The 563,642-nt window shown below is 38.7% G+C and overlaps 1 protein-coding gene and 1 long non-coding RNA gene across 3 annotated transcripts; one reads left to right on the top strand and one right to left on the bottom strand.

Annotated features, from left to right (window-relative positions):
- Positions 1–85,006: 85,006 nt before the first annotated feature.
- CPNE8 (copine 8) lies at positions 85,007–365,050 on the bottom strand. 2 transcript variants are annotated; one of them, XM_019960805.2, is made up of 21 exons: positions 364,921–365,050; positions 364,347–364,517; positions 311,167–311,207; positions 309,484–309,530; positions 283,499–283,602; positions 271,703–271,742; positions 257,621–257,697; positions 225,935–225,998; positions 216,383–216,486; positions 210,743–210,847; positions 209,353–209,394; positions 174,164–174,239; positions 154,616–154,669; positions 153,951–154,012; positions 132,983–133,029; positions 122,033–122,214; positions 117,101–117,228; positions 105,081–105,183; positions 102,974–103,031; positions 98,170–98,243; positions 85,007–86,895 (listed from the first exon to the last, which is right to left on the bottom strand). In XM_019960805.2, exons 2-21 carry the CDS (start codon positions 364,478–364,480, stop codon positions 86,707–86,709), a joined length of 1,731 nt encoding a protein of 576 aa, XP_019816364.1. In that variant the 5' UTR covers positions 364,481–364,517; positions 364,921–365,050; the 3' UTR covers positions 85,007–86,706. The 2 variants fall into 2 exon arrangements, with proteins under 2 accessions (XP_019816364.1, XP_070645379.1); XM_070789278.1 differs by lacking the exon at positions 364,921–365,050 and adding an exon at positions 101,104–101,198 and having other exon boundaries at positions 86,698–86,895; positions 364,347–364,617.
- On the top strand, positions 364,956–380,217 carry LOC139183119 (uncharacterized). Its single transcript, XR_011566604.1, has 2 exons — positions 364,956–365,085; positions 369,196–380,217. It is a non-coding gene; the product is annotated as an uncharacterized lncRNA (long non-coding RNA).
- Positions 380,218–563,642: the final 183,425 nt, after the last annotated feature.

Below are 563,642 nucleotides of genomic sequence, written 5' to 3'. Positions count from 1 at the left end.
GGTGGAATTTGATTTCTTGTTGTTTTGATTAGCATTCTTACTGCAATAATTAGGGATGCTGAGCATCTTGTCTTATGGTGGTTAGGGTATTTTTTCTTTCTTTTTCTTTTAGTTAGGCATATGTGGAAATTTTACGTTTCTATTGTCATCTTGCAAGTTGGGCGTGTTTGCAATTTATTTCTCTAATATTTACCTCAGGATCTTTCTTGAGGCAAGCTGTCACTGACAGCACCCCCGCCCCCTTGTGAATTGGAGGACCCTTTGGTTAAGTTGTAGTTACAGAAAAGTTCCACAAGGTGGCAGCACTTTTGATGCTTACTCTGGTTCCTGGGGCAAACAGCGCATTAGGGAAAGTCGGCTTCCAGGGTTGTGAAATAGAATGGAATGTACCTCAGCGAACATTTAAGGGCTTGTGTCGCACTACTTGTTTCCCCTAAAGCATCACACACACACACACACACCCCCACAGACGGCTTCCAGACTAATCCCAACCGGAGCCACAGCACCTTGCTGACTATGCTTCAGTGCCTAGGGAGTCTGCACTCTCAGAAAGGAGGCTTGAGCTGGGAACTTCAGCATCAGCAGACGTGGAGGTTAGGTGACTACTGCCCCCAAGGTCTCCAAGGACTTGATCCCACTCGGGTCTCTGGTCCCAGCCAGAGCACAGCGGACTATATAGGCTTAAAAAGGGTTCAACGAACACCCTGCCAGGCTGTCTCAAAAACATAGCAGTCTAGCCTGGAGACCCAAGCCTGCGCAGGCTCCAGGATGGATCACACCCCAAGTCAGGGAGATGGGAGGGAATAAAGCAGGCACTGCTTTTCTTTTTCTTTAACATCATGCCGATGCTATGTTGGAGGATAGTACATTCGCAGTGTTGTGCTTGTCCTCAGCGTGCAGCCGCCGGATTCAGGTATAATATATTCATGGTGTATCTCTATTGCATTTTTGAACTTTTTACCATAGGAGGTCGAGAAGAGTGCCAAGCACCAGGTCCTTGTGAATTATATATCTCAGATACACTTTTCTGTGTACATAAAGAAAGGAATTTAGGAGATAATTTTTGTGGATTATCTCTTAGAGATACAGATTTCTGTCTTTAGAGATACAGATTGCTGCCTATATATGGAAGATAGAAAGGATGGAAGGGGACAGTCACTGTTGATTATATATTACAATACAGATTTCTTGTGTATGTAGGCATGCTGCTGCTGCTAAGTCGCTTCAGTCGTGTCAGACTCTGTGCGACCCCAGAGATGACAGCCCACCAGGCTCTTCTGTCCCTGGGATTCTCCAGGCAAGAATTGGAGTGGGTTGCCATTTCCTTCTCCAGTGCAGGAAAGTGAAAAGTGAAAGTGAAGTCGCTCAGTCGTGTCTGACTCTTCGTGACCCCATGGACTGCAGCCTACCAGGCTCCTCAGTCCATGGGATTTTCCAGGCAAGAGTACTGGAGTGGGGTGCCATTGCCTTCTCCGGTATGTAGGCATGGACATCCTAATTCATTCCCGGGCCCTCACTTATGTTTCTCTGGAACCCTTCCTTGGACTTTGAGTTCTCAGAGTCTCATTTTGGGTTGTAAGTTTGTTGCCTTGTATGTCTTCTTCTATTTTGCCTGGAAGGTACCTCATACACCATGGTCTTCCTCTACCTGACAGACTTCCCTTAGTGTGTGATCCTTCAAGGACCATCCCTGTGGCTACTAATGTCATAATTACCTAATTTCAGTGATGGCTTTTTATGAGTGAAAAATAGTCTACTGTATATATGTACCAGACCTTGTTTCAGCTTTAATCCCTCAGTGGAGATTTTGCTGGTAGTGTGTCTCGGTTATAAGAAGCAGTGCTGAAGCTTTGTTGGGGTGTCCGAGCCTTTTGATCAATGGTTTTCTCATTGGATATAGGCCAAGGTGTGGGAATGTCAGACCCTAGTTTTAATCTGAGAGTCTTTTTTCAGGCATTTAGAAACTGTCCATTATACTGACTGTTGCCAATCTGACTGTCCCAGAGACAGCTTAGGGGGATTCTTTTTCCTCCGGCTCTCTCCCACATTTAGTGGCTGTAGATTGCTGATGATGACTTCTGTGACGGGTGGGATTTGATTTCCCATTGTCGTTTTGAATGGCATTCCTCCAGCAATTGGGGATCCTTAGTATCTTGTCCTGTTGTGGAGGTTTGATTTTGTTCTGGCTTTTTTTTTTTTTCTTTTTTCCCTAAAAGCTTGTCAGGAGAACTTGTCTTTGACAGTTGGGTTACTGAAAGCCAGCTGTGTTTGGAATTTTTCCGTTACCTGCCGCAGGACATTTCCTGAGGTGGGTAATGTTAATTTCTGTCATCAACAGAAATCCAGCCCTCGTGATTTGAGTTGCCAGTGAACGCTGGAGAAAATGCAGTTCCAGAAAATGTCTACAAGGCGGCAGTATTATTCAGGCCTACCTTTGGTTCCTGGGGTGACCAAAACCTTAGGGAAAGTTTGCTTCTTGGCAACGAAATAGGGATGAGTGCTCATGAGCTAACCTGAAAGGGCTTGAGTCTCAGTAATCTTTCCCCCTGAAGCATCACACAAACAGCCTGCCCTGGCGAATCTTTCCAGGACCACAGTATGCTGCTGATGGTGCTTAGGTGCTAGTGCTAGGAGGCTGCACTCAGGAACGAGGCTTGAGCGGGGATCCCCAGCATTAGGAGAGATTGAGGCTAGCTGAAATGTGCTTTCAAATCGCTTGAGGCCTTGATGCCATGCGGGACTCTGGTCCCAGCCAGAACGTAGGAGACAGTAGACCTTTAAAAGAGTCAACCAAGAGCACCCTGCCGGGTGGTGTCAATCACTCCAATTTAGCAGTGGGACCCAAGCCTGTCCAGGCTCCAGGGAAGTGATAGCATCCCAAGCCAGGGAGGTCAGAGATGAGAGAGTAGGCACTGCTTTTCTCTCCTTTCCTTACCATCTTTTTGATGCTGCAGTGCAGTACACTGAATGTGAAATCTTGTGGTTATTGTCAGCATACAGCCTCCTGATGCAGGCATAAGTATTTATGGTGTGGCCTCTCTCTCTCTCTCTTTTTTTTTTGCCATAGAAGGATAAGAAGAGTGCTGAACATCAGGTCCTTCTGAATTATCTATCTCAGTTATACTTTTCTGTGTATACATAGAAAAAACTTTTCAAATGAGTCAGTTTTTCTAATCAGGTGGCTAAAGTATTGGAGTTTCAGCTTCAACATCAGTCCTCCAGTGAATATTCAAGACTGATTTCCTTTAGGATGGACTGGTTGGATCTCCTTGCAGTCCAAGGGACTCTCAAGAGTCTTCTTCAACACCACAGTTCAAAAGCATCAATTCTTCAGTGCTCAGCTTTCTTTATAGTCCAGCTCTCACATCCATACATGACTGCTGGAAAAACCATAGCCTTGACTAAATGGACCTTTGTTGGCAAAATAATGTCTCTGTTTTTTAATATGCCGTCTAGGTTGGTCATAACTTTTCTTTCAAAGAGTAAGCATCTTTTAATTTCATGGCTGCAGTCACCATCTGCAGTGATTTTGGAGCTCCCCAAAATAAAGTCAGCCACTGTTTCCACTGTCCCCTTCTATTTGCCATGAAGTAATGGGACCGGATGCCATGATCTTAGTTTTCTGAATGTTGAGTTTTAAGCCAACTTTTTAACTCTCCTCTTTCACTTTCATCAAGAGGCTCTTTAGTTCTTGCTTTCTGCCATAAGGGTGGTGTCATCTGCATATCTGATATTATTGATATTTCTCCCAGCAATCTTGATTCCAGCTTGTGCTTCCTCCAGCCCAGCGTTTCTCATGATGTACTCTGAATATACGTTAAATAAGCAGGGTGACAATATACAGCCTTGATGTATATTCTCTTTTCCTATTTGGAACTAGTCTGTTGTTCCATGTCCAGTTCTAACTGTTGCTTCCTGACCTGCATATAGGTTTCTCAAGAAGCAGGTCAGGTAGTCTGGTATTCCCATCTCTTGAAGAATTTTCCACAGTTTATTGTGATCCACATAGTCAAAGGCTTTGGCATAGTCAATAAAGCAGAAAGAAATGTTTTTCTGGAACTCAATTGTTTTTTCCATGATGCCGCAGATGTTGGCAATTTGATCTCTGGTTCCTCTGCCTTTTCTAAATCCAGCTTGAACATCTGGAATTTCACAGTTCATGTACTGTTGAAGCCTGGCTTGGAGAATTTTGAGCATTACTTTACTAGTGTGTGAGATGAGTGCAATTGTGCAGTAGTTTGAGCACTCATTTGAAAAGACCCTGATGCTGGGAAAGATTGAAGGTGGGAGGAGAAGGGGATGACAGAGAACGAGATGGTTGGATGGCATCACCGACTCCATGGACATGAGTTTGAGTAAACTCCAGGAGTTGGTAATGGACAGGGAGGCCTAGCATGCTGCAGTCCATGGGGTCACAAAGAGTCAGACACAACTGAGAGACTGAACTGAACTGATAGAAAAAACTTAGGAGATAATTATTGTGGGTTATCTCTTAGAGTTACAGATTTCTGTGTATCTGTGCAAGGATGTGTCACATGAGTGTATGCTCCTCGGTTCCTTATCATGTCACAACAAAGATTTGGAGTGATGGACATTAAAGCCCCCTCGGCCTGTCACAGCTCTCAGGTCTTGGATAGATCATGTTATAGCTCTCGGGTCTCAAATGGACCATGTTATGGCTCTTAGACAAAACAGTGTTACAGCTCAGTGTTACAGCTCTATTTTATTTAGAAGATAGCAGGAAAATCCATCTTCGAGGCATGAGGGCACGTCGACCCAAAGATGAGAAGAGAAGAGCGCCCCAGCGCGTGGGGGAAAGAGAGAGAGACAGCTAGCTTTGGCTCCTCATTTTATATGTTTATCTCTCCCTGGGCTGCCTTATGTAACTGGGCCAGCCAGGAGTGCTGTTTGTTCTACTTGAGGTCCTCACTCTGGTCCTCAGACCTTCCTTTGTTCTATTTTCGTGGGCTTTTCCCTTCCTTATCTCTTAGCCATCACCATTTTGGACTCCTTTTCCCTATTCTACCTACCTAACAGATGGAAGGAGAGAAAAGAATATTCCTTGTGGATTATCCATTACATATTCACGTTTCTTGTCTATGAGGGTAAGGACTTCCTAATTCATTCAAGGTCATTCACATATTTTATTCCCCTGGAATCCTTTGTTTATCTTTGAATTCTCTGAGTCTCTTTTTGGGTTGTAAAATTTTGGCCTTGTATGTCTAATTTTATTCTGCTGGGAAGGTACACCCTATACCATAGTCTTCCTCTGCCTGACTTCCCTTTGCCTATGATCCTTCAAGGTCCGTCCCTATGGCTAACAGTGTCTTAATTCCGTAATTTCAGTAGCTGTTTTTAACAAGTGAGAAATAGTCTACTGTATATATGTACCACGTCTTGTTCCAGCTTTTAACCTCTCATTGGAGATTTTTCTGGTTGTGCGTGTTTGCTATTGGAATTGTAACCCGGAAGGGTTAATTTTAAATTGACACTGCATCTGCTTCTGTGACTCTAACCCTTTTTGTTACTGTAAGCAAACAAAATGGCCTGCAACCTGAGCCGCCCTCCTGTGAAGGACTGGAGGAGTGAAACTAACACATTCCCCTGCTTGAGGCTTGCCATTCTAGGGGACATTTGCAAAGACTGGATAGTCTTTTTTCTTTGTTACCTCACCTCCCTGCCATCTCTGTTCCTATAAAGGACCTGGCAACCAGGCCCTGACAAGATGGTTATTTGGGGGCACTAGCCTGCCTTCTTCTCAGTCAGCTGGCTCCCTAATTAAAGTCTCTTCCTGCCTCAACACCCCATCTCTCAACGAATCCATTGCCCTGTCATGCAGTGATCTGAGTGAGCTTGGACTCAGTAAAAATTTGGCTTAGCCTGCCAGAAGCATTGTTACTTGTGGCTATTTGGCCCCGAACAGGGAATGTTGGGGCAAGACCCAGAAGCTGGTGGGACCACTTGTTGTCCTGATGTTCTTTCCTTCAAGGTTCCCTGAAGAAGCACCAGCTGCCCCCAGCGCTTGGCAGTCGAGACAAGGAACAGACCGACTTCTAGAGTCAGACTTGGTTTGTAAGGTAAGTCTACCCAGTTCGATAGACAGTTCAGCCAGTTCATTTGTTTTGTGTGTCCTTCTGTGTTAAGAGCCTATGGGCTCAATTCTGGAGGGTAAGTCGCTCTGGTATGCACACCAAGAACATTTTTTTCCTCCTCAATCTGGGCTTTTCCTTTACAGGACAAGCCAATTTGGTTTGGGTACCCATTTGCAGAGGGGAGGTGTTGTTGGACTCCATCCTGAACTGATTCATTGGGAATGAGTTCTCATGGAGCAAGCCCACCCTCAGTTCAGTTCAGTTCAGTTCAGTTGCTCAGTCACTCAGTCGGGTCTGACTCTCTGTGACCCCATGGACTGCAGTACACCAGGCTTCCCTGTCCATCGCAAACTCCTGGAGCTTGGTCAAATTCTTGTCCATCTAGTCGGTGGTACCATCCAAACATCTCATCCTCTGTCATCCCCTTCTCCTCCTGCCTTCAATCTCTCCCAGCATCAGAGTCTTTTTTGAGTCCATTCTTTGCATCAGGTGGCCTAAGTATTGGAGATTCAGCTTCAGCATCAGTCTTTCCAATGAATATTCAGGATTACTTACCTTTAGGATTGACTGGTTTGATCTCCTTGCTCCAAGGAACTCTCAAGAATCTTCTCTAATACCACACACAGTTCAAAAGCATCAATTCTTTGGCACTCAGCTTTCTTTATAGTCCAACTCTCACATCCATACATGACTGGTGGAAAAACCGTAGCTTTGACTAGACAGACCTTTGTTGGCAAAGTAATGTCTCTGCTTTTTAATATGCTGTCTAGGTTGGTCATAACTTTTCTTCCAAGGAGCAAGCATCTTTTAATTTCATGGCTGCAGTCACCATCTGCACTGATTTGGGAGCCCAAGAAAACAAAGTCTCTCGCTGTTTCCATTGTTTCCCCATGTATTTGCCATGAGGTGATAGGACCGGATGCCATGATCTTAGTGTTCTGAATATTGAGTTTTAAGCCAACATTTTCACACTCCTCTTTCACTTTCATCAAGAAGTTATTTAGTTCCTCTTTGCTTTCTGCCATAGGGTGGTGTCATCTGCATATCTGAGGTTATAGATATTTCTCCCAGCAATCTGGATTCTGGCTTGTGCTTCATCCAGTCTGGTATTTCACATGATGTACTCTGCATATATGTTAAATAAGCAGGGTGACAATATACAGCTTTGATATACTCTTTTCCCACTTTGGAATCGGTCTGTTTTTCCATGTTCAGTTATAACTGTTACTTCTTGACCTGCATGCAGGTTTCTCAGGAGGCAGGTAATCTGGCATTTCAGACTCTTGTTGACTATGAGGGCAACTCCATTTCTTCTGAGGGATTCTTGTCTACAGTAGTAGACATAATCGTCTTCTGAATTAAATTCACCCATCCTGGTCCATTTTAGTTCACTGATTCCTAAAATGTCAATTTTCACTCTTGCCATCTCCTGTTTGACCACTTCTAGTTTTTGACTAAAAAAGATGTACAACTTGAGAGTTGTGAGTTAAGTTTTATTTGGGGCAAAATGAGGGCTGCAGACTGGGAGGCAGCATCTCAGATAGCTGTGACAGACTGCTCCAAAGCGGCAGCGGGGGAAGGTCAATATATAAGGCTTTGGTGAAGGGGAAATTCAGTATCGTGAAGCATTCATTTTACAAAAGAGTTTTTGTTAGTCATGAGGACATGATGTCACCATGAAGGGATTTAGTGCTTCTCTAGATATGAGAAGATGCAGGGATGGAGATCATAAAATCTGTTCCTAAAATCATCCAACTATCTAAAGACCTGCCCCACCAGATTCCCTGGAGCACAGAGTGCCTCACTCCACCCTGAACACCCTCTTGGGTTGTTGAAGGGCAGCAGCTATAGCAGCATGGGGTTCAATCTCCATAGAAGCAGGTGGCAAACGCCTTTGCTGTTCACTCATTGGCAATGCTCTTGGTAAGTGCCAGTTTGTAGTTGACACAGTTTACCTTGATTCATGGACCTAACATTCCAGGTCCCTATGCAATATTGTCCTTTGCAGCATCATGAGTTCAGTTCAGTTGCTCAGTTGTGTCCAACTCTTTGCGACCCCATGAATTGCAGCACGCCAGGCCTCCCTGTCCATCACCAACTCCCGCAGTTTACACAAACTCATGTCCATCGAGTCGGTGATGCCATCCAGCCATCCCATCCTCTTTCGTCCCCTTCTCCTCCTACCCCCTAATCCATACTTTACTTCTAGCACCAGACACATGCAACGACACCAAATGGCCAATTCCCAAATCAAACTGATTGCATTCTTTGTAGCTGAAGATGGAGAATCAGTACACAGTCAGGAAAAACAAGACCTGGAGTTGACTGTGGCTCAAATCATCAGCTTCTCATATCAAAATTCAGGCTTAAACTAAAGAAAGTGGAGAAACCCACTAGGGCATCCATGTCTGACTTAAATCAGATCCCCTATGAATATGCAGTGGAGGTACCAAATAGATTCAACGGACTAGCTCTAGTTAACAGTGTGCCTGAAGAACTATAGCTGGAGGTCCACAACATTGTACAGGAGGCAGAGAACAAAACCATCCCAAAGAAAAAGAAAAGCAAGAAGGCAAAGTAGTTATCCGAGGAGGACTTACAAATAGCTAAAGATGGAAGAGAAGTGAAAAGCAAGGGAAAAAGGGAAAGGCATATCCAACTAAATGCAGATTTCCAAAGCACAGCACCGAGAGACAAGAAGGCCTTCTTCAATGAACAGTGTATAAAACTAGAAGAAAACAGCAGAAGGAAAAAGACCAGAGATCTCTTCAGGAAAATTGGAGATATCAAGGAAACATTTTGCCCAAAGATGGGCACAATAAGGGACATAAATGGTAGACACCTAGTAAATGCAGAAGAGATTAAGAATAGCTAGAAAGAATACACAGAAGCACTGCATAAAAAAAGATCCAAATGAACCGCATGATGTGGCAGCCACACAGAGCCAGACGTTCTGGAGAGTGAAGTCCAGTGGGCCTGAGGAAGCGCATGCTGCTAATAAACCTAGTGGATGTGATGGAATTCCAGTAGAACTATTAAAAACCCCAAAGAAGGATGCCATCAACGTGTTGCATTCAATATGCGAGCAAATCTGGAAGACCCAGCAATGGCCACAGGACTGGAAAAGATCAATCCTCATCCCGATTCCCAAGAAGGGTAATACTAAAGAATGTGCTAACCATCGGACAGTTGCACTCATCTCTCATGCTAGTATGATCATGCTTAAAATCTTGCATGCTAGGCTCCAGAATTATGTGAACCAAGAACTTCCAGATGGCCAAGCTGGATTTAGAAAAGGAAGAGGAACCAGAGATCAAATTGCCAACATTTACTGGATTATAGAGAAAACTAGGGAATTCCAGAAAAACATTTACCTCTGTTTCATCAACTATATCAAAGCCTTTGACTGTGTGGACCATAATAAACTGGAAAGCTCTTAAAGTGATGGGAATACCAGACCATCTTAACTGTCTCCTGAGAAACCTGTATGTGGGTCCAGAAGCAACAGTTAGAAGCCTGTATGGAACAACTGATTGGTTCAAGATTGAGAAAGGCTGCTGTCACCCTGATGATTTAATCTATACTCTGAGCACATTATGAAAAATGCCAGGCTGGATGAGTTACAAGCTAGAATCAAGATAGATGGGAGAAACGTCAATAACCTCAGATATGCAGATGACACCACTCTAATGACAGAAAGTGAAGAGAAACTAAAGAGCCTTTTGATGAGGGTGAAGGAGGAAAGTGAAAGAGCTGGCTTAAAACTAATAAGAAAAACTAAGATCATGGCAGAAAAAACACACAGTTGTGGATGTGACTGGTGATGGAAGTAAAGTCCTATCTGTAAAGACCAATATTGCATAGGAACTTGGAATGTTAGGTCCATGAATCAAGATAAATTGGAAATGGTCAAACAGGAGAAGGCAAGAGTGAACATCGACATTACAGGAATCAGTGAACTAAAATGGACTGGAATGAGCAAATTTAATTCAGATGACCATTATATCTACCTCTGTGGGCAAGAACCCCTTAGAAGAAATGGAGTAGTTATCATAGTCAATAAGAGTTCCAAATGCAGTACTTGGGTGCAATCTCAAAAATGACAGAATGATCTCTGTTCATTTCCAAGGCAAACCATTCAATATCACAGTAATCCAAGTCTATGCCCCAATCACTAATGCCGAAGAAACTGAACTTGAACAGTTCTATGATGACCTACAAGACCTTCTAGAACTAACACCATAAAACAATGTCATTTTCATCTTAGGGGACTGGACTGCAAAAGTAGGAAGTGAAGATACTTGGAGTAACAGGCAAGTTTGGCCTTAGAGTAGAAAATGAATCAGGGCAAAGGCTGCCAGAGCTTTGCCAAGAGAATACACTGGTCATAGCAAACATCCTCTTCCAACAACACAGATGATTCTACACATGGACATCACCAGATGGTCAACACTGAAATCAGATTGATTATATTCTTTGCAGCCAAAGATGGAGAAGCTCTATACAGAGAGCAAAAACAAGACTGGGAGCTGACTGTGGCTCAGATCATGAACTCCTTATTGCCAAATTCAGACTTAAATTCCTTATTGCCAAATTCAGACATAAATTGAAGAAAATAGGGAAAGCCACTAGACCATTCAGGTATGACCTAAATCAAATCCCTAATGATTATATGGTGGAAGTGACAAACAGATCCAAAGGACTAGATCTGATAGAGTGTCTGAAGAAATATGGATGGAAGTTTGTGACATTGTACAGGAGGCAGTGATCAAGACCGTCCCCAAGAAAAAGAAATGCAAAAAGGCAAAATGATTGTCTGAGGGGGGGCTTACAAAAAGCTGAGAAAAGAAGAGATGCAAAAGGCAAAGGAGAAAAGGAAAGTAGAGACTTTCTTGCAATGCAAAGAAATAGAAGAAAACAATAGAATGGGAAAGACTAGAGATCTCATCAAGAAAATTAGAGATACCAAGGGAGCATTTCATGCAAAGATGGGCACAATAAAGGATAGAAATGTTATGGACCTAACAGAAGCAGAAGATATTAAGAAGAGGTGGCAAGAATACACAGAATACACAAGAATTATACAAAAAAATCCTAATGACCCAGATAACCACAATGATGTGATCACTCACCTAGAGTCAGACACCCTGGAGTCTGAAGTTAAGTGGGCCTTAGGAAGCATCATCATGAACAAAGCTAGTGGACGTGATGAAATTCCAGCTGAGCTATTTCAAGTCCTAAAGATGATGCTGTGGAAGTGCTGCACTCAATATGCCAGCAAATTTGGAAAATTCAGCAGTGGCCACAGGACTGGAAAAGGTCAGTTTTCATTTCAATCCCAAGGAAAGGCAATGCAAAAGAATGTTCGAACTATCGCACAATTGCACTTCTCTCACATGCTAGCAAAGTAATACTCAAAATTTTCGAAGCAACACTACGTGAATCGAGAATTTCCAGATGTTCAAGCTGGATTGAGAAAACGCAGAGGAACCCGAGATCAAATTGCCAACATCCACTGGATCATAAAAAAAGCAAGAGAGTTCCAGAAAAACATTTGCTTTATTGACTACACCAAAACCTTTGACTGAGGGAATTGCAACAAACTGTGGAACATTCTTAAAGAGATGGGACTACCATACCAACTTACCTGGCTTCAGAGAAACCTGTATGCAGATCAAGAAGCAACAGTTAAAACCAGACATGGAACAATAGACTGGTTCCAAATTGGGAAAGGAGTGCATCAAGACTGTGTTTGTCATCCTGCTTATTTAACTTCTATGCCGAGTACATAATGCAATATGCCAGGGTGGATGAAGCACAAGCTAGAATCAAGATTGCTGGGAGAAGTATATATAACCTCAGATATGTAGATGAGACCACTCTTATGGCAAAAAGCAAACAGGAACTAAAGAGTCTCTTAATGAAAGTGAAAGAGGACAGCATCAGGGGAGGAATATTCCCTTTTGTCCACACCTTCTCCATTCTTTAGTGTTTATCAAGTTTCTGACAATGGCCATTCTGAGGGCTGTGATATGATTCCTTCCTGTGGTTTCTTTCGATTTGCATTTCTCTTATTTAGCAAAACTGACCTCTTTTCACGTGCTTTCTTTTCAAGGGTGAGTTCATGTTACCTCTTAATGCAGCTTCCTGTAACTTAGCCCTGTTTTAAATTCTTTTCTGATAACCACCCCTGTGAGAATAGTTTCGACTGAGGCAGAAAAGGAGAGACGACCTTAATGGAGGTAGGATACCTTTATTCAGGTAAGGAGGGGCGACAACCAGGCTGAGCGCGAGAGGGATCAGGGAAACTTCATATTTAAAGGTGGGTTTGTGGAAGCGATAAGGGAAACGTTAGCCAGGTGGGAAGTTTGGGGTAATCTTTAGTTGAGATGGCATTTGTAGTTGAACAGCGGGTGGGAGGTTTTGGGCAGAGGGTGATAAGTCCCAGGTAGATGTAACAGGCCCCGAGCATCAGGGAGGGCCTGATTAAAGTTCGGTTTTGTTTTCTCCGAAGTTAGATGATTCAACAAAGGCTTTTGAGACCCTCTGTTTTCTTTTCTAGGCCCAAGGACTCCTTCACGTCGTTTGTTCAGATCAGCAGTTTTTGACTTGCAGACCTTTTGGCCTTGAGAATACTCAATGCTCATCCGCACAGGTTTTCAAGCTGTTGTTACAGAAAATGGCCACAAGACGGCAACATTACCCAGTCCCACAAGTTTCCCCGCCCCCGGCCGTCATTTCAGTGTGATTTTATATTGGAATAGAAGTGATTTCTGATCTTACGTGTGCTTCAGGTGTACAGGAAGTTGATACATTCATGGATGAACATTTATCTATTCTCTTTCAAGTTCTTGTTCCCTTCTAGGTATTCAATAAACTATTGAATAAACTTCCACCTATTCCACTATTCAATAAACTTCCACCTGCTACTCAATAGGTCGTTTTGGATCATCTATTGCATACCCATATGTGTGTCTACGTTAACTCAAATCTCTTCATATACTTTGCCTGTAGGTAGAGATTGAAGGCTCCCGCAGAGGGCAAGAGGCACCCCAGGGACATCGTGGGGTCACACTGCCTGCCACATCCTTCCCGGACCCAGAGCCCCAAAACAATCCAGCCTTGGGACCCAAGCCTGCTCAGTCTCCAGAGAAATGAGAGCCATGGGATGAGGGGAATAGAGTCAGCATATGTTTCTATATTTGCTGTGTTTACCTAGTTATTTGAACTTGAGTATATAGGTGAATTACAAGGCAGTGGATTTTTTTTTTTAATCCATAGTCACTTGATTCCCGCACACATTGATGTGTACATGCTGTATTTCAGGAACTGTTCCTGTACAGATTATGACAGAAAGTGGAGTATCATTTCTAGTGTTACCCAGTAGGTCTTTGGGGCTTATTTTCTAAGTAGTAGTGTGCACATGTCACACAAGTACCTTATTTGTATGTGCCCAACGCCTTTCTTCTCTGCTAACAGTAAGGGAGACAAGTTTCTTCTAAGACTGTGAACGGTTTATCTTGGCTCAAAGAACGCCTATGTAACCCTTATTAGATGCCACCTACAAGTGACATCATATTCTCTTTGTCGCTCCCTGTCTCCCTCACTTCACTTGCTATGATCATCTCTACCTTCTTGCCTGTGCCTGAACTTGGCACTGTTTGGTTCTTCCTACGGCTGATTCATTTACCACTGTGTATATAGAACCCATTTTCTTTATTCATTTCCATGTTCTTGTGCACTTAGGTTGCAGCAGTGTCCTTCCTTTGGAAACTGGTCCTGCAGGGATGGCATGGGTGCCCTTTTCTTAAAAAATGTGTCTTTCCCCTACTGTGTGCCCAGGCGTGACTGCTGCTTCCTCCGGCACTTCCATGCTTCTTTTTCTGAAGATCCTCCATGCTGTGCTTTCTAGTGGATGAACCAATGGAGATTTTAGGTAATCCCATCCAAATTAATTTCTTGATGGGAGTTTTTATTCCTAAACTTTTCCCATTTTTATTTTGCGAACCTTCATCCTTGATTATTTCTTGTGTTTGTAGCCATCCATCCACTCTTTCTTTTTCAGTTGAGCTACAGTTGATTCACATTACTCTGTTTGCTTTGGGATACAACAGAGTGATCAGTATTTTCATGAAATATATACCATTTAAGGATATTGAAAAATCATGGCTATATTTCTCTCTGCTGCATACAATATCCTATTATTTTTCTTACATTATACACAGTGATTTTCATTTCTTCGTTTCTGCTTCAACCTGGCAACACCCACAACCAAATCCCCACAGGCATCTGTTAGTTTCTGGATTTGTGAGTCTTTTCCTGTTTCATAGGTAAATCCATTTGTGTCTTATTTTAGATGGAACTTAAATGTGATTTCCTATGGCAGTTTTCTCTGTGTTTCTGACAACTTTGACTTAGATGCGAATATGTACATAAATTTCCCTCAAGAAGTACAGTTTTCAGGAATAGTATAATGTGAAATGACCCAATGTTCACCTTTCAGCCCACAGTTGCCAGCCTGAAATAGGAACTTTTCCCTCTTTCAGCCTGGGAACCTGGAGCACAAAGTTTCTATTTATCTACTGAGTGTTTTTTGTTTTGTTTTGTTTTTTACAGTTTATTTACTGACTGGAGACAATTAAGAGGTTGTTTATTTATATCCATAAAAACAGAGTGTAGCCATGACTCAGAAATGAATGGCTGTTGTTGAAGCATTACTTACACATAGCCTTTTCTCCTTAGTTGAACGGGAGACTTGCTTGTGATTCAAATTATTTTGTGAGGCAGATTGTTTTCCCTGACAGTAAGCTCATTATCACATGAGAAGAAAGACTACTTGTTAAAGCAAGCTGTTATTTTGTTAGATTAAAAAGAAATGGGGCAGTGCAAAGAAAATTCTCAACAGCAGAGTGATGGTTCCAGTCAGGCTGACTGGATCAGTAAACTCCGACATTCACAGAGTACAGTGCAAGGCTGGTTGGGGTGTCCTTAGATGGAATTACTAGAGACTGTGCGTCGGAGAAAGGAGGGCAGATAACCACAGGATTTGGCTCAGAGCAAGAGAAAACTTCACCAACATTAGATCTGGCCTGTTTTCATTATCTCAAAATAATATAACCCCATTGAAAGCACCATCTTGGCCATGGCTGACATTGTAATTTGAAACTCTTCTATGTACAGGTCTTAGTTTGGAAAGGTGGGTTTAGAATATTTTACGATTACTTATCTTTTTCGGTCAAGTTTTTTGTTTTTCAAGTGTGATTGTTATCCAGGGTGGTATATATTTCCTTTGGAATCCCTCAGGATATTGATAAAGTTTTGTGAGATGAGTATATCAGTGACACCCATCACCAAGTAACACACTCATGAGAGGCTGCTCAGCGTTAAACTGTACGTAGCAGTACTCCTGTGTGTACAATTCGTATGTGAGCAGCATTCTGTAAGTAAAGTAGGAAGTAGCCAATACTATTCAAGAAAAACGTGGTGCTCGTCTCATTACAAAACGTGGTGCTCATCATCTCATCTCCATGAGAGATGCCTCTTCTCATCTGTGTTAGTCCCAACATGAGTAAAGACGTCTGTGAGAAGAGCTTTAGCACAAAGCAAACCCTCACATTGACTCTCAATCTTCACAGCAACCAGGAACGCTACTGACATTTCAGATGAATAAATAGGCTCAAGAATGTTTTAATTCCTCCTGGATCACAAAACTAGGAAGTGGATGATGTAAACATCACATCTAGGGTTTTTTTTTTCAGACATTTTTCTTGTCTAGCGCTTGAGAAAGACAGAAAGAAGGCAGGCAGACACATCCGTCTCTTCTATCTAGAACAAACTTCTTTCTCATATATACGTCATGAAGACCTTTCTACATCATTATGCAAACTTTGTTCTCTAATGACATATACTGAATTAACTGTCTTCTATTTAATGTAACACATTGTATAAGATTGATATAAGAAGCAATTCATTTATGATAGATGTAAGATACCCAGGTTGTTTCTAATTTCAACTGTTGAAAATAGTCCTGCTATACATTTACCTGAATATGCAAAAAATAATGATCACACTTGTCTGATGAAACATTTCAGAGGTACAATTGTTGATAAAAGAATGTTGTCAAATTGTACATATCTACTCACACACTCACCAAAAATGAACACTCAGGTGCTTTTTCTAATCCACCCCAAATCATTTTTAAGAAACTTCAATATTCTCATAGCTTAAAATGATCTTTGTTGTCATAATACATATTTTTCAAGTTAAGATCTTTTCATAATTTATTAGCCCATTTTTAATTACTTATAATTAATTATATTCTTAGGGTAATGTAGTTTATTCTTTGAGTTTCCACTTTGCTTTTTCCCATTTTTCATAATATCTCTTTGTAAATTAAGGATATTAATTCTGTGTCTGGCATATTTAGTGCATTTATGCCAGCTGATATTTTCCAATTTGCTTTCCAGTGAAGGGGAATTTTTTCGGCCAGTTGTAAAATACACGAGTCTCTCTCATATTTTTGTTTCTGTTTCTTTTGTGTCACGTCCTTTCCATCACGCTCAGCTCAGTCATCTGCAGACCAACCTGATATTTGCTTTGCAAAATCATATAAGTACAGCATACAATGCCTTTCCAGCTTGAATTTCCCAAAGTAAACCCTCCCCTTTCAAGTCCAGATGATACTTGATACACATGAAAAGGAAGAAAACAATGATTAATCATAACCTCTTCCTTTATCATAATATAAATATAATTTCTCCTAGTTAGACACTAATGCCAACTTGCCTCAGTTGTGTCCGACTCTGCGACCGCGTGGACTGTAGCCTGCTGGGCTCCTCTGTCCATGGGGATTCTCTAGGCAAGAACACTGGAGTGAATCCATGTGTTCATGCATGCCCTCCTCCAGGGGATCTTCCTGATCCAGGATCGAACCCACGTATCTTATGTCTCCTGCAGTGGCAGGTGGGTTCTTTACCACTAGCACCACTTGGGAAGCCCCAGACATTAATGGTTAATTCTTTTAAAAATTTGTTGTTCTTTGGAGTTTTCCATTTACAGTTAAAATTGAAAAATACAGACTTGAACTTCAACTAACAAACTCTGTCTCATTTTGATCTGAAAAACAGTAGTAAATTTAACACTAAATTTATAGGTTGAGTATCCTTTGTAAAGGGGGGACACACGTATGAATTACTTCAGAGCCTACATTATGTAAAACTCACTGTGTCACAGCTACTGTCTCTTGAGTATCACGTGAGGCCCTTTATGCTCAAGTTTGATGATGAATTAGCACAGAAGCAAAGGGTTAACTTGCAAAGAGACTATGAAGGGACATCTAGAATCTCCCTTTCTCAGCGTATGCAGGGTGGTTACCATGGCCTTGCGAAGAGTCTGGCCCCACTCTAACAGTGCGGTGTGGTCTGCACCTAAGCTCTTGTGTGTCCAGAAGGAACAGACTGTCTTTCCTGGATAGTTTCTTCCTCGTCTCAGAGATGGCTTTCTTTCATCAGATGATGAAGGGGTGATGTGGCTGAGAGGCCAGGACGAGGGCCCTGAGTTTTCATGGTGCAGACAGGACCCAGGGTGCCTTAGAAGGAATCTCTCTGTTGGTACCCTCCTCATGTGCAGACATGATGATTAGATAACCCTCCAGGAAGTACTCACATAACCAGCCAGTCCCCAGCTGTTGTCCTCAAAGGTGCTGACGAAGATATCCACTGGGCCTTTAATCTGAAAAGCTTTCAGAAGTAAGTGGGCCTCCTCCTTCTCGTAAACACCTAGGAAAGGATCAGGGGTTATTCTTACATCATAGGAAAGGTCATGATCAGGAAAGTAGACACTTGGCCCATTTTGTGGAATATGATACAGAGAGGACAGTGTTTTCAATAACAGAGATTAATGTTTTTATTTCTAAAGTTTAGTTGCAGTCCTTTTTTCCTAAAATCACCTCTTACTGAAGTCCTCATCTGTCTCGAGTAAGTACCACCTACTTCACTCAATTCAACATTTTTATTCTACAGAAGGAACAAAAGTAATATATGTTCAGTTATATTAATTTTTTAAGTCCAATGTTTTTATTCAGTTTTTACTCACTTCTGAGGACAGGGGTATGTACTGTAGGAAAGAAAAAGAGACATAGCCTAGGAGATTAAACTACTGTGTATGAAATAAACAAGCTACAAGGATATGTTATATAGCACAGGGGAATATACAAAATATTTATAATAATATTAAATGGAGACTAATCTGTACAAATACTGAATAATTAAAAAAAGGTCTTCATAAAGACAGCTATGTCAAAAACGTGGAGAGTTTGTACAAAATTCTTATAAAATTTAAAACAAGTATTTCTCAATATAAAAAAAGAGAGAGACCATAAAAATAGCCCCAAATATAGCTACTTATACAGATGAGCTGCACTTATTTAAATGAAGTGAATGGCATGGTGGACTAAGGTCCTCAGAATGACTGCTGAATGGTTTTGTCCAGGGGGTCAGGCTGTGTATCAGTAGAGATAAGATACATGTATTCAGAAGATTTTTATGGTGATTAAATTACAGCACCCCACAGGACACCAGGTCCTGGCTGGTCCTCCATGAGCAGGACTTCCGCTTCCTCCTCTAAGATCCTTCCCAATCAGGCTGTACATGGCAGGGGGACTTCTGTCCACTGGGACTCAATCTGAACAACTCTTGATCCAACCTCTTTCCCAAATCCAAACCTAATTGCATCAAAGTCACACTGGAGAGCATTTCCTTTGGGGGAAATAAATCCTAACTCCATGAAGAGACATATTATCCAAAGGACCTAGGTAAGCTTAAGAAATCTGAATATTTTATAAAGTCTCAGCTTATTCCGACACAGGATTAGATCTGAGCACCTGGTCTGTCTCATTTACACATTCACAGGGTCAAGGTGCAGGGCAATTTTGGGGACCCGAGAGCATAAATTCATGAATAAGGACCTGTTAAAAAACTGTGAGTATGAATTATTTTTCTTTTCCTAAACCTAGAGTACGTGCACGACTTTTAGATGTTTCCCCGGACAGAGAAGCAGGAAAGTGAGAAATGAGGGATGGGAGGAGTCCTGGGCAGCTCTCATACTTGCTCGAGCTAAACCATGCATCTGCCTAGTCATAAAGGGCCCTGGGGACCTTTATGTTCAGAACTAGGGCAGGGGCTTGTGGATAACTCAGAGTCTGAACCCTTTAGGAGTTAGTCTATAAAAAAGCATACATTGTTACAAAAAGTGAGATAATTAAAAAACCAAAACAAAACAAAAAAACAAAAACAGAAGGCAGTAGATTCAGTCTCAAGGTGATTCTGTGTCCTGTGGGTTGAGAGTGTGGGTTCCAGATTCTAATTGCTGAGATTCTGAGCCCAGAACTCAAATCTTACTCCTGTCCTGTCACTTAGGAAAGCTGCTTAGTTTTCCAGGGTGTCTCTCTTTTTTAACCAGTAAAAAAAAATATGTTTAATAATAATACTTAAATCATAAGATTGATGTAAGAAGGAAAAGGACAATACATATAAAGCACTTAAAATAGCGTCTGTTGCTTAAAAATAAACCAGAGCTGGTGCTTTTTTTTTTTAATTGCTTTTCTAAATTGAGACACATCAATAAAAGCTCACCAGGAGCAAGCAGCTTTAATGAAAGACAGAGAGAGGATATCAAAACTGAATTTTGGAGATGTGAATATATGGACGAAAATCTTACATTATGTAACATGATTTGTGTTTAATCTGGAACAAATTAATTCACTTTTCTGTACTGGTTTCGTAACCTTCAAAGTGAGGAAACAGGACCGTCCTGCTCCGGTCACTGAGATGACCTAGTGAGAGGGAGCAGGTGTAAAGCCCGGGTGACGTCGGCCAGCACCTGGCCCGGCATTGGCGCCCTCTTGGTCAGAAGACTGAGGGAGGGTCTGGTGAGGGAGACCACTGGGTGCCTACCTGTCAACTTCAGCTCCCACTGGGAGGCTTCAGTGAAGGTCAGGTTCTCCTTGCTCCTTGCTGAGTTGAAACAGTTGAGAGTTAAGATCGCGGGTTGTCTTTTCCCTAAATATTCATAATATCCCTTCCACACTGAAAGGATGAAAAATACATCTGAAGGAACTATGAGGGGGAAAGAGATGAATATTAGCACACAAACAATTACACTTAGATATTTTAATACACAGAGGCATAGTATTGCTCAGTAAGACATCATGACAGTGACGGTGACGACAAAGATGACCTGTCTCCGTGTCACCTCACAGCAGTTTATAGGAGTCAGGTGAGCCAAGCCAGGAGCAGGTAGGTTGCAGGTTGCTGTGAGATGCAGACACACATCTGTCACTGGGGTGGACCCAGCGCACCTGTATTACCAGACCCAGCAGGGCCAGGGTGCATGGTGATCTGGGACTGCGGATACTAGGTAAGATCTCATCAGTCAGGCTGACCTGGAAAATCACAACCACTCCTTCACTCAATATCCAAGACCACTTACTGTGGGAAGACTTAGGAGGCTCAGAGGAGCTGACATCTGCCAGGGCTTCTGCCCTCAGAAAGCCTGCATTTCATAGCACCACTCTGTCTGCACAGACCCAGCTTATAGAAACAAAGGTGCTTTATTTTTTCTAGGTCTTTGTTTTGTAAGTAAAGCCAATCTCTCATCTAGCTCTTCTGCTCTACTCTAATCCCCCTTATAAGAAATAGTCCAGAATTGGTAAGAAAGCTAGACTAAATGTCAAAAACAAAAGGCAAAAAACGTTCTTAAAACATTACAATTCATCTGGGATGGGATTTCTTACAAAGATTATTGAGCTATTCTCTCTTTTTACTGGGTACAAAAAAAATTAAACTTTTTCACATTTCTGCTAACATATATAAAATCCTGCTTTTTTTTTTTTTTTTTTTACAATGTTGCTATAACAATTTACAGGGAAACTGATGTAAATCTACATCAGTGAATGCACTCAATTTCTCTCTGCTTTAAATCGTCTCATGATATGTGTAAAGTGTTTAACTGGATGAGATCCACTGTGAGTGGAACTGGTCAGATTGTATTTTTGGACTTCCTAGGTAGAAAGAATGGAGAAGGCGATGGCACCCCACTCCAGCACTCTTGCCTGGAAAATCCCATGGATGGAGGAGCCTGGTGGGCTGCAGTCCATGGGGTTGCTAAGAGTCAGACACGGCTGAGTGACTTCACTTTCACTTTTCACTTTCATGCATTGGAGAAGGAAATGGCAACCCACTCCAGTATTCTTGCCTGGAGAATCCCAGGGATGGGGGAGCCTGGTGGGCTGCCGTCTATGGGGTCGCAGAGTCGGACACTACTGAAGCGACTTAGCAGCAGCAGCAGGTAGAAAGAAAGATGCTTGTCTCCTTAAGTGTGTTTTTTAGCAAATGCACTTGTGACCACAAGGTGATGAGGACAAAGCCGTGTCCCTGGTCGTGCTTTTCTTTCCAGTCCTAGTGGACGCTTGCCTGTCAAGGTCCTCTCATTGGCAGGTCAGGTGGACCAGCCGGGCTGGGCAACAGGTGTAGCCCCAGGTCTGTGGGGTGGCTCAGCTGCGCTCAGCTGTGACCACTGGGGACATGGAGGATCTTTTTCGGTCCCTGTCCTCTGACCTGCTGCTGGTAGTTTGCAGTGTAAGGTGACCACCACAGTGAAGGTGCGAGACTGTACCCCTAAACAAAGAAGCCCATTTCATCAGCAGTTCCCATCAGAAAGGATAGGTACACCGAGGTAGAGTCTGCAGCTCTGTGGCTTATTCATATTGATGTTTGGTAGAAACCAACGCAGTATTGTAAAGCAATTATCTTTCAATTAAAAATAAATGTAAAAATTAGCCTGCAGACTTTTCACTACCTGCAGCAAACCCAGCAAACAAAACAAAACAAACACACCACTACCACCCATTGTATTTCCTTCCATCGAAGAAAACATTGCCTGTATAGAGCACTTATTTCTGTTTCATTTTTAAATAACATTTACATAGAAAAAAATTTTAAGGTAGGTCTTAATTTTAAAGTAGGTACTTCATGGTGTACAATGCATGAATTCCTTTAACCATGTTGGAAATTTTTGCTTCACTTAAAAATTAAATGTAAAACCCAGCAACTGTGACTGAACTATGGCATTTCATATACTCTCTCTGCATTTGATCCTGGAATAGAGTTTATGTCTAAGGAACCAGTGTGAACACCTGAATAAAGAAAACACCAGAAAACGCAACTTATCTAAGGGTTTCCTGTTCTATTTTTTTTTAAAGTTTGACTTAGCATTATAATTTGTGAACACATTGTATTATTTAAATATTCTCTATATTTATAACAGGTGCAACAGGCCAGGTGATTTGGAGTAATGAGACTCTTCATTAGGAAATAAACCTGCACCTTTCCCTTTTGCTGCAGCATGCATTAGCCAAGGTATCACACACAACAGAAAATGAGAATTAATGTATTGGAGGCAGAAGATGTCTGATGCTGGAGATACTTGGGGAAGGATACAGCCCCACATTTGAACTGCTGGAATGCACAGCTGATGCTGTTATGATGTGTTGTTTACTGTTGCTTCCTCGTGTGGAGGAAAGAAGCATAACCCTTTTTATAAGGCTCTCTGGTATGCCACATTCTGGGTCAACATCTGATGTCCACTTCTGCCTACAAATTGCCCAAGGCACCTTTTAATAAAACAGCATGGGACAACAACAGAGGTTTTCCTTTTAAGTAAAGTATTGTGATCCATTAATAAACCACGGTTATGAGTGAAACAGAAATATGTGTGGGCTTGGTGTTTTAAAGAACAGAAACATTAACTTGTTCATGGACTAGAGGAATCAAAAATCTGTTTATGTGGTTGGACACAGCATAGTAGAGACCAGATCACCTCAGTTGATATAAATCTGTAACTGTTCTGGTGTACAAAACCTAGTTTTAGTAACTGTTTCATAAACTTCTCTCACTCCTTTACCTACAAGTAAAAAGACACAAATTGTCACTTTCAAAAAACATTTTTAATAAGTTCGAAAAAATGTGAAGCTGAAGAAATGTTTGTTTCTCCAGATTTCTTGAATCCACAATATATGAATATGTTATATATCTCCATTTTAAACTCATATATTCACAGCAGAATTCTGCTTTGGTGGGAAATCTGAGTTTCTTAGTGGAAATCAATATGGATCTGACTTGTGCATTCAGTGTGTTACAACAGACAACCTTGTAAAGGAGAGTTTTTCTCCTTCCTTTGTGGAATCTCCTGCACACAGTTCAGTTGCTCAGTCGTGTCTGACTCTTTGCGACCCCATGAATTGCAGCACACCAGGCCTCCCTGTCCATTACCAACTCCCAGAGTTTACCCAAACTCATGTCCATTGAGTCAGTGATGCCATCCAGCCATCTCATCCTCTGTGGTCCTCTTCTCCTCCTGCCCCCAATCCCTCCCAGCATCAGAGTCTTTTCCAATGAGTCAACTCTTCGCATGAGGTGGCCAAAGTACTGGAGTTTCAACTTCAGCATCAGTCCTTCCAATGAACACCCAGGACTGATTTCCTTTAGGATGGACTGGTTGGATCTCCTTGCAGTCCAAGGGACTCTCAAGAGTCTTCTCCAACACCACAGTTCAAAAGCATCAATTCTTCGGCACTCAGTTTTCTTCACAGTCCAACTCTTACATCCATACATGACCACTGGAAAAACCATAGCCTTGACTAGACGGACCTTTGTTGGCAGAGTAATGTCTCTGCTTTTCAATATGCTATCTAGGTTGGTCATAACTCTCCTTCCAAGGAGTAAGCCTCTTTTAATTTCATGGTTGCAATCACCAACTGCAGTGATTTTAGAACCCCCCAAAATAAAGTCTGACACTTTTTCCACTGTTTCCCCATCTATTTCCCATGAAGTAATGGGACCAGATGCCATGATCTTCATTTTCTGAATGTTGAGCTTTAAGCCAGGTTTTTCACTCTCCTGTTTCACTTTCATCAAGGGGCTTTTAGTTCCTTTTCACTTTCTGCCATAAGGGTGGTGTCATCTGCATATCTGAGGTTATTGATATTTCTCCTGACAATCTTGATTCCAGCTTGTGCTTCCTCCACTCAGCATTTCTCGTGATGTACTCTGCATAGAAGTTAAGTAAGCAGGGTGACAATATACAGCCTTGACGTACTCCTTTTCCTTTTTGGAACCAGTCTGTTGTTCCATGTCCAGTTCTAACTGTTGCTTCCTGACCTGCATACAGATTTCGCAAGAGGCAGGTCAGGTGGTCGGGTATTCCCATCTGTTTCAGAATTTTCCACAGTTTATTGTAGTCCACACAGTCAAAGGCTTTGGCATAGTCAATAAAGCAGAAATAGATGTTTTTCTGGAACTCTCTTGCTTTTTTGATGATCCAGCAGATGTTGGCAATTTGATCTCTGGTTCCTCTGCCTTTTCTAAAACCAGCTTGAACATCTGGAAGTTCACGGTTCACATATTGCTGAAGCCTGGCTTGGAGAATTTTGAGCATTACTTTACTAGTGTGTGAGATGAGTGCAATTGTGCGGTAGTTTGAGCATTCTTTGGCATTGCCTTTCTTTGGGATTGGAATGAAAACAGACCTTTTCCAGTCCTGTGGCCACTGCTGAGTTTTCCAAATTTGCTGGCATATTGAGTGCAGCACTTTCACAGCATCATCTTTCAGGATTTGGAATAGCTCAACTGGAATTCCATCACCTCCACTAGCTTTGTTCATAGTGATTCTTCCAAAGGCCACTTGACTTCATATTCCAGGATGTTTGTCTCTAGGTGAGTGATCACACCATCATGATTATCTGGACTGTGAAGATCTTTTTTGTACAGTTCTTCTGTGTATTCTTGCCACCTCTTCTTAATATCTTCTGCTTTTGTTAGGTCCCTACCATTTCTGTCCTTTATTGAGCCCATCTTTGCATTCTAACTCACAGAAGGAGAATCCTTTCTTTCAGAATTGAGAAGTGAGAACTAAAAGAAGCTCTAAGAAGCTACCACTAAAGGCATGGGTTGTGTCACACTCTGTCATGTCTGTTTCTGCTGCTTAGCCATCAGGTATAAGCGTGGTTTGGTGGAGAAGCTGAAGGTGTGATGCTGTCAGCTCTGACTTGGTGTTACTTTTATTTGTAAATACACAACTTCGTTAGTCATTAGTGCATCATTCTGGTATTCATAGATTTGTAAGTTTAAAAAGCAGAACCAATGTCAAGGACACAAACTTATATTCTACCACTAAATAGCTATGGTCTCAAAAATAACAGGCCTATGTTATATATTCACCAACACTGGTGATATTTGCCCAATTTCATTAAAAAACACATTTTCCCAAAGACATACTGTATTTTATTTTCCTTTTAACTCATAGTGAGATTCTCTTTGATTTAAAATGTAATTTACAAATAATGAGATCTGCACCTCTCGTTAGCCTGTAGCTCCTCTGCATCCAACACAGATTGCACACATATTCACACACAGTTCACACACAGCAAGCACTGAGTTGAGCTTGTGGGGGGTTGCCGGACAAGAGCACCTTCAAGAGGTTACTACTTGGGGTCTTCCACCTGGACATGAGCCTGGTGGGCAACTGACACTCATCCTGCTCTGCAGGGATCCAATCTCACTTCTCAACAGTGACTTAGTTTTGTAGACAGGGGACTTCCCTGTCCATTTCATGTCTGCTTTACATGTCCTGTGCTCAAATCCACCTCAGAGGAAGAATCCCAGATGGCAGGTGTATACCACGGTGTAGCCAAAGGAGGGAGGGTCAATGGCTCACAAAGTCTGTGTTGGCTGGTGTTTCAGGCTCATGGCAGACATGTGGTGAAATGGGATTTAGTCCATTAGTAAGTCCATTGTAGCCTAAAAATGTGTGTCTAAGGAAATAGAGCAAAAGAGTTGGAAATAACTATAAAGTTAGTTTACTACTTCAAATTGAGAATACAGGAGCTTTATAGATCACTGACATTCTGCTCTCTGCAGCTTACAGCACAGTGAAGCCTTGGTGTTGTCATTTCTCTCTCCTCCTGACCCCCAACCTGTGCTGGCTCTCTCCTCCTACTCTGTCTCTGCCTATCATCTATTTATCATCTGTCTATCTATCATCTATTTATTATCTATCTACTCTCCTCTGCATGCATGTATGTAATTATGTATAGAAATTTAGAAATCATAGCTTTAAAATAAACATACTGACATACTATTAAGATAATATATTAAATTTCCTTAAAAGAGCAGTCCTTTAAACTAAAATACACAGATTAATGTGTATTTTAAAATATACTTTGATTTTTGTCCAATGGCAACTAGAAAATTTACTGCCCACTTAAATGAATAATTAATTTTGGTCAAAATCCAAGGTGTTTAGAAAATTAATTGAAATATAGATTCTTACTTACTCTAAAAATATCATTTAGCAGTAAATAAGGTTGTAATTGTTTCTGTTGTTTAGTTGCTAAGCTGTGTCTGACTCTTTGTGACCCCATGAACTCTGGCCTGCCAGGCTCCTCTGTGCATGGGATTTTCCACAGATTATGGAAACAAACTAGTGGTTCCCAATGTGCAAGGCAGGCAGGGGAGTGATAAATTAGGAGTTTGAGATTAACATACATATAAACTACTAGATATAAAATAGATAATTAACAAGGACCTACCGTGTAGCACAGGGAACTCTACTCAATACTCTGTAATTATCTATACAAGGAACAAATCTGAAAGAGATGGATATATGTGTATGTATACCTGAATGCTTTGCTGTACACCTGAACTAACATAACATTGATAATAAACTATACCCGAATATAAAAAATTAAATGAAAAAGAAAAACTGCCCCCAAATTCCCAAATCATTATATTCTTTTAACTTTGATATTGTGTGTTAAGACTCTTCAGTCATGTCCGACTCTTTGTGACCCTATGGACTGTAGCCCACCAGGGCTTCTGTCCATGGGATTCTCTAGCCAAGAATACTGAGTGGGTTGCCATTCCCTTTTCCAGGGGATCTTCCTGACCCAGGGATTGGACCCACATCTCTTGGGTCTCCTGCACCAGCAGGTGGGTTCCTTACCACTAGCGCCACTTGAGAAGCCCAAACATTGATGCTGTTTTATATTCTTTGGGCTTCCCTGGTGGCTCAGATGGTAAAGAATCTGCCTGCAATGCAAGAGACCTGGGTTAATAATGTTCTTTTACCATCAGCAGCAATAGTTTATTTACAGGTAAGCCAATCCTACTTAAAATATGCATCAATGCATGCACAATTGGAATCAACATTATTCAACACATTCTGCTGTTACAACTAGCAAGAGTTGTGGAATTTAGTCATTTTATGTACATTGAATTAATTACTGTCAGTAAATAGCTATATGCTCTTTAATGGCTAAAAAAATAGCTTTGAAAAGCAAAAAGACATAGAGTGGCTGACTGAACTGAAAAAACAAGACCCTTCAATGGGCTGCCCACGAGAGACTCATTTCATGGTGAAAGACACAGAGACAGAAAGCAATAGAAAAAGATTTCATCCAGTGGAACCAAGAAAGCAGGAGTAACAATACTCCTATCAGACAAAACAGACTTTAAATCAAAGGACAAAAAAGAAAAAAAGAGCATTATATAATGATTGAAGAATCAGTGCAAGAAGAGAATGTTTGTTACTATAGACACATCTAATATAAGATCATGTAACATATAAAAGGGCTTCCCTAGTGGCTAGGTCAGAGAAGGCAATGGCAACCCACTCCAGTACTCTTGCCTGGAAAATCCCATGGACGGAGGAGCCTGGTAGGTGGCAGTCCATGGGGTCGCTAAGGGTCGGACACGACTGAGCGACTTCACTTTCACTTTTCACTTTCATGCATTGGAGAAGGAAATGGCAATCCACTCCAGTGTTCTTGCCTGGAGAATCCCAGGGACAGAGGAGCCAGTTGGGCTGCCATCTGTGGGGTCGCACAGAGTCGGACACGACTGAAGCGACTTAGCAGCAGCAGCAGCAGCAGCAGCAGCAGCAGTGGCTAGGTGGTAAAGAACCTGCCTGCCAATGCAGGAGATGCTGCTTTGATCCCTGGGTTGGGAAGATCCCCTGGAGAAGGAAATGGCCACCCATTCCAGTATTCCTACCTGGGAAATCCCATGGACAGAGAAGACTGGCAGGGGGTTGCAAAGAGTCAGACACAACTTAGCAACTAAACATCAACAACATACATAAAGCAAATGTGAATAGACATGAAGACAGATATTGATAGTAGGTGGAGACTAACAGCCCAGTGACACAAAAACAAACAGATAAGAGAATAAAAAAATTAATAAGTCAATCATAGTCTTAAATGATACAATAGATCAGTTGGACTTACTTGATATCCACAGGTCATATCATCTAACAAAGCAGAATTTCAATTTTTTTTTGAAGTGCACATGGAATATTTCCCAGGATAAATCATCTACTAGGTCAAGAAATAAGCCTCAACAAATATAAGGGGATAGAACTTATATCAAGCATTTTTCTGACTGTTACATCAACTGAAGAAAAAAACTGAAAAAAGAACAAACACCTGGAGACTAAACATGCTGCTGAAAAGAATAAATGTGTCAACAGTGAGATCAAAAAAGAACTGAAATACCTCAGACACATGAAGGGGAAAGCACAACTCTATGTAATTTACTGGACTCTGCCAAATTAGTTCTAAGAGGGAAGTTCATAGCAATGCAGACTTTCATGGAAAAAAAAACAACAACAACAAACACTTAAACAAGTTAACTTACCAATTAAAAGAATTAGCAAAAGAAAAAACAACACAACATGAACAGAGGAATGAAATGAAGACCAGAGAGAAAATAAAAGATCAAAGAAAGCATGCAGTATTTTAAGAGTTAAAACTGATAAAAATTTTTAGCCAGACTCACAAAAAAAAGAAAGGATCCCCAAAAAAAGAGAAATGAAAGGGTACATAACAGGTACCATGAAAATCCAAAAAAAGGAAAAAATCATATTCTTTGAATAGACCAACAAATTGGACAACTTAGAAAATGTAAAAATGCAAAAACTGAGTCAAGCAGAATTGGACCATCTGACCTGATCACCCGAAGTGACTCAATCTGTAATTAAAAAAACAAAAAGCAAAAAAAAACCTCACAAAAATCTCCCAGCAAAGAAAATCTAACCTAGTCTAGTTCACAAGGGAATTCTACCAGGCACACAAAGGACTTCCATCTATCCTTCTGAAACTCTTCCAAGTAACTAAAGAAGGAATACTCCCAAATTCATTCCATGAAGCCATGGAATGACACAAAGCCATCATCCTGACACAAAGACACTACGAAATAAGAAAATTACAGACCAACACCTTTGACAAACATACATGCAAAAATCCTCAACAAAATATTAGCAAACCAAATCCAATAATACACAAAAAGGATCAAATACCACTCTCAAACTGGATTCATTTGAGGGTTTCAGGGATGGTTCAATATATGCAAAATGAAAACAAAAACAGTGTGATAACTATACTAACAAAAAGAAAGACTGAAACCTCATCTTCATTTCAATAGATGCAGAATAGCTTTTGATAAAATTCACCATCCATCCAGGCTAAAACCTCTCAACAAAGTGGATATAGAGGGAACATGTCTCAACATAAAAAAGGTTACTAAAGCAAACCCACAGTCAACATACTGCTCAATGGTGAAAAGCTAAAAACCTTTCTGCAAAATTCAGGAACAAGACAAGAATGCCTACTGTCACCAGCTCTATTCAACACAGTACTGGAAGCCCTAGCTAGAGCAAATCAGATGCAGTAAGAAGTAAATGGTATCCAGCTGGAAGCAAAGAGGTGCAAATGTTCAGATGACACTGTATCAAGAACCCTAAAGTCTCCACCTAAAAACTATGACAACTAATGAATTCAGAAGGCTTGTTAATATACAGAAATAAGTTGCATTCCTATAAACTAATAATGAAATATCCGAATGCGAAAGTTAAAAAAACCAACAATCACCACCAATCCCGTTTAAAATCGCATTGAGAAAAATACCCTATGAATAAACTTAAACAAGGCAGTGAAAAGACTATATGCTAAAAACAATATGCTGCTGCTGCTGCTAAGTCGCTTCAGTCGTGTCCGACTCTGTGTGACCCCATAGATGGCAGCCCCCCAGGCTCCCCCGTCCCTGGGATTCTCCAGGCAAGAACACTGGAATGGGTTGCCATTTCCTTCTCCAAGGCATGAAAGTGAAAAGTGAAAGTGAAGTCGCTCAGTCGTGTCTGACTCTTAGCAATCCCATGGACTGCAGCCTACCAGGCTCCTCCGTCCATGGGATTTTCCAGGCAAGAGTACTGGAGTGGGGTGCCATTGCCTTCTCCGAAAAACAATATAAAACATTGTTAAAAGATACGGAATCAAATCGAAAGAAATGGAAAGATACCCCATGCTCTTGGACTGGAAGAATATTAAAATGGCCATAATACCTAAATCAATCTATACATTTAAGTCAATCCTTATCAAACTGTAAGAATATTATCCACAGAACTAGAAAAAAATCCCAAAACTGACAGAGAACTAAAAAACACTCCAAATTCCCAAAGCAATGTTAAAGAGAGCAAAGCTGGAAGTATGATACTCCCAGACTTCTGCCTATACTATGAAGCTCGGTAATCAAACCAGTGTTGTATTGGTAGGAAAACACACATATAGCAATGTCACAGACTATAGAGCCCAGGAATAAACGGGCATACCTACAGTCAATTAATCTACAAAGGAGGCAAGACTACACAGTGGAGAAAAGACCATCTCTTCAAGTGGTGCTGGGAAAGCTGAAAGGCCACATGTTAAAGAGAGATTATTCTACTATGTGAGGTGACAGAACATTCTAAACTCAAAATTATTTGAAAATCTAAATGTACGATATAAAACCATAGAACTCACATAAGAGAATACAGGAATCTCCGACATAAATGGTGGCACTACTTCTTGATTCATTTGCTTAATGCAAAAGAAATTAAACAAAACAAACTAATAAAAAAATGAAACTAAATTACACATAAAAGCTTTTGCACAAAAGCCATCAACAAGGAAAAAATGCTGAATAGCAAGGACTATTTGCAAATGGCACGGCCAGCAAAAGGTTGATATCTAAAATGCACTAACAGTTTTGGTACAACTGCATACCAAAAAAATAAAAATCCAATCCAAAAAATGGGCAGAAGACTCCAATAGACACTTTTTCCAAAGAAGACACACAGATGTCAAAGAGGCACATGCAGAGAGGCTCAAGACTGGTAATTAACAGAGAAATGCAAATCAAAACTACAATGAGGTATTATCCCAAATCAGTTAGAACGGCCACCATTGAAAAATGTCCAAATAATAAATGTTAAGGAAGATGTAGAGAATAGGGAACTCTTGTACTCTTTTTATGAGAATGTAAAATGGTGTAGCCACTATGTAAAACAGCACAGAGGTTCCTTAAAAAGCCCAAAATGCAACTGCCACATGATTCAGCATTTCTATTCCTGGGCTCATTTCAAAAAAAAAAAAAAAAAAAAACACAAACACTAATCTGAAAAGATATGTGCACCACATTGTCCATAGCTGCACTTATTACAATAGCCTAGATATGGAAGGCACCTAAGTGTCCATTATCATAAGAATGGGTAAAGAGGATGTGTACATACACACAATGGAAAAAAAGACTGAAATGAAATAATGCCATGCAGCAACATGGATGGAGCTAGAGAATATTATGCTTAGAGAAACAAGTCAGAGAAAGACAAATACTATATGGTATCACTAACCCAAAGGACAGCAAGGAGATGAGAAAGCCTTCCTAAGTGATCAATGCAAAGAAACAGAGGAAAACAATAAAATGGGAAAGACTGGAGAAGGCAATGGCACCCCACTCCAGTACTCTTGCCTGGAAAATCCCATGGATGGAGGAGCCTGGTAGGTGGCAGTCCATGGGGTCGCACAGAGTTGGACACAACTGAACGACTTCACTTTCAGTTTTCACTTTCATGCATTGGAGAAGGAAATGGCAACCCACTCCAGTGTTCTTGCCTGGAGAATCCCAGGGACGGGGGAGCCTGGTGGGCTGCCGCCTATGGGGTCGCACAGAGTTGGACACGACTGAAGTGACTTAGCAGCAGCAGCAGCAGCAGAGATCTCTTCACGAAAATTAGAGATACCAAGGAAACATTTCATGAAAAGATGGGCATAACAAAGGACAGAAACTGTATAGACCTAACAGAAGCAGAAGATATTAAGAAGCGGTGACAAGAATACACAGAAGAACTATACAAAAAAGATCTTCATGACCCAGATAACCACAATGGTGTGATTACTCACCTACAGCCAGAAATCCTGGAGTGTGAAGTCAAGTGGGCCTTTTAGGAAACATCACTATGAACAAAGCTAGTGGAGGTGATAGAATTCCAGATGAGCTATTACTAATCCTAAAAGATGCTGCCAATAAAGTGCTGCACTCAGTATGCCAGCAAATTTGGAAAACTCAGCAATGGCCACTGGACTGGAAAACGTCAGTTTTCATTCCAGTTCCAAAGAAAGGCAATGAGAAAGAATGTTCAAACTATCACACAACTGCACTCATCTCAGATGCTAGCAAAGTAAGCTCAAAATTCTCCAAGCTAGGTTTCAACAGTACATGAACCAAGAATTTACAGATGTTCAAGCTGCATTTAGAGAAGGCAGAGGAAACAGAGATCAAATTACCAACATGCACTGCTACTGCTACTGCTAAGTCACGTCAGTCGTGTCCGACTCTGTGTGACCCCATAGACGGCAGCCCACCAGGCTCCCCTGTCCCTGGGATTCTCCAGGCAAGAACACTGGAGTGGGTTGCCATTTCCTTCTCCAATACCAACATGCACTGGATCATAGTAAAAGCAAGAAAATTCCAGAAAAGCATCTACTTCTGCTTCATTGACTATGCTAAAGCCTTTGACCGTGTGGATCACAACAAACTGTGGAAAATTCTGAAAGAGATGGGAATACCAGACCACCTTACCTGCCTCCTGAGAAATCTGTATGCAGGTCAAGAAGCAACAGTTAGAACAAAACACGGAACAAGGGACTGGTTCCAAATTGGGAAATGAGTACGTCAAGGCTGCATATTCTCACCTTGCTTATTTAACTTCTATGCAGAGTACATCATGCGAAATGATAGGCTGGATGAAGCATAAGCTGGAATCAAGATTGCCAGGAGAAATATCAATAACCTCAGATATGCAGATGATACCACCCTTATGGCATAAAACTAACAGGAACCTAAGACCCTTTGATGAAAGTGAAAGAGGAGAGTGGTGAAGCTGGCTTAAAATTCAACACTCAAAAAATGAAGATCATGACATCTGGTCCCATCACTTCATGACAAATAGATGGGGAAACAAGGAAACGATGAGACACTTTATTTTCTTGGGCTCCAAAATTACTGCAGATGGTGACTGCAGCCACAGTACTAACAGAAGCTTGCTTCTCGGAAGAAGAGCTATGACAAACCTAGATAGCGTATTAAAAAGCAGAGTCGTTATTTTACCAACAAAGGTCTGTCTAGTCAAACCTATGGTTTTTCCAGTAGTCATGTATGGATATGAGAGTTGGACCGAAAAGAAAGCTGAGCATTGAAGAATTGATGGTTTTGAACTGTGGTGTTGGAGAAGGCTCTTGAGAGTCCCTTGGACTGCAAGGAGATCAAACCAGTCAATCCTAAAGGAAATCATTCCTAATCATTGGAAGGACTGATGCTGAAGTTGAAATTCCAACTGCTGTGGCCACCTGATGGAAAGGGCTGATTCATTAGAAAAGATCCTGATGCTGGGAAAGATTGAAAGCAGGAGGAGAAGAGGGCAACAGAGAATGAGATGGTTGGATGGCATTACCCGTTCAATAGATATGAGTTTAAGCAAACTCTGGGAGACAGTGACTGGTGTGCTGCAGTCTATAGCGTTGCAAAGAGCCAGACAGGAGCTGCTGAGCTACTGCACTGAACCCAGAGTGGGTCACCCACACATGGGAGAAGAGTTACAGTTGCAGAGGTTCTCCCCAAGGAGCAGGAGGTCTGGGTCCCCATCAGGCTCCCCAAAATTCAGGTCTTGTAATAGGAATATAAGACCCTACACAATTTGGTTTTGAAGGCCAGTGGGGCTTACTTTCAGGAAACTGGTTGCCCTGGATTTACAGCCACTGGCAATAGCCATTTGGGATCTCACTCTATCACATGGATGCATGCTGGCCAGCACTGCTGTGGATCCTCCCTCTAGCTGGTCAGCCTCAGGACCCAGCCCTGCCCCTATCCAACAGCCTGTGGGCACCATGACTGGTATCCTCAGGCTCTGAAACCAACTGAGCAGGGACAAGCCTTACCCACTAGACAGGCTGCTTTAAGTTCCACCCCCTGAACCCCACCCACAGATGGCCCTGGCCCTCCCAACCACAGGCCCCAGGACTTGACCCCATACACATGCAGTGCACAGTCCCTAGACCATGGACACCCAGAGCCCAGTATCCAGAGACCCCAGACCAAGTCCTGCCCATCAGCAAGCCTGCTCTAGCCTTGAATCCATCCTCACCCACAGTGGACCAGACACCAGCCCCAGGACAACCACAGCCAGCTGTGACAGGAGCCAGCCCACTCACCAGCAGGCCAACACAAGCTTCAGGATGCCTGTTCTTAACCCATCAGCAGTCTGACATGAGCCACTGGATCCATGGGCCCTCATCCAGACCCTTTCTTCCAGTGGGTCAGCATTAGCCCCAGGACCTGGTGTCACCACCTGGACCCCGAATCATCTCATCGGTGTGAGCGAGCACTAGCCCTGGGGACCCCCTGTGATTCTGCAGCCACTTTCTCAGGACCTCCCCCTCCAACCAGAATCTAGCAACCTCTGTGCAAGGCAGGGCCTGGCAACCAAATGGATGGGACGGCCAGCCACGTCTACCAGACCACCCATAGTATTCAGCCTGTGAACACTATTCACAGGACCAATGCAGCCCTCAGGGGGAACCCTAGAGCAGATAGCTCTGGCCACAAGAAGAGAGTGTGCTTCTTGGACATGTAGGGTGTCTTCTACAGGGGCCACTTGTCCAAGTTTGGGAAACTGAACCAAACATCACAGACACAAAGGGGAGCAATTTAGGCAACATGAGGAGAGAGAAGAATGTGTTCCAAATGAAGAAATCAGTTCTTCTTTGTAGAAGTGACGTGAAGACAGGGAATCTACCTGAGGATGATGATCATAAAGCTGACTGAAGAACTAAGGAGAAGAATGGATTAACTGAGTAAGAAGACAGAAGTTTTAAACATAAATGTTAAAAACCCACCAGAAGTGAAGAATATAACTGAAATCAATACAGTAGAAGACATCAACAGATTGAAGCAGAGGAACAGATCAGTGAATGGTTGGTTTTAGAAAGCAGTTCTTATAAGACAGGAAATGTTATGCCAAAATATAATGGGTTTACTATATTTTAATGGTTACTAGTCGCACAGAGTTGGACACAACTAAAGCAACTTAGCATGCATGCATGCATTGGAGAAGGAAATGGCAACCCACTCCAGTATTCTTGCCTGGAGAATCCCAGGGACAGAGGAGCCTGGTGGGCTGCCGTCTACAGGTCACACAGAGTCGGACACGACTGAAGTAATGCAGCAGCACAAATGAAAACTGAGACAAGCATGGACAGAGCCCAGCAAATCTCAGCCCCACGCTCTGAAATGTCAGACCCCCCCGGTCTGACAGCAGACATGTGAGGATCCTGCCAGATTGGACGCATGGCAGCCGCCCCTCCATCCTTGGATCCTATCCTTGGATCCCATCCTTGTCCACCCTCCAGTGCTTGTCAGGACAGTAGAAAATCCAGGCAAGAGGGATTCATTCTCGCAGTGGACTTTGACGTAGGGGTGAGGTCAGGCTCACCTCCCACTCTGAGGGTGACAGCCAGGAGCAGGGTGGGGCCACCAACAGGAAGTCAATGAGAGGAAATAGCAGGTGTGGGAGTGTCTGTCCGGCTCTTGTAACAACAGAACCATGAGTTGAGTCCTCAGAGTCTGGAGGACAGATGTCCAGGATCAAGGCGCCACAGACTCTATGTCTGCTGAGACCCCTTCCCAGTTCACACATGGTGCCATCTCCCTCTGTCCACAAGTGGCCGAAGGGCTGGGGGCACTCTGATCCCATTCATGGGAGGTTCCACCCTCATGACCTCATTACCCCACCTAAGGCCAACACCATCACCCTGGACAATTGGATACAACCTGAGTTTTGGGGAGATACACCCTCAGACTGTAACAGAAAGACCCCACTAAACCGACGTACAGGATTCATGCTGAGGGCAGGCAGGGGATCAGACCTCATGAGTGGGGGAAGGTGGATGAGCAGTGTGGTCAATGTTGAGGCTGGGGAGCTCTGGCTAATTTGACTAAACAGGAATCTTGCTAAAATTGGACAATAAAGAGACAGACCCCGAAGCCTGAGGAGTCAGGACCTTGCTGGGAGCCACTCAGAGGAGCCCGACTAGAGTCTGGTCGGTGGGAGACTGTGACCTTCCCCTGCTCCAGCCCACTTGTCACCATCACACTGGCCCAGACTGTCCATTCTCCACAGTGGAGGGGGCTCCACAGTATGCCTGAACCCCCAGTCCTGCTCACAGAACTCCACAGGCTCCCGCTGAGGCGAATGACAAGCAAACATGGGAGAGAACTTGGGTTCAAGTCTATCACCAGGACTTAATCACAGAATGTGAGTCATGTGACCTGGTTGGTGTCCAGTGCATATACAGCTTGCTAATACTACATTTTGGTCTGTTATGTATATAGACTTAAATCTGAACAGTGCACACACCGTAATACCTCACTGCTAAAAAATGCTAACCAGCACCTGAGCTTTCCAAGTCAGAACAGTGAGATGACTGATCACAAATCAAATAATGAAAGTCTGAAATACCCCAAGATGTAACTAAAATATGACAAAGTGAGCAAATGCTGTTGGAAAACTGGCACCATATTTGCTCAATGCAGGCTTGCCATGAACCTTCAATTAGTAAGAAACAGCATCTGCAGAGCACAGAGCAGATGGTGTCTACATCCATGGCAAACCCCCAGTGTGGGCAGCAGCTGCTCGGGAGAGACATTTGCTCACTGACCCAGGTTCCCCTGAGGAGCATCCACTCTCATTGCAGGACAGCCCCTCACCGCTTGGCCCCTCAAACACTGTGGGCATTTCCCACAGTGGTCAGAGGACTCGGCCCTTGTCCTTCAAGTTCAGATCCCACCCTTTCTGTACAGCTGGGTCTGGAAAAGCACTACTGACACTTGTCCACACCCCCTGGATCCTGGACACAGAATTCCAGCTGCCCTGGGCTTCCCTGACCTTCCACCCCCACTCAGGAAGTGCTGTAGCCAGGAGGGAAGACAGACCTGCCTCCAAGTTCTGAACACCTGGAAGACTAGCCACTTCTGATAACGAGTTACATGGTCTTCAGGACTGATTGGCAAGGCCTGGTGTCTGAGGATGCTGAGCCCAGCTGCACCGGGTTGCCCATCAGAGGCTTTCTGGGGATGGAGCGTGCAGACTCCCTCCTAGACAACACATCACAATGAAGTACTGTCACTGCTAATAGAGCAGGTGTGTTCTTCCTTGTGCACAGCCAGCCAAGACGCTGGGATGTCAAGGTCACCAGCAAAGAGGGCTTATCATGAGGCAGCCAAGCGAGGAGACTGGAGAACAAATCTCAGGTCTGCCTCCCAGGAGGCACGGGGCTGGGGTACTGATGAGACAGTGGCCCATGGGCACTGTGATTAAAAAGGTGCCTAACCTTCCTTGTGCATGGGCGTGACTAGGCTCCAGGATTCTGCATGTTCACAAGGTCACCAGCACACATGCAGACCCAGGTGAGGGGTTGGTGGTCCTATCCCATGTCAACCAACTCAGCCCAAACTCCACAGAGCCGCCTCCAAGTTCCTACAGGACAACTCAAGTAAAAAGCTTACTGATTAGATTCCAAACTGCTTGGAGGACATACAAGCCTTCACAACCTTGATTAGGGATGGCAGGTAGAATAGGTTCAGTCTCCTCCCCTCATCTTATGATTGTGCCTCAGTCTGGGGGAGAGGGGTGAGGACAGCTCTGGCTACTTTCTGCTGTAAGGGGAGTAGACCCAACAAGGGCTTGAAGAGTCAAACTGCTCAGCACTCTTCTGAGTGTATTTTCTTACTTCTGGTTTCATGTTAAAACTGACCCCAAGAAACAAATACTTCCTGTGCACCAGCTGTCAAGGAAGGCACAGGCCCAAAGCTGGTAACTGAAACTGCATAGATGTACCCTCAAGTGGCACACAGAATGCCAGCCATGGCTAATATTCAGGATGTTTAGGGGTTTTATCCAGGGAAAGGAGGAAACAGGTGATCAGACCAATTGATAGGTTACATCTGAAGTCAGTGAAGTTAGCTGTGGTCAGAAAGTTGACCAGCACAACCAAGGGGTCACCACAATCTGGTCCAGAAACAGGTTTTAGAAGACAGAACCCTTGCCAGAGAGATTACCCTCTTCTACCAAAGCAACAGAAATCCTCATCAATCCCTATTTCTACCAAAGCAGGATGAAGTCTGGGAGGTTAGAAACAAAGGACTCCCAAAATAACACATCCTCCTCATAACCTAGCAAGTCATTACGTTGCCATCTGAACGGTCTGACGTGAACAAAGCACCACTGCAGCAAACCCACTCACTTCGGTTTCTTTCTCTCAGCTTTTTTTTTTCTCCTCTTGTAGCTTCTGAAAAGCAACCTGAGATCTGTTAGAGCTGCCCCGCCCTGGGAGCAGCCAATGCCAGGGGCGGGGCTGGAACCAGCAAGGTTTGGGCAACTTTGGTCGAGGTTCTTCTGCAGCATGGTTTCCATCTGCCATTCCAGTTCTCCTGAGGGCCCAGCAGGGATGGAGCCAGCCTTCTGGATGGTCATCTTCCAAGATTCCAGCCTAGAGGTTCCCTGTCTCCTCCTTTAAAAGCATCACTAGAAGGGTTTTCTGTGAATCTGAAGTTGGGGGTCCAGATGTGGTAGAGCCTGTTCACTCCCAGGACCCCAACAGTGTCTTCTGGTGGCAACTGCAATCCTGGTTAGAGCTCCACCTCCCGGGTCAGTGGGCAGCTCTCTGTCCTTGAGTTCAAAACCCCAAATATTTAATAAGGGCTGAGAGTCTGCCTTCTTCCTGGACACCTTACAGCCTCATTCAGCCATGAAATCTGAAGTCAAACCTATATCCTAGTCTCAGGTGTCCTCTATCTCACTGGTGATCAGAGCATCGTCCATGTCCTGGAGCAGGGCCTCCCTGTTTAGTTCAAGGTCTCCTGAGTCTGGCCAGGACTTCTTCAAGTATTGTGAGTGTGTAAGTCCCCAAGGAAGCACTGTCCAGTAGTAATGTAGTCTAACTCCTTTATCTCCATCTTCCCACTCGAAAGTAGACTTGGGATTCAAAACTCAAGAGTGTGCAGAAAAGGCCTCCTTCAAGTCCAAAACAGTCACCTGACAGGAATCCCTGGACAAAGTCATGAGCAGAGTACTGGTTAGGGACAGCAAAGTATTCCTATAACCTATTGAGTGTTCTTCAGTTAGGTACAAACACTCAGCTGTGGACCAGCCAATCACAAAGTGACCAGCAGGAGCATATGGGTCACAATGAAGGAAGGCTGTTAGGAGTCAACCCCCAGCTTTGCTTCCTCCTTTTCACGGATACCGCATAAAATCTAGATGCCTGCCCCCTGCAGAGCCTGACCTGTACAGCTGTGGTCGTTTCCGTCTTCCCAGTACCCCCATTTGCCCATCCCCCAGACTCATCCTCTGGAGTTTCTCTCCCAGAACCACTGCGGTAGAGCCTGCCACTCACAGAACTGCTCTGGTGGTGCTTTAACGTCCACCCAGCATCCAGGTGCAGAGGCTACCCTGACACTTAGTTCGGTCAGTCTCACCTCAGAGGAGAAGTGCGGCCATCAGGCATAGAGAGAAAGCCATCAAGGGCTCTTCCCCTACTGGAGAAAAGCTTTTCCCTGGGGTCCTCTGACAGCCCTTGCTACTAACAGTCTCAAAAGATAGTTTAGAAAGCTGGGTATTTAAAATCAGTTCCCCGACTCCCAAGTAGTGATTTCCCTCTGCCAAGTCACCCAGGACTCCATGTGGGAAGCAGTGATGACTAGGCAGCATCACCCTTGGTCACTGTCATTGTAGTTACCTGGGGCACCGGGTATGCTGCCTGCTTACTTTCTTTAAGAGTCTCAGTGTGGGACACTATTCCAGGGTCCCTCCTGCTTGCAGTATGCACGTTAGTGTGGTCCCACTATTGGGTGCCCCCTTCAAGTTGGGGTTTGAGGCTTCCTACCTTTTGCCAAGCCCCTCACTGGGGCCTCGATTTGGTCTACTCTTCCCTGGGTTCAGGCAGCCACCAGCACAATGGCCTGTTTTATCCTTCGTGGTTTCCTTTTCTCCTGAAACTGGTCCCTGCAATTACAAACTGAGGGCTATTCCAACAAGTTGGGACATTGACATCCTTAAAGCTCCTCCCATCTTTCGCAGCTTCTTCCGCTTGTCAGAGTTGTTCTGACCAATGAGAATCATAGGGACCATTTGAAATTCTCTGGGTCATCATCGTCTGTATCTGTACTGCCAGTAGGCTTTACAGACCCTGCCCAGAAATTCTGAAGGCTCCTCTTTCGGTTTCTGTTTTACCATCTGTAGTTCATTAAGGCTTCTTTGTTTTGCCCCCCTCTTCACAGCCCTGCAACAATGCAATCTCTATCATGTTCACATTTCAGGCTGTCCCCAGCATTCATATCCCAACTGGGATCTGCTGTTAACACAGCTACACTTGCTGCAGTCTAAGCTGGGTCACCAGGCATTTCTGTAAGAAGCCCATCTGCCTCCTTTTGAGCTTCATCCTGCACTATTCTATGTTCTTCTGAAGTGAGAAAGGTGTTTAATACACTTTGAACAACTGCCCAGGTCAGGTTGCAGGTTGCAAGAGGAAAAAAAAGATTCAAAAAATGTTTTCTATTCCCTTGGGGTCATCTCTGTAAGTTGGCATACTGTTCTTCCAAATAAATCCAAAGTTGCAGAAGTGTGGACTCAGATCCATCCCATCCACCTCACATTCACACCCCCAAGAGGAACCTGCCTTAATGGATGTTGCTCCACGTGAGTTTGGGTAGCTTTCTGGCCCAGTTGGGTGCCCAGGTGGGTTTGACTGAGAGAAAGTCATTCTCTTTTTCATTAGGACCAAGTGAAATAGGTTTCTTTCCTTCCCTGTGAGACTTTACATCTTCTTGGCACAGGTTTATTCTGATATAACATAGGAGACTTTAAAAAAGCATTTCACCTTCCCGTTTACAACATAAATCTGGTTGAAAAGTTGTATTGTAACTTAAGAATCCATTTCCAGGCTGTTGGAGTCTAAAAGATGGTGTGTGTGTGTGTGTGTGTGTGTGTGTGTGTGTGTGTTGGAGTCTAAAGGATGGGGTGTGTGTGTGTGTCTGTGTGTGTGTTGGAGTCTAAAGGATGGGGTGTGTGTGTGTCTGTGTGTGTGTAAGGGAATCACAAGGGGGAACCTTGCAAAGCTTTGTTTCCAGTGGTCACAGCAATGAAGTGTAAGGGTCCTTGCCGCGGTCACCAAGAAGCTCAGTCCCCAGTATCAAATTTTGTTTTTCTTACAGAAGCTTTATTTATTATAACACAAAACAGGAAACAATGCAGATGTCATTCATCAGGTAAATAAACTGTAATACATCCATACAATGATACACTACTTAGCAATGAAAATGAAAAGACTAATGAAGCCCTCAATCTGTATGAATCTCCAAAGAATTATTCTGAGTGAAAAAAGCCAAAGGTTACATACCATATGATTGCTTATAAACAGCATCTGTGAAATGGGGAAATTACAGAAATGGAGATAAGGATGAATGAGGTAGCAGGAGGGACAGGAGGAAAGCAAGTGTAGCTGTTAAAAGGCAGCCAAGAAAGAAGATCTTTGCGGGCACTGAAATATTCTGTATGTGACTGCATGGTAGAGCTAGTGGTAAAGAACCTGTCTGCCAATGCAGGAGACATAAATGACACAGATTTATTATACAGAGTGAAGTAAGCCAGAAGGAAAAACACCAATACAGTATACTAACGCATATATATGGAATTTAGAAAGATGATAACAATAACCCTGTGTACGAGACAGCAAAAGTGACGCTGATGTATGGAACAGTCTTATGGACTCTGGGAGAGGGAGAGGGTGGGAAGATTTGGGAGAATGGCATTGAAACATGTAAAATATCATGTATGAAACGAGATGCCAGTCCAGGTTCAATGCACGATACTGGATGCTTGGGGCTAGTGCACTGGGATGACCCAGAGGGATGGTATGGGGAGGGAGGAGGGAGGAGGGTTCAGGATGGGGAGCACATGTATACCTGTGATGGATTCATTTTGATATTTGGCAAAACTAATACAATTATGTAAAGTTTAAAAAAAATATATATATATATACTATGAACCTAAAAAAAAAAAAAAAAAGACACAGATTTGATCCCTGTATCAGGAAGATCCACAGAAGTGCATGGCAATCTACTCCAGTATTCTTGCCTGGAGAACCCATGGACAAAGGAGCCTGGCGGACTGCAGTCCATGGGGTTGCAAAGAGTCAGACATGACTGAAGCAACAGCATGTGACTGTATCAGGGTCAATATGCTAGTTACTATGTTTAACTACAGGTTTTCACGGGTGTTATGAGGGAAATTGGGTAAAGGGCATACAGGATCTCCGTATTATTTCAACTGTTCAACAGTTATCCACAAATACAAAGATTAATAAAAGAAGTTCTCCACATCAGCCCTTTCATCCACACACTTCTGTACTCTAGACAACCTCACTCAGATTAAAGTGTATTTTCTTAATTTGTATAGTTTTCTTAGAGTTGATGGCTTAAGGTGTTTGGTGCCACCGGATTCATGGTCTCCAAAGGAGAAGATTTAACTCTGGAACCAAAGTCAGGTCTCAGTCACTTAGAGCTTTGTGCAGATTTTTATTTAAAGTGAAAGCGACAGAAGAAGCTTATGACATAGACATCAGAAGTGGGTAGGAGGATATCCACCCTCACTAGTTAAGCAGGGCATTACATACTTCTCAACTGGCTACTGAGAATAGATGAAAAGAATACCTCAGGGTTGTAGGAGTTCCACCAGACCCTTTCGCAAGATATACATCCTGAGATAACTTTGGCACAACATTAGCCAGGGAGAACGGGTTCCGGGCAATGTCTCTGGGCAAGATATACTGTTGTGTAATCATGGGTACAAGTCTTGAGAAAGAGATTCCCAGGCAAGATTTGTTACAATTATAATTACTAATATAGAGCCTAAGATAAGCATTTCCATGAGTAAGACATTAAGCTGTGTGATCACCAGCTCCTAAAGAAAAGCCACTTCTAGGGCAAGATCCATTGGTGCACAAGGCTTAAGGAAAGTATGAGCCAGAATGTTCACCTCCGCCTTAAAGGGCCTTGGACCGCCTGACTAAACTTTATCTCTTTCAGAGTTGAGGGGCGTATTCAGTTTATTACCATTTTGGATAACTGTTTCTTGCACAGAAACAGTATCTGGGGCCATTTTTTATCACCAATAATCCAGAAGCCAATTCTCAACAGTTAGGACAGTCAGACGTAGACGTGAACACAGGAGACCAAACACCAGTGCCTGGGCCTCCAGCCCCAGTGCCTCAGCGGCGGTGTGCTCGCTCAGTCGTGTCCCGCTCTTCGCGACCCCACGGACTGTAGCCCGCCAGGCTCCTCTGTCCATGGGGATTCTCCAGGCAAGGATACTGGAGTGAGTTGCTATTTCCTTCTCCAGGGGATCTTCCCGACCCAGGGATCGAACCTGGGTCTCTTGCCTCTCCTGCATTGGCAGACAGGTTCTTTACCCCTGAGCCCCCAGGAAGCCCCTCAGCCGCCAGACCTTCCCCAGTTGTCTCCAAACCCCTCCAGGCGGCCTCCAGCCCTGCCCCTGTCAGGACCATCAGACGACTTGGCACAGGAGCGTCTCTTTAACTAGGCTACACACCCAGAAGACGTCTTCCTACCAGAACCCCAAAATTGCTTTTCTGCCACAAAACGAAAACGAGCACAGGAGGTCAGGGTACAGGGTAGGGATCTGGGGGGCGGCCCTGGAGCAGAGAGACCCAAGGCTCAGACTAGGCCTCTCGGTCCCCGTGAGGGGCCAAGTCCTTGGCCGAAGTCTCCTGTACCCCCTCCTTCTCAGCCCGCTTCCAAATTTATCACCAAATGAATCACCAAGTTAGTTTTGTTCGACATAAACAAACAGGTGAAGCACGGAAAGGGGCTATTCACAACTGGACGACGAGAAAGGATGACAAGCTTCCAAAACACCTCACTCAGTGAAACCCAGAGAAGTGACCGGAAACAGGTGACTGACAGCTGACAAGAGCTGTGTGGACGTGGGAACGCAGAGAGGGGGGATGTGGACCCGGGGATGGCAGGGCGTGGGGGAGCATGGATGTGTGAAGGCAGAGCATGGGGGTGGGGACTCAGGGCGTGGGGAACCTGGGGGGCATGGGGAACCTGGGAGGCACAGGTAGCCGGGGGAGGCCCGGAATCCCGACTATAAAAAGGTGCCTAGTGGTCCTTGTGCGCAGGAGCAACTAGGCTCCAGGCCTCCAAACGTCACAAGGTCTCCAGGTCTGTGCAGACCCAGCTAAAGGATCAGTGATTCTATCCAGGCTCAACCATCTCACCCCAAACCAGGCAGGTGAGCCCCCAAGGAGGTGTTAGACATGGCATTGATCAAGGGACTAGAGCCACCAAGAGACATTGGTTTGTGAGGTTGAGACCTGGCCTCACTACTAACAGACTCTGTGAGGAAACAGACTGTGTCTCCTGCCTGCCTTCTTCTATGGCAACCCGGAGCAAAGCCTCCGATGAGTTCAGTTCTGTCCCTCACTAGTGTCTGACTCTTTGCGACCTTATGGACTTCAGCAAGCCAGGATTCCCTGTCCATCATCAACTCCCAGAGCTTGCTCAAACTCATGTCCATCCAGTTGGTGAAGCAATCCAACCATCTATCTCATCCTCTGTTGTCCCCTTCTTCTCCTGCCCTCAATCTTTCCCAGCATCAGGGTCTTTTCAAATGAATCAGGTCTTTGCATCAGGTGGCCAAAGTATTAGAGTTTCAGCTTCAGCATCAGTCCTTCCAATGAATATTCAGGACTGATTTCCTTTAGGATGAACTGGTTTGATCTCCTTGGAGTCCAAAGGACTCTCAAGAGCCTCCTCCAACACTGCAGTTCAAAAGCATCAATTCTTTGGTGCTCAGCTTTCTTTATAATCCAACCTCGGAGGAGTACTGAATGAGTTGGAACTGAATATACCAACTGAATCCAGTACTGAATATACCTGGACTTAATCTTTTATTTTAAATTGACAGCCAGCATTTTTGAGGATCAGAATCTCAGGAACAAGAGTGGCTTTAAAACTCATACAAGCAAAGTTTAAAATGTTTTTTAGAGTGTCATGTAAGTAAGCAACCTGACTCAAAGGAGTTTAGAGGAAGAAGAAACCGCCAGGCTGTGGGGGCTACAAAGCAGATAAGACTTAAGTCTGGAGTTAGATGGGAGCCCTGAGGGCACAGGTCTGGCCTGTTCGGATGTGCAGATTGATGACTACACAGGGAACTTGTGGCAGCTGAAATCCAAGAGCTCCACTCACCAAGCCCTGTACTTCCACTTTGTGGACTGCAAGAAGGACAGTGATGAACCTTGTATAGGGAAGAGACTCCATAAGTGTGGATTTAGGGAGAAGGGCTGGACCATGCTCTAGAAACTGAGGCTTCATGGAGGGAGAAGGGAGCAGACTGGGGAAGTGGACTGGAGGCCAGTTTCAGCAGAAATGAAATAGGAATCCGCTTCACTTTGCTGCAGTGTCTGGCAAAATGGAATCTCTCAGCAAGTCCTCGGTGAAAATAATAGTGCTACAAGCAATAAATAGTGATACAAGTAATAAATAGTAGTACAAATAAAGGAAAGAAATGTTTCAGAGTTTAGAAAGTGGTATCATTTCCCCACCTCAAATTAGTGTCTTCATTTTATTCATCATCTTCAACACGGTGGTCTTGTCCTAAGTTTCACTTGGGAAGGAAACCGGAAAACAACAATATAGCGAGCACACACTGAATCATAGCTTTTCCACAAATGCTTTCAAATCTTGGCTGTAGTTGACCCACTAGGGGCCAGGAGCTAGAAATGGCGGGGCTCTTTGTTTTTGAGAATAGATTCTTTGTTGTCTGCTTATTGAAGAATTCAGTCAGATTAAATCTGGGGACAATTAAGTGAAATCCAAAAAGGTAAAAAATTATAAAAGCTAATTAAAGGTCTGATTTTGGATGTAGGAAGCAAACTGAATCTATTGCTACTGAGGGCTTGCCAGAGGACTGGCACCGTATCGGGGAGAATCTGATGGACTGAGTGTCCCTAACCTGAGAGTGGCTCCTGACACAGAACTTCACATCCTGAGCCTTAGATGAAGTTAATATCTGTGACAGTATTGCTCTGATTGTTGCCTTCTATCCAGGCAAGCTCACAAAACCTAACAAAGCTATAATACCATGCATTTAGAACTATAATATGAAACACACTGTTTCCATACACACAAGTAGACCAAAGTGAAAATAACTGAAAATAGTAGAACTAAACATGAAATTATTTAAAGTGAAAGTGAAAGAAAGTGAAGTCGCTCAGTCATGCCCGACTCTTTACGACCCTGTGGACTGTAGCCTACCAGGCTCCTCTGTCCATGGGATTCTCCAGGCAAGAATACTGGAGTGGGTTGCCATTTCCTTCTCCAGGGGATCTTCCCGACCCAGGGATCGAACCCAGATCTCCCACTTTGCAGGTAGACACTTTAACCTCTGAGCCACCAGGGAAGCTCTGTCAAATTATTAAATTTTATATTAAATGTTGCTGCTCCCCCCCCACCCCCCGCCCAAGTAAGTTCAATTAAAGAAGACAGAGGAGAACCTTGAGAGTCTGAAAGAACCCAAAGGAATGATGGACTTGGACATTCACAGTATTTTTCGATCATGTCAAAACTTACTTCAAATTCTGCTTCTTTACCTGGATATCCAACTCCCTTGGGTGGGGGGAAGACTCTTTTGAGGGACAATACGCATACTATCAAATGAATGGGCCCCTTTTAAATGCACAGTGAGATGAATTTAGAAAAACACAAACGCTCCCCAGCTGCCGAGCCAAAATCTCCAACAGCCAAGTGACCTCAGGGCTCCTCCCAGATTTTGTGTCTCATCCTAGGCTTCACTGAAGATTATTTTTGCCTGTTCAAGAACTTCACATACATGGGAATAGAAAGTCTAGGTATTTTATTTCTTTCAGATTTATCAACGTTGTTCTTTTTAAAATACCAGGTAGCAGAGGAAGCCATGGTAACCCACTCCAGTATTCTTGCCTGGGAAATCCTATGGACAGAGGAGCCTTGGCAGGCTCCAGTCCATGGGGTTGCAATAGTCAGACACGACTGAGCGACTAAACAGCAGCAACAGCATTGCACTGCATGGATGTAACAGGATTTGTTTATTTAGTTACCTGCTGTTGGGGTGTCTCTCCGTAGGTGCTGTTTTGAATAAAGCTGCCTAGAATACTCCTTGTACAAGTCTTGTAGATGCACGTTTTATGCAGTCGGGATAAATACCTAGTGGAATTGCTGGATCAGATTACACGCTTAATTTATGAGACTATAGATGATGTTCCTGATAAAATGTTCTATCTGCACCTGCAAAATCAACACGAGAATTCCAGTCACTGCCCCTGCCCTAGTCTTGCTAGCACTTGGTGTTGTCAGAATTCACCACCTTCTCATTCTCCAGAGCAAACATGTCCTTTTAAATAAAGACTAGGGTTATTTTTGGAGAAGGCAATGGCAGCCCACTCCAGTACTCTTGACTGGAAAATCCCATGGACAGAGGAGCCTGGTAGGTTGCAGTCCATGGGGTCGCTAAGAGTCGGACAAGACTGAGTGAATTCCCTTTCACTTTTCACTTTCATGCATTGGAGAAGGAAATGGCAACCCACTCCAGTGTTCTTGCCTGGAGAATGCCAGGGACAGGGGAGCCCAATGGGCTGCCGTCTATGGGGTCGCACAGAGTCCGACACGACTGAAGCGACTTAGCAGCAGCAGCAGGGTTATTTTTTGGAGGATTACAATTAGGATGAAGAGAGGGACACTGTGGTTACGAGCTGGGTCCCACAGATGTCCAACTCCGCACACTAGCCCAGACCTCTCTGCCACTTCTGACTGACCCGGAATCCTCCCTTCCCTGGGTTCAGTATTTTGCTCTGGGAACCATGGAACTCAGGGAACAGTACTTACGTTTACCGGTTTGTTACCTAATACAAGAAAAGATGAGGTTAAAGGATACAGACAGTCGGATGACTAGGCGCAGAGGGTGAGGTCTGGGAGTGTCTGGTGGGGAGGCGGGAGCGAACAGGAGCCTCCGCCGCCGGGAGGACCTGGGCTATGCCCACGCTCCTGGAAGCTCTTTGAACCCCGTAGTTTTTGGGCTTTGATGGAAGCTTCATCACGTAGGCACAGTCACGATCCATCACGAACTCAGCCTCCAGCCTCTTTCCTCTAATCCCGGCTCAGTAATTTTGGAGCGCCTCCCTCCGCCCCCTGCCCACCCCCCCCCCTCCCCCGCGCCGCCCCGTGTCCTGAAGCCACTTCATTAGAACAAAGGCGCTCCCAGCACCAAGGAAACCCCACAGGATTGAGGGGTTCTGGGGAAGGCCCTGGAGCAGATACACTTCTGTCCCCTGGGTCACAGCTGCGTGACCACAGCCAGCGGGGAGAGGTCTGGGAAGTGGAAGCGCGCGCATCTCAGCTGGAGTTCTGCAGACACAGACCAGAATTTGTGCAAAATTCGCGTGAAGGGTCCCAGGAGCAGAGGTGGCCGCCTGCAGACGCCCTGTCGAGGGTCTGGAAGTCGGGGAGGTGGGTCTGCGGGTTGTGGCAGCAGAGACTACAAAGTAGCTGAGGTGTCCCTGGGCAGGAGTGGGGACTCTTCCTGCCCAGAAAGGCGTTCACGTCCTTCTGGTGTGAATGGAAGTGGACACCGGGCGGTCACCCCGTTTCCGCAGTTCTAGATACAGTGGGAATCAGCGTCCTGCTGAGAGGGAAAGGCAGCGGTCAGGGGTGGGGGAACAGCCCAATGGATTGGTCAGGGTTGCCATCTTCCCTGAGTGGGTGGGAATGACCTTGGGCAAAGGAAACATCCTGGCGAGGGGTCGTGGGGTCACAGCTCCAGAAACCTCAGGGAGCTGAAGCAGGGAATGCGGTCGGTCGGGTTGGGCTGAGCCCCTCTGTCCACTGCAGGCTCCTCCCTCTCCTCCCCTCTCCTGCTCCGCGGCTCAGAAGGCTCAGCATAGAATTCTCAGAGCCCAGACCCGACCCTCCCTGCCACCCCGACCCGGATCTTCCTAGTGGGTCCCCGGATGACAAGGTGAAGGTGTTGACTGCCCAATTCTGAGGGACCCTTCCACCACCAGCCTTTCTGGTCCAGGCTCTGGGCTGAGGGCATGCACCTGCAGACACTCCAGTGGTCATTTAGGTAGAGAGTGACACACCGTTTGGGGCAGAGAGTTTGCTCCAGGTCTGTTTTTTGTTTTTTTGTTTTTTATGCAGTGCAATGGTTTTGAGGTTCATCTCAGCTACTGAGTGCAGTTTATTCCTTCTTGTTACTGTTACTTTTTGTTACACACACAGTGTTTTACTGTGCGACTGTATCACACTTTGTAGATACACTCACTGTTTGATGGAATTGGAATTGTTCCCAGTTTTGAACTATTTGCAGTGTTTTGAACAGTTTGAAGTGTTGTGAATCAAAAACTCTTGTAATAGTCTTCTTATGGGCTTATATTTTCACATGCCTTGAGGACATATCTAAGAGTAGGGTTGCTGAGCCTATCTTATGACAAACTGCAGAACAAATATTCCAAGTGATTGTACCATTTTACACTTCCATCAACAATGTGCAGTTGTGATGGTTCATCTTATGGGGCAACTGATGGCCATGCGTTACCCAGATTGAACATTATTTCGATGTGCTTCCAGAGGAGACTGGTGTTTGAGTTGGTGGACTTGGTAAACCTCCCTCACCCCTTGTGGGTGGGGATGGTCCAATCAATTGAGGGGTTGACTATAACAAGATGGAAGAAGGAGGATTCCCTCCTCTGATGAGCTGGCTCATCTCACGTCATCTTCTGTTCTCAGACTGGGATTTACATCATCGGCTCTATAGTTCCCTGGCTGTCCAGAATCAGATGGCACATCATGGTGCTTCTAAGCCTTCATACCTGTGTTGGTCAATTCCTCATAATCAGTCTATCCTGGCTTCTCTCTCCAAATATGCATATACTATCCCACTGGTCAAAGGCAGAATTGCAATGGAAACTCTCATCTTTCATCCTTTTCCACATAAGGCTTACAGAAAATGGTGATGTGTCTGAAGAATACTAATATAAACTAGATAGGACTGGAGGTCTCAGTCAGAGTTCTTTCTGCCCAAGCAACCCACCTCACCCCCTTTGGCATGCTCTTCCTGGTGGCCCTGAGTGTAGGGGGTCAATATGGCCATTATGGAAATGAGGCGCTCCACTCTGTGCTTCTAGTTATGGTGCTGCTACTGTATTGATCCCATTGGTCTGAAATAACATGATTTCTGAGTGAAAAATAAAAATGATGATAAAGGCAGCCTCTTGAACTTCTTTAAGTTTTTAAAAATGAACTTGTGAGCCATCTATTAGAAATAGTGGTTCAATATGTTTTCTTGCTCCTAAAGGAAAAAAAAAACCGAATTCAAATTATATTATGACTTAGTGGGCATCTGGGCTTCCAGGTGACATTAGTGGTAAAGAACTTGCCTGCCAATGCCAGAGACTTAAGAAACACAGGTTCAACCCCTGGGTCAGGAAGATTCCCTGGAGAAAGGAATGGCTACTCATTCCAGTGTTCTTGCCTGGACAATTCCATGGCCAGAGGAGCCTGGTGGCCTTCAGCCCGTAGGGTAGCAGGGAGTTGGGCATGACTGAAGCCACTTAGCACTAGCATTAGTGAGTATATACTCTTCCCAGACAGCACAGTGTGCTTTCTGTGTAGTTCTCCCTTTCAAATTTCTTATCTATGATGTAGACACTATTAATCACATTTTCTAGAGGGTGAGATGGAAGCTCAGAGGCTTGTGTAGTTAACACAGGATTTTACTAGTGTTGCAAACCAAACTGCTGTGCTGTGTGCTCCCCAGGAATCTTCACAACCCAGGGATCGAAACCGTATCTCTTTTCTCCTGTTTGGGCAGGTGGGTTCTTTACCACTTGCGCCACCTGGGAAACCCCAAAATAATACCTTACCTACTGTTATTCCCCTGATTGTTGTGTTCTTTATATGGTAGCTATGATTTACATGAGCTACAATTTGCAGAGATTTATGAGATCTCATGACTTACTAAAAGCTTAGATATGAACCAGGTATTACAATATTGATATAAACTTACTAGTTAACAAACAGTTGAAATACCTTCAAGTTGCTTGTTCAGATGGTTAAGACTTACTATCTGTAAGGTTTGGCTTAGGGAGCATTCTCAGCAGTTTTGATTTAAAGCTGCCATTTTTTTCTTGGTTTCCCAGGAATTGCCTGTTTAATTTGCTTTAGTCTCAGCTCTTAGAGGCTTGTATTCATATTCTGGTTTACATACTTGCAAGACAAAGACAGTTTAGCTTTTCAAAGAACAGTTCTGTCACCTAAAGTTATTAAAATCAGTGGTAAGATTTTTAATAAAACTGAAATTTAATTTATGAAATTCTGTTTCAGAACTTAAGAGTTTTAATTTATCATGTCTTCAAAGGTTTGTATAAGGCATTTAGCAAAGACTTTTCTGAGTTTATAAATTAAACCAAAGCAAAACCACTATTTTTTAAAATTAACCCTTGCATGTTAATTCCCAGTTTATAGGGAACTATTGGTATCCTCAGCACCTTTAGTTAATATTTCCTTAGTGGCATTCTATATGCCTTGTCTTTCCCAAAATATAATTTATTAAGAGCAGTAATCACCTTATATAAAGCCTATTTAAATATACCAATTTATATACTTCTATCTAAATTCCACCAAATTCTTTACCTTTAGCTTTAGTTTTCATAAGGATCCAGTCACCAACCTTTGATTGGAGATAGGAGATAGGAGAGAGTTTAAAAGGCTTTGTTGTTCTTGTCGTTGTTCCCTGTCTATTTTACCTACTTTTATGCAGGATATCCTATCCCCAGAGTCAGGTAAAGAACCGGAAGTCAGGCCCTTTGGCCTAACTGTCCCAAAATAATTGGTCAGATATCTCAGTGTAAAGTTTTCTAGTCCCTTAAATAGATGGAACTGGGGTAAATCAAAGTTGTTTAGCTTTTAATGTTAAAGGCCAGTAGGGTGTCCCTCACGGGTCATTAACTTTGTCGTTGCTGTGCAGTCAGTCAGTCAGGACTAACTCTTTGCAACTCCATGGACTACAGCACACCAGGCTTCCCTTTCCTTCACTATCTCCCAGAGTTTGCTCAGACTCGTATCTATTAAATGGGTGATGCCATCCAACCATCTCACCCTCTGTCGTCCCCTTCTCCTCCTGTCTTCAATCTTTCCCAGCATCAGAATCTTTTCTAATGAGTCAGCCCTTTGCATCAGGTAGCCACAGTATTGGATCTTCAAGTTCAGCATCAGTCCTTCCAGTGAACATTCAGATCTGATTTCCTTTAGGATCGGCTGGTTTGATCTCCTTGCAGTTCAAGGGACTCTCAAGAGTCTTCTCCAACACCACAGTTCAAAAGCATCAGTTCTTCATCACTCAGCTTTCTTTATGGTCCAACTCTCACATCCATACGTGTCTACTGGAAAAACCATAGCTTTGACTAGACAGACCTTTGCTGGCAAAGTAATGTCTCTGCTTTTTAATATGCTGTCTAGTTTTGTCATAGCTTTTCTTCCAAGGAGCAAGTGTCTGTTAGTATTGTGGCTGCAGTCACCATCTGCAGTGATTTTGGAGCCCAAGAAAAAAAAGTCTCTCACTGTTTCCATTGTTTCCCCATCTATTTGCCATGAAGTGATGGAACTAGATGTCATGATCTTTGTTTTTAGAATGTTGAGTTTTAAGCCAACTTTTTCACTCTCCTCTTTCACTTTCATCAAGAGGCTCTTTAGTTCTTCTTTGCTTTCTACCATAAGGGTGGTGTCATCTGCATATCTGAGGTTATTGATATTTCTCCCAGCAATTTTGATTCCAGCTTGTGCTTCATCCAGCCTGGCATTTTGCATGATGTACCCTGCTATAAGTTAAATAAGCAGGGTAACATTATACAGCCCTGACATACTCCTTTCCCAATTTTGAACAAGTTCATTGTTCCATTTCCAGTTTTGACTGTCCTTTCTTGACCTGCATACAAGTTTCGCAGGAGCCAAGTAAGGTGGTCTGGTATTTTCATCTCTTGAAGAATTTTCCACAGTTCGTTGTGATCCACACAGCCTCAGGACTGGAAAAGGTCAATTTTCACTCCAATCCCAAAGAAAGGCAATGCCAAAGAATGTTCATATCATGGCACAATTGCACTCATCTCACATGCTAGCAAAGTAATGCTCACAATTCTCCAAGCTAAGCTTCAACAGTATGTGAACTGAGAACTTCCAGAAGTTCAAGCTGGATTTAGAAAAGGCAGAGGAACCAGAGATCAAATTGCCAACATACGCTATATCATAGAAAAAGCAAGAGATTTCCAGAAAAGCATCTACTTCTGCTTCACCGACTACGTAAAGCCTTTGACTGTGTGGATCACAACAAACTGTGGAAAATACTTCAGTGAAAATTGTTCAGTCATGTGTGACTCTTTGCGATCCCATGGACTATACAATCCATGGAATTCTCCAGGTTAGAATACTAAGTGGGGAGCAGTTCCCTTCTTCAGGGGATCTTCCCAACCCAGGGGTTGAACCCAGGTCTCCTGCATTGCAGGCAGATTCTTTACCAGCTGAGCAATCAGGGAAGCTCAAAGTCTTTAAGGGAAATTCTGAAAGAGATGGGAACACCAGGCCACCTTACCAGCCTCCTGAGAAACCTGTATGCAGGTCATGAAGCAACAGTTAGAACTGGGCATGTAACAACATACTGATTCAAAATTGGGAAAGGAGTATGACAAGACTGTACATTGTCACCCTGCTTATTTAACTCATATGCAGAGTACATCATGTGAAATGCCAGCCTGGGTGAAGCACAAGCTGGAATCAAGATAGCCGAGAGATATATCAATAACCTCAGATTTGCAGATGACACCACCCTTACAGCAGAAAGTGAAGAGGAACTAAAGAGCCTCTTGATGAAGGTGATAGCTGCTAAGTCTCTTCAGTCGTGTCCAACCCTGTGCGACTCCATAGATGTCAGCCCACCAGGCTCCCCCTTTCCTGGGATTCTCCAGGCAAGAACACTGGAGTGGGCTGCCATTTCCTTCTCCAATGCATGAAAGTGAAAAGTGAAAGTGAAGTCTCTCAGTCGTGTCTGACTCTTAGTGATCCCAGGGACTGCAGCCTACCAGGCTCCTCTGTCCATGGGATTTTCCAGGCAAGAGTACTGGAGTGGGGTGCCATTGCCTTCTCTGAATGCATATACTAATAAATACTTAAAAAGAAAAAAAGATTCCAGTTTCATCCATCTCATTATAACTGATTCAAATGTATTCTTTTTAATGGCTGAGTAATACTCCATTGTGTATATGTACCACTGCTTTCTTATCCATTCATCTGCTGATGGGCATCTAGGTTGCTTCCATGTCCTGGCTATTATAAACAGTGCTGCGATGAACATTGGGGTACACGTGTCTCTTTCCCTTCTGGTTTCCTCAGTGTGTATGCCCAGCAGTGGGATTGCTGGATCATAAGGCAGTTCTATTTCCAGTTTTTTAAGGAATCTCCACACTGTTCTCCATAGTGGCTGTACTAGTTTGCATTCCCACCAACAGTGTAAGAGAGAAAGATGGTAACAGCAACCCTGTGTACGAGACAGCAAAAGAGACACTGATGTATAGATCAGTCTTATGGACTCTGTGGGAGAGGAAGAGGGTGGGGAGTTTTGGGAGAATGGCATTGAAACATGTATAATATCATGTATGAAACGAGTTGCCAGTCCAGGTTCAATGCATGATACTGGATGCTTGGGGCTGGTGCACTGGGACGACCCAGAGGGAGGGTATGGGGAGGGAGGAGGGAGGAGGGTTCAGGATGGGGAACACGGGTATACCTGTGGCAGATTCATTTCGATGTTTGGCAAAACTAATACAATATTGTGAAGTTTAAAAATAAAATAAAATTAAAAAAAAAAAGAAAAAAAGACTGGAACACACAAATGTTAACATATGTAACAGTTTTAACTAAAAGTAACTTAAAAAAAGAAACAAAACCTTACATTCAGAAAACAAACATCCCATTCCATCACTTCATGGAAAATAGATGGGGAAGCAATGGAAACAGTGACCGACTTTATTTTCTTAGGCTCCAAAATCACTGCAGATGGTGACTGCAGCCACGATACCAACAGATGCTTGCTCCTTGGAAGAAAAGCTATGACAAACCTAGACAGTATATTAAAAAGCAGAGACATACTTTGCTGACAAAGGTCTGTCTAGTCAAAGCTATGGTTTTTCCTGTAGTCATGTATGAGTGTGAGAGTTGGACCATAAAGAAAGCTGAGCACTGAAGACTTGATGCTTTTGAACTGTGGTGTTGGAGAAGACTCTTGACAGTCCCTTGGACTGCAAATAGATCAAGCCAGTTGATCCTAAAGGAAATCAGTCCTGAATATTCATTGGAAGGACTGATGCTAAAGCTGAAACTCTAACTTTGGCTACCTGATTCAAAGAATGTACTCATTTAAAAAGACCCCGATGCTAGGGAAGGTTGAAGGCAGGAGGAGAAGGGGATGACAGAGGATGAGATGGTTGGATGGCATCACTGACTCAATGGGCATGAGTTTAAGCAAACTCCAGGAGTTGCTGATGGACAGGGAAGCCTGGTATGGTGCAGTCCATGGGGTCAAAAAGAGTCGGATATGACTGAGCAACTGAACTGAACTGACTGATAAAGCAAAAGTCAAATTAACCTGAGAAGGAGAGACACTGGTTTAGGAAGTATCATTGTGATGTTCTCCTGAATGTCTCTTACAGGTGTGATTAAGAACAATTAAAAATATCAACAGGAAGAATTTGGAAGGAAAATCTAGCAATTATTGCAAACAGGTAAAGTAAAAAAAAAAAAAAAAAACAAAAACTCCACTAATAAATAAACAAAATTTTGTATGTTTATTTGGTATGGGATAAATAGAATGGGCATTATGTGATTAAAACAAGATTTGACATTACTACACTACCTAAAGTTAATGAGCCAAGAGAGGCTCCTTACTGGTCCCCAATAGTAAAAGCCAAATAAGTGTGTGTGTTCTATTTATCCTAGTTTTAAGTTATATATTTAACGGGCTAGAAAAATTTATACTGAGATATCTGTCCAGCAATAATTTTGGAACAGTTAGGCAAAAAGGACCCGACTTCCTTAGTTCTACCCGACTCGGGATCCCAGAGCCTCTTATATAAAAAATAGGAATTTTGCTTTGGCTCAGTTTATAAATTCAAAAAGACTTGTACTGAATGCCTTATACAAACTTTGAAGGCATGATAATTTAACTCTGAAGTTATAGAACATAGAACTTCCTTAAGTAAATTTCAGTTTGATTAAAAATCTTGTCCCTGATTTTAGTAACTCTAGGCAGCAGAACTGCTCTTTGAAAAAGTAAACAGTGTCTTTGTCTTGTAAATGTCTAAACCAGAATATAAATATAGGCCTCAAGGACATGCAACCCAGGATAAAAGTGACATTTTTAAATGTAAAAGACTAAAATGTTCCTCACCCAAACTTACAGATAGCTGGCCTCAGTCATCTGAACATGCAACCTTAATGTATACCAACTGCTTATAAACTAGTGAGTTTATATGGTAATTCCTAATTCATAACTAAGCTTTTAAATGAAGCCATGAGATCTCTCACAGGAAGAAAGAAAGGTGAAATACCAAACTACGGTTACCTGCCTTCTGGGAAACCTCTATGCAGATCAAGAAGCAACAGTTAGAACCAGACATGAAACGGGCTGGTTCAAAACTGGAAAAGGAGTACGCCAAGGTGTTGTAGGGAGGAAGCCAATTATGACTCCATGATGGAAACTGTTTCTTTGACTTGCTTTTATTATTGTAATCATACTCAATGGCTTGCCTGGAGGACCCTGCCCTCTGCTTGACTGTAACTAAAGTGCCTTTGTTCAGCTCTTGGAGAGATAGTTTGTCCCTGCTCATCTGTGAGTAGAAGAAATTAACACACTCCTTCTGAAGGCTGGACATTACCTTGGAGATGTTTTGCAAGACTGCTGCTGCTGCTGCTAAGTCGCCTCAGTCGTGTCCGACTCTGTGCGACCCCATCGACGGCAGCCCACCAGGCTCCCCCGTCCCTGGGATTCTCCAGGCAAGAACACTGGAGTGGGTTGCCATTTCCTTCTCCAATGCATGAAAGTGAAAAGTGAAAGTGAAGTCGCTCAGTCGTGTCTGACTCTTAGCGACCCCATGGACTGCAGCCCACCAGGCTCCTCTGCCCATGGGACTTTTCAGGCAAGAGTACCGGAGTGGGGTGCCATTGCCTTCTCCATTCCAAGACTGAAGACCCTTTTATTTTACTTCCCCACTGCATCTCCCTCTCTATTCAGCATTTTGACTTTAGCTCCTGTCGCTTCTCTCTGACCTATAAAAGAACTTAGCATCGAGGCCCCAATAAGATGGTTATTTTGCCATCTTCTCTGTCTGCTGGCTCCCTGATTAAAGTCTCTTCCTTGCTTCAACAGTTCATCTCTTGGATTCATTAGCCTATTTTATGGTGAGCAAAGTGTGCTTGGACTCAGTAACAATTTGGCTTAGCCAGCCAGGAGCCTTGCGGCTCTTGTCTAGCCAGCCCTGATGAGGGAATATTGGGGCAAGACTCTAGCAGCTTCCGGGACAATTTGTCGTCCTGAGGTTCTTTGCTTCGAGATTTCCTGAATTGGTACCGGCTGCCTCCAGTTCTTGGCAGTTGAGACAAGGAACTGACAAACTTCTAGAGTCAACGGACTCAGTTTTGCTTGTAGTCAGTTCAGTTCAGTCGCTCAGTTGTGTTCGACTCTTTATGACCCCATGGACTGCAGCACACCAGGCTTCCCTGTCCATCACCAACTCCCGGAGTTTCTAGGGTAAGTCTACCCAACTCCATAGCTGGTTCAAGCCAGTTTGCTTGTTTTGTGTGTCCTTTTGTGTTAAAAGCCAAGGGGCTTGATTTTGGAGGGTAAGTCACCCAGTATGCACACCGGGAACATTTTTTCCCCTTTTTTCTTTTACAGGATAAGTCAAATTGGTTGGGCTACCCATTCGCAGAGGGGAGGTGTTATTGGACTCAATCCTGAATCTGTTCATTGGGAACTAGTCCTTGTGAGGCAATCCTTCCCTAGTAGGAATTAGCTCATTTGTAGGGTAAATTTATTTCCCTGTTTTGGGAACTGGTCCAGTTGGAACCGGTTCATTTGGGAGCTAGTTCTTGTGGGGGTGGGTAGCCTAGTTGGAATTAGTTTATTTATTTTACGGGGTAGATTTATTTACCATCTCTGGGAATCGGTTCATCTGGATGCATCAGTGCTGGAATCTGTTTGCTGGTGTCTTTGTTGGAATTTGTCTGTGTCTTTTGTGTTACAAAGTTTATAAACATGGGAATATTTCATCTATCCAGAAGGAAAGATCTTTGGGGTGCATATTAGATATGTTAAGATCAGAAGTGCAATTGCTCACAATTAATCTGGCAGTCAGAAGTGCTACACAAAGATGAGGAACACTCTGATAATGAACAGGCCTGCAGGCTCCCTTGAACATGAGGCATCCAATTCTAATTTCCCCTACAGGAGCCCTGGATAACTTTGACAGTGGGGAACAAGTTGATTGACTCTGTGATAGATACTACTCTCCTTTGTGAATCAAACGCTCAAATAACATTTTCCCCAGAACAACTTGATATCACAGTCCCACTGGGGCCTTTTTTGACTTTGTCCAATCTGGGGAGCTTTGGCTTCCATGTGGGGGCTTTGACTCCAGTTAGGGGTGTTCTCCCTGTGAAGGGAAACTCGGTTTATAAGGCAGTTTGGAGAAAGGTTACTGGTTTAATGGGACTGGAAAGTCATGTTAATGTGACTTTATGGCTGGCTAGGTTTTGGTTTATTCTGGTTACTTTGGTAATGGACAGACATCTGGAACTAACTGCTTACTCTAAGGCTTCCTCTACAGTTTTCTCATTTCTTTCTCCTCAAACCCTCTGTGACGGTGAGTGACTGTGGAAACTGGTGACCCAGGGACAAAAGAGCAGATAAAACCAAGGAGGGTCTTGAAATACAGGAACAGAAAAACCAGACCCTTATCATCCTTCCCTCCCCCATGTTGTAACTATTAATGGGTTTCCGATCCTCCTGAGCAGTATAATCTGTTTCCCCTCCTACCCCATAGGGAGGAGGTATTTGCCTTATTCTTCCCTCCACCCAGTATACGTGCCTCATGCAATCAGCAAATGACCCGCAAAACCCCTATCCCACTCCTTGTACCCTGGGTATAAAAGTGGACTAAGGTCAACGTTGGTTCTCCCTTGAGCTGGCCTGCTGTTCTAACAGTGTCTCCCACTCTAATAAACTATTCTTCTTTCATTCTGTCTCATGTTTGGGAATTCTTTTCCAACCTGCACCCGGACCACGACATTTTTGGTGGCCTGTACAGGGAACTTGGGGGTCTCTTCCCCCACCTCCTTGCTTCTCTGCCGGGAGCCGGTGAGGCATTCCGCTCGTGACAAAGGTCATGAGGAAGGAGGCTCAGCATACGCAAAGGCGGGATCGAGCCTCAGGAGTCCGCCCGGATATTCTCGAGCATTTTCCCCCCCAAAAAACCAGAGTCTGCCTACTTTATTGCTTTGTGCTCTCACCTCTGACTTTACTGGGGGCTGTCCCCTACCACCATCTCGCTCTCTCTCTGTCAAAGAGTTAACTTACAGCTCCAATTAATAAAGTTCCTGGGCAATTAGGAGTGTTTAAATCCAAACCCCTCAGATGGCTCTCTAACTCGCCTGACAAGTTTACCCGGACTCCTGCAGCTATGCATACGATTGTTTACAGTCTCCTAGCCTCCAGAGGCACGGGAAGCTTAAGATATTCAAATAGCTTAGAGCCTCTCAGAGAGTTAGAAACTGTCAGAATAAACTAGTAAAGGATTTCATTGATGAGTCAATGCTTGTTGCCAAGTTTTCACATCCCCTAAATTGTATCCTTGAATATGTATTAATTAATAGTTGGTATATAGAAAAAAATAAGTAGTGGCCTTGGTGTTAGTAACTTTAGACCCTTAAGGTAATAAATTCTTTCCTTTGTTGTAAGCCCATTACACATCCGCCCTATAGGAATGCAATTTTATCTTTGGAAGATGGTGCCAAACCTTAAAATAATTACTCTTAGAGAAAATAAGTCTTTGTTGATAAGTCCTTGTCAAGAGTCATAAAATGTTAGTAGGCCTTCTGGCCAGAAGATGATGTAAATCACCTAAACCATTTGTATACGATAAATTTGCAGGAAAGAAACCTTGGTTTTTGATAAGAATCAAAGACTGCTGACTTTGCATCCCCTATTATCCTCTATGTGTAACTTAGGGTATAAAAGCCCCTGTTAAAAATAAAGCTACGGGCCTTGTTCACCAACGCTTGGTCTCCCCATGTCATTCTTCCCTTTAACTTCCAGCTGAGTTTCCATCTGGAGCGCGGAACCCACCACGCTTACTAATTATGCCTGGGCTTCTAAGACCCACTCGAGAAGGTGTCTAGGGTGGGGCACCTTCCGCTATTCCAGAGGGCGCCTGCGGCCTACGTAAGTGGTGCAAACTTCTTGTCTTGAAGTTTTATTGGTCTCCCGCGTAAACCAAGCTACTCAGCCTCTTTTCTCCACTGAATTTTCCTACGGAGCTATCCTCATTCTATTATTCTTTATATCTCTAATTAGCATATAAATAGTCGCCTAGGCCGTCTCTCCTTCGAATACCCTGGATCAGCTGGGGCTGGTCCCCGGCACTTCTCCTTTTTCATAGGGACCCTCTGCAAATAGGCAAGTGCTGTGGAAGCAACTGGTCAGAGTTACCCTCTGGTGTATTCCAAAGGCCCCACTGCTCACTGCGCCCCAGTAGCTGCTGCCTGAACAGGTGAGGGTGTCTCCTTTGTCTTCTTTCCAACTGAGAACTAAGCCAACAAATATTATGTGGGTATGGGTCAGGCATTTAAAAGCCATTAGGGAGCCTGTCACATGAAGACTCCCATGTGAGGAAAAGGGGATATGAACAGATCAGGCCACAAAGGCATCCACCCCCAGCAAGACAACTTCCATGCACCATGTCAGGCGCATAGTGGTTGAAGCAAAACAGAGACCATCAGCCCCTGGCCACCGCCTCCCCAATAGGATTGTAAGGCGGATTCCTCAGCCTTCTTCCCTGTCACTTTCATTTCTTTCCCTTTTGGTCTGGATTGATTTATAGGAGCCTAGATGTTGCCTCTGAGCCATCCCAAGAGTGCCTTCCATGTTTCAGGGAATCGCCAAATGGTGAGTCAGGTTCCCTGGTTGCTCCTGGGAATCTCTGTCTTTTTCTGCCCATGGTGCCTTAGCTGCACGGTTCTCAGGGGTCACCTGTCACTGTTGGATGTGACTGTTGGGATGGTTGGCCATTTTGTGCCGTTAGTTGCACAGAGATGTCACTGAGACAAAAAGGGATGCCTTTTTGCCAGTCAGTGACTCTCAGTACCCCCATTCTTTGGCATATAGGCTAAGGATGGGTTCTGGTACATCCCAAAGCCTCTATATTCCCAGAAACTGGAAAATTTCCTGGCCACAATACTAACTTGGGGATTCCTCCCCCCATCAAATGGCCTCTGAATGGCACACTAGCTTTTGCCAAAAGCAGGGCATTGCCTTACGTTCAGTCCTTTATGGTCCTCAGTCAGAATCCGGACTTGGGGGACTCATGCTGCATTGTGTCTTTCTGTTGCTTCCCTATTTCCTGTCCCCCTCTGTCTCTCTCCATCAGATTTCCTAGACGACCCCTCCTAGACCTTTCATAGCCACATGATCTCTAGGAAAGGATTCTGAGCTTCCCTTTGGTCCCGGTCTTTCTTCTATATTCAAAAGCCTGAAAGATAAAAAACTCTCCTCTGTGCTTCAAAACCAGTTCTTTTTGCATATGCAAGTAAAAACAACTAGCTTGTTAAAAAGCCTGCCTAAAGAAAAGCTTGAAGTTAATCCTTTCCCTGTCCCAGAAATACACAGCCCACTTTGCCGGAGACCTCAGCCTTGGGCAAATTAGAACTTAAAAAAAAGGGGGTTGGGGGCGGCATGGGGAGTCAAAGAAACATTTTAAATCTCAAGTGGAAAACTACGAGATCTCTATCTGTCTGGATTTATGTATGTCTCAGTGTGTGTCTTTGGCTTTTTTTTTTTTTTTCTTTTTAAAATATTGATGAAGTTGTAAATGAGTTCTAATTTAATTGGCCTGAAGAAAAGTTAGCACTTACAAATCAAACAATTCTAAATACAAGAGAAATTAACCTAAATGAATATCAGATTCACGTGAACTGGGAAATATTCGATATTAAATATCTAGTATTAATGTTTGTTTGCTAATCTAATATTGACATGTCTAAGAGTCATTAACATTAAGCATATTTTCATTGTGCCTAGGTTTATTATAAGTTAAATGTTGTTATATTGTTATATCTGTTACAAGTTTGTCAGCAAGGAAAGTACCTTGAGTGAAGAAACTTCAAAAAAAAATATAAATAAGATATAGCTTTTAGATAAACTCTATTAAGAATAATTATATTTTAGAAATGTCTGTCTAAAACAGTCTCTCTAGATTTTGGTAACCTGAATTTCTAGGGTTGTGCTAAACTAAGTGACAGAAGTTTATTGAATACCTAGGTCATTTCCAAATAAAATAAGATTTTGAAACATCAATTACTAAACACTCATGATGGTGTGATCACTCACCTAGAGCCAGACATCCTGGAATGTGAAGTCAAGTGGGCCTTAGAAAGCATCACTACGAACAAAGGTAGTGGAGGTGATGGAATTCCAGTTGAGCTATTTCAAATCCTGAAAGATGATGCTGTGCAAGTGCTGCACTCAATATGCCAGCAAATTTGGAAAACTCAGCAGTGGCCACAGGACTGGAAAAGGTCCGTTTTCATTCCAATCCCAAAGAAAGGCAATGCCAAAGAATGCTCAAACTACTGCACAATTGCACTCATCTCACATGCTAGTAAAGTAATGCTCACAATTCTCCAAGCCAGGCTTCAGCAATATGTGAACCGTGAACTTCCAGATGTTCAAGCTGGTTTTAGAAAAGGCAGAGGAACCAGAGATCAAATTGCCAACATCCGCTGGATCATTGAAAAAGCAAGAGAGTTCCAGAAAAACATCTACTTCTGTTTTATTGACTATGCCAAAGCCTTTGACTGTGTGGATCACAATAAACTGTGGAAAATTCTGAAAGAGATGGGAATACCAGACCACCTGACCTGCCTCTTGAGAAACCTATATGCAGGTCAGGAAGCAAGAGTTAGAACTGACCTGGAACAACAGACTGATTCCAAATAGGAAAAGGAGTATGTCAAGGCTGTATATTGTCACCCTGCTTATTTAACTTATATGCAGAGTACATCATGAGAAACACTGGGCTGGAAGAAGCACAAGCTGGAATCAAGATTGCCAGGAGAAATAGCAATAACCTCAGATATGCAGATGACACCACCCTTATGGCAGAAAGTGAAGAGGAACTAAAAAGCCTGTTGATGAAAGTGAAAGAGGAGAGTGAAAAAGTTGGCTTAAAGCTCAACATTCAGAAAACGAAAATCATGGCATCTGGTTCCATCACTTGATGGCAAATAGTTGGGAAAACAGTGGAAACAGTGGGTGACTTTATTTTTCTGGGCTCCAAAATCACTGCAGATGGTGATTGCGGCCATGAAATTAAAAGATGCTTACTCCTTGGAAGGAAAGTTATGACCAACCTAGATAGCATATTCAAAAGCAGAGACATTACTTTGCCAACAAAGGTCCATCTAGTCAAGGCTATGGTTTTTCTGGTGGTCATGTATGGATGTGAGAGTTGGACTGTGAAGAAAGCTGAGTGCCGAAGAATTGATGCTTTTGAACTGTGGTGTTGGAGAAGACTCTTGAGAGTCCCCTAGACTGCAAGGAGATCCAACCAGTCCATTCTAAAGGAGATCAGTCCTGGGTGTTCTTTGGAAGGAATGATGCTAAAGCTGAAACTCCAATGCTTTGGCCACCTCATGCGAAGAGCTGACTCATTGGAAAAGACTCTGATGCTGGGAAGGATTGGGGGCAGAAGGAGAAGGGGACAACAGAGGATGAGATGGCTGGATGACATCACCGACTTGATGGACGTGAGTTTGAGTGAACTCCAGGAGTTGGTGATGGACAGGGAGGCCTGGCGTGCTGCAATTCATGGGGTCGCAAAGAGTCGGATACAACTGAGTGACTAGACTGAACTGAATTGAACTTCCTCTTACAAAGAAACTGAAGATTTTGGACTATTAACGAATAACGTTTGATGCCATCCTGAGATGTTCTCTATAAGAAAGCAAATGTGTTTTTAGAAATTATCACGTATTTATGTTCACCAATCTATGGAATGCTAATATAAAGGTCAGTTCTTGGTTGCTTAAGGAAAATACGATGTGTTTTTTTTAGTAAAGAAGGTATGAGGAAGGAAATTACATTTTATAAAGGGAAAAAGAAGTAGGTCTGACTTACAGGTGGCTGTTTCGGGATGGGAGAACAAAGTAATGGGTACAGAAAGTGATGAGAAGGTTCTATGGAAAGTGCACCCCAAGGGAAGAGTTTTGTGCATCAATACAAGCTTTCTTGAGATATTGAACTGCCTTTAATAATGGATTTTAAGTTTCTTTACCTCTGAAGTGATCTGTTCTGTGTTTACCTTTGAAATCTTTGTTGCTTTGGCTGAGTGAATATATAGTCTCACACTGATCTATATGATTCTATCTGACTGAGTGTTATAAACCTTTTTGATATTTATCAATGAAACTTTCTAAATAACTTGACTTCTGGCTAACTTTGGGATGCTTCAGAGGGCCCCGGGGACATCCCAAAGAGCTGTTAAACTACCTGGGTTCATTGGACATGTTAAATTACATGGGAAGTACTACTGAAGGGGTGAAACATTTCAGGTTATACTGTATGGTTGATGTTACTAATATAGATATCCTAAAATTATGTGAAATTCATATAGATCTGATATGCCCTGATAAAATGTTGTCAGTTATAATTCTAGTTATCATGTTAAAGTGTTACAAGTCATAGCAATGACCAGATTACAAGTTTAGTTGGATTTTAATCACGCCTTCTATGGTTTCACTCTGATGCCTTTTCAAGAATTTTGCTACTTCAAGATTTATGGAAAAGACTTTTCTAAGGTTAAGCGATAAACAAATTTTCATTTGTTTCATTCGTTTCATTCATTTGTTGTCTGGTAAACTGGTAATAGACTGGAATTTAGTCTACTCACTGTTAAGAGAACAAAGCTTTCTTAGAATGACGTTTTCAACAACAGATTATGAATTTCCTTGGCTTTAAGTGACTTATATTTGTTTTTAAAATCTTTTGTTACTTTGGTAAAGTAAAGAAGCATTATTTAAGATTATGGTACATGTATGTACCATACATACATTATGGTACAAGTTCATTCTGCTTCTACAAAAATAAGCTCTCATGCTTAGACTTTTGCTATCCTGAAGTCCTTAAAACATGCCAACAGTCTTCTACTACTAAATCAGGGAATTAAAAATGGGTGAACAATAGCTGTAAATCAAAGAATCAAGTCTATGGGAAATCCAAGACTGCTTGGCTTTTCACAGCTCCCTGACAAACCTCATTTTTATTTGATGAGTTAAAGCCTTCCCTGGCTACAGAGTTAATGCCCTCATAATGAAAAATGTCATGTCTCACTAAATACTAAGTTTTGTTAATTGTTAAACTGAGTTTCTAGTATTATTAAGGTCTAGCGTTTACTAAGGCTCACTTCTGAGTTAGTTCCTTGTTGTTATGTTATACTGCTAAGAGACATAATTAAGTTATTAAAAAGGACACTCTAAGTTTGTTTCTAAAGCTTATCTCAGTAACCAATCTTTGAATAAAGGTCAGATGTTCCATGATGTACAACCGGGAGATTAACACCAGGCTATTTCACTTTCATGCATTGGAGAAGGAAATGGCAGCCCACTCCAGTGTTCTTGCCTGGAGAATCCCAGGGATGGGGGAGCCTGGTGGGCTGCCATCTATGGGGTCGCACAGAGTCGGACACGACTGAAGTGACTTAGCATAGCATAGCATAGCTATTTAACAAACAAAGTCAGATGACCTGGGGTATATTGGGCTCTACCCAATGAAAGGTCTTGACTTATAATTCTTGCTTGTGACCTTACTAATAGCTGCTCGCTGTATTATTTTCTATGTCACTTGTTTCAGAAGATTGTTTCTTACATTACCAAATGTGTGACTGAGCCTCTGATAAAATGCTGATATGCATTTTATGAGGTTAATGATTGTTCCATATGAGGTTAATGATTGTAATAATGTAACTCTAGATATGGGAAGAAGCAACAAGAGGGAGTATTTTCCTGGACCAAGAGGCTATTAAGACAGGTATGGTCCAGAGACTTTTGCTACTCACAAGGCCTGGTCCAATAACCGTACACTGAGTGGCCTGTCAATGGAATCTTCGTTAAACCTGGAAATGAGCCTTCCCAGCACCGCAGGACACAATGGCCATGAAATGCCCCCAAACATGGTCAAGTAAGTGGCTATGAAGGGACCCTGCTGACTGGAAGTTGGCATTTGCCGGCTGCCTCTACAAGGATTACATCCTGACCACTGCAAGCTGCTGACCTTCAACATCCCCTGAAAGGAGTTCAGGGTGGAGATCAGAAACAAGGCACTCTGTGCTCTGGGGGAAGCCCACGAGAACTGGCCTTCAGATAATCAGATGTTTTCAGGTAAAGATTTTTGAGCCCAAATTCTTGCATCTTCTCATACCTAGAGAAACACTAACGTCACAAACCCATGTCTAGTTCTGATTCTCCTGACTAGCTGCTCAGCAGCTTTTCTACTTCTATTAATCTTTGGCCCATCTACCTTTAACTTTCTTGTTAAGTTTGTTTCTTCTAGAATACAACAAATCTCCAAGTGGTAGTACGACAAGAATATTCCCTGGCCAACACCCAGACAATGCTGAAACAAGCCATCTTATCATTCCATGCACTCCCATCTCCCTCTGTAAATTCACCCTGACAGAGAGCAGGCAAAGGGAACCAACCCAGAGCCCCACAAGGCCTCTGTACAATCTGAAGAAGCCAGAGTGGTCATCGCCCCTTTTCCCCTGAGACTGGGTTCCCAAATGCCTGAGAAGGGAAATAGGTAGATAGTTAGACATGAGAAGGGTATCTAAAGGGGCCAAAGAATTGGCCCTAAAAATAAAGAGAGGGATGAAAGAGCCGATAAAACCAAGGAGGGTCTTGGAATGCAGGAACAGAAAAACCAGACCCTATCATCCTTCCCTCCCCCGTGTTGTAACAATTAATGGATTTCAGGTCCTCCTGAGTAGTATAACCTGTCTCCCCTCCTACCCCATAGGGAGGAGGTATTTGCCTTACTCTTCCCCCCACCAGTATACGTGGCTCATTCAATCAGCAAATGACCCACAAGACCCCTGTCCCACTCCTTGTACCCTGGGTATAAAAGTGGACTCAGGACCCCCCATTCACATCAGTTCTCCCTTGAGCTGGCCTGCTGTTCTAATAGCGTCTTCCACTCTAATAAACTGTATCCTTCTTTCATTCTGTCTCCTATTGGGAAATTCTTTTCCAACCCATGCCCGGCATGACAGAAACAACTGAGGAACTCTGCCCAGGGTTACTCTCTGGTGTGTTCTAAAGGCCCACAGCCCACTGTGCCCCAGTAACTGCCACCCAAGCAGGGGATGTCCTGGCATGCTGCAGTCCATGGGGTCCCAAAGAGTGACTGAGTGACTGAACTGAGCTGAAGTAAGCTGTGGTGGTTAAACTGTAGTTACAGGAAACGTCCACAAGTCAGCAGCAATTCTTCAGGACCAGCTTTGGTTACTGGGGCAACCAGAGCCTTAGGGAAAGTCAGCTTCCTGGCTGCGAAGTAGAGTGGAATGTGCCTAGGTTTGTGTCTTCATATTTCTTCCCCATACAGTTTCACACCTTATTTGCAGGCGCATTCCAACCGGGGCCACAGCACCCAACTTAGGGTGCTCAGGTGCCTAGGAGGATGCACTGGCAGGAAGGAGGCTTGAGCTCCTGAGGATGGGTGACTTTCCCCCAAGGTCCTTAAGGCCAGAGGGTCGGGGCACCATCCTTTGGGTGCATTAGGTACTCTGGTCCCAGAGAGGTAATCAGACAGTACAGGTTTAAGAGGGAGCTCAACTAAGTGCACCTAGCCTAACATGTTGACACCACCCAAGTGAAGCCATGGGACCCAAGACTGCCCAGACTGCAGGAATGGGAAGGCAGCCCAAGTCAGGGAGGTTGGAATAGAGTAGGGACCGCTTTTTTGTCCTTAACATTATGCCGATGTTATGTTGGAGTATAACTGATCTGCAATATTGTGTCAGTGTATAGCCACCAAATTCAGGTATCATTTATCCATGCGATAGCCTTTTTTTTGGACTTTTTGCCATAGAAGGTTAAACAGAGTGCTAAGCATCAGGTCCTTGTGAATTATTTATCTCAGATACACTTTTCTGTGTATACAGTGGAGAAAGGAACAAAATAATTGTTGTAGATTATCTCTTAGAGATACAGATTTCCGTGTATAGGTAGCGATACAGATTTTTGTATATATGTGGAAGGAAGAAAGGAAGAGGATAATTCTTATGGGTTATCTATTACAGATACAGGTTTCTATGTTTATGTTAGTCTGGAGATCCTAATTCATTCTGCTGCTGCTGCTTCTGCTGCTAAGTTGCTTCAGTCGTGTCCAACTCTGTGTGGCCCCATAGACAACAGCCCACCAGGCTCCCTGGTCCCTGGGATTCTCCAGGCAAGAACACTGGAGTGGGTTGGCCTTCCACTTTTCAGGGGGGGGGAACCCTTTGTTTGACTTTGAATTTTCAGAATCTCTTTTTGGATTGTAAATTTGTTGCCTTGTATGTCTATTTTTACTTTGCCTGGAAGGTACTTCACATACTATAGTCTTCATCTGCCTGACTGACTATGCTTAGTGTATGATCCTTCAAGGTTCATCCCTGTGGCTACCAGTGTCATAATTCCCTGATTTCAGTGGCAGCTTTTTATGAGTGAGAAATAGCTCACTGTATACTTGTACCACATCTAGTCTGAGCTTTAATCTCTCGGTGGAGATTTTGCTGGTTGTGTGTCTTAGCTATTGGATATAGTTCTGTAGTAGTGTTCCTTGGGGTTCATGTGCCTTTTCATTGATGGTTTTATATAGGCCTCAGTGTGGGAATGCAAATTCTAGGCTTTGTTCCCCTTGACCATTCCCCCCAACCCCAGGCATTCAGAGACTGTCCATTACACTGGCTGTTGCCACAGACAATTGTTGTGAGTGTGTCCATTGTGACTGGTGGGTTTTGATATCTCATTGCCATTTTGTTGACATTCCTACAGCAATTAGGAATGCTGAGCATCTTGTCCTGTGGTGAATGTTTGAGTTCTTTTTTCTCCTTAAAGGGTTTGAAAAAAACTTACTTTTGGCAATTAGCTTCCTGAAAGTCAGTTGTATTTGGAATATATTTCTGCAGTTCCCATTCCAGGACATTACCTGAGAATAGCTATCATTAACAGAATTCTAGAGGTGGCAGTGAGCCTTGGTGGTCATGTTGTAGTTACAGGGAATGTCCACAAGGAGGCAGCATTTTTATGTCCACCTCTTCTCGAGCAACCAGTTCGGTTCAGTTCAGTTTCAACATAACGTTGTAAGTTAACTATGCTATGCTATGCTATGCTAAGTCGCTTCAGTCGTGTCCGACTCTGTGCAACCCCATAGACGGCAGCCCACCAGGCTCCGTCGTCCCTGGGATTCTCCAGGCAAGAATACTGGGGTGGGCTGCCATTTCCTTCTCCAGTGCATGAAAAGAGAAAAGTGAAAACTTCAATGAAGTAAAAAGTAAGGTCAAGATACTAAGCAAAAAATACAACATGCCAGGTTTTAAAGTTATCAGATAACTTCAAAGTAACTGTGGTTAATATGCTCAAACAATAGAGAAGATGCTGGAAGCTTTCACGGAACAACTGGAATTTATAAAATCTAATTGAATGGAAAGACAAAGTACAATAATCAAAATTGTGAATGTAATGGATACATTTAACAGGAAATTAGACTCATGAGAAGATTAATAAAATTGAAAATAGATTAATAGAAAATATTCAGCAGAAGTACATAGAGAAAAATGGAGTATACTTAAAAATTGCATAATAATGTATGAAATAAAAGTCACTCAGTCATGTCCAACTCTTTGTGACCCCATGGACTATACAGTCCATGGAATTCTCCAGGCCAGAATACTGGAGTGGGTAACCTTTCCCTTCTTCAGGGAATCTTCCTAACCCAGGGATCGAACCCAGGTCTCCCACATTGCAAGCAGATTCTTTACCAGCTGAGGCACAATATAGGGCATGTAAATAAAAATCCCAGAATGGGAGAAAGGATGATGCAGAAGCAATATTTAAATGGATAATAAATAATAATTTCCCCCAATTTATCAAAAATATTGATCCACAATTTTAAGAAGCTCTATGGACCCATACAAAATAAATACAAAGAAAACCACACCTAAGAACATCACAGTAAAACTGCTGAATACCAAAGGAAAGAATATGTTTCTACGTGGTAAATGAGGCATATCACTTTTAAAAATAAACTATAAGTTCTAGATAATTATTTTCTTAATAATGGAAGTAAGAAGACAATAAAATGACCACTTTAAGGAGAATAGCAACAAAATGTTAACCTAAACATTTTTGCACAGAGAAAACTCCCACCACAAGTGATTATAAAAAGACCTTTCCAGAAAAACAAAAACTGAGAAAAAATGAACAAAAAAGCTTATCAGCAGACTCAATAAAGGAAAAAATAAAGAGAATTCTTAAGGCAAAAGGAAAATTGCCCCAGATGGAAACACAGAAATGCATAAAATTATAGAGAAAAATGGAAAAGATTTGTGGGTAAATACAATGTTAATTTTACAAAATAAACACAGTTTATTGTGGAGTTTAGCATATATGTAGACTTACAGTACATTTCAAGTAAATCACAAAAGTTCAAAGTTAAAAGAGTCTATGTTCTGACATTAGCGGGGATATCATATATATACTAATTTCTTTAGAGTCTAATAAATCAGGAAACATAGTCTCCAGGAACACTAAGAGAATAGTAAAAAATATATTACTAAGAGACTATTAGATTGGTAATTTTATTATGAAATAATAAAAATATTTGATTAATCTAAAGCAAATCCTGGTGACAGATGGTAAAGAATCTGCCTACAATTCAGGAGACCTGGGCTCAATCCTTAGGTCTGGAAAATTCCCTGGAGGAGGGCACGACAACTTACTCTAGTATTCTTGCCTGGAGAATTCTGTGGACAGAGAAGCCCAGTGGACTACAGTCCACGGGGTCACTAAGAGTCAGATACATCTGAGCTACTTTCACTTCAAAGCAAGTCAAGTAAGGATAAAAACAGAAAATTATAGACATGAGTGGAACAAATGTTAAAAAGTAGTAAGATGGCAGATATTAATCTAAATACATCAGTAATTACAATAATTAGTATGGGCAAAACACAGACATATGTTTGTCAGGCTAAATACCTAAGGTTGCCAGATTTATCAAGTGAAAGTACAGGGCACTCATGTAAATTTGGATTTCAGATAAATATTAAATAATGCTTTAGTATAAGTTTGCCTGGAAAATCCCATGTACGGAAGAGCCTGGTAGGCTGCAGTCCATGGGGTCGCTAAGAGTCGGACACGACTGAGCAACTTCGCTTTCACTTTTCACTTTCATGCATTGGAGAAGGGAATGGCAACCCACTCCAGTGTTCTTGCCTGGAGAATCCCAGGGACGGGGGAGCCTGGTGGGCTGCTGTCTATGGGGTCGCACAGAGTCGGACACGACTGAAGTGACTTAGCATAGCATGTCCCATGCAATATTTGGAACATCTTTATACTAAAACATCATTTATTTTATATCTGAAATTTAACTTCACTGAGCATAATGTATTTATCTGGAAACCCAAAGTGTACCCTTATAACTGATAACATTATCAGTCCCACCGGAGAAAGTGACTTCCGGCAGGAGGACTCCCTAATCTCAGAATTAGAAAGAATTACCTATCCACAGCACTAACCCAGGCAGGCCTCCCCACTGAAAATTCAAAGCCTGTACTGAGAATAGCACAAATTTAAACCCAAGTAGATACTGATATTAAAAGAGAAAATTTAAATATAAGGAAATGCCAGGAGCCAGTGTGAGGAACTCTGCCCGTGGCAAAGGTCATGAGGAAGGAGGCTCGGCATACGCAAAGGCAGGATCGAGCTTCAGGAGTCCCCCTGGAAATTCTCAAGCATCTATCCCCAAAACCAGAGTCTGCCTACTTTACTGCTTTGTGCTCTCACCTACACCTCTGACTTTATGGGGGGCTGTCCCCCACCACCTCTCTCTGAAAAAGAGTTAACTTACAGCTCCAGTTAATAAAGTTCCTGGGCGTGACAAGAGTGTTTCAACCTACAAACTCCTTTGGAAGTCCTCTAGCCTGCCTGAACAGGTTCTTCCGGCCACATGTGATTGTTCACAGCCTCCCAACCGTGAGAGGCGTGAGATGTTCTAAACTGTCTAAAATGCAGATTCCTTTGAGCAGTTAAAAGATTGATTAGAAATTGTATTGGTGAAGGGTTTTTCACTTGTTGGGCCAATGTTTGCTGCTAAATTTCCATATCCCTTACCTACTGTGTCCCTGGGAGTGTATTGATTAATATAATTGGTGTATAAGAATGTAAGTAGTAGCTTTAATGTTTGTAACCTTGGACCCTTGAGTTAATTCTTTTCTTGTTATAGCCCACCACACCTTTGCCCTATAGGAATGCAACTTTTTGATATGCTTTCGGAGGGTGGCGCCTGACTTTAGAATAAATAATAATAATTTAGAATAATTATTCTAAAGGAATAATCACCTTTAGAGAAAAATAAGTTTTCTGAAGAAAGGATCTTAAAATGTTAATGGGCCTCCTGCCCAGAAGATAATGTAAATCACCTAAACTTTTGCATATGATAAGTTTGAAAGCCTGGCTTCGATAGGGATCAAGGACTGCTGACCTTGCATGACTCTACCCCTTCCCCCATTATCCTCTATGCACAACTTAAGGTATAAAAACTACTTTGGAAAATAAAGTGTGGGCCTTGTTCACTGAAGCTTGGTCTCCCCATGTTGTTGTTTCTCTCACCTTCTGGCTGAATTCCCATCTGGAACGTGGAGGCTTGTCAAGCCTACTAATTATGCCTGGGCTTCTAAGATCTGACCAGGGAGGCCTTAGTGTCTCCTCTCCTTCGGGAGAACAGGAGGACGCTTGTGGCCTATGTAGGTGACGCAGATTCCTTGTCTTGGGATTTTACTGGCTTTCCACGTAAACCAAGTTATTCAGCCTCTTTTCTCCACTGAATTTTCCTACTGAGCTATCCTTACTTAACCATTCTTAATATTTCTAGTTAATATTTAATTAAGCTATTGTTTCCTGATTGATGCCTACGCCGTCCCCGCTTCGAATTCCCTGGATCCACCAGGGCTGGACCCTGGCAAGGAAAGATACAAAAGACTGAATAATAAAATGCAAAACAATGTAAACCATGAGAACATTTAGCAAAAGAAGTGTAGCTTAGCTATTTTATTATAATTTTAGGCCAAGTATAAAAATTGTTGCTGTCTAGTCACTAAGTCATGTCCAACTCTGTGACTCCATGGACTGTAGCTCACCATGGGATTTCTCAGGAAAGAATACTGGAATGGAATGCCATTTCCTCCTCTAGGGGATCTTCCCAACCCAGGGATTGAACTCGGGTCTCCTGCATTGGCTTGTGATTTTTTTTATCTTTTAGCCAGCAGGGAAGCCCCAAGTAAAGAAATAGATGCATATTTCTATCAAAAGTCATATACAGTATTAGTCTTAAAGTTTTCTTCATTATATTCTAAAGCTTAAAATAACTCCAATAATCATTGGTTTAAAAAATCCAGCAAATTGTGATATGTTATGAATGCACTTCCTGGGTGGCTCAGTGGTAAAGAATCTGCCTACAATTCAGGAGATCTGGGTTCAATCCCTGGGTCTGAAAGATCCCCTGGAGAAGGAAATGACAACCCACTCCAGTATCTTGCCTGGGAAATCCCAAGAACAGAGGAGCCTGATGGGCTTTAGTCCATGGGGTCACAAAAGCGTCAGACATGACTTAGCCTCTTTGGCTAGTCTTTCTCCGTAGCTCCACCTGTTCAGGCACTTAGAGGGCTCCCTTGCCTGGGGTCCTTCTCTGCTGTTCATCACGTCAGGCACATGGAGGGGCCCCTCTGGCTGACTTCCTACTCTGTAGATCAGTGCCTTGGGTACTTAAAGGGGCTGCCTGGGTGGGTCCTACTCTGTAGATCAGTGTGTCAGGTGTTTGGTGGGCCAGCCTCTCTATTGTTCAGCCACCAGGTGCTGGCATGTGGGAAGAGAGAGGTTATGGTGATGGCTTCACCCCATACACATGACTCAGCAGTATCACCTTGCTTCCATGGCTGCCTGGCTTTCCTCCACAGGTATTTTCCACCACATCTCTTCCCTCATGTCCCCTTGGTCTGGTTCTCTGCAGTCAACAGCATCCCTCACCCTGGGATTGCTCCACAATCCCTAAGCTCCAGCTCCCAGCCACTGCACCTTCTAGGGGACCTGCATCCCTGTCCAGGGTATGTATGATTGTGGCAAGGTCTGTCTAATTCTCATTCCATTTAGGCTGCCACAGATCAGCTGTTTTACTCTTAGCCTTAAATGTTTCTCCTCTGACTCAGACAATTGTCCCAATGTAGGGATCCGACCCCTCCTTCAGTTCCCCAGTCCTCTGAGGGCAGGTCCAGTTCTAGCAACGCTCCTGTTTTTCCCCCAGTCCCTTCATCCTACCGAGTTTTGCTTGGTTCTATATATTCTTTCCCGATGATCAGGTACTCCTGTTCGCTCTCAACTGGTGTTCTCCATGCATGCACTTCTGTGTCTGAATGCACATTCCTGATGTATCCGTGGAGAGAGATGTACTCCATGTCCACCTACCCCATGTCCACCTACTCCTCCGCCATCTTGTTCTCTTGTTGGAAGATTTTTGATTACAGTTTTGATTTCCTTGCTTGTGATTGGTCTGTTCAGATTATGTATTTATTCCTGGTTCATTTTTGGAATGTTATACTTTTCAAAGAATTTGTCCATTTCTTCCAAGTTGTCCATTTTACTGGCATATAGTTGCTCATAGTTGTCTCTTATGATCTTTTGTATTTCTGTGTTGTCTGTTGTGATTCTGCCATTTTCATTTCTAATTTTATTGATCTGATTCTTCTCCCTTTTTTCCTTGATGAGTCAGGCTAACGGTTTGTCTATTTTATTCCTATTCTCAAAGAAGCAGCTTTTAGTTTTGTTGATCTTTGCTATAGTCTCCTTTGTTTCTTTTTCACTTATTTCTGCATTGATTTTTATGATTTCTTTCCTTCTACTAACTTTGAGGTTTTTCTGTTCTTCCTTGTCTAGTTGCTTTAGGTGTAAAGTTAGGTTGGTCATTTAAAGATTCTCTTATTTCTTGAGGTAGGCTTGTGTTGCTATAAAGCTCTCTCTTAGCATCGCTTTTACTGAATCCCATAGGTTTTGGGTTATTGTGTTTTCATTTTCACTTGTTTCTATTCATATTTTGATTTCTTTTTTGATTTCTTCTGTGATCTGTTGGTTATTCAGAAGCATGTTGTTTAGTCTGCAAATGTATGTTTTCTTTACAGTTTTCCCCCTGTAGTTGATATCTAATCTTACTGCATTGTGATCAGAAAAGATGCTTGAAATGATTTCAGTTTTTATTTTTTATTTTTTATTTACTAGGGCTAGATTTGTGGCCCAGGATGGGATCTATCCTGGAGAATGTTCTGTGTGCATTTGAGAAAAAGGTGCAATCCATTGTTTTTGGCTGAAATGCCCTATAGATATTAATTAGGTCTAACTGGTCCACTGTACTAATTAAAGCTTGTGTTTCTTTGCTAATTTTCTGCTCTGTTGGTGTGAGTGTGGTATTGAAGTCCCCCACTATTATTGTTACTGTTAATTTCCCCTTTCATACTTGTTCACATTTGCATTACATATGGGGCTTCTCTTGTGGCTCAGCTGGTAAAGAACCTGCCTGCAACGAGCGAGACCTGGGTTCAATCCTTGGGTTGGGAAGACCCCCTGGAGAAGGGAAAGGCTGCCCACTCCACTACTCTGGCCTAGAGAATTACATTGACTGAATAGTCCATGGGGTCACAAAGAGTCAGGCACGACTGAGCCACTTTCATTTCACTACATATTGAGGCGCTCCTAAGTTGGGTGCATATATGTTGCATCCATAATTGTTACATCTTCTTTGATTGTTTCTTTGATTATTATGTGGTGTCCTACTTTGTCTCTTGTCATGGTCATTTCAAAGTCTATTTTATCTGATATGAATATTGCTATTCCTACTTTCTGTCTCTATTTGCATGAAATATCCTTTTTTTGCCCCTCTTTTTCAGTCTGTATGTGTCCCTAGGTTTAAGGTGGGTCACTTGTAGAGAGCATATATAGGGGTCTTTTTTTGTATCCATTTGGTCAGAATTTGTCTTTTGGTTGGAGCATTTAACACATTTATACTTAAGGTAATTATTGATAAGTTTGAGAGTCCCTTGGACTGCAAGGAGATCCAACCAGTCCATTCTAAAGGAAATCAGTCCTGGGTGTTCTTTGGAAGGAATGATGCTAAAGCTGAAACTCTAGTACTTTGGCCACCTCATGTGAAGAGTTGACTTATTGGAAAAGACGTTGATGCTGGGAGGGATTCAGGGCAGGAGGAGAAGGGGACGACAGAGGATGAGATGGCTGGATGGCATCACCGACTCGATGGACGTGAGTTTGAGTGAACTCTGGGAGTTGGTGATGGACAGGGAGGCCTGGCGTACTGAGATTCATGGGGTCGCAAAGAGTCGGACACGACTGAGTGACTGAACTGAACTGAACTGAATGAACCCATTACCATTTACTTTGTTGCTTTGGATTCATTTTTATAACCCCTTTCTGTGTTTCCTGTCTAGAGAAGATCCGTTAGCATTTGTTGAGAGTTGGTTTGGTAGCGCTGAATTCTCTCAGATTTTGCTTGTCTGTAAAGCTTTTGATTTCTCCTTCATATCTGAATGAGATCCTTGCTAGTTATAGTAATCTTGGTTTTAGGTTTTTTTCTTTTATCACTTCATGCGTGTCTCGCTATTCCCTCTGGCTTGAAGAATTTCTATTGAAAGATCAGCTGTTATCCTTATGGGGATCCCCTTGTGTATTGTTTGCTGCTCTTCCCTTGTGGCTTTTAATAATTGTTCTTTGTGTTTAATTTTTGTTAGATTGATTAATATATGTCTTGGGGTGTTTCACCTTGGGTTTATCCTGTTTGGGACTCTCTCGGTTTATTGGACTTGGGTGGCTATTTCCTTCCCCATTTTAGGGAAGTTTTTGATTATTATCTCCTCCAGTATTTTCTTATGGCTTTTCTTTTTGTCTTCTTTTTCTGGGACACCTATGTTTCAAACGTTGAGGTGTTTAAAATTGTCCCAGACGTCTGTGAGATTGTCTTCATTTCTTTTTACTCTTTTTTCTTCTCTGCTTCCTTTATTTCCACCATTCTATCTTCCACCTCATTATCCTCTCTTTTGCCTCAGTTATTCTACTGTTGGCTCCCTCCAGAGCGTTTTTAATCTCAGTTATTTCATTGTTCATTATTGACTGACTCATCTTTACTTCTTCTAGGTCCATTTATTGCATCTTCTCAATCCTGGTCTCTAGTCTATTTATCTGTAACTCCATTTTATTTTCAGGACTTTGGGTCATCTATACTATCATTATTCTGAATTATTTTTCAGGTGGACTCCTTATCTCCCCCTATTTTGTTTGGTTTGGTGGGTTTGAACCATGAACTTCCAGATGTTCAAGCTGGTTTTAGAAAAGGCAGAGGAACCAGAGATCAAATTATCAACATTTGCTGGATCATTGAAAAAGCAAGAGAGTTCTAGAAAAACATCTATTTCTGCTTTATTGACTATGCCAAAACCTTTGACTGTGTGGATCATAATAAACTGTGGAAAATTCTGAAAGAGATGGGAATACCAGGCCACCTGACCTGCCTCTTAAGAAACCTGTATGCAGGTCAGGAAGCAACAGTTAGAACTGGACATGGAACGACGGACTGGTTCCAAATAGGAAAAGGAGTACGTCAAGGCTGTATATTGTCACACTGCTTATTTAACTTATACGCAGAGTACATCATGGCAACCCACTCCAGTACTCTTGCCTGGAAAATCCCGTGGACAGAGGAGTCTGGTAGACTGCAGTCCATGGGGTCGCTAAGAGTCGGACACGACTGAGCGACTTCACTTTCACTTTTCACTTTCCTGCATTGGAGAAGGAAATGGCAACCCACTCCAGTGTTCTTGCCTGGAGAATCCCAGGGATGGTGGAGCCTGGTGGGCTGCCGTCTACGGGGTCGCACAGAGTTGGACACGACTGAAGCGACTTAGCAGCAGAGTACATCATGAGAAATGCTGGGCTGGATGAAGCACAAGCTGGAATCAAGATTGCTGAGAGAAATATCAATAACCTCAGATATGCAGATGACACCACCCTTATGGCACAAAGTGAAGAACTAAAGAGCCTATTGATGAAAGGGAAAGAGGAGAGTGAAAGAGTAGGCTTAAAGCTCAACGTTCAGAAAACTAAAATCATGGCATCTGGTCCCATCAGTTCATGGCAAATAGATGGGGAAACAGTGGCTGAGTTTATTTTTTGGGGTTCCAAAATCACTGCAGATGGTGATTGCAGCCATGAAATTAAAAGATGCTTACTCCTTGGAAGGAAAGTTATGACCAACCTAGACAGCATATTAAAAAGCAGAAACATTACTTTGTCAACAAAGGTCCATCTAGTCAAGGTTTTTCCAGTAGTCATGTATGGATGTGAGAGTTTGACTTTAAAGAAAGCTGAGTGTTGAAGAATTGATTCTTTCTGAACTGTGGTGTTGGAGAAGACTCTTGAGAGTCCCCTAGACTGCAAGGAGATCCAACCAGTCCATCCTAAAGGAGATCAGTCCTAGGTGTTCTTTGGAAGGAATGATGCTAAAGCTGAAACTTCAATGCTTTGGCCACCTCATGCGAAGAGTTGACTCATTGGAAAAGACTCTGATGCTGGGAAGGATTGGGAGCAGAAGGAGAAGGGGACGACAGAGGATGAGATGGCTGGATGGCATCACCTACTCAAAGGACTTGAGTTTGGGTAAACTCCAGGAGTTAGTGATGGACAGGGAGGCCTGGTGTGCTGTAGTTCATGGGGTTGCAAAGAGTTGGACGTGACTGAGTGACTGAACAGAACTGAACTGACGTATCATATTCCTTGAGCTACTGGATATTTCTCTGCCTTTTCATTTTGATTAGATTGCTGTGTTTGAGGTGTCCTTTCTACAGGCTAGAAGGTTGTGGTTCCTCTTCTTTGTGGAGTCTGCCTCTTATGGTTGGGGTTGGACCAGTGGCTTCTCAAGGTTTCCTAGTTGGGGGAACTTGTGCCTGTGTTCTTGTGGGTGGAGCTGGATCTCTTCTCCCTGGAGTGCAGTGAAGTGTCCAGTAGTGACTTTTGGTTGTATATGGTTTTGATATGGCTTTGGGAAGCCCATCTTTTAATGTTTAGGGTTGTGTTCCTGTTTTACTGGAGAATTAGTATGGTGTGTCTTTCATTGGAACTTGCTGTCTCTTGGGAGGAGCTTGGTTTCAGTGTAGGTATGGAGACTTTTGCTTGGGCTCTTGTCTATTAATGCTCCCTATAGACAGGAGTTGTCTGATGTTCTAAAATTCTGGAGTGAGCCTCTTGCCTCTGGGCTTTGGTCCTCCTTTTACAGTAGCCTTGAGACTTCTCCATCTATACAGCACTGAAGATAAAACCCCTAGGTTAATGGTGAAAGAACTCTTCACAGCCAGGAACACCCAGAGAGATTCATAGAGAAGAGAAGAGAAGAGAAGAGGGAGGGGGGAGACAGAGGTGACCAGGAAGAGAAAATGGAGTGTCAAAAGGGAAGAGAACAATCAAGTTAGTAATCAAATCCTTATGTGAAAATGGTTACTGAAGATTAGATTTTTAAAGGTACAAAACTGATAATAAATATCAAAAAGCAAAGATTAAAAACCTAGAATAGAGGTTAGACTCTCAAAAATACAATATAAAAATACAAAACAAAATTGGTCACAAAGATTAATAAAAATATTTGGATTTTTTTTTTTAAATAAGGTTATTTTTTAAGAAAGGTAATCAGTTCTATTCAGTTGCTCAGTCGTATCTGACTCTTTGTGACCTCATGGACTGCAGCATGCTAGGCTTTCTTGTCTGTCACCAACTCCTGGAGTTTACTCAAATTCAGGTCCATGAAGTCAGTGATGCCATCCAACCATTTCATCCTCTGTTGTCCTTTTCTGCTCCCGCCTTCAATATTTCCCAGCATCAGGGTCTTTTCAAATAAGTCAGTTCTTGGCATCAGGTGGCCAAAGAATTGGAGTTTCAGCTTCAGCGTCAGTCCTTCTAATGAATATTCAGGACTGATTTCCTATAGGATAGACTGGTTGGATCTCCTTGCAATAGTAGGTTATAAACATGAAAGTTAAAGGCGTAATAAAGCATTAAAATTTTTAAAAAATTAAAAAGTGATAATAGCAAAAATATATCTAGGAATTTCTCTTGGAGCTGTTGTGGGAAGCGTGGGGTCAATTCAGCGGCAGATAGTCCCTTGTTCTGGCTTGTACTTGTTCTAAAGTTCTATAGTTGCCCCTTAAATGCATAATCCCAGCATTAACTGCAGGGTTTTAATCTGTTGCACCTGTCACTTCCAGGGCTGCTACTGCTGCTGCTAAGTCGCTTCAGTCGTATCCGATTCTGTGCGACCCCATAGAGGGCAGGCCACCAGGCTCCGCCATCCCTGGGATTCTCCAGGCAAGAACACTGGGGTGGGTTGCCATTTCCTTCTCCAATGCATAAAAGTGAAAGGTGAAGTCACTCAGTCGTGTCCGACTCTTAGCGACCCCATGGACTGCAGCCTACCAGTCTCCTCCATCCATGGGATTTTCCAGGCAAGAGTACTGGAGTGGGGTGCCATTGCCTTCTCCGCACTTCCAGGGCAGTTCACCCTTATTTGTTTATTTTGGATTCCTCTGTTTGCAAGTATCTTCAGTGTCTAATTTCTGCCCTCACAAGAGGGGACAAATGTGGCCCCTTATTTAGGCTCACTTGTTCAGTTGTGCTGTGGAGATGGACTCTGCAAACAAATACCACGGGCATGTGTGGTACTATAGTGGGTTTGCTACAGTCCAAGGTGGTGTGTGCTTCCCAGGTCCACCCTGCTCAGGCTCCAGGGTGCCCTGCAAGGGTACTGTCCCAAGTGAGCCCTGAGTTTTGTGCATTTCCCAGGTCTAAGTCACTCAGGTTCTCAGGTGCTCCACAAGAGCACAGATCTAGATGGGCTGGGCAATTTTCGCCCTTCCCAGGTCCAAGTTGCTCAGGCAACTGGGTGCTTGATGAGCGCACTGTCCCAGGTGGGCTGTGAAGTCTTATGCATCTCCCTATTCTTGGCTGCTCAGTTTCCTGGGTGTGCCATGAGGGCACAGCCCCAGGTGTGGTGTGTGTCTCCTCTGAGGAGCTGATCTAAGGCTGTGATATTCCTGGCAGATGTGAGCCTTCCAGGATCCCAGGAAGATGTGCCTAGCAACTGGCAGCCTGCTCACAGTTTGGTGGAAAATGCAGTCTCTGGGGCTGAAATTGGAGCAGCCCCTTGCCTTCTGGCTCTGGCTGCTGCACTTCTGCCTCTCTGCCTCTAGGGAGAGAGGGCCCTAAATGGTAGCTGGCTTGCTCTCCTTTGGTATTTGGTAGGGCTCAAGTCTTTCTTCTGTGAGCATGCCAGGGGTCACCATGTGGTGTTAGAGCCTTTTGCCAGAAAGGTTCTTTTTCTTTGTGTCTCTGGTGATCCTATGGTTTGGGTTATTATGTCACATTAGCCCCATCAGATTGTCCTCAGGGCATTCAAGCCTGATCCTTACCCTAAAGACCAATGATGCAGCCCACGCCTCTCTGCCCAGCCCTCACTCACTGCTGGTGGTTGCGAGTGTCTGAGCTGCTTCTCCACTGGTAGTTGCAGTTAGGCACATACTCTGTGGTTTTTTATTTTTCCAGTTATGTAGCCCCTCTGAGATTCCAAATCTCTCCACTGACATGCCTGTGAGAGGGTTTCCTATTGCATGGAAACTTCTCCTTCATGACTCCCTCCCCAGGATAAGCCCTCTATCCCTAAATCCTTTGTCTCTATTTTCATCTTTTATATTTTGTCTTACCTCCTTTTGAGGCAACTGGGCTGCCTTTCTGGGTGCCTGGTGTCCTCCGACAGTGTTCAGAAGTTGTTTTATGGAAGTTGCTCTGCATTCAAATAATCTTTTTATGAATTTGTAGGGGAGAAAGTATCTCCCTGTCCTATTCCTTCACCATTATGGGATCGCCCTTCATCAGGGTCTTTTCTAATCAATCAGCTCTATGCATCAGGTGACCAAAGTACTGGAGCTTCAGCTTCAGTATCAGTCTTTCCAATGACATTCAGGCTTGATTACCTTTAGGATTGACTGGTTTGATTTCTTGCAGTCCAAGAGACTCTCTAGAGTTTTCTCCAACACCACAGATCAAAAGCATCTATTCTTTGGTACTCAGCCTTCTTTATTGTCCAACTCTCACATCCACACATGACTACTGGGAAAACTATAGATTTGATTATATGGACCTTTGTTGGCAAAGTAATGTCTCTGCTTTTTAATACACTGTCTAGGTTGGTCATAATTTTTCTTTCAAGGAGTAAGCGTCTTTTAATTTCATGACTGCAGTCACCATCTACAGTGATTTTGGAGCACAAGAAAATAGTCACTGTTTCCACTGTTTCCCCATCTATTTGCCGTGAAGTGATGGGACTGGATGCCATGATCTTCATTTTTTGACTGTTGAGTTTTAAGCCAGCTTTTTTACTCTCCTCTTTCACCTTCATCAAGAGGCTCTTTAGTTCCTCTTCGTTTTCTGCCATAAGGGTGGTGTCATGTGCATATCTGAGGTTATTGCCATTTCTCCCGGCAATCCTGATTCAAGTGGTTGAATCAGCCCAGCATTTCACATGATGTACTCCGCATATAAGTTGAATAAGCAGGTTGACAATATACAGCCTTGATGTACTCCTTTCCCAATTTGGAACTAGTTTGTTTTTCCATGTCTGGTTCTAAATATTGCTTCTTGATCTGCATACAGGTTTCTCAGGAGTCAGGTAAGGTGGTCTGGTATTCCCATCTCTTTAAGAATTTTCCACAATTTGCTGTGATCCACACAGTCAAAGGTTTTTGTGTAGTCAATGAAGCAGAAGTAGATGTCTTTCTACGGTCCAAATGGATATTGAAAATTTGATCTCTGGTTCCTCTGACTTTTCTATATCCAGCTTGAACATCTGGAACATGTTGAATATTGTTATTTCACATACTGTAGAAGTCTAGCTTGGAGAAATTTGAGCATTACTTTGCTAGCATGTGAAATGAATGCAATTGTGCAATAGTTTGAACATTCTTTGGCATTGCCTTTCTTTGGGATTGGAATGAAAACTGACCTTTCCCAGTCCTGTAGCCATTGCTGAGTTTTCCAAATTTGCTGGCATACTGACTGCAGCACTTTCACAGCATTGTCTTTAGGATTTGAAATAGCTCAGCTTGAATTCCATCACCTCCACTAGCTTTGTTTGTAGTGATGCTAAGGCCCAATTGACTTTGCACTCCAAGATGTCTGGCTCTAGGTGAGTGATCACACCATAGTGGTTATCCAGATCATTAAGATATTTCTGTGTAATTCTTCAGTTATTCTTGCCACATTTTCTTAATATCTTCTGCTTCTGTTAGGTCCATACTGTTTCTATTTTTTATTTTTTCCATCTTTGCATGAAATGTTTCCTTGGTATCTCTAATTTTCTTGAAGAGATGTCTAGTCTTTCCCATTCTATTTTTACAGTTTTAGATAAATCACCTAACCCTTTCAGTCCTGGTGTCTTCATTTATGCAACAAAGAGACAAGTCTAGGTATTTTCTAATCTTATGCTTGTTACTAATATTACACAGATTTCTAATTATTATTCTCAACCATGCAAAGGATAAAGCTTGTAACTGAGCCTGTTTCTTAACCTTGTGCCCCCTCAAGATTTGGGCACACTAATATTTAGACAAAGAAGCACACAACTTTCATTTTTTTCTGATCAATTCAAAAAGAAACAACTGATGTTTTACAAGAGGGAAAGAATATTGATTTTATTTATTTTTATTTTTGAACTGAAGAATGACGGCAAATAATAATAAAATTGCAGGGTAATAAACTATGCTGGCATAAACATTTAGGACCAGTAAAGGAAATCATCAGATTCTATGTCATTTATACATAAAATTTAGAGAGCAAACAGTTATCCTTTCAAAGATTTTAATTTATATTCCAAAATGAACAATTAAAGATTGCATAATTATATAACATTGCTATTGTTAGATATGTGAATATATGTATATTTTCCTTTTCTGTAAAATAATTTCATGCTTATAAAAGTCACCTTTAGTCAACTTGGGACAAATAGAACAACACATAGTAGAAATAAACCGAGTAATAAATAGGATATAAGTAAGGAAAATATTATAAAGCAGGTACACTGTTGACATAAAAGAAAGAAATAAACATACTTTTCTATTACTTAAAGGAAATTCACAATCATTTCCAGGAATTCTTTAAGAATTTAAGGCCATTTGTTCTAGAGAAATGCTTTAATTTAGACACAACTGTCATTCTTGCCACAAAACTGTAATCCTCGTAAAAACTGTACATGCAAAAGCTCTTTACAATTTTTAACTGTGTACTATCAGATCAGAACATAGGAGCAGATTTTTTTCACAAATGTGTCGAGTATTAAGTCACGTAGTTGTATATATTTAATTGGGAATTTCACAAAAAACTTCTTGCCTGTACATTCTGTGTGGCAACTTGGAAAGGAATACAAATCAAAAGAGCCAGTATCCCTTTGAATTAAAATAATATCTAAGCAAGGTATAATGAAAAAAAGTGTTTAAAACATCTGCTGCACAGTTAAATACTCTGAATTTTAGTCTTTCTACATAGTATTGCAATATAAAGACATTACTTGTTACACAAAGTATTTTCTGTGCATTTACAGTACACAATGTTTGACTTTTTATTATCTCTACTTATTATTACAAAACATAAACAAACTGCAGTTTAAATTTAGAACCCAAACTTGATGAAAAAGTGCATGTTCTTTCAGGATACACAGCTGCTAAATGTAAATTCCCATACTTGACAAATAGCATAGGGAAACTGTTTACTAAACAGATGCAGCTTCATAAGACAACTCACTGAGAAATGTGAACTTATTTTTACTTTCCCTTCTTTGCAATTGCATTTGATCAGACAGTCATTCAAAGATATTGCTCTTGTGATTATAGCTATTGCAATTTAGAAGACAAAGGATTCAATATTCAAAACTTGTATTCTTAAGAATAGTTATAAAAGTACTGTAATTTAAAAAGTAGTAACATGTAAACATTGATACAGAGAGACTGCTTTCCTATACACATAGCAGTCCAAGACAATATCTGAGTTAAAAACATAGGTTGTGCTTTTTCCCGACAATTCACTGGAAATTAGCTGTTTTTCCAAAAACTTTTAAAGATTCATACAAGACATCATATTTTGCGTCAAGCATATAAACAGTTTTTCTGTTGCTCATGCAACAACCATATTTACAGTTTTGGTTTAGGAAGATAATAAATTTTGGATAGAAAACAGCATACTAACCAATTCTGCTGAAACCAAACTGAGATGAATATTTTATTCCCTGGTTCATTATGGAGCACCAGGAGAAAAGAATGCACTCAGCAGTTCTAACCAAAGTGTAGTTACATTAGCATTTTGGAACAGAGTTATATTTGAGTCTGTAACACATGTGTAGATGGGGTGTATGGGGGAGGTGCAGGCGATGGCTTGATTCCTCTGGCCCTCATGTAGGACAGAAACTGCTCAGGGATCTCCGCTAGGACATCTTTAGCTAATCTAGCCATGCTCAGAATGTGGTTTCCACTTCTGTCAATATAATCTCTGAATGGCACGAACTAAAACAGAGTTGAAAGTAAGTTATTTAACAGAGCTTACCATGCTATTTAAATAAATAAAAAAATAGACACAAAACTAACATACATGAACTTTTGGTTGTAGGAGAATCAGAGAAGCTAGAGTAATGAATGGCAAGATGCATAATAATTACTATGATTTAAAGAGATTTGATTCATTATAAATAGCTCTAACAGTGACCACAACTTTCTTATAATTTTTCTAAAATGAGATGTGATTGTTATTTATGTTTTTTCCCCACAATAACTGTCTCCTGGTCCTGATACACCCATCATGTTGCTACATGCATTATGCAGTTCTGAGTTCTACACCTAACCTGACTCCCAATTGAATGGAGCACTATCTTCCTCAGGGTTCAGTTTCTTCTCAAATGAAGTTAATGCATGCTTAACTCAGCTTTCAGTGTAGAAATATTACTCAATTCAGGGTTAAAAAATAGTGTACATTGCTAAAGATTCCTGAACACATGTTAAGTAGTTTAAATTATATTACCAGACCATCAAATCACATGGACAATGAATAAAAAATTTATACATTTCATATTAGTATGAACCTGAAATATGCTTGATTTTTGTATGTTATTTGGAAAGGCAAACAATAAACAATTGGAAAACTTCAGCATAGATTTTGGTATACTTCTTATTGACGTATACCAAATATCAAAATTATTTTTACAATACATAAAAATGATTGCTCTATCTTTATATAAACAATCATGTGAGAATCTGTATCACTGAATACTCTGACAATAGATTGCTTGATTCTGTTCTCTGTTATAAAGGTTACTTAATAAAACATTGTGCTGTTTGAGAGGAGTGATTCAATTTCCCCTTAGAGACATGATGATTCTTGAAAGCAACTTGAGAACTGGTAATGTTGTGATAGTTTGGGCATGCAGTAATTTTAGGTTTTGGAGAAAAGGCACAGTGAAGACGTTTCAGGAGGTTGAACAACTTTAAAATATAATGTTTTGAAGTTTAAATTAAATCATTTTTTTCCCCCAGAGAATCAGGGAGTGAGCACACTCTCATCTCATACGTAACTACTTTAAGTTTATTTTGAGAAATTTACTTTTGATTTACACAGTTACTCAAGATGTGCTTTCAGAAAACAACTGTTATTAGGAAGCAGACTTTAAACCAGTCAGATACTTGTGATAGATAAAGCAAGTTAAAATGTTAAATAGCAAATGTAATACCACTTATACAGTGAAAGCAATATCTTTTAAGGAAGATCAGAAAAGTACTTCTTTCTTTTTAATATAAGGCATACTACAGACAGAAGAATACTTATATGATCATAATTTTACCCTGTTATGGTACCAAGAGGAAAACAACACAACTTTTAGAAATGTGATAGAAGGTGACAAATCTTTCTCTTATCTTAAAGGTAGCTAAGTAAGGATAAGAAAAACACTGACAGAGTAAATACAATCTTCAGTTGAGAAAAGAAATAGGCATATATGAATGTTTGTAAAGTTATTATCTAATTTGGACAATATGATATTTTTAACAAAAAAGCAAAGAGATGCAAACAAAGTTAGGGTTATTTTCTTTCTGACACGATAAGGTGAACACAGTGAAGGACTGATGAGAAAAAATATCTAAATTCTGCTATTGTTTATTTCATTCTTATTTTAAAAGGCATATTATTTTAAAAATAAACATTTAGTGATGGTTTGGTTGCCTGTGTGTGTGCTAAGTCCCTTCATTTGTGTCTGACTCTTTGCAACCCTATGGATTGTAGCCCACCAGGCTTCTCTGCCCATGGGATTCTCCAGGCAAGAATACTGGAGTGGATTTCTATGACCTCCTCTAGGGCATCTTCTTGACTTAGGGATCTAACCCGCGTCTCTTATGTCTCCTGCACTGGCAGGCAGGTTCTTTACCACTAGCAGCACCTGGGAAGTAGAGATCTATATCTATTTTATAGGAGATCAGTTTTTGAACAATTTATAGCTAACACCTATATTTCAGGGAAATGGCAACACTCTGGCAAATAGTTTATTCTTTTCTAGGGAAGAGGGAGACCTTACCTGCTTGTGTCTTTCCTTTACCTCAACTTTGCTCTTTTATTTACTTTTATTTTGGTTTTGACTTTTTTCCTAGACCATGGAAGCTAAATGCAGTTATCTTTTTATTCCCTCAACTCACAAACTCTGGAATTAGACTCCCCAGGTTCAGAGGCTGGTCCTGCTGCTTATTAGCTGCGTGATCTTGGACAAGTTATTTTCTACTGTCATTCAGTTTCCTTTTCTATAAAATGAAGATAATAATAAAACCTTCTTTATCTGTTTGTTATATTAAAAAAATCAACAAATAAGTGCTTAAAACAGTTTTAAGCTCATAATATGTATGATAGTCATTATTACTATTCATTAATGTATACATTTATATATGCAATATAAATATTGGACTATTTTCTTACTAGTCTTTTGTTTACACTCATATCAAACTTTACAAGAAATATTTTTTTATCAAGTTTTTATCTCTTTCAAATTTAGGAAAGTAGGAACAACAACACAGAAATATAGATCAATGGAACAAAATAGAAAGCCCAGAGATAAATCCATGCACATATGGACACCTTATCTTTGACAAAGGAGGCAAGAATATACAATGGATTAAAGACAATCTCTTTAACAAGTGGTGCTGGGAAATCTGGTCAACCACTTGTAAAAGAATGAAACTAGAACACTTTCTAACACCATACACAAAAATAAACTCAAAATGGATTAAAGATCTCAACGTAAGACCAGAAACTATAAAACTCCTAGAGGAGAACATAGGCAAAACACTCTCCAACATACATCACAGCAGGATCCTCTATGACCCACCTCCCAGAATATTGGAAATAAAAGCGAAAATAAACAAATGGGACCTAATTAACCTTAAAAGCTTCTGCACATCAAAGGAAACTATTAGCAAGGTGAAAAGACAGCCTTCAGAATGGGAGAAAATAATAGCAAATGAAGCAACTGACAAACAACTAATTTCAAAAATATACAAGCAACTCCTACAGCTCAACTCCAGAAAAATAAATGACCCAATCAAAAAATGGGCCAAAGAACTAAATAGACATTTCTCCAAAGAAAACATACAGATGACTAACAAACACATGAAAAGATGCTCAACATCACTCATTATCAGAGAAATGCAAATCAAAACCACTATGAGGTACCATTTCACACCAGTCAGAATGGCTGCGATCCAAAAGTCTACAAATAATAAATGCTGGAGAGGGTGTGGAGAAAAGGGAACCCTCTTACACTGTTGTTGGGAATGCAACCTAGTACAGCCACTATGGAGAACAGTGTGGAGATTCCTTAAAAAACTGGAAATAGAACTGCCTTATGATCCAGCAATCCCACTGCTGGGCATACACACTGAGGAAACCAGAAGGGAAAGAGACACGTGCACCCCAATGTTCATCGCAGCACTGTTTATAATAGCCAGGACATGGAAGCAACCTAGATGTCCATCAGCAGATGAATGGATAAGAAAGCTGTGGTGCATATACACAATGGAGTATTACTCAGCCATTAAAAAGAATACATTTGAATCAGTTCTAATGAGGTGGATGAAACTGGAGCCTATTATACAGAGTGAAGTAAGCCAGAAGGAAAAACATCAATACAGTATACTAACGCATATATATGGAATTTAGAAAGATGGTAACAATAACCCTGTGTACGAGACAGCAAAAGAGACACTGATGTATAGAACAGTCTTATGGACTCTGTGGGAGAGGGAGAGGGTGGGAAGATTTGGGAGAATGACATTGAAACACGTAAAATATCATGTAAGAAACGAGATGCTAGTCCAGGTTCGATGCACGATACTGGATGCTTGGGGCTAGTGCACTGGGACGACCCAGAGGGATGGTATGGGGAGGGAAGAGGGAGGAAGGTCTAGGATGGGGAACACATGTATACCTGAGGCAGATTCATTTTGATATTTAGCAAAACTAATACAATTATATAAAGTTTAAAAATAAAATAAAATTAAAAAAAAGAAAAAAAAAGAAAAAAAAGAAAAAAAAAAAAGGAACAACTAAATTGAACAGAACTGCAACTTAAAGCTCATTTGCCCAAACTGATTCACTTTTTTCACAAATAGGCAAAGTTAGTTGTTAGAGCAACTCTGTAGAACATTTTCCTTATACTGGATATAAGTATAAAATAAAGATGCAGAGTGTCAAGGATATGGTATATTTCCACTGAATAGAATGCATTTATTGGTATTCTTTGTATGAATATGACAAATTGTTCAAAGTAAAAATTGATTTGTTCCCCTAACCTGCACAGTTTAAGGGTCCAAGTTAATTTATGGTACCAGTGACCAACATACATTCATAAATGTGTGGGTGTTATTTTGAACAGAAGGTCCCTAGGTACAGTGATCAGAAATAAGTGATTAAAAGGGACAATAAACAGAAGGGTCTGATAAGTTGAGTGGAAAATAGTTACTGTAGAAGTATATGAACAATAGTCCAAGAAGAAAGAGAGTATAATTTTGTCATGAATAGTGTGAGGTTCAACATTGATAAGAGGTAAAGGAAACAGAGTCACTTATCATTTTCATGTCTCATGTAGGGAAGTGCTTCTTGACTTACTGAAGAGTTGAATGTTCCTTTGGAAAGGATGAGATAATTTAGGTTAGTGAGTAGAACATTGTCAGCCATCTTTTTCTCTGCTCCCAACACACATATGGGATCAGGCATACTCCTGTTGATAATACCACAGGTACTCTTAACTCAGGAGCAAAGTCCATACTCAAGGGACATATCAGAATCTGTGCCCACATTTAGTAAACATAAGTTAAGTGAGATATATACCTCCCTGCTTGGTTGAAAACTAAGATTTCTTTCTTACCCATTATTTATGAACGTGTTTTAAGGATAAGTAGAGCTGTATGTATTGTGAGAACAATGATTTTGAGTCTTAGTTTTGACATTCCAGAGTGTCATAACATTGTTAAAAATAAATTTATATTTACTTCAATAAAAATTTAACACATCTTACAGCATTTGCTGGAAAAGTGGAAAAAACAGATGTTTTAATAACAAATAGATCAGGAATTACATTTTTTAGATTATGGTACTAGTACCTAAATTTGTTGTTCCTACTTTGCAGAGCTCCGTTAGTGCTTTTCATGTCTAAGCCTTCAAGGTTATTATTCACCTTCTAATGGAAGATATGATTTAAATATATTTTTTAAGGGAATGATAGGCTGGATAGCAGCTGAATGAAGCCAGGATAAATGATACTGCATTATATTCAATGGCCAATCCATAGCATAAGCAAGTAAATGGAAAACCTTTACATATATTGATTTAGAAAATAACTCACTGAAGTTTTATAATAACAACAATAGAATCTCATCCTGCATGCTGTTTATATTATAGCCATATGAGAGTGAATCTTGAGACAATGAATATAATCACACATAAGACTGACTACAATGTCATATGCCAAGGTACGGCTGCTAGGAAACAATGATATAAAAATGCCTTCACACTGGACTATGCTAATATACTGTCAATAATAACTGATATTGATATTAATTTTTTGAGCAACTGGCAGTTGGAAGGCTTTCTGCTGAGTGATTTAGTACAATATCTATTTAGTTCTTATAAGGATATTATGAACTTACAAAGAAGAAAATAAAAACTTTAAGTTTCACTAACTTATCCCAAGATCAGATAGTTGTATGTATCAGAGATATTAATTAAATTCAAATTGATCTATTATACATTAACTACTACAGTGATATGAAAAGGGGAATAGATCTTCTTAATCTTAATTATAATTTGGCCTTTTAGGAGAGTGGATGCATTAAAACAGAAAAGATTTTGCAATCAGAACTCTGTTGGCTTTTTTGGATCTACAGACTTGTGACCTAAATAATTTCTCACAAGTTGGTTAATATTCCATCTTGGGCTTCAGTGTCCTTATTTATAAACGTTAAAAGTCAAAGTGGCCAGTATTTTGAGGAAGATATAAAGCAATACGTTAATAAAGTGAAAGAATGGGGGAATTTATTCAAGAGTTCAGGTGGAGAGCTTTGTAAAAGGCTGTGTACACTGGGAAATTTCAAAATGTAGGGTTTTAGTCAGCCCAATGAGGTGGAAGAGTATTCCAGGTAAAATGACAAGAGAAAATAAGAGCAGAACTAGAGAAATGGGTGATGCAAAGACAATTAATTGTCCTATGTGCCTGTGCAAAGTGGGCATGCGTGTTTGCTTGTATTTGTGTATAGCTAAAAAGGAAGATTAAGGCAGACCATGTATTCTCTTAAATGCTATGTTTAGGTTTTAGAATCAAAGATATACAAAATACTTGTTAAATATTTTAGAATAAGAAACTTCAAGATTACACTGTAACTCTACTTCTTACTGGGCTTTCTGGGTAGCTCAGATGGTACAAACTTGCCTACAATGCAGGAGAACTGTGTTTGATCTCTGGATTGGCAAGATCTGCTGATGAAGGGAATGGCTACCCATTTCAGTGTCCCTGCATGGAGAATTCCATGGACAGAGGAGCCTGGGGGGCTGGAGTCAATGGCATCGCACATAGTTGGACACAATTGAGTGACTATCACTTTCATTTCACTACTTCTTACTAGCTATGTGAGTATGGACAAGAAAGATAAAACTTCATTTTTTCTTTTATAAAATATGGTAATCAAGTACTTGTCTCATAAGGTCAAGGTGAAGTAATGTTATAGCTCTTAGCCTGCCTAGCATATGAAGGACTTAATAAATGATTAAGTATTATTATTATATGAATAAGATGGATGCCACTTAAGATTTGACATAAAGGAAAAGGTCAGTTTTCGTTCTGATCGCAAAGAAGGGCAATGCAAAAATATGTTCCAACTACCACACAATTGCATTCATTTCACATAGTAGGAAGGTAATGCTCAAAATCCTTCAAAGCAGGCTTCAAATAGTATGTGAACTGAAAATTTCCAGATATACAAGCTGGATTTAAAAAAGACAGAAAAACCAGAGATTGAATTGCCAACATCTGTTGGATCACAGAAAAAGTAAGGGAATTCCAGAAAAACATCTACTTCTGCTTCATTGACTATGCTAAAGCCTCTGACTGTGTGGATCACAAAAAACTGTGGAAAATTCTTAAATTTGGGAATACTAGACCACCTTATCTGCCTCCTGGGAAACCTGTATGCAGGTCAAGAAGCAACAGTTAGACCTGGATACAGAACAATGGACTGGTTCCAAATTGGGAAAGGAATATGTCAAGGTTGTATAATGTCACCCTGCTTATTTAACTTACATGCAGAGTACATCATACAGAATGCCCCGTTAGATAAATCACAAGCTGGAATCAAGGTTGCTGGGAAAAATATTAATAACCTCAGATATGCAGATGACACCACCCTTATGGCAGAAAGTGAAGAGGAATGAAATGAGCCTCTTAATGAAGATGAAAGAGAGTAAAAAAAGCTGGCTTAAAACTCAACATTCAGAAAACTAAGATCATGGCATCTGGTTCCATCACTTCATGGCAAATAGATGGGGAAAAAGTGGAGACAGTGACTGATTTTATTTTCTTGGGCTTCAAAATCACTGTAGATGGTGACTATAACCATGAAATTTAAAGACGCTTGGTCCTTGGAAGAAAAGTTATGACAAACCAAGACTGCATATTAAAAAAGCAGAGATATGCTTTGCCAACAAAGTTCCGTAGAGTCAAAGCTATTGTTTTTCCAGTAGTCATGTATGGATGTGAGAGTTGGACCATAAAGAAGGCTGAGCGCCGAAGAACTGATGCTTTCAAACTGTTGTGCTAGAGTAGACTCTTGAGAGTCCCTTGGATAGCAAAGAGATCAAACCAGTCAATCCTAAAGGAAATCCACCCTGAATATTCATTGGAAGGACTTATGCTGAAGCTCCAATGCATTGGCCACCTGAATCAAAGAGCCAATCATTGGAAAAGACCCTGATGCTGGGAAAGATAGGAGGCAGAAGGAGAAGGTGATGACAGAGGATGAGATGTTGGATGGCAGCATCCACTTAACGGACATGAGTTTGAGAAGTCTCTGGGAGATAGTGAAGAACAGGGAAGCCTGGTGTACTGCAGTCCATGGGGTCACAAAAAGTCTGATATGACTGAGTGACTGAACAGCAACAGCAATGGAGAAGTTGGATGCCACTTAATATTTGACATAATAATAAAAATCCCATCTACCACTCCCAACTTTCTGTGGAACTCAGCTACCTTCTACCATTTACAGTTAGGCTTTTGTTTGTCCACTTAAGAAATTTGGGATATCATTTGGAGTGTGTTAACTTGATTAGCAATGTGTAAGAAATTGAAAGTAGCAAAAAGTTAAGACAGCCTAAATAGATCTTATTTTCTGACATTATTTTAACCACCAGTGTTTACAGCATTGATTATGATGACTTAGGTATTTTCTGATGGTAGGAAGATTGACAATATTATTCTTGGTGGGTCTCTGCAACCTCAATATTATAAATATTCAAGAATATTTCTATTCTTAAAAATAACTCATTTAAAAATGTTTTAGTGAATGGTAGAACCAGGAAACCTGTAATTGTGCAATGTTCTGAGATTTTAATTAAGGTGAGAGAAAAAATGCTAATTCTTCTTGAATACAATGTGATATGTAAATGATTACCCTGCAAACTATTTTTAAAAGATAATCAGCATTTAGGAACTTTTCCATAAGATTAGAAAAGGATTCATCAAATATCTTTAAATAAATATAGACATGTAAGTCAAGATGCCATTGTCACTCAGGAGGCTACTAATTCTCTGGGAAGATCCTGTTCAGTATCTGTACCATCTCATGACTTTTTCAGTTCAGCTTTATATGGTAGAATAGCTTGAGTCAATTCCTTGAGTCTTTAGCTAAATATCATCAGGTGTCTTCAAAATCTTTGGTGACCTCAGTGTCACTTTATGATGATATATTAGTCTCAAGATTCTGACTTTTAATGAGAAAATTAAAGTCCTTAAAAATGTGTTGTGTTGCTGTTGTAATGCGTTTATGCATTATATATATATATATATATAGAGAGAGAGAGAGAGAGAGAAAGATGGAGTCTGGAGATAATGAAAGAAAAGCTCAAGGGAAATTTATTGACTTGTTCAAGATCAGAATGACAACATTTTAATTTCGTAGACCTGAATCCTATCTCAATATTCTGTCCAATGTAGCAAATCCAGTTAGAGACAAAAGACTTTCATGATCAAGGGAACTTTTGTTTCATAAATGAAATAACTAAAAAACTTGGTTGTCACTAACGTAATATATTAGTCATCTTAAAGGAAATCTTAAAGATATGAGCAATCTTAACCACCCTCTACTGTGTGTGTGTGCTCAGTTGTGTCTGACTCTTTGCACCCCATGGACTGTAGCCTGTGGGCTCTTCTGTCCATGGAATTTTCCAGGCAAGAATACTGGAGTGGGTTGCCATTTCCTCCCCCAGGGGATTGCCCCACCCAGGGATCGAACCTACATCTCTTGTGTCTCCTGTGTTGGCATGCAGATATTTTACCACTAGCGCCACCTGGGAGGCAGCTACCTTATAAGGGAGACAGTAATGCCAATTTCCTTTAAGCATCATTTAGATGATACTATGAAAATGAAGTTGCCTCTTTTAACTTTGTAAAAATGCATTAAAACAGAAACATAACACATTTTAAGGGACTTCAAATTTATACTTCCTTGCAGTAATTTGATTTTAAGGAAATTGTGAACGAAATATTATGGAGAGACTTTTAAAAAAAAGTGCAGTTACCTGGATCTATAATTATGCTAACCAGGTTAAGGTGAATAAAGTGTCTAATTATAAAAACAAAACATTGTGGGATTCTTAAATAGATTACCATATCACCATGTTCCCTTTGTCAAATGCTTTTAAACAAATTATTCACGTGTGTGTGCTTTTTAACCTAATGTGAACATTAGGTTAAAAGTTTAAATCATATTTAATTGTTTCCTTAAAAAATTGTTATACAGATGTTTCTATCGTAAAACAACTTTGCTGACTGATAAAGAACAATGCATTTGTCTTTGTCAAGATTAATCTTTTTTATTATATTCATGGATTATTTTATATTATTTTCCCTAATTTTAAAAATTATTTTTGTTGCATTTTATTGAGTGTTAAGTAATGTATTTTATATACATTAATGATTAAATCTTTACAACAATGCCAGAACACTGAAATTTAGAAAGCTCGTCCAGGTTATCACGGAGGAGAATCCAGGATTTGAACCAAATTCTATTAGATTCCAAATAGATTTTGTTAATGACTATATTATGGGTGAATATATGTTATTATTTAGGAGATAATATTGAATTCCATTATTTGCACTTTCAAAACTTAAATCATGTGCTCAAATTGTAACAGGGACTTCCATTTCCTATTTAAAAGGTGTACTTCACAGTCTTTTTTGTTTCTGACATCCTAAAAGATATAAACACTCTAAAGTATGCAGAAGTTTAATTGATTTAACTCCATTGCTTCAATCATAAACTTACTGTATTGGTTAAAATTTGGTTAAACTGATTCTTTTCTTTCTATTCCCTCCCAGAACAGACTTCAGTTAAGTATTTTTCTTGATTCTAACAGAATTATGAATCATGTGTATATATATATATATATATTTATAAAGAAACATATAATCTATTATTATGCTATATTTTATTATATTGTTATACAAATTATTGTTATTATATATTGCTATATTAATACATATTCTTTATATAATTTTTGTATTTATATATAATTCTAAGATCTATTTTTCTACTTTTCTAGCAATAATCTATGAGAAAAATAAAAAATTTTACATTTTTGGTTTGTTTCTACTAAGTTTAGCTAGGCTTCATATGTATCAGCTATCTTAAAATATTTTTAATCTTTATTGAGGACTAAATAATAAATAAGCATCATTAAAAGTTTGTTGTGTTTCTGAATTTTAATTTTACTAAAGACTTCAATGATCTTTTCTGATAATAATAAAGTAAGAAAAGATACTTATTAACAATTCTGTTTTATATGTGGTGAACATGAAGTACAGGGGAAAGTAATTGGGTGCTTATTTTAGGCCCTGTTACTTAACATGCATCTCATAATCATCTGCCTAAATTAAACAGAACCTGAGGTTTGATTTCAATTTAAGCTGTTCATTTATAAATCAGAACTGACATGGACTCTTTATAATGAACAAAATAAATAATTTTCATCAAATGTCTTACCTGCACAATGTCTCTTTCAGCATATTTTCCTCTGGAGGAAACTCTTACATCATCTCCATCCAATTCAACCATTGCTTGAAAATAAAATAGGATAATTTATCTAATGCATTTTAGCCATTATACTCTAACAATGTAGGCAATAAGGAAATCAAGATGTATGAAGTAATAATATGTCCTATGTAAAGGCAGAAAGCTTGCTGATCCTTTCATCTCCGCAGCGATTTCTTCCCCAAAACTTAATTGAATGACAATTTTACAAATGCAGAAAGCAAGCGAAGACCTCATGTGATGCTTTGAAAAGTGAGGACAGCCTATACAGTGTAGAAGTCTTTAGGTACATCTCCCATCCTAAAAATTCTCAACTCTGGGTTACATGCTTACACAATGGATTCATCAAATGAGGCTAATTCATTCAGTTTTAATGGTTTTTTCCTGACTTAAGAAACTTGGTACTAATCATTATAGAATTTCCAATAATAATTTGAACTTTATTCTCTTTGAAATTACAACAAACTATGCAATCATATTGTCTGTAATCTTTTTGTGAATAGATTTGAGGGTTCAGGATGGGGAACACATGTATATCTGTGGTGGATTCATTTTGATATTTGGCAAAACTAATACAATTATGTAAAGTTTAAAAATAAAATAAAATTTAAAAAAAATAAAAGGCATCTTTTAGTGACTGGATAAATCATAATTTTTCTGAGGTATGATTTTTTTCATTGGTTAAAAATAATATTGACATTACATAGGTCAACTGTTATTTGGGAATGCTGTGATATAACAGGATTGATGGTATACAGTAGTGTTATGCTGCAATTGAGAACATTTTCCAGAGTTTAATGTTTTTTGGTGAGAGTTCTGTAAATAACTAATTACATGAGGAATGCTAATTTGTACTTAAAGTATAATTCTCTTACTAATAACTCATTTTGTACACACATGACATTCACCAGACTCCAGAGAGCCATTTGCAACTGTTTGCTTTTTGCCCTCTAAAAACAGTCCTCACCTTTTCACTGTTTTCTTCAGTACTTGGATAATGCATTTCAGTTAAAGATATTTTACTGTTTTTCCTATTTTTTTTTTGATTGAGGTATAACTGAAAAATAACATTATATTATTTTTAGCAGTAAAATGTAATGATTCACTATTTGTGTATACTGTGAAATGATCACCATAATGAGTCTAACTGACCACACATGATTATAAATTCTTTTTCTTTTGATAAAAACTTTAAGGTCTATTCTCTTGGCCGCCTTCATATATGCAACATGGTATTAATTATACTCACCACACTGTATATTACTTCCCCATGACTTACTTATTTTATAACTAGAAGTTTGTGCCTTTTGACTTCCTTCACCTGTTTCACCCACCTCCAACCCTGGCAAGCCTCTGGCAACCATCAAACTGGTCTTTATATTGTTATGCTTTTTTTTTTTTAACAACATGTTTTTTAAGTTTTACTTTTCTACATATTTTCAGGAATAAATATCTGGGGTGAAACATTGCCAGTACACATAATTGATAGTGAACCATCATCTAGTAATCTGCTTAGATATATAATATATGTCAATATTTAGTAAATTATATAAATTTCCATTAACAAGGCAATTAAATTATTTAAAATACAAAAAAACTTTTTTTCCTTTCCTATTTATAGGGATCTAAATAGGAAAATTCAATATACTCAAATATTTTCAATAATTAATTTCTTTTTTCTTCTAGGTTTGTTTTCAAAATTTTCATATTGCTTTGAGACATAAATGAACATTGATGGTGACATGTCATCAATCAGAGAATTTTCTCCTATATTATCTAATTTGCTAATAACTCATAATGATTACCCTACACTCACTCAAAAATAGAAAACAAAAATTAGATGATGTTCTGGGCCTCACCTTCCACAGTCCTCTACAATCTCCATTGGTCTTTGTGAGTGTTTCATTTCAGTTAAAGAAAATGGCAGTTATTCAGGCAATAATGTATTAGAATGAGATGCTATAAAAATATCACCCACTTTTCAGTATGTCCTTTGGGTTAAAAGGCTGCAGGTAGCAGAATTGGGAACTACACATTTGAGAGCAAGAAGAAAAGAAATGACATGTAAGTGGTGGAAGGGAAATGTTCACCCTTCAATTTTTCAGATCATCTGGTCCTTAAGGAGCCTGAAATCGTTAAGTCCCAGTTCCCCACCTGATCCCCTCTTTGGAAAAAAGATGTGTAAGAAACAGACCTGTATTTCTTTCTAGCCTTGGGAGACAAAATGATGTTAGAACCCCTTATATTTTCCCCCCTCTCCTAAACTTGGATCAAGGCAATTATATGGATACTACATTGACTTGTTGCATTTTAAGGGCAAAGAAATTCTGCTTTGAAAAAGTATACAGAAAGTTTTAAATTATTCTCATTGAAATTTAGAAATAAGATATTTAAATTCAGAAATAAGACATTACTCATTAATCTAACAGTTAATTTATATTTCTTCTACTTTCAAAGAATAGATGGCAATATGTTGTATTTCTTGCCTATGTAAACCTCTTGGTTGAAATACATGTAGATGTTGGATTTATGTAGCTAACTGAGAAAATATTCAAGTTTTACTTCAGTCTTTTCCTACTAATTTATATGCATACTATATAAACTTACTTGTGGTAGATTTGGAAGTGCCTAGAAAAAGGCTCCTCTGATAAGATAATACCAACTTGAATGTAACTCAGAAATTTTCTTCCATCAGGGTGAAAACAAAAATCAGCTGTTTCAGGACCCTAATTCCCTGTTTGTAGGCTTGCCAGAGGAAAATTTCACTTTAATTCCCAGGACAGAATTCTATGGGCAGGCAACTTCCTTATGTCTATAATCTTCACTCACTCTTCCTCTTGAGAAGAGTGATTCATAGGATAACTAAGATTGGGAGATGAAACTGACCTTGAATCTCTTTTTGGAGTATTCTATCCTCAGGTTGAAGGCAATTTCTCCCTGTGGCATGAGAAATAGGCAAGGCTCTGCTGTCCAGAGGAGGCCTTGAGATAAAGGTGAGGTCATTTAATTTTGGAGCAGAAAAGAAACAAGAAATCTGAGTTTGTGCACAGGGTAACTCAGATTCTCTAATTCTGAACTACTATTAATAAAACTTACATTTTGATTTCTATTTGAGTGACTCTTGCATATTTTTTTTTAGTTAGTTCAAGAAGTCAGAGGGGGAAATAATGAATTTTCATACCTCAAAACTCTGATAAATAATTCATGGGGAACAAAAGATTTGAGGAAAATAAATAAGTGTGGCTATTGTATGAGGGTAGTACCCAAATAGCTGTGCCTGCTGCTTTGAATAGAAATCTATGACCAGAAATATTCACCAGGAAATGTCAGTTGCTCTGTATTCACACATTATGTGTGGGAGGTTGAGGAACAAGTGACTGAGGTCTTACACCTAACAATGGTCTTCCACAGGACTCTGGGAGACGTGGGATGTACCCAGTGAAAACTGCATAATTGAGAGGCAAAAGCAAATTAGTAACTGAAAAGGAAATTATGAATTACTTTAACCTAGCAATTGGTAAAGTTTGTGAATTGTAGCCTATCACTGCTCAATGCAGATGATCAAGTACACAAAGTATTAACAAGAAAGATGTGTCTTAGTTTTCCTGACTCCAGAGAGGTAGCTCAGATTCATGCCTGATGGACAATGAAAACAGATGTAAATATTCAGAGACAGAGAAAATATTAGCAGGAGCAACAGCAGGCAGGGCTAAACTGATTTTGCTTTAGAAACTGGAAGAGTATAACGATGCAAAGTGTGACCAGCCAAGTATGGGATCAAAGGAAAGAATCTCCAAGATCAGCAATATAACTGCTGTGTTGTTTTACCTGAGACTGACAGATCTATACTGTCTGTACTGGGGAGGCACTGGTGGTTAAGCAAGAATCATCTTAGTGATGATCATATTATGATTAGTCACCTATGTGCCTAAATTAACCTGTAACATACCAAGAGTTGTTTCAAATATTTTTAAATTATTCTAATTTCTAAAGTTCCAAGCTAAATACTCTCATTATCAATGTAAAAACACATGAATCAGGTGAATATTATGTGGTTATACAGTTGCTATCTAGCATAGAGTTCTCTTAAAGGAATCCATCAGGTGACAAGAAACAGACTAACTTTAGAGTTTACCCAGATTACTAGTTACATGAACACCCATCACTAATTGGCATTTGAAGATGGCTTGAGCCAACAGAAACAGAAAACTACCCAATACGTGAATTTAGCATAATTATATAGTCTTATTAAGTTTCAGATAGTCATATCCATTTTCATTTTACTTTAGTCTTTCATATGACAGAACATAAATATTTCTAAAGATAATGTCTATCAACTAGCCAAGGTCTGAAAATCCATTATTATGCTTCACAACATAGTGGTTTATTTATTTAGGGTTCACCCTTAAAAGTTTTTAGGGAACCCAGAGTGTGTTTTGCCTTAGGAACAAAAACTCAATTTATCACTCAATATTAAGGAATATTTTGAGGTACAATTCATCTATAATAAAACAGAAAACTACATGGTTGAATTAACCTATACTAGAGAACTAATCAGAAGACATTCTTTTAATTTGCTCACTTCAATAGACGCCATCATGTGATATCTATGTCTGTATGTACATGGACATAGTATACAAATCCACACGCACACTCATATCCCTATATGCAAAAAAAAGAGTGATAGATATGTAAGTACATGATGAGTTACAGTTAATAAATTCCCAATTAACGCTATTGAAATTTTATTACTCACCATCAAATTCTGCTGGTCCAACACCTACTATAATTATTGACATGGGAAGTTTTGAAGCCTTCAAAGAGAATACAGAATTTGTTCACAATTAAGAAACTGAATTAGGAAAACAACTAAGAATTAGGAAGAAAATAATATCCTAAGTATTGACACTTTTTCACAGAAGTTCATTAAAATACTTTTGGACATATTTAATATTAACACAGAATAATATACTTGATTCCACTCTTATCCTTTCTGAACTCCATACATATGCTAATTCACTTGGATTTTCTTCAGGAATGACCAGTCTTGGATAATATTATTTTTTTAAAAAACTGATTATTTGCTTACACTTGCTATTTTCAGGCAAAATCTTCCTAAGCTGACTCTGGGTATCTTTAGTCTCTTTTTTCATGTTCTCTCTCTATTTGAAGATCTTTTTGTTACTGAAAGGTGAAAAAAGATACCATATTTGTGAAAAAGTAGTGCATGCATGCATGCTAAGTTGCTTCAGTTGTGTTTGACTCTGTGTAACCCTATGGACGGTAGCCTGCCGGCCTTCTCTGTCCGTGGGATTCTCCAGGCAAGAATACTGGAGTGGGTTGCCAGTGCCCTCTTCTAAGGGATCTTCCCAACTTAGGGATTGAACCCATGCCATTCTTGCATCGGCATGCAGGTTCTTTACCAATAGGGTCACCTGGGAAGAAAAAGTAGTACTCTATCTCATTTATAGTTATGGTTAGGAAAAGCAATTTTTATAGTAAATGTGTGACTACAATGATAATTATAGAAAGTTATTATTAGTATGATTAAATAATTTTATGCTAAGACTATGAGATCCACCAGCAGAAAGATGGAACAATATAGCAACCACATCATTAGGTCGTTGAAATATGAATAATTGTTCTTCAGTACATGTCCTATTAGTTTATTTTTTATTTTAAGTTTTTAAAAAATTTTAATATTGGCCGCCATAACGTGTGAAGTGATATCTAACTGGGGTTTGGGTTTGCATTTTCCAAATATTAGTGATGTTGAGGCTCTTTAGCTTGTTGATCATTTGTGTATCTTCTTTGGAGAAACACCTTTCAAGTTTTTTTTTTTTTTAACTTTTTCTTTTGTATAGGAGTGAAAGTGAAAGTTAGTTGCTCAGTCATGTCTGACTCTTTGCGACCCCATGGACTGTAGACCGCCAGGCTCTTCTATCCATGGAATTCTCCAAGCAAGACTCCTGGAGTGGATTGCCATTCTCTTCTCCAGAGGATCTTCTTGACCCAGGGATCAAACCAAGATCTCTTGCATTGTGGGTAGATTCTTTACCATCTGAGCCACCAGGGAAGCCCAATATAGCCAACTAACAATGGTTTCAGGTGAACAGTGAAGGGACTCAGCCATACATATACATATATCCATTCTTTCCCAAACTTCCTTTCCATCCAGGCTCCCACATATTATGCAAGATAGTGTGCCACATAATGTGCAAGCTTTTACCTCTCTTTCATTTTGTGTTTGGTTTTGCTAAGTATATGTCTATAGAAATTTGATTTTTCCCACATGTAACTAGTTTTTTTCACACAAACAGCTAATTATATGCTAGTAATAATTATGTCATTAATAACTATGAAATATGATAAACAATCTTTCATACAACCATTTTTACTAATGTCTACTTCGTGTCAAATACTGCTCAACTTGAATATAGAAAGGTAAGTAAAACCAGATATAATTTTATAGATTGCAATCTAATAAATACAGATTTTATAGATTATAGTCTAATAAAGAAGACAATCAATTAATCATAAATGTAGCACATAATTAGCAACTAGTCCCCATCCAGTTCTATAAACATAGAAATTAGCACAGTTCTCCTGTAACTAAAATGCAAATATTAATAAATATTCTGTACAAATTGTAAGACTATATACATTAAACTAATAAACACACTCATGCACATGAAGTTGATGATATTATTTATTTTTATTTATAAAAGAGTTGTCTAGATAATGCACTGGCTGCAAAGGCATTTTGTTTCACAGTTAAGTCAACTAAGAAGACTTCAGTTAATTAACCTAAGTAGCACCATGCTTTCATTTAGCCAGCCCAAGACAGAATGACTCCTACTTACATTAACTATGGACTCCTTAGTTTGAGCCATATCTGAGATAACACCATCTGTCACAATTAGGAGCACAAAATACTGGGAGCCATCCTTTACGGAAGCAGCATATCTGAAAGGCAAATAAAAGGTAAACAATACCCAAAATAAAACAGTTTCTCTCACATGATAGCTGCTAAATATAATTAGGAATAGTCAACACATCTGTTAATCTCAAGAAAATATTTAAACATTTGTTAGGAGCCTATATTATGCAAATTCTCAAATATACAGTTTTTTTTTCTCTGAAATAGCACACTAGAATAACAGCATGCTGCTAGAATAACAGCATACAAGATATCACACTAGAATAACAGCATACTGGATGCTGGCACACAGAAATGCTGGGAAGCCTTAGAAATTCATTCACTAATAAAAGGTGAGCTGGAAGGTATGTTACCACAGAGAAATGGCTATGGCTTTTGGAAATAGACATCTTGTCTAAGCAACATATAATGTGTATGATCTTCTGCATAAATTGCATAAGCTACCTAAACTTTATTTTCTTATCTTTAAAATCAAGATAATGCAACTTTCTATTGTTAATAAGGAAATTTCATGTATGGTAGTAAATATTTATACCATTTACACTGGTAGATTTTTATGTATGTTAAATTATATAAATGATTATTCTTGTTTTGGAACTAGATAGCAGTGATGATTGCATAACACTGTGAAAATGCTAAATGTCATTGAACTGTAAACTTTTTTAAAATGGTTGGTTTTATGTCATGTGAGTTTCACCTTAATTAAAAAAATGCAATGGAAGAAAAGAAATACTTTTTGACAAAGCTATAGTTCTAGGTCTTTAATACATGTTAAATTGGTGATATAAAAAACAAAGACAAAAATTAGGCATGTAATGAGAACATATTCTAGTACTTATCTTCTGTACTCTACTGCAGAATTCTCACCAAATAATACTAGAAATAAACAGGAGAATTTTACTACTATATTTTCTCTTTTTTTCCATTTTGTTCTCCCATTCTGAGTATCTTGATGACATTCTCAATAGAATATGTTTTATGACTTTTAGTACATAACTAGTATAATGGTCATATCTAGTAATGAAGAAGCATTATGGTATGAGTAATGAAGAAGCTCATAGAGGACAGTTTATAAAAAATCATCAAGTAAATCACAGAAAAATTATTTCAATGAAATATCTGCTGATTATCTATGAAAATCAGTACCTGATGGACTCTATAATAATAAAGTTTGAATACATTGTGGACAAACCAATGGCCTAATAGATCAGGGCAAAATTTAATTTCTTGTAAAGCAGAATTAATAACTATATGAACAAGAAACACTACAACTTTGCCACAGACAAGAGAAACTAATAATTACACATCTGTTAATAAAATGTATGGTAATTTTATAGACTTATGAAGAGAATACAGTCTAAGTGACAGTTTCATACACTATGGAACCAGTTCTACAACATATAGTCAAAAATGCTCCCACAATGTTGAACAACTGATCTTGGCACTAAGACATTTGTATTAATGTGACCGTAACATAAGCAATGGAAAATCCAAAGTATGAACCTACTCTCCTACTTTATATTAAAATTTTTTTTCTTAAGAAATAGGATAATGTCCCTTAGGAGTTAATTAAAAAAAAAATTTAAGTACTCATTATTTTTAAAAAGCATTTTTTACTGACTATTCCTCAAAAACATAAGGTTTATATTTCATGTGATTAACAGGAGGAAGCTCTATACAGTAGCAAAAACAAGAATGGGAGCTGACTGTGGCTCAGATCATGAACTCCTTACTGCAAAATTCAGGCTTAGATTGAAGAAAGTAGGGAAAATCACTAGGCCATTCAGGAATGACCTAACTCAAATCCCTTATTATATGGTAGAGGTGACAAATAGATACAAAGGATTAGATCTGGTAGACAGAATCCCTGAAGAACTATGGACGGAGGTTCATAACTATACAGGAGGTGGTGACCAAAAGCACTGAAAAGAAAAAGAAATGCAAGAAGGCAAAGTGATTGTCTGAGGAGGTTTTACAATAGTTGAGAAAAGAAGAGAAACAAAAGGCAAGTGAGAAAGGGAAAGATATACCCAACTAAATGCAGAGTTCCAAAGAATAGCAAGGAGAGATGAGAAAGCCTTCTTACATGAACAATGCAAAGAAATAGAAGAAAACAACAGAATGAAAAAGACTAGAGATCTCTTCAAGAAAATTGGTGATATCAAGGGGATATTTCATGCAAGGATGGGCATGATAAAGGACAGAAACAGTAATCACCTAACAGAGCAAAAGAGATTAAGAAGAGGTGGCAAGAATACACAGAACTATATAAGAAAGGTCTTAATGACCTTTAAGGTCATCATGGTTATCTGGTGATAAACCATGATGGTGTGGTCACTCACATAGAGCCAGACATCCTGAAGTGTGAAGTCAAGTGGGCCTTAGGAAGCATTACTGCAAACAAAGCTAGTGGAGATGATGGAATTCCAGCAAGCTATTTCAAATCCTAAAAGGTGATGCTGTTAAAGTGCTGCACTCAGTATGTCAGTAAATTTGGAAAACTCAGCAGTGGCCAAAGAATTGGAAAAGGTCAGTTTTCATTCCAATTCCAAAGAAGGGAAATGAAAAAAAAAGTTCAAACTACCATACTATTGGGCTCATTTCATATACTAGCAAGGTGATGCTCAAAATCTTTCAAGCAGGCTTCAATAGTATATGAACCAAGAACTTCTAGGTGTACAAGTTTGACTTAGAAAAGGCAGAGGAAACAGAGATCAAATTGCCAACTTTCACTGGATCATAAAGAAACCAAGAGAATTTCAGAAAAACATCTGCTTCTGCTTCATTGACTATGCTAAAGCCTTCAACTGTGTGGAGCACAACAAACTGTGGAAAATTCTTAAAGAGATGAGAATACCAGACCACTTTACCTGTGTCCTGAGAAACCCGTGTGCAGGTCAAGAAGCAACAGTCAGAACCAAACACGAAACAATAGACTGATTTAAAATAGAAAAGAAGTGCAATAAAGCTGTATATTGTCACCCTGCTTATTTAACTTATATGCAGTGTACATCATGAGAAATGCAGGGCTAGATGAAGGACAAGCTGGAATCAAGATTGCAGGGAGAAATATCAACAACCTCAGATGTGCAGATGATACCACTCTAATGCAGAAAGTGAAAAAGAAAGAGACTGTTGAAGAGGGTGAAAGTTGATAGTGAAGAAGTTGGCTTAAAAATCAACATTCAAAAAAGAAAGATCACAACATCTGGTCCCATTACTTCATTGCAAATAGAAGGGGAAAAAGTGGGAACAATGACATATTTTCTTTTCTTGGGCTCCAAAATTACTGTGGGCAGTGACTGCAGTCATCAAATTAAAAGATACTTACTACTTGGAAGAAAAGCTATCACAAACCTAGATAACATATTGAAAAGCAGAGACATCATTGCCAACAAGGTCCATATAGTCAAAGGTGTGGTTTTTCCAGTAATCCTGTACAGATACGAGAGTTGGACCATAAAGAAGGCCAACTGCTGAAGAATTGATACTTTTGAATTGTGGTGCTGGATAAGACTCTTGAGAGTCCCCTGGACTGCAAGGAAATATATTTATTAGAAGGACTGATGCTGAAGCTGAAGTTCCAATTCTTTGGCCACCTGATGCTAAGAGCTGACTCATTGAAAAACACCCTGATACTGGCAGGAGGAGGAGGGTCAAAGGATGAGATGGTTGGATAGCATCACTGACTCAAAGGGCATGAGTCTGAGCAAACTCTGGGAAATAGTGAAGGATAGGGAAGCCTGGCACCCTGAAGTCTATGGGGTCTCAAAGAGTGGGACATGAGTTAGCGACTGAACAACAGTAACAATAAATGGTAGAGAGAGATGTTTCTATGAGTTCAACAACAGTATGGCTTTTATGATTTTCATACCAAATTATGCTTTAAAAATGGTGAGATGGATTATAAAAAATTGAGTATTATGTAATATAAATATTACTCTAGGTGGCTTAATTGATCTCTTTTTGGTGGGGGGGTATTGTTTACCTTTTGAAAATTAATTTTCACTGGAGTGTAGTTGATTTACAAGTTAGTTGTGTTAGTTTCTTTCTGCTGTACAGCAAGATGAATCAGTTATAATATATTCACTATTTTGTGGATTATTTCCGCATGTAGGACATTGAAGAGTATGGAGTAGAGTTCCCTGTGTTATACAGTAGGAAATGGCAACCCACTCCAGTGTTCTTGCCTGGAGAATCCCAGGGACGGCGGAGCCTGGTGGGCTGCTGTCTCTGGGGTTGCACAGAGTCGGACATGACTAAAGTGACTTAGCAACAGCAGCAGCATTACAAGTTATCTACATTATATATAGTAGTATGTAGGTATTAATCCAGATATCCCAATTTATCCTTCCCTCACCTTTCCCCCTTGGCAAACATAAATGTGTTTTCTACATTTGTGACTATTTCTATTTTTTTTTTTAAATAAGTCCACTTGTACTATTTTCTATTTCTAGATTCCACATATAAGCAATATCCTACAATATTTGTATTTCTCTGTCTGATTTACTTCACTCAGTTTGACAATCTCTAGGTCCATCCATGTTGCTGCAAATGGCATTATTTCATTCTTTTTCGTGATTAATATCCCATTATACATATGTACCAAATCTTCTTTATCCATTTCTCCATAAATGGATATTTTGGTTCCTACCACGTCCTGGCTACAGTGAACACTGGGATGCAGTTATTTTTTTGAACTACAGATTTCTTGGATTATATGCTCCTGAGTGTGATTGCTGGATCACATTGGTGATGGACAGGGAAGCCTGGCATGCTGCAGTCCATGGGGTCACAAAGAGTTGGATATGACTGAGTGACAGAACTGATTACTATTTTCAGGTTTTTAAAGGAACCTCTATACTGTTTTCCTTGGAAGGAAAGTTATGACCAACCTAGACAGCATATTAAAAAGCAGAGACATCCCTTTGTCAACAAAGGTACGTCTAGTCAAGGCTATGGTTTTTCCAGTGGTCATGTATGGATGTGAGAGCTAGACTATAAAGAAAGCTGAGTGCCAAAGAATTGATGCTTTTGAACTGTGGTATTGGAGAAGACTCTCGAGAGTCCCTTGGACTGCAAGGAGATCCAACCAGTCCATCCTAAAGGAGATTAGTCCTTGGTGTTCATTGGGAGGACTGATGTTAAAGCTGAAACTCCAATACTTTGGGCATATGATGTGAAGAGCTGACTCATTTGCAAAGATCCTGATGCTGGGAAAGATTGAGGGCAGGAGGAGAAGGGGACAACAGAGGATGAGAGGATTGGATGGCATCACTGACTCAATGGACATGGGTTTGGGTGGACTCCGAGAGTTAGTGATGGCCAGGGAGGCCTGGCGTGCTGCGGTTCATCGGGTTGCAGAGTCAGACACGACTGAGTGACTGAACTGAACTGATACTGTTCTGCATACTGGCTATACCAATTTACATTCCCACCAACAGGGTAGGAGGGTTCCCTTTTCTCCACACTCTATTTAGCATTTATTGTTTGTAGATTTTTTTTTTGATGATGACATTCTGACTTATGTGAGGTGATACCTCATGGTAGTTTGACTTGAATTTATCTAATAATTACAGATGTTAAATATCTTTTCATGTAATTTTTGGTCATCTGTAGGACTTCTTTGGAGAAATGTCTTTAGATCTTTTGCTCAATTAAAAAAATTTTTTTTTGTATTGAGCTGCATGAGTTGTTTATATATTTTTGAGATTAATCCTTGGTCAGTTGTTTCTTTTGAAAATATTTAATCCATTCTGTGGGGTTGTCTTTTCATTTTAAGGTTTGCTTCACTGTGCAAAAACTTTTAAGTTTAATTGGGTCCTATTCATTTATTTTGGTTTTTATTTTCATTCCTCTGGGAGGTGGATCAAAAAATCTGTCTGCAACATGTCAAAGAGTGCTCTGCCTATGTTTTCCCTAAGAGACTTATGATATCCAGTCTTATATTTAGGTCTTTAATCCTTTTTTAATTTCTTTTTTTATATAGTGTTAGAGAATGTTCTAATTTCATTGTTTTGCATGTAGCTGTCCAGTTTTCCATTGGACAGCACCACTTATTGAAGAGACTCTTCTCCAGTGGATTTTCTTGCCTCCTTTGTCATAGATTAGTTGACCATAGGTGCATGGGTGTATCTATGGACTTTCTATTCTGTTTCACTGATCTATATTTCTGTTTTTGTGCTAGTACCATATGTCTTGATTATTGTAGCTTTCTAGTTTAATCTGAAGTCAAGAAGCCGTATTACCTCAGCTCTATCTTTCTCAATATTGTTTTGATTTTTAGAGATATTTTGTGTTCCCAAACAGTTGTAAATGTTTTTGTTCTAATTCTGTGAAAAATGCTATTGCTAATTTGGCAGGAGTTGAATCTATAGATTACTCTGGGGTAATATAGTCATTTTGATGACACTGATCCTTCCAATCCAAGTACATGGTATAGTGCTCCATCTGTTTGTGTCATCTTTTAATTTCTTTCTTCAGTATCTTATAGTTTTCTGAGCATAGGTCCTTCAATAGGTTTATTCTGAGGTATTTTATTCTTTTTGATGTGATGGTAAATAGGATTGTTTCCTTAATCTCTCTTTCTGATCTTTCATTGCTAGTGTATAGAAATACAAGGCATTTCCATGCATAAATTCTGTATCCTGCAACTGCACCAAATTCATTGATGAGCTTTGGTAGCTTTTTGATAACATCTTTAGGATTTTCTATGTATAGTATCATGTCATCTGCAAACAGTGACAGTTTTAATTCTTATTTTCCAATTTGGATTTCTTTCATTTCTTTTTCTTATATGATTGTTTTGGCTAGGACTTCCAAAACTATGTTTAATAAAAGTGGCAAGATGGACATCCTTGTCTTGTTCCTGATCTTAGAGGAAATGCTTTCCATTTGTCACTGTTGAGAATGATGTTTACTGTGGGTTTGTCATACATGGCCTTTATTATGTTGAGATATGTTCCCTATGGTTTTCCCAGTGATCATGTACAGTTGTGACAGAAGGTCCAAAGAATTGATGCCTTTGAATTGTGGTGCCAGATAAGACTCCTGAGAGCCCCTTGGACAGCAAGGAGATCAAACCAGTCAGTCTTAAGGGAAACCCTGAATACTTGTTGGAAGGACTGATGCTGAAGCTGAAACGGACTGATGCTGAAGCTGAAATGCCAGTATTTTGGTCATCTGATGCAAACAGCTGGCTCATTGGAAAAGTTCCTGATGCAGGGAAAGATGAGAGCAGATGGAGAAGAGGGTGTCAAGAGGATGAGATGGCTGGATGGCACTGATGAAATGGACATGAACTTGGCAAACTTTGGGAGATGATGAGAAACAGAGAGGCCTAGTGTGGTGTAGCACATGGGGTTGCAAAGTGTCAGACATGACTGGGTGACTAAACAGAAGCAACAACTTGTTCCCTGTATGCCCACTTTCTGGAGAGTTTTTATAAAAAACTACTGTTGAATTTTGTTAGAAGTTTTTTCTGAGTATCTACTGAGATAATCATATTGATTTGATTTTTCATTTTGTTCATGTGGTGTTATCACATTGATTTGTGCATATTGAAGAATTCTTGCATCTCTGGATAAATTCCACTTGATCATGGTGAATGATCCTTTTAATGTGTTGTTGGATTTGGTTTGCTAGTATTTTGTTGAATATTTTTGCATCTATCTTCATCAGTGATACTGTCCTATAATTTTCTTTTTTGTAATATCTTTGTATGATTTTGGTATTAGGGAGATGGTGAGCACACAACTTAGGAGTGTTCCTTCCTCTGCAATTTTTTGGGAAAAGATTGAGAAGGATAGGTGTTAATGCTTCTCCAAATATGTAATATTAGTAGAATTTGACTGTGAAGCCATCTGGTCCTAGACTTGTGTTTGTTGCAAGTTTTCTAGGCACAGTTTCATTTTCAGTATTTGTGACTGGTATGTTTATATTTTCTGTTTCTTCTTGGTTTAGTGTGGAAGGTTGTAACTTTGTCCATTTCTTATATGTTGTCCATTTTATTGGCATATAGTTGCTTGCAGCGGTTTCTTATGATTTCTTTGTATTTCTGTGGTATTGGTTATGCTCCTTTTTCATTTCTAATTGTATTGATTTGAGTTCTCTTCCTCTTTTCTTGATTAGTCTGGCTGAAGTTTATCAAATTTTACCTTTTCAAAGAACCAGTTTTTAGTTTCACTGATCTTTGCTGTTGTTTCTTCTGTCTCTATTTCTGTTCTTTATTATTTCTTTGCTTCTACTAACTTTAGGTTTTGGTTTTTCTTCTTTTTTAGTTGTTTTATGTGTAAGGTTAGGTTCTTAATTTGACATTTTTTCTTGTTTCCTGAGGTAAGTTTGTACGGATTTAAACTCTAACTTTCTTTTACTCACCATTTGCATGGAAAATCTTTTTATCCCTTTGCTTTCAGTCTGTATGTGTCCCTAGGTCTGAAGTGGGTCTCTTGTAGACACCATAATATGGGTCTTGTTATTGTATCTATTCAACCAGTCTTTTGATTGGAGGCTTTAATCTGTTTAAGGTGTCTATCCATATGTATGTTCCTATTGCCATTTTCTTAATTATCTTGGATTTTTAAAAAACTTTTTTGTATTGGAGTATAGCCAGTTAACAAACAATGTTGTGATAGTTTTAGGTGAACAGCAAAGGGTCTCAGCCATACATGTATTTCTTCCCTTATTTTTTCATTTTCTTCTCTTGTGGTTTGATGACTATCTTTAGTGTTGTGGTTGGGATACATTTCTTGGGAGTGTGTGTATCTACTGTAGATTTTGGTTTGCTGTTTCTGTGAGGTTTTGATATAGTAGTCTATATATGTTCAAGGTTGCTTTAAGTTACTGGTGTTCTTCTTGCCTTGAGAAGTTCCTTTAGCATTTGTTGAAAGCTGGTTTGGTGGTTCTGAATTCTCTTAGTTTTGGCTTCTCTGTAAAGCTTTTGATTTCTCCACTGAATCAAAATGAGAGCCTTTCTGCATAAGAGTATTCTTGGTTGTAAGTTCTTCCTTTTCATCACCTGAATTATATCATGCCACTCCATTCTGACCTGTAGAGTTTCTGGTGATATATAAGTTGATAACCTCTTGTGAATTCCCTTTTATGTTATTTATTGCTTTTCTCTTTTTACTTTCAACATATTTTCCTTGTCTGTAACTTTTATCAATTTTATTAATATGTATCTTGGCATGTTCCTCCTTGGAATTGTCCTGTATGGGACTCCCTGTGATTTCTTCACTTTAGTGTTTCCTTTCTCGTGTTAGGGAATTTTTCACCTACAATATCTTCAAATGTTTTCTGACTCTTTCTCTTCTCCTTCTGGGACCTCTATAATACAAATGAGACCCCAAGGCCACTGTGACTGTCCTCATTTCTTTTCATTCCTTTTTCTTTTTTTTATTGAAGTATAATTGACTTACAGTGTTGTGCCAGTCTCTGCTGCACAGCAAAGTGACTCTGTTATACACATTTAAACATTATTTTCTATATTCTTTTTCAGTATGGTTTACACAGACTACTGAGTATAGTTCCTTGCACTATATATTAGGACCTTGTTTTTTATACATTCTTTTTTAAAAAATTCTGTTCTGAGGTAGTGATTTCCGCTACTCCATCTTCCAGCTCACTTACTTGTTATGCTCCCTCATCTTTTATTTTTTCTAAACATAGAAAATCACTGCAGATGGTGACTGCAGCCATGAAATTAAAAGACGCTTACTCCTCGGAAGAAAAGTTATGACCAACCTAGATAGCATATTCAAAAGCAGAGACATTACTTTGCCAACAAAGTAGTCAAGGCTATGGTTTTTCCAGTGGTCATGTATGGATGTGAGAGTTGGACTGTGAAGAAAGCTAAGCACCGAAGAATTGATGCTTTTGAACTGTGGTGTTGGACAAGACTCTTGAGAGTCCCTTGGACTGCAAGGAGATCCAACCAGTCCATTCTGAAGGAGATCAGCCTTGGGTGTTCTTTGGAAGGAATGATACTGAAGCTGAAACTCCAGTACTTTGGCCACCTCATGTGAAGAGCTGACTCATTGGAAAAGACTCTGATGCTGGGAGGGATTGGGGGCAGGAGGAGAAGGGGACGACAGAGGATGAGATGGCTGGATGGCATCACCGACTCGATGGACGTGAGTTTCAGTGAACTCCAGGAGCTGGTGATGGACAGGGAGGCCTGGCGTGCTGTGATTCATGGGGTCGCAAAGAGTCGGACACAACTGAGCGACTGAACTGAACTGAAACATAGATATATTTTATTGAAGCATAGTTGACTTACAATGTTTCAGGTGCACAGCAAGGTGATTCAGTTATACAAATTCACGTATATTATTTTTGAAATTATTTTCTATCATAGGTTATTATAAGATATTGACTATAGTTTCCTATACTATACGGTAAACCTTTCTGTTGCTTGTTGCATATCTATTTTTTAATTAGAAATCTAGCATTTTATTAATACTAAGTCAAATAAGTGGAATCAAAATATCATAATTTTTTTAGTTAGGCAAAAATTCATGTTTTCTAAAATTTATATACATTATACATATTTATATGCATGTGTACAAAAGTGATACAAGGTCAATACATAGAAATCACTTGCATTCCTATATACTATCAATGAAAAATCAGAAAGAAAAATTAAGGAATCAATACCATTCACCATTGCAACAAAAAGAATAAATTATCTAAGAATAAATCTACCTAAAGAGACAAAATAATTGTATACACAAAATAATAAGACACTGATGAAAGAAAAAAAAGATGACAAAAACAGATGGAGAGATATTCCATGTTCCTGGGTAGGAAGAATCAATATTGTGAAAATGACTATAATACCAAATGCAATCTACAGATTCAACACGATCCCTATCAAATTACCAATGGCATTTTTCACAGAACTAGAACAAAATTTTCACAATTCATGTTGAAACACAAAAGATCCTGACTAACCAAGCAGTCTTGAGAAAGAAGAATGGAGCTGGAGGAATAAATCTTCCTGACCTCAGACTATACTACAAAGCTACAGTCATCAAGACAGTATGGTACTGACACAAAAACAGAAATATAGACCAATGGAACAGGATAGAAAGCCCAGAGATAAACCCGCACACTTATGAGTACCTTATTTTTGACAAAGGAGGCAAGAATATACAATGGGACAAAGAGAGCCTGGACAAAGTAGTGTTGGCAAAACTGGACAGCTACATGTAAAAGAATGAAATTAGCACACTTCTTTCCACTATACACAAAGGTAAACTCAAAATGGATTAAAGACCTAAATGTAAGACTGGAAACTATAAAACTTTTAGAGGAAAACACTGGCAGAACAATTGACATAAATCAAAGCAAGATCCTTTATGACCCACCTCCTAGAGTAATGGAAATAAAAACAAAAATAAAAAAGTGGGCCCTAATTAAACTTAAAAGCTTTTGAACATCAAAGGAAACTACAAACAAGGTGAAAAGACAACATTCAGAATGGGAGAAAATAATAGCAAAAGAAACAATTGACAAAGAATTAATTTACAAAATATACAAGTCCTATATATCACTGAAAGGCATTAGTTGTCTTCATAAATTCAATCTCTTATTACTTCTATGTTGCTATGGAATATAATCTTAGATATGAGTGATTTCACAATTGAGATTGTGATCGATATCGCTTTCATGGATGCTTATTTAAATAATAAAATTTTTTTCTGGTTGAACAAATATAGGTCCTAACATAAGCCAGTGTATAGTTTTCATTTGATATTTTGATATAAAGTTCTTATTGAAGTATCATGATAGCTCAATGGAGATTCTTTTTACTGTATATCTTTTCCTTCACTTTCTCGGAGGTAAATTATTAGAAAACAACTTGCATTTGTGGAGCCATGCCAACAATAAAATTATGATTTCATTCTGGTCCAGCACACTAAAATAAACAAATTATTTACTCACCTTGCTACATGATTAATTACAGGAGCAAAATTGGTTGGCCCATACAGTTGCACAGATTTCAGACTCCTATAATAAGCTTCCATGACACCATCAATGCCATTACAGTAGGGATTTTGGGGGTTCCCATTCTGTAGAAAGTTACAGCAAAAACAGGAAAAGAATGAATAATGTCTATAAAAATAATCTAAAAAAGAGGACAACACATGTTGATATCCATAAAGCCTTTTTCAAAGAAAACTCAGTTATATATATATAATAGCAAATAATAATAATAAATTGAGTAATCAACAATAGATTATAATATATCAATATTAAATAGATTGTGATATGTGGTAATGTGCAGTCATTAAAAAACTTTAAAAAACTTCAGTTCAGTTCAGTTCAGTCGTTCAGTCATGTCCGACTCTTTGTGACCCCACAGACTGCAGCACGCCAGGCTTCCCTGTCCATCACCAACTCCAGGAGCTTACTCAAACTCATGTCCATTGAGTCGGTGATGCCATCCAACCATCTCATCCTCTGTCATCCCTTCTCCTCTAGCCTTCAGTCTTTCTCAGCATCAGGGTCTTTTCCAGTGAGTCAGTTCTTCGCATCAGGTGGCCAAAGGATTGGAGTCTCAGCTTCGGCATCAGAACTTCCAATGAATATTCAGGACTGATTTCCTTGAGAATTGACTGCTTGGATCTCCTTGCAGTCCAAGGGACTCTCAAGTCTTCTCTAGCACCACAGTCCAAAAGCATCAATTCTTCAGCGCTCAGCTTTCTTTATAGTCCAACTCATACACCCATACATGACTACTGGAAAAACCATAGCTTTGACTAGACAGACCTTTGTCAGCAAAGTATGTCTCTGCTTTTTAATATGCTGTCTAGGTTGGTCATAGCTTTTCTTTCAAGGAGCAAGCATCTTTTAATTTCACGGCTGCAGTCACCATCTGCAGTGATTTTGGAGCCCCAAAAAATAAAGTCTCAATGATCACTGTTTCCATTGTTTCCCCATCTATTTGCCATTAAGTGATGGGATCAGATGCCATGATCTTAGTTTTCTGAATGTTGAGCTTAAAGCCAACTTTTTCACTCTCCTCTTTCACTTTCATTAAGAGGCTCTTTAGTTCTTCGCTTTCTGCCTTAAGGGCAGTGTCATCTGCATATCTGAGCTTATTGATATTTCTCCTGGCAATCTTGATTCCAGCTTGTGCTTCATCCAGCTCAGCATTTCTCATGATGTACTCTGCATAGAAGTTAAACAAGCAGGGTGACAATATACAGCATTCACATACTCCTTTCCTGATTTGGAACCAGTCTGTTGTTCCATGTCCAGTTCTAACTGTTGCTTCTTGACCTGCATACAGGTTTCTCAGGAGGCAGGTCAGGTGGTCTGGTGTTCCCATCTCTTTAAGAATTTTCCACAGTTTGTTGTGACCCACACAGTCAAAGGCTTTGACATAGTCAATAAAGCAGAAGTAGATGTTTTTTATGGAACTCTCTTGCTTTTTTGATGATCCAACGGATATTGGCAATTTGATATCTGCTTCCTCTGTCTTTTCTAAATGCAGCTTGAACATCTGGAAGTTCCTGGTTTACATACTGTTGAAAACTTCAGTATCTTCAGGTACAGGGTAATGAGTAATTATATCTTCAGGTACAGTGTAATGAGTCATCAAATATCATTGTGAGCCATGGCATTCCACAATCAAAAGTGCTAAATTGGTAATACGGGGATATTTACCCTTTCTTTTTCCACAATACCTATTCCTACACATATTTCAAATAAAAAGATGGGGTTTACCTTAGATCCTTTTGATTGTTTAAAGCTCAACTTCAACATTTGTGCCAGCCTCAAACTCACCAATTAGGGATTCAAAATTTTTGTTCAAGAGCTCTTGTAGGGAAAAAGCAATTGGCCATGATGGCAATGGTCAGGTTCTCTTGCCCCAGGACCTCTTGCTTTTGCCTCATTTCATAAACAATGACTTTCCATGGTTATGTAACATCTGAGATCATTTATAGCACTGTGCCTGCATGTCATGATGTACTCATTTGGTCATGGACCACTTTTTTTTTTCTGTAAAACTGTATAAGCTCTACCTGAAAAGCCCTTGCAGCTGTGTTATGGCTGTGTCTGCTGAGTCAATCATCAGAGAATACAGCAGGGCTGCATTATGGCTGCCGCACCAGCCATTAGAGAATAAACGTGTCTGCAGTTCCTGTGGCTCCTTGAATCTTCTTCCAGTTTCCTTGCTTGCACCTTACCTACCCCAGGTTCAGTGAACAGTGTGAATAGTGAGACACTTCCCTTGCTATCTGAAAGATTATTTGAATTCGGTTTGATAAACATTAACGATTGTTAATATATATATCACAAATTCTTACCATGGAAATGTGAAGGTTTGGTAACATTAGGTAGTACACTAACTGCAAGATTGACATGGACTGAAGTTTTTCTATTTGCCATTTTCAGCATCTGCAGTTATATATTGTAGTTATTTAGGATGAGGTTAACACAAAAATTAAATGGAGTACTATCTCTCCAAAGACCTACTTAACCTTTGTCTGTCTTATTCAAGAAAAAAGTGCTTTGAAAAAAGTTAAAGTCATATAGTTATTAGGTAAAATTAAAGATGAAGCATTATCATCATCACTTTCTCAATTTTAGAAACTATTTTTCATAAATTTAGAGTGTGACCTTCTATAAATATTTGAGTTCGGTTCAAAGAATCATTTAAGATGCAAAGAATAAAAAGTCTCTCCTTTGCATAGGTTTGGTTGTAAGGAATGAATATGGAGGCAGGAAAAACAGAAAAGGAGAGAATTAGATAACAAATGGAAAAAAATCATACACAAAGGTGAGGAAAAACTTGTGGAAGGAAAATTAATATCATTTAGTTTAGCGTAACTATTATTTTTTATTATTCCTTTCTTAAGCTTTAAAATAGTCAGGACCTTTTTCCTGAGGCACACAAGACATAGGATCACATGAGTGATTTTTGTGGTCTTATAAATTTCTGGGAAATTTTAATTCTCTAGGACACAACAAAATTGCAACAGATATTCATTTTTTATATGACATTGGGTGTGGTAGTATATGGGCTATTTCACAGAAGAAAATTAAAACCTCCAGCAACCTTTCCCAAAATGGGGGTGATAGAACAGAAAAATCAAGAATACATATGGGAAAAAAATTAAAATACAGCTCTTAAAATATATTAAAGAAGATAAAGTCTCATCATATAGGAGGTTCTGGAAGTGTGTGTGTGTGTGTGTGTACATAATGGGGCTCATAAAGGACATATCTAAGAGGTGCTATTATTATAGATGCTTTTATAAAATGTGGTTTAGTAGTGGTTAAGAACAAAGATTCTATAATAAGACTGACCTGGGTTCAAGTCCTGTCTTCTGGAAACCTGATTAAATTCTGTGACTCTGGGCTAAATTATGCAACTCCTGGGGGTACTCTTTTCACTGTATTTAATATGAATGGCTCTTGATAGTAGTGTGATGTGTCAACTCATCTCATGACATACCTATCAGACAAGAATTTTATGAAGATTGTACAAGAAATGAGCATAAAGTATCTGGCTCGATACTCAGTAATTAGTAAATATTAAATTATTTGTCTATTCTTCTTGCAGAACTCAAAAAAAAAAAAAAATCCCATTATGTTTTTTTTGTAACAAGAATAAAAACAACAAAAAATACCTACAAAAATTGTTGGGCATAGAAGACTTTAATTTCACAATATATAGAGTAAAGCAAGGAGGCATTTCTATTAGGAAAATTTAAATTTTTTCCAAAATGATATCTAACCATTCCCACATTGTTTTTCCCATTATTTTTATAAAAAAATGCAAGCGAGAATAAGGCTGATTGGGCCTATAAGCACTATCTGTGTGAAGTTTATTTTAAAGGTAGAATACAGTACATTGCTTATTTGTAATCATACAATAGGAGTGGATTTATGTAAATTAAACATTAATTAGATAAATATTTGAGTCACATCTACTCCATTATATTGAAAACATAATTAATTATACCTATAATTATTGCTTTACATTTGAAAAATAATAATTCTACCAATAACTGATCCTTTATATTTGAAAAGAAATGACACTTTGGAAGATGGAAGAATAAAGATAGCTACTCATTCTTTGATACCCTTCCCCTTGAGAGGTGAAGGTTACTTCCACTACCTCGAAAGTGGGCTGAACTTAGTGACTTGCTTGACAAAAATGAATGTAGGAGAAATAACTTTCTGAGACTTCTAAGTCCTTGAAGTTTCTTCCCCAGCCTTTTAGAATATCCACTCTGAGAAAGCTGATTGCTGTGTAAGAAATATGACTACCTTGAGATAGTAGCCCACAAAACCACATTGATAAACTGTATGTAGAAAGAAGGAAAGATGCCTAGAGAATCCAGGTATTTTAGCCATCCTAGCTGTAGGCATTAGTCATGAGCAAATGAGACATCTTAGTGGATGTACTAGCTCCAGGAGATATGACATGAAGAAAACCAAGGAACCCAACCAACAGTCAGAACGGAACACATATATGGCTCCAGTAGAACAATTCCAGCCATATCTAGCCAAGCAAGGCATCCCAGGTGTGGCCCAGGTATCTTGAACAAACGTACCATTCTCTTGTATTATGCTCAAATTCTTGACCCACAAATCATGAATATAATGGAAGGTCTTACGTAGCAACCAAAAACCAGAATAGGTTTTAAATCATATGCACTTTAGGTAGACTTGTTGCTAATTTATTTGTGTTTTTTCCATTAATATCACACTTCTAAATCAATCATTTACCAAAACTGAGCTGATTGTGTAGTTATAAGAAGTTGCTACCTGAGTAATTAAGCATAAGCAATGAACCTATGAAAAGATCCAAAATACTATTTTTTTTCCAAAATATCAATTATTTCCATGTATTCTTACCAATGCAAACTCATGAGATATCCTTCCATCTGGAGGCAGTTTTGCACCAAAACCTAAAGCTGGGAACATTTTATCACTGTCATAATCTTGAACGATTTCTCCCACTGCTTTCAGTGCCATACCATAGGCATTCAGTTGATAAGGATTCATGTAGTGGAGAGAAGTGGGCTGGGCAGGGTTGCCTGATGACAGAAAAAAAATGAAAACATGAGAGATCATGCTAAAGGTATAATTTTTAGACATTTTTCTTGATATCTATTTCACATTGAAATATCAATAATATGTTTTTCTGCCTACATTCATAATGTGTTAAATATTGGGTTGGCCAAAAAGTTCATTCAGGTTTTTACATAACATTTTATGGAAAAATCCAAGCAGACCTTTGGTCAACCCAATAGTTTCTTTTGGATGCACATGACATAGAGATATTTATTAAATTAGATCAGACATGTATAAAATTTCCCAAAGATATTCAGACTTTTTTCAAAAATTATTTCTCATTGTCAATGCCATAGGCAATTCTTGAGTTTTAGCCCCAGAAGCATAAAAATAATTTTGTTGATCATATTTTATTGTAATATTTATTTAAAACAAACAAACTATGTGCCTTTGGCTTGACTCCTTATGCCTATAAATCAAAGGACCCAATTGATGTTAATAGGTTTCAACAATTATGAGCCTTCTTAAAGTTGTATCACAAACATAAATTGAATATGTGAGACCTATCCCAATTTAATTACTTGAAAAGAGGAGAACATGGTGATTTTCAAATTTATGCTGAAAATCTGAATCTGAAAAATTATTCAGTTTCTAACTAGACACTAAGTTAGGAGTAAAAAGGCCCAAAGTAAAGTCTTTCCATCTGTAGGACAACTAACTATAAAATTCCTGTTAGAAATCCTACTACAGTGTTTACTGAGAAGAAAAACTAAGATTATATATGTGAAAGTGATTAAAAATTATAAAACACCATAGAAATGTAAGAGAAGGAAATGGCAACCCATTCCAGGATTCTTGCCTGGAAAATTCCTTGGACAGAGGAGCCTGGTGTGCTATAGCACATGGGATCTCAAAGGGTCAGACAGGACTTTGTGACTAAACAAATGGAAATGTAAAGTTTACTACTGTTATTGTGTGAGTCATCCACAGATATAGGATGTCTCACATGAATAAAGATGAATTTGACAAAGAAAGCAATATATGTGCCACGACTCAAATTCACTGAGATTCAGATTCAGTTGCCCTAATTACCAGCACAAAGGCAGCCTGAAAGTCCCTTTAGTTTTTTAAGTGAAAATGGAAATTGAATGGGACTTGTAGCAGTTCATAAAGCTCACTTCTACATTAAAACATTGCCCAAAGAAGGAAACCCGCAAAGCATAGTTCTTTTTTGTTAAGGAAAAAGTAATAATAAGCACTTGGGTTCTGGAGAGAAACAAAGTAAAGATCTCCCTGTAGTTTATAATGCATATAACAATACCCAGAACATTTTTGGTTTAAAGATAATTCATCGTGTAAATGCTTATATATTTACAAGTGTTATCAGCATTCAACGGTCACATGACAAAAATTTTTTTTTTAAGTGTCTTATGATCAAGATGGGCCCTAATGTTTCCTTCAGCTTGACTAACTTTAGAAAGGCTTCTCCTGACTATAGGCCCTTGACCTCTTATTTCTTAGAGCAGTTACTTTAGAAACCTTGGAATTGTGAATTCATTCTCTGTTCCTTTGAAGTATAAATCTTTCAGGAATGTCTTTCTCAGAGACCTGGGAGTCATTTCTTTGAAATGTAATAATCAAGAAAAATATCACCTCTGTTGCTTAGTCTCTATGAGAGAGTAGGAGCCTAACTTCAATAGCTGCTAATTAGAAAACACAGAAGGCTTCCCCATGGCTTAGTGGTAAGGAATCTGCCTGCAACGCAAGAAACCAGGAGACTGGGGTTCGATCCCTGGATCCTTGGGTCAGAAAAATCCCTGGAGGAGGAAATGGCAACTAATTCCAGAATTCTTGCCTGAAAAATCCCATGGACAGAGAACCTGGCAGGCTACAGTCCAAATGGTCGCAAAGAGCATGCAGTAAACACAGATGGCCTAATCACACAGACTAATTTCGGCTCCAGTATCTCTCAATACCTTTCCACTAGTTAAGAACAGCACTTATGAACTCTTTCATCTTTTGTTTTGGAGGAGAAGAGTTCAATTTCTTTCTTCCATTGCTGTAGCTTTGGTCTCTATTGCAAAAATCCTGACAGTCTTCCTTGTCTGTTTAACTTACCTGGTGCAATTTTTGACAGCTCTTTCTAAAGTAGATATTTTTGTTTCTTGTTCAAAGACCTACTGGAATCACAGATAAATAATGCCTCTACTTGCCTAAGAGATTATTTAACCCAACTCTCAAATATAAGAGTTGTTACCCAATGGTTGCAATACACGACTAATTCTATTTCTCTAAGAGAACCTCAACTTAAAAGCACTACTAGTACCCCAGCATATCTAAACACTTGGCCTATCATGCCTGCTGCTGCTGCTGCTAAGTCGCTTCAGTCATGTCCGACTCTGTGCGACCCCATAGATGGTAACCCACCAGGCTCTGCCATCCCTGGGATTCTCCAGGCAAGAACACTGGAGTGGGTTGCCATTTCCTTCTCCAATGCATGAAAGTGAAAAGTGAAAGTGAAGTCGCTCAGTTGTGGCCGACTCTTAGTGACTTCATGGACTGCAGCCTACCAGGCTCCTCCATCCGTGGGATTTTCTAGGCAAGAGTACTGGAGTGGGGTGCCATTGCCTTCTCTGCTATCATGCCTAGCAGAGCCCAACTGTACCCATTCAAAGATGTTCCCTATCTCTTTCTAGCATCTTCACCCAGACCAATCTCTTCACTGTGTCACTAATGCTATCTTTCTTTCCATCTCTACCACTAAGTTTGCCACCCAATTCTGAAATTCACTTTTACAGTTTTTGTCTCACACGCATGAGATGACCTTCCTTATTTAGTCTGGCCTTTATTGTCTTTCCTCTTCTACTCTTATGCTTTTGTGTTCTGCACCACAGAATTTGGCAACTTCTTGAAACTGGGACCACAGTTGTACCATCTCCATATCAGCAGCAATGCACATGGAAAAGTAAACTTGTACTAAGTTAATAACATTGAGTTATCAGCTAATAACAATAATAATTATAATAGCATAGACCATAACATACATGCTATTATAACATGTATGAACTTACTTCATGTTTCACTTAGTCCCTTTTCAACAAGCTTATTACACTTGTTTTTCATATCAAATAACTTTCAGACTAAGTAACTTGCCCCAATTACACTGTAATAATTGGTCAAACTAGAATAAGAATCTGGGTATATTTCATAGCTCTTACTGTTAGTTATAACTCTTTGCTTGAAGATTTTGTAATATTTTAAACCTTGCATATTATAAAACATACATGATTTTGTTTTAGAGGTCACTATGCCTTCATAAAAAAATAACACTTGAATAAGCTCTTTTGACAGGAGAAGGAAATAGCAACCCACTCCAGTATTCTTGCCTGGAGAATCCCATGGACAGAGGAGCCTGGCAGGCTACAGTCCATAGTGTGACAAGAGTTGGACATGATTTAGCGACTAAACAATCACCAAGCTCTTTTAAAAAATTTATTGAGATATAATTTATATAACTTACAATTAACCCATTTAGAATGCACAATTCAATGATTTTAAGCATATTTACAGATATGCACAAGCATCAACAGTCAATTTTAGAACATGTTCATCACCTCAAAAAAATGTAGCTATTTACTATCATTCCCTTATTATTCTATCCAGCCCAGAATTAAACAATGACTAATCTACTTTCTGTCTCTTTAATTTACCTATTCTGGACATTTTCTATGAATAGAATCACATAACATGTGGTCTTTTGTAACTAGGTTTCACTCAGCACAGTGATTTCAAGGTTCATCTGTGTTTAGCATGTTTTAGTGTGCCATATTTCATTCCTGTTTATTGCTGAACAGTATTCCATTGTTTGAATGTACTACATTTTCAAACTTGTTTATCAGTTTATGGACATTTGGGTTGTTTCCACATTTTGGCTATTATGCTGCTATAAACGTTCATGTACAAATTTTTGTGTGGACACATGTTTTCCTCTCACTTGTATGTATTAGCCAAGAGTGGAACTGCTAGTTCATATGGTAACTATGTGCAACAACTTGTAGAACCGCCACAGAGTTTTCCAAAGTGGCTGCACTATTTTACATTCTCATCAGCAGTATGTGAGGGTGGGTTCCCATTGCTTCACATATTTGCCAACACTTGCTGTTTTCTGACTTTTGGATTATAGTCATCCTAGTGGGTATGAATGGAGAAGGCAATGGCACCCCACTGCAGTACTCTTGCCTGGAAAATCCCATGGATGTAGGAGCCTGGTAGGCTGCAGTCCATGAGGTCGCTAAGAGTCGGACACGACTGAGCGACTTCACTTTCACTTTTCACTTTCATGCATTGGAGAAGGAAATGGCAACCCACTCCAGTGTTCTTGCCTGGAGAATCCCAGGGATGGGGGAGCCTGGTAGGCTGCTGTCTATGGGGTCACACAGAGTCGGACACGACTGAGGTGACTTAGCAGCAGTGGGTATGAAATATTAGGTTGGCCAGAAAGTTTCTTCAGTTTTTCTAAGTAAAAATGAAATACAAAGAGTAACATGGAAACTTATATTACCATATGTAAAATGGATAGCCAATAGGAATTTGCTGTATGGCTCAGGAAACTCAAACAGGGGTTCTGTATCAACCTAGAGGGGTGGGAAGGGGAAGGAGATGGGAGAGAGGTTCAAAAGGGAGGGGATATATGTATACCTATGTCTGATTCATGTGAGGTTTGACAGAAAACAACAAAATTTTGTAAAGCAATTATCCTTCAATTAAAAAATAAATAAATTAAAAAAAAATACACATCTTTCATTTTCACCAGGAAGTTTATTGAACAACATATTCATTGTTCTGTTCCACTACCTTATGTCATTTTCCAGACAACTTCATAATTTCATCTTCTCCCAATTTTTTTTATCATTTAAGCAAAGAACTATTTCAGGTGCCTTTTACAGTCTTCCAGGAAATTAACATTTCTTCCACGCAGGTAGTTTTGTAAAGACTGAAATAAATGGATAATGGGAGGTGAAATGTCTGGTGAATATGGTGGATGAATCAGCACTTCACAGCCAAACTGTAACAGTTTTTGCCTGGTCATCAAAGAGACATGTGGTCTTGCAGTATCCTGATGGAAGAGTATGTGTTTTCTGTTGACTAATTCTGGATGCTTTTCATTAAGTGCTGCTATCAGTTGCTTTAATTGGGAGTGATACTTGTGGCAATTAACCCAACGAGTTAATTAATTTGGCTTTCCAGAAGATGTTCATAATAGCGGGCTCCCTTCCTATCCCACCATATACACATTACTTTCTTTGGATTAAGACCAGCCTTTGATGTGGTTGATGGTGCTTCACTTAACTTTTCCCATTTCTTCAATTTCACATCATCCTAGCATGTCCACTTTTCATCACCTGTCACAATTTGTTCTAAAAGTGAAATGCTTTCATGACATTTAAGTAGAGAATCACATGCAGAAATATGATCAAGAAGGTTTTATTTTTGCATAACTTATGTGGAACTCAAAGATCAAAGTGATGAACATAACCAAACTGGTGCAAATGATTTTCAAAGCTTGATTAGGAAATGTTGAGTATGTTTGCTATCTCTGGTGTGGTATAACATTGATTGTTCTCAGTTAAAGTTTTGATGTCATTGTCATCAATTTCAACTAGTCTACCAGACTGTGGATTATCATCCAGTAAGAAATCTCCAGCATGAAATTTTGCAAACCACTTTTGACATGTTTGTTCAATCACAGCACATTCTTTATAAACTGTACAAATCTCTCTCTGTCTTATTTTTGTGCTTCAGTTGCTTTTTTACCTTTCTTGAAACATTAATAATAAAACAAAATATGCTGAAAATATTGCTTTTTTCTTCCATCTTCAGTATTCAAATGGCACACAAAAATCCACCAATCTTGATTTTTTTTAAATGCACACTGATATGACAGCTGTTACAATTCAATCTAATAAAATTGTTTCAAATGAAGTTAAAGACAACTAAACTCTATTAGAGACATCTAACAGGAAAAACAAAAGAAAAAATGAGTGAACATTTTGGCCAACCCAATTGTATCTCATTATGATTTTGATTTGCATTCCTTGATACATAAGTTGCCAAGTACCATTTCATGGGCTTACCGGTCATTTATATAGCTCTTTTGAATAACGGGAATGTCATTTTAAATTGCACTATTTGTCTTTTTTTTTGAGTTATAAGAGTTCTTTATATTTTCTAGATACAAATCCTCTGTGAGATATCTGATTTGCTAACATTTTATTTCATTCTGGGGTTTGTCTTTTGACTTTGCTAATTATGCTTCATGGAATATAAAAAAGTTAATTTTGATGGAGTTCAATTTATTTATTTTTTGCTCTGTTGCTCATGTGTTTGGTGTCATACCTAAGAATCAATTGTCAAATCCAAGATCATGAAAATATATCTCTGTTTTCTTTTAATAGCTTTAAAATTTTAACCCTTACATTTAGATTCTTGGTCTATTTTCTATTAGTTTTGTATATGATGCTAGGGTCCAACCTCATTTTTTTTTTTTTTTTGCATATGGCATTCAGTTGTGCCAGTACCATTTGCTGAAGACAATATACTTCCTTCCATTGAATTGTCTTGGTACTCTTCTCAATATCAGTTAACTTAAGATGCATGGGTTTATTTTTGGAATCTCAATTCTATTTCATTGATCTATGTATCTATTAATATTTTTATGCCAGCTCCATACTGCCTTGAAATTACTATTGTAAGTTTTGAAAATGAGGAGTATGAATCTTCCTGCTTTATTCTTTTTTTTTTCTTCCAAATCTGCTTTGGTTCTTCTGAATCTCTTTAAATTCCATATGAATTTCTGGGTCAGTTACCTACTTCTTTAAAAAATTTGAAGAATCTTTCTGATTTTGATAGAAATTACAGTGAATATGATAATCTCTGTGGAAAATATTGCCATCTTAACAATGTTGAATTCCCTAATCAATGAACATGGCATGTTTTTCAGCTTATTTTCATACTTAATTTCTTTCAAAAATTTTCAGCATATAATTTCAAGGTATAAATTTTGCACTCACTATCCTGGTAACTCAGATGGTAAAGAATCTTTTGTTAAATTTATTTCTAAGTACTGTATTCCTTTTGATATTATTAAAAAATGGAATTGTTTTCTTAATTTCATTTTCAGATTGTTCATTAGAAGTGTATAGAAAAAGAACTGATTTTCATATATTGATCATTCATCCTTCAATATTACTAAACTCATTTATTAGTTCTAATTGTTTAGTGGATTCCCTAGGATTTTGTATGTGTTACATACAAGATTATGTCATCTGCAAACAAAAATAATTTTACTTCTTCTTTCCTGATCTGGATATCTTTTATTTTTTTCTTGCCTAATTGCCCTGGCCTCCAGTACAATGTAAAATAGAAGAGAGAGCTCACATCCTTGTTCTTTTCCTCGTCTTCAGGTGAAAGCATCCAGATTTTCACTCTTAAGAATGATGTTTGCTATAGTTTTTCATATTTTCCCTTCATAAGGTTAATAAGTCACTTTATATTCCAGTTTATATGTTTTTATTTGGCACAGCCCTTAAGAATCCACCTGCCAATGCAGGAGATGCAAGAGACATGGGTTCAGTCTCCAGGTCGGGAAGATCCCCTGCAGCAGGAAATGTCAACCAGTTTCAGTATTCTTGCCTGAAAAATTCCATGGACAGAGGAGCCTTGCGGGCTACAGTCCATGGGGTTGCAAAGAGTCAGACATGACTGAGCAACTGAGCACACACACACACATACAGACACATTATAAAAGTATGTCAAACTTTGAGGTGGCCATGTGTGCTTTACATTATCTTCGATTGGTATGGTGTGTTACATTATTTGACTTTTGAATATTAAGCCAACCTCGCAGTACTGAGATAAATTTTAATTGGTCATAATATATAATTCTTTTTATGTACTGCTGGATTCAGTTTCCTAGTATTCTGCTGAGAACTTTTGTATCCATAAAAGGTATTGTTTTCTGATTTTTCTTATGTTTTTATCTGGTTTTGGTATCAAGGTAATGCCTCTTGGATTGAGTTAGGAATATTCCTTCCTTTTCTATTTTTTAGAAGAATTTGTGAAGAATTAGTATTGATTTCTCTTTAAACAGAGTTCATCAGTGAAGCTATCTAAACCTGGGCCCACAAAACTTTGTGGATAGTTTTTAAATTACTAAGTCAATCTCTATTATAGGTTTTTCAGATTGTCTATTTTCTTAAGACAGTTTCAGTAGCTTGTATTGCTCCATTGAATATAGTCTTGTTCTTATAGCTCTTGTGCTAATGTTCATTGGTAAACAAAAGCTAGCATTTTAATCCAGTTTGACTTTAGGTATATATGTTTCATATTTTACTGAATAAAACACATATGTAAAAATCATCAACTTGAAACCACAATGTTGAAGAATAAATTTACCATGTAGTCAAAGGCTATATTACTTTGGTCTCCTCACCTCTGCTAACAAGGCAGAGATTTTATTAGTAAAAGATTTTCTAGATCTGAATATCCTTCTTAGTATATGAGGGTGATGGTGGTAGTAGTCATTAAGTCATGTCCAACTCTTGAGAACCTATGGACTGTAGCCTGCCAAGCTCCTCTGTCCATTGGGTTTCCCAGGCAAGAATACTGAAGTGGGTTGCCATTTCCTTCTCCGGGAGATCCCAGGGATAGAACCTGGGTCTCCTGCATTGCAGGTGGTCTCTTGCATTGGGGGCAGATTGTTTACTGAATGAATCACTAGGGAAGCCCTAAGAGAATGACGGCTTTAGTGAATGACCTCTAAGATGCTTTCTTACTTACAAATTCAATTATTTTGGGAAACGTGAGTGAATGTGAGAGAAATATGAGGAAAAGGGAATTTAATGTGAGAGTTACAGCACAATAACCAATTTGAAGAAAACTAGATAAATATATAAACTGATGGCAAATTTTGGTAAAAGTTAAATAATGATATTCTTTTTTATGATACATAATAACTGTTGAAATAAAGTCACTTTGAAATAAGATTGAAAGTCCACTCATTGTCTTTTCTTAAAATATTTGATATACAAATTATCCATGTTGTTGTTCAGTCATCCAGCCGTGTTCAAATCTTTGTGACCCCACGGACTGCAACATGCCAGGCATCCCTGTCCCTCACCATCTCCCAGAGTTTTCCCAAGTTCATGTTCATTTCACCAGTGATGCTGTCCAGCCATCTCATCCTCTGACACTCTCTTCTCTTTCTGCCATCAATCTTCCCAGCATCAGGGACTTTTCCAACAAGTTCTCTGTTCCCATCAGATGACCAAAATACTGGAGCTTCTGCTTCAGCATCAGTCCTTCCAGTGAATATTCAGGGTTGATCTCCCTTAAGATTGACTGGTTTGATCCCCTTGCTGTCCAAGGGACTTTCAGGAGTCTTCTCCAGCACCATATCTTGAAGGCATCAATTCTTTGGCATTCTTCCTTTTTTGTGGTCCAGCTCTCACAACTGTATGTGACCACTGGGAAGACCATAGCCTTGACTCTATGGACATTTGTTGGCAGAGTAATGTCTCTGCTTTTCAACACACTATCTAGGCTTGTCATCGCTTTCCTGCTGAGAAACAATCATCTGATTTCGTGGCTGCAGTCAACAATCTGCAGTGATTCTGGCACCCAAGAAAAGGAAATCTGTTACTACTTCCACCTTTTGCCCTTCTATTTGCCATGGAGTAATGGGGGCGGAAGCTATCATCTTAGTTTTTAAAATATTTAGTCTTAAGTCAGTTCTTTCACTCTCCTCCTTCACCCTCATTAAGCAGCTCTTTCGTTCCTCTTCACTTTCTACCATTACAGTGGTATCATCCACATGTCTGAGGTTGTTGATGTTTCTACTGCCTATCTTGATCCTAGCTTGTAACTCATCCAGCCCACATTTCTCATGATATGCTCAGCATATAGGTTAAATAAACAGGGTGACAGCAGACAGCCCTGTTGTACATCTTTCTTGATCTTGAACCCATCAATTTTTCCATATGGGGTTTTAACTGTTGCTTCTTGACCCACATATAGGTTTCTCAGGAGACAGGTAAGATGGTCTGGTATTCCCATCTCTCTAAGAACTTTCCAACATGTCATGATCTATACAGTCAAAGGCTTTAGCATAGTCAATGAAAGAGAGATAGATGTTTTTCTGAAACTCCCTTGTTTTCTCTATAATCCAGTGAATATTGGCAATTTGATCTCTAGTTCCTCTTTCTTTTCTAAACTCAGTATGGGATTTAGTTGATGGTCCCTCTGAATTAATTCAATATAAATGTGCTAGCATAAGTAATTATTAAAAACAGTTGAATAAAAGAAAAGCAAGCTGTGAAGGTTCATGTACTTGAATTACATTTATATAAATTAATGTACAAAAAAGTACTATAAAAATGAGGATTATAGTTAGACATGCTTCAGAATTACAGCTATGTATGGAGAAAAAGGGAAGGGTACACAACAAGCTTAACTAAATTTAAAGTTTTCCTTTTAAAAACATGTAAAACAAAAGAGACAGTATTTCAATAGTTAATACATTTGAATGGGACTATTATGAACTCTTGTTGTATTTCTTATAGTGTTATATACCTAAACTATTTCATAACATTAAAAAAAGAAAAATTATCTGAATTTTTATGAAGCACTTCAGAAGTATGTATATGTGGAAAGAAAACATCTAAACCTCATGAAAATATTTATTTTTAATGTAATAGATGATAATTCTTATTATAAGACAGTCATAATACTCACCATTTGATGCAGTAAAATCAATAGCCACTGTGAAATTGATTTGTGTTCTAAAATATAAATAAATAAGAATCATTAATAATTGAATAACCTCATAAAAAGAAGTTTGATTTTTATTTTTGCTACATTTTTAATATCATTAATTTTCTTAGATAGTATTACTACACCTATGTTACAGCACACACTGAATAGTATCAGATAGGCAGTTTTACAAGCTAAGAACTTGTCAAAATACTTTTACAATCATGCAACTATAAAATACAAAATTAAGCATCAGGAATAAATATAGATCCTGTTTGAGAGCACGATAATTAAGTGAGGAGCTCATAATGAAGTCAAACTGTAAATAATAATTTGCCAGTATCCAATGTCAACATTTATTTTTAACTTACTTTCAAGACTATTCTTTAGTCAATGTGAAATTATTATATCCTTAAAAGTATGGCGTTGCTAAAATCATGTCTAATAATATTTTTCCTTAAACTAATTCTTTCCAATAATCCTGAAAAACAGGATTTTCTTTTGCTTTCTTCGTAACTCAAGTGTTTCAAATACTGATCTATCCCTCAGTGCTCACAGTATTCTTGTGCTCATGTGTGTATTTATAGATTATACAAATACCTACATAGACGAGATTGGTTATATATGCTTTAAAATTTTCAGCACATGGTAATTACGCAAAATTACTTTGCTGGATTAGAGCCAAGGAACTGGCATTCACAGTAAAAATTCACTTTTTTGGATATACCTCTGATCATTTCATGGGAAATAGAAGGGGAAACAGTGGAAATAGTGTCAGACTTTATTTTTGGGGGGCCCCAAAATCACTGCAGATGGTGATTGCAGCCATGAAATTAAAAGACACTTATTCCTTGGAAGGAAAGTTATGACTAACCTAGATAGCATATTAAAAAGCAGAGACGTTACTTTGCCAACAAAGGTCCATCTAGTCAAGGCTATGGTTTCTTCAGTAGTCATGTATGGATGTAAGAGTTGGAGTGTGAAGAAAGCTGAGCACCAAAGAATTGATGCTTTTGAACTGTGGTGTTGGAGAAGACTCTTGAGAGTCCCTTGGACTGTAAGGAGATCCAACCAGTCCATTCTGAAGGAGATCAGTCCTGGGTGTTCATTGGAAGGACTGATGCTGAAGCTGAAACTCCAAAATTTTGGCCACCTCATGTGAAGAACTGACTCATTGGAAAAAACTCTGACGCTGGGAGGGATTGGGGGCAGGAGGAGAAGGGGACGACAGAGGATGAGATGGCTGGATGGCATCACTGACTCTATGGACATGAGTTTGGGTAGGCTCCAGGAGTTGGTGATGCACAGGGAGGCCTGGTGTGCTGCGATTCATGGGGTTGCAAAGAGTCAGACATGACTGAGTGACTGAACTGAACTGAACTGACTCTTCCTATATGTAATTCCACTTCTTTCTCACCAAAGAAGGCATAAAGCACAAATAAATGACAATGATATGGGAAAACTTGCTATCAAATATAATTTACAAAATAACTTTTAATTTATAAAGTAAGTAATTCGAAAATATGAGTATGTAGTCTATGTTTGTGTGTTTTAACAACAAGTTACTTTTGATACATTGTAGAATTTATCTAACACATCAAAGTTGGAGCTGTTGTTTAAATAGTGGTGGTGATGATAATGATGATGGTGATGATGACGGGTGTGACAGTATAGAGTTCCTTGTAGTTCTGTTAGTATAAAGTATAGTATACTATTTCTTTCTTTCTATAACCATTCAGCCTGAAAAATCCTTAGTATTATTCAGTTGTTGAAAAAAGTTCACTACTTCTTCCTAGGGAATAAACAAGTTTGTGCTTTACATTAATGAAAACTAATATGGATCCTCTTTATAGTTAGATGGTAATTTTTTTTCAGAGTAGAAATTAGGTTTATAGGCTAAGAATATAGGCTAATTTGCAGCATAACAGTTTAAAACACACACAACATTTAGAAAAAGAATCAGTGGAACATTTGGGAGAATATTTTTAGATAATAAATCCCTTTGAGGAATTGGTAAGAACAGTCATCAGCACATTGCTTTGTCATTCTGCTGCTACAGAGAAAGTAACTATAATACAGGGTATAGTATGGTGTATTAGAAAGGGTTTATTAGATTTTAAGTCTGAATGAACTGGGTTTGAATGTCAGCAACCCAGTTGCTGACATTCAGTTCAGTTCAGTTCAGTCGCTCAGTCGTTTCCAACTCTTTGAGACCCCATGAATCGCAGCATGCCAGGCCTCCCTGTCTGTCACCAACTCCTGGAATTCACTCAGACTCACGTCCATCGAGTCAGTGATGCCATCCAGCCATCTCATCCTCTGTCATCCCCTTCTCCTCCTGCCCCCAATCCCTCCCAGCATCAGAGTCTTTTCTAATGAGTCAACTCTTCGCATGAGGTAGCCAAAGTACTGGAGTTTCAGCTTCAGCATCATTCCCTCCAAAGAAATCCCAGGGCTGATCTCCTTTAGAATGGACTGGTTGGATCTCCTTGCAGTCCAACGGACTCTCAAGAGTCTTCTCCAACACCACAGTTCAAAAGCATCAATTCTTTGGCGCTCAGCCTTCTTCACAGTCCAACTCTCACATCCATACATGACCACAGGAAAAACCATAGCCTTGATTATTAGCCAAGTTTAAAAACTCTCAGAGGGCAGGTGCTTGGCAAGTAACAATAAAGCAAGGACTGACAGAAAAACTACATGAAATATTCTGTCTGTCTGTCTCTTCTATTTACAGATGAGGAAATTAATCCCTGTATGGGAGAGATTGGGGGCAGGAGGAGAAAGGGATGACAGAGGATGAGATGGCTGGATGGCATCACTGACTGGATGGACGTGAGTCTGAGTGAACTCCGGGAGTTGGTGATGGACAGGGAGACCTGGCGTGCTGCGATTCATGGGGTCGCAAAGAGTCCGACACGACTGAGTGACTGATCTGATCTGATCTGAACACTAAACTTTCCACCTAAGTTATAAATGCAAGTTCTGGAATTCAAATTCACATGTAACCTCCAAGACCATATTCATAAACTTCAAAGAAAAGACAGGCTACTAACTAAAGAACTATAGTGTACATAAGGATAAAAAACAAGAGGAAAGTACTTACTGAAAAGTTCAGCTAGATAAACAAACTAAATGATAAAACCAAGTAGATTAGGTACAACAAAAAATGTAAACAAAGGAGAGAAAATTCAAAAAGAAATGAAGAGAAAGGAAGGAAAGAAAGAAGGAGGGGAGAGGAGAAGGAAGGAAGGGTGGGAGAGAGGGAGGAAGGAAGAAAAAGAGAAAGGAAGAGGAAAAGCGGGGAGAAGGGGAGCCAGGCAGTACCAAGAGTACTTATGAAACTTTGAAGGGTGGGGCGTTCCAAGACTATATAAAAGATAAGTGCATTTAGCACTAAATGATAACTAAGACCATTTGATAATAATGGTGCCACAGAGAAAGTCAACAAGTAAAAACAATCATTTGGTGTTTAGTTGATTTCAAGATCAGATTACTTCCTTGCCTCATTCTGTGTATCAGGAAGAATCTCACTCCTTTATTGTTTTGAACCAGCAGTATTCTAATCAGAAAGGAAAATATGATGGCTCATAAATCATTTCATGGTTGTGATGATCCTTTAACTTATTATCACGCCATTTGGATTTTTCCATCCAAAACGCTACGATTATGTATTCAGCATCTTCTGATTGTCAAGGACTGTGCTAAGTGAAAAAGAGAAAATGGGAGCAAAGCAACTATCCTCGAACTCAATAGAGTTCCACTTCAACTTCATACAATTAAAAAAACAACAAAACAGCACAGCAGTTCATCATCTTGACAGAGGCAGATGCATACCAACTAGCTGTTGAAATCTAGAACCCATAAATGAAGGTGAGATGCCCACACGCCTCTAATATTTTCATTCTTGCCATGCCAGTACCAAGACTATGCTTCTGCCTTGATATAGTGATATGCACTGTAGTTCACTCTTGGGTTCTGGGACCTGCCCTGAACTCAGGTTCACTTCCTCAGGAACTATTATCCAGCCTAACCCTTCTTGTGCCTAGCTCACCAGGGCCTAAACTTTGAAATTTTCTGTCTTACCTTTTCCCTCTTTCTTAAAGACTACCTGAATGCCAACTACCTGAATAACAAATTTAGAGCTGTCTGGTTGGGAAGATTCCCTGGAGAAGGGAAAGGCTACCCACTCCAGTATTCTGACCTGCAAAATTCCATGGACAGTCCATGGGGTCACAAAGAGTCGGACACGACTGTGTGATTTTCACTTTCAATTCCTGCTTTCTGGGCCCATTAAAATACTGACAGGATTATTTGCCCTTGACAAGTTAGATCTGCTAGAATAAGATCATGCTTTGAGATACAAAATGCAACTTAAAATATAAATAATTTCACCTACTTGAAATACGATCTTAGAAAAGCTATATAACCTCCCTACAGATCAGATCAGATCAGTCGCTCAGTCATGTCTGACTCTTTGCGACCCCATGAATCGCAGCTCCCCAGGCCTCTCTGTCCATCACCAACTCCCGGAGTTCACTCAGACTCACATCCACCAAGTCAGTGATGCCATCCAGCCATCTCATCCTCTGTCATCCCCTTCTCCTCCTGCCCCCAATCCCTCCCAACATCAGAGTCTTTTCCAATGAGTCAACTCTTCGCATGAGGTGGCCAAAGTACTGGAGTTTCAGCTTTAGCATCATTCCTTCCAAAGAAATCCCAGGGCTGATCTCCTTCAGAATGGACTGGCTGGATCTCCTTGCAGTCTAGGGGACTCTCAAGAGTCTTCTCCAACACCACAGTTCAAAAGCATCAATTCTTTGGTGCTCAGCTTTCTTCACAGTCCAACTCTCACATCCATACATGACCACAGGAAAAATCATAGCCTTGACTAGACAAACCTTTGTTGGCAAAGTAATGTCTCTGCTTTTCAATATGCTATCTAGGTTGGTCATAACTTTCCTTCCAAGGAGTAAGCGTCTTTTAATCTCATGGCTGCAGTCACCATCTGCAGTGATTTTGGAGCGCCCAAAAATAAAGTCTGACACTGTTTCCACTGTTTCCCCATCTATTTCCCATGAAGTGATGGGACTGGATGCCATGATCTTCGTTTTCTGAATGTTGAGCTTTAAGCCAACTTTTTCACTTTCTACTTTCACTTTCATCAAGAGGCTTTTTAGTTCCTTTTCATTTTCTGCCATAAGGGTGGTGTCATCTGCATATCTCAGGTTATTGATATTTCTCCCGGCAATCTGGATTCCAGCTTATGTTTCTTCCAGTCCAACGTTTCTCATGATGTACTCTGCATATAAGTTAAATAAGCAGGGTGACAATATACAGCCTTGACGAACTCCTTTTCCTATTTGGAACCAGTCTGTTGTTCCATTTCCAGTTCTAACTGTTGCTTCCTGACCTGCATACAGATTTCTCAAGAGGCAGATCAGGTGGTCTGGTATTCCCATCTCTTTCAGAACCTCCCTAAACCTCCTTTGTAATAAGATTAACAAAATCTTTCTTGGATTGTTGCTGTAAGGACAAGAAAAGTACCTGTCCTTTATAGCAGGCACTTAAGAATTGTTATTATTATTATCACCTTATTGAAATTAGTTTTTTAGAATCCAAGTTTAGCATATTTCTTTGAAAACTGAAGTGTGTAGAGTTTATCAAATTTCTGGATCTACCAGAATTTCAGGTTTTTTCTAGAACCTGATCCTCCCACGTTAGATTTCCTTTTTTTCACACTGGCTTCTAAGGTCCCGATCTATTCAACCCAAAACAGAGCTATAAATGATCTAATTTTGTTAGAAGATGTCATCTGGGTACTTTAAACAAAATTGCCCTCCAGGAGGTAATTATAAGCTTTTATTATGACTTTATTTTCCTTCCTAAAATTTTGGATTTCTGTGGGATCAATGAAATGTCAAAAGTAAGAATAAAAAGAAACTGGAGACAAGTGATATGATTCCTGAACTGTTTATGCTAATATTTTTGTCCTTATTAAATTTACCTTTCATAAATTAACAAACTTGTGTACACTCTCCAGACTTTGAAGCTTGATTTCAGTGTTATTTTTTTTTAATTTAATTTTATTTTTAAACTTTACAATATTGTATTAGTTTTGCCAAATATCGAAATGAATCCGCCACAGGTATACCCGCGTTCCCCATCCTGAACCCAGTGTTCCAAAATACAACTTTGCAAGCAGATAAGCTCATAATCCTGTAGTTCAAGAACTACAAAGAAGGTATGCAAGATGGCCAACCTTTTCTCAAATCTAGTTTAGAAAATATCTCATAAGTGACATAATCAAAACAAACAAAATAAATCATATTACACCTAACCAAAAATAGAAGCACTATCCGATAGAATCCCATTTTTATTTTATTTGTGGTCAGCCTCTGGCTGGCAGACTTTTAGTTTCCTAAAAGGGATTGAATCCGAGCCCAAGCAGTGAAAGCACTGAATCCTAACCACTAGACCACCAAGGAATTTCCTAGTATCTCATTTGAAATGAGGTAGTTGCTGAAGAGATGAATGATGCCTAGCAGAAAACCTAAGAACTTTTATGTTATAGATTGGAGTTATAACTCATTTGCAAAATTACCACATCTCTGAATCTCAATTTGCTCATATGATAGATAGGTAACAGCTGCTCTGAAGAAGATATCTGGTTATTAGAAATAAAATCCTGAAGTACTGGAATATAATAAATGTTCTGCATGCTGGACGACAAATCTCTTGAGTAATCCATGTTGTCCTTTCCTTATTCATATTAATCTTTTCCTCTGTTGAGACAGAAGAGACAGTTCTTCCATTACATTAACATATAGGTATTTCTTTTTCAATTAATTCTTCCTATAGAGATGGTAAGCGGTGTATCACAACTGGTATAATGAACCCCGAGGGGTGTAGGCAGTAAGAGGTACACAATCTGCAGATAACTTAAAAACAATAATATAATCTACTAATATACAGACTACATCTTAATATTACCATACTCTTAACATGCATGTGCATGAAAAGTTGCTTCAGTTGTGTCGAACTCTTTACAACCCAATGGACTACAACCCACCAGGCTCCTCTGTCCCTGGGATTTTCCAGGCAGGAATAATGGAGTGGGTTGCCATGCCCTCCTCCAGGAGATCTTCCCAACCCAAGGATCGAACCCATGACTTCTATGACTTCTGATCTCCTAGCATTGACAAGCATTTTCTTTACCAATAGCACCACCTGGGAAGCCCATACTCTTAACAGTTCTAAGCAATGTCAGTGATAACGTCCCACCCTTTCACAGCCTGCCCCTGGTAAGCCACCTTTACTGATTTCCTTTCTGCTGGCTCCCAAGGTTTCAGTTGCTCACCAGAAAGAAACTATTTTAGACATAGTGTGGCTAGTAGTGCACACTCTGATAATGAAACATAACTAAGAAACTTCTTAGTACAAAATAGACTGTCAATATTTTGGCTAAATTAGCATTGGTTCTGATGATGAAACATACATGCAATTTTCTTTGACTTTGAAATCTATAGTTTTGAAAAGAATCACTTGAAAAAAATAGCATAAGTTGGCAATTAAATCGCAGTCTTACAGGCTATAACTGGACATCTTTCAAGCCTGCATTTGTCTATGCAAAAATTAGAATCGAGCATTAGCCAAAATACTGCCTTTGTATCTTAACACTTCCAAAAGTTTCTTTTCCAAATCACATTTTAGATGATTTTAGTTTGGATATGATAATGTTTTATGTGAATGCATTTTTAGAAGGCAGAATAGCTTTATTTTTTATTATATTTATGCCCATTCAGCACTGCAGGGTTTAGCTCTTAATTGATGAATGCAAAACACCTAGGTGCCACAAGAAGCAGTGTAAAGCACTATAAAAACTCTAGATATGTATATTCATTTTTCAAAACAACACTTAAAGTGCTGCATCTTCTGGCAAGATATGGTTCCTGAGATAACATATCCAATACAATGCCACCAATTTTATAAAACTAACATTTTATAGCATCACGCACTTGCTTCAAGTAGTTTTCAAAAAATCCTTATGGGGCTTATTAATAATGGCACTTACTGATATTCAATTCACCTTTAAAATGGCATATTAAGAAACCAGCTTTGAGCCTCTACAATGAGCTTATAATAGGTAGGAAGGTAGCTTTAGCTCTTCTTCTAAGACTTTTTAATTAGAGTGGAATGTAAATCTTTTCTGTATAATTTTGGACAAGTTTTAGATTCAGTGTCAAGAGTTTGGGCGATTGACTGCAATGGAAGGAATAACCTGGCATTATCCTTCAAAGAGAGTTGAACTTTAAAAAAGACTTTTACTAACTTTATGAAGTTGAATATGTCTTTTTCTCTTCCTGTCTCTGATAATTAGGACATTTGCCACCAACAATATTATGATGATCAAGTGAGTAAAGACATATTAGAACTTTAAACAAATTCAGATTATTCAGAAAAATGATAACTATTTGCCATTTAATCCACAAAATCAGCCTATGAGATAGGTATTATTATTTTTATTTATGTTCCTATTTCATAGAAACATAAACAGATTTTGCTAGCAAGGAAAGATCTAAGATTTGAACCAGGCAGTTAGTACCAGAACCCAAATTCTTGGTTATTATAATGCATTGTCATCAGTTAAATTCAGAATTCAACAAATTATAACCCCGGTTCAGCTGAAGGATATGACAGAACTGGATTTTAGGATAAACTATTATGGATTAGAAATTGGACTTTTTAAGAGCATTTGAAAAATGAGAGTATTTTAGAATTTGGTTCAGTTCAGTCAGTCATGTCTGACTCTTTGAGACCCCATGGAATACAGGACGCCAGGCTTCTCTGTCCATCACTATCTCCTGGAGCTTGCTCAAACTAATGTCCATCGAGTCCGTGATGCCCTCCAAACATCTCATCCTCTGTCCTCCTCTTCTCCTGCCTTCAATCTTTCCCACCATCAGGGTCTTTTCCAGTGAGAGAGTTCTTCCCATCAGGTGGCCAAAGTATTGGAACTTCAGCTTCAGAATCAGTCCTTCCAATCAATATTCAGGACTAATTTCCTTTAGGATTGACTGGTTTGGTCTTCTTGCAGTCCAAGGGACTCTCAAGAGTCTTCTCCAACATTACAGTTCAAAGCATCAATTCTTCAGTGCTCAGCTTTCTTTAGGGCTTCCCTGGTAGCTCAGCTGGTAAAGAATCCACCTGCAATGCAGGAGACCCCGATTTGATTCCTGGGTCTGGAAGATCCCCTGGAGAAGGGGACAGCTACTCACTTTAGTACTCTGGCCTGGAGAACTGGTGCAAAGAGTAGGACATGACTGAGCGACTTTTACTTTCAGCTTTCTTTAGGGTTCAACTTTTACATCAATACATGACTACTGAAAAAACCACAACTTTAACTAGATGGACCTTTGATGTCTCTGCTTTTTAATATGCTATCTACATTGGTCATAGCTTTGCTTCCAAGGGGCAAGCGTCTTCTAATTTCATGGCTGCAGTCAGTCACCATCTGCAGTGATTTTGGAGCCCAAGGAGACAGTCTGTCACTATTGCCTGTTTCCATTGTTTCCCCATCTATTTGCCATGAAGTGATGGGACCGGATGCCATGATCTTTGTTTTTTGAATGCTGAGTTTTAAGTCAGCTTTTTCACTCTCCTCTTTCACTTTCATCAAGAGGCTATTTAGTTCCTCTTTCTGCCATAAGGGTGGTGTCACCTGCACATCTAAGGTTGTTGATATTTCTCCCGGCAATCTTGATTCCAGCTTGTGCTTCATCCAGCCTGGCATTTCTCATGATGTACTCTGCATATAAGTTAAATAAACAGAGTGACATTATACAGCCTTGATGTACTCCTTTCCCAACTTGGAGCCAGTCCATTGTTCCTTGTCTGGTTCTAACTGTTGTTCTTGACCTGCATACAGATTTTTCAGGAGTCAGGTAAGCTTGGTCTGGCACTACCATCAGCAACCATTTATTTGACTTAATGTTTTTCCAAACATTTCTCTCTTATTTTGTCTTTCCTGGAACTTGCCCACTTAGTATCTCTCCTATTACCTTCTCTGATGCTCCCTTTCAGTTAGTATGTAAGGAAAATAAGCAGTTCATGCTCCTAATCTTGATCTTGCCTTCCTCCAAATCACTAAAACCAGATATAGAGTTGAGATAATTTCTGGCAGAGGCAACACAAAAGCATTTTTTTCTTTTCCGGAAAAGTCTTGTCTATCAGTTTTGTTTTTTGGTGCTTGTGATATGAGCTATAGAAAGAGGAAGATCACAGATGATAAAATCTGAGCTAGACAGACATGGAGGTTTGTAATCTAGTAAAATAAATTGTCACACTCTTCGCTTAAAGTTCATTCTTGTTTCTAATGTTTCATTATGCTAAGAGATTTGGGCAAAAGAGCTGGAAGTCAGGCTTACAGTGGCTTTCTAATTAATCTGTATTTATTCAGGGTCTACTGTATGTTCTGTTCTATAAAAATGTTTTTATATTGCCAGTCTTTTTACGGAAAAAGACTTCCCTGGTGGCTTAGATGGTAAAGAATCTGACTGCAATGCAGAAAACCTCAGTTGGATCCTGGGTCAGTAAGATCCCCTAGCGAAAGGAATGGCAACTCGCTCTAGTATTTTTGCCACGGACTGAGAAGCCTGGCTGACTACAGTCCATGGGTCGCAGAGAGTTGGACACAACTAAGTGACATTTGAGGAGAAAAGTGATACAAATGAACAACTAAAATGACACCCAGAGAAACTAGCAACCACTGTATATAAGCAATTGTGAGGTTCATTTGGGACCAGGTAGATGACATTTTGGGCTTTAGTCAGAGGAAGTAAATGACAGTCTGTAGGCCTACAAGATTCTAATACACTGAATTTTCTGCTAAAAATGTAGACTAGGGTTTCAGATTGACATGATGGTTGCTTAGGGGTACTCAGTGTGCATGAGAGCTTGAGATCTGTTTTCCCCATTCATCTGCCAGTCAAAGAAATGTGAAAAACTTTATAGGTAATTTTTTCCTTGGTTATGTTAGTGGTAGAGTGGAGTTTCATAAAGACCTGAGAGACACAGATGACAGGAAGGCAGACAAAACAAAGTTGAAATTTATGATGCTGTCTTCAGATACTTATATTGTGAGCTGTTGTCTATAGAGGTCAATAAACCCACTTCCCAAATAATAATTATACAAATTTACAAAATGGTGATGTTACCTTAAAGGAGTATTTGGATTTCAGAACTGTCTCTGATTTTAAACGAATCTAACATTGTCCTTACCAATATAACTGGGATATTCAGTGTTATACATTAAAAATTACTAATTTGGTTGCCAATTATACTGGACTTTTGGAATTAAAATTATTTTTAATAAGAAATAAAATAATCACAGGGAAAAACATACAGAATATGATTAAAAATAATAACCACAAGGTCAACTACCCAGAAGAGGCATTTTTTTTTCTTCCTTTTTTTTTTTTGACTCTACAGTAAGATCTCCTTTGTGGATGTTATTCTATTTAGAAAATAAAACTCTTTATTACCACAAGTCATGAATTCTAATTGTATCTTATGCTCCAGGGAAAGCATGGTGCTGCTTAGAAAAAAACAAAAACAAAAAAGGAAACAAACAAACAGCTAAAGGAAAAAAGGGCTAAAAATTAAGTTTTTATTTCACATAATGTTTCCATAAAAATTGGACTCTGACTAACTGAGAATGCATTTGTCTCATCTGCTCACTATGTACTTCCTTCCACAGATCTGTCTACTGCAGGTAAACAAAGGGTGTTAGGAACTGAGAAAATGAATGAAGAGTAACATGCTAGCAACATGATTTCACAAGCAATCAGGTACATATTTATATCAATAACTACTAAAGTAATGCGAACCTAGAATATCCAATATTAAGAATTAGACCTATAAAGGAGTTCCTTTGAAGGGGAAGATATTAAAGGATTATGAAAATAATTTTGTTTAATATTTAAATGTGTTCCTTCTTAATTATGCATAATTTCTACCTGGATTCATGCAAAAACAGTATTTTCACAATTTTCTGTTCAATTATTTTTTGTGGGATGAAAAACAGAGATTACATTTTAAAGTGCAATTCAAGAATTTCCTTCTGAGAGCTTAATCACAATCTGTTAGTCCTACATGTTCCACACCAGTCACCTGTTTTGCCCTCTTTGTCTATTCTTATGCTCCTATATGTTGTCCAGGGTAAGGAAAATAGTTTATACTAAATTCATGTAGAGAACAAAATGAAAACAGGAAAACCTAAACTAATGTTATTTGGAATAAGCCACAGCTGGTTAGAGTACCAATTTAATTTTAGTTACTCATATTTTATATGATGATTTTTCACCTTATTTGAAGAACTCTGGTTTTATTTGTCAAGATTTAGCACAAGCAAAACATAACAATAGTTTCTCCTGAACTAGAGTAGGGTGAGTAAATTTCTGAATTGATGCCAACCAAATTAGCATAATGATGCTTCCCTAAGTTAGCAACAAAAAAATCCACAAATACCAGTAGCAAATGCTGATATCTTGATATTTTAAGTTAAAAGTAAGTACTTACTATAATTTTTATACAAACAAAACAATTCAACACTTGATTCCAATCACTTCCGAAATGTCATACTTATTCAGAAATATGGTGGAACATCTCTTCAAAAGAACTAACCTTGATAACTCCACAAATCTGCAAATAGCTTTGATCTCTAAAATAATCCTTTGGATTGCTTCATCAATTGCAACCCAAAATGCAGTTAATTTTATTGCTCTTCTTCAATGAAATCACAGGGCAAAAGGCAAGGCCAGATTAAAAAGAGTCTCTTTAGATGTGTGTGGAAGAGAAGTGGTGCCAAAGACTAAGATGTGAGTTTTGGGGAAGTTTAGTTGAAGTGTTAGCTGCAGGGAAGTACGTAGCTCCCAGCTAAATTTGGTCTTAAGTCCTTAGCTGAAAACCCTCAATTTCTATCTGTGGGACTAGGGAAGATGGAGCAGAGGAAAAGCAAAAACAAAAGGTTCTGAAACCTGTGTTTCCAAAGATATGACTGGTTAAACATGGAATTTTACAAAGAACATCACAACGGCTAAAAAAGAGGTTCCACAGTTTAAAAACTGACAGTGACATAATATTTATCTATTAAATTAGCAAAGTTTAAAAGTAATAAAGCTATTCAGTAAGGGTAAGTTACAAGCTGGAATCAAGACTGTTGGGAGAAATAACAACAACCTCGGATATGCAAATAATTCCACTCTAATGGCAAAAAGTGAAGAGGAACCAAAGAGCCTCTTGATGACAGTGAAGGAAGAGAGTGAAAAAAGCAGCCTTAAAATTCAATATTAAAAATACTAAGATCATGGCATCTGATCCGATCACTTCATGGTAAACAGAAGGAGGAAAGGTGGAAGCAGGGACAGATTTCCTCTTCTTGGGCTCTAAAATCACTGCATATGGTGACTGCAGTCATGAAATTAAGAAGACGATTGATTGCTTCTTGGCAGGAAGGCTATGACAAACCTAGACAGTGTGTTAAAAAGCAAAGACATCACTTTGTGACAAAGGTCCGTATAGTCAGTGCTGTGATCTTTCCTGTAGTCATGGGTGGATGTGAGAGCTGGGCAATAAAGATGGAAGAATGTCAAAGAATTGGTGCTTTCAAACTGTGGTGCTGGAGAAGATGCTTGAGAGTCCCTTGGAAAGCAAAGAGATCAAACCAGTGAATCTTAAAGGAAATCAGCCCTGAATACTCTTTGGAAGGGCTGATGCTGAAGCTGAAGCTCCAATACTTTGCCCACCTGATGCAAACAGTTGACTCATTGGAAAAGACCCTGATGCTGGGAAAGATTAAAGGCAGAAGGAGAAGAGGGTGACAGAGAATGAGATGGTTGGATGGCATCACTGATTCAAAGTATATGAACTTGGGCAAACTTGGGGAGATGGTGAGTGACAGGGAAGACTGGTGTGTTGCAGTCCATGGAGTTGTGTAGAGTCAGACACGACTTGGTGACTGAACAACAGCAAAGTATATGGTAAACTTGCATATGCAGATATGAGAAGTATAAATTATTATCTTTATGCTTTTATCTGCACAATAATTTAGAAATATGACAGTACTGTTTCTAGGATGTGACTTTGTAGATATGCTAGATGAAGTATACAAAAAGCTGTGCACCAGAGTTTACATTGTAACCTTGTTTATAATAAGAAAATAAAATGGACACAATTCTTCCATGGAGTTGCAAACAGTCGGACACAACTGAGCAACTAACACTCACTTTCTTTTCTTTTCTTTTTTTTTATATGATTCCCGTTTTTTTTAATTCTTTTTTTAAAAAGTTTATTTTGTTTAACTTTACAATATTGTATTGGTTTTGCCATATAGCAAAATGAATCTGCCACACTCACTTTCAAAGTGTGTATCAACAGGTTTTTAAACTGAATTATGTACATCTATATGATGGAAAACTGTTAAAATATGGTAAATCTATAAGTACTGACAAAGAAACATATATACACAATATATTTAATGAAGAAAATATACATTAAAATATTGTACACAGTGTGATCCCACTCATTAAAATAATGATGTGTGCATGGGAATAAATAAATATCTAATAGTGATTATCAAGAGAGTATGATTACATGGGATTCTAGTGTCATAATAGATTATTTTCATTTTACATTACTTTCTTTTTACCATTTCACATTTACAATGTGAAACACAAATATAGATATTTATATTTAAAATTTGGTAGACATAATACTTCTTTACCTAAATTTGGAAATAAAATACTAATAAAATCAAAGTTTTTGTGGTTTCAGAAAAAATTATTATGAATAGTACTAAATACTACTGAGCTGTTTACCAGTTTACAGAATGTTTTTAGTTGCAAAAAACTGGAAATCCAGGCCAAGGTTATACACAAAATAGTCAATAGACATTATTGAAAACATAATAACTGTCAATTATTATACTTAATTTTAATTTGAAATGAATGCAGTTCATATTCTGTTTTGCTGTTATTCAGAAAGTTTATGTTATTATGTGTCTGCTCAGTACAATTTTCCAACATTGCAGTGCATTTATCTACTAAGCGGATGAGATTTCTTAATAGTAAAAGAAGAAAATAATACCTATCCAGGGATTTAACCCATGCTCGCTGCAGTGGAAGGACAAGTCTTAACCACTGACTGCCAGGGAAGTCTCTTACAATGTCTAAAGAAATCAATAGGAAATATATTAAGAAAAATAAATGTTATCTGTTGAAATATTTGGAATAGATGTTGCTACATTTCTGCATTGGTTTCCATGTTCTCCATTTCAAATGGCTACGATTTATGGTTTCATCCCAGTAGAGATTTTGAAAATGACAATATAAAACTCTGTTCCTCATTTCTTATAATTAGAGTCTATCAGGAAATCCATGAAGTAACCGCCCTAATAAATCCTTATAACTCACATTTAAATAAAGCTTAAATCTTCATAAATATCAATATCTGATTTTTAGATATTGAGATATTTTAGATATTATTTTAGATATTATTGAGATATTTTAGATATTACTGAAATATTTTAGAAATTTAGATATTAAAATTTTTAGATATTCTACATGCCAAAGCATCACTCTTCCTTAGGCTATGTTAATTAAGCTGTATTTTTCACTAGCAGCAATGGAGATAAAAAAACATTAGTTCCAAAAAGATTGAAAATTACCAGTACATCAACTAAATAAACTTCATTATTTTTGTTTCAAAAAAGAGGAAATTATCAACATGAATATTACTCATAAGAGAAAGAGGGAGAAGGAGAAAGGAGGTGAGCAGAAATGAAAAGGAGCCAATGGAGAGATGGGTAAAGTTAATTACTTTGAGGCACTTACTATCAGGTATTAGCAATTTTACTATATGCAAATTACACTGTGTAATAAGTTGATAGGTGAGAGTAAGTTTTCTGTAGGAATATAAACAAGAACTTCAGAATGAAAGGAAATAAATAAGGTATATTAAGCTCATGAAAGAAATGAAGGCAACTCATGTAAACTACAGGAAACTGAAGTGATAGGAGTGTCATGATAAAACCAGATCTCCTCACTGTATTATTAACACAAATTAGAATTTAAATTTCATACCCAGTTGCTTACAACAAGTCCTGAAGAGCAAAGACACATAAATATACATACTACAACAACTATCTTGCATTCCCTATTTGGATTCTATCACCAAAGGGAAAATATCTGTATAATACTAAGTATTAGAAACAGTGATGAACAATAGGTAAATGTGTAATTGTAGTATATGTAAAAGATACATGCCTTTATTATACAAATTTTTTATATAAAAATGAGTCATATGAAGATATTTTTCATGTCCTTTTTAGGTATAAATGTAAGTATAGTTACATTAATTATGTAGTAAATTTCAAATTCTATTTCTCCATGATCCATTTATAAGTAAAAAATGGGTTCCTGTAAAAGTTTTGGGAAGCCAGGATTAGAACAAAGTATACCTCATGGGTTGGGGCTCCATTTATACATGACTTCTATTAGAAACCCCCTCACTGATCACAGCCTTATCATGGTGAAGGGGATTGCATAACTCATTGAAGCCATGTGCGCAGGGCCACCCAAAATGGATGGGTCATTGTGAAGCATTCTGATAAAATGTGGTTCATAAGAGGATGAAATGGCAACCCACTCCAGTATTCTTGCTTGGAGAATCCCATGGACAATGTGAAAAGGCAAAAAGATATGGTGCCAGAAGATCATCAGCAGCTCAAGTCAAAAGCTGTCCAATATACTACTGAGGAAGAACACAGGGCAATTACTAATAGCTCCAATAAGAATGAAGCAGCTGCACAAAAGCTGAAATGATGCTCAGCTGTGGATGTATCAACTGGTGAAAGTAAAATCTGACAGTGCTATAAAGAAAAATACTGCATAGGAACTGGAATGTTAGGTCCATGAATCAAGGTAAATGGGAGAAGATCAAGCAGGAGATGGCAAGATTGAACATTGACATCTACAGAATCAGTGAACTAGAATGGACAGGAGTGGTGAATTTAATTCAGATGACCATTATATCTACTACTGTGGGCAAGAATCCCTTAGAAGAAAAGAAGCAGCCCTCATAATCAACAAAAGAGTCTGAGATGCAGTACTTCGGTGCAGTCACCAAAATGACATAGGAGATTGGAATGCAAAAGGAGGAAGTCAAGAGATACCCAGAAAAACAGGCAAGTTTGGCCTTTGAGTACAAAGTGAAGCAGCACAAAGGCTAACAGAATTTTGTCAAAAGAACATGTTGGTCATAGCAAACACCCTTTTCCAACAACCCAAGAGATGACTCTAAACACAGAGATCACAGATTGATCAATATCAAAATAAGATTGATTATGTTCTGTTCAGCCAAAGAAGGAGAAGCCCTATACGTCATTAAAAACAAGATCTGGAGCTGACTGTGGCTCAGATCATGAGATCCTTATTGCAAAATTCAGGTTGAAATAGACGAAAGTAGGGAAAACCAATAGGCCATTCAGGTATGACCTAAATCAAATCCCTTTTAATTAAACAGGGGAGGTGATGAATGGATTCAAGGGATTAAATCAGTGCCTGAAGAACTATGAACAGAGGTTCATAATATTGCACAGGAGGCAGTGACCAAAACCATCCTAAAGAAAAAGAAATGCAAGAAGGCAAAGTGGTTGTCTGAGGAGGTTTTACAGATATTTGAAGAAAGAAGAGAAGTGGAAGGCAAGGGAGAAAGCGAAAGATATACCCAACTGAATGCAGAGTTCCATTCAAGAATAGCAAGGAGAGATTAGAAGGCCTTTCTACATGATCAGTGGAAAGAAATAGAGGAAAACAATAGAATAGGAAAGACTAGAAATCTTTTCAAGAAAACTGGAGATATCAAGGGAACATTTCATGCAAGGATAGGCATGATAAAGGAGAGAAATGGTAAGGACATAACAGAAACAGAAGAGATTAAGAAGAGGTGGAAAGAATATGAAGAAGAACTAAATAAGAAAGGTCTTAATGACCTGGATAACCAGGATAGCGTGGTTACTCACCTAGAGTCAGACATCCTAGAGTGTGAAATCAAGTGGGCCTTAGGAAGCATTACTACAAACAAAGCTATTAGAGGTGACAGAATTTCAGCTGAGGTATTTAAAATCTTAAAAGATTATGCTATGAAAGTGCTGCAGTCAATATGCCAGAAAATTTAGAAAACTCAGCAATGGACACAGGACTGGAAAAGTTCAGTTTTCATTCCAATCCCAAAGAAGGGCAATGCCAAAGAATGTGCAAACCACTGCATAATTGTGCTTATTTCACATGCTAGCAAGGTTATGCTCAAAATCCTTCAAGTTAGATTTCAGCAGTACATGAAATGAGAACTTCCAGAAATTCCAAGCTGAGTTTCGAAGAGGCAGAGGAACCAGAGACCAAATTGCCAACATTCACTGTATCATAGAGAAAGCAAGAGAGTTCCAGAAAAATATCTACATCTGCTTCATTGATTATGCTAAAGCCTTTGACTATATGGAACACAAAAAACTGTGGAAAATACTCAAAGAGATGGGAGTACCAGACCACTTTATCTGTTGCCTGAGAAACCTATGGGTCAAGAAGCAACAAAGCCAGAAATGGAACAATTGACTGGTTCAAAATTGGATAAGGAGTACAAGGCTGTATATCGTCACTTTATTTATTTAACTTTTATGTAGAGTATATCATGCGAAATTCCAGGCTGGATGAATCGCAAGCTGGAATCAAGCCTGCCAGGAGAAATATCAGCAACATCAGATATGCAGATGATATCACTATAATGGCAGAAAGTGAAGAGGAATCAAAGAGCCTCCTGATGAGGAGGAAAGAGGAGAGTGAAAAAAACTCGCTTGAAACTCAACGTTAAAAAAAAAAAAATGAGAAGCTAAGATCATGGCATCTGGTCCCATCACCTCACGGCAAATAGAAGGGAAAAAGTAGAAATAGTGACAGATTTTCTTTTCTTGGGCTCCAAAATCACTGCAGACGATGACTACAGTAATGAAATTAAAAGATGCTTGTTCCTTGGAAAGAGCTATGACAAATCTAAACATTGTATTTAAAAGCAAGAGACATCACTTTGTCAACAAACGTCTGCATAGTCAAAGCTATGGTTTTTCCAGTAGTCGTATGCTAATGTGAGTGTTGGACCATAAAGAAGGCTAAGTGCCGAAGAACTGATGCTCTCAAATTGTGATGTCGAAAGACTCCTGAGAGTCTCTTGGACTGTGAGGAGACCAAACCAGTCAATTTTAAAGGAAATCAACTCTGAATGTTCGCTGGAAGGACTATTGTTGAAGTTGGATCTCCAATACTTTGGCCACCTATGCAAAGAGATGAAAAATACCTGATGTTGGGCAAGACTGAAGACAAAAGTAGCAGGTGGTGGCAGAAGATGAGACGGTTGGATGACAGCATCAACTCAATGAACGTGAATTTGTGCAAACTCCAGGTAATAATGGAAGACAAAAGAGCCCGCCATGCTAAAGTCCATAGGGTTGCAAGGAGCCAAAGACAATGTAGCTATTAAAAAACAACAATCTGGCAGGAAATGTCACATTTCTTCCAGCACAGATAGTGCTGTAAGTTGGACACATGTAAGCCAAAAATAAATAAAATAAAATCTTGGAGGTGGTAAGCAGTATAAAAATGACAGTGGTCAAGAAGTTTATTGCTTAGGTATTACTGAAACCCATTTGTTCTAATTAGCCCTGCTGCTGCTGCTGCTGCTAAGTTGCTTCAGTCATGTCCGACTCTGTGAGACCCCAGAGACTGCAGCCCACTAGGCTCCCCCGTCCCTGGGATTCTCCAGGCAAGAACACTGGAGTGAGTTGCCATTTCCTTCTCCAATGCATGAAAGTGAAAAGTGAAAGTGAAGTCGCTCAGTCGTGTCCGACTCTTTTCGACCCCATGGACTGCAGCCTACCAGGCTCCTCTGTCCATGGGATTTTCCAGGCAAGAGTACTGGAGTGGCGTGCCATTGCCTTCTCCCTAATTAGCCCTAGGAATCTTCAAAAGAAGAATATGAATACCCAATAAAATTGATTTATTCGTAACAGATTCTGAAAATATCTTTAATGATAGATTCACATGAAAATATTATTAGATTTGTACTGCTGACAATACATATTGGGTATTTCTTTCTCACACACACACGTACCACTAACTTAAAGACTCACAAAGCAAAGCCAAAAGAACAAACTTGAAAGGAATTTTGAATTTTAAAACTTGAAATTATCATTTCAACATGCAAATTATAGCCAGATCTATCAAGTGCTTTTTTTTTCTTAAAAAAAAAAAAAAGTTTATAAAGAGCATGCTAAGAGAGTTCATCTTTTTTATCTTTTTACCTACTGTACCAAGGAGTTTATTTACATAGGAATATATTTTTTATGACAAATTCAACTGTCTATTTTCCCATCTTCAAAAGACAACAATATTCAGAGATATTGGAATACTAAGGAGAGTTGGCAAACATTTTTCCTTCTTAGTATGTTTTTCTTTGACTTTATTGAAACAATCAGCCTGTAGTCTCAATCTATGTCCAAGTGGCAGGTTTCAAGATGCCCATATATAGCAAAGAATGCCCATTTGGGCTAGTATAGCTTTTGTTTTGTTTTCTTAACAAAGAGCAATAGGGGTTAAGCTCTCTGTTTTGGAGGAAACTGTGTTCGTTCCTTTGCCTCCACTTTGGCTTGACAACACTCTAGCAATAAATCAGTATTGGCAAAAACAAACAAAAAAGAACAACAACAAAACCCTCTTAATCATCATTTGGAAGAGGTTTACAGAAGTGATGTCTCTGACAGCTGTTGTCATGAAGTTTCTAAACACATTCAAACTTGCCTTTCAGCATTGCTTAAGCAATGAAACAATTTCAGATAATGACTTACCCTCCCTTAATATAGTCAAGGAATGAAACTTCTGTTTCTACCAAGAAAGACAGCAAGGTGACCTGAAGAAAGAAAACAAAAGAAAATAAAAACAAGAGAATTATATACTAGTACTAGTACTAATTGCAATCCCAACTGGACTTTTTTCTAAGTGTTAGTGAGAAAATTATATTTCCTAGCATTTTGTAAATCAATAAAGATAATCTATTTCAAACTCTTCTAGGACTGATTATTCTTATATTTAAAATTATCAGAAGAAAAGGGGCTAAAAATTAAGTAACTCCTTTCTATGACCAATTTACTTCCTTTGAAGAACAACATGCAAATTATCTACAAGGACACAGGGTTACTTCACTTTTTCAGGCCTGCTTGATTTTCTCGTGTGATTTCATTAAATGAAGAATTCATAATGAAACTTCCTCTTCCTTCAGACACAATTCAACCCCTAAACAACTTGCAGGAAGCTGTATTGCTATGTCCTATGAGGTGTTCTCTATTACAATCATTCCCATGGAAAGTTAATTTTGTATTATATACCTTCATATTAAAACCCTAATGAAAGAGTTCAGTTTTTACTTGCTTCTATTTGATACCAAATATTATATATATATATATTTTAATTCATCTATTTGAATCCTTAATGTATAACATAAAATTTGACTTACTGTTCCTGAATTAGTATATTTCTTCTTTTTTCCTTTCTTTCTGGGATTTATCACCTTCAAGAGCAGATAAAACAATTACAATGTTAGGATTTATACTGAAATATTTTAAAAATGTATAGTCCAACCTGGTGTCTTCACATATTATGGATTTATTTACTTACTAAAGTCTTTAGTTGGAGAAGGCAATGGCACCCCACTCCACTACTATTGCCTGGAAAATCCCACGGATGGAGGAGCCTGTTAGGCTGCAGTCCATGGGGTCACTAGAAGTCGGGCACGACTGAGCGACTTCACTTTCACTTTTCACTTTCATGCATTGGAGAAGGAAATGGCAGCCCACTCCAGTGTTCTTGCCTGGAGAATCCCAGGGACAGGGGAGCCTGGTGGGCTGCCGTTTATGGGGTCGCACAAAGTCAAACATGACTGAAGCGACTTCGTAGCAGCAGCAGCAGCAGCAGCAATGTCTTTAGTACAACTCCTTGAGTCTATTAGCCAAAATGTCTCTGCAAAATGACTAGTGATTATCTTCTTTAAAAAAATCTTTTTTTCAGTAATATTCTTCTCAATTACCTTATGCATTGATTACCCTACCCAAATACATCTTCTTGCTGTGAGGTCTCAAATATTAGTGATTGATTTGTAGAAAAACTATAGATTTCTCAAATAAAATATATTTAAGACATAACAGTTCTTATTTGATTATATACAGTAATGACAAATCATTCAAATATTTGACTCTTTAGGGTCTCTGTGCATGCGTGCTAAGTCGCTTCAATTGTGTTTGACTCTTTTTGACCCTATGGAGCATAGCACTCCAGACTCCTTTGTCCATGGAATTCTCCAGCAAGAATACTGGAGTGGGTTGCTATGTCTTCCTCCAGGGGATCTTCCCTACCCAGGGATCAAACTCATGTCTCTTAGGCCTCCTGCATGGGCAGGTGGTCTTTACCACTAACGTCACCTGGTGGTGGTGTTGGTGGTATAGTTGTTAAGTCGTGTCTGACCCTTGTGATCTCATGGACACAGGCTCCTGCCAGGCTCCTCTGTCCATGGGATTCTCCAGGCAAGAATACTGGAGTGGGTTACCATTTCCTCCTCCAGGGGATGTTCCTGACCCAGGGATGGAAACCAGGTCTCCTGCATTGCTGGCAGATTCTTTACCAACTGAGCTAGGAGGGAAGCCCCTCATAGCATCACCTGGGAAGGCATTTAAGGGCTGCACTTATTGCTTAATAATGATAGTAATTTCCATCAGACACATAATAATGTGTAAAAGTTTGGAGTCCTGGTGGGAGCCACATGGATTCACAAACCTAGAAATAGGCTGACCAACTGAGGTCTCAACTGTGCACTCTGAAAAGGAACCGTGGCCCAGGACCACCCTACTGAACAAAGGTACTGGAGCCAGTCTCATCCAGCCAGCAGCAAACCTAACCCACACTCACCTGAGCCCCTAGTAACAAGCATACCATCAGTATATCCTACTGTATACCTAGCAATTACTTCAATACCGGCTCTAAACCACCACAACTGCAGTTTTGAAGGTAGCCCCATAAGTCTGGAGAACCATGAGGAAAAGGTCTTTACCTGACAAAATAAGTCTATAAATCAGCAGGCAGCATTTATTTATTTACTTATGTATTTTCACTTTAGGAATTTTATTTAGTTCTCAATAGGGTTTTAAATGATATGACCTACGGGCTTTTCATTGTCCCATTTAATTCTGCATGGCTGAGAATCATACCCTACAAGGTAGGCAAGATAAGAAGACATCCATAGGGATTTACTCCTCTTTGTCTTATCTTCTTATTAGTAGTTATAGACTTTTAACAGGGATATAAAAGTAATCTGTGTGATTTATGCTTTTTTTTTTCTACACAGCCTTTAAAAGAATACATGTAGAAAAAGATTTTAACTATTATTGGAGTCAAAAACAACAACCCAAACACCTGATTAAATGCCAGCTTGTAGACTTACTAATTGTTTGAATTTGTTCCTTAATGTTCTTGCTGCTTGAGTTGTCTCTGATTCTTTTCTAACATTTTGTTTTGTTTTATATTTAAAATTTTTTCTTTTTATAATATATTTTTTATTGAAGTATAGTTGATTTACAATGTAGTGCCAATCTCTGCTGTACAGCAAAGTGACTCAGTTTTATACATATATAAATACAATCTTTTTAAATATTCTTCTCCATTATGGTTTATCCTAGGACATTGGATGTAGTTCCCTGTGCTAAACAGTAGGACTTGTGTATCTACTCTAAATGTATAGTTTGCATTTACCAACCCCAAATCCTAGTCACCCTTCCTCTTGGCAGCCACAAGTCTGATCTCTATGTTTCTGAGTCTGTTTCTATTTTGTAGATAGGTTCATTGGTGCCATATTTTAGGTTCCACATACAAGTGGTATCACACGGTATTTGTCTTTCTTTCTGACTTACTTCACTTAGTATAATAATCTCTAGTTGCATCCATGATGCTGCAAATGGCATTATTTTTTATGACTGAGTAGTATTCCATTGTTTATTTGTAGCACCTACTCTTTATCCATTCATCTGTCAATAGACATTTAGGTTGCTTCCATATTTTGACTACTGTGAACAGTGCTGTTATGAACATAGATGTCTGTATACCTTTTGAATTAGTTTTGTCTGGGTATATGCCCAGGAATAGGATTGCTGGATCACATGGTACTTTTATGTTTAATTTTCTAAGGAATCTCCATAGTGACTGCACCAACTTACATTGCCACCAATGCTGTAGGAGGATTCCCTTTTCTCCATACCCTATCTAGCATGTGTTATTTGTAGACTCTTTAATGATGACCACTCTGGTGTGAACTGCTACTTCATTACAGTTTTGACTTGCATTTGTCTACTAATTAGCGATGTTGAGCATCTTTTCATGTGCCTACTGGCCAGATGTCTTTAAAGAAATGTCTATTAAGGGCTTCTTCCTATTTTCCAAATGGGTTGTTTTTTTTTGTTGTTGTTGTTGAGTTGTATGACCTGTTTGTATATTTTGGAGATTAAGCCCTTGTCAGTGGCATCATTTGCAAACATTTTCTCCCCTTCTGCAGGTTGCCTTTTCATTGTTTTTTTTTTTTTTAATGGTTTCCTTTACTATGCAAAAGCTTGTAAGTTTGATTAGGTGCAACTTATTTTAGATTTTATTTCTATTGCTTTGGGAGACTGACCTAAGAAAACATTTGTTTGATTTATGTCAGAGAATGTTTTGCCTGTACTCTCTTCTAGGAGTTTTATGGTGCCCTGAAAGTGAAAGAGGAGAGTGAAAAAGTTGGCTTAAAGCTCAACATTCAGAAAACTAAGATCATGGCATCTGGTCCCAACACTTCATGGGAAATAGATGGGGAAACAGTGGAAACAGTGTCAGACTTTATTTTTTTGGGCTCCAAAATCACTGCAGATGGTGACTGCAGCCATGAAATTAAAAGACTCTTACTCCTTGGAAGGAAAGTTATGACCAACCTAGATAGCATATTCAAAAGCAGAGACATTACTTTGCCAACAAAGGTCCATCTAGTCAAAGCTATGGTTTTTCCAGTGGTCATGTATGAATGCGAGAGTTGGACTGTGAAGAAAGCTGAGTGCCGAAGAATTGATGCTTTTGAACTGTGGAGCTGAAGACTCTTGTGAGTCCCTTGGACTGCAAGGAGATCCAACCAGTCCATCCTAAAGGAGATCAGTCCTGGGTGTTCATTGGAAGGACTGATGCTGAAGTTGAAACTCCAATACTTTGGCCACCTCATGCGAAGAGTTGACTCATCGGAAAAGACCCTGATGCTGGGAGAGATTGGGGGCAGGAGGAGAAGGAGACAACAGAGGATGAGATGGCTGGATGGCATCACTGACTCGATGGACGTGAGTCTGAGTGAACCCCGGGAGCTGGTAATGGACAGGGAGGCCTGGTGTGCTGCGATTCATGGGGTCACAAAGAGTCGGACACGACTGAGGGACTGAACTGAACTGAACTGATGTTTCTTCTATTTTCACTTTGGTAAGAGTTTTTTTTTTTTTTATCATAAATGAATATTGAATTTTTTAAAATGCTTTTTTTTTTTGCATCTATTGAGTTGATTATGTGTTTTTTTTCTTTTTCAGTGTGGTGTACTGCATTAATTGATTTGTGCATGTTAAACTATCCTTGTGAACTTCTAATGAATCCCACTTGGTCATGGTGTAGGAACTTTTTCTATGTGTTGTTGGATTCAATTTGTTAATATTTTGTTGAAAATTTTTGAATCTATATTCATAAAAGACATTGACCAGTAATTTGCTTTATTGGTGGCATCTTATCTGGTTTTGGTGCAGGATGATTGTGGCTTCACAGAATGTCTTGGGAGTGTTCACTCTCTTTTGGAAGAGTTTGAAGAGAAACAGTTTTCTTTGTATGTGTGGTCATATGTACCTATGAAACCATCTGGTCCTGGACTTTTGTTTATAGGGTGCTTTTTAAAGGTAGTTTTCTTTTTTTTAAAAAATCACAGATTCTATTTAACTTCAAGTGATGGGTCTGTTCAATTATCTATTTCTGCTTGATTCAATTTTGGTGGGCTGTATGTTTTTAGAAAGTTGTTCATTTCTTCTAGGTTGTCAGATTTGTTGGCATATATCGTTCATAGTATTCTTTTATGTATTTTTTTGGTTTTCTGCAGTATCAGATTTTTGATACTCTCTTTTTTAATTTCTTATTTTATTTGGATTCTTTTACTTTTCTTTTTGGTGAGCCTGGCCAGAGGCATTCAATTTTCTTTATCCTTTCAAAGTACTTGACCTTGGTTTTATTGGAGTTTTGTTTTATTTTTTAGTCTTTTATTTCCTTCCTGATCTTTAATATTCCCTTCCTTCTCCTGACTTTAGGTTTTGCTAGTTCTTTTTTTTTCTAATTGTTTTAGGTGATAGGTTAGGTTGCTTGAGATTTTTCTTGATTTTTGATAAAGACCTGTATTGCTATGAGCTTCTCTCCAAGAACTGCATTTGTAGCACCTCATAGATTTTGTTGGCTGTGTTTTGTCATTTGTTGCAAGGTATTTTAAAATTTCCTTTTGATTTCCTCTTTGATCCATTCATTTTTTAGTAGCTTGTACTTTGGTTTCCATGTAATCATATTTTTTCATGTCTTTTCCTATGGTTGATTTCTAGTTTTATGTTGTTGTGGTCAGAGAATATTCTTGAAATAATTTCTCTACTCTTAAATTTGTTGAAGTTTGTTGTGCCCAGTATGTGGTCCATCCTAGAGAATGTTTGATGTGCACTTGACAAGAATGTGTGTTGTGATTTTTTTTATGTAATGTCTTGAAAATACCAATTAAGTCTAACTGCTCTATTGCATCATTCAGGATCTATGTTGCTTATTGATTTTCTGTCCAGAAGATCTTTCCATTGATGTCAGCGGGGTGTCAAAGTCTCCTACTGTTACTACTATCCTGTTGATTTCTCCATTTATGTTTGTTAGCATTTATTTTATGTATTTGGGTGCTTCTATATTAGATGCATATATGCTAATGACTGTAATTGATTCTTTTTTCATTAAGTATTTTTTTTTTTACCTTTTTCTATATACATTTTTACCTTCTTTATTTAGTCTTTGCTTTACAGTCTATTTTGTCTGATATGAGTATTGCAACTCCCAGTTTCTTTTCATTTCCATTTGCATAAAACATTTTTCCATCCCCTCACTTTTTATTTTTAATTGGAGGATGACTGTTTTACAATGTTGTATTGGTTTCTGCTGTATAGAAACACAAATCAGCCATGAGTATATACATTCTCTCCCTCTTGAGCCTCCCTCTCACTCCCTCCTCTGATCCCTGTAGGTTGTCACAGAGCACCAGACTGAGTTACAGAGCAGCTTCCCATTACTTGTTTTACACATGGTGGTGTGTACATGTTAATGGTACTATCTCAATTCATCTCACCCTCTCCTTCCTCCACTGTGTCCACAAGATTGTCTTCTACATCTTTGTCTCTAGAAATGCCCTGCAAATAGGTTCATCAGCACCATTTTTCTAGATTCCATATATTTGCATTAGCATATGATATCTGTTTTCTCTTTCTGACTTACTTCACTGTATATCAGACTTGAAGTTCATTAACCTCATTTTAACTGACTCAAATTCATTTATTTTTATGGCTGGGTAATATTCCATTGTATATATGTGCCACAACTTATTTATCAGTTCATCTGTCAATGGATATCTACATTGCTTCCATATCCTGGTGATTGTAACAGTGCAAAATGAACATTGGAGCACACAGGTCTTTTTGAATTAAGGTTTTCTCAAAATATATGCCCAGAATTGGGATTTCTGGGTCATATAGTAGTTTTATTCCTAGTTTTTGAAGGAATCTCCATGCTGTTTTCCATAGTGGTTGTATCAGAGTACATTCTCACCAACAGTGAAAGAGGACTCCATTTTCTCCACACTTTCTTCAGCATTTATAGTTTGTAGATTTTTAAATGATGGCTATTCTGACCAGTGTGAAGTGATAACTCATTGTAGTTTTGACTTGCATTTATCTAATAGTGAGCAATACTGAGCATCTTTTAATATGTTTGGTGGCCACCTGTATGTCTTCTTTGCAGAAATGTCTGTTTAGGTCTTCTGCCCATTTTCTGATTGTTTTTTTTTTTTCTTTATGAAATTGAGCTGCATAAGCTTCAACAAAAAAATAAAATAAAATAACTAGGGATAAACCTACTTAAAGAGAGAAAAGATCTGTTGCAGAAAACTGTAAGATGGTGATGAAAGAAATCAAAGACGACACAGACAGATGAAGAGATATAGCCTGTTCTAGGATCACAAGAATCAGTACTGTGAAAATAACTATACTACCCAAAGCAATCTACAGATTCAATGCAAGCCTCATCAAATTACCAACAGCATTCTTCACAGAACTAGAACAAAAATTATATAGTTTGTGCAGAAATACAAAAGACCCTGAACAGACAAAGAATTCTTGAGAAAGAAAAATGAAGCTGGATCAATCAAACTTTCTGATTTCATACTATACTATAAAGCTATAGTCAAGAGTGCATGGTACTGGCACAAAAACAGAAATATAGACAAAAGGAAGAACATAGAAAGCCCAGAGATAAACCTGTGCATCTATTGGCATCTTTGACAAAGGAGGCAAGAATATACAATAGAGAAAAGATAGTCTCTTCAATAAGTGGTGCTGGGTATACTGGACAGCTACATGTATAAGAATAAGATTAGAACACTTCCTAACAGCATACATAAAAAGAAACTCAAAATGGAATAAATATCTAAATGTAAGGCCAGAAACTATGAAACTTTTAGAGGAATATATAGATAGAACACTCTATGACATAAATCACAGCAACATCTTCTTTGACCTACCTCCTAGAGTAATGGAAATGAAAACAAAAGTAAACAAATAGGTCATAATTAAACATAAAAGCTTTTGCACAGCAAAGGAAATTATGAACAAGGTGGAAAGACAACCCTCAGAATGGGAGAAAATAACTGCAAAGGAAGCAACTGATAAATGATTAATCTCCAAAATATACAATCATTCCATCGCCTCACTTCCAATCTATGTGTGTCTTTTCCCCTTAAGTGGGTCTTTTATAGGCAGCATATTGTAATCTCGTTGTGCCCGACTCTTTTGTGACCTCATGCACTGTAGCTTACCAGGTTCCTCTGCCCATGGGATTGCCCAGGCAAGAATTCTCAAGTGGGTTGCCATTTTCTTCTCCAGAGGATCTTCCTGACCCAAGGATTGAAGCTGTCTCTCTTTCCTTGCAGGAAAGGAGCTGTCTCTTCCTTTCCTTCTTTACTGCTGAGCCACCAGGGAAGTCCACAATGGTATATTACTCAATCATAAAAGGGAATGAAAGAGTGTCTTTTGCAAAGATATGGATGCAGCTAGAGGTTGTTATACAGAGTGTGTAGTAAATCAGAAAGAGAAAAACAAATATCGCATAATATGGCTTATATGTGGAATCTCAAAAAATGGTAGAGATGAACTTATTTGCAAAGCAAAAATAGAGTTACAGATGTAGAGATCAAAGATATGGTTACCAAGGGAGGAAAATGGGATGGATGAACTGGGAAACTGGGGCTGAAATATTTACACTACTATGTATAAAACAGACAACTAATGAGAACTTCCTGTTTAGCACAGGGATCTCTACTCATTGCTCTATTGTGATTTAAATTAGAAGGAAATTTAAAAGAGTGGGTAAATGTATTTGTATGATTGATTTACTTTGCTTTATAGCAAGAAACTAACAACATTTAAAAGAAACTATGGTTGGGTGGTATCACCGACTTGATGGACATGAGTTTGAGTAAGCTCTGGGAGTTGGGGACGAACAAGGAAGCCTACTACAGTCCATGTGGTCACAAAGAGTCAGACATGACTGAGTGACTGAACTGATATGCCAATAAATATTAATAAAAACCAAACATTTTATCGAGACTGTGAATAAGAAGGGTGTCTACTCAGTGGTAAAGAATCTGTCTGCAATGCAGGAGATGTGGTTTCTATCCTTGGGTTGGGGAGCTCTCCTGGAGAAAGACATGGCAACCCATTCAAAAATTTTGTCTGGGAAACCACATGGACAGAGGAGTATGGCAGGCTACAGTCCATGCGGTGGCAAAGAGTTCATCATGACTTAGTAACTAAACAACAACAACAATATTCAATTCAGTTCAGTTCAGTTCAGTCGCTCAGTCGTGTCCGACTCTTTGCGACCCCATGAATCACAGCACGCCAGGCCTCCCTGTCCATCACCAACTCCCGGAGTTGACCCAAACCCGTGTCCATAGAGTCAGTGATGCCATACAGCCATCTCATCCTCTGTCGTCCCCTTCTCCTCCTGCCCCCAACCCCTCCCAGCATCAGAGTCTTTTCCAATAAGTCAACTCTTCGCATGAGGTGGCCAAAGTACTGGAGTTTCAGCTTTAGCATCATTCCTTCTAAAGAAATCCCAGGGCTGATCTCCTTCAGAATGGACTGGTTGGATATCCTTGCAGTCCAAGGGACTGTTAAGAGTCTTCTCCAACACCACAGTTCAAAAGCATCAATTCTTCGGTGCTCAACCTTCTTCACAATCCAACTCTCACATCCATACATGACCACAGGAAAAACCATAGCCTTGACTAGACGAACCTTTGTTGGCAAAGTAATGTCTCTGCTTTTCAATATGCTATCTAGGTTGGACATAATTTTCCTTCCAAGGAGTAAGCATCTTTTAATTTCATGGCTGCAATCACCATCTGCAGTGATTTTGGAGCCCAAAAAATAAAGTCTGACACTGTTGACACTGTTTCCCCATCTATTTCCCATGAAGTGATGGGACCAGATGCCATGATCTTAGTTTTCTGAATATTGATTACTTTGCCCAATTATTGATAAGCAAATATTTATTGACATATTAAACCTTGTTTTCTGATTGATTCTTTGTTTTTTCCTTGTTTCTTTCTTTTTGTGGTTTGAGGATTTATTTTATGCTTGTGTTCTCTTAATTTTTTGTGAATCTATTGTATGTTTTTGATTTGTGGTTTCCCTATTTTTCAAGTATGTTAACACCTTCCTATATCTGATAGCAATATAGGCTTAAACACACTGTAAAAAAAAAAAAAGAATCTGATTGTATGTTTTTGATTTGTGGTTTCCCTATTTTTCAAGTATGTTAACACCTTCCTATATCTGATAGCAATATAGGCTTAAACACACTGTAAAAAAAAAAAAAGAATCTGCATTTTATTACTCTTTCCTTATATTTTATGATTTTGATGTTATTTTTTACACCTTCATCTCTATCTTTTTGCTGTTCCTTGTGTTTATCATTGATTTCAAAAATACATTTTTTCCTTTATCTCTGTTTGATCTGTATACTGGCTAATTTAAGTGATTTACTTTCAAATTATGATTTTCTTCTTCCTGTATCTTCTTGCTTCTTTTCCACTCAGAGGAGATGTTTCAATATTTACTGTAGGGTAGATTTAGTGTTGCCATATTTTTTTAGCTTTTACTTGTCTGAGAAATTCTTTGCGTCTCCTCCTTTTCTAAATGATAAACTTTTGGATAGAGTATTCTAGGTTGTAGATTTTCCCTTTCAAGACTTTAAATATATTCTGCCACTCCCTTCTGGTCTGCAGTGTTTCTGTAGGTAATCAGCTGATAGCCTTCTGGGAATTTCCTTGTAATGAACTCCTTGTTTTTCTCTTGCTGCCCTTAGAATCCTTTCTTTAATGTTTGCCATTTTAACATGTCTTGGTGTAGGTCTGTTTGGGTTCATCTTGTTTAGAACCCTCTGTGCTTCCTGTATCTGAATACATGTTTCCTTGATTACATTTGGGAAGTTTTCAGCCACAATTTTTTCAAATACATTTTCAGTCCTCCTTTCTCTTTCTTCTCCTTCTAGAACCCTGATTATGTGTAGACTGGCACAGTTTATATTATCCCACAGGTCTCTTATATTGCTTTCAATATTTTTTTCCCCAGTTTGGCTTTCTGTCTGCTATTGATTGGTTACTGACCATTATTCTATCTTTCATATCACTTATTCTTTATTCTGCATTATTAATCTTGCTTTTAGCTCAGTTTTCATCTCAGTAAATTAATTTTCTGACTTTTCTTGGCTCCTCCTTATAGTTTCTAGTCCTTTTTACTGTAATCTGCATTTCTGTCCATATCCTTTCTTAATTTCTTCAATATTTTCATTACCTCCATTTGGATCTAAGTGTCTATTAGATTCAAATGGTGTGTTTCATTGTTCCTTCACGGGTGCCAGAGTCCAGCTCCCCCAGCCAGGGATTCAACCTGAAGAGATGAATGGTGTCGGCAATGAGACAGCCTCTCAATTTTCTTTTGGACTGCCTCTTTATTTCAAGTTTAAGATTCTCTTTTATACTTTTACAAAAACATTATGTCAGAGATTTGACATTTTCAGTTCCCCCTCACCCAGATTTATTATCTCCATAAATCATTGTTGCTCTTCAGAGTTCCTGCTTCAGTGCTTCTCTCAGAATCAGCCTTACCATCTATTGTCTACTTCCTCTAATGTGTCCTATAGTTAACTTGTGATTACATTGTAACTCATGCTACATTCCTCAGTTTACTACTTATCTTCCTAAATCTTGTTTGCCCCTAACATCTTGAGCTCACTCTCTCTTAAAAAGGCTTCTAGCTATAGTGTCTCTAAAAATTCCTAACTTCTATGAGCTATAATAAAATATGCTAACTTTACAACATTCCTTAAATCTTTAACTTCTAACTATATTAATTATTTTTAAGCCTAAATTCAGTAAACTCCTTTGCCATAAACTTTTTCCTCACAAACAGGCTTCAGAAAGCAATCTCTCCCATGGCCTCGAGCTGCAGCCTATGTGCTCATCCTGGAACACTCTTTTGTAAAGTCCTTAAACAAATGTCAATGATTAACTTTATGAATTATTCTCTGAGCACAGCTGCAGAAGGCTTTGTGCCTTCTCATGCTCCTCTCAAGAACAATAAGCACCTTAATATTCCTTTTCAGTCAACTCAGCAAGGAGAGGAAAAAACAAGTCAGAATTACAAGGCCTGACTCCTTCATCCTGGGTTTGTGCCTGTGGAATGAGGAGAGGGTGCCTGGGGCCATGCCTCCATTTTGTCAGTAATGCCTAACGCGGCTCCCGACACAGGGGAATTCTCTTGGTCTATTAACTGAGAGTGGCTCCTCTACTTTGTCATTTTGCTTATAGTTCTCTTGTCAGTTTAGCAGAAACAATCATCTACTGTAGTCTTAAAGGGCTATTTATATGCAGAAGCTTCTCTGTGTAGCTTAAATGGTTTAACATTTTTTTGGTATGAAGGCTATTTTTGGTTTGGAGGCTTGCTGTCTCTTTCTTTAGCCTGTGCTGGCCATTATCCCCTTGATAAGGGGTGTGCAGGTACACAGCTCAAGCAGGCTCCCAGAAAGAGAGAAGCAGTGGTTGGCTCCTGGTCACAGACCCTTACCAGCAGTCTGATCCTACCTCTGGAGTCTGAGATGACAGCAGGGGCTCGTACCTACCCCTGGAGCTTGTTTTGCTGGTGCCTTGCCACCTCAGAGTGAGTGCAGAGAAAGAAGCTCCTGTGGTGGGCCCAGCCCTCTCCTCTCACACCCTTCCAACATTATTGCCCTCCCTCCTTGGTGGGCCCAGGCTTCCTCTCACAACACACCCTAGCCTCCTCAGGCTATCTCCATGCAGCCAACCCCAGTCCTCTTCCTTAGGTCTTACCTCCAAAGCACAAGCCCCTCATTACCTCAGTGATGAGTACCTCAAGCTTGGGAGTGCTGGGCAGCACTGACTGTGCAAGTCTCTCTCTGCTTTGGCTTCAGTGAACCAGTTACTATGCTCTCCTCTGAGGCTCCAAAGCTCCCTCTCTGTCCCTGCTGATCTGCCTGCCAGTGAATGGACTTCCCTTCATGCAGAAAAATTTTCCCTTTCACAGCTCCCTCCCAAGGACACAGGTCCCAGGTCCCATCCTGATTCCTTTCTCCCCTTCTCCTTTTTTTTTTTAAACTTTTTCTTTTGCCCTGCCCAGCGATTTTCTTGCTTTTTTGGAAGTCGGAGGTCTTCTGCCCATGTTCAATAGATGTTCTATGAGAACTCTTCCATTTGCAGATGTATTTTTTATGTATTTATAGGAGAAAATGAGCTCCATAGCCTACTCTTTCACCGTCTTGATCCAGTGTCAAATAGGAGGGCTTTTAAAAGCTCAGGCATATTACTGGGGATCTAGAAGGCCACGTGCTTGTGTAGAACTGTGTGAATGGCCAAGGAAGACCTTGAAGAAACCATAATTCTTCATCTATGGCTGACTCTGAGTCTTTGTTTAAGCATCAAGTGAAAGCCAAGGCAGAATATTACACTTAGAACATATAAGAAGTGCACCAACATACACAAATCTTGGTCAAATTATGTGCTGACCACTAGTTAACAAGGCACAGACTGCAGTGAACCACAAAGAAAAGGAAAAGAGCTTTTACAGAATTACTCCAAGAAAGTCACTAAATCCATAAACAGCAACAACAGCAAATCCTGGAAAAAGCAGAGGATCTGATTTCCAGTGTAACTATATTATATATTTAAAAATTTCCAGCATTCAACAACAACCAAAATTATAAGATATGCAAAGAAACAAGAAAGTATGGTCCATACATAGAAAAAAGCAATCAATAGACTATATCCTTGGTAACTTATAGATATGAAATTTATTTAATATATTCTTCAAATCAGTCACTATTAATACATTTACAAAATAAAGAAGAAATAAACTGTGAAATAAACTATGAAATAACATTTCACCAAATAGAAAAATCAGTAAGATCAAAATTATTAAAAAGAACCAAATAGAAATTCTCAACTTTAAAAGTACAGTAACAAATGAAATATTTGCTAGAGAGGCTTAATAAAACATTTGAGTTGGCAGAAGAAATAATGAGTAAACTTGAAGATGGGTCAAATGAGATTTTCTAGTGTAAGAAACAAAAATAAAAAATAAGAACAAATCATATGAGACATGTGGGATATGATCAAATATAAAAACATATATATATAGATAGATACATAGATAGATAGATAGAAAGTATTTGGAGTACCAGAAGGAAAAGTGAGAAAGGGGCAAAGAATATTTGAAGGAATAATGATTGAAAATTTCCCTAGTTGCCTCAACAAAACTGAATTCCCTTACATGTGTGCAAAAAATGAAGTTTCCAATGTATATAGGACCAAGATCTATATATATGTTATATATAACATACAAAGTTCTTCCAGATATTCTTCAGACTAATCTCTTCTATTGATAACACAAAGAATAAGAACACATTGTTATCTGAAATTTTGGCACAAATATTCATGCAGGGTATTTAATAAGGAACAATTGTTACTAAGCTTTTTTGTTATTAGATGTGACACCAATCTCATTAAGCAAACTTTGTTGGATAAGAGAGATCCAAAGAGAAGAACATATTTTAAAGATACAGAAATTCAATGTAATTGATCTCTGGAGCATTATTACTGAACACAGGCAAAGTACCTGTGTTCTAAGTACAAAAGGACTAATATGCTTGCATTGTTCCTCTTCAACCTTAAGGGTATGGAGAAAGAACAGATATCTATATAAGTACAACCTGTCATATTAATTTCACTGTCTATTTCAAGCCTTAACATGGGTTTCTGAAAGACTCAGATAGAAAAATTGCTCCATTACTCCAACTTCGTCTTTGTCTGGGAAGGTTTCTTGGGCTAAATTTGCTGCACTCCCCTCTAGATATCTCATATCTGCTAGCTATATATAGCACCTATCGAGGTAATGTAAACATATTTTATGTGTTTGTTTCTCCCATTAGACAGTGAAGTTTTCATTTATCTCTCCATCCTTTGGGTCTAATATAGAGTGCAGAATATAGAAGTCATGTGATAAATATCTTATTCATAAACTAATAAACAAATGAATGTGTGAAATACAACTGCTTTAGCCTAGGAAAGCAACAGGAGGAGATTTCTCCACTTAACTTAAAGGAGGCCAATTTTAGTTTAGTGTCAGTTTGGAGGAAAATATTTGTCATTATTGACTAAGTACTGGGATATTCTCCTTTGCTATTGATGTATATTAAATTTAAATAATTAAAGAAAATGTAACAAATGACAAACCTCAAGGATTAATAGTGCTAGAACATACCTTATGCTCAACAAATATGTGGCGGTTAACTGGCAAGGTAGGTTTAAGTCAGAAATAACTAATCTGTTTGCTTTGATAACTTGGGTTTCTTTAATGACTGAATCATACTTTTTCATTTCCTTCAGTCTTCATCTAAATAGCAGTTAAGATGTTCAAACACACGAAGCAAAAAAACAACTAATTATGTAACACCTTGCTGACACAACTAAAATGCATATTTTTCTCTTTGTGTTAAAAAAGGGTTGAGGAGAGTGAGAACAAGATGGAGGAGGAGTAGGTGGACGTGGAGTACATCTCTCTCCACGGATACATCAGGAATACACCTTCAGACACAGAAGTGCATGCAGAACACAAGCTGAGAGTGGACAGGAGTACCTGACCAGTACCTGACCAGAAAAGAATATATAGAACCATACAAAACACGGTAGGATGAAGGAACTAGGGGGAAAACAAGGAGTGTTAGTAAAACTGGACCTGTCCACGGTGGGTGGGAGTACTGAAGCAGGGGTCCGATCCTCACATCAAGGCAATTTTCTGAATCAGAGGAGAAACATTCAAGGCTGAGAGTGAAACAGCTGATTTGTGGCAGCCTAAATGGGATGAGAATCAGACAGTCCTTAACACAGCCATTCATACTCTGGACAGGGACTCTGGTCCCCTGGAAGGCACAGCAGCTGGGAGCTGGAGTTTAGGGATTGTGGAGCAATCCCAGTGGAAGGGCTGCTGTTGACTGTGGAGAGACTGTGAGGGGATGTGAGAGAGGAGATTGTGGTGGGAAATGCCAGTGGAGGAATGCCAGACAGCCATGGAAGCAGGGTGATACTGCTGAGTCACCTGTAGGGGATGCAGCCATCACCATAGCCTCTCTCTCCCCACACGCCAGCATCAGCAGCCGAATGATAGAGAGTGTGGCCCAAACACCTGATGCACTGACCTAGAGCATAGGACCCCACCCAGGGTGCTCTGTTAAGTGATTGATATGCAAACTACAGAGTAGGACCCACCCAGGGTGCCCCTTTAAGTGCCTCATGTGCCGATCTACAGGGTAGGACCCCAGCCAGGGCAGTCTCTCTATACCTGATGCACCGAACAACAGAGAAGGACCCCAGCAAGGGAGCCCTTTAAGTGCCTGAATGGGCAGAGCTATGGATAAAGACTGGCCAAAGAGGCCTTCTAATCGCCAATTACAAGAGGCTCATAAAAAAAGACTCTGATAGGGCCATAACTTCTGTGGCAGACGCAGTCCATGTCCCTGCACAATTGGCACCACCAGGGTCCCCACAAGCCAAGCAGTGGTGCGATCTTCATGTTCAACTCTTACTGGGGCAGAGCTGCTACAGGCAAAAAAAAGTCTTGTGTCTGTGCATGCAGGGTTGCTTCGACCATGTCCGATGCTTTGCAACCCTGTAGACTGTGTCCTGCCAGCCTTCTCCATCAGGGAGGTGGTTCTCCAGGCAAGAATACTGGAATTGTATTGGCCAATACTGGTTGCCATACCCTTCTAGAGCACTATATTTCCTACTGCCCTAGCCACCAACTCCCCTGAGTAACTGGTGCTGCCAGAACCCCTGAAACCCAAGCAGCTGCACCACCTCCACACCTGGCTCTCACAGGGGCAAACCCAAGCCCTCCAGGGCAGCCTCAGGAGCAAATTCCAGTAAATCACCTACATGTAGAGGTGGAAATAAAACCACAAATGAAACCCAGGGGCAGTGCGGCTAAGGAAGAAGACTCAAAACCTTCCTACCAGCTGTACAAGCTACAGATTAAATCCACACGATCAACTAGGAATCAATAGTAGAATACCTGAAGCAGAAGAATAAATCAGTGAGCTGGAAGATAAAACGGTGGAAATAACTTCTGAAGAGCAGGATAAGGTAAAAAGAATGAAAAGAACTGAGTCTCAGAGACCTCTGGGACAATATCAAATGCACCAACATTCAAATTATAGGGGTCAGCAGCATCAGAAGAAGAGAAAAAGAAAGGGTATGATAAAATTTATATTTGAAAATTTCCCCAACATGGAAAAGGAAATAGTCAATCAAGTCCAAGAGGCACAATAAGTCCCATATAGGATAAACCTAAGGAGAAACATGCTAAGACACACAGTAATCAAAAAAACAAAGACTAAACACAAAGAAAGAATATTAAAAGCAGGAAGGGAGAAGCAACAAGTAACATACAAGGGAAACCCTATATGCTTAACAGCTGATCTTTTAGCAGAAACTCTGCAGCCCAGAAGGGAATGGCAGGATATATTTAAAGCACTGAAAGGGAAAAATCTACAGCCAAGATTACTATACCTGGAAAGGATCTTATTCAAAATTGATGGAGAAATCAAAAGCTTTTCAGACAAGCAAAAGTTAAGAGAATTCAGTACCACCAAACCAGCTTTACAACAAATGTTAAAGGGAATTATATAGTCAAGAAATACAAGAGAAAGAAAAAGATCTCTACAATCAACCCCAAGCAATTAAGAAAATGGCAATACGAACATACATACCAATAATTACTTTAAATGTAAATGGATTAAATGTTCTAACCAAAAGACACAGACTGGCTGAATGGATACAAAAACAAGACCCATATATATGCTGTCTACAAGAAACCTACTTCAGACCTAAGATGCTCAACATTGCTCATTATTAGAGAAAACCAAATCAAAACTACAATGAGATATCACCTCACACTGGTCAGAATGGCCATAATCAAAAAGTCTTCAAACAATAAATGCTGGAGAGGGTGTGGAGAAAAGGGAATGCTCTTATGGGCATGTAAATTTGATACAACCACTGTGGAATATAGTATGGAAATTCCTTAAAAAACTAGAAATAAAACCACCATCAGTTCAGTTCAGTCTCTCAGTCGTGTCTGACTCTTTGTGATCCCATGAATTGCAGCACGCCAGGCCCCCTGTCCATCACCAACTCCCGGAGTTCACTCAAACTCATGTCCATAGAGTCGGTGATGCCATCCAGCCATCTCATCCTCTGTCGTCCCCTTCTCCTGCCCTCAATCCCCGTCCAGCATCAGAGTCTTTTCCAGTGATTCAACTCTTTGCACGAGGTGGCCAAAGTATTGGAGTTTCAGCTTCAGCATCAGTCCCTCCAAAGAACACCCAGGACTGATCTCCTTTAGAATGGACTGGTTGGCTCTCCTTGCAGTCCAAGGGACTCTCAAGAGTCTTCTCCAACACCACAGTTCAAAAGCATCAATTCTTCAGCACTCAGTTTTCTTCACAGTCCAAATCTCACATCCATACAGGATCACTGGAAAAACCATAGCCTTGACTAGATGAACCTTTGTTGGCAAAGTAATGTCTCTGCTTTTGAATATGCTATCTAAGTTGGTCATAACTTTCCTTCCAAGGAGTAAGAGTCTTTTAATTTCATGGCTGCAGTCACCATCTGCAGTGATTTTGGAGCCTGGAAAAATAAAGTCAGCCACTGTTTCCACTGTTTCGCCATCTATTTCCCAGGAAGTGATGGGACCAGATGCCATGATCTTCGTTTTCTGAATGTTGAGCTTTAAGCCAACTTTTTCACTCTCCTCTTTCATTTTCATCAAGAGGCTTTTTAGTTCCTCTTCACTTTCTGCCATAACGGTGGTATCATCTGCATATCTGAGGTTATTGATATTTCTCCCAGCAATCTTGATTCCAGCTTGTGCTTCTTTCAGCCCAGAGTTTCTCATGATGTACTCTGCGTAGAAGTTAAATAAGCAGGGGGACAGTATACAGCCTTGATGTACTCCTTTTTCTATTTGGAACCAGTCTGTTGTTCCATGTCCAGTTCTAATTGTTGCTTCCTGACCTGCATATAGGTTTCTCAAGAGACAGGTCAGATGGTCTGGTATTCCCATCTCCCAGCAATCCCACTCCTAGGCATATACTCTGAGGAAACCAAAATTGAAGAAGACACATGTATCCCATTGTTCATTGCAGCACTATTTACAATAGCTAGAACATGGAAGCAATCTAGATATCCATTGACAGACGAATGGATAAAGAAGTTGTGGTACATATACACAATGGAATATTACCCAGCCATAAAAAGGAACCCATTTGAGTCAGTTCTAATGAGGTGGATGAACCTAGAACCTATTATACAGAGTGAAGTAAGTCAGAAATAGAAAGATAAATATTGTAGTCTAATGCATATATATGGAATCTAGAAAAATCATACTGAAGAATTTATTTACAGGGCAACAATGGAGAAAGAGACATAGAGAATAGACTTATGGACATGGGGAGAGGGGAGGAGAGGGTGAGATGTATGGAAAGAGTAACATGGAAACATATTACCATATGTAAAATAGATAGCCAATGGGAATTTGCTGTATAGCTCAGGAAACTCAAACAGGGGCTCTGTATCAACCTAGAGGGGTGGGATGGGGAGGGAGATGGGAGGGAGGTTCAAAAGGGAGGGGTTATATGTATACCTATCACTGATTCATGTTGAGGTTTGGCAGAAAACAATAAAGTTCTGTAAAGCAATTATCCTTCAATAAAAAATGAACTAATTAAAAAAAAGGGTTGAGGAGAATGTTAGTAGGAAGGCAAAACATAAAGGCTGAAGCTCAAGGAAAAATAAACATATCCATATTGGATGTTTTTTAAATAAGAAAATGTTTCATAGGCAAGAATTTTAAATCAACAAAGTAGATTCAAATGACCATGTGATTTGAAGAGAAATATTATTTAATCTCAAAAACCAATCTTCTCAATAAGTTTAAAGATTCTTATTTATATTGGTAACTTTTGGCAATTATCTTTTGTAAAAATCCATATTTTAAAAGCATAATTGTACTTATTCCAGAAAAATATAAAGTAAAATTCCTCTTACCTCATATACATTGAACTGTGATTGCCCTCTAGAAAGTTCCCTGTAGCTTGTTGTAAATTCCCCAATGAAATCATGACTATAATTAAGGAGGAAATACATATAGTATTAGCTTTCAGACATTTGTTAATTTTATATTAAAACTTTAAATATATATTCTTATCATGAAAAAATTCTTGATATTACTATGAAAATAATACTAATATGATAATTTAAAACACATTGATACTTTGTTATGTATATCCCAAATTAAATTTTGTTAGTATTCAAAAATATTTCATTTATCACACCAATGTTAATATTTCAAATAGGTTTATTAGTGTCAATAACTCATATTTCAAAAGCATTTTGTCTATGCTATCCTAATGATTAACCATTAACTAGGATGAAATTTTAAGACACACAAAATTTATTACCATACATATCAATAATCACGAATATACAAAATCTTCAAACCTTCCAATGACCAGTATGTAATAGATCACTATTTTAAAAAGGGAATCCCACGTTGACATGGAATGTCAGGTAGTTAGAATAAGAAAAATGAGTCCAGAATGGCGGTGGCTAAAAGACAAGGAAGGGTAAAGCCCGCGAAAATAGAACAAAGGAAGGTCTGAGGACCGGAGTGAGGAGCTCAGGTAAAACAAACAGGATTCCTGGCTAGCCCAATTTACATAGGGCAGGCCCAGATGGAGGAGAAAAGCCATATAAAAAGAGGAGCCAAAATTGGGCTGGGCGCCTCTTTTCTCTTCGTGTCTTTTGGGTTGGCATGTCCTCACACCTTGAGGATGTATTTTCCTTTACTTTCTAAGTAAAACTGAGCAGTAACACTGGTCCATCTGAGGGCTGTAACACTGGTCCATCACTTCAGGTTTTTGTTGTGACGAGACAGACCTGAGGAAATTACACACTCCCCTGACAGAAAATAGTCACTAAGCTTTATACTAATAATTTTAAAGTACATTGATAATACCAAACATGGTTAATCTGAACTTTACCATAAAGCAATCATCACTGCTTTCTCAGAAAGTAGAACTTTTACAAGTGCCTTCTCAATTTAGACATGGAAGGGTAAAGATTGAGAAAGCATATGTTTGTTTTCACTATAAAATACTTAACAATGTAATTACTGAGCTTGATTTATGCAACTGTAAAAGAAGTGTTATGCATTCGGCAGATTAGAGTGGATGTGTAAGGTTGCAAAGAGTCAAACACAACTGAGCAGCTAACACACACACACACTAATTTTATGGTCAAAACTAGGTTGAACACACACAGAACACACAGTGAGACATAAACACAAAATGCTGGTATTTGGTGCAATGCTGAAGTGTAATAGATTAGAGGAGGAAGATAAAAGATTGTAGGAGCTGAATTAGTATAACAAAAAGGGATATTGCTGTTATTTGTGTGATAGAATTTAAACTCGGCCCATTTGCTTGCAAATATGAGGTGTTACCACAAAAACAGATATTTCCCCCAAAATCCAGGCAGGTTTTTGCTTAACTCTGCGTCATTAAAATCCATAGATCTGATAACCAGTAACAAGCAATAAGCAAATTGTTGCTAGCCAACCACAACTGATTTTTAAAGTTGGGATTTCAAAGAAAAAAAAACTAGTGGTCATTAAGTAGTGTTTTTGCAATAAATTTTTAAAAATTAGGATGTAAGATACAACTCATCTAGATATCCGGTTTCCCAGTTCTCCCATATTTTAAACATCTTGTACATTTATGACAATAATCTATATAGGGCATTTCTCTTTATCCCAGTATCACCGTGACCTCTTCTACAGTTGTTTTAAAAGCAGATGTACACACATGAAATTAGTAAATGAAAAGAGGATTGAAGACCATACTTAAAATACATTTGTATTTGTGAATCCAAAACCCTCAGTATTTGCTCTTTCAATTTATATGGGGAAAATTACAAAACAGTAATTTCATGCTACATATTTCTTATAAATAAAATAAATCTCTTTGACTTTCAGAAGTGCAAGCTTATAACCATGGTATCTTTATAGAAATCTCTGAGACTCTGCTTAGAATCTATTCTCTTCATTGCTGTGTGTGTTTTGATATCTTAGGTAATGGTCACCAAGAAAAGGTTCTATTAAAGCACTTCAAACGCAATATTTTATATTGGTTAAGTGTGGACAAGCTTCGTATACCAGAGCTCACCACACTAGTCATAAACACAAGGCAGTGAGTGGCGACAGCAATATAACAGCCAAGCCTAGACATAAGGTGCTTTGTCTCAAAAATACATCTCAAGAATCTAGGTGCATAAGTGAATAATTCTCGGGTCAGTTTTGTTACAGATCTCTTGAAATGAATGAGAATATTTAGTTTCCTTTGTGAACTTCTGTAATCCAAATACTGTATATTAAATCATAAATAAGTACTTTAAAGAAAGTATTGAAAGTGCTCTTCACTGATTTATTCTTATCTTTTCCCCTATCATTAATTATTACTGGATTTTACTAAGATTAAAAGAAAGAAAAGTAATTTATTTTAATATTTTATCTGTTCATAGTTGTCAATACAAAAATATTGAAATAATTCTCACTACACAGAGGAATATGATGAAAAGTTCTCTGATAATATGTTACAATCAACAGTTTCCCTGAGATTCAATAATACTGCTTTGATATTTCTTGTTAGTTTAGTTCTAACTAAAATAATTATTCTGTGTTATAAGTCTCAAAGTTCTCTGCATTTACAAAATAAAGTTTACTCCACGGTGGTTGATCTGATTTGTGTCCATTTACATTTCTAATTTTTTTCAAAATTTTTTATAATTGAAATATATTATTTAAAATCTGAAGAAATAAACAGATATTGAGAACAAATTGATTAATATTATAGGTAGTACGTCAACTCTCAAAATGTCTAAACTGATTGATTTTTGAATAAAGTTTGAATATTATAAGTATTTCTATACTCTATTAATAGTGGAAAAGGAGTATTTTGCATATTTATATTTACATCTGAAATCTGTAAGACAGTCCCTACTTAACAAAGTGTCCATCTTTCCCATTTTTGACATCTTCTTTTACTTACCTTTTACACTACTGCTTAAGTATTATCTCCTCTAAGAAATCTCTCCTCCTTTATGTGCTTTCTGTTTTTTTTTTTTTTTTTAATTTTATTTTATTTTTAAACTTTACATAATTGTATTAGTTTTGCCAAATATCAAAATGAATCTGCCACACACTTCCTATATTGTATAATAGCTGTTGTTTAAAAATCTCCCCTTCTAGTTTTTATAACATACTCAAAGTTATGAAAGCTGAGTGACTTTCCCTGGTGGTCTTGAAGCTAAGACTTTCTGTTCCCAGTGTAGGAGGCCCTGGTTCGATCCCTGGTTGGGGAACTAGAACATACATGCCACAAAGAGTCCAGTGTCACAACTAAAGATCCAACAAGTTGCAACTAAAAAAAAGATCCTAAATGCCACAATGAAGATCAAAGATCACAAAACAGACAAATAAATAAAAAGAAAAGGAAAGATGTTAATTTCATCTCCATATTCTCAGCATCTACTTCAGTGCCTGGTAACCCATAGGCATTATTGAATGTTGCAAATATATTCAAGGCAATGTCACAATCATACTGTAATCTTACCTTACCAGTAATATTAACAGTTTTGCTTCACGTGAATTATCGTTAGTACAAAAGAATGGGACAAATGTTGAGCATATTAGCCACTCCTACTCTATTCCTTTGAAACAACTCTCTCTGAGGGTAACTGATAACTGTTATTTTCCCATAAAAATGCACCCACATTATCACACAAAAGATATAAAAAAAGAGACAGAATATTGCCTTTTCTAGGCATTTCCAATGGTTTTCCTGAAGGAAATCCTACTTTAGGCACAATGGATGATGCCTATTTTCCTTGCAATCATTAAATTAATATTCCATATATGTAGAAACAGCAAATACATACTGAATCTATCTTACCCTTTTCTATCATCATGTTGTCTTGAGTAAGTCACTTTGGGATCTTTATGTATTCATCTAAAAATTGGAGGCAATGACTATTTACTGTTTTGAAAATAAATCTAGATAATTCATTTGATTTTTTTTCTGTGAAAGGCACATAATTCCTTATACAAGTCATTATTAAAATTTTTTTTTTCTGATTTTTAAGTAATATGACTCTAGATACCTATATGGGTCTTAAAGAAGCTTTAATCAAAATAATATCTGAAGATGTAACAGGCTTATGAATTGATATTTGGAAGTCAGAATTATAAGATCTCTATTCATATCTTTTTATTGAAGTACACATTTTTAAGAGTGTTTTTTTTTTAAATTTCCTCAGGAAATATTTATTAAGCATCTACTACGTATCTACCATGTATTAGATGTTGAGATGTATTAGATGATAAGATGAAGCATAAGACAGATCCAGACTGACAACATGTTTGCTATCTAAATGGGGGATAAGTTTCCTTCTTTTTTCTTTTTTACTGTTCCTTGTTAATTAAGCAAAAGTGTACCACAATTTCTCAATAGCTATATTTAAGAATAATTTATATTATTTTTACTGTAGGAGAAGAGCAGCAGTGGTTTTTTTTTTTTCCCAGAGGTGACTGAAGTCAAGACATTAATTCCATAATTGTAGGTAAAATGTATCATGAGAATTTTGATTTCCCATGATCATCACAAAAGTCCAGCTAACAACGTACCAGTTGTCCTTGATTTTGCTTTTATTTCTTTACTTTTCTTTCCAGACAAAACTTTGACTTTAACATAACTTTTCAGCATTTAGGAACATTTTTATCCATGCCATAACACTACCCTTCCTTTATTCTTAAAATTTCAATAAAATCAAGTCTTTTTTATCCTTTTAATTTCCTTAAGTCCTGAAAAAAAGTTAGTTTCCTTTAAAAAGTTCAGAAATATGCTTTTAAATATTATTCAATTATGAGTTGGTCTAAATTTAAATTTAAAGAACTATCTTGGTTCTTCCTCAGTAAACAGAGATTGTAAGCACATTCTGAAAAACTAATTGTTTTTCCTGGTTTGCTTTTACTGGTAGAAATGATCACATATAACATATAAATGAAAGTGTTTAATGTAGAAGTTATTTATCTCTATTTTTACTGAAATTTTCAGTAATTTCAAAAAGTTTACATTTTCTTTACCCCTCTGTAGATTACAGCTACATTTCTGAGCCTCCAAGAAAGAAAGTTGTATAATTACTCTCAAATGTTAACAATTTATAGGAGAAATAGGCTAATTTTATCAGTCTGATTCACACCTGTTCCTTGATCCATTTCTAATACAGACAGAATTTTTAAAAGATATAAATACTATATATATAATAAGCTAAAAAAAGTGTTTAGTCAGTAGAAAACTATGAATTATTGATACAGTTTTTAATAAATATGTATATATAATACAGATAATTCAAATCTGAAAGTAGTCATCCAAATTGCCTAGAATATTTATCTCAAATAAAACCAAGCAATTTACAAAATTTACTTTTATTTTGTGCTGTTTAGGTCAGGCATTGTCAGCAAAAAAAATGTACATGTTATAAATTTAGAAAATTATCATCCCACTTTGATGAAATTTCACAAACTGACAGTTTACTGTAATCCTTAACACAGATCTCATATGGCAGCTCAGAACTTGCACATTTGAAAGAGTTTCAGCTTCAGAAAGTCTTGTGCTTATTGTTATATCTATATTACTTTCCTACACTACTTATGGAGAAACAAACTAGGTATTTTAGGAGACTTTAATAATTCTTTCTATGTTCAGAGCAGTGTCATTTTATGATAATGGTTTTAACAGCCTAAATATCTTCAAAATATTCAAATATGGAAATGACATATCTCACAAAAATTCTTTGGCTAGATGCTTGAATAAGTTAATATATTTTTAACAATATAAGACTCCAGAAGACTGTGAAGCAAAATATCAGAATATCTGAGTTTTCAAGAAACACAGATCTAAGATATTAAGCAACATAAAAAGTACCAAGTGTACTTATGCTTACATATATTATCCATTTATAGAAGTCCTTCTTCTTTAGCGATAAGCACAGTGGGAACCTTGTCCTTGGAACCTATCCTAAAAATCTGTGAATTTCTTAGTGGAAAGCAAAGAACTATCCATGGAACTAAAAAAGAATAGTGTTTGCCTATCGATTTTACCTTTGAGTTCTACTGACTCTAGGCAAATCATTAAGCTTCCTAGTAAAATTTTTTCACCACTCAAAATCATAAAATATATTTTCTCATCCACATTAACGGAGAAGGCAATGACAACCCACTCCAGTACTCTCGCCTGGGAAATCCCATGGACGGAGGAGCCTGGTGGGCTACAGTCCATGGGGTCACGAGGAGTCAGACACGACTGAGCAACTGCACTTTCACTTTTCACTTTCATGCACTGCAGAAGGAAATGGCAACCCACTCCTGTATTCTTGCCTGGAGAATCCCAGGGAGGGAGGAGCCTGGTGGGCTGTCACCTATGGGGTCACACAGAGTCCGATATGACTGATGCTACTTAGCAGCAGCAGCAGCAGCATCCACATTAAAAAAAGTTGAATTGATTAACGTGAGTGGTTTTGAACAGAACACCAGAAATATATTTTGGGTTCTTGGAAGAATGGTATTATCTTAAAAAATAGCCATATGTGTACAGTTTCAATATATTAATTTGAGGTTAAATATAAATTTATAATACCTATAATCCATTTGCTTGTTTAAACTGTGCTGAAATATATACAAATATACTAGCATGTAATCTAAAGTGGTAATACATATATGGCCAACTCTTTCTACATATTAAATATTTTATTCTATATAGTTAGTAAAACAATTGAGATGGCTATGTACAATTGCTTGGAATTTCAAAATTTAAAACTCTTATACTTGAATAATAATGAACTGGGATTATCAAACTATTCTGTCAGAGAAATTTATACAACAAAAAGACCACACCACAACATTCTTTCTTTCCCATTCTTAGTCCGTCTCTATTTTCTTTCTCTCTCTTTCTGACTAACCAGTTGCAATGGAATATTAAAATTATTACAAAATAAATGTACTTGGCAAATCTATAGAGTGAACTTCTCACTGGCTGAATTTTAATAAACTGTTTTTACAGGACTTACTTACTGCTGTTTAATTTCATGTGTATTTGGAACACTAATTGATGATTGACAAGCACAGAGCTACACAACACATGTTGTTAACACATAATCTCAAATTATTTTGGTGTTTAGAATCACAGAGAAAATAGTAGGTAACCATTACATACCAATAATCATCATATTGTATAAAGGACCAGCATCATTATTAACAAAAAGTCTTCATCACGTACAACTAGAAGTTTCATTTAACTGAAAGTTCTTTATAGCCAAAAAGGAACTGGCTTTAAATTTTCTCCCAAAGCATTCATGAAGCAATCACATATATTTACATTGCTTCAAACAAATTTTTAAAGTATAAGGTTCTCCAATTTATACCTTTAATTTATATTTAAACATCTCTCCAATTCCCTAGTCTCATATTTCTAATAGCCTGTTGCATGTCTCCACTGTGGACCACAATTTTGAAAAGAGGAAGTGGGGGTTGGAAAGAGAAAAGGAAATACATTGAATGCCAAAATCTGTGTGTTAAGCAATACATTTTTGAGAGAGATAAAGAGAAGCAGGGTAAAATGTAGTTACTGTAGTAGTAGTGAGGGTCACTCAGTTGTGTCTGACTCTTTGCAACCCTATGGACTATACAGTTCATGGAATTCTCCAGGCCAGAATACTAGAGTCCCTTCTGTGGATCTTCCCAACCCAGGGATCAAACCTAAGTCTCCCTCATTGCACATGGATTCTTTACCAGCTAAGCCACAAGGGAAGCCCAATAATACTGGAGTGGGTATCCTATCCCTTCTTCAGGGGATCTTCCTGACCCAGGAGTTGAACGAGGGTCTCCTGCATTGCAGGCAGATTCTTTACCAACTGAGCTATCAGGGAAGCCTAAGTATTTATTTTTGTAATATAGAATTCCATCTCTTGGATCTTCCCAAGCTCATCTGAAGCAACCAGATTTTTCTGGACTTAACTGAAAGAGAACAATAGATTGTAACTCAGTAAAAAGACACCACATTTTCTAATAACAGTTAATCATACTACTATTACTTAAATTTGCATCTATTGCCAAAGATCTTCTAGATAGAATTCTTTGTTACATACCCTCCACTGTGTATCTGTCCCAGAAGGAAAATCTCTGCTTACTGACTTAATCATCTGTCTCTTAACTCCACATATAAAGAAGTATGAACTGGTTTAGGAATTGAGCTATCCAGTCACTCTGTGGAAGTGGCGAGTTGGTATGCCAAATTGATTCATTTATAATGTTGATATTTTATTACATATGGCTGACATTTTTTCTTAAGACCAGGACCCAGTCCCCATCACCAGCAGTTAGCACCAATCCTGAGAACTTCCAGGCCAGACAACCACCAGTATTGGAACTCAACTATACCTGCCAGCAGGCCACTAACCAAGACACAAAGCAGGGCCTGCAGGCAGCCAGGACAGGAGTCAGCCCTGCCTACCAACATGCTCCAGCAGTCGGCACTGACACAACAGAAAGGCCTGCTCACTGCTCACAGGGGGGATCTGCAAGAATGATATGGTGACCAGAGGGAGGTAGGCTACTGGGCTCCATAGGATGTCTCCAACATAAAGTCACTTCTCCAAGACTGAGAAACATAACAAACCTACCTAAACATAAAAACAAGCACAGAGAATTAAACAAAATAAAGAGAAGAATCAGTTCCACATGAAGTAGTAAGACAAAACCTCAGGAAAAAAAAAATGAACTGGAATACAGAACAGTACCAAGGAGAATTCAAGACTACCAATGATCATAAAAATGCTCAACAAATTCAGGAGAGGATGTACGAATGCCATGAGAAGTTTATAAAGACAGAGAAATATAAAGAAGAACCAAACAAATCTTAAGAATATAAAAACTGAAATTTAAAACTCACTAGAAGGACTTACTGGTAGATTAGATGATAAAGAGGAACAAATCAACAAATTAGAAGACTGGTAGTGAAAAACATCCATGATGAATAGAACAAAAGGAAAAAACGTTTTTTAAATAGAGGACATTTTAAAGAGACTACTGGAACAACACTGAGTGTACCAACACTTATACAAGAAGAAAAAAGGAGAGATAAACAGGCAGAGAAATTCACTGAAGAAATAAGCTCCAAACTTTCCCAACCTGGAAAAGGAAACATATATCCAGGACTAAAAGCACAGCCTCTGAAACAAGATGAACCCAAAGAGGTCCACAAGAAGATACACTGTAATTGACATGGTAGCTCAAGATGGCAGTGTACAAGGTCATGTGCTTATCCCTTCTCACAAAATATCAAAATCACAACTAATTGCTGAACAACCACTGACAAAATATGCTGGAACATACCAAAAAAAAGAGATACGTACATCTAAGGACAAAGAGGAATTCACAATGAGATGGTAATAGGGGAGCAACTATGATAAAATCAACCATATCTGCCAAGTAGGCGATGGACAAACTGGAAAATAATTATACCACAGAAGTTATTCCATAAGAGTGAAAGTCTTAAGTCCCGTGTCAGGTTATCCAGCATGGGGGTATGGCATGGGTGGAGGAGCCCCAGGAGAATCTAGCTTTGAAAGGCAGTGGGGTTTAATCACAGAAATTCCACAGGAATTGGTGCTTTCAAACTGTGTTGCTGGAGAAAACTTTGAGAGTCCCTTGGACAGCCAAGGAGATCAAACCTGTCAATTCTAAAAGAAATCAACCTTGAATATTCATTGGAAGGACTGAGGCTGTAGCTGAAACTCCAATACTTTGGCTACCTGATGCGAAGAGCTGACTCACTGGAAAAGACCCTGATGCTGGGAAAGATTGAGGGCAGGAGTAGAAGGGGGCAACAGAGGATGAAATGGTTGGATGGCATCACTGACTCAATGGATATGAGCTTGAACAAACTCTGGGAGGTAGTGAAGGACAGCAAAGCCTGGCATGCTGCAGTTCACGTGGTTGCAAAGAGCAGGACATGACAGCAACTGAACAGCAACTTCCCAGTACTGGATGGTCTCCTGTTGGTGGAAGGTGACTGTGCCCTCACTCCAGGGACAAAGAACGAATAGACGTACTTTGGGGGAGTATCCATTGGTGGGAGTCCTCTTGAAGGTCACAATCTCTTCCTCAAGACCTAGACCAAGTCATCAGCCTGTAGGCTCCAGCACTGAGATATCTCAGGCCAAACAACCAATAGGGTGGGAATGCAGCCCAACCCATCAGCAGAAAGCCTGCTTATGATTTTTCCTGATCATGTCCCTGACCACCAGAGGCAGAAGAATCAGCTTCCATCAGTGGGAAGGAACCAGTCCCTCCCACTAGGAAGCATTCCCAAGCCTCTTGCTCACCCTCATCCACCAGAAGGCAGACAGCATAAGGAAGAAAATCTACAATCCTGTAGCCTGTGGAAATGAGATAGCAGATGAATATGCCCTAGATGAAGGAACAGAATAAAAATCTGAGGAAAAGCTAGATGAAAGGGAGATAGGCAATCTACTTGAAAAAGAATTCAGAGTAATGATAATAAAGATGATCCAAGATCTCAGAAAAAGAAGGAATGCACAGATTGAGAATATAGAAGAAATGATTAATAAAGATTTAGAAGAACTAAAAAGCAAGCAAATATAGATGAATAATACAATAACTGAAATGAAAAATACACTAGAAGGAGTCAATAGCAGAATGACTAAGTCAGAAGAATTGTTAAGTAAGCTGGAGGACAAAATGATGGAAATCACTGCTGCAGAAGAGAATAAAGAAAAAAAGAATGAAAAGAAATGAAGACAGTATATGAGATCTCTGGGACATTAAATGCACCCAACATTTGCATTATATGGGTCCCAGAAGGAGAAGAGGGAGAGAAAGGACCTGAGAAAATATTTGAAGAGATAATAGCTAAAACTTCTTTAATATGGAAAAAGAAACAGTCACCCAAGTCCAGGAAGAACAGAGAGACTCAGGCAGGTTAAACCCAAGGAGTAACATGCAGAGACAAAGAGTGATCAAATTGACAAAAATTAAAAGGAAAGAAAAAAATATTAAGAAACAAGGGAAAAGCAAGAAATAACATACAAAAGAATTCAGGTAAGGTTATCAACTGATTTCTCAGCACAAAATCTGCAGACCTGAAAAGAGTGGCACGATATATTTAATGTGATGAAAGGCAAGAACCTACAACCAAAAGTACTCTACTCAGCACAGCTCTTATTCAGGTTCAATGGAGAAATCAACAGCTTGGCGAACAAGCAAAAGTGAAGAGAATTCATCACCACCAGACCAGCGTCACAACAAATGCTGAAGGAACTTCTTTAAATGTAAAATAAAAAGCTACTACCTGAAAAAAGTGAATTATGAATGAAAAATGATGTAAAAGTAAACACACAGTAAAGGTAGAAAATCATCTGCACACAAAAAGGATATCAAAACCAGCAATTTTGAGGACAGCACAAATGGAAGATATTGGGAATACATTTGAAATTAAAAGAACAGAAATTTAAAACAATCTTGTTTGTATATTGACCTCTATAACAAAACCTCAGGGTAAGCACACATTGAAAACCTATAAGAGATACATACACAAAAAAGAAAAAGGAATCCAACCACAACACAGAAATTAGTCAGCAAATCATAAGACAAGTGAATAAAAGAAGAAGGGAAGAAGAAAGACTAAAAAAACAACAAAATGGCAATCAGAACATATATACAATAATAATCTTAAATGAAGACAGATTAAATGCTTCAACCAAAAGACATAGACTGACTCAATGGATTAAAAAAAAACCAAACACCTCACATATATATTGCCTACAGAAGAACCACTTCAGATACAGGGACACATACAGACTGAAAGTGGGAGGATGGAAAGGGAAATTTCATACAAATGGAAATCAAAAGAAGCCTAGAGTAGCAATACATATATTAGACAAAATAGACAAGGGACAAGGAAGGACATTGCATAATGATCAGTGAATCATCCAAGGAGATGTAACAATTTATAGGAGCACTCACATTAGGAGCACCTCAATATAATAAGGTAAACACTAAAAATCATAAAAGGAGAAATCTAAAGTAACTCAATAATAGTGTGGCAATTTAAACCTTCCTCACATGTATCAATAGACACATTGTCCAGACACAAAATCATAAAGGAAATGCAGGCCCTAAATGATACGTTAGATTAGATGGACTTAATTGATATTGATAGAGCATTTCATCTGAAAGCCGCAGAGTACTCATTCTTCTCAAGAAGAAGGGAACATTCTTCTGGAATGCACATGGAACATTCTCCAGGATTCAATACTGGGCCACAAAGCAAGCCTCAGTAAATTTAAGAAAACTGAAATCAAATTTTTTACCCTACCACAATGCTGAGATTAGAAATCAACTATAAGAAAAAAATCTGTAAGAAACTCAAACATACGGAAGCTAAAGCAATGTGCTTGTAAAGAACCAATGGATCACTGAAGAAATCAAAGAGGAAATAAAACTATACACAGAGACAGGTGAAAATGACAGCATGACAACCCAAAACCTATGGAACACAGCAAAAGCAGTTCCAAGAGGAAAGTTTATATCAATATAATCTTATAACAAGAAACAAGAAAAATCACATATAACCTAACCTTACACCTAAAGTAACTAAAGAAAGAAGAACAAACAAAATAGAAAGCTATTAGGAGGAAATAAATCATAAAGATCAGAGAAGAAATAAATAAAATCGACATGAACAAAACAATAGAAAAGATAAATGAAAGTAAAAGCTGGTTCATTCAAAGCATAAACAAAATTGACAAACCTTTGGCCAGGTTTATCAAGAAAAAAAGGGAGAATGTTCAAATCAATAAAATTAGAATCGAAAAAGGAGAAGTTACAGTGAGCACCACAGACAAGCAAAGGATCATAAAGAACTACTACAAGCAACTGTATGCCAATAAAATGGACAAACTTGAAGAAATGGACAAATTCTTAGAAGGGCATTATAAAAATCTCCCAAGACTAAACCAGGAAGACTTGGAAAATATAAAGAGGCCAACTACCAGTACTGAAATTGAAAGTGTGATTTAAAAAAGAGACAGGGACTTTGGGATGGACATATACACACTGCTGTATTTAAAATTGATAATCAAAAAGGACCTACTGTATAGCACATGGAACTCTGCTCTATGTTATGTAGTGGTCTGGGTGGGAAAGGAGACTGGGGGAGAATGGATACACGTGTACATGACTGCATGCATTCTGTGAGATCACTATCACTCTCATACAAAAAACAGATAGTGACACCACAAAAAGAAAATAACAGGCCAATATCCCCTTTGAGTATACATAAAAGTACTCAACAAAATACTAGCAATTTGAGTCTAATAATACTTTAAAAGGAGCATTCACCATAATTAAGTGGGATTTATCCCAGGGATGCAAGGATTTTTCATTTTCCACAAATCAATCAGTGTGATACACCACATTAAATAATTGAAGAATAAAAACCATATGATTATTTCAATACATGCAGAAAAAGGTTTTGACAAAATTCAACACACATTTATGATAAAAATGTGTACAGAATGTGAGCATAAGAGGGAATATAGCTCAACGTAATATAGGCCATATATGACAAATTTACAGCTAACATTATACTCTATGGTGAAAAGCTGAAAGCATTTCTTCTAAGATCAGGAACCATTTAGGATGACCACTTTTTTCGCTTTTATTCAACATAATTTTGAAGTGTTAGCTATAAGACAACAACAAAAAAATCCAAATTGGAAAAGAAGAAGCAAATCTGTCATTGTTTGCAGAAGACATGATACTATACATACATACATAGAGAACCCTAAAGAAAACCAGAAATCTAACAGAATTCACCAATGAATGTGGTAAAGACGCAGGATACAAAGTTAATACAAAGAAATTTCTTGTGTTTCTACACAGTAATAATGAACCATCAGAAAGAGAAGTTAAAAAAAAAATACCATTGTGAAGTAAGTCAGACAAAATGGCCATTTACCATCACATCAAAAAGAAGGATACCTAGTTATAAACCTACCTAAAGAGACAAAAGACTTGTACAATGAAAACTGTAAGATGCTGATGAAAGAAACTGAAGATGACAGATACATGTAAATAGAACATATTTGTTCTATTAAAATATATTATGTTAAACAAAAATATATTATGTTTTTGGATTGGAAGAATCACCATTTTAAAAATGCCTTTACTACTCAAAAGACAATCTAAAGATTTGGTGCAATCCCTATCAAATTATCAATGACATTTTTAACAGAACTGGAACAAAAAAATGTTAAAATTTGCATGGATACACAAAAGATTCTGGATAGCAAAAGCAATCTTGAAAAGCGGCATTGAAGGAATCAGGTTCCATGACTTCACTCTATATATTATAAAGCTACAGTCATGAAAACACTATGATAATGGCACAAAAGCAGAAATATAGATTAATGGAACAGGATATAAAGCCCAGAAATAAACTCAGTCACCTATGGTGAATTATTCTATGGGAAAGAAGGCAAAGCTATACAATGGAGGAAAGAGTCTCTTCAACCAGTGATGCTGGGAAAACTATATAGCTACATGTAAAAAAGAAGAAACTAGAACACACCCTAACATCACACACAAAAATACACTCGAAATGGATTAAAGATCTAAACGTATAAAATCGGATATTATGAAACTGATAAGAAAACATACATAGATCACTCTTTGATATAAATCATAGCAATACCTTTTTGGATCCATCCCCTACAGTAATGAGACTAGAAACAAAAATAAGCAAATAATTAAACTCAAAAGTTTTTCCACAGCTAAGGAAACCATAGAGAAAATGAAAAGACAACCCTTAGTATGGGAGAAAATATTTGCAAATGAAGCAAATGACAAAGGATCAGTCTCCAAAATTTACAAACATAGTTCATGCAAGTCGATATAAAACAAAACCAAAAAGAACATTAAAAAAATGGGCAGAATAATTAAATAGACATTTATCTAAAGAAGACTTATCAATAGCTAAGAGGCATATAAGATGATGTTCAATATCACTAATTACTGGAGAAATGAAAATCAAATCTACAATGAGATATTACCTCACACTGGTCAGAATCACCATCATCAAAAAATCTACAAACAATAAATGGCGGAGTGGGTATGAAGAAAAGGAACCATCTTACACTGTCACTGGGGATATGAATTGGTACGGCTACAATGGAGAACAATATACATGTTCCTCAAAAAAATAGCCATAGAGCTACCATATGATTTAGCAACTCCACTGCTGGGCATATATCCAGCAAAAAACATGGTTTTAAAGGTACACGCACGCCAATGTTCATTGAAGTGCTGTTTACAAAAGCCAAGACATGGAAACAATCTAAATGTTCATAGACAGATGAATGGATAGAGAAGATATGGTACAAAAATACAATAAAATATGACTCAGCCATTAAAAAGGATGAAATAATGTCATCTGCAGCAACATGTATGAACCTTGAGATTATCATACTAAGCAAACTAGGTCAGACAGAAAGACAAATATTATATGATACCTCTTATATGTGGAATCTGAAAAAAAAATACAAATAAACTTATTTACTATACTTTTTTTTTCAGCCAAATCATGTTACAGGTGGAATCCTAATTCCCCAGTCAGAGATCTAGTCTGTACTTGCTGCATTGGAAGGCAAATTCTTAATCACTGTACTGTCACAGATGGCCCTACAAATGAACTTATTTAAAAAACAGAAACACAGAGAAAGAACATATGGTTACCAGAAGAGAAGGGTGTCAGGGAGAGAAAGATTGGGAGTTTGGGATTGACGAGTACACACTGCTATATTTAAAATAGGTAATAGGGAACTCTGTGGGATATTCTGTAATAAAATGGGAAAAGAATTTGAAAAAGAATAGATTCATGTATACATATAATGAAATCACTTTGCTATACAACTGAAACTAATACAACATTGTTAATCAACACTACACCAATACAAAATAATTTTTTTTAATGAGAAAAAATTAAAGATAAGGAGAGAATCTTAGAAACAGCAAAAGGAAAGCTACTAGTTGCATACAAGGGAACTCTGTAAAAATATCAATTAACTTTTCAGCAGAAACGTGGCAGACCAGAAGGGAGTGGAATGATATATATAAAGTGATAAAAGGAAGAAAATTACAACCAAGTATATTCTGTCTGGCAAGGCTCAATTCAGATTTCAAGGAGAGAATTTTACAGGCAATTGAAGCTAAGAAAGTTTATCACATCAAAAATGATTTTACAAAAAAAAATGTTAAATGGAAAATAAAAGACCACAACTAGAAATATGAAAATTATGAAAGGAAAATTTTGTTGGTAACAGCATATATACACTAAAGGTAATTAGATCAAGCACTAATAAAATCATTAGGAAGATTAAAAGACAAAAGTGGTGAAATCAACTATACTCAAAACAAGTACTGATGAGACAGATATGAAACAAAATGATATAAAGTATGATGTCAAGATCTTAAACAAGGCAGGGTGAGGAGTAAAATGAATGTATGTGATTGTTAGAATGCATTTGAACTTAAAACTATCATTTAAAAATAATCATTTACATATGAATATATATAGTCACGGAGAAGGCAATGGCAACCCACTCCAGTACTCTTGCCTGGAAAATCCCATGGACGGAGGAGCCTGGTAGGCTGAAGTCCATGGGGTCGCTAAGAGTCAGACTCGACTGAGCGACTTCACTTTCACTTCTCACTTTCATGCACTGGAGAAGGAAATGGCAACCCACTCCAGTGTTCTTGCCTGGAGAATCCCAGGGACGGGGGAGCCTGGTGGGCTGCCGTCTACAGGGTCGCACAGAGTCGGACACGACTGAAGTGACTTAGCAGCATATATAGTCGCACACCAAAAAATTATCATTCAGTTCAGTCGCTCAGTCGTGTCCGACTCTTTGCGACCCCATGAATCGCAGCGCGCCAGGCCTCCCTGTCCAAAAACACACAAAAAAGAAACAGGAATTCAAATATAACACAATATAGCCATCAAATCACAAGATAGCAAAATAAAAGAAACAAAAAAGAACAACAAAACCAAATAGAGAACAATGAACAAAATGACAGTAAGTATATATCTACAAATGATTTTACTTTTTCTTTCTTTCATTTTTTCTTTCCTTTCTTTCTCTCTCTCTTCCTTCCCTCACTTCCTCTTTCTCTTGCTTGCTTGCTTTCTTTGATTTTGTTTAAATTGGTATTTAAATGTTTTATAATATTTTGTTAGTTCCTGCTGTACACTGAAGTGAATCAGCTATATGTATACGTATATCTCTTGCTCTTAGTCCTTCCTCCTCCCTTGCCCCATCCCACCCATCTAGGTCAACAACAGAACACCGGGCTGAGCTTCCTGTGCTTTATAGCAGGTTCCAACTAGCTACCTATTTTATCAATACAAATGGTACTGTATATATGAAAATCCTAATCTCCCAATTTGTTCTACCTTCCCATTCACTTCTGTATCCACATTTCCATTCTGCACATCTGTATCTCTATTCCTGCCCTGAAATAGTTTCATCTGTATCATTTTTCTAGATTCCACATATATGTGTTAATAAACAATATTTGTTCCTCTCTCTATGACTTACTCTGCCTGATAAACTTTAGGTTTATCCCACATCTCTACAAAGGACCCTATTTCATTCCCTTTAGTGGCTAATATTTCACTGTATACATGTACCACATCTTTAGGGCTTCTCAGGTGGCTCAGTGGTAAAGAATCTGTCTGACAATGCAGGGAATGCAGATGTGGCTTGATTCCCTGGTCAGGAAAATCCCCTGGTGGAGGAAATGGCAACCCACTCCAGTATTCTTGCCTGGAAAATCCCATGGACAGATGAGCCTGGTGGGTTACATTCTGTAAGTTTCACAAAGAACTGGACAGGACTGAGTGAGCACACACAAACATTTTATTCCATTCATCTGTCATTGTACATTTAGGTTGTTTCCATGTGCTGGGTAAATTGTGCTTCAGTGAACACTGGGGTGCATGTGACCTTTTGAATTATGGTTTTCTCAGGTGTGTGTCCAGAAGAGGGATTTCTGGGTCATATGGTAGTTTTTAGCTTTTTAAGGGAACTCCATATTGTTCTCCACAGTGGCTGTATCAATTTATAATCCCTCCAACAATACAAGAAGGTACTCTTTACTCCACATTCTCTCCAGCATTTATTGTTTGTAGATTTTATGATGATGGTCTTTCTCACCAGTGTAAGGGGATACTTCATTGTAGACTTTGTTTGCAATTCTCTAATAATTAGTAAGCCTGAGTATCTTTTCATATGCCTCTTTGGCATCTGTATGTCTTCTTTGGAGAGATATTTAGTTCTTCTTTCCAGTTTTAGATTGGGTTGCTTGGTTTTTTGATATTGAGTTCCATGAGCTATTTGTATATTTTGAAGTTTAATCTTTTGTCCATTGCTTCATTTGCAAATATCTTCTCCTATCCTGAGGGCTGTCTTTTCATCTTGTTTATGGTTTCCTTTGTTGTGCAAACCTTTTAATAACGTTACATTTGTTTATTTGTGTTTTTAATTCATTACTCTAAAAGGTAGGTGTAAAAATATCTTGATATGGTTTAGGTCAAAGAGTGATTTTCTTGTTTTCCTCTAAGAGTTTTACAGTGTCTGGTCTTACATTTAGCTAATTAATCCATTTTGAATTTATGCTTGTGAATGGTCTTAGGTAATGTTCTAATTTCATTCTTTCACATGTGGCTGTCCAACTTTTCCAACACCACTTGCTGAAGAGACTGTCTTTTCTCCATTATATATTCTTGCCTCCTTTGTCAAAGATAAGGTGTCCATAGGTGCATTCATTTATCTCTGGGCTTTCTATCCTTGTACCATTAATCTATATTTCTGTTTTTGTGCTAATACTATAGTGTCTTGATTATTGTGGCTTTGCAGTATAGTTTGAAGTCAAGGAGCCTGATTCCTCCAGTTCTGTTTTCCTTTCTCAAGATTGCTTTGGCTATTTGGGGTCTTTTGTGTTTCCATACAAATCAACTTTTTTTGTTGTTGTTGTTCTAGCTCTGAGAAGAATGCAACTGGTAATTTGATAGGGATTGCATTGAATCTGCTTTGAGCAGTATATTCATTTTCACAATATTTATTCTTCCAATTGAAGACTGTGGTATATTTATTCATCTGGTTTCATCATTGTATGATACCTTTTTACCCACTTTCTGGAGAGTTTGTTTTGTAAATGGAAGTTGAAGTATGGCAAGTTTTTTCTGCACCTATTGGGAAAGGGATATGGTTTTTATTATTCAATTTTTTAATGGGGTGTATCACACTGATTGCTTGGCAGATACTGAAAAATCCTTGCATCCATGGGATAATTCTATTAATCATGCTTTATGGTCATTTTCATGTATTGCTTGATTTGGCTGCTAATATTTTGTTGAGGATGTGTATACCTATTTTAATCCCTGATATAGGCCATTAATTTTCTTTTTTTCTGTGTTATCTTTTCTGGATTTGGTATCAGGGTGAAACTGACCTCACAAAAGAGTTGAGGAGCATTCTATTCTCTGAAATTTTGTGAAAAGTTTGAGAAGGATAGATGTTAACTTCTCTCAAAATTTTTGCTAGAATTCAGCTGTGAAGTAATCTGGTCCTGGACTTAGTTTGTGGGGAGTGTTTTGATTACTGATCCAATTTCATACTGGTCTGCATCAACGGTCTCTTTATATTTTCCACTTTTTTTCCTGGTTCAATATTGGGAGAAAGCAAATTCTAAGAAGTTGTCTATTTCTTCTAGGTTGTTCATTTTATTGGCAAATAGTTGTTCACAATAAATGCCATATATGGTGAACTCACAGCTAACATCATACTTCACAATGAAAAAGTAAAATCATTCCCTCTTTGATCAGAAACAAAAGGATTCCCACTGTCACCACATTTGTTCAACATAGTTTTGTAAGTCCTGGCCACAGCAATCAGAAAAGAATGTGAATAACATGAATCCTAATTGCAAAGGATAAACTACATGTTTCACTGTTTGAAGATAATATGATACTATGCATAAAAAATTGTAAATATACCACCAGAAAACTTAGGGTGAAGCAACGAATTTGGTAACATTGCAGGATATAAAGTTAATATAAAGAAATTTGTTGCTCTTCTATACAATAACAACAAACTATCAAAAAGAGAAATTAAAGAAACTACCTCATTTCCAATGGCATGAAAAAGAATAAACTACCAAGGAATAAATCTACTTAAGGAGGCAAAAGACTTGTACTTTGAAAACTATAAGACACTGAAGAAACTAACTTAAGATGACACCAACAGATGGAAAGATTTACTGCATTCATGATTTGGAAGAATTAATATTGTTTAAATGACAATAATGCCAAAGGCAATCCAAAGATTTAATGTGAACCCAAAGGTATTTTTCACAAAAGTAGAACAAGTAATTTTAAAATTTGTATGGAGACACAAAAGACTGAAAATCTTGTGAAATCTTATGAAATCAGAATAGAGTTGGAGGAATAACATTCAACTTTAAACTACAGTACAAAGGAACAATAATCAAAGCAGTATGGTACTGTCACAAGATCAGACACTTAGCTCAACAGAAGAGAGAACCCAGAAGGAAATACACACATTAGCAGTCATTTAATCTATGACAAAGGATATAAAAATATGCAATGGAGGAAATACAGTTTCTTCAATGAGTGGTGCTGGTAAAGTGGAAAGTTACATATAAAAAATGAGGCCAGACGTTTTCCTTACATCATATAAAAAATAAACTCAAAATGGAATAAAGACATAAATGAAAGACTAAATCTTCTAGAAGAAAATATGGACAGAACACCCTTTAACAAAAATCATAGCAATATTTTCTGGATTTGTCCCTGAAAGGAAAGGAAATAAAAGCAAAAATAAACAAATGGGACTTAGACTTAAAAAATTTTGCAAAGAAAACCATTGACAGAATGAAAAGACAAAATATTAGAGAAAATATTTTCTAATATAAGGGCTTAACATCCAAAATATATAAAGAGCTCATATAAATCAACATCAAAAAGACTCAACCAATTAAAAAATGGACCAAAGAACTATACAGACATTTTTTTTTCTGAAGAATATAGACAGATGGCCAACAAGTACATGAAAAGATGCTCAATATCATTATTCATTAGAGAAATACAAACTAAACCAGAGTGAGATACCACTTTACATCTGTCAAAATGGGTATCACGAAAAAGAGCACAAATAACAAATGTTGGTGGTTCGATGTTGAGCAAAAGGAACCCTCTTATACTGTTGGTGAGAATGTAAGTTGGTGCCCATCATGTGAAAAATAGTATGGTGTTCTCAAAAAAGGAAAAATAGAACTATTATATGATCCAGCAATTCCACTCATGCATGTATAACAAAAAACAAAATCACTAATGTGAAAAGATGCATGAGCTCCAATGTTCATAGCAGTATTATTTACAACTGCCAAGATATGGAAGCAAGCTGAGTGTCTTTCAATAGATGAATGGATAAAAAATGTAGCACCTATCTATAATGCAATACTGCACAGCCACAAAAAACAATGAAATTTTGCCATTTGTGACAACATAGATGGACTCAGAGTGCATTATGCTAAGTGAAATAAATCAGACAAAGAAAGACAAATAATGTATGATACCACTTATGTATGGAATCTTAAAAAATAAGTAGGGAATTCAACAAAAAGGAAAGAGACTCACAGATCCAGAGATCAAACTAGTGGTTATTGGGGAGTGGGGGAGAAGCGTCAGCATAGAGGCAGTGAATTATGAGGTAGAAACAATGACATATAAAATAAATAAGCTAAAAGGATATAGTATACAACACAGTAAGTATAGTCAATATTTTATAACTGTAAATAGAGTATAACCTTTAAAAATCATGAATTATTCTGTTGTACATCTGTAACTTTTATAATATTGTACATCAACTATACCTCAAAAAAGATGCAAATGGATACTAATTTCAATTAAAAAGACATAGAGTGGATCGATAAATTAAATTACAAGACTCATATATATGTGGCCTGCAAGAGACTCATTTCAGATTTAAAGAGACAGTCTGAAAGTTGATAGGATGGAAAATGGTATTTTATGTGAATGAAAACAAAACACACAAAAAAGGCTATGGTATGAATACATATATCAGACCAAAGATACTTTAAAACAAAATTATAAAGTGAGACAAAGAAGCACATCACATAATTTTAGGGGCTTATCCAACAAGAAGATGTAACAATTATAAATACATATTCTCCCAGCTGACAAGTTCCTAATAGATAAAGCAAATATTTACAAAAATTAGCCTCCAATTAAAATAAATTAATTAATTTAAAAAATCATCATGTTGTGCACCTTAAACATACACAATGTTGTATGTCAATTATATCTAAATAAAGTTTGGAAAAAAAATAATGGGAGCAGTTGAGAGTAACACAATAATAATAGAATTTACATTCCATTTATATTGACAGAGAGATGCAGAAAAACTATGAAAATACCCTGAACTTTAGAGCACATGGACTAATAGATACAAATTGAACATTACATCTAGATGCAGTAGAATATATGCTCTTTTCAAGATTTCATGGAATGTTCTTCAGCATAGATCACATGCTAGACCACAAAACAAATCTCAATAAATTTAAGACAATAATAATAATATCAAGTATCCTTTCTAGTCACAAAAAAATGAGGTTTGAAATCAACCATGAAAGAAAGAAAGGAAGGAAGACAGAAAGAAGGGAGGAAGCTAGGAAGAGGGAGAGAGGGAACAAGAGAGAGAAGGAAGGGAGGAAGGCAGGAAGGAAAGAAGATGGGAAAAATGCAAACATGTGGCACCTAAAAAATGTGCCAGAAACACTATGAACCAGTACAGCAGTGGTCTCAACTGGAGGCTTCCCTGTCCTTCCCCATCTCTTGGAGCTTGTTCAAACTCAAGTCCATTGAGTTGGTGATGCCATCCAACCATCTTATCTTCTGTTGTCCCCTTCTCCTGCCTTCAATCTTTCACAGCATCAGGATCTTTTCCAATGAGCTGGCTCTTTGCATCAGATGGCCAAAGTATTGGAGCTTTAGCTTCACATCAGTCCTTCCAATGAATATTCAGGGTTGATTTCCTTTAGGATTGACTGGTTCAATTGCCTTGCTGTCCAACAGACTCTCATGACTCTTTTCCAGCACCACAGTTTGAAAGCATCAGTTTTTCAATGCTCAATTCAGTTCAGTTGCTCAGTTGTGTCTGACTTTGAAACCCCATAGACTGCAGCATGCCAGGCCTCCCTGTCCATCACCAACACCCAGAGCTTGCTCAAACTCATGTCCATTGAGTCGGTGTTGCCATCCAACCATCTCATCCTCTGTTGTCCCCTTCTCCTCCCACCTTCAATCTTTCCCAGCATCAGGGACTTTTCCAAGGAGTCAGTTCTTCTCATCAGGTGGTCAAAGCATTGGAGTTTCAGCTTCAGCATTAGTGCTTCCAATGACTATTCAGCACTGATTTCCTTTAGGATTGACAGGTTGGATCTCCTTGCAGTCCAGGGGATTCTCAAGAGTCTTCAACACCACAGTTCAAAAGCATCAATTCTTCAGTGCTCAGCTTTTTTTATAGTCCAACTCTCACATCCATACATGACTACTGGAAAAACCATAGCCTTGACTAGACAGACATTTGTTGGCAAAGTAATGTGTCTTCTTTTTAATATGCTGTCTAGGTTGGTCATAGCTTTTCTTACAAGGAGCAAGTGTTTTTTAATTTCATGGCTGCAGTAACCATCTGCAGTGATTTTGGACCCCAAGAAAATAAAGTTTCTTATTGTTTCCATTGTTTTGCCATGAAGTGTTTGGACCAGATGCCATGATTTTTGTTTTTTGAATGATGAGTTTTAAGCCAGCTTTTTCACTCTCCTCTTTCACTTTCATCAAGAGGCTCTTTAGTTCTTCACTTTCTGCCGTAAGGGTGGTGTCATCTGCATCTCTGAGGTTATTGATATTTCTCCTGGCAATCTTAATTCCAGCTTGTTCTTCTTCCAGGCCAGCGTTTCTCATGATGTATTCTGCATATAAGTTAAATAAGCAGGGTGACAACATATAGTCTTGATGTACTCCTTTCCCGATTTGGAACCAGTCTTTATTAGAATTATACTTCCCAAGATCTATCTTGCATATACCTTTTAGTTAAGCACCAATGTGAAATGTTTATATAATTTTCTTTAAAATCTTATTGAAAATAAGAAAAATCTTTTTTCCTTGAAATACACAACTGAGAGAATATATAATCAAAGTGAGTGAAAGAATATGAAAATACAAAAAATTAAAATATTGTTGTATAAAGACTGGAGTGTTTTGTTAAATCAATCACATGGTAACCTGTTTGGCACACAATAATAATTTATTCTAAAATTAATAGAATTAATTGGATCATAAATAAATAAAAACAATTAGCATTTTTAAAAGTTTCAAGTAAGTGATAGGTAATGGAATAAGAAAATATACTGATCCCATCATTAAATATGTGTTTAGGGCACTAAAGATTAATTGCAGGCAAATTGAAGTCTATTGCTAGAAAAAGACTAATCAGAATATGTGAGGAAATTAAAATAAATCAGAAAAATATAAAGGTATATATAAAAGGCTCCTTGTAAATGAGTTATAATGACTCAGAAAACTTAATGAGTTATAATGACTCAGAAAACTTAAATTCTTGAATGAAGCACTGAACCAGGAATCACTGTTATTTCATACCATGATGACCTATAATTATGTGTATAAAACATCAAATACATTTAACAAATATTACTTTCAAAAGCGACATACAAGAGACTGATAGCATTTAGATAGCATTTTACAGACTTATTTATTTATAAGTATTATCACTTTATTTATTTTTTTCTTTTCTTTTTTTTAAATATAAATTTACTTACTTTAATTGGAGGCTAATTACTTTACAATATTGTATTGGGTTTTCCATACATCAACATGAATCTGCCACAGGTGTACACTTGTTCTCCATCCTGAACCCCCCTCCCACCTCCCTCTCTGTACCATCCCTCTGGGTTTGAATCAGTTCTAATGAGGTGGATGAAACTGGAGCCTATTATACAGAGTGAAGTAAGCCAGAAAGAAAAACATCAATACAGTAAACTAATGCATATATATGGAATTTAGAAAGATGGTAACAATAACCCTGTATGTAAGACAGCAAAAGAGACACAGATGTATAGAAAAGTCTTATCACTTTTTAAAATGACTACATTTGATAAAATGCACAGTAATAAAAATGAAATTTTTGCTCTCTGTTCAAAGGACACTACAAGCCAGGATTTTATGACTGGAAGTTCACTAGTTCAACTGTTTCATCAAATCATTTTCTGGGAGATAGCAAATTACTCAGTGAGTCTTTTACAATCAGTCCTACATTGGAACCACATGGTTTTAAGGCAGAGCTGTCCCATTAATGCACCCTGAATTTCAAATTAAGCTACTAACTCAGCTGAAGCAACTGGAAGAATTTGAATCATTTTAAGGATACTACTACTGATTGCTCTGTAATCTAGACAAGTCAGTTTCTCAGCATTTCAGCTTTTCAATTGTTAAAATGAGGTTTAAATATTCTTCCCTCACATGATTTGAAGATATGGTAGGAATTATGGGAATGATTTTAGAAAAGTGGTATAACTGGTTGAAATTAAGTACATCAGATCAGATCAGATCAGATCAGTCGCTCAGTCGTGTCCGACTCTTTGCGACCCCCATGAATCGCAGCACGCCAGGCCTCCCTGTCCAACACCAACTCCCGGAGTTCACTGAGACTCACGTCCATCGAGTCAGTGATGCCATCCAGCCATCTCATCCTCTGATGTCCCCTTCTCCTCTTGCCCCAATCCCTCCCAGCATCAGAGTTAAAATAATCATACCAAGGTGATGCAATGTCTCTGTGTTCACAGGTCATTGTTAATGTGTTTTAATGTGTTTAGACTTTAAAAAACAGTACCAATGACTATAATTATTTTATTTTAAGATCAGGATACACATTTTAATGTCAGATGGCTGCTTGCTCAACAGCATTATCACATTTTTGTATGTCTCATAGATGCACAAGATATTTGCTACAGAATTAATTTCAAGTATATGTTTTCAGACAAATACAGCATCAGATTTCTAAATTAAAGATCACACAAATTCCTGAAGTTCCTAATCAGTGAATATTATTGTTGCTGTTAATCAGTCACTAAGTTGTGTCTGACTCTTTGCAATCCCATGTACTGCAGCATGTCAGGCTTCCCTGTCCTTTACCATCTCTCAGAGATTGCTCAAATTCATATCCACTGAGTCAGTGATGCTATCCCCATCTCATCCTTTGTCATTCTCTTACCTCCTGCCCTCAGTCTTTTCCAGCTGGTCAGCTCTTCACATCAGGTAGCTAAAGTATTGGATCTTCAGCTTCAGCCTCAGTCCTTCCAATGAATACTCAGGGTTAATTTCCTTCAGGATTGACATGTTTGATTTCCTTGCTGTCAAAGGGATTTTCAGGAGTCTTTTCCAGCATCACAATTGGAAAGCATCACTTCTTCAGTGCTCAGTCTACTTTATGGTCCAACTCTCACATCTGTACATGACTACTGGAAAAAGCAAAGCTTTGACATTAGGATCTTTGTTGGCAAAGTGATGTCTCTGATTTTTAATACACAGTCTAAATATGTCATAGTTCTTCTTCCAAGGAGCAAGCATATTTTAATTTCATGGCTGCCATCATTATCCACAGTGATTTTGGAGCACAAGATAATGAAATCTGCCACTTTCCCCCCATTTATTTGCCATGAAGTGATGGGACTGGATGCCATTAACTTAGTTTTTGAATGTGAGTTTTAAGTCCGGATTTTCACTCTGATCTTTCACCTTCACAAGAGGCTCTTTAGTTCCTCTTCACTTTCTGTCATTAGAGTGGTATCATCTGTATATCTGAGGTTGTTGATATTTCTACCAAGCAATCTTGATTTCAGCTTGTGCCTGATCCAGCCTGACACTTCGCATGATGTACTCTGCATCAAGTTAAATAAACATGGTGACAATATACAGCCTTGTCTTACTCCTTTACCAATTTTGAACCAGTCCATTGTTCTATGCTTGGCTTTAGCTGTCTTGACCTGCATACAGGTTTTTCAGGAAGCTGGTCTGGTATTTCCATCTCTTTAAAATTTTTCCACACTTTATTTTGATCCATGCAGTCAAAGGCTATAGCATAGTCAATGAAGCAGACGTTGATGCTTTTCTGGGAATCCCTTTCTTTTTCTATGATCCCTTGGATGTTGGCAATTTGATCTCTGTTTCTGCTGTCCTTAGTAAATTCAGTTTGTACATCTGGAAGTTCTCAGTTAACATACTGTTGAAGTCCAGCTTGAAAAATTTTGAGCATTACCTTCCTAGCATTGAAATGAGCACAACTGTACTGTAGTTTGAACATTCTTTGGTATTGCATTTCTTTTCGAATGGAATGAAAACTAACCCTTTCCAGCTCAGTGGCCATTGCTGAGTTTTCCAAATTTGCTGGCATATTGAGTGGAACACTTTAACAGCATCATCTTTTAGGACTTGAAATAGCTCTGCTGGAATTCCATCACTTCCACTAGCTTTGTTCATAGTAATGCTTCATAATGCCCACTACTTAAAACTCAACATTCACAAAACTAAGATCATGGCATCTGGTCCCATTACCTCATAGCAAATAGATGGTGAAACAATGAAAACAGTGAGAGATGTTATTTTTGGGGCTCCAAAATCACTGCAGATGGCGACTGCAGCCATGAAATTCAAAGACACTTGCTCCTTGGAAGAAAAGCTATGACCAACCTAGACAGCATATTAAAAAGCAGAGACATTACTTTGCCAACAAAGATCTGTCTAGTCAAGGCTATGGTTTTTCCAGTGGTCATGTATGGATGTGAGAGTCGGACTATAAAGAAAGCTGAGTGCTGAAGACTTGAAGTTTTTGAACTGTGGTGTTGGCAAAGACTCTTGAGTGTCCCTTGGACTGCAAGGAGATCCAGCCTGTCAATCCTAAAGGAAATCAGTCCTGAATATTCATTAGAAGGACTGATGCTGAAGCAGAATACTTTGGCCACCTGATGCAAAGAACTGACTCATAGGAAAAGACCCTGATGCTGGGAAAGATTGAAGGCGGGAAGAGAAGGGGACAACAGAGGATGAGATGGCTGGATGGCACCACCAACGTGATGGACATGAGCTTGAAAAGGCTCCAGGAGTTGGCGATGGACAGGGAAGCCTGCAGTGTTGCAGTCCGTGGGGTCACAAAGAATCGGACATGACTGAGTGACTGAACTGAACTGAATGCTCACTATAGTTCACACTCCAGTATATCTGGCTCTAAGTGAGTGATCATACCAGAGTGGTTATCCAGACCAACAAGGTCTTTTTTTCCTAGTTCTTCTGTGTATTCTTTCCACCTCTTCTTAATCTCTTCTGCTTCTGGTGAGTCTTTGCTGTTTCTGCCCTTTATTGTGGCCATCTTTGCATGAAATATTCCCTTGGTATCACCAATTGTCTTGAAGAGATCTCTAGTTTTGCCCATTCTGTTGTTTTTCTCTATTTCTTTGCATCATTCATATAAGAAGGCTTTCTTATCTCTCCTTTCTATTCTCCATAAATCTGCTTTCAGTTGGGAATATCTTTCCCTTTCTCTTTGCCTTTTACTTCTCTTCTCTTCTCAGCTATCAGTAAGGCCTCCTCTGATAATCACTTTGCCTTCTTGCATTTCTTTTTCTTTGGGATGCTTTTGGTCACAGGGTCTTGTAGAATATTACAAACCTCTATCCATAGTTCTTCATGAATCCTGTCCATCAGATCTAATACCTTGAATCTATTCATCACCTCTACTGTATAATCATAAGGTATTTTATTTAGGTCATACCCGAATAGCTTAGTGATTTTAGCTGCTTTATTCAAGAAAGCCTGAAGTTTGCAATAAGGAGCTCATGATCTGAGCAACAGTCAGCTCCAGGTCTTGATTTTATTGACTGTATGGAGTTTCTCTATCTTCAGCTGCATAGGACATAATCAATCTGATTTCAGTACTGCCCATCTCGTGATGTCCATGTGTAGAGTCATCTCTTGTGTTTTTGGAAGGGCATGTTTGCTATGCCCAGTGTGTTCTCTTGGCAAAACTTGTTAGCCTTTGTTCAGTTTCATTTTGTACTCCAAAACCAACCTTGCTTGTTACTCCAGGTTCTCTTGACTTCCTACTTTTGCATTCCAATCCCCTATGATGAAAAGGACATCTTTTTCTTTTTTTTTTTTTTAAGTTCTAGAAGGTCTTGTATATCTTCATAGAACTGTCTAGTGATTGGGGCACAGACTTGGATTCTTCTGATGTTGAATGGTTTGCATTGGAAACAAACCAAGATCATTCTGTCATTTTTGAGACTGCACCCAAGTACCACATTTTGGATTCTTTTGTTGACTATGAGGGATACTCCATTTCTTCTAAAGGATTCTTACAGTAGTTGATAAAATGGTCAAATTAATTAAATTTTCCCATTCCCTTCCATTTTAGTTCACTGATTCCTAAGATGTTGATGTTCACTCTTCCCATCTCCTGCTTGACCATGTCAAATTTTCCTTGATTCATGGACCTAACCTTCCAGGTTCCTACACAATATTAGAGTCTATAGGCTTTATGGTAGGTCTAAAGGCAATCTTCAAAGGGACTTATGCCAACCCGCACCTCCCAGAACTGCAGCTGTCAGTCCCCTTGTCCCTGCTGCAGGACATTGCTGATGCATGCCTCTGCCCGAGACCTTCAAACACTCACAGGAAGGAGAAGAAGAGCCCATGTCCTTCTACTCTGTCATCTCTGGGAGAAGCAAGAACTACAATCCCATAGCCTCCAGAATGAAAACCACAATCACAGGAAAGTAACCAAAATGATCACACAGATCACCGCCCTATGCAACTCAATGAAACTATGAGCCATGCCATGCAGGATTACCCAAGATGGATGGGTCATAGTGTAGAGTTCTGACAAAACAGGTTAACTGGTGAAGGGAACTGGAAATCACTCCAGTATTTTTTTCTCAAGAACCCCATGAACACTATGAAAAGGCAAAAGTTATGACAGTGGAAGATGAGCTCCCCTGGTTGGTAGGTGTCTAATATGCTACTGAAAAAGCAGGGTAGAAAGAATGAAGAGGCTGGGCCAAAGAGGAAATGATGCTCAGTTGTGGTTGTGTCTCGTGGTGAAAGCAAAGCCTGATGCTATATAGAACAATCAGGGAATATTATTAACACTTCAATTATATAATGCACCTTAGCAAATAAAACATAATATAAGCATGTAACACTATCACACATTTTTCACTTCAATTTTTGACTGAAATACTTTCTGGATTGAAACATCAAATTACTCTATTTACTTCTTATGATTAAACTTATAGACAAAATAATACATATGTCTGACCAGTTTTTCTCCACTTTATAAGGGAAAAACTCTCAACTTGTATCAAATTCAGAAAATCAAACTGATTTAAGAATAAGACAATTGATATAAAGTTAGTTATATCACTGTATATGAACTTTATTAAAACAGAAACCTCAAATAAATACAGCAAGGAGACCAACAGGGGGAGCTCTCCTGCCCTGTAACAATAGAAGAGCTCCAACAATATAAGAGCTTCCGAGGTGAGGTGGCTCAGTGATAAAGAATCTGCCTGCCAATGCAGGAGTTGTAGGAGATGCGGGTTGGATCTCTTAGTCAGGAAGGTCCCCCGAAGGAGGAACTAGCAACCCACTCCAGTATTCTTGCCAGGAGAATCTCATGGAAAGAGGAACCTGGCAGACGACAGCTCATGGGGTTGCAGAGTTGGACATGAATGAAGCAACTGAGCATGCACATACATGCAAAGCAGAAGAAACTTCCTCTTCCTTCTTGGCAAGGACTCAGAAAATCAAAAGCCATAGACTCTTTCATTGTTATGGCCCTCCCAACTCCCTTTTCTCTATAAATCAGCACCTTCACTTGCCTGCAGGGACTTGCACATGAGTTGTCCTGGTCACAGTCTCTGAATTGAGATTCTATACTAATCAAAGATAAAGCCTTCTTTGGTCAAGGAATATTTGGCAGCTTATTTGTTTCAGGTCAATAATTTTATTACACTCTACAGAGTGCTATCCAATATGACAACTGACAACCAGATGTTGCTATAGGGCACTTGAATTGTAGCCAGTCTCAATTGAGATGTACCATAAGCATGAAATACCATATCAGATTTCAAAGACTTAGTATAAAAATTTAAAATTTTCTCTGTAATAAGTTGATATTGATTGCATAATTAAAAACATTTTGCACATATAAAATTAAATATTACATCAATTTCACTGGTTGAGTTTTACTTGTTAATGCTGACACTAGAAAATTAATATGTACATAAGTTTCATTGGTTTAGTTTTACTTCTGTGCAAGGGAGTTATTTCCTGCTGTATCAATCAACAAGGATGTCATAGCCATCAGGGATTCCCACCCTCCAAATGTGAATTTCTAAGCCCAGGAATAACAATATCTGTTATCTGGAAGCCATCAGCCAACTCCCATGGTGAGCACTGGCCCCAGCTAGCTGAGATGCATATGAAAGGAAAGATTTCAGCAAGCCTAGACTCTTGCATCTTCCCAAACATAGAAAAGCACTAAGTTCCTTGAGATTTCTGGTTTTCCTTAATTAACAATCATCTCCTGATGTTCAAACTATCTGCCCCTTGTTATAAGCTTCTATATAAACGTACTCTTCTCCCTCCACCTCCTTGGAGCAGTTATCTCAGGATTACTTGAGATGATGTTTCTCAGGCTTGAAGTCCTAAAAATTCCCACCAAGTAAAACATAACTCCTAACTTCTAAACTGTAACTATTTTTTTTACACTGACACTTGTTAATGCTGCCACTAGAAAATTTGAAATACATGTCACTAACATTGTATTTCCAGTGATCAAAACTAAGTTGAGCTGTCAAAAAGGGAAAAAAAAAAAAAAAATGATGGAATCCACCAAGCAAATACTCTTCCTTAAAAAGAGGAATCAAAAGCACTGATATACACTTAGATATACAATTTAAATAATGATACACCTATAGTATTTGAGGACTGGAAAAGGTCAGTTTTCATTCCAATCCCAAAGAAAGGCAATGCCAAAGAATTCTCAAACTACCACACAATTGCACTCATCTCACACGCTAGTAAAGTAATGCTCAAAATTCTCCACGCCAGGCTTCAGCAATACGTGAACTGTGAACTTCCAGATGTTCAAACTGGTTTTAGAAAAAGTAGAGGAACCAGAGATCAAATTGCCAACATCCACTGGATCATCAAAAAAGCATGAGAGTTCCAGAAAAACATCTATTTCTGCTTTATTGACTATGCCAAAGCCTTTGACTGTGTGGATCACAAGAAACTGTGGAAAATTTTGAAAGAGATGGGAATAGCAGACCACCTGACCTGCTTCTTGAGAAACCTATATGCAGGTCAGGAAGCAACAGTTAGAACTGGACATGGAACAACCGACTGGTTCCAAATAGGAAAAGGAGTACATCAAGGCTGTATATTGTCAACCTGATTATTTAACTTCTATTCAGAGTACATCATGAGAAATGTTGGGCTGGAAGAAGCAGAAGCTGGAATCAAGATTGCCGGGAGCAATATCAATCACCTCAGATATGCAGATGACACCACCCTTATGGCAGAAAGTGAAGAGGAACTAAAAACCTCTTGAAAGAGGAGAGTGAAAGTGAAAGAGTAGAGTGAAAAAGTTGGCTTAAAGTTCAGCATACAGAAAACGAAGATCATGGCATCTGGTCCCATCACTTCATGGGAAATAGATGAGGAAACAGTGGAAACAGTGTCAGACTTTATTTTTTTGGGCTCCAAAATCACTGCAGATGGTAACTGCAGCCATGAAATTAAAAGATGTTTACTCCTTGGAAGAAAAGTTATGACCAACCTAGATAGCATATTGAAAAGCAGAGACATTACTTTGCCAACAAAGGCCCGTCTAGTCAAGGCTATGGTTTTTCCAGTGGTCATGTATGGATGCGAGAGTTGGACTGTGAAGAAAGCTGAGCGCTGAAGAATTGATGCTTTTGAACTGTAGTGTTAGAGATGACTCTTGAGAGTCCCTTGGACTGCAAGGAGATCTAACCAGTCCATTCTGAAGGAGATCAGCCCTGGGATTTCTTTGGAAGGAATGGCGCTAAAGCTGAAACTCCAGTACTCTGGCCACCTCATGCGAAGAGTTGACTCATTGGAAAAGACTCTGATGCTGGGAGGGATTGGGGGCAGGAGCAAAAGAGGATGACAGAGGATGAGATGGCTGGATGGCATCACTGACTCGATGGACGTGAGTCTGAGTGAACTCCGGGAGTCGGTGATGGACAGGGAGGCCTGGCATGCTGAGATTCATGGGGTTGCAAAGAGTCGGACATGACTGAGTGACTGATCTGATCTGAAGCATGAAAATAACATCAAACTCATACATCTCCATCGAACTCTTGTGTGGCCAGGTGCACTGTAAATAGGTATTATTTTGAAAGGAACCTTTTTTTTTTTCTGAGCAATAGGTCACAACAGTGGGCTTAGGTGTGCTCTGTCACTTCAGTCATGTCCAACTCTGTGTGGCCCTATGAACTGTAGCCTGCCAGGCTCCTCTGTCCACAGGATTCTCTAGGCAAGAATACTGGGGGTTGCCATGGACTTCTCCAGGGGATCTTCCCAACCCAGGGATCGAACCTGGATCTCTTATGTCTCCTGCATTGTCAGGCAGGTTCTTTACCACTAGCACCACCTGGGAAGCCCATGGGCTTAAATACTCAGCATTTGAAAAGGAACGCATTTGAGTCAGTTCTAATGAGGTGGATGAACCTAGAGCCTATCACACAGAGTGAAATAAGTCAGAAAGACAAAACAAATATTGTATATTAATGCATATATGTAGAATCTAGAAAGACTACTGATGAACCTATATGCAGAGCAGTAATGGAGGCCTAAAGATAGAGAACAGACTTAACGGACACAGGGCTGGGGTGTGGAAGGAGAGGATGCGTTGTAAGGAGAGAGTAACATGGAAACATATGTATTACTATATGTAAAATAGATAGCCAATGGGAATTTGCTATATGACTCAGGGAACTGAAACCAGGGCTTTGTAACAGAGACGTCGGATGGACAGGGAGGCGGGAGGAAGGCTCAAGGGAGAGGGGACATAGGTTTAGCTATGGCTGATTCATATTGATATTTGGCAGAAACCAATACAATATTGTAAAGCAATTATCCTTCAATTAAAAATAGATAAATTTAAAAACACACCTCAATATCAGTCTTACTTAAAACATTAGAAATAGTGAGAATATATCTAAAGAAAAAACAGTGGTGTGTTCCTCTCTTACTTATTAACATGTTGCGCTATGCAGAGGGAAACCATAATTTCAGAACTCTGCTTACTTATTTTTATTGGCAATTAGCAGACATAATTCTAGAGTTTTGTTTTATTGTTTGTTTGTGAGGTATGTGCTCCTTTTTTGTGGAAGGGGAGCTCAGATGTGTTCCCATGGATGATGTGCGGTAGAAAGGTTATAGAAATCTTCAGAGAGATTATGAGATGCAGAAATTTGAGAATCACAACTCTACAGCTATAAAACTAGATGTCTATAAATTGTACACAATGAGAAATCAAGTCCAAGTTGAAAATATTTACTATATTACTAGTAATCTTTAATATGTTACTAGTAATTTTAGTAGTTTCTAAAATTACTGTATTTTTATTACTATTAAAAATAGAGGAAGACCTCTATTTTATTTTGCAAATTGAATACACTCATTCTTAAAATATCATGTGAACATTTTAGTAACAGAAAAACAAGACAAAAATACACAATTCAAAATTTAAAATGTGAAAATGTGGTCATTTCAGTATATTTGCTTCATAAAGCATATTAATTTGTAAAAGCAAAAACAAAACAAAAGACAATGTCTTACCTTCCATCTCGATTCCAGTCATACACCTCTACTTTGACGGTTCTGTCCATGGTGAAAACATACACACAGGGTAAAGTTACTTAGTAAGATCAAATTAACATGACTGAAAGTTAAAAAATAAGTTATAGACTTTCTAAGATAAAATATTGTATACTTTCAAGTTTTACAAAATAAAGCTGATTTTCTGATTTTAATACTAGTCTTCAATTTTTACTTTAAAATAGGTTTTTAAAATCACATAGATTTTTAAATTCTTTAAACAGAATAGGAAATTAAATAGGAAAACCATTTATAGTTTGACACAGCTCTTCAATGAGGAGCATAGAGCTACTTTTCCAGTCTTCAAAACCATTGACTTTGTGTTTTGACATTGAGTTTGTATTTCTCAAACTCAGCATATATCAGAATCACATGGAAGGCTTGTAAAAATGTGAATTATGTGACCTCATGCCCAAGTGTTTCTGGTTCAGTAGTCCCGGGGGTGGGCCCAAGAACTTGAATTTTTACAAGTTTCATCAGGTGATGCTGATGCTGCTAACTGTATTATACAAATCATGGTCTTAGAAAGAATGAGTCCAATTAAATAAAGTTATGACATTATTAAATGAATAAAGTGACAGGCAAGTAGCATAATACATTTTAAGAACATCTAATGACATATTGGTAATGGATAGTTTTTCCTATGATTTTAGTTAATAGAATAAATTTTCATTTTTCTAATATACAAGTAGTAAGATAAAATATGTTTTGGGGTGAGAAGGGGTTTTTATATAGTAATCTTATAATCCATCTTCATAAGAAAAAGAAAAAACTTTGATATGAATAAATCTTCAGGTATATTGTGGGAAGATCTTTAGGGCCACATGACCTACTTATTTGTAAAACACCAGAATCTCCCTGTTCTAGATCTGTAGAACTTTTATAATTCAGTGACCATGAGAATGATGATGTCAAATAGGATTCTCAGGAGTAAACAGGGTTGATAACATACATAATCATAATTTTACATCTTTTGTATATTTACTTATTCCTTTCTAGAAAGATAATACCAAATGAAAACCTATAAAAGGTTTCTGAGGCTATAAAAATTATGGGATACTTTTGCATATGTTAAAATAAACAAATATTCAATATATTTTTAGCACTTTGCACATTTTTGTTTTTGAAAATTCAGTCAAATCAAAATTTAATTAGTCAAATTATTCCTCTTGCCCATATCATTATGGGTAAAAAATGTTACTTAAAAAATTCTTAATAAGTCAACTATGCTTTGGTAAATACACATTTACATTGGCAAAGAAGCCATCTTAATTTTAAAAATTCAACTTAGACTATTGGATACAAAATCTACAGTGATTAAAACTCTCAGACAAGTTGACACTTATTTTACCTGTCATAATCGCCATTACATAAAGCTCTTACTGAGATCTTGAATGCTTGCCATACAGGATTTAGAGTGTTTTTGACAACTTCTGTTTTATGACAGATTGTAAAACTGTAAAAAAAAAAAAAAAGTTTTCCAGTTATTTTCATGATTTAGTTCTAATATATGCCTTAGCAATCATTTCTTTCTTTATATTTTGTTCAGAATACAGGTTGCCTGTCCCTCTGTTACTGTTATATCAGTCAATAAAAAGATTTGCTGTTTCAAAACTTTAAAGATTAGCTCATCATAACATATGGCAACTCACTCCAGTATTCTTGTCTGGAGAATCCCAGGGACAGAAGAGCCTGGTGGGCTGCCATCTATGGGGTCGCACAGAGTCAGACACGACTGAAGCGACTTAGCAGCAGCAGCAGCATCATAACATAAAGCAATGAGGGAATTTCCTGGTGGCCCAGTGGTTAAGAATCCACCTTGCAATGAAGGGGACACCAGTTCTATCTCTGGTCTGGGACGATCCCACGTTGCCATGGGCCAGCTAAGCCCATGCACCACAGCTTACTGAGCCTGCACTCTGGAGCCTTTGAACTATTAACTACTGGGCCCATGTGCCGCAACTCCTGAAGCCCGCATGCCCTAGAGCCCGGGCTCCACAAGAGAAACCACCACAGTGAGAAGTCTATACACCACAACTGGAGAATAGCCCCTGGTCTCTGGAACTAGAAAATGCCCACGTGTAGCAACAAAGACCCAGCACAGCCAAAAATAAATGAAAAAATATTAAAAAAATTAAAAATTGCAATTGTGCAATGAGTTTACTAAAAATGACCTGAACATTCAATAAATCCTAAAACTGCTGTGTAAATAATCTCTATAAAAATTGTAGTGACATGTTGCAGTGAAAAGTATCTATCAGTCACTAAACATGAAGGTTATCAGTAATTTTGAGAAATTTATTGGAATGCTGGGCACAAAAATCTGGTTAGAATGAGTCTAAGAAAGAGAAGAGAAACAGGCAGAATGTGTAAACATTTTTGAGCAGTTTAGCTGTAATAAGAAAAAAAAGAACTTGAGGATAACTTAAAGGGGAAAGATTAGTCAAGTGAAAGGTGTGTTTTTTGTCACTTTTTAATTTTTTTTTCAAGATGAAATTAAGAACAACAACAGTGTATGCTAAAGGAAAAATACATTAGAGAAAAGACTATTTGTGATGTATGAGTGAAAGGGGAAGAAGGCTAGAGTAATGTCCTGAAGTAGATGGAAGTGGATAGGACAGAGGGCATCAAAATGGAGTAGTAGGCCTTGGAAGCACTTGGATTGTCATTTTGCAGAGCATTTGGGAAGACCAAACACAGGGGTAGATATTGTGATGGGATCTTAAGGAATTTCTCCATTTGCTTGCATTGTCTTATTAAATAGGAAACAAGATAAACAGTAAATAAGAAAGAGGGAAAAAGTGCATAACTGTCTGGGAGAGAGGAACATTGATGGATTAAGAAAAAGGAATGATTTCTGAGGAGGGTCAAAGGCTTATTTAAGATTAACATAATGGATTTATAGTAGAGACCATTCAATATGTGGTTCTTTTTTTAAAATCTAAACTGTTGCTTATTCCTAGAGGGAAAAAAGATAGCAATTAAAGAATATATAATAAGCAGTAGAATCCATGAAACCTTAAACTAGTTTTCTGATTCAAATTTCAGTATTGTTTCCACCAAGCCATTTAATCTCTGGACATCAATCAGGTCCTGGTAATATTCTTGCCAGTGGCACCCCACTCCAGTACTCTTGCCTGGAAAATCCCATGGACAGAGGAGCCTGGTGGGCTGCAGTCCATGGGGTCGCTGGGAGTCGGACACGACTGGGCGACTTCACTTTCACTTTCATGCATTGGAGAAGGAAATGGCAACCCACTTCAGTGTTGTTGCCTGGAGAATCCCAGGGATAGGGGAGCCTGGTGGGCTGCCGTCTATGGGGTCGCACAGAGTCGGACATGACTGAAGCTACGTAGCAGCAATGCAAATTTATGCAGCAGTTCAAGAGCTATAAAATGTTTTAAATGATCTTGGTTAGAACAATACCTAAATTCAACTTTCACTAAACCCTTAGGCATGTAGTGTTCTAAATGCAGGGATACCTCGTATAGTCATGATCATGAGAGTATTATATAACTACACCATGACGAACATATTGCAACTAGACCCTATAAGAAAATAATTCCATTTTGAAAGGGCACTGAGTCCATTTTCCTCTTCACGGTCAAGAAAGGGTCTCTCTTCATTACGAGATCAAAGAGAAACATAATATGAATGGATCATGTTTTCAGTTTAAGATTTATGGCGTTAGCACTACACTCTTCCTGGTAGTAGCCTTACCTGTCGAAAGAAACTCATGTTACTAAATTGACAGAGCTCAAGAGAATATGTGTTTGTATAATGTGGTCAAATGCTCTCAAAGTTGAATCACCCAAAGCAATATAGGAGTCACCCAGGGCAAAAAAAAACATTAAAAGAAACATAAATGATAGAGAAAACTCTAAAAGATTAATCAAAATTACTTTGAAACTTCTCTTAATAAACTGACTCACCTTCTTAGTGAGCTACTTATAAACTAAGTAGTCATCTGTCATTCTCATTTGTAAAGCACTTATGGCAGAAAGTGAAGAAGAACTAAAGAGCCTCTTGATGAAAGTGAAAGAGGAGAGTGAAAAAATTGGCTTAAAGCTCAACATTCAGAAAACTAAGATCATGCCATCCGGTTCAGTCACTTCATGGCAAATAGACAGGGAAACAGTGGAAACAATGGCTGACTTTATTTTTGTGGGCTCCAAAATGATTGTAGATGGTGATTGCAGACATGAAATTAAAAGACGCTTACTCCCAGGAAGGAAAGTTATGACCAACCTAGACAGCATATTAAAATCAGAGACATTACTTTGTCAACAAAGGTCCGTCTAGTCAAGGCTATGGTTTTTCCAGTGGTCATGTATGGATGTGAGAGTTGGACTATAAAGAAAGCTGAGCACTGAAGAATTGATGCTTTTGAACTGTGGTGTTGGAGAAGACCCTTGAGAGTCCCTTGGACTGCAAGGAGATCCAACTAGTCCATCCTAAAGGAGATCAGTCCTGGGTGTTCATTGGAAGGACTGATGTTGAAGCTGAAACTCCAGTATTTTGGCCACCTGATGTGAAGAGCTGACTCATTGGAAAAGACCCTCATTGCTGGGAGGGTTTCAGGGCAGGAGGAGAAGGGGACGACAGAGGATGAGATGGTTGGATGGCATCACCGACTCGATGGACATGAGTTTGGGTAAACTCTGGGAGTTGGTGATGGACAGGGAGGCCTGGCATGCTGTGGTACATGGGGTTGCAAAGAGTCGGACATGACTGAGCGACTGAACTGAACTGAACTTATATGCTATATAGGCAACAAAAAGTCACTAATAATTCCAGCACTAGTGTCACTAGTGAAAACTCTGACAGGAGTCTCTGCAGTGCTAATATTCAGGAGTACTGCTATATACATATAAGCATGTGTATATATTTATTACAAATAGTGTTATAAGAAAAATATTTTTATTGAATAACCTGTATTAAAATACATTGAGTTGTTTTTAAATGATTTTAGATTTTTAGATTAGTTGTACTCAATGTTTATATTTTATTTAATAAATAAGTTAATACCATTTTTACAAGCATAACAAAATTTTGTAATATTCTCTTACCAGTGGCATTATATGTGTGGTGGACTGAAACTCTATAATTGTGCAACTAATTTTGTAAGTAAAGAAGTAAGAATAAAAGAAAATTCAGGAAATAGGTTGTTCAGACAAGAGTAAACATGAACTTTATTCTTTGTTATTCAAGAAATTTTGAATGATTTTTTAGTTTTTTATTTTTAACTCTGCAAAAAACTGAAAAATATGATTATTGTCTTCACTGTCCAATATTTTTCACATGGGTAAAATTAGTGTTCAGATGTAAATGCTACTCTAACATTTTTACCACTGAAATACAAAAGAAGCATGCAAAATCTAACAATATGATACCATAACAAAAATAATCAATAGTTTCCCAGTGATTGCATCAACAAAAATTCTACACTCTGTAAAGCATCATTTTATATTTCGGTATATTCGCTTTAAATAGCAAACTTTCTATTTTTATGTACTATTTTATACTTATTACATAACATTAACATGTATAATTTCATTTATAAGTATAGAAGGTTACCTTTTTTTTAAAACAGCCAATTCCTCCCATTTTAATCTCCCAATGACATTTTCTTTTTAGCTACTACTTTATTATGCATAGTTAAGGAAAACAGGAAACATTATACCATAAGATAATAAAATAATAATAACAGCTAACATAATTCTTACGTTAAGTAAGCTCTTAATGATTTTTGTGTAGTAATGCACTTAATACTCTCAACAGCCCTGGGAGGTAACTATGATTATTAACCCATTTTACACATGAGGAAATGAGCCCCACATGAGTTTTAAAACTTGCCTATGGTACCATAACTATTAAGTAGCAGGGTCACAGTTTACACCTAGGCAGTAGGACCTTTATTAGCTCATAATTTTAACAATTAAACTTTCTCCTTAATATTTAAAATACAGTAAGAATCACAGAAACTAATACAAATGTATTTCATGGTAAAGTCATATGTATTAAATTATACTCTACACAACGGAATACTACTCAGTCATGAAAAAAGAAATAAAACTTTGCCATTTGCAACAACATAGATAGACTTGGAGGGTATTATGCTAAGTGAAGTAAGTCAGACAGAAAAAGACAAATACTATATGATGTCACTTATATGGGGAATTTAAAAAATACAACAAACTAGTGAACATAACAAAAAGAAGCACAGATACAGATATAAAATATCTCACAGATACAGAGAACAAACTAGCGGTTATCAGTGAGGAGATAGGAGATAGGACATAGGAGGAGAAATACTGGAAGGGATTAACAGGTACAAACTATTTCACATAAAATAAGCTACAAGGATATGTTGTACAATGCAGGGAATACAGCCAATATTTTATAATAATTATAAATGAAGTGCAACCTTTAAAAATTGTGAATCATTATTTTGCACACCTGTAACATATAATATTACATATCAACAATACTGCAATAAAAATTAAAATAAATTATAATATATTTTCAAATCACATAGAAACCAGTCTAATCATAACTAGTAAAATATTCAAATTACTAGAATAAAATGAAAAATTTTCTTGAATGCCATATATTATTGAAAAAACCATGTAGTATAAAAAGCAACCAAGCAGATTTCTCTCCAAGAAATCTGCTTGAGTTCAGTTCTATTAACAAAATACATTAGTTTCAGCATTTCAGATTTCTACAAAAAAAAAAAACTTCCATACTATTAATGCAATAGAAGAGGAAATATTTCTATGAAGCTGAAAACCATTCATTATAAATATCAAACAAAACATATAAAATGCTTATAAAGTTATACATTGTTATTGAAATGAAAAAAATCCTATCAATCTTGTGAATACCAAAATATTGTACTGTTTATCAATTTAATAAGCTTCTCTAGAAAAAATGATAATTTAAATAGCATACTTATCATAGACTTAAAATGCATAAAAGATAAATCTACCTGCCATCTTCATTACTTCGATAAAATACAAGAAAAGGATCTGATTTTCCAAAGAAGTCCTTCTTGTCCAATTTATTTGCACAAAATTGCATTAGAACAGCATCCTACAAACAAAATTAATATAAAAGCTCAAAACCTGGGTTATAAGTAACTAGAAACTGCAGATCACAAGCAAGACCTGACAAGCAAACAAATTTTCCATTTTCATACAAATGGCCAAATGTGGGAAAATTCCAGAAAACATCAAATTACATTTTAAGGGACTATAAGACTAAAAAATTGACTCTTGGAAGTTCTTGTTCTAGTCACAGAATTATTATTTATTAAAATCCTTTAACCTTTCCTGCCCTGGAAAACTGCTAGTAAGTTAGATAACTCTGTGTAGCCAATATTATAAGATCTCTATTCACATCTTCAGTTATTCAGGTACACATTTTTAGAAGTTTTTTTTTTTTTTTTTTTAATTTCCTCAGGAAATATTTGTTAAGCATCTACTATTATCTACCATGTATTAGATATTGAGATGTATCAGATGATTAGATGAAGCATAAGACAGATCCAGACTGACAACATAGTTTGCTATCTAAATGGGGGATAAGGTTCCTTCTTAATTAAGCAAAAGTGCACCACAATTTCTCCATAGCTACATTTAAAAATAATTTGTATTATATTGGGCTTTTAGTTAAGCACTTTCATTTCACCCCCAATTTAAATCACTTATTCTATACTAATTATTATATAAAACCAAATATTTTTATCAATTTATATACTCAAGGACTTATAATCCTCATAACTAACTTAAACAAGGTGAGGTATCGTAAATCAAGGAAGTTAAACATTATTCAGTGATGATAAACATATTTAAAAGGTATAAATTATATAGTAATTTAAAAATTAAAATCGGTATTCTGGATTTGTTTTTCTTTAAATGAAAGCAGATGTTAATTTTTGAAGATGGAAGAGTCAAAGTAATTCATATTAAATCAAAAGGTCACATTTTTAAATACTGCTTGGTGAAAATGTTGACAAAGATTAAAAAGGCACTCTCTCATTCACTGCTTCATTTTGCAGAGTTCAACAAAAGTTACTAAGCATCCACCTAATTCTCCTTATTTTCTTTCAGCAATTCCAGAACTCCATTCAAGAGGTGATGCTATCTGTCTTTTTCATTGATTAATCCATTCATATTCTTACTCAGCAAACATTTCTCAAGGAATGCTTAGGCTAGAGTCTGGGAATGAAGAGATGGTTTCCGAGAAGTTTATAACTCCAGATTTCTGGATTTCAAAAGCATTGGGGGGTATTATTTTACTTTGTTATTTAACATATAGAAGTCATATAGAAGTTCAACTTTACCAGTTGAACACCCATAATAGAGAAGGAAATACATGCCTAAGCTGGCATAGTAACAATAAATATTTTCAAGAAAACTGAAAGAACAGAGAAAATAAAAATATGGATATCACCATCAACTCAAACTTTGCAACCATGATCAATTTGAGGTTAAAAAATCAAAAATTTCTTTAAGGAAATAATGATAGAGTCACCCTGAAAATAAAACATAAAATCAAGGCAAATTGAAAAGGAAGGACTGGTTTTACTTTTCTGTTTCTTTTCTTTCCCTCTCATCTTCACATATATTAAAATGCCCTTAGGAGAGAGGTGATTTTCCAAGAACATGGGACAAAGACATTAGTCTTGCCACAGAAATAAATGACTTCTCTAAGACATTCTTCCAAAGCACCTAAAACAAAACATAAATTACCAAAAAAATATTATGATGCACTTAAAATACACAGTAGAATTCTGAACTGTGTATATTTCAAATGGATGGTGAATTACACTTCAAAGAGTAAAATGAATTTTCATATGATCACTGTTAACGTGCGCATGCATGTTAAGACACTTCAGTCATGTCCAACTATTTGCAACCCCATGGACTGTAGCCCACCAGGCTCCTCTGTCCATGGGATTCTCCAGGCAAGAATATTGGAGAGGGTTGACACTTCCTTCTCCAGGTGATCTTCCCAACAAAGGGATCCAACCCACGTCTCTTATATCTCCTGTATTGACAGGGGGTTTCTTTACCACTAGCACCAACTGGGAAGCCCGATCATTGGTAAATGTAATACCAAATTGTAGTTTTTCAAATTATATTTCATAAGGCTTGGAAAATGAATAACTCAAAATAAAATATTGCTTTCAATGCACCAAATGATATAAACTTGTGGAAAATATTTTTGGAATTACTCAGGATAATAACAGGAGAGATTCCATCTATATCAAACACGAAATCTAATTTCTGGGGAAAACACAAGCATTCACTTACTTTTAGAAATATAAGAACATCATTACATTTTTCTAAACTCTTATGCTTAATGCACCCTGAGAGAATTTTAAGACTTTCTTTAACACTCCACGCTAATATAACAAACTTCCTAATGAAGAAATGCACTTAAATGTTTCACATTTCTAACAAGTTCTAACAAGTTCAAACCAAACATGTTCTGTAATTTTTCCAGATTCAATGAGTGACTCATCATCCGCCCAAAGTGCTCAAGGAAGTTGTCCTTGCCTATTCCCTTTCCTGACCTCTTACCTAGTTCATCTCCAAGTTGCAAGATGCTATCTCTAAAACATTTATCAAATCTTCAATCACCTGGATATGCACAGTGGCATTTGTTCACTTCTCCCTCTTCTGCTCTTGGACCTATCCAATCGATTCTCCATTCAGCAGGGAGAATAATAGACTTAAAACATCAAATAAATAATTTTGTTCATAACTTAAAATTATTTAAGCCTTTCCTTGGATAAGCACAGAATCTTTAACATAGTCTACAAAAGCTCAACACCAAAAAAACTCTGACCAACTTTTTCCATACTCATCTGATAAAGTTTTATTTCAGTCATTCCCCAACTCCCATCCCCTTGCTGACACACACCGGATACACTCTTTCCCTCTTTGGGCCCAATATAAGTTGCTTGTCCTGCTGGAAATCTTTATCATTACTTGGGGCTCCTCATGCGAAGAGTTGACTCATTGGAAAAGACTCTGATGCTGGGAGGGACTGGGGGCAGGAGGAGAAGGGGACGACAGAGGATGAGATGGCTGGATGGCATCACTGACTCGATGGACGTGAGTCTCAGTGAACTCCAGGAGTTGGTGATGGACAGGGAGGCCTGGTGTGCTGCGATTCATGGGTCGCAAAGAGTCGGACACAACTGAGCAACTGAACTGAACTGAACTGAAGCTAAAAAGGAATTTTCTCAAAGAGTCTTGGTTACCTCCACCCAATATAAATTAGATTCTCCATGGTAAAATCAATATTTGCCTACAGAATCATCTGATTAATATATACTGTTTTCAAAAAATACATGTGTGTTGAATAAAAGGACAGAGGTTGCTTGTTGTTATTTTTCTTGCCATTCTATTACAAGCTTCCTTACCATGGAATAGCATATTATACATTTTGTGAATATTGTTAAATCAATCAGAATGAAAAACATTATTTATGGACAATTTGAAGCTATTTAAAAATACTGAGTGAGGAAACATTTCCAATATGACTTCAAAATTAATATCTATCCTAGAATTTGATAAGATATATCACAAGAGTTGCATTTGAAATAAACTATGGGATACTAAGTTGAAATAATTAGGATTACCACACTACAAGTAAACATTTGTATAAATTTATAATTTATCCATTTCTCTAATATGCCCCCTTTTTTAATACAGTAGGACATTGTTGGATATCCATTTCTAATATAGTAGTATGTACATGTTGATCTCTCTAAGTATTGCTTCCCTCCATCCTTTTCCCCTAGCAACCATAAGTTGGTTCTCTAAGTCTGTGTCTGTTTCTGTGTTGTAAATAAGTTCATTAGTATCACTTCTTTTTAGATTCCACAACTAAGGCGTGTAATACAATATTTCTCCTTCTCTGTCTGACTGACTTCACTCAGTATGTCACTCTCTAGATCCATCCATGTTTCTGTAAATGGCATTATTTCATTTTTTTTTAATAGCAAAGTGATATTTCATTGTTTATATGTACCATATCTTTTCTATCCATTTCTCTGTTGATGGCCATTTAGGTTGTTTCCTTGTCTTGGCTATTGTAGAAATTTTGAGATGAACACTGGAGTATATGTACCTTTTCAGATAATGTTTTTCTGTGGACATATGCCCAGAAATGGAAGTGCAGGGTTATATGGTAGTTCTAAATTTAGTGTTTTAAGGAATCTCCATACTGTTATCCATAATGGCTGTAGCAATTTACATTTCCATCAATTGTGTGGGAGGGTTCCCTTCTTGAAACACCCTCTCTAGCACTTACTGTTGGTGGATTTTTTTAAGATATCCATTTTGATTCTAAGTTTGATTTATATTTCTTCAATAATTAGCAAGGTTGAACGTCTGTTCATTTGCCTGTTGGCTATCTAGGTCTTCTGTGTGTTTTTTGTTTGGGTTCTTTGCTTAGATGATGTTAAGCCTCATGTGCTATTTGTAAATCTTAGAGACTAATCTCTTGTGGGTCATTTCATTTGCAAATATTTTCTCCCCATCTGTGGGTTATCTTTCATTTTGTTTACTGTTTTCTTCGCTGTGTAAAAGCTTTTGAGTGTAAGTAGGTCCCATCTGTTTATCTTTGTTTTCTTTCCCATTACTCTGGGATACAGACAAAGGTACTGCTGCAATTCATGTCAGTGAGTGTTCTGTCTATAAAACTCCATAGTGTTTGGTCTCACATTTAGGTCTTTGATCCATTTTGAGCTTATTTTTGTGTATGGAATGATCTAATTTCATTTTTTTACATGTAAGTGTCCAGTTTTCCCAGCACCATTTGTTGAAGAGATTGTCTTTCCCATAGTGCATAGTCTTTCCTCCTTTCTCATACATTAATTGGGCACAGGTGTGTGGGTTTGTCTCTGTTTTCTCTATCCTGTTCCATTGATCTCTATGTCTATTTCTGTCCCAGTACCATACTGTTTTGATGACTACAGCTTTGTAGCATAGTCTGAACTTGGGGTGTCTGATTCCTCCAGCTCTTTTCCTCTCTCAAGAAAGAAATACAGTCCCTTTTTAATTCTGCAAAGAACCACCTGCGGGAGATACATACACATCTCGAAGATATTGTGGATTCTGTTCCAGACCACCACAATAAAGTGACTATCACAATAAAGCAAGTCACATCAATTTTTTGCTTTCCCAGTGCGCATAAAAGTTATTGCTCACACTACTTTGTCTACTAAGTGTTCAGTAGCACATGTCTAAGGAAACAATATACATACCTTGATTTAAAAATACTTAATTGCTAAAAATGCTATCATCTGAGTCTTCAGCAAGTCACAATATTTTTGCTGGTGGAGGGCCTTGACTTGATGTCGACAGATGCTTGCTGATAAGGGTGATGGTTCTTGAAGTATGGGGTGGCTGTGGTGATTTCTTAGAATAAGACAACAATGAAATTTGCCCCATCAATTGACTCTTCCTTTCAGGATTGATTTCCCTGTAGCATGCAAAGCTATTTGCTGGTATTTTCCCCATAGTTGGAACTTCTTTCAAAACCAAAGTCAATCCACACAAATCATGCTGCTGCTTTGTCAACTAAGTACATATAATATTCTACAACCTTTGTTGTCCTTTCAATAACTTTCACAGCATCTTTACCAGTAGATTCCATCTGAAGAACCCACTTTCATTGTTCATCCATAAGATGCAATTTGTCATCCATTCAAGTCTTATCATGAGATTTCAGCAATTTAGTCATATCTTCAGGCTCCACTTTCTATTCTAATTCTCTTGCCATTTTCACAATATCATCAGTTACTTCCTCCACTGAAGTCTTAAACCCCTCAAAGTCATCCTCTTGTGAGGGTTGGAATCAACTTCTTTCAAACTCCTGTTAATGTTGATATCTATGCCTCTCCCCATGAATTATGAATGTTCTTAATGGCATCTAGAATGGTGAATTCTTCTTAGAAGATTTTCTATTGACTTTGCCCAGATCTATTAGAGGAATCACTATGACTTTATGGAATGTATTATTTCATATAACTTTATGGAATGTGGAAGCTATAACTTTATGAAATGTATTATTTCTTAAGTAACAGGAATTGAAAGTCAAACTTACTCCTTGAGCCATGGTTTGCAGAATTAGTGTGTTAGTAAGCATGAAAATAACATCAAACTCATACATCTCCATCAGAACTCTTATGTGGCCAGGTGCATTGTAAATAGGCAGTATTATTTTGAAAGGAACCTTTTTTTTTCTGAACAATAGGTCACGACAGTGGGCTTAAATGTGCTGTGCTGTGCTAAATCACTTCAGTCATGTCCGACTCTATATGACCCTATGAATGAACTGTAGCCTGCCAGGCTCCTCTGTCCACGGGATTCTCCAGGCAAGAATACTGGAGTGGGTTTCCATGCACTTCTCCAGGGGATCTTCCCAACCCAGGGATTGAACCTTGATCTCTTATGTCTCCTGCATTGTCAGGTGGGGTCTTTATCACTAGCACCACCTGGGAAGCTCATGGGCTTAAATACTCAGCTATAAATAAGAACACATTTGAGGCAGTTCTAATGAGGTGGATGAAATTGGAGCCTATTATACAGAGTGAAGAAAGTCAGAAAGAAAAAGACAAATACTGTATATTAGTACATATATATGGAATTTAGAAATTTGGTAGTGATGATCTGACATGCAGGGTAGCAAAAGAGACACAGATGTAAAGAACAGACTTTTGGACTCTGTGGGAGAAGGCGAGGGTAGGATGATTTGAGAGAATAGCATTGAAGCATTTATATTACCATATGTAAAGTAGATGACCAGTGCAAGTTTGATGCATGAAGCAGGGCACCCAGAGCCAGTGCTCTGGGACAACTCGGAGGGATAGGGGTGGGGAGGGAGGTTGGTGAGGGATTCAGGATGGGGAGACAACTGTATACATGTGGCTGAAACTTTTATGTTTGGCAGAAACTGTCATAATATTGTAAAGTAATTATCCTCCAATTAAAATTAATTAATTAATTTATAAAATTCAGTAAACCATGTTGTAAACAGATATGCTGTCAATCAGGCCTTATTGTTTCATTAATAGAGCATGCTGCTGCTGCTGTTAAGTTGCTTCAGTCGTGTCCGACTCCGTGCGACCCCATAGACGGCAGCCCACCAGGCTCTCCCGTCCCCGGGATTCTCCAGGCAAGAACACTGGAGTGGGTTGCCATTTCCTTCTCCAGTGCATGAAAGTGAAAAGCGAAAGTGAAGTCGCTCAGTTGTGTCCGATATAGGGATATTAACTGTCCTAATTACTATATTGTTGTATCTCAGAGAATAAGGATGCCTGGCAAGAGGGAGAGAGATGGGGGAATGGCCAGTTCATGGAGCAGGCAGCACAGACACTTTTATTAATTTCTTGGTGCCCAAAAACAATTACAATAGCAACACTGAAGACCCCTGATCACAGATCACTATAACAAACGTTATAATGAGAAATTTTGATATTTTGAAAAAACTAATAAAATGTGACACAGAGATTAGAGTGAGCAATACTACTGGAAAAATGGTGCCAAAAGACTTGTTCACTCCAGGTCTATGACAGTCCTTCAATTTGCAAAAAATACAATAGATGCACTATGCAATAAAGTGAAGCACAATAAAATGAAGTGCGCCTGTATGAAGTCTTTTAGCAGTTTAAAAATGTAGAAATTAAAGCTCCAAAACTTTTCACTCAGCCAAATAGTGAAAGAGACATACTGAAATTTAGGTGTCCTGATTCTACATTGTATGCTCAAGCTAACAACTGGCAATGTGTTTTCAAGAAAGTACTTGTCAATTTGATAATTTCTAATATGAAATAAAATTATTTCATGACAAATTTTAAGTGATAATGCCTGATACTTTTAAAGTACCATAAAATACTTAAAACTTGTATGAATTTAGAAACTGTCATGCTAAGTGAACTAAGTCAGACAGAGACTGAGAAACATTCCATGACATCCCTCATACGTGAAATCTAAAAGGAAATAATACAAATGAACTTATCTACAAAATAGAAACAGACTCACAGACTTAACTTATGGTTACTAGGGGGATGGGTGGGGGGAAGGGACATTTAGGAATTTTGGGATCAACAGGTATACACTGCTGTATTTAAAATAGAAAATCAACAAGGTCCTACTATGTAGCACAGGGAACTCTGCTCAACGTTATGTGGCAGCATGAACGGTAGGGAAGTCTGGAAGAGAATGGCGACATTTATATACATGGCTGAGTCGCTTTGCTGTCCACTAAAACTATCACAACATTGTTAATTGGCTATACTTCAATATAAAATAAAAAGTTAAAAAAATAAATAAAACACATTCTTACTTCTGAAGTTAACTATGATCACTGCTTTGAACACACTTGTTTCTTCTACTCTACTAGCACAGCTATATTATTTCACCGATGCTGATTATCAGTGTCTTTAGCTAAGAATAAGAATGTAGGATGCATATGTGAAGTTAGGTCAAGATTCCTAAAAATTAAAAAATTCTAGATCTATAATTTTTAAGTATGGGAAATATGTAAAAAATAATTAGTATTATTAATAAATATATTGAAAGGAAATTTCAGATGTTTTAAAGCTTTATTTTCATAAAGAGTGGTGAAAATGCCTCTAGATCACTAAATAACATATTCCACTTCATTTGCATGGAAGCTTTACAGTTTTCTGTTTCTCCAAATTAAACAACAGAATTGAAAGCAAAATATGTTTAAGATGCAGACTGGCAATACTCTCAATCTATGCCCTTGATATGTTACACCTAGTACAAAACAGAACTTAAAATAGTTTGTTCATTAGCACAGTTACACAAAATAATATCAAGATTTTGTCAAAATAGCATTTTAATGTCACAATAAAGAATATGTATCCTTCATCATATAAACATGGATTATCTTACACATATACAAATTCAGAGACAAGAAGTATGAAAGCTGATTAGGTCCACAAATCACAACTAAAACTAGTCATTTTCTAAGATTAATAAATATACACTCTATGTTATTACACTCAGTTGGAGTGGTAGCTGGTTATTTCTATAAATGTGGGCTTCCCAAGCTAAGAAAATATGACCCCACATATAAATACTGAATTAATTCAGTCAGAAATACAGAAAAACAAGTATGTTACACAAAATGGTTACAGACAATTGACTAGAAATATTTCTTCAGGATCACATATAAAATCTTCAAATTTTTACAAAAACTTAACTAATACAATTGACAATTCCTTATATTAATGCCACCCCAAAATGATATTAGATTTTATTTTAACAATTTCTATTCATTAAAAAGACTGTTAAAACTGGACTATAGAATGTAGCCTCTCTAGCTAAAGTACTACTTAAAATAATATTTTTATGAATCATAGAATTATATAATTTAGTTTTAATTATTTTTGCTAAAATTACTCAAGAATAATCATTTAAATATAGTTTGAGAAATACCATTTCAAAGAAGTTTTGGAACTACTGTCTAATCCAAAGAAATATTTACTTACTCTGCAACAGTTTAATTCCTCTGCTGTAAGTATGATTGTACCACATTTCTTCCCTGGAATTCCTCTAAAACAACAAAAAGCATATTTAAACACAATGATATTTCTATTAATATTATATAGAAAATAAATTAATATTAAATATATATGCTATTTTTATATAACCAAAAAAAAGCATACTACTAATAATTGTGCTCTAATAAAATATATCCTGTTTCAAACTTGAGTTTATCCTACTACTAATAAAACCACATTTACTAATAGATCCACACTTACTAATAGATTCACACTTACTAATAAATCTTTTCAACATTTCAGTACTTTGCCCAAGAATCTCCAATAGCTTCATAATGTTTATAATAGATAATTAATACAATATAACACAGTATCTATGAGAAATATTCTCCCATGATTTCTAAGATATCTATTATGTGATTACAATGTATTCCTAATTTAGTTTTCAATATTTCTTTCTTCTTTCAATATGGTTATTTATTTGGGCTTATTTTTCCTTTGTGCCGGTTCCTACACCTTAGTATACTACAGTGTGTTAAAACTCTTCCCTGCTGTTGTTCAGTCATCTAGTCATGTCTGACTCTTTGCGACCCCATGGACTGCAACACGCCAGGCCTCCCCGTCCCCCACCATCTCCCGAAGTTTGCCCAAGTTCATGTCTATTGCTTCAGTGATGCCATCCAGCCATCTCATCCTCTGATGCCCTCTTCTCCTCTGCCCTCAATCTTTCCCAGCATCAGGGACTTCTCCAATGAGTCAGCTGTTCCAGTCAGATGACCAAAATACTGGAGCTTCAGCCCCAGCGTCAGTCCTTCCAACTAGTATTCAGGGTTTATTTCCCTTAAAACTGACTGGTTTGATCTTGTTGTCCAAAGGACTCTGAAGTGTCTTCTCCAGCACCACAGTTTGAAGGCATTAATTCTTCTGTGCTTCACTTTCTTTATTGTCCAGCTCTCACAACCGTACATGACCCCTAGGAAGATTATAGTCTTGACTATACAGACGTTTGTTGGCAGAGTAATGCCTCTGCTTTTCAACACACTGTCTAGGTTTGTCATCGCTTTCCTGCCAAGAAGCAAATATCTTCTGATTTCATGGCTGCAGTCACCATCTGCAGTGATTTCAGAGCCCAAGAAGAGGAAATCTGTCACTACTTCCACATTTTCCCCCTTTATTTGCCATGAAGTAATGGGGCTGGATGCCATGAACTTAGTTTTTTTAATAGTTTTAAGTTGACTCTTTCACTCTCTTCCTTTACCCTCATCAAGAGGCTCTTTAGTTCCTCTTAGCTTTCTGCCATTAGAGTGGTATCATTTGCATATCTGAGGATGTTGATGTTTCTCCTGCCTATCTTGATTTCAGCTTGTAACCATCCAGCCTGGCATTTCTCATGATGTGCTCAGTGTATAGGTTAAACAAACAGGATGATAGCAGATAGCCCTGTCATACTCCTTTCTCAATATTGAATCAGTTGTTTCATACCAGGGTTCTAACTGTTGCTAAGATATGATACCAAAAGATGAGTCCCCCAGGTCTTAACGTGTTTAATACGCTACTGGAGAAGAGCAGAAGAGAACTACAAATAGCCCCAGAAAGAATGAAGTGTGTGGGCCAAAGCAGAAACAACTCCCAGTTGTGGATACGTCTGGAGATGAAAGTAAAATCTGAAGCTACAAAGAACAGTATAGCATAGGAACCTGGAATGTTAGGTCCATGAATCAAAGTAAATTGAACGTGGTCAAGCAGAAGATGGTAAGAATAAACTCTTCCCTATTCTGCCTCAAACTCCATACATCCCAGATGAAGTTTTACTTGTCCCAGGAAACTTTATCCCAGTCAACCTCACACAAAACTTGGCCTTCTCTGCATTTCTATCGCATTTAAAGCCAGTTCCATAACTTGAGCATTTAATTTTTCCTAAATTATTACAATACCATGTTTTTAACCCTCTTTCCTCAAGTTGATTATAAACTCTATTAGAGCAAAATTCATCCTATAAATCCCTTGTAAACCAACAGATTTAAATATCTGTTAATAACAGGCACTCATTGTTTTAGGAAAGTATATAATACATAAGCAAAATTATGAAAAGCAATACTTCCACTCAATTTTCTTTCTATATGTCTATGGCATATAATATTTATGCTCAAAAACTTGCTGACACCAAAAGCAAAGTGCACTAGGAGAATGCAAGGTATGTTCACAGTTCCCTGCTTTACCTGAGGGAATCTTTCAAAGACTAATCCTAATGATCTAAAGGTATACTTCATGTTTCTTTTTTCCTGTCACAGATCATAGTCCAGACTCTTCTGCTTTTCTAGGGAACTATAGGTTATTGAATTAGAATAAAATGAGTGTTTTTGTCTTCAAAAATATGATTCATCTCTAAAAATCTATGCCAGTTTGCATGTGACATTTTCTCCAGATCTTTATGATTAAAAGGTAAGTTACTTTATCCTTGCACATTTTTTCTTAGAATAATTAAAACATCATTTTTAGTATCCTTCCATCATCAGTAATCAGTTAATTTTTATAATACTCCTGAATTAAAAAAAAATTCCTTTCTCTGTTTGTGAATCACAAGATTTATACTTTCAATATTATGGCAAACTAAAGCATCTTGACTGAACATCTATCTGAAAATAATTTAAAATGCTGAATAAAATTTGCAAATAGTATTTATAAATGCTCTGGAAAAACCATCAAAATAAGTAAGGACTAATCAGAAACTGAAGATGTAAAGCCAGAAAGATGAACAGAAGTAAACCCTAGAGTGTTTACTCTTATGCTTGTTTTTTATGGCTCCTTAGGGCATAAAAATGAGAACCCTCCTCCCTGGCAAAAGGTGAGTAAGGATTCACAAGGTGGGAAATTCAATAAATAAGCAATTTCACAGCATAAAGCTTGGATCATGAAGACTATATTGCCTGATTGTAGCATGAATTAGACATAAATATTCTCTTTGACAGGATCTACAAAATAAATCCATGCCTTAAAATGTGGTGATTAATGAAATAGAAAAAATGTCTCCTAATAATTCAGACCTCAATCAGGCTTGCCATCTTAATTTTCACTACTAGAGTAGTGACAAACTTTAAACTGAGAATTTGGCTTAATTCAAGTGATCACAGTTACTTGGTAAATGAAAAATCTCTGTGGAAGGGTTTGCATTCAAACCACATCTCAAAATACTATCACATTAAAGTGTAAAAATATATGTGAGCTCATTTAAAAATATCTCAAAACTCTAAAGAAAAAATGTACCATATTTTAGAGTCTCCAGAGAAAGAAGGCTACAAAATCTAACACAGACTTAAACACTAAAAATATTATGCATAATATACACGACATTCAGTCCTGTTAGACTCTGTGACCCTATGGACTATAGCCTGCCAGGCTCCTCTGTCCATGGGATTCTCTAGGCAAGAATACTCGAGTGGGTTGCCATGCCCTCCTCCAGGGGACCTTCCCAACCCAGGGATGGAACCTGAGTCTCTTATGTCTCCTGCATTGGCAGACAGGTTCTTTACCACTAGCACCACCTGGGAAGCTTCTAAGTATGTATACTATACCTAAAACGTAAAGAGAAGAATGGAAATATGAGGAACTAGCAAATAACTATAAAAATAATCAGGAATATATGGAGAAAAAATAGGACTACTAGAGCTGACTACTGAGAAGGAGCATTGGAAGATAAAAGACAATTGAAAAAATTTCTTGAATGGTTTCAAAAGAAAATAACTGTTACCCTAGGACTGTATATATCCCTTTTAAGAACAAGTATGCACCTCAGATTTTTAAACAAAATAGAATTGAGTGAATTTATAGTCAAGAATGGGCTTCTGTGGTGGCTCAGTGATAAAGAATCCGCCTCACTATGCAGGAGATATAAGTTCAATCCCTGGGTTGGGCAGATCCCTTGGAGAAGGAAATGGCAACCCACTCTAGAACTCTTGCCTAGAATATCCCATGGACAGAGGAATTTGGGGGGCTACAGTCCATGGGGTCACAAAAGAGTCAAACATGACTTAGCAACTAAAAACCAACAAAAACATAGCCAAGCACATTTGTTCAGGAATTTCTGAAAGATGAAGGAGAATAACCAAACATGAGACGAATAAAGAAATAATAAGGGAAGTTGTAAATATGAAAAATATAATATTTAAAATCTTAATATTATTGATAAATCAATAATAGGAATATTAAAAAACAAATAAATGAAAATGATGATAGCATTGACCAGGAAACTGAGAATTTAAGTTAAAGTCCCCTGATGTACTTTTATTATTCAGGAAGAAAGTACAAGATGCTTTAAAATAAATAGAACTTGATAAGTTACATAAAAATATTTATAAACTCTTAGGAAACTACAATTCTTAAGGACTTTATATCTAAAAGATAAGGAAGATTGTGGAATGATGTTTTAAAAATATAAGCAATTCCAAAGACACTAAAGAAAAAACAGTGGAGCACATGAGAAGCACTAAATAAGTGATCAAATTAAATCCAGAGAAACAGTTACAAAAATACACATTAATAAACTAAATGCTGTCATTGCTGTTGTTAGCTGCTAAGTCATGTCTGACTCTGTGACTGCCAGGCTCCTCTGTTCATAGGACTGTAGCCCGCCAGCCTCCTCTGTTGATGGGACTTCCCAGGCAGGAATACTTGAGTGATTTGCCATTTCCTTCTTCACGGGATCTTCCTGACAAGATGATCCTGACAAGTATCAAACTCACAACTCCTGCATTGCAGGTGGATTCTTTACCACTGAGCTACCAGGGAAGCTGTTGAACTAAATGCTACAGATTAAAAACAAAAACTGTCATTCTATATAAAGAATAAAATTCATACATAGCTATTTAAAACAGACATTAAAATTTAAAAATCTAGAAAATTCAAAAAATGGAAAGTTACACTAAAGGAAACAAAAATAACTAATGCAAACCAGTGTATCTACATTAATGGTAAACATATCTGAAAATCATCACTGTACAATAATAAAAGGTTCAATCGATTAGGAAGATACAACAATCTCAGTATTGCATGCATCTATGAAATATACATTAAGAACTGACCATACAAACAAAAGGGCAGATATACCATTATGCTGAGCAATTCTACCCTGGTATGTACCACATTGGTCAGTGATCAGTGCTAACAATCACAAGTGATAAGCCACGTTGACATCATGTAACACTGATATGATGTAATAAGAAGGGCATTACACCACTGTAATCTTGCCCTTCAAATTTATAACCACAATCTAGACATATTAAAAATATTAGACAATCCCAATTTGAAAAACATTCTACAAAATATCTGACTAGTACTCCTCAAACTGCCAAAGATATCTGAATCATGGAAAGACTAAGAAATTGTCACATAACAGAGAATAGTAGGAGAGAGGCTGACTACATGGAAAAAGGAATCCTGAAGTGAATTCTGATATAGAAAAATGACATTCATGGAAAAACAAGTGAAACTCTAATAAAGTCTGTAGTTTGGTTTAGTCACTAAGTCACGTCTGACTCTTGCAACCCCATGGACTACAGACTGCCAGGCTCCTTTGTCCATGGGATTTTCCAGGCAAAAATACTGGAGTGGGTTGCTATTTCCTTCTCCAGAGGATGCTCCTGACCCAGGAATGGAACCCCAGTCTCCTGCATTGCAGGCAGATTCTTTACCAACTGAGCTATGAGGGAAGTGTAGCAACATGGGTATATTGTGACAAACATATCACAGTAATGTAAAACATGGGGTTCCCTCGTGGTTTAGAGGGTAAAGAAATCCAATGCAGGAGACCTGGGTTTGATTCCTAGGTTGGGAAGATTCCCCTAGAGATGGTAATGGTTACCCACTCCAGTATTCTTACATGGAGAATTCCATGGACACAGGAGCCTGGTTTGCAACAAGTCTATGGGGTTGCAAAGAACCAGACATGACTAAGCAAGGAACATACACACACAATGCAAAATATGAATATCAAAGGAAAGTGGGTGAGGAATATGCAAAATTCTCTGCCGTATTTTCTCAACATTTTTGTAAGGCTAAAGTTCTTATTCAAAACAAGGCAAGGTAAAAAAAGAAAATCAGGCTGAGTATTCTAGGTTAAAAGTGACAAAAATTAGGACAACTAAACTCAATGTACAATTTTTGACTAAAATTCTAGACTAGAGAATGATAGCTATAAAAATTGGGACAAATGGTGTAATTTGAATATAAGATGTGGAGTACATAACTTCATTATTTTCTTGCAAAGTTTCCTGATTTTGATTATTGAACTGTGATTCTATAAGAGAATATGCTTATAAGAAAGATATTCGTTTTGTTTGCTGTTTCCTTTGAGGTTCAAAAGCTTTTACATTTAATTAGGTCCCATTCGTTTATTTTTATTATCATTATTCTAGGAGGTGTATCAAAAAATAAAATAAAATATATGCACACAAAGTGACTGACAAGGCATTAATCTCCAAAATACACAAATAGCTCAAACAACTCAATATCAAATAAGTAAACAACCTAAACAAAATAGGGCAAAGGATCTAAATAGATATTTCTCCAACACATAGAGATAGTAAAAAATAACATGAAAAGATGCTCAACATCACTAATTATTCAAAGTGAAAGTGAAGTTGCTCAGTTGTGTCTGACTCTTTGCAACTCAATGGACTGTAGCCTACCAGGCTCCTCCCTCTGTCCATGGGATTTTCCAGGCAAGAGCACTGGAGGGGGTTGCCATTTCCTTCTCCATTTCTTTATCCACTAATTATAAGATCCATTTCCTTATCCACTAATTATTAGATAAATACAAATTAAAATTACAATGAGGTATTACCTCACATCAATCAGAGCACCGTTTTGTCACTAAGTCATGTCTGACTCTTTGTAACCCCATGGACGGCAGCCACCAGGCTTCCCTATCTTTCACTATCTCCAAGAATTTCCTCAGATTCATGCCCATTGAGTTGATGATGCTATCTAAACATCTCAACCTCTGCTAGTCCCTTCTCCTTTTGCCTTCAATCTTTCCCAGCATCAGTCTTTTCCAGTGAGTTGGCTCTTGATATCAGGTGGCCAAAGAATTGGAAATTCAGCTTCAGCATCAGTCACTCCAATAAATATTCAGGGTTGATTTCCTTTAGGATTGACTGGTGTGATCTCCTTGCAGTGCAAGGGAATCTCAAGAGTCTTCTCTAGCACAAAAATTTGAAAGCATCAATTCTTCAATGCTTAGCCTTCTTTATGGTCCAACTCTCAAATTTGTACATGACTACTGAACCATAGCTTTGACTATACAGAACTTTGTCAGCAAAGAATTCAAGACTTAACAGAAGCAGAAGAGATTAAGAAAAGGTGAAAAGAATACACAGAAGAACTATACAGAAAAGATCTTAATGACCTGGATAACCAGGCATCCTGAAGTGTGGAAGTCAACTGACACCTTAGGAAGATTACTTTAAACAAAGCTAGTTGAGGTGATGACCCACTCCAGTACTCTTGCCTGGAAAATCCCATGGGCAGAGGAGCCTGGTAGGCTGCCGTCTATGGGGTCGCACAGAGTCGGACACGGCTGAAGCGACTTCACTTTCACTTTTCACTTTCATGCATTGGAGATGGAAATGGCAACCCACTCCAGTGTTCTTGCCTGGAGAATCCCAGGGATGGGGGAGCCTGGTGGGCTGCCATCTATGGGGTTGCACAGAGTTGGACATGACTGAAGCGACTTAGCAGCAGCAGCAGCAGAGCAGTTGAGGTGATGGAATTCTAGCTGAGCTATTTAAAATCCTAAGAGGTGATGCTGCTAAAGTGCTGCCCTCAATATGTCAGCCAATTTGGAAAACTCAGCAGTGGCCACAGAACTGGAAAAGCTCAGTATTCATTCTAGTCCCAAAGAAGGGCAATGCCAAAGATGTTGAAAGTATCCTTCAATTACACTCATTTCATATGCTAGTAAGGTCATGCTCAAAGTTTTCCAAGCAAGGCTTTAGCAATACATGAACTGAGAACTTTGAGATATACAGTCTGGCTTTAGAAGAGGTAGAGGAACTAGAGATCAAATTGCCAACATTTGTCGTATCATAGAGAAACAAGGGAGTTCTAGAAAATCATCTACTTCTGCTTCATTGACTATGTTAAAGACTTTGACTGTGTGGATCACAAAAAACTGTGAAAAATCTTAAAGAAATGGGAATACCAGACCACCATACCTGTCTCCTGAGAAACCTGTATGAGTCAGTTAGATCTGGACATGGAACAACTGGCTAGTTTAAAATTGGGAAAGGAGAATGTCAAGGCTAATATATATGGACTTTGTACCATTTAATTTTATCACCTATAGGTTGAGAAAAATTACTTGTAAGTTTTTCTTATTACAAGCCAGTTTCAGGTCAGTCAGGTTTGTAGGTATCCTATTTAAATATGAATTGTTACTAGAGGGCTTTTGATTGATATCTTTGAAAATATCAATGCTATTGATAAGTTGAACATAGTTTATTCACTAAATTTAGAAATTTATTTTGTATTCCTATGGCAAATCCAAGTACAAATCACTTTGTATTCCAAGGCCAAACTTCCCTGTTACTTCCGGTATCACCTGACTACCTACCTTTGCATTCCAATCCCCTATAATGAAAAGTACATCTTTTTCTTTTCTATTTTTGATGATAGTTCTAGAAGGTCTTGTAGGTCTTCCTATAACTGGTCAATCTCAGCTTGTTCAGCATTAGTGGTTGGGGCATAGACTTAGAGTATGGTGATGCTGAATGGATCGCCTTGGATACAAACCAAGATCATTATATCGTTACTGATATCAAAACTAACACCAAGCCCCACCAAAAGGCCAGAAAGCTCCAATACCAGATGCCTTACACCAAACCTTTAGCCAAGGAGTAACACAATGTTACCAATGAGCAGAAAGTCTGCATAAAGCCATGCCAGTCCCATAGACCCCCAAAACATATTACTGTACAACACAATGACCTTCAGAGAGACAAGATCCAGATCCATCCACCAGAACACAGGCATAAGTCCCCCCAGCCAGGAAACCTTCACAAGGCACTGGTCCAACCCCACACATAGGGAGCAGATTCCACAAATAAGAGGAACTATGACTTTCCAGCCTGCAAAAGAAGACCTCAGACACAGTAAATTAAACAAAATGAAAAGACAGAGAAACTTGCAGCAGATGAAGGAACATGGTAGAAGTGCATAAGCCTAAATAAATGAAGAGGAAAAAAGAAACCTACCTTAAAAATAATTCAGAGTAATAATAGTAAAGATCATCCACAATCTCAGAATAAGTGGAGAGACAGATAAATAGAACGAGTAACTGAGATGGAAGACAGAATGGTGGAAATAACTGAATCAGTGCAGAATAAAGAAAATAGAATGAAAAGAAATGATGACACTTTCAGAGATATCTGTGACAGTATTGTCCGACTCTTTGTGACCCCATGGACTGTAGCCTACCAGGCTCCTCTGTCCATGAGATTTTCCAGGCAAGGGTACTGGAGTGGGCTGCCATTTCCTTCCCCAGGGGATCTTCCCAACCCAGGGATCGAACCCAGGCCTCCTGCACTGTAGGTAGACACTTTACCATCTGAGCCACCAGGGAAGTTAATATTAAGCACAGCAAAATTATAATTACAGTGGTCCTAGAAGAAGGAAAATAGTAAGGTATGAGAAAATACTTGAGGAGATTATAGTAGAAAACTTCTCTAACATGAAAAAGGAAAATAAGCACTCAAATCAGAAAAGCCCAGAGTCCCATAAAGATAAACACAAGAGGAAACATGCTAAGACACATATTTATCAAATTAATGAAAATTAAACACAAACAACAAGCATTAAAAACAGCAAGGGAAAAGCAACAAATAACATACAGGGGATCCTCATAAGACTAATAGCTGATCTTTCAACAGAAACTGCAAGCCAGAAGGGAGTGTCAAGATATACTTAAAGTGAAAGGGAAAAATTTACAATCAAGAATACTCTAGCCAGCAAAGATATCATTAAGATTCGAAGGAGAAATAAAAAATTTTACAGATAAGCAAAACTTAAGACAATTCAGCACCACCAACCACTTTACAACAAATGCAAAGCAACTTCTCTAGACTGAAAAAATGAGAGCAAGTCCTACAAAATGAAACCCAAAACAATAAAGTAAATGGTAATTGGATTATACATATTAATAATTACCTTAAATGAAAATGGACTAAACGCTCCAAGCAAAAGACACAGATTGGCTGAATGTATAAAAAAAATAAGATGTCTATATATGCTGTCTACAAGAGACCTGCATCACATGTAGGAACACATAAAAACTGAAAGCGAGAGTCTAGAAAAAGATATTCTATGCAAATGTGAATCAAACAAAAACAAGAGTAGCAATACTCATAGGATAACATAGACTTTAAAATAAAGACTAATATAAGAAACAAGGTAGGATACTACATAATGATCAAGGGAGCCACCCAAGAAGATATAACAATTATATATAGATCTAACACAGAAGCACCTCAATACATAAGGCAAATGCTAATAACTACTAGAGGGGAAATCAACATTAATACAATAATACTGGAGGACTTTAATATACCACTTACACCAATGGACATATCATCAAGACAAAATTAATAAGGAAACACAAACATTAAATTATATATTGGACCATCTGGAACTAACTGATACCTACAAAGTATTTCATCCAATTCACTTTTTTTCTCAAGTGCACATGGAACATTCTCCAGGACATATGACATCTTGGGTCACAAATCAAGCCTTGGAAAAATTTTAAAAAATTAAATAATTTAAAGTATCTTTTCTGACCACAACGCTATAAGAGTATACATCAACTACCAGGAAAAACTAAAACTAAAACTAAGAAAAACACAAACACATGGAAGCTAAACACTATGCTTCTGAATAATCAAGAGGTTACTGAAGAAATTAAATAGGAAATCAGAAGATATCTAGAAACAATGGGAAGGAGAACATGACGAATCAAAACCAAAGGGATGAAGTAAAAGTAGAGCTAAGAGAGAAGTTTAAAGCAATACAAGGCTACCTCAAGAAACAAGAGAAAAATCAAATAAACACCCTAAAGCAACTAGAAAAAAGTTGAAAAAAAACCCAGTAAAAGAACAAAATAAAACCTAAAAATTACTTGGAGGGAAGAAATTACAATGATCAGAGAGAATTAATAATATGTGAAAAAAGAAATGAAGGGGACAATAGCAAAAATGAATTAAAACCTGACACTTTGAGAAGATAAACAAAATTGACAGACTCAACAAGAAAAAAAGGGAGAAGACACAAATCAATAAAATTAAAAATGAAAAAGGAGAAGTTATAACTGACAGCAGAGAAATGCAAAGAATCATGAGAGACTACTATGAGCAAATATATGCCAACAAAATGGACAACCTGGTAGAAATGATAGAATTCTTAGAAATGTATAACCTTCCAAAACTGAATCAGGAAGAAATAGAAAATACAATCAGACCAATCGTGAGCATGGAAAATGGAAATGTAATGAAAATTTTCCAACAAACAAAAGCCCAGGGCCAGATGGATTCACAGGCAAATTCTACCAAAAGTTTAGAGAAGAGATAACACCTATCTTTCTCAAAGTCTTCCAGAAAACTGAAGAGGAAAGAAAACTCACACACCCATTCTACGAGGTCACCATCACCCTGATAAAAAACTAGACATGGATGCCACACACACACACAAAAGAGCCAATTAAATGATGAACATAGATGGAAAAGTTTTGAACAAAATTCTAGCAAAGAGAATCCAAAAACACATTAAAGGTACCCTACATGATGATCAAGTGGGGCTTTATCTCAGGGATGCAAAGATTCTTCAATATATGCAAATCAATCGATGCGATACCCCATATTAACAAACTGAAGGATAAAAACCATAGATCCCATCCTGAGAGATGCAGAGAAAGCTTTCAACAAAGTCCAATACCCACTTATGATAGAAACTCTTTAGAAAGTAGGCATAGAAGAAGCATACCTCAAAATAGTAAAGGTCATACACAACAACCCTCCGGAAACATTATTCTAAAATGGTGAAAAACTGAAAGCATTTCCTCTAAGATCAGGAGCAAGACAAGGATACCCAATTTTACCACTATTATTCAACACACTTTTGGAAGTTTTAGTCATAGCAATCAGAGAAGAAAAAGAAATAAAAGGAATCCAGATTAGAAAAGAAGTAAAACTCTTGCTATTCTGGATGACATGATACTATACATAGAAAAGCTTAATGATGTCACAAGAAAAATACTAGAGCTAATCAAACAGTATAGTAGAGCTGAAGGATATAAAATTAATACACAGAAATCCCTAGCATTCCTAAACACTGCTGCTGCTACTGCTGCTGCTAAGTCACTTCAGTCGTGTCCGACTCTGTGCGACCACATAGACGGCATCCTGCCAGGCTCCGCCATCCCTGGGATTCTCCAGGCAAGAACACCGGAATGGGTTGCCATTTCCTTCTCCAATGCATGAAAGTGAAAAGTGAAAGTGAAGTCACTCAGTCGTGTCCAACTCTTAGCGACCCCATGGACTGCAGCCTACCAGGCTCCTCCATCCATGGGATTTTCCAGGCAAGAGTACTGGAGTGGGGTGCCATTGCCTTCTCTGTCCTATACACTAACAAAGACACATCAGAAACAGAAATTAAGGGAACAATCCCATTCACCAATGCAATTAAAATAATAAAATATCTAGCAATAAACCTACCTAAGGGTTCCCTGGTGGCTCAGAGGTTAAAGCGTCTGCCTCCAATGCTGGAGACCGGAGTTAGATTCCTGGGTCAGGAAGATCCCCTGGAGAAGGAAATGGCAACCCACCCCAGTATTCTTGCCTGGAGAATCTCATGGACAGAGGAGCCTGGTAGGCTACAGTCCACGGGGTCGCAAAGAAATTGGACACAACTGAGTGACCTCACTTTCACTTTCAAACCTACCTAAAGAAACTAATCCTAAGGGAAATCAACCTTGAATATTTGTTGGAAGGACTGATGCTGAAGATGAAGCTCCAAAACTCTGGTCACCTGATGCAAAGAGCCAACTCGTTGGAGAGGACCCTAATGCTGGCAAAGATTAAGGGAGAGAGAAGAAGGGGGTGACAGAGGATGAGATGATTGGATGGCATTACTGACTCTATGGACATGAGTTTGAGCAAACTCAGGGAGATAGTGAAGGACAGGGAAGCCTGGCGTGCTTCAGTTCATGGGGTCTCGAAGAGTTGGACACAACTTAGCAACTGAATGACAAATAACAACAAAGAGACCAAAGACTTGTATGCAAAAATCTATAAGACACTGATGAAAGAAATGAAAGATGACACAAACAGATGGATATAAATACCATGTCCTTGGATTGGAAGAATCAATATTGTGAAAGTGACTATGCTACCAAAAGCAATCTACGGATTCAGTACAATCCATATCAAACTACTTATGGTATTTTTCACAGAATTAGAACAAAAAATTTCACAATTTGTATGGAAACACAAATGATCCTGAATAGACAAAGCAATCTCCTGAGAAAGAAACACAGAGCTATAGGAATCAACCTTCTTGATATAAGACTATACTAAAAAGCTAGACATGATCAAGACAGTATGGTACTGGGACAGAAATAGATATATAGATCAACAGACCAACATAGAAAGCCCAGAGACAAACCTACGCACCTATGGACAACTTATCTTTGACAAAGATGGTTGGGCAGGGACATGACACATGTATGCCTACAGCCAATTAATGTCGATATGTGGCAAAAACTGTCACAATATTATAAAGCAATTATCCACCAATGAAAACAAAATTTTAAATATGCAACTAAATTATTAAATAAAGCACAGTTCTGCTCTTGTTTCCATCCTTCCTTGAGTTTGGGCAATACATTTAACGTTCCTAAGCCTCACTTTTCTCATCTACAAAATATAATCAATAATTTCTATTTTGATAGGCTGAGGAAAGATTAAATGCAATAACATGTGTACAACTCTTGTTGCAGTCTGATAGAGTGTTACATAACAAATATAGTAACGAATGTTTATGGTATTCTATGAGAATAAAAGGTAAATTTGTAAAAGACTGGGAGTGAAGAGAGAAAAGGGTAACTTAAAGAAAGTTACTTGAAGAAGGTTACTTAAAAAATTCTGAAAAGCTGCCAAAGAGAAATGAAAAATGTACCCATGAGGGTCATTTGGTTCTGTACTATGACCTTGTGATTCTCAGACCACATGGGTGTAGATGCAGAGAAGGTAAATAGCTGGGGCTGATGACATAGATATTAAATATTTCTTGTTAAACAAAGAAAAATCAAAGCTACATAAAGTTTTCAATAATTGAAAACTCTAACACAAACATTCAAGTAGAGAGAATGTTACTTTTACTATGTTAGTTTTCTTTTGAGATCTGATTACTGATTCTGAATGAGGAAATCATGTCACTTCCAAAGAAAAAAAAAGACCCATGCAAGTATTTTAAATATCTAATGATTCACTTATTTTAAATTTGAAAAATATATCTTCCTATTTTCTCTCTAAAATGTTAACAAAAATATGTTCTAAGTATTGGTAAAATGTCATTTCTAAGATTTTTATCAAATCAGTTATCACAAAAGCAAACTCATTGTGTTCACTGTTAAAATATGTCATATGCCAAAACACTGCAACCACAAATTTTGTTTATAATTTGAAACACTGTGTTGAAGAAACTCATCTGTTATCCTGTAATTTTTTAATAACATTTACTTAAATTCAATCTTGTTTTGTAGTTAAAATGTAAATTGTTGTTGTTCAGTTGCTAGGTCATGTCCAACTCTTTGTGACCCCATAAACTGCAGCAGGCCAGGCTTCCCTGCCCTTCACTATCTCCCTGAGCTTGCTCAAACTCATGTCCATTGAGACAGTAAACACTGACATTAAAAGAAAATCAAGATGGTTATTATCACAATACAATCAATGATTTAATACACATTTTCTAGTAATAGAAACAAAGTAAACTGCTTAAAATCTCAGGAGATTGAGATTTTCTTCAGAAGTAGTTAACTCTTGGCAGAAATGGTGCAATCCTAACTCTTAATATCAAACACAGGAAAAGAATCGAAAAAGCATGGATATATGTATGTGTATAACTGATTCACTTTGCTATACACCTGAAACCTCTAGGACATTGTAAATCAACTGTACTCCGATTAAAAAAAAAAACTTTCAAATAAATAAAAAATTAAAAAATCACATTTGTCAAAATTAAAAAAAAAATTTGCTTGTGATAAACTAGATCTATCCATCTACCTACATAACCATTAGGTTGCTAATACTGCTAAAAGTATACTTTGCATTTGTAATGCAGTAAAACACCATATGTAGTAACAATATAATCTAAAATTCCAAGTCCTAGGAAACAAAGTTGTTAAGTGTGCAAGACAGACATTTAGTGAACTTAACAAAAAAGAAGCACAGCAATGTGACTGTTTTTCTGGAAAATTCAGTCCAACATTTATTGAATTCTTCTATTTACAAGGTACAATAGATCTCTACCATACGCAGGGTACAATGGCTTATTTTTAAGTCTTTTCACAACTGTTATATGAAGAAAGGGATGGGAGAGGGAAGTAGTCAGCCTCTTGATTGAATTGTAGAAGGTTGTTTAGGTGGTTTGCGCCAGCATGCTGAGGAACCCACATGTGTCATGGTTCACAGAAGAATTAATAAGAATAGATCAGGAACATCTAATGTGTATTCCTTTGTTTTTTGTTTGTTTTTTCCCCCAATGGACTTGAATAAGAAAGGATGATAACGAATTTAAAACAAACAAACAAACAAAAATAGTGTGAAAGGAAGAGGGACAAAACAACCTGTGAAGGGAGAAGCTATTTAGTTAGCTAGAATCGGTATATTTTTTTAAAAAACAATAAATTCATGCAAGTGACTGCTAATATATGTTGGGATCTAGATCTAGTAGAAATGTCAGTTTACTAAATCATCTTCTGTGTTTAGTCTTTCATCAGAGTCAACCAAAGAACTTATTCTCAAGGCAACCATGAGAATTTCTCTCTCTCTCAAAGTTGCTCAGTTGTGTCTGACTCTTTTCAACATCATAGACTGAAGCCCGCCAGGCTCTTCTGTCCATGAAATTCTGGCAAGAATACTGGAGTGGGTAGCCATTTCCTTCTCCAGGGGATCTTCCCAACCCAGTGATGGAACCCAGGTCTCTCACATTGCAGGCAGATTCTTTACCATCTGAGCCACCAGGGAAGCCATGAGAATCTACTTGTACCTAAAATAAAACCATAGCCTAATCAAAGCTAAATATTCACAAAAGTTGCTCTGAAAAAAAAAAAAACAGGAAAAAAAGAAGGGAAGAAAGGAGGGAGGATGAGAGGGAAACACTAACAGGATGTTTAATACTCTCTCCTTTTTAAACTTTGAAAAGGAAGAAAGCAATATTTTTAGTAATGGAGGCAAGTCATCTTCCATTACTGAATGGAAGAAGTAACCAGGAAAGAACATCATGTAGTTACTTGTTAGCACATTGTGAATTCAAACTGAATGATTCTCCAGAAGACGCAGAAAAAAACTGATAAACTTACTTACTACTATCTAAAACCAGATATGGATTTCTTATTTCCAACTTATGAACTTCCTATTAAGACTGTGTTGGCTCTGAGAAAATTTAACACTGCCTCTAGAGAAGAGTACATTAATCTTAGTTGACCACAGAAAGAGTTACTGCTGTCCCCCTAGAGTGAAGACTGGGGGCACTGGGAAGCCACATTCTTAATAGCCACAGGAAAGAAAGAGTTTCATTGCACATCCTAAGGAAGACTAATCAATAGCAGATAAGTCTTCATACCCAGGTAGGTGCAAGAAGGAGAAACTGCTAGAGAGATGTGTACTGTTTACCTCAAGGAAAAATTGGACATTAGACTATGATTGTAGAAGAGTTGTGTGCTTGAGAAATAGTGAGAAGGACTTCATCCTTGAAATGATCTGGGTCAGAATGGGTGTCCCTTCAAAGCTCTTTTCACCATCCAGAGACACTTTTTACTTTTGTATTAAAAAAAGTAATAATAAAATTTACTTAAAAGTTACACATAGATATATCCATTTGTTGAAGGTAATACAGGGCTACAGTGAAGTGCATGGATTCGGAAGTCAAACAACCTTTTGTCATTGTTGTTCAATCACTCAGTTCTGTCCAACTCTTTGCAGCTCCATAAACTGCAGCACGCCAGGCTTCCCTACCTTCAACATCACCTGAAGCTTGCTCAAACTCATGTCCATTGAGTCTGTGATGCCATCCAACCTTCTCGTCCTCTATCATCCCCTTGTCCTCCTGCATTCAATCTTTCTCAGGATCAGGGTCTTTTCTAATGAGTCAGCTCCTTGTATCAGGTGGCCAAAGTATTGGAGCTTCAGCTTCAGCATCAGTCCTTCCAATGAATATTCAACACTGATTTCCTTTAGGATGGACTGGTTGGATCTCCTTGTAGTCCAAGGGACTCTCAAGAGTCTTCTCCAAAACCATCATTCAAAAGCATCAATTCTTCAGCACCCAGCCTTCTTTATGTTCCAACTCTCACATCCATACATGACTATTGGAAAAACTATAGCTTTGTCTAGATGGATCTTTGTGGGCAAAGTAATATCTCTGCTTTTTAATATGCTGTCTAGGTTGGTCATAATTTTTCTTCCAAGAAGCAAGTGTCTTTTAATTTCATGACTGCAGTTACCATCTGCAGTGATTGTGGAACCCAAGAAAATAGTTTGTCACTGTTTCCATTGTTTCCCCATCTATTTGCCATGAAGTGGTGGGACAGATGCCGTGATCTTCATTTTTCTAAGTTGAGTTTTAAACCAGCTTTTTCACTCTCCGCTTTCACTTTCATGAAGAAGCTCTTTAGTTCCTCTTTACTTTCTGCCAAAGAGTGGTGTCATCTGCATATCTGAGGTTATTGATATTTCTCCTGGCAATCTTGATTCCAGCTTGTGCTTCCTCCAGCCCAGCATTTCTCAAGATGTACTTTGCATACAAGTTAAATAAGCAGGGTGACAATATACAGCCTTGATGTACTCCTTTCCCAATTTGGAACAAGCCCATTGTTCCATGTCCAGTTCTAATTGTTGCTTCTTGACCTGCATACAGGTTCTTCAGGAAACAGGTAAGGTGGTCTGGTATTCCTAACTCTTTAAGAAATTTCCACAGTTCGTTGTGATCCACACAGTCAAAGGCTTTAGCATAGGCAATGAAGCAGAAGTAGATGATTTCTCGGAATTCTCTTGTTTTTTCCATGATCCAAATTATGTGGGCAATATGATCTCTGATTCCTCTCTTTTTCTAAATCCATCTAGAACATCTGGAAGTTCTTTGTTCACATGCTGTTGAAGCCACACTTGGAGAATTTGAGCATTACTTTGGTAGAGTGTTAAATGAGTGCAACCGTGTAGTAGTTTGAATATTTTTTGGCATTGCTTTTCTTTGGGATTGAAATGAAAACGGATCTTTTCCAGTCCTGTGGCCACTCTGTGTTTTACAAATTTGCTGGTATATTGAGTGCAGCACTTTAACAGCATCATCTTTTAGGACTTGAAATAGCTCAGCTTCAATTCCATCACCTCCACTAGTTTTGTTCATAGTGATGCTTCCTAAGGCCCACTTGACTTCACACTTCAGGATGTCTGACTCTAGGTGAGTGATCACACCACTGTCATTATCTGGGTCATTAAGATCATTTTTTTTATAGTTCTTCTGTGTATTCTTGCCACCTCTTCTTAGTATCTTCTGCTTCTGTTAGGTCCATATCGTTTCTGTCCTATATTGTGCCCATCTTTGTATGAAATGTCTTCTTGGTATCTCTAATTTTCTTGAAGAGATCTCTAGTCTTTTCCATTCTATTGTTTTCCCATATTTCTTTGCTTTGTTTACTTAGGAATGTCTTCTTATATTTCCTAGATATTTTTTGTAACTCTGCATTCAGATAGGTATATCAGATGTGCATATTTAACCTTTATTTGTATGTTAGTTTCACCAGAGTCCTTGTTTCAGTGCATCTTCTAATGAACCTCATAATGGTTCTATGAGAGAAATTACTATATGTATTAGCTGGCAGAATAACTAATGACTAAATAAGAAAACCATAGTAAAGCAATGCTCAAAATTCTCCAAGCCAGGCTTCAACAATATGTGAACCATGAGCTTCCAGATGTTCAAGCTGGATTTAGAGAAGGCAGAGGAACCAGAGATCAAATTGCCAACATCCACTGGATCATCGAAAAAGCAAGGGAATTCCAGAAAATCACCTATGTCTGCTTTATTGACTATGCCAAAGCCTTTGTGTGGATCACAAGAAACTGTGGAAAATTCTGAAAGAGATGGGAATACCAGACCACCTGACCTGCCTCTTGAGAAATCTGTATGCAGGTCAGGAAGCAACAGTTAGAACTGGACATGGACCAAAAGACTGGTTCCAAATAGGAAAAGGAGTACATCAAGGCTGTATATTGTCACCATGCTTATTTAACTTATATGCAGAGTACATCATGAGAAACCCTGGGCTGGATGAAGCACAAGCTGGAATCAAGATAGCCAAGAGAAATATCTATAACTCAGATATGCAGATGACACAACCCTAATGGCAGAAAGTGAAAAAGAATTAAAGAGCTTCTTCATGAAAGTGAAAGAGGAGAGTGAAAAAGTTGGCTTAAAACACAACATTCAGAAAATGAAGATCATGGCATCCAGTCTCATCCCTTCATGGAAAATAGATGGGGAAACAGTGGAAACAGTGTCAGACTTTATTTTTTTGGGCTCCAACATCACTGCAGATGGTGACTGCAGCCATGAAATTAAAAGACGCTTACTTCTTGGAAGAAAAATTATGACCAACCTAGACAGCATAATAAAAAGCAGAGATGCTACTTTGCCAACAAAGGTCCATCTAGTCAAGGCTATGGTTTTTCCAGTAGTCATGTATGGATGTGACAGTAGGACTATAAAGAAAGCTGAGCACCAAAGAATTGATGCTTTTGAGCTGTGGTGTTGGGGAAGACTCTTGAGATTCCCTTAGACTGCAAGGAGATCCAACCAGTCTATCCTAAAGGAAATCGGTACTGAATACTCATTGGAAGGACTGATGTTGAAGCTGAAACTCCAATACTTTGGCCACCTGATGCGAAGAGCTGACTCATTTGAAAAGACCCTATTGCTAGGAAAGATTGAAGGTGGGAGGAGAAGGGGATAACAGAGGATGAGATGGTTGGATGCCATCACCAACTCAATGGACATGAGTTTGAATAAACTCCGGCACTTGGTGATGGACAGGGAGGCCTGGTGTGCTGCAGTCCGTGGGGTTGCAAAGAGCTGGACAGGACTGAGTGACTGAACTGAACTGAATTAAACTAAGAACTCAATCAAGTTAGGCCCTGATATTATTTAAAATAAAACAATTCACCACTCCATCTCACTTGCTTTCATGATAAAGAACCTATTGAGTCTAAGCACAGGAACTGAGGTAATCCCCACGTTTGTTCCAAACATTGATTTCATCAGAATGTTAGAATTTAGACCAAGATGCTTATGGGCAAGGCACCAGTTACCTTGCTTAATTGTAGAACTAATATTCCAAGCCTGCATTTTTCAACTCCAGAATTAGCAAATTAAGACCATATACAGAAGGGAAGTAGGAAGAAAGGAGCAATGAAGAAGAAGAAACTGATTTCTTTGGAAGATTTACACCAATGTGGTATCTAAACATTGTCATTGCAGTTACCCTTTAGAAACTCACCCAAAATTAAAATTAAGTAAAACTAAGAATGTTTATTCAATAAAGGCAGGTACTATATAATTTAGAAACCATCTTTCAAAATAATGGAGAAGGAAATGGCAACCCACTCCAGTATTCGTGCCTGGAAAATCCCATGGATGGAGGAGCCTGGCTGGTTACAGTCCATGGGGTTGCAAAGAGTGCGACATGACTGAGAAACTAACACACACTTTCAAAATAACACAGATCATGTCTCATCATTTCTTTCGTTACATTAGGATTTTCCACCAGGTTATCAGCCCAACCCAGTAAGACTAGGCAAATACAAACAGAAGCAAAGTTTTGTAGATGATTACACTCTAGGTGAACACAAGCATCTACAACAGAAGACTGAAATGACCCATCACTCCTAAAGCTTACTGATCAGTGATAAACCTGGAAATGAATGATTTTCTTTTTGTCAGAATATGGTACACCCATCCACTCAACCTGGAAATGGATGATCCTTTCTTTGTAAGAATATGGTACATCTATCCACTCAGTTACTTGTATAAGAAATCTGAAAGTCATCCTTGAAATCTTCCTCTTGAACCAAGACTATCAACTTATCAACAATCAAGGCTATGATGATATAAAGAGTAATCAATGGAGAACTCAAATAACGCTTATTTGACCAGGTCAGAATACAGAATATCTGACCTGGTCAGAATACAGTTACAAATTACTTTTGTGGAAAAGTCTTAAGCCGTTCTCATGTTTCACAATTAGAAAAATAGTTTTTTCACCACAATAAAAAAGTTGCAAAAATGTTCTTTGGAATGGATAATTCTTCAATATTTAACTTTTCATACATGATATTATTTCCATCATTTTTTCAGGAACAAAGCCCATTCTTAAAAACAACTTGCATGACCAAAAAAAAAAAAAAAAAATCAGCCTTCAAAGTATGTTTTTAATCTGTTCATTTCTCCTTATCTTCTTAGTCTGGAGTACTTGTCTTCTCCAAACTAGATTATTTCATCAATAATTAAATAGCTGATAATTCTTTTAATCACCCACAATCTTCTTCTACAAAGAAGGGAATGAACATCTTTGAATAAAAATCATGAATTTTTCAACTGCATCTATGATAAAATTCAAAGTATTAAAAACAGCCTAATTTTTAGTCTGTACCCTAATTTTCATAGCTTAAGTGCATGCTATGGCCTTTCAGTTATGTCTCAGTCTTTGTGACCCCATGGACTGAAAGCCCATCAGGTTCCTCTGTTCATGGAATTCTCCAGGCATGAATACTGGAATGGGCTGCCATGCCCTTCTCTGTTTCATAGTTTATATCAATATGTAATTATACTTATTTGTCATTATTTTTCAATGACTAAATGGAAAACTCCATGAGACAGCATAGAAGGAAGATTATTGAGTGAGTCAATTTAAGAGACTTTTCTTAAAAGATATTGACTATATTTAATAATGACAAAAACAATAATAATAACCACTATTAAGTGTTTATTAAATTCCAGTGTTATCCATGACAAATGTATTATATTAAGTATTTCTACTTCTTAACAACAATCCTTTTGAAAGTGTATTATTCATATGTTTCAGATGAGGAAACTGGAGCTCAGGAATTTTAAGTAATTTCCTCGAATTATATATCTATGAAACCCATGTCTGATTGCCCCCAAAGTTTATGTATTATCAACTTCACTATGGTGGCTATTTACTTATCTATAGACTAAATTCTTCATATTAAAAATGTGACATATCCCCTGTCCCTGGGATTCTCCAGGCAAGAACACTTGGAGTGGGTTGCCATTTCCTTCTCATATGCATGAAAGTGAAAAGTGAAAGTGAAGTCGCTCAGTCCTGTTTGACCCTCAGTGACCCCATGGACTGCAGCCTTCCAGGCTCCTCCGTCCATGGGATTTTCCAGGCAAGAGTACTGGAATGGGGTGCCATTGCCTTCTCCGAGACTAAATTCTTCATACTAAAAATGTGACATATATATATGTGTGTGTGTGTATGTATATATATATATATATATAAAACACAAATGTATCAATTTGTAATATTACATAGCAAGTTAGTAGCAGAGTTGGGATTTTAAACATCATCTGATTCCCAGACCCATATTTTTTCTAACAAAATAAACCAGACAGAGTAACTGTATCAATCTAATTTTTAGAGAACTTAATAAAGTCAAGAAGACTTTGAAAGTCAAAATTTCATCCCAAGTTGACTATATTTTCATATGCAAAAGTTGCACAATAAAGACATGCACTGCTTTATTGTAAATTTGTATGTGGCTCACCCTTAAGACTAACCATTCTTCTATCCTTCTTTGTACTCCTCTTCTTCCTCATGTTGATTCTGGACCTTTATATACACTTACCACCTCAGCATAGCATTCAGGGCAAGGCTACATTTGAGACAGATCTCTAAGCCAACGCTTTAAGGTTCTAAGGTCTCCCTCAAGCCCTATTCTTTTATTTGAATCTTCTGCCTTACTTTCAAGCTCTCTTTCTGGTTTATTCCTCTTCCCAGATTTCTCCTGTTGAACTTAAGCATATAATGGGCTCTACCCATGTGGCTCAGCTGGTAAAAAATCCGCCTGCAATGCGGGAGACCCGGGTTCGATCCCTGAGTTGGGAAGATCTCTGGAGAAGGGAAAGGCTACCCACTCCAGTATTCTGGCCTGGAGAATTCCGTGGACTAGTTCACGGGTCGCAAAGAGTCGGACACGACTGAGCGACTTTCACTTTCACTTCATTTCACCCTTGAACTCTATGTTAGAACTGAGATTCCAATATCAATCAGACAACTAAAAGCTACTCTTCCAATTATCACCTGCCTTCAAGTTCCTATCTCTGTACTCTTCACACCTCTTAGGACACTCATGAATCCCTCTTGGATCCCTCCTTTATTTCTACTCATTGCCAGGTCACAAGCTGCTATAGTCAACCTATAAAGAACATAACCTTTCTCTGTAGCCAAAAGAGCTCTTGATTCCATAACCCCTGGAATTTCCCGTCTTCCCCAGAGTAAGAATCTTCTTTCTAACCACAACTTGTCCCTACCTTTTTACTTGATTCTTTTATTTGGAATCAGTCAAGTCTGGATGTGAGTAACAGGAACAAACAGGTATATTACATTATAAATATAATAAATGCTTTCCTTCCAGAGAGACAATGGCAATCATTATTAAACTGGTGCTGATGCTAGTATTTTGGAAGGTTTTGCAGTACCATGAATGAGATCTCTAAAGATAGAGGTTCTCTGACAGATTTCTCTGAAGAAAACTGGCTATAATCTCACAGCATGAGAAAACACACTGCTGAGTGGGTTTAATGGTACATAATAAAGGGATGACGTAAAGTGGATGAGTCATAGGAAGACACAGTAAATGTTGCAGATAAATTAAGCAGCACAAGACTCACTTCAGGAGTTCACAGAAAAGATTCAAGTGTAGGATGGAATACAAGAAATGTAAAAAATGTGTTTGCTTAAACATGAATCCAACAGGAAACACTGTTGGAAATTATGAAAATTATGAGATACTAGGAATTCTTCAACATCAATTTTTAAAAATTCCACATAAAATTTCCTATAAAATGCTAAAAATTAATTTTATTCTCATAAAAATGAGAAAAATCTACTTTTAAAAGTGACAGCAGTAACTAAAACACAGAAAATGAATTGAATAAGTTGAATAAGTTTATATTCAAATTCTGATTATTTAATAGGTTATCAAGCTATGTCCAAGAAACCATTTTTCCTTTGTAGTCAACATAACAATTTTCCAAGTCTTGATTAATAATAAATAATTTAAAGCTCTAGCATTGTTCAGTGCATAGGAGAAGGAAATGGCAACCCACTCCAGTGTTCTTGCTTGGAGAATACCAGGGACAGGGGAACCTGGTGGGCTGCCGTCTATGGGCTCACACAGCAGCAGCAGCAGCATTGTTCAGTCACTCAGTCATGTCCTACTCTTAGCCACCCCATGGACTGCAGCATGCCAGGCTTCCCCGTCCTTCGCCATCTCCCAGAGCTTGCTCAAAACTCATGTCCATTGAGTCAATGATGCCATCCAACAATCTCATCCTCTGTCAACCTCTTCTTCTGCCTTCAATCTTTCCCAGCATCAGGGTCTTTTCTAATGTGTCAGCTCTTCACATTGGTGGCCAAAGTATTGGAGTTTCAGCTTCAGCATTAGTCCTTCTAATGAATAATAAGGATTGACTGGTTTGAGCTCTTTGCTGTACAAGGGACTCTCAAGAGTCTTCTCCAAAACTGCAGGTCAAAAGCATCAATGTTTCAGTGCTCAGTCTTCTTTATGGTCCAACTCTATATGGACCTTCGTCAACAAACTGATGTCTCTGCTTTTTAATATGCTGCCTAGGTTGGTCAGCTTTTATTCCAAGGAGCAGGCATCTTTTAATTGTGTGGCTGCAGTTAGCAACTGCAGTGATTTTGGAACCCAAGAAAACAAAGTCTGTCACCGTTTTCATTGTTTCCCCATCTATTTGACATGAAGTGATGGGACGAGATAACATGATCTTCATTTTTTGAATGTTGAGTTGTTAGACAACTTTTTCATTCTCTTCATTCACTTTCATCAAGAGGCTCTTTGGCTCCTCTTCACTTTCTGCAATAAGGGTGGTGTCATCTGCATATCTGAGGTTACTGATATTTCTCCCAGCAACCCTGATTTCAGCTTGTGCTTCATAAAGCCTAGCATTTCACATGATGTACTCTGCATATAAGTTAAATAAGCAGGGTGACAATATACAACCTAGACGTACTCCTTTCCCAATTTGGAACCAGTGCATTGTTCCATGTCCAGTTCTAACTGTTGCTTCTTGACTTGCATACAGGTTTCTGAGGAGGCAGGTGAGGTGGTCTGGTGTGACCATCTCTTTAAGAATTTTTCACAGTTTGTTGTCATCCACACAGTCAAAGAATTTTGAGTAGTCGATGAAGCAACATGTGTCTTTCTGGAATTCACTTGCTTTTTCTATTATCCAACAGACATAGGCAATTTGATTCTGTTGTTCCTCTGCCTTTTCTAAATCCACCTTAAACATCTGGAAGTTCTTTGTTCATGTACTTTTGAAGCCTGGCTTGGCGAATTTTGAGCATTACTTTGCTAGCGTGTGAAATGAGTGCAATTGTGTGGTAGTTTGAACATTATTTGGCATTGCTGTTCTTTGGGACTGGAATGAATACTGAGCTTTTCCAGTCCTATGGCCACTGCTGAGTTTTCCAGATTTGCTGGCATATTGAGTGCAGCACTTTAACAGCACCATCTTTTCAGATTTGAAATAAATCAGTTGGAATTCCATCACCTCTACTACCTTTGTTCATGGTAATGCTTCCTAATGTCCACTTGACTTCACACTCCAAGACGTCTGGGTCTAGGTAAGTGATCACACCATTGTGGTTATCTGTGTCATGAAGATCTTTTTTGTATAGTTCTTCTGTGTATTCTTGCCACCTCTTCTTAATATCGTCTGCTTCTGTTAGGTCCATACCATTTCTGTCCAAATCCATCTTTGCATGAAATGTTTCCTTGATATCTCTAATTTTCTTGAAGAGATCTCTAGTCTTTCCCATTCTATTGTTTTCCTCTATTTCTTTGCATTGTTTACTTGGGAAGGCTTTCTTATCTCTCCTTGCTATTCTTTGGAACTCTGCATTTGGTTGGGTATATCTTTCCTTTTCTCCTTTGCCTTTAACTTCTTTTCTCAGCCATTTGTAAGGTCACCTGAAACAGGCATTTTGCCTTTTTGTATTTCTTTTTCTTGTGAATAGTTTTGACCACCACCCTGAACAAGGCCCTGAACCTCCCTGCATAGTTCTTCAGGCACTCTATCAGATCTAATCCGTTGAATCTGTTTGTTACTTCCATTGTATAATCATAAAGGATTTGATTTAGGTCATACTGATTGGCCTAGTGCTTTTCCCTACTGAATTCAATTTAAGTGTGAATTTTGCCATAAGGAGTTCATGATCTGAGCCACAGTCAGCTCCTGGTCTTGTTTTTGTTGACTGTATAGAGCTTCTCCATCTTCAACTGCAAAGAATATAGCCAATCTGGTTTCAGCATTGAGCCTCTGGTGATGTCCATGTGTAGAGTCTTCTCTTGTGTTGTTGAAAGAGGGTGTTTGCTATACCCAGTGTGTTCCCTTGGCAATTTGGCAGTCCCTTGGCACTGGTCATACTAAAATTCCAGGTTTCACATTTAACATCATTTTTAAAAAGGCCATCTCTGAGGGTATATTATCACACAACTGCAACTAAGAAGCGACAGACATTCTTCTCAATACCTTAGCCACAAATAATTTAAACTAGGCCATTTATAGAGAAGAAAACAAGGGAATATTTTTAATAACTTATAATATAAATGAGATACTATTTGGAAAACAAAACTCTAATCTAAAACACTAAATCATTTGAATCATGTTAAGATAAATAATATATGGGACACAAGTTCACAATGAGCCATTTGTATTAATTGCAGGTAGATTATCTGCCTCAGGGGGTGTCCTGTGCTACTATTCTTAAGTCTATACCTAACCACACACAAAAAATTGCCTAACTCTTGAACAAAATTGCCAAAGGTAATAGCTGCAGGAGAGTTTACAAATTCTCTATCTCCAGCTGTGAGAAATAGACCATGAAAACATCTTTAATGACCATCCTGCAATATTATCTTTGCCCTAAACAGCTAAGTCTGGCTAGAGCTGTTCACAAGGGAGATGAAAGATGGGAGAAAGCAAAACGAACTATGAGAAATAGATTTAAGATCTGCATGTTAAATATATATTATACTATTTGTCCAATATGAACTTCATCATTTCTACCAGGCTTTCATTTATTCCACTGTTTTTATATATCATGTGATAAAACAAGAAATCTTTAGAAGTTATCAGGGAAAATACTTCCCTGACTTTGCATCAACTCCAGTACCCAACCTGGCTCTATCTTTTCTTCCAAAGCCATTCCCTTCTGCACTGAAATGCCATATCTTCCAATCTTCCCATCTCTCCCTACCATCTATCCATTAGATTTGTTCAAAATAGTCAAATACATGGAAAAAAGGTGGCACTGATCAGGAGATAGCAGGAAAAAGTGTGGAATCTGAACACATCCATGGAGGGCACCAGCTGCTATGAAGCCTTACTTAGACACTATGAGCAATACAGCTTCACTTTTGTCCTCAACCAGCAAACCATGCTCTTTCAAACAAAAACTATGAATAGTTTAGATTGCTTTTCATTTGAAGTTGAGGTAAAGAGGTGGCATGCCATTTGAATAGAAGTTGTATCTTTTTTCAAAGAACTTGAACTTCCAAGACCCAGGACAGAATGCTTAGCCAGTGTACCTGGTTCTTTAATTCACATGTTCCCCTTTCTCTAGACAAATACCTTTCTCATAGCTAGAGCTTTTATTTTTATTTATTTTTTTTAATTTAAATTTATTTATTTTAACTGGAGGTTAATTACTTTACAATATTGTATTGGTTTTGCCATACATCAACGTGAATCCACCACAGGTATACACGTGCTCCCCATCCTGAACCCCCCTCCCACCTCCCTCCCCGTACCATCCCTCTGGGTTATCTCAGTGCACCATAGCTAGAGTTTTTAAAGCTTCCCATGTGGCACAGTGGAAAAGAATCCAACTGCCAATGCAGGAGTCACAAGAGACATGGGTTTGATTCCTGTCAGGAAGATCCCCTGAAGTAGGAAATGGCAACTCACTCCAGTATTCTTGCCTGGAAAATTCCATGGACAGAAGAGCCTTGTGTGCTATACTCCATAGGGTTACAAAGAGTCATACATGACTTAGCACAGATACACACACACAGAGTTTTTAATAAAAGCCAGTATTTTCTCAAGTAAGAGGGTGGGTGACTACAAAATATTTGTTTGTGTCTTTTATCTAATCCAGTATCCACCTGGGTTGGAGTAACTGCTCAGGTGAGAGAACATGTTACCTGATGTTTTGATGAGTAAGTCCAAAATATCCTTCTGCTAGCAAGCTAAATGTATTCACTTGTACTGTTGTACTGTCCTATTTCTGATTAATCTCCTCAGAATCCTCTCATCCCTTTCCTCTGTTCTCTTTATCTCAAGTATCTAATTTAATTCCTTCATGTAATAGGCCACCACTCTACAATTCTTATAGTTTTTTCTTTGGTTCTTTTGGTAGCCAATTTATTTGCTATACTCAAACTCTACACTTCATTACCCATTTAGTACTAACACTTGCCTAGCTAAACTTATTTAGAAAATCAAAACATTTTCCACAATTTTAACATAAGCCCTTATTGTTTCAGCCCCTTCCTTAATGTTAATGTATCTGGTAAGGTTGCCCAATAAAGCCTAAGGGAGACTTTGAATATAAGGTTAGTTACACATACTTAAAAAGTGAATGAATTACATCTTTTTCAATAAGGTATAATATTAACACTTATGATAAACTTGACTAAATTACAAGATATCCTATAGATAAAACATGCAGTTATAATGATCCATGTTGTCTGAAAAGGTTCCCAAGGTTTTGCTTCATTTGTGCTACTCCAGCCTCAGCAGAAGCTTAGAAAAATCTAAAAAGCATTTTATCCTTTCTGATTATGTAAAATCATTATGACTCAATTGTGGGCAAATACTCCCTACAATTGGCATATTCTGCCAATCATTACTCCAGGAATCTTCACTCCATAGCATGAATTTGCTTCTGTTGGTCTTGTGTAGTAGAACTTACTGAATTAGTTGAATAAGGACCACATCTTATACTACATTCTATTTACGACATACCCCAGTCAATATAATAACAACTTTTTGCACGTTTCAAGACTAACATTTTTTATTATTTATTTATCTTTCAAGGCTAATATTTTGCATGGTTCCATCTGGTCAAAGCTATGGTTGTTCCAGTAGTCATGTATGGATGTGAGAGCTGGATTATAAAGAAAGCTGAGCACCAATGAATTGATGCTTTTGAACTGTGGTGTTGGAGAAGACTCTTGAGAGTCTCTTGGACTGCAAGGAAATCAAACGAGTCAATCCTAATGGAAATCAGGCCTGAATATTCATTGGAAGGATTGATGCTGAAGCTGAAACTGCAGTACTTTGGCTACCTGATGCAAAGAACTGACTCACTGGAAAAGACCCCGATGCTGGGAAAGAGTGAAGGCAGGAGGAAAAGGGGATGACAGAGGATGAGATGGTTGGATGGCATCACCAGCTTGATGAAGATGAGTTTGAGCAAGCTCTGGGAGTTGGTGGACAGGGAAGCCTGGCATGCTGCAGTCCATGGGTCACAAAAAGTAGGACACGATTGAGCGACTGAACTGAACTGTACTGAAGACTAACATAAAGCTGATTTTCCACTGGGAAAATTTTATGATATTTAAGAGTTTTCTGAAATGAATTGTGATTTCCTTTTATGGAAAAAATAAAATGAAATAAAACTGTTTAATAAAATTAGCAATTTTAAAATATGAGTGAAATCTTAAAAATCTCTGTTCTGTTACTCTGAAATAAAAATTTTACATTTTTACTTCTTTTGTTTTCTCTCAGAGAATATTAAAGGCATAGTTAAGGTGGCATTGAATAGATAATACTGATTATTTCTTTTAGCAAAAGAAAGGGTGTTTTAGTAATTTTCTAAGAATGCTTATGGGCCTATCTCACTAGTCTAGACAATGCAATAAGAATTATATATGCTTAATAAAAATATTTATATTTTCTTTATAGATTATTTATCATTGGTTTATTTAAGTGAGCATAAATATATGTGAACCAAATCCTATAATCCTTCCAAATCCTACAGTGATATAAAAAACAAATTATATGTGAAAATAATGTTTAAAAGGCAGTTGGTATGCAAAAGCTTTCCTACTGATATTTCACAATAATTTTCTAAGAAAATCAAGTTATAAATAAAAAAAGTTAGAATTTATAGACTTCTTATTAACCTAAGAAAAACACATTAAGTATAACGTTTCATTATATACAGGGAATGTGAGAATGACACTTTAATCATTTCAATTTTTGATGTCAAAGGTGAATACATTTGATGGGTTTTGACATCATTATATTATGAGTTTGAGATTCTTAAAAGATTGGTGAAGATAGAGACTTCAAAACTCCCCAAATCTTTAGACACTGTGGTTCAGTCTGCAGTTGCCTTAGATCTTCCTAGATCTTTTGATGTTTAAAAACAGTTAACTGAATCCAAAACATCAAAATTTAGGGATGGGAGAAGAAGGATGAAGAGAAGAGGAAAAGATTAGGGAGAATGTCTATAGTTTGTTTACTGTCTTATATGGAACTAGAGAAAATAGATCAGCCTATGCAATTAATCTGGAAAATAAACATTATTTCCATAACTGAAGGTGAATATGAAAAATATAATTCTTAGTGAACACCTTTTCTTAACATTTATACATTGCCTTCTTTTCAGACAAATTTTTCAGTAAAAATTATTATTAAAATCTCAATCACTAAACATGCATTTATTAAACATAAAAGGTGGTACTACATATACTCATTGGCCCAAAGAAGTAAAATCTTGTCTTTAAAAAGTACTGTATCTAAGAAATAATATTAAAACCAAAAGGAAGACAACATGTTTTCTTGCTTAAATTTTCTCATTTCATTTTGTGAACATTTTGTAGCATGGCATATGACAGCTGAAATACAAATTATCCTTTACAAAAATGTCAAAATGATTTGTTGGAGGTAAAAAAACTCAAGATTTTAAAACACAGTTTTGGTCTACAACCACATATTCATCAATTCCAAACTTTCAAAATAGAAAATGAAAAGTTAACATTTCATTGTCTAAAATTAAAAAAAAATACTTACACTATGGACTTTTCCAGGCGACTTCCCTGTGAACCAACAATCTCCCCCAATGTACAAAACACTTGTCCCAGAAAGTCCTAAAATAGATAAAAAGATTAAGGCGCTTAAGTTCCCAAACTGTCTTTACGTATTCTGTACATCATATCTGCATTGTTTTCATTGTTAAGATATTGAATTCTCTAACTTCCAATAATAAACAAAATGAGTTCAAAATGCATGGATTTTAGCATATGATTGTCCCCTAAGTTTGCACAGCCTTCTGTTCTTTTAATCACTAAGTTAGTTTGTTATTATGAGTACTCAGACATTGTATTTGCTTTCTTTCTCTTTTTAAATTAAAATGAAAATGGAAAACAAGTTCCAGGATTTGAATTCACAACTGAATTGACTTGAGATGTCCCTGAAATTACTAAACTTTTGTCTGAGAAGGCAAATCATAAACGCGCAGGGCAGTAGTGGCTAACACTAACAGTGCTACTGGTTACAGAGAAGCAGTGTGATAGCACGGCTACAACCAGGATCCAGAGTCACACTGCCAGATGTCTATTCCAGCACGACCACTGACCATTTATGAAATGGCAGTTATTATGCTGTCCAGTTTCCTCAAGCACGTAGTTGCCCCCTTAAAGAGCTATTGTGAGTTCAATGAGTTATTATTGCATGAGATGATATTTGTAGATACTAAGTGCCCCCAAATGGGTTAAGTATAATATTAAGTCTTATTTTCAAGACTCAGAATAACCCTGCAAAATGAGAGGTTTCTTACAATACTATTAATAAATTTCACATATAAAGAAACTAATCATCTAAGAGGTTTTCCTTCATGTTTTAAGGAGTCAATGAATAGCAGAGATAAAACTAACCCAGATATTCTGATTCAAGACTGAAATACTGCCTAAAGATTTGAATATCATAAATACAGTGCAACTCCCCATGTTAATAAAATAAGGGTTCCAACACCATCCAGATATGTGCATCAAGAAAACATAGAGGTGGTTCAGGGAGAAGCATATCATTGCCTGTGTATGATCCCAAGCTGCCTTAAAGGAGAAAGTGGGAGATCTGTCTAAACTGTACTGTGAACTGGCCTAGGAAAATCCCTAAGAAAGAATGATAGCAAACAAAATGCTGCTTTAAGTTTTACTAAATAAAACTTTTAAATACCTAACAAGCCACAAAAGTAAAAACTGCGTTATTCACAGGAAGCTGCCCTAAATCTCATGAGAGAAAAAAAGGCCACTGTAGACTAGGACAGTCAAGGGAATATTTTTCCAAAGTACATAAGCCTTGAGAGCCATATAGGATTCAGACTATGAATAGGAGAGTTGGAGCACTGCAGTCCTAGAGAATAAATCAGAATAACAGACAAGAGTACTATGAAAAAAAGAGCAGACCTTAAATAAAGGGCAGAAACAGAGATGAAGAACCAATACTGTGGTGAGCCCTCTTGGCCAAGCCAAAAAAAAGCCTTAGAAGCAATTGGCAGCCTTTCAGCAACCTTTCAGCAAAGCAGGGACGCCATTAGAACAATGGATTCACATATTACTTAGCTACCAATTTGCAGAAAGGACTGAGAAGTGAAGAAAAATCTGAAAGTCAGATCAATCAAAAGGCTACAGTAGTTAATAAGAAGCAAAGTGTTAAGTCTCAAGCTAAAGTTGTAAAAGACACTTGGGAAATGTGCAGAAAAATGTCAGGATTTGGTGTAAACTGTACTTGCACTTGGACCTCCCAAGTGGCAACAGGGGTAAAGAACCTGCTTGCCAATGCAGTGAGACATAAGAAATGTGGATCTGATCCCTGGCTTGGGAAGATTCCCTGGAGAAGGGAATGAGAACCCACTTCAATATTCTGGCCTGGAGAATTCCATGGACAGAGGAGCCTGGAGGGCTACAGTCCAGCACGTTGCAAAGAGTCAGACATGACTGAAGTGACTTAGCACATGGATACTTGTACATAGTGGGGGTGGGGCAATGAAGAGAGGGAGAAAGAAAATAAATCTGGATTTGGATCTTGATTGCTGACAGAATATCAATACTTTCATTAAACTGCAAATCATTTTAAATTTTGCTTTCAAGTAAGTAAAATGTACTTCAGGTAAAGGCCCGACACATTTAAACTAAATATCCTTAAAAATAACATGTCTTTGCCAACTTCATAACAGACTTTACAGAAGTGTCTATGGATTTTTAAAAACAAACATAACTTTTTCTAAGTCACACTGTACATGAGAGCTTGATACTAAAGATTTGAAATGTCATTGGTCTTCTAGGTCAGCAGCAAAACATACATGGGGATTCTAGAACTGTTTTCTAAGGATATTAATATTGATGGGCAGCTGCTCATTCTGCATATTAAATGGATTTGGTCAATAAAAGAACAAGTCTCACTAAAAGCTTTTCACTGCTGTAGTAACTCAAGAAAACAGAACAGATATATTGAACATTCCATATTAGAGTCCACATATATAGTTTAGCATAGAACACATGCATACCATCATAACTGAACTAAAAGGAAATAAAAATAATAAAATCAATAAAATGAGCATCAAAAAGATGCAGTGTGGACTGAAACATTTTATTGCTACTGCAATAAAGTAGCTACTGCTACTGCAATCTCTGCCCCTAAATATTATGGTACTTATATAATTGTTTTACATCTGCCTATGTTCGTGTAGTCGTGATATGCATACAATCCATGTGCTATTCATAATGCAAAAATCAGCACATAATATTTAATATTTGTCAACTACTCCTTGTGTTGGAAAAGGTCTACTGAATCCATTTTTCAGCCAGTGTCAGGGAATGTTTAATTTTAAGGAGTCCTGTATGTTGTTTTCTGTTCCTCAAGGGCCCTCCGTTCTTTATCAGTTCCTGGAAAACAGGAACGAGCAGAGCTGCACGCAGTTCTCAGGACTGAGGTCATGAGACAGAAAGCATATGTGGATTCCTTTCAGTAACTTTTTACTTTTCTGTAAAACTACTTAATCATATTCCTATTTCTCAAGACATGGATTGTCTTCCGGCCCTGTGACGATTGTTATTCCACTAGTTACTGTTGTCATGGCCCTGTGATGATTGTTATTCGCTTAGTCACTGTAGTTATGCATCTGGTTTCGGTGTTTTTGCTCAAATTTATTTTTTGCCTAAAGCTTCCTTGTATAACAATATATACACACATGCTGCCATGAATAAAGCACCCTTGTTTCACTTGAGACTTGGGTCCCCCACGTCCTTCTTTTCATCACTTTCTTTTCCTCGACTTCAGTCCCCAGGTCCCGGTCTGTAAAGACCACAAGTCAGCTCAATGGTCTACATTCCCTATGCATTTTACACAATACTAGTAATTCATTCAGGCAGTTCAGCTTAGTGTCACAGTCATGTCTGACTCTTTGTGACTCCATCACTAAAACTAGAGCTTGCTCAAACTCATATTCATCGAGTCGGTGATGCCATCCAATCATCTTATCCTCTGTTGATCCCTTTTCCCCATGCCTTCAATCTTTCCCAGCATCAGGGTCTTTCCCAGTGAGTCAGTTCTTCCCATCAGGTGGCCAAAGTATTGGAGTTTCAACTTGAGCATCAGTCTTTCCAATGAATATTTAGGAATGATTTCCTTTAGGATGGACTGGTTGGATCTCCTTGCAGTCCATGGAATTCTCAATAAGAGTCTTTGCCAACACTACAGTTCAAAACCATCAATTCTTACACACTCAGCTTTCTTTATACTCCAATTCTCACATCCATACATGACTACTGGAAAAACCATAGCCTTGACTAGATGGACCTTTGTCGGCAAAGTAATGTCTCTGCATTTTAATATGCTCTCTAGGTTGGTCATAGCTTTTCTTTCAAGGAGCAAATGTCTTTTAATTTCATGGCTGCAGTCACCATCTGAGGTGATTTTCGAGCCCCTCGAAAAGAGTCTCTCACTGTTTCCATTGTTTTCCCATCTGTTTGTCATGAAGTGATGGGACTAGATGCCATGATCTTCATTTTTTTAATGTTTCATTTTAAGCCAAATTTTTTACTCTCCTCTTTCACTTTCATGAAGAGGCTCTTTAGTTCTTCTTTGCTTTTTGCCATAAGGGTGGTGTCATCTGCATATCTGAGGTTATTGAAATTTCTCCTGGCCATCTTGACTCCAGCCTGTAATTCACACAGCCCCACATTTCGCATGATGTACTCTGCATATAAGTTAAATAAACAGGGTGAAAATGTACAGCCTTGATGTACTCCTTTCCCAATTTTAAACCAGTCCATTGTTCCATATCCAGTTCTAACTGTTGCTTCTTGAACTGCATACAGATGTCTCAGGAGGCAGGTAAGGTGGCCTGGTATTCCCATCTCTTGAAGAATTTTCCACAGTTTGCTGTGATCCACATAGTCAAAGGCTTTGGCGCAGTCAATAAAGCAGAAGTAGATATTTTTATGACGCTTCCCTTGTAGCTCAGTTGGTAAAGAATGTGCCTGCAGTACAGGAGACCTGGATTTGATCCTTGGGTTGGGAAGATCTTCTGGAGGAGGAAATGGAAACCCACTCCAATATCCTTCCCTGGAAAATCTCATGGACAGAGGAGCCTGGTGGGTTGCAGTCCATGGGGTTGCAAAGAGTCAAGCATGACTGAGTGACTAACACTTAACACTTAGATATTTTTCTGGAACTCTCTTGTTTTGATGATCCAGTGGATGTTGACAATTTGACTTCTGGTTCCTCTGCCTTTTCTAAATCCAGCTTGAACATCTGGAATTTCATAGTTCACGTACTGCTGAAGTGTGGCTTGGAGAATTTTGAGCATTACTTTGCTAGTGTGTGAGATGAGTGCAATTATGTGGTAGTTTGAACATTCTTTGGCATTGCCTTTCTTTGGGACTGGAATGAAAACGGACGTTTCCAGTCCTGTGGCCACTGATGAGTTTTCCAAAATTGCTGGCATATTGAGTGCAGCACTTTTACAGCATCATCATTTAGAATTTGAAATAGCTCAACTGGAATTCCATCATCTTCACTAGCTTTGTTCCTAGTGATGCTTTCTAATTCCCACTTGACTTTGCATTCCAGGATGTCTGGCTCTAGGTGAGCGATCACACCATCGTGGTATCTGGATCATGAGTATCTTTTTTGTATAGTTCTTCTGTGTATTCTTGCCACCTCTTCTTAATATTTTCTGCTTTTGTTAAGTCCATACCATTTCTGTCCTTTATTGTGCTCATCTTTGCATGAAATGTTCCCTTGGTATCTCTAATTTTCTTGAAGAGATCTCTAGTCTTTCCCATTCTATTGTTTTCCTCTATTTCTTTGCATTGATCACTGAGGAAGGCTTTCTTATCTCTCTTTGCTATTCTTTGGAACTCTGCATTCAAATGGGTATATCTTTCCTTTTCTCCCTTGCCTTTTGCTTCTCTTCTTTTCTCAGCTATTTGTAAGACCTCCTCAGACAATTGTTTTGCTTTTTTGCATTTCTTTTTCTTGGGGATCATCTGGATCACTGCCTCCTGTACAATGTCACAAACCTTTGTCTATAGTTCTTCAGGCACTGTCTATCAGATCTAATCTCTTGAATCTGTTTGTCATTTTCACTGTATAATTGTAAGAGACTGGATTTAGGTCATACCTGAATGGTCTAATGGTTTCCCTAGTTTCTTCAATTTAAATCTGAATTTGGCAATAAGGAGTTCATGATCTGAGCCACAGTCAGATCCTAGTCTTGTTTTTGCTGAATGTATAGAGCTTCTCCATCTTTGGCTGCCAAGAATATAATCAATCTAATTTAGGTATTGAGAATCCGGTGATGTCCATGTGTAGACTCTCTTGTGTTATTGGAAGAGGATCTTTGCTATGACCAGTGTGTTCTCTTGGTAAAACTCTGTTAGCCTTTGCCCTGCTTCATTTTGTACTCTAAGGACAAATTTGCCTGTTACTCCAGGTATCTCTTGACTTCCTTCTTTTGCATTCCAGTCCCCTATGATGAAAAAGACAACTTTTTTGGGGTATAAATTCTAGAAGGTCTTGTAAGTCTTCATAGCGTTCTTCAACTTCAGCTTCTTCAGCATTAATGGTTGGAGCATATTCTTGGATTACTGTGATACTGAACGGTTTGCCTTGGAAACAGAGATCATTCTGTCATTCTTGAGATTGCACCCAAGTACTGCATTTCAGACTCTTTTGTCAACTCTGAGGGCTACTCCATTTCTTCTAAGGGATTCTTGCCCACAGTAGTAGATATAATGGGTAGTAGATATAATGAACTCTAAGTAAGTAGTAGTACATTAGTGTCCATTAATGGATATTTTTAGATATTTGCTCTGTATTTAGATAGAGAAATAAAGACTAGCTAAAATAGAAACCACTTTATTGTTTCTTATTATAGTGTTGCATTTCAGTTGATGAGCCACTATAATTAGATCATAATAGAATTTCCAGTAATAAATCCAAGCACTTTACTAGAACTCTAACAAACACATAGACCAAATACACTTTAGAGTGGCTGCTGCTGTTGCTGCTGCTAAGTTGCTTCAGTCGTGTCCAACTCTGTACGACCCCATAGACAGCAGCCCCAGGCTCCCCTGTCCCTGGGATTCTCCAGACAAGAACACTGGAGTGGGTTGCCATTTCCTTCTCCAGTGCATAAAAGTGAAAAGTGAAAGTGAGGTTGCTCAGTCATGTTCGACTCCTAGAGACCCCATGGACTGCAGCCTACCAGGCTCCTCCGTCCATGGGATTTGCCAGGCAAGAGTACTGGAGTGGGTTGCCATTGCCTTGCAATTGAGAATGCTTCAAATAATTTCAACATATTAACTATAAGACTTTTAAAAACCTGACTAGGAGGTCAACAAATATTTGTTAAATGTATTCATCATTATTTTACAGTCTAAATAATATATGGATAGAACTTAGTTTTGAAGTCTGTTGAAATGTCTATAAACCATATTGAACAAACCTAGACCACCTGTGTTTGTATTTTGACTGAAAGATTTATTAAAGCCTTTACCTTCAGTATTCTAATCTATAAAATAAATTTTATAAATAATATTTACAAATTAAATTGTTGGGAGATCTAAGTTAGATAACATATTCAAAACACTTAGAATAAATACCTGGAACATAGTAAGTATTTAATAAAAATATGCCTCCTCTCTCTTCCCCTACTTTCCTGGAATTAAAGAATATTACTATATGCTCTAAACATTCCACTAGCCACTAGATTATAGTACTGGAGATACTATAAATATCTGAATAAAATAATATATTTTCTTTCCCAAACTGCTTTACATTCTTGGTCAGTACAAATGCTCATTTTGAGCGTCATTATAAAATCCAAAAGTGTCTTATCTTATATGTTAAAGAAATGAAGACAGCCTCAGAGACCTCTGAGACAGCACTAAGAGCTCCAACATTCAAATCATAGGAGTCCCAGAAAAAGAAGACAAAAGGAAAGGGCATGAGAAAATATGTGAAGAGATTATAGTAGAAAACTTCCCTAAAAAGGAAGGGAAATAGCCACCCAAGTCCAGGAAGCCCAGAGAGTCCCATCCATGATAAACCCAAGGAGAAATATGCCAAAAAACGTGTTAATCGAACTAACAAAAATTAAACACAAAGAACAAATATTAAAAGTAGCAAGGAAAACCAACAAATGGCATACAAGGGGATTTCCATAATGATCTTTCAGCTGATCTTTCAACAAAAACTCTGCAGGCAAGAAGGGAATGGCAGGATATATTTAAGTGATGAAAGAAAAAACATGTACAACTAAGATTACTCTACTGAGCAAGGATCTCATTCAGATTTGGAAGAGAAATCAAAACTTTTACAGACAATCAAAATCTAAGAGAATTCAACACTACCACAGCAGCTCTTTAATAAATACTAAAGGAATGTCTCTAGACAAGACACAAAAAGCCTATAAAAACAAACTCAAAACAATAAATTAAATGTTCACAGGATCATACTTATAAATGATTACCTTAAATGTAAATGGCCTAGATGCTCCAACCCAAAGACACAGATTGGCTGAATGGTACAAAAGGGAGATCCCTATATATGCTATCTTCAAGAGAAACACCTTAAACCTAAGGACACACACAGCCTGAAAGTGAGAAGCTGGAAAGATACTCCATGCAAACGGAGATCAAAAGAAAGCAAGAGCAGAAATATTCATATTAGATAAAATAGACTTTAAAACAAAGATTGTTATAAGAGACAAAGGACACTATATAATGATCAAGGGATCATTCCAAGAAGACCTAAAAATTATAAGTATACATGCACTCAACATAGGAACACCTCAATATGTAAGGCATATGCTAACAACTATTAAAGAGGAAATTGACAGTAACACAATAATAGTGGGAGATTTTAATACAACAGTCATATCAATGGACAAATCACCCAGACAGAAAATTAGTAAGGAAACACAAGCTATAAATGATACATAGGACAAGTTGGACCTAATTGATATCTATTGGCATTTCAACCCCCCAAAATAGATTTCACTTTTTTCTCAGATGCACATGGAATATTCTCTAGGCTAGATCACATCCTGGACCACAAATCAGGCCTCGGTAAATTTCTAAAAACTGAAATAATTTCAAGTATCTTTTCTGATCACAGCTTTGTAAGATTAGATAGCAATTATAGAAAAAAAAAAAACCTATGAAAAACACAAGCACATGGAGGCTAAATAATACACTTACAAAGAACCATCAGATCACTGAAGAATCAAAAAGGAAATGAAAATATGGCTAAAAACAAATGACAACAAAGACATGACAACTTAAAATCTATGGGACACAGGAAAAGTAGTGCTAAGAGGGAAGTTTAAAGCAATACAATTCTACATCAAGAAGCAAGAGACATCAAATATATGTAATACTACACCTAAAGCAACTAGAAAAAGAAGAACACCAACAAAACAAACACAAAAACAACAAACCAAAACAAACAACAACAGCAACAAAAACCTGAAGTTAGTAGAAGGAAAGAAATCATAAAGATCATAGCAAAAGAAATGCAAAAGAAATGAAGGAGACTCTAGAAAAGCTCAATAAAAGTAAAAGTTGGTTCCTTAAGAAGATAAACAAAATTATAAAACCGTTAGCCACACTCATCAAGAAAAAAGGGAAGAAGACACAAACCAATAAAATTACAAATGAAAAAGAAGTTACAACAAACAACACAGAAATACAAAGGCCCATGGGACTACCATGAACAACTATACGCCAATAAAATTGGACAACCTGGAAGAAATCGACAAATTCTTAGAAATGTATAATCTTTCAAAATTGAACCAGGAAGAAAAGGAAAATACGAACAGACCAATCACAAGCGTAGAAATCAAAACTATAATAAAAAAATCTTCCAACAAAGCCCAGGGCGAGATGGCTACATGGGCTTCCCAGGCAGCACTAGTGGTAAAGAATCTGCCTGCCAATGTAAGAGATATAAGAGACACGGGTTCAATCCCTGGGTCAGGAAGATTGCCTGGAGAACAGCATGGCAACTCACTCAAGTATTCTAGCCTAGAGAATCCGATGGACAGAGGAGCCTGGCAGGCTGCAGTCCGTGTGGTTGCAGAATTGAACACAACTGAAGCAACTTGGCACACATGTGGATGATTACATAGGCTGCTGCTGCTGCTAAGCCACTTCAGTCGTGTCCGACTCTGTGCGACCCCATAGGTGGCAGCCCACCAGGCTCCCCCGTCCCTGGGATTCTCCAGGCAAGAACACTGGAGTGGGTTGCCATTTCCTTTTCCAGATTACATAGGCAAATTCTACCAAAAGCTTAGAGAAGAGTTAACACCTGTCCTAGTCAAACTCTTCCAGGAAATCACAGAGGAAGGAAAATTCATGAACTCATTCTATACCTTGGTATCATAATAATACCAAAACCCAACAAAGATCCACAAAATAAGAAAATTACAGGCTAATATCACTGATGAACATAGGTGCAAAAATTCTCAACAAAATTCTAACAAACAGAATCCAACAACACATTATAAAGACCATACATCATGATTACTACTACTACTACTACTAAGTCACTTCAGTTGTGCCCAACTCTGTGCGACCCCAGAGACAGCAACCCACCAGGCTTCCCTGTCCCTGGGTTTCTCCAGGCAAGAACACTGGAGTGGGTTGCCATTTCCTTCTCCAATGCATGAAAGTGAAAAGTGAAAGTGAAGTCGCTCAGTCGTGTCCAACTCTGAGTGACCCCATGGACTGCAGCCTACCAGGCTCCTCCATCCATGGGATTTTCCAGGCAAGAGTACTGGAGTGGGGTGCCATTGCTTAAGTGGGCATTATATCAGGGATACAAAGATTCTTCAATATCCACAAATCAGTCAATGTGATACACCATACTAACAGATTCAAAGATAAAACCATATGATCATATCAACAAATGCAGAGAAAGACTTTGACAAAATTCAGTATAATTTATGATAAAAACAATTCAGAAAGTAGGCAAAGAAGAAACAACTCAACATAGTAAAGGCCATACACAACAAACCCACAGAAAACATTATACTCAATGGTGAAAAACTGAAAGCATTTCCTCTAAAATCAGGAACAAGACAAAGGTGCCCACTCTCACCACTATTATTCAAAATAGTTTTGGAAGTCCAAGCTACAACAATCATAGAAGAAAAAGAAATAAAATTAATCAAGATTGAAAAAGAAGTAAAACTTTGTTTGCAGAAAACATGAATATCTACAAAGAAAACCCTAAAGATGCCACCAGAAAAATACTAGAGTTAATCAATGGATATAGTAAACTTGCAGTATATAATATTAATATACAGAAATCCTTTTGCATTCCTACATACTAACAATGAAAAATCAGAAAGAGAAATTAAGAAAACTATCCTATTCACTGCAGCAACAAAAAGATAAAATATTTAGTTATAAATTTAGATTACCGGGTTGGGCGGGCCGGGCTTGGGAGGGGTTTGTGGGTGAGCCCTTAGTCCCCCCGCCCGCTGAGGAGATGGATGAGGATGGGCTTCCTCTCATGGGCTCAGGCATAGACCTGACTAAGGTTTGTAAAGATGGAGTTGGATTTCGGCAACCTGGGAGGAGGATGGGGAAGGGACGCTGGGTTCCCAGAAAGACCCCACCTCTCTGCCCAGCCCTGGTCTATGCTTGTCTTCCCCCTCTCTTGGGAGGGAGGGTTCCACAGTTCACCTTAAAAAGGGGTCCTTTCCGAGCCTTCTAAGGTGGGGCGGGAGTAGTATGCCTCTCCTCCTTCCTTTCCCGAGTCACGAGTTCTTATGTTCAAGGGTAAGAACTCTTACCCCTTCAGACCTCTAACCCAACCTCTTTTATATTTGGCCCTTTCAGTTTTTCGTGTGTTTATGTGGGTTGCCTTTACCTGCCAAAGTTCACATCTGTGAATCCAGAACCCGTTCTCAAACTTTGCAGCCTCTGTCGTTTTGGACACCCCACCCCCACAGTTTAGGAAAACAAATTAATGACTATTCTCAGTACTTCCAGTAATTGTATCACACAGGAGAACGCCTCCTTATTATTAATATCAAGGTGATTGCGTGGTGTACGTTTCGTCCTGTACGGATCATGTTTATTTTTACGTAAAACAGGTGCCAGCTATTCAACAGAAAAGAACGGTGGCATTTCTAAACCAGTTTGTGGTGCACACTGTGCAGTTCCTCAACCGATTTTCTACAGTTTGTGAGGAGGTAGGTCCTTTGATACTGGTTTAATGAGTGGCCCAGTGTCACCTTGCACTTTAGAAGGTAACAAATGAGTAAGGTAAGAATTACGGTGTATGCAATCATGTACTATGACCCCTTGTCCCCCAGTTATTCTGTTGACATAGCTTAAAAAAAATATATTTAGTTATAAATTTATTTAAATAGACAAAACACCTGTATGCAAAAAACTGTAAGACGCTGATGGAAGAAATCAGAATGTCACAAACAGATGGAGAGATATACCATGTTCTTGGACTAGAGGAATCAACATAGTGAAAACAACTATAGTACCAACTTAGATACAGTGCAATCCCTATCAAACTACCAAAGGTATTTTTTGCAAAACTAGAACAAATAATTTCACAGTTTGTATGAAAACACAAAAGATACTGAATAGCCAAAGCAATCTTGAGAAAGAAGAATGAAACTGGAGGAATCAACCTTCCTGACTTAAGACTATACTACAAAGCTACAGTCCTCAAGACAGTATAGTACTGGCACAAAAATAGAAATATAGACTAATAGAGCAAGATAGAAAGCCCAGAGATAAACCCATGCACTTATGCACACTTTATCTTTAAAAAAGGAGGCAAAAAGTGTATAATGGAGAAAAGATACTCTTGTCCACAAGCAGTGCTGGGAAAACTGGTCAGCTACTTGTAAAGGAATGAAATTAGAACACTTCCTAACACTATACACAAAAATATAGTCAAAATGCATTAAAGACCCAAACAGAAGATGAGAAACTATAAAACTCTTAGAGGAAAACATAGGCAGAACACTCTCTGATATAAATCACAACAAGATCTTTTATAATCCACCTCCTAGAGTAATGGAAATACAAACATAAACAAATGGGACCTAATTAAATCTAAGAGCTTTTGCACAACAAATTAAACTATACATAAAGTGAAAAGACAGCCCTTGAGTGGGAGAAAATACAAAAAGCAGTTCAGCAGCTCAATATCAGAAAAACAAACAACCCAATCAAAAAGTGGACAGAAGACATAAACAGACATTTCTCCAAAGGAGACATGCAGATGGCTAATAAACACATGAAAAGATGCTAAATATTGCTTATTATTAGAGAAATACAAATCAAAACTATAATGAGGAAACATCTCACAAAGGTCAGAATGGCTATCATCAAAAAGTCTACAAATAATAAATGCTGGAGAGGTTGTAGAGAAAAGGGAACTCTCTTATACTATTGGTGGGAATAAAAACTGATATGGCCACTATGTAGAAGAGAATAGACATTTCATTAAAAAACTAGGAATAAAACTACCATATGACCTAGCAATCTCACTGCTCAGCATATTTCTGGAGGAAACCATAAGTGAAAAAGGCACATGCACCCCAATGTTCACTGCAGCACTATTTACAATAACTAGGACTTGGAAGCAAGCTAGATGTGCAATAGATGAATGGATAAGGAAGTTATGGCATGTACACAATGGAATATTACTCAGCTATAAAAAGGAATGCATTTAAGTCAGTTCTAATGAGGTGAATGAATCTAGAGGCTATTATACAGAGAAAAATAAGTTAGAAAAAGAAAGACAAATATCATATATTAACACATGTATGAGGAATCTAGAAAGACAGTACTGAAAATCTTACTTGCAGAGCACAAAGGAGACACAGACGTTTTGGACACAGTGAGGGAAGGAGAGGGTGGCATGGTATATGAGAATAGCATTGAAATATATATGTTACCATATGTAAAACAGATAGCCAATGAGAGTTTGTTGCATGGGAAAGGGAACCAAAAGCCTCTGTGACCTTAGGGGCGGAATGGGGAAAGAAGTGGGAGGGGGTGTTGAATTAGGAGGGAATATATGTATACTTAATGCTGATTCATGTTGATGTATGGCAAAAACCATCACAATATTGCAAAGTAACTATGGTCTAATTTAAAAAATTAAATGTAAATAAAATGTTATTTATTTTCAATGTAATTATTAGGCAAGTTGTGGACATACAACTTTGCTGCTGCTGCTGCTAAGTCGCTTCAGTCGTGTCCGACTCTGTGTGACCCCATAGACAGCAGCCCGCCAGGCTCCCCCATCCCTGGGATTCTCCAGGCAAGGACACTGGAGTGGGTTGCCATTTCCTTCTCCAATACATGAAAGTGAAAAGTGAAAGTGAAGTCGCTCAGTCATGTCCGACTCCTAGCGACCCTATGGACTGCAGCCTCCCAGGCCCTTCCGTCCATGGGATTTTCCAAACAAGAGTACTGGAGTGGGTTGCCATTGCCTTCTCCGTATACAACTTTAATATGACTCAATTAACATAAATACCAGTGAAATCATGATACACGAATTTAATTTTTAATCATCTTAAAAAACATAAAGATATGAACTTACATGTTTGGACAGGTTGGGACTCTTCGAATCAACATCATACCTAAAAAATTAAAATATACACTTTAAATTATTTCCACAAGTGAAGCTAGAGAAAAACATTAGTGTTTCCCCAAAATACAAATGATATAAAAAAATGAATCAAAAGTATATGATACAGAGAAAAATTTAGCAAATTTAGAAATTTCTCATAAACTCTGGCCTACATACTAAAGGCAGAATTCATAAACCCTGGGTCCTTTTATTTCTACCACTTAAGTAGAAGTCTTAATTTTAATACTTTCACAGTCATCAACTCTTCTTCATGATAAGAAAATTTTAAAATTTCCCTTTTCTGTGAATCAATAGATTCAAAATCCTCCCTAAAAACTGAAATTTCTCTTTTAAAAAAGTGCTGATAACAGGCTGTCATTTGTATATATAATAATTCTTATTTAATATCATAAATACTCTTATTAGTTTTGAAATTGGCAAAAGTAATGAGAAATTAATTTTCTCCGATCATATGATTTAGGGAAAACATGTATTTTATAGAAAGAAAAATGTGTTTATATAAGACTACTATTTTCCTATTTTTGATTAGTTGGTACTGGAAGCAAATTATTTTTTGAAGATATCCTGGGAAAATATCACTCACTATCACTTAGTCCCTTGTTTTAATTTTTTTTTTTTTAAAGCAGAAAGGTTGCTAACATTTAAATCAACCTCAATTTGCTGAATTCTTGAATAGGAAAATATTTGTACTGGCTCCAATCTTTCTCCCAAATCATATTCTTTTCACATTACTGTGCATAGCTACCTACAAAAAAATAACTTTTTTTTTTTAATGGCTCATTAAAATCTTCCATCTCACATAACAAGAATGTTTTCCCAGAGGAAGAAAAGCATCTCAGTCAAAAAAAAGCATAGAAACAGAGTTCACTGTGTATACTGATTCTTGGCACAGGTACGCTTACTCCCTAGTAAAGAATGTTTGCCACAAACTGGCTTTAAATTTGTGCGATGCAAATGACAGTCTCAGAAGAATTACAAATAGAGTTACAAATTACTTTCCTTCATATCAGGGCAGTTTGATCACTCTCAACAGTTGTAAACTAGAGTTCTGAATCAGCAAATTGCCAACATCTACTAAAGGCCTACAATATTAGTAAAAAAAAAATTCTTATTCAAGACAATTTTTGAGGGTAAGATTAAAATTAGCAACTGTAGCAATATCATATGTAAAGTATAACTCTCCTGGACCCTTCTCAAGTATCATCCCTGGAAAGTGTTTTCTATAAAGGGTTTAGTGTGGATTGGAGAGAAATAGCATAGTATATTCTCTAAGACAGCTTCAAAAATACGTGAACTGTAAACTCTCAGATGTTGAAGCTGGTTTTAGAAAAGGCAGAGGGACCAGAGATCAAATTGCCAAATTCCACTGGATCATTGAAAAAGCAAGAGAGTTCCATAAAAACATCTATTTCTGTTTTATTGACTATGCCCAACCCTTTGACTGTGTGGATCACCACAAACTGTGGAAAATTCTGAAAGAGATGGGAATACCAGACCACCTGACCTGCCTCTTGAGAAATCTGCATGCAGGTCAAGAAGCAACAGTTAAAACTGGATATGGAACAACAGACTGGTTCCTAATAGGAAAAGGAGTACAGCAAGGTTGTATACTGTCACCCTGCTAATTTAACTTATATGCAGAGTACATCATGAGAAACGCTGGGTTGGAAGAAGCACAAGCTGGAATCAAGATTGCCAGGAGAAATATCAATAACCTCAAACATGCAGATGACAACATCCTTATGGCAGAAAATGAAGAGGAACTAAAAAGCCTCTTGATGAAAGTGAAAGAGGAGAGTGAAAAAGTTGGCTTAAAGCTCAACATTCAGAAAACTAAGATCACAGCGTCTGGTCCCATCACTTCATGGCAAACAGATGCGGAAACAGTGGAAACAGTGAGAGACTTCATTTTGGGGGGCTTCAAAATCACTGCACATGGTGACTGCAGCCATGAAATTAAAAGATGCTTACTCCTTGGAAGAAAACTTATGACCAACCTAGACAGCATATTAAAAAGCAGAGACATTACTTTGCCAACAAAAACTGTCTAGTCAAGGCTATGGTTTTTCCAGTGGTCATGTATGGATGTGAGCACTGAAGAATTAATGCTTTTGAACTGTGGTGTTGGAGAAGACTCTTGAGAGTCCCTTGGACTGCAAGGAAATCCAACCAATCCATCCTAAAGGAAATCAGTACTTAATATTCATTGGAAGGACGGATGTTGAAGATGAAACTCCAATACGCTGGCCACCTGATGCGAAGAACTGACTCATTGGAAAAGACTCTGATGCTGGGAAAGATTGAGGGCAGGAGGAGAAGAGATGGTTGGATGGCCTCACCTACTCAATGGACATGAGTTTGAATAAACTCGAGGGTTGGTGATGGACAGGGAGGCCTGTCGTGCTGCAGTCCATGGGGTCTTAAAGAGTCGGACACACCTGAGCGACTGGACTGAATGAGAACATACTGCATAGCACAGGGAGCTCTATTCAGTGCTCTGTGGTGAACCTAAAGGGAAAAGGAAATCTGAAGGAGGGGAAATCTGAGCGACTGAACTGAACAGAAATGAACATGGTATATTTAGTTCAATTCAATAAGCAAAAATGAAGTGTTTGTGTTTTCATCACAAAGAATTTAAGTATCTTCAAATACAATCCTCCTTAATTGTCTTTAACAAAGCTTTATAATGCTATTATCTCAAAAATAGGTAATTCCCATTGTAATATGTTGTATTACAATGCTTTCAAAATTACCATGATTTTTCTTTTATGGGAATTTTCCTTCTAACTTTCTAAAAATATCACTGGCTTTAATTCTCATAAGTCAGAACATAAACACTACATCCTAAATGGTAAAAATATATCTGTGTGCATGGGGATGGGGAGTGTGAGTGTGGGTGTGTATCTATGTTTATGAATGCCATAATCCCCCTAAATAAGAAAAGATATATTGCAAAGCAAAAGTTCAGTAGTTTATCCCCAGGATTGTACACTTGTGCCTAAATTTACTAACAGGAATTTTGTAAACCACTTCATTCTGCTGTTGAAATCTTAGTAAAATACTGAACTGGCAGTAACTGATTTGGGTGACTCCTAATGATTATGTTTTCTAATAGAGGGTAACAGATGTTGACTGGAATTTTTCTTGTATTTCTGAAATTCCAACTAAGGCCCAAAGCTGAAAACAAGAGATACTAAGTTCCTTCTCATGCTTAGCTCAGAGCTGCCAGTAAGTCACTCTCATTAGGGTCAAACCCTTCTCTACAAAGCTTACTCATGAAGTGACAGGCTATTCACTATCTCTGAAGGGGCAGGAGGAGGTTCTTTCCATTCCCCAAAGCAAGGTGAAGGGGAGCTCCAAAATCTAGGATGATTGTGTGAAGGGGAGGATAGCATCTAGCCCTCTGTCATGGAGTTGCAAGAGTTGGACACGACTTAGCAATTGAACAACAATAATAGGTCCATCCTTGGCTGCCAGTGGAAGAGAATGTTAGCTGACAATGCTGGGAAGTGCCTTCTGAAAGCTGACGTACAAAGAATGACGTCTTTCTGAAATCAAGCAGGACCTGTCAGGCTCCTGGGTATGGAAGCCTTCCATGTCTCCTATTTCTTGTTGGTAAGGAACAGACTCTCACCTCCATGACCTTTCCTGAGTTCCAAAATTGCAGATTTCACAGTTGCTAATCATGGAAGTGAAGGGATGCAAAGACAGAGGAGGAGCAGCCAAGAAACAATAGTGAAGCCTTGGAGCAGGGTACTGATTCCACTTAACAATATCATTAAGCTCTTTATAGAAGTAAAATTTTCAACAAATGGAAGATGTTTTTCCCAGAGAATACCACCCAAGGCCAGACTAAAGGAACTAGAGAAGCAAATCAAGAGATGACCTGAGACCAGATTAGAAGAGTACAGGTCCTTCACACACCCTAGTCTTATCAACAACACCACCCTTGAACCATTGCTATAAAATTCCTCATCACATCTTCCCAGGATAGGACACAAGTTTTCAAGAGCAGGAGTCTGCTGTGTCCCCCTTTGCCAGGCAAAGCAATAAAGCTATTTTTTTTTTTCTACTTCATCCAAAACTATACCTCTGAGATTTGATTTAGCACTGATGCACAACTTTTTAGTTCCTCCTCCACAATGAGGACAGAGTGTTTGATATGTATCCCCTGAGGCCAGTACACTCTAAGGCCTAGGTTTTTCAGAACACAGGAGAAAGACACACTTATCTGCTTCCCAACTCCCCTACCTTTCTGCTATCCCAACCTCCTTCTCTTTTGTAAGTAGCTATGACAATATCTCCAACTGAAGGGAGAGAAAGCAAAGAGTTTTGGATTAAGTGTGCGATTCAAGTTTTAAAATAAATACTATATAACTATTAACAAATGAGATAGTTCTAATATAAAGTGACTAAAAAGTCATGCAGTTAGACCCTGGCATTGTTAAGACGACACTTAACCAATTGGAGAAACTGAAATTGGCAGTGTTGGGACAATTACTGGAAGAAATAAAGGAACATATTTTCCCTCAAAGTGTTGAGAATCTTCAAAAATAGATTGCAATAACAATATGCATTCCATAATTATCAGTTCAGTTCAGTCGCTCAGTCGTGTCCGACTCTTTGCGACCCCATGAACTGCAGCACTCCAGGCCTCCCTGTCCATCACCAACTCCCGGAGTCCACCCAAACCCATGTCTATCAAGTCGGTAATGCCATCCAACCATCTCATCCTCTGTTGTCCCCTTCTCCTCTTTCCCTCAATCTTTCCCAGCATCAGGGTCTTTTCAAATGAGTCAGCTCTTTGCATCAGGTGGCCAAAGTATTGGAGTTTCAGCTTCAACTGAATTTTGATAATTCCATAATTATCACCATTCATTTACAAAGGAGGGAAATCATCTACTGTGGCTCAGATGGTAAAGAATTTGCCTACAATGTGGGAGACCTGGTTCAATCCCTGGGTTGGGAAGATCTCTTGGAGAAGGAAATGGCACCCACTCCAGTATTCTTGCCTGGAAAATCCCATGGATGGAGGAGCCTGGTGGGCTACAGTCCATGGGGTAGCAAAGAGTTGGACACAACTTCATGACTTCACTTTCACTTTTCACCTAAGTCAAATTTAGACCTGTAACTCCCTTGTTGGTGTACCCAAATGGAAAAATTAGAGCATAAGTAGTTATATATGATTTCTCGTATTCTTCAGAAAATACTACATACTGAAATAGCTACCCACTTCTTTCTCAATGACAACTGTTCTACCAATAATAAAGTTTTCAATTATGACAACAAGGAGAATTATAAAGTATCGATACTATTATACATGTAACAATTATAACAAAATAAATGAATGCTAAAGTTATGACTTTATCTATGATAAAGCATAGCACTGTGATAAAACAGCATAATAACAGAAACCATGTCTCTTGAATGATACATCAAATCAAACAGGCAGGAGAATTTTACAACTCATAGCTGACAAACTAACCTTAAAATATCTCAACCAAATCACCATAATAATAATTTTGGATTAATCAGAACTTACTGGAATTTGGGCCAGTGCTGCCAGAAATATATATTCATTCATTTTCTCTCTCTCTCTCTCTCTCTCTCTCTAATAGCAATTTTCCATCAGCATTAAAAGTTAACTAAAAAAATCTTCTGAAAGCCATTTTCAAACCTTCCATAATGTGCAACTGAAAAGCTTCTTTTCAATAAAAAAATAATAGAAATTTGTAAAATTAACATAAAGGTTAATAAATAAAAAAACAATTCTGAAAACCAATTACATCTATGTTGTCCAATTTAGACTATTGTATTATTCAACACTGTTGCTCCTTCAAAAGGCCATGCTACTGTAAGTATGTCAGGGTATTTCCATTAGTGCTCTGAGTGAGGTAGGTAGAGATTGTTGTTGCTGTTGCTGTTTAGTTGCTAAGTTATGTCCAACTCTTTGTGACACCATGGATTGTAGCCTACCAGGGTCCTCTGTCCATGAATACTGGGAGTAGGTTGCCATTTCCATCTCCAGGGCATCTTCCCAACCCAGGGATCGACCCCCTGTCTCCTGCATTGGCAGGTGGATTCTTTACCACTGAGCCACCAGGGAAGCCCCAGGTTGGGATTACAGGTAACTTCATTAACCACTTTATCCTTTTCTAATTTTCCACATTTTCAGCAATGAATATTTTTTCCTAGAAGCAACACACTGCTAAGACAAAATGTAAAAACTAATCAGTTAGGAACAATGGATAAATAGGTACTCATAACTAGAGAAAGATTACACTACTTTTCACATTTATTTAGATAGATATGGTAGAAAAATCAGTGTTAGAAAAAGAAAGAAAGCCTGCTCTCACAGGCTATATACTTATATAAATGGATAATTAGAAGAAATTGTTAGTTCAGTTCAGTTTGGTCACTCAGTCGTGTCCGACTCTTTGCAACTCCATGAACTGCAGCACGCCAGGCCTCCCTGTCCATCACCAACTCCTGGAGTACATCAGCTGAAGTATTGGAATTTCAGCTTCAACATCAGTCCTTCCAATGAACACCCAGGACTGATCTCCTTTAGGATGGACTGGTTGGATCTCCTTGCAGTCCAAGGGACTGTCAAGAGTCTTCTCCAACACCATAGTTCAAAAGCATCAATTCTTCTGCATTCAGTTTTCTTTATAGTCCAACTCTTACATCCATACACGACTACTGGAAAAACCATAGCCTTGACTAGATGGACTTTTGTTGACAAAGTAATGTCTCTGCTTTTTAATATGCTGTCTAGGTTGGTCATAACTTTCCTTCCAAGTTAAAGTGATATCAAAAATAGTGCATAAACTAAGAAAATATATTTGTTACTTTTCTTGATAATCTTATCTAGGCATCCCTTTATCAGGTCTTAATTTTCTGAATGTTTTAGAGATCATATAAAATTCAAATAATATACAGTTCAGTTCAGTTCAATCGCTCAGTTGTGTCCGATTCTTTGCGACCCCATGAATTGCAGCACGCCAGGCCTTCCTGTCCATCACCAACTCCCGGAGTTCACTCAGACTCACGTCCATCGAGTCAGTGATGCCATCCAGCCATCTCATCCTCTGTCGTCCCCTTCTCCTCCTGCCCCCAATCCCTCCCAGCATCAGGGTCTTTTCCAATGAGTCAACTCTTCGCATGAGGTGGCCAAAGTACTGGTGTTTCAGCCTCAGCATCATTCCTCCAAAGAAATCCCAGGGCTGATCTCCTTCAGAATGGACTGGCTGGATCTCCTTGCAGTCCAAGGGACTCTCAAGAGTCTTCTCCAACACCACAGTTCAAAAGCATCAATTCTTCAGCACTCAGCTTTCTTCACAGTCCATACATGACCACTGGAAAAACCATAGCCTTGACTAGACGGACCTTTGTTGGCAAAGTAATGTCTCTGCTTTTCAATATGCTATCTAGGTTGGTCATAACTTTTCTTCCAAGGAGGAAGATAATATTACTTGACTCAAACTTCTGAAATTAACCAATTACCTTCAAAAGTTTATATGACGCTTGAAATGCCCAGTCATTCAGTTGTGTCCAACTCTTTGTAACTCCATGGACTGTAACCCACCAGGCTTCTCTGTACATGGGATTATCCTGGCAAGTATACTGGAGTGGGTTGCTATGTCCTCCTCTAACTGATGCTTATTTACATCCGTTGCTTATTTACAGATGCTTATTTACTGATGCTTATTTACAGGTGCTTATTTACTGATGCTTAATTACATTTTACAACATGCTCTCACATTTCAAACATTATACAATTTCTATGAAAAATATTATATTATTTTTGGAAAAAAGAAAAAAGTTGAAGAAGTTAAAATATATCAATCATGTACACTGCTTTGGTACTTTCTTTATTCTTGTTACACTATGATAAAATAATACAATATTGTCCATTCTAATCAAACATACTACTTTCCTACATATTCCTACTTTTGCATAGTTAGAGTAAATATATTCTGTTGTTATATTCAGAGTAAAATAGAACACTTCAACCATAATACTTTCATTTGTTTTAGATAACCAAGAGGAAAATTAAAATTACATAGTTCAGGCATTATTTACTCTCCATAAAGTTTTAGAAATTCAGGTTTTGTACCATTAAATTATAAACTATTTCAGGCATGGGCTTTACTGGTGGTCCAATGGTTAAGAATCCACCTGCCAATGCAGAGAAATTGAATTTGACTCCTGATCCGAGAAGATCCCACATGCCATGGAGCAACTGTGCCTGTGCACAAAAATTACTGAGCCTATGCTCTAGGGCCTGCATGCCTACAACTCCCAAGTTCACATGCCTAGAGCTCTACAGGAAGAGAAGCCACTGCAATAAGAAGACCACACACCACAACAAGGAGTAGTCCCCACTCACCACAGCTAGCGAAAACCCTCACGTAGCAAAAAAGACCCAGGACAACCAAAAGTAAATAAGAAAGATGGTTGATTCTGCCAATTTACAAAGAAGATTTAAAAAAATTAACTATTTTTATGCAAAATTTGACTCTATATTGGAAAGCTCAGACCCTTGAGCATGTCAAGTTAAACCCCTATCCAGGCCTTGGTATTCTCTTTTATAACAATGGGATAACTCTGCCTCATAAATTTATTGGGTTGGTTAAATCTATTTACATATATTAATGATTCTACTACAAACTGTAAACAATAACAGTAGTATTACTATCACACACCACATCTTTTTGTCTGGTACTTACAGAACTTACATACTAACCCTCAAACTACATGAGTTTCTATAATTATTGTAGCTTAAAAATAACTGGAAGATATTAGTAACAAACATATTAATCCATCCAATCATTCTTCTCTTCTATATTTCCATCAGTGAGTGTGTTGAAGTTTTGTTTTCTTTAATTCCCTGAATCTTGTACAGTCAAGTTAAACAATATTACTGATTTATGACAAAATACTAGAGATGTATATTAAGTTCTATCAATGCCCTAACTTCCTTCCTATCTTTAAGACTTCCTTGTCCATGCTAAGGATACCTAGGTAAGCCTGTCAAACATGGTACAAGTATCTGGTGCTTCCTAAACCTAATATATTCTCATTTGAGTCATTAATTTGTGAAAGTAACTCTTGAAATGATATTTAGCAAAACAGGCATAATATTTAAATGACTAACCAACACTGAATTCAGTGAAATTTATTTTCTTACTGGAAACTCTTTAAAATACATTAGCTTCCTTCATCTCAAGTTCAGTAGAGATGAGCCTTTAGCTGATCACCATCTGTGTTCAGGTAAATCATTCTTTACCTACTTCTTTCCAGAATGACCTGCCCAGCTCTTAAATTTTGCTCTCTAGTCTACTGACTTGCATTTGATTGCTATCATCCTTTTGAGACCAACATTTTCCTTCTTTTCATTCTACTCATACAATTCTATAATAGCCACAATTATGAATGTCAAATGACATGAACTTAAGAAACCAATAAAAGGAGGGCAAAATGAGACACTGTGGAAAAAATGAGTGAGTAGAGTCCCCTGGCAGCAGCTGCTCATGATGATGACAGGGTCCTGATGACAGACAGTAACCAAAAGAAAACAGAATGATGGTTCTGAAAATCAGAGCAAATATCTAGGCAAAGAGTTTAAAGAACCAACAAAGCACATATGGTCTTTAAGATGGTCTCAAAGGTTAGAAGCAGTCTTGGCCATATCATTTCATTTTAAAATATTACTGAGTAGTATATATTCTGAAAAGACAAGAAAACAGCAAAATGTTTCTGCAAAAAATACTTACTGCAGGATTACATGTAATAGTGAAAATAGAACCAGCCAAAATGTTCATCAGTAAATGTCTGGGTAAGTAAACTGCATTTCTTTGAATAATGAAAATTATGCAATCATTAAAATTAATGAAAGAATATCTATATATTTAGCAGCATAGAAAGATGTCTAAATAATACAAGTAACTAGAAAGTATTTGAGATATTCAAAATATTGAGATTCCATATACAGGTATATATTTAAAGAAAAGGGATCTGCAAATGCATTTACAGTTTTGGTTGTTTGTGCATATGTGTATGTTTTGGTGCTGGGGTTACAGGGAACTTTCACTTTATAAGTGCCTGTATTTAAAGTTTATAATAAGAATGTATTTCTCTTAAATGCAAGAAAACAATACAGATAATTGAGAAAGAAAATAAGAGAGAAAGGAAAATAAAGAATGAGAATAAAGAATCAGGAAATACTGACTAACATAATAAAGTTAGATCTGAATGTAACTGTTAAAAATTAAGGGAGTACCATTCTGAGAAAGAAGGAAATTTCTTAAAAATGATTCCTATGGAGGCCTTGAACAACGGAAGAATGAAACCATGTTCTGTATGATTTTTAAATAGTAACACTGTATGCAATCACCATGATAAACATGGTCAGGGAATCATTACATTCCACTTTTAAGTTTTTTCTCAAGAACCTCATTTTTATTATTTGGAAAAGTGTTTCAAGGAAATAAATGAGGCCTAATAAATTTGTTTGATAAAATAATAAATACTTAGAACTCCTATAGATCATGAGGAAAGGGAGTGGTTTAAGATTCTCATTTTTTAAACAGAAACACTACAGGTTATTTTATTGTACACATTTTAGAAGAAAATGAGAAAGACTACTAAAAGCAAAGAACTTTTGTTTTTCATTAGGAGGAAAATTATAGCATTTTCAAATAAGACACTGATAGCTTTTGTTATCAAAAATATCTATAAGCTGTTACAGCATGTATACTGTATTGTTTTCAGCTACTTAAGACATTTTTCTTTTTAAATACTTGTGATGTTCATAAAGTCTCTGGTTATTTTTATATATAAAGCACATACTGTAATACACGTTATAGTTTTCCCTTTCAATAGATTTCCTTCAACAATCACTATAGTTCACCTCTGGGGAACAAAAGTGTAATAACTCAGTTATAGACTGACTCCAGATTCTCTGTGGACAGGGAGTTGAATTTAAAGATAATAGTTTAATATGCCTGATTCAGTATCAAAATAATAAGAATATTAAAAATTTTAGCTTTGGCAGCCTAAGCTTAGAAATATGAGTCCATGAACAAATAAAAGGAGCCATAATTAGGTAAAGATCCATGTAATATGGGGCTTCCCAGGTGGCTCAGTTGTAAAGAATTCACTTGTCAATGCAGGAGATGTAGGAGATGTGAGTTCAATCCCTAGGTTGGGAAGATCCCCTGGAGGAGGAAATGTCAACCTGTTCCAGTATTATTGACTGGGAAATCTGATGGAGACAGGAGCCTGGCAGGCTCCAGTCCATGGGGTTGTAAATAGTCAAGACATGACTGAGTATGCACACACAAATATACACACACACACACCATGTACCATACAAAGAAACAACTGAGAGAAATCTAAAGATCTGAGAAAGTGAGCCATGGAAATATATGAGGATCCCTCTGGAGTATATGCAGAATTTGTAAGACACCTATTCCACAGGAGAATTTGAAAGAATGCCCATATATTCCACCCAGCATTTCAACAAGGTAAAGTAATTACTTTATATATTTTTAATAAATAGCAAATAATCTATAATATGCAAAGCAGTGCTGGGGACAGTGCTCAGGCCACACTCTAAGCAGATTTAATCTGATTTCCTGCTAATATCTATTTAGTACAACTGTAGCACCCAGCATCATGTTATGAATGTAGTCTTTAAAAATCTTTTTTTCCCCAAATACAAGTTTTCCTGGAACTTACAAATCAAAACGAAGATTCTCTCTTTCTTCAAAAAAGTAGTCCAGAATAAATTTTCTTACAAAATCAGGATTTAAAGTATTATCAATTACTTCAGTCCTTCCAAACTGTTGAGAAAAAAAAAGAGAGGTTAAAATCGAGCTTTGCATGGTTAGTTATTGCAGTATAGAACTTAATATATTTCCTTGAAAACACAATGAATATTCAAATGCTGGATAAAGCCCTTCAGAAAAGGTTTTAAAGATCAAATCATCCCTCTTCAACACTCAGGGAATTCAGAAAATGAGCCCTGAGTTCATACAAATTTATTAGAAAAGCAGCTTCTGAAAATTCACATAACAACTGTATACTTCCTCCACTTTTCTCCCCACTTGAAAGCCAAATCCTTTTCCATTCGAAAGAAGTTATTTCTACCTTTAGTTTATCACAAATATTCTTCTTAACCTAGTGCATAACTAAGCCAACCAATGCATATTCTTACAACTGGAGGGCACCGTGTTCATATTCAGTTCATAATCAAGTAGTCCTCTACATAGAATAGTTTCTTAGGATGTTCTTGGAAGAACTTTCTTATAATATATTACACACTTCAGTCATTTTTTTGGTTTGTTTCCTTGTCTTTTAATTCTTAAAGTATCTAGAGAGTCACAATGAGACCTATGATTCTTGCATGTTTTTAAGCTACTGTATTATTTTTGCTTAAAAAAATTTTTTTCCATCTTAGGGGAAATGGAAACCAGTAAACAAAACTCCATATCTAGTACTCTTTCCTTGCAATGTGAAGGAAGGTCATCTGCATTGCTTTCAAAGATGATCAAAAATTCAAATCTCATATCTCTTTTTTTGTATTTGGCTTTCCTTCTTCCCTTTCTACTGACATGGAACTCTAAAGAGGGAATCTTAATCTTTAGTTCTGAACAATATTGTCAGTTCACTTCAGTTCAGTTAAGTGGCTCAGTCATGTCTGTAATTTTGTGACCCCATGGACTGCAGCACACCAGACTTCCCTGTCCATCACCAATTCCTGAAGCTTGCTCAAACTCATATCCATCCAGTGATGCCATCCAACCATCTCATCCTCTGTCATCCCCTTCTTCTGCCTTCAATCTTTTCCAGCATCAGGGTCTTTCCCAATGAGTCATTTATTTGCATCTTGAGAACCCCATGAAAATATTAATCATGCTGTCTTATCAGAGAACTAACTTACTAAAGTTCAAAGAAAAACTTTTTATTAGGAATAATAAAACAACTAGAATCTGCCTGCGAATGCAAAAGATGCAGGTTCAGTGCCTGGGCCGGAAATCCCAGGGAGAAGACTGAATCCCAGGTTCAATCCCCTGGAGAAGAAAATGGCAACCCACTCCAGTAGAATACTGTCTGGGAAATCCCGTGGACAGAAGACCCTGGTAGGCTACAGTCATAGGATCACAAAAGAGTCCAGCACAACTTAGTGACTAAACAACGAGAAAATTATCAATCCATCATAAAGTAAAGGTCATGAGTTTATCACATAAACTGTGATAATAAAACTATGATAGAAAAATTGATGATGAAGATTCATTATGGCTATTGCTAACTATCCAAAAAAGAACTAGGTTGCAGAAGCTTATGCATTGGGCAATGTTTTATATCTTGGACCAAAATCATAAAGGTAATCATAAACCAGGTAACTAATTCATTTCAAAAATATTAAACATTTATCTGAACAATAATAGTAATTACAGTCACCATTTATTGAGTACTCTACTTTGTTCTTCCCTGGTGGCTCAGACGGTAATCTCCCTGCCAATGTGAAAGATGTAAGAGACATGGGTTCGATCCCTGGCTTGGGAAGATCCCCTGGATACTGGAATGGCAACTGTATTGCTGATGCTACTGACAGTGCCAATTGTCTTGATATTCACACTGTCTGTACTGTTTGCTGAACCCATGGCAGGCAAAGCACGAAGTAAAAGGCTGGGAGAAGACTCGAGGAGAGGTAGGAACTGCAGACACATTTATCCTTTCCTGGTTGACACAGCAGACAAAGCAGCAGCCACAGCATAACCTAACACAACACAAACCTCTCTCCTGGCTGGCACAGAGGCCATAACAGTATTCACTGCTGGCTGATGCAGCAGCTGTAGCAGTAGACGCACTATGCTCTCTCTTCTCCTGGCTGACTCAATTGACACAGCTGTGATGCAGCAGTAACGCCCGCTGCTTTTTAGGTGGAACTCATATATCGGTGTGCACATATTACAGCACAAAGTAGCCTGTGACCAAACAAGTACCTCATGTTGCACATGAGCAGTGCTACAAATGACCTCAGCTGTTACACAGTATTTACAAAACCTGAGGTGAGTGAGCCTGAACAGCCATCTTGGCTAATTTGCTCTCTCCCCACAGCAACCCCTTGCAGTTTTCTTGCCTGGAATTCCCATTGACAGACTATGGTCCCTGGGGTCACAAAGAGTCAGACACACTTGAGAGACTAACACTTTCACTTTCACTTACTTTGTTTTAAGCACTTGTCACACATTATTTTAAATCTTTATCATAACTCCACAAGGTAGGTATTAGTATTCTTGTTTAAAGATGAGAAAATTGATATATAGTGTCCCAACCTAACCCACTTTGGTTACAAAATTTACTTTCATTCTTTCTAGGGCTCTTCTCTATTTTAACACAGAATATATTAGGTCCTGGGAAGATTAAAAAATAAACCTATCCTTGGTCTTTAATTTTAAAGAAATGGGAATAAGGACATGTACCAAATAACCCAGGAGAACTCACACACCCAACAAAAGCAGTGCAGAGGTCAAGAAGTAAAAATCTGAATCAGAGAGAATCAGGGCCTTCCCAGCCTTTGTCCTGCCAGGAGGCAAGATGGTTCTCAGACCAAAGCAAACTGTATCAAATGAGCAAATGTATAACACTCTCAAAGAGAAACTCAGCCAGTACCCATATTCCTCAGCACTCCAATTCTTCGTGTGGATTTTAACACAAACTCTCACTCAGAAGGAAGAAGATAGTGTGGAATTCTCACGGTAAGGTTGACTGAGTTGCATGTAAGGCAGCAATTTGGGCCTCAGTTCAGTCGCTCAGTTGTGTCTGACTCTTTCCGACCCATGGACCAAAGCACACCAGGCTACTCTGTCCATCACCAACTCCCAGAGCTTGCTCAAACTCATGTCCATCGAGATGGTAATGCCATCCAACCATCTCTTCCTCTGTCATCCCCTTCTCTCGCCTTCAATCTTTCCCAGTATCAGGGTCTTTTCCAATGAGACAGTTCTTCACATCAGGTGGCCAAAGTATTGGAGCTTCAATTTCAGCATCAGTCCTTCCAATGAATATCCAGGACTGGTTTCCTTTAGGATTGACTGGATTCATCTGCTTGCAGTCCAAGGGACTCTTGTATCTTCTTCAACACCACAGTTCAAAAGCATTAATTCTTCAGTGCTCAGCTTTCTTTACAGTCCAACTCTCACATCCATACATGACTACTGGAAAAACCATAGCTTGGACTAGATAGACTTTTGTTGCCAAAGTCAAGTCTCTGCTTCTGCTTTTTAATATCCTGTCTAAGTTGGTCGTAGCTTTTCTTCCACAGAGCAATCATCTTTTAATTTCATGGCTGCAGTCACCTTCTGCAGTGACTTTGGAGCCCAAGAAAATAAAGTCTGTCACTGTTTCCATTGTTTCCCCATCTATTTGCTATGAAGTGATGGGACAGATGCCATGATCTTAGGTTTTTGAATGTTGAGTTTTAAGCCAACTTTTTGACTCTCCACTTTCACTTTCACAAAGAGGCTCTTCAGTTTCTCTTCGCTTTCTGATATAAGGGTAGTATCATCTACATATCTGAGATTATTGATATTTCTCCCAGCAATCTTGATTCCAGCTACTGCTTCATCCAGCCCAGCATTTCACATGGTGAAAGTTATATAAATTAAACTTATATAAGTTTATGCATATAAGTTACATAAATAGGGTGACAATATACAGCCTTGACGTACTCCTTTCTGAATTTGGAACCAGTCTGTTGCTCAATGTCTGGTTCTAACTGTTGCTTCTTGACCTGCATACAGATCTCTCAGGAGGCAGGTAAGGTGGTCTGGTATGACCATCCCTTGAAGAATTTTCCACAGTTTGTTGTGATCCACACAGTCAAAGGCTTTGGCATAGTCCATAAAGCAGAAGTAGATATTTTTCTGGGGCTCTCTCGCTTTTTTCAATGATCCAACAGATGTTGGCAATTTGATCTCTGGTTCCTGTGCCTTTTCTAAATTCAGCTTGAATATCTTCTGGAAGAAGGGCCTCTGAGCCATTAAAACAAGTTTGTCTTAATGGACAATGGCTTTTCAGCAATATGGGTGGCTGAGTATATTCTGCTATCTCAACAGAAAATTAACATGAAGCCATTAAAATTTTAGCTAAGCATCTATTAAATATGAACATCTAATATGCCTCCTGACACATAGCCCTGAAATTGCTTTTAACAACGTCACCTTCATATTGCTAAATTAAGTGGTCACATTTCAGCTTTCATTATATCAGACTACTCTGCAGCATTGAACAGAATTGCCCATTTCCTCCTTTTTGAAGCAGCCTCTTCTGATTCTTTGACACCACATTCTCCCATTTTTCTCTTCTTCTTAGATTCTGAGATATGCAATCTCTCGTCAGTACAATTCCAGGCCTTCTTCATCTGTCTATCTTCACTCTTCTATTAGATTACTTACTCTGTTCTTTGGCTTTAAATCCCATCTACATGATGATAAATTCCAAATGTATATCATCAACTCAGATTTTCCTCCCAGTAAAGATGGACAGGTCATAGCAGGGACCTCTGACAAAATGTGATCCATTGGAGGAGGGAATGGCAAACCACTCCAGTATACTAACCATGAGAACCCCATGAACTGTATAAAAAGGCTAAAAGATATGACACTAAAAGATGAGTCCCTGAGGTTGGAAGGTGTCCAATATGCTGCTGGGAAAGAGCAGAGAACAACAACTAATAATTCCAGAAAGAATGGAGTGGCAAGGCCAAAGCAGAAATGACCCTCAGCTTTGGATGTGCTTAGTGATGAGAGTAAAATCCAATGCTGAAAAGAAGAGTTTTCCATAGGAACTTGGAATGTTAGGATCATGAATCAAGGTAAATTGGATGTGGTTAAGCAGGAGATGGCAAGAGTAAATAAACATCGACATATTAGGAATCAGTGAACTAAAATAGATGGGAATAGATGAATTTAATTCAGATGACTATTATATCTACTACTGTGGGAAAGAATCCCTTAGAAGAAATGGAGTAGCCCTCATAATCAACAAAAGAGTCTGAAATGCAGTACTTGCGTGCAACCCTAAAAATGACAGAATGATCTCAATTCGTTTCCAGAGCAACCCATTCAACATCACAGTAATACAACTCTATGCTCCAACCATGGATGTAGAACAAGCTGAAGTTGATAACTTCTATGAAGACCTAGAAGATCTCCTAGAACTAATAGCAAAAAAAAAAAAAAAAAAAACATGTCCTATTCATCATAGGGGATTGGAAGGCAAAAGTAGGAAGTCCAGAGATTCCTGGAGTAACAGGCAAGTTTGGCCTCAAAGTACAAAATGAAGCAGGGGAAAAGCTAACAGGATTCTGCCATGAAAACACACTGGTCATAGCAAATATCCTTTTTCAACAATACAAGAGATGACTTTACACATGGATTTCACCAAATGGTCATACCGAAATCAGATTGATTACATTCTTTGTAGACAAAGATGGAGAAGCTGTATACAGTCAGCAGAAACAAGACCTGGAGCTGACTGTGGGTCAGATCATCATCACAGCAAAAATCAGGCTTAAACTAAAGAAAGCAGGGAAAACCACTAGGCCAGTCAGATATGACAAATAAAATCCCCCATAAATATACAGTGGATATGACGAATATAATCAAGGGATTGGATCTAGTAAACAGAGTGCCTGAAGAACTGACAGAGGTCCATCATATTGTAGAGGAGGCAGTGAACAACACCATCCCAAAGAAAAAGAAATGCAAGAAAACAAAGTGGTTGTCTGACAAAGAAGGCAAACTAGTTGTCTTTACAAAGAGCAGAGGAAAGAAGAGAAGCAAAAAGCAAGGGAGAAAGGGAAAGGTACACTCACTAAATGCAGAGTTCCACAGAATAGCAAAGAGAGACAATGCCTTCTTCAATGAACCATGCAAAGAAACAGAGAAAAACTAAAGAAAGGGTAAGACTAGTAATATCTTCAAGCAAATTGGAAAAATCAAAGGAATATTTCATGCAAAGATGGGCACAATAAAGGACAAAAACAGTAAAGACCTAATAGAAGCAGAAGATATCAAGAAGAGATGGAAAGGATACACAGAAAAACTGTACAAAAAGGATCTTAATGACCCGGATAACCACAATGGTGATCTCTCACTCAGAGCGAGACATTCTGGAGTGTGAAGTCAAGTGGGTGTGAGGAAGTACTGCTGCCAATAAAGTTAGTGGAGGTGATGGAACTCCAGCTGAGTTATTTAAAATCGTAAAAGACGATGCTGTTAAAGCACTGCACTCAATATGTTAGCAAATTTGGAAAACCCAGCAGTGGCCACAGGAATGGAAAGTTCAATCTTCATCCCAATTCCCAAGACGGGCAGTACTAAAGAATGTCCAAACCACTGGACAAAGCTGTTTATTGTCACTCTGTTTAGATAACTTATATGCAGAGCACATCATGCAAAAATGCCAGGTTGGATGAAGCAGAAGCTGGAATCAAGATTGCAGGAGAAATATCAACAACCTCAGACATGCAGATGATACCACTCTCATGGCAAAAAGCAAAGGAACTAAAGAGCCTTGATGCTGGGAAAGATTGAAGGCAGAAAGAGAAGAGGGTGACAGAGGATGAGATGGTTGGATGGAATCACAGATTCAAGGAACATGAACTTGGGCAAACTCCAGGAGGTGGTGAGCGACAGGGAAGCCTGGCATGCTGCAGTCTGTGGGGTCACAACATGACATGGTGGCTGAACAACAACAACAAAGACTCATGCATACAACTATCTTGTTGACTTATACATGTGGTTTTCTTATGGGGTCCTCACAATTAACATTTAAACTGAAATATTTATTTTATACCACAGCTACAATCCCAGTTCTTTCTGACATAGGGTGGTGTCATCAGCACGTCTTAGGTTATTGGTATTTTTCCCAGAATTCTTGATTCCAGCTTGTGCTTCATCCAACCCGGCATTTTGCATGATGTGCTCTGCATATAAGTTAAATAAGCAGGGTGACAATATACAGCCTTGACATACTCCTTTCCCAATTTGGAACCAGTCCATTGTTCTATGTCCTGTTCTAATTTTCGCTTCTTGACCTGCATACAGATTTCTCAGGAGGCAGGTAAGGTAGTCTGGTATTCCCATCTCTTTAAGAATTTTCCAATGCAATCCCAAAGAAAGGCAATGACAAAGAATGTTTGGCATTCCAATCCCAACGAAAGGCAATGTCAAAAGAATGCTCAAACTACTGCACAATTGCACCCACCTCACACACTAGCACAGTAATGCTTAAAATTCTTCAAGCCAGGCTTCAGCAGTTCATGAACCACGAACTTCCAGATGTTCAATCTGGATTTAAAAAAGGCAGAGGAACCAGAGATCAAAATGCCAATATCTGTTGCATTATCAAAAAAGCAAGAGTGTTCCAAGAAAACATCTATTTCTGCTTTATTGGGTACGCCAAAGACTTTGACTGTGTGGATCACAGCAAACTGTGGAAAATTATGACACCACCCTTATGGCAGAAAGTGAAGAAGAACTAAAGAGCATCTTGATGAAAGTGAAAAAATTGGCTTAAAACTCAACATTCAAAAAACTAAGATAATGGCATCTGGTCCCATCACTTCATGGCAATTAGATGGGGAAATAGTGGAAACAGTAACTTTATTTTTGGGGCTCCATAATCACTGCAAATGGTGACTGCAATCATGAAATTAAAAGATGCTCACTCATTGGAAAAAAAGTTATGACCAACCTAGACAGCATATTAAGAAGCAAAGATATTACTTTACCAACAAAGGTCCATCTAGTCAAGGCAATGGTTTTTCCAGTAGTCATGTATGGATGGGATAGTTGAACTATAAAGAAAGCTGAGTGCCAAAGAGTTGATGAATTTGAACTGTTATGCTGGAAAAGACTCTTGAGAGTCCCTTGGACTGCAAGGAGATCCAACCAGTCCATCCTAAAGGAAATCAGTCCTGAATATTCATTGGAAGAACTGATTCTAAGGCTGAAACTCCAATACTTTGGCCACCTGATGCAAAGAACTGACTCATTGGAAAAGACCTTGATACTGGGAGAGATTGCAGATGGGAGGGGAAGGGGATGACAGAGGATGAGATGGTTGGATGGCATTACTGACTCGACGGACATGAGTTTGAGCAAGCTCCAGGAGTTGATGATGGACAGAGAAGCTGGAGTGTTTCAGTCTATAGGGTCACAAAGAGTCGGACATGACTGAGTGACTGAAATGAACTGAAGAATTTTCCAGTTTGCTGTGACTGCACAGTCTAAGGCTTTCATGTAGTCAATAAAACAGAAATAGATGTGTGGGGTTTTTTTTCCTCCAGAATTCTCTTGCTTTTACTATGATCTAACGTATGTTGGCAATTTATCTCTAGTTTCTCTGCCTTTTCTAAATCCAGCTTGAACATCTCAGTTCACATACTGTTGAAGCCAGCTTAGAGAATTTTGAGCATATTTTGATAGTGTGTGAGATGAGTGCAATTCTGCAGTAGTTTGAACATTCTTTGGCATTGCCTTTCTTTGGGATTGGAATGAAAACTGCCCTTTTACAGTCCTGTGGCCACTGCAGAGTTTTCCACATTTGCTGGCATATTGAATGGAGCACTCTCAGAGGATATTTTTTCAGATTAGAAATAGTTCAGCAGGAATATCATCACCTTCACTAGCTTTGTTCATAGTGATGCCTCCTCAGTCCCACTTGACCTCGCATTCCAGGATGTCTGGCTCTAATTGAGTGATCACCCCATCGTGGTTATCTGGGTCATTATGATCTTTTTTTGTATAGTTCTGTGTATTCTTGCCACCTCTTCTTAATATCTTCTGCTTCTGTTAGGCCCATAACATTTCTATCCTTTATTGTGCCTGTCTTTCCATGAAATATTCCCTTGGTATCTCTAATTTTCTTGAAGAGATCGCTAGTCTTTCCCATTCTGTTGTTTTCCTCTATTTCTCTGCATTGTTCACTTAGCAAGGCTTTCTTTACTTTCCTTTCTATTCTTCAGAATTCCTCATCAGATGCATATATCTTTCCTTTTCTCCCTTGCCTTTCACTTCTCTTCTTTTCTCAGCTATTTATAAGGCCTCCTCTGACAACCATTTTGCATTTTTTCTTCTTGGGGATGATTTTGATCACCACCTTCTGTACAATGTCATGAACTTCTGTCCATAGTTCTTCAGACAATCTATCAGATCTAATCCCTTGCATCTGTTTGTCACTTTCACTGTATAATTGTAAGGGATTTGATTTAGGTCATACCTGAATGCCTAGCAGTTTTCCCTATTTTCTTCAATTTAGGTCTGAATTTGGCAATAAGGAGTTCATGATCTGAATCACAATCAGATCCTGGTCTTGTTTTTGCTGAATGTATACAGCGTCTCCATTTTTGGCTGCAAAGAATATAAGCAATCTGATTTTATATGACCATCCAGTGATGTCCATGTGTAGAGTCTTCTCTTGTGTTTTTGAAGACAGTGTTTGCTATGACTAGTGTGTTCTCTTGGCTGTTAGCCTTTGCCCTGCTTCATTCTGTACTTTAAGGCCAAATTTGCCTGTTACTCCAGGTATCTTTTGACTTCCTACTTTTGCATTCCAGTCTCTGATGATGAAAAGAACAATTTTTTTTTTATGTTAGATCTAGAAGATATTATAGATCATCATGGAACCATTTGACTTCAGCTTCTTTGGCATTAGTGGTTGGGGCATAGACTTGGATTACTGTGGTATTGAACAGTTTGCCTTGGAAACAAACAGAGATCATTCTGTCATTTTTGAGACTGTACCCAAGTACTGGATTTTGAACTCTTTTGTTTACTATGATTGCTACTCCTTTTCTTCTAAGTGATTCTTACAGCAGTAGTGGATGTAATGGTCATCCTAATTAAATTCACCCAATCCAGTCCATTTTAATTCACTGATTCCTAAAATGTCAATGTTCACTCTTGCCATTTCCTGTCTGACCACTTCCAATTTACCCTGATTCATGAACCTAACATTCCGTTTTCCCATGCAATATTGTTCTTTAACACATCGGACTTTACTTCCATCTCCAATCCATCTTCCAAACATCTCCAAACATCCACAACTGGGCATTGTTTTCACTTTGGTTCTGTCTCTTCATTCTTTCTGGAGTTATTTCTCCACTCTTTCCCAGTGTATATTGGGCACCTACCAACCTGGGGTGTCAGAGTGAAATCTTTCTGCCTTTTCACACTGCTCATGGGGTTCTCAAGGGAAGAACACTGGTTTGCCATTCCCTTCTCGAGTGGACCACAGTTTGTCAGAACTGTCCAGCATGATCCATCTGTGTTGGGTGGCCCTACATGTCATAGCTCACAGTTTCATTTGAATTAGACATGGCTGTGATCCATGCAATCAGTTTGGTTAGTTTCCCGTGATTATGGTTTTCATTTTCTCTGCCCTCTAAGGAATAAGGATAAGAGGTTTGTGGAAGCTTCCTCATAAAAAGTGCAAACTGGCATAATAAGAAATTTACAGATAAATTATGACAATTCATCTCACAGAAAAAAATGCTAATTTTTACCCAGAGGGTGGAATTAACTATCAACCAAGTGATTAACCTTCTTGACTTAAATAAAATTTGTGTTGTTGTTGTTGTTTTGTCTAGTTGCTAAATCGTGTCTGATTCTTTACAACCCCCATGGACTGCAGCATACCAGGCTTCCCTGTCCTTCACTATCTCCTGAAGTTTGCTCAAACTCAAGTTTAGGTCTTAGCTGATAACTTAAATCACAAAATAAAAATTTTTTAATTCTTTGGAAAATGCACAGCTGCATATTATTCTGTGCAGGCTGTTGGGGTCCTTTAATGGACCAGGACCTGGCAGTCCAGAAGCGACCATAAGAAAGTGAAAGAGAGAAAGAGGCTGATACTCCCTTGTTTACGCAGAAAACCAATAAAGTCCTTGACACAGGACTTGCGCCTCTCACAAAGGCACCGGGCGTCCTCTCGAGGTGGGGTGAAGGCACAGGGCACCTTCTGGAGAGAGTCTTAGAAGCCCGGGAAGGAGAGTGAGCAAGACGGGTCTCTGTGCTTCAAGGAATCAGGAATCAGCCAGAGAGAGAGAGAGACAGAAAGAAAGACATGGGGACCTAAGCTCTGATGGAGCAAAGGTGCTTTAATGATTTTTCTATGAGTATATATAAGCTGTGGTACAAGAAGTTTCTTATGACTATGATAAAGATCAGAAAACCCAGCGTACAGCAACCGTTACCAAGGGAACAAGGGATTAATAATGGTCACAAAGTCAGAAGACCATCCATATCTCAAGAAAGGGGATCGAGACTAAGCAGTTTTGTCATAACGAGAATGTTTACTAAAGGAGACTCAAGCCTGTCTCACACAACGACCTTGGTTCCTGGGAGCAGCATGCTGCTCCATCTGAAAAGAAACAAAGGACTTGTGAGAAACAGCACATAGGAATCCTCCTGTTAAACACTCCCTGACAGCAGGCCACAAAGAGTTACAATTTGAGGAAAGAGAAATATTAATATTTGGTAATTGTATACAACCAGAAACAGCTACTTAAAAAAAATGCAACCAGTATCCTAAAACATCTTTTTCTGAATATCAACAATACTGAATTTTTAGAAGTACCTACACACCTGATTACAATAATCTCTGGCACAAGGAACATATATAAAGCCTTTAGCCTAGTCAGTGAAGCAGAAACAGATGTTTTTCTGAAATTCTCTTGCTTTTTCTATGATCCAATGGATGTTGGCAATTTGATCACAGGTTCCTCTGCCTTTTCTAAATCCAGCTTGTACATCTAGAAGTTCTTCGTTCACATAATACTGATGCCAAGCTTGATGGATCTTGAGCATTACTTTGCTAACATGTGAAATGAGTGCAGTTGTGCAGTAGTTTGAACATTCTTTGGCATTACCCTTCTTTGGGATTGGAATGAAAACTGACCTTTTCCATTCCTGTGGCCACAGCTGAATTTGCCAAATTTGCTGGCATATTAAGTGCAGCATTTTAGTCGCATCATCTTTTAGGATTTGAAACAGCTCACCTGGAATTCTATCACCTACACTAGCTTTGTTTGTTAATAGTGCTTTTTAAGCCCCAGTTGACTTCACAATCTATGATGTCTGACTGTAGGTGAATGATCACACCATTGTGGTTATCTGGGTCATTAAGACCTTTTTTGTATAGTTTTTCTGTGTATTCTCGCCACCTCTTCTTAATATCTTCTACTTCTGTTAGGTCCATACCATTTCTGTCCTTTATTGTACCCATCTTTTCATGAAATATTCCCTTGGTATCTCTAATTTTATTCAAGAGATCTCTAGTCATTACCATTCTATTGTTTTCCTCTATTTCTTTGCATTGATCACTTAGGAAACTCTTTTTCATCTCTCCTTGCTATTCTTTGGAACTCTACATTCAGATGGGTATATCTTTCCTTTTCTCTTTTGTCTTTCATTTCTCTTATTTTCTCAGCTATTTGTAAGGCCTTTTCAGATAGCCATTTTGCCTTTTTGCATTTCCTTTTCTTGGGGAAAAAGAAACTAAAACAGCAATGCCTTAAAACTGACTATATCTTCCACAGAAAATGTTGTTTTTATGAAATTCTTTCAACCACATGCCACACAGCTTCTCATCAATTCTCTTCTGTTAAGATCCCCTCAATTACAGTAATGGAGACCTGATACATACATTAAGAAACCTTCAAATATCTACTACAGGAATATAGTATCGATAGACTGAATGTTCTGCAGTATATTGTAATTAAAATCTCTTTTATGAGTCAGAAAGTAAAAGTAAACCAAACAAAAATATTCAGATGCTCTACAGCATGAATCCAATAGTGAAGACGGTGTCAGTAAAAATGCAGGACACGTAACAGTTTAGCAACACGTGATTGCCCAAAGACTGTGGGGAATTTCCTCTTTCCTGTATCAATAACTTCAGATGCTTCCCTCTATAATTTTCATAGAACAAAAAGATAGAATGAAATGAGCTTTCAAGCCTAAGCTTTAAGATGTAAAAAGCATGTTTTTCAATAGATGCTATAATTCAAATTCCTAAATATGTAGTTAAAGTTATGACAAAAAGCATCAGAATAAGCACTGAGCTCTTATAACTTATTTAGCATGCGACACAAATGTTCTCATCTGACAAATGTAACACTGGTACAAAATTATCTACAGATGATTCCTGCAACTCATAATTTCTGAAAGGACAGTTGTTAAGTGTTAGCCCATATTTGAGGGTATCCTCAAATGTATCCTTTCAACAAATCTTAACTGAGCATCTTCTAAGAACAAAAGCCGTATCCTAAATGCTGTAGCAGAGAAGACTGACCTTTAAACAGCACTGAATTAAGAAGTGAAGTTAAGACATAAGGGAAAATAAGTTCAAAAAAAGTCTTTGATATTTGTTGAATGATATAAAGTAGAAGGTGACAAGGACCATAAGAAAGTTATTTAAGTTATGGTATTTCATAAAGGTGAAAGGAGGAAATTCTAGTTGTGAAGGTTAGAAAAGACTAATGGGTAAAGTAACATTTAAGGTGAGCTATGAATAAGTTTCTAATCCTTTCTGAATATGTGTGCATTTACATATTATACATATATTATTCAGCATGGACATGAATAAATATTAAAACAGCTCAATGTCAATGGAATGGTGCAGAACAGAGACAATGTCAAAATTCAGTAATCAGCATTTGGCAGTAGATTTGCCTCCAAACTACACTCACAAAGTGTGTTATAAACAACTTCAGGTTGCTTCATTACACACAAACCTAGGGAATTGGGAACCAACTCTATAATTTTAAGTGTTTAAAAGAATTCACAAAATACATGACCTATGGATGACTCAAATTTAACTCAAAGAAATTAATCCTAACATTTTCAGAAACTCTCAAAACCAAATATGTGTGCCTCTTTAGAGATATTTTGCTATTTCCATTTGCCACTAAGAGTTTTCATATTTTTAAAATCCATATCACTTCATCATTTCTAGCTCCAAAATTATTATTCACTGAAATAACATTTTAGTTTTAAAAGATCAATTACTTTGATAACTCATAATCATTAGAATTTATTGAAGATATGCAGGTAATTGTAATAGTGTAAGATATAATTTTTAATTTGCAGATTTCAACTACAGATTAATTTTAAGTAATTTTACAACTTTATTTGGAGCATTTGTCTCCACATATTTTAAGCTCCTTTTTTTTTTCTCCTTATTATATAAAAGTAATTCATCACAGAAATAAAATCATGTGCCTAGTTAATACATAATTTTCCAGGATACATCTAAATTCAAATAAAAACATGACCAGTATATTACTGACATAGATATTTTAAACTATTTAACAAAGTATCTATAATATTATAATATTATTTTACTTGTCTAATTCCAAATATACTGAGAGTAATTATTAGAGTGGTTTTTTGTGTGATTAATTCTCCATAAGTAACCTTGAATAAATGGATTTCTTCATTTATGGTAGCAGCTATTGGAAATGGTCTTAAAATGTAATGGATTTAGTAACGCACGTTGAACTCTTCCTGTGACACATAAAGAGGAAGTCACTGATAGATGCAGAAAGTCCTCTGGCTCAGATGTCAGAAAATTTTTGAAGTAGAACATCTACAGTTATTTCACTCCTTTGTTCAACTTCAACCCCTCTAAATTCTAGCTGTTTATTTTGTTTTTTAAATAACTCCTTCATGAGAGAAATAAATGTTTTAAGATCAAAAGGGGACTTCCCAGGAGGCACTAGTGGTAAAGAACCGGCCTGCCAATATAGGAGACAAGAGATGCAGGTTTGATTCCTAGGTTGGGAAGATTCCGCTGGAGCAGGACATGGCAACCCACTCCAGTATTCTTGCCTGGAGGATCCCATGGACAGAGTAGCCTGACAATTTATAGTCCATAGGGTCGCAAAGAGTCGGACACTAACTGAAGGGACTTAGCACAAACAGAAGATCAGAAAAGGGTGGTTCTTGCTATTATTCTGTAAAATAATGTTCAATACTTAAAAGATAATGAGAAAATTGATAATAAGAATACAAAACTATAACTTCTATAGCATCATAATATTAGACTTGCAAGTAGTTAGAACTAAACAAGTTCAATTATTTTTTCCTGATGAATTAGTCCAACCCCAGACTGAACACAGGGCACCCACTATAGTTCTAGCTCCAGAATACTGCTCAAAGAAATCCATTCTACCATGAGATACTCTAAATGTTACAAATGTCTTCCCTGTAGTGAACAAAATAATGCAGCTCTGTCTTTTCATCCTTTGAGCCTATATTTTATTTTCTGCTTTCTTGTCTCAACATTAAGTAACTGTACCCCCATGTCTAGAGCAAAATACTTTAAGAATTTGAAGACAATTATTATGACTATTCAGAGACTTTGCATTTTTCGGTTAAACATTCCTTCATTCATATTACATCTATCACTTTATTCAAGATGGTGGCCCTCCTCAGATATATAGTTGGCATTCAATAATCTCAAATGGAGAAATGAAAACAAACACTCCAGATTTGCTTCTACAAGAGCAAAATACAAGGGCATTTAATTGAAATCACATGAAATTGCAAACACTCAATTTTTGAGCTACAAGAATGACAGTTTCATACAGTTCAGCATAATAGCATTATGTTCCTTAATGTAAGTATTGAATATTATTCAATAAATTCTCCAATCCCATTAGCTTTTTGAACAGCTATGTAACACCAAAGCATCATATTAGGTTTGAAGCCAAATAAATCCCAATGGCAATTTTCCCATTGACAGCTGGTCTTCTGCAATAAACTTTACAGAATATTATAATGTAAGAGTTTACTTACCAGCCACTTACCAGTTTTTTTATTCTTAAAAAGGTATTTTGATCTCTTAGAGAACCATTGTAGCCTTAATCATATAATGTCTTACTATAATTCAGTCATATACTAAGTGGAAGATAAGTAAATTCAATTTGATTATACAGTGTGAGTGACAAATAGATTCAAGGGATTCGATCTGATAGAATATCTGAAGAACTATAGAGAGAGGTTTGTAACACCATACAGGAGGTGATGATCAAAACAATCCCCAAAGAGAAGAAATGCAAAAAGGCAAAATGGTTGTCAGAGGAGGCCTTGCAAATAGCTTAAAAAAGAAGACAAGCAAAAGGCAAAGGACAAAAGGAAAGATATATCCATCTGAATGACAGAATGGGAAAGACTAGAGATCTCTTCAAGAAAATTAGAGATACCAAGGAAAAATTTCATGCAAAGACAGGCACAATAAAGGATAGAAATGGTATGGATTTAATGGACCTAAGAGAAGCAGAAGATATTAAGAAGAGGTGGCAAGAATACACAGAACTATACAAAAAAAGATCATAATGACCCAGATTACCACAATGGTGAGATCACTCATCTAGATCCAGACAACCTGAAGTGTGAAATCAAGTGGGCTTTTGAAAGCATCACTATGAACAAAGCTAGTGCAGGTGATGGAATTCCAGCTGAGCTATTTCAAATCCTAAAAGATGTGAAGTGTGGAAGTGTTGCACTCAATATGCCAGCAAATTTGGAAAATGCAGCAGTGGCCAAAGACTGGAAAAGGGTAGTCTTCATTCCAATCCAAAAGAAAGACAATGCTAAAGAATGTTCAAGATACCACACAATTGCATTCATCTGACATGCTAGCAAAGTAATGCTCAAAATTCTGCAAGCTAGGTTTCAACAGTATGTGAACTGAGAACTTCCAGATATTCAATCTGGCTTTAGAAAAGGCAGAAGAACCAGAGACCAAATTGCCAACATCTGTTGGATCATAATAAAAGGAAGAGAATTCCAGAAAAACACCTATTTATACTTTATTTACTATGCCAAAGCCTTGACTCTATACTGTCACCCTGCTTATCGAAATTATATGCAGAGTACATTATGTGAAATGCTGGGCTGGATGAAGCACAAGCTGGAATAAAGATTGCCGGGAGAAAAATCAATAAACTCAGATATGCAGATGACACCACCCTAATGGCAGAAAGTGAAGAGGAACTAAAAAGCCTCTTGAAAGTGAAAGAGGGGAGTGAAAAAGTTGGCTTAAAACTCAACATTCAAAAAACAAATATGGCATCTGGTTCCATCAGTTCAGTTCAGTCACTTAGACATGTCCAACTCTTTGTGACCCTGTGGACTGGAGCATATCAGGCTTCCCTGTTCATCACAAACTCTTGGAGCTTACTCAAACTCATGTCCATCGAGTGGGTGATGCCATCTAATCATCTCATCTTCTGTCATCCCCTTCTCCTCCCCACTTCAGTCTTTCCAAGCATCAGGGTCTTTCCCAATGAGTCAGTTCTTCACATCAGGTGGCCAGAGTATTGGAGTTTCAGCTTCAACATCAGTCCTACCAATGAACACCCAGGACTGATCTCCTTTAGGATGGACTGGTTGGATCTCCTTGCAGTCCAAGGGACTCTCAAGAGTCTTCTCCAACACCACAGTTCAAAAGCACCAATTCTTTGGAGCTCAACTTTCTTTATAGTCCAACTCTCACATCCAAACATGACTACTGGAAAAATCACTTCATGGCAAATAGATGGGGAAACAATGGAAACAGTGACAGACTTTATTTTCTTGGGCTCCAAAAGCACTGCAGATGGTGACTGTAGCCATGAAATTAAAAGACGCTTGCTCCTTGGAAGAAAAGCTATGAGCAACCTAGACAGCTTATTAAAATGCAGGGACAATACTTTGCCAATAAAGGTCTATCTAGTCAAAGTTATGTTTCTTTCCAGGAATTGTGTGTGGATATCAGAGTTGAACCATAAAGAAAGCTGAGTGCTGAAGCATTGATTCTTTTGAACTGCTGTGTTAGAGAAGACTCTTTAGAGTCCCTTGGACTACAAGGAGATCCAACCAGTCAATCCTAAAGGAAATCAGTCCTGAAATATTTATTGGAGTGACTGATGCTGAAGCTGAATCTCCAGTACTCTGACCACCTGATGCAAAGAACTGACTCATTAGAAAAGACCCTGATGCTGGGAAAGATTTAAGGCAGGAAAAGGGGACGACAGAGGGTGAGATGTTTTGATGGCATCACCAACTTGATGAACGTGAGTTTCAACAAGCTCCAGGATTTGCTGATGGACAGGGAAGCCTGGAGTGCTGCAGTCCCTGGGGTCACACATAGTCAGTTAACCAAAAAAGGATGCACATAGCTCTCTTAGAGGAAACCCCTAGAGCAAACATGTTGGGTGACAAAAGAGGAATGTGCTCGTGGGGCAAAGATGACATCTGCTACATAAGGCCTAAAATACGATCCAGTTAAAGTAGTATATTCAATATGTCAGCAAATTTGGAAAACTCAGTGGTGGCCACAGGACTGGAAAAGGTGAGTTTTCATCCTAGTCTAAAGAAGGGCAATGCCAAAGAATGTTCAAAGTACCGTGCAATTGTGCTCATGTCACCTGCTGGCAACGTAATGCTCAAAACCCTTCAAGCTAAGCTTCAGCAGCACATTAACCAAAAATTTCCAGATGTACAAGCTGGGTTTAGAAAAGGCAGAGGAAGCAGAGATCAAACTGCTAACATCTGGTGCATTACTGAGAAAGCTAAGAAGTTCCAGAGAAACACCTACTCCTGTTCATTGACTACGTTAAAACATTTGACTGTGTGGATCACAACAAACTGAAAATCTCTTAAAGAGATAAGACCTTTAAGATGGTAGACCTCCTTACCTGTCTCCTGAGCAAACTGCATGCAGTCAAGATGCAAGAGTTAAGCCAGACATTGAACAATGGACTGGTTCAAAATTGGGAAAGGAATACAACAAAAAGGCTGTATGCTGTCACCCTCTTATTTAACTTATGTGCAGAGTACATCATGCAAAATGCTGGGCTGGATGAACCCCAAGGCAGAATCAAGACTGCTGGGAGAAATATCAACAACCTCAGATATGCAGATGATACCACTCTAATGGCAGAAACTGAAGAGGAACTAAAAGCCTCTTGATGAGGTGCAAGAAGAGTGGGGAAAAAAAGCTGGCTTAAATCTCAACATTACAAAACCTAAGATCATAGCCTCCAGTCCCATCACTTCATGGGAAATAGAAGTGGAAAATGTGGAAACAGTGACAGATTTTATTGTCTTGGGCTCCAAAATCAATGCAGATGGTGACTGCAGCCACAAAATTAAAACACATTTGCTCCTTGGAAGAAAAGCTATGACAAACCTAGACAGTGTATTAGAAAGCAGAGACATTACTTTGGTAACAAAGGTCCATATAGTCAAAGCTATGGTTTTTCCAGTAGTCATGTATGGATGTCAGAGCTAGACCATAAAAAAGACAAAATGCCAACGAACTGACACTTTCAAAGTGTGGTACTGGAGAAGACTCTTGAGAGTCCCTTGGACAGCAAGGAGATCAAACCAGTCTGTCTTAAAGGAAAGCAACCCTGAATATTCATTGGAAGAACTGATGCTGAAGCTGAAGCTCCAACACTCTGGCCACTTGATGCAAACAGCCGACTCATTAGAAAAATCCATGATGCTCAGAAAGACCGAGGGCAGGAGGAGAAGGGGGTCACAGAGGTTGAGATGGTTGGATAGCATCACTGACTCAATGGACATGAGCTTGAGCAAAGTCCAGGAGACAGTGAAGGACAGGGGAGCCTGGAGTGCTGCACTTGTGACCTGGGGTCACAAAGAGCTGGACACGACTTAGCGACTGAACAACAACAGCAGCAACATAAGCCCTCTTCTCTAAGGTCAGGAAACATAACAGAACTTTAAGAACATGAAAATACAAATAGCACCTTAGGAAATCTGAGGCAATAAAGGAATATGTATGAGATGAAGGAACAAAAGTAAAGAGAAACTCCAGAAGAACTAAGTGAGATAGAGATAGGCAATCTACTCAAGAAAGTGTTCAGGTAGTAAGGGTAAAGATGGTCACAGAATTCAGAAGAATAATGAGAAATTAGAACCTTTAAAGAAAGATTAATAATTAAGAAAGATGTAATACTTAGTAAAATAGACTATAAAATAATTATTGCTACAAAAGACAAAGAGAGACACTACACAATGATGAAGCAATAGATCCAAGAGGATATAACAACTGTAAGTATATATATTAACAGACCATATATATATATGAACTTATTATTGCTAAATGGCAAATAAGTATATATGCTGAACCTATTAATAAATTACAAAAGGCAAATGTTAACAGACATAGAAGAGGAAGTTGACAGCAGTAACACAATAGTAAGGAACTCTAAACTCCATTTATATCAATGGACAGATCATCCATATGTAAAATCAATAAGGAAACACTTGCCTTAAATGACACATTAAACCAGATGAATCATAAATATATATATATATTTATATATATGATATTCCATCTGAAGGCAACAGAATATACATCCTTTTTACGTGCACATGGAGCCTTCTCTCAGACACATCACATAGTAGGCCACAAAGCAAACCTTATGAAATTTAAGAAAATTGAAATAATATCAAACATCTTTCAAACCACAGTGATTGAGATTAGAAATCAGCTGCAAGAAAAGAACTGCAAAAAAACACAAACACATGGATGCTAAACAATATGCTACTAAACAACCAACAGATCCCTGAAGTAGTCAAAGAGGAAATTAAAAAAAATACCTGGAGACAAATGAACACAAAATATGATGATCCAAAACCTATGGGACACAGTAAAAGCAGTTCTAAGAGAGAAGTCTACAGCAATACAAGCTTACATCAGGATTTAAGAATAAGTTCAAATAAACAATTTAAACTTACACCTAAAGAACTTGGAGAAAGAACAAATAAAATTCAAAATTATTAGGAGAGAAAGTATAGATCAGAGAAGAAATAAATGACAGAGTATAAAAAACCATAGAAAAAATCAATTAAACTAAAAGTTGGTTCTTTGAGAAAATGAACAAAATTGATAAACCTTCAGCCTGACTTAACAAGAAAAGAAAAGGGGGGAGAGGAATAAAATCTCTACAATCAGATACAATAAAGGAGAAGTTACAACCAATACCAGAGAAATGTTACTAAAAAATATCACAAGAAGACTACAACAGCTAAACAGCAATAAAATAGAAACTTGGAAAAAACAGACAAATACTTAAAAACATATAATCTCCCAAGACTGAACCAAGAAGAAATAGAAAATATGAGCAGAATAATAACCAGTACTGAAACTGAATCAATAATTAAAACACTCCCAATGAGCAAAAGTCCAAGGGAAGATGACATCAGAGGTGTATTCTACCAAACATTTACAGAAGAGTTAACACCTATTCTTCCAAAAATATATCCAAAAATTGCAAAGAAATGAATATTTCTAAAATCATTCTATGAACCTAGCATCACCTTTATACTAATATTAGACCAAAAAAAAGGAAAGAAAGAAAAGTACAGACCAATATCATTGATAAACAGATTCAAAAATCTTCAACAGAATACTAGCAAACTGACTCCAATGATAAATTAAAGGACAATACATCATGACCAATGAGATTTATGACAAGAATGCAAGGATTTTTCATTATCCACAAATCAATCAATGTGATACACCACATTAATAAACTAAAGATTAAAAACCATATGATCATCTCAATAAATGCAGAAGAAAGCTTTTGACAAAATTCAATATCCATTAATTATAATAACTCTTTAGAAAGTGAGCATAGATGAAATATACCACAACATAATAAAGGCCATATGTGAAAAACCAATAGCTAATATCATACTCAACAGTATAAATTTGAAAGAATTACCTCTAAGATCAGGGACAAGAAAATGTTGCCCCCTCTCACCAGTTTTGCTCAACACAGTATTGGAAATCTTAACCACAGAAAGTAAACAGGAAAAAACAATAAAAGAAATCTAAATTGGTAAGGAATAAGAAGTAAGATTGTCACTGTTTGTAGTTGAAATGATACTATCCGCAGAAAACTATAAGATGCGGATGAAAGAAACTGAAGATGAAACAGATGGAAAAATACACCATGTTCTTGAACGGGAAGACATGATATAGATATATACAGATATATCTATATCTGTATCTCTCTCTCTCTCTCTATATATATATATATATATACACACACATACATATAATGGCACATTAACCATATAAATAGGATAAAATTTTACATTTGCAACAACATGAATGGACTTGGAGAATATTTTGTTAAGTGAAATAAGCTACTTTATATGTGGAATATAAAAAAATACAACAAACTAGTGAATATAACAAAGAGAAAAAGATTCGCAGATAGAAAGAAGAAACTAGCAGTGACCAATGGGGAGAGAGAGAGTGGGAGGGGCAATTCAGGGGTAGAGAACCAAGACTAAAGTGAAAAGATCCTTAAACTAAGGACTAAGGTAAAAACCATTATGTATGAAATAAGCTATAAAGATATTCTACAAAACGTAGAGAATTTAGTCAATACTTTATAATAACTATAATTGGAGTACAACCTTTAAAATCTGCAAATCAGTATATTGTACATGTGTAACTTATACAATATTACACATCAACTATACTGAAATAAATAATGCGTTTCTCATGATGTACTCTGCATATAAGTTAAATAAGCATGGTGACAATATACAGCCTTGACGTACTCCTTTTCCTATCTGGAACCAGTCTGTTGTTCCATGTCCAGTTCTAACTGTTGCTTCCTAACCTGCATATAGGTTTCTCAAGAGGCAGGTCAGGTGGTCTGATATTCCCATCTCTTTCAGAATTTTCCAGTTTATTGTGACCCACACAGTCAAAGGCTTTGGCATAGTCAATAAAGCAGAAATAGATGTTTTTCTGGAACTCTCTTGCTTTTTTGATGATCCACTGGATGTTGGCAATTTGATCTCTGGTTCCTTTGCCTTTTCTAAAACCAACTTGAACATCTGTAAGTTCATGGTTCACGTATTGCTGAAGCCTGGCTTGGAGAATTTTGAGCATTACTTTACTAGCATGTGAGATGAGTGCAATTGTGTGGTAGTTTGGCCATAAAGTCTTTGGCATTGCCTTTCTTTGGGATTGGAATGAAAACTGACCTTTTCCAGTCCTGTGGACACTGCTGAGTTTTCCAAATTAGCTGGCATATTGAGTGCAGCACTTTCACAGCATCATCTTTCAGGATTTGAAATAGCTCAGCTGGAATTCCATCACCTCACTAGCTTTGTTCATCGTGATGCTTCCTAAGGCCCACTTGACTTTCCATTCCAGGCTTTCTAAGGCCCACTTTGACATTCCATTCCATTCCATTCCACATCACATTCCAGGATGTCTGGCTCTAGGTGAGTGATCACACCATTGTAATTATCTGGGTCGTGAAGATCTTTTTTATACAGTCTGTGTATTCTTGCCACTTCTTCTTAATATCTTCTGCTTCTGTTAGGTCCCTACCATTTCTGTCCTTTAGTGAGCCCATCTTTGCATGAAATGTTCCCTAATTTGTATTTAGATTGGTGCAGATGTAATTATGCATTCATGCTGTGAATTTCAAATCATTATAACCAAGCTCAAATATACCATTATTAATCAAAATAGGAACCATTAGAATCAACACATTTTTGCCAATGAGAAATAAGTTTGCTTATTCCTGTAGCATAAAAATCCATGTTTTAGGATTTGACAAATTCTTGAAAAGAATTTTCTATATCCTGCTGGTTGTGGAAGTGTTTTCCCTGCAAAATATTATAGAGATGCTTGAAGAAGTGGTGGTTGGTGAGAGGTTAGGCAAATATGGTGGATGAGGTAAAACTTCATATCCTAATTTGTTCAACTTTTGAAGCTTTGGTTGTGCAACATGCCGTCAGGTTTGCCATGGAGAATTGGATATTTTCTGTTGACCAGTGCCAGTTGCAGGCGTTATAGTTTTTAACGCATTTCATCAATTTGCTGAGCATACTTCTTAGATGTAATGATTTCACTGGGATTCAGAAAGCTGTAGTGGATGAGACCAGCAGCAGACCATGAGATTTTTTTTGGTACAAGCTTGGTTTTGGAAAGTGCTATAGAGCTTCTTCTCGTCCAAGCACTGAGCTGGTCATTGCCAGTCATCACAAAAATATCCAGTTTTTGTCACAGATCACAATCCAGTTAAGAAATGCCTCATTATTATTGTGTAAAATAAGACATCACTTCAAAAATGCTTGTTTTGATTTCTGGTCAGCTCATGAGGCATGATAAATGTATCAGGCTTTTTCACCTTTCCAATTTGCTTCAAATGCCAAATGACCATAGAATGGTTGATGTTAAGTTCTTGGGCAACTTCTCATTTAGTTGTAAGAGGATCTGCTTCGATGATGGCTGTCAGTTGGTTGTTCTCAACTTCTGATAGCCAGTGATTACACTTCTCAACTTCAAGACTCTTGCCTCCTCTGCAGAACTCCTTGAACCACCACTGCATTGTACATTTGTTAACAATTCCCAGGCCAAATGCATTGTTCATGTTGTGAGCTGCTTTACAACCCATTTTGTACTCAAATAAGAAAATTGCCCGAATTTGCAATTTGTCTAACATCACTTACATGGTTTAAAATAAATATAAAATAAACAAGTAATAATATTACACCAAGCAATAAGTCATTAGCAAAAAAATAGAGAAATGCCCATTATAATGATGCATGACATAACCTTTATTTTGAATGTATTCCAATATCAAATGGCCAATTTCAACAATACAAAACTGCAGTTACTTTTGCACCAACCTAATAGGAGAAGGCAATGGCACCCCACTCCAGTACTCTTGCTTGGGAAATCCCATGGACGGAGGAGCCTGGTAGGCTGCAGTCCATGGGGTCGCTAAAAGTCGGACACGACTGAGAAACTTCACTTTCACTTTTCACTTTCATGCATTGGAGAAGGAAATGGCAACCCACTCCAGTGTCCTTGCCTGGAGAATCCCAGGGATGGGGGAGCCTGGTGGGCTGCCGTCTATGGGGTCGCACAGAGTCAGACACGACTAAAGCAACTTAGCAGCAGCAGCAGCAATAGGGAACTGAGTTTCTACTTTATTTTCAAATAACAAGTTACTACCTGTCAAAGGGCAGATAATTGATATCAATCACCAGACTTAAAATCCTTTAAAGCAATATTTTATAAAACCAGCAGTTGACCTCAAAAAGTGAGACTGAACCCACACTTCAACTGTGTAAGAACTGGATCACACTAAATTTAGGTAAGACTGAGGAGAACACAAATCAAGGCTAGATTATTTCACAGAAAGATCATAAATGAGCTAAACATTGAAGACTATTAAAAACAAAACACATGGCATTGAAATATGTATGATATCATATATGAAATGAGTCACCAGTCCAGGTTCGATGCACGATACTGGATGCTTGGGGCTGGTGCACTGGGACGACCCAGAGGGATGGTATGGGGAGGGAGGAGGGAGGAGGGTTCAGGATGGGGAACACATGTATACCTGTGGCAGATTCATTTTGATATATGGCAAAACCAATACAATATTGTAAAGTTAAATAAAATAAAACAAAACAAAATTGCTTTCATCAAATTAAAATGAAATAAAATTAAAAAGAAATTCAATCTTTGGGTTGAAGATGACTTAAAATAACCAAAAACAAGAAAGTATCATCTTGATTACATTGTAACTTATGCCATGTCTTACAGCATAAAAATCATATTTTTAAAATTCCAATTCTTACCTCTCTCCATTCTTTATTTCCAACTCCTTGTACATATAAGACACAAACTATAAAAAGATGAAAAAAATAAATGTATCTAAACATTTTTCATAAATATCAAGTGAACAAACCCAATTTATTTTTCAGCTGTCCAACAGGTATGTTAAAATTAGTTCTTAATACCTCACCTTACTCTGGCAGGAAAATTGCTAATAAATCATCGCATGATTAAAATTTTTGTAAATAAGCAAAAAAACTATAACAGGTCTTTAGATATTAACATGTATAGGTCTTGGCACAAAAATATAATAGTTATTTGCTAACGTCTTCAATTACATTATGCTACAAATGTAGATGATTTTTTTTTAAAACTAAGGTAAAACAGTTTTGTGAATTCTCTGTGGGCTCAGCTGGTAAAGAATCTGCCTGCAATGTAGGAGACCAGGGTTCAGTTCCTAGGTTAGGAAAATCCCCTATTGAAGGGAATGGCAACCCACTCCAGTTCTCTGGCCTGGAAAATTCCATGGATGGAAGAGCCTGGTGGGCTACAGTCCATGGGGTCTCAAAGAGTCGGATACAACTGAGCAACTAACACACACGCAAACAGTTTTGAAGTATTTCAGTATGTTACCAGTCATAGGTCACGCTCTTCCTAGGATGCTTAAAATCCTCAGAAGCATCATAGGAAGGAAAATCTGCACCAAATCAAATGCTAAACTTAATATCTGCAACTCCTATCCTCAATGTTTGTAAACAAGAAATCCTATCAACCACAAACAAGTCCAAAAAGAGTAGATTAAGAGTCTAGAGTAAAGATTAAGGGATAAAAATATCCCATTCACTTACTAATGAGTCCTGGGAACTTTAAATACTCACAATTGTAATGCCTTTTCTCCAGTGACAATCTCAAGAGTTCTTTCATCAACTGAAAACACCTCTCTCCCGTCATTAAACCACACAGTTTCATACATTTGTACAGATGGAGAGCAACTAGATATCAACTTCTTTTTTTGACTTATACATTATTTCTATTGTTTTCTAATTAAAATTGGCTTTCATTGTACAATTCATCTCCAGTTCTCAATATATATGTAATTAGTAATAAAAAAATTCAACTCATTCAAGATGTTATATAATTCACTTGGTTATACATGACTTTATATACTTCCTTTATTCACAAAAAAAGGAAAATTGTTACTCTGTGACTTGATCACTTAGAATTATGGCCCATTACAGCTGTCTTTCAAATATAATTTCTACCATATGGCTTTACAACGAGGTTTTAATTTCAAAATGAATTGTCCTGCATTGGAGTCATTTGCGTTTTCTTCTTAGTCTCTAAGTGCTAAGCAATTCCCTCTCTTTAGCCAGAGTACTGCCCACGTAGATAAGAATGCAGGGCCTGAGACCATATTCCTCCTTACTTTCTAGTCTTTAAGACAATATTTAAGTAAAAATTATAATTTTCATACAACTTTTTACAAAATCAAGTAAGTAAAATAAGTTGTTGTTCAGTTGCTAAGTCGTGTCCAACTCTTGACCCCACGAACCACAGCACACCAAGCTTCCTTTTTTTTTCACTATTGCCCAGAGTTTGCTCAAACTCATGTCCATTGTGTCAGTGATGCCATTGAACCATCTCACCCTCTGTTGCCCCCTTCTCCTCCTGAATAGACCATTTCAAAAAGCAAGTTAAATACTTACTTGGATCAGATTTAGAAAACGTGTCTCTGTCCAGAAGATTTCTGTTGAAGAAAAAAGAAAATACTAGATAAATGTAATATCAAAATATTTATATAAATGTATAAACATATAAATGTAATGTAATGACTTACAAGTTCTAAAATTTAAATTTGTGCTGGATATTCATCCTCCACTAACTGGTAATGATTTATAAAAGCTATTTTACATTTTTATATTTAATACTTACAATAAAAATCTCATGTTTACCCTGTCCTATTTTTCTACCAAGAGTACCACCCATGTGCACTTATCAGTACCATGCTTAATATTTGAAATGCTTTTTTTCATATCAACCTGATACACTTTCATATTCCAGGTTTTTAAAAATTACTCTTTCCATGGAATCATGATACACTGAGAAAATACAATCAACAGAACAGCACACACCAAAAAAAAAAAAGAAAATCAGACTACATCTTCAAATATTCTCAAAAAGAAAAGAAACTATCAGAAATGTTTGTATTTGGAACTGTAGTTTCAAAGACCACTAGTCAGAAATCAAATTAAAATAATCCACTTGTCCCTTAAGCAGACACTATGACTTCAGCAGTGACTGAAAACACAGTAACATTTTAAAACATTTCCATTTGAGAATATACTTTGTTATATATTTATAAAGGAAGTGCTCCACTTAAGTGGAAATTTTCTAGTTTTCCCTGTGTCTAGTTTTGCTCATTAAGTGTCCTTAAAAAATGTAATTCAGCTCTTTCTTTCAGAGATCATAAAAATCAAGGAGAGACAGTACAAATATTGCAGGGAGCTTAGAACTCAAAAACTGTGTTATACACATATAAATGAAAATAATGTGATTCTAGTACCTTACTTATCTTAAAAAAAAACCCATACAATTTTTAACCACGACTGAGGAGCCAAGATGGCGGAGGAGTAGGATGGGGAGAACACTTTCTCCCCCACAAATTCATCAAAAGAGCATTTAAACGTCGAGTAAATTCCACAAAACAACTTCTGAATGCTGGCAGAGGACATCAGGCACCCAGAAACGCAACCCAACTCTTCGAAAGGAGGTAGGAAAAAATATTAAAGACAAAAAAAAGAGACAAAAGAGGGAGGGACGGAGTTCCGTCCCAGGAAGGGAATCTTAAAAAGAGAGAAGTTTCCAAACACCAGGAAACCTTCTCACTGCCGAATCTGTGCCGAGCTTTGGAAGCACAGAGGGCAACATAACAGGGAGAAAAAATAAATAAACAATTAAAACTCGCAGATTGCGAGCCCTACGGTAACTCCCCCAGCAGAGAAGCAGCGCAGACGCCTGCATCCGCCATTAGCAAGCGGGGGCTGGGCAGGGAGGCGCGGCGTGGGCTGCATCGCTGAGAGTAAGAATCTGGCCTGAATACCCTGAGCGCTATCTGAGCGAAAGAATTTGGGCTAGCAAACCAGACTGTGGGATATATACCACGCGAAAAGCCAGCCCTGACCTAAGACCGCCAGGCCCGCGCACGGAACAAAGGACTGAACAGAGATAGCCGGCTGCAGACCTTCCCCCTCCGGTGACAGGCAGCCAGAGCCAGAAGGGGGCAATCGCAGCCCCAGAGAGACATTATCTATAAAACTGTAAGCAGGCTTCTTTGCTAACTAAAACTTCTTGGGGGTCTGGATGGTCAACATCTGCCTGAGAAGGTGTGCCGGTTTTACACCCAGATAACCGAGTGGCGGGGAGGCAATAAGTCGCAGCATTGGCACTCGCCAAACTCCTTATCACCTGAGCTGCTCGGACCTGGGAAGAGCACAAAACGCAGGCCCAACTGAGTCTGCGCCTCTGAGGACTACCCGAGTGCCTGAACCTGAGCGGCTTGGACCTGGGAGGTGCATGCAGCCCAGGGCCGGCCTCGGACTGTTCCCGGCAGAACAACCTAGAGTCTGAGCAGTGTGGACAGGGAGGCTACACGCGCCGTGAGCGGGGGCAGACCCAGGGTGGCTGAGGCACTGCGAGCCCACGCCAGTGTTATTTGTTTGCAGCATCCCTCCCTCCCTCCCCACAGCGCGACTGAACAAGTAATCCTAAAAAAAAAAAAAAAGTGTCCTCCACCGTGCCCTTTGTGTCAGGGCGGAAACCAGATACTGAAGAGACTAGCAAACAGAAGAAGATATAACAGAGGGAAACGCCTTGGAAGCTACAGGCAATAGATCAAAACCCTGTGGTTACTACGGACTACATAGGAAGGGGCCTATAGATCTTGAGAAATATAAATCTGACCAAGGAACTAGCCAAAAATGAACTGAATCCACAACACCCACACACAAAAAAACAAAAAAGTCCTAGATATATTTTTATTATTTTTATGATCATTCTTTCTTTTTTTTTTAATTAAAAAAATTTTTTAAGTCCTCTATTGTTCCTTTAATTTTCACTTTTATAACCTATTACTTTGCAAAAAAAAAAAAGACCCTATTTTTTTTCTTCTTCAGCAAACTTCATATATATATATTTTATAATTTTTTGACCTTGTTTTTTTTTGTTTGTTTTTTTCTTCTTTTCTTTAACATTGTATTTTTGAAATTCCAAACTCTACTCTAGATATTTAACTTTCGCTTTTTGGTATATGTTATCAATTTTGTACCTATAGTTTTTTTTTATATAATTTCTGTGACTTTTTTTTTTCTTCTTCTTCTTCTCTGTTTCTTTCTCTTCTTCTTTTATATAACATTGTATATCTGAAATTCCAAACTTTACTCTAGATTTTTAATTTATGCTTTTTGGTATTTGATATCAATTTTGTACCTGTATTTTCTTTATAATTTTTGTGACATTGTTTGTATTTGTTTGTTTTCTCTCTTTATTTTTCTTCTTCTTCTTCTTCTTTCTTTTTTTTTTAACATTGTATTTTTGAAATTACAAACTCTACTCTAGATTTTTAATTTTTGCTTTCTGGTATTAGTTATCAATTTTGTACCTGTACTTTCTTTATAATTTTCGCGACCTTGTTTGTTTTTGTTTGTTCGTTTTTTCTCTCGTTCTTTTCCTTCTTCTTTTCTTTAACATCGTATTTTTGAAATTCCAAACTCTACTCTAGATTTTTAATTTTTGCTTTCTGGTATTAGTTATCAATTTTGTACCTGTACTTTCTTTATAATTTTCGCGACCTTGTTTGTTTTTGTTTGTTCGTTTTTTCTCTCTTTCTTTTCCTTCTTCTTTTCTTTAACATCATATTTTTGAAATTCCAAACTCTACTCTAGATTTTTAATTTTTGCTTTTATGTATTTGTTACCAATTTTGTACCTTTAAGGACCCAATTTCAGGACCCATTTTTCACTAGGGAGCGAGATTACTGGCTTGACTGCTCTCTCTCCCTTTGGACTCTCCTTTTTCTCCACCAGGTCGCCTGTGTCTCCTCCCTAACCCCTCTCTACTCTACCCAACTCTGTGAATTTCTGTGTGTTCCAGACGGTGGAGAACACTTAGGGAACTGATTACTGGCTGGATCTGTCTCCCTCCTTTTCATTCCCCCCTTTTATCCTTCTGGCCACCTCTGTCACCTTCCTCCTTCTTCTCTTCTCTGTATAACCCCGTGAACATCTCTGAGTGGTCCAGTTGTGGAGTGCACATAAGGAAGTGACTACTGGCTAGCCCACTCTCTCCACTATTGATTCACCTCATCTCATTTGGGTCACCTCTAACTCCCTCCTCCCTCTTCTCTTCTCCATGTAACCCTGTGAACCTCTCTGAGTGACCCTCACTGTAGAGAAACTTTTCATCTTTAATGTAGATGTTTTATCAATGGTGCTGTATAGAAGGAGAAGTTTTGAAACTACTGTAAAAATAAGACTGATAACCGGAAGCAGGAGACTTAAGTCCAAACCCTGACTCCAGGGAACTCCTGACTCCAAGGAACATTAATTGACAGGAGTTCATCAAATGCCTCCATACCGACACTGAAACCAAGCACCACACAAGGGCCAATAAGTTCCAGGGCAAGACATACCAAGCAAATTCTCCAGCAACAAAGGAACACAGCCCTGAGCTTCAAGATACAGGCTGCCCAAAGTCACCTCAAAACTATAGACATCTCATAACTCATTACTGGACATTTCATTGCACTCCAGAGAGAAGAAATACAGCTCCACCCACCAGAACACCGACACAAGCTTCCCTAACCAGGAAACCTTGACAAGCCACCTGTACAAACCCACACACAGTGAGGAAACGCCACAATAAAGAGAACTCCACAAACTGCCAGAATACAGAAAGGACACCCCAAACTCAGCAATTTAAACAAGATGAAGAGACAGAGGAATACTCAGCAGATAAAGGAACAGGATAAATGCCCACCAAACCAAACAAAAGAGGAAGAGATAGGGAATCTACCTGATAAAGAATTCCGAATAATGAGTGAAATTGATCCAAAATCTTGAAACTAAAATGGAATCACAGATAAATAGCCTGGAGACAAGGATTGAGAAGATGCAAGAAAGGTTTAACAAGGACCTAGAAGAAATAAAAAAGAGTCAATATATAATGAATAATGCAATAAATGAAATTAAAAGCACTCTGGAGGCAACAAATAGTAGAATAACAGAGGCAGAAGATAGGAGTAGTCAATCAGAAGATAGAATGGTAGAAATAAATGAATCAGAGAGGATAAAAGAAAAACGAATTAAAAGAAATGAGGACAATCTCAGAGACCTCCAGGACAATATTAAATGCTACAACATTCGAATCATAGGGGTTCCAGAAGAAGAAGACAAAAAGAAAGACCATGAGAAAATACTTGAGGAGATAATAGTGGAAAACTTCCCTAAAATGGGGAAGGAAATAATCACCCAAGTCCAAGAAACCCAGAGAGTCCTAAACAGGATAAACCCAAGGAGAAACACCCCAAGACACATATTAATCAAATTAACAAAGATCAAACACAAAGAACAAATATTAAAAGCAGCAAGGGAAAAACAACAAATAACACACAAGGAAATCCCCATAAGGATAACAGCTGATCTTTCAATAGAAACTCTTCAAGCCAGGAGGGAATGGCAAGACATACTTAAAATGATGAAAGAAAATAACCTACAGCCCAGATTATTGTACCCAGCAAGGATCTCATTCAAGTATGAAGGAGAAATCAAAAGCTTTTCAGACAAGCAAAAGCTGAGAGAATTCTGCACCACCAAACCAGCTCTCCAACAAATACTAAAGGATATTCTCTAGACAGGAAACACAAAAACAGTGTATAAACTCGAACCCAAAACAATAAAGTAAATGGCAACGGGATCATACTTACCAGTAATTACCTTAAACGTAAATGGGTTGAATGCCCCTACCAAAAGACAAAGACTGGCTGAATGGATACAAAAACAAGACCCCTACATATGTTGTCTACAAGAGACCCACCTCAAAACAGGGGACATATACAGACTGAAAGTGAAGGGCTGGAAAAAGATTTTCCATGCAAATAGGGACCAAAAGAAAGCAGGAGTAGCAATACTCATATCAGATAAAATAGACTTTAAAACAAAGGCTGTGAAAAGAGACAAAGAAGGTCACTACATAATGATCAAAGGATCAATCCAAGAAGAAGATATAACAATTATAAATATATATGCACCCAACACGGGAGCACCACAGTACGTAAGACAAATGCTAACAAGTATGAAAGGAGAAATTAACAATAACACAATAATAGTGGGAGACTTTAATACCCCACTTACACCTATGGATAGATCAACTAAACAGAAAATTAACAAGAAAACACAAACTTTAAATGATACAATAGACCAGTTAGACCTAATTGATATCTATAGGACATTTCATCCCAAAACAATGAATTTCACCTTTTTCTCAAGCGCACATGGAACCTTCTCCAGGATAGATCACATCCTGGGCCATAAAGCTAGCCTTGGTAAATTCAAAAAAATAGAAATCATTCCAAGCATTTTTTCTGACCACATGCAGTAAGATTAGATCTCAATTACAGGAGGAAAAACTATTAAAAATTCCAACATATGGAGGCTGAACAACACGCTGCTGAATAACCAACAAATCACAGAAGAAACCAAAAAAGAAATCAAAATTTGCATAGAAACGAATGAAAATGAAAACACAACAACCCAAAACCTGTGGGACACGGTAAAAGCAGTCCTAACGGGAAAGTTCATAGCAATACAGGCACACCTCAAGAAACAAGAAAAAAGTCAAATAAATAACCTAACTCTACACCTAAAGCAACTAGAAAAGGAAGAAATGAAGAACCCCAGGGTTAGTAGAAGGAAAGAAATCTTAAAAATTAGAGCAGAAATCAATGCAAAAGAAACAAAAGAGACCATAGCAAAAATCAACAAAACCAAAAGCTGGTTCTTTGAAAGGATAAATAAAATTGACAAACCATTAGCCAGACTCATCAAGAAACAAAAGGAGAAAAATCAAATCAACAAAATTAGAAACGAAAATGGAGAGATCACAACAGACAACACGGAAATACAAAGGATCATAAGAGACTACTATCAACAATTATATGCCAATAAAATGGACAACGTGGAAGAAATGGACAAATTCTTAGAAAAGTACAACTTTCCAAAACTCGACCAGGAAGAAATAGAAAATCTTAACAGACCCATCACAAGCACGGAAATTGAAAGTGTAATCAAAAATCTTCCAGCAAACAAAAGCCCCGGTCCAGACGGCTTCACAGCTGAATTCTACCAAAAATTTAGAGAAGAGCTAACACCTATCCTGCTCAAACTCTTCCAGAAAATTGCAGAGGAAGGTAAACTTCCAAACTCATTCTATGAGGCCACCATCACTCTAATACCAAAACCTGACAAAGATCCCACAAAAAAAGAAAACTACAGGCCAATATCACTGATGAACATAGATGCAAAAATCCTTAACAAAATTCTAGCAATCAGAATCCAACAACACATTAAAAAGATCATACACCATGATCAAGTGGGCTTTATCCCAGGGATGCAAGGATTCTTCAATATCCACAAATCAATCAATGTAATACACCACATTAACAAATTGAAAAATAAAAACCATATGATTATCTCAATAGATGCAGAGAAAGCCTTTGACAAAATTCAACATCCATTTATGATAAAAACTCGCCAGGAAGCAGGAATAGAAGGAACATACCTCAACATAATAAAAGCTATATATGACAAATCCACAGCAAACATTATCCTCAATGGTGAAAAATTGAAAGCATTTCCTCTAAAGTCAGGAACAAGACAAGGGTGCCCACTTTCACCATTACTATTCAACATAGTTTTGGGAGTTTTGGCCACAGCAATCAGAGCAGAAAAAGAAATAAAAGGAATCCAAATTGGAAAAGAAGAAGTAAAACTCTCACTATTTGCAGATGACATGATCCTCTACATAGAAAACCCTAACGACTCCACCAGAAAATTACTAGAAATAATCAATGACTATAGTAAAGTTGCAGGATATAAAATCAACACACAGAAATCCCTTGCATTCCTATACACTAATAATGAGAAAACAGAAAGAGAAATTAAGGAAACAATTCCATTCACCATTGCAACGGAAAGAATAAAATACTTAGGAATATATCTACCTAAAGAAACTAAAGACCTATATATAGAAAACTATAAAACACTGGTGAAAGAAATCAAAGAGGACAGTAATAGATGGAGAAATATACCATGTTCATGGATTGGAAGAATCAATATAGTGAAAATGAGTATACTACCCAAAGCAATTTATAGATTCAACGCAATCCCTATCAAGCTACCAACAGTATTTTTCACAGAGCTAGAACAAATAATTTCACAATTTGTATGGAAAAACAAAAAACCTCGAATAGCCAAAGCGATCTTGAGAAAGAAGAATGGAACTGGAGGAATCAACCTACCTGACTTCAGGCTCTACTACAAAGCCACAGTTATCAAGACAGTATGGTACTGGCACAAAGACAGAAATATAGATCAATGGAATAAAATAGAAAGCCCAGAGATAAATCCACGCACATATGGACACCTTATCTTTGACAAAGGAGGCAAGAATATACAATGGATTAAAGACAATCTCTTTAACAAGTGGGGCTGGGAAAACTGGTCAACCACTTGCAAAAGAATGAAACTAGACCACTTTCTAACACCATACACAAAAATAAACTCAAAATGGATTAAAGATCTCAACGTAAGACCAGAAACTATAAAACTCCTGGAGGAGAACATAGGCAAAACACTCTCTGACATACATCACAGCAGGATCCTCTATTACCCACCTCCCAGAATATTGGAAATAAAAGCAAAAGTAAACAAATGGGACCTAATTAACCTTAAAAGCTTCTGCACATCAAAGGAAACTATTAGCAAGGTGAAAAGACAGCCTTCAGAATGGGAGAAAATAATAGCAAATGAAGCAACCGACAAACAACTAATCTCAAAAATATACAAGCAACTCCTACAGCTCAACTCCAGAAAAATAAACGACCCAATCAAAAAATGGGCCAAAGAACTAAATAGACATTTCTCCAAAGAAGACATACAGATGGCTAACAAACACACGAAAAGATGCTCAACATCACTCATTATCAGAGAAATGCAAATCAAAACCACTATGAGGTACCATTTCACACCAGTCAGAATGGCTGCGATCCAAAAGTCTACAAATAATAAATGCTGGAGAGGGTGTGGAGAAAAGGGAACCCTCTTACACTGTTGTTGGGAATGCAAACTAGTACAGCCACTATGGAGAATAGTGTGGAGATTCCTTTAAAAACTGGAAATAGAACTGCCTTATGATCCAGCAACCCCACTGCTGGGCATACACACTGAGGAAACCAGAAGGGAAAGAGACACGTGTACCCCAATGTTCATCGCAGCACTGTTTATAATAGCCAGGACATGGAAGCAACCTAGATGTCCATCAGCAGATGAATGGATAAGAAAGCAGTGGTACATATACACAATGGAGTATTACTCAGCCATTAAAAAGAATACATTTGAATCAGTTCTAATGAGGTGGATGAAACTGGAGCCTATTATACAGAGTGAAGTAAGCCAGAAGGAAAAACAGCAATACAGTATACTAACGCATATATATGGAATTTAGAAAGATGGTAACAATAACCCGGTGTACGAGACAGCAAAAGAGACACTGATGTATAGAAGAGTCTTATGGACTCTGTGGGAGAGGGAGAGGGTGGGATGATTTGGGAGAATGGCATTGAAATATGTATAATATCATATATGAAACGAGTCGCCAGTCCAGGTTCGATGCACGATACTGGATGCTTGGGGCTGGTGCACTGGGATGACCCAGAGGGATGGTACGGGGAGGGAGGAAGGAAGAGGGTTCAGGATGGGGAACACATGTATATCTGTGGTGGATTCATGTTGATATATGGCAAAACCAATACAATATTGTAAAGTTAAAAAATAAAATAAAAATAAAGTTAAATTAAAAAAAAAAAAGAGTGAAAAAGGACATTTTAGGAATCAGCAAACTAAAATGGACTGGAATGGATGAATGTAACTCAGATGACCATTATATCTACACTGTGGGCAAGAATACCTCAGAAGAAACGGAGTAGCCATCTTAGTCAACAAAAGAGTCCAAAACTCAGGACTTGGATGCAATCTCAAAAACAACAGAATGATCTCTGTTTGTTTCCAAGGGAAACCATTCAATATCATGGTAATCCAAGTCTATTCCCCAAACAGTAACACTGAAGGAGCTGAAGTTGAATGGTTCTATGAAGACCTACAAGACCTTCTAGAACTAACACCCAAAAAAGATGTCCTTTTCATTATAGGGGACTGGAATGCAAAAGTAGGAAGTCAAGAAACACCTGAAGTAACAGGCAAATTTGGCCTTGGAGTACAGAATGAAGAAGGGTAAAGGCTAATAGAGTTTTGCCAAGAGAATGCACTGGTCATAGCAAACACCCTCTTCCAACAACACAAGAGAAGACTCTACACGTGGACATCACCAGATGGCAAACAATGAAATTAGATTGATTATATTCTTTGCAGCCATACATGGAGAAGCTCTATACAGTCAGCAAAAACCAGACTGGGAACTGACTGTGGCTCAGATCATGAATTCCTTATTGCCAAATTCAGACTTAACTTGAAGAAAGTGGGGAAAACCACTAGACCTTTCAGGTATGACCTAAATCAAATCCCTTATGATTATATACTGGAAGTGAGAAATAGATTTAAGGAACTAGATCTGATACACAGAATGCTTGATGAACTATGGATGGTGGTTCATGACATTGTACAGGAGATAAGGAGCAAGATCATCCCCAAGAAAAAGAAAAGCAAAAAAAGCAAAATGGCTGTCTGAGGAGGCCTTATAAATAGCTGTGAAAAGAAGTGAAAAGCAAAGGAGAAAAGGAAAGATATACCCATTTGGAATGCAGAGTTCCAAAGACTAGCAAGGAGAGAGAGGAGAGCCTTATTCAGTGATCAGTGCAAAGAAATAGAGGAAAATAATAGAATGGGAAAGACTAGTTATCTCTTCAGGAAAACTAGAGATACCAAGGGAACATTTCATGCAAAGATGGGCTCAATAAAGGACAGAAATGGTAGGGACCTAACAGAAGCAGAAGATATTAAGAAGAGGTGGCAAGAATGCACAGAAGAACTGTACAAAAAAGATCTTCACAACCCAGATAATCATGATGGTGTGATCACTCACCTAGAGCCAGACATCCTGGAATGTGAAGTCAAGTGGGCTTTAGAACTATCACTACCAACAAAGCTAGTGGAGGTGATGGAATTCCAGTTGAGCTATTTCAAACCCTGAAAGATGATGCTGTGAAAGTGCTGCACTCAATATACCAGCAAATTTGGAAAACTCAGCAGTGGAAAAGGTCAGTGTTCATCCCACTCCCAAAGAAAGGCAATGCCAAAGAATGCTCAAACTACCACACAATTGCAGTCATCTCACATGCTAGTAAAGTAATGCTCAAAATTCTCCAAGCCAGGCTTCAGCAATTCGTGAACCATGAAATTCCAGATGTTCAAGCTGATTTTAGAAAAGGCAGAGGAACCAGAAATCAAATTGCCAACATCCATTGCATCATCGAAAAAGCAAGAGAGTTCCTGAAAAACATCTGTTTCTGCTTTATTGACTATGTCAAAGTCTTTGACTGTGTGGATCACAATAAACTGGAAAATTCTGAAAGAGATGGGAATACCAGACCACCAGATCTGCTTCTTGAGAAATCTGTACGCAGGTCAGGAAGCAACAATTAGAACTGGACATGGAACAACAGACTGGTTCCAGATAGGAAAAGGAGTATGTCAAGGCTATATATTGTCATCATGCTTATTTAACTTAAATGCAGAGTACATCATGAGAAACGCTGGGCTGGAGGAACCACAAGCTGGAATCAAGATTGCTGGGAAAAATATCCATAATCTCAGATATGCAGATGACACCACCCTTATGGCAGAAAGTGAAGAACTAAAGAGCCTCTTGATGAAAGTTAAAGAGGAGGGTGAAAAAGTTGGCTAAAAGCTCAACATTCAGAAAACTAAGATCATGGGATCCAGTCCCATCAGTTCATGGCAAATAGATGGGGAAACAGTGGAAACAGTGGCTGACTTTATTTTTTGGGCTCCAATATCACTGGAGATGGTGACTGCAGCCATGAAATAAAAAGATGCTTGCTCCTGGAAGAAAAGCTATGACCAACCTAGACAGCATATTAAAAAGCAGAGACTTCACTGCCAACAAAGGTCCATGTAGTCAAAGCTATGGTTTTTCCCATAGTTGTGTATGGATGTAAGAGTTGGATTATAAAAAAAGCTGAGCACCAAAGAATGATGCTTTTGAACTGTGGTGCTGGAGAAGACTCTTGAGAGTCCCTTGGACTACAAGCAGCTCCAATCAGTCCATTATAAAGATCAGTCCTGGGTGTTCATTGGAAGGACTGATGTTGAAGCTGAAACTCCAATACATTTCCACCGGATGCAAAGAGCTGACTCATTGGAAAAGACCCTGATGCTGGGAAAGATTGAGGGCGGGAGGAGAAGGATGACAGAGGATGAGATGGTTGGATGGCATCACCGACTCAATAGACATGAGTTTGGGTAAACTCTGGTATTTGTGATGGACAGAGAGGTTGGCGGGTTGCAGTCCATGGGGTCACAAAGAGTCGTACATGACTGAGTGACTGAACTAATTGAACTGTATGATTTTTAAAGTTTGGAAAAGACAAATATTCTTAAATGCTATACACACTGCAAAAGACCAGTGATTATCAAAATGAATCACAAAGTTTGGATTGATGACAGAAATGCAACAATTTTTTTCTCCCTAATATAGATGCAAAACACCCACATTAAGTTAAACAAGAAGTATTATTCCAATGGCTATTTTATTAAAAAAAAAAAAAAAAGAAGAAATAGAAACTAAGTTGAGGCTCAAAGAAATTGAGTAAATGAATAAGAGCACACAGCCCTGTATGAAATATTCCAAAGAAGTCAACTTTTGGAACCCAATTTCTCTCAACTTTACAAAATGCTACATTGTCTGGAGAAGTCTGAGAGAAACACCTGTTTTCCTACAAGTGTTGGAATTGTGAAAGGAAAGGTTTCATCTTATACCTGTTGGTTGTGTCAAAAGAGTATACATACAATATTGTTTACAGACTAATGAGAAGAGAGATGCCACCTATGCAATGAACAAACAGAACTAGGATAGGAAGCCAAACATAACTGTATTTACTTGCAGAAAAATATTATTTTTTCTACATAAAACAGTTCTTAAGAAAAAATAACACACACACACACACACACATACCACTCCTCATCAGTTCTTATATAGGAAGGCTAAATACACTTCCCTCCATGGTGTTGTCATTTGCTTGAGTTAGGATGCCTTTAATATTATGCCTACAATTTTATAATGTGAAGTTGAACTGAACATTAAGTTAAAATCTTGAACAGCCCCTTCTATTCTATAAATCTTGATGTAGATAAATCAAGGAAGAGAACAAACTCCTGAAAAGAAATTATGGAAAAATAGAGTGTATGAGTTAGAAAACTTACCTGAAGAAGTAACCTAATCAAAACTTTGATCTGTGAACTGCATGAGTTGTTCCAGTAACCACTCATCTCAAATTGCAATTAAAATGCCTGGACTTAAGAGTATGGTTGAAACAGCACAACTAAAGCTGAAGCCTAATGAATTAAACTCTAACCTGTACGAAGAAATACTAGGTTAATGCTAGAGCATATTTTGCATGAAGCCTGAAATAGGAAAAGATAAGCAAGAGTTTAGTAACATCTTTCCAGCACCATCCAGGAGAAAAGCTTCCCTGACTTTTCCCTTTATTATTCAATCATCACTGATACTAGTCTCTTAAAACAGACCAATGCATATAGCGACCTTCCCTTGATGACAATAGCCAGTTACCTCATTAGACAACCTTGCTTACTCTGATTTTAGGCTCAACAAGCCACCTGCCAGTTTTAAGATAGCTTCTCATATAGATATTAGCACAGAACTGTGTGGAGTGGCCAAGATGAATATTACAGTTTTCTTGACCGTTAGAGTTTTTATTCTTAAATGGCATACCAAGACTGAACAGCCAACTAGCCCCTAAAAGCGACATCTGAGGCTTCTTTTTCTCTAATAGGAAAATAGCAATTCCATTTAAACTTCAATGCTATTTTGCAAGTATTTGTCAAGCAAATACTTACTCTATGTTCAAGACCTAAAAAAAACACAAAGCACTAATTTGTCACAGTGGAAGTGACAAATAGATTCAAGGGATTAGATCTGATACACAGAGTACCTGAAGAACTATGGACGGAGGTTCCTGACATTGAACAAGAGGCAGTGATCAACACCACCCCCAAGAAAAACAAATGCAAAAAGGCAAAATGGTTGTCTGAGGAGGCCTTAGAAATAGCTGAGAAAAGAAGAGAAGCTAAAAGCAAGTGAGAAAAGGAAAGATATATCCATTTGGAATGCAGAGTTCCAAAGAATAGCAAGGAGAGATAAGAAAGCCTTTCTCGGTGATCAGTGCAAAGAAATAGAGGAAAACAACAGAATGGGAAAGACGAGAGATCCCTTCAAGAAAATTAGAGATACCAAGGGAACATTTCATGCAAAGATGGGCACAATAAAGGACAGAAATGGTATGGACCTAACAGAAGCAGAAGAGGTGGCAAGAATACACAGAGGAACTATACAAAAAAGAAATTCACAACCCAGATAACTACAATGGTGTGATCACCCTCCTAGAGCCAGACATCCTGCAATGCGAAGTGGGCCTTAGGAAGCATCACTACGAACAAAGCTAGTGGAGGTGATGGAATTCCAATTGAGCTATTTCAAATCCTAAAAGATGATGTTTTGAAAGTGTTGCACTCAATATGCCAGTAAATTTGGAAAACCATGCAGTGGTCACAGGACTGTAGAATGGCAGTTTTCATTCTAATCCCAAAGAAAGGCAATGCCAAAGAATGTTCAAACTACTGCACATTTGCACTCATCTCACATGCTAGCAAAGTAATGCTCAAAATTCTCAAAGCCAGGCTTAAATAGTATTCAACTGTGAAGTTCCAGATGTTCACTCTGGATTTAGAAAAGGCAGAGGAACCAGAGATCAAATTGCCAACATCCATTAGATCATACAAAAAGCAAAAGATTATGAGAAAAACATCTACTTCTGCTTTATTCAGTACGCCAAAGCCTTTGACTGTGTAGATCAAAAGAAACTGTGGAAACTTCTTCAAGTGATAGGAATACCAGACAGCCTTATCTGCCTACTGAGAATTCTGTGTGAAGGTCAAGAAGCAATAATTAGAACAGGACATGGAACAATGGACTGGGTCCAAATTGGGAAAGGAGTACATCAAGGCTTTATATTGTCACCCTGCTTATTTAACTTATATGCAAAATGCATCATGTGAAATGCCTGGCTGGATGAAGCACAAGCTGGAATCAAGACTGCTGGGAGAAATATCAATAACTACAGATATGCAGATGACACTATGCTGATGGCAGAAAGTGAAGAGGAACTAAAGAGCCTCTTGATGAAAGTGAAAGAGGAGAGTGAAAAAGCTGGCTTAAAATTCAACATTCAAAAAATGAGTATCATGGCATCCAGTCCCATCACTTCATGACAAACAGATGGGGAAACAACGGAAACAGTGAGAGATTTTCTTTTTTTAGGCTCCAAAATCACTGCAAATGGTGACTGCAGCTATGAATTTAAAATTTTTCATGAATTTAAAAAATTTCTCCTCCTGCCTTCATTCTTTCACAGCATCAGGGTCTTTTCCAATGAGACAGTTCTTTGCATCAGGTGACCAAAGTATTGGAGTTTCAGCTTCAGCATCAGTCCTTTTGGACTTTTAAAATCCAAATCTAGTCCAGCAAATGCTCTAGACCAATCCATTCCATGCCATAGACTTGTATTAGATCAAGGATGAAGACCTGCAGATGCCTAGATAAGTAGCACATTAGACCTTGGTGAGTGCATGGGACTTGCCTCAGCAATCCTTTCTGTTGGTACAGGACAGACACTAAAGATTAATAATACCTGATCACCTTCACCCTCAAGGCTTTTAGTCAAACAACTGCAGAGAACACCCCCCTCTGATAGGGCAGTGACAGACAGTGGCCAGCACATCCTAAGGAAAGACATGACAGGCGTCCATATCAAAACCACCCATCATATGAAAGTCACTGAACACACACAGCCTGCTCAGGGATGCTGCTACATAAAAACACATTTTAAGACCGAAAAAGATAACTGTTTCTTCTGAATTCACAGAGAAAGTTAAATAAAATAAAAAGGCAGAGAAACTATTCTCAACTGAGACAGCAAAAGAAAACCCCTGAAAAAATATTTAACAGAGATAATCAGTCTACCAGACAATGAGTTCAAAATGTCAGTAATAAAAATGCTGAATGAATTGAGAAAGTTTATTGATATAAAGAATGGCAATTTTAACAAGGAATTAAAAATTATAAAAGTGACATAAAAATAGATACCTCAATTTCTAAGACAGGAAGCAATGAATAGCAAACTATAAATAAATGACACAAAAGTTTTCAAAAGTGATTTGGAAGACAGAATAATGGAAATCACCCAAACAGAACAGCAAATAGAAAAGTGAAAACAAAACAACATACAAGATCTATGGAATAATACAAAACATACCAAACTACATATAACAGAGATTCCAGAAAGAGAGACAAAGGAATAAAATGTATATGAATTAATTATGGCTGTAAACTTCTCATACTTAAAGAAGGAAACAGATATCCAAGTCCAGGAAGCACAGAGGCTCCCAAACCAGAACAACAACAACAACAACAAAAACCCACACCAAGACATATAATTAAAACTGCAAAAGCTAAAAGTAGAGAATGCTAAAGGAAGCATGAGAAAACCACTCATATAGGGCATTCTCTATATAAAAGGATAAGACTATCAGCTAATTTATCTATAGAAACTTTTCAGGCCAAATGGGAGTCACAGAATATAGTCAAAGTCCTGAAAAATAAAAGCCTTCAACCTAGGATACTCTACCACAAAATTTTATCATTTAGAATACAAGCAAAGGAAAAGAATTCTCAGGCAAGCAATAACTAAAAGAATTCAGCAATTTCAAACCTACCCTAAAAGAAATCTTGAAGCGTCTAGAATCCCAATAGGAATCCACAACAGGAAGGCCAAGTATATGGTAAGAATTGAAGAGCACTTAAATAAGCCAGTTTGAATTGTTGTTCTTTAGTTGCTAAGTCATGTCCAATTCTTTGTGACCCCACGTACTGTAGCAAGCCTACTCTGTCCATGGAATTTCCCGAGCAAGAATACTGGAGTGGGTTGATATTTCCTTCTCAGGGGATCTGCCCAAGACAGTGTTCAATCCCGAGTCCTGCATTAGAGGCAGATTCTTTATCATAGAGCCATGGGGGAAGAGCAAAATAAGCCAGTACACAGATTAAAAAAAAGATTGTAAAAACGATAGCTACAATAAACAGTAAAAGGATAAGCATGAAGATGAAAACATAACATCAAACACAAAATGTGAAGTGGAGTAACAAATGTAGAACTTTAAGAATGTGTTGAACATCAGTGATAATCAATTTAAAGAAGTACATATCATTATAGGTCAAGATACATGAACTCCATGGTAACCACAAATTGAAAACCTCAATATTCAAGAAAACCAAAAAAAAAAAAAGGAACTCAATCATACTACCACAGAAAATTATGAAACTACAATGGGGGGGAGGGGGGGAAACAAAGAAGAAATGACCAAAGAATTAAAAAAATCTGAAAAATAAGGAATAAAAATAGTAATAAATACAAACTATCAATACTTACTTTAAATACCAATGAACTAAATGCACCAATCAAAAAATATAGAATGTCTTATTAGATTAAAATAAAAAACGTCAACAGGCTACCTACAATAAACTCACTTTAGTGTGAAAGACAGATATTTCATGAAATGGTAATGACAAGAAAGCAGGGATACTTGTACTAAACAATACTTGTATCAAACAAAGCAGACTTTGAAATTAATACTGTAAAGAAAAAGAAGAGCATTGTATAATGATAAAAAGATTGCTAGAAGAAGAGAAAATGACACTTACTGACATATGTATGCCCAATAGAGGAGCATCTAAATATATAAAGCCAATACTGACAGACATAAAGGGAGAAATCAACAACAATACAATAAAAGTAGGAGACTTCAACACCGTACTGACATCAGTGGAGAGATCATCAAGATAAAAATCAGTTAGGCATCTTCTCCTGCCAGAGCACCAAAATCGAAACTAGCTGTTGAACAACCATTGACAGGAAGACAGTCAGTTCAGCTCAGTCACTCAGTTGTGTCCGACTCTTTGCAACCCCATGGACTGCAGCACGCAAGGCCTCCCTGGCCATAACCAACTCCCGGAATTCACCCAAACCCATGTCCATTGAATCGGTGATGCCATCCAACCATCTCATCCTGTCGTCCCCTTCTCCTCCTGCCCTCAATCTTTCCCAGAATCAGGGTATTCTCAAATGAGTCAGTTCTTCACATAGAGTGACCAAAGTATTGGAGCTTCAATATCAGTCCTTCCAATGAACACCCAGGACTGATCTCCTTCAGAATGGACTGGTTGAATCTCCTTGCAGTCCAAGGGACTCTCAAGAGTCTTCTCCAATACCACAGTTCAAAAGCATCAATTCTTCCGTGCTCAGCTTTCTTTATAGTCCAACTCTCATATCCATACATGACCACTGGAAAAACCATAGCCTTGACTAGATGGATCTTTGTTGACAAAGTAATGTCTCTGCTTTTTAATATGCTCTCTAGATTGGTCATAACTTTTCTTTCAAAGAGTAACTGTCTTTTAATTTCATGGCTGCAATCACCATCTGCAGTGATTTTAGAGCCCCCAAAAATAAAGTCAGCCACTGTTTCCCCATCTATTTGCCATGAAATGATAGGACTGGATGCCATGATCTTAGTTTTCTGAATGTTGAGCTTTTAGCCAACTTTTTCACTCTCCTCTTTCACTTTCATTAAGAGGCTCTTTAGTTCTTCACTTTCTGCCATAAGGGTGGTGTTATCTGCATATTTGAGGTTACTGATATTTCTCCCCGCACAGTGGAACACTCCCCCAACACACACACAATGGTAGGAAGGACACAAACGATAAAATCAAATCCTATACCTGCCAAATGGGTGACCAACAAACTGGAGAACAATAATACCAAAGAAGTTCTTGCACTGTTATGAAGGTTCTAGGCCCCACATCAGGCTCCCCAGCCTACAGATCCAGCCAATGGACTGGAAATCCCCAAGGAATCTGACTTTGAAGGCCAGTGGGATTTGATTATATTATTTCCTCAGTACTGGGGAAAAAAGAGACTCCAATCTAGAAGGGCACAAACAAAATCTTATGTGTACCAGGACCAAGGGAAAAGGAACAGTGACCCTACAAGAGACTGAACCAGACCTACCTATGAGTGTTTGAAAGTCTCCTGCAAAAGCATGGATCAGCAGTGATCCACCATGGAGACAGGGGCACTAGCGGCAACAGTCCTGGGAGGTACCTATCAGGCCTAAGCCCTCTTGGAGTTAGCAACTCCAGGACTGGGTTGCCTCAGGGCAAACAACTAACAGGGAAGAAACACAGCCCTACCCATCAGCAGACAATTGGATTAAAGTTTTACTGAGCATAGCCCTGCCCACAAGTTTCCCCACAGCAAGTTCCTCCCATCAGGAAGCCCACACAGGCCACTTATCCTCATCCAGAGATGGCAGAAGAAACAAGAATTATAATCCAAGCAGCCTCCAGCAGTAATAACACAATCACAGAAACCTTACAGAAATGAAAAGAAATAAGATTATGTTCCAGATGAAGGAACAACATAAATACCCAGAAAAACAATTAAATGAAGTGGAGATAGGCAACCTTCCAGAAAAAGCAGTCAGAATAATGATAACGAAGATGATCTAGGATGGAGAAGATATCAGAAATATTTACAGAAATGTTTACCAAAGATCTAGTAAAACTAAAGAACAAACAAACAGAAACGAACAATACACTAGAAGGAATCAATAGCAGAATAACTGAGGCAAAAAAATGGATAAGTGACCTGGAAGACAGAATGGTGGAAGCATATGCTGCAAAATTGAATATAGAAAAAAAAAAGTGAAAAGAAATGAAGACGGCCTAAGAGACCTCTGGGATGACATTAAATGCACATTCACAATATAGAGGTTCCAGAGGGAGAAGAGAGAAAGGACCCAAGAAAATATTTGAAGAGATAATAGCTGAACATTTGCCCAATATAGGAAAGGAAATAGTCAACTAAGTCTAGGAAGGCAGAGTTCAAAGCAGGATAAAGTCAAGGAGGGACAAACTCAGACACACAGTAATCAAACTGAAAAAATTAAAAACAAACATAAAGTATTAAAACCAACAAGGGACAAAAAGACAACATACAAGGGAAACGCCATAAGGTTATCAGACAATTTCTCAACAGAAACAACATGCCAGAAGCAGATGGCACGATATATTCCAAGTGATGAAAGGGAAGAACCTACAACCAAGAATTCTCTACCTAATAAGACTCTTGTTCAGATTTCATGGAGAAATTAAGCACTTTCAGGACTTGCAAGAGTTAAAAGAATTCAACGCCACTAAACCAGCTTTTCAACAAATGCTAAAGGAATTTCTATAGGCAGGAAACACAAGAGAAGGAAAAAATCTACAAAAACAAATCCAAAACAATGAACAGAGTTGCTATAGGTTCATACATATGGATAATTATCTTAAATGTAAATGGATTAAATGTACCAACCAAAAGTCATAGACTGGAAGGGTGGATACAAAAACAAGACCCATACATATATTGTCTACAATAGACCCACCTTAGGCCTGTGGACACTTACAGACTAAAAGTAAGGGAATGGTAAAAGGTACTTCATTCAAATGGAAATCATAAGAAAGCTGGAGGAATAATACTTATATCAGACAAAATATACTTTAAAACAAAGACTGTTATAAAAGACAAAGAAGGACATTACATAATGATCAAGGGTTCAATCCAAGAAGAAGATATAACAATTATAAATCCAAATTCACCCAATAAAGGAGCACCTCAGTATGTAAGGTAAATACTAATAAACATAAAGGACAAAATCGACAATAATACAATAATAATGGGAGACTTTACCACTTTCATCAATGGACAGATAATTCAGAAAGAAAGTCAATAAGGAAACACAGGCCTTAAATGACACTTTAGATGAGTTGGACTTAACTGATATTTATAGAGCATTCCATCCAAAAGCAGCAGAATACACAGTCTTCTCAAGCGATCATGGAGCATTCTCCAAGACTGACCACAAGCTGGGCCACAGGGCGGGCAAGCTTTGGTAAATTAAAAAAATCAAAATCATATCAAGCATGTTTTCTGATCATAATTCTATGAGATTAGAAATAAATTAAAAAAAAAACCCTCTAAGAAACACAAACATGTGGCAGCTATACAATATGATACTAAACAACCACTGGATCACTGAAGAAATTGAAAAAGAAATTAAAAAATTACCTAGAGACAAACAAAAAATGAAAGCACAACAATCCAACATTTATGGGATGCAGCAAAAGCAGTTCTAATCAGGCTCCCTGACTTCAGACTATACTACAGAACCACAGTCATCACAACAGTATGGTCCTGGCACAAAAACAGAAATATACATCAATGGAACAGGATAGAAAACCCAGAAATAAGCCCATGCATCTATGGTCAATTAATCTATGACAAAGGAGGCAAGACAATGTTGGAAAAATAGTCTCTTAACATATAATGCAAGGGTAAAAATATAGTGCACATAGAGTACACATGTTAAAAAATGAAATCAAATCATTCCTTAACTCGATACACAAAAATAAGCTCAAAATGGACTAAAGACCTAAATGTGCGACTGAACACTACAAAATTCCTAGAGGAAAACAGAGGCAGAACAATCTCTGACATAAATCACAACAGTATCTTTTTTGATCCATCTCCATAAATTAAATGGAAATGAAAGCAAAAATTAAAAAAACAAAAAACAAAAAAAAAGGATCTTCTTAAACTCAAAAACTTTTGCACAGCAAAGGAAACAATAAAAGGAAATGAAAACCCACAGATTTGGAGAAAATATTTGCAAAAGATATGACTGATAAGGGATTGGTCTCCAAAATTTACAAACAGCTTATGATGATAGCATCAAAACAAACAACCCACTCAAAAAATGGGCAGAACACCAGAATAGACATTTCTCCAAAGAAGCCACACAGATGGCCAACAGGCACATGAAAAGATGTTTAACATCACTAGTTATTACAGAAATGTAAATCAAAACTACAATGATATATCACCTCACATTGGTGAAAATGCCTATCATCAAAAAATCTACAAATAACAAATGCTATAGAGGATGTGGATGGATGGGAACTCTCTTGCACTGTTGGTGGGAATGTAAACCGGTACAGCCACTATAGAGAAAAGTATGGAAATTCCTTAAAAAACTAAATATATTAGTACCATATGACCCTGCAATCCCACTTGTGGGCATATATCTATAGAAAAACAAGGCCCAAAATATACATGCACCCCAGTGTTCATTTCAGTACTGTTTACAAGAGCCAAAACATGGAAGCAACCTAGATGTACATCGACGGAAGATGTGGTATATAATTACAATGGAACAGTACTCAGCCATTAAAATAAATGAAATAATGTATTTGCAGCAACATGGATGGACCTAGAGAGTGTCAAACTGAGTGAAGTAGATCAGACAGAGGCAAAATATCATATGACATCCTTTATATGAGGAATCCCAAAGAAAATGATACAAATGAACTTACTTACAAAAGGGAAAGTGACTCCAAGACTTAGAAAACAAACTTATGGTTGCCTGGGGGAAAGGGATAGTTAGGGACTTTGAAAAGGTCAATACACACTACTGTATACAAAACAGATAAACAACAAAGACCTATAGTATAGGACATGGAACTCTGCTCAAATTTATGTGCCAGCCTGGATGGGAAGGGGACTTGGGGGAGAAAGAATACACATATATGTATGCCTGAGTCCCTTTGTGTGAATCACCACAAACTGTGGGAAATTCTTCAACAGATGGGAATACCAGACCACCAGACCTGCCTCTTGAGAAATCTGTATGCAGGTCAGGAAGCAACAGTTAGAACTGGACATGGAACAACAGACTGGTTCCAAATAGGAAAAGGAGTACGTCAAGGCTGTATATTGTCACCCTGCTTATTTAACTTATATGCAGAGTACATCATGAGAAACGCTAGGCTGGATGAAGTACAAGCTGGAATCAAGATTGCTGGGAGAAATATCAATAACCTCAGAAATGCAGATGACACGACCCTTACAGCAGAAAGTGAAGAACTAAAGAGCCTCTTGATAAAAGTAAAAGAAGAGAGTGAAAAAGTTGATTTAAAACTCAACGTTAAAAACACTAAGATCATGGCATCTGGTCCCATCACTTCATGGCAAACCAATGGGGAAACAATGGAAACAGTGAGAGACTTTATTTTCTTGGGCTCACAAATCACTGCAGATGGTGACTGCAGCCATGAAATAAAAAGGTGCTTGCTTCTTGGAAGAAAAGCTATGACCAACTTAGACAGCTTATTAAAAAGCAGAGACATTACTTTGCCAACAAAGGTCCATCTAGTCAAAGCTATGGTTTTGCCAGTAGTCATGTATGAATGTGAGAGTTGGACTGTAAAGAAAGCTGAGTGGCAAAAAATTGATGCTTTTGAACTGTGGTGTTGGAGAAGACTCTTGAGAGTCCCTTGAACTGCAAGGAGATCCCACCAGTGAATCCTAAAGGAAATCAGTCCTGAATATTCATTGGAAGGACTGATATTGAAGCTGAAACTCCAATACTTTGGTTACCTGATGTGAAGAGCAGACTCATTGGAAAAGACCCTGATGCTGTGAAAGACTGAAAGGAGGAGGAGAAGATGACGACAGAGGATGAGATGGTTTGATGGCATCACTGACGTGATGGACATGAGTTTGAGTACGCTCTGGGAGTTGGTAATGGACAGGGAACTGCATGCTGCAGTCCATGAGGTCTCAAATATTCAGACAACTGAGTGACTGAACTGAACTTACAGGAAATGTAGTGTGAGAACTCAAAGAAGGAAAATTATTTCCAGTTTCAGAAATCCAGTAAAACATCATGAGTTAACCTTGATAAGCAAGGATAGGTACAGAAATTGCCAGGAAGAAGGTGAAGTCTCACCCCAAAGGAAAGTACCAACAATAGTGGGAAGTGAGCGTACACACACGAGATTTGGCATTTAGCAAATACTCCACTTTTGCTAGATCTCATGTCTGAGACATGACTGGAAGGGGATATGTGGTCAGGATGAGGAAAGACTTTGAACAGCATGTTAAGGTGCTTGGGTCCCATTCTGTAAGCAAAGGGGAAACACTGGGAAAGTTTCTGTAAAGAAAAATCACACAATTCAATGTTTGCTTGAGAAGCTAACTACACAACATGTGAAAAACAGATCAAAGACAAGAATTCTGTTGTCACAGAGAATAATTCAGAAAACATTCTAGTAGTCTGGGATAAGGTGACAACTTCTTGAACAAGAATAGTGACTGCAGAAATAGAAAGGGAGGGAAGCAACAGATACTCCAAACTGCTGAATAGACAAGTTTCAGTGACCGATCAGTCAGTAAATCAAAGGTTAAGAATAAAAAGCAATAGTTTACAAGCCACATTTACTTTACTTCAAAAGTCAACTATTGCATTTTTTCCCACAAAGCCCAGATACTCCCTCAAAAGCCCTTCTAGGTGCAACTTCAGCCTTCTCCACCATAAGCCCTAGATTTGCCACAGAGATATAAATGGTGAGGGGAGAGAGAAAATGGTAACATATTACAAAAGTAAATTGCAAAAAGGTACAGATATCTATTAATATCAAACATTCATTTTCATGATGAAGCAAGCTAGCTGTAGATCCCTATTGAGAGGAAAAACTAGAACAGCAACAACAGAACTTGGCATCCCTGAGGGAGAATATTAAGTAAAATGAGGGCTCTGAAGTAGAAAGTAGTTAACATTATTCTAAATCTACCAAAATATTCCTCTAAAGACTCAGACACTAGAATTAAAGCCTAAGTTTTCAAATGTGCATTGACGATCACATTTTCTTAAAACAGAGCATGTTTACACTCTGTTTCAAGGTTCTCTTCTGGCTGATACCCCCAGGTGGCTCACACTGTAAAGAATACACTTGCAATGCAGGAGACCTGGGTTCAATTCCTAGATAGGGAAGATCCCCTGGAGGAGTGAAAGGCTACCCACTCCAGTATTCTGGCCTGGAGAATTCCATGGACAGAGTAGCCCAGTGAGCTACAGTCCATGGGATCGCAAAGAATCAGACAGGACTGAGTGACTAAAACACACAATTTCCCATATCTAAAATTATAGATGCTATTATTATCAAGCATGTGATATTATTATTAATAATTATTAAGTTCCAGGTGACATATCAAATCAATTAGAAAAAGATTTCAAGCTTCCATGGGAACAAATGCCCAAGAAGTGGTGAGATTGTCAAAGGTCATAAAACCAGTGTCAGAAACATAATGAAAACTCAGAGATTTCCACTGTACTTGCTGACATATTCTGTGAGGAAACAATGTCATATAAAGGACATTAAAATGGCAAAATGACTTAAGTGAAACAAAGAAACTGAAACCATTTAATTTAAATTATGAGGCAAATTTTGTGGTTGCTGTTCAGTTGTTCAGTTGCTTAGTCATGTCCAACTATTTACAACCCCATGGACTGCAGCATGCCAGGCTTCCTTGTCCTTCACCATCTCCTGGAGCTTGCTCAAACTCATATCCATTCAGTCAGTGATGCCATCAAACTATCCTGTCCTCTGTCGTCCCCTTCTCCTCCTTCCTTCAATCTTTCCCAGCATCAGGGTCTTTATAATGAGTCGGCTCTTCACACGAGGTGGTCAAAGTATTGGAGCTTCAGGATCAGTCCTAATGAATATTCTTGACTGATTTCCTTTGGGATTGACTGGTTTGATTTCCTTGCAGTCCAAGGGATTCTCAAGAATCTTCTGCAACACCACAATTCAAAAGATCAAGTGTTCAGCATTCAGCCTTATTTATGGTCCAACTCTCACATCCATACATGACTACTGGAAAAACCACAGCTTTGACTATGCAGACATTTGTTGGCAAAGTAATGTCTCTGCTTTTTAATAAGCTGTCTAGGTTGGTCATAGCTTTTCTTCCAAGGAGCAAGCATCTTAATTTCATGGCTGCAGTCACCATCCACAGTGATTTTCTGAGCCCAGGAAAATAAAGTCTCTCACTGTTTCTATTGTTTCCCCATCTATTTGCCATGAAGTAAAAGGGACCAGATGCCATGATCTTGTTTTGTTTTTTTTTTTTAATGTTGAGTTTTACACCAGCTTTTTCACTCTCCTCTTTCACCTTCATCAAGAGGCTCTTTAGTTCCTCTTTTCTTTCTGCCATAAGGGTGGTGTCATCTGCTTATCTGAGGTTATTGATGTTTATCCCAACAATCTTGATTACAGCTTGTGCTTCATCCAGCCTGGCATTTTGCATGATGTATTCTGTATACAAGCTAAATAAGCAGGGTGACAATATACAGCCTTGACATACTCCTTTCCCAATTAGAAGGGAATGATAAACCACTTCAGCATTCTTGCTTTGAGAACCCCATGATGCAAATATCAAGTTGAAAATCAATCTTTTAGCTAAAAGTATAGTTCAAACTTCACTACAAATATATTTTTATTTTTAAAAATATGTTGTATGACTTTGTACTTTATTTAGTTAATTTTTGGCCATGCTGTGAGGTCTATTGGATCATAGCTCCTCGACCAGGGGTTAATCCAAATGCCCACTGCATTAGAAGGGCAGAGTCCTAAACACTGGTAAGCCAGAGAAGTCCCCAAATATATTTTTCAATTTACTAACTGAACTTACCATTAAGAAAAGCTTTCACTAATAACTTAATATTGATGATATATCGTCTCCCAATGCCTACCAAACCCCACTAGATGAAACCACCAGCATAAAAATCAATTGCAATCAATTTTCTTAATATTTCTGCTTTCATGATTAATTTGAAAGTTGAGATATCAAGGAAAGTCAGAAAATAAGCTATGTTCAAAATAGCTTTAGATCTTTTAGAAGTGCTTAGCAAATAAATGTATTATTTCTGATACAATTCTGAAGTATTAGTCTCGGTAGCTCTCACTCTACTAGCTCTCTCTCTAGCTTTTATATTCTTTGCTTTATAGCAGAGAAACATTAAAACTGACAGAAGACATTAAAGAGGAACAACTGAGCTTTCAATTACCCAGAAAACCATAAATAATATGATACTCCCTTTATGGGAGTTCATTTAGATTTTTTTTTAAAAGTTTGTAAGAATGCTCACAGAGTAATACACATTGAGGAACAAATTTCTCAAAATGATTCTAAAATCACTATAGAAATGTGTTGTTTTTAACCATTTATGACAATATAAACATATCTGGTTCATTACATTCTCTAATAACATTTAATATCATTCTTAATAAAACTGGAGAAGAAAATGGCAACCCACTGCAGTATTCTTGCCTGGTAAATCCCATGGACAGAGGAGTCTGGTGGGCTACAGTCCATGGGGTCACAAGAGTTGGATATGACTGAGCAACTCAACCACCACTACCACCTTAACAAAACTAATGCATCACTTGTTATTTATTATATTTGTTGTTGTTGTTCAATCTTTCAGTCGTGTCTGATTCTTTGTGACCCCATGGACTGGAGCACACCAGGCTTCCCTGTCCTTCACTATCTCCCAGAGTTTGCTCAAACTCATGTCCATTGAGTCAATGATGCCATCCCACCATCTCATTCTCTGTTGCCTCCTTCTCTTCCTGCCCTAAATCTTTCCCAGCATCAGGGTCTTTTCCAAGGAGTCGGCTATGCATCAGGTGGACAAAGTATTGGGGCTTTAGCATCAGTCCTTCCAATAAATATTCAGGGTTGATTTCCTTTAGGATTGACTGATTTGATCTTTTTGCAGTCCAAAGGACTCTAAAGAGTCTTCTCCAGAGCCATAGTTCAAATGTATCAATTGTTCAGCACTTCTTTAGGGTCCAACTCTCACATCCATACATGACTACCGGAAAAATCATAGATTTGACTAGATGGACCTCTGTTGGCAAAGTGATGTCTCTGCTTTTCAATACACTGTCTAGGCTTCTTACAGCTTTTCTTCCAAGGAGCAAGCATCTTTTAATTTCATGGCTGCAATCACCATCCAAAGTTATTTCTGAGCTCAAGAAAATAAAGTCTGTACTTACTATATACATATTATAAATATATATATATTGTGTATGTGTATATACATTATACATATATATATACACACACACACATATATAGACTCAAAGAAAGAGAGCAGCTAATTAGCAACATAGAAAATACTGACTTTATAAACTCATGTCACAACTCAGTCATAATACTACAGTGACATTTTCAAAATCTAAGTAATTATTTTATTTACATTGAATTCTGAAGAATAATTCAATTAATATTCCTACACTTTTCATTTGCCCACTCTATCACCTTTCTCTTTTAGCTTTCATCTCACCCTGCCTTTTGGTTTCTAGTTAAATAGTCCTCTCCTTACTTAATTTCTCCTTCATTAGGTAACTCAGCAGTGAAAAAAGGTAAGAATCAATACTTGGGAAATAAAACTCAAATTATCAAAGTTTGTCACTCATTTGAATTGTTCTCCCCATAGTCTCACCAGGTGATGATGGAAAAAATACAAAAGAATTCCATACATCCCTTTGTGATAGTATTGATAATCATCTACTATAATGATTTCTCCCAGCTTTGTGGTTTCTCTTCAGTCACCAACACCTAAATTCTGATAGGAAGCACCTCTACCCTTAAATCCTAAAATAAAGATACTATAGACATACTTTTAAAATGAAAAGTCAAACTAAAATCAAAGGGGAGAGTGACCAAGAGAGTGAAGTAGAAAGATCCTGAGCTCATCTCTCACAAGCACACCAAAATCACAACCATCTGTAAAATGGACATTGATTTAAAAAGGAAGAAAAAAAGACTGGAGCCTAGCAGAAAAGATTTTCTAGAGCTAAAGACATAAAGAAGGAACTACAGTGAGATAGGTATGAGGGGCAGACTTGTGATATAATCAAATGCCATCCCTCATGGGTGCACAATCCACAAACTGGAGAATAATTACATCGCAGGGGGGTCTCCCAAAGGAGTGAGAGTTCTGAGCACCTGGTGTGGGGCTTTAGCACTAGGAAAATGAGCCCCCACTGCACTTGTCTGTGAAGGTCAGTAGGGTTTTTAATTTCACTAGTCCCATGGGAATGGGAGAACAGAGATCTCACTTTTAAGCAGTATCTTGATAAGACACTGGACCAGACCTACCTGCTGGTCTTGAGGAGTCTCCTGGAGAGGCAGTGGGCAGCCGTGGCTAAATGGAAGACAGACATGGGTGACACATATATTAGGGAACATTCAACCAGATGAATACTTCTGGAGGCAGACCTATTAGATCATTAGCAAGATGACCTGGCCTCATCCAAGAGCTTATAGGCTCCAGTGCAGAGACACCTCAGGGGAAACAACTAATTGGGTAGGAACATAGCCCCACCCACCCATCAGCAGACAGGATATCTAAAGGCTTCCTGAGCCCACAGCTGCCTACAGACATGCCCCTAGATACCACCCTGCCTACATGAGGGCCAAGGCCCAGCTCCACCCACTGATGTGCAGGCACTGTCCCTCTTTCAAGAAAACCTGCACAAGCCTCTAGACCAGCCTCACTCACCAAGGGGCAGATGCAAGAATCAAGAAACCTATGATCCCATAACACAAGCCAGACCCTACCCTAGAACCAGCTGGTCCCTGACCCTGCCCAATAGCAGACCAATATGACCTTTAGTACACCCAAGACCACATACCCAGCTATGTTAAGAACTGACCCTCCCCGACCAATGAACTGAAATGAGCTCTGGGATTCCTGGGCCCTGAAATCAGACTCCAGGAAGTGGCCTTGCCTGCTAGCACTAACCCCATAATTTGGCTTCACCTGCCAGTGGTGGGCCCCAGTTTGTGGGACCATGACTCCGCCCATCAGTGAGCCAGCAGTAGCCCTAGGACCTCCTAGGGTTCTGCAACCCAGTCACTCTGTGACCACAGCATCCAGCAGCACCTGCACAAGGCAGGATCTGGCAACCAATCAGACTAGGGACCAACCAAGCCTATCAGACTACCCACATAGCCTGTGTTCTCTCCAAAGTTTTATTAACTTTCATCTCAGGTTCAAAGGATCTGTTAAGAAAATAAACCACTTGTTACACACAAATAAACAATTCTAATATTTAATAGAGAATTATCTAACTTACTTTCAATAAACAATCATTAAAAGGAAAGAGAAATAGAACAGCAGACAACATCACCAAATTGTATTTTGACCAACATGTAGAACTCAAACAGCACTGGGAAATCCCTGTGTCACAGCAATACAGAATTCTACCTGGGAAAGGTGCTGGGCAGCACATCCACTCCACAGGTGAGACCTCAAAATTGCAGTTTGAGGATTCTCTTTTATAATCCCAGGCCTCAAAATGATATCCTCATTAACTTGTGAGCAAATTGCAGCTCTGGTTTCATGTTAATGCTGTTTGCTTTGCTTTGTAAATCTTGAAGTGTTGTTAAGCCTCTAGAATGGTTGGCCAGACCCGCTCCAGGGTCTCAACAATCTCAAGATCCTTCCCTTATCTTCTCTGTGGTGCCATGTTGCTTGTACTCACAGCAGGCACTTAGTCAGGGCAGTATCCAGGCAGGTCAGAAGCAAGGTCAGAGGCCTGCTCTACTTTCTTTGTCTCTGAAGTCTGAACAAGACTACCTCCATCTAATTTCCCTCATAGCCTGCCATAACAGAAGAATCTATGCAGCATTCTCCCTAGAAGATATAACTTGGGCAATAAGAGAGTAGATCACTGGGATACATTGGATGTCTCCTAGAGAGGGCCACTTCTTCAAGGTCAAGAAACATAACTAAGACACCACAGATACAAAAATAAAAATAACAACTTAGACAAAATGGGCAGCAGAGGGATAAAGTCCAGACGAAGAAACAAGATAAAATTTCAAAATAATAACTAAATGAAGTGGAAATAAGTCAATCTACCTGAGAAAGAGTTCAGAGTAATGATCATAAAAATGTTTGAAAAACTTGAGAGTAGAGGCATAGAGCAAGAAGTTGGAGATTTTCAACAAAGAATTCAGTTCAGTTCAGTCGCTCAGTTGTGTCCGATTCTTTGCAACCCCATGAATCACTATGCACGGAGGTTCGTGACATTGTACAGGAGACAGGGATCAAGACCATCCCCATGGAAAAGAAATGCAAAAAAGCAAAATGGCTGTCTGAGGAAGCCTTACAAATAGCTGTGAAAAGAAGAGAAGTGAAAAGCAAAGGAGAAAAGGAAAGATATAAGCATCTGAATGCAGAGTTTCAAAGAATAGCAAGGAGAGATAAGAAAGCCTTCCTCAGCGATCAATGCAAAGAAATAGAGGAAAACAACAGAATGGGAAAGACTAGAGATCTCTTCAAGAAAATTAGAGATACCAACGGAGAAGGCAATGACACCCCACTCCAGTACTGTTGCCTGGAAAATCCCATGGACGGAGGAGCCTGGTGGGCTGCCGTCTATGGGGTTGCACAGAGTCAGACATGACTGAGCGACTTCACTTTCACTTTCATGCACTGGAGAAGGAAATGGCAACCCACTCCAGTGTTCTTGCCTGAAGAATCCCAGAGACGGGGGAGCTGGTGGGCTGCCGTCTATGGGGTTGCACAGAGTCGGACACGACTGAAGCGACTTAGCAGCAGCAGCAGCAGCAGAGATACCAAGGGAACATTTCATGCAAAGATGGGCTTGATACAGGACAGAAATGGTATGGACCTAACAGAAGCAGAAGATATTAAGAAGAGGTGGCAAGAATACACAGAACTGTACAAAGAAGAGCTTTATAACCCAGATAATCATGATGGTGTGATCACTCACCTAGAGCCAGACATCCTGGAATGTGAAGTCAAGTGGGCCTTAGAAAGTATCACTACAAACAAAGCTAGTGGAGGTGATAGAATTCCAGTTGAGCTATGTCAAATCCTGAAAGATGATGCTGTGAAAGTGCTTCACTCAATATGCCAGCAAATCTGGAAAACTCAGCAGTGGCCACAGGACTGGAAAAGGTCAGTGTTCATTCCAATCCCAAAGAAAGGCAATGCCAAAGAATGCTCAAACAAAGAATTAGAAAATACAAAAGAGAACCAAACAGAGATAAAGAACACAATAACTGAAATGAAAAATACACAGTGAAAGTCACTCAGTTGTGCCAGGTTCCTCTGTCAATGAAATTCTCCCAGCAAGAATATTGGAGAATACTGGAGTGGGTTGCCATTCCCTTCTCCAGGGGATCTTCCTGACCCAGGGATTAAACCCAGGTCTCCCACATTGCAAGCAGATTCTTTACTGTCTGAGCCACTAGGGAAGCCCTATTGCCTGTATGCCACATGGCAATATATTGATAAGAAACTGAGATAAGACTAACAGTTATTGAGTTCCTTTTAGTGGCTATAAAATGCTAGGCATTTTATAGACTTTACTTCATTTACTTCCCCAATAATCCTACTAATTTGGTTTTTAAGCATTTCAATTTTACTGATTAGGAAATAAGATTCCAGAAGTTGAAATGTTATCCAAAATAACATTACAAAAACTGATAAAAATGAGATTTAAAGACACCTTCTGACCCCTAAATCAATTTTCTTGCTGTTTCGCTCTGCTGCCCCAAATTCTCATTAATCATTAAGTGCAATTTACTCATGGGAATGAAAGCATTTAGAAAGGTACAGCAAGAAGTTTATACTTGGCTCTGTTTATTAAAAGAGGAATAGGGAGAAATAACCAAAAAAAGCTATTAAAATCCCCCTGAGGAGATAGCTTATCAATAACTTCAGCTCTAGAAAATTATTCCCTAGAAAAAAAGAATGTACTCATGTGTTTATAACTAAGAATGCTCATCTGAAGCATATTTTGAACAGTAACTTTTGGAAAATAAGAGATAAGTTAAATAAATACTCAGTTCAGTTCTCAGTTCAGTCGCTCAGTCGTGTCTGACTCTGCAACCCCATGAACTGCAGCACGCCAGGCCTCCATGTCCATCACCAACTCCCGGAGTTCACTTAGACTCACGTCCGTCGAGTCAGTGATGCCATCCAGCCATCTCATCCTCTGTCATCCCCTTCTCCTCTTGCCCCCAATCCCTCCCAGCATCAGAGTCTTTTCCAATGAATCAACTCTTCGCATGAGGTGGCCAAAGTACTGGAGTTTCAGCTTTAGCATCATTCCTTCCAGAGAAATCCCAGGGCTGATCTTCAGAATGGACTGGTTGGATCTCCTTGCAGTCCAAGGGACTCTCAAAAGTCTTCTCCAACAGTTCAGAAGCACCACAGTTCAAAAGCATCAATTCTTCAGTGCTCAGCCTTCTTCACAGTCCAACTCTCACATCCATACATGACCACAGGAAAAACCATAGCCCTGATACAGTACACCCAAATAACAGAATACAACACAGGTATAGAGGGTTGTATTTGCAAAAGAACTAATAACATCTTCATGACATAAAATTAATAGAGAAGTGCAAAAGATATATTGTATAGAATTATAGTATAATCCCACTATACAATGTGTGTGAACATACACATAATAACACAGACAGAGGGAGAGAGTATAAATATGATACTATAAATGACAGTATGTGGTTGAACCACACTGGCTCCATTGTCAGCTCCATCTTAAGCCCCCAGGCCTACTCCCTTCCCTTCCATCCACTGAGCTTTATGGAGTTGCCTGCTTTGTTTTTTGGTCTCAAAGTTCCTTCTAATTTGGGGAGATATTATTCAATATCTCAGCCTCCCAACAATTGGCAAGCCAGCCAGAGACCAAAAATGAAACAGGCATAGGTAAAGAAACTGTTTCGAGGGAAAGCCCATTGTCCGTGGTGGAAATCCAAGGATGGCTAACTTCCTCCATGTAGGGATATCTTGCCAAGTTTGGAATGCTCCAGATAGTCACATGAGTTTGAGGACACCCTGAAAACACCAAAAGAGTTACTAGACATTCTAACCAAAACAATAGGGAAAAAGAAACTAAGGTGTGAAAGTAGGTAGGTTATGCCCTCTGCTTTGGGTCCTGCAACTGATAGAGAAAATGAGCTCCAGCTCAGGTAGGAACTAGAAAAATCTAAAGAAGCTCTGGCATGAGAATAAGATCTACAAGTGGCTTGTTCCTCTAGATGGGATCTACTAGCCAAAAAGGTATAACAACAAGAACACCTGGAAGCCATACTAAAAATGCAAGGGTAGCACCTGTATTTGGGCTTTCCTGGTGGCTCAGATGACAAAGAATCCTCCTGAAATGCAGAAGACCCAGGTTCAACCCCTGGGTCGGCAAGATCCCCTGGAGAAGGGAATGGTTACCCACTCCAGTATTCTTGCCTGGAGAATCCCACAGACAGAGGAGCCTGGCAGGCTACAGTCCATGGGGTTGCCAAGAGTTAGACACCACTGAGCAACTAAGCACATATACAGCACCTGTATTCACCAAGAAAGTGAACACAGGAAGACCAGAATCCCAAATAGTGGATCCAAGGTATAATGATTCCTCTGAGTACGAAGATAAAATTATTGAAGAAAAAAATGACCTAAGGGTTCACTCCCTCATTTAAACAAAGACTAAGGTAATTTGTGAATCAACAACAGATAATAACTAGCCAAAAGATAACTATGACGAAATACTCCTCTGCAGAAGTAGCTAAGTTGACACTAAGTTCAAAAAGAGACGAGGCAAGAAGTAGTTGCATGGCAACTGCCTATGGGACAAGAATGGAGACAATTTCATACTAAATGACCTAGAGATGTCCAAATAGCCTCAGTGAAAGAATAGCCAGTCCTGAGGTAAAGGTCATATGCTGCTGGAATGAGACAAACTGAGGATGGGTAGCTGAATTGGTTACTTGAATTAGGACTCAGGTAAAACTCTAATAGAAGAATTATGACTTCATTAGAGAATTGGGAATGAGACATACTGCTGCTGCTGCTGCTGCTAAGTCGCTTCAGTTGTGTCCGATTCTGTGCGACCCCATAGACAGCAGCCCACTAGGCTTCTCTGTCCCTGGGATTCTCCAGGCAAGAATACTGGAGTGGGTTGCCATTTCCTTCTCCAATGCATGAAAGTGAAAACTGAAAGTGAAGTTGCTCAGTCATGCCCTACTCTTAGCAACCCCATGTACTGCAGCCTACCAGGCTCCTCTGTCCATGGGATTTTCCAGGCAAGAGTTCTGGAGTGGGGTGCCATTGCCTTCTCCAATGAGACATACTATATACGCAGAAAACTTTAGGGGCCAGATAAATAGCTATCTACAGCAGGTATGAAGGATTTCAGGCTTCTTTGGTAGCTCAGCTGGTAAAGAATCCACCAGCAATGCAGGAAACCCTGGTTCGATTCCTGGGTCAGGGAGATCCTCTGGAGAAGGAATAGGCTACCCATTCCAATATTCTTGGGCTTCCTTGGTGGCTCAGATGATAAAGAATCTGCCTGCAATGCAAGAGACCTGGGTTCGATCCCTAGGTTGGGAAGATTCCCTGGAGAAGGGCATGGAAACTCACTCCAGTATTCTTGCTTAGAAAATCCCTATGGTAAGAGGAGCCTGGTGGGCTATAGTCCATGGGGTTGCAAAGAGTCGGACATGACTGAGCGTCTAAGCACACACACATGAAGGATTGCATCTTACAGTCTTGCTCCTGGTGTTTGGTGTGGCAGCTTATTATCAGTCCTGGCACCAATGGTCAGTAGCTCTGATAGCTTCAATTATAGCAGATTTCAGTGAAACAGAGAGAGTCCACCACCAGGGAAATATAAAATTAAAAAAAAAAGAAAGAAAGGTGAAACAAAGGATGGAGAAAAAACAGACAAAGGACCAACACAGCTGACATGGAAACAAATTTGTAGGATTATTAGTAGCAAGGACTCCAAAGAAGACAGATAAACCACATAATTCAGTCCTGTTATCTTTGCAGAAAGCCCTAACAAAAGACAGTTCACTCCTATGTCTACTGACCATAAATGTGTGGCAATGTGTCCCAGAGTCCCATCACTGGAAGTAGAACCCAAGAGTAGATTCCCTACATGCAGAGTAACCAGGAGTTGGCACAATGTTGCCCTCTGCTTTGTGTGGTGACTTATTTATTGATTTACTAAGCAGAAACAAAAAATCTTAGCGCTGTAGACACCACAGCTGAGTAAACCTTCAGTTCAGTTCAGTTGCTCAGTTGTGTCCCACTCTTTGTGACCCCATGGACTGCAGCATGCCAAGCCTCCGTGTCCATCACCAACTCCCAGAGCTTGCTCAAACTCATGTCCATCAAGTCAGTGATGCCATACAACCACCTCATCCTCTGTCATCCCCTTCTCCTCCTACCTTCAATCTTTCCCAGCATCAGGGTATTTTCCAGTGAGACAGTTCTTCATATCAGGTGGCCAAAGTATTGGAGCTTCAGTTTCAGGATTAGTCCTTTCAAAGAATATTCAGAGTTGACTTCCTTTAAGATTGACTGATTTGATCTCTTTTCTTTCCAAAGGACTCTCAAGAGTCTTCTTCAGCACCACGGTTCAAAAGCATCAACACTTCAGTGCTCTGCCTTCTTTATTGTCCAGCTCTCACATCTGTACATGATTACTGGAAAGACCACAACCTTGACCATATGGACCTTTGTCGACAAAGTGATGTCTCTGCTTTTTAACACACTGTCTTGGTTTGTCATAGCTTTCTGGCCAAGAAGTAATCATCTTCTGATTTCATGGCTGCTGTCACCATCTGCAGTGATTTTAGAGCCCAAGGAGTGGAAATCTATCACTGCCACCACCTTTTCCCCTTTTATTTGCCATGAAGTGATGGGACCAGATGCCATGATCTTAGTTTAATATTGAGTTTTAAGTCAGCTTTTTCACTCTTCTCCTTCACCCTCATCAAGAGGCTCTTTAGTTCCTCCTCAATTTCTGCCTTAGAGTGGTATCATATGCATAGCTGAGCTTGTTGATATTTCTCCTGACAATCTTGATTCCAGCTTCTAACTCGTCCAGCCTGGCATTTCACATGATGTACTCTGCATATAAGTTAAACAAACAGGGTGAAAACAAACAGCCTTGCTGTACTCCTTTCTCAGTCCTGAACCCTGTTCCATACAGGGTTCTAATTGCTGATTCTTGACCAGTGTTGTTTCATTCATGTGGAGGTCTCCAATATTGCTGCTATCTTACAACAGCTCTTCTCTGCACTGAAAACTTTCCATTGTGTGCTTGACCTGCGTAATCCCTTTTTTCAACATTCCTTTGGGTGCTAGCTTTCAAGATCAATTTGTCTTCATCTGGGATGAGAGGCAGTGAACCTTTCAGGCATTGCCTCAGGGTTATTTACAGTCCTATCATTTGTTATAGTTTGGTCAGTCAGGACCTAGAAATCTGGTGAACGTCCCACCCTGAGTTGGAATTATTTCATTAGATAAATGTCACTGTTAACCTGTGATGACTTGTCCCTTCTCTCCCAAACTGCTGCCTTTTTATAGACACATTTACAGAACCAAAGATAGGAAGTAAACACTGACAAGATCCAGGGACCCAGGTAGTAAGTAAAGTTTTGGGGAGATATTTGGTCAGGTTAGGACAAAAGTTATCCCAGCCTCGGTTATCAATAAAATTCAAGCCTTAGCCACACCAGCCAGTCAAGGAATTACAATCCTTTCTGGGATCACAGGAATGTGATCCTTTCATACTGTATTTGGCACAAATAATTTGGCTCCTACAGTACTCTCTGGGCTTCCCTGACAGCTCAGTTGGTAAAGAATCTGCCTGCAATGCAGGAGACTATGGTTCGATTCCTGGGTCAGGCAGATTCACTGGAGAAGGGATAGGCTACCCACTCCAGTATTCTTGGGCTTCCCTGGTGGCTCAAAAAGAATCCACTTGCATTGCAGGAGACCTGAGTTCGATCCCTGGGTTGGGATGATCCCCTCGAGAAGGGAAAGGCTACCCACTCCAGTATTCTGGTCTGGAGAATTCCATGGTCTGTATAGTCCATGGGGTCACAAAGAGTTGGGCACAACTGAGTGACATTCTTTTCACATAGTACTCTCTGGTTAGAAAGGGGCAAAAATGGGATTAGGGCATCCACCATCAGGAAGCCTTTGAAAAGGCCAAAATTGTAGTAAAACAAGTTCAAGCTCTGGGCATATGTATATGGAATGCTGTCTGCAAATTAGATGTAAGCTTGTATCTAGAAATTTTGGCTAGGGTCTGTGGGAAAGGCAGGAATGGAAACGCATCCCACTAGGATGTTAGTCTCAGTTGTGGAAGGGACCCCAAGTGAAGTAAAGTTCTATTGGAAAACAGCTCCTGATAGTCATCCTGGCCCTGCAGCAAACAGGCCTCACCATTGACTTATTCAGTTCAGTTCAGTCTCTCAGTCGTGTCCAACTCTTTGCAACCCCATGAATCGCAGCACGCCAGGCCTCCTTGTCCATCACCAACTCTCGGAGTTCACTCAAACTCACATCCATTGAGTTGGTGATGCCATCCAGTCATCTCATCCTCTGTCGTCCCCTTCTCCTCCTGCCCTCAATCCCTCCCAGCATCAGAGTCTTTTCCAATGAGTCAACTCTTTGCATGAGGTGGCCAAAGTATTGGAGTTTCAGCTTTAGCATCAGTCCTTCCAATGAACACCCAGGACTGATTTCAACTTTCAAACTTTACTGCCAGTAAGTTCTTAAACCAAAAAGTAACTGTGCCCAAGTAAGCACACTGCAAAAGTGGTACCCGTATCTGCAACAAGGTAATGTGCACAATTCAAATCTGCCGTCTATGGAATTACATTCCGTCTTTGGGCCAGTGTCTTACATGCATCCAGATATGGCCACTCAGACACCACCCATCTCTCCCCTTCTCAGCCAAGTCAAAAGGAGAATTACAACTCCCTCCATCCTGAGACCTGTTTCACAATGGCAGCAGTCAAGGCACTACTTACACTTGGCCCACTGCAGCAGTTCTCCTGGATTTCAGTGTCACTTGGTTTGAAGAAGACATTAAGCACAGCAGGCAATGGGCTAAACTGAGGGTAGTAAGGACTATGGTAACTCAGGAATCTATGCCCTTCTACACAAACACAGACAGGTGGACTGTGTGAAGGGTCTGACCATGTGGATGCCACAACATATCAGAAAAGTTAGACTATCTTGTGACAGCCCCTGTGGGGAGCTGACCTATGGAGGGACATATGGGATGTGTGCACACGACCCAGTGCTGCCATCAAGGTAAGACGCATCTCTGCATATTCTCCAACTACACTACCCAGGAACCACGAAGCAGACACCTTAGCCAAGGCAGGAGCTGTTCTCCTAGAAGACTTAAAGACTTCCTTGGATATGGCACAGTGGCTTCACTGAAAACCGATGAGACACTGAGGCCCCAAAACCATCTGGGAGATAGCCAAGAGGTTCCACCTCTACATCAAATACACTGACAGGCAGGCATTTGACAGGGACTGCCCCACTGTAGCTTGTGGTGACAACCCTTGAGACATATTCCTGGTCACATCAGATTAGCCACTAGCCCAGTGACCAGAGGATAAGTGGACTACATCAACCCCTTGCCTTTATCAGAAGGACACAAGTGTGATTGACCTGTGCAAATACAGAGACCTGACTGATAGAAGCTGTTCCTAGTAGAAGAGCAAATCAAAAAGCCACTATTAGGGGCTTGACCAAGTTAGAAAGTATGTACCCGGTCCCCATTTATATAGATAGCAACCAAGGGACCCATATCACTGGGCATGACATAAAGGAATGGGCTGAAGCCCATGAGGTTTTATAGACCTTCCAACTGCCATATAACCCAACAGATGCAGGGTTGGTAGAAAGAACTGAAAGAGACATTGAAGAAACCTTCTCCAGATGAGTCTTTAAGAGGCTACCTTGACTATTATTAGAGGCCATCTGACTGTTAAACACCAAACCACAGCAGGCCACATGTCTGCTTCTGAGAGGCTGACTGTACCTATTCTACCAACTAGATCCTTAAATTTTCAAGTGTTAGAAGAAGGACTGAGACTTATCCAGTGGGATGCAGGTCTTATCCTAGGAGTGCCACACAACCTTCTACCTGGGAAGATTGTTTGAGATTGGAGATGTAATGGTATACCCCTCACAGGGGTTTGGCATTCTTTTACCTTGGGGACAAGGGCAAGGCTAGGCCTTGACATAGTAATTCCTCAATCTTTCTAAGTGAAGGCCCAGAATAACCAAGGTGATCTCCCATATAGAAATCAAATGGGAGACTGAAATAGGGCTTCTTTTATGGGCCCTACTAAAGCCCCCACATATAATATCTCCCTGCCTGGTTCTAATGTAAAGGGACAAAATGTCTGGAATTTGCTCATGGGAAAAGTGCCAAAGTCCAGGGTGATCCTGGCTCATGGAGAACAAACTACAGCGTGGTTTCTGAATGAAGATTTGTCTTTCTTGCTACCCTTCAAAGACCTTCCCCAGTGGCTCAGACAATAAAGAATCTGCATGCAATGCAGAAGACCTAGGTTCTGGGTCAGGAAGATCCCCTGGAGAAGGGAGTGACTATCTACTCCAGTATTTTTGCCTGGAGAATCCCATGAATAAAGGAGCCTAGTGGGGTTGCAAAGAGTCAGACATGGTTGAACAACTAAGGCAAGCACAACCTTTAAAACACTTATTATCCTTAGTGTTTTCCTTCTAGGATTAGTGCCACATACCTCCACTATTGCCTTCCTGCCCTGGACCACCACCTATGCTGACATCCACAATTGCTCTGACTTACAGGTGTATAGATTGCTGCCAATGTCCACTCCTGAAGTAATGTCGGGGTCGTTGTCTTCAACCTTATGACATGGGGACAATGTGTGGGGATGGCAGGTAAACTCCTCCTATCTGGCTCTAGAGTATTCTTGGAAGAATGGTGGATAAAGATAGGCCATATAGATGGTGGGGGTGGAGTGTGTAGCTGAACCATTCTGGCTCCACCTTTTCAGCTCCATCTAGGTCTGCAGTCCTTTCCACCTGACTGAGATTTAGCCTAACTCACAAACTAATGCACTCAAGCCAGACTGAGTTCCCTTTTACCCTTGCCTTCATTTAAAGTGAAAGCTGGAAGAGTGCCTTTTGCTGAGATGGTTAAGTAGGGTGGGTGCCCCCAGTTCTAGACTGTGGATATGCTTCTCACTTGGTAGTCAGATTCTGTTTTTACCTTTGGCTCCTTTAGAACCCCCTGTATCCCTTTTGGCAGCACAGAGTACAGTTGTCAATGCCGCTGGATCTTCTGTCCACCAGATCTTTCCTGCCTATATGTTACCCACAGTAAACTTCATAATAGAAACTTTATTTGCTTGCTCCTTTTTTCAGTCTCAAAATTCCTTCTCAGTTCGGAGGCTATTACTCAACATCTTCACCTCCTAACAGAGAGAAATGAACTAAACGGATATAGTTTGATGAAAGACTGAGTGATTTTTATTTTGTGCTTATGTCTATTTGCAATTATATGACAAACATTATTTTAACTCATGTAGCTGCATTAGCTTATGTAACCCTCAAAACAAATATAAGAGGTAGGGACTATTGTTATCTGCACTCTACAAATGAAGAAATTGGGAAACAAAGAGGTTCATGTGGTCTAGTTCCACACCCATGCTCCTCAAGAGTAAGCAAGCTGGCTATTGTTATAAAACAGGCTAACAAATGAATAAAACTTCTTTGAGAGGAATTGTTTTTCTTCTCTGACTTGACTAAAATCAAGTGAGGAATTCAGGTTTCTGACTGTTATGCCACAAACAGCATACCTAAAAAAGCACAGCTTTAGCATCCTCTCTCATGGGGCCCTGCTTTGTGAATTGCTTCTAGATGCACATTCTTGACATCACAAGGCTGTTTTGAACATTTCAAGTGCTAATATATATATTAGCATTTATATATTTATATATATATATATATATATATATATATATATATATATATATGCACATATACACATACATACATACATGCAGGGTAGACCAAAATACTGACAGAACATGAGCAAAGCTTTTCTCTGCTGAGATATACCTAGGCAACTCCCACATTGTACTTATTTTCCTAGCTCAGCTCATTTGAAACACTACTTACATGCTAACATCAAACATCTTGTCTGACAAAAGAATGGTAAAGTGTGTCTAAGAAATAAACCAATATGGACTGGGGTGGAGCTGCCAATTGTGTTTGAGCACTTTGATTCTTTTTCACCAAAGATTTCATAACAGTATCAGTATCTGTTTCAAACTAGACCATTTCTCACTGGCCCAATCAGATTCTGTCTCTTCAAATCTCAATTTGCTTCCCCCAGTGGTCAATGAATCACTAAATGAGTTGGAACTGTAACACCTAAATTTGCAAAGTACATTCCACTAGTAGATGGAGAAACAAAAAACTCTTCAAAGAAAAGAAGAATAAGAATACAGAAAGGACCATATAAAAAGGAGAAGAAAGGAAAAAGTATACAAAATTTCAATCATCTTATTTCACTCACAAGAGTCCCTTGGACTGCAAGGAGATCCAACCAGTCCATTCTAAAGGAGATCAGCCCTGGGTGTTCTTTGGAAGGAATTGTGCTAAAGCTGAAACTCCAGTACTTCGGCCACCTCACGTGAAGAGCTGACTCATTGGAAAAGACTGATGTGGGAGGGATTGGGGGCAGGAGGAGAAGGGGATGACAGAGGATGAGATGGCTGGATGGCATCACCGACTCTTTGGACATGAGTCTGAGTGAACTCCGGGAGCTGGTGATGGACAGGGAGGCCTGGAGTGCTGCGGTTCATGGGTCGCAAAGAGTCGGACACGACTGAGCGACTGAACTGAACTGATACTTGCAGGCGGCCAAAATTTTCGTAGATTATAAAAGACCACACAACCCCACTTATAGTAAAGAGTAAAACCAGAGACAGAGCCAAACTTGATATCACCATCTCTAATAGTGACAATCTAACAAAAGCAATAATATCCCCCTGTATATGCTGTATGTTTTATAAAAGGCCTATAAACAGTGATGTGCAAATATCTTTAACCACAGGTTTTCCCCAAAAAAGCTAAATGCATGTACATGCTGTGTGTACATAATTTATTATAAATTTTATTGATATAAAGTATGTGTAGATGAGCACACAATTTACAAATAATAATATATATAATACTTTTCTTATAAATTCTGTGGAGCCAACTGATTCCCACAGAATGTCTTATGTGTAGACAACAACAAAACAATAACTCAAACTCTGATTTGCAGTGTTTGTCACTTATAAATATTCCCACTATGGTCAATTTCAAGCCACCAATCGTGATGTCACTGAACATGGACTGAAGTGAGATGAGCAGTAGCACACGAATGCATAATATTCTCAACCCACAGATTAAAAAAGTAGAGCAAAGATGATAGCAAAGAATCTAGATGTCTAACAAAATGTAGTTACTAAAATAGAAAGTAATAACTTTTGAGTATGCCTTAACTTTGTTTTACTGTAATCTATTTAACTTTAGGCTTATATAACTTACATTTTTACAATCATTTTGTTTAACTGCTGCTGCTGCTGCTGCTAAGTCGCTTCAGTCGTGTCCGACTCTGTGCAACCCCATAGACAGCAGCCCATCAGGCTCTGCCATCCCTGGGATTCTCCAGGCAAGAACACTGGAGTGGGTTGCCATTTCCTTCTCCATTGAGTGAAAGTGAAAAGTGAAAGTGAAGTCGCTCAGTCGCGTCTGACTCGTGGCGACCCCATGGACTGCAGCCTACCAGGCTCCTCCATCCATGGGATTTTCTAGGCAAGAGTACTTGGAGTGGCTTGCCATTGCCTTCTCCGTTTGTTTAACTACCAGCACATAAATTCCTATTTCAATCCCATTAAAGCAGTTGCAGCACGTCATTGAAAAGAATATTTCTAACACCCTATTGAGGAAAGTATTGTTAACTAAAAACATGCGCAACCTAAAAGTTGAGAGTTAAGTTTTATTCAGTGGGAATGTTAGAACTCGAGCCTGGGAGACAGGGAGTTGACTCTTGAATTCATAATTCTCACCTAAAAAGGCCTCCTGCATAAGACTGGTATATAAAGAGAACTGCTGACTTTCAAACTCACCTTAGAGCAGTGCTCTGAAACAGGGAAAGACCAACACCAGGACAAGAAGATGACATCATAAGTAGACAATTGAACCGAGATCCTGGACCTGACCTGTATGATTGTTCATTATGTTTTCTTCTTGTTCTCTTGGACTCTTGCATGTAAATCAATTTTTTTTTTTTATCATTGGCAAAATCTTATGCAAATTTTAGAAATCAATCAAATTGTTCGGTTGTGGTCAATTACCTGCGTCCATTACCTCTGGTTTACCTTGGTGGGTTTCTCCCCTCCAAAGTTCTGATTGGATGGCTCTTAGAAAGTTTATTTTAGAAGAAAGGAATTACAGTTTTCGGCTTGGGCTACTATCACTAGATGTGACTCACTTACTTGCCCAGTCAAACACACTTATTCTAACCCTGGCCATAAATATGAATTTTCCCTTAAGATTATTCTAGTTCAGTCAGAACAACATACTAAATTCCACTAAAAAAACAAAACAAAACAATGTAAACTCTAGACTTTTAGGAGGGACACTTCCTCAGTTATGGGATGGCTTTATCTGCTAACACCAGGCTATGGTCACCTAAGCCTAAAGGCTCCCCCTATGCTTAGAACAATTAAACCATACCAAAGAAAATCAACTTAATAAAACTAGAAAATTAGGCTGGGTATTTTAGGAAAACTGCCAGTGTACTATGTCCTTCAAGACAGTGATTGATATGGAATAGATTGGCTTAGAAGACTAGAAATAAGCTGGCTGGCAACTAATGGGACTCAATGGCTTTGTGCATCCAATTTATGACCCTGGCTTCTGCCAAGAGGGCCAGGAAGGTATACTTTAGGATGCCCTTAGGCTCAAGGCCATTTATGTACAACTTAGATGTAACTCCAGCAAATTTACCACCAATATGAGCCTGAAGAACCAAGAGATCTGTATTTCACTGGTATGATCATTTAGCAGCTACTTTTGCACCTTCTTTACAATGTGAGAAAACATTATTTCTCACATTGAAGCCTTAAGAGAATTCACTCAAAAGGCCTTAAATGATAGCAGCCAGGCTATTAGCCTACTAAATTCTGAGTCTCTATGTGGAGAAAAGCCGTATTACAAAATCGTATGGCCCTTGATATCCTTAGCACATCTCAAGGAGGCAACAGTGCTATAATTCAACTAAATGTTATGTTTTCATACCAGATGAATCCTCTAATATAACACATTTAATGACTCACAGGAAAAATTATATTGCTGCCTTAGATGATCCACTTTCTAGCCTTGGTGATCTTTTAGGAAGACAGTTTGGTGTCGGAAGCTCATGGTTTGAACCCCTACTTGTAACTTTAACAAGTTATTAGATATATTGCTTGTAATCTGTTTATTTCATAAGATTGTTGTCTCTTGTATTAGATGATGTATAACCAGGCCCCAGCCAAATTAATGACAGTTAAACAGCTTGAAGAAACAGATCATGTTTATAATGTAGAATAACTGTAATATTCTACATTACAATTATTGTGTGATTACACTACAATTGTGTGATTCTAGGTATAGGAAGAAACAACAAGGGAAATATCTCCTGGATCCTATTAAGTTAGAAGATAGAGGATTCAGAGAATCTTTTTATTATCCATCAATGGGACTAATCCAGAAATTAACACCTGGAATGACTTACCAACAAAAAATTTCCACCTGACCTAAGATCAGTCTCCCAACACCATGGGACAAAAGAAACAATGGTTATGAAATATCTCCCAACATGGTCGAATTTCCAACCATGGGGAGAGACGATGAAATGAAATGTTTTCTCCTCTATGCTCTACCAGTAAAAAAGTTTTTTCCAAATGCAAATTTCTGAGCTCAGGTGAAAGAAAGTCAGTTATTTGAAAGCCATCAGCTACTTCCTCCCCAGTGAGCACAAAGGAGCTAGGGGGAAGTGAGAGGCAGGTGACCATCTGCCACATTCACCATCTTTTACAGTATACAAGGAACTAGTATGTGAATAATAAAGAAAGCAGGATTGGCCCCAGAGAGCTAGATGCATATGAATGAAATGATTTCACAAGCCCGATGCTTGCAGCTTCCCATATATAGAAGATCACTAAATCTCTTTATTTAGAAAATCTCTAAATCTCTTTATTTAGAAGATCTCTAAATCTCTGGCATTAGGTACTTCCCTGGTGGCTCAGGGAAAAGCATCTGCCTACAATGTGGGAGACCTGGGTTTGATCCCTGTGTTGGGAAGATCCCTTGGAGAAGGAAATGGCAGCCCACTCCAGTATTGTTGCCTGGAAAATCCCATGAACAGCGGAGCCTGGCAGGCTGCAGTCCATGGGGTCGCAAAGAGACACGACTGAGCGACTTCACTTTCACTTTCACTACATCTCTTCCTATACATAAAAGATCACTTTATCTCATTAGATCACGAAATCTCTTTAGATTTAACCTCTAAATCTCTTGAAAGATTTAACTTTCTCTTAATTAACAGTAATCTTTTAATATTCAGATTACCTGCCCCTCCTGTATATACCTTGGCTCCTCCCCTGCTTCCTCTGAGTCAGTGTCTCTCAGGGTCACCTGAGATACTGTCTTCCAGGCTTGAGTCCTAGCATTCTCACCAAATAAAACCTAACTCTCAACTTTTAGGTTGCATGTGTGTCTTTTTTAATCGACAGTATTGTTCATCCAAACCAAGTAACTATAGTCATAGAGACATAAACTCATCAAACTAGTAAATTAACACTTTGGTGTAGAGAGAAATAGTAAAAGAAAAAAACAACAAAAAAAAACAGTCTGACAAAAAACTTCCAAAGACAATCCATAAGCTTTATGTAATATGAGGTGTCTGACAAAGAAGACATACAGATGACCAACAAATAGATGAAAATATGCTCAACATCACATATTAGAGAAAAGCAAATCAAAATTACAACGAGGTATCACCTCTTACCAGTCAGAATGGCCATCATCAAAAAATCTACAAACAATAAATGCTAGAGAGGATGAAGAAAAGGGAATCCTTCTGCACTACTGGTAGGAAGGTAAACTGATACAACACTATGGAGTACAATATGGATTTCTTAAAATACTAGGAATAAAACTACCATATGACCTAGCAATCCCACTCCTGAGCATATACCCGGAGAAAACCATAATTCCAAAAGATACATGTACCCCAATGTTCATAGCAGCACTATTTACAATAGCCAGGACATGGAAGCAACCTATATATCCATCAACAGATGAATGGATAAAAGAGTTGTGGTACACAATAGAATATCATGCAGCCAGCAGAGGAACAAATTTGAGTCAGTGGTAGTGAGGTGGCTGAACCTACAGCCTGTTGTACAGAGTGAAGTAAATCAGAAAGAGAAACACAAATATACATTAACACATATATGTGGAATCTAGAAAAATGGTGCTGATGAACCTATTGCACGGCAGGTGTAAAGAACAGACTTGTGGACACAGTGGGGAAAGGGAAGAGTGGGACGAACTGAGAGAATAGCACTGACAAATATACTACCGTGTGTAGAATAGATGTTAGAGGGAAGCAGCCGTATAATATAGGGGACTAAGTTCCATGCTCTCTGGTGATTCAAGTTGTTGTATAACAGAAACCAACATAACATTGTAAAGCAATTATCCTCCAATTAAAACATATGTATATATGAGGTGTCTGAGAAGAATGCAGTGCCAAGAGAGCCTGACATCTTGTCAGCTTGCTGGGGCGTGTGGTACAAGTTGAGAATGAATCACTAATGACACTATACAAAGCAAACAGAAACTTCTGACTACTAGGTTCAGTGTTGATTTATTCACAGATTTGTTCATTCCACCAATATTTCTTTTTAGTTTAATGTGTGTAGCCAGCACATGGTAAACATGCTAAAGGTACAGATTCCTGGGCCGTAGTTCCAGGCATTTTCATTCAGTAGATCTAGTTTGGAATCTGAGTCTATATTTTAACAAGCAAACCTCTATCCCATGCCAGATGATTCATTCAGAGAATTACAGAATCTAGCATTTATTGACTACTTATTCTGTGCCAAGTTCAGAATGCACAGACAGGAAAGAGACAAAACTTGTCCCCAAGAAGACTACATAGACCAGTAATTATAACCATGATATTGGTACATATTAGTTGCTTTGAATACTTAGTTGCTCAGTCATGTCCGACTCTTTGCAACCCACGGATTGTAGCCTGCCAGGCTCCTCTGCCCATGAGATTTCCCAGGCAAGAATACTGGAGCAGGCTGCCATTTCCAGCTGCACTGAGAATATAGCAAAATACAGCTTGGGAGAGGATCGTGATAGAAAATTATGTTATATCTGAGTCTGGAAGAAGGAGACAATGCTAATCAAGAAAGGAAGAGAGTGGAGGAAGGGACATTCAGGTCAGAGAAAAGCATGTGCACAGCCACACACGCAAAGACAGTTTGGTTCAACAGGATAACAGAACATGCTTTGGGACTGTACCTCTTAGTACTGTTCTGTAGTCAACTTTTATCTGGCACCAACTTTTGCATATACTAAGCACATAGATGTCAGGCTATTGTGAAATGGAATATTTCCTGCTGTATCAACTAATAAGGATATCACAGCAATCTGTGATTCTGGCCCTCCAAATGTGAATTTCTGAGCCCAGAGGGCACCCAAGAAAAACAATCCGGCAGCCATCAGCCAGTTCCCCTGGTGAGCACCTTGTCCCAGATAGCTGGGATGCATATGAAAGGAATAATTTCAGTAAGCGCAGACTCTTGCATCTTCCCATACATAGAAAAGTGCTAAATTCCTTAACTTGGGATATCTGGTTTTCCCTAATTAACAATAATCTTTTGATGTTCAGACTACCTTCCTCTTGTTGCAAACTTCCATATAACCTGACTCCTCCCTGTGCCTCCTAGGAGCAGTTTTCTTAGAGTCACTTAAGCTGTCTCCTGGGCTTGAAGTCCTAAAAATTCCTACCAAATAAAACATAACTCTCAACTTGTAGGTTGTGACTATTTTTTAAGTCGACACTATGTTCAGTCATAGAGCTTATGTGAGGAGTAGTGGGAGATTAGGCAAGACAGCTAAAGCCAGGTCTGCTGTTGCTGCTAAGTCGCTTCAGGCGTGTCCTACTCTGTGTAACCCCGTAGACGGCAGCCCACCAGGCTCTTCCGTCCCTGGGATTCTCCAGACAAGAATACTGGAGTGGGTTGCCATTTCCTTCTCCAATGCATTAAAGTGAGAAGTGAAAGTGAAGTCGCTGAGTGACATCCGACTCTTAGCAACCCCACGGACTGTAGCCTACCAGGCTCCTTCGTCCATGGGATTTTCCAGGCAAGAGTACTGGAGTGGGGTGCCATTGTCTTCTCCTAAAGCCAGGTCAGGAAGTGCTTTTTAGAACTCCTAGTACAAAATAGAATTCCTAGTACAAAATAGAATTCCTAGTGAAAAAGTTGGCCTAAAGCTCAACATTCAGAAAACAAAGATCATGGCATCCTGTCCCATCACTTCATGGCAAATAGATGGGGAAACAGTGGAAACAGTGTCAGACTTTATTTTTGGGGGCTCCAAAATCACTGCAGATGGTGACTGCAGCCATGAAATTAAAAGACACTTACTCCTTGGAAGGAAAGTTATGACCAACCTAGATAACATATTCAAAAGCAGAGACATTACTTTGCCAACAAAGTTCCAGCTAGTCAAGGCTATGGTTTTCCTGTGGTCATATATGGATGTGAGAGTTGGACTGTGAAGAAGGCTGAGCGCCGAAGAATTGATGCTTTTGAACGGTGGTGTTGGAGAAGACTCTTGTGAGTCCCTTGGACTGCAAGGAGATCCAACCAGTCCATTCTGAAGGAGATCAGCCCTGGGATTTCTTTGGAGGGAATGATGCTGAAGCTGAAACTCCAGTACTTTGGCCACCTCATGCGAAGAGTTGACTCATTGGAAAAGACTCTGATGCTGGGAGGGATTGGGGGCAGGAGGAGAAGGGGACGACAGAGGATGAGATGGCTGGATGGCATCACTGACTTGATGGACGTGAGTCTGAGTGAACTTCGGGAGTTAGGGACGGACAGGGAGGCCTGGCGTGCTGCGATTCATGGGGTCGCGAAGAGTCGGACACGACTGAGTGACTGAACTGAACTGAACTGAGTACAAAATAGGCACTCATTACTTTCCACTTTGTATTCTTCCTTCCACACTAGATTTTAAAATTAATTTTATTACCATTATAGGATTATTGCTTCAATAAGATTCATTTGTGATATCTAATCTACAAAGTCTAGAAATATAGACTGCTATCCCTGCTTTTATACTTGATAAGCCAGTTTCTCACTGGCTTATCAAAATGACATGACAATAACAAAATCATCAAAACAATGTGTAAGAAACAGTGCAACAAACCAAGGTCTCAGGGAAAACAGTTAATTACTGTGTATTACTTTTCCCATTGTTTTTACCTTTATTTTATATTAATCTGTTTTCAGAATAAAACAGGAATGTTGTTTTACGTTTCTAAGGTTGTGTCATTTCATCTATAGTTTAATTAGGTAACCCAATAACTTAAAAATCTTTAAATTTACAAATTAACATAAAATTTAAAAATGAATGCAAGAAGAGCTGAATAATGAGTAGAAGTTAAGTTAAAGAGTTGGAGCTTTATCTCTGCATAAATATAGCTAGAAAATATTTGTCACTTTAACACACCAACTTTGTAGCTACTACAGAAACTCCACTGCTCTTTTTCTCATAAAACCATGTCATCTGTCTTGTCTCCACTCATGCCCCATTTCCTCTTTGTAGCACATTCCAAGTACTCTGTTTCACAATGATATGTTCCATTCCTCTTCATGAACCTCATCTTTGGATTTAGTCCTATGTAATTATGTGTTATATAATATTTATCTCCCAAGAAGATTTCACTTTTTTAGAGAACTTCTCATGCATTTCTCATGGAACATGGCATAGTGCTAAGCATTAAAGACACTCAAACACTTCCTTAAGTGAATAGACTAAATGATTTCCACAAATTATATTTTACTTCAAGCTTCAATTGTTGATTTTCTCACCTCACTCAAAATGAAGATGCAAACATCATAAAGCTTTAAAAAAAATCTTAGGCTGGGCACAATGAAAGGAGGTTATCAAAAAGGTCATCAGCAAATCATCAGAAGTCTTCAATATAAAAAAGCAAGGTGATTCCTTGCTCTGCTTGCCCATGGTAAGGCTAAGGGACCTACAACTGTGCCTTGCTGCTAGATAAAATCCCCACAGGCAATCTAGGAAATATGCTCTTTATATATATATCAAAGAAGAAAGAGAAAGAAAGAACAGATATCCTGAGGCTGCCTCTATCTGTGTCTTCTTTAACCAATTTATTGAAGTTCAAAAGAGAAGGACTATTTACAGAATTCCATAGCTGAACCATATGCAATATACTGATTCAATAAATACTATTTCCAATATCATAATAATAGCTAATATTTTTAACCCTTTCTTTCATGTCTACATTGTTAGTGTTTTTCAGGTATCATCTTATTAAACTCTGATAACACCCTATATAAGATAAATGCCCAAATTATCTTCATTTTAGACATCAGAATATATATAAAGCCAGAATGTGTAACCAGATCTCTTATGCCAAAGCCCCAGGGACACCATCATCTATCATCACAAGATTCAATTATCAATAATATAAGTACTACAAGTATTTGGGTTCTCTTCCAAAACTTTTTTATTTGAACATGAAAAATTAAAAACAATACATGAAATCAATGGTATCAAAAAAAGGGGGTGAAACAAGGGGATCTTCAGGTTCTGAGGTAGCAAGCTGAAAGAAACTGGATTAAAGCCAGTTGACCAGGATTGCCAGCACCACAGCAAACAAGCATCAGAGGCGGGAGAGAGAGTGGTTAAATATGGACCTTATTGGCAGGAAGACTAAAGTATCATTTCCCCACAACCCCTAAAAAGTTTATAGGCAACTCAGACTTAACTGACATTTGTATTCATTCCTCATACAGGCCACATGCCATTCAGATTTATAGGATTTCAGCAGAAAATAAGAACTCTAGAAAATGCTGTTATTGTAGGACTTCAGGCTATGCATTCATTACCTGTTAAATACTGATAACCTCCCCCTAGCATCCAAAGCCAGCTTCAGAAAAGAGAAAAAGATCTAGAAATTAATGTCTAAGAAGAATTTTCCATACAGTTTCACTTGTTCAACTGACAGAAATCTCAGGCAGCATTTAGCTATCACTATCAGCATTAGTGTTTAATGGTCTGAAGTCAGCCTTAAGAAATCATTCTTCTGGCTTTCAGGTTTACTCTTGTGACAATGCAAAATTAAATATCACTAGATTGATAGTATTTTAAGCCTAGGTGCTTATTTACATGGATACTTAACCATGTTTATTAGATTTCTTCAAGATATCTTCCTTTTTTTTTTTTTTTCTTAAAAAAAAGGAAGGAAAGGATTTGAGGGCTTTAAAAACAAGTGAAAAGTGTTCAGGTTAAGAGTTTTCCACTGAGAAAGATCAAAGTCTGCAAACATGGGAGTGGGCTCCATTCAGTGTTGTCATCTTAAAATCATCTGCGATATAGCAATTACGCTACTTTATTTACAAGGAAACTGACCCAAAGAACGTCAGCCAAAGGAGTTTGAAATGTACAGCAGAGTGTAGGTTTTTACAGGCACTCAAATGTATCCACTTGCAGGCACAAAGTCGTGACTTCCCACAGTTTAGGTAAGGCTGCGGTGGAAATCTCTACGTAGTAGGTCAAAGGCAAAAAGGCTCCCCCGGGGGAGGTGAGGGCGAGGAGGCGGGGAAGCAAGCTGGATGGCTCCAGGAAGTGGGTGGGAAGGAAGCTGCCCGGTTTGGAGCCAACTGTGCCAACCTCAGGTTTGCATAGCCTAGCAGAGGGAATCCTGGGCCACTGCGCGCATTGGCCACAAGCGCTTTTGGCAATGCTGTGCCCTTTGATTCCTGTCATCACCCAACCCCACGGCTCGAGTTTGGGACGTGAAAAAGGGCTCGTAAAGTGGGCGGCGGCCGGGGGTTCCCGCCGCTGAGTCACAGCCCAGCCAACTTTTACAGCATTTCCCAGAAAGAAAGTCTCAGTCCCATATCCCACTATTCGCTCCTAGTTCTGGCTCTTCGCTCTGCGACTCAACCCGGCGGTGACTCGAGACCCACGACTGAGCTATTTCCCACTCATGGCGCAACTTCTCACCCTCGTGGAGCCTCGGCGTACCCTGCGCGCTTCCAAACGCTACCGACCCAGTAGATGTGGGGGCAAAGGACGGAGGGGAAGGGCTGCGTCCTCACCTGCAAGATACGGACACCTCCACTCGCGTGGCCGGGATGGCCGTGCTCAGCTGGTTTAAATCCCCGAGGCCCGCGGAGCTGGTGTAGCGGCTGTCCATCTTGAGAGGAGCCGTAGAATTGTCTGGCACCCACATCCAGAGCTCTGGCCGACTGAGGGCTCCCAGCCCAGCTCTAGACAAACAGGGTTGGGGATTGAGGGTGGAGGCAGAGGAAGGAGGCGGAGGCAGTTCGCGGAAAGGGGGAGGCAGAGAAGAGGCGGATCTCAGGGTAAAGCCGCGAGGGAACAGGCCCGCAGAAGCTGAAGCTGCTGAGGAAGTGGCGCACGGGGCTTTCGGCTTCCCTGCCCCCTCAGCCCGAGCTGAGGACACTCCGCGATCCTTTACTCGCTCTAGGCTTCAGGCTCGGCGGAGCCACTGGGCAGCCTAGCGGGGTTGGGGGCATCAGACACAGACCCCAACCGTCTAGTAGAACAACCCCTGGCCGGCTTGGCAAGCGGTTTGTGTTTTATCTCCGCCTCTTTACACCCACGCCTGTTCCTAAATCCCGCGTCATAAACCCACCCCTTCCCATTTACCGGTGATCCTCATCTCGCCCTCGGAGTCCACGGAGGTCCTCCCCTACACTGTGCCCTAAGCAGATGAGCCGAATCCTCGCTTCTGGATTGCCCACTCTCGGCCACTTAAGGGTTGAGGACAATGAGACAGGCTTCGAGACGATCTCCAACCTTCTCTAAGCAGTGGTAAAGTAACAGATCAATATATGGAACAAGCCGAGAGCAGGGGAAACCTAAGGTGGAGCGAGGGGCGGGGAGGGGGGACTATTTGGGATTTAAGGGAGCAATCTGATTTCCCTCTTCCCTCAGTTCTTCGAAATAAGGGCGGGGGGTGCTAATGTCTATAATCCTTTTACCGTCTGGACTCTCCTGCGCCCCCTCGCTTCCAAATGGGTGGAAGTTACGCCCTAAAACCTGACAAGTCACAACAAAATAGGACTCTCAACCGGTAAGACCTGAATGAAGCTGGACAGATAAAAACAGAACTAAGCTGGAGTGAGCGCCACCTTTGGGGAACTGTTTTCTGGGAAGGCCAGACTTGTACCAGTATGCAGAAGCTGCAGAAGGAGGTACCCGCCGCCCAGCTCCCTTGCCGCGATCTTTTTTATAGGCATGTTCCCTCCTGCCTTGCCCGAGCGCCTGCTTGTCCCTGGACGGTTGCCACCAGGGGGAGACAGAGATCAGCACTCGGAGTACTGCAAAAGCAGGAGAGGGGCGGGGACTGGAGGAGGGACAATGAGTGTAGACATATCCATCTTCCTTTATAACACCAATAACTGAGTTACCAGCTGGCAAGACTGACTCAGGGGGCAAACCGTTTTCGTCGTTGAGGACCTGCCCTACGTTGTAATATTTTAATACAACTGGGAGCCACCTGACTAGAGAATCTATAGAGTTGCAGATGAGGATGTGTGGGTGCAGTCTTGAGGCTTTATGCTCCCAAGAATCCTTCCCACCTTCCATTCTTGGTTTCCTTTCCTTTCACCCCCCACCCCCACCCAGCACTTGTCACCCTTTAGTTAGTTAAAAGTTCTCTGTTCTTCTTTCCCTTTCCCTGTTTGGACATGCCCTAAAACTCTAGACATTTCCACTGTGCTACCAAAATTAGTTTTGGGAAAGAGATTTAAGTATATTTTTTTAAGCTAACCATACTTTTATAGAAGCCTATTGAAGAAATAAATGTAAGACCTGTTCTGTGTTTAGTAATCATGAAAACATGTTCTTGTAAAATTCTTAAAGCATCTTTTAAAGACATTTTAAGTATTTCAAGAAACGTAGGGTTTATTCTGTGAAAGTTCTTAAAGTTGGCTAGTTATCACTAGATAATCATATTCAGATGAACATCAATAATTCTAGAAGAAATGTAAACTGCCATTTTCTTGTTAGATAAAAGAATCATAGAATTTCATCTTTGATTCTTCTGTATGCATAAAGTTGTCCTGTCAGATTAGTTATTTAAAAACAATGCAAAGGTATTTATTGGACACATATAGGCCATAAGGGATGCTTGAAATTTGACTAAGTAATGATGGAGCCAAAGATGGAGAAGCTCTATACCATCAGCAAAAACAAGACCAGGAGCTGACTGTGGCTCAGATCATGAACTCCTTATTGCCAAATTCAGACTTAAATTGAAGAAAGTGGGGAAAACCACTAGACCATTCAGGTATGACCTAAATCAAATCCCTTAGGATTATACAGTAGAAGTGAGAAATCGATTCAAGGGATTAGATCTGATAGACAGAGTGCCTGATGAACTATGGATAGAAGTTCATGAAATTGTACAGGAAACAGGGATCACGAACCATCCCCAAGAAAAAGAAATGCAAAAAAGCAAAATGGCTGTCTGAGGAGGCCTTACAAATAACTGTGACAAGAAGAGAAGTGAAAGGCACAGGAAAAAAGGAAAGCTATACCTATTTGAATGCAGAGTTCCAAAGAATAGCAAGGAGAGATAAGAAAGCCTTCCTCAATGATCAGTGCAAAGAAATAGAGGAAAATAATAGAATGGAAAAGACTAGAGATCTCTTCAAGAAAATTAGAGATACCAAGGAAACATTTCATGCAAAGATGGGCTCAATAAAGGACAGGAATGGTATGGACCTAGCAGAAGCAGAAGATATTAAGAAGAGGTGGCAAGAATACATGGAAGGACTGTACAAAAAAGATATTCATGACCCAGATAATCACGATAGTGTGGTCATTCACCTAGAGTCAGACATCCTGGAATGTGAAGTCAAGTGGGCCTTAGAAAGCATCACTACGAACAAAGCTAGTGGAGGTGATGAAATTCCAGTTGAGCTATTTCAAATCCTGAAAGATGATGCTGTGAAAGTGTTGCACTCAATATGTCAGCAAATTTGGAAAACTCAGCAGTGGCCACAGGACTGGAAAAGGTCAGTGTTCATTCCAATCCCAAAGAAAGACAGTGCCAAAGAATGCTCAAACTACCACACAATTGCACTCATCTCACACACTAGTAAAGTAATGCTCAAAATTCTCCAAGCCAGGTTTCAGCAATATGTGAACTGTGAACTTCCAGATGTTCAAGCTGGTTTTAGAAAAGGCAGAGGAACCAGAGATCAAATTACCAACATCCTCTGAATCATTGAAAAAGCAAGAGAATTCCAGAAAAACAGCCATTTCTGCTTTATTGATTATGCCAAAACCTTTGACTGTGTGTATCACAAGAAAGTGTGGAAAATTCTGAAAGAGATGGGAATACCAGACCACCTGACCTGCCTCTTGATAAATCTGTATGCAGGTCGGGAAGCAACAGTTAGAACTGGACATGGAACAACAGACTGGTTCCTAATTGGGAAAGGAGTATGTCAAGGCTATATATTGTCACCCTGCTTATTTAACTTATATGCAGAGTACATCATGAGAAATGCTGGGCTGGATGAAGCACAAGCTGGAATCAAGATTGCCAGGAGAAATATCAATAACCTCAGATATGCAGATGACACCACCCTTATGGCAGAAAGTGAAGAACAACTAAAGAGCCTCTTGATGAAAGTGAAAGAGGAGAGTGAAAAAGTTGACTTAGAGTTCAACATTCAGAAAACGAAGATCATGGCATCCGGTCCCATCACTTCATGGCAAATAGATGGGGAAACAGTGGAAACTGTGGCTGACTTTATTTTTTGGGGCTCCAAAGTCACTGCAGATGGTGACTGCAGCCATGAAATTAAAAGATGCTTACTCCTTGGAATGAAAGTTATGACCAACCTAGATGGAATATTAAAAAGCAGAGACATTACTTTGCCAACAAAGGTCCGTCTAGTCAAGGCTATGGTTTTTCCATTAGTCATGTATGGACATGAGAGTTGGACTATAAAGAAAGCTGAATGCAGAAGAATTGATGCTTTTGCACTGTGATGTTGGAGAAGACTCTTGAGAGTCTCTTGGACTGCAAGCAGACCCTACCTGTCCATCCTAAAGGAGATCCATCCTGAGTGTCCATTGGAAGGACTGATGTTGAAGCTGAAACTCCAATACTTTGGCCACCTGATTCGAAGAGCTGACTCATTGGAAAAGACCCTGATGCTGGGAAAGATTGAGGGCAGAAGGAGAAGGGGACGGCAGAGGATGAGATGGTTGGATGGCATCACTGACTCAATGGACATGGGTTTGGGTGAACTCTGGGAGTTGGTGATGGACAGGGAGTCCTGCCATGCTGCAGTCCATGGAGTCACAAAGAATCGGACATGACAGAGAGACTGAACTACTGAACTGAATTGAACTGAACTAAATGATGGAGTTAAGAAGATGTGATTCAGGTGCTGTGTGGCCAGCAACTGTTGAATGTGTCAAAATTGCTTTGCTACATTGAGTTAAAATGAGAGCTGAACACTCAGGTGAAAAGTACAAGAGGCTTTTGAAGCTATGGTGAAGAAATAGGATTGCTGAGCTTGGAGTCAATGGGTTAGAGTTAGAGTTGAATCCAAGGATATGGGTGAACACTCCAGGGAAAAAAGGAGAAAGAAATATGAAAATAAGAATCAAGTAGGATGAGTATCTGCCCTGGATGAAAGACAAAGAAGGATCCCACCAAATAAATGGGTAGGGAAGAAGCACTTGAACAAATAGGAAAGAAAAAAGAAAACAAACAAAGATACTAAGGAAAAGCAAGAAGAGGCTCTCAAGAGAAAAAGACCAACAGGATCATTGTAGCAGATCTTGCAGAGGTCACATTACTGCCTTGTGTTTTTCTGATGCTGCACTTGCCTCATTCTCTTACTTGGACAATTACTGATATTACAAAATACTAAAGATTTTCAGTTATTATTCCAGGTTTATTTTTCAGATTCTTCTGCTGAAATGCTTCAGGAAGCTCACCTCTAGCCCCATTTTACTGCCTTGAGCATGAAGCCCATCCCATTCCGGAAGTCATTAGTGCAAAAGCTACGCATCGAGCAAGTAATTGCATTGCTGAGGACCTCACACAGAAACAAGCTTTCTGGCATTTTATGGCCATAATGTGTAAGGAACTAATGACTAATTTTTAAACCTTATTTAGACCTTTCTTAGAGCAGGGCAGATAAGCATTAATTAGTATATGGTCAGAGTATACTCTGGTTTCTTACCTGCTTGGACAATTAGAAGGTGCATTAAAATGAAAGTTTTATTGGAAACTAGAGAAGCATACAAGATAAGTATGTAAATCTTACATATTTAATAATTTAGTGATATTAACACTTAGCACCTTTTTAAATATATTTTAAAATAGTTATTTCAATGGAACTTCCCCTAATGCTCAAGAGATTTGGGCAAAATTCTGTAATTCACAAAACTGTCTCATACCTTAACAATTGCTGTTAAATTTACCATGATTTGTCACATTAAATGGGATATTTTTTATTCAAATTCAAATAATTAAATCACTGTGTTTCTCAAGTGAGTCTCTCAGAATGTTGTAAGTTAATAGAAATAAACATGGATTTTAGTTTTTGGTGCTCAGAAAAAGTTTACATAGACACTGAGAATGATGATTTTGTTTTAAGAAGAAGAACCTGAGTTATTTATTCTATGAAAATGTGTTGCGGTTTAGTTTCTGCTTTAATGAAAAAATTTATGGCATTTATTAAGCTCCTCCTTAGTTAAAATTCATCCATCAACAGCTGTCCAAGAAATCTTAATGTTTTAACATCATAATATATTCCTGTTTTGCCTATGGATGTTGAGGGACCAAAGCCCCATAGATATATTTGCCAAATAATATTGATGCTGTTAAAGAGATTCATAGTAGGAAATCAGTCAGTTGAGACCCACACATCTTATTGACTGGAATCATGCTTTTTTATTTTGAGGTCTTGTTTTGCAAATATAGACAGTAAAGCAATAGCCCGTTTAAGTGAAAGCAGCTTATTTAGATGGCCTCACAGTGTCTCTGGACTTTTCAAATGCTGTTTTAATCAGTCCATGTTACTGAAAATTATCTTGGTGAATGAAGAGATCTGAATCTTACAAAGTCCTACATTTAACTCGGTAATAGTTTTCTAATGAAATCGTTTGAGATGCCCTTTAAAAACACTATTTTGGAGTGTTAAAAGTTCAAATACTTTTTACAAACTCAGTGTTCATGTATTATACTCTGAAGGTTATTTTATTTTTACAAAAGCAATCAAATAGAATTCAACATTTTAAATTAATTTCCTAAAACAGAAAAAAAATGACCAACATCCCAATAGAAAATAATGAGCAGAGGACAGAAATAATTAGTTCACAGAAAGGAAATGAAATAGTTGTAAAATATAAAAAATGATGCTTAACCTCACAATTTTAAAAAGCAATTCAACAATAGATGAAGATACTACTCTTTCCTAGTATACAAGTATTGTCAGACTGAGAGACACCCTCATACATTTTTGTTAGAAGTTTAAATTGTATGACCCTTAAAGAGAACAATGTGATAATAGTTATCCAAATTAAAAAATAGTTTAATTGGATATCTATTTGAAAAAATAATAAAATTTAATCCATACCTTATACCATATACAAAAATTACCCAAAATGTATCATATATCTCAACATAAAACCTAATATTATTAAATTTCTAGAAAAAGACATAAGAGATAAATTTTATGAACGTGAGTTAGGCAAAGATTTCATAGATATAATACAAAAATCATGATCCATAGAAGAATACACTATTACAGTGAACTTCAAATTAAAATTTTCCTTTTCTTTGAAAGATATTATAAGGAAAATAAAAAGATAAAGCACCCACTGGGGGAATATTTTACAAAATATATATAGATCAATAACATACACCCAGAATATATAAAGAACACTCAAAATCTATAAGAACTAACAACTTCACCAAAGATTACAAATAGCAAATAAGAACATGAAAAAATGCTCAACATTATTGATCAGAAAACTATAAAACCGCAATGAGATACCACTACACATTTGTTAGAATGTTGAAATTAGAGATTTACCATACATAACATTGACAGGGGTCTAGAACACCTGGAACTTTCAAATACCTCCAGTGGGAACATAAAATGATATAACAACTTTGGGAAACAGTTTGGTAGTTCCTTAAAAGTTCAACATAGAGAAGTTGACCAAGATGGTAGTGTAGGAGTACATAGAACTCAATTACCTCTGTGAACACATCAAAAATGTATCTATGTGTAGAATAAATGCCACTGAAAACTAACTGGAAACTGGCAGAAAGACTCCTTTATAACCAAAGGTGTAAGAAATACTCACACAGAATTGAATAGTAAGGGAATAAATGTGATCGGGTTGGGACTTTTGTCCTTGGGAGAGGACTCAGAGTAAAGGGGAAAATACACTTGTGGAGGTCTACCCTTGGGAGTGAGCTATAAGCCATATATTGGGTGTACCAGCCCTGAAGTCAGACACAGGGAAGAGGATCCCCCATGGTTTGTTGGAGGGAAACTTAGACTAACAGGAGGGCTTTGGGAATCCTGAACTCTGCTCACGAGGAGCATATGAGCACTGGCTTGCCACTGAGGCAGAGGAGAGAGGGCAGACTGAGGACTGTTCCAGTGACTGCCTAGTTTCCCATGACTTTCCTATGTGTGCCTATAGTTAAACTGAGTGAGAGTTCAACTATGGGACTCAGAGGTGAATTGGACTAGGGGTAGTATCTGAACACACTGCAGGTGGCCATTGCAGTTGCTTGCACAGATAGAGTTTATAGATGGTCCCAAACTTTGACAGCATCCAGACAGCCAGGACTCATACCACATACATTCTGAGAGCCCACACAGACCCTGCATGCCCTAGAGATCAATGCCACAAAGGAGTGGGAGCACTGGAAGCTGGGGTCAACAGCTGTGAGATATAAAAGAGACTCAGATACAGTGGGTCTGACATTGCTGGTGGTTGCACAGACTGCACAACAGAGGCAGAGCAAACCTCTGTCTGAGGCCAGCCCATCACAGCCCATGTCCTGTTACAAGCCAAAAGCCCACGTGGACCTCTCTTACTGCAGCGTTGCTACCCTCTGGTGCAAGGATACTTGGAATCCAAGCCCAGTGTTTCTCATGATGTACTCTGCATATAAATTAAATAAGCAGGGTGACAATATACAGCCTTGACATATTCCTTTTCCTATTTGGAATCAGTCTGTTGTTCCATGTCCAATTCTAACTGTTGCTTCCTGACCTGCATACAGGTTTCTCAAGAGGCAGGTCAGGTGGTCTGGTATTCCCATTTCTTTCAGAATTTTCCACAGTTTCTTGTGGTCCACACAGTCAAAAGTTTTGGCGTAGTTGATAAAGCAGAAGTAGATATTTTTCTGGAACTCTCTTGCTTTTTCAATGATTCATAGGATGCTGGCAATTTGATCTCTGGTTCGTCTGCCTTTTCTAAATCCAGCTTGAACATCTGGAAGCTCACGGTTCATGTACTGTTGAAGCCTGGCTTGGAGAATTTTGAGCATTACTTTACTAGTGTGTGAGATGAGTGCAATTGTGTGATAGTTTGAGCATTCTTTGGCACTGCCTTTCTTTGGGATTGGGATGAAAACTTACCTTTTCCAGTTTTGTGGCCACTGCTGCATTTTCCAAATTTGCTGGCATATAGAGTGTAGCACTTTCACAGCATCATCTTTCAGGATTTGAAATATCTCCACTGGAATTCCATCACCTCCACTAGCTTTGTTCATAGTAATGCTTCCTAAGGCCCACTTTACTTCACACTCCAGGATTTCTGACTCCAGGTGAGTGATCACACCATCATGATTATCTGGGTTGTGAAGATCTTTTTTGTATAGTTCATTAAGATAGCTTAAGCAAAATGTTTTCATAAGGAAAACGCTTTGGTTAGCTCAAGGTTTGAGAAAATTTAAGTTCATACAGAACCAGATGTTCTGAACCAATAGAGAAGGAAAAAAGAAAAAGTTTGCCACTTGCAGTTTATTTCCTCTTGCTGCCTGGCGACCTCTGGCCTTCCTACCTGTTAACCCTCTCATAAACAGGAATGCTAACTGAATTTTGGAAAAGAATAATTAAACACAGTGAGAATTTTAACAAGGAGCTAAAAAAAAACATAAAAAGAATAAGTCAGAATTGAAGAATACAGTAAGTAAAATGGAAAACAGAGTAGAAGGAATAAACAGCAGAGTAGGTGATACAGAACAACACCCAAATGATCTGGAATTTAGAATAATAGAATTCACCCAATCAGAATAGTACTAACAAAAGTAACTTTACAAAATGATAGCAGTTTCAATGATGTTTGAGATAACAGGAAACAAACCAACATTTTCATTATAGTGGTTCTAGAAGGGAAGAGAAAAAGAAGGGAGTTGAAAATGAATTTAATGAAATTATGGCTGAAAAATTCTCAACCTGAAGAAGGAAAGAGATATCCAGGTTTAAGAAGCACAGAGGGTCCCAAATAAGATGAACTGAGACAGACCCTTGCTGATATATATAATTGAAATGCTAAAGGATAAATATAATGAGAGATTTTTACAGGAAGCAAGAGAAAAACAAAAAGTTGTATCCAAGGGAGTCCCCATGAGGCTATCAGCTGACTTTTCCACAGAAAATCTGAAGGCTAGAAGGGAGTGGCATAATATATTCAAAGTGCCAAAAGGGAAAACCCTACAATTTAGGATACTCTGCTGTGATCCCATGGACTGTAGCGTACAAGGCTCCTCCATCCATGGGATTTTCCAGGCAAGAGTACTGGAGTGGGGTGCCATTTCCTTCTCCAGAGGGTTTTCCCAACCCAGGGATCAAACCCGGGTCTCCCGCACTGTAAGCAGATGCTTTACCGTCTGAGCCACCATGGAAGACAGATAACTGAAGGAGAGATAAACAGCTTCAAACAAGGAAAAACTAAGAGCTCATAAATACTAAATTAACCCTAAAATGGACTCCCCTTGTGGCTCAGTGGTAAAGAATCCACCTGCAATGCAGGAGACTTAGGAGATGTGGTTTCAACCCCTAGGTCAGGAAGATCCCCTGGAGGAGGGCGTGGGAAAAAACTCCAGTATTCTTGTCTGGAGAATCTCATGGACAGAGGAGCCTGGCAGGCTATGGTCCATGGGATCATAAAGAGTTGGACATAACTGAAGTGACATCACGCACAGAACCCTAAAAGAAATATTACATGCCGTTCTCAAAGTGGAAAATAAAAAACTATAATAAGAGTTAAGTATCTATTGAAAAGGCAAAATTTCTCTATGAAAGGCAAATATATAATAAAGGCTGGAGATTGATCACTTAAATAAGATAGTATTAAGTTTAAAGAGAAATACAAAATAAAGTATATCTACAATAATCAGTGAAGGGATAAACATGATAATGTAAAATCAAAACACAAAATGTAGGAGAAGGGGGTTAAAAATGTAGCTTTTTTGGAATGTGCTTGAATTTAAAGGAATACCTATTTGAAACAAATAAATCTAGTTATAGGTCCACATAATGAACCCCATAGTAGTTCAGTTCAGTTCAGTTCAGTCACTCAGTTGTGTCTGACTCTTTGCGACCCCATGAACTGCAGCACACCAGGCCTCCCTGTCCATCACCAACTCCAAAGTTCACCCAAACCTATGTCCATTGAGTTAGTAATGCCATCCAACCATCTCATCCTCTGTCGTCCACTTCTTCTCCTGCCCTCAATCTTTCCCAGCATCAGAGTCTTTTCCAACGAGTCAGCTCTTTGCATCAGGTGGCCAAAGTATTGGAGTTTCAACTTCAACATCAGTCCTTCCAAAGAACATCTAGGACTGATCTCCTTTAGGACTGACTAAAGGAACCCCATAGTAATCACAAATCAAAACCCTACAATAGATAATGCAAAATGAAAAAGAAAGGTGCACAAGCATACAACCAAAGAAAATCATCAAACCACAAGGAAGAAACATAATGATGAAGAAATGAACAGAGAAGAACTACAAAACAAACAGAAAACAAGTAACAAAATGGCAGTCATTGAGAACATACCTGTCAATAATTACTTTAAAAGACAATGGACTAAATTCTCCAAGCAAAAGATAGAGGATGGCTGATTGAATGAAAAACAAGATCCATCTATATATTGCTCACAGAAGACTCACCTGAGAACTGAGGATTCACAGAGCCTGAAAGTGAGAGAATGGAAAAAGTCATTAGATGGAAATGGAAATAACAAGAAAGTGGGATTAGCAATACTCATAACAGGCAACATAGACTTTAAAACAAAATCTTTAACAAAAGACAAAGAAGAGTATTATACTATGATGAAAGGATCAATACCAAAATAGGATATTACACTGGTTAATATAAATGGACCCAATAAGGAGCACCTAAATATATAAAGCAAATACTGATGGACATTAAGGGAAAATTGAAAACAATACATTAAGAGAAGGGTACTTTAATGACCCACTTACCTCAATCTACATATCACCCAGACAGAAAACCAATAAGGCAACAGTGGTCTTAAATAACATAATAAACCAGTGGACTTAATAGATATCTATAAGACAGTTGATCCAAACCAGCGGAATACATATTCTTTTCAAGTGCACAAGGAACATTCTACAGAATAGATTATATGTTATCCCACAAATCACATCTCAACAAATTTGAGAGGACAGAAATTATATCAAGCATTTTTTCCTGACTACAATGAGTGAAACTAGAAATCAATCACAGGAAAGAAAATGGGAAAAGTACAAATGCCTGTAGACTAAACACCGTAGCACCAGAAAACCAAAGGGCAATAAGGAAGCAAATAGGAAATCATAAAATACCACAAGACAAAAATGGGATGCAGCAAAATCAGTTCAAAAAGGGAAGTTTTAGAATAGTGACTGCAGGCCTACCTCACACAAGAAAAAACCCACCATACAAACCTAACCTTTCAACTAAACGAATTAGGAAAAGAAAAACAATGAAAGCCCAAAGTCAGCAAGAGAAAGGGAAAAATAAAGATCAGAGAGGGATAAATAAAATAGAGACTAAAATACAACAGAAAATATCAAAGAAACTGGGAGCTCTTCTTAGAAAATATTAGCAAATTTGATAAACTATATCCAGTCTCATCAAGAAGAAAAGAGAGGGGACCTGAACAAATAAAACAAGAAATAAAAGAGGGGAAATCACAACCAATACCATAGAGAGAGAAAAAAAAAAAAAAAAAAAGAAAGGAAACTATGATTTAACATAGTTTTGCCAAAATTTTTTTTTGCAATAAGAATTTTTTTAAGTTATATACCAATAAAATGTACAACCAAAAAGAAACTGGCAGTTTCTTGAAACATACAACCTTTCGAGCTGAATCAGGAGGAAATAAACAGTCTGAGCAAACTGATCACTAGTAGTGGAATTGAATTTGTAGCAAAAATCTCCCTGCAAACAAAAGTTCAAAACTACAGACCTTCCTGGTGGTACGGTGGTTAAGAGTCTGCCTTCCAGTGCAAGTATTCAAGTTTGATCCCTGGTCAAGGAACTAAGATCCCACATGCCATGGGGCAACAAAGCCCACACATCTCAACTACTGAGCCCACTCACTCAAGAGCCCATGTCCCACAACTAGAGAAAACCCATGTGCATCAACAAAGGGCCTGTGCTTTGCAATAAAAACAGTGCAGACAAAACTTTTTTGTTTAAAGTTCAATGCCAAATGTCTTTACACGGGAATTCAATGGAACATATAAAGAAGATCTAATACCCATTGCCAATCTGTTCAGAAACACTCATTCTGTAAGGTCACCATTACAATATTTTCTTGGATCTATCTCCTAAGGCAAAATAAGTAAAAGAGAAAATAAACAAGTGAAACCAGCTTAAATTTAAAAACTTTTGTGTGGCAAAGGAAACCATTAATAAAATGAAAAGGTAACCAACTGAATGGGAGAAATTATTTGCAAATCATATAACCAAGTAGTTAATATTCAACACATATTAACAGCTCATAAGACACTCATTAAGAAATAAGTAGACATTTATTCAAAGAAAATATACAGATGGCTAGCAGGTACATGAAAAAAAAGTAAAACATCACTAATCATCAGAGATACACAGATTAAAAAATAAAACAACAGCAGTGAGTTATCACTTCATACCTGTATATATGGCTATCACCAAGAAGTCTACAAATAACTAATGTTTATGAAAATGTCGACAAAATGGAACCCTAGTACACTGTTGGTGGGATTGTAAATTACTGCAGCCAGTATGGAACACAGGAAGAGAAATTAAAGGAGATCTACCATATGATCTAGCATTTCCACTGCTGGGAACATATCCAAAGAAAATGAAAATGCTATTTCAAAAAGAAGCATGCATCCAAATACTCATAACGGCACTAGCTACAATAGCCAAGATATGTAAGCAATCTAAGTACCCATCAAAAGATAAAGAAAAATGTCACATATATACACACATAATGGAATATTAATTAGCCATTAAAAAGAATGAAATTCTGCCATTTGCAACAGTGTGGATGGACCTAGATATTATTATGCTTAGTGAGATAAGTCAGAGAAAGACAATATGTTATCACTTGTGTGTTGAATCTAAAAAATAAAATAAATGAATGCATATAACAAAACAGAAACAGACTCACAGATATAGAAAACAAACTAGTAGATGCCAGTGGGGATGGGAAGCAGGAGCAAGACAGGGACATGGGATTCAAAGACACAAACTATTGTTTGTAAAATAGATAAGCAACAAGGATACATTATATAGCATGGGGAAATATAGTCATTATCTTGCAGTAATTTTAAGAGGAGTATAATTATATTATTGAATCAGTATGCTGTACACCTGAAACTAATATAATTATGTGAATCAATTATGTTTCAATTTAAATATATTAATAAGATAGCAAAATATAGACAAAATAATTTGACCATCTATTTTAAAAAAAGGTAAACATTTAAAAAATCACTGCTGATATTGACTGCAAGCATGAAATTCAAAGACGTTTACTCCTTGGAAGGAAAGCTATGACAAACCTAGACAGCACATTAAAAAGCAGAATCATCACTTTGCTGACAAAATTCTGTATAGTCAAAGTTATGGTTTTCCCAGAAGTCATGTATGGATGTGAGAGTTGGACCATAAAGAAGGCTGGGCACTGAAGAATTGATGCTTTCATATTGTGATGCTAGAGAAGACTCTTGGAATCCCATGGTCTGCAAGGAGATCAAACCAGTCAGTCTGAAAGGAATTCAACCTCGAATATTCATTGGAAGGACTGATATTGAAGCTGAAGCTTCAATACTTTGGCCACTAGATGCGGAGAGCCAACTCAAGGGAAAAGACTGTGACGCTTGGAAAGACTGAACAAAAAAGAAGAAGGGGCAACAGAGGGTGAGATAGTTAGCATCACCCACTCAATGGACTTGAATTTGAACAAACTCCCGGAGATAGTGAAGGAGAGGGAAACCTGGCATGCTTCGGTCCATGGGGTCACAAAGAGTCAGACAAGGCATCAGTTCTTGGCCCTCTGCCTTCTTTATGGTCCATCTCTCACATCCATACACGACCATTGGGAAGACCATAGCCTTGACTATATGGACCTTTGTCAGCAGAGTAATGTCTCTGCTTTTCAACACAACTGTCTAGGTTTGCCATAGCTTTCCTGCAAGAAGCAATCATCTCCTGATTTCATGGCTGAAGTCACGTCACCATCTGCAGTGATTTTAGAGCCAAGGAAGAGGAAATCTGTCACTACTTTCAACTTTTCTCCTATTTGCCATGAAGTGATGGGACCAGATGCCATGATATTAGTTTTTTGAATATTTAGTTTTAAGCCATATCTCTCATTTTCCTCCTTCACCCTCATCAAGAGGCTGTTTTCATTTCTCTTCACTTTCTGCCATTCTGCCATTAGAGGTTGTTGATGTTTCTCTCACCTATCTTGATTCTAGTTTGTAATTCATTCACCTCAGCATTTCTTATGATGTGCTCAGCATGTAGGTTAAACAAACAGGATGACAGCAGACTGCCCTGTTGTACTCCTTGCTCAGTCCTGAACCAGTCAATTGTTCCATACAGGTTTCTAACTGTTCCTTCTTGACCCACATACAGGTTTCTCAGGAGACAGGTAAGATGGTCTGGTATTCCCATTTCTTTAAGAGCTTTCCATAGTTTGTTATGATCCACACAGTCAAAGGCTTTAGCTTAGTAGATGAAACACAGGTAGATGTTTTTCTGGAATTCCCTTGCGTGCTTATGATCCAGAGAATGTTGGCAACTTGATCTCTGGTTCCTTTGCCTTTCCTAAACTCAGCATGGATGTCTGAAAGTTCTTGGTTTGAACAATGTTGAAGCCTAGCATGTAAGATTTTAAGCGTGATCTTACTAGCATGGGAGACGAGTGCAATTGTCTGATGGCTTGAACAGTCTTTACTACTACCCTTCTTGGAAACTGGAAAGAGGATTGATCTTTTCCAGTCCTGTGCCACTGCTGGAACTTCCAGATATGCTGACAGGCACACAATAAAAACAATGGTTTATTGATAGAGGCAACAACTCAAATAAATCTCAAAATAATTATTCCAATGAAAGAACTCCAAACAAAAGATTACATACTGCATAATTCTGATTACATAAAATTTTATAAAATGTAAACTAGCCCACAGTGAAATATAGCTGATCACTGGTTGCCTAAGAACCAGAAGGTGTTGGGCAAAAGGACAGACTAGGACAGAATACAAAGGGGCATGAATATATTTTGGCAGGAGATGGATATGTTCATAATCTTGATTGTGATCATGGATCATGGTTGTACATATACATCAAAATTTATTAAATTGAACAAACACTTTAATCATGTATAGTCTATTGTATGTCAATAAAACCTCAATAAAGCTGCTTTTAAAATGCATATACCATTTGACCTGGAAATTGCAATTCAGAAATCTATTCTATTCTACAAAAATATCAGTATTTACAAGTGTGTGAAATTATATTTTCCCATGATAAGTTATTATACCACAGTTAATAATACCAAAATAATGTAAATAAGTGAAATGCTCACTAGTAAGGATCTTGATAAATAAATCATGTTTCACAACTGAATATTAGGTAGGCATATTAAAGAGTTAGTTCATTGTCTGCTAGTATAAAATCAGTTCAGTTCAGTCACTCAGTCGTGTCCGACTCTTTGCAACCACATGGATCACAGCATGCCAGGCCTCCCTGTCTGTCAACTCCCGGAGTTTACCCAAACTCATGTCTATCGAGTCAGTGGTACCATCCAACCATCTCATCCTCAGTCGTCCCCTTCTCCTCCTGCCCTCAATCTTTCCCAGCATCAGGGTCTTTTCCAATGAGTCAGCTCTTTGCATCCGGTGACCAAAGTATTGGAGTTTCAGCTTCAATATCAGTCCTTCCAATGAACACTCAGGACTGATCTCCTTTAGGATGGACAGGTTGGATCTGCTTGCAGTCCAAGGGACTCTCAGGAGTCTTCTCCAGCACCACAGTTCAAAAGCATCAATTCTTCAGTGCTCAGCTTTCTTCATAGTCCAACTCTCACATCCATACATGACCACAGGAAAAACCATAGCCTTGACTAGACTCACCTTTGTTGGCAAAGGTCCGTCTCTGCTTTTGAATATGCTATCTAGGTTGGTCATGACTTTCCTTCTAAGGAGTAAGCATCTTTTAATTTCATGGCTGCAGTCACCATCTGCAGTGATTTTGGAGCCCCCAAAAATAAAGTCAGCCACTGTTTCCCCATCTATTTGCCATGAAGTGATGGGATTGGATGCCATGATCTTAGTTTTCTGAATGATGAGCTTTAAGCCAACTTTTTCACTCTCCTCTTTCACTTTCATCATGTAGATAGACTTTAGCTAAATAAAGTACTAGTAGACCCAAGAGAATAAATGACATGAATAACAGAGAGAAAACAAGAAGATTTAGGCCTCTTAAGTGGAGGAATATTTCATGGCACCAGAAAATTATATCCTCCAACCTTGAAATATAAAGACTATCATTAGACCTCAGTCAATTAAAGGATATCTATTTTATGATATACACAGTTAGCTGAAACTTTTACCTCTTTAAATATTTTATAAATGTTTCTTAGATCTTTGGGAAAATATTCAGCCAGTTCGACTGTACCAACTATTATTCATTTTTCACTCTTGGCTGGCCTCCTTTCCAATTCCACTGACCACAAAAGCAAGTTGCTTGAAGGTATGTGTTCTCTAACTTCCTGTCTAGCCATTCCTTCCTTTCTGCCTCCTTCTGTTTCCTTTTCATAAATTATTAGTGTCATATTATACGACAGGAATTTAAACAGCCCACGAGACACTGTTATTTGTAGTAGCTTTCCATAGGAGTAGTGACTCTATGATTCTTATTTATTCTATCTTGTATATATAGGATTACAAAGTCTTATATATCTCTGTGCTGTGTTTAGTTGCTCAGTCGTGTCTGACTCTGCAACCACATGGACCATTCATAGCCCTCCAGGCTCCTCTTTCCGTGGGGATTCTCCAGACAAGAATACTGGAGTGTGTGTGTGCGTGTGTGTGTGTGTGTGTGTGTGTGTGGTTGGGGTGGGGGGGTGCGGTCCTAAGATGACAGATGAATAGGAAGGGGACACCACTTTCTCCGCCACAAATTCATCAAAAGAACTTTTGAATGCTGAGCAAATTCCACAAAACAACTTCTGAATGCTGGCAGAGGATATCAGGCACCCAGAAAAGCAGCCCATTGTCTTCGAAAAGAGGTAGGACAAAATATAAAAGATAAAAAGAGAGACAAAAGAGTTAGGGACAGAGATCCATCCCGGGAAGGGAGTCTTCAAAGAGGAGAAGTTTCCAAACACCAGGAAACCCTCTCACTAGCAGGTCTGTGGGGAGTTTTGGAATCTCAGAGGGCAACATAACCAGGAGGAAAAATAAATAAATAAATAAAATCCACAGATTATGTGCCTAATGGCAACTCCCAGGAGAGAAGTACCCCAGACGCTCACATCTGGCACCAGCAAGAGGGGGCTGAACATGGAGGAGCAGGCTGCATTGCTTGGGGTAAGGACTGGGCCTGAATGCCCTGAGGGCAATCTGAGGGAGCTAACATGAGATAGCAACCTAAACTGTGGGATAGCCAGAGAGAGAGAGCGGATAAAAAGAGAGAGAGAGAGAGCGACAGAACTATCCTGCAAAAGCCCTGACCTAAGGCACTGCCAGGCCTGCTCACAGAACAAAGGACTGAACGAATACCAGAGGAGAGCTAGCAGGCTGTGGACCAGTCCAACCCCCGCTGGAGGCAGGGGGCAGATGGGCACCAGCCATAGCCAGAAAGGGGCAAACTTGGCCCCAGAGATGGCATTCCCTACCAAACTGCGAACAGGCTTCCGGTTTCTAACCAAGACTTCCTGGGATTCCAGACTGTTGACATCCACTGGGAGGGTCGCAGCCAGAGCTCAGCTTCCCCGAAGAGACACATGGCACGCTGGAGATGGGTGCACCACTGCCACCCAGGAAACCAAGCGGCTGGGACCAGGGAGGTGATAAGACACACTCGCCACCTGAGGAGAGTGCACTCACCAAGCACCTGGTTGCCTGAGCTTCTTGGACCTGGGAAGGGCACAAAACACAGGCCCAACTGAGTCTGTGCCTTCGTGGACTACCCAAGAACCTGAACCTGAGTGGCTTAGAGCGGGGAAGTGCACGCAATCCAGGGCCCACTCCCTGCAGGGCAACCTGGAGCCTGAGCAGTACAGACTGGGAAAGCACACACACCATGAGCCGGGGCAAACCTAGTGCGGCTGAGACACTGCGAACACTCCCCACACATGCCAGTGATATTTTTTTTTCAGTGTTCCTCCCTCCCCACAGCACGACTGAACAAGTGAGCCTAAACAAGAGACCACTTTCACCTTCTTGTGTCAGGGCAGAAATTAGACACTGAAGAGACCTGCAAACAGAAGAAGCCAGATAAACAGAGGCAACCGCTTTGGAAGTGACAGGTGCAACAGATTAAAATCCCTGTAGTTAACACTGACTACACTGGAAAGGGCCTATTGATTTTGAGAAGTATAAGCGGGAACAAGGAACTATCTGAAACTGAACTGACCCCACACTGCCCGCAACAGTTCCAGAGAAATTCCTAGATGTATTTTTACTATTATCATTTTTTTAATTAAATTTTTTTCTTTTTTTAAAGTCCCCTATTACTCCTTTAATTTTCATTTCTATAATCTACTATTATTACCTTGCAAAAAAAAAAAAAAAAAAAGACCCTATTTTTAAAGCAAACTTCATATATATTTCTTATACTTTTTGTGATTTTTTTTAATATTGTATTTTTGAGAGTCTAACCTCTACTGTAGATTTTTAATCTTTGCTTTTTGGTATTTGTTATCAATATTGTACATTTAAGAATCCAATCTTCAGTACCCATTTTTACTTAAGAGTGTGATTACTGGCTTGATTACTCTATCCCCCTTTTGACTCTCCTTTTTCTCCCCCAGGTCAACTCTATCTCCTCCCTCCCCCTTGTCCTCTCTACACAACTCTGTGAATCTCTGTGTGTGTTCCAGGCTGTGGAGAACACTTAGGGAACAGAGTACTGCCTAGATCTATCTCTTTCTTTTTGATTCCCCTTTTTCTCCCCCTCACCTCTATCTCCTTCCTCCCTCTTCTCTTCTCTGTGTAACTCCATGAACCTCTCTGAGGGTTCCAGACAGTGGAGAGCACATAGGGAATTGTTTACTGGCTGGATTTCTCTCTCCCCTTTTGATTCCCCCTCTTCTCATCCTGGTCACCTCCATCTCCCTCCTCCTTCTTCTCTTCTCCATGTAACTCTGTGAACCTCTCTGGGTGTCCCTCACTGTGGAGAATCTTTTCATCATTAACCTAGAAGTTTTATCATTGGTGCTGTATGGATGGAGAAGTCTTGAGGCTACTGTAAGAATAAGATTGAAAACCAGAGGCAGGAGGCTTAAGCCCAAAACCTGAGAACATCAGAGAACTCCTGACTCCAGGGAACATTAATCAATAAGAGATCATTCAAAAGCCTCCATACCTACACTGAAACCAAGCACTGCCCAAGAGCCAACAAGTTCCAGAGAAAGACATACCACACAAATTCTCCAGCAAAGCAGGAACATAGCTGAACTTCAATATACAGGCTGCCCAAAGTCACACCAAACTCACAGACATCTCAAAACTCACTACTGGACACTTCATTGCACTCCAGAGAGAAGAAATCCAGCTCCACCCACCAGAACACAGACGCAAGCTTCCCTAACCAGAAACCTTGACAAACCACTCATCCAACCCCACCCACAGGGAGGAACCTCCACAATAAAGAGGAACCACAAACTGCAAGAATACAGAAAGGCCACCCCAAACACAGCAATCTAAATAAGATGAAAAGGCAGAGAAATACTCAGCAGGTAAAGGAACATCACAAATGCCCACCAAACCAAACAAAAGAGGAAGAGATAGGGAGTCTACCTGAAAAAGAATTCAGAAGAATGATAGTAAAAATGATCCAAAATCTTGAAAACAAAATGGAGTTACAGAAAAATAGCCAGAGACAAGGATTGAGAAGATGCAAGAAATGTTTAACAAGGACTTAGAAGAAATAAAAAAGAGTCAATCAATAAGGAATAGTGCAATAAATGAGATCAAAAACACTCTGGAGGGAACCAACAGTAGAATACCTGAGGCAGAAGATAGGATAAATGAGGTAGAAGATAGAATGGTGGAAATAAATGAAGCAGAGAGGAGAAAAGAAAAAAGAATTAAATGAGGACAACCTCAGGAACCTCTGGAAAAATGTGAAATGCCCCAATATTTGAATCATAGGAGTCCCAGAAGAAGACAAAAAGAAAGGCCATGAGAAAATACTCGAGGAGACAATAGTTGAAAACTTCCCTAAAATGGGAAAGGAAATAGTTACACAAGTTCAAGAAACTCAGAGAGTCCCAAACAGAATAAACCCAAGGAAAAACACCCCAAGACACATATTAATCAAATTAACAAAGATCAAACATGAACAAATATTAAAAGCAGCAAGGGAAAAACAACAAATAACACACAAGGGGATTCCTATAAGGATAACAGCTGATCTTTCAATAGAAACTCTTCAGGCCAGGAGGGAATGGCAGGACATACTTGAAGTGATGAAAGAGAAAAACCTACAGCCCAGATTACTGTACCCAGCAAGAATCTCCTTCAAATATGAAGGAGAAATCAAAAGCTTTACAGACCAGCAAAAGCTGAGAGAATTCAGCACCACCAAACCAGCTCTCCAACAAATGCTAAAGGATCTTCTCTAGGCAGGAAACACAGAAAGGGTATATAAACTCGAACCCAAAACAGCAAAGTAAATGGCAACGGGATCATACTTATCAATAATTACCTTAAATGTAAATGGGTTGAATGCCCCAATCAAAAGACAAAGACTGGCTGAATGGATACAAAAACAAGACCCCTATATATGTTGTCTACAAGAGACCCACCTCAAAACAGGGGACACACACAGGGTGAAAATGAAGGGCTGGAAAAAGATATTTCACGCAAATGGAGACAAAAAAAAAAAAAAAATCAGGAGTAGCAATACTCATGTCAGATAAAATAGGCTCTAAAATAAAGGCTATGAAAAGAGACAAAGAAGGACACTACATAATGATCAAAGGATCAATCCCAGAAGAAGATATAACAATTATAAATATATATGCACCCAACATAGGAGCACCACAATATGTAAGGCAAATGCTAACAAATATGAAAGGGGAAATTAACAATAACACAATAATAGTGGGAGATATTAATATCCCACCCACACCTATGGATAGATCAACGAAACAGAAAATCAACAAGCAAACACAAACTTGAGCCTATTATACAGAGTGAAGTAAGCCAGAAAGAAAAACACCAATACAGTATACTAATGCATATATATGGAATTTAGAAAGATGGTAACAATAACCGTGTGTACGAGACAGCAAAAGAGACACTGATGTATAGAACAGTCTTATGGACTCTGTGGGAGAGGTAGAGGGTGGGAAGGTTTGGGAAACATGTAAAATATCATGTATGAAATGAGTTGCCAGTCCAGGTTCGATGCACAAAACTGGATGCTTGGGGCTAGTGCACTGGGACGACCCAGAGGGATGGTATGGGGAGGGAGGAGGGAGGAGGGTTCAGGATGGGGAACACATGTATACCTGTGGCGGATTCATTTTGATATTTGGCAAAACTAATACAATTATGTAAAGTTTAAAAATTAAATAAAATTTTAAAAAATTAATAAATAAATAAATGACACAATGAACCAGCTAGACCTAATTGATATCTATAGGACATTTCATCCCAAAACAATAAATTTCACCTTTTCTTAAGTGCACATGGAACCATCTCCAGGACAGATCACATCCTGGGCCATAAATCTAGCCTTGGTAAATTCAAAAAATTGAAATCATCCCAATCATCCTTTCTGACCACAGTGCAGTAAGATTAGAGTACATCATGAGAAACACTGGGCTTGAAGAAGCACAAGCTGGAATCAAGATTGCTGGGAGAAATGTCAATAACCTCAGATATGCAGATGACACCACCCTTATGGCAGAAAGTGAGGAGGAACTAAAAAGCCTCTTGATGAAAGTGAAAGTGGAGAGTGAAAAAGTTGGCTTAAAGCTCAACATTCAGAAAACGAAGATCATGGCATCTGGTCCCATCACTTCATGGCAAATAGATGGGAAAACAGTGGAAACAGTGTCAGACTTTACTTTTTGGGGGCTCCAAAATCACAGCAGATGGTGATTGCAGCCATGAAATTAAAAGATGCTTACTCCTTGGAATGAAAGTTATGACCAACCTAGATAGCATATTGAAAAGCAGAGACATTACTTTGCCAACAAAGGTCCGTGTAGTCAAGGCTATGGTTTTTCCAGTAGTCATGTGTGGATGTGAAAGTTGGACTGTGAAGAAAGCTGAGTGCTGAAGTGTTGATGCTTTTGAACTGTGGTGTTGGAGAAGACTCTTGGGTGTCCCTTGGACTGCAAGGAGATCCAACCAGTCCATTCTGAAGGAGATCAGCCCTAGGATTTCTTTGGAAGGAATGATGCTAAAGCTGAAACTACAGTACTTTGGCTACCTCATGCGAAGAGCTGACTCATTGGAAAAGACTCTGATGCTGGGAGGGATTGGGGGCAGGAGGAGAAGGGGACAACAGAGGATGAGATGGCTGGATGGTATCACCGACTCAATGGACGTGAGTTTGAGTGAACTCCGGGAGTTGGTGATGGACTGGGAGGCCTGGCGTGCTGCAACTCATGGAGTTGCAAAGAGTCAGACACGACTGAGCGACTGAACTGAACTGATGGGCACTGCCTGGAACCCTGTAGGTAACCAGGCTGATTAACTGTCAGATCTCCCCTGCATGCTAGTAGCATACCATTCATCTCCCCATTACTGGGCATTTTTAGTCTACTACTTTAATTGTCAGTAAGGGTGCTAGTCAGGATTAGCATGACATCTTTCCATGCCATTTCAAAAAATTGTGTTAGATCCTGGAAAACACTTTATAGTTGTCAGGATCTTCAGTAAAGCTTCCTAGGTCTAATTTAATTTGTCTTAAATCTTGGAGGGGGAAAGGGACATGGACTCGCATGGATCCCAAGTCCCCATTAGGAACTTCCTGTACTGGAAGGACAGAAGGATATAGCCTAGAGGTTATCGGAGTTGGGTTAGGATCCACTGGGATAGGAGCTGCTACTGCTCATGATGGAGGCATTACCAGAGATTGTGGAGGCTCCTGTGGGCTAGGTTTGGGCAGCCCTGGATAAGGGGGACAGTTTGAACCTGAAAGTTTTGGGGAAATTATAGGGAGTATAGAAGAAATAAGCCCACAACTCCTGCATTAGAGGTTTTTTTATTTCCAAACAAAGATAACCTGTATATATGGGACTTCTGACCATTTTCCTTCTCATCTACAAAAGAGGTCTAGTTGGAGGATGGTATTATAATTAAGTGAGTCCACAGGGGGGCATTTTTAACCATCAGATAGATCATATTGAGGACATTTATAGATACAAATTTCTTTGTATTTCATTGAATTTCTAAATACAAATTTCACTGAATTTCTAAATACAAATTTTCTAAATATGTATTTGGATGCATATACCCACTTGTATGATTACATATAACACATGGTAACTATGCCTTGCACATCAAATGGACACTCATTACCACCACAAAGACATAATAGTTACTATAACCTGTTTCAAGATTCTCTCTTAGAGGATGCTCATGGCTTTTCTTATTCCAACATAATTTTGTCTCAATAATCTTTAAAGTGGAGCTTCCCAGTGGCATTAGTGGTACATAATTTACTTGCCAATGCAGGAGTCACAAGTGACATGGGTTCTATCCTTGAGTGGGGAAGAGCCCCTGGAAAAGAAAATGGCAATCAATCCAGTATTCTTGCCTGGGGAATCCCACGGACAGACGAGCCTGGTGAGCCTCAGTCCGTGGGATCACAGAGTTGGACATCACTGAGCTGAGTGACTAACACTTCACAACCTCACAGGAATTTGACTCCCAACTGTTCCTGAGTTTTCTACTCTTTTATAAGACAAACTGCTTCTCAGTGGTAGTGAAAGTAAAACTTGTTCAGTTGTGTCTGGCTCTTTGTGACCCCATGGAGTATACAGTCTATGGAATTCTCCCGGCCAGAATAAGGAGTGGCTAGCCATTCCCTTCTCCAGGAGATCTTCCCCACTCAGGGATCCAACCCAGGTCTCCTGCCTTGCAGGCAGATTCTTTACCAGCTGAGCCACCAGGGAAGCCCAAGAATACTGGAATGGGTAGCCTATTCCTTCTCCAGTGGGTCTTCCCTACCCAGGAATCAAACCCAGGTCTCCTGCATTGCAGGCAGATTCTTTACCAGTTTAACTACCAGGGAAACTCTCTCAATGTTAGGGTATATGGTAAACCCAGGAAAACCCATGCACATCAACTCACTGTATCACAAATATGTATCTCATGAATACTGATTGACTGAATAACTTCAAAAAGCAAGATAACAATCATCTTCCCAGCTGGTAGACACAGCTCTAATTCAAAAGAACCATTACTGTGTGGACTAGTTGAAAGCATTCTGCATCAAGTGCTCATACAGCCAAACATTAATCACTGTCATGGCATGCCATATAACATACTTCTATCCAAGGAATGTATCTTCATTACTATGAAGTAGAGGCCAGAATACAGGGACAGGAATCAAGCATGAGTGAATTCAAACTTTCTTACCTCCACCTTATGCTCTCATGATGCCTCAAGAAAATTAAATGCTTACCAAGGGAGAGAGGACAGGAGAATACCAAACATTGATTGAGCTTACCTAAAGAGTAAACTCAATTAGAATAGGAACTTAAGATTGTGAGTAACCTCAGTTTGAGAGGGATATGAGTCTCATAGAATGAGAAATCTGCTCCTTCTCTGCATTAGTGATTTAGAATATCTTCTCTTTTTTTTTTCCATTTTTTTAATTTTATTTTTTAACTTTACAATATTGTATTGGTTTTGCCATACATCAAAATGAATCCGCCACAGGTATACATGTGTTCCCCATCCTGAACCCTCCTCCCTCCCCATACCATCCCCCCGGGTCGTCCCAGTGCACCAGCCCCAAGCATCCAGTTTCTTACATAGAACCTGGACTGGCAACTCTTAATAAACTTCCTCCAATTATGCTCTTCTATTTTTAGTCAGTTGCAAATGCCAAATTTTAATTTAAATGATCAACAATTTAAAATCCCCCCATACATGCAATGGAGAAGGAAATGGCAACCCACTCCAGTGTTCTTGCCTGGAGAATCCCAGGGACGGGGAAGCCTGGTGGGCTGCCGTCTATGGGGTCGCACAGAGTCGGACACGACTGAAGCAACTTAGCAGCAGCAGCAGCAGCATACATGCACGGGCAATACTAAACTCTCACTAGCCTGTACTGATTTCTGGAAGCCAGGAGCCGTGCCTTATTCATGTTTCTATTTCTTTTCAGCAACTTTGATAGTAATCTTGGCATAGAAATAAATACTCAAAAGTGCTTAATGATTGAATAAATAAAGAAGAAACACATTAGCAGACTGATTCTGTTGTGCAATGTCAACAGTAATGAACTGATCCATCTCCTCCATTATTTTATATGCATATCCTTAGTAAAAATTAAGCTGACTACAATTAAAAACATTTCTAAAATTAAACTAGATGTTAGCAGGCACCCTTTTGCCTCAGTTTCTAAGCTACTCATTCTAAGTCTGGAATTTAGACCAGAAAACACAACACTATGTGCCACTTGGCGGAAAAAGCTAATATCACAAGACCAGCATTCTGAAATGTTACCCAAGTGAACCATAAATGCTGACACCAGGGACGACTTATTTCATGTTCTCCTTACTTCCTACTTTGATTTTTGGTATTAAATAGCACTGTGTTACTATACTTAAAATTTGATCAGAAAGAGCCTTGTTCCAAGACTTGCTTTTCTTGCAAGATGGTGACTTGAAAAGTTTTATTCATTGTATGCTTTTATACAGTTCCTACCAATAATTGTAGGAAATAACACAAGTCACTTTCTCTAGCTGAAAGGTAGGAAACGTTAACACAAAACGGTTTACATGGAGAATTCGTCTTTAGAAAAATATATTTCCTATTGTACTTCACGTTATGACACTTATTCCAAAGGATTCCATGCATTTGACTCAAGGAATGTAACAAGCAAGTAGTAAATTGAGCAAAAATTAAATTTTTAAGTCAAAAGAGATATTTTTACATGAACATGTGTTTCTATAGTAACTCACTAAACAGGAGTTAGAGTAATGTTGCATAAATGCCTTAGCAGTAGTCGTTGATGATGAGGTGTCATAAAAAATAATAGACACCAAATAATGAGTTCTCACCTAGCTTAAAACACAAAGGCCTTCCTCCCAGAGCCTGTAAATAACCTACAATTCTCTAGAATAAGTAGGCATAGAACATTTAAGAATTTAAAAAACTGGTCTTTAAAGTATTGCATTGTTCTAGGTTTCAATGGTATAATTGAACTGAAGTACCACAGGATGTAAATATCAATCACTCCTCCACAATCTCCTTCTTTGTTTCCATGGTAAGTCATTAATTAACACATCTTGGAGATCTTTCATGACTCAGAATCTAAGGAGAGTTCTAAAAACTGTTATTTAATTGAAGGGCTAGGAAAATTTAACAATTGTCATAGCAAGAAGGATTAGTAATCCATCCATTTATGGAAAAAAATATAAACAAGTAATAAGTTTAAGTCTTGCTATTACAGCATTATAAATTTATAATAAAATCAGTCTACAATATTAGCAGAAAATTATTACTTCTTTAATTATAAAATTATCAATTTCAAAAGGTAGTTCTAAAGTATTATAGGTAAAATCAAATATCTATATGAAATCAGAAACTCTAACCTTTGTCTTTGCAACAGGATGTTGATGTTGCCAGTGAATTTAAGGTTCTTCATCATGAAAGAATTCAGAGAAGAAACAGAGAAGTTAAGAAAGCAAAGTAAAAGTTTACTTAAGCAAGGATATGTGTGCTCTCTGAGGGAGAGCAGGCAGACTGGTGAGAAGCTGCTGCTCTAGGTTTCTTTGGCAAGCTGGTTATGAGGGATGTACAAACGAAGGGGCAGAATATTTACTAAGGAAGGAGGAGTTTGGGGGTCATCTTCCCAGGATTCTCATCCCACCTCCAATTTCCCAAGGGGAGGAGGGATTTTTATCCTTATTTAGCTTAGATCAGAAAGTGTCATGATGTCAGTGCATGATGGGCACTTCTTATCTGTAAGGTTATTTCTATTGCAATAAGAACATCATAAAGCAGAGAAAAAGAGAACAAGCTGGGCAGTCAGGCAGAGAAGGATTTATTATAGGAAGAGAGAAAGTGACTGGCTTTAGTGAAAAATCAGGGCTCTCCCTTTACAGTCACACTTCTTATACCCTATTGATGGGAAACTGTGCCCCAAAGGGAGGGGGCCTTAGTTTATCTTTAGCCCACAGCTGGGGTCTTATGATCACGTATTCAGAGGGGTCTCATAGTTGGGTGGTCATGTAGTCTTGAGAAACTGGCACCAACATGGAAAAACAGGATGTCGTCTTAAGGAAAAAATGGAATGCCATTAGGGCCACGTGGCCACTGTCACTTCATCCCTTGTTTTTCAGGTCACCACAATGGGCCGTTTTTAAACAATATACTATGAGCCACTTATGGACCCTAACAAACTGATCAAGTTACATTTGGATGCAGCAGATTCCTGCCCTTTGCCACCTTTCTCTGTCTGCTATCTAAACCCTTATCACCCCAAATATGTGGTTTCCTGTCAGTGTGGAGGTTCCTGCTTTCCTTCGTCTGCCTATGGGCCCCAGCTTTTTGCAAGATGTATAATTTCCCACCACCTGGCCCCTGCCCCCATTTTTCTGCCCATACCTAGCTACCATCCTGCTACAACATAGGGAGAGAAATCAAAGTTGGAGAGCTATCTTTAAGAATCTTCGACATAAAATTTGTAAGCAATTTACAAAGATTATCTTTTAGATTGCCTTTGGTGCAAGTTCAATATCTACCTCTACTCTCCTTTGAAAATGATAGCTAAAGTCAAAGTGTTAGTTGCTCAGTCATGCCCCACTCTTTGTGAACTGATTGACTGTAGCCCATCAGATTCCTCTGTCCATGGAATTCTCCAGGGAAGAAGCTGCAGTGGGTAGCCATGCCCTTCTCAAGGGGATCTTCTTGATCCAGGCATTGAATCCTGGATTCAATTCTTACATTGCAGGTGATCCTTCACCATCTGGGCTGCCTACTGTCCTTTCAGTTCAGTTCAATTCAGTCATTCAGTCTTGTCCGACTCTTTGCGACCCCATGAATCACAGCACACCAGGCCTCCCTGTCCATCACCAACTCCCAGAGTTCACTCAAACTCACGTCCATCGAGTCAGTGATGCCATCCAGCCATCTCATCCTCTGTCGTCCCCTTCTCCTCCTGCCCCCAATCCCTCCCAGCATCAGAGTCTTTTTTGTTTGTTTGTTTGTTTTGTTTTGTTTTAATTTTATTTTATTTTTAAACTTTACATAATTGTATTAGTTTTGCCAAATATCAAAATGAATCCGCCACAGGTATACATGTGTTCCCCATCCTGAACCCTCCTCCCTCCTCCCTCCCATACCATCCCTCTGGGTCGTCCCAGTGCACTAGCCCCAAGCATCTAGTATTGTGCATCGAACCTGGACAGAGTCTTTTCCAATGAGTCAACTCTTCACGTGAGGTGGCCAAAGTACTGGAGTTTCAGCTTTAGTATCCTTTCTTCCAAAGAACACCCAGGACTGATCTCCTTTAGGATGAATTGGTTGGATCTCCTTGCAGTCCAAGGGACACTCAAGAGTTTTCTCCAACACCACAGTTCAAAAGCATCAATTCTTTGGCGCTCAGCTTTCTTCACATTCCAACTTTCACATCCATACATGACCACTGGAAAAACCATAGCCTTCACTAGACAGAATTTTGTTGGCAAAGTAATGTCTCTGCTTTTGAATATGCTGTCTAGGTTGGTCAAAACTTTCCTTCCAAGGAGTGTGCATCTTTTAATTTCATGGCTGCAATCACCATCTGCAGTGATTTTGGAGGCCCCCAAAATAAAGTCTGACACTGTTTCCACTGTTTCCCCATCTATTTCCCATAAAGTGATGGGACCAGATGCCATGATCTTCGTTTTCTGAATGTTGAGTTTTAAGCCAACTTTTTCACTTTCCTCTTTCACTCTCATCAAGAGGCTTTTGAGTTCCTCTTCACTTTCTGCCATAAGGGTGGTGTCATCTGCATATCTGAGGTTATTGATATTTCTCCCGGCAATCTTGATTCCAGCTTGTGCTTCTTCTAGACCAGTGTTTCTCATGATGTACTCTGCATATAAGTTAAATAAGCAGGATGACAATATACAGCCTTGACGTACTCCTTTCCTGTTTGGAACCAGTGTCCTTTGGCTTATATCATTTCCTTCACCTGAATTGCCTATGTTCATCTGCCAGAATTTTATCATAGTTTTGTTAGGTAGTTAGAATAGAAAACAGGAGTCCAAAATGACGGTGGCTAAAAGACAAGGAATGGAAAAGCCTGAGAAAATAGAACAAAGGAATGCCCGAGGACCAAAGTGAGGACCTCAGGTAGAACAAACAGCACTCCTGGATAGCCCAATTTACATAAGGCAGGCCCAGGGGGAGGAGAAAACATATTACAAGAGGAGCCAAAGGGCCGGGGCTCTCTCTTCTCTTCTCATCTTTGGGTCAGCATTCCCTCATGCCTCGAGGATGTATTTTCCTGATATTTTAAAAATAAAACTGAGCTGTAACACTGATCTATCTAAGAGCTATAACACGGTCTGTCCAAGAGCTGTGATACACTGAGGGCTTTAATGTCCGTCACTTCAAATATTTGTTGTGACAAGACAGAACTGAGGAAATTACATTCGCCTGACACTTTTATCCCCCATCTCAAATACAAACACCTCCACATCTTCTCCAGTGTCTAAAACAGAATTAAACACAAAACATCTTAGAAATATACACTCAGCTCTGAGAAATGAAATATTTCCTTGCATATGAATAAACAAGGATATTACAGTCATCAGCAATTCCAGCTCTCTGGGGCAGTCAGGAATGAGAAAAATACCCACTATTTAACAGCCATCAGATTGCAGCCACTCCCTCTGCTGAACCCAAGAAACTCAGAATGTGAAAAACACAGGATACTGGCTCCAGGATAGTTGAGATGCATGCAAAAGGAATGATTTCAGTGAGCCCAGACTCTTGCATATTTATGTACATAGAAAAGCACTAAATTCCTTTACTTGGGATATCTAGTTTTCCTTAATTAACAATAATCTTTTGATGTTCTGACTACCTGCCCTTTGCTGTAAGACTTCTTCTTCTTCTTCTTTTTTTTTTTTTTTGATGTTGACCCACATCTTCTATTTTTATTTTTTAAATTTTATTTTATTTTTAAACCTGGCTCCTTCCCTTGTTCCTTGGAACAGTTCTCTCAGGGCTACTTGAGATGCTGCCACCCGGACTTAAGTCCTAAAAATATCCACATGATAAAACATAACTCTCAACTTTTAGGTAGTGACTATTTTTTAAGTCAACAGCTCTTCTACCATTTTACTTTTATATCTCTCATAATTATTATGTGCGAAATGAAGTATTTCCTGCTATATCAATAAACAAGGATGTCACAGCAATCAGCAATTCTGGCCCTGCAATGTGAATTTCTGTGCCCAGGAAGAGCAATACTGAATATCCAGAAGCCATCAAGGATGCAAAAAAGCTCAGGTAGCACCATTAGCCACTCCTCATGGTGAGAACTGGCCCCAGAAAGCTGAGATGCATATGACAGGAATGATTTCAGAAAGCCCAGACTCTTGCCTCTTCTGAATGCTTCTGCATAGAAAAGTACTAAAGTTCTTAACTTGGGTTATATGGTTTTCCTTAATTAACAATAAGCTTTTGATGTTCACACGACCTGCACCTTGCTGCAAAATCCTATAACCTGATTCCTTCCCCCACGTCCTCAGAACACCTCTCTCAGGGTCACCTGAGATGCTGTCTCCGGGCTTGAAGTCCTAAAAATTCTCACCAAATAAAACATATCTCTCAACTTTAGGTTTTGACTATTTTTTACAGTCAACACATGCATTCTTTCTTCTAGTAATTTGAATGTCTTAAAGCCATATTTCAGATCAGGGACTATCAAAGTTTACAGTACAGATTAAATTTCATTTTAGTCACTTGTGAAATATTCAAGTTATCACTTAAACAAATTCTCAATCAGAAAATCTATACTGGCGCCTTGGAGTCTTCCCTTTCAACATGTTTACTATGTTCTAAACTTTACTCCCTTCTGCTGCTGCTAAGTCACTACAGTTGTGTCCGACTCTGTGCGACCCCACAGACGGCCGCCCACCAGGCTTCCCCGTCCCTGGGATTCTCCAGGCAAGACCACTGGAGTGGGCTGCCATTTCCTTCTCCAATGTGTGAAAGTGAAAAGTGAAAGGGAAGTTGCTCAGTCATGTCCGACCCTCAGCGACCCCATGGACTGCAGCCTTCCAGGCTCCTCCATCCATGGGATTTTCCAGGCAAGAGTACTGGAGTGGCATGCCATTGCCTTCTCCGGGGTCCCCCATTCTACCATTTATAATTTGATCATATTTTACTATTAGTACTATCAGATAGGTTTCAGTAACAGGTAAACATTCAAACCTGAGTGACTTAACAAAACAACAAAAATTAACAAAACAAAGTTTTATTTCTCCTTTATATTGAAGAAGGAAACAGAACAGGCTCCATCTTGAAAGCAAGACTCCATCTTGGGCTGGACTGTGGCTTTGAGCTATATGCCCAGTATCTATGGAAACGACATACCAACTGGAAAACCAGACCCCCCCTCCCCACTACCCCTGATGGAAGAGCCCCAGGGCTTGTACCTGGACTCTCCCTCACCTAAAAGAATACCCCAATTATCTGTGTAACTGAATAGAGTCATAAATTCTATTGTGCTTATTGGGGTATGACCACAGGCCTATTGAATATTATCCACTGTTAACTACCTAGGTTTAAGACATATGAATCACAGGTTAACTTTGATTGTATCTTTCTTTTCCTTTATTCAAACTAGTTTCAGGGAATTGGGAAGGTGGGTTTGGGCACGTACACTTAGGGTATATAAGGTTTTCACAAAAACTGGTTGGGGTCCTTGGCTAACAAGAGACTCTGCCTTGGGCCCGCTGGTGTAGTAAATTGCACTCCACCATCTGCATTGTCCTTCTGAGTGAGTTTGTTTCCCGGAAAGCGTGGCTACAACAATATCAAACACCTGTGTAAATCATGTATCTCACTTCTATATTTTAGCTATGACATATGCAACATATGACCTATAAGGTCTTTGTGTGTGTGTGTGTATTTTGAACTCTTTATTTCATATTGGAGTATAGCCAATTAATAATTCTATGATAGTTTCAGGTAGACAGCACAGGGACTCAGCCATACCTATACAGATATCCATTCTTCCCCAAACTCCCCTCCCTTCCAGGCTGGCATAATACATTGAGCCAAGTTCCCTATGCCATACAGTAGGACCTCATTGAGCAAAGCAGAAGGATGTGTGCTAACCTCCTCCCGCGAGAGCACTGAAATCACAACTAGCTTTTGAACAACCATCATAGGAGGACACTGGAATGTACCAGAAGAAGATACTCCATGTCTAAAGACAAAGGAAGACACAATGAGATGGTGGTGGGGGGCAGGTGCAATCATAATAAAATCAAATTCCATATCCACTGGGTGGGTGGGTGCACTGGAGAACAATACCAAAGAAATTCTCTCACTGTTATAAGTTCTTTATGGTATGGACATATATCACATCTCAGATTTCAGTAGCTATAACTAATTAAATGGCCCCAAATTTACTGAACGAGACACAAGGAAATATAGAACATTTTGCTTGCACTAAGAATCTCTGCCCAAATTAAAATGTCAACTCCTTGATTTTTAATGTGATAAGTGCCCTACATATGACTGAGTTCTGATCTGAGAGCATATTTGTTAAGTCCAATTAATTCATAAACCCAACAAAGTTAGCCTAAGTACCCAACTAACACAATTGGCTATATAGTACTGTACTGTAATAGGTTTCATACTTTCCCACAAATAATGCATAAAAAAATAACAGAAACATTTTTAATCTTACAGTATAGTACCTTGAAAAGTACAGTAGGAAGTACAACACCTGATCCTCAGGGGCTGGCACCAAGTGAACAGGCAAGAAGAGTTACTGACTGGAGAAGGAAGGAGATGTGGCAGACGGTAGAGCTGAAGGATCATCAGCAATGGGAGACACAGGGTTAGCTGCAATTTCACTCATACCTGATGATGATGGCATAGGTGCTTGTTCCTTACTATTCAATTCTATCTACACTCATGAAAAAATTATCCAGTGATGTCTGGGTAGTAGCTTTTTATTTCTTATCATAGATGACATGGTAGCACTAGATTGCATTCTGAACAGCTGCTGCGACCTTTGTGTGCCATTCTATATTCTGGACCTGTGCCTCAAAAAGTAACAGTATCTTCTCAAATGAAGAAAATCCCCTTGTCATTTCTTGTATCATGAATCTCTTCAGTTGTTCAGTTACTTCCTCTTCCTCTGCCTTTCTTCATTCTTTCTCTGGGCCTTCAATTCCATCAGGTCTTCGTTAGTAAGCGCCTCATGCTGCAGAGCAAGGAGCTCAGTGAAGTTGCCCTCTTGTAGATCCAGTTTCATCTTCTTGCTGAAGACCTCTTCAGACTCCTCATCCACCTTCTCAATTCCATGAAAACTGAAAAAACTGCAGGCAAAAGTTTTTCTAAACCCCATTCATGGAGATGGCCATAATCTCAAGACAAGCAAAGTCAATGATTTTTTTTTTTATAACTTTGGAGTTGTATAGTCCTTCCAATTATCACAAAGCCATTCCTGATTCATTACTTGCATTTACTGCCTAACAAAAATTGTGACATAAGTAATATTTCTTGAAACTCACTGTAACTCCCTGGTCCATAGGCTGGATGAACAAGGAACAAGGTAGTATTCAGTGGCAAATTCCCTGCTTTGACGTTGGGATGAAAGTTATCCATGAATGCCTGGGTGGTCTGGAGTACTGATGAGGAGCAAAAGAATGTTGAATGAAATGTCTTTCTCCGAACAATATTTCTTTACCTCTGGGATAAACTAGTCCTGGAAAATGGCCTGTGTGAGAATGCCAAAGAATGCTCAAACTACTGCACAATTGCACTCATCTCACACGCTAGTAAAGTAATGCTCAAAATTCTCCAAGGCAGGCTTCAGCAATATGTGAACCGTGAACTTCCTGATGTTCAAGCTGGTTTTAGAAAAGGCAGGGGAACCACAGATCAAATTGCCAACATCCGCTGGATCATGGAAAAAGCAAGAGAGTTCCAGAAAAACATCTATTTCTGCTTGATTGACTATGCCAAAGCCTTTGACTGTGTGGATCACAAGAAACTGTGGAAAATTCTGAAAGAGATGGGAATACCAAACCATCTGACCTGCCTCTTGAGAAATTTGTATGCAGGTCAGGAAGCAACAGTTAGAACTGGACATGCAACAACAGACTGGTTCCAAATAGGAAAAGGATTACGTCAAGGCTGTATATTGTCACCCTGCTTATTTAACTTATATTCAGAGTACATCATGAGAAATGCTGGACTGGAAGAATCACAAGCTGGAATCAAGATTGCCGGGAGAAATATCAATAACCTCAGATATGCAGATGACACCACCCTTATGGCAGAAAGTGAAGAGGAACTAAAAAGCCTCTTGATGAAAGTGAAAGAGGAGAATGAAAAAGTTGGCTTAAAGCTCAACATTCAGAAAACGAAGACCATGGCATCTGGTCCCATCACTTCATGGGAAATAGATGGGGAAACAGTGGAAACAGTGTCACTTTATTTTGGGGGCTCCAAAATCACTGCAGATGGTGACTGCAGCCATGAAATTAAAAGACGCTTACTCCTTGGAAGGAAGGTTATGACCAACCTAGACAGCATATTCAAAAGCAGAGACATTACTTTGCCGACAAAGGTCCGTCTAGTCAAGGCTATGGTTTTTCCTGTGGTCATGTATGGATGTGAGAGTTGGACTGTGAAGAAGGCTGAGTGCTGAAGAATTGATGCTTTTGAACTGTGGTGTTGGATAAGACTCTTGAGAGTCCCTTGGACTGCAAGGAGATCCAACCAGTCCATTCTGAAGGAGATCAGTTCTGGGATTTCTCTGGAAGGAATGATGCTAAAGCTGAAACTCCAGTACTTTGGCCACCTCATGCGAAGAGTTGACTCATTGGAAAAGACTCTGATGCTGGGAGGGATTGGGGGCAGGAGGAGAAGGGGATGACAGAGGATGAGATGGCTGGATGGCATCACTGATTCGACGGACGTGAGTCTGGGTGAACTCCGGGAGTTGGTGATGGACAGGGAGGCCTGGCGTGCTGCGATTCATGGGGTCGCAAAGAGTCGGACACGACTGAGTGACTGAATTGAACTGAACTGAACTGAACCCAGGCTTTTGGGTTACTCTTCCACACAAAAGGAAGAGAGCCCTTGGCTTTGTTTTTAATGGGTTTGGGTCTTCTGAACGATAAACTAAGAGAGGCTTCAGCTTCATATTGCCAGAAGCACTGCCAAAAAACAGAGTTAGCCTATCCTTTGCTGCTTTGTAGCCTGGAATCAACTTTTCCTTCTTACTGAGGTAACTTCAGCCTGGAATTCTCTTCCAGTACAGCCCTGTCTCATCCACATTAAAAACCTCCTCAGGTAAATGAGTGCCTTCATCAATAGTTTCTCAGAACATTTCAGGAAATTGCTGTGCAGTTACCATATCTGCACTCACTGCCTTACCACTTACTTTTAGGTTGTGAAGGTTGGTTCTAGCTTGAACCAATGAAATCAGTCATAGGTAGCAGTAAAAGATATGTCCACTGATTCTTTGCTGTGTTTCTTTTTTAAGTCTTCATAAAAGATTTTAGCTTTCTCTTGAATCAGCACTAAGCTGAGTGGGACTCGAAGCTGATACTGATCCTACATCCATGTACTGAGAAATTTCTCCATCTCCTCCATTACTTTTTCACACTTCTTTATTATTGTCAACATCATATTGACAGCAAACTTCCCGTGTTCCATGATTTTGTCCTTATTTTTTAGATTGTGCTGATGGTTGAAAGATTCATGTTGTAAGAATGAGTGATGTCTACCATCTTTTGCCTGGCTTCACTCTTTCAATTATTTTTACTTTTGTTTCCATTGTTATTGCTTGGCACTTCTCAGCAGTACCAGTTATATCACTGCTTATTTTGTACCTGTTTCTGGACATCCTGGGCTTGAAATAAAGATACTCTGCTATGTACTCTATATAGTACTGTAAAGTACACAAAAGCACAACCATTTGTAGAGGATGTATGTGCATGCAATGTATGCCAGATGTGTGAACTAATTTATGTGACTGGACATGTGAAGGCACATCCACATCTTTGAAAGTACACAGCTTGAAGGTTTGTAAATAGGGGACTAATGTAATAACCTACAGCAACTCCAACTCAGAGTATCTACAGAAAGATTTACCAGCATGAAAATAATCATAATAGCTATAATTCCTTGCTGTGCCATGCTAAGTTGCTTCAGTTGTGTTCAACTCTTTGCAATCCTATGGACTATACTCCACCGGGCTCCTTTGTCCATTTAATTCTCCAGGCACGAATACTGCAGTGGATTGCCATGCCCTCCTCCAGTGGATATTCCTCTCCCAGGGATTGAACCTAAATCTCTTATGTCTCCTGCATTGGCAGATGGGTTCTTTACCACTAGTACCACCCAGGAAGCCCATAATTCCTTGAGAACTTAGTATATTATTTTTGTAAGTGCCATGTAAGACTAACTTAATTCTTACAGGACACATGAGATGAGTATTATTAGCTGAAATTTTTTAAAGGCATTGAAATTTAGCAAGGCATGGTAATATAGCTTGCCTTACACTGTGAAGTTTGCAAGTTGTGAAGCTAGCTATCAAATCAAGCCTGTCTTCAAATCTCATTCTCTTAAAAAAAAAAAAAAAAAAAAAAGCCTTACATTTCCTTGAAAACAATTTATTCTAAGTAATTTCTGTAAGCCACAATTATTACTCCACATAAATTGTATAATACAGTCCAAAGTGTCTTAGCATTACATATAAAGCCTTTCCTTTTTTTTTTTTTTTTTTTTAACTCTCTAGCCTACTCTATCATAATTGCACACATTTACCCCAGCAATTGGCAGCTTATCACCTCCCTTGCTTGGAATGTGCCTTCTGCTTGCCTTCTCCACTTCCATAAGTGTTCTGAGGATACAGCTTTGAGAAAGAAATGTGGTATTTCTATCTGACTGGATACCCCATTAAGACCTCTATAAAAACATTGAGATCCTGTCTGGCGGGTGCAAAAATCTACTTATCCGTAGCTATCCAAGGCAAGCGCTGTATGTAAGTTCCCTTGTTTATTAAAAATTTCCACCTACCCCCCAAAAATAATAATCACAGCCCTTTACAAATTTTATCTCAGCTCTACTAAGCAATGTACATTTTTGTATTCATCCTGAGTTTTCCCTCACTTTATCACTCTCTGCTTTTCTCCTTGTCTTACCTAGCTAATTTTCACCTGTATGTCAGATTTCACCTTAGAAATTACACATATTTAAAATATTAAGACTCTAAAAAACAGTTGTAATAATTTAGGGAAAATAAACCTTGTGAAAGAGAATCACTGAATTCAGTCAAAAAAATGACTAATGTCTGAGGGGGAGGGAAGAATGAGTAGAATACTACATAAAATAAAATTTAAAAAAAATAAATAAAAAACATTAAGCTAAAAATAATGTACTGAAAGAAAATTTAAACTTATTATAGTCACAGCATATTACTGGATTTAAAGAAACCTGAGTGCCAAAGAACTGATGCTTCTGAACTGTGGTGTTGAAGACTCTTGAGAGTCCCTTGGTCTGCAAGGAAATCAAATCAGTCAATCCTAAAGTAAATCAGTCCCGAATATTCATTGGAAGGACTGATGCTGAAGCTGAAACTCCAATACTATGGCCACCTAATGCGAAAATTGACTCATTGGAAAAGACCTTGATGCTGGGAAAGATTGAAGGCACTTGGAGGAGAAGGGGATGACAGAGGATGAGATGGTTGGATGGCATCACCAACTCGGTGGACATGAGTTTGAGCAAGTTCTGGGAGCTGGTGATGGAAAGGGAAGCCTGGCGTGCTGCAGTCCATGGGGTCACAAAGAGTCGGATACAACTAAGCGACTGAACTAAACTCAGAAAAAAGAGTGTGGAAATGTGAAAAGTGATAAAGTATTAAAACTTTAGCAAATGGACATATAGCAATATAAATGTAGCTAGATTACATTATTGACTACAAGGTCAATATTTGTTCAGGATAAAGTTTAAAACATAATTTCAATTTTGCTATACAATTTAAAAAGAAACACATTTCTTTTATTATTTTATATCCAGCTAGTTTACATTGTCTTTTAGTGTTTCAGTTCAGTTCAGTTCAGTTGCTCAGCCGTGTCTGACTCTTTGTGACTCCAATAATCGCAGCACGCCAGGCCTCCCTGTCCATCACCAACTCCCGGAGTTCACTCAGACTCACGTCCATCAAGTCAGTGATGCCATCCAGCCTCTGTGGTCCCCTTCTCCTCCTGCCCCCAATCCCTCCCAGCATTAGAGTCTTTTCCAATGAGTCAACTCTTCGCATGAGGTGGCCAAAATACTGGAGTTTCAGCTTTACCATCATTCCTTCCAAAGAAATCCCAGGGCTGATCTCCTTCAGAATGGATCTCCTTGCAGTCCAAGGGACTCTCAAGAGTCTTCTCCAACACCACAGTTCAAAAGCATCAGTTCTTCAGCACTCAGCTGTCTTCACAGTCCAACTTTCACATCCATACATGTCCACAGGAAAAACCATAGCCTTGTCTAGACGGACCTTTGCAAAAAAGAACATACATACAGTTTAGTTGTTTGATAAATCTTTTACATCGCTTTTATTCTCAATTTTCCCCTGCATATTTTTTCTTGTGACTTTTCTTTTTTTCTGGAGAGGGTTTATTGTGTTTTAAACAACTGTGTTGTTTGTCCTATTAGAGTTTATTACAGTCATTATTTTGCTGAGTACATCTGTGATTTATATATTAACATATTCTTCTACCCTCTGTATTTCTTAGAAATTGATAGATCTAGTGGCTCTTTGTCTCTTTAAATATTAATATTAATACATCCATCGTTAAATATTTGGTTACCTGAGGTACAGTGTGTATAAGAAAAGCATGATGACTTATTTTTTCCTTTTGTCTCTTAGCTTTCCAAATAATGCTTTCATTAGCAATCTCAAAATTAACAAATGACTTTCTACTACTATTATGAACGTATCAATTTTAAAATATTCTTGTCTAAAGCCACTGAAGATACTGCTTTGGTTGGCAACCACTTTTTCTCATCTTTAGCCTAAGAGCCTATTCAACTTGGATCCTAAGCTTTTTTGACATGACTCTTTGATAGCTTCTTGCTTGGTGGTATGAAAAGATAAGATTTATGTTCATCTTCTAAATTTCCTTTTCCAGAGCTAAAATAAACATGAAAATTATCTAAAAGCTCTAGGAATAAAATTATTGAATTTGATTGAATAGTATAAAAGAAGCTTCAATTAAATAGATATATTTTACTTTTGTCAATAAATTAAAGCCAAATTTATGAAATTACTGTATAAATTCAAAGCAATTATGATAATACAGCAGCAGGAATTTAGGATGCTAAAGTTTAAGATGGAATTCCAGTTGAGCTATTTCAAATCCTAAAAGATAATGCTGTGAAAGTGCTGCACTCAATATGTCAGCAAATTTGGAAAACTCAGCAGTGGCCATAGGACTGGAAAAAGTCAGTTTTCATTCCAATCCCAAAGAAAGGTAATGCCAAAGAATGCTCAAACTACTGCACAATTGCACTCATCTCACATGCTAGCAAAGTAATGCTCAAAATTCTCCAAGCCACAATTCAACAAATGAACCATGAACTTCCAGATGTTCAAGCTGGATTTCGAAAAGACAAAGGAACCAAAGATCAAATTGCCAACATCTGTTGGATCATTGAAAAAGCAAGAGAGTTCCAGAAAAACATCTACTTCTGCTTTATTGACTATCCCAAAGCCTTTGACTCTGTGGATCACAACAAATTGTGGAAAATTCTTCAAGAGATGGGAATACCAGACCTCCTGACCTGTCTCCTGAGAAATCTGTATGAAGGTCAAGAAACAACAGTTAGAACTGGATATGGAACAACAGACTGGCTCCAAACTGGGAAAGGAGTACATCCAGGCAATATATTATCATCCTGCTTATTTAACTTACATGCAGAGTACATCATGAGAAATGCCTGGCTGGATGAAGCAGAATTTGGAATCAAGATACACAGATGACACCAGCCTTATAGCAGAAAGCAAAGCAGGGCATCACTGACTCAATGGACGTGAGTTTGAGGAAACTCCGGGAGTTGGTGATGGACAGGGAGGCCTGGCATGCTGCAATTCTTGGGGTCGCTAGGAGTTGGACATGACTGAGTGACTGAACTGAACTGAAGTGAAGATAGAGTAGTGAAAATCACCAACTGAACAACAACAGGAAAAGAATTTTAAAAAGATAAGTTTGGAGACTTCTGGGATGAAGACATAACAAATGTAAATATTTATGCACCCAATATAGGAGCATCTCAATACATAAGGCAAACACTGCTACTGCTAAGTCACTTCAGTTGTGTCTGACTCTGTGCGACCCCATAGACAGCAGCCCACCAGGCTCCCCTGTCCCTGGGATTCTCCAGGCAAGAACACTGGAGTGGGTTGCCATTTCCTTCTCCAATGCATGAAGGTGAAAAGTGAAAGTGAAAGTTTGGAGACTTCTGGGATGAAGACATAACAAATGTAAATATTTATGCACCCAATATAGGAGCATCTCAATACATAAGGCAAACACTGCTACTGCTAAGTCACTTCAGTCGTGTCCGACTCTTCGCGACCCCATGGACTGCAGCCTACCAGGCTCCTCTGTCCATGGGATTTTCCAGGCAAGAGTACTGGAGTACAGACATAAAAGGAGAAATAGACAGTGACACAATAATAGTAGGGGACTTTAACATCCCATTTATACCAATGGACGGATCATCAAAACAGAAGATTAATAAGGAAACACAAGCTTTAAATGACACAATAGGCCAGATGAACCTAATTGATATCATCAGGACATTTGATCCAAATGCAGAAGAATACACTTTCTCTTAAAGTGCACATGGAACATTCTCCAAGAGAGACCACATCTTGGGTCACAAATCAAGCCTCAGTAATTTAAGAAAATTGAAATTATATCAAGCATCTTTTCTGACCACAATTATGAGACTAGATATCAATTACAGGAAAAGAAAAACTAAAAACCAAAAATACATGGTGATTAAACAATATAGTTCTAAATAACAAGCAGGTTACTGAATAAATAAAAAGGGAAATCCAAAAATTCCTAGGAAAAAATGAAAACATGATGACCTGAAACATATGGGATGCAACAAAGCTGTTTTAAGAGGGAAATTTATAGCAATACAATCCTACCTCACGAAACCAAAAAAACTTCAAATAGGCAACTTAACTTTACACCTAAAACAACTGGAAAAAGAACAAAAACCCCTAAAATTAGTAAGAAGGAAAGAAATCATAAAGATCGGAGAATAAATAAATGAAAAAAGAAACGAAGAAAACAATATTGACAAATTAAATTGAAAGGTGGTTCTCTGAGAAGATGAACAAAATTGACAAAACATTAGCCAAACTCATCAAGAAAAAAGGGAGAAGAATCAAATCAACAAAATTAGGAATGAAAAAGGAGTGGTTACAACAGACAATGCAGAAATACAAAGGATCATAAGAGGCTATTATGAGCAGTTATATGAACTATATGCCAATAAAATGGACAACCTGGAACAAATGGACAGATTCTCCGTAAAGTTCAACCTTCCAAGACTGAAAGAGGAAGAAATAGAAACTATGAACAAGTCATTCATAAGCACTGAAATCAAAACTGTAATAAAAAATATCTCAAAGAACAAAAGCCCAGGGCCAGATGATCTCAAAGGTGAATTCTATCAAATATCTAGAGAAGAATTAATGTATATCCTTCTGAAGCTCTTCCAAAAAATTGCAAAGGAAGGAAGACTTCCAAACTCATTCTACCAGGCCATTATCACCTTGATACCAAAACCAGATAAAGGTATCACAAAAAAAGAAAAAGAAAGTTACAGGCCAATATCATGATGAACATAAGTGCAAAAATTCTCAACAAAATTCTAGCAAGCAGAAGCCAACAAAACATTGAAAAGATCATACACCATGATCAAATTGGTTTTATCCCAGGCATGTAAGGATTCTTCAGTATTGGAATATAATTATGTGATATGAAAATAATGAGGAGGAATTTATTGTACCATAAAAATGGCATTGGGTCTATGTCAGAGGGGTTACAATATGGGGCCGCACCCTTTTTTTTCTTCATTTCATTTGGGAATATTACCAGAGAATTATGATAAAAGTTCCTACATGGTGAATCCTAGTCATGCTGGCATCTCTTTTCTCCTGTCTCTGTTTAGCTCCAATTGATTTCCTCTCCCTCTAAATGTCTCATGACTTTTCCCAGTACAGATAAGAATCTTTACATAAGTCCTAGGACATACACTGTTCACTGCTGTAGGTGAGCAGATCATCTCCATTTATGTGCATCTTTGCATCCTCCATTTGGTAAGTACTATTTCTTTCCTGATACTAATTGTGCCTAAGATGATGTAAATAAATTATCTTTACTATTTCTGTAGTAAGATGCTGTAACACACTTCACTGAATCCTAAAAGTGGGAACAAAAATTGTCTTTGTTGTTAAGACAAAAATCAAGGTTCTGAAGAGAAAAAGTTTTTGCTATAGGTTATTATGATCCCATGAGGCTCTTTGGCTGGTGCCATTTAAATCAAAGAATTTAAATATGAAGATAGTCATATATTTCTTTTTTAATAATATTTTACCTTAAGAGATTTCTGATTAAGTTATCATAAGTTATAAAATTAAGCTTCAAACTTATGCTTCAAAATTTGTGATCAAGGAATTTTACTCAGGATTTGGCAGCTGGAGTACATGAATGTACAATTATCTCATTTGATTGCCCATCTTTTCAATAGAGATTAACACATTTTCATAGGTTTTTATCATATCAATAATTCTGTCTGCTCATTATCACCTTTGAAATTTTCAGATAGAATTGATTATGAGATTTATTTAAAGTTTCACTATTTACTGATAAAATCTATGTGAGGAAAACCTGGCATTTTTGTATATATGTGTGGAATCTGGCTAATACAAATGACCTGCTATTCAAGGAAAAACATAACCTTGTAGTTTTGTTCCAACTTGTAAATTTATTTCTCTCAAATAGATTCAATACTATTAGGCTTTGCAAGAAGTAAAAGTCGCTCAGTAGTGCCTGACTCTCTGTGACCCCATGGACTATACAGTCCATGGAATTCTCCAGGCCAGAATACTGGAGTGGATAGCCTTTCTCTTCTCCAGGGGATTTTCCAAACCCAGGGATCAAACCCAGGTCTCCCACATTGCAGGCAGATTCTTTACCAGCTGAGCCACAAGGGAAGCCTGAAAATTGTCCAAAAATTCCTTCCCACCAGTTTGATCCCAAGAAAGACTATGGAGATGTGTGATTAATTGCTTGACCACAGTATTCAGTCTTAAATATTATTAACTGCTCCCATTGAAGAGGTCATTTATTTAAATGCAAAAAAGAATAAGAAGTATATATAACAGTTTATCTTTGTAGGAGAGGGACAGGATTTGTTCACCTGCAAATGTTTCTTGCCCTCTCTCTGCTCTATCGGTACTGCTCAGATCTGTCTTAGCCCACTTATCTTCCCCTCCATTAAAAGAGAATTTTAAGAGATACTAGCTGTTGGGATTTTGTACTGTAAAATATAGAGAAAGGGTAGGAAAAATCTAGAGGGGTGGGTGACAGGAGAGGAGAGGGAGGGAACAGGAGAGCAAAAGCTAGGATCACTCTTGCCTCTTGCTGAAGTTTGAAGAGTTGAAGAAGAGAGTGAGGAATTCAACAAATTATAACCCCTGTTCAGCGGAAGGTTGTGACAGAATTGGATTTTAGGATAAACTATTACAGATTGGAAATTGTACCATTTAAGAGCATTTGAAAGATGTGGGTATTTTAGAATTTGGTTCAATTCAGTTGCTCAGTCATGTCCCACTGTTTGAGACCCCATGGACTGCAGAATATCAAGCTTCCCTCTGTCATCCCCTTCTAGTCCTGCATTCAATCTTTCTCAACATCATGGTCTTTTCCAATGAATCAGTTCTTCCCATCAAGTGGCCAAGGTATTGGAGCTTCAGCTTCAGCATCAATCCTTCCAATGAATATTCAGGATTGATTGCCTTTAGGATTGAATGTGCTGATCTCCTTGCTGTCCATGGGACTCTCAAGAGTCTTTCCAAACAGCACAGTTCAAAAGCATCAATTTTTCAGTGCTCAGTTTTCTTTATGGTCAAACTTTCACATTCATACATGACTACTGGCAAAACCACAACTTTGACTACACAGAGCTTTGTTGGTAAAGTAATGTCTCTGCTTTTTAATAAGCTGTCTAGGTTTGTCATAGCTTTTCTTCCAAGGAACAAGCATCTTTTAATTTCATGGCTGCAGTCACTATCTGCAGTGAGTTTGGAGCCCAAGAAAATAAAGTCTGTCCCTGTGTCCATTGTTTCCATATCTATTCGCCATGAAATGATGGGACAGGATGCCATAATACTGGTTTTTTGAAAGTTGAGTTTTAAGCCAGCTTTTTCATTCTTTTATTTCACCTTCATAAAGAGCCTCTTTAGTTCCTCTTTGCTTTCTGCCATAAGGGTGGTGTCATCTGCATATTTGAGGCTATTGATATTTCTCCCAGCATCTTGATTCCAGCTTGTGCTTCCTCCAGCCTGGCATTTCACATGATGTTCTCTGCATATAAGTTAAATAAGCAAGGTGACAATTACAGCCTTCATATACTCCTTTCCCAATTTGGAACCAGTCTGTTGCTCCATGTCAAGTTCTAACTATTGCTTTTTGACCTTCATACAGATTTCTCAGGAGGCAGGTCAGGTGGTCTGGTATTCTCATCTCTTGAAGAATTTTCCAGTTTCTTGTGATCACACAATCAAAGGCTTTAGCATAGTCAATAAAGCAGAAGTAGCTGTTTTTCTGGACTTCCCTTGCTTTTTCTATGATCTGATGTATGTTGGCAATTTGATCTCTGGTTCCTCTGCCTTTTCTAAATCTAGCTTGTACATTTGGAACTTCATGGACCATGTACTGTTGAAGCCTGGCTTGGAGAATTTTGAGCATTACTTTGCTAGCGTGTGAGATGAGTGCAATTGTGTGGTAGTTTGAGCATTCTTTGGCATTGCCTTTCTTTGGCATTGGCATGAAAGCTGAATTTTCCCAGCCCTGTGGCCACTGCTGTGTTTATCAAATTTGTTGACATATTGAGTGCACCACTTTCACAGCATCATCTTTCAGGATTTGAAATAGCTCAGCTGGTATTCCATCACCTCCACTAGTGTTTATAATGATGTTCCATAAGGCCCACTTGACTTCAGGATATTTGGGTCTAGGTGAGTGATCACACCATCGTGGTTATCTGGGTCATTAAGATCTTTTTTGTATTGTTCTTCTGTGTATTCTTGCCACCTCTTCTTAATACCTTCTGCATCTGTTAGGTACATATAGTTTCTGTCCTTTATTGTGCCCATTTTTGCATGAAATATTCCCTTGGCATCTATAATTTTCTTGAAGAGACCTCTAGTCTTTCCCATTCTATTGTTTCCCTTTATTTCTTTGCCTTGATCACTTAGGAAGGCTTTCTATCTCTCCTTGCTATTTTTTGGAGTTCTTCATTCAGATGTATATATCCTTCATTTTCCCCTTTGCCTTTTGCTTCTTTTCTCAACTTTTTTAAGGCCTCCTCAGGCAACCATTTTGCCTTTTTGCATTTCTTTTTCTTGAGGATGATCTTGATCACTGCCTCTTGTACAATGTCACGAATCTCCATGCATAATTCAGGCACTCTATATATCAGATCTAATCCCTTGAACTCTTTGTCACTTCCACTGTAATGGATTTGATTTAGGTCATACATGAATATCTAGTGGGTTTCCCTACTTTCTTCAATTTAAATCTGAATTTTACAAGAAGGAGTTCATGATCTGAGCCATAGTCAGCTCCCGGTCTTGTTTCGCTGACTCTGTAGAACTTTCCATCTTTGGCTGCAATGAATATAATCAATTTGATTTCAGTATTGACCATCTGGTGATGTCCATGTGTCAAGTAGTCTCTTGTGTTGTATTTTCTATGACCAGTGCATTCTCTTGGCAAAACTCTGTTAGCCTTTGCCCTTCATTTTCTACTCCAAGGCCAAACTTGCCTGTTCTCCAGGTGTTTCTTGATTTCCTACTTTTGCATTCCAGTCCCTATGATGAAAAGGACATCTTTTTTTGGTGTTAGTTCTAGAAGGCCTTGTAGGTATCATAGAACCGTTTGACTTCAGCTTCTTTGGCATTAGAGGTTGGGGCATAGACTTGTATTACAGTAACATTGAATTGTTTGCCTAGAGATCATTCTGTCATTTTTGAGATTGCATCCAAGTACTGCCTTTCAAACTCTGTTTTTGACTGTGAGGGCTACTCCATTTCTTCTAAGGGACTCTTGCTCACAGTAGTACGTGTAATGTTCACTCTTGCCGTCTCCTGTTTTACCACTTCCAATTTACCTTGATTCATGGACCTACATTCCAGGTTCCTATGCAATACTGTTCTTTACAGCACTGGATGTTACTTCCATCACCTCTTACATCACAACTGTGTCTTTTTTTCACTTTGGTATTAATTTCTTTTCAAGTACATTCTGAGGACTAATTACTGTTACTTTCATCTCTTCATTCTTTCTGGAGTTATTTCTCCACCATTCTCCAATAGCATATTGGACACCTAACTGACCTGGAGAGTTTATCATTCAGTGTCACATATTTTTGTCTTTTCATATTTTTCATGGAATTCTCAAGGCAAGAACACTAAAGTGGTTTTCCATTCCCTTCTTGAGTGGACCACATGTTGTCAGAACTCTCCACCATGACCATCCATAATGGGTGTCCCTACACAGCATGGCTCATAGTTTCATTGAGTTAGACAAGGCTGTGATCTATGTGATCAATTTGGTTAGTTTTCTGTGACTGTGTTTTCATTCTGTCTGCCCTCTGAGGGATAAGGATAAGAGGCTTGTGGAAACTTCCTGATGGGAGAGGTTGGGTGTGGGGAAATATGGGTCTTACTCTCATGGGAGAGGCCATGCTCAGTAAATCTTTAATCTAATTTTCTGCTGGTGGGTGGGGCTGTGTTCCCTGCCTGTAAGTTGGCCTGAGATCAAATTATGGTAGGTCCTTCAAAAGGACTTATGCCAGGACTGTTTCAGTTTCACTTTAATTAGTGTATTAGATTTTTAGATTAATAGGTTAGAACTCAATTTAAAAATGATAGAACACATGTATACCTGTAGTGGATTCATTTTGATATTTGGCAAAACTAATACAATTATGTAAAGTGTAAAAATAAAATAAAATTTAAAAAAAAGATATTTGATTTATTTGACAATCTCAGACTCCTTTCATGGAAGTATAAAGCAGCTCTCTCCTCTCTGGTTCTCTGCCCTACAAATTCTAGCTGCCTTGGCATCTGGGTTCCAAACTCTGTCTCCTGAGTTGGGCAGTCAGCTGTGCTGTGTTTGAGTTGCTTCTGTGAGCCATGGCCAGAAACTCTGTCCTGGCAGGAAGCTGATGTTGACTACAAATTGGCATTTGCTACTGGCACTTGCCATATACCTCTACAAGGATTAAAACAAGTACTGCTGCAGCTGTTCATTTTCAACACTCCTTGAAAGGAGTTCAAGGTGAAGAGCAGAATGAGTCACTCTGTGGAGGAGAACCTCAGGACAGGTCTTCAGATAGTTAGATATTTTCAAGAGCTGATTTTATGAGTCCAACTCTTGTATTTCTTTATATCCTTCATGGTGACAACTGCTCCTTGTAAGTAAAAGAAAGTTTCATGACACTAGTAGAAACCTTCTGGAATATGTGCTGTGATTGCATGTACTCTTCCTTCACCAAAATCACATATATACTGTCCTCCCCCCATCTCTTTAGAGCAGTTTCTCAGAACTATCTGAGTTGCTATCTCCTAGGCTACAGTTCCCATTTTGCTCCAAATACAACTTAACTCGCAACTTTCAAGTTGTGCATTTTTGAAGTCAACTCTGGAGTACTCCTGAAACTTCCCTCCTTTGTTTTCTGTCTCAAGGATTACTGTCCTGAACTGCCTGTTTTCCACTGCCCGCAAAATGTTTCATATATTTTGTTTTTTTCAGTTATTAAAGATGGGAGAGTAAAGCCACTAATCTCTTATGTCCAAAAACACACAGTCTTATTTTTATTTCCCTTTCAACCGAGAGGAATGCCTTCAGTGCAATTGTGATCTGATTTAAAATGAACTTCTCAAAGGTGACATTATAAGCTACTTTCCATCCTTTTAGAAAGCTTTGCAACATTTTCTACCTTGAAAGTGCTTTCTGTCTTATACTTTATGATCCCTCCAATTTCCTTCCTTAGGTCCAATAAGATCACTTTTAAAATTCATTTGAAGCCTGAATTCTTTCTCATGTACAAAAATTTTAACAATCAGAGAAGCCAGTTACTTTATGTTAATGCCATCATGCTTACTTAAAAAAAAAAACTAGCTTCTATGTAATATGAGTATTTAATCATATATATGTATTTAATTATACATATATATATGCATATTTAATCAGAAATACTTCAGTTGGAGCAGGCTCTGGGAGATGGTGAAGGACAGGGAGACCTGGTGTGCTGCAGTCCATGGGTTGCAAACAGTCGAACACAGCTGAGCAACTGAACAACAGCAACATTTAATTATATACACATATGTTCTCTATTTGGAATCCTTTTTCTTGTATGTCTGTAAGTTGCCTACAAATCCATCTACAAAATAGCTGAGAATGCAGGATCTGCTACTGATATTATTTTGTGTCCACCTAGCTCTGAATACTACCACATATAAGAAAAGATTTAAGGCTAAAACTGTAAAACCCTTGATGATGCCAATCTATTCACAGTTGGGTCTTCTCTTATGCATAATTAACAACAAGTGATCTATTTTAACATGTACAGAATTCTCTGAGGAAAAAAAATGACAGAACAGAGAATGCAAATGGAAAAATGTGACAACACAATGAACACTACAGCATGTGTTTTAAATAATTTACACAAATCTGTTCCAATTTGTGAGCCAGAATAAAAATAGTACCATTTGGTAAATAAAAGTTAAAACTTTGTGGGAAATTATAAGCCTGATTTATATATCATATTGTTAGACTTGCCATTATTAAGCATACCATAATGGCAGTAGTCTAAGCATAAACATGCCCTCTTTCACAGCTGCACGATTGTCTTAATTGTTACCAATTTCCTTCCAATTGCAGTATTGTTTGTTTTCCTTGGTGTGGAAAAGCAGAGTGAGTTTGCCTTCTGTGTAAATTCACTGAGGAAAATAAGCAGAGAGCCCTGTTTTGCTAGCAAATAAAGAAATTTGATTCATAATCATTATGTGAATTACACTTTGTGACACAGCCTCCATCTTCCTCACCCCATGTGATAACATGTTCTGGGGTTGAAATTGGACTTAGGTAATTCACCAATACGTGAACCGTGAACTTCCAGATGTTCAAGCTGGTTTTAGAAAAGGCAGAGGAACCACAGATCATATTGCCAACATCTGCTGGATCATCGAAAAAGCAAAAGAGTTCCAGAAAAACATCTATTTCTGCTTTATTGACTATGCCAAAGCCTTTGACTGTGTAGATCACAAGAAACTGGAAAATTCTGAAAGAGATGGGAATACCAGACGACCTGACCTGCCTCTTGAGAAATCTGTATGCAGGTCAGGAAGCAACAGTTAGAACTGGACATGGAACAACAGACTGGTTCCAAATAGGAAAAGGAGTATGTCAAGGCTGCATATTGTCACCCTGCTTATTTAACTTATATGCAGCATACATCATAAGAAACACTGGGCTGGAAGAAACACAAGCTGGAATAAAGATTTCCAGGTGAAATATCAATAACCTCAGATATGCAGATGACACCACCCTTATGGCAGAAAGTGAAGAGGAACTAAAAAGCCTCTTGATGAAAGTGAAAGAGGAGAGTGAAAAAGTTGGCTTAAAGCTCAACATTCAGAAAACGAAGATCATGGCATCTGGTCCCATCACTTCATGGGAAGTAGATGGGGAAACAGTGGAAACAGTGTCAGACTTTATTTTTGGGCGGCTCCAAAATCACTGCAGATAGTGATTGAAGCCATGAAATTAAAAGACGCTTACTCCTCGGAAGGAAAGTTATGACCAACCTAGATAGCATATTGAAAAGCAGAGACATTACTTTGCCAACAAAGGTCCATCTAGTCAAGGCGATGGTTTTTCCAGTGGTCATGTATGGACGTGAGAGTTGGACTGTGAAGAAAGTTGAGTGCTGAAGTGTTGATGCTTTTGAACTGTGGTGTTGGAGAAGACTCTTGAGAGTCCCTTGGACTGCAAGGAGATCCAATCAGTCCATTCTGAAGGAGATCAGCCCTGGGATTTCTTTGGAGGGAATGATGCTGAAGCTGAAACTCCAATGCTTTGGCCACCTCATGCGAAGAGTTGACTCATTGGCAAAGACTCTGATGCTTGGAGGGATTGGGGGCAGGAGGAGAAGGGGATGACGGAGAATGAGATGGCTGGATGGCATCACCGACTCGATGGACATGAGTTTGAGTGAACACCGGGAGTTGGTGATGGACAGGGAGGCCTGGCGTGCTGCGATTCATGGGGTCGCAAAGAGTCAGACACGACTGAGCGACTAAACTGAACTGAACTAAATGTTATTTCGATATGTGCTATCAAAACAATACAGACTGTAATTAGTCCTCAGAATATATTTGAAAAGAAATTAATACCATTTTTCCTGGTAGAGTTAGGCTTGACAGTCATAATATTTTCATTTAATTTTATTTTTGTTTAATGCTTGTTTCTAGTAAAATACATTAATATTATATATCATGTAGAAATAAAAACAAAGAAACCATAAAAACCTTTATTAATGGATGTTGCATAAAGGATTTTGTGACAGCTCTATGTGATCTAAGATTTTTAAAAGTGCAAGGAGATTGATTTAACAAAGTGGCAGAGAACAGTTCAAAAGCCATTTTAAAGGTGATAGTCAAGTGATTCATTTCAATATGTTTCTTTTTTTCCTCTTTTTAAAATCACATTTGTTTTGAAAAGAGTAGCATGAGAGAAATTTGATGATGTTGCTAAGAATTCAATGGAGTCACTTCAAAGGTTCTTACAGCAGAAAGCTTGTTCAGGGAGATAGTCATGATGTGATGTTTTGATGGAATGTGACATGCTGCCAGTGGTGTGGCTTGTGTCTTCTGAAAAGAAATATTTGTTTTATGTAGTTCTTTAAAAGTTCTTCTTGAAATTTAAAATGTCTCTGGGGTAAATTTATAGGGTAAGATGTTCCTCAACAGTGATAAATATTTGATGTTTTCCCCTTGTTCATCAAAGCCTGAATAGCTTTTTAAAATTTCCCATTGTCTCTCCTGACCTGCAGGAGTCCTTGCTAGGATTTTGGGAAATGGGATTTCTTTGGAGGGAATGATGCTGAAACTGAAACTCCAGTACTTTGGCCACCTCATGTGAAGAGTTGACTCATTGGAAAAGACTCTGACGCTGGGAGGGATTGGGGGCAGGAGAAGGGGATGACAGAGGATGAGATGGCTGGATGGCATCACCAACTCGATGGACGTGAGTTTGAGTGTACTCCGGGAGTTGATGATGGACAGGGAGGCCTGGCGTGCTGCAGTTCATGGGGTTGCAAAGAGTCGGATACGACTGAGCGACCGAACTGAAATGAACTGAACTGATTCTGCCCGAAGACATTTTTTTTAATCTGGGGATCTTGAGTCAATATCAGCATCTGAGACTTTTATAGGATTTGGCAAGATGCTTGATCTTTGCACTCTCCTTTCCAGTTGACCCTAACATGTTTTATTAAAGAGGATGTAAATGTAATAGACCAAAGGTCTGAGATAATGTCTTTCCCCTTTGTATCCCTAGCAGTTAGCAAAATGCTTGTCCCATATGAGGTCCATGACACAGACCTCATAAATAAATGAGTTGATTTAGCCCATGCTGGCAATATCAGTGGGCCTTCCCAGGTGGTACTAATGGTAAAGAATTAACCTGCCAATGCAAGAGATATAAAGTGACACAGGTTTGATCCCTGGGTTGGAAAGATCATATTAGAAGACAGAAACTGTATCATTAAATGTGAAAGTGAAAGTGTTAGTCACTCAGTCATGTCTGACTGCAACATCATGGGCTGTATGTAGCCTGCCAGGCTCCTCTGTCCATGGAATTCTCAAGGCAAGAATACTGCAGTACCATTCCCTTCTCCAGGAGATCTTCCTGACCCAGGGATCAAACCTGGGTCTCCTGCATTGCAGGCAGATTCTTTGCCATCTGAACCACCAGGGAAGCCCTATCCACATTTATTTATTGTATCTTTTTAATTCTAAGTAGAACATAAATTTAATACTGGAACAATTTATATTTCAATAAAGTTTTATTAGAAATAGTATATATAACTGGAAGCTTCTGAACTTAAAAATATAATTATAGTTTTATAATTGTTTTACACTGTACACAAACTTAAGGTAACCAATTATCTCATTACAAATGCCATGTTGAATGGGAAGCTGAAATGGTTATAACATGAAGAGATAACTTAATAGTGACTAGAGTGATAACTGGGGCTTCCCTTGTAACTCAGCTGGTAAAGAATCTGCCTGCAATGCAGGAGACCTGGGTTCAACCCCTGGGGATGCCCTGTAGAAGGAAATGGCAACCCACTCCAGTTTTCTTGCCTGGAGAATCCCATGGACAGAGGAGCCTGGCAGGGTACAGTTCATGGGGTCGCAAGAGTCAGACACAACTTAGTGACTAAACCACCACCAGAGTGATTCCTACCAGGAAGTTGACATCAAATTTCTAGCAACTATGTGAACTCTTGTGAAACTTAATATGTTTTCTTTTTTAATAAACATTTTTATTTTAGGATATTTAATAGAAAAGCTTTGCAGAAAAAAATGTCTTACAGAAAAGTCTTAATGATATTATGACCGTTTCTATGTATTCTGCACCCAGTTTCTCCTATTGGTATCATATTATATCACTATGGTACACTTGTCATAATTAATTAATCTATATTGATACATTGTATCAATAGTTTATATGATTTTATTGTTTTTCCTCAATGATATTTTTCTCTTCCAGGAGCCTATCTAAAATGACATTTGTCATCACACGATGACACATGATCACACGACATTTGTCACCATTCTTTTCCCTAGACTGTGACAATTTCTCAGACTTTCCTTTGTTTTAATGATCTTAGTTTTTGAAGAGTGCTGGTCAGGTATTTTGTAGAATATCCCTTAAGTTTGATTCATCTGATGTTTTTCTCATAGTTAGACTAGGGTTAAAGTTTTGAGGAATAATAGTAACAGAGGGTGGAGTGTCATTTTCAACACAATATATCTAGAGAACATATAGGCCTAAGCCTGGGACAGAAAATATATAAGATAATCTGGAGTATAATATAATGCCAAAAAGTAAAGAAGTTCTGGAAAAAGAAGAAAGATTACTAAAATATATCTCTGTTGCTTCTGGCTTGGTGATTATGAATAAAACTGCTGTAAATATTTTCATGTACGCTTTTATTGAACAGCAATTTTCAAATCTGTTGAGTAAATCAGTTCGGTTCAGTAGCCCAATCGTGTCCAACTCTTTGTGACCCCATGAACTGCAGCACACCAGGCCTCCCTGTCCATCACCAACTCCCAGAGTCTACCCAAACCCATGTCCATCGAGTCTGGTGATGCCATCCAACCATTTCATTCTCTGTCGTCCCCTTTTCCTCCTGCCCTCAATCTTTCCCAGCATCAGGGTCTTTTCAAATGAGTCAGCTCTTTGCATCAGGTGGCCAAAGTATTGGAGTTTCAGCCTCAACATCAGTCTCACCAATGAACACCCAGGACTGATCTACTTTAGGATGGACTGGTTAGATCTCCTTGCAGTGCAAGGTACTCTAAAGACTCTTCTCCAACACCACAGTTCAAAAGCATCAATTCTTCGGCGCTCAGCTTTCTTTATAGTCCAACTCTCACATCCATACGTGACCACTGGAAAAAACATAACCTTGACTAGATGGACCTTTGTTGGCAAAGTAATGCCTCTGCTTTTTAATATGCTGTTTAAGTTGGTCATAACTTTCCTTCCAAGGAGTAAGCATCTTTTAATTTCATGGCTGCAATCACCATCTGCAGTGATTTTGGAGCCCCCTAAAATGAAGTCTGCCACTGTTTCCACTGTTTCCCCATCTATTTGCCATGAAGTGATGGGACCAGATACCATGATCTTAGTTTTCTGAATGTTGAGCTTTAAGTCAACTTTTTCACTCTCTTCTTTCACTTTCATCAAGAGACTCTTTAGTTCTTCACTTTCTGCCATAAGAGTGGTGTCATCTGCATATCTGAGGTTATTGATATTTCTCCAGGCAATCTTGATCCCAGCGTGTGCTTCCTCCAACCCAAATACCTGGGAGCATAAATGTTGGGTCACTTATGGTGATTCTATGTTTTGTTTTATAAGAAAATGTTAAACTGTCTTCCAAAGCGACTTTACAACTTTGCAGTCCTAAATAAGGGTTTTTATTGTTCTGTATCCTCATGAGTAGTTGTTACTAGCAGTTTTTAGTAGAATTTAGCCATTCAGTTAGGTGTGTAGTGGGTTTTGTTGTTTGATTTTTTTTTTTTTAAATCACAGTCTCAAGTTCAAACAGAGGAAACATCTAAACACAGATACAGCACATATGACCAGTATTCATATAATAGACTCTGTTCACATAAAATTAAGTTCAAGAAACCCATTGTCCCACTGCCAACTTCCCAACCACCCTCCCCAACAATTCCTCCAGCTTACTGGGATTTCTGATCTATTGACCACTCCCCACTCCCTGTTTTTTGTACCTCACATTCTGTATGTCCTCATTTCTTTCCTTACCAAACTGGACTCCAGATCCATCATTATAATCATTCTCTTGTATCCTTCAGCTTCTTTGCCCCCTCTCCTTCCTTTTAGTCCCCTGACAAAGTGCCCGCCTCAGTTAAATTCTACTCTCCTGCTAGTTCCCATTTGCATCCAAGCAGCTGAATTTGGCTGGAGAAATTACCAACCAATCTAAGTGAGATCTTAGTGATAAGAAGCAATTCCTTTATAACTCCATCAACTTACTGTTTCTTTCTCTCCCACCTTCTCTCTAATTCTACTTTTCCTGTCCTCATTCTCAGCTGGTGACATTGCTTCTTCTTTAATTGAGAAGACAGAAACTATTAAAAAAAAGAACGTCCACACTTTCCCACCGCCAAATCAAGCTATATGTCCACCAACACACACTCTATTTTCCATGCTTTGGTGATGAAGGAACTCTTTGTGTTTCTAATTCCAAATTCTCTGCTTGACCATTAAATTTCATCTACTTGCACTTATTTAAAGACTTAGGTCCTGAGGTTTTCCTTCTCTTAATCCTTGTTATTAATTTCTATTTCTATCTTTCATATCATTTTTCCTATCAGTTATGTTGAAAAAGTTCCATTTTAAAAAACAAGCATGGAAACAACCCTGTACCCAGATTTCCTCTAACTTTTGCCTGATATTGGCTTCCCGTAACAACTTTCTCTAAATAATTTGTTTACACTCAATCCTCCTTCATATACTCTCCTAGAACTACTCTAGTGCACTTGATTCCCTCATGTCATGTTAACCAACAAAAGCTACCTTGCCCAATCCAATGGTCACTTTTGAACAGCCTGTTTACTTAATTTATCCACACATTTTTTCCAGAGGCATATATCCTTTATGATAGTCATGAAAGATTTTTTTCACTTGACTCTTAGGAGAATCTCTCTTGGCTTCCTCCTACCTTAATACCATAATCACCATTGAATAGTTAACTTGATGCAATAAATTATTATGCTAGTGCTTTGAAAAGTTAAACAGTTTCTTGAAACACTTGACTCCCATGAGTAAATTTGTGTACAGATATTTCTTCAAGTCACAAAAACTAGAAATTTTATTTTATTATTTTACTTCTAAGGGAAAACTTATGTAATCTAAAATGGAAATCAAATATATGTTTCCAGTTAAAAAAAGAAACACATTTTTCTGCTAAAAATTAGGATTTACAAAACGTTACCTTTTGTTAGAAGCTGAAATTCATTGGACTCACAAACATTCTACTCAGCTAAAGACTTCACAATACATTTTTCAAAGACGTGTTTTGAAGACCAGGAAACAATCTTATCTGTTCATCATTTCAATATATATCAGTCCTTACAAGGTGGAGGAAGTTTTGTGTAGTATTTTGTCAGTTTTTGTAAAAAACACTGTCAGAAAATTTGAGTAATATCACACAAACAACACACAAGTTTGAATATTTAAATTGTATTACTGTTCAAGTTAAACTGCAATTTAACCACTGTTCCAAAAATTTTAACTGTTGTAGACAACTTTTCACTACTGTTGTTTTGGTGGTTGTTTTTAAAATATTTTCAGTACTCAAATAGAATAGTCAGATCCTGGGAAAAGACTGCAGATTACATATAGTGATTTTCTGTAACAGGTGAGAGAGGAAATGAATAAGCAAAAGAAAATCAGTGTAAAGAACTTCAGTTAAAATTGAAGTCACTGCAATTAACTTATGATGCTATAAAGATAATGAGATGTTACCAAGTATTAAGTGGTAACTTTTACATTTACATGTAATAATACATATGCATAAGATATATCATAAAATAATATATGTATATACACACACACACAAGTTGGAATAAGGTACAGTTATTAAGTGATTGACATGCTAACAATATATATTTGTAGAGTCCTCCAACTAAATGCCTTATACAAGAGATCGTTGTATCCTACAGAACTTTATCAAGTCATTCTTTGATTTTTCGTCTCTTGTTCAAGATCAGCCACACACATACATGAAACCAAAATTTATGAAACTAATTTTCCAAAGAAGGTGGTTTCACTTTCTTGACCTAGTTATCACTTTTTGTTTATCTAGTAATTTAGAAAAAAAGAAAGAGCAGAAAACAGGAAAAAGGAATGGCAGATTGGGATTTCTATCACTTCCTTATTAACTGTAAGATTATTCAAAGAGATTGTTTCTTCCTGTTGAAAGGTTGTTGTTGAATCATGTGAATACACTGGGATTCTTGGCCCCCGGAGGAGAAGAATTCAATCCGGGGCCAGAGACGAGGCTTGATCGCTCAGAGCTTTTGTGTAATAAAGTTTTGTTAAAGTATAAAGGAGATAGAGAAAGCTTCTGACATAGGCATCAGAAGGGGGCAGAAAGAGTACCCGCTTGCTAGTGTTAACAATGAGGTTATATAATCCAAAGAATGTCTGGAGGTTGTAAAGACCTCATCAGACCTACTCTCATAATTTATATTTTAAGGTAACACTGTCCTCAGGCAAGATACATCCTTGTAAAGACCAGGTCTACTCCCATAATTTACACTTTAAGATAACAGAAGGTTTAATCCAAAAACTGTCCTTAAGTAGGATACATTATTGTTATATAATCCTAAGGAATGTGGAGAAAGAAAAAAAAGTTTGTCCTTTCTTCCTCCTTGAGAATTCCAGACCCCTCTCTCCTTGGGGACCCCTAGACTCCTTATCAACCTGCCTAGGAAATGACTCTCTCACTGTCTAAAATCTGGATGATAATATTGACCATATTGATATATTCCCAGGAGAATTAAATGGAATCAGGTTGTTAAAAGTGCTTTGTAAATGATAAAACTTTAAGTAAAGAATCATTATTATGATTAAGATATCAAAGAATTTACTCAACAAAATTCCCTAGAGAGAAAATTTGTCCAATTATAAGAGTATAAGTTTTGATTGGTTATTATTCAAATGACTTTGTTATCAATTATTTATTAATTTTTTAACAAAGGAAATGAAAATTCAATATATCGAGCTCTGTGTTGCTTATCTGTATTTGTGTTAGAAATCATGCTGTGGGACTCAAATCAAGATGCAGGAATGGAAGGATGTGGAACGCACCTCCTCCCCATGAGCTCATCAAAAATACATCTACATGTGGAACAATTCTCACCAAAAACTAACTGGAGACTAGGAGAAAGGTTTGTACAAACAAAGGAATAAGGAACATTCACATGGCATCCGGTATGAAGGGAAAAGAAGTAATCATGTAAGGACCTGTTCCTCTGGGAGGTGATTCAGCAAAAAAAAAAAAAAAAAGGATTACACTGGTGGAGACCCTCTCTCAGGAGTGAATGATTTGAGTAACATGTTGGGTGCCCTAGCCTTTGGGGTCTGAGAAAAAGAAGATGAGACACTTGATTGGAGGGCTGGTAAGACTAATTGGAGGGCTGTGGAAAGCCTGTACTCCACTCATGTGGAGTACACACATGATTCTTTGCTCCAGAAGTATGGCAGATGGATGGATTGAAATTGCATGGGTATCTATCTGGTTTCCTATGACTATCCTGGGTGTGCCCCATTTTGAGCCAAGCAAATGCTCCAGCCCTACTTTTCAGCACCGTAGTATCACAGTAGATCAAGGACCACCACAATCAAGAGAAAAACTTGGCCATGAGACTTCAAGGTGGCTCAAACCCTAAGCTGCATCTTAGCCAGGAGTGGGGAGCCATTACTGGCAATTGTATAAGTGGCATACCAGAAGTTGACCAGCTCTTTGGTGGCTACTAGATTGCCACAGTCAGTGCCTGAAACCTTGCTGAATATCTAAAACAGACATTTGTGCTCCACCACTGCCCCTTCAGAGTGAAGGTGCTGGTGCTTGGGCAGTGAAGAACACACCTTAAAGGAAACTGAGCCAACTCAAAATTGAACTTCAGGACTTCTGCTTCAAAACCCTGGGACTTGACTCCACTGACTCCACCCCTGTTGGGGCAGTAATGGCCACCATTTCACACTTGGCTCAAATTTAGCCACTCCATCTCCAACCCTATCTTCTACTGAGGTGATAGCTGCCAGCCTTACCTGAGGGCACATATGACTTCTGTCCATGTCAAATCCAGCTCTCCCGACAAAACCACTGAGCACCTGCAGACAATATAGGGATGTTCCCAACAGGAAATCCCATCCATATTGACATAGGTAACTGTTTCATCTATATTCATAGAGACAGAAAGAGTTTAAGCAAAATGAAAAGAAAGAGAAAAACTGATTTCAACTGATAATTCCTAATAAAAAAGAACTAATAAAAAAGAAATAGATAATTTACCAGAAAAAGAATTCAAAGCATTAGAAACAAGAATGCTAATTGAATTAGGGAAAAGAAGAGGTAAACACAGTGAGAATTTTAATAAAGAACTAAAAAATACATAAAAAAAGAATGAGTCAAAACATAAGAATATAGTAAATAAAACAAAAGACACAGTAGAAGGAATGAATAGCAGAGTACGTGACACAGAAAAATACACACATTATCTGGGATTTAGAATTTTGGAAATCAAAGAGAATAGCAAAAAGAAAAGCAATTTAAAAAATGGTAACAGTTTAAAGGATATTTGAGATAACAGGAAGTGAACCAACATTTGCATTATAGGGGTTCTAAAAAGATAGAGAAAGAAAAGTGATTTTAAAATTAATTTAATGAAGTTATGGCTGAAATCTCTTAAAACCTGAAGAGGGAAACAGATACCCAGGTACAGGAAGTACAGAGAATCCCAAACAAAATGACCTGAGACAGGCACAGCCCACACTAATACATATAATTAAAATGGCAAATGACAAAGACAAAGAGGGATTTTGACAGGCAACAAGAGAAAAGTAGAGTCATATTTAAGGGAATACCCATAAGGTTTTCAGTTGATTTTTGTATGAGAAATCTGGAGGCCAGAAGGGAGTGGCATAATATATTAAAAGTGCTGAAGGGGAAAAATCCGCAATTTAGGATTTTCTACCAAACAAGATTATAATTTCGAATGGAAGGAGAGATAAATAACTTCTAAGATAAGGAAAAACTAAGCATTCATAAATACTAAACTAACCCTAAAAGAAGTGTTAAGCAGTCTTCTCTAAGTGGAAAAGAAAAGGTTATAATAAGAAGTAAATATACATAAGAAAGGCAAAATTTTCACTATGAAAAGAAAATATATAGTAAAGGCTGAGGATTAATCACTTAAATAAGATCAGTCAGTTAAGTTGCTCAGTCATTCCTGACTCTTTGTGACCCTATGGATTGCAGCACCCCAGCCTTCCACACCCATCACCCAGTCCCAGAGTTTACTCAATCTCAAGTCCATAAAGTTGGTAATGCCATCCAACTATCTCATCCTTTGTCGTCCCCTTCTCCTGCCTTCAATCTTTTCCAGCATCTGGGTCTTTTCTAAGGAGTCAGTTCTTCACATCAGGTGGTCAAAGTAAATAAGCTAGTATGACTATTAAAGACAAGAAATGTAAAATCAAGTATAACTATAATAATCTGTAAAGGGGTAAACATGACAATGTAAAATCAAAACGCAAAATATGGGGGAAGGGAGTAAAAAATGTAGATCTTTTGGAATATGTTTAAACTCAAACAACTACCTGTTTAGAACAAATAGATGTAGTTATAGGTTAGCACAATGAACCCCCATGGTAATCACAAATCAGAAACCTACAATAGATAATGCTAAAACTAGAAAGCAAGGAACACAAGGATACTACCAAAGAAAATCATCAAACCACAGGAAGAAACGTAATGATGACAAAATGAACAGAGAACTACAAAACAAACAGAACAAGTAATAAAATGGCAGGCATTGAGAACATACCTATCGATAATTACTTCAAATGGCAGTGGACGAAATGCTTCAAGCAAAAGATAGAGGATGGCTGATTGAATGAAAAATAAGATCCATCTATATTTTGCTCACAGGAGACTCACCTGAGAACTAAAAATTCACAAAGCCTGAAAGTGAAAGAATGAAAAAAGCCATGGATAGAAATGGAAATGACAAGAAAGTAGGGTTAGCAATAGTCAAAATAAACAATATAGACAAAAATAAGGATAAAAACCACACGATCATCTCAATAGACTCCAAAAAAGCATTTGAACAAATTCAACATTTACTCATAATAAAAACTCTCATCATCAGAGTTTGTATAGAGAGAACAGATATCAACATAATAAATGCTATTAATGGAGGAGATCAAAATGGCAGTGTGGAGGGTCATGGAGCAGCCACCTCCCACAAATATATCATGATGCTTCTACATGTATAATGGTTCTCACAGGTTGCCTACTGAACACTAACACAAGATCTCATAGAACCAAAGTTACAGAGGGATCACCACATGGCTGGGTAAGACAAAAGAAAAAAAAGAAGAGAATTGGGATGGGTCCTGTATACCTTAGAGGGCACTATGGAGAAGGAGGGGTTCTCTCACTCTGGGAGACCCCTTTAAGGACTGGGAGATTGGTCGGGACAGAATGGGAGGTTTAGTGGCCCAGAGAATAGTGCTGTGTTGGTTTGCTGTGAGCAGAAATGAGAGGGACCAGTACAAAAAGTCCTGGCCACTTCACTACACTCTTTAGCCAGGGATGTGTATCTGTAGGTACATGCAATGGCTGGGTGCTGAGGCTTGAAGTTCAGTGGATGGACTCAAGGAGAGGACTGAGTTTGGCTGTATGAAGAGAGCCTGAGGTGGTTGGAATGTGGTCTGGGCCACTGCTAGTGATGTGCTCAGGACAGGGCCTGGGTCTGCCATGAAAACCCTCTTCTTGGCAGATGCACAAAAGGAAAATCATATGCATAGCAGGTGCAAGCTCTGGGAGGATACATACCTTTTTGTGTTACCCACGAGTGGAGGCTGGGATAAAATCTGAGATAATCCCCACATGCCAGTTTGAAAGCAGGGATGAAATCTGAGGCATGACTTAGTGGATGTGCAATCCTTGGATTTACACACCAATAGCAAATGTGTTTTGCTATTGCACCTGCAGGATGTCTGGACAGATTACTGGTGCTCCCATGGTTGGGGTGGGTTCAGGGTTAACAGCTGCAGATTTTGCCTAAATGCATGCAGGGCCAGGCTCTGCACTGATTCTGTAGCTCATATAATGGGTCCAGGTGAATGACTACTGTGGTCTTAGTGCCTACTTCAGCAGATCTGCCTCTGCAGATCTTTTGCTTTTGGCTTCATAAGGTCAGTACTTGAGTGAGACATGGGTCAATGGCTTTTATTCTGATGAATATGGTGAGGCAGAGGACAGTGCCAACAACTGTACTTTGTGAGCCCACACAACAGGTGACAGGCAACACTATGGAGTGCACTTTTCTGGTGGACATCTACAAAGGAACACTCAAGGGTTCCTCTCTCAGTGGGAGGGATCCAGTCCTGCCTACCAAACACTGCAGCTCGGAAACAAGTCTGGGAGCTTCTACTCTAACAACTGGGGAGCACACCACATGCCAATAGGGCCGTGACAACCACAGAGAAAAGAGGAGACCCCATCCAATATTCAGTTCAGGTTCTGGTCACTACAATACCAATCACAACCCCTATCAATGATACAACAGCAATTTCACACCAAGGAAAGACATGGAAATCTTCCCTATAAAAAACAGCCTTCATGCCAAAAAATTAAGCTCATTCAAGGTACTTGACAGTCTTACATAAAAAACAATCGTTCAAGACCACAATAGATAACTTCTAAACTCATAGAGTCAGAGAAATATAAGTAAAATGAAGAAGAGGAACCATTCTTAAATTAAAAATCAAGAGAATTCCCCTAAAAGAATAAACACTGAAACAGACCACTCCAGTCTACTAGACCCCCAAGTTCAAAAGAAAGTCATAAAACTATTGATGGAATTAAGAAAGGCTATTGATAGAAATGCAGATTACTGTAAAAATGAACTGGAAACTACAAAGAGTAGTCAAATAAAATTATACTACTCATTTGCCAATAAGAAAACTGAGCTAAAAGTAATAAGCAGCGAATTGAATAATGCAGAATAACAAATAAGTGATCTGGAGGACAGATTAATGGATATCACCCAATCAGAACAGCAGACAGAAATACAAATTTTTAAAAAATAGAAACAATATATAAGACCTATAAGATAATATCAAGTGCACCAATCTATGCATAATAGGGATCCCAGAAGAAGAAGAAGAAAAGGGGATTAAAGAAGTATTTGAAGAAATTATGGCTGAAAACATCCCAAACCTAAAGAAGGAAACAGATAATCTGGCACAAAAAGCACAGAGGTCTCAAACATGATAAAGAAAGCTCCATCAAGACATATTAATAATTAAAATGGCAGAATTTAAAGATAAAAACAGGATTCTAAAGGCAACAAAAGAAAACCAGAGTTATTTACAAGGGAACCTCAATAAGACTATCAACTAATTTATTCACAGAAATGTTACTGGCCAGAAGGGAGTGGCAAGATGCATTCAAAATTCTGAAAGGGAAAAACCTGCAACCTAGGATACTCTATCCAGCTATATTATCATTTAGAAAAGAAGGCGAGATTAAGAATTTCTAAGGCAAGTAAATAGTAAAAGAATACAGAATACTAAACCTATCCTCTTTAAATATAAAAGAAGTAAGAATCTATAGGAAATAAAAAAATCACAATTGGAAGGTAAATCACTTTAAAGAGCCAGTACACAGATTAACAATTGTGTGTGTGTGTTTGAAAATGATGATAACTACAATGAATAGCTAAAGAATAAACATTAAGATGTAAAAGAGGATATCAAAATCATAAAAGTTGGGGGAGGGAAGTAAGAAAATGCAGATTTTTAAGAAAGTGTCTGAGCCTATATGACTAGCAGTCTAAAGAAAGTGGATATAGCAATGGGTAGACATACATGACAAACAGGATAACCACAAATCAAAAACATGCAGTAGATTTGCAAAAACCAAAAAGAGGCTAACACAAACACACAAAATGCAAAGGAAAACTATCAAACAACAAAAGGGAAAACAATAAAGAAGAACAAAGAAGAAATACAGAATCAACTGGAAAACAAGGTTTAAAAAGGACATAAATACATACCTATTAATAATTGCATAAAATGTAAATGGACTAAATGCTCCAGTGAAAAGCCATGGAGTGACAGAATGGATAACAAAATAAGAGACTCACTTTAGGGTGAAGGACACACATAGACTAAAGGCAATGGGATTAAAAAAGATATTTTGTGTACATGGAAATGACAAGCTAGTCAGGGTGGCAGTACTCATATCAGTTAAAATAGACTTTAAAACAAATGTCATAAGGGAAAATAAAGAAGGGCACTATATAGTGAGGAAAGGATCAGTACAAGAAAAGGATATTACACTCATTAACATATATGCACTTAATATAGGAGAATTGATGCTTGTGAACTGTGGTGTTGGAGAAGACGCTTGAGAGTCCCTTGGACAGCAAGGAGATCAAACCAGCCAATCCTAAAAGAAATCAGGCATGAATTTTCATTGGAGGGGTTGATGCTGAAGCTGAAGCTCAAATACTTTGGCCACCTGATACAAAGAACCGACTCTGAACTGAATTGATTATAGAAGCACCTAATAACCTAAAACAAATACTGACAAACATAAAGGGAAAAAATAAAGGGGATATAATAATAATAGGACATTTTAATACCCCACTGACATCAATGAACAGATCTTCCAGACAGAAAATAAATAAAGCAAAAGAGATTCTAAGTGACATAATGTTGCTGTTCAGTCACCAAGTTGTGTCCAACTCTTTGAGACCCCATGGACTGCAGCACACCAGGCTCCCCTGTCCTTCATTATCTCCCAGAATTTGTTCAAACTCATGTCCACTGAATTGGTGATGCCATCCAACCATCTCATCCTCTGTTGCCCTCTTATCCTCCTGCCCTCAATCTTTCTCAGCATCATAGTCTTTTCCAAAGTGACATAATTTAACTAATCTTTTCAGGATGTTACATTCAAAGCAACCACTATACACATTCTTTTCAAGTGCACATGGAACATTATCTAGAATAGATGACATACCAGGTCAAAAACAAGCCTCAGCAAATTTAAGAAGATAGAAATGATTTCAAGCATTTTTTCTGACCACAAAGTCGTGAAACTAGCAGTTAAAACAGAGAGAAGAATTAGGAAAAAAGAAGATTACTTGGAGGAGAAACAACATGCTACTACAAAACCAATGGTCAATGATGAAATCAAAGAGGAAAAAAAAAGAAAAGTTGAAATGAAAGATAATGAAAACACAATATAAAATCTACAGGGTGCCTACAAAAGCAGTCCTAGGAGGGAAATTCATAGCCATAAAATCCTTCCTCAAAGGAAAAAAAAATCAATCAATCAAATAAACAACCTAACCAACCATCTAAATAAATTAGAAAAAGAACAAATAAAGCCTAACTTTAGTGGAAGGAAGGAAATAATAAAGATTAGTGAGTAAATAAAACAGAGATTTAAAAAAATAGAAAAAAAATTAACCAAAATTTGGTTCTTTGAAAGGGCAAACAAAATTGATAAACTTCTGACCAGCCTCACCAAGTGTAAAAGAAAGGATACAAATAAACAAAATAAGAAACAAAAGGGGAGAAATAACAAACAGTACCACAGAAGTAAAAGAAACCATAGGAGAATCTGAAAAACAATTATATGGCAACAAGTTGGACAACCTAGAGGAAATGGATATTTTAGAAATATATAGCACACCAAAATGGGATACTGAATAAATAGATAATTTGAACAGACCATTCACTAGAAGTCAAATAGAATCTGTAATAATAATTTTTAAAACTCCCTGCAAACAGAAGTCCAGGATCAGATAATTTCACTGATCAATTCTACCAAACATGAGAACTTATACTGATCCTTTTCCAATTTTTCCAAAATACCAAAAAGAGTGAACACTTCCAAATTCATTCTATGAAGCAACCACCACATGGATATAAGAGCCAGACAAAAACACTATAAAAAAAATTATAAGCCAATATCTTTGATGAATTTAGATGCAAATTATGAACAAAACAGTGAATTGAATCCAACAACACATAACGAAGATCATATATTGTGATGAGGTTGGATTTATCCCAGTATCAGAAGGGTGATTCAACACATGCAAATCAATGAATGTGACACATCACATGAGCACTGGTGCTAGCACACCCTGTTTTGCAATCCTCTCCCTAGGTGATCAGCCCCATAACCCTTTCTTGCACTGGCCCAACAGTCTGTAAGTGCCAGTGCTCAGATACCTCAGGCTAGGCAACTAACTGGGGTGGGACATAATTCTTCTTATCAACAGAATCCTTTAGATTCTACTTCTAGAATCCCTGAGCACACAGCTGTATTTGCTTGCCAGAGAGCTAAGACCCAGCCTACACATGAATATGTAGGCATTAGACTTGAGACCCCCAGGGCCATGCAGTTGAAAATGCTGGAACCCAGCTGTACACACCAGTGGGTAGGCACCAGCCTCCAAATCCCCTAGGCCCTGGCTTTCCCATCCAGAGACTGCTCTAGCATTTGGTCCAGTCCCAACAATCAGGAGAAGGGAACCAAATACAAGAAAACTACAGACATATAGTCTGCAGATCTAGTCCATCAAACAGCAGGCCAGATGGTGCACTGAGACTGACTGGGCCCCAGCCTCATTCACCTACGCCTGCTCTAACCTCAGGCCAAGCATCACCCACCAGCAGATAGAATCCAGTTGCAAGAAAACTGTAATCCCACAGTCTGAGAAACTGGCCTGCCTACCAACAGATCAGACCATGGGATTTCTTGGGCCCCAGCCCCATTCACTTAGCAAGGCTTCTCTATACTCTGGATGAGATTTGCCCACCAAGGGGCAGATACCAGACACAAGAAATCTGCAATGCCACAGCCTACGATACTAGCCCACCAACAGTAGGCTAGATCTTAGATGAGCCATGGTCCCAGACATTAGCAGGTCAACACAAGCTTCGAGATAACATGGCCTCAATAACAACTATATCAGTAATTAGCTCTATCCATAAACAATCTGTGGAGAAGGCAATGGAGACCCACTCCAGTACTCTTGCCTGGAAAATCCCATGGATGGAGGAGCCTGGTGGGCTGCAGTCCATGGGGTCACTAAGAGTTGGGCACGACTGAGCGATTTCACTTTGACTTCTCACTTTCATGCATTGGAGAAGGAAATGGCAACCCACTCCAGTATTCTTGCCTGGAGAATCCCAGGGACAGAGGAGCCTAGTGGGCTGCTGTCTATGGGGTCGCACAGAATTGGACACGACTGAAGCGACTTAGCAGCAGCAGCAGCAGCAGCATAAACAATCTGACGTGAACTCTAGGATCCCTGAGCCCTGCAAAAAAATCACAGGACCTAGCTCTGCCCAACTATAGATTGGCACTAGGCACAGGGCCTGGCTTCACTTGTGGGTGGATAATAGCCCCAGGGTTTCCTGGACTTGATACCACCAACCAGTGATCCAGCTCTAGGCTGAGGGACTCCAAGGATTCCACAGTCAGCTGCCTCATGACTCCGTTCCTACAACCAGTAGCTGACAGTCTCCACATAAAGCATGACATGACAACAAACTGAACTGGGGGTCAACAAAGCCCAACAAGTCCAACAAATTTTAAAGAAGTTAAAATGTTTCCACAAAGAGAAAGAAAATATAAAGAAGAACCAAATATAGATGAAGAATACAGTAACAAAATGAGAAATACACTGGACTGAATCAACATTGAACTAAATGAAACAGAGGAACAGATCAGTGAGCTGGAACAGAGGTGTGAAAATTACTGATTTTGAACAGAAAAAAAAGACCAAAAAATGAAGGTTTTTTTTTTTTTTTTTTTTAAGAGATATTAGTGACACCATGAAACAAAAAGACATTAGGGACACCATGAAACCTACCAATTATCCTTGGAAGAAAAGCTATGAGAAACCCAGACAGCATATTAAAAAGCAGACATCACTTTACCAACAAAGGTCCATATTGTTGAAGCTATGGTTTTTCCAGTAGTCAGGTACAGATGTGAGAGTTGGACCATAAAGAAGGTTAGGGCTGAAGAATTAATGCTTTTAAACTGTGATACTAAAGAAGACTCCGAGAATCCCTTGGACAGAAAGGAGATCAAACCAGTCAACCCTAAAGGATATCAACCCTGAATATTCATTGGAAGGACTGATGCTGAAGGCCCAATACTTTGATCACCAGATATGAAGAGCTGATTCACTGGAAAAGACACTGATGCTGGAAAAGACTGAGGGCAAGAGGAGAAGGGGTGATAGAGGATAAAATGGTTGGATGACATTACTGATTCAGTTGACATGAGTTTGAGCAAACTCTGGGAGATAGTGAAGGACAGGGAGGCCTAGCTTGCTGCATCTCATGGGCTTGCAGAGAGTTGGACATTACTTGCTGACTGAACAACAAAAACAGGAACACCACCAAAGACACTAATATTCAATTATATGGGTTGCAGAAGGAGGATAGAAAAGGCTCTGGGAACATACTTGAAGATATAATAGCTGAAAACTTTAACTTGGAAAGGAAATGGACTGTCAAGCTCAGGAAGTGCAGAGAATCTTATACAGGAAAAATCCTTAAAGGAACACAATGGACATTTTGCAATTGTAATTGAAATGGCAAAAATTAAAGAATCTTAGAAGAAGCAAGAGAAAATCAAGTTACATACAAGGAATTCCAATAAGTCTATCCTCTGATTTTTCAGCAGAAACACTGCAGGCCAGAAGGGAGTGACACAATATATTTAAAGTAATGAAGGGAAAACCTACAATCAAGCATAATTTACCTGGAAAGACTCTCATTAAGATTGGATGGGAAAATAAAAATTATATAAAAGCAAAAGCTGAAAGAGTTTAGCACCAACAAACCACCTTTACAAGAACCTTTCAGGGAATTCTCTAAGTGAAAAAGAAAGAACACAACTAGAATTCTGAAAATTATGAAAGTAAAAAGTCTATCAGTAAAGGAAAATCTAGACAGCATATTAAAAAGCAGAGACATTACTTTGCCAACAAAAGTTCATATAGTCAATGCTATGATTCTTTCTTTAGTCATGTATGGATGTGAGAGTTGGACTGTAAAGAAGGCTGAATGATGAAGAATTGATGCTTTTGAACTATGGTGTTGGAGAAGACTCTTGAGAGTCCCTCAGACTGCAAAGAGATCAAATTAGTCAATCCTAAAGGAAATCAATCCTGGAAAGACTAATACTGAAACTGAAGCTCCAATATTTTAGGCACCTGATGCAAAGAGCCAATTCATTATAAAAGACACTGATTCTGGGAAAGATTGAAGGCAAGAGGAAAAGGGGATGAAAGAGGATGAGGTGGTTGGATGGCATCACTGACTTAATGCACATGAGTTTGAGCAAGCTCCAGAGATGGTGAAGGACAAGGAAGCCTGGCGTTCTGCAGTCCGTGGAGTCACAAAGGGTTGGACACAACTGAGTGGCTGAACAATAACAAAGGCAAACATATAGTAAAGTTAGGAAATTATCCACATACAAATCTGGTAGAAAAGTTAAAAGAAATAAGTGGTAAAATCATCTATATCCAAAATAAGCAGTTAAAAGATACACAAAAAATTCTGATATAATATATGGTGTCAAAAACAGTAGTTATGAAGGGAGGAGAATACAAATGCAAGGTTTTTAAATACACTTAAAAATAAGATATATATACATATTCCATGATAGCTATAAACCAAAAATCTATAACAGATACACAAACACGCAAAGGAATTCTAATATAACCCTACTGAGAGCCTTTAAACCAGAAGAAAGGAACAAAAATGAATGATAAACTGCAAAACAATGAACAAAATGGCAATAGGAACACATATAGTAATAATTACTTTAAATGTAAATGGACAAAACTCCAATCAAAAAATATAGAGTGGCAAAACTAATACAAAAACAAGACCCATATATGTGCAGTCTACAAGAAAATCACCTCATATATAAAGATATATACACAGAGGGAAAGTGAAGAGATGAAAAAAAGGTATTCCATTCGAATGAAAATCAAAGGAAATCCAGGGTATCAACATTTATATAGATAAAATAGCCTTTAAAGATTGTTACAAGAGAAATGAAGGATATTACCTAATGATCAAGTGATCAATCCAAGAAGAAAATATAACAATTATTAACAAATATGCACTCAACATAGAAGCACACCAACATATAAAGCAAATATCAACAGATATAAAGGGATAAGTCAACAGCAGCAAATAATAGTAGGGGACATTAGCACTCCATTTACATAAAAAAAATAGATCATCCAGACATAAAATTAATAAGGAAGCACATAAATGACATTAGATTAGAATGAATTTGCATATATATATATATTCTTTTCTAAATGTTTATTTTATTACATATAACAAATATATGTATATGTATTTCTAACATATATATACATGCCACAAAAGGAGCCTTCATACATTTAAGAAGACAAAAATCATATCAAGTATCTTTTCCAACCATAATGGTATGAGACTAGAAATTTTCTAGATTTAGTACAAGGAAAAAGCTGCAATAAACACAAAACATGAAGGCTAGACAATATGCTACTAAAAAACCAATGAACTGCTAGTGAAATTAGGTAGGAAATTAAAAACAAACAAACAAACAAAAAAACACTAGAAGGCAAAGGAAAACAAAAAGACAATGAGGCAAAAATCTATGGAATGCATCAAAAGTAGTTTTAAGAGGGAAGTTTAGGGTGATGAAAGCTTACCTCAGGAAACAAGGAAAAACTCGAATAAAAACCTAAATCTTTACTTGTAGGGACTAGAAAAAGAACAAACAAAACCCACGTTACAGCAAGGAAAAAAATTATAAAGATCAGAGCATGAAAAAGTGAAACAGAGACTTAATAAAAAAGAAAAGAAAGAAAAGAAAAGATCAATGAAGCTAAGAGCTCGTTCTTTGAAAGGACAAACAAAATAAACTTTGACCCAAATTTATCAATAAAAAAAGGGTGAGGGCCCAAGTTAATAAAGTCAAAAATGAACAGTTATAGCAAACACAAATATATAGAGCATCATAAAAGACTACTACAAACAACTATATTGCAAATAAAATGGACAAACTAGAAAAAATGATCAATTTCCTAGAAATATACAACCTCCCAATACTAAAACAGGGAAAGAGAAAATATGAGCAGTCTACCAGTAATAAAATTGAAGCAGTAATAGAAAAACTCTCAATAAACAAATGTCTAAGGTCAGATGGCTTTGTAGGTGAGTTCTACCAAACATTTAGAAAAGAACTAACATTTATCTTCCTCAAATTGCCAAGAAATTGCAGGGGAAGGAATACTTTCAAACTCATTCTATAAGGCCAGCATCACCCTGATACCAAAATCAAAGATATTACAAAAAATAATTGCCTATCAGTATCACCAGTGAACAGAGATGCAAAAATCCTTAATAAAATAGCAAACCAAACCTAACAATACATCAGAAGGATAATACACCACAATCAAGTGGTATTTATTACTGAGGGAGGCATGAATTTTTAAATATCTGCAAATCAATCAAAGTGTAATCAAAGCATAAGAAATTGAAGTAATAAATTGAAGAATAAAAACCATATGATCATTTCAAAAGATGCAGAAAAAGTTTTTGACAAAATTCAGCATTTGTTTATGATGAAAAATCTTCAGAAAGTGAGCATAGAGGGAATATAACTTACCATAGGCCAGATGTGACAGACTCACAGTTAACATCATATTCAATGGTGAAAGTTGAAATCATTTTTCTAAGATCAGGAACAAGATAAGGATAACAACTCACCACTTTTCTTAAGAATCTGCTTGCAATGCATGAATTGCAGGTTTGATCCCTGGGTCAAGTAGATTCCCTGGAGAAGGAAATAGCAACCCACTCCAGTATTCTTGCCTGGGAAATCCCATGGACTGAGAAGCCTGGAAGTATATGGTCCATGGAGTTGCAAAGGGTCAGACGCAACTTAACGACTAAACAACAACAGTAACGTAGGAAGCCCTAGCCACAGAACTTAGACAAGGGAAAAAAAAAAAAGGAATCAAATATAAAAGCTAGAAGTAAAGCTGTCACCATGTACAGGCATACAGATGACATAATGCTATACACAGAAAATCCTAAGGAAATGACACACACACACGAAAACCTACTACAGCTCATCAATGAATTTGATAAAGTTGCAAGATGTAAAATTAACATACAGAAATCAGTTGCACTGTATACACTGACAACAAACTATCAGAAAGAGGATTAAGAAAGCAATCCTATTTATAATCACATCAAAAAGAATAAAATATGTAATATAAACCTACCTAAGCGAGCTGGTTTTAGAAAAGGCAGAGGAATCAGAGATCAAATTGCCAACATCCGTGGATCATTGAAAAAGCAAGAGAGTTCCAGAAAAACATCTATTTCTACTTTAATGTCTCTAAAAGCCTTTGACTGTGGATCACAATAAACCGTGGAAAATTCTGAAAGAGATGGGAATACCAGACCACCTGACCTGCCTCTTGAGAAATCTGTATGCAGGTCAGGAAGCAACAGTTAGAACTGGACATGGAACAACAGACTGGTTCCAAATAGGAAAAGGAGTATGTCAAGGCTGTATATTGTCACCCTGCTTATTTAACTTATATGCAGAGTACATCATGAGAAACACTGGTCTAGAAGAACCACAAGCTGGAATCAAGATTGCCGGGAGAAATATCAATAACCTCAGATATGCAGACGACACCACCCTTATGGCAGACAGTGAGGAGGAACTGAAGAGCCTCTTGATGAAAGTGAAAGAGGAGAGTGAAAAATTTGGCTTAAAGCTCAGCATTTAGAAAACGAAGATCATGGCATCTGGTCCCATCACTTCATGGGAAGTAGATGGGGAAACAGTGGAAACAGTGTCAGACTTTATTTTTTGGGGCTCCAAAATCACTGCAGATGGTGACTGCAGCCATGAAATTAAGACACTTAACTCCTTGGAAGGAAAGTTATGATCAACCTAGACAGCATATTCAAAAGCAGAGACATTACTTTGCCAACAAAGGTCCATCCAGTCAAGGCTATGGTTTTTCCAGTGGTCATGTATGGATGCGAGAGTTGGACTGTGCAGAAAGTTGAGTGCCAAAGAATTGATGCTTTTGAGCTGTGGTGTTGGAGAAGACTCTTGAGAGTCCTTTGGACTGCAAGGAGATCCCACCAGTCCATTCTAAAGGAGATCAGCCCTGGGATTTCTTTGGAAGGAATGATCCTAAAGCTGAAACTCCAGTACTTTGGCCACCTCATGCAAAGAGTTGATTCATCGGAAAAAACTCTGATGCTGGGAGGGATTGGGGGCAGGAGGAGAAGGGGACGACAGAGGATGAGATGGCTGGATGGCATCACTGACTTGATGGACGTGAGTTTGAGTGAACTCCGGGAGTTGGTGATGGACAGGGAGGCCTGGCGTGTTGCGATTCATGGGATCGCAAAGAGTCAGACACAACTGAGTGACTGAACTGAACTGACTGAAAGACATTAAAGACTTGTACTGGGAAAACTATAAGACACTGATGAAATATACTGAAGATTATTCAAGTAGATGGAAATATTAACACATTCCAATCTTCATAGATTCAAAGAATTAAATATTGTTAAAATACTACTACTCAAGTAATCTACAGATTCAATGCATTCTCTATCAAAATACCAATGACATTTTTCACTGAAGTAGAACAAATAATTTTAAAATTTGTATGGAGACACAAATGATGCTGAATAGCTAAAATAATCTTAAGAAACACAGAGGTGGAGGCATTACTCTACCAGACTTCATACTATAATACAAAGCTGATCATCAAAATAGTATAGCACAAAATAAAAACATTACAGTATCTATGTATCAATGAACAAAAGAGAATTCAGAAATAAACCTATGCATTTATGATCAGTTAATCTAAAACAAAAGAAGCCAGAATATTCACTGGAGAAAAGATAATTTCTTCAATAAATAATGCTGGGAAAGTTGGCAAGCTACACATAAAGAAATGAAATTCTATAACACCATAGAAAAAATAAACAAAAAATAGATTAAAGATCAAATTTGTAAAACCTCAAATCATAAAGCTCTTAGAAAAAAACAGTCTTTGACATAAATTTCAGCAACATTTATTTGGATTTGTTTCCTAAGGGAAAGGAAACAAAAGTAAAAATAAATGAGACCTAATTAAACCTAAAACCTTTTGCACAGCAAAGAAAACCATTGACAAAACAAAAGGAAAAAATATTTACAAATGATATGATCAATAAAGAGTTAATATTCAAAATATGTAAAAACTCCTATAACTCAGTGTCAAACAAAGCACCCAATTAAAAATTGAGCAGATTTGAATAGACATTTTCCCAAAGAAGACATATAGGTGCCCCATAGGTACAAGAAAACTTAATCAACATTTATCATCACGTAAAAGGAAATCAAAACTTCATTGAGGTATCAATGCACAAATACTATCATGAAGACCATAAATAACACCTGTGGGTGAAGATGTGAAAAAAAGGGAAATGTAGTACACTGTTGATGAGAATATAAATTTATGAAGCCACCATGTAAAACATTTCAGCTTCCTCAGAAAACTAAAAGCAGAATTACCATATAATACCTCCATTCCACTGCTGGGTGTATGAGTGAAAGTCACTCAGTCCTGTATGACTCTTTGTGACCCAATGGACTATATGGTCCATAGAATTCTCCAAGCCAGCATACTGGACTGGGTAGCCTTTCCCTTCTCCAGGGGATCTTCCCAACCCAGGGGTCGAACTCAGGTCTCCTGCATTGCAGCCAGATTCTTTACTAGCTGAGCCACAAGAGAAGCCCAAGAATACTGGAGTGAGTAGCTTATCCCTTCTCCGGGGATCTTCCTGATTCAGGAATTGAACTAGGGTCTCCTGTGTTGCAAGCAGATTCTTTACAAACAGCTATAAGGGAAGCCCACTGGGTATATACATGAAGGAAATAGAAACAGTAATTTGGAGAGATACATGCACTCCAGTGTTCAAAGCAGTATTATTTACAGTAGCCAAGATAAGGAAGCAACTTAATCATCCATCAACAGATTGAAGAATAAAGAAGTGGTATGCATATACAATGGAATGCTACCTCACTTTAAAAAGTGTGCAGTTTTGCCATTTTTAACAGCATAGATGGACTTGGAAACCAATATGCTAGCTAAGTGAAATAAGTCAGAGAAAGAAATGCTGTATGATATTCCTTATATGTGAAACCTAAAAATTGGAATGAGTAAATAAAAAAAAAGAAAAAACCGAGACTCACAAATATAGACAATGAACTGGTGGTTACCAATGGGGAAAGGGAACAGGAGAAGTAAAAAATAGAATAGATTAAGAGGTACAAACTATTACATATAAAATAAATAAACTTCAAGGATATATTATATATACAAATATATATATGTAAAACATAGAGAATATAGCCATTATTCATAATAACTGTAAATAAAATATAATATTTTAGAAAATAATATAAAAATATTATTGAGATTATATACAGCAATATTTTAGAAAGGTGATTATTCACTACAGGAGAAAGTCAAGAGATCACTGGAGCAACAAAAAGTTTGGCCTTGGAGTACAAAATGAAGCAGGGCAAAGGCTAACAGAGTTTTGCCAAGAGAATACATTAGTCATAGCAAACACCCTCTCTAACAGCACAAGAGATGACTCTACATACAGACATCACCAGATAGTCATACCAAAATCAGATTGATTATATTCTTCACAGATGAAGATGGAGAAGATCTATACAGTCAGTAAAAACAAGACTAGGAATTGACCGTGGCTCAGATCATGAACTCCTTATTGCAAAATTCAGGCTTAAACTGAAGAAAGTAGGGAAAACCACTAGACCATTCAGGTATGACCTAACTCAAATCCCTATGATTATACAGTGGAAATGACAAATAGAGTCAAGTGATTCGATCTGATAGACAGAGTGTCTGAAGAACTATGGCCGGAGGTTCAGAACATTGTACAGGAGCTGGTAATCAAAATCATGCCCAAAAAAAAGAAATGCAAAAAGGCAAAATGGGTTATCTGAGGAGGCCTTACAAATAGCTGAAGCAAGAAGAGAAGTGAAAGCCAAAGGAGAAAAGGAAAGACATATCCATCTGAATTCAGAGTTCCACAGAACAACAAGGAGTGAAAAGACAGCATACCTAATTAACCAATGCAAAGAAACAGAGGAAAACAATAGAATGGAAAAGACTAGAGATCTCTTCTAGAAAATTAGAGATACAAAGGGGATATTTCATGCAAGATGGGTGCAAGAAAGGACAGAAATGGTATGGGCCTAACAGAAGCAGAAGATATTAAGAGGTGGCAAGAATACACAGAAGAACTATACAAAAAAATAAAATCTTAATGACCCAGATAACCACAATGTTGTGATCACTTACCTAGAGTGAGACATCCTAGAATATGAAGTCAAGTGGGCCTTAGAGATGATGCGATGAGAGTGCTGCACTCAATATGCCAGCAATTTTGGAAACCTCGGTAGCGGCCACAGGACTGGAAAAGGTGAGTTTTCATTCCAATTCCAGAGAAGGGCAATGCCAAAGAATGCTCAAACTACCACACAATTGCACCCATCTCACAGGCCAGCAAAGATGCTCAAAATTCTCCAAGCTAGGCTTCAACAGTATGTGGATCAAGAACTTCCAGATGTTCAAGCTGGATTTAGAAAAGGCAGAGGAACCAGAGATCAAATTGCCAATATCTATTGGATGATAGAAAAAGCAAGAAAATTCCAGAAAATCATCTACTTTTGCTTCACTGACTACACTAAAGCCTTTGACTGCTTGGATCATAACAAACTGTGGAAAATTCTTCAAGAGATGGGAATGCCAGAGCACCTTACCTGCCTCCTGAGAAACCTGTATACAGGTCAAGAAACAACAGTTAGAAACAGACATGGAACAACAGACTAGTTCAAAATTAGGAATGGAGTAAGTCAAGGCTGTATATTGTCACCCTGTTTATTTAACTTATAGGCAGAGTACATCATGCAAAATGCCAGGCTGGATGAAGCACAAGCTGGAATCAAGATTGCTGGGAGAAATATCAGTAACCTCAGATGTGCAGATGACATCACCCTTATGGCAGAAAATGAAGAGGAACTAAAGAGCCTCTTGAAGTGAAAGAGGAGAGTGAAAAAGCTGGCTTAAAACTCAACATTCAAAAAACAAACATCATGGCATCCAGTCCCATCATTTTATGGCAAAAATGGGGAAAAAATGGAAGCAGTGACACATTTTATTTTCTTGGCTTCCAAAATCACTGTAGACAGTGACTGCAGCTATGAATTAAAAGACTCTTACTCCTTGAACAGAAAGCTATGAAAACAGACAGTGTATTCAAAAACAAAGATATCTGGAAAACAACATGGAAGAGTAGTAAGTAGACAAGGAGTACATCTCTCTCTATGGATACATTCAGACACAAAAGTTCTTGCAGAACACCATCTTAGAGTGGCCAGGAGTACCTGATCATGAGGAAAGAATATACAGAATCACACAAAATTTGGTAGGGCAAAGGAACTAGGGGGAAAAACAGGAGTGTTTGTAGGACTGAATCTGCCCTTGGTGGCTTCGGGAACTGAAGCAGAGGTCTGATCCCCATATTGGGGCAAATTTCTGAGTCAGAGGAGAAACATTTAAGGCTGAGAGTGAAACAATTGATCTATGGCAACCTAAATGGAATGAAAATCAGACAGTCCTTGCCACAGCCATACATGCCTTGGACAGGGACACAGGTCTTATAGAAGGTATGGCAACTGGGAGCTGTAGTGTATGAATTGTGGAGTAATCCCAGGGCAAGGGCTTTTGTTGACTGCAGAGACATGGACTGAGAGGACATGAGGTAAGAGATTGTGGCAGGAAATGCTTGTGGAAGAAAGCCAGGCAGCCATGGAAGCAAGGCAATATTGCTGAGTCATGCATAGAGGGTGGAGCCCTCACCATAGACTCTCTCTCCTCATAAGCCAGCATCTTTAGCTGAACAATAGAGAGGCTGGTCCATCAAGTGCCTGACACATCAAGCTACAGAGTAGGAACCCACCTAGGATGCCCCTTTAAGTGCCTGACACACCAATCTACAGAGTTGGACCCTAGCCAGGGGGACCCCTCTATGTGCCTCATGCACTGAACAACAGAGAAGGGTCCCAGGCAAGGGAGCTCTCTAAATGCTTGAATAGGCAGAGTTACAGAGAAAGACTAGCCAAAGAGGCCTTCTGATTGCCAGCTAACAAAGGCTCAAAAAAAAAAAAAAAAAAAAAAAAGACTCTGATAGGGCCATAACTCCTGTGGCTGAGGCAGTCCGTGTCCCTGCATACTTGGTGCCGCTAGGGTCTGCACAACCCAAGCAGCTGCACCACCTTCATGCACAACCCTCACTGGGGCAGAGCTGCCACAGGTAAAAAAAAAAAAAAAAAAAAAAAAGTCTTGTTTCTATGCATGTGGGGCCTCTTTTTGGTAGTGTCCAACTCTTTGTGACCCTGTAGACTGTGCCCTGCCAGGCTTCTCTGTCAGTGGTGTTCTCCAGGAAAGAATATTGGAATGTGTTGGCCAGTACTCGTTGCCATACCCTTCTAGAGCACTATATTTCCTGCTGCCCTAGCTGCCAACTCCTCTGAGTACCTGGTGCTGCCAGAACCCCTGAAACCCAAGCAGCTGCACCACTTCCACACCTGGCCCTCACTGGGCAGACCCAAGTCCTTCAGGGAAGCCTCAGGAGCAAACCCTAATGGATGACACAGATGCAGAGGTGGAAAGAAACCACAACTGAAACTAAGGGGCAGTGCAGCAAAGGAAGACGGCCCAAAACCTTCCCACCAGCTGTACAAGCTGCAGATTAAGTCCACGTGATCAACTAGGCAGACTCTGTGTCTTTGGAATATATAAAAGACATCGAGAGCTCCCACAAAAGAAAATGCACTAGTTCTGACAGCTATGGACATTGGAGGCAAGAACACACAGGAGTAAGAACAGATTAGAGTCCGAGCTGCCCCCAGAGCAGGTTCAGAGACTAGCAGTGTTAGACTGCACCCTAGGGGAGCAAAGTGGACTGTGACTCCCAGCAAGAGAAAGGATGCTGACAGCAGTGACTCCAGAAAAATATTTTATTTTCTTATATTTTGACTTGTTCTGCAGTTTCTTTTGGATTGTTTTTTCTTCTTTTCTTTTTTCCTCTGTTATAGTTGTTGATTTCATTAGCAATCTGAAATCTAATTAAGCTTTTGAGCTTTTTTTTTTTTTTTTTCAATCATACTTTTTACTGTTGTTACAAACATCTGCCACCACGTTGGTCTTTTCCAGTCCCATGGAGTTTTCTTTTTTTCTTTTTTTTTCCTTTCTTTTCTTTTTCTCTCTCTTTTTTTAATTCCAATAAAAAATTAAAACCTATTATTATTTTTTCTACATTTATTCGTTTGTTTGATTTTCCTATTGTTCTTTCCTTCTTGCAGTTAATCTTTAATGTATATAAATTTTCTTTATCTACCTCTATTTAACTTTGCATATCTAGTCTTTCTTTCTTTTCTTTTTTTCATTTCCTCTCACCATATTTGTTCATTTTGTTTTCATTGCTTTATTCCCCACTTGACATCTTGCTTTAGTTTTGTTTTCCAGTTTGTGCTTTGGTTAGTTTTACTAACCAAACTGGTAGGTATTACTTTTGGCTTCATTTGCTTGCCTGGTCAATCTATTGTACTTTTTGTTGTTGTTGGACAGTTTTGATTTTGCTTATGGGTGTATATGTATATGTGTATATTCCATTATTTTAATTATTATTTGCCTGATTTTGTAACTGCCATTTGTATGGGTTTCATCTTTGATTTCTCATTTTTGGGTATTTGTGTTAATCTCACTTAATGTCATAACAAACGACCTGTGGAATCTTTGTTCCTGGCCAAAGATCAAGCCTTGAGCCTTTGGTGTGGGAGCACTGTCTCCAAGACCCTAGACTACCAGAGAACTGCTAACCGTGGGGAATATCAAATAGTGAGAACTCCCACAAAGGAAACCACTTGCATACAAGTCCTGGCATCTACCAACCAGCAGTAACACGCTGTGTAAGACGCCTCATCCAAACAAGAAACAAGACAAAAATACAAACCCAATCATCAACAGACAGGATTACTACCTCGCTCAATCCTGCCCATCAGAGGGAAAAGAAAAAACCCTCAGCACAAATATTAACCTACATGAAACTTACACAAACTACTAGACCAACCTTAGGAGGGCAGAAACCAAAAGGAAGAAAGAATTCAATCTTGAAGCCTGGGGAAAGGAGACCTCAAACACAATAAGTTAAAAAAAAATAATGAAAACAGAGAAATACTGCAAAAATGAAGGAACAAATTAGAAACACAGAAGTGCAAATAAATGAAGAGGAAATAGGCAAATTACCTGAAAAAGAATTCAGAATAATGATAGTAAAGATGATCAAAAACCTCGAAAACAGAATGGAGAAAATACAAGAATCAATTAACAAACATCTAGAAGAATTAAAGAATAAACATACAGAGACAAAAAACACAATTACTGAAATTAAGAATACTCTACAAGGAATCAATAGCAGAATATCTGAAACAGAAGAATGAATAAGTGAGCTGGAAGATAAAATGGTGGAAATAACTTCTGAAGAGCAGAATAAAGTAAAAAGAATGAAAAGAACTGAAGATAGTCTCAGAGACCTCTGGGACAATATTAAACACACCAACATTCAAATTGTAGGGATCCCATAATAAGAAGAGGAAAAGAAAAGGTATGAGAAAATTTTTGAAGAGATTATAGCTAAAAATTTCCCCACAAAGGAAAACAAAATAGTCAATCAAATCCAAGAAAAAGAGTCTCATACAGGATAAACCCAAGGAGAAACATATCAAGACACATATTAATCAAACCAACAAAGATTAAACACAAAGAAAGAATCTTAAAAGGAGCAAGGGAAAAGCAACAAGTAACATACAAGGGAAACCCCAGAGGTTTAACAGCTGATCTTTCAGCAGAAACTCTGCAGGCCAGACAGGAATGGCAAGATATATTTAAAGTACTGAAAGGGGAAAATATACAACCAAAATTACTGTATCTGGAAAGGATCTCATTCAAAATTGATGGGAAAATCAAAAGCTTTTCAGACAAGCAAAAGTTAAGAGAATTCAGTACCACCAAACCAGCTTTACAACAAATATTAAAGGGACTTATTAGTCAAGACATACAAGAGAAGAAAAGTATCTACAAAAACAAACCCCAAACAGTAAAGAAGATGGCAATAGGAACATATATATCAATAATTACTTTAAATGTAAATGGATTAAATTTTCCAACCAAAAGACACAGATTGTCTAAATGGATACAAAATCAAGACCCATATATACGCTGTCTACAAGAAACCCACTTCAGACCTAAAAACACATACAGACTGAAAGTGAGAGGATGGAAAATTATATTCCATGCACATGGAAAGCAAACGAAAGCTAGAGTAGCAAACCTCATATCATACAAAGTAGACCTTAAAATAAAAAGTATTGCAAACGATAAGGAAGGACAATACATAATGATCAAGGGAGCAATCCAAGAGGAAGACATAACAACTTTAAAAATCTGTGCAACACAGGGGCATCTCAATACACAAGACAAACACTAACAGACATAAAAAGAGAAATTGACAGTAAAACAATAATAGCAGGAGACTTTAACACCCCACTGACACCAATGGACAGATCATCAAAACAGAAAATTAATAAGGAAACACAAGTCTTAAATGATACATGAGACAAGATGGATCTCATTGATATCTTCAGGACATTCCATCCAAATGCAGAAAAATACACCTTCTTCTCAAGTGCACATTGAACATTCTCCAGCATAGACCACATCTTAGGTCACAAATCAAGCTTCAATAAACTTAAGAAAATTGAAATCGTATCAAGCATCTTTTCCAACCACAACGCTATGGAAGACATCCACAAGAAAAAAAAAAACCTGTAAAAACACAAACACATGGAGATTAAACAATACATTGCTAAATACTGAACATTTTACTGAAGAAATCAAAAGGGAAATAAAAAAATCCTAGAAACAAATGACAATGAAAACACGACAACTCAAAACTTATGGGATTCAGCAAAACCAGTTCTAAGAGGGAAATTTATAGAAATAAAATCCTACCTCAAGAAACAAGAAAAACATCAAATAGATGACCTAATATTACATCTAAAACAACTGGATAAAGAAGAAGAAGAACAATAACAACAACAACAAAAACCCACCCAAATTAGCATAAGGAAAGAAATATAAAGATCAGAGCAGAAATAACTGAAAAAGAAATGAAAGAAACAATGGTAAAGATTAATAAAACTAAAAGCTGGTTCTTTGAGAAGGTAAACAAAATTGACAAATGCTTAGCCAGACTCATCAAGAAAAAAAGAGAGAAGAATCAAATCAACAAAATTAGATATGAAAAGGAGAGGTTACAAAGAGACAATGCAGGAATACAAAGGATTATAAGACACTATTATGAACAACTATATGGCAATAAAATGGATAACCTGAAAGAAATGGATAGATTCTTAGAAAAGTTCAATCTTCCAAGACTGAAACAGAAAGAAATAGAAATCATGAACAATCTAATTACAAGCACTGAAATCAAAGCTGTGTTCCAAAATCTCTCAAAAAACAAAATCCCAGGGACAGATTGTTCCACAAGTGAATTATATCAAACATTCAGAGATGAGCTAATGCCTATCCTTCTAACACTCTTTCAAAAAATTGCAGAGGAAGGAACACTTCCAAACTCATTCTACGAGGCCACCATCACCTTGATACCAAAACCAGACAAAGACACCAAAAAAAGAAAACTGAAAGCCAATATCAGTGATGAACATAGATGCAAAAATCCTCAACAAAATTTTAGCAAACAGAATTCAACAACACAGTAAAAATTTCATACACCATGATCAAGTTGGCTTTATTGCAAGGATGCAAGGATTCTTCAATATATGCCAATCAATCAATGTAATACACCGTATTACCAAATTGAGTGATAAAAACCATATGATAATCTCAGTAGATATGGAAAAAAAACTTTGACAAAATTCAGCACCTATTTATGATTAAAACTCTTCAAAAAATGGATATAGAAGGAACCTACCTCAACATAGTAAAGGCCATATATAATAAGCCTATGGCAAACGTTATTCTCAATGATGAGAAACTGAAAGCATTCTAAGATCAGACACAAGACAAGGGTGTTCACTTTTACCACTATTATTCAAGATAGTTATGGAAGTCTTAGCTACAGCAATCAGAGAAGAAAAAGAAATAAAAGGAATACAGATTGGAAAAGAAGAAATAAAGGTCTCACTGTTTGCAGATGACATGATACTGAACATAGAAAACCCTAAAGATACTATGAGAAAATTACTATAGCTAATCAGTAAATTTTGCAAAGTTGCGGGATGCAAAGTCAATACACAGAAATCACTTGCATTCCTATATACTAACAATGAAAATTGAGAAAGAGAAATAAGGAATCAATCCCATTCACCATTGCAAGAATAAAATATCTAGGAATATAATTACCTTAGGAGACAAAAGAACTTTACACAGAAAATTATAAGACACTGACAGTGGCACCCCACTCCAGTACTCTTGCCTGGAAAATCCCATGGACGGAGGAGCCTGGTAGGCTGCAGTCCATGGGGTTGCTAGTCGGACACGACTGAGCGACTTCACTTTCACTTTTCACTTTCATGCATTGGAGAAGGAAATGGCAACCCACTCCAGTTTTCTTGCCTGGAGAATCCCAGGGACAGCAGAGCCTGGTGGGCTGCCATCTATGGGGTCGCACAGAGTCGGACATGACTGAAGTGACTTAGCAGCAGCAGAAGAAAGAAATCAAAGATGATATAAACAGGTGGACAGATATTCCATGTTCCTGGGTAGTAAGAATCAATATTTGAAAATGACTGTACTACCAAATGCAAAATACAGATTCAATGTGATCCCTATTGAATTACCAATGGCTTTTTTCACAGAACTAGAATAAAAAATTTCACAATTCATATGGAAACACAAAAGACCCCAAATATCCAAAGCAGTCTTGAGGAAGAATAATGGAGCTGGAGGAATGAACTTTTCTGACTTCAGATTATACTACAAAGCTACAGTCATCAGGACAGTATGCTACTGGCACAAGGACAGAAATATAGACCAATGGAAAAAGATAGAAAACCCAAAAATAAACCCATGCACCTATGGGTATCTTATTTTTGGCAAAGGAGGCAACAGTATACAATGGGGCAAAGACAGCCTCTTCAATAAGTGGTGCTGGGAAAACTGGACAGCTACATGTAAGAGAATGAAATTAGAATGCTTCCTAACACCATGCACAGAAATAAATCTAAAATGGATTAAAAACCTAAATGGAAGACTAGAAAATATAAAACTCTTAGAGAAAAATATAGGCAGAACACTCGATGACATAAACCAAAGCAAGACCCTCTATGACCCACCTCCTAGAGTAATGGAAATAAAAACAAAAGTAAACAAGTGGGACCTGATTAAACTTAAAAGCTTTTGCACAGCAAAGTAAACTATAAGTAAGGTGAAACGACAACACTCAGAATGGGAGAAAATAACAGCAAATGAAACAACAGACAAAAGATTAATTTCCAAATTAATTATTATATTATACAAGCAACTCATACAACTCAATACCAGAAAAACAAGCAACCCAATCAAACCGTGGGAAGAACGTAGACATTTCTTCAAAGAAGACATACAGATGCTCAACATCACTCATTATTAGAGAAATGCAAATCAAAACTACAATGAGATATCACCTCACACTGGTCAGAATGACCATCATCAAAAAGTCTACAAACAATAAATGCTGGAGAGGGTGTGAAGAAAAGGGAAACCCTCTTGCATTGCTGGTGGGAATGTAAATTGATACAGACACTATGGAAGATGCTTAAGGAGAGTCCTTAAAAAACTAGGAATAAAACCACCATATTATGCAACAATCCCACTCCTAGGTATACACACTGAGGAAATCAAAATTGAAAAAGGCATATGTATCCCAATGTTCATTGCAGCACTATGTACAATAGCTAGAACATGGAAACAACCTAGATGTCCATCAACAGATGAATGGATAAAGAAGTTGTGATATGTATACACAATGGAATATTACTCAGCCATAAAAAGGAATGTATTTGAATTAGTTCTAATGAGGTGGATGAACCTAGAGCCTATTATACTGAGGGAAGTAAGTCAGAAAGAGAAAGATTAATGTCGTATACTAACGTATATATATGGAATCTAGAAAGATAGTACCAAAGAATTTATTTGTACAGCAGCAAATTTCATGGAGTCACAAAGAGTCAGAAATGACTGAGCGACTGAACTGAACTGAACTGAACTGAATAGAGAAACAGACATAGAAAACAGACTTATGGACATGGGGAGAGGGGAGGAGAGGGTAAGATGTATGGGGAGAATAAAATGGAAACTTACATTACCATATGTAAATTAGCCAGCAGGAATTTACTGTATGGCTCAGGAAACTCAAACAGGGGCTCTGTATCAATCTAGAGAGGTGGGGTGGGGAGGGAGATGGGAAGGACGTTCAAGAGGGAAGGGATATATGTATACCTATGGCTGATTCATGTTGAGGTTTGACAAAAAAACAGTAAAATTCTATATAGCCATTATCCTTCAATTAAAATATAAATAAAAATTTTAAAATGAATGAAAGATTTTATTTCTTGTATTAATGACAAAAAAAAAGAGTTAAGAAAAAGACCTTAAATATATATCCACACTAGCAGAAGATGTTTTAAATTAATGTGTTATGACTGTAAACTGTCTGAACAAAATTGTGTTATCTTTTCCAGTCTCATTCTGCATATGTTATCCTATCAGAAACTTGTATTTCTTATGAACTATTTGAATTTTAATCATTTGTTCGCAATCCTTTGAACATAATCTCATTTAAAAATTCACTCACAACCAACTGGCAATGAAACTGATTGGTGTCACTTCAGGGGAATCCAAAGAGCTCTGGTTTTCACAGTCATTTATGTCTCTGTGCAGAGAAGAATTCATTGGGAGCAAAGTGGTAGATAAGAAGTGATTTAATATAACAGGAAACTTGTGAGGCTTACAAGCAGGCAATCGCAAAATGCCACACCCTGAGAACTTAGTGGGCTAGTTTTATAATCAAAGGAAAAGTGAGGAGGGGAGAAGACCTTCTTCATCTTCTTTCCTGAGTAGATGTGTTTTCATCATTAGTTCCTCCTCCAGGTTGAGCAGGGGAGTTTTCTTGTCCCTCCATGGTAAAGCGAGGTCCACAAAATATTGGATTTTTTTGTATAGGAAGCATATCCTAGAAAATCATTACTTTACTGAGCTCACTGGGCAGGACATGGGTCTCCTGTCACCACTGTTTTGTATAGGGGTATGTACTGTGCTTCTGCTGCATGGTTTTGTTGCTAAGCAAGCCTGCTTGATTTTGTGGTTAAGCAAACCTGCTCTCTTGAGTAATCATTAACTAACTGGGGTCTCCCAGTTTTCTACTTACACTCCCCTAGTGGAATTAACTATTTAATCACCTATTTTGTCCCTTCATTCTGTCCCTATCATTAATACTGGCAATTCCAATGTGTATCTCCAACTGTTAGCCATAGGCTAAAAACCAATAAAGATTCACTCCTACAGAGTACCATTTAAGTCTGTGGGTGCGAAGACAGAAACCTGCTTTCCATAACTTTTGTACAATGTACACATGTAAATAACTATTAATCTGTGCCATATAAGTGTAAATGGATAACAGAAATAATTGTATATTGCATATGGTGAGCAAACCAATTTCCCCCACTATATAAGTAAAACATACAGTCATTTGGATGGAGATGGCATTGTCCATGTGTGTAAGAATCATATATTAGAAATATAAAAGCTGGGCTTTTATGGTTTGATGCTACTTGCTCTCATTGTGGGTACATGCTATCTCTTAGTTCTCCTAACATTTGAAGGTTGAATCTCTGCTCTGATGAAGGCCCACCTACCAGATCCAATTCACAATAATATTCTATTCAACCTCTGGCAACTGAGAAAGTATCTATATCTATATGACAATTAATAGACCATTGTGGACCCTCATTTAGAGATTATTCTGTCCCTATTCCCAAAAGGTGGATATGCATATTAATATAACAAATTAATTTTAAATATATAGCTGTATGTTGAATATTCTTTTCCTATGTTGAAATTGTGTAATAAATAACTAATTTGAATAGATCGTTTTCACTGATTAAAAATAAATTGTAAGATGATTCACTGTGTATAATAGTAGTGTACAATGTAATAATTTGATAATCTTATTTTGAAAAATGATTAATCAAATTAATTAACACATCTATAATCTCACTTAGAAAAAATCAAGAGATCATAGAGAAAGCAAGAGAATTTGAGAAAAGCATCTACTTCTGCTTCATTAACTACACTAAAGTATTTGACTTAGTGGATCATAATAAACTGTGGGAATTTCTTAAAGAGATGAGAATACCAGACCACCTTATCTGCCTCCTAAGAAACTTTTTGCAGGTCAAGAAGCAACAATTAGAACTGGACATGGAAGAACAGACTGGTTCAAAATTGGGAAAGGAGTATATTGTCATCCTGCTTATTTAAATTACATGCAGACTACATCCTGCAAAATGCCAGACTGGATGAAGCACAAGCTGGAATCAAGATTGCCGGGAGAAATATCAATAACCTCCGATATGCAGATGACATCATCCTAATGGCAGAAAGTGAAGAGGAACTAAAAAGCCTCTTGATGAAAGTGAAAGATGAGAGTGAAAAAACTGGCTTAAAACTCAACATTCAGAAAACTAAGTTTATGGCATCTGGTCCCATCACTCCATGGCAAATAGATGGGGAAACAATGGAAACAGTGACAGACTATTTTGGGGGGGCTCCAAAATGACTGCAGCCATGAAATTAAAAGACGCTTATTAAAAAGCAGAGACATGACTTTACTGACAAAGGTCCATCTAGTCAAAGCTATGGTTTTTCCAGTAGTCATATATGGATGTGAGAGTTGGACCATAAAGAAAGGTGAGTGCTGAAGAACTGATGCTTTTGAACTGTGGTGTTGGAGAAAACTCTTGAGAGTCCCTTGGACTTCCAGAAGATCAAATCAGTCAATCCTAAAAGAAATCAGTCTTGAATATTCATTATAAGGACTGATGCTGAAGTTGAAGCTCCAATATTTTGGTCACCTGATGCAAACAACTGACTCATTGGAAAAGACCCTGATGCTGGGAAAGATTGAAGGCAGGAGGAGAAGCGGACGGCAAAGGAGGAGATGGTTGGATGGCATCACAGACTTGATTGGCATGAGTTTGAGTAAGCTTCAGGAGTTGGTGATGGACAGGGAAGCCTGGCATTCTCAGTCCATGGGATCACAAAGAATTTTACATGACTGCGTGATTCAGCTGATCTGAATAACCTCAGATGGTTAACTTTTCTTGTGACTAAACCACCACCAGCACCATCATGCTATATATTAGCTTCTAATAAGTCACTCATTTTAAAAACTAAAAGTTTGCACTATTTGGCCAATATCACCCCCATTCTATTCCTACTCTTAAAACCTCAATCCCACTGACAACTTAGATAGTAATTTCTTCTTCTTTTATATTGCTACTCTAACCCATAATTTTCTATGGCACTTCCAATTTTACCCTCTAACTTCAATTTGCTTATGTAAATATTTCATCTCTTTTAGACTCTTCTCTTTGTAAGGTAGAGGTCAATTGATAATATGTATATGATAACAATAGTGAACACTCTGGTCATAGCAAACAACATCCTCCAACAACACAAGTATGACTCTGCACATGGGCATCTGCAGATGGTCAATGATGAAATCAGATTGATTATATTCTTTGCAGATGAAAATGAAGAAGCTCTACAGAGTCAGCAAAAACAAGACCTGGAGCTGACTGTGGCTCTGATCATGAGCTCCTTATTGCAAAATTCAGGCTTATATTGAAAAAAGTAGGGAAAACCAATAGATCATCCAGGTATCACCTAAATCAAATTTCTTATGACTCTACAGTGGAGGTGACAATTAGATTCAAGGGGTTAGATCTGATAGACAGAATGCCTGAAGAACTACAGACAGAGATTTGTAGCACTGTACAGAAGGCAGTGACAAAAACCATCCCAAAGAAAAAGAAATGAAAGAAGGCAATGTGGTTGTATAAAGAAGTCTTACAAATAGATTAGAAAAGAAGAGATATGAAAGGCAAAGGAAAAAGGGAAAGATATACAAAACTGAAAGCAGTGTTCCAAGAATAGCAAGAAGAGATAAGAAAGCCTTCTTATGTGAATAATGCAAAGAAAGAGAGGGAAAAAATAGAATGGGAAAGCTAGAGATATCTTCAAGAAAATTGAAGAAACCAAGGGAATATTTCATGCAAGGATGAGCACAATAAAGGACAGAAATGGCAAGGAAGTAACAAAATCAGAAGAGATTAAGAAGAGGTAGCAAGGATACTTAGAACTATACAAAAAAGGTCTTAATGCACTGTCAGGGGACGTTCAACTTTAAAGGATCCAATATGTTGCTTTTTCTTCCTTTGTGTACCATTTCTCAAGGACTCTGTGTTCCTTATCAGTTCCTGGAATACAGGAAGGAGCAGAGCTGCATGCAGTTCTCAGGAGTGAGATCGTGGGAAAGAGCACCTGCTTGGATTCCCTTCAGTGACTTTCTTCAGTGACCTTTTACTTAAAGGACTATCCATTTTGTTGCAACTGATGGAATTTCATTCTTAATGGCTGAGTAATCATTTTATTGAAGATATATAAGCATGCGTTTCTGCAAATAAAGTACGCTTGTTTTATTCGAGACTTGGGTCCCCCGTGTCCTTTTCTTCACTTTCTTTTCGTTGACTCCAGTCCCCAGGTCCTGGTCTGTAAAAACCATAACAAGTGGCGCCCGAACAGGGACCTGAAGAACACCCTTGGCAAACGGATGGAGTGACTGTGTACCTACGGAGGTTGGTAAGTACGGGGATATGGGAAAATGGCTGGAAAGACCCACCACTTTTCTACTTTACTTCCTCATTTATTTAAAGTTCAGAGACTCAGTTTCCATCAGCGAATAGAGGCTTATCTCCAAACAGCAGTTGAACATAATCCCTGGTTCCCTGATGAAGGCTGTTTCAATTTAGAAATTTGGAACCAGGTTAAAGAGAATGTTGAATGAGCCTCAAGATGGGGAAAAAATATTTCAATAGATTTCTGGCCCTAATGGGCTCTTATTAAAGCTGTGATTTTGCCATTTCAAGGTAATTCTAGCCCCCTTGATATTCGACAACAGGTGCAACACTTGTTACATGAATATAAATTAGATGATGAAATTTTACAAAAGGCTCAATTAGAACAACATAAAATATTTCAAAAATTTCCCACCAGCCCTGCCCCAAGTGCTCCTCATCCTCCTCTTGCAACAGGCACAAAACCGAAAGTCCCCTCAATTCAAGAAAAAGAACAAGATGACCCTGACGATGATTCTTCTGAGGTTCTTTTTGACAGTAAGGCTGACAATACTTTTCTTTATGACAATGATAAGCCTGTGGCATGCACTCGTATTTATGAGACAATACTCTCCACTCATTCTCCTTCATGACGAAGGCTTTCTGAGTTACTGGGTTTGCAGTCTCGAATCTCTGAGGCTGATGGTTTCTCTGCTTTTCCTGTTTTGAGGAATACTAACTCCCAAGGGCAAATAATACCTCAATATGAAGCCATTGATTTTTCTCACATGCAACATGTAAAAAGCTGTAACTATGTATGGCCCTCATTTGCCTTTTACTAAGGAATTTTAAATGCTATGGCATCTTCTATTGGAAATTTTGTTCCTTATGATTGGTGACTTTTGATAGTTCAGGTCAGTTCAGTTCAGTCTCTCAGTCAGGTCTGACTCTTTGTGACCCCGTGAACTGCAGCATGCCAGGCCTCCAGTCCATCATCAACTCCCAGAGTCTACCCAAACTCACGTCCATTGAGTTGATGATGCCATCCAACCATCTCATCCTCTGTCGTCCCCTTCTCCCGCCCTCAATCTTTCCCAGCATCAGGGTCTTTTCAAATGAGTCAGCTCTTCACATCAGGTGGCCAAAGTATTGGAGTTTCAGCTTCAACATCAGTCCTTCCAATGAACACCCAGGACTGATCTCCTTTAGGATGGACTGGTTGAATCTACTTGCAGTCCAAGGAACTCTCAAGAGTCTTCTCCAACACCACAGTTCAAAAGCATCAGTTCTTCAGCACTCAGCTTTCTTTATAGTCCAACTCTCACATCCATACATGACCACTGGAAAAACCATACCCTTGACTAGATAGACCTTTGTTGGCAAAGTAATGTCTCTGCTTTTTAATATGCTGTCTAGGTTGGTCACCACTGGAGAAGGAAATGGCAACCCACTCCAATATTCTTGCCTGGAGAATCCCAGGGACAGAGCAGCCTGGTAGGCTGCCATCTGTGGGGTCGCACAGAGTTGGACATGACTGAAGCAACGCAGCAGCAGGTTGGTCACAGACTTTGGATAAGGGCTCTTCTTAAACCAGGAAAATATCTTCAGTGGACAATGTGGTTTCAGGATGTGGCCCAAGATCGTGCCAATTCTAATGCTCGAGCTGGCGCTCCCCAAAACTAAATTACTTTTGAAATTTTAACCAATACAGGACAACTTGATGCTATAGAAGCTCAAATGCAAAGCCCTCCTTGGTGGGAAACTATCCTGACTATAATTATTGTAGTCATCTTATTCTTGCTGTTTGCTTTTTATATCTGTAACTATATAATGAACTTTGTATCTAAGTGGCTTGGACGTTTAAGTTACAAGTCATTGTTCATGCTCCTGCAGTTTCCACTGGCTCCTCTAGCTATTACTCAGGGCCCCTGGATCAGAGATCCTCAATATGAAGATAGGGAGAATATGTTGCCTCAACAATTTAGGGTCTTTGCCTCTTCTCAGCAGGAAGAAGTTACAGAATGATTTCTCCTTCCCTTTCCCTGGAAACCATATTCTCCCAGGAGCAAGAGGAAATGAAAGAGTTAAAGCTTAGGCAGGCAGTCCAAGGCCCTGTAAAGACGAAACATTCTCACTCATGCTTTTCTTAAGCCTTGTGCAACACTGGAGATACTGACCTTTCTTTAGGTCCAGAACTAATGATTACATAACACAATGTCTTACTCATGAAAATTCTTTCCTTAGGCTCTATGTTAATGATTATAATTGTAACAAATCTTGCCTGGGAACATGTATCTCAAGACTTGTACTCCTGATTACACAGTAACAGTATATCTGGCCCAGAGATATTGTCTGGCACTTGTTCTCCCTGGCTAATCTTGTGCCAAAGTTATCTCAGGATGCATATCTTGATAAAGGACCTAATGGAACTCTTACAATGTTGGGATATTCTTTTTTTCTATTCTCAGCAGCTAGTTGAGAAGTATATAAGGTCCCACTTAAACTAGTGAGGCAGGTACTCTTTCTACCCCCTTATGATGTCTATGTCAGAAGCTTTCTCTGTTCTGTCACTTTAAATAAAATTTTGCACACAAAACTCTGAGTGACTGAGACCTGCTGGTCCTGGAGTTAATTCTCCTTCAGAGACCACTAATCTGGCAGAATCATTCACCATAAGCTATCATCTTAGGGGCTCATTGAGCAATTGATAAAAGTTGCCCTTAAAGCTTGGGATCAAATTACTTCTCAAGGGGAGCCTAAAGGCAGCTATACAAAGATATTCCAAGGGCCTAATGAAGCCTAAGCTGATTTTTAAACTAGATTTAAAATTGCTATTTCCCATAGTGTTATCAGAGAAGAGGCCAAAATGCAGCTAGGAAAACTGCTTGCTTATGAAAATACAAATCAGGAATGTCAAAGAGCTATCGCTCCAATTCCTGAGACTGGGACTGTTATTGATTATTTAAAGTCTTATCACAATTTAGGATCAGAAACTCAGAAAATGTAAATGTTAGCTGAAACAATGGCTGCTTTTTTTAAAAAGGGAAGTAAGGGATGTTTTACATGTAGGCACAAGACCTATTAAAAAAGAGATTGCTCTAAAACACACACACACAAATTAAAACTGTTAAAAAACCTCCAGGAATCTGCCCTCGTTTCCATAAAGGGATATATTAGGCCAGAGAATGTCGATCTAAATATGATGTTGAAGGGAAGCCTATTTCCAGAAACTCCAACGTGGGGACTCCCCAGGTCCCCATCAACAAAAACCAGGGACAAACTCCATCTTTTCCATTAAACCCTCAACATCCAGCAATGCTGCCGTCAATATACCACCCCTAAATGATTTTCTTCTTTTTCCTCAAGCAGCCCCCTCTAGAATACCTACCGGACTTTCTGGACCCCCACCCCGACAAACCTTTGGCCTTTTACTTGGCAGATCAAATTTGACTTATAAAGGAATTACTATTCATCCTAAAATAATTGATTTAGATTATAAGGGAAAAACTCAAATTATGATGTCATCTCAGATACTATGACAATTCAAAAAGGGGGACAAAATTGCCCAACTACTTATTTTAACTTACATTTCTATTAACTCTTCTAATGACATATGGACAGGTGGATTTGACAGTACAGATCAAAAACAATCCTTATAGAAATCAATAGTATCTGAATATGCACAGTTCAGTTCAGTTCAGTCACTCAGTCGTGTCTGACTCTTTGCGACCCCATGAATTGCAGCATGCCAGGCTTCCCTGTCCATCACCAACTCCCAGAGTCCACACAAACTCATGTCCATCGAGTTGGTGATGCCATCCAGCCATCTCATCCTCTGTCGTCCCCTTTTCCTCCTACCCCCAATCCTTCCCAGCATCAGGGTCTTTTCCAATGAGTCAGCTCTTCGCATGAGGTGGCCAAAGTACTGGAGTTTCAGCTTTAGCATCATTCCTTCCAAAGAACACCCAGGACCGATCTCCTTTAGAATGGACTGGTTGGATCTCCTTGCAGTCCAAGGGACTCTCAAGAGTCTTCTCCAACATCACAGTTCAAAAGCATCAATTCTTCAGCGTTCAGTTTTCTTCACAGTCCAACTCTCACATCCATACATGACTACTGGAAAAACCATAGCCTTGACTAGACGGACCTTTGTTGGCAAAGTAATGTCTCTGCTTTTGAATATGCTATCCAGGTTGGTCATAACTTTCCTTCCAAGGAGTAAGCATCTTTTAATTTCATGGATGCAATCACCATCTGCAGTGATTTTGGAGTCCAAAAAAATAAAGTCTGACACTGTTTCCACTGTTTCCCCATCTATTTCCCATGAAGTGATGGGACCAGATACCATGATCTACGTTTTCTGAATGTTGAGCTTTAAGCCAACTTTTTCACTCTCTTCTTTCACCTTCATCAAGAGGCTTTTTAGTTCTTCCTCACTTTCTGCCATAAGGGTGGTGTCATCTGCATATCTGAGGTTATTGATATTTCTTCTGGCAATCTTGATTCCAGCTTGTGCTTCTTCCAGTCCAGCATTTCTCATGATGTACTCTGCATAGAAGTTAAGTAAGCAGGGTGACAATATATAGCCTTAACATACTCCTTTTCCTATTTGAAATCAGTCTGTTGTTCCCTGTCCAGTTCCAACTGTTGCTTCCTGACCTGCATATAGGTTTTTCAAGAGGTAGGTCAGGTGGTCTGGGATTCCCATCTCTTGAAGAATTTTCCACAGTTTATTGTGATCCACACAGTCAAAGGCTTTGGCATAGTCAATAAAGCAGAAATAGATGTTTTTCTGGAACTCTCTTGCTTTTTCAATGATCTGGTGGATGTTGGCAATTTGATCTCTGGTTCCTCTGCCTTTTCTAAAACCAGCTTGAACATCTGGAAGTTCATGTTTCACGTATTGTTGAAGCCTGGCTTGGAGAATTTTGAGTATTACTTTGCTAGCATGTGAGATGAGTGCAATTGTGCAGTAGTTTGAGCATTCTTTGGCACTGCCTTTCTTTGGATTGGAATGAAAACTGACCTTTTCCAGTCCTGTGGCCACTGCTGAGTTTTCCAAATGTGCTGGCATATTGAGTGCAGCACTTTCACAGCATCATCTTTCAGGATTTGAAATAGCTCAACGGTAATTCCATCACCTCCACTAGCTTTGTTTGTAAGGAATATGCACAACCAAATATAAATATCAAAATTAATGGCAAAAGATTTTCTGGTCTTCTTGATACTGAATCCAATATTACTATTATTCCCAAACACTTATGGCCCAAATCTTGGCCTATACAGAAAATTTCTTGCCACAGGAGTTTCTCAAACCAAAGTAGAAGAGGTTTATCAAAGTGTCCAAAATATCCATGTGAAGGACCAGAAGTCCAGCCTGCAACATTACGAACTTATGTGATAGATACACCCCTTAATTTAGTAAAAAGAGATTTACTTATGCAATGAAAAACTCAAATATATATTCCACATTTTTCCTAGGGGCCACTGCTCACTTAACAAACAATACAATTATTAAAATAACTTGAAAAAATGACGAGCCTATTTGGACAGAGCAGTGGCCCCTTACAAAAGAGAAATTAGAGGCTACTAAAAAACTTATCGATGCACAATTGAAATTAAAACATATTGAGAAATTTTATTCCCCTTGGAATTCTCCCATTTTTGTAATAAAAAAATAATCTGGCAACTGACATCTCTTAACAGACCTTAGAAAAGTTAATGCATCTATGAAACCTATGGGTGCATTGCAACCAGGAATTCCACCACCTACCACTATTCCTCAAAACTGGCATATTATTATTATAGATTTCCAGAATTGCTTTTTTACTATAACTTTACACCCTCTATACCATGAGAGATTTACTTTTTCTCTTCCTTATCCTAATCATATCAGGACTCATAAATGATATCAATGGACTGTATTGCCTCAAGGAATGATGAATTCTCCCACCATATGTCAATATTATGTAGCCAAAGCCCTTGAACCTGTGAGAAAACAATTTCCTAACTTTCTTGTTATTCATTATATGGATGATATATTGTTTTCTGCTCCATCTGTTATAGAAACTCAACAAATGTTTGACATAGCTCAACAATACTTAAAGGACTCTGGATTAATCATTGCCCCTGAAAAGATTCAAACCTCTACACTTTATCATTACTTAGGATCTGTTGTTAATAGACAACGTATTACTCCCCAACTAATACAGATTCATGTTGATAAATTATCAAACTTGAATGATTTTCAAAAACTTTTAGGTGATATAAACTGGATTAGACCCTCTTTAGGCATTGCAAATTATCAACTGACTAATCTATTTAATACTTTGAAAGGAGATCCCCATTTAAATAGCCCTCGTTTACTTTCACAAGAGGCACGAGAAGAACTCTGTTTAATACAAAATAAATTGTGAAATTTCATTTCATTATCCTTCTAACAAACTCTGGAATTTCTTCAAAAATACTGAATTTATTATCTCTGACATTGTCACATCAGAACCTATACCTCAGGCTGATGTTTTCTATATAGATGGGACTAAAAACGCCAAAGTCTCATTCTGATCTCTCAAAGAATATAAAGTCTTTTACACTAAATTTCATTCTGTTCAACAAAATGAATTATATGCTCTTATTCAAGTTATTCACCTATATCCTTACCCTATTAATGTAGTCTCTGACTCCTTATATTCAGTTTTTATATTAGGAAATATAGAAACCTTTATTATAAATTCCAATCAACCTATTATTCAACAACTTTTTCTTGAACTACAGTCTCTTATTAGGGACCACACTTCCCCCATTTATATTACCCATATTCAAGCACATTCCTGCCTTCCTGGCCCTATGACTCATGGTAATGAACAAGCTGATAAACTTGTTTCTTTTGTTACTCCCGAGGAACAACATGCTCTATTGTACAATAATGCTGGCTCTTAACACCAAATTTGGAAAATTCCATACCGCCATGCTAAAGATATCATTCATAATTGCTCTATTTGTAGACCCCTACATTTTTGACACATTGCACAGAGTGTTAATCCTCGAGCATTAAAACCCAATGAATTATGGCAAATGGATGTAACTCATTGCCCTGAACTTTCTCCATCTTCTTTTCTACATGTCTGTATCGACACAAATTCTTCTTTTATATGGACCACACCTCTTCCAGGTGAGGCTACACGGCACTAATGGAAACTCCCAACTCTATAAAAACAGACAATGGCCCTGCCTATACTTCTAGGCAATTCAAACAATTTTTACAATCTTTTTCTACTTAACATATTATAGGCATTCATTACAATCCACAAGCACAGGACATAGTTGAACAAGCATGTAACACACTGAAACTACAAATAAAAAAATTCAAAAAGGGGGAATACACAGGAACATTTCTATCCTGCTTATCCAGAGCAGATTTTACTAGATCTCAACACTATATACTCTCTAATCCTATAACTATTGTTAATACAGCTTTATTTGTTTTAAATTTTTTAAGCTTACCACAAGGAGATATCTTGACATGAGCAGAAAAACATTTCGAGGAATTGAAGGATACCTCTCTTCCTCTGCCCATTTGGTATCAAGATGGGCTAACTAAGCAATGGAAATCTGGGAAATTAATCTTACAGGAAAAGGGGTATGCTTGTATTTCTCTAGAGGGATCCAACGAACTCAATTGGCTTTCTCTTCAGAAGATCCGTCCCAGGGGAGCCTCCGGTGTTCAAAATAAAGATGAAAAGACAAAACTCCCAGGAGGAAGAAATTCCAATACAGGCCATGGCAGCTCTAAAAATCTCCAAGAAGCACCGCCCTTGATGTCATTGACCTCATGATTTCCCTACTTGGGGACAAATAAAAATTCTTACTAATCAAGATGAAAATCTGGTTTTTCAATAGGGAATGCCTCGGAATCCGGAAAATATTTTTGTTGCAATGCTTGCTTTGCTTGATTTTGCTTCCCCTGCTCAAGCTGAATTAATTAATCATACTTACTGGGCCTATATACTCAACCCCCCTTTACTGCAGGTTGTAGAATGGACAGATAAAGGACTGATCATATCCACCAATGACTCAGTACATATGCCTCCTCCTTGGAGCTTGGAGGGGCCCTTTCATCCTGAGGAAAAAGGGAGACTAATTAATATTTCTCTAGGATATGAAGTCCTTCGTCTATGCATGGGTCCAGCAGAATTATGCATTAATGTTAGCTGATAAACATGGGCTTTCTTTCTGCCTCCAAAAAAGAACTTTCAGACATTGCTTGGACTGTTTACTGCTCCTTCTTTCTATAAGAACCATGTCAACACTACTGAAACACTAGGAAAAGGACAAAAATCATTATGCAAAGGGTTTACATATAAGAACTTTAAATATACTCTTGTTCATTGGGACAGATGTCAAGCTAAATCAGGGAAATTAATACTTAATTACACCATTGTTGATTGGAGACCCCATGGTAGGTGGTTGTCTAACTGCTCAGATGATACTAATAGCACTGTATGTGACTATTCTACTCAAGTAGCATGCAAGGTTACTAATACTATGATGGAACATTACCATGACAAAGGACTTCTTGGCTGGCTTGAATCTAGAGCCAAATATCTTGGAATGTGAAGTCAAGTGGATCTTAGGAAGCATTACTACAAACAAGGGAACATTTTATGCAAAGATGGACTCAATAGGACAGAACAGTAGGGACCTAACAGAAGCAGAAAATATTAAGAAGAGGTGGCAAGAATACACAGAAGAACTGTACAAAAAAGACCTTCATGACCCAGATAATCATGATGGTGTGATCACTCACCTAGAGCCAGGCATCCTGGAATGTGAAGTCAAGTGGGCCTTAGGAAGCATCACTATGAACAAAGCTGGTGGAGGTGACGGAATTCCAGTTGAGCTATTTCAAATCTTGAAAGATGATGCTGTGAAAGTGCTGCACTCAATATGCCAGCAAATTTGGAAAACTCAGCAGTGGCCGTAGGACTGGAAAAGGTCAGTTTTCATTCCAATCCAAAGAAAGGCAGTGCCAAAGAATGCTCAAACTACTGCACAATTGCACTCATCTCACATGCTAGCAAAGTAATACTCAAAATTCTCCAAGCCAGGCTTCAACAATACGTGAAACATGAACTTCCAGATGTTCAAGCTGGTTTTAGAAAAGGCAGAGGAACCAGAGATCAAATTGCCAACATCCACCAGATCATTGAAAAAGCAAGAGAGTTCCAGAAAAACAACTATTTCTGCTTTATTGACTATGCCAAAGCCTTTGACTGTATGGATCACAATAACCTGTGGAAAATTCTGAGAGATGGGAATACCAGACCACCTGACCTGCCTCTTGAAAAACCTATATGCAGGTCAGGAAGCAACAGTTAGAACTGGACAGGGAAAAACTGACTGATTTCAAATAGGAAAAAGAGTACGCTAAGGCTGTATATTTCACCCTGCTTATTTAACTTCTATGCAGAGTACATCATGAGAAATGCTGGGCTGGATGAAGCACAAGCTGGAATCAAGATTGCTGGGAGAAATATCAATAACTTCAGATATGCAGATGATACCACCCTTATGGCAGAAAGTGAAGAGGAACTAAAGAGCCTCTTGATGAAAACAAAATAGGAGAATGAAAAAGTTGGCTTAAAGCTCAACATTCAGAAAACTAGCATCATGGCATCTGGTCCCATCACTTCATGGCAAATAGATGGGGAAACAGTGGCTGACTTTATTTTTCTGGGCTCCAAAATCCCTGCAGATGGTGATTGTAGCCATGAAATTAAAAGACGCTTACTCCTTGGAAGGTAAGTTATGACCAACCTAGACAGCATATTAAAAAGCAGGGGTATTACTTTGCCAACAAATGTCTGTCTAGTCAAGGCTATGGTTTTTCCAGTGGTCATGTATGGACGTGAGAGTTGCACTATAAAGAAAGTTGAGCACCGAAGAATCTATGCTTTTGAACTATGGTGTTAGAGAAGACTTTTGCAAGTCCCTTTCACTGCAAGGAGAGCCAACCAGTCCATCCTAAAGGAGATCAGTCCTGGGTGCATTGGAAGGACTGATGTTGAAGCTGAAACTCCAATAATTTGGCCACCTGATGCAAACAGCTGACTCATTGGAAAAGACCCTGATGTTGGGAAAGATTGAGGGCAGGAGGAGAAGGGGACGACAGAGGATGAGATGGTTGGATGGCATCACCTACTCAATGGACGTGGGTTTGGGTGGATTATGAGTTGGTGATGGACAGGGAGGCCTGGTGTGCTGCAATTCATGGAGTCACAAGGAGTTGGACACTTCTGAGCAACTGAACTGAACTGAACTACAAACAAAGTTAGTGGAGGTGATGGAATTCCAGCTGAGCTATTTCATATACTAAAAGATGACCCCATTAAAGTGCTGCACTCATTATGTCAACAATTTTGCCAACATAGCAGTGGCCACAGGACTAATAAAAGTGTTTTCATTGCAAACAAAGAAGGGCAATGCCAAAGAATGTTGAGACTACTGTACAACTGTGCTCATTTCACATGGTAATAAGGTAATGATCAATATCCTTAAAGCTAGACTTAAACAGTACATGAACTGAGAACTTCTAGATGTACAAGCTAGATTTGGAAATGTCAGAGGAACCAGAGATCAATTGACAACATCCACTGGATTATAGAAAAAGCAAGGAAATTCCAGAAAAACATCCCCTTCAGCTTCATTGACTAGGTTAAAGCCTTTGTGTGGATTACAAGAAACTGGAAAATTCTTGAAGAGATGGGAATACCAGACCACCTTTCCTGTCTCCTGAGATTCCTGTACGCAGGTCAATAAGCAACAGTTAGAACTGACCATGGAGCAACGGACTGGTTCAAAATTGGAAAAGGACTATGTCAAGACTATATATTGTCATTCTGCTTATTTTACTTATATGCAGAGTACATCACTCAAAATGATGGGCTTGCTGAATCCCAAGCTGGAATCAAGATTTCCAGGAGAAATAAATATCAAGAACCTTAGATATGCACATGATACCTCTTTAATGGCAGAAAGTGAAGTAGAACTAAAAAGCCTCCTGATGAAGGTAAAAGATGAGACTGGAAAAGCTGGCTTAAAAACTCAACATTTAAAAAATGAAGATCATGCTGTCCAGTCCCGTTGTGTATGTGCATGCATGTATGCTAAGTTGCTTCAGTCAAGTCCAACTCTGTAAAACCCTATGTACTGCAGCCTACCATGCTCCAGTATCCATGGAACTCTCCAGGCAAAAATACTGGAGTGAGTTGCTGTGCCCTACTCCAGGGGATTTTCCAGAACCAGGATTCAAACCTGGCATCTGGTTCCATCAATTCATGGAAAATAGGTGGGAGAAAAGTGGAAACAGTATAAGATCTTATTTTCTTGATCTCCAAAATCACTGCAGACTGAGACTATAGCCATGAAATTAAAGGACACTTGTTCCTTGGAAAGAAAACTATGACAATCTAGATAGTATATTAAAAAGCAGAGACATCACTTTACTGCCATAGGTGCACATAGTCAAAGCTATGTATTTTCCAGTAGCCATGTATGGATGTGAGAGTTGGAACATAAGAAGATTAAGTGCCAAAGAATTGATACTTTTGAATTGTGATGCTAGAGAAGACTCTGGAGAGTCCCATGGACAGCAAGGAGATCCAACCAGTCAATCCTAAAGGAAATCAACCCTGAGTATTCAATGGACAGACTGATGCTGATGCTCTAATATTTTTAATTGAAAAATACCCTGATACTGGGAAAGATTGAGAACTGGGGTGAAAGGGGGCAACAGAGGATGAGATGGTTGGATGGCATCATTGACTCAATGTACATGAGTCTGAGCAAAGTCCAGGAGATAGTGAAAAACAGGAAAGTCTAGCATGCTGCAGTCTACTGGGTTGCAAAGAGTTGGACATGACTTAGTAACTGAAAAACAATGTGATTAATATATATTTAGGATAGACGTCCCAGAACAGACTTTTAAGAATCATTTTTACAGATGCATATATTTTAATATAATTTTTTCAGAAGCCAACCTTCTTAATAGAAAGAACAAATATCCCATGATAATATTTTAGGTAAAATAAGGGAGATTAATGTAAAAAAAAAAAAAAAAAAAAAGACCAGCCTCATATTCAACACATATCACAAGCTATGATGTGATAGGCTACCGTTTCTCAGCTTTAGGAAAGGTGTTCTGCTCCTAATCATTATTCTGTGGTCTGCTATATCCTCATAGGTTTACCTTCTCACTCAGCACTAAAAAGGACTTCCCTGATGGCTCAAACAGTAAAGCATTTACCTGCATGCTGGAGGCCCGGGTTCAATCTCTGGGTCAGGAAGATCTTCTGAAGACGGAAATGGCAACCCACTCCAGTACTCTTGCCTGGAAAATCCCATGGACAGAGCAGCCTGGCGGGCTACAGTCCATGGGGTCGCAAAAAGTTCGGACTCGACTGAGCAACTTCACTTTCACTTTCAGCACTAAACATCCTCTTATTCATAATACTGAAGCATCTCTGAAGAGTAATGTTTCCAGTATCCAAGTTCTGGAAAATTACAACTCTGTTTTCCTTTTATTATAACAGCTTTGTTGAACTTAGTGTTTTGACTGTCACTTTCTGAAGTTCCTAAGCAATCTATAATTTGGAAAACCACAGGAAACAGTGTTCTTAGCAAGTTTTATCTCATAGACCCTTTGATTTGTCTGATGAAAGTCCTGGATCCTGCCTGCTGAAAAATGCAAAAGAAATATTAGGGTGAGGATGTTCACAAAGGATCTAATCTTTGGTTACAAATTATCAAAGGTTACAAATCTTTGGTCAAAGTTATTGTATAAGTTGACTGAGCCTTGAATCAGAACTGACTCAGAACCTGATAAATTTTCATCTCCAGAACACTATATTGCCAGACCCAAGAAAAGAAAAAAAAAATTCCAATGTCTTTATATTTCTCTGGCTTATATTTTTTTTCTGGGCAGAGTTGAAAATAAGGTGGATGCAAATACCATTATGTTTGGGTAATCATTGCTGTTACACTAACAAAATATAAAAATTACAGGAACTTTTCAAAGGATCCATTTTAAAAGGAAATTTTTAGTGAAACCTAAATTCAGTTGGAATGAACAAGCTATCTTTCCAGTTTTACTAAAGATGAAACTGAAACTAAGGGAGGAAAAGTAACCTGTCTTCAGTACACATGTAAAGTGTAGGAACAGAGACAGGAAAGGAAAAAAGAAATGGATTTTCAGTTCACGTTCTTCTCTTAAATCATAATGTTAGCAATTTTTTGTTCTGAGCTATGGCAGGTTTTTTCATTTGTCAAAGTTATGAAATTTGGACAATAATAATTTGAGAGTGTTTATAAAATCAAGTGCCTATTGCTCATAAAAAATAAAAATCCCATATTTCTAGATAAATGGACGATAGCACAGCATAGAAAAAATATCACAAAATGAAGGTTTTCTGACTGCAACAGTTAACGAAAAGTGAGATGATGAGTTGTATTATGGGTGGAAATATTTAATAGGGATATGTAAACAGATTCTAATTTTATGCAAAGAAATTGCTTAAACACAAGGATGACTCCACCTGTCTTCCCTGATTGTGAAATTGATGGAAAATCAAAATGCCAAAGCTCCCTAATGCCCTCACATTCAAACCCTCATGAGGACACAACATTTAAAAAAAGAATTAAAATCAATCTAGTATTTAAAATGCAAGAAGAAGGAAAAAAGTGGATTCTCAAGTTATATTTTACATTCCATTTCATCCAACCTATCCTCTGAGGGAATCTCAAAATACAAAGATAAGCATGTCACTTCTACAGGATATATCCTTAGTATAAGCTTAAGCGCAACATTTGATTTTACAAAATGACACTGTGTAAATGACATGTGTCTCTGTATGCAAAATACTAAATCCTTGTAAGAGTTGATTAATTAAAAACCACATTTAGAAACCTCTCTGGAATTTTGAAATAACAAACAGAAATGTTTCCATAACTAGATGCCTGCAGTTTTACGGCACTACTGATTTGTCCTTCAAGTAAAAGATTATGTAAGCAAGGAAGACTATAAAAAGTTCAGTTCAGTTCAGTCACTCAGTCGTGTCTCACTCTTTGCAACCCCACGAATCGCAGCACGCCATGCCTCCCTGTCCATCACCAACTCCCGGAGTTCACTCAAACTCACGTCCATCGAGTCGGTGATGCCATCCAGCCATCTCATCCTATGTCATCCCCTTCTCCTCCTGCCCCCAATCCCTCCCAGCATCAGGGTCTTTTCAAATGAGTCAACTCTTCGCATGTAGTGGCCAAAGTATTGGAGTTTCAGCTTTAGCATCAGTCCTTCCAAAGAACATCCAGGACTGATCTCCTTTAGAATGGACTGTTTGGATCTCCTTGCAGTCCAAGGGACTCTCAAGAGTCTTCTCCAACTCCACAGTTCAAAAGCATCAATTCTTCAGCACTCAGCTTTCTTCACAGTCCAACTCTCACATCCATACATGACCACAGGAAAAACCATAGCCTTGACTAGACGAACCTTTGTTGGCAAAGTAATACCTCTGCTTTTGCATATGCTGTCTAAGTTGGGCACAACTTTCCTTCCAGGGAGTAAGCATCTTTTATTTCATGGCTGCAATCACCATCTGCAGTCATTTTGGAGCCCCCCAAAATAAAGTCTGACAGTGTTTCCACTGTTTTCCCATCTATTTCTCATGAAGTGATGGGACCAGATGCCATGTTCTTCGTTTTCTGAATGTTGAGCTTTAAGCCAACTTTTCACTCTCCTCTTCTACTTTCATCAAGAGGCTTTTTAGTTCCTCTTCACTTTCTGCCGTAAGAGTGGTGTCATCTGCATATCTGAAGTTATTGGTATTTCTCCCAGCAATCTTAATTCCAGCTTGTGTTTCTTCCAGTCCAGCTTTTCTCATGATGTACTCTGCATAGAAGTTAAATAAGCAGGGTGACAATATACAGCCCTGATGTACTCCTTTTCCCATTTGGAACCAGTCTGTTGTTCCATGTCCAGTTCTAACTGTTGCTTCCTGACTTGTATACAGGTTTCTCAAGAGGCAGGTCAGGTGGTCTGGTATTCCCATCTCTCAGAATTTTCTACAGTTTCTTGTGATCCACACGGTCAAAGACTTTGGCATAGTCAATAAAGCAGAAGTAGATGTTTTTCTGGAGCTCTCTTGCTTTTTTGATGATCCAGCAGATGTTGGCAATTTGATCTCTGGTTCCTCTGCTTTTTCTAGAACCAGCTTGAACATCTGGAAGTTCATGGTTCACGTATTGCTGAAGCCTGGCTTGGAGGATTTTGAGCATTACTTTACTAGTGTGTGAGATGAATGCAATTGTGCGGTAGTTTGAGCATTCTTTGGCATTGCCTTTCTTTGGATTGGAATGAAAACTGACCTTTTCCAGTCCTGTGGCCACTGCTGAGTTTTCCAAATTTGCTGGCATATTGAGTGCAGCACTTTCACAGCATCATCTTTCAGAATTTGAAATAGCTCAGCTGGAATTCTATCACCTCCACTAGCTTTGTTCATAGTGATGCTTTCTAAGGCCCACTTGACTTCACTTCCAGGATGTCTGGCTGTAGGTGAGTGATCACACCATTATGATTATCTGGATCATGGAATAATAAGTTAGATGGTTGTATTTTATAGACTGAGTGCAAGGTGTGACGTGATCTCATGTAATCCTTCTATAACTTTGTGAGATACTATGACTTCCATCCTACAGGTGGAACAATCAAGGTTCAGAGAATGTTAGAGACATTGTATTTTAAAAAATGGAGAAAACAGGGAGATATACATATAAATTGTTTAGTATAGTGCCTGCTACAAGTGGTGGTGGTTTAGTCATTAAGTTGTGTCTGACTCTTGAGACCCCATGGACAGTAGCCTGCCAGTCTCCTCTGTCCTTGGGATTCCCCAGGCAAGAATACTGGACTGGGTTGCCATTTCCTTCTCCAGAGGATCTTCCCAACCCAGGAATTGAACCTGAATCTCCTGCATTGCAGGCAGATTCTTTACCCACTGAGCTACGAGGGAAGCCCCAAATAACTAGGTATCATATTTCTTTGCACTTGTGAACGGACAGTCCATGGAATGCTCCAGGCCAGAATACTGGAGTGGGTAGCCATTCCCTTCTCCAGGGGATCTTTCCAACCCAGGGTCTCAAACCCAGGATTCTTCACCAGCTGAGCTACAAGGGAAGCTCCTGCTACAAGTAGATGGATGATAAATATCAGATGGCAGATTGAATAGAAAGAACACAGAGAGAAACAAAAAGAAAAGAAGACACAAAGCCTGTGTTAAATCTTTATTTTCTGATGGTATGGTTACCTCCAGTAAGAAGTGAGAAGATTCTCATTTCCAATTTCTGACAGAAAACTTATTTATTATTACTGCAAGTTAACACATTTTTCAAATATTAGAACTTTGGGAAGTAAATAAGAGGTAGAAATGCAATAAGGAATATCCAAATTCTTGAGATACAAGTGTTTATTCAGTTCAATAAAAAATAATTTAGTAAGTATTGATAAAATATATGATATTTATTCTTGCCTTTAATGTGTCTGCTATTAAGTATATATATGTATATGTGTATATACAAATATGAAATTCTTTGGTCAGAAGATAATCATGTAGCAAAATGTCTGGAACAGATAAAATACCATATGGCACCATCAGTGCCATAGTAGGACTGAGCTAAAAAAGAAGATTTGAAAAGCCTGGAGTAAGCTAAAAAATGTCATAGAAGCACTGGAAAATATAGCTTTTCCTAGGTAGATAGGTAACTAACAGAAATGTACAAAGAGAAACAGGCAGAAGTGAGTAACATTCATGCCTAAAGACAGAAGTAGAGAATTTAGGCTGGAAATAATAAAAAGTAAATTTGTATTGGAGGTGTGGCATTTAGGCATACATGTTTAGAATTGATATTAAGAAAAGAGGCCATTACAAATTCTATTGCTGGAACACATGCAACAAGTTACCTGGTTCACTGCATGCCACATGTTTTTGTTGCAAAGGAAAACTCCCCCAAGGCAGTCACACTTGATAATGGCAGATTAGCTTTTGATGTCAGCTGAGTTGTATCAATGTTGCATTATTTTTTTCTGAGCTTAATTTTCTTTTCAATTTTTCTTAATTTTCTGAGTTTAATTTTTATATTTTTTAAAGAAGTGTTGCTGTGAGGAAGCCAATTCTGACTCCATGTTGGAAACTGTTTCCTTGACTTGCTTTTATTGTTGTAGTCATTCTCAATGGCTTGCTGGAGGACCCTGCATCTCTGCTTGACTGCAAAAGGCACAAAACTGTCTTTGCTCAGCTCAGAGAGAGATAGTTTGTCCCTGTCCACCTGTGAATAAAAGAGATGAACACACCTCTTCTAAAGGCTGGACATTCCCTTGGAGATGTTTTACAATACTGATGACCCTTTCACTTTACTTCCCCACTGCATATCCCTCTCTATTCAGCCTTTTGACTTTAGTTCTGCATTGCTTCTTTCTCTCTGATCTATAAAACATCCTGGCATCCAGGGCCCAATAAGATGGTTATTTTGAAGCACTAGCCTGCCATCTTCTTGGCCTGCCAGCTCCCCGATTAAAGTCTCTTTCTTGCCTTGACATCTCATCTCTTGGATTCCTTGGCCTATCATGTGGCGAGCAGAGAGAGCTTGGACTTGCTAACAGTTTGCTAACAGGAGCTTTGCTACCTGTGGCTAGCTGGCCCCAATCAGGGAAGACTGTAGCAGTTGGCAGGACCATTTGTTGTCCTGAGGTTCATTCCTTCAAGATCCCCTGAAATGGCACCTGCTGCCCCCAATGGTTGGCCATTGAGGCAAGGAACCAACAAATTTCTGCAGCTGATGGACTCAATTTTGTTTGTCGGTTAAGTCTAACCAATTCAATAGCTGATTCAGCCAGTTCACTTGTTTTGTGTGTCCCTTTGTGTTAAGAGCCAACGGGTTTAATTTTGCAGGGTAAGTCATTCTGGTGTGCACTCCAGGAACATTTTTTTCCCCTCAGTCTGGGCTTTTCCTGTACAGGATTAGTCAATTTGGTTGGGTATCCATTTTCAGAGGGGAGGTGTTGTTGAACTCTACCCTGTACCGATTCATGGAGAACTAGTCCTCGTGGGGCAAGCCCACTCTAGGAATTAGCTCATTTGTAGGGTATTTATTTACCTATTTGGGAACTGGTCCAGTAGGAACAGGTTAATTGGGAGCTAGTCCTTGTGAGGGTGGGTAGCTTAGTTGGAATTAATTCATTTGTTTTATAGGGTAACCCTATCTGGGAATCACTTTGTCTGGATGCATTGATGCTAGAATCTATTTGTGCCATTTTTGTTGATATTTGTCTGTGTCTTTTGTGTTTGGTGTTAGACAGTTTATAGAAATAGGAAATATTTTATATATTCTGAGGAAAGATTTTCGGGGTGCACATTAGACATGTTAGATCACAAGAACAATGGCCCCTGAATGGCTCACAATTAAACAATCTGGCACTCAAGGAGCACATTACAAAGTGCTGATAATAAACACGCCCGGGGGCTCCTTTGCACTTGCAGCATCCAATTCTAACTTTCCCTACAGAAGCCCCAGGTAATTTTGACAGTGGGGAAGGAGTTGAGTGTCTCTCTAATAGATACTACTCTCCTTTGTAAATTAAATGTTCAAATAACTTTTTGCCCTGAACAGTTTGACGTCAACATCCCATGGTGGCCTTTTTGACCTTGAACAATCTGATCTTCGGCTCCCATCTGGCGGGCTATAGCTCCAACAGAGGGTATTTGCCCTGTGAAGGGAAACTTCCTTTATAAGGTGCTTTGGAGAAAGGTCAACAGTCTAACGGGACTGGGAAGCCATGTTAATGTGACTTTCCAGCTGGTTAGGTTTTGGTTTATTCTGATCACTTTGGTGATGTGCAGACATGTGGTACTGCTTCTTCTAAGGTGTTCTCTATGGTTTTCTCCTCATTTCTTTCTCTTCACACCCTCTGCAAACAGGCCAGTGGCTATGGAAGCAACTGAGGAACTCTGTCCAGGATTACCCTCTGGCATGTTCCAAAGGCCCCAATGCTCACTGGGACCCAGTGGCTGCCACCCAAATGGGTGAGGGTCTCTCCTTTTGACTCCTTTCTGAGGACCAGGCCAGTGGATCACAGGATGGATTCCTCAGTCTTCCCTATCTTTCCTGTTATTTTTGCCTCTTTCCTGTGGAAGCCTGAGTGTTTCCCCAGGCCTTCTGGAGAGGCCTTCTCCATTAGGCTAGAGGAGGAGATGTAAAGCTTTCTGACATGGATGGATAGATGTATCAGTCCTTCTTAGGAAAGCCACTCAATTCTTTTGGGAAAAGAGGAAAAAACAATTGCCCTTGGTTTACAATTGTAGCCTTTTCAGGACCAGAAGGGTAGTTCCAAACATCCTTTCACCACTCCCCAAACCTTCTCTCTTCATCTTATGAAGCTCATAAATGCTAAACAAAGGGGGGAAAGAGTCATCCTAGGAAGAACTTGCCTCTGTCTTTGAGATGAAACTACCCTCTGTGGTCTTCCTTGGGACCTTATCTCTGCTGTCTTTCTGAGATGCAAATTTTAGAGGGGGGTAAAGTAGTTTAGAAGTTGCCTTGTCCAAGATAATGAGAAATTGCTTTTTTTGCAAATAGAGTATTTAGCCAAGTGAGCCTGACTTGTTTCACCTGTGAGAATCCCAATTTTAATCCAACCTCTTTTGTAAACAGATGGGTTTTACTTTGCTGCACCTGAGTCAGAAATGAAATCTTGAAGTAAGAACTGAGGCCTCACTGTTTGTGTTGTGTGTGTACATATTTCCGTATCTACATATAGATATATTTGAATAAAATTTCCCCAGTTGACTTGTAAAAAGAGCTCTATTTAACTGGCTTAAATAACAATAAGCACTTACAAACCAAACAATTCTAAATATAAGAAAAATTAAGTTAAATGAGTTTCAGGTTCATGTGAACTGGGAAATATTTAATATTAAATTACTACCTGGTATTAATGTTTAAGTTTTCTGATCTAATTATAATAATATAGACATATCTTGAGTCATTAACATATTTAATATAATATTAAGTATAGTACTTCCATTGTGCCTAAGTTTAACATAAATAAGGTATTACATCTGTTACAAATATGTCAGCAAGATATGTACTTCATTAAGGAAAAAAAACTTTAGGGAAACTAAGACGTCTTTTCAGTAGAAAAAGATGTGAAGAAAAAGAAATACTGAAAAGAGTTATACAAGATCAGGATTTCCTAAGACTTGGATTTGGCTTTTTCTCTTTGTACAGAGAAAAGTTTTCTTTTTTAAAGTGATTTATGTTTGCTTTTGAGATCTCTTGTTACTTTGATTAAAGTATTGTCTAAATGTCTTTATCAATTTATCCGATGTTTAACCATGAATTTAAGTTTTTTGTTATTTGTAGATTATTTTGTACTGTCATGATATCAAGAAAGGGCTTCTCTATCAAGGAGATTTACAGGAAGGCTAAGAAAGCAGTTACAGCAGTTCCATATCAAAATGATGGCTATGTGAGCCATGATAGTGGCTCAACTGAACCTTAAGTCTCAGTACATGCCCTTTGTAACACATCAGCAAGCTAAATGATGCACGCACAAGTAGGTGGTGTGCCAATTCAGTGTAAAGAAACTTCTCCAGATATTCTACAACTTGATAGTTAAAATTGTGCTGAAATAAGTTGTGCTGAAAGATTTGTGAATAATGGACCACAAAAAGGATTTTGTACATGATCAGTCAGGATTGACTAAGACTAAAGTAAGCCTCAACTGGATTACACTTGTTATAGTGATCATTGTTTAAATTTGTTGTTTGTTTTCAAATTGTGCTTTGTGTCTCCCTGCTGCACTCTGGCATTGTCTGCATTACTTCTATCCTGTTTAATTTATAAATAAGATTTTGGTCTCTTGAAATAACTAATGTATAATTAGGACTCCACCAAAATTTCTATGTCTAAATGTTTTGAGAAAATCACATTTGTAACATAAAAAATTGCAGTAGTATGATTCTGTCAGAGGAGTGTGTAATTTCCTCAGTTCTGTCTCATCACAACAAAAATTTGAAGCAGCGGACCAGCATTACAGTCCTCAGACAGACTGTGTCACAGCTCTCGGACAGATCAGTGTTACAGCTCTGTGTTACAGCTCAGATTTATTTAGAAAATAAAGGAAAATGCATCCTTGAGGTGTGAGGGCATGCTGACCAAAAGACTCAAAGATAAGAGAGAGAGAGAGACCCCCGGCCCTTTGGCTCCTCTTTTTATACATCTTTTTCTTCCCCCTGGGGTTGCCCTATGTAAATTGCCAGGAGTGCTGTTTGTTCTACTTGAGGTCCTCACTCCCATCTTCAGACTTTCCTTTGTTCTATTTGCATAGGCTTTTCCATTCCTTGTCTTTTAGCCTCCACCATTCTGGACTCCTTTTTCCTATTCTAACTACCTAACAATTCTAAGTATGAAAGAAGCAACAAAGGAAAATGTCTCCTGGGTTGTAGTTAGAATCCAGAGAATTTCAATTATCGATGGCACCTGGTCCAAAATGTAACACTTGGAGTGCCATATCAAGAATGTTTGACTGAACTGGGATGAGCCTCCCAGCGCTGCTGATAAAAGTTGATCATGAAATGTCTCCCAGATAATGGTATTCGTGACCAAAAGGGGAAGACTTCAGTAATGGAATCAGCTATTGCAGCCCTTCAGCCTGAACCAGTGAGCCCTGAGGAAGGGGAATACCTGCCACCTGGCAGTCATTGGACTGCAGCCACTCCAGCCACTCCCTATGGTGAACCCTGAGGAAACTTAGAATGCAGGATTACAGGCCCCAGATGGCTAAGATACATACCAAGGAAATAATTTTAGTGAACCCTGACTCTTGCATTTTCCCATTTGTAGAAAAGCACTGAATTTCTTGAGATCTTGTCTCATGGATTTGAAGTTCAGTGTTTCTAAATCTACAGGTGTAAAATAGACACTTTCCAAAAGAGGATCAAAAAGAAGACAAATCTCAATGCTTGAAACACTGGCAAAGATGGTGGACAGTCCCAGAAAGATCCATCTGACTAAGCAGAAAGGTTGTCACTCCCTTTTCCCACAAGATTGTGGAATGGGCTTTGACAGTGGGAAATTGTTGCAGTGTGGAAGCCAATTCTGACTCCATGTTTGAAACTGTTTCTTTGACTTGTTTTTATTATTATAATCATACTCAATAGCTTGCCTGGAGAACTCTGCCCTCTGCTTGACTGTAAACTAAAGTGCCTTTGCTCAGCTCAGAGATAGTTTGTCCCTGCCCTTCTGTGAATAGAAGAGATGAACAAACCCCTTCTGAAAGCTGGACATTCCCTTGGAGATGTTTTATAAGATTGAAGACCCTTTCACTTTACTTCCCCACTGCATCTCCCTCTCTAGTCTGTCTTTTGACTTTAGTTCCCCATTGCTTCTGAGAGAGTCATTTCCTAGGCAGGTTGATAGGAAATCTAGGGGTCCCCAAGGAGAGAGGGGTCTGGAATTCTCAAGGAGGAAGAAAGGACAAATTTCTCACAGTCTTTGTAGACCAGGACCTGGGGACTGGAGTCGATGAAAATGAGAGGGTAACAGGCAGGAAGGCCAGGGGTCTCCAAATGGAGGAAATAGCCTGCAAGTGTCAGACATTTTTATCTCTCTTAAGCGGCAGGAGGAAACAAACTAGCAATATTTTTTCCTTCTCTATATAAATTTAAAGGGAGGTTTCTCTTAAAATACCGTGTTGCCATAATGACACCTGGTTTCGCCTGAAGTTAGCTATTCTTGAGCCTAGAGATAACCAATGCCTTTTTCTTATGGAAATGTTTGTCTTAAGCTATGCTAATGTACTATGCCTTTACCCCAAACTCTGTCTCCAAGTCAGTTCCGCCTCTTGGCCCAGAACCTACTTGACAAACCAGTATGTTATACTCAGATATTGTTCCCCTAATCTATTGTAAATGAAACTATTTGTATGGTGGTCTGCCCTTCTTCAAGATTCAAGTTAATCATTTTATGGCCCAGGATAAGCCATTTGGTGCCAAGATTATCCCAAAATGCATCTTATGGGTGAGGGGCCTGGTGCCATTCTGAATTTTAAGACATTCCTTTCTTTCATTAACAGACTGCTAGTGACTATATAACATCCAGCTGAAGACTAGCAGGGGGGTACTCTTTCTGCCCCCTTCTGATGCCTATGTCAGAAGCTTTCTCTATCTCCTTTATACTTTAATAAAACTTTATTACACAAAAGCTCTGAGCGATCAAGCCTCGTCTCTGGCCCCGGATTAAATTCTTCTCCTCCCGGGGCCAAGAATCCCGGTGTATTCACGTGATTCAACAACAACCTTTCACTTCTTTCTCTCCAATCTATAAAAGAACCTGGCATCCATACCCCAATAACATGCTTATTTTGAGGTGCTAGTCTGAATCCCAGGGACAGGGGAGCCTGGTGGGCTGCCATTTATGGGGTCACACAGAGTCAGACATGATGAAGCGACTTAGCAGCAGCAGCAGCAGTCTGCCATCTTCTCAGTCTGCTGGCTCCCTGATTAAAGTTTCTTCCTTGCCTCAACACCTTGTCTCTTGGATTCATTGGCCTGCCATGCGGTGAGCAGAGAAAGCTTGGACACTGTCACAGAAGTTTTTTTGACATTTTATTTCTAAATAAGTATTTTAGTTTTGTTTTGAAGAAAGATTTTAGACATTTGATAATTGTTACTAATCATGTATAACTGAACATGACATAGTTTAAATGGCCTCATTTTTTACTCCAGCTCTGAACATTGTCCTTTTGATCTGCTTGAGTCAGCACTCAGCACTCTTACAGGCCAAGACATTAATTAAAGACAAAATTTAATAGACAGTAGTTTGGCTAATGAAAACTAATCCTGTTATAAGTTCTAACATTAATAGAACTTCAGTAAAACAAAATGTCAAAATATTCTGAGAAATAAAAAATAAACTTGAAAGCTTGTCATCACTACCTACTTTATTTTAATGACTTCTCTTTCCTTACTTTATCTTACATTGAATTAAATTTGTTATATTGAATAATTTTTCATTTATGGATTCCCTATGCACTAGGTCCTATTATTTATTTTCAAAAAAAATCTTCTCATGCAATTGTCTGAACAACTCTGAATAAGAATTTTTACCTCAATTTGAACAAATGAGAACCTTAAACAACTTTCCCTTAATCTCTCAATCAATGAGAGGTTGAATCAGCTGCTTTTATTCTAAATACATTACTCTTTCCACTGCACTATGATGGTTTCATCACATGAGATTATTCTGTGATTTCAAATTTATTGAAAATTAACTTCAAGTAATTTCTTAATCTTTAAACAAGAAAAACATCCCCACATTATTAATATATGCTTTCTAGAGAAGTAAAAGAAAAAATAATCTTCCAAATAATCCTTCAGTATGTTTAGAAAAATTCTTATGCCCAAATTTCTGTGGGCCTGATCCATAACTTAATGGTAAATAAAAAGCTGATGACTGTTAAAGATTTCAGTGCTCAGGAATTATTCATCATAGTCTAATACTGACAATTTTGCTCTCATAAATGTGAATATATTAACTAGAAAGGTAAAACATGCTTGTTAACCAAAAATCTCATTAGTACTAAGCAAGAATTTGAGTACTAAGTGAGGACATGGGTAATTCTCCTTATTATTAAATAAATCATCAGATTATTTATTCTACTCAAAGTCAATTAGATGCACTTACAGAGGTTAAAGAAATCAGTTCTGAGAAGCAGGAAGAATTAATTTGCTTTTCATATATCAAGAAATGTATTTTCAAGTTGATGCTTCTCTGAATAGTTGTTCATTGAGGTGGGAAAGTTTCTTTTCTTATAATTTGATTTGATAACAATTAAAAAGTTTTTATTATCTTTTCCCATTTGTGTTTGTACTTCAAGAAAGCCTATATTTACAGCAGGAAGCTGTAAAATTCAGTTGCATCTCCACTGATCAACATTTCCATAGTAGTCAAATAGATTTTGTCAGGAAATAAAGTATTCAAACAGGCAAAATTCCTGCATTTCTGAGCTTTCTTATAGAAAGGCACTGCTGCTGCTGCTGCTAAGTTGCTTCAGTCGTGTCCGACTCTGTGCGATCCCATACACGGCAGCCCACCAGGCTCCCCCGTCCCTGGGATTCTCCAGGCAAGAACACTGGAGTGGGTTGCCATTGCCTTCTCCAATGCATTTAAGTGAAAAGTGAAAGTGAAAAGTGAAAGTGAAGTCACCCAGTCGTGTCCGACTCCTAGAGACCCCAAGGACTGCAGTCTACCAGGCTCCTCCAACCATGGGATTTTCCAGGCAATGGTGCTGGAGTGGGGTTCCATTGCCTTCTCCAATAGAAAGGCACATGAAGCAGTAAAGAATTTAGATAGGCTCCATGAAGTAGTAGAGTAGTGGAAAAAGCATTTCTCTGTACTGAAGACCTGCATCCTGACTCCAGCTCTGTACTCAGGGCCAGCTGTGTAACTTTAAGCAAGCCAGTTTATCTCTCCAGAGCTCTGTCTTCTCAATTAGTCAGTAAAGAGGCTGAATAAAAGTCTCTTCTTTCCTCTATGATTGGCTACAGCGAGCCTCATACCAGCAGTGTATAGACTTTGGAAATGAAATGCAAAGCCCAAAAGCTGAGTAAGTGGTTTTCACTTTTTTAGCATGATAAGCTTCAGGGAGGATTGTACCTATGGATTTACTCTGAAGTTTCCTTTGAAATTCCAAGACTTCAAATGAGTTACATAACTCATGACTTAAGATGTTATGATGTGTGTTAAGTCACTTCTGCTGCTGCTGCTGCTAAGTCACTTCAGTCGTGTCCGACTCTGTGCGACCCCATAGACGGCAGGTCACCAAGCTCCCCCGTCCCTGGGATTCTCCAGGCAAGAACACTGGAGTGGGTTGCCATTTCTTTCTCCGATGCATTAAAGTGAAAAGTGAAAGTGACTTCAGTTGTGTCCAATTCTTTGCAATCCTATAGACTATAGCCCCTCAGGCTCCTTTGTTCATGGGATTCTCCAGGCAAGAATACTGGAGTGGATTTCTATTTCCTCCTTCAGAGGATATTCCTGATCCAAAGATTGAACCAGCCTTTCTTACATCTCCTATATTGGCAGGCAAGTTCTTTACCACTAGTGCCACCTGGGAAGCCGCTGTTATGATATTCGCCTAAATTTTTTCTTAGTAACAAATGTAGGAGGGAGCTATAAAAAGCTAATTAGGAGAAATGTTTTAAAATTAGCTACAGTAATGGTTTTGGTTAGTCACAGGAAATCTAAATTACAGAGAAGCTTGATGCAACACTACACATTTGTTAGAACTGGACAGAGCAGATAACACAAGGCTGATTGCTTTCTCACCATATAATGTAAACTATAGCTTCACAAGTTCAAACTGCTACAGTCAAACCAAAATAGGACCAGAATTTGGGTAGAAAACAGAAAATAAGTTTGTAATTTCCTCTGAGCCAGAAAATTGTCTATAAAAAAATCATATGCAAATAATCAAGATTTTTCAAACTAAAATATGATATAACCAAGGAACTCAACCCCTACCAATATCAGAATTTTATTATTAAATATTTCCCAACTCTGTGAAGCTTATGAAATCAACTGATAAATGATGGAAGACATTTGGATTAGAGAATCAATTTCTTACAAACATCTATGTTCAGTTTCAGCTGAACTAACTAAGCAGCTTACGCTGCAAAGGAAAACAGCTTATCTGACACAGAATTAACACACTTTTAGCTGTCAAGTTTTAAGGCAAAAAGTAGAAAATTATTAGTACTACTCTCTCATATTCAGTGGTATCCCAGTGCTTTCCAGAAGATTTTTAAATTTATTTTCTTAGGAGTTGCTCACAGAAAGTTGTGAGGAGGCAGGCCTGGTATCATTATCCCTGTCTGCATATGGGAAGTCTAAACCCAACAAGGATAAAGAGACAGAGCCAAGTTCCTGCTACCAGTAAAAGGCAGAGGTGGGACTCCATCCCATTCCCTCTGAGTAAATTCCCCAGAGTGATTTGGTGAAAATATATCTTTTAATATCCACTCATATGGGAACCTTACTTTATGTCTTTGTATGGACTGAATGATTAATCATATCTAGGTTTAATCATCTTGCTTAATTTTAGAAAATGATTAAATAGTGACCAAAAATACAAAGTCCTTCTGGATGGCTCTCTCCACTTTGGGTAGCATCATTTTCCCATCCATTCACAAAAGGTATTATTATATATAGTATGTGATGCTGCACTGTTAAACCCAGTGGTAACTTGTTGAAAGAAAGAATAGTAAAAATATATCTTTGCAACCCCATGGACTATAGCCTGCCAGACTCCACTGGCCAAAGAATTCTCCAGGCAAGAATGCTGGAGTGGGTAGCCATTCCCTTCTCCAGAGGACTGTCCCAACCCAGGGATGGGACCCAGGTCTCTTGCATTGTGGGTGGATTCTTTACTGTCTGAGTCACCATGGAAGCTCTTTGGTTCAGAGAAAGAATAATAAAAATATATCTTCCAACAGCTGAGCAAGAAGACACTACTAAATCACCTCCCTGGTAACTTACCTGTAAAAATTGAAGCAAGAGGTACTCTTCCTGCTTTAGCCCTGAGTTTTCTCTAAGCCTGATTTTCCCACGGCCATACATTTGGTTGTTCTGCAGTGTCTGTAGCTGATTAATGATATGATCATTTTAAAGGATTTAGTTTAGTTTCAAGGGGTAAACTTCCCAGGCTAGATAACAAAATTAAATTATTGACTAGCTTCATAGGTTTGTGTACTGCCTGTTCATTGAATCAGGAGACAAAAAAATAAAGCCACTGAAGTTGCCCTAACTATGTCACAGGCAGCTTATTTCCTAGGAAACTCCCAGGCAAGAAAGGAAGCAGCTTATTAGAGATGGGCAAAGGCGTGTTGCTAAATTAGAGTTTTCTAATCCTTCCCTCTTCTCCCACTTTGAATTTCAAGAACACTGGCAAGCTCTGATTATAAAATGTCACTGGCACTTTCCTGCTAATCTATTCAATAATGTCTATTTGGGGCTCCCACTTTAGCCTTTCAGGGTAGGGGCACTACTTTAAAAAATATTTTTACTTAAAATCTGCTTTGAAAGGCAAATTCAAAAAAGCAGGCTGATTAATAGATCCAGTTGGTAGCAAACTAAGCTTTGGTTTGCTTGCCCAAATCACTGCAGATAGTGACTGCAGCCATGTAATTAAAAGACACTTGCTCCTTGGAAGAAAAGCTATGACAAACCTAGACAGCATTTTAAAAAGCAGAAACATTACTATGCTGACAAAGGTTCATCTAGTCAAAGCTATGGTTTTTCCAGTAGTCATGTATGGATGTGAGAGTTGGACTGTGAAGAAAGCTGAGTGCGAAGAATTGATGCTTTTGAACTGTGGTGTTGAAGAAGACTCTTGAGACTCTCTTGGACTGCAAGGAGATCCAACCAGTCAATCCTAAAGGAAATCAGTCCTGAATATTCATTGGAAGGACTGATGCTGAAGCTGAAACTCCAGTACTTTGGCCACCTGATTCTAAGAACTGACTCCTTGGAAAAGACTCTGATGCCAGGAAAGATTGAAGGCAGGAGGAAAAGGGGACTACAGAGGATGAGATGGCTGGGTGGCATCAGCAACTCAATGGACATGAGTTTGAGCGAGCTCTGGGAGATGGTGAAGGACAGGAAAGCACAGAGTCAGACACAATTGAGTGACGAACAACAACAAATAATGAATGATGCCGAGCGTCTTTTCATGTTTATTATCCATCTGTTTGTCATCTTTGTAGTAATTTCTGTTTAAGTCTTCTGCTCACTTTTTGAATGTGCTATTTGTTTTTCTGTTATTGAGCTGCATGAGCTGCTTATATACTTAGGAGAATAATCCTTGGTCAGTTGTTTTATTTATTATTATTTTCTTTTCTCCCATTCTGAAGGTTCTTTTTAATCTTGTTCATTGTTTCCTTTACTGTGCAATTAAGTTTAATTAAGTCCCATTGGTTTATTTTTGTTTTCGTTTTCATTACTCTAGGAGAAGGGTCAAAGAGAATCTTGCTGTGATGTATGTCAAAGAGTGTACTGATTATGTTTTCTGCAAAGAGGTTTATAGTTTCTGAACTTACATTTAGGTCTCTAATACATTTTGAGTTTATTTTTGTGTGTGGTGTTAAGAAGTGTTCTAGTTTCGTGGTTTTCAATGGCAACCCACTCCAGTACTGTTGCCTGGAAAATCCCATAGACGGAGGAGCCTGGTAGGCTGCAGTCCATGGAGTCGCTAACAGTGGGACATGACTGAGTGATTTCACTTTCACTTTTCACTTTCATGCATTGGAGAAGGAAATGGCTACCCACTTCAGTGTTCATGCCTGGAGAATCCCAGGGATGGGGGAACCTGGTGGGCTGCCATCTGTGGGATCGCACAGAGTTGAACACAACTGAAGCAACTTAGCAGCAGCAGCAGCAGCAGCCCAATTTTCTCAGCACCCATGTTGAAGACTCTGTCTTTTCTCCATTGTATGTTATTCTTGCCTCCTTTGTCAAAGATAAGGTACTCATAAGTATGTGGATTTATCTTTGGGCTTCCTATCTTGCCTCATTGGTCTATATTTCTGTTTTTATACTGGTACCATACTGTTTTGAGGACTGTGGCTTTGTAGTATAGTCTGAAGTCAGGAAAGTAGATTTCTCTAGCTCCTTTTTCCATTCTCAAAATTACTTTGGCTATTCTGGGTTTTTTGTGTTTCCAAAGAAATTGCAAAAAATTTTGGCTTCAGTTCAGTTCAGTCGCTCAGTCGTGTCCGACTCTTTGCGACCCCATGAATTGCAGTACGCCAGGCCTTCCTGTCCATCACCAACTCCCAGAGTTCACTAAGACTCACGTCCATCGAGTCAGTGATGCCATACAGCCGTCTCATCCTCTGTCGTCCCCTTCTCCTCCTGCCCCCAATCCCTCCCAGCATCAGAGTCTTTTCCAATGAGTCAACTCTTCACATGAGGTGGCCAAAGTACTGGAGTTTCAGCTTTAGCGTCATTCCTTCCAAAGAAATCCCAGGGCTGATCTCCTTCAGAATGGACTAGTTGGATCTCCTTGCAGTCCAAGAGACTCTCAAGAGTCTTCTCCAACATCACAGTTCAAAAGCATCAATTTTTTGGCGCTCAGCCTTCTTCACAGTCCAACTCTCACATCCATACATGACCACAGGAAAAACAATAGCCTTGACTAGATGGACCTTTGTTGGCAAAGTAATATCTCTGCTTTTGAATATACTATCTAGGTTGGTCATAACTTTTCTTCTAAGGAGTAAGCATCTTTTAATTTCATAGCTGCAGTCACCATCTGCAGTGATTTTGGAGCCCCCCAAAATAAAGTCTGACACTGTTTCCACTGTTTCCGCATCTACTTCCCATGAAGTGATGGGACCAGATGCCATGATCTTCGTTTTCTGAATGTTGAGCTTTAAGCCAACTTTTTCACTCTCCTCTTTCACTTTCATCAAGAGGCTTTTTAGTTCCTCTTCACTTTCTGCCACAAGGGTGGTGTCATCTGCATCTCTGAGGTTATTGATATTTCTCCTGGCAATCTTGATTCCAGCTTGTGCTTCTTCCAGCCCAGCATTTCTCATGATGTACTCTGCATAGAAGTTAAATAAGCAGGGTGACCATATACAGCCTTGATGTACTCCTTTTCCTATTTGGAACCAGCCTGTTGTTCCATGTCCAGTTCTAGCTGTTGCTTCCTGACCTGCATAGTTTGATAGGGATTGCATTGAATGTGTAGATTACTTTCGGTAATATGCTTATTTTCACAATATTGATTCTCCAAATCCAAGAACACGTATATGTCTCCATCTATTTTTATCATCTTTGATTTCTTTCATCAGTGTCTTATAGTTATCAGCATGCAGATCTTTTGTCCCTTTATTTAGGTGTATTCCTAGGTATTTTATCATTTTTACTGCAGTGGTAAATGGGATTGTTTCCTTAACTTCCCTTTCTGATTTTTCATTGTTAGTGTATAGGAATGCAAGGGATTTCTGTGTATTAATTTTATATCCTGCATCTTTATTAAATTCATTGATTAGCTCTAGTAGTTTTGGAGGAATCTTCAGGGTTTTCTATGTATAGTAATATATCATCTGCAAACAGTGAGAGTTTTACTTCATTTCTAATCCAGTTCAGTTCAGTTCAGTCACTCAGTTGTGTCTGACTCTTTGAGACACCAGGAACTGCAGCAAGCTAGGCTTCCTTTCCCATCACGAGCTCTCAAGCTTGCTCAAACTCATGTCCATCACTTCTGTGATGCCATCCAACCATCTCATGTCATACCCTTGTCCTCATGAAATCTAGGTGGGGGGGGGGGGCGGGCAGGGTGTGAAATATAGATTGGAAAGTGAAAGAACAGGATTAAAACTCAACATTCAAAAAACTAAGATCATGGCATCAGGTCCCATCACTTCATGGCAAATAGATGGGGAAACAATGGAAACAGTGACAGACTTTATTTTCTTAGGCTCCAAAAAGGTGATTTCACCCCTTTTTTTTTTTTTTTTTTTCTTCTGTGACTTCCATGGCTAGGACTTCCAAAACTATATTAAATAATACTGGTGAGTGGAGACACTTGTCTTGTTCCTGATCTAGAGGAAATGCTTACAGGTTTTTTTATAATTGAGAATAATGTTTGCTGTAGTTCTGTTGTATGTGGCCTTTATTATGTTGAGGTACGTTCCTTCTATGCTTATTTTCTGGAGTGTTTTTAAAAATCATAAATGGATGCTGAATTTTATCAAAAGTTTTCTCTGCATCTATTGAGATGATCCTAGGTTTTCATTTTTCAGTTTGTTGACATGGAGTATCATATTGATTTGTGTATACTGAGGAATCTTTGCATTCCTGGGATAAATCCCTCTTGATCATGGTGTATGATACTATTAATGTGTTGTTGAATTCCATTTGCTGAAATTTTTTGCTGAGGACTTTTCATCTATGTTCATCAATGATATCGGCCTTTAGTTTTCTTTTTTGTGATACATTTTTCTGGTTTTGGTGTGAGGGTGATGTTGGAATTGTAGAATGAGTTTGGGAACTTTCCTCCCTCTGCAATTTTCTGGAAGAGTTTGAGCAAGATAGATGTTGTTATAATTGTTATTAAGTCGCTAAGTCATATCCATCTCTTTGCAATTCCATGGACTATAACACACAGGGCTTCCCTGTCCTTCACTATCTCCCAAAGTTGGCTCAAACTCATGTCCACTGAGTATATGATGGCACCCAACCATCTTATCCTCTCTCATCCCCTTCTCCTCCTGCTTTCAATCTTACCCAGCATCAGGGTCTTTTCCAATGAGTCAGTTCTTCCCATGAGGTGGCCAAAATATTGGAGCTTCAGCATCAGTCCTTCCAATGAATATTCAGGACTGATTTCCTTTAGGATTGACTGGTTGGATCTCCTTGCAGTTCAAGGGACTCTCAAGAGTTTTCTCCAGAATCTCAACTCAAAAGTATCACTTCTCCAGTACTCAGTCTTCTTTATGGTCCAACTCTTTTAACCATATATGACTATTGGAAAAACCATAGCTTTGACTAGATGGACATTTGTCAGCAAATGATGTCTATGCTTTTTAATATGCTTGTCTAGTTTTGTCATAGCTTTTCTTCCAAGGGGCAAACATCTTTTAATTTCATGGCTGCAGTTTCCATCCACAGTAATTTTGGAACCCAAGAAAATAAAATCTGCCACTGATTCCACTTTTCCCTAATCTATTGCCCTGAAGTGATGGGACTGGATGCTGTAATCTTAGTGTTTTAAATGTTGAATTTTAAGCCAGTTTTTTTCTGTCTCCTTCCTCACCCTTATCAAGAAGCACTTTAGTTTCTCTTCACTTTCCTCCATTGGAGAGGTGTCATCTGCATATCTGAGGTGGTTATTTGTCACAGTAATCTTGTACCCAGCTTGTGATTCTTCCAGACTGGATTTTACAGGATGTACTTTGCATATAAGTTAAATAAGCAGGGTGACAATATGCAGCCTTAACATACTGAAATCCTTGAAAGGATTCCCACTTGGAATCAATCTTTTGTTCCATGTCTGATTCTAACTGTTGCTTCTTGATCCATGTATAGGTTTTTCATTAGGCAGATAAGGTGGTCTGATATTTCCATCTCTTTCAGAATTTCCCACAGTTTGTTGTAATCTTCACTTCCAGAGGCTTTAATGTAGTCAATGAGGCAGAAGTAGATATTTTTCTAGAATTTTTTCACATTTTAATGATCCAATGGATATTGGCAGTTTGATCTCTTGGTCCTCTGCCTTTTCTAAATCCAGTTTGTCCATCTGGAATTTCTTGGTTCACGTACTGCTGAAACCTAGCTTGAAGGATTTTGAGCATTACCTTGCTATCATATGAAATTGTGTGGTAGTTTGAACATTTTTTTGCACTGCCCTTCTTTGGAATTGGAATGGAACCTTTTCCAGTCCTGTGGATATGCTGAACTTTCCAAATTTCCTGACATATTGAGTGTAGCACTTTAACAGCATCATTGTTTAGGATTTTAAATAGCTCACCTGTAATTCTATCACCTCCACTAGCTTTGTTCATAGTAATGCTTCCTAAGGCCCACTTGACTTCACCCTTCAAGTTGTCTGGCTCTAGGTGAGTGACCACACCATCATGGTCATCTGGGTTATTAAGACCTTTTTTTAAATAGTTCTTCAGTGTATTCTTGCCACCTCTTCTCAATCTTTTCTGCTTTTTTCAGACTTTACCATTTCTGTCCTTTATGATGTCTACTTTGCATGAAATATTCTCTTGATATTTCCAATATTCTTGAAAAGTTCTCTAGTCTTTCCCATTCTATGGTTTTCCTCTATTTCTTTGCATTGTTTACTTAATAAATCCTTTTTAATTTCTCTGGAACTCTACATTCAGTTTGGTATATCTTTCTGTTGCTCCTTTGCCTTTCATGGCTCATTCTTTGCTCAGCTATTTGTAAGGCCTCCTCAGACAACCATTGTGCCTTCTTGCATTTCTTTATCTTGGGGATTGTTTTTGTCACCACCTCCTGTACTGTGTTACAAACCTCTGTCCATAGTTTTCAGGCATCTATCTATCAGATCTAATCCTTGAATCTATTTGTCACCTCCACTGTGTAATATAAGGGATTTGATTTATATCATATTTGAATGATTGAGTGGCTTTCCCTACTGTCTTCAATTTAAGACTGAATTTTGCAGTAAGGAGCTCATGATCTGAGCCATAGTCAGCTCCAGGTCTTGTTTTGCTGACTGTAAAGAGCTTCTCCATCTTTGGCTGCAAAGAATATAATCAATCTGATTTTGACCATCTTTGACCACACTGACCATCAATGATCACATTGACCATCTGGTGATGTCCATATTGTTATGTGTTATTTGTTCTCTAAACTTTTGTTAGAATTCCCCTATGACTTCATCTGACTGGTGCTTTTGTTTGTCAAAAGATTATTTATTACATTTCTGATTTCAGTCCTTGTAATAGGGTTGTTCATCCTTTCTACTTCTTCCTGTTTCAGTTTTGGAAAGTTGTACTTTTCTAAGAACTTGTCCATTTCTACCAGACTGTCCATTTTTGGGGCATATAGTTGCTCATAGTAGTCCCTTATGATCATTTGTATTTCCCCGTTTTCTGTTGTATCTCCTTTTTTATTTATAAATTTACTGATTTGACTCTTCTCCCTTTTTTCTTAATGAATCTCAGTAGTAGTTTGCCTATTTTGTTTATCTTCTCAACCAGCATTTAGATTTATTAATCTTTGTTATTGTTTCTTTCATTTCTTTTTCATTTATTTTTGGTCTGATTTTATGATTTCTTTTCTTCTACTAACTTTGGAAGTTTTTTGTTCTTCTTTTTCTAGTTGTTTTAGGTGTAATGTTTGGCTGTGTGTTTGATGTTTTTCTCTTTTCTTAAGGTAGGCTTGTATTGCTATTAACTTCCCTCTAGAACAGCTTTTGCTGTGTCCCATATGGCACCCCACTCCAGTGCTCTTGCCTGAAAAATCCCATGGACGGAGGAGCCTGGTAGGCTGCAGTCCATGGGGTTGCTGAGAGTCGGACACGACTGAGTGACTTCACTTTCACTTTTCACTTTCATGTATTGGAGAAGGAAATGGCAACCCACTCCAGTGTTCTTGCCTGGAGAATCCCAGGGACGGGGGAGCCTGGTGGGCTGCTGTCAGACACGACTGAAGTGACTTAGCATAGCATAGGTTTTGGGTCTTTGTGTTTTTGTTGTTATTTGTTTCTAATTATTTTTTATTTTCTTTTTGTTGTCTTCAGTGACCTGTTGGTTATCTAGAAGTGTCTTGTTTAGCCTCCATGTGTTTTTGTGGTTTACATTTCTTTTTCCTGTAGTTGATATGTAATCTTATAGTGTTGTGGTCAGAAAAGGTTCTTGATATTATTTCAATTTTCTTTAATTTACAAAGGCTTGATTTGTGACTCAAGATTTGATCTATCCTGGAGAATGTTCCATGTGTACTTGAGAAAAAAGTGCATTCTGCTGTTTGGGGATGGAATGTGCTGAAAATATCAATTAGGTCCATCTAATCTAATGTGTGATTTAAGGCTTGTGTTTATTAATTTACTGTTCAGATGATCTGTTCATTGGTGTAATTGGGGTGTTAAAGTTCCCTATGATTATTGTGATTTCCCCTTTTATGGTTGTTGGTATAAAACAATTGTATTTGTATTGGGGTGCTTTTTTGTATTGGGGTGCTTCTATGTTGTATGCATAAATATTGACAAATACTATATCTTCTTGGATTGATCCCTTGGTTATTATATAGTATCCTTCCTTATTTCTTGTAACAGTTTTTATTTTAAAGTTTATTTTGCCTGATATGAATATTGCTACTACTGCTTTCTTTTGATTCCCATTTTCATGGAATATCTTTTTCCACCCTCTTTTAGTCTACATGTGTCCTTCAGTCTGAGGTGTGTCTCTTGTAGCATATACATGGGTCTTGTTTCTGAATACATTCATCCAGTCTGTGTCTTTCAGTTGAGGCATTTAATCCATTAGTAGTAGATGTAGCGCAAGCAGTGGTACATGTCATGAGTGATTATACTCTGTGACAACTACACTAGAGAATTTTCTTTCCATCCTGAACACTGTGGACAAAAGTATGATTAGAAGTAAAACAATAACTTTACATTTTGATTGAGGGACAAACATTTGGTAACAGTTTACTTGAATTAGAAGCATGGTTCTTACAGGTCCAGTCTAGATTCTTGAGTTAATTGTCTACCACTGCTGTCATCTTTTCGTCCTGGTGTTGATGTCATTTGGGGTCAACAGTCCTTGTAAGAGACTAGACCAATGCCAAAACCCTTCGTAAGTGGGAAATATGAATTGGAGAGTAAATTACCTTCAGTTTCACTGTGTATGAGCTACTTAAGAATACCTCATGAGCATACTTTCATCTAGGTTGGAGAATTCTTTAAGTAATTTATTTTCCAATATGCAAAATTTCCTGGTTGACAGCCATTAGGCATCTGATCTTCAAAGCTAAATTATTATGATCAGCTTCAGAAACAAGCTAAGAACATCCTTTTAATAATTCAGTTGAACCTTACAATCATGTATCATAACAACAAGGAGCCGTCTTATACACAATAATAAATGCAAAACCTCAGTGTATGTGAAAACTCAATATCCACAAAAGTATATTATTAAAACATAATTTCTTTCCATAAATTATTATCATTTCTACCAAATATAGTCAGATGAAGACCAATTTGCTTACAATATAACCTGGTTTCAATAAATTTTGCCTGATTATTTCTGTAAGTGTAATTTATCACATAGGTTCTTTTATTTATTTATTTATTTTCACATAGGTTCTTTTAAAATGGGTTTTTGCTAGGACTTTTCATAAGGAATTTCAAGTTGAATTTTTTAAAAGAGGTCTCAAGGCCAAGAACATTACAGATTTTGCCTGCAATATCTATAGATTTGGGTGACTGCCTCTCTTCTTGGGATCCAAAATATATAGGTTCCTGTACCTACAAAGAAGTGGTTTTTCTTACTTACCAGGAAATCCTTCTGGGAACTCTGTAAGTAGGTACTAGGTTGTCTTTCCAAGAAATTTTATACCTCCAAAGAGTCACCTTAGTTCTTTAAAACTATCTGGTTATATTTTATGTATATTTCCAAATTTGACATTTTCAGTCAAAACCATGATAATATACCCATATTTCCACTGTGTCCTGTTATAAAGAGAAGAGATTGTTTCTAAACTCATGCAAATAACCATATCCACAAAAATAAGAATACTCACTAGGAGTTTCCATATTCTGGGAGAACTAGGTTAGAATAGATAAATGTTTCAATTCTACTTACAAAGGTATAAGGTCCAAGATGTTCTAAGTCATCATTTACTTAAGGTATGACATTTCCTTATATCCAAAAAACATAGTATATCAGACAAAAACTATAAAAACTATAAGCATATTCATCAGCTCACTAGGCCATATGTAACTAATCCTTGATCTTAGTTTTTAGCAGTTTTATGAAGCCATCAGGGTTCCCCTTAGACCTATTAGATTTCTTTAATTTCAGCCATATGATATGAAAGGTATCAGAAATCTATACTTGTCAAAAAGTCCTTTCTATTGTTATGTCTTGAAGATAAAACATTTTTTTAAAAGCATCAGTGACACAATAGCTGTCTATGAATGACAAAAGACTAAAGGATACATCTGATTACAACGTACTAGACAAAAAAATTAGCTATTGCTGTAACATACATTTTAAGATGACTATCACATTATACCAGGACATATCTAATTTTTACAAATTTCATATAATTTTCATAACATTTATGACGTTTACCATACAAGATAACCAAAGAAGATTCATCACGACCCCGTGATAATATTTTTCGTGTAATTTAATGTACAAAATACTTCTAATTAGTTCAGGTTTTTTTTTTTTTTTTTTCTGAAATGCTCCAAGGGGCCCTCTGAAGAATCCCAGAGTTAGCTAGAGGTCACAAGAATTTCAATTTGAATTCAATCCTTGGGATGTATGTTAAAGATATCAAAAAGGCTTTAAAATATTTGGATAAATGTGATCATAGGTCACTGTGAAATAATACCTATTCACTTAACCATAGTGACAATAAAATATTTGAAATGCAAGTACAGAATGTTACAAAAGATCACTTAAAAGGTAGAGAAATTTACAATCTGTAATAAAAAAAACAGCTCAATAGTCCAAGAAAACTCAGTTCTCTTAACAGAGAGAGAAAACCAAACTCCAGTCTTGGATCAGCTTACTTTTAATAACAAAATTCATTTACTTAATTAAATTCAATCTAATCTTAGCCAGTCCTGACCATGCACAAAACATTTTTCCTCAGGGTTCCTTGTCTACCAAATTTTATAATTTTATGTATCCATATTAGTTTCTCCCTTCTTTGTTTCACATTTATAAATAACCAGCTTTTTAAAAAAATCACTTTCTTTTCCTTTAACAAGTGCATTTCCATTCCTTATGCCTTATTTTACTGAAACACATGTCCTACTTTTCTTGCATATTGAAATGTTTCCCTTACTATTTTTAGTGGACTTAATTATATGTTACAATTTTTAACCCTCACAAACCTTAATTTCTAGCAAAAACCAAGAAGTAAATAACTGTTGATGGTTTGTCATACTAGCATTTCCTGTTTGGCAAACTTATGAACATATATGACAACTTCTAGAAATATGCATTTTCTCACAACATAATTTCTTTCCTTAATGTGGTACAAGGTATGTGTATAATAAAACCAAACATCTTTAGTTGCTCTCTCATAAGGAGACAAAGGAGATAGACCTGTTTAGTGATTATTGTTCCAGTGTTTTATCTTATTTGGAATGACCTGAATATTCAATGAATGCTCATCTTTATACTTAATTTAGCAAAACTCTAAAGTTTCACATTATCAAAAATCTGAAAAAACTATTTTTAAGTAGATAGCCCTAAAACATAATCATTTCTAAAGAGTTCACCTAAAAACATTATCTCATTTACATTTTATTTACTTAAAATTTTATCATATCATGTTATTTTTCTTGCTGAGAAAATTTACAGCAAAAATAATAGGAACTTACTGTCTTTCCATAAACCTAGGCAAAATAAAAATATCATACTTAAGACTGGTGACTCTAAATACATGTCTGTAGTAATTAAAACAACAAACTTAAGCTAACTTTAATACTAGATATCAATTTAATGCTGAATATTTCTCAGATCATGTGAACTTGAAATTCATTCAGAGTAGTTTTATTTAAATTTCCGAGAATTTCTCTATCACTTATTTTCATTTAAGCCAATTAGAGCTCATTTACAAATTAATTTTGGTAAAATCATCCAGAGTTTAAGATATTTCATACTTGTAATTTAGACACAGACATAAAAGTAGACAATATCAGAGATCTTGTAGCTTCTTTTTAAGACAGTCATGAATCTGGTATTGTAATATAAAACTCATTAGTTTATAAATAACAGTTGGAATCAGTTAAGTTTACTCACTTGATTTTAAAAGGCCTCTTTTCGCCTTTTTTTTTTTCTTTCAATTCAGTTCAGTCGCTCAGTCTTGTCCGACTCTTTGTGACCCCATGAATCGCAGCACATCAGGCCTCCCTGTCCATCACCAACTCCCAGAGTTCACTCAGACTCACGTCCATCAATGATGCCATCCAGCCATCTCATCCTCTGTCGTCCCCTTCTTCTCCTGCCCTCAATCCCTCCCAGCATCAGAGTCTTTTCCAATGAGTCAACTCTTCGAATGAGGTGGCCAAAGTACTGGAGTTTCAGCTTTAGCGCCATTCCTTCCAAAGAACACCCAGGGCTGATCTCCTTCAGAATGGACTGGTTGGATCTCCTTGCAGTCCAAGGGACTGTCAAGAGTTTCTCCAACACCACAGTTTAAAAGCATCAGTTCTTAGGCACTCAGCTTTCTTCACAGTCCAACTCTCACATCCATACATGACTACTGGAAAAATCATAGCTTTAACTAGACAGACCTTTGTTGGCAAAGTAATGTCTCTGCTTTTGAATATGCTATCTAGGTTGGTCATTACTTTTCTTCCAAGGAGTAAGCATCTTTTAATTTCGTGGCCGCAGTCACCATCTGCAGTGATTTTGGAGCCCCCAAAAATAAAGTCTGACACTCTTTCCACTGTTTCCCCATCTATTTCCCGTGAAGTGATAGGACTAGACGCCATGATCTTCGTTTTCTGAATGTTGAGCTTTAAGCCACTTTTTCACTCTCCTCTTTCACTTTCATCAAGAGGCTTTTGAGTTCCTCTTCACTTTCTGCCATAAGGGTGGTGTCAGTTAGTCTTTCAAAATGCAATTTCCCATTTTGAAGGGGTTTTCCTCCAGGTTGCTACAGCGATATGATCTTTTAAGGGTTTCAATTAAGTCCTGATTATGTAATGTTTGCAGAAACTATTCAGAGCCAACAAATTCCATGAAAGTTGGCCCTAGATGAGCTGCCACAGCCAACTGCTTTGCTGTGAATGATAAAGGCCTGAAAGATGTGATTTCTTACAAGAAGGTCTCTGTGAGGACATTATATGTCACAGGCAGATGCCTGACATATCCTTAAATCCCCCAGTTGCCTAGAAATATCCCAAAAGACCAGAGAAGAACAGTGCCTATTTCTTTGGAATTAAAAGACCCTCATAAATTTGATTCATAGGGGAGTTTTGCTAGGACCACCAAAAAACTCAGCCCCAGATAGCCAGTTCTTAGCAGACAAGACAGTCAGTTGTAAACAGATGAGACAAACTAAGCCAAAATGTAAAACACAAAGCCAAACACTGAGACACCGAGCTTTGCAGCAGAGAAAGCTGTCACAAGACAGCTAAACAATGAGATGGGATTAGGATCCAAATTAACCTCCCCCAAATAATAGAACCTTTGCGTATTTATGGGTGAAGAGTAGGTGTTGTGAAAGTTTAACAGAGGTAGGAAAAATATGAGGTAATCATTGTTCTGTACAAGCATATCTGAATGACATCCTTCTTTACAGGAAGTATGTTCAAAAAATGAAGGCACTTAGCATGATCTGAGGTAGGAATTTTTAACTCTCTGCCATGAAAAGGCCATTCATCTGACAAATGAACAGGCCCAGTTTTAGGCTTGGTGCTCCAAGCCATCAGTTTCAGCTAGCTTGAACTGGACAAAAGCTGACTCTGAATTCCTGAAAAACAACTTCAGCTCCATTACTGTAGTGATCAATACATCAGAAGTATTATCTGTAGGGGATGGTGAAAATCTCAAAATGCTTTTTAAAGAAATTAAAGATCAAAATATCTTATACTTATGAATAAGAAGACTTAATATTGTAAGATGGAAATAATCTTCATATTGATCTATAGCTCAATGTAATCTCTATCAAAATCTCAGCTGCCTCTCTTGCAAAATGGAAAAGCTACTACTAAACTTTATATGGAAATACAAAGAACCCAGAATAGCTCAAAAATCTTTAAAAAGAAAAACGATGAAGGAGTTACAATGTTGTAGCCACACATCCTGAGAAACAAACTCACTCAGAGAGACAATGCAGATAGTGAAGTGCAGTTTATTACACCAGGGGTGCCCAAGACAGAGTCTCCTCTTAGCCAAGGACCCCGACTAATTTTTGTGAAAATCTTGTATACCCTAAGTGTACGTGCCCACACCCACCTCCCCAAATTCTCTGAAACTAGTCTGAACAAAGGAAAAGAAAGATACAATCAAAGTTAACCTGTGATTCGTATGACTTAAGTCTAGGTAGTTAACAGTGGACAATTATCAACTGGCCTGTGGTCATACCCCAATAAGCATAATAGAACTTATGATTCTATTTGGTTACACAGGTAATTAGGGTATTATTTTAGGCAAAGAAGAGTCTAGGTACAAGCCCTGGGACTCTTCCATCTGGGGGGTCTGGTTTTCCAGTTGGTATATCGTTTCCACAGATACTGGGCATATAGCTCAAAGTCCACAGTCCGGCCCAAGATGGAGTCCTGATTTCAAGATGGAGCCTATTCTGTCCGTTTGCTCCTTCACAACTGGATTTCAAAACTCATTTCAAAGCTAAGTAACCAAGATAGTGTGGTACTGACATAAGGCTAAACACATTGATCAATGCAGTAGAATGAAGAAAACTCTTCCATTTATCATTAACTTTACAAGAGGGTCCCAAGACAGCTCAATGGGAAAGAAATGGCTTTTCCGACATTCCCAATATAACATTACATATCTTGAAAACATTAGAAAGAAAATAAGAAATTATAAACAACTTTATATCAGAAAAAAATAAAATTTACATGAAATAAATTTCTTGAAAGACATAATTACTGAAATGGACAGAAGAAATAGAATATCAGAATTCTCCTATATATATTACAGAAGGTGAATCTATTATTGTCCCACAAGTATATCTACAGGCTGTAATGGCTTCCCAGAAAAAATACACAAATTTTTTCTGAAATATAAAATGAACATTTCCTAGTTGGATTTATTTTTTCTAAGCCAGCATAAATTGACATCAAATTTTTTTAATTGTAAAAAAATTACAGGTCATTATGTCTCATAAACATACACAAAATACTAAGCCAAAACATTATCAAATGAATCCAGAGATATATAAAATAAAATAATATCTCACAACTAAGTTGTTTTAATTACAAGAATGCAAGATATTAAGGTGTGAAATCAACTATTATAATCCACCATTTTAACAGAATAAAGGAGAAAAAAATCACATGAATACATGTTGCAAATTAAAAACATTTGAAAAGAAATGAACATGTACAGATGAAAAGAATTCTTAATAAATTAAGAATAGAATGGAACTTCATTCTGATATGAGTACTATGAAAAGCCTACAATAGACATAAAATGTAACAGTGAAATATTTACATCTCTCTCATTGACATTGGGAATTAGGCAAATTAATCTCACAACTTGTATCCTACATTTTACTGGCAGTTCCAACTGGTTCAATGGGACAAAAAAGAAACAAGGAGAGAGGTTGATCAATGGGATGTGTCCAATATATTGAGTGGGCAAATGTGTTTTTCTGTGATTAGACTATCTGTGGTAAACGAGTACATTTCAAAGGGATGACACCCAGGTCGTTGGGAAAGATATTCCTGCACCATAAAGTTGGTCATAGTGAGAGGGCAACAGGCAGGAAGGGCAAGGATCTCCAAACTGAGGAAATAGACCGCAGGTGTCAGATTTTTTTCTTTTAAAAATTCTTTAATTGAAGAGAAATATTTAAAAATATGGAAAAAAAATTATTAAGGAGGTAAAAACAAAATATCAGGTTCCATGTATGTCACGAGAAAACATTGAAAAATGAGAAACAATGCAGCAAAATAAAGAAATAATTGAAACAATAAAAAAAAAAATTCTGTGTTGCCATGATGACACCTGATTTCATCTGAACTTAAACTTTTCTCAAACTTTGAGCTAACCAATGTGTTTTTCTTATGGAAATGTTTTTCTTAAATTATGTTAATGAAACTATGTATTTGCTTTGGAATTTGCCTTTCTTCAAAATGGTTCCACCTAAGACTAACTTTTTTCCTTTCTAAAACCTTGGGCTGATAATAGCTCAACAAACCAGTATTCATATCAATTGTTTTATGACTGGGGGATGACACCCCTAGGGCCGTTCTGTCTCAAAAATGCATATTGTGGGAAAAGGGCCTGGTGAAACTCCGTCAGCCTTGAGGTGTCTCTCTTATCTGATTAATAGCTTTCTAACAGACATAAAACATCTGGCTAAAGACCAGCAGAGGGGCATTCTATCTGCCCCCTTCTGATGTCTATGTCAGAAGCTTTTTCTATCTCTTTTATACTTTAATAAAACTTTATTACACAAAAGCTCTGAGCGATCAAGCCTCCTCACTGGCTTTGGATTGAATTCCTGTCCTCCGGAGTCCAAGAATCTCGGTGTCTTTCACGGTTCAACAATGTTTCAATTGGTTGGGAGAAGATTTGTATGCATTTTAAGGGGGTAAAGAAAGAATTTACAATCACAAATTTTCCAAAATAAATGCTCTAAAGATGGTGACTGCAGCCATGAAATTAAAAGATGCTTACTCCTTGGAAGGAAAGTTATGACCAACCTAGACAGCATATTAAAAAGCAGAGACATTGCTTTGCCAACAAAGTTCTGTCTAGTCAAGGCTATAAGGTTTTTCCTATAGTCATGTATGGATGTGAGAGTTGAACCATAAAGAAAGTTGAGCACTGAAGAATTGATGCTTTTGAATTGGTGTTGGAGAAGACTCTTGAGAGTCCCTTGGACTGCAAGGAGATCCAACCTGTCCATCCTAGAGGAAATCAGTCCTGAATATTCATTGGAAGGACTGATGCTGAAGCTAAAACTCCAGTACTTTGGCTACCTGATACAAAGAGCTGACTCATTTGAAAAGACCCTTGTCAGTAATGCTTAACGTGGTTCCCGGAGACTGACAGACCCTGATGCTGGGAAACATTGAAAGCGGGAGGAGAAGGGGACGACACAGGATGAGATGGTTGGATGATGGTTGAGTTGAGTCGATGGTTGAGTCCATCGACTCAATGGACATGAGTTTGAGTAGACTCTGGGAGTGGGTGATGGACAGGGAGGCCTGGCGTGGTGCAACCCATGGGGTCACAAAGAGTCGGACACAACTGAGTGACTGAACTAAACTGAACTGAACTGACACAGCAAGTAAGTGGTATAGTCATTGTTTCTATCCAAGGCTTCAGTGCAAGCTCCCATAAGATTGAAGACTGTACTATATAATAAAACCTACAGATTTTCTACCAAGAAGATCCTGAAAAGTCTTGTGATTGTTTTGTTGTTTCTTTTCACCAAAAACCCCATTTAGTTTATAAAAGTGAGAAATTTTCTTTCTCAACTATGACAAGTTTTCTTCTGTTAGTAGGTGAAGACTACATTCTTTATTACATGCAGATATACTCCATTCATGGGGCTTCCCAGATGGCTCAGGGGCAAAGAATCCAGCCACCTGGAGATGCAGCACAGGAGATGTAGGATACTCGGGTTCAGTCCTTGGGTTGGGAAGATCCTGTGGAGGAGGAAATGGCAACCCACTCCAGTAGTCTTGCTGGGGAAATCCCATGGACAGAGGAGACTGGTGGGCTACAGTCCTTTGGGTCACTAAGAGTTGGACACAACTGAGTGACTGAATGCACAACACACATACTCCTTTCTCCCTTTTTTCTTGAGTAAATTTTCAGTGTCAAGTAACAGAAAACCTACTAAAAAAGCCTTAAACAATAAGACAGTTATTAACTCATAAAAAGAAAAATTCTGAAATTAGATGATTCCAGAGAAATCTAGTTCAAGAACTCTATAACCTCATCATAGACCCCTGTCCTTTCCGTCTTCTATTTCTGCCATCTTTGGTCTGCTGATTTTTGTCCTTAGACACTTCTTTTTATGATTGAAAGCTAGAAGACAGAGTACCTCTTTTTTGTGTCTTATTTTTAGGATGAGGAAATCTTTCTGATGCCCTCTAGAAGTACTGTTTTTCATATCTCATTGGCCAGAATTGCATCACATGCTCATAGTTAAACCGATTTCTGACAAGAGGGTTTAGAATTTCCATGAGTGCATTAGATTAACCAAGATTCCTCCCTCCATGGTAGTGATGATAGCACAACATCATGACTGTATTTGTTTCCACTTTACACTTAAAAATGGTTAAGATGGTAAATTTTTTGTTATGTGTATTTTATCAGATTTTTAACAATTGAATAAAAAAGTAAGATGCATCCCTTGAAATCAAAGGTGGCCTAGTTTCCTCTGAAATTCATGAGTCCCTGATATTCCGAATACAACAAGATTTCATTAAGAAGAAAATGGTTGAGTATAGAAAGAGTAGCTGCATAGGAAATCAACAATGTCTAATATATTTCTCAACCTCAACAGAGCCACTCATGTAAGTTAGCATTAGGAATGCTTATGAAAGATCAAAATGGAGGGAAATTTAAATAATTTTAATGTTATCAATGTGCCATACACTTTCCATTTTAAATGAAGAAAAGAAAATTCTATAGATTCTTTAAATGTCAATATCAAATATTTTATAAATTTTAATGACAAATTAATAATCCTTTTTTCTTTCAATCTCTGTTGATACAGTCTCAGATACAGAGTCTAACAAATCTTTATCCATGCTTCCAAACCAGTGATTATTGTTTTCTATCTGTAGTCTTCACTGCTGATTTATTAAACAAACTGAGTTTTGTTAGATGTCAATTATAATTTCCTATCTCCAAATGATTAAGGTTTTCATCTTTTAAAACTGCCTCATTATTATCTTGCATATATTTTATTATGTTTCACTGGTTCATGTAAATTTATTTAAATATTTTCATAAATTGTAGAAAGATTTCCTCTAACAAAATATGTGAGATTCTGAACTGACTTTGTTGCCTCAAAACAAAAGATAATGGCATCTTTTATTAAACTTTATTTAATAAAATTCAGATAATAGCCATAATTAATTCATAGCATATATTATATACTATGAATACATAGAAGAACTGCACAAAAAAGATCTTCATGATCCAGATAATCACGATGGTGTGATCACTGACCTAGAGCCAGATATCCTGGAATGTGAAGTCAAGTGGGCCTTAGAAAGCACCACTACAGACAAAGCTAGTGGAGGTGATGGAATTACCATTGAGCTATTCCAAATCCTGAAAGATGATGCTGTGAAAGTGCTGCATTCAATATGCCAGCAAATTTGGAAAACTCAGCAGTGGCCACAGGACTGGAAAAGGTCAGTTTTCATTCAAATCCCAAAGAAAGGCAATGCCAAAGAATGCTCAAACTACCACACAATTGCACTCATCTCACACGCTAGTAAAGTAATGCTCAAAATTCTCCAAGCCAGGCTTCAGCAATATGTGAACCGTGAACTTCCTGATGTTCAAGCTGGTTTTAGAAAAGACAGAGGAACCAGAGATCAAATTGCCAACATCCGCAGGATCATAGAAAAAGCAAGAGAGTTCCAGAAAAACATCTATTTCTGCTTTATTGACTAGGCCAAAGCCTTTGACTGTGTCGATCACAAGAAACTGTGGAAAATTCTGAAAGAGATGGGAATACCAGACCACCTGATCTGCCTCTTGAGAAATCTGTGTGCAGGTCAGGAAGCAACAGTTAGAACTGGACATGGAACAACAGACTGGTTCCAAATAGAAAAAGGAGTTCTTCAAGGCTGTATATTGTCACCCTGTTTATTTAACTTATATGCAGAGTACATCATGAGAAATGCTGGACTGGAAGAAATACAACTGGAATCAAGATTGCCAGGAGAAATATCAATAACCTCAGATATGCAGATGACACCACCCTTATGGCAGAAAGTGAAGAGGAACTCAAAAGCCTCTTGATGAAAGTAAAAGAGGAGAGTGAAAAAGTTGGCTTAAAGCTCAACATTCAGAAAATGAAGATCATGGCATCCGGTCCCACCACTTCATGGGAAATAGATGGGGAAACAGTGGAAACAGTGTCAGACTTTATTTTTCTGGGCTCCAAAATCACTGCAGATGGTGACTGCAGCCATGAAATTAAAAGATGCTTACTCCTTGGAAGGAAAGTTATGACCAACCTAGATAGTATATTCAAAAGCAGAGACATTACTTTGCCAACAAAGGTCCGTCTAGTCAAGACTATGGTTTTTCCAGTGGTCATGTATGGATGTGAGAGTTGGATTGTGAAGAAGGCTGAGTGCCGAAGAATTGATGCTTTTGAACTGTGATGTTGGAGAAGACTCTTGAGAGTCCCTTGGACTGCAAGGAGATCCAACCAGTCCATTCTGAAGGAGATCAGCCCTGGGATTTCTTTGGAAGGAATGATGCTAAAGCTGAAAGTCCAGTACTTTGGCCACCTCATGTGAAGAGTTGTCTCATTGGAAAAGACTCTGATGCTGGGAGGGATTGGGGGCAGGAGAAGAAGGGGACGACAGAGGATGAGGTGGCTGTATGGCATCACTGACTCGATGTACGTGAGTCTGAGTGAACTCCGGGAGTTGGTGATGGACAGGGAGGCCTGGCGTGCTGCAATTCATGGGGTCGCAAAGAGTTGGACATGACTGAGCGACTGATCTGATCTGATGTACTACTCTAAATTTTTACATATATTGATATTGTACATGTATGGAATATCCCCAAGATGATATAAGTTAGTAAGTAGCTTCACTATCCTCATTTTACAAGTAAACTTTAGGAAACAGGTTAAAAAACCAGTCCAAATTTGAAAAGCTAACAAAGGTCAGAGCTAGGATTCAAATTCAAGTAGTTTGTTTCACAGTCCTGTACTTATTCCGTACACTTGATAAGAAAGACTTCCTATCTTACATTAGTACTGGAAGTCTAAATATTTTATTAACTAAATTTTAAATAGTCTATTCAGAAATATTTTACAGAGGTTGGCAGTTATTTGATAGTAACTTAACAGCCACATGAAGTAAAACCCTGTTGAACATGTAAGCTTATTATCACTTTATCTGACAATTTTATGATGAAGTTGGAGAAGCTCTATTGAACATAAGGGAATTGCTCTATTTACCTATCATTGTAATATAATTTCCTAGGTAATATAAACTTAAAAACAGATATCAGCAAGACAGCAGAATAGAAAGTCAGCCTTTATTTCCTTCTGGAACCACTGATTTACCAAAGATAGACCTGCTGAAATACCTTATGAGATCTCTAGAATCCAGTTAAGAAGTTGTAGTATCCCACAGGAGCAAAAATCTAGAACACTCAGATTGAAATGGGTAAGAGGAATTGTACTTCACTGATACCAGCCTGTGTTGCTGATCCTGTTTGTGACACTAACTGTCTCGCAGTTCATCCTGCTCAGAGCTGCAATTGTCTTGCTGTTCACACTGTCCACATTGTTCACTGAACCCACAGTAGGCAAGGCTCCAGCTCAGAGGCTGGAAGAAGGCGCAGGGAGCCATAAAAGCAAGTACGTCATGATGTCCATGCACAGTGCTATAAATGATTTCAGCTGTTACACAGTCATTATTTACAAAATGTGGAGCAAGAGAGCCTGAACACACTATCTCGGCTAATTTCCTCTCTCACCACACTCCATCCCTTCATTGTCTCTCACCTCACATTCTGCATAGTCCATCTTCTGCAATATTCCCTTGGCGAGTAACACTGACCCTTGGATTTATGTTTTGCAACAGCAGAAGCTACAACAACAAACAGTTACAACCCCGGTACACAACAAAACCCAATGCCAGGTATCACCTGGAACTCATGTTGCACTCCTTGCCCTTATGGGGCTAGAAGAGCCACCCACTGCACTTGGAGTACCTTTATCTTCCATGGCCAAGTCCAGTCTACTGTCTGTCCTTGTGAAATTGCAGGAAAGCTTCCAGAGAGGCAACTCCTCCTCTCTGGAGTTTTTTATTAAGAACCTTGCAAAAGCCCCCACAGGTGCCAGGCTCACCCCTTCAAGGAGGGAATTTTTGTGGCATTTGCAGCCCACCCACAGGATTCCAAATGCTTTCACACTGTTCTAAATCTGCCAGAGAGTCAGAGGTTAGTAGCACATAATAGGACACAGACTTTATACACGGTTCTACTAAATCTACATCACAGGACATAGCCTTTACAGTACACTGTTCTAAACCTACATCACAGGACACAGCTTTTACAGTATACTGTGTTCTACTAAATCTACATCATAGGACACAGCCTTACAGTACTATGTTCAATATAGGACACAGTCTTTACAGAATACCTCTGCACAAATCAGCTCACATTTGCATCTGCATACCCGATGGGATCCCTGCCAGCTTAGGCCCCCTTTGGGGTCTTCATACTTTCAAAGTGGTGTCTCACGTGTCGTGCCTCTGCTTGTCTCAGTGAGGACCTGCAAAACCCCCACAGGTGCTGGGCCCAACACTGTGTCCCAGAGTCACAAAAGCCAAGCTGCCCGAGTTTCCCCGTGCATTGGCTGAAACTGCTTACTCAAGTCAACCATTTCCTCCTGAGTATATGGTTGATACACCGTGAACTCAGACACATTGGGGGCTCCTTGAGGATGTCCCCACCTCTGCCATAGGCTGCTCAGTTTTCACTTTTTTCTGCACAATGGGCCTTGCTGCCAAGCAGGTAGACACAGTCTCATAATGTTCACCTTCACCGTCACTTAGCACCTTACTGTCAGAGATGCTGGCTTCTTCAGGGCCATGGGGTTCTTGCTCTAATGTCAATATTCATTGCTCTAGTTCTTCCAAGCATCTCTGCACATTGCACGCTGGTGTGGCATCATGGAGAGCACTATCCATATTTGCCTTCAGGGCAGTCAGGAAAATCCACCCCATGGTGCCAGCAGCAGTCTGTGCCACCTTGTTCAGCAAATGGGAACTCACCACCTATAACACCTTTTCAATGCTATCTGGTGACCTGTCCACTGCCTTCCAGTCTTCCGCTGGAGTCCACCCTGAGAGGACTGTGGCCACACGGTGCCACATGCTGTATGGTGGCCACTGACTTTCTCCATCCAATGGAACCTCAGGCTTTTCTACCTGCTGGGGATCCTGTCGACTATGCCAATTATATTGCTGATCCCGTTTGTGATGCCAGTTGTCTCACTATATCTCACTGTGTGCACTGTTCACTGAACCCAGAGTAGGCAAGGCTTGAGCTGAAAGGCTGGAAGAAGACAGGAGGAGCCATAGGAACTGCAGACACATTTATTCTCTCATGGCTGGCATAGCAGTTATTGCAGCAGACGTAACGTAACACAACATAATCGCATACAGCCCTTCAGGGCTTTTCCAGGTGAAGCTTATACAGGTGTACTGTGCTCAGTTGCCCAGTCTTGTCCAACTCTGAGACCCCATGGACTGTAGCCACCAGCCTCTTGTGTCCATGAGAGTTTCCATGCAAGAATACTGGAGTGTGTTGCCATTTCTTCCTCCAGGGGATCTTCCCCCCGCCACCCAGGAATTGAACCCACATCTCCCATATCTCTTGCATTGCAAGCAGATTCTACTGCTGAGCCACCGTGGAAGCCCATTTATACAAGTGTACCACACACAAACCTGTGATCAGAAGAGTACCTCGTGATGCGCATGTGCAGTGCTGTAAACTATCTTAGCTGTTACGTAGTCATTATTTACAAACCGTGGAGTGAGAGAGCCTGAACACGTCATCTTGGCTAGTTTGCTCTCTCCCCATACAGACCTTTCCCAAACCTGCCATAGCTTAGCACCAGGAGAGAATTCCCCAACTTCTCACTCAGAGAGGAAAATAAAGAGAGGAGCTTACATCCAATATTTTAGCTTTTTGACAGGCTACCTAAGGGACTGGTTTCTTTCTGCCTCACATAACACTAGCAGTATATTCAGAGCACTGGTACACCTAGCATAGTTTGGAAACCTAGGGGCCATTGAGAACTAACATGAGTTGGGAGCAGCTTGCTATAGCCAGAAGAGCTATATAATGAAGAAATAATATTCTCTTCAATAAATGATATTCAGAAAACTAGACATCCATAGGCAAAAGAATAAAATTGGACCCGTCTTATACTACTCAAGATAGTTTAAAGGCTTAAACACAAGACCTGAAACTGTAAGACTAGGAGAAGAAAAATACTGAAAGAGCTATATCTGGGCAACAATTTTTTGGATACCACCAAGAGCACAGGAAACAAAAGCAAAAATAGATAAGTGGGATAATACCAAATTAAATGCTTGTACACAGCAAAGGAAAAATCAACAGAGTAAAAAGCAACCTATGGGATGGGAGAAAATTATTGTAAACCATCTATCTAATAAGGGGTTAATATCTAAAATATATAAGAAGCTCATACAACTCAATAGTAACAAATAATAGCAGTAATAACAATAACCTGATAATAATAATAATAATATATAAAATATAATAATAATAACCTGATTAGAGTTTCAGAAGTATTCTGTTGAAGACTATGATCAGTTAGTTGACTACAGGGAAAGACTGGGCCTGTGGAAAAGCAGCTCTTTGGCAAGATAAAGTCTGCACCTCATTGGAACCCAAGACCATGAAAGGTTCTTTCCACAGAAAGCTTCTCTAGTAGATTGAGACTGGCCAAAATAACAAAGTAGGAAGACCCTGAACTCACCTCCTCTCATGAACACACAAATACCTGCAGAACAATCATCAACAAAAAAGACCAGAAGCTATCAGAAATGATTTACAAATAAATATATAAAGAAGGAAATACAACTATCAATAGAGGTAGGAGGGGCTAGACTAGTAATATAATCAAGTCCCATATCCCCTAGTGGGTGACCCACAAACTAGAGAATAATTATAATGCAGAGGTTCTGCCACAGGAGAGTTCTGAGCCTCATGTCAGTCTCCTCAGCCTGGGGTCCTGAACAGGGAAGATAAACCTCAAAAGCATTTGGCTTTGAAGGCCAGAAAGGCTTAATTTGGAGAATTCCAAAGGACTGGGTAAAACACAAACTTCACTCTTAAAGGACACACACAAAATCTCATGAGCACCAGGACCCAGCAAAAGCAGTAATTCAATAGGAGCCTGGGCCATACCTACCTGCTGGTCTTGGTGCTTCTCCAGGAGAGGCAGAGGCAGGTATAGCTCTCTCTAGGCACATGGACACTGGCAGCAGCTATATTTGGGAGCTTTCTCCTGAATGGGCTCTTCCATAGGCAGATGCCATCATGGGGCCCATCCTCAAGCTCACTGTCACTAAGGCTTGACCTTATCCAACCTATAGGTACCAGAACTGTGACACCTCAAGCCAAACAACTAACTGGGCAGGGATACAGCCTCATCCATCAGCAGACAGGTTACCTAAAGATTTCCTGAGCCCACAGCTTCCTCTAGACATGGCCTTGCCCAACAGAGGGTCAGGACCCAGTTCCACCTGCTGGTAGGCAGGGACTAGCCTTGCCTTCCAGGAAGCCTGCACGGCCTCTAGACCAACCTCCCCAACCACAGTCTAGATACTCAATGCAAGAAAATCACAATTTCAAAGCCTGTGGACCTAGCCCACCTATAGCAGGCCTGACCCTACCCTGGGTCTAGTGGGCCCCAGAACTGCCCCCTTAGCAGCCCAACATAATCTTCAGAGCACTCCAAACTCCATACCCAGCTATGTAAAAAACTGCCTTCCCCCACCAGCAATCTGACATTAGTTTTTGGATCCCTAGGCCAGCAACCCGGAGAAGGCAATGGCACCCCACTCCAGTACTCTTGCCTGGAAAATCCCATGGACAGAGGAGCCTGGTAGGCTGCAGTCCATGGGGTCGCTACAAGTTGGACACGGCTGAGCGACTTCACTTTCACTTTTCACTTTCACGCATTGGAGAAGGAAATGGCAACCCACTCCAGGGTTCTTGCCTGGAGAATCCCAGGGATGGGGGAGCCTGGTGGGGTGCCATCTATGGGGTCGCACAGAGTCAGACTGAAGCAACTTAGCAGCAGCAGCAGCAGGCCCAGCAACCAGACTCTAAGACCCAGCTCTGCCTGCCAGTATTCCAGCACTACCCACAAGGCTTGGCTTCACCTACCAGTGGATGGGCAACACATTCAGCATCTTCTGGATCCTGACTCCACCCACCATTGAGCTAGGGACCCCTGGGGTTCTGCAGTTAGCCATCTCAACACCAGGCCCCACTAACCAGCAGGCACCCAAAGAGGGTTTGGCAATGAACAGGCCAGGGGGCAACTAAGTCTGGAAGACTGCCCACACAATATGCCTGTCACAACAGAAGGATCCACACAACCTTATCAGGGGGTACTATTAGAGCATATAGCTTAGGTCATGAGAGGAGAATGTACTGCTGGGATGCATAAGAGATCTGCTACAGAAAGCCCAAGGTTGAGAAACATAACTCACCTATTACATATATAAAAATATAAATTGAAATTAAGACAAAATGAGGTAACCAAAAAATATGTTCCAGACGAAAAGTAGTAAAAAATATTCTATATCTAAAATAATCAATTAAAGGGTATACAGAACAATTAGATGTAAAGTATGATAGTGAAAGCAGTAATCATGAGGAGAGGAGAGTACAAATGCAGGGTTTTTAAAAGGCATTTGAAATGAAGAGATCAGCAACTTAAAACAATCATGTAGACAAATAGATATAGAGAAATAGATATATATTGCTGTATAGAAACCTCTAGGTAACCATAAACCAAAAATCTATAATAGATACACACACACACAAAGTAAACCAAACATAACACTGAAGATAGTCATCAAATCACAAGAGAAGGGGACAAAAGATATATACAAGGATATATTATACAACACAAGAAATATAGCCCATATTTTATAATAACAATAAATGGAGTACAACCTTTTAAAATTGTGAATTACTATATTGCATACCTGCCTCTTGAGAAACCTATATGCAGGTCAGGAAGCAACAGTTAGAACTAGACATGGAACAACAGACTGGTTCCAAATAGGAAAAGGAGTATGTCAGGCTGTACATTGTCACCCTGCTTATTTAACTTCTATGCAGAGTACTTCATGAGAAACGCTGGGCTAGAAGAAGAAAAAGCTGGAATCAAGATTGCCGGGAGAAATATCAATAACCTCAGATATGCAGATGACACCACCCTTATGGCAGAAAGTGAAGAGGAACTAAAAAGCCTCTTGATGAAAGTGAAAGAGAAGAGCAAAAAAGTTGGCTTAAAGCTCAACATTCAGAAAACGAAGATCATGGCGTCTAGTCCCATCACTTCATGGGAAATAGATGGGGAAACAGTGGAAACAGTGTCAGACTTTTATTTTGGGGGGCTCCAAAAGCACTGCAGATGGTGATTGGAGCCATGAAATTAAAAAACGCTTACTCCTTGGAAGGAAAGTTATGACCAACCTAGATAGCATATTCAAAAGCAGAGACATTACTTTGCCAACAAAGGTCCGTCTAGTCAAGGCTATGGTTTTTCCAGTGGTCATGTATGGATGCGAGAGTTGCACGGTGAAGAAAGCTGAGTGCTGAAGAACTGATGTTTTTGAACTGTGGTGTTGGAGAAGACTCTTGAGAGTCCCTTGGACTGCAAGCAGATCCAACCAGTCCATCCTAAAGGAGATCAGCCCTGGGTGTTCTTTGGAAGGAATGATGCTATAGCTGAAACTCTAGTACTTTGGCCACCTCATGCGAAGAGTTGACTCATTGGAAAAGACTGATGCTGGGAGGGCTTGGGGGTAGGAGGAAAAGGGGACGACAGAGGATGAGATGGCTGAATGGCATCACCGACTCGATGGACGTGAGTTTGAGTGAATTCCAGGAGATGGTGATGGGCAGGGAGGCCTGGTGTGCTGTGATTCATAGGGTTGCAAAGAATTGGACACGATTGAGAGACTGAACTGAACTGAACTGAACTTAAATAATATTGTATGTCAACAATATTTCAATAAAATAATTTTAAAAACTAAAAAATAACCTGATTAAAAATAGGCAAGAATGGTGTCATGAGTCCACTTACATAAGGTTTATAAAGTGGTGGAACTCACAGAAAAAAATAGAATTACATTTCAAGTGGTTGCTTGAGGGATGACAAGTTGTTATTCTGTGGACATAGAGTTTCAGTCATTCAAACTGAATAAGTTCTAAAGCTCTGCTGTATGACACTGTGATTATAGTTAATAATACTGTTAATAGGGTATATTTCATTATGTGTTTATTACAATTTTTAAAAATATTGGCAAGTTTACCTGGAAAAGAGTTTCACAAAACCAGCTACAGTTGTTGCAGCTCCATCTTCAACTTCTTGACATTTCCCTTGACAAAAAGCACACTAAGTCATCTCCAAGTTTAAAGTATTCAGCAAATAATGACACAGCAGAGACACCAGAGGTTGTAACTGGTTCTCGTGACAAATATGATAATACTATATTAGCTGGTGATCCCTGGATCAGAAAGATTACCTGGAGGAGGAAATGGCAAACTGCTCCAGTATTCTTGACTGAAAAATCCATGAACAGAAGAGCCTGGTAAGCTACAATCCAAAGGGTCACAGAGTCGGATACAACTGAGTGACTGAGCACACACCCACTCTCCAGGTTGCTGTATGAATATATACAGCAAGACAAATTGAAATCAAATGGAACTTGTCCCCTGTTGGCAGAGTTACCCAAACAAATGGTATCAATAATCATCAAATCTGGTACAATACAGAATTGTTTCAAAACAAACTCATTAAAGATGCCAAATAAAAGCATTTGTTGTTGCTGTTGTTTAGTCACTAAGTCATGTCTAACTCTGTGATACCACGTACTGCAGTACAACAGGCTCAGCTGTCCTCCACTATCTCCCAGAGTTTGCTCAAATTCATGTCCACTACACATCATCTTTGACAAAGGAGGCAAAAATATACAATGGAGAAAAGACAGTCTCTTCCACAAGTGATCCTGAAAAAACTGATCAACCACACACAAAAGAATGAAATTAGAACACTTTCTAACATCATTCACAAAAATAAACTCAAAATTAATTAAAGATCTACATATAAGACCAGAAACTATAAAACTCTTAGAGGAAAACATAGGCAGAACACTCTCTGACATAAATCACGGCAAGATCCTCTATGACCCACCTCCCAGAGTAATGGAACTAAAAACAAAAATAAACAAATGGAACCTAATTAAACTTAAATAATTTGCACAATGACAGAAACTATAAACAAATTGAAAAGACAGCCTTCAAAATAGGAGAAAATAATTGCAAATGAAACCACTGAAAAGGATTAATCTCCAAAATATACAAGCAGCACATACAGCTCAATACCAGAAAAATGAACAACCCAATCAAAAAGTGGGCAAAAGAATGAAACAGACATTTCTCCAAAGAAGGTATACAGATGGCTAATAAACACATGAAAAGATATTCAACACCACTCATTATTAGAGAAACACAAATCAAAACCACAATGAGGTATCATCTCATGCCAGTCAGAAAGGCCATCATCAAAAAGTCTACAAACAATAATGCTGGAGAGAGTGTGAAGAAAAGGGAGCCCTCTTACACTGTTGGTGGGAATGCAAACTGGTGCAGCCACTATGGAGAACAGTGTGGAGATTCCTTAAAAATTTGGGAATAGGACTGCCATATGACCCAGCAATATCACTGCTGTGCGTACACCCTGAGGAAACCAGAATTTAAAGAGACACATGAACCCCAATGTTCATTGCAGCACTAATTACAAAAGCTAGGATATGGAAGCAAACTAGATGTCCATCAGCAGATGAATGGATAAGGAAGTTGTGGTACATATACACAATGGCATATTATTCAGCTATAAAAAGGAGCACATTTGAGTCAGTTCTAATGAGGTGGATGAACTGGAGTCTATTATACAGAGTGAAGTAAGTCAGGAAGAGAAACACAAATACTATATATTAACACATATATATGGGATTTAGAATGACAGTAATGAAGATACTACATGCAGGGCAGTAAAAGAGACACAGATGTAAAGAATAGATTTTGGACCCTATGAGAGAAGGCAAGGGTGGGATGATTTGAGAGAATAGAATTGAAACATGTAGATTACCATATGTAAAACAGATGACCAATGCAAGTTTGATGCATGAAGCATTCCACCCAAAGCCAGTGCTGTGGGACAGCCCAGAGGGATATGGTGAGGAGGGAGGTGGGAGGGAGTTCAGAATGGGGGGGACACAAATTTACCTGTGGCTGATTCATGTCACTGTATGGCAAAAACCATCAAAATATTATAAAGTAATTATCCTCCAATTAAAATAAATAATTTTTAAAAATTCCTGTCTGTTGAGTCAGTGATGTTATCTAACCATCTTATCCTCTGCTGCCTATTCTCCTTTTGCCCTCAATCTTTCCAACGTTAGGGCCTTTTCCAATGAGTCAGTTCTTCACATCAGATGGTCAAAGTATTGGAATTTCAGCTTCAGTACCTGTCCTTCCAATGAGTATTCAGAGTTGATTTCCTTTAGGATTGACTGGTTTGATCTCCTTGCTGTCCAAGCAACTCTCAAGAGTCTTCTGCATTGCCACAATTTGAAAGCATCAATTCTTCAGCACTCAGCCTTCTCTACTGTCTAACACTCATATCGGTGCATGACTAATGGAAAAACCACAGCTTTGACTGTATGGACCTTTGTCTGCAAAGAGATGTCTCTGCTTTTTAATGTGCTGTCTAGATTGTCACACCTTTCCTTCCAAGCAGCAAGCGTCTTTTAATGTCATGGCCGCAGTCACCATCCACAGTGATTTTGGAGCCCCCCAAAATAAAATCTGTCACTGCTTCCAATTTTTCCCCTTCTAATTGCCATAAAATGATGGCATCAGATGCTATGATCTTAGTTTTTTGAATGTTGAGTTTTAAGCCAGCTTTTTCATTCTCCTCTTTCACCCTTATCAAGAGGCTCTTGAACTCCTCTTCACTTTCTGTCATTAGAGTGTTTATCATCTGCATATATGAGGTTGTTGGTATTTCTCCCAGCAATCTTGATTCCAGCTTGGATTCATTTAACATGGAATTTTGCATTCTGTACTCTACATATAAGTTAAATAAGCAGGGTGACAATATACAGCCTTGATGGACTCCTTTTTCGATTTTGAACCAGTCCATTGTTCATGTTCGGTTCTAACTGCTGCTTGTTGACCCACATAGCAATTTCTCAGGAAACATACATGTTTCTCAGGAAGGTACCAGAGACAGGTAACAGGTAATAAAAACACTATATTCCTATTAAAATATGGCACTATAGAATAAAATACATTAAAATACTTTTTAAAACATAAGAAGGAATGCTTTATCAGAAAAAAAACAAACATTAAATTTAAATTAAAAACTGGGTTGTAACAAGTGGCTTCTGTCAGGTAATTTAACCTCTCTAAATTTAGTTCCTCAAATCAGCCAATTTGACCCACCTCCCCACCCCTGCCACCCCCAGCCTTAGTGTTCAGAGCCTCTGGCTCTCCTCAGCATCTTGGCCTGAATGCCCTGAACCCTGCTCTATAGTCAGAAACCTGCTCAGTCATTAAAATTTGTCACTAGGAAAGATTTCCTCCTCCCCAAGGCAGAATTGGCCAACAATCTCAGATTTCCTCCACATCCATATTCTGTTCAGAGGTTTAGTCACATCTGTATGATTTCATTAAAATTAAGGGAAAACTCTACACTAGAATTAAAAGGGCCTCTTCTCACAATCTGCCTTAGGAAAGGTCAGCCTCTTCTTAAAATAGATTAAGTGCCGCTTAGGTTTAATCTATGAAATTAAACATGATTTATATACTCATCATAGCTAAAATTACTCTAATAGAACTCACAGAAATAGCAATTAGGACCAAAAAAAGCCAAAAACCAAAAACCAGAATCAAGAATCAGATACTAAACAGGAATATAATTTGGTTTGACCAAATAGGTGGTTGATGATTTTCACTCTCACTCCTTACTGGGGTTTAGGGTAGAGATCAATAAAGTCAGATAGAATTGCAGGATAAGACGTGGGACTAGGCTTTCTCCATTTCAGAATAATCCAATGACAATCAAGAGGCTCAACTATAAAGGACCAGACACACTGGTTGATGTGTGTCCACACTGGACAGACATCGCAGCTGAGGCCGTATTCATGGCATTCTCAGTTAAGCTCCCCTGGGAAGTGTTTCCAGTCTTTTGTTGTTGTTCCTCTTGTACTCCTAGCTCTTATTGATACTCAGTAAATATTGGCTCAATAAATGAACAGATAATTTGCAGATAAGATTTAAATATTGGTTATTAATAGGTGTATTCCTTTGGCTAATCGCTTAATCTCTGGAATCTTAATTCCCATATTCTTGAAAGGGGAATGATTATATACTTTTCAGATACATGAGAGGTTAAGATAAGAAATCTAAGTATCTGACAGAATGTGTGGCATATAGAAATTGTTAAATAAAATTGATTTATTTACCTTTCCTCCCTTAAATGATTTCTTTAATAATTGCAGCTATTATTGAAGTAATGTTATGAATTTTTTTGGAAAAGCAGAGACCATATTTTTTTGTGATAATTTGCATAGAACAGTGAAAAGTCCTCCAAATTCTGTCCATATGAAATGAATTTCAGGTGTGGGAAATTTGAAATTATTTATTAATTTACTTTTTTTTTTAAAGAAAAATACATTATTTCCAGATAAACTTTTTTTGTCTTTTGTTTAATTCTTTAGCATTATGTTTTTATCTTTTGTTTTTATCTCCTTATAAAATCTTCATGGGCATTCCTAGGCTAAATCTGTTACCAAGGGTTTCTTCTGACCAATGATGTATGTATAAGATTCTGGAATTATCACCATCATTCTCAAATGAACTTAAATCTACCTATATCTGCATATCTCTAAGTCACCTACAAATTTATCCTTGCCAGTGGCAAACATATTCAAATTCAAGATTACTGACAATTATTTTGTCTGTGAGGCAGCTAACACTGTAAGTGTGCACTTGTAATATATGGAAGTTTCGATAACAATGATGAATTCATAGCTGTGTGTTCTGTTGTAGATAATTAGAGCCTCAAGAAATGATCTATTTTAACATGAACAAGATTCTCTTTGAAAAAAGAGATGGAGCCAAGAGGGCAAGTAAGGATATTGTGATTTGACAATGATCATTTCGACATATATTATAAAAAAGCTTATACCAACTTTCCCAGTTTTGAATGCAAAGCAGAAAAGCTACATGTGCCCCATTAAAAATTAAACCTCCACATTTCCGACAAAAAATTAGTCATCATATTTAAAAATAGTTTTATTCAAGCCCTTAATAAACATAATCTAAGAATAGATATCCTCAATTTAAATAGGACTACTCTGCCAATTGGAGCGTCTCAGGTGGCTCAGTGGGAAAGAATCTGCCTGCTAATGCAGGAGATGCAGATTCAACCCCTGGGTCAGGAAGATCCCCTAGAGAAGGAAATGGCAATCCATATCAGTATTCTTGCCTGGGAAATCCCATGGACAGAGCATCCTGGTAGTCTACAGTCCATGGGTCACAAAAGAGTGGGACACAACTTAGCAACCAAATAACAACAGTCTACCAATTATGGTATTGTCTACCCAGTGCAATTGAATCTCTTGCTCAGATTATAATAGAACCCTCCTGGTGGGCTACAGTGCATGAAGTCACATAGAGTTGGAAACGACTGAGAAACTGACACACACACATTCCATGCACTAGTGAACATGTGTTGTGTTTTTTTTTAACAACAGTGATTGGCTCAAGCATGTTGCTAACAATTTGGTCAAGTTGGAGATAATCTACAGCCTTTTTCTATGTGGAAATAATAGAGCCTTCTTCCCTTCTAAGGATACAAATGTGTTAACGTAGCTCCTGGCTATAATAATCCCATCCATGAAATGGCACAAATGGAGGACAAAATGTGGAGAATCCTCAGGCCAACTCTGATGTCAAAATCCTGAGGTTTTTGGTATTGTTATGTTCCAGTGATTCTTCCTTCAACTTTATAAGAAATCCCAGTATTCTAACAAATTTTCCACTTTTGTTAAAATTAATTTGATTTGGACTTTAGTGATTTCTAATGAAAAAGTGTATACAGCACTGCTTTAGCTGTGCCCTTGCTCTTGGTATCAGTTATTCTCAAATTAAATCAGGTTAGTTCAGTTCCTCAGTTGTGTCTGACTTTTTGCAACCCCATGGACTACAGCACACCAAGCCTCCTTGTCCAAAACCAACCCCCAGAGCTCGCTCAGACTCATGTCCATCAAGTCAGTGATGCCATCCAATCATCTCATCCTCTATCATCCCCTTCTCCTCCTACCTTCAATCTTTCCAAGCATCAGGGTCTTTTCCAGTGAATCAGTTCTTTGCATCAGGTGGCCACAGTATTGGAGCTTCAGCTTCAGCTTCAGCATCAGTCCTTCCAATGAATATTCAGGACTCATTTCCTTTAAGATTGACATGTTGGATCTCCTTGCAGTCCAAGGGACTCTCAAGAGTCTTCTCCAACACCACAGTTCAAAAGCATCAATTCTTTGGCCCTCAACTTTCTTTATGGTCCAACTCTCACATTCATACATGACTATTGGAAAAAACATAGCTGTGACTAAAGGAACATTTGCCGGCAAAGTAATGTCTCTGCTTTTTAGCATGCTATCTAGGTTTGTCATAGTTTTTCTTCCAAGGAGGAAGTGTCTTTTAATTTCATGGCTGTAATCAGCATATGCAGTCATTCTGGAGCCCAAGAAAATAAAGTGTGTCACTGTTCCATTGTTTCCCCATCTATTTGCCTTGAGGTGATGGGACTGGATGCCATGATCTTTTTTTTTTTTTTTTTTTGGAATGTTGAGTTTTAAACCAAGTTTTTCACTCTCCTCTTTCACTTTCATCAAGAGGCTCTTTAATTCCTCTTCGCTTTCTGCCATAAGGGTGGTGTCATCTGATTATCTGAGGTTATTGATATTTCTCCTGGCAATTTTGATTCCAGCTTGTGCTTCATCCAGCCTGGCATTTCTCATGATGTTCTCTGCATAAAAGTTTTATAAACAGGGTAACAGTATATGGCTTCTTTCCCAATTTGGAACCAGTCCGTTGTTTCATGTTCAGTTCTAACTGTTGTTTCTTGACCTGCATACAGGTTTCTCAGGAGGCAGATAAGGTGCTCTGGTATTCCCATAGCTTTAAGAATATTCCACAATTTGTTGTGATCCACACAGTCAAAGGCTTTGGCATAGTTAATAAATGAGAAGTAGATGTTTTTCTGGAACTCTCTTGCTTTTTCTATGATCCAATGGATGTTGGCAATTTGATCTCAGGTTCCTCTGCCTTTTCTAAATCTAGCCTGAACATCTGGAATTTCTCAGCTCACATATTGTTGAAGCCTGGCTTGGAGCATTAACTTTGCTAGCATGTGAAATGAGTGCAATTGTGCGAGAGTTTTAACATTCTTTGGTATTGCCTTTCTTTGGGATTGGAACTAGCTTGTGCCATTTATAAGCTAGCAAGACCACCACTATGAAGATGTCTTTTTATATCTTCTTTTTCCCTTGGAACTTGGAACACATCCTCACAAGTTCATTTTTCTTAACATTAGTTGTAAATGTTCTCCAGTACAAAGTGATTTTCTAAAGTTTCATGAAGCACTTTATGGCCATATCTTTCAGATGAATGATTTACCCTTTCAGGAACTTAAAAATGTCACTTAGAATCAGGCTCTTCATCTGAGAAGTTACAAAAGATTCCTGGTGTTTGACACAAAGCCTTCAGTCTTCTCATTTTTTCTGCTTTATTTCACGTAAATAACTGAACCAAAGCTCTCAAAGGACAAAATCATAACTTGATTACCATTGTATCTTCAAATTTTAGGAACACTTTATATATTCTTGAGTGAAGAGAGGTGTGTTTATTCATCATTGGCTCCAGGAATTATCCTCTGTGCTACTTAAAGTAAGAGATGGACGCATCGAGATGGAAAGAGAAGGATCATAATTTATTTTGTAGAATGAATTAAGGACAGAAAACATTGGATAGGGTTATTTATCTGAAAAACCTGATCACCTTCTTGAGAAGTTTAAAATATTATCATTTGTTTTGCCCTTTTCTCCCTTGTTCACTGCAGTGAAACTATACCATAGCCTGTGCCATAAAAGTACTGGATTCTAAGCACAATAAGGAATTTGAATACTAAACTTTTTCTACAGTGTGATATGTACATCCTTGGTTCAAATAATTCAATCCTAGAATCAATCTGGATTTCAGTAAACTTCATTAAAATTATTAAAACAGCCAGAAGCTCTTGAAATTCAATAGATGATGATATTTTACAATTGCTTCATACCGTCTATTGGAGAAAAAAATGGCAACCCATTCCAATATTCTTGCCTGGAGAATCCCATGGACAAAGGAGCCTTGTGAGCTACAGCCCATGGGGTCACAAAGAGTCTGACACCACTGAGTAACTAGCACTTTCATACTGTCTATAGGCATAGACTTAACCAACCTCTTTGTTATAAGTACCATACTGTTGTCATAGCAACTTTGGAGAAGGTTGTGATGAATGGAAAACAGAATTGGTGATGACGCAAGGAGATAATTTAATAATATGTCTGCTGGGATGACAATGTCAAAAGTCAGAGGACTGCTTTTTCCGGAAACTCCATATGGTAAGCTCATTGGGGACTTAATCTTATCAAGCTAAAACAGAATACATCTGAACAGATTCCTTTCCTTCATTCCATTATTACCCACAATAGGAAGAAGTATTGTCTTAAAGAACAATACTTCTGAGACTGATACATGAATTATATTCATAAATTATATTTTTGCACTTTAAAATGTTCTCATGTATTTTTAGTTAATTAATTTTTATTGGAGTATAATTGACTTGCAATATTGTGTTAATTTCTGCTGTATAGAAAAGTGAATCATATCTGGTCAGAATGGCCATGATCAAAAAATATAAAAGCTATAAATGCTAGAGGACTTCCCTCATAGTTCAGTTGGTAAAGAATCTGCCTGCAATGCAGGAGACCCCAGTTTGATTCCTGGGTCGGGAAGATCTGCTGGAGAAGGGATAGGCTACCCACTCCAGTATACTTGGGCTTCCCTTGTGGCTCAGCTGGTAAAGAATCCACCTGCAACGTGGGAGACCTGGGTTTGATCCTGGGTTGGGAAGATCCCCTGGAGAAGGGAAAAGCTACCCTTTGGCCTGAAGGACTCTCTGGTCTGGAGAATTCCATGGACTGTATAGTCCATGGGGTCACAAAGAGTCGTATGGGGTCATGACTGAGTGAATTTCACTTCACTTCATAAATGCTGGAAAGGGCATGGAGAAAAGCAAATTCTCCTACACCACTGGTGGAAATGTAAATTGGTACAACCACTATGGAAACAGTATGAAAGTTACTTAAATAACTAAAAGTAAAGTCACCATATGATTCAGCACTTCCACTCCTCGGCACATATTTAGGGAAAAACATAATTTTATATATATATACCCTAATGTTCATTAGAACACTATTTACAATTGATAGGACATGAAAGCAATCTAAATGTCCATCAATGGAAGAATAGATGTATATGTATATATACGTAGATGTATATACATATATATTGGACATAGGATATTCCTCAGCCATAAAAAGAACGAAATAATGATCAATCAATCAAGTGCTCAATCCAAGAGGAAGATATAACAATTGTAAATATAGTACACCTGACATAGGAGCACCCCAATATATATGGTAAATACTAACAGCCATAAAAGGGGAAGGTAGTCTATACTTTCAATAATCTTTTTTTTTTTTTCATTTTTCTTCCAAGTGTGGAGCCAGTACATATCTTTACTTTTCATATTTATAGTCATTGGTCTAGAGCAGGGGTCCCCAAACTTAGGCCATAGACATGTACCAGTCCACTGCCTGTTAGGAACTGGGCCACACTGCAGGAGGTGAGTGATGGGTGAGTAAGTCAAGTTTCATTTCTATTTACAACCACCCCCCATCACTTGCATTACCACCTGAGCTTTGCCTTCAGTCAGATCAGTGGCAGCATTAGATTCTTATAGGAGTGCAAACTTTACTGTGAACTGCACATGTGAGGGATCTAGGTTGCATGTTCCTTATGAGAATCTCATGCCTGATGATCTGAGGTGGAGTTGAGGCAGTGATGATACCACTGGGGAGTGACTGAAAATGCAGATTATCATTAGCTAAGAAGTTTGATTGCACAGAGACCATAGTAAATCGATTGCTTGCAGGCTCATATCAAAACCATATCAGTGAGTGGCAAATGAGGACTGGCATCTGATCGCAGGCTTTTTAGTGGCAAGTGAGTTGATGTGCTTCAATTGTATAGCTGCATGTTGTGGCAGGTTTAAAAAAATAGACACTATTTTAGTCTATATATGATCTGCCAGTTATTTTATTTACCAGTTCCATCTGTGCCTCTTTCCCACACTGCACTTGTCTCAGTCAAAGTTTTGGCAAGCCCACAAGTTAATACTAGCCAAAAAGAGTGAAAAACAAACATCACTGGAGAGCTTCTTGGAAAGGGGGAAAAGATGCAATGATGAGATGACAGAAGGCTCTATTATACTGCCAACAAAAAGAAAGCTGCATTTGAAAGAAAATGCTGAGTCCTTTAAATAAACCCAGTAAACATTATGGGTTTATTGCAACAGGTGATTTGGCATTCTCCAAGCCTGTCCTGTATAACATGTAGCAACTGGCTATGCAACAAAGCCACAAAACCTTCAAAACTTCTTTGCCACATAGTAACCAAGTCCTCAACATTAAAAGACAAGTCTTTAGAGTTTTTCAAAAGAAAAAAAAAAATAAATAAACATGAAGAACAGAAGCAATTACTGAAAGTCACCACTTTATTAAATATGTCTGCATTAAGAGTATCATTCTTAGTAACTAACTGCATTACTAAAGCTAAGAAGTCCTTTACTATTGGTAAAAAGTTGATTCTGCCTGCTGCTAAGGAGATTTGGTATGACCTTCCACCTTTACCCTTTCTATTTGCCATGCAGTAATGGGGCCAGATGCTATGATCTTAGCTTTTTTAAATATTTAGCCTTAAGCCAGCTCTTTCACTCTCCTCCTTCACCCCCATCAAGAGGCTCTTTTATTCCTCTTCACTTTCTGCCATCAGAGTGGTATCATACATATATCTGAGGTTGTTGATGTTTCTCCCGCCTATCTTGATTCCAGCCTCATGGACTGCAAGGAGATCAAACCAAACAATTCTGAAGGAAATCAACCCTGAATATTCTTTGGAAGAACTGATGTTGAAGCTGAAGCTTCAATACTTTGGCCACTAGACGCGAAGAGCCAACTCACTGGAAAAGACTGTGATGCTTGGAAAGATTGTAGGAAAAAGAAGAAGGGGCAGCAGAGGATGAGATTGTTAGATAGCATCACCCACTCAGTGGACTTGAATTTGAACAAACTCCTGGAGATGGTGAAGGAGTGGGACGCCTGGCATGCTTTGGTCCATGGGGTCACAAAGAGTCAGAAAGGCATCAATTCTTGGCACTCTGCCTTCTTTATGGTTCAGCTCTCACAACCGTGCATGACCACTGGAAAGACCATAGCCTTGACTATATGGACCTTTGTCAGCAGAGTCATGTCTCTGCTTTTCAACACAACTGTCTAGGTTTGTCATAGCTTTCCTGCAAGAAGCAATTGTCTTCTGATTTCATGGCTGAAGTCACCATCTGCAGTGATTTTAGAGCCAAAGAAGAGGAAATCTGTCACTACTTCCACATTTTCCCCTTCTATTTGCCATGAAATGCCATGATCTTAGTTTTTTTAATATTTAGATTTAAGCCAGATCTCTCATTCTCCTCCTTTACCCTCATCAAGAGGCTCTTTTGTTCCTCTTCACTTTCTGCCATTCTGCCATTAGAGGTTGTTGATGTTTCTCCCACTTACCTTGATTCTAGCTTGTAACTCATTCACCTCGGCATTTCTCATGATGTGCTCAATTAGTTCAGTTCAGTTCAGTGGCTCAGTCATGTCTGACTCTATGCGACCCCATGAACCACAGCATGCCAGGCCTCCCTGTCCATCATCAACTCCCGGAGTCCACCCAAACCCATGTCCACTCAGTCAGTAATGCCATACAACCATCTCATCCTCTGTCATCCCCTTCTCCTCCTGCCCTCAATCTTTCCCAGCATCAGGGTCTTTTCAAATGAGTCAGCTCTTTGCACCAGGTGGCCAAAGTATTGGAGTTTCAGCTTCAAAATCAGTCCTTCCAATGAACACCTAGGACTGATCTCCTTTAGGATGGACTGGTTGGATCTGCTTGCAGTCGGACTCAGTCCAAGACTCAAGAGTCTTCTCCAACACCACAGTTCAAAAGCATCAATTCTTCAGTGCTCAACTTTCCTTATAGTCCAACTCTCACATCCATACATGACCAGTGGAAAAACCATAGCCTTGACTAGACAGACCTTTGTTGACAAAGTAATGTCTCTGCTTTTTAATATGCTGTCTAGGTTGGTCATAACTTTCCTTCCAAGGAGTAAGCGTCTTTTAATTTCATGGCTACAGTCACCATCTGCAGTGATTTTGGAGCCCAGAAAAATAAAATTAGCCACTGTTTCCCCATCTATTTGCCATGAAGTGATGGGACCAGATGCCATGATCTTAGTTTTCTGAATGTTGAACTTTAAGCCAACTTTTTCACTCCCTCCTTTTACAGTTTCATGAAGAGGCCCTTTGGTTTTCTTGGCTTTCTGCCATAAGGGTCGTGTCATCTGCATATCTGAGATTATTGATATTTCTCCTGGAAAACTTGATTCCAGCTTTTGCTTCATCCAGCCCAGCATTTCTCATGATGTACTCTGCATATAAGTTAAATAAGCAGGGTGACAATATACAGCTTTGACGTACTCCTTTTCCTATTTGGAACCAATCTGTTGTTCCATGTCCAGTTCTAACTGTTGCTTCCTGACCTGCATATAGGTTTATCAAAAGGCAGGTCAGGTGGTCTGGTATTCCCATCTCTTTCAGAATTGATGTGGTGAGTGTATAGTTTAAACAAACAGGGTGACAGCAAGCAGCCCTGTCATATTCCCTTCTCAATCTTGAACCAATCAGTTGTTCTGTAAAGGGTTCTAACTATTGCTTCTTGACCCACATACAGGTTTCTCAGGAGACATTAAGATAATCTGATATTCCCATCTTTCTAAGAGCTTTCCATAGTTTTTCATGATCTACAAAATGGCAACCCACTCCAGTATTCTTGCCTGGAGAATGCCATGGACAAAGGAGCCTGGTGGGCTACAGTCTATGGGGTCACAAAGAGTCGGACATGACTAAGTGACTAACACATACACACAGTCAAAGGTTTAGTGTAGTCGATGAAACAGAGATATATGTTTTTCTAAAATTCCCTTGCTTTTTCTATAATCCAGCCAATGTTGGCAATTTGATATTTAGTTTCTCTTCCTTTTCTAATACCAGGTTGGAGTTCTGGAAGTTCTTGGTTCACATAATGCTGAAGCCTATCATGCAAGATTTTAGTCATAACCTCACCAACATGTGAGATGAGTGCAATTGTCTGATGGTTAGGATATTCTTTGGTACTATCCTTCTTGGGAATTGGAATGAAGATTGACCCTTTCCAGTCCTGTGGCCACTGCTGGGTCTTCCAGATTTGTTGACATAATGAATGCAAAACCTTGATGGCATCCTCCTATAGGGATTTGAATAGTTCTGCTGCAATTCCAATGCATCCACTAACTTTATTGACAGCAGTGCTTCCTTAGGCCCACTTGACTTCACATTCCAGAATGTCTGGCTCTGCGTAACTAACCACACCATCGTAGTAATCCAGTTCATTAAGATCTTTTTTATACAGTTCTTCCATGTATTCTTTCCATTTCATCTTGATCTCTTCAGCATCTACTAGGCTTCTACCATTTTTATCCTTTATTGTTCCCATCTTTGGGTGGAAAATTCCTTAATATTTTGCATTTTCCTGAAGCAATTTCTAGTCTTTCCCCTTTAAACATTGTTCATTGAATAAGGCCTTCTTGTTTCTTCTAGCTATTCTATGAAACTTTGCATTTAATTGGATGTACCTTTCCCTCTTTCCCTTGCTTTTCTCCTCTCTTCATTCTTCTGCTCTTCGTAAAGCCTCCTCTGATAACCACTTTGCCTTCTTGCTTTTCTTTTTCTTTGTGATGGTTTTGTTTGCCTCAACATAATAAAGGCCATATGTGACAAGCCCTTAGCACACATTTTCTCAATGGTGAAAAATGAAATCATTTCCTCTAAGATCAGGAACAAGACAAGTCTGCCCACTTTTGCCACTATTATTCCATATAGTTTTGGAAGTCCTAGCCTACAGATGACACGATACTATACATAGAGAACCCTAAAGATGCCACCAGAAAATTACTAGAGCTAATCAGTGATTTTAGTAAAGTTGCAGGATACAAAATTTATACACAAAAATCCCTTGCATTCCTATATACACTAACAATGAAAGATCAGAAAGAGAAATTAAGGAAACAATCCCATTCACCACTGAAACAAAAAGAATAAAATATGTAGGAATAAACCTACCTAAAGAGATAAAAACCCATACACATAAAACTATAAGACACTAATGAGAGAAATCAAAGATGACACAAACAAATGGTGAGATATATACCATGTTCTTGGATTGGAAAAATCAACATTGTGAAAATGACTATACTACCCTAAGCATTCTACATATTCAATGAAATCCCTATCAAACTAGAAATAGTATTTTTCACAGAATTAGAACAAAATTTTACAGTGTGTATGAAAACAAAAAAAGACCCAGAATAACTAGCAAAATTGAGAAATAGAAAGGGAACTGGAGAAATCAACCTTTCTGACTTCAGACTACACTATAAAGCTACAGTCATTAAGACAGTATGGTACTGGCACAAAATCAGAAATATAGACCAATGGAACAAGGTAGAAAGCCCAGAGATAAATCCATGCTCCTATGGGTACCTTATCTTTGACAAAGGAGTCAAGAATATACAATGCAGAAGAGACAGCCTCTTCAATAGGTGGTTCTGGGAAAACTGGACAGCTTCATGTGAAAGAATGAAACTAGAACACTTCATAACACCATACACAAAGATAAACTCAAAACGGATTAAAGACCTAAATGTAATACCAGAATGTACAAGCTCTGAGGGGAAAATATAGCAGAAAACTCTTTGACATAAATCACTGCAAGATCGTCTTTGACCCACCTCCTAGAATAATGGAAATATAAACAAAAATAAACAAATGGGACTGAACTGAACTTAAATGATTTTGCACAGCAAAGAAACTATAAACAAGATGAAAGGACAACACCAGGAATAGGAGGAAATAATTGCAAACAAAGCAACTGACAAAGGATTAATCTCCAAAATATATAAGCAGCTCATATACCCTCAATATCAGATAATCAAACAACTCAATCAAAAAAATGGGCAGATGACCTAAACAGACACTTCACCAAAGAAGACATACAAATGGCAAATAAATAGATGAAAAGATGCTCAACATTGCTTATTATTAGAGAAATGCAAATCAAAGCTGCAATGAGGTATCATCTCACACCAGTCAGAATGGCCGTTATCAAAAAAATCTAGAAACAATAAATGCTGGAGAAGAAGTAGAGAAAAGGGTATTCCAAACCTCCTTCACTCTTGCTGAGAATATAAATTGATACAGACTCTATGGGGCACAGTATGGAGATTTCTTAAAAAAAAAAAACAAACTAGGAATAAAACTACCCAGCTGGGATATGACCCAGCAATCCCACTACTGGGCATGTACACTGAGAAAAGCACAATCCAAAAAGACACATAGGCAGAATATAGAACCAACCTAGATGTCCACTAACAGATAAATAAATAAAGAATTTGTGGTGCATATATACAAGAAAATATTACTTAGCCATGAAAAGAAATAAATTTGAGTCAGTTGTAGTGAGGTGGATGAGCATAAAGTATGTTACATAGAGTGAAGTAAGTCAGAAAGAGAAAATATATATATAGTATATTAAAGCATATACATGGGATTGAATAAATGATACTGATTAACCTATTTGCATGGAAGAAATGGAGACAGAGATGTAAAGAACAAACTTGTGGAAACAGTGGGGAAGGAGACAGTCAGACTTATTGACAAATCAGCATTGACATATATACACTACAATGTAGAAAATAAATAGCTAGTGGGAAGCTGCTATATAACACAGGGAGCCCAGACTGGTGCTCTTTGATGACTTTGATGGTTGGGATGTGATGGGGATGGGAGTGAGTCTCAAGAGGGAGGGTGTATATATATATTGTTATGACTGTTTATGATGTTGTACAGTAGAGACCACCACAACATTATAAAGCAATTATCCTCCAATGAAAATAAATTAATAAAAATAATTCAATTTTTATAAAAGAAATACAAATATTTTCAGCAGAGATCTTTTTAATTGAAGCTAGGACCCAATTCCGGAAATTCTGGAAATTCATCCTAAATCCTAAGACAGCAAGGTAGCAGGCATAGCTGGGCCACTGATTAAGATTGGTATGAAATGGTAAATTACTTACAAAGGGTGTTTTCAGGCAAATAATTAAGTGTAATACATCATACAATTTACAGAATAAAAATGATTGCAGACATGGAGACCTTATTAATTAGATAATATGCAATTAGAAATTTAACCATCAGGAACATGCTGAACAGTCATGAGAAAACTGGTTCAAGAACAAGGCAAACAAAAGTATCATTTTATGTATGGGAAAAGTATAAGAAGGAAGAGTCTATTTGCCTTGTTAGAAATTGGGCCAATAGTAAAGGAAATATAACACTGATGCACTGCATAGGACAGTGAATGATATTTACATAATCCTTAATAATGAAAAAGCCTTTTGTTACATCTTTTCATTTACAAGATGTCAACCTTTCAAGTCAATCAATTGACAAAGCATCTCAATTGGAGTAGCAAACACAATGTAAATGTTAAATGTTTTAGACAATGTTTGACACCTCCACTAAAAATGAGCTACTCTCCAAATACCGAGGAAGAGTAAAGATATAATAGGAGTAATCTACTACTTTATTTTTTTCCAGTGGAGGAGTCAAACATTCTTTAAAATTAAAAAAAAAAAAAGAAGAAGTACATATAGTAAAGAAAAGAGTCACTAGAAATGTTAAAAAATGGAGCTCTTTTTGAAATGTTCACTGTAGCATTGGAATGGACATGAGGAGTGATCAAGAAATTGTAACTTATTACCATAAGGTTTCTGAATTATTTGCTTTTTATAATGTGTAGGTATTTATTTTTTAAAATTCAGAGAATATATAATTAAAATCACAGATGTGTCTTCAACTTAAAAGAAAAACAACTATTCTGATGTAAAGATAAGATTTCAAGCTATATATTTATCTGAGATTGACACCTCATTCATTGATTTTAAAAGGTTTCTCATTAGCCAGAACTTAATTTACTCTTAAGGACTACAGCATTCATGGAATAGATTTCCTAGACTGACTTCACAAAGCAAAAAAGATAATAGTGTTCACTATCAGAATCCTTTCACAGACATCAGCCTCAAAGAATGGAGCTTTTGGCCAATCTACTCCCAACAAATCCTTTAAAAAGTGACAATGCCAGAGAATATGAGTAATGAATAAAAGACAGAATTAAGATGAATACTGAAGTATACACAAACATTTTAGCTCACAACTGTGAAGGTGTTTCTGCACTGATTTGTTTTAAACAGCTTTTTTCAAGAGTAGTTGCCTGCTTCTGAGAAACAGATATACAAGTCCAAAATATTTCTGACCACCTTCTAATCTAAAAAAGGAAAGTGAGAAAATAAATTCACCAATAGAATATAGCCTTGACTGAAATTTAATCTCAAAAAATATTTAACTTATATTACTACCATCAGATATTATTCATCAGAAAATTCTTATCCATATGTTTGAATGATACACACAGTCTAACACTTGTATGTGCAGTATAATATTAAAGTTTGGAAAATCAGAACATTCCCATTAAATGTATTTCTTTGAAAACACGTTATTCAAAAATGCAAAGGTATTTTTTTTTCCTGTATGGCTTATCAAATTCCCTCTCTTTTATCTTACTTGTTATCTGATGCACATATATGCAAACACAAACTTTCAGTGCTATTTTTCCAAAGAAGATCTGTCCTTAAAATAACTAAACTCTTTGTTTATAAGAGATCCTTGAGTAGTAAAGAAGGCACAAGCCTGGAAATGAAAAGGATTCTTTACTACTCTCAACCACCAGTCATATGAACCTATTTACATCATTTAAATTTTCTTAGTTGCAGTTCCAACTAGAAAAAAATAAGTAACATCTTTCTACCTCTTGAAATTCTTTTCAAGAGAAAATGAAGCAATGTTAACAAAAGTTCTTTGAAAATAATAAAATTTTGTGTAAATTGTGTTATGTGTTGTTATGATATCTAAGAGCTTACTTAGTATATATATATGTATATGTATATACATATATATATATATGCTTTTTTCCATTAAATGAGGGACAAACCATTTAAAAGACAAAAGTTTAAAGAAATAATTACTCAATATTCTTGCTATAGCATTGATTAAAAGAGGCATTTGAGAAATCCATTACAAAAAAATGAGCACTTGCATATCCTAGATTATTTTCATTAAGATATTAAAAAGAATCAACTTTTCATCACACAGGAGATAACAGAAACAGAAATACTCTTGTATTCCTGGAGGTTATGCTTTTCCTATTCTCTCCTGCCAAGTGTTGCAGGAACTAAGACCTGTGAAAATAAGACTGTGAGAGAAGCAGTGATAAATGTGATATTTATTCAACTTTAACTTTCTCTAATCAATATGTTCAATGAAAATCATCTATATCACAGATAATATTGTTTATTTTTTCATATCTCAGTCAATTCTTCATAAATTCAACTAGTGTCTGCATTCAGTTCAGTTCAGTTCAGTTCAGTCGCTCAGTCGTGCCCAACTCTTTGCGACCTCATGAATTGTAGCACGCCAGGCCTCCCTGTCCAACACCAACTCCTGGAGTTCACTCAAACTCACATCCATCGAGTCGGTGATACCATCCAGCCATCTCATCCTCTGTCGTCCCCTTCTCCTCCTGCCCCCAATCCCTCCCAGCATCAGAGTCTTTTCCAATGAGTCAACTCTTCGCATAAGGTGGCCAAAGTACTGGAGTTTCAGCTATAGCATCGTTCCTTTCAAAGAACACCCAGGACCGATCTCCTTTAGAATGGACTGGTTGGATCTCCTTGCAGTCCAAGAGACTCTCAAGAGTCTTCACCAACACCACAGTTCAAAAGCATCAATTCTTCGGTGCTCAGCTTTCTTCACGGTCCAACTCTCACATCCACACATGACCACAGGAAAAACCATAGCCTTGACTAGAGATGGACCTTTGTTGGCAAAGTAATGTCTCTGCTTTTTAATATGCTATCTAGATTGATTATAACTTTCCCTCCAAGGAGTAAGCGTCTTTTAATTTCATGGCTGCAATCACCATCTGCAGTGATTTTGGAGACCCAAAAAATAAAGTCTGACACTGTTTCCACTGTTTCCCATGAAGTGATGGGACCAGATGTCATGATCTTCGTTTTCTGAATGTTGAGTTTTAAACCAACTTTTTCACTCTCCACTTTCACTTTCATCAAGAGGCTTTTGAGTTCCTCTTCACTTTCTGCCATAAGGGTGGTGTCATCTGCATATCTGAGGTTATTGATATTTCTCCCAGCAATCTTGATTCCAGCTTGTGCTTCTTCCAGTCCAGCGTTTCTCGTGATGTACTCTGCATAAAAGTTAAATGAGCAGGGTGACAATATACAGCCTTGACATACTCCTTTTCCTATTTGGAACCAGTCTGTTGTTCCATGTCCAGTTCTAACTGTTGCTTCCTGACCTTCATATAGGTTTCTCAAGAGGCAGGTCAGGTGGTCTGGTATTCCCATCTCTTTCAGAATTTTCCACAGTTTATTGTGATCCACACAGTCAAAGGCTTTGGCATAGTTAATAAAACAGAAATAGATGTTTTTCTGGAACTCTCTTGCTTTTTCCATGATCCAGCAGATGTTGGCAATTTGATCTCTGGTTCCTCTGCCTTTTCTAAAACCAGCTTGAACATCTGGAATTTCACAATTCGTGTATTGCTGAAGCCTGGCTTGGAGAATTTTGAGCATTACTTTACTCACGTGTGAGATGAGTGCAATTGTGCAGTAGTTTGAGCATTCTTTGGCATTGCCTTTCTTTGAGATTGGAATGAAAACTGACCTTTTCCAGTCCTGTGGCCACTGCTGAGTTTTCCATATTTGCTGGCATTATGTGTCAGCATTATGTCTCACCAAATGAAGTAATGCAGTTACTAATAATAATCTAATTATTAAAAAACCGTGCTCTGTATAAGAAGTATTAAAGTAAGTGCTATAAATAAGTGGAGAAGGCAATTGCACCCCACTCCAGTACTCTTGTCTGGAAAATCCCATGGATGGAGGAGCCTGGTAGGCTGCGGTCCATGGGGTTGCTAAAAGTCGGACAGGACTGAGCGACTTCAGTTTCACTTTTCACTTTCCTGCATTGGAGAAGGAAGGCAACCCACTCCAGTGTTCATGCCTGGAGAATCCCAGGGACGGGGGAACCTGATGGGCTGCTATCTGTGGGGTCGCACAGAGTTGGACACGACTAAAGTGACTTAGCAGCAGCAGCTATAAATAAGACTAAGTAATTCTACTTTGGTGACATGTTATTAAATTAGGGTGAACTTGTGACCCAAAGGCAATCTAACCATGGGCAAACTATATGCAACCTGGGAGAAAGAAAAAACTGATTTTGGTAAATAATGTTATCCTTTCCTTTCAGTAATTTAAAATCAGAAATATGAGTGTCTTATAGTTCAGGCTGCTATAATAAAATGCTATAGACTAAGTAGCTTAAAAACAACAGAAATTTATTTCTCACAGTTCATGAGGCTGAGAAGTCCAAGAGCAAGGCTCTGGTAAATTCAGTGTCTGATGATAACCTGTTTCCTGATTCATACACAGCCACTTTTTGCTATAACCTCTCATGCAATTGAAGAGGCAAAAGACCTCTTTGGGGCTACAGTTAAAAGAGCACTAATCCCTCTCCATGTTCATGACCTAAGCAGCTCCCAAAGGCCCAACTCCTAATATCATCACTTTGGGGGGTTATGGTTTCAATATTTGAAATTTGAGGAACACAAATATGTAGTCTGTAAGTGAGGAATGCAGGGAAAAAATATTATTTTTCCCAGTAATTCCACTGGCTAAAGTGGGGGGGGGGGTGGCACGCGGGGGAGAGGGGAGAAAAGGTGAAGGAAAGTATGCCAATAGGAAGAATGCAGATCAGAGAGACTATAATAAAATAAAGTCATCAACATCCAGCTCATATGAAAATACTAATAGAAGTAAAGCCATAATGCAAAGGCCAAGGAAAGTTAATAGAAAATATTAGAATAAATATTCACAAATTATTGCCATTTAATTCTTTGTAGCCAACTTGAATTCAAAACTATCTTCTATCACTAATCTTCATGAGACTGCTTTGATTCCTTCTGTCCATGTGTTTTCTTAAAAACAACAAATCTTTTATTTAAACTAGTTTGAACACGTCTGTCTATATACCCAGTGCAATCAAGCACTCATCACAAGAGTCTATTTTGTAAACTAAAATGCCTTCTAGGCTCTACTAAAAAGAAGCATCATCATCAAATAATTATTTATACATAGTAAGTAATGCTTACATCAGTCATTCAGTTCAGTGGCTCAGTCATGACTGACCTTTGTGACCGCATGGACTGTAGCATGCCAGGCTTCCCTGTCCATCACCAATTCCAGGAGCATACATAGTTGTTAGAAAATTAGAGCATATGAAATTTCTGATATTTGTTTTTTTTCATTTTTTTAACCCACAAATATGAGTGTTCTACATAATAACATGAAAGCCTTGAGAGCCAACCTGTGTCTGTTTTGTTTCCTGTTCTATCTCCAGGATCCAGAAAACCTCTTGTTACATACATAATAGGCTCTCAATATATATTTGATAAGTAAGTGAATCAATTATTAATGGGCCAACTGTACTTTGTGGCCATTGCTAGTCTAGTACCCTTCTTCCTTAATAACTGTGCCCGCATTTAGGGAGTGAGGCTGGGGACAGAAATATGCCCAGCAAAATATAGTGATGATACTTAAGCATACGGAGAATGGTGCAATGGTGCTGCAAGATTTGTGGTCTCTGAAGGAGAAGAGTTAATTCCAGGACCAAAGACAGTTTCAGTCACTCTGAGCTTTGTGTAGATTTTTTTTTTTAAGTTTAATAAAACAATTTCTTATCCTCTAGTTATCTTAAAAGGGAGCCCAAACATCTTAACGAGACTTTCAACTGCTTGTGTGATCCAAGCTCAGTCATCTCTCCATCCTGTCTCTTTACCCGCTCCTTCTTTTGCCCTCATTTAATTGAAAAGCTTTCACATTCCTTGGTAGACATTTCATAGGGGAGAAACTGTGGTATAATTCCCTGCTTTGTTTTATCTCTGTTCTGGGGACCACATTGACCTGTAGTTCATTGGAATGAAATCTTCAAAGCACAAAACCTCATTTCTTAAGACTCCATCATCTTATACATCTAATTTGGATTACTTTCCCAAGGCACATTCAACTGTCATTTACTGACTTCAAAGAACTTCTAATACATCTTTGTTTATTTATGTCTTCACAGCTCACCTTGCCATCTTATTTAAAGTGAAAGTGACAGAAAAAGCTTCTGACCTAGACATCAGAAGGGGGCAGGACAGTACCCACCCTCACTAGTTTAAGTAATATACTTCTCAACTGGTGACTGAGAATAGATAAGAATGCCTCAAGATTTGTAAAAATTCCACCAGATCCTTTCCCAAGGCACACATCCTGAGATAACTTTGGCACAAGATTAGCCAGGGAGAATGGGTTCTGGGCAACAGTCTCTGGGCAAGATATACTGTTGCTGTGAAATCAGCGGTACAAGTCTTGAAAAACAGGTTCCCAGGCAAGATTTGTTACAATTATAATCATTAACATAGAGCCTAAGAAAAGCATTTCCATGAGTAATATATTGTGCTGGTAGTCATTAGTTGGGACCTAAAGAAAGGCCAGTTCTCCATCAAGATACATTGTTATACATGGCTTAAGGAAAGCATGAGCAAGAATGTTCACCTTTTTAAAGCCCTTTGGACTGCCTGCCTAAGCTTTAACTCTTTCATTCCCTTGTTTTTCTTTTAGGAGAATATGGCTGCCAGGGAAAGGGGAAGCACTCTCATTCTGTAACCGCTTCTCAGATAGCTCTGAGAACCCGCTCCAAAGAAGGCATGGGGGAAAGTCAATATATATGATTTTGGTGAAGGGGGAGTTCAGTGAAATCAAGCATTTATTTTACAATAAGTTTTCTACTAGTTATGAGGAGCTAATGTCACCATTAAGGGATTTAGTGCTTTTCTAGATATGAGGAGATGTAAGAATTGGGCTCATGAAATCAGTCCTGAAAATGTCTAACTATCTAAAGATCTGTTTCACCAGTTTCCCTAGAGTACAGAGTCCCTCACTCTTCACCTCAAACTCCTTTCAGAGTACGTTGGGGGTCACCAGCTGCAGCAGCACAGGATTCAATCTCCACAGAGGCAGATGGCAAATGCCTTTGGCAAGTGCCAATTTGTAGCTGACATCACGAAAGGATTCAGAGACAAAGCAGAGAGGTTGAGAAAGTAAAGCAGAAGTTTATTTAGCAACAATACGCCCTCAAAGGGAGAGGGGGCAGGCAGGAGAGGAACTGCCGCACTGGGTTTCTTTGGAAAGTCAGTTATGAGGGTGTCAAAAGGAAAAAATATGCACAACATAAAAGCTGAGAGTTAGGATTTATTTGGTGAGAATGTTAGGACTGGAGCCCAGGAGGCAGCGTCTCTGGCAATCATGAGAGCTGACTCCAAGGAGGTAGGGGAGGATCTGGGCTATATACAAGTTTTGTAAAGAGAGGCAGGTAATCTGAATATTAAAAGACTGCTGTTAAAAGCTAAATTTCTCACATGGAAAGATACAGTGATCTTCTATGTATCTGAAGTTGCAAGCACCTGGGCTTGTTGAAATCATTTTTTTTTTTTTTTCATATGCATTTAGTTATCTGGGGCCAATCCTGCTTTCCTTACTGTTAACTTCCTAATTCCTTGTTTACTGTAAGGAATGGTGGATTTGGTGGATATCCATCTCTCACATCACCCCAGCTCTTCAGTGGTCAGTTCAGTTCAGTTTAGTCGCTCAGTTATGTCCAACTCTTTGTGACCCTGTGGACTGTAGCACACCAAACTTCTCTATCCATCGCCAACTCCCAGAGCTTGCTCAAACTCATGTCCATCAAGTCAGTGATGCCATCCAACCATCTCATCCTCTTTTGTCGCCTTCCCCCCCTGCCTTCAATCTTTCCCAGCATCAGGGTCTTTTCCAATGAGTCAGTTCTTTGCATCAGGTGGTCAAGCTATTGGAGCTTAAACTTCAGCATCAGTCCTTCCAATGAATATTCAGGACTGATTTCCTTTAGGATTGACTGGTTGGATCTCCTTGCAGTCCAAGGGACTCTCAAGAGTCTTCTCCAACACCATAGTTCAAAAGCACCAGTTCTTTGGTGCTCAGTTTTCTTTATGGTCCAACTCTCATATCCATACATGACTACTAGAAAAACCACAGCTTTGACTAGATGGACCTTTGTTGACAAAGGTCCTGGGTCTTCCCTGATAGCTCAGTTGGTAAAGAATCCACCTGCAATACAGGAGTTCAGTTCAGTCTCTCAGTCATATCCGACTCTTTGTGACCCCATGAATCACAGCACGCCAGGCCTCCCTGTCCATCATCAAATCCCGGAGTTCACTCAGACTCACGTCCATCGAGTCAGTGATGCCATCCAGCATCTCAACCTCTGTCTTCCCCTTCTTCTCCTGCCCCCAGTCCCTCCCAGCATCAGAGTCTTTTCCAATGAGTCAACTCTTCGCATGAGGTGGCCAAAGTACTGGAGTTTCAGCTTTAGCATCATTCCTTCCAAAGAAATCCCAGGGCTGATCTCCTTCAGAATGGACTGGTTGGATCTCCTTATAGTCCAAGGGACTCTCAAGAGTCTTCTCCAACATCACAGTTCAAAAGCATCAATTCTTCAGCACTCAGCTTTCTTCACAGTCCAACTCTCACATCCATACATGACCACAGTAAAAACCATAGCCTTGACTAGAGGGACCTTTGTTGGCAAAGTAATGTCTCTGCTTTTGAATATGCTTTTGCAATACAAGAGACCCCGTTTCAATTCCTGGGTCAGGAAGATCCACTGGAGAAGGGATAGGCTATACACTCCAGTATTCTTGGGCTTCCCTTGTGGCTCAGCTGGTAAAGAATACTCCTGCAATGCAGGAGACCTGGGTTCAATCCCTGGGTTGGGAAGATCCTCTGGAAAAGGGAAAGGCTACCCACTCCAGTATTCTGGCCTGGAGAATGCCATGGACTGTATAGTCCATTGAGTCACACAGAGTCGGACACAACTGAGCAACTTTCACTTTCCTCAGTGCTACCAGGGAGGAAGTAGTTGATGGCTTCCAAATAGCTGGCTTTGTTTCACCTGGGCTCAGATATTTGCATTTGGAAGAGGCTTGTTTCCTGGTAAAAAGTAGAGCAGAAAATATTTCATCTGACAGTCCCTCCCCTTGGGAAATTCAACCATATTGGGAAACATTTTATGACCACTATTTCCTGTTGTCTCAAATTGCTGGGAGGCTTATCCCAGATCAAGTGAAAGCTTTTTGTTTATATGTCCCCCCAGGTGTTAATTTCCAGACTGGGCCCATTGGTAGATAATAAAAGATTTTCTGAATCCCCTATCTTCTAACCTCATAGGATCGAGGAGATATTTCCCTTGTTGCTTCTTCCCATACCTGGAATCACACTGGCACAATTATTCTGTTATAAATACAATCTATTTCTTTAATATGTTTAGCTATCATTAATTTGGCCAGAGGCCTGGTAATACAAAAGACAACAATCTTATAAGATAAACTGATTACAAATAATACAGCTAATAATGTTGTTAAAATTACAAGTAGATAATTAAGCGATGAACTTCCAGAACCAAACCAACTTCGTAAAAGATCACCAAGGCTAGGTAGTGGCTCATCTAAGGCAACAGTCTGATTTTTCATGTGAGTCATTAAATGTGTTATATTAGAGGATTCATCTGGTGTGTAAATACAACATTTAGTTTGAATTATGGCACAGGTGCCCACTGAGATGTTGTAAGGATATTAAAGGACCATACAATTTTGTAAGACAGCTTTTCTTGTCACAAAGACTTCAGAATTTAGTAGGCTAATAGCCTTGTTGCTATCATCTAAGGCCTTTTGAGTGACTTTTGTTAAAGTTTCAGTGTGAGAAATAACACTTTCCAATCCTACTGAAGGCACAAAAATAGCTGCTAAATGATCATACCAATGAAATACAGATCTCTTGCCCCATCAGGCTTGTGCTGATGGTAAATTTGTTGGAGTCACATCTAAGCTTGCATGAAAGTGACCTTGAGCCCAAGGGAACCCTAACTTACTCCCCGAGTCATCCTGGCAGAAGCCAGGGCCATAAATTGAATCTACAAAGCCATTGAATTCCTTTAGGTGCTAGCCAGTATATTTTTGGTCATCTAACGCAACTATCCCATACCAATCACTCTCTTTAAGAGAAATGGTATATCAGCAATTTTTATAAGACACTCAGCCTAATTTTCTAGTGTTATTAGATTGATTATCTTTGGTATTGTTTAATTGTTCCCTGCATGCTGCTGCTGCTGCTAAGTCACTTCAGTCCTGTCCGACTATGTGCGACCCCATAGACAGAAGCCCACCAGGCTCCCCTGTCCCTGGGATTCTCCAGGCAAGAACACTGGACTGGGTTGCCATTTCCTTCTCCAATGCATGAAAGTGGAAAGTGAAAGTGAAGTCGCTCAGTCGTGTCCGACTCTTAGTGACCCCATGGACTGCAGCCTACCAGGCTCCTCCGTCCATGGATCTTCCAGGCAAGAGTACTGGAGTGGGGTGCCATTGTTCCCCGTATAGGGGAGCCTTTGGGCTTAGATGACCATAGCCTGATGTTAGCCAGATAAATCCATCCATAACTGAGGAAGCATCACTCCTAATAATCTAGAGTTTACACTTTTTTTTTTTTTTTAGTGGAATTTAGCCTGTTGTTCTGACTGAGCAAGAGTAATCTTAAGGAAAATGTCATATTTATGGCCAGCGTCAGAATAAGTATGTTCGATTAGCCAAGTGAGTGTGTCCCATCTAGTGATGTCAGTACTAGCCCAGACAGAATTCTAACTCCTTTCTTCTAAAATAAGGTTTCTAACAGCCTTCCAGTCAGAGCCTTGGAGGGGAGAAACCCACCATCCAGAGGTGCTGGATGCAGGTAATTGACCACAAACTCAACAATTTTATTGATTTCTAAAATTTGCATAAGATCATGCCCATGATAGAAAAAGCATCTGATTCATGTGCAAGAGTCCAGTGATCAAGAAACAAATGCTATGAACAGTCAGACAGGTCTCCAGCATCTTGGGTCAGCTGTCTACCTCTAATGTTGTCTTTTTCTCATCCTGGTGTTGGTGTTTCCTTATTATCAGAGCATTGCTTTAAGACGAGTTTGAGATCAGTTGTTCTCTCTATAGACCAGTCTGGTACAGGTGGGAAATATGAGTCCAAGAGTCAGTTCTCTTCAGTTTTGCTGCTCTTGAGCTAGTTAAAAGAACCTGAAAAGGGCCCCTCCATTTAGGTTGGAAGGAGTCCTTGAAATGGTGTCTTTTTCAATATACATAATCTCCTGGTTGTAAGTCATGAGACATCTGGTCTTCATTTGAAGATAAATTACTGTAATAAGCTTCAGAGACAAGTTAAGAATGACCTGCCAATAATTTTATTAAATCCTTGTAATAATATAATATATATCCCTTTAGTAATATAGGATCATGCAATCCTTCATCTAGTCTCACTGGTCTCCCTATAATAATGTCAAAGGGAGACAAAAGATGTTTGCCTAAAAGAGTAGATCGGAAGTTGAGGAGAATCAGTGAAAGGGCTTTAGGCCAGGGTAAGGAATAAGCATCTGTAATTTTAGCCAATTGTGTTTTAATTGTTCCATTTGTCCTTTCCACTAACCCAGAAGATCAGGGGTGATAGGCACAATGGAAATGTTGCATAATCAGCCAAATTTTACAAATTTCCCTAACAAGTTGTCCAGTAAAATGAGTTCCTCTGTCACGATGTAGTTCAGAGGGTATTCCCCAGAAGGGAATCACTCTTTCTAAAAGTAGCTTCCCTACAGATTGTACCATAGCCCTTCTGTATGAGAATGTCTCTACCCAGTATGAAAACATGCAGGAGAACATCAATACGTTCTCCTAACAAGAACATGTTGATAACCTTGCAAGGGAGGGAGCTGTATAAAATTGATCTGTCATATTTCAAAAGGACCTGCAGGTAATGGAACACTTCCCTGAGAACTATGCAATGGCCTTTCTGGATTATATTTTGGACACATACTGCATCCTTAATAGACCTTCCAAGCTACAGTAAAGGATGGTTTCCAAATATGTTGTTTACCCCACACCATCTTATCTGGGTTGCAATAACTTATGAATGTATTGTGAAACAGTATACTGAGCTCCAAATGGAAGGATGGGCCTCCCATTTGGGCCTACCCACAGCTCTCTCTTAGAGTTGAATCTTCCTCCTTTCTGTATCCTGGTGTCTTTTTCCTTGTCTGGTGCTGTTCTCTGAAATCTTGATAACATGTTAGTAAGGTTACTGGGAGGCTGACAGGGAAAGCAGATGTTAGTTGGTCACTGATGATTTGAGAGGCTGCTGCCTTGGCAGTGTGATCAGCTGAAGAATTCCTTTGGCCTCAGCAGTGTCAGTCCTTGGATGGCCCTATACCTTATTAATGGCAAGCGGACTTGTCAGCAGGGTTGCATCCAATAGTTCTGCTACTTGTTTTCCATTTTTGATAGGTTGCCCTGAGGATATTGTAGCCATGCTCTCCAGGAACAAACTCACTCGGAAGGACGCTGAGGATAATGGAGTGCAGTTTATTACACCGGCGGGTCCAAGGCAGAGTTTCCTCTTTAGCCAGAGACCCCAACCAGTTTTTGTGACAACCTTATATACCATAAGTGTATATGCTCAAGTTCACATCCCCACATTCCTTGAAACTAGTCTGGATAATATAAAGGAGAGATACAATCAAGGCTAACTATGATTCACGTGCAATAAGTCTTAGTTGGCTAAACAGGGTAACATATCTCAATAGGCATTGTACAAATAGCAATTTGTTTTGCTTTGGGGTAGATTAGTACATTCCTTGGCGACGGGATGTCAAGGTACGAGTCCTGGAGGCCTGTTATCTAGGGTGTCTATTCCAGTGTGTTGTCTCTCTGGATACCGGACACATAGTTCAGAGTCCATAGGAAGGCACCCAGGCATGTAGTCCAAAGTTCACAGTAGTTTCAAGATGGAGACTAATTTCCAAGATGGAATCTGTCGGCCTGTTTTGCTCCTTCAAGGATATTAGAAACCCTCTTTGTTTCCATAGCATACCAAAACCATGTGCCACTCCAAAAGCATAGCTGCTGTCTGTGTAGTAGCCACCATGCTGTTGGGTTTTAGTGGTCCTAGGGCAGTTCCCTTGTTTTCATGGACAAAGAGGACAAAGGATAAACCATAGTTTGCATGCCCTAAGGCTGGGGTCTTTACCAGGAGAGCTTTTAGAGTCTCCATGGCGTTAGAATGTTCTGTTTCCCAGCAAAGAGGTTCAGTTTGATATTGTTTAAGTAAATCATATAATGATTGAGGTATTAATGAAAAATTTGGGATCCAATTCCTACAGTTGCCTGAGAGGCCTAGAAATCCTCTTAGCTATATTTTTGTTCTTGGGGTAGGGAAGGCCAAAACGCCCTTCACTCCATCTGGATAAATTAAAAGCCCATCCTTTGATGTCACATATCCTAAGTACTTTACATTGGATTTGCAAAATTAAAATTTCTTTTTGGAAACCATATGTCCTTTTGAAGCTAATTTCTGGAGTAAGTACAGAGTGTATTGCTGATTATTTATTAAAGAATTTGAACACAATAGCAATTCATCTACATATTGTATCAAGACTGATTTATGAGGAAAAACTAGATCATCTAAATCTGTCTTTAATATCTGAGGGATGTAAGTGGGGCTTTCAATGTAGCCCTGTGGCATCACAGCCCATGTATATAACCATTCATTCCAAGTGAAGGCAAAAAGACATTGGTCATCAGGATGTACAAGGATACTAAAAAATACACTGCAGATATCTGTCACTGAAAAGAAGTCACTATTTTCAGGAATATAGGATAGTAAGGTGTGGGGTTTATGGCATTTATAGATCTCAGATCTTGTACAAATCTCCAACCTTTGCCATTAGATTTTTTAACTGGTAGAATGAGAATGTTACAAGGGCTAGTACATGGTATGATAAGCCCTTTATTAATGTATACTGATATCAAGGGTTTTATTCCCTCTATAACTTTCTGCCCTAATGGAAATTGGTGAATATTGGGCAGGAGTTTATTTTGGTCTATGGTAATTTTAATGGGCGATGTAGAATATATTCTCCTTATGTCAGTAGAATTACATGCCTATAAATTTTGGGGGACTAAGTCTATCAATTTTCCCCTTTTTGCATTATCTTTATCATGAGTCTAGTCAAGGCTATGGTTTTCCAGTAGCCATGTATGGATGTGAGAGTTGGACTATAAAGAAAGCTGAGTGCCAAAGAATTGATGCTTTTGAACTGTGGTGTTGGAGAAGACTCTTGAGAGTCCCTGGGACTGCAAGGAGATCAGTCCTGAGTATTCACAGAAAGGACTGATGTTGAAGCTGAAACTCCAATACTTTGGCCACCTGATGAGAAGAACTGACTCATTTGAAAAGACCCTGATGCTAGGAAAGATTGAAGGTTGGAGGAGAAGGGGATGACCAAGGATGAGATGATTGGATGGCATCACTGACTCAATGGATATGAGTCTGAGTAAACACCGGGAGTTGGTAATGGATAGGAAGGCCTGGCGTGCTGTGGTCCTTGGGGTCGCAAAGAGTTGGACACAACTGAGCGACTGAACTGAACTGAACTAAGAACATTATGTGATTTTAAAAAAAAATCTGATCTTTCAAGTCCAAAAACATTTCTCCCTTGGGAGTAAAAGAAATGTGGGCTTCATAGATTTCTAACAAATCTCTACCTATCAAGTGAATGGGGCACTTTCTACTAAGAAAAAGGAGTGTTTTCCTTTAAGTTCTTCTAAGTAAAATTCTGAAAGTAATGATTTAAATACCTTAATGGGCACAGTGGAAATTCCCATCATTTATACTTAAGTTTTACTCAGAGGGATGGAGCCTTTGATTTTGGTAGCATTTAAAACTGAAAAGGTGGCCCCACTTCTCCAAAAGTGTTAGAACAGAGAAGCAGGAAGACTCCTCATGAACCCTCAGAGCAGCCTTATTCTTGTTTAACTTGAAATTCTGGCTTAAAATCCAGTTCTCTCCCCAGGTTTCACTTTTTAAACTTACAGTTCCCTTTCGGATGCCCTGGTTTTTTGTAGTAGAAGAAACCCTTCATTCTCTTTTTTTTTTTTAAGTTGAAAATTAAATGGGAGTTGATTAACTTTTGCCTGATGTTGAGTACTTAATTGGTGCATTTGAAGGTTTATAATTTTTATTTTCTTTTTATTCTTTCTTTCTTTTCAATGATCCTGAAAAGATTGCCTACCAATGTGACTAGGGCATTTGTATGAAATCCAGACCAACCTAAATTATGTCTTTTAATTAGGGTAGGCAAATCCTCACCCAAACCTTCTAAAAAGGCAAAGTTGAGTAAAGAATCATTTTGGTGGTTAGAGGTCATTTTGGTGTCATGCTTGAATATTGTTTAAGGGTTTTATTGAACCTCTCATAGTAATCTGGAATTAATCCATCTGGTCTTTGTTTGCATTGTTGAATCTTTAACCAATCTTCTACTTGTGGGAAAAGCTCTGGAATAAGCTTAAGTAATTTATGGGTTAATTCCTTGCAGTTTTCTTGATCCTGTGGTTTATATAATTCAAAATCTGCTAAAGGATCTTTCCATCCTGTTTTCTCTATCCATTCCTTTGTTTTACTCTCAGAAACTAATAGGTGTATTAATTGATATAGATCTGAGTACCTTAGGTCATAGATTCGAATAGTTAGCTCAAATTCCTTAGTAAATTCCACTGAATCTTGGCTAGGTTTGGGAAATTCCTTAGTTAGAGCTCTAAGTTCTGTAGTAGTCATATATGATGTGAGAGTTGGACCATAAAGAAGGCTAAGCACTGAAGAATTGATGCTTTTGAGCTGTGGTGTTGGAGAAGACTCTTGAAAGTCCCTTGGATTACAAGGAGATCAAACCAGTCAGTCCTAAAGGAAATCAATCTTGATATTCATTTCGAAGGAATGATGCTGAAGCTGAAGCTCCAGTACTTTGGCCACCTGATAAGAAGAGCTGATTCATTAGAAAAGCCCTTGATGCTGGAAAAGGCAGGAGAAGGAGAAGGGGATGATAGAGGATGAGATGGTTGGATGGCATCACTGACTAATAGACATGAGTTTCAGCAAGCTCTGGGAGATGGTGAAGGACAGGGAAGCCTGGTGTCCTGCAGTCCATGGGGTGGCAAAGAGTTGGACACGACTGAGTGACTGAACAACAACAACAACAACAGATCTCTAAGTTCTATTCAGGTCCAGGGTGTATAAGTAAGAATGGAGGGCAGTTGGCCCCTTCCTGTATTAGGTTTCTCCTTGAAGAGAGCCACAGTTACTTTTGATTTTCTGACTTCCTTTTCTGGGGAAGACGAAATGATAGGAGGTGTGGCTGATGGATGAGAGAGAGAGAGCTTCTGGGATAGGAAGCTCAGATAAGGATATAAAGGAGGAACAGGGGGACAGACAGGGTTAACAATTGCGGCTTTTTAAAAATTCTGATACAGTTTCAAGTAACCTTTTGGTTGGTTTACTGCAAAGAAGTTATTCTGTCATTTCCTCTTTTAGAAGCTTCTAAATACGAATAAAAATAAGCATTCCATTCAATCTGTTTGATCTTATGGTTGTTGTTGTTGTTGTTGTTTTCTTCTCCTAATTGTGTATTCAAAAATACCAGCTTTGTAATATCAAATGAATCCCAATTAGGCCACTTTACATTGAGATCTCTTTTACTAAAATTTCCCCATTTAATTAAGTACTTGCAAGTATGAGCTCCATATATATTATATATGAAATTGGCTGGGGTGTTAGTTGGAGGGTGGCTTTCTGATGCCCTTTTCTTTTGTTTTTGGAAGATTCTACATTCTATCTTTATTTTTGCAGGGGAGGGCGCTCCAAAATCACTGCAGATGGTGACTGCAGCCATGAAATTAAAAGATGCTTGCTCCTTGGAAGAAAAGCTATGAGCAACCTAGACAGCATATTAAAAAGCAGAGATATTACTTTGCTGACAAAGGTCTATCTAGTCAAAGCTATGGTTTTTCCAGTAGTCATGTATGGATATGAGTGTTGAACCATAAAGAAAGCTGAGCATGGAAGAATTGATGCTTTTGAACTGTGGTGCTGGAGAAGACTTTTGAGAGCCCTGGACTGCAAGAAGATCCAACCAAACAATCCTAAAGGAAATCTCTGCTGAATATTCATCAGAAGGACTGGTGCTAAAGTCCTGAATATTCATTGGAAGGACTGGTACAATACTTTGACCACCTGATGTGAAGAATTGACTCGTTTGAAAAGACCTTGATGCTGGGAAAGATTGAAGGCAGGAGGAGAAAGGGATAACAGAGGGTGAGATGGTAAGATGGCATCACCAATTCGATGGACATGAGTTTGAGTAAACTCCAAGAGTTGGTGATGGACTGGGAAGCCTGGTGTGCTGCGGTCCATGAGGTCACAAAGAGTCAGACACGAATGAGCAGCTGAACTGAACTGAACTATTTCCGATCTTAAGTTGAATTTGTCAGGAATAAAATTTACTACTGAAGTCGTGTAGTGGACCTCTTGTGAACTTAACTCCTCCAGGAGTCATCCCAGAATCATTTCATCTCATCTTAGGTGCATCAGATTCTCCCTCCAGCAGTCTAAGACTGCTGTGGGTGCTCAGGTCACTGAATGGCCAGTTCTTATGTGTAATGTTTTACAGCTGGGAGTAATTTTGTAACTTTTCTTCAGAGCAAGACTCTCATGTAAATATCTGTAGCTTCACTTTTATCCCAACAATTTCTATTAATGCATCTGAATTGAGGAAGAGTCAGATGAGCTTCTTATCTAACTATCCAGCACAGACCACTCAGTGTTCTGCACCAAGTAACCTTGGTTTCTTCCAACCAAACTCTGGGTGTCATTAACTGTCTCCCTCCCACAACAGTGTCTTTCAACTTGGTGACAATTCCCTTCAGTATCTTCCAACTGAGCCCCACCCAGTATCTAGCCCCCAGGTGGGTATTTCCTGGTGTCTTCCCACCGGGTGTCCCTGTACAGTACCAGTATGGTTGATGTCCTTACCTAGCTTAGATTCAAAGATCTAAAGACCAGGAAAGACTTACTCAATTCATCCCAACTAGGAAGGAAACAGGTTTCCCAACTGGGGAAGAGACAGGTGCAAGAGGCCTCTGCTGGTACCAGGGCTCCAGCTCCTCCAGCGTTCAGGTGAAAAAAAGGAAGTCTGCTCTGGGTCCCTTCATAGTCACCAAATTGTTGGCTCAGAAAAATATGCACAACCTAAAAGCTGAGAGTTAGGTTTTATTTGGTAGAAATGTTAGGACTTGAGCCCAGAAGGCAGCATTTCTGGTGACCCTGAGAAAGCTGACTCCAAGGAGACAGGAGAGGAGCTAAGCTATATACAAGTTTTGCAAAGAGGAGCAGGTAATCTGAATATTAAAAGACTACTGTTAAAAGCTAAATTTCTCACATGAAAAAAATATAGTTGTGAAGATACAAGCATCTGGGCTTGCCCCCATTTCTCTGCTCATATCTAGCTATCTGCCTGCTGTAACAATATGATTTTTGCAACAGCCCTCATGATTACAGTTTCCTCTGCCTCCCACTACCTGTATGCCTTGTGCTCACCTTAGATAAGACCTCTGTGGGTTTATCAAAGCCTTGTTATTTTAGTTTGAATAGATCAGTTCAACCCTAGCCCAGGAACACTGAAGCACTCTACCTGTAGACCTAGTAAAGGCAAAGGCTCCAGGTCCTGTATCTCTCCATACTCTCTCTGTACCCTCCTGTGCTTTCTTCCATGCCTCTGAGCTCCTCAGCGCTCACCTGGGGAGTACTTATTGAGGAAGTGGCTGATGGCCACTTGAATCCCTGGTGACATCCTTGTGACCTCTGTGTTTACCACAGAGGTAAACACAGGCAGGAAAACATTCCATTTCACACTACACTGATAAGCTGATGCCCTCCAGGCATGCTGTGTATTTCCTCCAGGACCCATGAGTAATAAACTTCTCTATTTGAATTTCTATTGTCAGTTGTTGAGCCATGGTTCACCATCTGGCATCCTGTGTTCCACTTAACAAATGTTAATTTAAGAAAGTTATAACAAACCCCAGGACACACTTACAGCAATGAGTTGAATGTATGTTATTCAGTGGTTCTTCCAGAAAAATATTTTAAGAACATCAACTTATCAGTGTGGTGTGAAATGGAATATTTCCTGCCATATTGGTAAACACAGCAATCACAAGGATGTCATTAGGGACTCCAGCCTTTTAAATGTACATTTCTGAGCCAAGAAAATAATAATGGCTATCCAGGAGAAGGAAATGGCAACCCACTCCAGTGTTCCTGCCTGAAGAACCCCATGGACGGAGAAGTCTGGTAGGCTGCAGTCCATGGGGTCGCACAGAGTTGGACACGACTGAAGCAACTTAGCAGCAGCAGCCATCAGCCACTTCCCCAGTAAGTGCTCCCCAGGTGAGGAGCTCACAGGCTTGCAAGAAAGCACAAGAGGCAGTCATCCACCACATCCAACACTCCCTATACTAAATGAGTAATTAAAGATGTAAAGTAGGATCTGGCCCCAAATAGCTGAGATGCACATAAAAGGAATGAATTCAGTGAATCCAGAAGCTTGCATCTTCCTATACATCAGTTCAGTTCAGTTCAGTCGCTCAGTAGTGTCCGACTCTTTGCGACCCCATGAATTGCAGCATGCCAGCCCTCCCTGTCCATCACCAACTCCCGGAGTTCACTCAAACTCATGTCCATTGAGTCGGTGATGCCATCCAGCCATCTCATCCTCTGTTGCCCCCTTTTCCTCCTGCCCCCAATCCCTCCCAGCATCAGGGTCTTTTCCAATGAGTCAACTCTTTGCATGAGGTGGCCAAAGTATTGGAGTTTCAGCTTTAGCATCAGTCCTTCCAGTGAGCACCTGAGACTGATCTTTAACATGGACTGGTTGTATCTCCTTGCAGTCCAAGGGACTCTCAAGAGTCTTCTCCAACACCACAGTTCAGAGAGCTAAAGCCCTTGAGACATCTGATTTTATTAATTTATAATATTCCGATCTCATGTTACCAAGTCCAAGCTCACTCTGCTTGCCACACAATAGGCCAATGAATCTGACAGACAAGGTGTTCAGGCAAGGAAGAGACTTTAATCGGGGAGCTGGCAGACAGAGAAGATGGCAGGCAGGCACCTCAAAGTAGCCATCTTATTAGGGTCTGAATGCCAGGTTCTTTAATAGATCAGAGAGAAAGAAGCAATGAGGAACTAAATTCAAAAGGCTGTATAGAGAGGGAAATGCAGTGGGGAGGTAAAGTGAAAGGGTTTTCAGTCTTGTAAAATGTCTCCAAGGGAATGTCCAGCTTTCAGAAGGGGTGTGTTCATCTCTTCTATCCACAGGTGAGCAGGGACAAACTACCTCTCCATGAGCTGAACAAAGGCACTTTAGTTTACAGTCAAGCAGAGGGTAGGGTCCTCCAGGCAAGCCATTGAGTATGATTACAATAACAAAAACAAGAAACAGTTTCCAATGTGGAGTCAGAACTGGCTTCCACCCTGCAACAATTCCACACTGTCAAAGTCCATTCCACAATCTTGTGGGAAAAGGGAGTGATGCCCTTTATGCTTAGTCAGATGGATCTTTCTGGGAGTGTCCACCATCTTTGCCAGTGTTCCAAGAGTTGAGATTTGTCTTCTTTTTGATCCTCTTTTGAAAAGTGTCTATTTTATACCTGTAGACTTAGGAACACTGAACTTCAAATCCATGAGACAAGATCTCAAGTTAAGAAATTTAGCACTTTTCTACATATAGGAAGATGCAAGAGTCAGAGTTCACTAAAATTTAATTTCCTTGGTATGAACATCAGCCATCTGGGGCCTGTAATCTTGCATTCTGAGTTTCCTCAGAGTTCACCATAGGGAGTGGCTGGAGTGGGATGACTGCCAGGTGGCAGGTATTCCCCTTCCTCGGGGCTCATTGGTTCACATTGAAGGGCTGCAACCACTGATTCCATTCCTCAGGTCTTCCCTTTTTGGCTATGAATGGCCATTATCTGGGAGACATTTCATGATCAACTTTTGTCAGCAGCGCTGGGAGGCTCATCCCAGTTCAGTCAAACATTCTTGATATGGCACTCCAAGTGTTAAGTTTTGGACCAGGCCCCATCAATAATTAAAATTCTCTATTTTGACTAAAATCCAGAAGACAGATTCCCTTGTTGCTTCTTCCCATATTTAGAATCACACTACTGCAATTATTTTATGTTACAAATACGATTTTCTCAAAACATTTAGCAATAGAAGTTTTGTTGGAGGCCTGATTACACATTAGCTATTGCAAGAGACCAAAATCTTATTTAAAAATTAAACAGGATATAAATAATGCAGACAATGACATAGTGCAGCAGGGAGACACAAAGCACAATTTGAAAACAAAGAACAAATTTAAACAATGATTAGTATTACTAGCTGTAATCTAGTTGAAACTTATTTTAGTCTTGGTAAATCCTGACCAATCATGTACAAAATCCTTTTGGTGGTCCATTTTCCACAGACCTTTCATCACAACTTATTTCAGCACAATTTTAACTATCAAGCTGTAGAATATCTGGAGAAGTTTCTTTACATTGAATTGAGACACCATCTACTTGTGGGTGCATCAGTTAGCTTGCTGATATGTTGTTGTAGCCATGCTTTCCGGGAGACAAACTCACTCAGAAGGGCAATGCAGATAATGGAGTGCAGTTTATTACACCAGTGGGCACAAGGGAGAGTCTCCTCTTAGCCAAGGACCCCGAGCAGTTTTTGTGAAAACCTTATATACCCTTAAGTGTTTAAGGTTCCCTGAAGCTAGTCTGAACAAGGGAAAAGAAAGATACAATCAATCAAAGTTAACCCGAGATCATATGCCTTAAGCCTAAATAGTTCAGTTCAGTTCAGTTCAGTTCAGTCGCTCAGTCGTGTCCGACTCTTCTCGACCCCATGAATAGCAGCATGCCAGGCCTCCCTGTCCATCACCAACTCCCGGAGTTCACCCAGACTCACGTCCATTGAGTCAGTGATGCCATCCAGCCATCTCATCCTCTGTCATCCCCTTCTCCTCTTGCCCCCAATCCCTCCCAGCATCAGAGTCTTTTCCAGTGAGTCAACTCTTCACATGAGGTGGCCAAAGTATTGGAGTTTCAGCTTCTGCATCAATCCTTCCAATGAACACCCAGGACCGATCTCCTTTAGGATGGACTGGTTAGATCTCCTTACAGTCCAAGGGACTCTCAAGAGTCTTCTCCAACACCACAGTTTAAAAGCATCAATTCTTTGGCACTCAGCCTTCTTCACAGTCCAACTCTCACATCCATACATGACCACAGGAAAAACCATAGCCTTGACTAGACGGACCTTTGTTGGCAAAGTAATGTCTCTGCTTTTTAATATGCTATCTAGGTTGGTCATAGCTTTCCTTCCAAGGAGCAAGCGTCTTTTAATTTCATGGCTGCAGTCACCATCTGCAGTGATTTTGGAGCCCAAAAAATAAAGTCTGACACTGTTTCCACTGTTTCCCCATCTATTTTCCATGAAGTGATGGTTAACAGTGGACAATTATCAATAGGCCTGTGGTCATACCCCAATAAGCATAATTGAATGTATGATTCTATTCAGTTACACAGATAATTAGGGTATTCTTTTAGGTGATGGAGAGCCCTGGGGCTCTTCCTTTCAGGGGCCTGGTTTTCCAGTTGGTATGTTGTTTCCATAGATACTGGGCATATAGCTCAAAGTCCTTAGTCTGGCCCAAGATGGAGTCCCACCCTCAAGAGAGAGCCCATTCTGTTTCCTCCTTCATTCCCAGCTCTTGATGCTCTTAACTCATAGTATGAGCATCATTCATAAGTATATATTGCACCCTGGCTCTCCAATAGCCAGTTTTGGAGAATGACACCAATCTTTGGGTTACAAAGTTCATAATACATTGTAAAATGTAGGGTCCACAGAGCAGAACTAGCAAGGCAACTATAACAATGGTAAGTATAGTTTTCCATCAATCACCCTTCACCCAAGCTACCAAAGTACCAAAGTCCAGAAAGGAATGTTTTCATTTGACATTGCTTTTACCTGGTTTTTCATGACGTCTAAAGCAGCTGATACATTGGCAGATAAATCAGGAATATATACACAACATTCAACCTTAATTATAGCACAGATCCCTCCTTGAGCAGCTGTGAGCATGTCCAAAACCATTCTATTTTGAATTACCTCTTTTCTTACTTCTATGAAACTGGTATTTACACAATATGTAACCCCACGACCCGAGTCTATTGACTGTAGGTCTGGTTTACACCAAGAGAGCAGGGAGAGATTATGATTGACAAGAGAAAGGAAAGTCTCTTTTTCTTGTCCCAGAAAAGAGCAGAGTGGTTTAAAATCTCCTTGGCAGAGGGATGACACTCACCAGGAAATCCATCCATCACAGGCAGAGGCACTGTCCCACATACCCAACAGTTGGAGGTATTGTGGAAGTTGGCGTAGGAACGTTCATGTCAATGAGGTCAAGAAGCAGGAGTTGATCATGCGGTTTCATCCCGAAGGAGCTCATCCGGGATCTTCTTTTCCTTCTTCTTCTTAAGGATGATCTTAGTCTCTCAAGGGTCAGTGGGGTCCCTCTGTGCAGTCCGCTCAACGTTTTCTGGGTCTGCGTGGTATGATCTCTTCACCCTCATATGATGGATCCAAGGAGCAACACCTGCAACTTTAACTGCAGTAGGGGTAGTTAGAATAACAGTATAAGGGCCCTTCTACCGAGGGGCTAGTGAATTATGTTTCCAATCTTTGACCCATACTTGGTCACCATACGTAAATTCATGAATCTGTTCCCCAAGAGGGAACGGCAGCTTTTCTTGTACAAACTTAGTTACCTGATTTATTACCTTACCCAGTTCCATCTGCTGAGAAATCCTATCTCCCTTTACCTGAGGCAAATTTGTTGACACCTGTTTTATTATGGGAGAGGGCCTCCCATGCACAATTTCGTATGGAGAATAGCCTTGGGACCGTGGGGTCATCCTGAGTCTGAGCAGAGCCGTCAGAAGCAAGTCCACCCAGGAGCAGTCAGTCTCTATGAGACACTTAGAGAGTGTCTCTTTAAGTGTCTGGTTGGTTTGTTCCACCATCCCAGAACTCTGGGGCCTACATGCAATGTGTAGCTTCCATTTGATGTTTAAACGGTAGTGTCAGTGAGGTTTCATTTCAGTGAAGTCCACTTCCAGGTGTTCAAAGGGCAGTGTGTCTTTCAGCTGAATCCCCAGAGGTTTTTGTCTGTGCTGAGAGGCAGCATTAACCTGTGAGCAGGCAGTGCAGTTTTGAGAGTCTATCCTGCACAGAGAAGAGAAGCGGGGAACCAAGAAATATTTTCGAATTAGCTCTTCCAAGTTTATCATGGCCTAGGTGGGTCGTTTGGTGTGTTTGGCTTACCAGAGTGGGTGCCAGTTCCTCCAGTACCAATAACTGGCCACTTGGCAATTCCCACCATCCCTTTTTAGTCTTGATGGCCCCTTCCACTTTGGCTAGTTGGTTTTGGCCTTCAATGTATTTTGGAGACTCCAGCGTTAGCTCAAGCAGCTCCACCAATACGAGAGCTTTAATAGGGGCTTCATTGGTCACCCCCAAGCCCTTGACTGCTTGTTTAGCGGTCTTATCTGCCAGTTTGTTTCCCCAAGCCTGGGGGGTATCCTTTTTGATGTCCTCAGCAATGTATCACTGCAACTCTTTTTGGTTCCCAGACAGCATCTAATAGGGTCAGAATTTCTTCTTTAGTTTTAATGTCCTTTCTGTTGGCTGTCAGAAGACCCCTCTCTTTATATAAAGCCCCATGTACATGTAAAGTAGCAAAAGCATACATTGAGTCTGTGTAAATGTTTGTCTTCTTACCTTTTGGCAGCTGGAGGACCCGGATTAGAGCATATATTTGGACCTTTTGAGCAGTCCAGTGTGATGGCAGAGAGCTAGCCTCAACAATGGTTTCTTCCATGACTACTGCATATCCCAACAGTCGTTGTCCTTCTTTTACGGGGCTGGTGCCACTGGCGTATTGGGCCCAATCTGGGTCTGGGATTGGCTGGTCTCGCAAGTCAGGTCTGCTGGCATAAACTTTTCTAGGATTTCCTTGCAATGATGTGAGGGCCCACCTTCTCCCACAGGAAGGAGAGTGGCCAGATTCAGGGATTGACAAGGCTCAGTAGTAACATCGGGATTCTCACATAACAGGCCCTGGTATTGAGTAATCCAGGATGTTGACAGCCATTTATGGAGGTCCCCTCGCAGGAGAGTGTTGACCTCATGCGGGACTTTTATGATCAAATCTTGGCCCAAATTCAGCTTGCTTGCCTCCCAGACCAGTAAGGCAACAGCAGCAACTGCCCATAAGCATCCCAGCCAATCAGTGGCAACATTGTCCAGCCATTTCAGGAGATAAGCCACAGGTCTGTCCCATGTCCCCATAGTCTGGGACAACACTCCCATAGCCACCTTGTCCTTTTCAGTCATGTAAAGAGTAAATGGCTTAGCAAGGTCTGGCAGGCCCAAGGCGGGTGCTGACATAATTATACCGGGTTTGAGTTCTGTTCCCACTGGGACTTGTTTTGCAAGCCTGGGAGTGTTGTCTTCTGCCCAGACCTCAGGGAATTGTTGAGTTAACTCTCTCTCTCTCAACTGTTTAGCTTGTCCGGTTTCCCTTTCAGGAGATCGTGCTACCTCCTCATCCTTAAGTAAGTGGTTGAGCCCACTCAAAAAGTAGTCTTTCATGGGGGGTTGGGGGGGAGGTCACTTGTGTCCCCAATTTAGGCAGCAAGTCTCTTCCCAACAAATGTACTGGGAATTCAGGGATGTATAAAAATTCATGAGTCACTTTGTGTCCCCCCATCTGATATTTTCAGGGTAGGCTTGAAACACAAAGTCTTCATTTATCACTATCTGAGACCCAGCAGCTTCTGGATCTATTGGCATATAAAGTATACAGTTCTCACACAGTCTTTTGTAGAACTCAGAGGGTGATTCGCTTTCCCTTTGAATCATTTTGGAGGGTTTTGCCCTACTCATGGGTTTTTTGGCCCCCCCTCTTGAGACCTTGGAAAATAGCTGCCCAATATCTCTCCAGGTGGCCCCTCTCTTTCTCTGTGTTACAGTCCCAGTTGGGCCTCTGATAGGGGGTGGCTGGTTCTGCCCACCACTGCAGGTTTGCAGTACCCTCAGGTACCATTTCTCTTAACCATTTTCTGGCCTCAGGATCCTGTGTCTTTCTGCAGTGCTGAAGAGGGAGACTAGAAGTTGGATTATGTCATCCCATGTAAGGCAGTGGGTTCGAAAAATAGTCTCCATTACCCTAATCTGGTAATAATAGGCTACAGGGGGCTGATGGTGGTGGCCATCTGCCCCCTGAACCAGAAGCTGCTGTAACTCTCTGAGGGGCATTTGTAGTGGGGCCCTTTCCTCTGGCTCCTTAGTGGAGTGCAGCCTCTGTTTGATTCTGGTGTTTCCTTTCCCCTTCTTGTCAGTACTCACTGGGGGCAGGTATAGCTTGGGTGGTTTGGCTGGAGCCAGATCCTGGAAGTGTTGGCCAGAGGCTTCTGCCGCTGGGATTGGCACCTGTCGAGGTGGCAGCTCTACGACCTCTGGGAGAGCTGGCAGAGGAGCAGTGGCTGCTGTAGGAACTTCACCTGGCCCTGGATCAGGCATTAAGGCAGCCTCCGGTCCTGGTGGAGCACTGGGCGGCAGGTGCATCATCATCCAGTATGGGGGAGGGGCGGGTCATCCTTGTCTAAATCCTGTCAGATCCCAGAGGGAGACGGGGGATTGGCGTGTCTTCACCTGTGGGGCAGCACTGCTGAAGCAGAACACCACATGGTCCAAGACTGTTTCTCCCTTAAAGTCTGTTCTTCCTTGGTGGGCTTGATAGGTGTGGATAAAAACACAGATGGGTTAAATATCCCAGGTCTAGGCCTTCTCTGGAAAAGCCAACTCATACTCACTTATGTATCCCCCTCCTTTTAGCCTGACAGTTCCAAGGGGGACAGCAGATGGGACACCTAGGGGAGGGTAGAATACGAGCACACAAAGACCAAGTTTCCTTTAAATCCCCTGGTGATTGCTTGGTAATAATTTTCCCCAAGACGACATGGACACATCTCCTAAATGACCTTCATAAATATCCTTCCTAAGCCCTAACATGTTCGTCGACCTGCGTACCAAGCAATCACTGCCTATTCGAGGCTTCTGTGGGTCCATGCCCCTTCTAGTCCCTCCCAGGGGTTGATCAGGCTGTAAGGTATAGTTCAGGCTGAGGCAGAAAAAGGAAAGACGACCTCAACAGAAATAGGTTACCTTTATTCAGGCAAGGAGGGGCGACAGTCGGCCTAACGACGAGGCTGAGCACGGAGAGGGATCAGGGAGGCTCCATATTTATAGGGAGGTTTGTGGAAGCAATAAGGGAAACGTTAACCAGGTAGGATGTTTCGTGTATTCTTTAGTTGAGATGGCATTTGTAGTTGGGCAAGGGGTGATAAGTCTTCTAGGCAAGTATAGGGGATGGAAGGTTTCTGGACCGGGGGTGATAAGTCTTCTGGGCAGGTGTAGTGGATGGAAGGTTTCCAGACAGAGGGTGATAAATCCCAGATAGATGCAACTGGCCTGGAGGATCAGGGCAGGACCTAAACTTCTGTTTTGTTTTCTCCGAGGTTAAATGATTCAGCAAGGGCCTTTGAAACTGTTGTTTTCTTTTCTAGGCCCCAAAGACTTCTTCATTCCAGACCCTGAAATCATAAAAAAATGGGGGAAAGGGCGCCATATCTCTCTGGCTACTTCCTGCTGGATAGGGGCGACAATTTTAGGTCTGGAATGGAGGATTTTCCTAGGGCCCAGGGTCTCCTTTTTCTGAGCTTGGGGTGAGGCTCTTGAGAAGAAGAATGGTCTTGACCTGATCTTGAGAGATGACCTGAATCCATTTTTGGAGAAACCTTTGAAAGAGATTGAAGAGACAGGGTCCAAAAGAGGAATAGAATGATAAGTACCAGTGGTCCCAGGAAAGGGAGCAACCAAGGGAGGATCTGTTGGAACAGGTTTTGGGGACTGTAAAGGTTTTGAAACTCTTTTCTGTGGCGTTCAAGTCTGTCTCTAAGTTCTTTGACTCTGCCCTGGACAATGCCTGTTTCATTAACAAAATAGCAGCAGTCCTCTCCTAGGAAAAGGCAGGTCCCTCCCTTTTCTGTGGTGAGAAGGTCCAGGGCTCACCTATTTTGTAGGGCCACAGAAGCTAATGAGTTAATTTGTCTTTGGATTGAAATGAAGGACTCCACTACCTGCTCCATGTCTTCATTAAGTTCTTGGGACAGCTTGTAGTAGAAATGGGCAGAGGTCGAGATGCCTCCAATCCTGGTACCTAAGGCTGCTGTTATGCCAGTTCCAATCAGGATAGGGGCTATGACAGCTCGTCTTTTCCTGTGGGAAAGTTCCCCTTGTGGGTAGACTATTTGTTCTACCTCTTCTTCTTTGAGGAATGTTAAGCCCAGGGTCAGGAAGACCAAGATGCAAGGTCCAGGGGGGTCCAAGGGGAAACATGAATATGCATAGGTCCCACAGAGAATGAAGATTCCCGGATTGGTGCAATTATTTGTGCTGTTCCAGAGAACCCAAGTGGAACAGAAGGAGGGAGCGGAGTTTGTAAGACCAGTGTAGTTGGGACTAGAGTAGTTAATACAGGTTAGTTTTGAAGAGGCTGAGAGTAGGACATTGTCAGAGACTGGCCCAATGAGTTGTGTAGTTTTTTGTTGGGAAGGGGAGGTATAGTTGCCCTGTGACAGCCAGGTTGAAGGTAAAGGAATTGCTATGTGTAGTGAGGGAGACAGTGACATGCGTATCCAACACTGGGATGTTGTGTGTACTGGAAGAATTGGAAGGAAGAGTTGAGAAGGCGGGTAAGGTGTTGGTTGCCAGAGGGAGGTTTTAGGAGAGGCCATAATTGGAAAAGAAGATCTAGGTTTTTATAAGGCTCAGGGGTTGCCTGTAACCGGGAAATTATGTTCTTTATGACTTGTTTCTTTTCCCGATTTTGATCTAGTACCCTACCCCCGTCTGAGTACCCCCAGTGGGTAATGGGATAGAAACATATGTTTCTTCCATTTGGCTTATAGCAGGTACTCACGAAACTCCCTCTCTTTTGTACTTTAACAGTGAGTAGGGATTTGGACTTCCCACCCCCAAGGTTCATGGTACATGGTTTTGGAGCTGTATTATAACATGAGGAATGTACATAGGAATAAATGTCAGAGCAGGGGCAGAGAGTAGCCAGAGGCTGGGGAGTGCAGCAAGGATAAGGAACAGAGGAGTCATGGGGCTGTTAGTTAGGCAGTCCAGAGGAAACAGCACGCAAGAGTAGAACACAGCTAGCAATGTAGGCGATACCCACGGAAAGACGAAGGATAGGTGGCCAGTCCTGAGGGGAGACAGTTACTAGGCCTATAGCAAGGATTAAGATTAAGAGTGCTGTTATAGTTAGAGAGACAGAGAGAAGCCAGTCAGGGCGAGGGGAAAAGGCCCCAAGTTGGTGGTTGTTTGAATCTGAAGAGGAACAATGTTCATTAGGATGTAGAATGATGTAGAGAACGAGAGTAAAGAAATCATTTTCGTCTGGAGTCAGGTTGTAGAAGGTTCCCTGGAGCCACAGTTGAGACACCAGTGTAGTCAGGTCTTTGAAGGAGGCTCCTGTCAGGGCGCTGCTCCAGAGGTCTTGTAGTAATTGGGTCAGGAACAGTCGTAGGTTAAAGAGAGTCCAGATCATTCAGTGTCTTCTTGGATAGTTGACAGAGGTTGTCACAGCATGAATTTTAAGGAACTGGGTCCTGTGAGGGAGACCTGATAGGTGTCATTTAAGGACGGCAGCGCAGCATTGGAGGTGACCCGTTTTAGGCGAGAGAGGTATACCCAGGAGGTGACCTTCTCGAGTTTATTTGCAGTCGGGTTAAGGAGGATGATTTTGAATGGTCCTGCCACTTTGGGGTTAGGTCACCCTGGGGATTATCAGACAGATAGACCATGTCCCCAGTTTGTAAAGGGGGCAGGGAGGCTTGGGGGTCAGGGACAGGCAAGTTGTGGTTGATGGATTTCCAGACGCATTGCGGAGTTCCGCCAGCAGAGGGGAGTGTAAGAAGCTTGGTATGGGAGGAGGTTCAAGGCGGCAGTTCAGGAGGGAGCATGGGCCTTTCGTCAGTTGAGTTCAGTTCAGTTCAGTTCAGTTGCTCAGTTGTATCCAACTCTTTGCGACTCCATGAATCGCAGCACGCCAGGCCTCCCTGTCCATCACCAACTCCCGGAGTTCACTCAGACTCACGTCCATCGAGTCATTGATGCCATCCAGCCATCTCATCCTCTGTTGTTCCCTTCTCCTCCTGTCCCCAATCCCTCCCAGCATCGGAGTCTTTTCCAATGAGTCAACTCTTCGCATGAGGTGGCCAAAGTACTGGAGTTTCAGCTTTAGCATCATTCCTTCCAAAGAAATCCCAGGGTTTATTTCCTTCAGAATGGACTGGTTGATCTCCTTGCAGTCCAAGGGACTCTCAAGAGTCTTCTCCAACACCATGGTTCAAAAGCATCAATTCTTCGGTGCTCAGCTTTCTTCGCAGTCCAACTCTCACATCCATACATGACCACAGGAAAAACCATAGCCTTGACTAGACGGACCTTTGTTGGCAAAGTAATGTCTCTGCTTTTGAATATGCTATTTAGGTTGATCATAACTTTTCTTCTAAGGAGTAAGCATCTTTTAATTTCATGGCTGCAGTCACCATCTGCAGTGATTTTGGAGCCCCCCAAAATAAAGTCTGACACTGTTTCCACTGTTTCCCCATCTATTTCCCATGAAGTGATGGGACTAGATGCCATGATCTTCGTTTTCTGAATGTTGAGTTTTAAACCAACTTTTTCACTCTCCTCTTTCACCTTCATCAAGAAGCTTTTTAGTTCTTCCTCACTTTCTGCCATAAGGGTGGTGTCATCTGCATATCTGAGGTTATCGATATTTCTCCTGGCAATCTTTATTCCAGCTTGTGCTTCTTCCAGCCCAGTGTTTCTTGTGATGTACTCTGCATAGAAGTTAAATAAGCAGGGTGACAATATACAGCCTTGACGTACTCCTTTTCCTATTTGGAACCAGTCTGTTGTTCCATGTCCAGTTCTAACTGTTGCTTCCTGACCTGCATACAAATTTCTCAAGAGGCAGGTCAGGTGGTCTGGTATTCCCATTTCTTTCAGAATTTTCCAGTTTCTTGTGATCCACACAGTCAAAGGCTTTGGCATAGTGAATAAAGCAGAAATAGATGTTTTTCTGGAACTCTCTTGCTTTTTTGATGATCCAGTGGATGTTGGCAATTTGGTCTCTGGTTCCTCTGCCTTTTCTAAAACCAGCTTGAACATCAGGAAGTTCACGGTTCACATATTGCTGAAGCCTGGCTTGGAGAATTTTGAGCATTACTTTACTAGCGTGTGAGATGAGTGCAATTGTGTGGTAGTTTGAGCTTTCTTTGGCATTGCCTTTCTTTGGGATTGGAATGAGCACTGACCTTTTCCAGTCCTGTGGCCACTGCTGAGTTTTCCAAATTTGCTGGCATATTGAGTGCAGCACTTTCACAACATCATCTTTCAGGATTTGGAATAGCTCAACTGGAGTGCCATCACCTCCACTAGCTTTGTTCGTAGTGATGCTTTCTAAGGCCCACTTGACTTTGCATTCCAGGATGTCTGGCTCTAGGTGAGTGATCACACCATCATGATTATCTGGGTTGTGAAGATCTTTTTTGTACAGTTCTTCTGTGTATTCTTGCCACCTCTTCTTAATATCTTTTGCTTCTGTTAGGTCCATACCATTTCTGTCCTTTATCGAGCCCATCTTTGCATGAAGTGTTCCCTTGGTATCTCTAATTTTCTTGAAGAGATCTTTAGTCTTTCCCATTCTGTTTTTTCCTCTATTTCTTTGCATTGATCACTGAGGAAGGCTTTCTTATCTCTTCTTGCTATTCTTTGGAACTCTACATTCAGATGTTTATATCTTTCCTTTTCTCCTTTGCTTTTCACTTCTCTTCTTTTCACAGCTATTTGTAAGCATCACCTCAAAGGGGCTCAGCCCCAGAGGCTTTCTGGGCAAAGTCCATATTCTGAGGAGAACAATTGGCAAAAGTTTAGTCCAATCCAGATGTACTTTGAGGGTTAGTTTGGTAAGAGTTTCTTTGATTATTCTATTTATCCTTTCTACCTGTCCTGAGGACTGGGGACGGTATAGAATGTGAAATTTCCAGGGTATCTGTAAGAATTCCACAAGTTGTTGGGTGATCTTGGACGTAAATTCCGGGCCATTATCAGACTGTAGGGATGAAGGCCGACCAAACCTGGGGATAATTCTGTGAGGAGGATTTGGGCTTTTTTGTTTGTAGTGGGAAATGCTTCCACCCATCCTGAAAAGGTGTCCACAAGGACCAGGAGGTATCTGACTCTCTGGACCGGGGGCATTTGAGTAAAGTCTATCTACCAATCCTGTCCTGGGAGGCTGCCTCACATTTGATGGATTGGAAAGGATGTCCAGTTGAGGTTGGAATTGGGGTTAGTACGTTGACATGTTTAACAGGAGCGGATAAGTTTATCTAAATATTGTTGGCCAGCATTGGACATGGGGAAGTGGTTAGGGAGGAATTGTTGGAGTGTCTTGGAAGAGGGATGAAAAAGTGAGTGTAGATAAGAGGATTTCTCTGGTGGTGGGAGGGTCGGGTGGAGTCAGAGCTAAGATGACAGGGGACTGGAGGGAAGGATGGGACAGTGCTATCTCCTTTCCTTCTGGTCTGCAGCATTGTTGCAGGCTGATATGACACTTCCCTTTTGATGTCCCCTGCAGTGGAGGATGGTGGCTTTGTTTCATAAGAGTGCTGCCTGTAGAAGTTTGTGGATCAGGTCTGAATTAATAATGGGGGATCCCTTTTGGGTTAGGAATCCTCTTTCTCTCCACATTAGGATGTTTGAGTGAAGCATATTATAGGCATATTTGGAGTCTGTGTGGATGTTAACCCTTAGATTTTTAGCCAGAGTTAAAGCTCTGGTGAGAGCTATCAGTTCTGCCTATTGGGAGGTGGTGTGAGGTGGCAGAAATGAAGCTTCAATTGTCTGAGTTCTGTGATTGTGACAAAGGTCCCCCTGGATGATGGCATATCCTGCTGCAAAGGGTGGGGATTTTTGAGAGCTGCCATCAACGAACCAGTGTGGGGTGTCTGGGTCTAGGATGGGCTGATATGTTAAATGTTGGAAGGGGTTTGGGTAAGACCTACTGTTAGACTGCAGCTATGTAAGAAAGAGTCTGTTGTAGAGGACATGGGTAATAAGCTGGTGGGGTTAAGGGGAGAGCAGGGGGAGAATGAGAACTGAGGGTCGAGGAGAAAGGCATGTAGGACCAGTACCCTGGAAGGGGGAAGGGAGAGGAAAGCCCTATGTGATAGTAAGTCTCGGAAGGTGTGTGGAGAACAGACTATTAAAGGGGCATGTCTAGAGAGTTTATTTGCTTTGGGTATGAGGGCTGCGATAGCAGCCATGGCCTGTATACAGGGAGGCCACCCCTTGGTCACCATGTCAAGCTGTTTTGATAGATAAGCTATGGGAGCCCAGTTGTCTCTGGCCCGCTGACACAGAAGTCCCAGGGCCTGTCCTCGGTTGGAATGTGCAAAGAGAAAGAATGGTCTGGTGTGATCTGGCAGGTGGAGAGTTGGCACTCGGAGGAGGCTCTGGGTAAGCTGACGAAAAGAATTGGCCAGCAAGGAGGGATTAAAGAGGGGCTCATCCAGACATCTTTTAGTTGACTCATAGAGCGCCTTTGCAATTAGGGAGAAGTTAGGGATTCAGATACGGAAAAAGTTTAGGAGGCCAAGGATAGATAGGAGTTCTCTTTTCGTTTTTGGAAGTGGACAGTTAATTAAGGCCTGGATTCTATCTGAGAGAATAGTTCTTTGTTGATGGGATATGGAGAGCCCCAGGTAGGTGACGTTTGTCTGGGCTATTTGGGCCTTAGATTGGGATACCCGATAACCCCAGGATCCCAGGGCCCCAAGGAGTTTGGGAGTATGTTGGAGGCAGAGTTTTCAGGTTGGGCTACAAAGGAGGAGGTCATCTATGTATTGGAGGAGATGACTCGGGGCTAGGTCGAGTGTCTGTAGGTCCTTTTGTAAAGCCTGTCCAAAAAAGTGGGGACTGTCTCTGAACCCCTGGGGGAGAACTCTCCGTGTTAGTTGTTGGGAAACGTGAGTCTCAGGGTCTTGCCAGGTGAAGGCGAAGAAGGGTTGGGAGAGGGGGTGGAGGGGGATGGTGAAAAAGGCGTCTTTGAGATTTAATAACATGAAGTGGGTTGCAGTCGGGGGTATGGTAGACAGAAGGGTGTAAGGGTTAGGGACTGCTGGGAATGTTGATGTGATGGCCTCATTGACTTTTCGCAGATCTTGGACCAATCTCCAAGAGTTTGGTCCCTTCCTTACTACCAGAATAGAGGTGTTGTGTGGTGAATGGGTAGGAATTAAGATAGAGGCTTGAAGAAGATGGTCTATTATAGGCTTAAGTCCCTTGTGGGCCTCTGGGGTGACAGAGTACTGTTGTTGGGTGATTATAGTCGAGGGGTCTTTTAGGGTAATGTGAACTGGGGGATGATGTTTGGTTATGGATGGGTGATCAGTGTCCCAGACTTCGGGGTCTAAGGTGGGTAGATCCAAGGGAAGGTCAGGGGTGAGGGATAGGGACCTTCCAGGTGCCATCTGCATGCAGAATATAGAGACTGTGTTGAGGGGGGGTATGGTAATAAAGGCCCCCAATTTGGATAACAAATGTCTCCCTAGGAGTGCCATCAGGCACTGAGGCATTATGAGGAATGAGTGTATAAGGGTCGATTTTCCAAATTGAAAGAGTAATGGAGAGCTGATTTTTGGCCTTAGGGAAATTCCGGAGACCCCCTTGATTGTGAGTTCTGAGTCTTGAGGTGGGCCAGAGTAGGAAGTTAAGAGAGAGAAAGTGGCTCCAGTGTCTACTATAAAAGAGGTCTTTTTTCTGCCCAGTACCCCGTCTACCTTAAGTTCCAAGCTCGTGTTCGGGACACGGGCTGAGAGGCTGGAACCCAGGCCCTGTCATTGGAACAACTTTCGTAGGGTTGGGCTGGGGTTCTGGGGAGAAGTGGGGATTTCTCCAGAGGTGCCAAGGCGTCCCTGTGGACATTCCACTCTCCAGGTCTGGGAAGTGGGGACCTCCCCAGGGGTGCCAGGGCATCCCTGGGGACAGTCTATCTTCCAGTGTCCCCATTGGCCACAGGCTGGGCATACTTTTGTGGGGGGCTGCGGGTTTGGGCATGACTTTGCCCAGTGTCCTGACTGGTTGCATCAGAAGCAGGGTCTGGGGGGAGGTCTTAAGCCCCGTTCTGGGGTAACTTGGGCCAGGCTGATCTCTTCCCTTAATTGCTGCCACCAAAAAGGCATATTTCGCTTTTCTCTCACGTTCTTTTTCTTTCTTAGCCTCCTCCTCTCTATTATTGAACATCTTGAAGGCTACTTCTAGAAGGTCTCTTTGGGGGGTCTCAGGGCGCTTTTCTAGTTGTCGAAGCTTGCGTCTGATGTTAGAGGCAGACTGGCTGATGAATTGAACATGAAGGTAGAGTAACTGAGCAGGGGTGGTGATATCTAGGTTGGTATACTTCTGGACTGCCTCTGTGAGACGTGCCAAGAATAAGGCTGGATTTTCGTCTGCCCCTTGGGTGATTTCTCTGACTTTATCATAATTGACATGGATATGACTATTTTTATGCATTCCATCTAGAATACAGGTAATCATATTATTGGGTCTCCTGATATCTGGGTCACCAGGCTGGTAAGTCCAGTGGGGATCTAACTGAGGCACCGCCTCATCAGCAA

The sequence above is a fragment of the Bos indicus genome, chromosome 5, assembly GCF_029378745.1.
Source record: "Bos indicus isolate NIAB-ARS_2022 breed Sahiwal x Tharparkar chromosome 5, NIAB-ARS_B.indTharparkar_mat_pri_1.0, whole genome shotgun sequence".
Lineage (NCBI taxonomy): Eukaryota > Metazoa > Chordata > Mammalia > Artiodactyla > Bovidae > Bos > Bos indicus.
This window is presented reverse-complemented; position numbering and strand designations above follow the sequence as displayed.

Excerpts from the sequence above, each read along its gene's own strand:
- CPNE8 (XM_019960805.2), bottom strand. The coding sequence starts at position 364,480 with ATGTGGGTGCCAGACAATTCTACGGCTCCTCTCAAGATGGACAGCCGC. Across the intron at positions 309,531-311,166 it reads GTTTTCTAAATCTGATCCAA|TTTGTGTCTTATATGTACAA; the intron begins GTAAGTATTTAA and ends ATCTTTTTATAG. Across the intron at positions 103,032-105,080 it reads CTAAGGAGTCCATAGTTAAT|GCTTCAAAACTTCCCATGTC; the intron begins GTAAGTAGGAGT and ends TTCTCTTTGAAG.